Genomic DNA, 576,716 nt, shown 5'->3' with positions numbered 1-576,716 from the left:
CCCAAAAAAATGTGCCAATTAAAACCATTAGCAAGGTCCAAAACAGAAATCACCTTAACTACATCTAAATCCCTATGAAACCCCTTAAAATAGTAAGTTGTTGTGTAGAACTTTACTTCCCTTCTTTCTACTTCTTACTAATCAAACACTATAGTTAGATATTCTACTTCACCAAATTTGAAGTCGGAAAAAATGGAGCTCATGTGAAGAACAAAACAGAGGGTTTAAATCCATTGAAGATTAACAACAAAAAAAAGTAGAAAACAACACATTGCATGATGAAAATCATATACCTCCTCTGAGCCATTACTCAATGTGGTCTCTTGCAGGGAACTCATGTCTTCGACCCCTAATTTGTGCAAGAGTTTCAAGATAGTAGTTGGAGACATGGACTTTACTTGCAAATCATCGGTTACCATGAACTTGGTCATTCCACAAACAAACACTCCTTCACTTCTTTCAGGACTTGTATTGAAGAATGAAGAAGTCATGTCTACCTCCTTGTTCATCATATTCCAGCATTTGCATCTAAACATTCTTGAAAGTAGTATACGATCCGCCACTCTTCTGTCGGGTACAATACCAATCAGCACAAATATAGTACTTGGTGGGCTCTGTATCGTCGATATTCAGTTTGAGTTTCCTGCATTCTTTTTCATAAGGATTCCTTGGATGAAGTAGAATGGACTTGCATTCCCGAGTCCGGAGAAACTGCTCCTGAAGATTCTGCACCCCTTCGTATAGAGTGGTCAAGGAGCCGATAATGGCTGTCTGCAAGTCACCGTCACCTTCAGCCATTACTATTTTGTTCTTCCTCTTGTCCATCAGAACCTTCAGATTGATGGTCTTTGACCCTAGTAAGTCATTGTTGATCGATATTCGATTCAACCAACTCTTTCTATACTTCTTTCTCACCTCAATATGCAATGACTTTGTCTAGTTGCAACTTGTAACCGATTTGTCACTGCTACCACTACCCCCAACTCGGAAGCTCTGATCGGTGAACTGAAGATAATAAATGAGATTGTGACTATGAGACCACCTACTTAATTAAAAATGGCGGGGCTTCATAGAAAGTAGAAACCCTTGTTTTTTTTTTGGGTTTTTTTGTTAAATGCCCTCCGGAAAATGTCTATTTGTTCAAATGCAATCCTACACCTTTACAAATTGCAAACTCCCTCTATTTTTAATATTTTGAAAACATTTATACCAATTCAGTACAGTCTCATAGTTTGGGACGTTAGATGGTAGTTTCAGTAAATCTAATAACCAAAATGCCCTTATGATAAAAATCCAACAACATTGAAGAGTGAAATGATCAAATTGCCCTCATCTTCCCCATAGAGTTTAGGATTTGAAACTGAAATTTTTCCCAAAACGTTTAGGATCCGAAACTGAATTTTATTTCCATTAACACCACAACTGTCCCTGCTTCAAGATCAAGACCCTACAGCAAAGGTCACCGCTGCCACTTGCCTATAACCCATTATCTGCAATCCGAACTAATCCGATATTTTTGTAAAGAAATATTGGAAAAATAGGTGACAAACGAAAGTGGACAGCGAGAGGGAGAGTGAGGCAGAGAAGTCACGGAGAATGGAGAAACAAAGCGAGACGATTGGTCATGTTGCAGACGCCAATAAACCCGTGCGTGTTTACGCCGATGAAATCTACGATCTCTTCCACTTCGATCATCCTCGCTCCCTTGAGCAAGCCAATAAACTGTAAGGATCTAACCAATCTTGGAAATCAAAATCCCAACTAAGATTTCTCTTAATCTAAACTTTCTTATTTATTAGACTCTTTGATTCGTTCAGATTTAGTTTCGGAATTACTGTTTTGCCTTTTAATCAATATTTTTACGTGGGTTTCTCTCTATGTTTCTGTTTTCTTCTTTGGAGGGTTTCCCTGCAGACGTAATGTTTCATCTAATTTAATCACTTATACGTTCGGATTCAGTTTTGGAATTACTGTTTTGCCTTTTGCAGCGTCAATGGAGAAAGACCTTGAATTATTCAGTGAATTCCTTCCCCTGTTCTCAAATTTTCCCAGAAAGGATTTTCAGTTTTAAGTCTTAAATTATTTGGGGAAAGATGAGGGCAATTTGATCACTTTTATTTCTTCATTTTAATGGGTTATTTAACGCAAGAATATTTTGGTCATTAGATTCCTTAAAATTAACGTCTAACAGTTCAAACTAACGAACTGGATTAACTAGTACAATGTTCTGAAAATAAGAAGAGTTTCTTCAAAAAAAGAACAGTTAATTTTTTTCGGTAAATCAAAAAAAGGGAAGAGTTTGCAATTTATAAAATTATAAGGATGCATTTAAACAAATGGACATTTTCCGAAGCGATATTTACGAAAAACCCTTTTTTTGTTTTTGTTTAACACAAGCGGATTTGCCGCTTCGTTCGTTGAAGAATGAAGAGGTCCTATTCTCCTGCATGCCCTATTTTCTTAATAATGGAAGTGGCGCACCCTGATTGAAAACTATCAATCAATCTCCTAGCTGGTCTGTCCTAGTCTTAATGCCTGTACGCTTGCTTGTTTCATGTTTGTCCAGAAAGAAACGTCTTTTCTTATGGATTTTCACCAATGCTGATTCAACTCATATAGTGAAGGGTTAAGAACAGCGCTTACAGCGGTCCGTTCCGGTGAACAATTAATCAACAACTCGAAAATGTTCAGGTTTATGGCATTTAGTTCCACCCATTTCTAGTAGGGGTGTAAAATGTAAATGAATAGTTAAAATCTGTTTTCATATTGGTGTTTGTATCCGTTTAGTATTATTCGAATCCATCTGAAAATTAAACGGATGTAGATATAGATAAGCTATGGTTATCCGAAAAATTATATTTATAAGTAAACGAAAAAAATATCCGATCCGCATCAGTGTCTGTATCCATTTAACATTATCCGAATCCGTTCGATAGCTAATCGGATGTGGATGTGGATATAGCACTATTCAAATCGAATCCGATCCGTTTACAACCCTAATTTGCAGCAGTTAATTTGTGGTGTTTCTTGTTTATTGAGGTAATCCTAACTGGAAAGGGTGATGTGGCAATTAGACAATAGATATAGAAGGTCCTAAGGATGTCCGTATTAGCTATCTGTCAAATTTCATCAATTCGAATTCAACCATATATTATTGGCATGTATTGACATTTTTTGTTTTTATTTTTTTCTTTCAGATGCTCATTTATCCTTAATTATTTTTCAAATCTCATTCATTTCATATACCCTGTTCAGAAGGACCTTATGCTTTATATCACATAATTTGAGCAGGATTCAATCTGCTGCTTTGTGCTTTATCTGGTTGGTGTCTCGAGCCTCGACTGTACATCTGTTTTGATCTTTAAATTCCTTCCTAAATGTCTCTTTTTCGATTCATTCAACAAGGGAATTTCACAAGTTTAGATTTTTTTTTTTTTTTTTTTTCGTTTAGTTTTTTTTTTTTTACTCTTCTTCTTTTCTTCTACCACCTTCCCTCCTTGATCCAGCGACGCAATCTGATGCAGGTCCATTGAGAAAGGATTCCTTTCACTCAACGGATTGCTACAAAAATCACTTTCCTATTTTTGGGGGACAACTAGAGATTGTTAAAGAGATATATTTTCCTATTTTGGAAGAGATTGATCGATTGCTAAAGGGATTACAGTTTCCTATTTTAGAAGAGGAGATTGCTATTATTTTGGAAATCTAATTCTAGAAAGAAGATAGCCGTGGAACAAGAAATTGGAATCCCTTCTCCTATATTTTAGGAATAGAATTACACAAGGCAATGCTTGAACGAATTTCACAAGGAAACACAATTTAAACACTTATGCCACATGGACAACCTTGGACGAATTTGAAGAAAAAAGAGAGAGACGGTTCTTAATTTAGTATTAATATTTCTTAATTATTAAGATTTCTAGTTTTAATTTGGATTTACTTTGATATTTAATTTTCTTTTGATGTAATTTGCAATTAATTTTACCCGTAGGATTCGACAGTCTTAGAGATTAGAATAAGTTAATTCAACTCTTTAAATATGTAAGAACTATGTTCATTCAAAAAAAAAAAATGAAGATCATTGATTAATAAAGATCTACTCTGTTGAGTATTTTAGAACCTTGTAGTGTTCTATCCCGTAACCTTGAAAAGTTACGTTGCATCCTTGAAGAGTTACAAATATCCCGTGTCTTCGAAGAGTCACGTTAAATCCGTTGTGATGTCTTTCTTCTTTTGTTCGTGTGTTTAACTCTCCGACTGTGTCTTCCAACTACGCGCATTACAATCTCCTCTTCCTTGAATACAAAATTTAACCCCGACCCCCATGAGATCATCCTAACGTATTGGATACAAAACTCTCTGTTCCATTCATGGTTTTAGTGCACAATATCTGATTGGATATTGATCACTCGAAAAATCAATACCATACCGATATGGTCTTGGCACATGGATATGTAATAGCCAAATTTCCCCTAATTCCTCTTAAACAATTTTTGAACTGTTTTAACCCTTGTCCGAAATATCGTTGATATGGTATCAAGGATCAACAAGAAGTAAAAACCACCCGACCTGTAACACGTTACATATTACCCAATACAAGCGATACAATACCTAGAACTCAAACCATAGTTCCATAAGATGGATTTACAGGGAATTGAAGAGCAGCAGGATGTTTTTGGGTGGAGCAATAATACTAAACAATTCAAGACATCGTGTTTATGAAACAATTCATCCACTTCCTATGATCAAAAAAACTTGAGGCTGTTTAATTAAGTCCCATGATGTTATGTCTTGTATGAACGTTTACTTTTCTTCTTTCTTGGAACTTCTTTTGAGGCTGTTTAATTAAGTCCCATGATGTTATGTCTTGTATGAATGTTTACTGTTCTTCTTTCTTGGAACTTCTTTAGGCTTTGGCCAGACAAAGACATTTCTTGGTACTTGTTCAGGCTTTGGCCGAACAAAGACATCAGTCAGTACAGATTGGGAGCAGCGTGAAGCCTTCAGTAGCCTAAAAGCCTGCATCACAAAAGTTATGACATTGATGTAAGAAGCATAACTATAATACCCTTATAATACAATTATAATTTCCAAAATGGTTTCTGTCACAAAATTGAGGTGTGTGTCTATGTAGGAGAGAAATGTTTGACAAGACATTTGTAGTCACTCCCCTGCCTCCTGCTCAAGTTAACCATATAAACCTCCAAGTCGTTTAGGGGGACCTCAATGCTTTTAAGAAATGAGAGAGTCCACATAGAAACCAAGGGAGTGACAACCAAATTGTCTGTTATCATGAACCTTGTCGCTCCCTTGAGAAATCCTCCTCCTTCACCTGCTGTTTCACTTGTTGGATTTACAAAGCTTAACTGTGAAAACCGGTCACTTTCACGAAATATGAACTTTTTAGCATGGGTGAGATAGCCAGTGTAATTAGGATTATCTCCATTCTATGAATTTTCATAGCTACAACACCATATACGACCATCGGTTTCATTTACTCCTAGTGGGTTGTAGGAACCATTGCAGAGGCCGGGGTATAGGAGCAGGATCACTTAGACTATCATCTTTGATAACTTTTGAACTTTCCACGCTCTCGTACAGATTGTTCACGGATCCTAGTGATAAATTCTTCCCACCTAAGAGTTGTAAAATGGATCCAAGAGGCAAGGTAAGTAAGCTAAGGAGAAAGTTAACCACGTCTTTCCCAGCTTCAGCATATAATACTCTGTTCATTGATTTACTCATCGTTAACTTCAATGTCATATCTAGTGGAGATCTGAAGAAACTACTTTTATTGTGCGAATTCACTGAATCTCCTTCCATCTCAAATTTTAAACCTTCATCATCAGATGTAAACAATCCTTGCTTTCTAAGAAGCACATCCGTCAGAGGTGTCTTGGATAATAAGGATCCATTGAGCAGATTCAAAATCTAATATAAATGAAGACATTAAAAATAAAAAAAAAGTCAATAGAACAAGCAAAATTTCAATAAATAAAAACTAAAGACTGGATTCTTCTTCATAAACAGTGTATAGCTACTGATTTATAAGAGATCCCAAACAGAGGAAGGGTTCAAATTGAATCTTTAACAAAAAGAGTAGAAACCCATTGCAAGGGAAGGTGAAAATGATACATACCTCCTCTGAGCCAATACTCAGTGTTGTCTCATGGAAGGAACTCATGTCTTTGATCCCAAGTTCGTGTAACAGTTTCAAGATAGTTGTTGGAGACATGGGCTTTACTTGTAAATTATCGGTTACCAAGAACTTGGTCATTCCACAAACAAACACTCCTTCACCTCCTTCAGGACTTGGAAATACATATTCTGTTTTCATGCATATCTCCTTGTTCATCATTTCCGAGCAATTGCATCTGACATTCTGGAAAGTGGTATACAATCCACCATTCCCCCGTCGGCTGCAATTCCAATCATCACAAATATAGTACTTAATAGGCTCTGTATGAACAATGCTCAGTTCTAGTTTCCTGCACTCGATTTCAAGAGGATTCTTCGGACAAAGAAACATGGACTTGCATGCCTCATTCTGCAGAAACTGTTCCTCCAAATTTTCCACCCTTGCGTATATACCGCTCAAGGATCCAATCGTCGTTGGCTGTGGATGTTTGCTGATGAGTCTTAGAATTGTACCCATGGGCATAGTCAAAAAACTGAAAAGAATATCAACAAAGTCGCCGTTACTTTCAGCCATTACTACTTTGTTGTTCTTCTTGTCAATCAGAACCTTCAGGCTGATGGTCTCTGATCAATGGGAAGCCATTGTTTTGATCGATTCAAGCAGGTCTTGCTTCCTTCTTGTCTTCTACACTTCCTCCCCACCTCAATGTTTGTAATGATGAGTTTCTCTGATTGTAACTTGTAACCGATTCGGGACAATTGTCATTGTTACCACCACCCCAAAACTATCTGATTGGTAAAATGGTAATTGTATATGATATACGAAAAGTTAGTGGGGGCTCAGTAAACTCAAGTCACAGAAAAAGTTGAAAACTGGAGGATATAAATGAGATTATGACTGAGAAAGAAGGGAGATCAGGTGGAACATTTTTTGAAACAAAATACCCTTTTTTAACATTTCTGAATAATGGAAATCGCGATTCATGATTGAAAACTATCAATCAATCAATCGCCTAGTCTCTGCGCCTGTAGTCTCTCCTAGCTAGTCTCGTCTACTTAATGGAAATATGCCTGTGCGCTTGCTTGTTTGTCAAGAAAGAAACGTACGTCTTTCTTATAGATTTTTTTTAAGTTCTTTAATTGTGGATTTGTTCGACCATTCCTCCAATGTTGATTCAACTCATATAGTCGTCATGGCAGCAATTGTTCAGAACAACGTCACAGTTGTCCCTTGGGATGAACAAGTAATTAAGAACTCGAAAATGTTCAGGTTCATAACATTTGGTAATCGTGACCTCTTGAAAATCTTGTTTACGCACAATAAGTAAGGATTGATAATTGATTAAAATGCAGATTAGTAGTAAGGTAGCCAGCCAGTGTAAAGGTCATCTTTAATTATTCTGTGAATTTTCGTAAACCAGAAACCGTTTTTTAACATTTGCCACCTCCTTTCATCAAAAAACAAAAAACATTTGCCACCTCCTAGGATATGGCCTATGTTCTTAATAATGAGGTGGCGCTTGATGATAGAATGCTGTCAATCAATCCCCTTGTCTCGTCTCTGCCTCTCTGGTTTCTATTTTTTTTTTTTTTTCTTGGAAAAACTCTGGTCTCTCCTCCTTCACCTAATAAAGAAAGAAACATCTTTTCTTCTGGATTTTTAAGTTCTTAAGTATGGATTTTATTCGGCCATTCAACCAGTGCTGATATCACTCATGTACTCAACTCATATAGTAATGGCGGCAGCTAAGTGTTTACAACGGAAAATTATCACCTCAATTTATCGGTCCGACAATTTTCTTAATTCCTCTAATAGAAGAAAAGTGAACCCCACCTGGGCAGTGTGGTGAATGGTGAATGGTGAATGGTGAATGGTGAATGGCGGCAGCTAAGTGTTTACAACGGAAAATTATCACCTCAATTTACCGGTCCGATAATTTTCTTAATTCCTCTAATAGAAGAAAGTGAACCCCACCTGGGCAGTGTGGTGAATGGTGAATGGTGAATGGTGAATGGGCGAACAAATCCAAAGTTAAGAACATGAAAATCCAGAAGTAAAGAAGCTTTCTTTCTTGACAAGCAACCGTACGCACGCAGAGAGGAGAGACCAGAGAAGAGACTAGGGGATTGATTGATTGATTGATGGTTTTTCAATACTTTTCTGAATATCATCTAACCATTACATTTTTTATCTTTAGTTACGTTACACCAATCAGAGCTTCTGAGTTGGGGTAGTGGTAACAGTGACAAATTCCTGGATCGTTTACAAACAGACCAAGCGATTGCTTCATTTGCTTGAGAATCTATCAACAATGGCTTCCCAAGAGTCACAGAGCATGAGCCTGAAGGTTCTGATCGACAAAGAGAACAATAAAATAGTAATGGCTGAAAGTAACGGTGACTTTGTGGACATTCTTTATAGTTTCTTGAGTATTCCCATGGGAACTATAGTGAGACTTATCAGCAAACAACCACAGGCCACCACTATTGGGTCCATGACCACTCTATACGAAGGGGTGGAGAATCTTGAGGAGCAGCTTCTGCAGACTCATGCATGTAAGTCCATGCTACTTCATCCAAGGAATCCTTCTGAATATGAGTGCAGGAGACTGAGCATTGATGATACAAAGTCAAGTACTATATTTGTGCTGATTGGAATTGCAGCCGACAGGAGAGAGGCGGTTTGTATAATACTTTCAAGAATACCAGATGCAGGTGCGGGAAAATGATGGACAAGTACATATACATGAAAATAGAAGAGGAGGGTTCAAGTCCTGAAGTAGATGGAGAAGTGTTTGTTTGTGGAATGACCAAGTTCTTAGTAACGGATGATTTGCAGGTAGAGCCCATGTCTCCATCTACTATCTTGACACGGTTGCTCAAATTAGGGTTCAAAGACATGAGTTCCCTCCAAGAGACAACACTGACTATTGGCTCAGAGGAGGTATGATTTTCACATTGCAACATATGGATCTTTCCTTCAAAGGGATTTGGAGGGACTTCTTACATTTACTGTAGTTGGGTTCTTGAGTTCTTGTCTATTTGTGGGCTTAATTGCTATCCTACCCTTTGGGCTTTATTTGTCTTACATCCCACTGTGCTCTCTGCTTTGGATCTTACAAATTAAAAGGCTTTAATTGGCACATTTGTTTGAATCTCTCTGTCTGTTTGTTATGGAAGGGCTAGCTGGAGAATTGAAGAATGCAGACTTGTAAAATTCTATTAGGCCTTTATATACATTTTGTACTGTTTAGTCTCTTTTACTGTGTTAGTCAAGAATTCACTCATTTTTTGGGATGAGGATCCTATAAATGATCAGCCATTCACTGTTTCAAGTATTAGGAGTACCTTAGAATCTTTTGAATTTTGTACAGACCATACATCCAGTCTTACCTTATTGATAATTTGCTTCTATCGTCTTTAATATCTGTTATGTGTGTCTCGAATTCTTATTCCCGTTTCGAAGATTGGCCTGCTCCAACATCTTTGGTGGCGATCCGAATGGGATTTTTTATCCTAAGATCTGTGAAGTACGACCTCTGTGGAGGTGTATTTATATGTTTTCGTGTCTTCTTGTGTAAATAAGTGAAACAGGTGAGATTTGAGGATTTTCGAGTTAGGATTTCTGGGAGAGAGTTTTTGCTACCATTTTGGGAGTTCTTGAGAAATCTCTATTTGTTATCTTCTTCCGTTACATAATGAATCATCTTCAGCTTTGCCCGTGGACATAGCACATCATATTGGTGTGTGAACAATGTTAAATCTCTCTGTCATCTTTGTTTGCTCTGTTTTGCTTGTTCGTGTTTGTTTGGTGTTTGTTCTAATATCATCATTTATAGATTTTGAATCTGCTCAAAGGATCGTTATTTTTCAAGACAACACTGACAGATGTATTTCTTAGAAAGCAAGGATTTATATCTAAAGGATTAAAATCTGAGATGGGAGATGAAGTGCAGTCTAAGAGTGGAAGTTTTTTATTAAAATCTCCATTAATTAAGATGACTATGAAATTAACGATGAGTAAGTCAATGAACAAAGCATTATATGCTGAAGCTGGGGTAGACATGGTTAACTATCTCCTCAGCTTCCTTACCTTACCTCTTGGATCCATTATACAACTCTTGGATGGGAATTCATCACTGGGATCCATGGACAACTTGTACGACAGCGCAGAATGTTCTGATGGTATGTGGTTTGCGTGTAAAAGTGGGTTGTTCCAGTACACCTGCTTCTGCCATAATTTCTACAACCGACTAGGAGTAGAAGATACTGGTCTACCTTATTACTTGTGGTGTACAAGTTATGAAAATCTACAGATTAAAGATGATAATCTTTACATTGGCTACCTGACTACTACTAAGCCGCAGTTTAATCTTGGTCGTACAAATGAATATTGCTCACGATTATCTAAGTCTTCAACAAGAGAAATATCAGTTCAAGAAGGATTTCTCAAAGGACTGACGACTTTCGTGGTTACAGACAATTTGGTATTCAGTCCACTAGTCTCTATGTGGAGTCTCTCCTTTCTTAAAAGCTTGAAGGTTCGCGTAGATGATTTGGAGGTTCGTATGGTTGACGTGAGCGAGGAGGAGGTGAGTGGCTCAACAGTTTTGAAAATTTTGATGCATTTTAGGGTAATCAGGTAGAAGTAGTGAATTACATCAGTACTGGATTCTTATTCAGAACCCATATTTTTCTGGTAAGGGGTGAAGGTTGGTAAAGTATATCTCCTGCCAACCTTTCCCTTGTATTCATACAACTTCTGCTGAATTGTGTAACAGAGCCAATTGGATTATAAGGGTATTATAGTTATATTTCTTACATCAATGTTACTTTTGTGTTGCAGGCTTTGAGGCTATTGAAGGCTTCGCTCTTCTCCAATTCGGTACTGACTGATGTCTTCCTTAATTTTGGCCCAAGCAAGAGACCCAGACAAGAAAAGTAAACATTGGTAAGGACATCATGGAATTTAAATCAAATAGCCTGGAGTTCGATGACCTTCATAAGGGTTGTTTGTTTTAATTAACTTGCTCTTAAAACGTAGACTTGTTTGGCTACTATGATGTTTCCCTTACAGAACAGCATACTAGTCTATAGCAATTTGTTACTTAGTATTTATTTTGGTAGTAAGATTTTTTAACTTTGTTGATCTAACACATTGCACATATGTAGAAAGACAGTCAACTGCTTGTTTCTCATTGTGCTCAAAATGGCATACTTAATTACTTGAAGAAAGAAGAAATACAAATGAGTCTATATGTCTATATGTCTATGCATTGAGTTCAGGCTATTCTTAATATCAAATAATAAAGTAAACGCTGACAAGGCCATTTCTCAAAACTATCATATAGTGAATAATATTAATGGCTTCCTGACAGTGAGATCTTGATTGCCTTCTCCAGGTAAAATTTATCAATGATAGTGATAGCTGTTCCATGATAGCTCTGCGGCCCGGAGGCTCCACACACCAGTCCATCATAAGAAGTCAAGACACCAGAAACCTCAACAGGAACCTCTCAGGCTTCTTATGGCCTTGACATTCTCTTTATATTTTGGAACAGCTGAATTTGTATCTCAAACAATTTTCTTTTGTAATGATGGGAATTTTTGGGTTTGTTTATTATTTAAAAAGCTTGCCTTAAAAGCAAGCGAACTTCTAAGGGGGGTGACTACTCATGTATCTGTAAACGATATGTTATCTTTGTTTTAATGTTATATTGTCTTTTATCATAAAAAACCAACTAAGGCCAAAACCAGAACAATTACTTCTTACACTCACAGATTTCCGTTCAGATACATGAACAAAGCAATCACAGGCAGAGCTTGAGCTACTTCTACAATATCGGTCCGAATTGGAAATTAAGAAAACACTACCTTTGTAACCATCTTATCAACTGAATGGTCTATTTAAGCCATTGTCTGTAAATGTTCAATCATTCCTCATTATTTGATAAGCTACTGATTAACAGTACAGTATTTACCACAGAAGTGTCATAACCTCCTAACCATCAGAATGACAGAGCATCAAGCATCCTACCTCAAAGTGTGAATTGATCTTTCGGGAAATATCTCCCTTAAACACCCCTTCAATCTTCTCTGTGGCCTAACCTGGCCACTACATCAAGCAGATGTATCAAGTAACATAGCTTCTGTTTGTATATATGTATATATTCCTCTTATTTCCTATTCTTGTCTTTCACCCTATCAACATATGAGACTCATTTGTCAGGTTTTCCATTCCATACTCCCTCTAAACAAACGAGGTTTTAAGGAATCCATACATCTATAAATCAATGGGAGAAAGAATGTTGCTTGGTCGCCGCCCTAACCCTCTCACATGGGTGTGCAAAAAGATCATCCCACCCTTGCTGTTTTATGCCTATGCATACCATTGGCCCAACGGCTGGTGTATTGACCATGCAACCAAGCAACAGTCTTTCTCTCTAAATCAATTTATCAACCCAGAAAGGGCATTACATGTCCAAGAAAAACCCACAAAAGATGCAAAAAAAAAAAGAGCACAAAACCAAAAAAGCAAAAGAAAAAGTTTGGCATAATTAAGGGCCAAAATATTATGTAAAGTACAGGCAGAAGCAAAAATATCACAAACAAAAAAAAGCAAAATAAAAGGCAAAAGCTAAAAAAGAGACACAATTAAAAAAGAAAAATAAAAGGCAAAAGAATAAAATAAAATGTATATATATGGGTCATTATAGATAGAGAGGTGGGAAAGGAAGTAGGAGCCAATTCTTCTAAAGAGTTGCTTGAATCAATCAACAATGGCTTCGCAAGGATCACAGACCATCAGCTTGAAGGTTCTGATCGACAAGGTGAACAAAAAAGTAGTAATGGCTGAAACTAACAGTGATTTTGTGGACATTCTTTTCAGCTTCTTTACTATGCCCATGGGAACCATAGTGAGAGTGTGAGACTGATCAGCAAACAACCACAGCCAGCCACTATTGGGTCCTTGACCAATCTATACAAATGGGTGGAGAATCTTGAGGAGCAATTTTTTCAGACTGAGGCATGCAAGTCCATGCTACTTCATCCAAGGAATCCTTATGGAAAAGAGTGCAGGAAACTCAAACTGAACATCGACGATACAGAGCCCACCAAGTACTATATTTGTGCTGATTGGAATTGCAGCCGACCGGATGAGTATGAGAGTGATGGTTTGTATAGTACTTTCAAGAATGTCAGATGCAATTGCGGGGAAATGATGGACAAGGAGATATGCATGGCAAAAGAAGATGTGGGTGCAAGAGCTGAACGAGATGGTGGAGTGTTTGTTTGTGGAACGACCAAGTTCATGGTAACCGATGATTTGCAAGTAGAGCCCATTTCTCCAGCTACTATCGTGACATTGTTGCATAAACTTGGACTCGGAGACATGAGTTCCCTCCAAGAAACCATACTGAGTATTGGCTCTGAGGAGGTATGATTTTCACCTTGCAATGCCTTTCTAATTTTTTAAGTTGTTTTAAAAGATTCAATTTAAACCCTCTGTTTTCGTTGGAATGAAGTGGAAAAAGGAATGTACAATATCTAACTATAGTATTTGATTAGTAAAAATTAGTAGGCAGGGAAATAAAGTTCCACACTAGGATCTACGATTCTATGCACAAAATCCTGTTGGGGATAGGATGTCTTGTATTTCGTTAAAGTGTAGCGATTGTTTTCTCTAAATGAGAGGAGGCGTGAAGACGAGTGACTCTAACCTTATTCACCTTTCTTAATGTAGGCAATCTTGTTGAAGCATGTAAATCTTTGTGTTGTGTTGTGTTGTGTAAATGTTTATTTGTTCATTCGATTTTTGCATCTTTATAGGTTTTGGTTCCTACAATTCCGTAAAACAACTGTAGAGTATTTTTCTTACATTATTTTATTTGTGTATTTTACATTAAAACAAATGGATCTTTTAAAATCATCTCTTAATTCTCTACCCTCCCATATGTTTTGGTCTTTTCTTTTTATGAGAAGGCATTTCGTTTACTTCTTGTGTTTGTCTTATGGATCTTTGCCTCTTTGGTTTTCTTCTGGGCTAAACATATAGGATTTTTTTGACTTTTTGCCTTATTTCATCTAGACTGGTAAGTATCTTTATTTGTCTTACAAACCATTGTGCTCTGGGTTTTGGACCTTTGGTAAAGACCTTAACTATATTGGCACATCGATCTTTTTTTAAATCTCTGTCTGTTTGTTATCCAAGGACTAGTTGGAGAATTGAACTCCTTTTGAGGTCTTTATGTGTATTACTGTTTAGTTTCTTTTACATGTCGTACTAAGAATTCACACAGATTTTGGGTTGGTGATCCAACATATAAATTTGTTTCTATTGTCTTTTATGTCTTTCATTTATAGATTTTGAATCTGCTCAAGGGATCGTTATTTTCCAAGACACCTCTGACAGATGTGTTCCTTAGAAAGCAAGGATTTACATATGAAGGTATAAAATTTGAGACAGAAGATGCAGTGCAGTCTAAAAGTTCCACATGTGCTCTCATGAGATCTATGAATACACAAGATGTTACTTTGAAGTTAATGACGAGTACGTCGATGGACAAAGTATTATATGCCGAAGCAGGGGAAGACATGGTTGACTTTCTTCTCAGCTTCCTTACCTTCCCTCTTGGATCCATTTTACAACTCTTAGGTGGGAATTCATCAATGGGATCCATGGACAATCTGTACAGGAGCGTGAAACATTCAAAAGCTATGAGGGATTATGAGCTAAGGGATATGCTGCTGAACCCTGGGCTCAGCCGTGGTTTTGGTTGCAGGAGCAACCCACTAGGAGTAAAAGAATCTGAACAGTCTGCTCCATCCTTGTGGTGTAGAAGTTATGAAAATGGAAAGAATAAAGATGACCCTTACACTGGTTATCTCTCTACTGAGAAGTCTAATCTAAGTATTAGTCCTTCAGGTGATTGTTCTTCAATATTACGCTTTGTATGTGCAGGTCATCAAGGATTTCTCAAGGCGCCTGCGACTTTCAGGGTAATGGACAATTTGGTTCTCAAACCACTAGTCTCTAGATGGAGTCTCTCCATTGTTAAACAATTGAAGGTTCCCTTAAATGACTTGGAGGTCCGTGAGATTAACGTGCGTAGGGAGCAGGTGAGTGGCTCAAAAGTTTTGAATTCTTATGATGAAAAATGCATAGGTTGCTTAGCTTAAATTCAGAACCATATATACATATATATATAGTTTGGTCATATGGGGTTGGTAAGGTATAAGTCCTGCCAAACCTTTCCCCTGCATTCTTTGATCACCTCCACCTCATCCATTGAATTGTTATCTTCAATCAAAATTGTTTAACAGAGCCAATTTTATAAATGCCAATTGGTTAGTACGATTCTTACATCAATATTATAACTTTTGTAATGCAGGGTTTGAGGCTATTGAAGGCTTTTCTCTTCTCTAAATCGTTACTGACCGATGTCTTGCCCGCCATGGTCAACTTTGACTTAATGAATTCCAAGCAAGAAAAGTAAAAGTGGGTAAGGACATCATGAGACTTAAAATAGCCTTAGAGTTCAGTGACCTTTGTAAGGGTGGTTTCATTTTAATTTACTTCCTCATAAAACATAGACTTGTGTTTGTCTTTGATGTTCCTTTAAAGGCTCTGTTTGTTTGTGTGTAAAATTTTCCTATGCGATACCTGTTGGTTGCAATAGCAACCCAAATAGGCAACTTCTTGTTTTATCACTAATAACATTCTATTGAAAGATGGTGTGAAAATGGTGTGATTCAGTCATTTCAATATTACGAAAATATTCATGTGAATTCCGTTTTTGGAGCACCTTTTTTAAAACACTCCCAACCGAATTAAAACTCGATTCTTATATTGTCATATATATAGTACTAGAAATAAGATTTCTAGCAACATTTGCTTAGCAAGACCATGGCGTTTTTTGAGTTACAAAATACAACATGTTACATCTACAGCCCCATAGATGTTGTCCACTTGAGATCACTTTGGTTGGTCAAATTCATCTAGGATGAAATTTGATATGGGAAGAGGCGACCTTGGGTTCTACATGTCCACAAAATTTCAGTATCGTTCAATTTGACCATGTAATGAATATTTATACCAGTTAAAAAATACCTGTTCCACTATGTAAATTAGAAAGAACCATTCCCTTATTTGCCTCAATCAATTCCTAACACACATCTAGATGAGGAAGATGTAGTTTAATGGTTATTGTGAAAAACAACTGTGTATGATTTTGAAATAAAAAGAGGATGAAAAAAAACCAAAGCAAACAAAAAGTTAAAAGGAAAACAAATGGTGCATGATGAGGTTACTTTCTTGACAATTATGATCATCACATTACAATGCCATAAGATATAAGGAAATAATTATGAAGTTTTCTAAGATTTTTTATGCTTTTTTAATTCTTCACCAACATGTCTACCTATCAACGAACCATTGTCTTAACCTCAAACATTTTGTTTGTGAATCTAATATCAATTTTTATTTTCAAATCTACCCATCACAAAATTGATATATAACTCAAGGGGAAGAGTTCTCTATAGTGAATGTGGCTCCTGTTGCCCCTTGCATGAAAGAATCAATAGAGTAGGCATTTTCACCTTTCATGGGAGTAGGAAGGTCATTTCACCCCCTATATATCTAGATACAGGAGTCACACTACCTCACTAAAACCATTTCCCCATCATTCAAACAACCAACAAAGTATCCACCCAATCAAGTGTGACAAAGAAATTAAAAAAAATTCATTGCCCATAAGAAAAAATACATCAAAATTTAAATATTTTTTTATTTGTCTAATAGAATCCACTCTAGTGTATGGGCACTAGATTAGATCTGACTAATATGAGATAGATTAAAAAACTTGATTTAACACATTCCATTACCTCTGAAGTTTTTGACATACAGATCAAATATCTAACACCTTTATATTTTCGCTAATGTCCACTAAAAAGTTCACATTTCACTAGACTCCGTACATCAATTAATCAATCCAGTAGTGTATATTACATGTAAAATTAAAACCACAAAAGACCAAAAGCTAAAGAGCGCAAAAAAAAAGGGAAGGGGGGAGAGGGGATAGAAAGCAATCCACGTAGGGGCAAAATATGAAGCAAAAGAAAAGCCCAAAAAATTTAAAACAAACAAAAGAGAAAAATAAAAAGCAAAAAAAAGCATCTGGATAACATCCTCGTACGAGAACCTTTAAAAGTACGGTGGACGTGTGGATTTCCACTAGCCAGCCTAGACCGAAGGAACTCTCAACTCAACTCTCTCTCTCTTTCATTATCTCTCTCTCGCATTAATGAAGATAGTAAGAGAGAAAGAGAGAGATGGAAAAGACAAGCAAAAAGGTGCCCAGTTAACTTTTTTTTAATGGAATCCACGCGTCAGCAAAGGGGACATACGAGAACCTTTAAGTCAGATTCATTCGTACGAGGATGTGATCCGGACTCGTATGTAAGTATGGATCATTAAAGATGGATCAGGATCGTCTCTAAAGAGCACGGAACGCTCAGGGTGCTGTCAATTGTTGGACTGTGTCGCACACATCCTTAGATATGTATCAAGATATGTGCAATACAGTTCAACCGTTGGATGCCCCCTGACAGCACCCTGGGTGCACGCCTCCTTGAAGACGAGCTAAATTCCATTACAAATAGAGAGGAGGGAAAGGAAACAAGACCAATTGTTGTAAACGGGTAGGTTACAAAAGTGTTAACTTATCTGTAAGGGTGGTTTGATTTAATTAACTTTGCCATAAAACATAGACGTGTTTGTCATCGATGTTCTCCTTACAAAAAAAGCACAATACTCTATTGGCATTTATTTTTTAATCTTATATTTATATTATTGTAGACATCACATTTTGTCATCTTGGTGACCTTTTTGGCAATGATTAATACAATCCGTTGGAACCTCATCTCATAGTTTTCCAAAATGACATTTTTTCTAAGAAAAATTATCAAAATACCCTAAATTGGTTAGGTCAACTCTTCAAATCTATTTAAAAAACTGTCCCAAATAGACAAATTGGTGTTTTATCACTAAAAACATTCTATTGAAAAATGGTGTGAAAACGGTGTGATTCAGCCATTTTCGTATTATCAAAACATTTCTATGGACTCTATTCTTGGAACACCTTTTTAGAGCACATTCCATGTGAATTAGAATCGGGTTCTTACAATCGTATATATAGTACTAGAAAGAGGATTTCTAACAACATTTGGTTAGCGAGGATCAACAGATACAAAGTTATGGCTTCTAGAAGACAAGATCTTAGTGGTTAAGATGGATATAACTACGTACTAACCCTCAAAATAATAGTTTATCGTATTTAGGCTCTCCACTTAACAATATCGCATGACAAGTTTTAGACTATAGAATTAAGTACTATTGTCGCCCTAATCCAATCTAACCATGTAATGGATTATATGCCTCAATGCTTAACACACATTTTGGTGAGAACGATTTGTAGTCTAATGGTCATTGCCAAGGACAACTGTCTATGGTTATGAAATAAAAGGAGGATAAAAATAAGAAAGCAAACAAAAAGTTACAAGGAAAACAATTGGTGCAAGATGAGGCTACTTTTCTAGATAATGATCATCACATGACAATGCCTTAAGAGACAAGGAAAGAATATGAAATTTTCAAAATTTTTTTTCCTTCTAGTACAATAGAAATTCATATGATACGAAAAGAAGTACTAGGATTCACAATTTAAAAGGTTTCACATCACAATGCATCAAAAAAGGGAGTGGGGTGGGGCGGGGAAAAAGCCTCACGAGGGCAAAAGAATCCGATCAGCACCCACATGAGCGTGGGAAGATCTACCATCAATGGGGCATGGGTCCCACACCGAGGGATCCACACTCATGAGTTAGATCTATCCCCACCTGTCCCCATGTGGGTAGAGATCTGAAAAGATGTCACACCATGCAAGAAAAGAAAAAGAAAGTACAAAAGAGAAAAACAAAAAAACAAAAAAAGGTAAAAGAAAGCATTCCACAAAGGGGCCATTATAAGGGTGTATATACATATATGGGTTAATATAGATAGAGAGGAGGGAAAGGAAGTAGGAACCGATTCTTGTAAAGAGTTTATTGAATCAATCAACAATGGCTTCTTCCCAAGGGTTACAACAGACCATCAGCTTAAAGCTTCTGATCGACAAGGAAAACAACAGAGTAGTAATGGCTGAAGCCGACAGTGATTTTGTAGACATTGTTTTCAGCTTCTTGACTATGCCCATGGGAACCATAGTAAGACTCATCAGCAAACAACCACATCCAGCCATTATTGGGTCCTTGACCAGTCTATACGATTGTGTGGAGAGTCTTGAGGAGCAGCTTTTGCACACTAAGGCATGTAAGTCAATGCTACTTCATCCAAGGAATCCTTGTGAGAACGAGTGCAAAAAACTGAAACTGAACATCGATGATACAGAGCCCACCAAGTACTATATTTGTTCTGATTGGAATTGTAGCCGGCGGGAGAGTGGTGGATTGTATACTACTTTCATGAATGTCAGATGCAATTGCGGGAAAATGTTGGACAAGCAGATATGCATGGTAAAAGAAGATGCGGGTGCAAGAGCTGAAGGTGGAGATGGCAGGGGAGTGTTTGTTTGTGGAACGATCAAGTTCATGGTAACCGATGAATTGCAGGTAAAGACCATGTCTCCAGCTACTATTGTGACATTGTTGCACAAACTTGGGTTCAAAGACATGAGTTCCCTTCAAGAAACAACACTGAGTATTGGCTCAGAGGAGGTATGATTTTCACCTTAATTTGCAATGGGTTTATATTCAATTTTGAATTACCTTCTATTTTCGTCCAATCTTAACTTAGACCTTGTTTGTTTGACGGAGAAAAGTGGAAAAGAAAAAGAAAAGGATAGGAAACTTGTACTTGTACAATTTGGTTACAAGCTCAATAAATGCATTTATTCTGTTTGGTGATGTGGCACCCTTCTTTTTCCCACCCCATTCATTTTCAAAGTCCTATCATGACACTATTCATGAAAAAGTTACTTTTGAGGCTATTTCTCTCATCTTCCTATTTCCTTTCTTTCCTTATCAACCCAACCCACAACATATGAGACCCACCACCCTCACAAGTTTTCCATCCATGTTTATCCGTCAAACAAACGAGGCCTTAATGAAATTTTGTGTCTGTTTTAATTTGTTTTATGTCTTATCATTTATAGATTTTGAATCTTCTCAAGGGATCGTTATTTTCCAAGACTCCTCTCACAGATGTGTTTCTTAGAAAGAACGTATCATTTACATCTGATGAAGGTTCAAAATTTGAGATGGGAGAAGAGACATTGCAGACTTCCTCGAACGAAGCAGCAGGAGGTATGAGTATGAAGTTGATGATAAGTAAGTCAATGAACAGAGCAATATTATGTGCTGAAGCAGGGGAAGACATGGTTGAGTTTCTTCTCAGTTTCCTTACCTTTCCTCTTGGAACCATTTTACAACTCTTGGGTGGGAATTCATCACTGGGATCCATTGACAATCTGTACAGGAGCGTGAAACGTTCAAAAACTATGAGATCTGATAGTCTAAGAGATCTGCTGCTGTACCCTGGGATCTGTCGTGGTTTTGGTTGCAGTAGCAACCCACTAGGAGTAAAAGAATCTGAACTACTACACCCTCCACCGTCCTTGTGGTGTAGAAGTTATGAACCTTCTTTCCATTGGTGTAGTAGTAAAACAAGTAGTATTGCAAGTCAACAACAGAATATTGAAAAAAAAGAAAACTCTATTTACAGTGGCTACCTGACTACTGAGAAGTCTACTACTACTCTTAGTCGTTTAAATGATTGTTTATCACTATTACACTTAGTAAATCAGAAGTCTCCAACAACTGAAACCACAGCAGCAGGTGATCATCAAGGAGGATTTCTCAAGGGAAAGGTATCGTTCAGGGTAACAGACAATTTGGTTTTCACTCCACTAGTTTCTATCCGGAGTCTCTCCTTTCTTAAAACAATGAAGGTTTCCTTAGATGACTTGGAGGTCCGTAAGGTTAAAGTGGGCAGTGAACAGGTGGGTGAGTCATGAATGTGGTTCAAAAGTTTTGAAATTAAATTTTGGGGCGCTGTTCTCTGTGCTGCAGTGCAGGCTGCTTCCAGGCACATGGGGGTTGGCGCAATGATCACCCTGCCCCCCTCACCGACTGCCCATGTACCTGGGCATAGCTTGCGTTGCAGCACAGAGAACCCTTAAATTTTATGAGAACTGAATTATTACATCAATTAATATAATAACTTTTTTGTGATGCAGGCTTTGAAGCTATTGAAGACTTGTCTCTTTTCCAAATCGGTACTAACTGATGCCTTGCCAGCCAATATGGTCGACTTTGAATTAAAGAGTCCCAAAGCAAGAAAAGTAAACCTTGATAAGGATATCCCTAGCTAGAGTTTAGTGACCTGCTAATTGTAAGGATCGTTTGATTTGATTAACTCTCTCTCTCTCATAAACATAGACTTTTGTTATCATCAGTGTTAATTTCCCTTTTAGAAAAGCACACTACTGACTACTCTACAACATTTTTATTTCATATTTAATTTGGTTTGTGTAAACACCAGATAATGGATCGACTGCATGTACCAACAGGTGAACGTACATCTGCGAGCCAATCACATTTTAATTTTATTTCTATAAAAACCCTTCCTCCCCTTGTAAATGGCAAAAATAGGATAGGTGGTTGGCTCTCACATGTACGTTCACGTGTTGAAACGTGCAGAGGAACCGAACTCTATTTTATCATCTCCGTGACCTTTTGGCTTTTGCCTTTTGGTGATGAATAGAATCCAAGAACCCCATTCGTCATCTCATGGTTTTTACTCAAAATGATGTTTTTCAAAGAAAATGATCAAAAAGCCCTTGATTAGTTCAACTCTTCAAAGCAATTTTAAAAAGGGTTTTTGACAAATGCCCCCCTGAAAATGTGTTCCTACAACTTTTTTAATTGCAAACTCCTCCTACTTTCTAAACTTTGTAGTACTTTGGTCCCTGTCGTTAATTTGGAACGTTAGATGTTAGTTTCAGGGTATCTAATGATCAAAATGCCCCTCTAATAAAAACCATTAAAATTTAAAAATAAAATGACTAAAATGCCCTCATCTTCTCCAAATGGTTTAGGGTTTGAAACTAAAAATCAAACCCTAACCATTTGGGGAAGATGAACCCTAAAATCAAACCTCCAAAACTGAAAAATAAGGTAGCAGCGAGGAAGCAATTTTCTACACTACTAAGACCTACTATTTTTTTTATGCCCAAAATCTGTAAAATAAGGTAGCAGTGGTAGAATATTTTTCCTACATTATTTTTATTTCTCTACCCAGCTCATCTTCCCTCTTTTCAAACCCTAAACGATTTGGGGAAGATGAGTTTCAATGTTTTTTCAAACTTTAAACAATTTGGCTAAGATGAGGGCATTTTGATCAATTAAAACACAATTTTCATATTTAACGTCTACAATTAACTGACTGGGTGTTTATATTACTTAATTTGGAAAGCAGGGATGTACATGAAATTTTCCCTTCAAATAAATGAAGCCTTGAAATCATGTCTTAATTCTCTACTATCTCATATGTTTTGGTTTTATCTTTTGTGATGAGGAGGAGGCCTTTCTTCTGTATGTATCGCATACAGACTGATAGGAGTCAATTTTAACTTAATTACTGAAAATTTGCTTCTGTTGCATTTTACATCTTCATTTCTAGAGTCTGAACCTACTCAAGGGATTGTTATTTTCCAAGACACCTGTGACTGATATGTTTCGTGGAAAGCGAGGATTTACAACTGAAGGCCTAAAATCTGAGATTGGACATGTAATCCAGTCTAAGACTAGTGGAAGTACATCATTCAAATAAATAAAACCAAAAAGACCATGCCCAGAAGCCCAAAATGGAACAAAAGGAAGAAAATTTCCTAAACGAGTCTAAAGGAGGAAAAAAAAACCCAAAAAGACCAAGCCCAGAGGCCCAAAATGGCCCACCCAAAAGAAAGAAAATTTCCTAAAAGAGTCTAAATGAAGAAAAAAACCCAAAAAGACCAAGCCCAGAGGCCTAAAATGAAATTTTTTTTCTAAAATAGTAAAAATGAGGACAAAAACCCAAAAGATCAATCCCAAAGGCCCAAAATGGCACAAAATCAAGAAAATTTCCTAAAAGAGTCAAGAGGAGGAAACAAAACCCAAAAATGACCAAGCCAGAGGCCCAAAATGAAGAAAACTTCCTAAAATAGCCAAAATGAGGAAAAGACCCAAAAAGATCAAGCCCAGAGGCCCAAAATCAAGAAAATTTCCTAAAATAGTCTAAATGAGGAAAAAACCCAAAAGACCAAGCCCAGAGACCCAAAATGGACCAAAATGAAGAAAATTTCCTAAAATAGTCAAAATGAAGAAAAAACTCAAAAGACCAAGCCCAGAGGCCTAAAATGACCCAAAATTAAGAAAATTTCCTAATATAGTCAAATTGAGGAAAAAATCCAAAAGACCAAACCCAGAGGCCCAGAATAGCACAAAATGAAGAAAATTTCCTAAAAGAGCCAAAAGGAAGAAAAAAAACCCAAAAAGACCAAGGCCAGAGGCTCAAAATGTAGATAATTTCCTAAAATAGTCAAAATGAAGAAAAAATCCAAAAGACCAAGCCTAGAGGCCCAAAATGATGAAAATTTTCGAAAATAGTCAAATTGAGGAAAAAACCCAAATGACCAAGCCCTGAGGCCCAAAATGGCACCAAATGAAAAAAAATTTCTAAAAGAGTCAAAAGGAGAAAAAAACCCAAAATGACCAAGCCCAGAGGCCCAAAATGAAGAAAATTTCCTAAAATAGTCAAAATGAGGAAAAAAACCCAAAAGACCAAATCCCAAATCCCAAAATTAAGAAAATTTACCAAAATAGTCAAAATGTGGAAACAACCAAAAAAACCAAGCCCAGAGGCCCAAAATGACACAAATGAAGAAAATTTCCTAAAAGAGTCAAAAGGAGGAAAAAACTCAAAAACACCAAGGCCAGATGTCCAAAATGAAGAAAATTTCATAAAATAGTCAAAATGAGGAAAAAAACCCAAAAGACCAAGCCCAGAGGCCCAAAATGAAATTTTTTTTCTAAAATAGTCAAAATTAGGAAAAACCCCAAAAGATCAAGCCCAGAGGTCTAAAATGGCCCAAAATGAAAAAAATTTCCTAAACTAGTCAAAATGAGGAAAAAACCAAAAAGACCAAGTCCAGAGGCCCAAAAATTAAGAAAATTTCCTAAAATAGTCCAAATGAAGAAAAAACCCAAAAGACAAAGCCCAGAGGCCCAAAATGGCACAAAATGTAGAAAATTTCCTAAAAGAGTCAAAAGAAGGAAAAAAAACCCAAAAAGACCAAGGCCAGAGGCCCAAAATGAAAAAACTTTCCTAAAATAGCTTAAATGAGGAAAAAATCCAAAAGACCAAGCCCAGAGACCCAAAATGAAGAAAATTTCCTAAAATAGCCAAAATGATAAAAAAAAAAAAAAACCCAAAAGACCAAGCCTAGAGGCCCAAAATTAAGAAAATTTTCTAAAAGAGTCAAAAGAAGGAAAAAAAAACCCAAAACACCAAGGCCAGAGGCCCAAAATGAAGAAAATTTCCTAAAGTAGTAAAAATGAGGAAAAAACCAAAAAGACCAAGCACAGAGGCCCAAAATGAAGAAAATTTCCTAAAATAGTTAAAATGAGGAAAAAAACCAAAAGACCTGGCCCAGAGGCCCAAAATGAAGAAATTTTTCTAAAATAGCCAAAATGAAGAAAAAACCCAAATGACCAAGCCCAGAGGCCCAAAATAGCACAAAATGAAAAAAACTTCATAAAATAGTCAAAATGAGAAAAAAACACAAAAGACCAAGCCCTAAGGCCCAAAATGAAACAAAATGAAGAAAATTTTCTAAAAGAGTCAAAATGAGGAAAAAACCCAAAATACCAAACCTAGAGGCCCAAAATGAAGAAAATTTCCTAAAATAGTCAAAAAGAGGAAAAAACCCAAAAAGACCAAGCCTAGAAACCCAAAATGAAGAAAATTTCCTAAAATAGTTAAAATGAGGAAAAAACACAAAAGGCCAAGCCCAGAGGCCTAAAATGGCCCAAAATGAAAAAAATTTCCTAACATACTCAAAATGAGGAAAAAACCCAAAAGACCAAACCCAGAAGCCCAAAATAAAGAAAATTTCCTAAAATAGTCAAAATGAGGAAAAAACCTAAAAGACCAAACCCCGAGTCCCAAAATGGCCCAAAATTAAGAAAATTTCTCAAAATAATCAAAATGTTGAAAAAACCAAACAAAACAAGCCTAGAGGCCCAAAATGACACAAAATGAAGAAAATTTCCTAAAAGAGTCAAAAGGAGGAAAAAACTCAAAAACACCAAGGCCAGAGGTCCAAAATGAAGAAAATTTCCTAAAATAGTAAAAATGAGGAAAAAAACCCAAAAGACCAAGCCCAGAGGCCCAAAATGAAAATTTTTTTCTAAAATAGTCAAAATTAGGAAAAAAACCCAAAATACCAAGCCCAGAGTTCTAATATGGCCCAAAATGAAAAAAATTTCCTAAAATAGTCAAAATGAGGAAAAAACCCAAAAGACCAAGCCTAGAGGCCCAAAATGGCCAAAAATTAAAAAAATTTCTTAAAATAGTCAAAATGAGGAAAAAAAACCCAAAAGACAAAGCCCAGAGGCCCAAAATGGCACAAAATATAGAAAATTTCCTAAAACAGCCAAAAGAAGGAAAAAAACCCAAAAAGACCAAGGCCAGAGGCCCAAAACGAAGAAAATTTCCTAAAATAGTCAAAATGAGGAAAAAACCCAAAAGCCCAAGCCTAGAGTTCCAAAATTAAGAAAATTTCCTAAAATAGTTAAAATGAGGGGGAAAAAAAACCCAAAAGACCAAACCTAGAGGCCCAAAATGGCACAAAATGAAAATTTTTTTCTAAAAGAGTCAAAAGAAGGAAAAAAACCCAAAAGACCAAGGCCAGAGGCCCAAAATGAAGAAAATTTCCTAAAATAGTCAAAATGAGGAAAAAAAAGCCAAAAGAGTTCCAAAATTAAGAAAATTTCAAAATAGTTAAAATGAGGGAAAACCAAAGAGAGGCCCAAAATGAAGAAAATTTCCTAAAATAGTCAAAATGAGGAAAAAAACCAAAAGACCAGGCCCAGAGGCCCAAAATGAAAAAAATTTCCTAAAATAGTCAAAATGAGGAAAAAACCCAAATGACCAAGCCTAGAGGCCCAAAATGAAAACAATTTCCTAAAATAGTCAAAATGAGGAAAAAATCCAAATGACCAAGCCTAAAGGCCCAAAATGGCACAAAATGAAGAAAATTTCATAAAATAGTCAAAATGAAGAAAAACCTCAAAAGACCAAGCCCTGAGGCCCAAAATGAAACAAAATGAAGAAAATTTTCTAAAAGAGTTAAAAGGAGGAAAAAACCCAAAAATACCAAGCCCAACGCCAAAAATGAAGAAAATTTCCTAAAATAGTAAAAATGAAAAAAAAAAATCCAAAAGACCAAGCCCAGAGGCCAAAAATGAAGAAAATTTCCTAAAACAGTCAAAATGAGAAAAAAAAAAACCCAAAAGTCCAAGCCTAGAGACCCAAAATTAAGAAGATTTCCTAAAATAGTCAAAATGATTAAAAAAGCCAAAAGACCAAGCCCAGAGGTCCAAAATGGACCAAAATGAAGAAAATTTCCTAAAATAGTCAAAATGAGGTAAAACCCCAAAAGACCAAGTCCAGAGGTCCAAAATTAAGAAAATTTCCTAAAATAGTCAAAATAAGAAAAAAACTCAAATGACCAAGACCAGAGGCCCAAAATGGCACAAAATGAAGAAAATTTCTTAAAATGGTCAAAATGAGGAAAAAGCCCAAAAGACTAAGCCCGGAGGCCAAAATGATACAAAATGAAGAAAATTTCGTACAATAGTCAAAATGAGGAAAATTTCCTAAAATAGTCAAAATGAGGAAAAAAAAACCCTAAAAAACAAAACCCAGAGACCCAAAACGGCCCAAAATGAAGAAAATTTTCCAAAATAGTCAAAATGAGGGAAAAAAAAAACCCAAAAGACCAAGTCCTGAGGCAAAAAATGGCACAAAATGAAAAAAATTTCTTAAAATAGTCAAAAAGAGAAAAAAAAAACCTAAAAAGACCAAGGCCAGAGGCCCAAAATGAAGAAAATTTCCTTAAATAGTAAAAATGAGAAAAAAACCCAAAAGGCCAAGCACAGAGGCCCAAAATGAAAAAAAATTTCTTAAATAGTGAAAATGAGGAAAAAACCCAATTGACCAAGCGCAAAGGCCCAAAATTGGCCAAAATGAAGAAAAATTTCCTAAAATAGTAAAAATGAGGAAAAAACCAAAATACCAAGCCTTGAGGCCCAAAATGGCACAAAATGAAGAAAATTTCTTAAAATACTCAAAATGAAGAAAAAACCCAAAAGACCAAGCCCTGAGGCCCAAAATGACACAAAATGAAGAAAATTTCCTAAAATAGTCAAAAGGAAGGGAAAACCCAAAAAGACCAAGCCCAGATGCCGAAAATAAAGAAAATTTTCTACAATAGTCAAAATGAGGGAAAAACCCCAAAAACCAAGCCCAGAGGCCCAAAATGAAGAAAATTTTCTAAAAGGGTCAAAAGGAGGGAAAAAAAAAACCAAAAAAACCAAACCCAAAGGCCCAAAATCAAGAAAATTTCCTAAAATAGTCTAAATGAGGAAAAAACACAAAAGACCAAGCCCAAAGACCCAAAATGGCACAAAATGAAGAAAATTTCTTAAAAGGTTCAACAGAAAAAAATCGAAAAAGACCAAGCCTAGAGACCTAAAATGAAGGAAATTTCCTAAAATAGTCAAAATGAGGTAAAAACCCAAAAGACCAAGCCCAGAGGCCCAAAATGGCCTAAAATGAAGAAAATTTCCTAAAATAGCCAAAATGAGAAAAAACCCAAAAGACCAAGCCCAGAGGCCCAAAATGGCACAAAATTAAGAAAATTTTTTAAAAGAGGAAAAAAGAGGAAAAAAATCCAAAAATACCAAGTCCAAAGGCCCAAATTTCCTAAAATAGTCAAAAAGAAAAAGAAAAAAACCCAAAAGACCAAGCCTAGAAGTCCAAATGGCCCAAAATGAAGAAAATTTCCTAAAACAGTCAAAACAAGGAAAAAAAGCCCAAAGGCCCAAAATTAAGAAAATTTCCTAAAATAGAAAAAATGAGGAAAAAAAACCCAAAAGACCAAGCCTAGAGACCCAAAATTGAACAAAATGAAAAAAAATACCTAAAAGAGTCAAAACAAGGAAAAAAAACCCAAAATTAAGAAGATTTCCTAAAATAGTCAAAATGAGTAAAAAAGCCAAAAGACCAAGCCCAGAAGTCCAAAATGGCCCAAAATGAAGAAAATTTTCTAAAATAGTCAAAATGAGGTAAAAACCCAAAAGACCAAGCCTAGAGGCCCAAAATGAAGAAAAATTCGTAAAATAGCCAAAATGAGAAAAAAACCCAAAGGACCAAGCCCTGAGATCCAAAATAAAGAAAATTTCCTAAAATAGTCAGAATGAGGAAAAAAACCCAAAATACCAAGCCCAGAGGCCCAAAATGAAGGAAATTTCATAAAATAGTCAAAATGAGGAAAAAAACGCAAAAGACCAAGCCTGAGGCCCAAAATGGCACAAAATGAAAATAATTTCCTAAAATAGTTAAAAAGAGAGAAAAAAAAAAAAAAAAAAAAAAAAAAAAAAAACTAAAAAGACTAAGCCCAGAGGCCCAAAATGGACCAAAATGAAGAAAATTCCCAAAATAGTCAAAATGAGAAAAAAAACCCAAATGACACAGCAAAGAGGCCCAAAATGAAAAAAACTTCCCAAAATAGTCAGAAGGAGGAAAAAAACCCAAAAAGACCAAACCCAGAGTCCCAAAATGACGAAAATTTCGTAAAATAGTTAAAATGAGGGGAAAAAACCCAAAAAACCAAGCCCTGTGGCCCAAAATGAAAAAAATTTCCTAAAACAGTCAAAATGAGGAAAAAACCCAAAAGACCGAGCCCAGAGACCCAAAACAGCCCAAAATGAAGAAAATTTCCTAAAATAGTCAAAATGAGGTAAAAACCTTAAAAACAAAGCCCAGAGGCCCAAAATGAATAAAATTTCGTAAAATAGTCAAAATGAGGAAAAAAACACCAGAGACCAAGTATGAGGCCCAAAATGGAACAAATTAAAGAAAATTTCCTAAAATAGTTAAAAAGAGAAAGAAAACCCAAAAAGCCCAGAGGCCCAAAATTGATCAAAATGAAGAAAATTTCCTAAAATAGTCAAAATGAGGTAAAAACCTAAAAGACCAAACCCAGAGGCCCAAAATGAAGAAAATTTCGTAAAATAGTCAAAATGAGAAAAAAAAACCCAAATAACCAAGTCCTGAGGCCCAAAATGAAGGAAATTTTGTAAAATAGTCAAAATGAGGAAAAAAAAACCCAAAAGACCAAGCCCTGAGGCCTAAAATGAAGAAAAATTCGTAAAATAATCAAAATGAGGAAAAAAACGCAAAAGACCAAGTCTGAGGCCCAAAATGGGCCAAAATGAAGAAAATTTCCTAAAATAGTTAAAAAGAGAAGAAAAAAAACCCAAAAAGACCTAACCCAGAGGCCCAAAATGAAAAGAAAATTCCCAAAATAGTCAAAATGAGGAAAAAAACCCAAATGACCAAGCCCAGAGGCCCAAAATGAAGAAAACTTCCTAAAATAGTCAAAAGGAGGAAAAAAACCCAAAAAACTAAGCCCAGAGGCCCAAAATGAAGAAAATTTCGTAAAATAGTCAAAATGGGGAAAAAAACCCAAAAGACCAAGCCCTAAAGCCCAAAATGAGGAAAATTTCTAAAACAGTCAAAATGAGGAAAAAACCCAAAAGACCAAGCCCAGAGACCCAAAACGGCCCAAAATGAAAAAAATTTCCTAAAATAGTCCAAATGAGGAAAAAAAAACGCAAAAAACCAAGTCTGAGGCACAAAATAAAGAAAATTTCCTAAAATAGTTAAAAAGAGAAAGAAAAAAAAACTTAAAAAGACCAAGCCCAGAGGCTCAAAATGGACCAAAATGAGGAAAATTTCCAAAAATAATCAAAATGAGGAAAAAATCCAAATGACCAATCCCAGAGGCCCAAAATGAAGAAAACTTCCTAAAATAGACGAAAGGAGAAAAAACCCAAAAAGACCAGGCCCAGAGGCCCAAAATGAAGAAAATTTCGTAAAATAGTCAAAATGAGGAAAAAACCCAAAAGACCAAGCCCTGAGGTCCAAAATGAAGAAAATTTCTTAAAACAGTCAAAATGAGGAAAAAACCCAAAAGACCAAGCCCAGAGACCCAAAACAGTCCAAAATGAAGAAAACTTCCTAAAATAGTCAAAATGAGGCAAAAACCTTAAAGACCAAGCCCAGAGACCCAAAATAAAGAAAATTTCTTAAAATAGCCAAAATGAGGGGAAAAACCCAAAAGACCAAGCCCAGAGACCCAAAACGGCCCAGAATGGAGAAAATTTTCCCAAAATAGTCAAAATGAGGAAAAAACCCCAAAAGACCAAGCCTAGAGGCCCAAAATTAAGAAAATTTCGTAAATTAGTGAAACTGAGGAAAACAACCCAAAAGACCAAGTCCTGAGGCCCAAAATGGCACAAAATGAAGAAAAATTTCTTAAAATAGTCAAAAAGAGAAAAAAAACCAAGGCCAGAGGCCCAAAATGAACAAAATTTCCTAAAATAGTCAAAATGAGGAAAAACCCCAAAAGGCCAAGCCCAAAGGCCCAAAATGATGAAAATTTCGTAAAATAGTCAAAATGAGGAAAAAAACCAAAAAGACCAAGCCCTGAGGCACAAAATGAAGAAAATTTCCTAAAATAGTCAAAATGAGAAAAAAAAAACCCCAAAAGACCAAGCCCAGAGACCCAAAACGGCCCCAAATAAAGAAAATTTTCAAAAATAGTCAAAATGAGGCAAAAACCTTAATGACCAAGCCCAAAGGCCCAAAATGAAGAAAATTTCGTAAACTAGACAAAATGAGGAGAAAAACGCAAAAGACCAAGTCTGAGGCCCACAATGGACCAAAATGAAGAAAACTTCCTAAAATAGTCAAAATGAAGAAAAAACCCAAAAGACCAAGCCCAGAGACCCAAAATGAAGAAAATTTCCTAAAATATTCAAAATGAGGAACAATCTCAAAAGGCCAATCCCAGAGGCCCAAAATTAAGAAAATTCCCTAAAACAGTCAACATAAGGAAAAAAAAACCCAAAAGACCAAGCTCAAAGGCCCAAAATCAAGAAAATTTCCTAAAATAGTCAAAAGTAGAAAAAAAGACCCAAAAAAAACCAAGGCCATAGGCCGCCCAAAATGGCCCCAAATCAAGAAAATTACCTAAAAGAGTCAAAAGGAGAAAAAAACCCAAAAAGACCAAGCCCAGAGGCCTTAAATTAGAAAGATTTCCTAAAATAGCCAAAATGAGGAAAAAACCCAAAAGACCAAGCACAGAGCCCAAAATGAAGAAAATTTTGTAAAATAGTCAAAATGAGAAAAAAAAACCCAAAAGACTAAGCCCAAAGGCCCAAAACGGCCTAAAATGAAGAAAAATTTTCTAAAATAGTCAAAATGAGGAAAAAACACAAAAGACCAAGCCCAGAGGCCCAAAATTAAGAAAATTTCGTAAGATAGTCAAAATGAGGAAAAAAACAAAAAAGAGCAAGTCCTGAGGCCCAAAATGGCACAAAATGAAGAAAATTTCCTAAAATAGTCAAAAGGAGAAAAAAAAACCCAAAAAGACCAAGGCCACAGGCCTCAAATGAAGAAAATTTCCTAAAATAGTCAAAATGAGGAAAAAACCGAAAAGACCAAGTCCAGAGACCCAAAACGGCCCAAAATGAAGAAAAAATTTCCTAAAATAGTCAAAATGAGGAAAAAACACAAAAGACCAAGCACAGAGACCCAAAATGAAGAAAATTTCCTTAAATAGTCAAAATGAGGAAAAAACCCAAAAGACCAAGCCTAAAGGCCCAGAATGAAGAAAATTTCGTAAATTAGTCAAAATGAGGAAAAAAAAACCTTAAAAACCAAGTCCGGAGGCCCAAAATAGCACAAAAGAAAGAAAATTTTCCTAAAATAGTCAAAAAGAGAAAAAAAAAACCCAAAAAGACTAAGGCCAGAGGCCCAAAATTAAGAAATTTTTTTAAAATAGTCAAAATGAGGAAAAAAAAAACCCAAAAGACCAAACCTAGAGGCCCAAAATGGCACGAAATGAAGTAAATTTCCTAAACGAGTCAAAAGAAAGAAAAAAACCCAAAAAGACCAATAAAGAAAATTCCCTAAAATAGTAAAAATGAGGAAAAAACCCAAAAGACCAAGCCCAGAGGCCCAAAATGAACAAAATTTCCTAAAACATTCAAAATGAGGAAAAAACCCAAAGTCCAAGCCTAGAGGCCCAAAATTAAAAAGATTTCCTAAAATAGTCAAAATGAGAAGAAAAAAAAAACCAAAAGACCAAGCCCTGAGGCCCAAAATGGCACAAAATGAAGAAAATTTCCTAAAATAGTCAAAATGAGATAAAAACCCAAAAGACCAAGCCCAAAGGCCCAAAATGGCTCAAAAAGAAGAAAATTACCTAAAACAGTAAAAATGAGGAAAAAACCCAAATGACCAAGTCCAGAAGCCCTAAATTAAGAAGATTTCCTAATACAGTCAAAATGAGGAAAAAACCTAAAAGACCAAGCCCAGAGTAGGCTTGTCAACCGGTACGGTTTCGGTAAAACGGTACGGTTTCGGTACGGTACCAAAAATAGGTATCCAATACCGATACCGTACCGTACCGTTTAGAAGGTCTACTTTTAATACCGCAACCGTACCATCACGGTACGGTTTTGATATGGTATGAATACGGTATACAAAACGGTATACTCAAGGTACGGTTTCGGAATAATATAAAAATGGTACAAAACGGTACAAAAGTATAGAAAATAGAGAGAGAGATATAAAGAGAGCAGCATCAGCTTTGAGAAAATATATCAGAAAATAGAAGAAACCACATCACAGAGAACGAAATCGAACTGAGATTTTTCACAGATTTTCCAGTGATTCACTTATAAAAAAACACAACTACACTCAAAGGTAACCAAGAACGAGAGAGATTCATTGTGTACCTGATAAATCTCCGCCTCCGTTAGGGTTTTCGGTGAACTAAAGAAGACGACCCTTGTGAGTTGTGGTTGAACTTTGAAGAGGTTATGGTTACTCCATTACTCCATTGTGAGATCAAGTCCAAACTTTGAGAATCGAAAGCCCGAAATGCTCCATTGTTGTGAGACTCAAGGTCTCAAACTCTAAAAGTCGCAAGCGGGAGAGGAGTCGAGGACGAGAGGGCGGAGAGGCCAAGTCGTTAAGAAATTAGGGATTTAGGTTTAGGGTCTTAGGAGTTAGAAGTTGGTTTTACAAAAATACCCCCAAAAAATGGTACGATTTCGATATGAATTCGGTATAACGGTATGGTAACGGTACATACCGACGGTATTGTACCCAATACCGATACCGTACCATACCGTGATCAAAACCGTTTGCCTATACCGTACCGTACCGTTTTTGAAACGGTGCGGTTTGGTACGGTTTTACACGGGCGGTTTCGATTTCGGTACACGGTTTCGGTTCCAAATTGACACCCTTAGCCCAGAGGCCCAAAATGGACCAAAATGAAGAAAATTTCCTAAAATAGTCAAAATGAGGAAAAAACCCAAATGACGAAGCCCAGAAGTCCAAAATGGCCCAAAATGAAGAAAATTTCCAAAAATAATCAAAATGAGGAAAAAATGCAGAAGGCCAAGCCCAGTGGCCCAAAATTAAGAAAATTTCCTAAAATAGTAAAAATGAGTAAAAACCTGAAAGACCAAGCACAGATGCCCAAAATGAAAAAAATTCCCTGAAATAGTCAAAATGAGAAAAAAAAAACCCAAAAGACCAAGCCCTAAGGCCCAAAATGAAACAAAATGAAGAAAATTTTCTAAAAGAGTCAAAAGGAGGAAAAAACCCAAAAAGACCAAGCACAGAGGCCCAAAATGAAGAAAATTTCCTAAAATAGTAAAAATGAGGGGAAAAACCCAAAAAACCAAGCCCAGAGGCCCAAAATGAAGAAAATTTTCTAAAATAGCTAAAATGAGGAAAAAACCCAAAAGTCCAAGCTTAGAGGCCCAAAACTAAGAAGATTCCTAAAATAGTCAAAATGAGAAAAAAAACCAAATGACCAAGCCCAGAGGCCCAAACTGGCACAAAATGAAGAAAATTTCATGAAATAGTCAAAATGAGGAAAAAAATTCAAAAGGCCAAGCCCAGAGCCCTAAAATGACCCAAAATGAAAAAAAATTCATAAGATAGTCAAAATGAGAAAAAAAAAACACAAAAGACCAAGCCCAGAGGCCTATAATGACCCAAAATGAAAAAAATTTCGTAAGATAGTCAAAATGAGAAAAAAAAAAACCAAAAGACCAAGCCCAGAGGCCCAAAATGAAGAAAATTTCCTAAACTAGCAAAAATGAGAAAAAAAACCCAAAAGACCAAGCACAGAGGCCCAAAATGATAAAAATTTCTTAAAACAGTCAAAAGGAGGAAAAAAATCGAAAAGACCAAGACCAGAGGCCTTAAATTAGGAAGATTTCCTAAAATAGTCAGAATGAGGAAAAAACCCAAATGACCAAGCCCAGAAGTCCAAAATGAAGAAGATTTCCTAAAATAGTCAAAATGAGGAAAAAACCCAAAAGGCCAAGCCTAGAGACCCAAAATTAAGAAAATTTTCTAAAATAGTCCAAATGAGGAAAAAAAAACCCCAAAAGACCTAGCCTAAAGGCCCAAAATGGCCCAAAATGAAGAAAATTTACTAAAATAGTAAAAATGTGGAAAAAAAAACCCAAAATACCAAGCACAGAGGCTCAAAATGAAGAAAATTTCTTAAAACAGTTAAAATTAGAAAAAAAACCAAAAGACCAAGCCCAGAGGCCTTAAATTAGGAAGATTTCCTAAAATAGTCAAAATGAGAAAAAACCTAAATGACCAAGCCCAAAGTCCAAAATGGCCCAAAATGAAGAAAATTTCCTAAAATAATTAAAATGAGAAAAAACCCCAAAAGGCCAAGCCTAGAGTTCCAAAATTAAGAAAATTTCCTAAAATAGTTAAAATGAGGAAAAAAAAACCGAAAGACCAAGCCTAGAGGCCCAAAATGGCACAAAATGAAGAAAATTTTCAAAAACAGTCAAAAGAAAGAAAAAAAATCCAAAAGACCAAGGCCAGAGGCCCAAAATGAAGAAAATTTCGTAACATAGTCAAAATGAGGAAAAAGCCCAAAAGACCAAGCCCGGAGGCCCAAAATGACCCAAAATGAAAAAAATTTCCTAAAATAATCAAAATGAGGAAAAAACCCAAATGACCAAGCACATAGACCCAAAATGAAGAAAATTTCATAAAATAGTCAAAATGTGGAAAAATCCAAAAGACCAAGCCCTAAGACCCAAAATGAACAAAATGAAGAAAATTTTCTAAAAGAGTCAAAGGAGAAAACCCAAAAGACTAAGCGAGGCCTAAAATGAAGAAAATTTCTAAAATAGTAAAAATGAGGAAAAACCAAAGTCAAGCCTAGAGGCCCAAAATTAAGAAGATTTCAAAATAGTCAAAAGAAAACCCAAATGACCAACCCTAGACGCCAAATGGCACAAATGAAGAAAATTTCATAAATTAGTCAAAATGAGAAAAAAAAAAACCCAAAAGACCAAGCCCTGATACCCAAAATGAAACAAAATGAAGGAAATTTTCTAAAACATTCAAAAGGAGGGAAAAAACCCCAAAAGACCAAGCCCAGAGGCCCAAAATGAAGAAAATTTCCTAAAATAGTAAGAATGAGGAAAAAAAACCCAAAAGTCCAAGCCTAGAGGCCCAAAATTTAGAAGATTTCCTAAAATAATCAAAATGAGTAAAAAATCCAAAAGATCAAGCCTAGAGGTCCAAAATGGACCAAAATGAAGAAAATTTCCCAAAATAGTCAAAATGAGAAAAAAAAACCCAAATGACAAAGCCCAGAGGCCCAAAATGAAGAAAACTTCCTAAAATAGTCAGAAGGAGGAAAAAACCCAAAAAGACCATGCCCAGAGGCCCAAAATGAAGAGAATTTCGCAAAAAAATCAAAATGAGAAAAAAAACACAAAAGACAAAGCCCTGAGGCCCAAAATGATGAAAACTTCCTAAAACAGTCAAAATGAGGGAAAAACCAAAACGACCAAGCCCAGAGACCTAAAACGACTCAAAATGAAGAAAATTTTCTAAAATTGTCAAAATAAGGTAAAAAACGCAAAACACCAAGTCTGAGGCCCATAATGGCACAAAATGAATAAAATTTCCTAAAATAGTTAAAAAGATAAAAAAAAAACCCAAAAAGACCAAGCCTAGAGGCCCAAAATGGGTCAAAATGAAGATAATTTACCAAAATAGTCAAAATGTGGAAAAAACCCAAATGACCAAGCCCAGAGGAGCAAAAAGAAGAAAACTTCCTACAATAGTCAGAAGGAGGAAAAAACCCAAAAAGACCAAGCCCAGAGGCCCAAAATGAAGAAAAATTTCGTAAATAGTCAGGAAAAAAGCCCAAAAGACCAATCCCTGAGGCCCAAAATGAAGAAAATTTCCTAAAGCAGTCAAAATGAGGAAAAACCCCAAAAGGCCAAGCCCAGAGACCCAAAACGGCCCAAAATGAAGAAAATTTCCTAAAATAATCAAAATGAGGCAAAAACCTTAAAGACCAAGCCCAGAGGCCAAAAATGAAGAAAATTTCGTAAAATAGTCAAAATGAGGAAAAAAACGCAAAAGACCAAATCTGAGTCACAAATTGGCATAAAATTAATAAAATTTCCTAAAATAGTTAAAAAGAGAAAAAAAAAACTCAAAAAGACCAAGCCCAGAGGCCCAAAATGAAGAAAATTTCCTAAATTAGTGAAAATGAGGAAAAAACCCAAAGAACCAAGCCCAGAGGCCCAAAATGAAGAAAATTTTCTAAAATAGTCAAAAAGAGGAAAAATTCCAAAAGACCAAGCCCAGAGATCCAAAATGAAGAAAATTTCATTAAATAGTCAAAATGAGGAAAAAAACCCCAAAGACCAAGCCCTGAGACCCAAAATGAAGAAAATTTTCTAAAATAGTCAAAATGAGTAAAAACTCAAAAAGACCAAGCCCAGAGGCCCAAAATGAAGAAAATTTTGTAAAATAGTCAAAATGAGGAAAAAAACCCAAAAGACCAAGCCCAGAGGTCCAAAATGAAGAAAATTTCCTAAAATAGTCAAAATGAGGAAAAATCCTTAAAGACCAAAGCCAGAGGCCCAAAATGAAGAAAATTTCCTAAAATAGTCAAAATGAGGAAAAAACCAAAAAGGCCAAGCCCAGAGACCCAAAACGGCCCAAAATGAAAAAAAATTTCGTAAAGTAATCAAAATGAGGAAAAAAAAACCCAAAAGACCAAGCCCTGAGGCCCAAAATGAAGAAAATTTTTTAAAATAGTCAAAAGGAGGAAAAACCCAAAAGACCAAGCCCACAGACCCAAAACGGCCCAAAATGAAGAAAATTTCCTAAAATAGTCAAAATGAGAAAAAAACCCAAAAGACCAAGCCTAGAGGCCCAGAATGAAGAAAATTTCGTAAAATAGTCAAAATGCGGAAAAAAACCTTAAAATCCAAGTTCAGATGCCCAAAATGACACAAAATAAAGAAAAAATTCCTAAAATAGTCAAAAAGAGAAAAAAAAAAAAAAAAACCCAAAAAGACTAAGACCAGAGGCCCAATATTAAGAAAATTTCTTAAAATAGTCAAAATGAGGAAAAAAAACCCATCAGACCAAGCCTAAAGGCCCAAAATTGCACAAAATGAAGAAAATTTCCTAAAAGAGTTAAAAGAAGGAAAAAACCCCAAAAGACCAAGGCCAGAGGCCTAAAATGAAGAAAATTTCCTAAAATAGTAAAAATGAGAAAAAAACCCCAAAAGACCAAAGGCCTAAAATGAAGAAAATTTCCAAAAATAGTAAAAATGAGGAAAAAACCCAAAAAACCAAGCCCAGAGGCCTAAAATGAAGAAAATTTCCTAAAACATTCAAAATGAGGAAAAAACCCAAAGTCCAAGCCTAAAGGCCCAAAATTAAGAAGATTTCCTAAAATAGTCAAAATGAGAAAACGAAAAACCAAAAGACCAAGTCCCGAGGCCCAAAATGGCACGAAATGAAGAAAATTTTTGAAAATAATCAAAATGAGGAAAAAACGCACAAGGCCAAGCCTAGAGGCCCAAAATTAAGAAAATTTTCTAAAATAGTAAAAATGAGGAAAAAACCCGAAAGGCCAAGCACAGATGTCCAAAATGACACAAAATGAAGAAAAGAGTCAAAAGGAGGAAAAAACCCAAAAAGACCAAGCCCAGAGCCCAAAATGAAAAAAAAATTTCTAAAATAGTAAAAATGAGGAAAAAAACCCAAAAAACCAAGCCTGGAGGCCCAAAATGAAGAAAATTTCCTAAAATAGTCAAAATGAGGAAAAACCCCAAAAGTCCAAGCCTAGAGGCCCAAAATTAAGAAGATTCCTAAAATAGTCAAAATGAGGAAAAAACCCAATTGACCAAGCCCAGAGACCCAAAATGGCACAAAATGAAGAAAATTTCATTAAATAGTCAAAATGAGGAAAAAATCCAAAAGGCCAAGCCCAGAGGTCTAAAATGGCCCAAAATGAAAAAAATTTCATAAGATAGTCAAAATGAGAAAAAAAACCTAAAAGACAAAGCCCAAAGGCCCAAAATGAAGAAAATTTCCTAAAATAGCAAAAATGAGCAAAAAAAACCCAAAAGACCAAGCATAGAGAACCAAAATGAAGAAAATTTCTTAAAACAGTCAAAATGAGGAAAAAATCCAAAAGACCAAGCCTAGAGGCCTTAAATTAGGAAGATTTCCTAAAACAATCAAAATGAGGAAAAAACCCAAATGACCAAGCCCAGAAGTCCAAAATGGCCCAAAATGAAGAAGATTTCCTAAAATAGTCAAAATAAGGAAAAAACCCAAAAGGCCAAGCCTAGAGACCCAAAATTAAGAATTTTTTTTTAAATAGTCAAAATGAGGAAAAAAAACAGAAAAGACCAAGCCTAGAGGCCCAAAAAGAAGAAAATTTATTAAAATAGCAAAAATGAGAAAAAAAAAACCCAAAAGACCAAGCACAGAAGCCCAAAATGAAGAAAATTTCTTAAGTAAGTCACAATGAGGAAAAAAACCAAAAGACCAAACCCAGAGGCCTTAAATTAGGAAGATTTCCTAAAATAATCAAAATGAGGAAAAAACCCAAATGACCAAGCCCAAAGTCCAAAATGGCCCAAAATGAAGAAAATTTCCTAAAATAGTCAAAATGAGGAAAAAACCCAAAAGGCCAAGCCCAGAGTTCCAAAATTAAGAAAATTTCCTAAAATAGTTAAAATGAGGGGAAAAAAAACCAAAATGACAAAGCCTAGAGGCCCAAAATGGCACAAAACGAAGAAAAATTTTCAAAAAGATTCAAAAGAAAGAAAAAAACCCAAAAGACCAAAGCCAGAGGCCCAAAATGAAGAAAATTTCGTTACATAGTCAAAATGAGGAAAAAGCCAAAAAGACCAAGCCCAGAGACTCAAAATGGCCCAAAATGAAAAAAATTTCCTAAAATAATCAAAATGAGAAAAAAACCCAAATGACCAAGCCCAGAGACCCAAAATGGCACAAAATGAAGAAAATTTCATAAAATAGTCAAAATGAGGAAAAAACCCAAAAGACCAAGCCCTAAGACCCAAAATGAAACAAAATGAAGAAAATTTTCTAAAAGAGTCAAAAGGACGAAAAAACCCAAAAAGACCAAGCCTAGAGGCCTAAACTGAAGAAAATTTCCAAAAATAGTAAAAAGGAAGAAAAAACCAAAAAGTCCAAGCCTAGAGGCCCAAAATTAAGAAGATTTCCTAAAATAGTCAAAATGAGGAAAAAACCCTAATGACCAAGCCTAGAGGCCCAAATTGGCACAAAATGAAGAAAATTTCATAAATTAGTAAAAATGAGGAAAAAACCCAAAAGACCAAGCCCTGAGGCCCAATATGAAACAAAATGAAGGAAATTTTAAAAAACAATCAAAAGGGGGGAAAAAACGCCAAAAGACCAAGCCCAGAGGCCCAAAATGAAGAAAATTTCCTGAAATAGTAAAAATGAGGAAAAAGCCCAAAAGACCTAGCCCAGAGGCCTAAAATGAAAAAAATTTCCTAAAACAGTCAAAATGAGAAAAAAACCCAAAAGTCCAAGCCTAGAGGCCCAAAATTTAAAAGATTTCCTAAAATAGATAAAATGAGTAAAAAAGCCAACAGACCAAGCCCAGAGGTCCAAAATGGACCAAAATGAAAAAAATTTCCTAAAATAGTGAAAATGAGAAAAAAAAACCCATAAGTCCAAGCCTAGAGCCCCAAAATTAAAAAGATTTCCTAAAGTAGTAAAAATGAGTAAAAAAAGCCAAAAGACCAAGCCCAGAGGTCCAAAATTGACAAAAATGAAGCAAATTTCCTAAAATATTCAAAATGAGGTAAAAACCAAAAAGACCAAGCCCAGAGGCCTAAAATGGCACAAAATAAAGAAAATTTCTTAAAAAGGTCAAAATGAGGAAAAAGCCCAAAAGACCAAGCCCTGAGGCCAAAACGAAGAAAATTTCGTAAAATAGTCAAAATGTGGGAAAAACCCAAGAAGACCAAGCCGTGAGGCCCAAAATGAAGAATATTTCCTAAAATAGTCAAAATGAGGAAATAAAACCCAAAAAACCGAGCCCAAAACGGCCCAAAATGAAGAAATTATCCTAAAATAGTAAAAATGAGGAAAAAACCCAAAAAACCAAGCCCAGAAGCCCAAAATGAAAAAAATTTCCTAAAATAGTCAAAAAGAGACAAAAATCCAAAAAGACCAAGGCCAGAGGCCCAAAACGAAGAAAATTTCCTAAATTAGTAAAAATGAGAAAAAAGACCAAGCAAAGAGGCCCAAAATGAAGAAAATTTCCTAAAATAGTCAAAATGAGGAAAAAACCCAAAAGACCAAGCCCAGAGACCCAAAATGAATAAAATTTCCTAAAATAATTAATATGAGAAAAAACCCAAAAGACCAAGCCCAGAGGCCCAAAATAGCACAAAATGAAGAAAATTTTCTAAAAGAGTCAAAAGGGGGAAAAAACCCAAAAAGACCAAGTCCAGAGGTTCAAAATGACCCAAAACGAAGAAAACTTCCTAAAATAGCCAATACGAGAAAAAACCCCCAAAAGACCAAGCCCAGAGGCCCAAAATAGCACAAAATGAAGAAAATTTTCAAAAAGAGTCAAAAAGAGGAAAAAACCAAAAAAGACCAAGTCCAGAGGTTCAAAATGGCCCAAAACGAAGAAAATTTCCTAAAATAGTCAAAAAGAAGAAAAAACCCAAAAGACCAAACCCAGAAGTCCAAAATGGCCCAAAATGAAAAAAAATATCTAAAATAGTCAAAATGAAGAAAAAACCCAAAAGGCTAAGCCCAGAGGCCCAAAATTAAGAAAATTTCTAAAATAATCAAAATGAGGAAAAAAAACCAAAAAGACAACCTAGAGGGCCAAAATTGCACAAAATGAAGAAAATTTCCTAAAAGAGTCAAAAGAAGGAAAAAAACCCAAAAAGCCTAGGCCAGAGGACCAAAATAAATAAAATTTCCTAAAATAGTAAAAATGAAGAAAAAACCCAAAAGACCAAGCACAGAGGCCCAAAATGAAAAAAATTTCCTAAAATAGTCAAAATGAGGAAAAAACCCAAAAGACCAAGCACAAAGGCCAAAAATGGTCCAAAATGAAGAAAAATTCTTAAAATAGTCAAAATGAGGAAAATACCCAAAAGATCAAGCCCAGAGGCCAAAAATGGCCTAAAATGAAGAAAATTTTCTAAAACAGTGAAAACTGAGGAAAAAACCCAAAAGTCCAAGCCTAGAGGCCCAAAATTAAGAAGATTTCCTAAAATTGTCAAAATGAGTGAAAAAGCCAAAAGACCCCCAGAGGTCCAAAATGGCCCAAAATGAAGAAAATTTACTAAAATAGTCAAAATGAGGTAAAAACCCAAAAGACCAAGCCTAGAGGCCCAAAATGAAGAAAATTTCGTAAAATAGTCAAAATGAGGTAAAAACCCAAAACACCAAGCCCAGAAGCCCAAAATGAAGAAAATTTCGTAAAATAGTCAAAATGAGAAAAAAAACCCAATGGACCAAGCCCTGAGGCCCAAAATAAAGAAAATTTCCTAAAATAGTCAAAATAGGGAAAACCCCAAAAGACCAAGCCTAGAGGCCCAAAATGAAGCAAATTTCGTAAAATAGTTAAATTGAGGGGAAAAAAACCCAAAAGACCAACCCCTGAGGCCCAAAATGAAGAAAATTTGGTAAAATAGTCAAAATGAGAAAAAAAACGCAAAAGACCAAGTATGAGCCCCAAAATGCCACAAAATGAAGAAAATTTTCTAAAATAGTTAAAAAGAGAAAAAAACCCAAAAAGATCAAGCACAGAGGCCCAAAATGGACCAAAATGAAGAACATTTCCCAAAATAGTCAAAATGAGAAAAAAACCCAAATGACCAAGCCCAGAGGCCCAAAATGAAGAAAACATCCCGAAATAGTCAGAAGGAGGAAAAAACCCAAAAAGACCAAGCCCAGAGGCCCAGAATGAAAAAATTTTCGTAAAATAGTCAAAATGAGGAAAAAAACACAAAAGACCAAGCCCTGAGGCCCAAAATGAAGAAATTTCCTAAAATTGTTCAAATGAGGAAAAAAATGCAAAAGACCAAGTCTGAGGTCGATAATGGCACAAAATGAAGAAAATTTCCTACAATAGTTAAAAAGAGAAAAAAAACCTAAAAAAACCAAGCCCAGAGGCCCAAAATGGACCAAAATAGTCAAAATGAGAAAAAAACCCAAATGACCAAGCCCAGAGGCCTAAAAAGAAGAAATCTTCCTAAAATAGTCAGAAGGAGGAAAAAACCCAAAAAGACCAAGCCTAGAGGCCCAAAATGAAGAAAATTTCATAAAATAGTCAAAATAAGAAAAAAAACCCAAAAGACCAAACCTTGAGGCCCAAAATGAAGAAAATTTCATAAAATAGTCAAAATAAGAAAAAAAACCCAAAAAACCAAGCCCTGAGGCCCAAAATGAAGAAAATTTCCTAAAACAGTCAAAATGAGGAAAAAACACAAAATGCCAAGCCTAGAGACCCAAAACGGCCCAAAATGAAGAAAATTTTCTTAAATAGACAAAATGAGGCAAAAACCTTAAAGACCAAGCCCAGAGGCCAAAAATGAAGAAAATTTCATAAAATAGTCAAAATGAGGGAAAAAAAGCAAAAGACCAAGTCTGAGGCCCAAAATGAAGAAAATTTCCTAAAATAGTTAAAAAGAGAAAAAAAAAACTCAAAAAAACCAAGCCTAGAGGCCAAAAATGGACCAAAATGAAGAAAATTTCCTAAATTAGTGAAAATGACGAAAAAACCTAAAAGACCAAACCCAAAGGCCCAAAATTAAGAAAATTTCCTAAAATAGTCAAAATGATGAAAAATCCCAAAAGACCAAGCCCAGAAGCCCAAAATGGGCCAAAATGAAGAAAATTTCCTAAAATAGTCAAAACGAGGAAAAAAACCCAACAGACCAACCCTAGAGGCCCAAAATGAAGAAAATTTCCTAAAACAGTCAAAATGAGGAAAAAACCCAAAAGACCAAGCTCGGAAGCCCAAAATCAAGAAAATTTCCTAAAATAGTCAAAAGTAGAAAAAAACGACCCAAAAAAACCAAGGCCATAGGCAGCTCAAAATGGCCCCAAATCAAGAAAATTACCCAAAAAGACCAAGCCCAGAGGCCTTAAATTAAGAAGATTTCCTAATATAGTCAAAATGAGGAAAAAACCCAAAAGAGCAAGTCTGAGGCCCAAAATGAAGAAAATTTCGTAAAATAGTCAAAATGAGAAAAAAAACCCAAAAGATCAAGCCTTGAGGCCCAAAATGAAGAAAATTTCCTAAAATAGTCAAAATGAGGAAAAAAACCCAAAAGACCAAGCCCAAAGGCCCAAAATGAAGAAAATTTCCTAAAATAGTCAAAATGAGGAAAAACCCCAAAAGACCAAGCCCAGAGGCCCAAAATGATGAAAATTTTGTAAAATAGCCAAATGAGAAAAAAAAACCCCAAAGACCAAGCCCTGAGGCACAAAATGAAGAAAATTTCCTAAATGAGTCAAAAGAAGGAAAAAAACCCAAAAAGCCAAGGCCAGAGGCCCAAAATAAATAAAATTTCCTAAAATAGTAAAAATGAAGAAAAAACCTAAAAGACCAAGCACAGAGGCCCAAAATGGCCCAAAATCAAGAAAATTTCCTAAAATAGTCAAAATGAGGAAAAAACCCAAAAGACCAAGCACAAAGGCCAAAAATGGTCCAAACTGAACCAATGTCAGCAGTGGGAGGCAGTTGATGTGTTCAACATACGACGCAAAGCCTGGAGTTCTTCCTGGGAGAAACCAATGTCAGCAGTGGGAGTTGGAGCTACACTTTTAGTATGATTGGCTTTGTTTTTAGACTTAGCACGACCACGTTTGGCCTCAAAATCAGCTGGCTTTCCATATAATTTCCAACGCTGAGCCTTAGTGTGATATGGTTTGTGACAATGCTCACACTTAACAGGCTCTTTGGTAGTAGAAGCAGCAACACTGTCAGAAGAAGCAACAAGAGTGGGGCCAGCAGTCTGTAAGGCTGATCTCTCAACTTTGGGAGTAATCATCATGGCAACCCATCGTGTCTCTTCACTGTGAACATAAGAAAAAGTCTCCTCTAAAGTGGGGAAAGGAACCCGTCCAAGGACTTGCACCCTAATAGGATCATAGTCATCATTAAGGCCACCAGAAATCATAGACACGGAATTGGTCTACATAGGTGTGGTAGGCGATAGAATATCGCAGAGTAGTAGGTGAAATCGAGCATAGTGATCCAATTGTTGCCATAAACATTTGAGGGCAGCATAGTATTTGGTGACAGACATCTCCTTCTGAGTAGTGGTTTGGAGTGTCTTCCTGATTTCATAAACCTGAGCACCACTTCCGAACGACCATAAGTGCCCTTGACATGTCCATATCCGTATAGCGTATGTCAAGGAGAAGATCTCGACTAGAGAGGTCGGTGGTCATAGAGTTCGAACAAAGGACATTACCATTGCATCATTGGCAGCCCATTTAGTACGAGCAACACCTTCTTCGATGAGGTTGTTTGGTGGTGCCAGTGAGGTGGCGATGAGTCCCCACCACCACCACGTTAGGGATAATGATCCGCCCAAATCAAGTAGTTTGTACCATCAAGCTTAATGGCGGCGAGATAGGGAAGAAAATCAGACCTAGTTTGATCTCCTCCGTAAGAAGTCATCTCTAAGTCACCCATGATTCACCCAGACAAAAAATCAGATCTGTAAAAAACCGATTCGAATGGGTTTTTAATTTGCGAGTTTTCAGCGAATGGGCTGAAACCTTGGTCGAGTTCCCTACTAATACCAGGGAAGATAACCTCCAAAAATTAGCTCTTTCGATGAGCCAATAAAAAACCCTAAATTTTGACAAATTTAGGAAGAAGCTTGATTGCAAATCTTATTGCAGAAATTGCGTAAAAGTGCAAGATCAGTATCTCAAACACTTCGTAGTCTTCAACTAAGGGCTGGTGTAGACCAATAGAAGCAGGGAACAATCTCCATAAAAAAGAAATCAAACTTCAGGTGTAAGAAGAGCTCGATCTCCGGGGATGGAATAATCCTGCGCCAGATTTAGGTCACACCACTGCTTCTTCGATCTTCAATGAGGTGACATTGAGGGCAGCAACTAAAATTGCATTAGATCACCTCACAGTTGCTGCCCTGATGTGGAGAAGGAGGCCAAGAGTGGTGGAGAGAAGAAAAAAAGGAAAAAAAAGAGAAAGAAGAGAGAGGAGAGAACCTGAAATCGAGAGAAGCTGTTTCCTAGATCAGATTAGGCTTTGATACCATGTAAACAACATTGGAATGAATGCTTGAGTGATTAGAATCGATCACCCAAGCCCCTTTATTTATAGTAACTTGAAGTAAACTGATCAAAGTACAAATAGGAATAATAACACCTCAGTCCTAGTCCTACTAGGAATGCCAGAATAGGACTCAGCTGAGGATAAAACAATAAAAATAAAATAAAAGAAAAGAATTCAATCTGACTAGTACTACTCCTAACATGACTAGGACTAATCCTAATCAGCTAGGACTAGTAGGACTAATCCCAATCAAACTAGGACTGCTTACCCCAATCGGGTAAGCAGCCTATTTCAACAGGTTTTCTTCTGGGCTAAACATATAGGAATTTTTTGACTTTTTGCCTTATTTCATCTAGACTGGGAAGTATCTTTATTTGTCTTACAAACCATTGTGCTCTGGGTTTTGGACCTTTGGTAAAGACCTTAACTATATTGGCACATCGGTCTTTTTTTAAATCTCTGTCTGTTTGTTATCCAAGGACTAGTTGGAGAATTGAACTCCTTTTGAGGTCTTTATGTGTATTACTGTTTAGTTTCTTTTACATGTCCTACTAAGAATTCACACAGATTTTGGGTTGGTGATCCAATATATAAATTTGTTTCTATTGTCTTTTATGTCTTTCATTTATAGATTTTGAATCTGCTCAAGGGATCATTATTTTCCAAGACACCTCTGACAGATGTGTTCCTTAGAAAGCAAGGATTTACATATGAAGGTATAAAATTTGAGACAGAAGATGCAGTGCAGTCTAAAAGTTCCACATTTGCTCTCATGAGATCTATGAATACACAAGATGTTACTTTGAAGTTAATGATGAGTAAGTCGATGGACAAAGTATTATATGCGGAAGCAGGGGAAGACATGGTTGACTTTCTTCTCAGCTTCCTTACCTTCCCTCTTGGATCCATTTTACAACTCTTAGGTGGGAATTCATCAATGGGATCCATGGACAATCTGTACAGGAGCGTGAAACATTCAAAAGCTATGAGGGATTATGAGCTAAGGGATATGCTGCTGAACCCTGGGCTCAGCCGTGGTTTTGGTTGCAGGAGCAACCCACTAGGAGTAAAAGAATCTGAACAGTCTGCTCCATCCTTGTGGTGTAGAAGTTATGAAAATGGAAAGAATAAAGATGACCCTTACACTGGCTATCTCTCTACTGAGAAGTCTAATCTAAGTATTAGTCCTTCAGGTGATTGTTCTTCAATATTACGCTTTGTATGTGCAGGTCATCAAGGATTTCTCAAGGCGCCTGCGACTTTCAGGGTAATGGACAATTTGGTTCTCAAACCACTAGTCTCTAGATGGAGTCTCTCCATTGTTAAACAATTGAAGGTTCCCTTAAATGACTTGGAGGTCCGTGAGATTAACGTGCGTAGGGAGCAGGTGAGTGGCTCAAAAGTTTTGAATTCTTATGATGAAAAATGCATAGGTTGCTTAGCTTAAATTCAGAACCATATATACATATATATATAGTTTGGTCATATGGGGTTGGTAAGGTATAAGTCCTGCCAAACCTTTCCCCTGCATTCTTTGATCACCTCCACCTCATCCATTGAATTGTTATCTTCAATCAAAATTGTTTAACAGAGCCAATTTTATAAATGCCAATTGGTTAGTACGATTCTTACATCAATATTATAACTTTTGTAATGCAGGGTTTGAGGCTATTGAAGGCTTTTCTCTTCTCTAAATCGTTACTGACCGATGTCTTGCCCGCCATGGTCAACTTTGACTTAATGAATTCCAAGCAAGAAAAGTAAAAGTGGGTAAGGACATCATGAGACTTAAAATAGCCTTAGAGTTCAGTGACCTTTGTAAGGGTGGTTTCATTTTAATTTACTTCCTCATAAAACATAGACTTGTGTTTGTCTTTGATGTTCCTTTAAAGGCTCTGTTTGTTTGTGTGTAAAATTTTCCTATGCGATACCTGTTGGTTGCAATAGCAACCCAAATAGGCAACTTCTTGTTTTATCACTAATAACATTCTATTGAAAGATGGTGTGAAAATGGTGTGATTCAGTCATTTCAATATTACGAAAATATTCATGTGAATTCCGTTTTTGGAGCACCTTTTTTAAAACACTCCCAACCGAATTAAAACTCGATTCTTATATTGTCATATATATAGTACTAGAAATAAGATTTCTAGCAACATTTGCTTAGCAAGACCATGGCGTTTTTTGAGTTACAAAATACAACATGTTACATCTACAGCCCCATAGATGTTGTCCACTTGAGATCACTTTGGTTGGTCAAATTCATCTAGGATGAAATTTGATATGGGAAGAGGCGACCTTGGGTTCTACATGTCCACAAAATTTCAGTGATCGTTCAATTTGACCATGTAATGAATATTTATACCAGTTAAAAAATACCTGTTCCACTATGTAAATTAGAAAGAACCATTCCCTTATTTGCCTCAATCAATTCCTAACACACATCTAGATGAGGAAGATGTAGTTTAATGGTTATTGTGAAAAACAACTGTGTATGATTTTGAAATAAAAAGAGGATGAAAAAAAAACCAAAGCAAACAAAAAGTTAAAAGGAAAACAAATGGTGCATGATGAGGTTACTTTCTTGACAATTATGATCATCACATTACAATGCCATAAGATATAAGGAAATAATTATGAAGTTTTCTAAGATTTTTTATGCTTTTTTAATTCTTCACCAACATGTCTACCTATCAACGAACCATTGTCTTAACCTCAAACATTTTGTTTGTGAATCTAATATCAATTTTTATTTTCAAATCTACCCATCACAAAATTGATATATAACTCAAGGGGAAGAGTTCTCTATAGTGAATGTGGCTCCTGTTGCCCCTTGCATGAAAGAATCAATAGAGTAGGCATTTTCACCTTTCATGGGAGTAGGAAGGTCATTTCACCCCCTCTATATCTAGATACAGGAGTCACACTACCTCACTAAAACCATTTCCCCATCATTCAAACAACCAACAAAGTATCCACCCAATCAAGTGTGACAAAGAAATTAAAAAAAATTCATTGCCCATAAGATAAAATACATCAAAATTTAAACATTTTTTTATTTGTCTAATAGGATCCACTCTAGTGTATGGGCACTAGATTAGATCTGACTAATATGAGATAGATTAAAAAACTTGATTTAACACATTCCATTACCTCTGAAGTTTTTGACATACAGATCAAATATCTAACACCTTTATATTTTCGCTAATGTCCACTAAAAAGTTCACATTTCACTAGACTCCGTACATCAATTAATCAATCCAGTAGTGTATATTACATGTAAAATTAAAACCACAAAAGACCAAAAGCTAAAGAGCGCAAAAAAAAAGGGAAGGGGGGAGAGGGGATAGAAAGCAATCCACGTAGGGGCAAAATATGAAGCAAAAGAAAAGCCCAAAAAATTTAAAACAAACAAAAGAGAAAAATAAAAAGCAAAAAAAAGCATCTGGATAACATCCTCGTACGAGAACCTTTAAAAGTACGGTGGTCGGTGGACGTGTGGATTTCCACTAGCCAGCCTATACCGAAGGAACTCTCAACTCAACTCTCTCTCTCTTTCATTATCTCTCACTCGCATTAATGAAGATAGTAAGAGAGAAAGAGAGAGATGGAAAAGACTAGAAGAGAGACGGTGGGCAAAAGGTGCCCAGTTAACTTTTTTTTAATGGAATCCACGCGTCAGCAAAGGGGACATACGAGAACCTTTAAGTCAGATTCATTCGTACGAGGATGTGATCCGGACTCGTATGTAAGTATGGATCATTACAGATGGATCAGGATCGTCTCTAGGGAGCACGGAACGCTCAGGGTGCTGTCAGTCGTTGGGCTGTGCCGCACACATCCCTAGGTATGTACCAAGATATGTGCAGTACAGCTCAACCGTTGGATGCCCCCTGACAGCACCCTGGGTGCATGCCTCCTTGAAGACGAGCTAAATTCCATTACAAATAGAGAGGAGGGAAAGGAAACAAGACCAATTGTTGTAAACGGGTAGGTTACAAAAGTGTTAACTTATCTGTAAGGGTGGTTTGATTTAATTAACTTTGCCATAAAACATAGACGTGTTTGTCATTGATGTTCTCCTTACAAAAAAAGCACAATACTCTATTGGCATTTTTTTTTTAATCTTATATTTATATTATTGTAGACATCACATTTTGTCATCTTGGCGACCTTTTTGGCAATGATTAATACAATCCGTTGGAACCTCATCTCATAGTTTTCCAAAATGATATTTTTTTTAAGAAAAATTATCAAAATACCCTAAATTGGTTAGGTCAACTCTTCAAATCTATTTAAAAATCTGTCCCAAATAGACAAATTGGTGTTTTATCACTAAAAACATTCTATTGAAAAATGGTGTGAAAACGGTGTGATTCAGCCATTTCCGTATTATCAAAACATTTCTATGGACTCTATTCTTGGAACACCTTTTTAGAGCACATTCCATGTGAATTAGAATCGGGTTCTTACAATCGTATATATAGTACTAGAAAGAGGATTTCTAACAACATTTGGTTAGCGAGGATCAACAGATACAAAGTTATGGCTTCTAGAAGACAAGATCTTAGTGGTTAAGATGGATATAACTACGTACTAACCCTCAAAATAATAGTTTATCGTATTTAGGCTCTCCACTTAACAATATCGCATGACAAGTTTTAGACTATAGAATTAAGTACTATTGTCGCCCTAATCCAATCTAACCATGTAATGGATTATATGCCTCAATTCTTAACACACATTTTGGTGAGAACGATTTGTAGTCTAATGGTCATTGCGAAGGACAACTGTCTATGGTTATGAAATAAAAGGAGCATAAAAATAAGAAAGCAAACAAAAAGTTACAAGGAAAACAATTGGTGCAAGATGAGGCTACTTTTCTAGATAATGATCATCACATGACAATGCCTTAAGAGACAAGGAAAGAATATGAAATTTTCAAAAAAAAATTTCCTTCTAGTACAATAGAAATTCATATGATACGAAAAGAAGTACTAGGATTCACAATTTAAAAGGTTTCAAATGCATCCACAATGCATCATCTGAAAGAGTGAGTGGGGAGTGGGGGGTGGGGGCGGAAAGAAAGCCTTCCACGTAGGGCCAAAATATGGAATCCAGATCAGCTACCCACATAGAGACGGGTGGGGAAAGATCTAACCCATCAATGGGGCATGGGTCCCACACCCCAGAGGCGGATCCCACACTCTCATAGAGAGTTTAGATCTATCCCCCACCTGTCCCCATGTGGGTAGTAGATCTGAACTCCAAAAGATGTCACACACATGCAAAAAAAAAAATTAAAGAAAAAGAAAAGTGAAGCAAAAGAGAAAAACAAAAAAACAAAAAAAGGTAAAAGAAAGCATTCCACAAAGGGGCCATTATAAGGGTGTATATACATATATGGGTCAATATAGATAGAGAGGAGGGAAAGGAAGTAGGAACCGATTCTTGTAAAGAGTTTATTGAATCAATCAACAATGGCTTCTTCCCAAGGGTTACAACAGACCATCAGCTTAAAGCTTCTGATCGACAAGGAAAACAACAGAGTAGTAATGGCTGAAGCCGACAGTGATTTTGTAGACATTGTTTTCAGCTTCTTGACTATGCCCATGGGAACCATAGTAAGACTCATCAGCAAACAACCACATCCAGCCATTATTGGGTCCTTGACCAGTCTATACGATTGTGTGGAGAGTCTTGAGGAGCAGCTTTTGCAGACTAAGGCATGTAAGTCAATGCTACTTCATCCAAGGAATCCTTGTGAGAACGAGTGCAAAAAACTGAAACTGAACATCGATGATACAGAGCCCACCAAGTACTATATTTGTTCTGATTGGAATTGCAGCCGACGGGAGAGCGGTGGATTGTATAGTACTTTCATGAATGTCAGATGCAATTGCGGGAAAATGTTGGACAAGCAGATATGCATGGTAAAAGAAGATGCGGGTGCAAGGGCTGAAGGTGGAGATGGCAGGGGAGTGTTTGTTTGTGGAACGATCAAGTTCATGGTAACCGATGAATTGCAGGTAAAGACCATGTCTCCAGCTACTATTGTGACATTGTTGCACAAACTTGGGTTCAAAGACATGAGTTCCCTTCAAGAAACAACACTGAGTATTGGCTCAGAGGAGGTATGATTTTCACCTTAATTTGCAATGGGTTTATATTCAATTTTGAATAACCTTCTGTTTTCGTCCAATCTTAACTTAGACCTTGTTTGTTTGACGGAGAAAAGTGGAAAAAGAAAAAAAAAGAGTAGGAAACTTGTACAATTCGGTTGCATGAAATGGGATACTTTCAAACAAGTTCATTAAGTGCATTTATTCTTTGTCTGGTGAGGTGGCACTCTTCATTTTCCCACCCCATTCACTTTCAAAGTCCTACCAGTGATACTATTCATGAAAATGTTACTTTTGAATCTATTTCTCTCCTCTTCGTATTTCCTTTCTTTTCCATGGAATCCCACCCCATTACAAAATGCATATTCCATTATTACCTTTTCTTGTCAACCCAACCCACAACGTATGAGACCCACCACCCTCACAAGTTTTCCACCCATGTTTATCCGTCAAACAAATGAGGCCTTAATGAAATTTTGTGTCTGTTTTAATTTGTTTTATGTCTTATCATTTATAGATTTTGAATCTTCTCAAGGGATCGTTATTTTCCAAGACACCTCTCACAGATGTGTTTCTTAGAAAGAAAGTATCATTTACATCTGATGAAGGTTCAAAATTTGAGATGGGAGAAGAGACATTGCAGACTTCCTCGAACGAAGCAGCAGGAGGTATGAGTATGAAGTTAATGATAAGTAAGTCAATGAACAGAGCAATATTATGTGCTGAAGCAGGGGAAGACATGGTTGAGTTTCTTCTCAGTTTCCTTACCTTTCCTCTTGGAACCATTTTACAACTCTTGGGTGGGAATTCATCACTGGGATCCATTGACAATCTGTACAGGAGCGTGAAACGTTCAAAAACTATGAGATCTGATAGTCTAAGAGATCTGCTGCTGTACCCTGGGATCTGTCGTGGTTTTGGTTGCAGTAGCAACCCACTAGGAGTAAAAGAATCTGAACTACTACACCCTCCACCTTCCTTGTGGTGTAGAAGTTATGAACCTTCTTTCCATTGGTGTAGTAGTAAAAAAAGTAGTATTGCAAGTCAACAACAGAATATTGAAAAAAAAGAAAACTCTATTTACAGTGGCTACCTGACTACTGAGAAGTCTACTACTAGTCTTAGTCGTTTAAATGATTGTTTATCACTATTGCACTTAGTAAATCAGAAGTCTCCAACAACTGAAACCACAGCAGCAGGTGATCATCAAGGAGGATTTCTGAAGGGAAAGGTATCGTTCAGGGTAACAGACAATTTGGTTTTCACTCCACTAGTTTCTATCTGGAGTCTCTCCTTTCTTAAAACCATGAAGGTTTCCTTAGATGACTTGGAGGTCCGTAAGGTTAAAGTGGGCAGTGAACAGGTGGGTGAGTCATGAATGTGGTTCAAAAGTTTTGAAATTAAATTTTGGGGCGCTGTTCTCTGTGCTGCAGCGCAGGCTGCTTCCCGGCACATGGGGGTTGGCACAATGATCAACCTGCCCCCCTCACCGACTGCCCATGTGCCTGGGCATAGCTTGCGCTGCAGCACAGAGAACCCTTAAATTTTATGAGAACTGAATTATTACATCAATTAATATAATAACTTTTTTGTGATGCAGGCTTTGAAGCTATTGAAGACTTGTCTCTTTTCCAAATCGGTACTAACTGATGCCTTGCCAGCCAATATGGTCGACTTTGAATTAAAGAGTCCCAAAGCAAGAAAAGTAAACCTTGATAAGGATATCCCTAGCTAGAGTTTAGTGACCTGCTACTTGTAAGGATCGTTTGATTTGATTAACTCTCTCTCTCATAAACATAGACTTTTGTTATCATCAGTGTTAATTTCCCTTTTAGAAAAGCACACTACTGACTACTCTACAACATTTTTATTTCATATTTAATTTGGTTCGTGTAAACACCAGATAATAGATCATCTGCATGTACCAACAGGTGAACGTACATCTGCGAGCCAATCACATTTTAATTTTATTTCTATAAAAACCCTTCCTCCCCTTGTAAATGGCAAAAATAGGATAGGTGGTTGGCTCTCACATGTACATTCACGTGTTGATACGTGCAGAGGAACCGAACTCTATTTTATCATCTCCGTGACCTTTTGGCTTTTGGCTTTTGCCTTTTGGTGATGAATACAATCCAAGAACCCCATTCGTCATCTCATGGTTTTTACAAAATGATGTTTTTCAAAGAAAATGATCAAAAAGCCCTTGATTAGTTCAACTCTTCAAAGCAATTTTAAAAAGGGTTTTTGACAAATGCCCCCCTGAAAATGTGCTCCTACAACTTTTTTAATTGCAAACTCCTCCTACTTTCTAAACTTTGTAGCACTTTGGTCCCTGTCGTTAATTTGGAACGTTAGATGTTAGTTTCAGGGTATCTAATGATCAAAATGCCCTTCTAATAAAAACCATTAAAATTTAAAAATAAAATGACTAAAATGCCCTCATCTTCTCCAAATGGTTAGGGTTTGAAACTTGGGTTTGAAACTAAAAATCAAACCCTAACCATTTGGGGAAGATGAACCCTAAAATCAAACCTCCAAAACTGAAAAATAAGGTAGCAGCGAGGAAGCAATTTTCTACACTACTAAGACCTACTATTTTTGTTATGCCCAAAATCTGTAAAATAAGGTAGCAGTGGTAGAATATTTTTCCTACATTATTTTTATTTCTCTACCGAGCTCATCTTCCCTCTTTTCAAACCCTAAACGATTTGGGGAAGATGAGTTTCAATGTTTTTTCAACTTTAAACAATTTGGCTAAGATGAGGGCATTTTGATCAATTAAAACACAATTTTCATATTTAACGTCTACAGTTAACTGACTGGGTGTTTATATTACTTAATTTGGAAAGCAGGGATGTACATGAAATTTTCCCTTCAAATAAATGAAGCCTTGAAATCATGTCTTAATTCTCTACTATCTCATATGTTTTGGTTTTATCTTTTGTGATGAGGAGGAGGCCTTTCTTCTGTATGTATCGCATACAGACTGATAGGAGTCAATTTTAACTTAATTACTGAAAATTTGCTTCTGTTGCATTTTACATCTTCATTTCTAGAGTCTGAACCTGCTCAAGGGATTGTTATTTTCCAAGACACCTGTGACTGATATGTTTCGTGGAAAGCAAGGATTTACAACTGAAGGCCTAAAATCTGAGAGTGGACATGTAATCCAGTCTAAGACTAGTGGAAGTACATCATTCAAATAAATAAAACCAAAAAGACCATGCCCAGAGGCCCAAAATAAAGAAACTTTTCTAAAATAATCTAAATGAGAAAAAAAACCAAAAGACCAAGTCCAGAGGCCCAAAATGGAACAAAGGGAAGAAATTTTTCTAAAAGAGTCTAAATGAGGAAAAAAAACCAAAAAAGACCAAGCCCAGAGGCCCAAAATGGCCCACCCAAAAGAAAGAAAATTTCCTAAAAGAGTCTATATGAAGAAAAAAAACCCAAAAAGACCAAGCCCAGAGGCCCAAAATGAAATTTTTTTTCTAAAATTGTAAAAATGAGGGAAAAACCCAAAAGACCAATCCCAGAGGCCCAAAATGGCACAAAATCAAGAAAATTTCCTAAAAGAGTCAAGAGGAGGAAACAAAACCCAAAATTGACCAAGCCAGAGGCCCAAAATGAAGAAAACTTCCTAAAATAGTCTAAATGAAGAAAAAATCCAAAAGACCAAGCCCAGAGACCCAAAATGGACCAAAATGAAGGAAATTTCCAAAAATAGTCAAAATGAAGAAAAAACCCAAAAAACCAAGCCCAGAGGCCTAAAATGACCCAAAATTAAGAAAATTTCCTAATATAGTCAAATTGAGGAAAAAATCCAAAAGACCAAACCCAGAGGCCCAAAATAGCACAAAATGAAGAAAATTTCCTAAAATATTCAAAAAGAAGAAAAAAACCCAAAAAGACCAAGGCCAGAGGCTCAAAATGTAGATAATTTCCTAAAATAGTCAAAATGAAGAAAAAACCCAAAAGACCAAGCCTAGAGGCCCAAAATGATGAAATTTTTTGAAAATAGTCAGAATGAGGAAAAAACCCAAATGACCAAGCCCTGAGGCCCAAAATGGCACCAAATGAAAAAAAATTTCTAAAAGAGTCAAAAGGAGAAAAAAAACCCAAAAAGACCCAGCCCAGAGGCCCAAAATGAAGAAAATTTTCTAAAATAGTCAAAATGAGGAAAAAACCCAAAAGACCAAACCCCAAGTCCCAAAATTAAGAAAATTTCCCAAAATAGTCAAAATGTGGAAAAAACCAAAAAAACCAAGCCCAGAAGCCCAAAATGACACAAATGAAGAAAATTTCCTAAAAGAGTCAAAAGGAGGAAAAAACCCAAAAACACCAAGGCTAGACGTCCAAAATGAAGAAAATTCCCTAAAATAGTCAAAATGAGAAAAAAAACCCAAAAGACCAAGACCGCGAGGTCTAAAATGGCCCAAAGTGAAAAAAATTTCTAAAATAGTCAAAACTAGGGAAAAACCCAAAAGACCAAGCCCAGAGGTCTAAAATGGCCCAAAATGAAAAAAAATTTCTAAAATAGTCAAAATGAGGAAAAAACCCAAAAGACCAAACCCAGAGGCCAAAAATTAAGAAAATTTATTAAAATAGTCAAAATGAGAAAAAAAAACCCAAAAGACAAAGCCCAGAGGCCCAAAATGGCACAAAATGTAGAAAATTTCCTAAAACAACCAAAAAAGGGAAAAACCCAAAAAGACCAAGGCCAGAGGCCCAAAACGAAGAAAATTTTCTAAAATAGTCAAAATGAGGAAAAAACCCAAAAGGCCAATCCCAGAGTTCCAAAATTAAGAAAATTTCCTACAATAGTTAAAATGAGGGGGAAAAAAAACCCAAAAGACCAAGCCTAAAGGCCTAAAATGGCACAAAATGAAAAAAAAATTCTAAAAGAGTCAAAAGAAGGAAAAAAACCCAAAAGACCAAGGCCAGAGGCCCAAAATGAAGAAAAATTTCCTAAAGTAGTAAAAATGAGGAAAAAACCAAAAAGACCAAGCACAGAGGCCCAAAATGAAGAAAATTTCCTAAAATAGTCAAAATGAGGAAAAAAAACCAAAAGACCAGGCCTAGAGGCCCAAAATGAAAAAAATTTCCTAAAATAGTCAAAATGAGGAAAAAACTTAAATGACTAAGCCTAAAGGCCCAAAATGACACAAAATGAAAAAAATTTCATAAAATAGTCAAAATGAAGAAAAAACACAAAAAACCAAGCCCTAAGGCCCAAAATGAAACAAAATGAAGAAAATTTTCTAAAAGAGTCATAAGGAGGAAAAAACCCAAAAAGACCAAGCCCAGATGCCCAAAATGAAGAAAATTTCCTAAAACAGTCAAAATGAGGAAAAAACCCAAAAGTCCAAGCCGAGAGGCCCAACATTAAGAAGATTTCCTAAAATAATCAAAATGAGGAAAAAACCCAAATGACCAAGTCCAGTGGCCCAAAATGGCACAAAATGAAGAAAATTTCATAAAATAATCAAAACGAAGAAAAAACTCAAAAGACCAAGCCCTGAGGCCCAAAATGAAACAAAATGAAGAAAATTTTCTAAAAGAGTCAAAAGGAGGAAAAAACCCAAAAAGACCAAGCCCAACGCCCAAAATGAAGAAAATTTCCTAAAATAGTAAAAATGAAGAAAAAAACCCAAAAGACCAAGCCTAGAAGCCAAAAATGAAGAAAATTTCCTAAAACAGTCAAAATGAGATAAAAAACCCAAAAGTCCAAACCTAGAGGCCCAAAATTAAGAAGATTTTCAAAAATAGTCAAAATGATTAAAAAAGCCAAAAGACCATGCCCAGAGGTCCAAAATGGACCAAAATGAAGAAAATTTCCTAAAATAGTCAAAATGAGGTAAAAACCCAAAAGACCAAGTCCAGAGGTCCAAAATTAAGAAAATTTTCTAAAAAAGTCAAAATAAGAAAAAACTCAAATGACCAAGCCAGACACCCAATACGGCCCAAAATGAAGAAAATTTCCTAAAATAATCAAAATGAGGCAAAAACCTTAAAGACCAAGCCTAGAGGCCAAAAATGAAGAAAATTTCGTAAAGTAGTCAAAATGAGGAAAAAAACGCAAAAGACCAATTCTGAGTCCCAAATTGGCATAAAATGAATAAAATTTTCTAAATTAGTTAAAAAGAGAAAAAAAAACTCAAAAAGACCAAGCCCAGAAGGCCAAAACGGACCAAAATGAAGAAAATTTCCTAAATTAGTGAAAATGAGAAAAAAAAACCCAAAAAACCAAGCCCAGAGGCCCAAAATGAAGAAAATTTTCTAAAATAATCAAAATGAGGAAAAATCCCAAAAAACCAAACCCAGAGGCCCAAAATGAAGAAAATTTCTTAAAATAGTCAAAATGAGGAAAAAACCCAAAAGTCCAAGCCTAGAGGCCCAAAATTAAGAAGATTCCTAAAATGGTCAAAATGAGGAAAAAACCCAAATGACCAAGCCCAGAGGCCCAAAATGGCACAAAATGAAAAAATTTCAAAAAATAGTCAAAATGAGGAAAAAATCCAAAGGGCCAAGCCTAGAGGCCTAAAGTGGCCAAAAATGAAAAAAAATTCATAAGATAGTCAAAATGAGAAGAAAAAAAAAAACACAAAAGACCAACCCCAGAGGCCTAAAATGGCCCAAAATGAAAAAAATTTCGTAAGACAGTCAAAATGAGAAAGAAAACATAAAAGACCAAGCCCAAAGGCCAAAAATGAAGAAAATTTCCTAAAATAGCAAAAATGAGGAAAAAAAAAACCCAAAAGACCAAGCATAGAGACAAAAAATGAAGAAAATTTCTTAAAACAGTCAAAATGAAGAAAAAATCCAAAAGACCAAGCCCAGAGGCCTTAAATTAGGAAGATTTTCTAAAATAATCAAAATGAGAAAATAACCCAAATGACCAAGCCCAGAAGTCCAAAACAGCCCAAAATGAAGAAAATTTCTTAAAATAGTCAAAATGAGGAAAAAAAACACCAGAGACCAAGTCTGAGGCTCAAAATGGCACAAATTAAAGAAAATTTCCTAAAATAGTTAAAAAGAGAAAGAAAACCCAAAAAGACCAAGCCCAGAGGCCCAAAATTGATCAAAATGAAGAAAACTTTCTAAAATAGTCAAAATGAGATAAAAACCCAAAAGACCAAGCCCAGAAGCCCAAAATGAAAAAAATGAAGAAAACTTTCTAAAATAGTCAAAATGAGATAAAAACCTAAAAAACCAAGCCCAGAGGCCCAAAATGAATAAAATTTCGTAAAATTGTCAAAATGAGAAAAAAAACCCAAAGGACCAAGCCCTGAGGCCCAAAATGAATAATATTTCCTAAAATAGTCAAAATGAGGAAAAAAAAACCCAAAAGACTAAGCCCAAACGCCCAAAATGAAGGAAATTTTGTAAAATAGTCAAAATGAGGAAAAAAAAATCCCAAAAGACCAAGCCCTGAGGCCTAAACTGAAGAAAATTTTGTAAAATAATCAAAATGAGGAAAAAAAAAGCAAAAGACGAAGTTTGAGGCACAAAACGGCACAAAATGATGAAAATTTCCTAAAATAGTTAAAAAGAGAAAAAAAAAAAAAACCCAAAAGACCAAGCCCAAAACAGCCTAAAATGAAGAAAATTTTCTAAAATAGTCAAAATAAGAAAAAAACCCAAAAGACCAAGCCCAGACAGAGGCCCAAAATTAAGAAAATTTCGTAAGATAGTCAAAATGAGGAAAAAAACCAAAAAGAGCAAGTCCTGAGGACCAAAATTGCACAAAATGAAGAAAATTTCCTAAAATAGTCAAAAGGAGAAAAAAAAGACCAAGGCCACAGGACTCAAATGAAGAAAATTTCTTAAAATAGTCAAAATAAGGAAAAAACCGAAAAGACCAAGCCCAGAGACCCAAAATGAAGAAAATTTCCTAAAATAGTCAAAATGAGGAAAAAACACAAAAGACCAAGCACAGAGGCCCAGAATGAAGGAAATTTCGTAAAATAGTCCAAATGAGAAAAAAAAACCCAAAACACCAAGCCCTGAGGCCCAAAATGAAGAAAATTTTCTAAAATAGTCAAAATGAGGAAAAACCCAAAAGACCAAACCCAGAGACCCAAAATGAATAAAAATTTCCTAAAATAGTCAAAATGAGGAAAAAACCAAAAAGACCAAGCCTACAAGCCCAGAATGAAGAAAATTTCGTAAAATAGTCAAAATGAGGGAAAAAACCTTAAAAACCAAGTCCGGAGGCCCAAAATGGCACAAAAGAAAGAAAAATTTCCTAAAATAGTCAAAAAGAGAAAAAAAAAAACCCAAAAAGACTAAGGCCAGAGGCCCAAAACTAAGAAAATTTCTTAAAATAGTCAAAATGAGGAAAAAACCCGAAAGACCAAGCACAGATGTCCAAAATGACACAAAATGAAGTAAATTCCATGAAATAGTCAAAATGAGAAAAAAAACCCAAAAGACCGAGCCCTAAGGCCCAAAATGAAACAAAATGACGAAAATTTTCTAAAAGAATCAAAAGGAGGAAAAAACCCAAAAAGACCAAGCACAGAGGCCCAAAATGAAATTTTTTTTCTAAAATAGTAGAAATGAGGGAAAAAAACCCAAAAAACCAAGCCCAGAGGCCCATAATGAAGAAAATTTCCTGAAATAGCCAAAATGAGGAAAAAACCCAAAAGTCCAAGCCTAGAGACCCAACACTAAGAAGATTCCTAAAATAGTCAAAATGAGGAAAAAACCCAAATGACCAAACCCAGAGGCCCAAAATGGCACAAAATAAATAAAATTTTCTAAAAAAGTAAAAATGAGGAAAAAACCCAAAAGACCAACCACAAAGGCCCAAAATGAAGAAAATTTCCGAAAATTGTCAAAATGAAGAAAAAAAACCCAGTTGACCAAGTCCAGAGGCTCAAAATGAAGAAAATTTCCTAAAACAGGCAAACTGAGGAAAAACCCCAAAAGTCCAAGCCTAGAGGCCCAAAATTAAGAAGATTTCCTAAAATAGTCAAAATGAGTAAAAAAGCCAAAAAAAACCAAACCCAGTCGTCCAAAATGGCTCAAAATGAAGAAAATTTTCTAAAATAGTCAAAATGAGGTAAAAACCCAAAAGACCAAGCCTAGAGGCCCAAAATGAAGAAAAATTCATAAAATAGTCAAAATGAGAAAAAAAAACCCAAAGGACCAAGCCCTGAGGTCCAAAATAAAGAAAATTTCCTAAAATAATCAAAATGAGGAAAAAAACCCAAAATACCAAGCCCAGAGGCCCAAAATGAAGGAAATTTAATAAAATAGTCAAAATGAGGAAAAAAAAACCCAAAAGACCAGGCCCTGAGGCCCAAAATGAAGAAAATTTCATAAAATAGTCAAAATGAGGAAAAAAACGCAAAAGACCAAGCCTGAGGCCCAAAATGGCACAAAATGAAAACAATTTCCTAAAATAGTTAAAAAGAGAAAGAAAAAAAAAAAAAAAAAACCCAAAAAGACTAAACCCAGAGGCCTAAAATGGACCAAAATGAAGAAAATTTCCAAAAATAGTCAAAATGAGAAAAAACCCAAACGACACACCGAGGCCCAAATGAAAAACTCAAAATAGTCAAGGAGGACCAACAAAAGTATAAAAAACTTCCTAAAATAGTCAAAAGAGGAAAAAACCCAAAAGACCAAGCCCAAAGGCCCAAAATTGATCAAAATGAAGAAAATTTTCTAAAATAGTCAAAATGAGATAAAAATCCAAAAGACCAAGCCCAAAGGCCCAAAATGAATAAAATTTCGTAAAATTGTCAAAATGAGAAAAAAACCCAAAGGACCAACCCCTGAGGCCCAAAATGAAAAAAATTTCCTAAAATAGTCAAAATGAGGAAAAAAAAAACCCAAAAGACTAAGCCCAAAGGCCCAAAATGAAGGAAATTTTATACAATAGTCAAAATGAGGAAAAAAAACCCAAAAGACCAAGCCCTAAGGCCTAAAATTAAGAAAATTTCGTAAAATAATCAAAATGAGGAAAAAAACGTAAAAAACCAAGTCTGAGGCCCAAAATGGCACAAAATGAAGAAAAATTCCTAAAATAGTTAAAAAGAGAAAAAAAAACCCAAAAAGACATAACCCAGAGGCCCAAAATGGACCAAAATTAAAAAAATTTCCCAAAATAGTCAAAATGAGGAAAAAAATCCAAAGGACCAAGCTCAGAGGCCCAAAATGAAGAAAACTTCCTAAAATATTCAGAAAGAGGAAAAAACCCAAAAAGACTAAGCCCAGAGGCCCAAAATGAAGAAAATTTCGTAAAATAGTCAAAATGGGGAAAGAAACCAAAAAGACCAAGCCCTAAAAACCCAAAATGTGGAAACTTTCTAAAACAGTCAAAATGAGGAAAAAACCCAAAAGGCCAAGCCCAGAGACCCAAAACGGCCCAAAATGAAGAAAAATTTCCCAAAATTGTCAAAATGAGGAAAAAAATGCAAAAAATCAAGTCTGAGGCACAAAATGAAGAAAATTTCCTAAAATAGTTAAAAAGAGAAAAAAAACCAAAAAAGACCAAACCCAGAGGCCCAAAATGAAGAAAACTTCCTAAAAAAGACGGAAAGAGAAAAAAACCCAAAAAGACCAGGCCTAGAGGCCCAAAATGAAGAAAATTTCGTAAAATAGTCAAAATGAGGAAAAAAAACCCAAAAGACCAAACCCTGAGGTTTAAAATGAAGAAAATTTCTTAAAACAGTCAAAATGAGGAAAAAACCCAAAAGACCAAGCCCAGAGACCCAAAACAGTCCAAAATGAAGAAAATTTCCTAAAATAGTCAAAATGAGGCAAAAACCTTAAAGACCAAGCCCAGAGACCCAAAATAAAGAAAATTTCTTAAAATAGCCAAAATGAGGGAAAAAATCCAAAAAACCAAGCCCAGAGACCCAAAACGGCCCAAAATGGAGAAAATTTCCCCAAAATAGTCAGAATCAGGAAAAACCCAAAAGACCAAGCCTAGATGCCCAAAATTAAGAAAATTTCGTAAAATAGTCAAAATGAGGAAAACAACCCAAAAGACCAATTCCTGGGGCCCAAAATGACACAAAATGAAGAAAAATTTCCTACAATTGTCAAAAAGAGAAAAAAACCAAGGCCAGAGGCCCAAAATGAACAAAATATCCTAAAATAGTCAAAATGAGGAAAAAACCCAAAAGACAAAGCCCAGAGACCCAAAACGGCCCAAAATTAAGAAAATTTCCTAAAATAGTCAAAAAGAGAAGAAAAAAAAAAACCCAAAAAGACTAAGGCCAAAAATTAAGAAAATTTCTTAAAATAGTCAAAATGATGAAAAAACCCGAAAGGCCAAGCACAGATGCCCAAAATGACACAAAATGAAGTAAATTCCATGAAATAGTCAAAATGAGAAAAAAAAAACCAAAAGACCAACCCTAAGGCCCAAAATGAAACAAAATGACGAAAATTTTCTAAAAGAGTCAAAAGGAGGAAAAAACCCAAAAAGACCAAACACAGAGACCCAAAATGAAAATTTTTTCCTAAAATAGTAGAAATGAGGGAAAAAAACCCAAAAAACCAAGACCAGAGGCCCAAAATGAAGAAAATTTCCTAAAATAGCCAAAATGAGGAAAAAACCCAAAAGTCCAAGCCTAGAGGGCCAAAACTAAGAAGATTCCTAAAATAGTCAAAATGAAGAAAAAACCCAAATGACCAAGCCCAGAGGCCCAAAATGAATAAAATTTCCTAAAATAGTAAAAATGAGGAAAAAACCCAAAAGACAAAGCACAGAAGCCCAAAATGAAGAAAATTTCCTAAAATAGTAAAATGAGGAAAAAACCCAAAAGACAAAGCACAGAAGCCCAAAATGAAGAAAATTTCCTAAAATAATCAAAATGAAGAAAAAACCCAATTGACCAAGCCCAGAGGCCCAAAATGAAGAAAATTTCCTAAAACAACCAAACTGAGGAAAAAACCCAAAAGTCCAAGCCTAGAGGGCCAAATTAAGAAGATTTCCTAAAATAGTCAAAATGAGTAAAAAAGCCAAAAAAAAAACCAAGCCCAGAAGTCCAAAATGGCTCAAAATGAAGAAAAATTTTTAAAATAGTCAAAATGAAGTAAAAACCCAAAAGACCAAGCCTAGAGGCCCAAAATGAAGAAAAATTCGTAAAATAGTCAAAATGAGAAAAAAAAACCCAAAGGACCAAGCCCTGAGGTCTAGAATAAAGAAAATTTCCTAAAATAATCAAAATGAGGAAAAAAAAAACCGAAAATACCAAGCCCAAAGGCCCAAAATGAAGGAAATTTAATAAAATAGTCAAAATGAGGAAAAAAAAACCCAAAAGACCAGGCCCTGAGGCCCAAAATGAAGAACATTTCATAAAATAGTCAAAATGAGAAAAAAAACGCAACGGACCAAGCCTGAGGACCAAAATGGCACAAAATGAAAATAATTTCTTAAAATAGTTTAAAAGAGAAAGAAAAAAAACCCAAAAAGACTAAACCCAGAGGCCTAAAATGGACCAAAATGAAGAAAATTTCCCAAAATAGTCAAAATGAGAAAAAAAACCCAAATGACATAGCCCAGAGGCCCAAAATGAAAAAAACATCCTAAAATAGTCAAAAGGAGGAAAAAACCCAAAAAGACCAAGCCCAAAGTCCCAAAATGAAGAAAATTTCGTTAAATAGTCAAAATCAGAAAAAAAACCCAAAAGACCAAGCCCTAAGGCCCAAAATGAAGAAAAATTCCTAAAACAGTCAAAATGAGGAAAAAACACAAAAGACCAAGCCTAGAGACCCAAAACAGCCCAAAATGAAGAAAATTTTCTACAATAGTCAAAATGCGGTAAAAACCTTAAAGACAAAGCCCAGAGGCCCAAAATAAATAAAATTTTGTAAAATAGTCAAAATGAGGAAAAAAACACAAGAGACCAAGTCTGCGGCCCAAAATGGCACAAATTAAAGAAAACTTCCTAAAATAGTTAAAAAGAGAAAGAAAAAGACAAAGCCCAAAGGCCCAAAATTAATCAAAATGAAAAAAAATTTCTAAAATAGTTAAAATGAGATAAAAACCCAAAAGACCAAGCCCAGAGGCCCAAAATGAAGAAAATTTGGTAAAATTGTCAAAATGAGAAAAAAAAACCCAAAGGACCAAGCCCTGAGGCCCAAAATGAATAAAATTTCCTAAAATAGTCAAAATGAGGGAAAAAAACCCAAAAGACTAAGCCCAAAGGCACAAAATGAAGGAAATTTTGTACAATAGTCAAAATGAGGAAAAAAAACCCAAAAGACCAAGCCCTGAGGCCTAAAATGAAGAAAATTTCGTAAAATAATCAAAATGAGAAAAAAAATGTAAAAAACCAAGTCTGAGGCCCAAAATGGCATAAAATGAAGAAAATTTCCTAAAATAGTTAAAAGGAGAAAAAAAAACCGAATAAGACATAACCCAGAGGCCCAAAATGGACCAAAATGAAAAAAAATTTCTAAAACAGTCAAAATGAGGAAAAAATCCAAATGACTAAGCCCAGAGGCCCAAAATGAAGAAAACTTCCTAAAATAGTCAGAAAGAGGAAAAAACCCAAAAAGACTAAGCCAAGAGGCCCAAAATGAAGAAAATTTCGTAAAATAGTCAAAATGGGGGAAAAAACCAAAAAGACCAAAACCTAAATCCCAAAATGTGGAAAATTTCCAAAACAGTCAAAATGAGGAAAAAACCATAACGACCAAGCCCAGAGACCCAAAACGGCCCAAAATGAAGAAAATTTCCTAAAATAGTCAAAATGAGGAAAAAAACGCAAAAAACCAAGTCTGAGGCACAAAATTAAGAAAATTTCCTAAAATAGTTAAAAAGAGAAAAAAAAAAACCAAAAAGACCAAGCCCAGAGGCCCAAAATGGACCAAAATGAGGAAAATTTCCTAAAATAGTCAAAATGAGGAAAAAATCAAAATGATCAAGCCCAGAGGCCCAAAATGAAGAAAACTTCCTAAAATAGACGGAAGGTGAAAAAACCCAAAAAGACTAGGCCCAGAGGCCCAAAATGAAGAGAATTTCGTAAAATAGTCAAAATGAGGAAAAAAAACCCAAAAGACCAAGCCCTGAGGTCCAAAATGAAGAAAATTTCTTAAAATAGTCAAAATGAGGAAAAAACCCAAAAGACCAAGCCCAGAGACCCAAAACAGTCCAAAATGAAGAAAATTTCCTAAAATAGTCAAAATAAGGCAAAAACCTTAAAGACCAAGCCCAGAGACCCAAAATAAAGAAAATTTCTTAAAATAGCCAAAATGAGGGAAAAAAAACCCAAAAGACCAAGTCCAGAGACCCAAAACGGCTCAAAATGGAGAAAATTTTCCCAACATATTCAAAATGAGGAAAAACCCAAAAGACCAAGCCTAGATGCCCAAAATTAAGAAAATTTCGTAAAATAGTCAAAATGAGGAAAACAACCCAAAAGACCAAGTCCTGAGGCCCAAAATGACACAAAATGAAGAAAATTTTCCTAAAATAGTCAAAAAGCGAAAAAAAATCCAAAAAAACCAAGGCCAGAGACCCAAAATGAACAAAATTTCCTCAAATAGTCAAAATGAGGAAAAACCCAGAGACCCAAAACGGCCCAAAATGAAGAAAATTTTCAAAAATAATCAAAATGAGGCAAAAACCTTAATGACCAAGCCCATAGGCCCAAAATGAAGAAAATTTCGTAAACTAGACAAAATGAGGAGAAAAAACGCAAAAGACCAAGTCTGAGGCCCAAAATGGACCAAAATGAAGAAATCTTCCTAAAATAGTCAAAATGAAGAAAAAACCCAAAAGACCAAGCCCAGAGACCCAAAATGAAGAAAATTTCCTAAAATATTCAAAATGAGGAAAAATCCCAAAAGGCCAATCCCAGAGGCCCAAAATGGTCCAAAATTAAGAAAATTTCCTAAAATAATCAACATAAGGAAAAAAAAAACCCAAAAGACCAAGCTCAAAGGCCTAAAATGGCCCAAAATCAAGAAAATTTCCCAAAATAGTCAAAAGTATAAAAAAAGACGCAAAAAAACCAAGGCCATAGGGCGCCCAAAATGGCCCCAAATCAAGAAAATTACCTAAAAGAGTCAAAAGGAGGAAAAAAAACCCAAAAAGACCAACCCCAGAGGCCTTAAATTAGAAAGATTTCCTAAAATAGCCAAAATGAGGAAAAAATCCAAAAGACCAAGCACAGAGCTCAAAATGAAGAAAATTTCGTAAAATAATCAAAATGAGGAAAAAAACCCAAAAGACCAAGCCCAAAGGCCCAAAACGGCCTAAAATGAAGACAATTTCCTAAAATAGTCAAAATGAGGAAAAAACCAAAAAGACCAAGCCTAGGGGCCCAAAATTAAGAAAATTTCGTAAGATAGTCAAAATGAGGAAAAAAACCAAAAAGAGCAAGTCCTGAGGCCCAAAATGGCACAAAATGAAGAAAATTTCCTAAAATAGTCAAAAAGAGAAAAAAAAAACCCAAAAAGACCAAGGCCACAGGCCTGAAATGAAGAAAATTTCTTAAAATAGTGAAAATGAGGAAAAAATCGAAAAGACCAAGCCCAGAGACCCAAAATGAAGAAAATTTCCTAAAATAGTCAAAATGAGGAAAAAACACAAAAGACCAAGCACAGAGGCCCAGAATGAAGAAAATTTTGTAAAATAGTCCAAATGAGGAAAAAAATCGAAAAGACCAAGCCCTGAGGCCCAAAATGAAGAAAATTTTCTAAAATAGTCAAAATGAGGAAAAGCCCAAAAGACCAAGCCCAGAGACCCAAAACGGCCAAAAATGAAGAAAATTTCCTAAAATAGTCAAAATGAGAAAAAAAAAACCCAAAAGACCAAGCCTACAGGCCCAGAATGAAGAAAATTACGTAAAATAGTTAAAATGAGGAAAAAAACCTTAAAAACCAAGTCTGGAGGCCCAAAATGGCATAAAAGAAAGAAAATTTTCCTAAAATAGTCAAAAAGAAAAAAAAAAACCCCAAAAGACTAAGGCCAGAGGCCCAAAATTAAGAAAATTTCTCAATATAGTCAAAATGAGGAAAAAAAACCCAAAAGACCAAGCCTAGAGGCCCAAAATGACCCGAAATGAAGAAAATTTCCTAAACGAGTCAAAAGAAAGAAAAAAACCCAAAAAGATCAAGGCCAGAGGCCTAAAATGAACAAAATTTCCTAAAATAGTAAAAATGAGGAAAAAACCCAAAAGACTAAGCAAAGAGGCCCAAAATGAAGAAGATTTCCTAAAACATTCAAAATGAGGAAAAAACCCAAAGTCCAAGCCTAAAGGCCCAAAATTAAAAAGATTTCCTAAAATAGTCAAAATGAGAAAAAAAAACCCAAAAGACCAAGCCCTGATGCCCAAAATGGCACAAAATGAGATAAAAACCTAAAAGACCAACCCCAGAGGCCCAAAATGGCACAAAATGAAGAAAATTACCTAAAACAGTAAAAATGAGGAAAAAATCCAAAAGACCAAGTCCAGAGGCCCTAAATTAAGAAGATTTCCTAATACAATCAAAATGAGGAAAAACCGAAAAGACCAAGCCCAGAGGCCCTAAATTAAGAAGATTTCCTAATACATCAAAATGAGGAAAAAACCTAAAAGACCAAGCCCGAGGCCCTAAATTAAGAAGATTTCCTAATACAGTCAAAATGAGGAAAAAACCTAAAAGACCAAGCCCAGAGGGCCAAAATGGACCAAAATGAAAATTTTTTCCTAAAATAATCAAAATGAGGAAAAAACCCAAATGACGAAGCCAATTCCAAAATGGCCCAAAATGAAGAAAATTTCCGAAAATAATCAAAATGAGGAAAAACGCACAAGGCCAAGCCCTGTGGCCAAAAATTAAGAAAATTTTCTAAAATAGTAAAAATGAGGAAAAAACCCGGAAGACCAAGCACAGATGCCCAAAATAACACCAAATGAAGAAAATTCCCTGAAATAGTCAAAATGAGAAAAAAAACCCAAAAGACCAAGCCCTAAGGCACAAAATGAAACAAAATGACAAAAATTTTTTAAAAGAGTCAAAAGGAGGAAAAAACCCAAAAAGACCAAGTACAGAGGCCCAAAATGAAGAAAATTTCCTAAAATAGCCAAAATGAGGAAAAAAACCCAAAAGTCCAAGCCTAGAGGCCCAAAACTAAGAAGATTCCTAAAATAGTCAAAAAGAGAAAAAAAAACCCAAAAAAACCAAGGCCACAGGCCTCAAATGAAGAAAATTTCTAAAAATAGTCAAAATGAGGAAAAAATCGAAAAGACCAAGCCCAGAGACCCAAAATGAAGAAAATTTCCTAAAATAGTCAAAATGAGGAAAAACACAAAAGACCAAGCACAGAGGCCCAGAATGAAGAAAATTTTTTAAAATAGTCCAAATGAGGAAAAAAACCGAAAAGACCAAGCCCTAAGGCCCAAAATGAAGAAAATTTTCTAAAATAGTCAAAATGAGGAAAAGCCCAAAAGACCAAGCCCAGAGACCCAAAACGGCCCAAAATGAAGAAAATTTCCTAAAATAGTCAAAATGAGGAAAAAAAATCCAAAAGACCAAGCCTACAGGCCCAGAATGAAGAAAATTACGTAAAATAGTCCAAATGAGGAAAAAAACCGAAAAGACCAAGCCCTGAGGCCCAAAATGAAGAAAATTTTCTAAAATAGTCAAAATGAGGAAAAGCCCAAAAGACCAAGCCCAGAGACCCAAAATGAAGAAAATTTCCTAAAATAGTCAAAATGAGAAAAAAAACCCAAAAGACCAAGCCTACAGGTCCAGAATGAAGAAAATTACGTAAAATAGTTAAAATGAGGAAAAAAACCTTAAAAACCAAGTCCGGAGGCCCAAAATGGCATAAATGAAAGAAAATTTTCCTAAAATAATCAAAAAGAGAAAAAAAAATCCTAAAAAGACTAAGGCCAGAGGCCCAAAATTAAGAAAATTTCTTAAAATAATCAAAATGAAGAAAAAAAAACCCAAAAGACCAAGCCTAGAGGCCCAAAATGGCCCGAAATGAAGAAAATTTCCTAAACAAGTCAAAAGAAAGAAAAAAACCCAAAAAGACCAAGGCCAGAGGTCTAAAATGAACAAAATTTCCTAAAACCTTCAAAATGAGGAAAAAACCCAAAAGACCAAGCACAGAGGCCCAAAATGGCCCAAAATGAAGAAAATTTCCTAAAATAATCAAAATGAAGAAAAAACCCAATTGAACAAGCCCAGAGGCCCAAAAAGAAGAAAATTTCCTAAAACAGCCAAACTGAGGAAAAAACCCAAAGTCCAAGCCTAGAGGGCCAAAATTAAGAAGATTTCCTAAAATAGTCAAAATAAGTAAAAAAGCCAAAAAAAAACCAAGCCCAGAAGTCCAAAATGGCTCAAAATGAAGAAAATTTTCTAAAATAGTCAAAATGAGTTAAAAACCCAAAAGACCAAGCCTAGAGGCCCAAAATGAAGAAAAATTTGTAAAATAGTCAAAATGAGAAAAAAAACCCAAAGGACCAAGCCCTGAGGTCCAAAATAAAGAAAATTTCCTAAAATAGCCAAAATGAAGAAAAAAAACCCAAAATACCAAGCCCAGAGGCCCAAAATGAAGGAAATTTCATAGAATAGTCAAAATGAGGAAAAAAAAAACCCAAAAGTCCAAGCCCAGAGGCCTAAAATGGCCCAAAATGAAAAAATTTTCGTAAGATCGTCAAAATGAGAAAAAAAGAAACCCAAAAGACCAAGCCCAGAGGCCCAAAATGAAGAAAATTTCCTAAAATAGCAACAATGAGGAAAAAAAAACCCAAAAGACCAAGCACAGAGGCCCAAAATGAAGAAAATTTCTTAAAATAGTCAAAATGAGGAAAAAAATCGAAAAAACCAAGCTCAGAGGCCCAAAATGAAGAAAATTTCTTAAAACAGTCAAAATGAGGAAAAAACCCAAATGACCAAGCCCAGAAGTCCAAAATGGACCAAAATGAAGAAAATTTCATAAATTAGTCAAAATGAGGAAAAAACTTAAAAGGCCAAGCCCTGATACCCAAAATGAAACAAAATGAAGGAAATTTTCTAAAACATTCAAAAGGAGGGAAAAAACCCCAAAAGACCAAGCCCAGAGGCCTAAAATGAAGAAAATTTCCTAAAATAGTAAAAATGAGGAAAAAAACCCAAAAGTCCAAGCCTAGAGGCCCAAAATTTAGAAGATTTCCTAAAATAATCAAAATGAGTAAAAAAGCCAAAAGACCAAGCCCAAAGGTCCAAATTGGATCAAAATGAAGAAAATTTCCTAAAATAGTCAAAATGAGAAAAAAAGCCCATAAGTCCAAGCCTAGAGGCCCAAAATTAAGAAGATTTCCTAAAATAGTCAAAATAAGTAAAAAAAACCAAAAAACCAAGCCCAGAGGTCCAAAATGGATCCAAATGAAGAAAATTTCCTAAAATATTCAAAATGAGGTAAAAACCCAAAAGACTAAGCCCAGAGGGCCAAAATGGCACAAAACAAAGAAAATTTCTTAAAAAGGTCAAAATGAGGAAAAAGCCCAAAAGACCAAGCCCTGAGGCTAAAACGACACAAAATGATGAAAATTTCGTAAAATAGTCAAAATGAGGGAGAAAGCCAAAAAGACCAAGCCGTGCAGCCCAAAATGAAGAAAATTTCCTAAAATAGTCAAAATGAGGGGAAAAAAAACCCAAAAAACCAAGCCCAGAGACCCAAAACGGCCCAAAATGAAGAAATTTTTCTCAAATAGTAAAAACGAGGAAAAAACCCAGAACACCAAGCCCAGAGACCCAAAACGGCCCAAAATGAAGAAATTTTTCTCAAATAGTAAAAACGAGGAAAAAACCCAGAACACCAAGCCCAGAGGCCCAAAATGAAGAAAATTTTCTAACATAGTCAAAAAGAGAAAAAAACCCAAAAAGACCAAGGCCAGAGGCCCAAATTGAAGAAAATTTCCTAAAATAGTAAAAGTGAGAAAAAAAACCCAAAAGACTAAGCTTAGAGGCCCAAAATGAAGAAAATTTACTTAAATAGACAAAATGAGGAAAAACCCCAAAAGACCAAGCCCAGAGACCCAAAATGGCCCAAAATGAAAAATATTTCCTAAAATAGCCAATATGATAAGAAAAAAACCCAAAAAACCAAGCCCAGAGGCCCAAAATGGCACAAAATGAATAAAATTTTCTAAAAGAGTCAAAAGGACGAAAAAACCCAAAAAGACCAAGTCCAGAGGTTCAAAATGGCCCAAAACGAAGAAAATTTCCTAAAATAGTCAAAATGAGGAAAAAACCCAAAAGGCTAAGCCCAGAGACCCAAAATTAAGAAAATTTTCTAAAATAGTCAAAATGAGGAAAAAACCCAAAAGGCTAAGCCCAGAGACCCAAAATTAAAAAAACTTTCTAAAATAGTCAAAATGAGGAAAAAACCCAAAAGGCTAAGCCCAGAGACCCAAAATTAAGAAAACTTTCTAAAATAGTCAAAATGAGGAAAAAAAAAAAGCCAAAAGACCAAGCCTAAGAGGGCCAAAACTGCTCAAAATGAAGAAAATTTCCTAAAAGAGTCGAAAGAAGGAGAAAAACCCAAAAAGACCAAGGCCAGAGGCCCAAAATAAATAAAATTTCCTAAAATAATAATAATGAAGAAAAAACCCAAAAGACCAAGCACAGAGGCCCAAAATGAAGAAAATTTCTTAAAATAGTCAAAATGGGCCAAAAACCCAAAAGACCAAGTACAAAGGCAAAAAATGGTCAAAAATGAAGAAAATTTCTTAAAATAGTCAAAATGAGAAAAAAACCCAAAAGATCAAGCCTAGAGGCAAAAAATGGCCCAAAATGAAGAAAATTTCCTAAAACAGTCAAACCGAGGAAAAAACCCAAAAGTCCAAGCCCAGAGGCCCAAAATTAAGAAGATTTCCAAAAATTGTGAAAATGAGTAAAAAAGCCAAAAGACCAAGCCCAGAGGACCAAAATGGCCAAAATGAAGAAAATTTACTAAAATAGTCAAAATGAGGTAAAAACCTAAACGACCAAGCCAGAGGCCCAAAATTAAGAAAATTTCGTAAAATAATCAAAATGAGAAAAAAACCCAAAGGACCAAGCCCTGAGGCCCCAAATAAAGAAAATTTCTTAAAATAGTCAACATGAGGGAAACCTAAAGACCAAGCCCAGAGGCCCAAAATGAAGTAAATTTCGTAAAAAAGTCAAATTGAGCAAAAAAAACCCCAAAAGACCAACCCCTGAGGCCAAAATGAAGAAAATTTGATAAAATAGTCAAAATGAGGAAAAAAACGCAAAAGACCAAGTCTGAGGCCCAAAAAGCCACAAAATGAAAAAAATTCCTAAAATAGTTAAAAAGAGAAAAATATCTAAAAAGATCAAGCCCAGAGGCCCAGAATGGAACAAAATGAAGAAAAATTTCCAAAATAGTCAAAATGTGAAAAAACCCAAATGACCAAGCCCTAAGGCCCAAAATGAAGAAAACTTCCTAAAATAGTTAGAAGGAGGAAAAAACCCAAAAAGACCAAGCCCAGGGGCCCAAAATGAAGAAAATTTCGTAAAATAGGCAAAATGAGAAAAAAAACCCAAAAGACAAAGCCCTAAGGCTTAAAATGATAAAAACTTCCTAAAACAGTCAAAATGAGGGAAAAACCTAAACGACCAAGCCCAGAGACCTAAAATGGCTCAAAATGCAGAAAATTTTCTAAAATTGTCAAAATAAGGAAAAAAATGCAAAAGACCAAATCTGAGGCCCATAATGGCACAAAATGAAGAAAATTTTCTAAAATAGTGAAAAAGAGAAAGAAAAAAAACCCAAAAAGACCAAGCCCAGAAGCCCAAAAAGAAGAAAACTTCCTAAAATAGTCAGAAGGAGGAAAAAACCCAAAAAGACAGCGCCCAGAGGCCCAAAATGAAGAAAATTTCGTAAAATAGTCAAAATGAGGAAAAAAGCCCAAAGGACTAAGCCCTGAGGCCCAAAATGAAGAAAATTTCCTAAAACAGTTAAAATGAGGAAAAACCCCAAAAGGCCAAGCCAGACACCCAAAACAGCCCAAAATGAAGAAAATTTTCTAAAATAATCAAAATGAGGCAAAAACCTTAAAGACCAAGCCTAGAGGCCAAAAATGAAGAAAATTTCGTAAAGTAGTCAAAATGAGGAAAAAAACGCAAAAGACCAATTCTGAGTCCCAAATTGGCATAAAATGAATAGAATTTCCTAAATTAGTTCAAAAGAGGAAAAAAAAAACTCAAAAAGACCAAGCCCAGAAGCCCAAAACGGACCAAAATGAAGAAAATTTCCTAAATTAGTGAAAATGAGAAAAAAAAACCCAAAAAACCAAGCCCAGAGGCCCAAAATGAAGAAAATTTTCTAAAATAATCAAAATGAGGAAAAATCCCAAAAAACCAAACCCAGAGGCCCAAAATGAAGAAAATTTCTTAAAATAGTCAAAATGAGGAAAAAACCCAAAAGTCCAAGCCTAGAGGCCCAAAATTAAGAAGATTCCTAAAATGGTCAAAATGAGGAAAAAACCCAAATGACTAAGCCCAGAGGCCCAAAATGGCACAAAATGAAAAAATTTCAAGAAATAGTCAAAATGAAGAAAAAATCCAAAAGGCCCAGCTTAGAGGCCTAAACTGGCCAAAAATGAAAAAAATTTCATAAGATAGTCAAAATGAGAAGAAAAAAAAAACACACAAAAGGCCAACCCCAGAGGCTCGTAAGACAGTCAAAATGAGAAAGAAAACATAAAAGACCAAGCCCAAAGGCCAAAAATGAAGAAAATTTCCTAAAATAGCAAAAATGAAAAAAAAAACCCAAAAGACCAAGCATAGAGACCAAAAATGAAGAAAATTTCTTAAAACAGTCAAAATGAAGAAAAAATCCAAAAGACCAAGCCCAGAGGCCTTAAATTAGGAAGATTTTCTAAAATAATCAAAATGAGAAAATAACCCAAATGACCAAGCCCAGAAGTTCAAAATGGCCCAAAATGAAGAAGATTTCCTAAAATAGTCAAAATAAGGAAAAAACCCAAAAGGCCAAGCCTAGAGACCCAAAATTAAGAATTGTTTCTAAAATAGTTAAAATGAGGAAAAAAAACACAAAGGACCAAGCCCAAAGGCCCAAAATGAAGAAAATTTACTAAAATAGCAAAAATAAGGAAAAAACCCAAAAGGCCAAGCTCAGAGTTCCAAAATTAAGAAAATTTCCTAAAATTGTTAAAATGAGGAAAAATAAAACCTTAAAGACCAAGCCTAGAGGCCCAAAATGGAACAAAAAGAAGAAAATTTTCAAAAAGAGTCGAAAGAAAGAAAAAAAAACCCAAAAGACCAAGGCCAGAGGCCCAAAATGAAGAAAATTTCGTTACATAGTCAAAATGAGGAAAAAGCCCAAAAGACCAAGCCCAGAGGCTCAAAATGGCCCAAAATGAAAAAATGTTTCTAAAATAATCAAAATGAGGAAAAAACCCAAATGACAAAGCCCAGAGACCCAAAATGGCACAAAAGGAAGAAAATATTATAAAGTAGTCAAAATGAGGGAAAAAAAACCCAAAAAAACCAAGTCCAGAGGTTCAAAATGGCCTAAAACGAAGAAAATTTCTTAAAATAGCCAATACGAGAAAAATCCCAAAAGACCACGCCCAGAGGCCCAAAATAGCACAAAATGAAGAAAATTTTCTAAAAGAGTCAAAAGGAAGAAAAAACCCAAAAAGACCAAGTCCAGAGGTTCAAAATGGCCCAAAATGAAGAAAATTTCCTAAAATAGTCAAAATGAAGAAAAAACCCAAAAGGCTAAGCCTAGAGGCCGAAAATTAAGAGAATTTCTAAAATAATCAAAATGAGAAAAAAAAACTAAAAAGACAAAACCTAGAGGGCCAATATTGCACAAAATGAAGAAAATTTCCTAAAAGAGTCAAAAGAAGGAAAAAAAAAACCCAAAAAGCCAAGGCTAAAGGCCCAAAATAAATAAAATTTCCTAAAATAGTAAAAATGAAGAAAAAAACCCAAAAGACCAAGCACAGAGGCCCAAAATGAAGAAAATTTCCTAAAATAGTCGAAATGAGGAAAAAACCCAAAAGACCAAGCACAAAGGCCAAAAATCGTCCAAAATGAAGAAAATTTCTTAAAATAGTCAAATTGAGGAAAATACCCAAAAGATGAAGCCCAGAAGCCAAAAATGGCCCAAAATAAAGAAAATTTCCTAAAGCAGTCAACACTGAGGAAAAAACCCAAAAGTCCAAGCCTAGAGGCCCAAAATTAAGAAGATTTCCTAAAATTGTCAAAATGCGTGAAAAAGCCAAAAGACCCCCAGAGGTCCAAAATTGTCCAAAATGAAGAAAATTTACAAAAATATTCAAAATGAGGTAAAAACCCAAAAGACCAAGCCCAGAGGCCCAAAATGAAGAAAATTTCGTAAAATAGTCAAAATGAGAAAAAAACCCAAAGGACCAAGCCCTGAGGCCCAAAATAAAGAAAATTTCCAAAAATACTCAAAATGGGGAAAACCCCAAAAGACAAAGCCCAAAGGCCCAAAATGAAGAAAATTTCGTAAAATAGTCAAAATGAGAAAAAACCCAAAGGACCAAGCCCCGAGGCCCAAAATAAAGAAAATTTCAAAAATACTCAAAATGGGGAAAACCTCAAAAGACCAAGCCCAAAGGCCCAAAATGAAGAAAATTTCAGAAATAGTCAAAATGAGAAAAACCCAAAGGACCAAGCCCGAGGCCCAAAATAAAGAAAATTTCCAAAATACTCAAAATGGGGAAAACCCCAAAGACAAAGCCCAAAGGCCCAAAATGAAGAAAATTTCGTAAAATAGTCAAAATAAGAAAAAAAACGAAAAAGACCAAGTATGAGTCCCAAAATGCCACAAAATGAAGAAAATTTTTTAAAATAGTTAAAAAGAGGAAAAAACCCAAAAAGATCAAGCACAGAGGCCCAAAATGGACCAAAATGAAGAACATTTCCCAAAATAGTTAAAATCAGAAAAAAAAACCCAAATGACCAAGCCCAGAGGCCCAAAATGAAGAAAACATCCTGAAATAGTCAGAAGGAGGAAAAAACCCAAAAAGACCAAGCCCAGAGGCCCAAAATGAAGAAAATTTCGTAAAATAGTCAAAATGGAGAAAAAAAAAAAAAACCCAAAACGGCCCAAAATGAAGAAATTTCCTAAAATTGTTAAAATGAGGAAAAAAACGCAAAAGTGCAAGTCTGAGGTCCATAATGGCACAAAATGAAGAAAATTTCCTACAATAGTTAAAAAGAGAAAAAAAAACCTAAAACCACCAAGCCCAGAAGTCCAAAATGAAGATAATTTTCCAAAATAGTCAAAATGAGGAAAAAACCCAAATGACCAAGCCCAGAGGGCTAAAAAGAAGAAAATTTCATAAAATAGTCAAAATGAGGAAAACAAAATGCAAAAGACCAAGTCTGAGGCCCAAAATGGTATAAAATGAAGAAAATTTCCAAAATTAGTGAAAATGAGGGAAAAACCCAAAAGACCAAGCCCAGAGGCCCAAAATGAAGAAAATTTCCTAAAATAGTCAAAATTGATGAAAAATCCCAAAAGGCCAAGCCAAGAAGCCCAAAATTAAGAAAATTTTCTAAAACAGTCAAAACGAAGAAAAAAACCCAAAAAACCAAGCTCAGAGGCCCAAAATTAAGAAAATTTCCTAAAACAGTCAAAATGAGAAAAAAACCCAAAAGACCAAGCTCGGAAGCCCAAAATCAAGAAAATTTCCTAAAATAGTCAAAAGTATAAAAAAAGACCCAAAAAAACCAAGGTCATAGGCCGCTCAAAATGGCCCCAAATCAAGAAAATTACCCAAAATAGTCAAAAGGAGGAAAAAATCCAAAAAGACCAAGCCCAGAGGCCTTAAATTAGGAAGATTTCCTAAAATAGTCAAAATGAGGAAAAAACCCAAAAGATCAAGCCCAGAGGCCCAAAATGAAGAAAATTTCGTAAAATATTCAAAATGAGGAAAAAAACCAAAAACATCAAGCCCTGAGGCCCAAAATGAAGAAAATTTCCTAAAATAGGAAAAATGAGAAAAAAACCCAAAAGACCAAGCCCAGAGACCCAAAATGGACCAAAATGAAAAAAATTTCCTAAAATAATCAAAATGAGGAAAATCCCCAAAAGACCAAGCCTAGAGGCCCAAAATGTTGAAAATTTCGTAAAATAGCTAAAATGAGGAAAAAAACCCAAAAGACCAAGCCTAGAGGCCCAAAATGAAGAAAATTTCCTAAAATAGTCAAAATGAGGAAAAATCCCAAAAGACAAAGCTCAGAGGCCCAAAACGAAGAAAATTTCCTAAAATAGTCAAAATGATGAAAAAACCCAAAAGACCAAGCCCAGAGACCCAAAACGGACCAAAATGAAGAAAATTTTCTAAAATAGTCAAAATGAGGAAAAACCCCAAAAGACCAAGCCCAGAGGCCCAAAATGATGAAAATTTCGTAAAATAGCCAAAATGAGAAAAAAAACCCAAAAGACCAAGCCCTGAGGCACAAAATGAAGAAAATTTCCTAAAATAGTCAAAATGATGAAAAAAAACCTAAAAGATCAAGCCCTGAGACCCAAAACGGCCAAAAATGAAGAAAATTTCCTAAAATAGTCAAAATAAGGAAAAATCCCAAAAGACCAAGCCTAGAAGCCCAAAATGGCCAAAAATTAAAAAACATTTCTAAAATAGTCAAAAGTAGAAAAAAAGATCCAAAAAAACCAAGGCCATAGGCCGCCCAAAATGGCCCCAATTTAAGAAAATTACCCAAAAGAGTCAAAAAAAGGAAAAAAATCCGAAAAGACCAAGCCCAGAAGCCGTAAAATTAGGAAGATTTCTTATAATAATCAAAATGAGGAAAAAACCCAAAAGACCAAGCCCGGAGACCTAAAACGGCCCAAAATGATGAAAATTTCCTAAAATTGTCAAAATGATGAAAGAAACGGAAATGACCAAGTCTGAGGCCCATAATGGCACAAAATGATGAAAATTTCCTAAAATAGTTAAAAAGAGAAAAACAAACCCAAAAAGACCAAACCCAGAGGCCCAAAATGAAAAAAATTTCCTAAATTAGTAAAAATGAGGAAAAAACCCAATACACCAAGCCTAGCGGCCCAAAATGAAGAAAATTTCCTAAAACAGTCAAAATGAGGAAAAATCCCAAAAGACCAAGCCCAGAGGCCCAAAATTAAGAAAATTTCCAAAAACTGTGAAAATGAGGAAAAAACCAAAAAGACCAGGCTCAGAGGCCCAAAATCAAGAAAATTTCCTAAAATAGTCAAAAGTAGAAAAAAAAGACCCAAAATAACCAAGGCCATAGGCCACCTAAAATGACCCCAAATCAAGAAAATTACCCAAAATAATCAAAAAGAGGAAAAAAACCCAAAAAGACCAAGCACAAAGGCCTTAAATTAGGAAAATTTCCTAAAATAGTCAAAATGAGGATAAAACCCAAAAGGCTAAGCACAGAGGCCCAAAATTAAGAAAATTTCTTGAAATAGTCAAAATGAGGGAAAAAAACCCAAAAGACCAAACCTAGAGGGCCAAAATTGCATTAAATGAAGAAAATTTCCTAAAAGAGTCAAAAGAAGGAAAAAAACCAAAAAAACCAAGGCCAAATGCCCAAAATAAATAAAATTTCCTAAAATAGTACAAATGAAGAAAAAACCCAAAAGACCAAGCACAGAAGCCCAAAATGAAGAAAATCTTCTAAAATAGTCAAAAGGAGGAAAAAACCCAAAAAGATCAAGTCCAGAGCCCAAAATGACCTACAAAGAAGAAAAGTTCCTAAAATAGTAAAAATGAGAAAAAGACCAAAATACCAAGCCCAGAGGCCCAAAATGACACAAAATGAAGAAAATTTCTTAAAATAGTCAAACTGAAGAAAAAAGCCAAAAGACCAAGCCCTGAGGCCCAAATTGACACAAAATGAAGAAAATTTCCTAAAAGAGTCAAAAGGAGAGGAAAACCCAAAAAGACCAAGCCCAGATGCGGAAAAAAAAGAAAATTTTCTTAAATAGTCAAAATGAGGGAAAAACCCAAAAAACCAAGCCCAGAAGCCCAAAATGGCACATAACGAAGAAAATTTTCGAAAAGACTCAAAAGGAGGAAAAAAAAAATCCAAAAAAACCAAACCCAATGGCCTAAAATGGCCATCAAGAAAATTTCCTAAAATAGTCTAAATGAGGAAAAAACCCAAAAGACTAAGCCCAAAGACCCAAAATGGCACAAAATGAAGAAAATTTCTTAAAAGGGTCACAAGAAAAAAAATCGAAAAAGACCAAACCCAGAGGCCTAAAATGGAGAAAAATTTCCTAAAATAGTCAAAATGAGGTAAAAACCCAAAAGACCAAGCCCAGATGCCCAAAATGAAGAAAATTTCCTAAAATATCCAAAATGAGAAAAAACCCAAAAGACCAACCCCAGAGGCCCAAAATTAAGAAATTTTCAAAAACAGTCAAAAAGAAGAAAAAACCCAAAAAGACCAAGTCTAGAGGCCCAAAATGGCCCAAAACCAAGAAAATTTTCTAAAATAGTCAAAATGAAAAAAAAACCCAAAAGACCAACTCTAGAGGCCCAAAATTGAACAAAATGAAAAAAAATTCCTAAAAGAGTCAAAACAAGGGGAAAAAAAATCCAAAAAGACCGTGGCCTGAGGCACAAAATGAATAAAATTTCCTAAAATAGTAAAAATGAAGAAAAAACCCAAAAGACCAAGCACAGAGGCCCAAAATGAAGAAAAATTTCCTAAAATAGTCAAAATGAAGAAAAAACCCAATTGACCAAGCCCAGAGGCCCAAAATGAAGAAAATTTCCTAAAATAACCAAACTAAGGAACAAACCCAAAAATCCAAGCCTAGAGGCCCAAAATTAAGAAGATTTCCTAAAATAGTCAAAATGAGTAAAAAAGCCAAAAGACCAATCCCAGAGGTCCAAAATGGCCCTAAATGAAGAAAATTTTCTAAAATAGTCAAAATGAGGTAAAAGCCCAAAAGACCAAGCCTAGAGGCCCTAAATGAAGAAAAATTCGTAAAATAGTCAAAATGAGAAGAAAACCCAAAGGACCAAGCCCCGAGATCCAAAATAAAGAAATATTCCTAAAATATTCAAAATGAAGAAAAAAAAACCCAAAAGACCAGGCCCTGAGGCCCAAAATGAAGAAAATTTCTTAAAATAGTCAAAATGAGGAAAAATCCCAAAAGACCAACCAAGGCCCAAAATGAAGAAAATTCTAAAATAGTCAAAATGAGAAAACCAAAAGACAAGCCAGGCCAAATAAAGAAAATTTCCTAAAATAGTCAAAATGAGAAAACCCAAAAGACCAAGAGGCCCAAATAAAGAAAAATTTCCTAAAATAATCAAAATGAGGAAAAAACCCAAAAGACCAAGCCCAGAGGCCCAAAATGATGAAAATTTCGTAAAATACCCAAAATGAGGAAAAAAACCCAAAAGACCAATCTCTAAGGTCGAAAATGAAGAAAAATTCCTTAAAACAGTCAAAATGAGGAAAAAACCCAAAAGACCAAGCCCAGAGACCCAAAATAGTCCAAAATTAAGAAATTTTTTTAAAATAGTCAAAATGAGGCAAAAACCTTAAAGTCCAAGCCCAGAGACCCAAAATAAAGAAAATTTCTTAAAATAGCCAAAATGAGGGAAAAAACCCCCAAAAAATCAAGCCCAAAGCCCCAAAAAGGCCCAAAATGGAGAAAATGTCCCAAAATATTCAAAATGAGCAAAAACCCAAAAGACCAATCCTAGAGGCCCAAAATTAAGAAAATTTCGTAAAATAGTCAAAATGAGGAAAACAACCCAAAAGACCAAGTCTTGAGGCCCAAAATGGCACAAAATGAAAAAAAATTCCAAAATTAGTCAAAATGAGGCAAAAACCTTAATGACCAAGCCCAGAGACCCAAAATGAAGAAAATTTCCTAAAATATTCAAAATGAGGAAAAATCCCAAAAGGCCAATCCCAGAGGCCCAAAATTAAGAAAATTTCCTAAAATAATTAACATAAGGAAAAAAAACCCAAAAGATCAAGGTCAAAGACCCAAAATGGCCCAAAACCAAGAAATTTCCTAAAATAGTCAAAAGTAGAAAAAAAGACCCAAAAAAACCAAGGCCATAGGCCGCCCAAAATGACCCCAAATAAAAAAATATTATCTAAAAGGGTTAAAAGGAGGAAAAAACCCAAAAAGACCAAGCCCAGAGGCCTTAAATTAGAAAGATTTCCTAAAATAGCCAAAATGAGGAAAAAATCCAAAAGACAAAGCCCTGTGGCCCAAAATGATGAAAATTTCCTAAAACAGTCAAAATGAGGAAAAAACACAAACGACCAAGCCCAGAGACCTAAAACGGCTCAAAAGGAAGAAAATTTCCTAAAAGTGTCAAAATGAGGAAAAAAACGCAAAAGACCAAGTTTGAGGCCCATAATGGCACAAAATGAATAAAATTTCCTAAAATAATTAAAAAGAGAAAAAAAACCCAAAAAGACCACGCCTAGAGGCCCGAAATGGACCAAAATGAAGATAATTTCTCAAAATAGTCAAAATGTGGAAAAAACCCAAATGACCAAGCCCAAAGGCCCAAAAAGAAGAAAAACTTCCTAAAATAGTCAGAAGGAGGAAAAAACCCAAAAAGACCAAACGCAGAGGCCCAAAATGAAGAAATTTTCATAAAATAGTCAAAATGAGGAAAAAAACCCAAAAGATCAAGCCCTGAGGCCCAAAATGAAGAAAATTTCCTAAAACAGTCAAAATGAGGAAAAACCCCAAAAGGCCAATCCCAGAGACCCAAAACGGCCCGAAATGAAGAAAATTTCTTAAAATAATCAAAACGAGGCAAAAACCTTAAAGACCAAGCCCAGAGGCCTAAAATGAAGAAAATTTCGTAAAGTAGTCAAAATGAGGAAAAAAACGCAAAAGACCAAGTCGGAGTCCCAAATTGGCATAAAATGAATAAAATTTCCTAAAATAGTTAAAAAGAGAAAAAAAAAACTTAAAAAGACAAAGCCCAGAGGCCCAAAATGAAAAAAATTTTCTAAAATAATCAAAAATGAGGAAAAATCCCAAAAGACCAAGCCTAAAGGACCAAAATGAAGAAAATTTTCAAAAATAGTCAAAATGAGGAAAAAACCCAAATGACCAAGCCTAGAGGCCCGAAATGCCACAAAATGAAGAAAATTTCCGAATAGAGTAGAAAGGAGGAAAAAACCAAAAAAGACCAAGTCCAGAGGGCCAAAATGAAGAAAATTTCCTAAAATAATTAAAAAGAGGAAAAAAACCCAAAAGACCAAGCCCAGAGGCCCAAAATGGCACAAAATGAAGAAAATTTTCTAAAATAGTCTAAATGAGAAAAAAACCTAAAAGACCAAGCCTAGAAAGCCAAAATGGCACAAAATGAAGAAAATTCCTAAAAGAGTCAAGAGGAAAAAATCGAGAAAGGCCAATCCTAAAGGCCCAAAATGAAGAAAAAAATTATAAAATAGTCAAAATGTGGAAAAAAGACAAAAGACTAAGCCCAATGGCCCAAAATGAAAATAATTTCTTCAAATAGTCAAAATGAGGAAAAATCCCAAAAGACCAAGCCCAGAGGACCAAAATGAAGAAAATTTTCAAAAATAGTCAAAATGATCGAAAAACCCAAATGACCAAGCCTAGAAGCCAAAAATGGCACAAAATGAAGAAAATTTCCTAAAAGAGTATAAATGAGGAAAAAACCAAAAAATACCAAGCTCAATGGCCCAAAATGAAGAAAATTTCGTAAAATAGTCAAAATGAGGAAAAGACCCAAATGACCAAGCCTAGAGGCCCAAAATGAGGAAAAAAGCCAAAAGACCAAGCCCTGAGGCCCAAAATGACACAAAATGAAGAAAAATTCCTAAAAGAGTCAAAAGAAAGGAAAAACCCAAAAAGACCAAGCCCAGAGGCCTAAAATGAAGAAACTTTCTTAACATAGTCAAAATGAGGAAAAAATCGAAATGACCTTGCCCAGAGGCCCAAAATGGTATAAAATGAAAAAAATTTCTTAAAATAGTCAAAATGAGGAAAAAACCCAAAAGACAAAGCCCTGAGGCCCAAAATGACACAAAATGAAGAAACTTTTCTAAAAGATTGACCCAAAATGAAGAAAGTTTCTTAAAACATTCAAAATGAGGAAAAAACCCAAAAGACCAAGCCTAGAGGCCCAAAATTAAGAAGATTTCCTTAAATAGTAAAAATGAGAAAAAAAAAAACCAAAAGACCAAGCCCTGAGGCCCAAAATGGCACAAATTGAAGAAAATTTTCTAAAATATTCAAAATGAGGTAAAAACCCAAAAGACCAAGCCCAGAGGCCCAAAATGGCACAAAATTAAGAAAATTACCTAAAACAGTCAAACTGAGGAAAAAACCAAAAAGCCCAAGCCCAGAGCCCCAAAATTAAGAAAATTTCCTAAAATAGACAAAATGAGAAAAAAAAAAACCAAAAAACCAAGCCCTGAGGCCCAAAATGGCACAAAATGAAGAAAATTACCTATAACAGTCAAAATGAGGAAAAAACCCAAAAGCCCAAGCCCAGAGGCCCAAAATTAAGAAAATTTCCTAAAATAGTCAAAATGAGAAAAAAACAAAAAAACCAAGCCCCGAGGCCCAAATGGCACAAATGAAGAAAATTACCCAAAATGGGAAAACAAAACCAAAGGCCCAAAATGAATAAAATTTTCTAAAATAGTCAAAATGAGATCAAAAGCCAAAAGACCAAGCCCAGAGGCCCAAAATGGCATAAAAACAAGAAAATTACCTCAAACAGTCAAAATGAGGAAAAAACCAAAAAGACCAAGCCCAGAGGCCCTGAATGGCCAAAAAACAAGAAAATTATCTCAAACAGTCAAAATGAGAAAAAAAACCCAAAAGACGAAGCTCAGAAATCCAAAATTAAGAAGATTTCCTAAAATAGACAAAATGAGGAAAAAACCTAAAAGACCAAGCCCAGAGGTCCAAATTTAAGAAGATTTCCTAAAATAGTCAAAATGAGGAAAAAACCTAAAAGACCAAGCCCAGAGGTCCAAAATGGCCCAAAACGAAAATTTTTTCCTAAAATAGTCATAAGGAGGAAAAAACCAAAATGACCATGCCCAGAAGCCCAAAATGGCACAAAATAAAGAAAAATTCTTAAAATAATCAAAATGAGGAAAAAACCCAAAAGACAAAGCCCTGAGGCCCAAAATGACACAAATTGAAGAAAATTTCCTAAATGAGTCAAAAGGAGGAAAAAACCCAAAAAGACCAAGCCTAGAGTCCCAAAATGAAGAAAATTTCCTAAAATAGTAGAAATGAAGAAAAAACCCAAAAGACCAAGCCCAGAGGCCCAAAATGGCCTAAAATGAAGAAAATTTCCTCAAACAGTCAAAATGAAGAAAAAAACCAAAAGACCAAGCTCAGAGGCCCAAAATTAAAAAGATTTCCTAAAATAGTAAAAATGAAGAAAAAATCGAAAAGACTAAACCCAGAGGCCCAAAATTGCACAAAAAGAAGAAAATTACCTAAAACAGTCAAAATGAGGAAAAAACCCAAAAGACCAAGACCAGAGGTCCAAAATGGCACAAAAAGAAGAAAAGTACCTAAAACAGTCAAAATGAGGAAAAAACCCAAAAGACCAAGCCCATAAGTCCAAAATTAAGAAGATTTCCTAAAATAGCCAAAATGAGGAAAAAACCCAAAAGACCAAGCCCATAAGTCCAAAATTAAGAAGATTTCCTAAAATAGCCAAAATGAGAAAAAAATCCAAAAGATCAAGCCTAGAGGTCCAAAATTAAGAAGATTTCCTAAAATAGTCAAAATGAGGAAAAAAGGGAAAAAGACCAAGCCCAGAAGCCCAAAATGGCACAAAAGGAAGAAAATTTCTAAAAAAAGTCTGAAGGAAGAAAAAACCAAAAAAGACCATGCCTAGAGGCCCAAAATAAAAAAAATTCTAAAATAGTCAAACTAAGGAAAAAACCCAAAAGACCAAGCCCAGAGGCCCAAAATGAAGAAAACTTCCCAAAATGCTCAAAATGAGGAAAAAACCCAAAAATACCAAACCCAGAGGCCCAAAATGGCCCAACAGAGAGAAAATTTACTAAAAGAGTCGGAAGGAGAAAAAAACCCAAAAAGACCAAGCCTAGAGGCGCAAAATTGCCCAAAATCAAGAAAATTTTCTAAAATAGTCTAAATGAGGATAAAGACTAAAAGACCAAGCCCAGAGGCCTAAAATGGTCCAAAATTAAGAAAATTTCTTAAAATAATCGAAATGAGAAAAAAACCCAAAAGACTAAGCCTAGAGGCCACAAATGGCACAAAATGAAGAAAATTTCCTAAAAGAATTCAAAGGAGAAAAAAACCCAAAAAGACTAACCTCAGAGGCCAAAATCCAAAAAATTTCTTAAAATAGTCAAACGAAGAAAAAAACCCAAAAAGACAAAACCCAATGGTTCAAAATGGACCAAAATGAAGAACATTTCCTAAAATAGTCAAAAGGAGGACAAAACCCAAAAGACAAAGCCTAGAGGCCCAAAATGGCACAAAATGAAGAAAAACGAAGAAAATTTCCCAAAATAGTCAAAATGAGGAAAAAATCCGAAAGGCCAAGCTCAAAGGCCCAAAATGGCACAAAATAAAGAAAATTTCCTAAAAGAATCAAAAGAAGGAAAAAAACCCAAAAAAACCAAGTCCAGAGGCCCAAAATGGACCAAAATGGCCCAAATTTCCTAAAATAGTTAAAATGAGGAAAAAACCCAAAAGACCAAGCCCAGAGGCCCAAAATGGCACAAAATGAAGAAAATTTCTTGAAATAGTAAAAATGAGGGGGAAAAACCCAAAAGACCAAGCCCAGAAGCCCAAAATGAAGAAAATTTCCTAAAACAATCAAAATGAGGAAAAAACACAAAAGATCAAGCCCAAAGGCCCAAAATTAAGAAGATTTCCTAAAATAGTCAAAATGAGAAAAAAAAAATCAAAAGACCAAGCCCGGAGCCCCAAAATGGCACAAAACGAAAATTTTTTTCTAAAATAATCAAAATGAGATAAAAACCCAAAAGACCGACCCCAGAATTCCAAAATGGCCCAAAATGAATAAAATTACCTAAAATAGTCAAAATGAGAAAAAAACCCAAAAGACCAAGCCCAGAGTCCCAAAATTATGAAGATTTTCTAAAATAGTCAAAATGAGAAAAAAACCCAAAAGACCAAGCCCAGAGTCCCAAAATTATGAAGATTTTCTAAAATAGTCAAAATGAGGAAAAACCTAAAAGACCAAGCCCAGAGGTTCAAAATGGCCCAAAACGGAAAAAAAATTCCAAAAATAGTCAAAAGGAGGAAAAAAAAACCACAAAAGACCACGCCCAGAGAGGCCCAAAATGTCTCAAAATGAAAAAACTTCCTAAAATGCCCAATATGAGGAAACAACCCAAAAAGACGAACCCCAAAGGCCCAAAGTGGCACAAAAGGAAGAAAATTTCCATAAAAAGTAAAAGGAGGAAAAAACCCAAAAAGACCATGCCTAGAGGCCCAAAATCGCCTAAAATCAAAAAAAATTCTTAAAATAATCTAAATGAGAAAAAAACCCAAAAGACCAAGCTCAGAGGCCCAAAATGGACCAAAATGAAGAGGATTTCCTAAATTAGTCAAAATGAGGAAAAAACCCAAAAGTCCAAGCCCAGAGGCCCAAAATGGTCCAAAATGAAGAAAACTTCCTAAAATGCTCAAAATAAGGAAAAAAACCCCAAAAGACCAACCATAAAGGCCCAAAATAACACAAAAGGAAGAAAATTTTCTAAAAGTGTCTAATGGAGAAAAAAACCCTAAAAGACCAAGCCTAGAGGCCCTAAATCGCCCAAAATCAAGAAAATTTCCTAAAATAGTGTAAATGAAGAAAAAACCTAAAAGACCAAGCCTAGAGGCCTAAAATGGCCCAAAATTAAGAAAACTTCTTAAAATAGTTAAAATGAGGAAAAAACCCTAAAGACCAAGCCCAGAGGCCCAAAATGGCACAACATGAAAAAAAATTCCTAAAATAGTCAAAAGGAGCAAAAAAACCCAAAAAGACCTAGGCCAGAGGGCATAAATTAAGAGATTTCCTAAAATAGTCATAATGAGGAAAAAACCTAAAAGACCAAGCCCGGAGGTCTAAAATGGCCTAAAATGAAGAAAATTTCTTAAAATAGTCAAAATGAGGAAAAAACCCAAAAGGTCAAGCCCAAAGGCCCAAAATTAAAAAAAAATTCTCAAATAGTCAAAATGAGAAAAAAACCCAAATGACCAAGCCCAAAATGGCACAAAATGAAGTAAATTTCTTAAAATAGACAAAATGAGGAAAAAATTCAAAAGACCAAGCCCTTAGGCCCAAAATGACACAAAATGAATAAAATTTCCTAAAAGAGTCAAAAGAAGCGAAAAACCCAAAAAGACCAAGCCTAGAGACCCAAAATGAAGAAAATTTCATAAAATAGTCAAAATGAGGAAAAAACCCAAATGACCAAGCCCAGAAGCCCAAAATGGCACAAAATGAAGAAAATTTCTTAAAATAGTCAAAATGAGGAAAAACCCCAAAAGACCAAGCCCGGAGGCCCAAAATGACACAAAATAGAAGAAAATTTTTAAAAGAGTCAAATTGAGGAAAAACCCAAAGACGCCAGGGAAGAAATTTTACAACAAAATTGAGAAACCGGGGCCAAAATAAAGAAGATTTTCTAAAATAGTCAAAATGAGAAAAAAAAACCAAAAGACCATGCCCCGAGACCCAAAATGACACAAAATGGAGAAAATTTCCTAAAATAGTTAAAATGAGGTAAAAACCTAAAAGACCAAGCCCCGAGACCCAAAATTAAGAAGATTTCGTAAAATAGTCAAAATGAGGAAAAAACCTAAAAGACCAAGCCCAAAGGTTCAAAAAGACCCAAAACGAAAAAAAATTCCTAAAATAGTCAAAAGGAAGAAAAAAAACCAAGCACAGAGGCCCAAAATGAAAAAACTTCCTAAAATGCTCAAAATGAGAAAAAAACCCAAAAAGACCGTGCCCAGAGGCCCAAAATCGCCCAAAATAAAAAAATTCTTAAAATATTATAAATGATGAAAAAACCCAAAAGACCAAGCTCAGAGGCCCAAAATGGACCAAAATGAACAAGATTTCCTAAAATAGTCGAAATGAGGAAAAGACCCAAAAGTCCAAGCCCAAAGGCTCAAAATGAAGAAAACTTCCTAAAATGCTCAAAATGAGGAAAAAACCCAAAAAGACCAAACACAAAGGCCCAAAATGGCACTAAAGGAAGAAAATTACCTAAAAGTCTAAAGGAGGAAAAAACCCAAAAATACCAAGCCCAGAGGCCCAAAATCGCCCAAAATCAAGAAAATTTCCTAAAATAGTTTAAATGAGGAAAAAACTTAAAAGACCAAGCCTAGAGGCCATAATTAAGAAAATTTTTTAAAATAGTCAAAATGAGGAAAAAACCCAAAAGACCCAGAGGCCCAAAATGGCCCAAAATGAAGAAAATTTCCTAAAATAGTCAAAAGAAGGAAAAAACCTAAAAAGACCAAGCCCAGAGGCCCAAAATGGCACAAAAGAAAGAAAATATCCAAAAAGAGTATAAAGGAGAAAAAAACCCAAAAAGACAAAGCCTATAGGCGCTAAATCACCTAAAATCAAGAAAATTTCCTAAAATAATCTAAATGAGAAAAAAAACCTAAAAGACCAAGCCCAGAGGTCTAAAATGCCCTAAAATTAAGAAAATTTTATAAAATAGTTAAAATGAGGAAAAAACCCAAATGACTAAGCCCAGAGGCCCAAAATGGCACAAAATGCAGAAATTGTCATAAAAGAGTCAAAAGGAGGGAAAAAAAAACCCCCAAAAGACCAAGCTTAGAGGCCCAAAATAAAGAAAACTTCCTAAAATAGTCAAAATAACGAAAAAAAACCCAAAAAAACCAAGACCAGAGGTCCAAAATGGCACAAAAGGAAGAAAATTTCCTAAATAAATTCAAAGGAGAACAAAACCCAAAAAGACCAAGCTCAGTGGCCCAAAATCAAGAAAAATTTCTAATATAGTCAAACGGAGGAAAAAACCTAAAAAGACCAAACCCAAAGGCTCAAAATGGACCAAAATGAAGAACATTTCCTAAAATAGTCAAAATGGGGACAAAACCCAAAAGATCAAACCTATACGTCCAAAATAGCACAAAATGAAGAAATTATTTTTAAAAATAGTCAAAAGGAGGAAAAAATCCAAAAGGCCAAACCCAGAGGCAAAAAATGGCACAAAATAAAGAAGATTTCCTAAAAGTGTCAAAAGAAGGAAAAAACCCAAAATGACAAAGTCTAGAGGCCCAAAATGGAACAAAACGAAGAAAATTTCCTAAAATAGTCAAAATGAGGAAAAAACGCAAAAGACCAAGCCGTGAGGCCCAAAATGGCTCAAAATGAAGAAAATTTCCAAATATAGTAAAAATGAGGAAAAATAATCCAAAAGACCATGCCCAGAGGCCCAAAATGAAGAAAATTTTCTAAAACAATCAAAATGAGGAAAAAAACCCAAAAGATCAAGCCCAAAGGCCCAAAATTAAAAAGATTTTCTTAAATAGTCAAAATGAGAAAACAAAACCAAAAGACCAAGCCCTGAGGCCCAAAATGGCACAAAATGAAGAAAATTTCTTAAAATAGTCAAAATGTGAAAAAAAACCCAAAAGGCAAAACCCTTAGGCCCAAAATGACACAAAATGAAGAAAATTTCTTAAAAAAATCAAAAGAAGGAAAAAACCAAAAAAGACCAAGCATAGAGGCCTAAAATGAAGAAAATTTCCTAAAATAGTAAAATGAAGAAAAAACCCAAAAGACCAAGCCCAGAAGCCTAAAATGACCCAAAATGAAGAAAATTTCATAAAACAGTCAAAATGAAGAAAAAACCCAAAGACCCAAAATTAAGAAGATTTCCTAACATAATCAAAATGAGAAAAAAATTCCCCAAAAGACAAAGCCCTGAGACCCAAAATGGCACAAAATGAAGAAAATTTCTTAAAAAAGTCAAAAGAAGGAAAAAACCAAAAAAGACCAAGCATAGAGGCCCAAAATGAAAAAAATTTCCTAAAATAGTAAAATGAAGAAAAAACCCAAAAGACCAGGACCAGAGGCCTAAAATGGCCCAAAATGAAGAAAATTTCATAAAACAGTCAAAATGAAAAAAAAAACCCAAAGACCCAAAATTAAGAAGATTTCCTAAAATAAGCAAAATGAGAAAAAAAATTCCCCAAAAGGCAAAGCCCTGATACCCAAAATGGCACAAAATGATGAAAATTTTCTAAAATAGTCAAAATGAGGTAAAAACCCAAAAGACCAAGCCCAGAGGCCCAAAATGGCACAAAAAGAAGAAAATTACTTAAAAAAGTCAAAATGAGGAAAAAACCCAAAAGATTAAGCATAGAGGACCAAAATGGCATAAAATGAAGAAAATTTCCTAAAATAGTCAAGATGAGGAAAAAACCCAAAAGGCCAAGCACAGAGGCTCAAAATGAAGAAAATTTCCTAAAATAGTAAAAATGAGGAAAAAACCCAAAAGATCAAGCCCAGAGGCCCAAAATGAAGAAAATTTCCTAAAACAGTAAAAATGAGAAAATAAACCCAAAAGACCAAGCCTAGAGGCCCGAAATTGCACAAAATGAAGAAAATTTTCTAAAATAGTAAAAATAAGGAAATAACCCAAAAGATCAAGCCCAGAGGCCCAAAATGAAAAAAATTTCCTAAAATAGTAAAAATGAGAAAATAAACCCAAAAGACCAAGCCTAGAGGCCCGAAATTTCACAAAATGAAGAAAATTTCTTAAAACAGTCAAAATGAGGAAAAAACCAAAAAGTCCAAACCCAGAGGCCCAAAATTAAGAAGATTTCCTAAAGTAGTCAAAATGAGTAAAAAAACCAAAAGACCAAGCCCAAATGTCCAAAATGAAGAAAATTTCTTAAAATTATCAAAATGAGGAAAAAACCCAAAAGACCAAGCCCTAAGGCCCAAAATGACACAAAATGAAGAAAATTTCCTAAAAGAGTCAAAAGGAGGAAAAAACCAAAAAAGACTAAGTATAGAGGCCCAAAATGGACCTAAAAGAAGAAAATTTCATAAAATAGTCAAAATGAAGAAAAAACCCAAAACGACCAAGCCCAAAGGCCCAAAATGTACAAAAATGAAGAACATTTCCTAAAATAGTCAAAATGAGGAATACACCCAAAAGACAAAGCCCAGAGGCCCAAAATAGCACAAAATGAAGAAAAAAATTCCTAAAAGAGTCAACAGGAGGAAAAAAACCCAAAAAGGCCAAGTCTAAAGGCCCAGAATAGCCCAAAATGAAGAAAATTTCCTAAAATAGTCAAAATGAGGAAAAAAACCCAAATGACCAAGCCTAGAGGCCCAAAATAGCACAAAATGAAGAAAATTTCTTAAAATAGTCAAAACGAGAAAAAAACCCAAAAGGTCAAGCCCTCGGTCCCAAAATGAAGAAAATTTCCTAAAAGAGTCAAAAGGAGGGAAAAACCAAAAAAGACCAAGCCCAGTGGCCCAAAATAAATAAAATTTCGTAAAATAGTCAAAATGAGGAAAAAAACCCAAAAGACCAAGCCCTGAGGCCCAAAATGAAGAAAATTTCCTTAAATAGTCAAAAACATATAAAAAAAACCTAAAAAGAACAAGCCCAGAGGCTCAAAATGGACCAAAATGAAGAAAATCTCCCAAAATAGTCAAAATGAGGAAAAAACCAAAAAGACTAAGCCTAGAGGCCCAAAATGGCCCAAAATGAAGAAATTTTAATAAAAGAGTCTAAAGGAGGAAAAAAATCCCAAAAAGACCTTACCCAGAGTCCTAAACTGAAGAAAATTACCTAAAATAGTTAAAATGAGGAAAACACCCAAAAAGCCCAAACCCAAAGGCCCAAAATGGACCAAAATGAAGAACATTTCCTAAAATAGTCAAAATGAGGAAAAAACTTAAAAAGCCAAGCCTAGTGGCCCAAAAAAGCACAAAATGAAGAAAAAATTTTCTAAAAGAGTCAAAAGGAGGAAAAAACCCCAAAAGACCAAGATCGGAGGCCTAAAATGAAGAAAATTTCCTAAATAAATCAAAAAGAGGAAAAAAACCCAAAAGACCAAACCCAGAGTCCCAAAATGAAGAAAATATCATAAAGTAGTCAAAATGAGGAAAAAACCCAAAAGACCAAGCCCGGAGGCCCAAAATGAAGAAAATTTCAAAAAATAGTCAAAATGAGGAAAAAAAGCCCAAAAGACCAAGCCCTGAGGCCCAAAATGGCACAAAATTAAGAAAATTTTTTAAAATAGACAAAAAGAGAAGAAAAAAAAAAAAACCCAAAAAGGCCAAGCCCAGAGGCCCAAAATAGACCAAAATGAAAAAAAATTCCCACAATAGTCAAAATGAGAAAAAAAACCCCAACAACCAAGCCCAGAGGCCCAAAATGAAGAAAACATCCTAAAATAGTCAAAAGAAGGAAAAAACCCAAAAAGACCGAGCCTAAAGGCCCAAAATGAAGAAAATTTCCTAAATGAGTAAAAAATGAGGAAACAACCCAAAAGACTAAGCCCAGAGGCCCAAAATGGCACAAAATGAAGAAAATTTTCTAAAATAGTCTACATAAGGAAAAAACCCAAAAGACCAAGCCCAGAGAACCAAAATGAAGAAAATTCCTAAAAGAGACAACAGAAAAAAACCGAAAAAGACCAATCCCAGAGACCCAAAATGGGCCAAAATCGAAAAAAAAAATCCAAAAGACCAAGCCCAAAGGACCAAAATGAAGAAAATTTCCAAAAATTGTCAAAATGAGGCAAAAAAAGACCCAAAAGACCAAGCCCTGAGGCCTAAAATGACACAAAATGAAGAAACTTTCCTGAAAGAGTCAAAAGGAGGAAAAAACCCAAAACACCAAACCCAGATCCCCAAAATGAAGAAAATGTCTTAAAACAGTCAAAATGAGAAAAAAACCCCAAAGGCCAAGCCCAGAGGCCCAAAATTAAGAAGATTTCCTTAAATAGTCAAAATGAGAAAAAAAAAATCAAAAGACCAAGCCCTGAGGCCCAAAATGACACAAAACGAGGAAAATTTCCTAAAATAGTCGAAATGAGGTAAAAACCCAAAAGACCAAGCCCAGAGGCCCAAAATGGCCCAAAATGAGGAAAATTACCTAAAACAGTCAAAATGAGGTAAAAACCAAAAAGACCAAGCCCAAAGGCCCAAAATGACACAAAATGAGGAAAATTACCTAAAATAGTCAAATTGAGGAAAAAATCCAAAAGACCAAGCCCTGAGGCCCAAAATGACACAAAATGAAGAAAATTACCCAAAACAGTCAAAATGAGGAAAAAAACCCAAAAGACCAAGCCCAGAGCCCCGAATTTAGAAAGATTTCCTAAAATAATCAAAATGAGAAAAAAAAAAACAAAAAGACCAAGCCCTGAGGCCCAAAATGGCACAAAAATGAAGAAAATTTCCCAAAAAAGTTAAAATGAGGTAAAAAAAAAACCTAAAAGACCAAGCCCAAAGGCCCAAAAAGGCACAAAATGAAGAGAACTACCTAAAACAGTCAAAATGAAGAAAAAAAAAAAAACCCAAAAGACCAAGCCCCGAGGCCCAAAATTAGGAAGATTTCCTAAAATAGTCAAAATGAGGAAAAAACCTAAAAGACCAAGCCCAGAGGTCCAAATTGGCCCAAAACGAAGAAATTTTTTCTAAAATAGTCAAAATAAGGAAAAAAAACACAAAAAGACCAAGCCTAGAGGCCCAAAACGGCCCAAAATGAAAAAACTTCCTAAAATGCTCAAAATGAGGAAACAACCCAAAATAGCACAAAAGGAAGAAATTTTTTTAACAGAGTCTAAAGGACGAAAAAACCCAAAGAGACCATGCCCAGAGCCCAAAATCGCCCAAAATAAAAAAAATTTCCTAAAATACTCTAAATGAGGAAAAAACCCAACAAACCAAGCCCAAAGGCCCAAAATGGACCAAAATGAAATGGTTTTCCTAAAATAGTCAAAATGAGGAAAAAACCTAAAAGACCAAGCCCAGAAGTCCAAAATGGCCCAAAACGAAGAAAATTTCCTAAAATAGGCAAAAGGAGGAAAAAACCCAGATGACCAAGCCCAGAGGCCCAAAATGGCACAAAATGAAGAAAATTTCTTAAAATAGTCAAAAGAAGGGAAAAACCCAAAAAGACCAAGCCCAGTGGCCCAAAATGAAGAAAATTTCATAAAATACCAAAATGAGGAAAAACCCAAATGACCAAGCCCGAGGCCCAAAATGACACAAAATGAAGAAAATTTCTTAAAATAGTCAAAATGAGGAAAAAACCCAAAAGACAAAGCCCTGAGGCCCAAAATGACACAAAATTAAGAAAATTTCCTAAAATAGTCAAAAGAAGGGAAAAACCCAAAAAGACCAAGCCCAGTGGCCCAAAATGAAGAAAATTTCATAAAACAGTCAAAATGAGGAAAAAACCCAAATGACCAAGTCCTAAGGCCCAAAATGACACAAAATTAAGAAAATTTCCTAAAATAGTCAAAAGAAGGGAAAAACCCAAAAAAACCAAGCCCAGTGGCCCAAAATGAAGAAAATTTCTTAAAATAGTCAACATGAGGAAAAAACCCAAGAGACAAAGCCCTGAGGCCCAGAATGATACAAATTGAAGAAAATTTCTTAAAAGAGTCAAAAGGAGGAAAAAACCCAAAAAGACCAAAAAACCCAAAAGACCAAGCCCATAGGCCCAAAATGAAGAAAATTTGATAAAACAGTCAAAATGATGAAAAAACCCAAAAAATCAAACCCAGAGGCCCAAAATTAAGAAGATTTCCTAAAATAGTCAAAATGAGAAAAAAACCCAAAAGACCAAGCCCTGAGACCCAAAATGACACAAAATGAAGAAAATTTCCTAAAATAGTCAAAATGAGGTAAAAACCCAAAATACCAAGCCCAAAGGCCCAAAATGGCACAAAAAGAAGAAAACTACCTAAAACAGTCAAAATGAGGAAAAAACCCAAAAGACCAAGCCCAGAGGTTCAAAATTAAGAAGATTTTCTAAAATAGCCAAAATGAGGAAAAAACCTAAAAGACCAAGCCCAGAGGTTCAAAATTAAGAAGATTTTCTAAAATAGCCAAAATGAGGAAAAAACCTAAAAGACAAATCCCAGAGGTCCAAAACTAAGAAGATTTTCTAAAATAGTCAAAATGAGGAAAAAACCTGAAAAACCAAGCCCAGAGGAAAAAAAATGACCCAAAACGAAAAAATTTTCCTAAAATAGTCAAAAAGAAGAAAAAAAAAACCCAAAAAAGACCAAACCCACAGGCCCAAAATGAAGAAAACTTCTAAAATGCTCAAAATGATGAAAATAAACCCAAAAAGACCAAGCCCAGAGGCCCAAAATGACACAAAAATAAGAAAATTTCCTAAAAGAGTCTAAAGGAGGAAAAAACTCAAAAAACACCATGCCTAGAGGCCCAAAATCGCCCAAAATAAAAAAAAGTTCTTAAAATAGTCTAAATGAGGAAAAAACCCAGAAGACCAAGTCCAGAGACCTAAAATAGACCAAAATGAAGAAAATTCTTAAAATAGTCAAAATGAGGAAAAAACCCAAAAGACCAAGCCTAGAGGCCCAAAATGAAGAAAACTTCTTAAAATGCTCAAAATGAAGAAAAAACCCAAAAAGACCAAGCTCAGAGGCCCAAAATGGCACAAAAGAAAGAAAATATCCTAAAAGAGTATAAAGGAGAAAAAAACCCAAAAAGACAACGCCTAGAGGTGCAAAATCACCCAAAATCAAGAAAATTTCCTAAAATAGTCTAAATGAGGAAAAAACCTAAAAGACCAAGCCTATAGGCCTAAAATTGTCCAAAATTAAGAAAATTTCTTAAAATAGTCAAAATGAGGAAAAAACCCAAAAGACTAAGCCCAGAGGCCCAAAATTACACAAAATGAAGAAATTTTCTTAGAAGAGTAAAAAAAAACCCAAAAAGACAAAGCTTAGAGGCCCAAAATGAAGAAAACTACCTAAAATAGTCAAAATGAGAAAAAAAAAAAACCCAAAAAGAACAAGCCCAGAGGCCCAAAATGAAGAAAACTTCCAAAAATAGTCAAAATAACGAAAAAAACCCAAAAAGATCAAGCTCAGAGGTCCAAATTGGCACAAAAGGAAGAAAATTTCCTAAAAGAATCCAAAGGAGAAAAAAACCCAAAAATACCAAGCCTAGAGGTCCAAAATCCAAAAAAATTCCTAAAATAGTCAAACGGAGGAAAAAACCCAAAAAAACCAAACCCAAAGGCTCAAAAAAGACCAAAATGAAGAACATTTTCTTAAATAGTCAAAATGAGGAAAAACCCAAAAGACCAAGCCCAGAGACCCAAAAAAGCACAAAATGAAGAAAAAATTTCTTAAAAGAGTCAAAAGGAGGAAAAAAACCCGAAAGAACCAATTGTAGAGGCAAAAAATGATCCAAAATGAAGAAAATTTTCAAAAATAGTCAAAATGAAGAAAAAATCCAAAAGACCATGCCCAGAGGCCCAAAATGGCACAAAATAAAGAAAATTTTCTAAAAGAATGAAAGGAAAGAAAAAACCCAAAAAGACCAAGTCTAGAGGCCTAAAATGGCACAAAACAAAGAAAATTTCTTAAAATAGTCAAAATGAGGAAAAAACACGAAAGACCAAGCCCAGAGGCCAGAAATGGCACACAATAAAGAAAATTTTCTAAAATAGTCAAAATGAGGAAAAAAACCAAAAGACCAAGCCCAGAGGCTCAAAATGGCCCAAAATTAAGAAAATTTCCTAAAATAATCAAAATGAGAAAAAAAAAACTCAAAAGACCAAGCCCAGAGGCCTAAAATGAAGAAAAATTTTCCAAAATAATTAACATGAGGAAAAAACCGAAAGGACCAAGCACGAGGCCCAAACATGGCACCAAATGAAAAATAATTTCTAAAAGTGTCAAAAGGAGGAAAACCCAAAAGACCAAGCCAGAGGCCCAAAGTAAAGAAAATTTATTTCAATAGTCAAACGAGAAAAACCCAAAAGACCAAGCCCGGCAGGCCCAAAATTACACAAAATGAAGAAAATTTCCTAAAAGAGTCAAAAGGAGGAAAAAATCCAAAAAGAACAAGGCCAGAGGCCCAAAATGAAGAAAATTTCCTAAAATAGTAAAAATGAGGAAAAAACCCAAAAGACCAAACCTAGAGGCCCAAAATGAAGAAAATTTCCTAAAATAGTAAAAATGAGGAAAAAACCCAAAAGACCAAGGCTAGAGGCCCAAAATGAAAAAAATTTCCTAAAAGAGTCAAAAGGAGGAAAAAAAAACCCAAAACGACCAAGCCAAAATGCCCAAAATGAACCAATGAAGAACATTTCCTAAAATAGTCAAAATAAGGAAAACACCCAAAAACCCAAGCCTAGAGGCCCAAAATAGCACAAAATGAAGAAAAAATTTCTTAAAAAAGTCAAAAGGAAGAAAAAACCCAAAAAGACCAAGTCCAGAGGCCCAAAACGAAGAAAATTTCCTAAAATAGTCAAAATGAGGAAAAAACCCAAAATGCCAAGCCCAGAAGCTCAAAATGGCACAAAATAAAGAAAATTTCCTAAAAGAGTTAAAAGAAGGAAAAAACCCAAAAAGACCAAGTTCAGAGGCACAAAATGGCATAAAACGAATAAAATTTCCTAAAATAGTCAAAATGAGAAAAAAACCTAAAAGACCAAAGCCCAAAGGCCCAAAATGGCATAAAATAAAGAAAATTTCCTAAAATAGTCAAAATGAGGAAAAAAACCCAAAAAGACCAAGGTTAGAGGCCCAAAATGAAGAAAATTTCCTAAAATATTCGAAATGAGCAAAAAACCCAAAAGACCAAGCCCAGAGGCCCAAAATAGCACAAAATGAAGAAAATTTTTCCTAAAATAGGCAAAAGGAGGAAAAAACCCAAAAAGACAAAGGCCCAAAATGAAGAAAATTTTCTAAAAGAGTCAAAATGAGGAAAAAAAACCCAAAAGACTAAGCCCAGAGGCCTAAATTGGCCCAAAATGAAAAAAATTTCCTAAAATAGTCAAAATGAGAAAAAAACCCAAAAGACCAAGCCCAAAGGCCCAAAATCAAGAAAATTTCCTAAAATAATCTAAATAAGGAAAAAAAATCCAAAAATCCAAGCCTAGAGGCCCAAAATGAAGAAAATTTCCTAAAATAATCAAAATGAGGAAAAAACCCAAAAGACCAAGCCCAGAGGCCTAAAATGGCCCAAAATGAAGAAAATTTCCTAAAATTGTCAAAATGAGAAAAAAAACCCAAAAGATCAAGCCCAGAAGCCCAAAATCAAGAAACTTTTCTAAAATAGTCTAAATGAGGAAAGAACCCTTTAGCCTAGAGGCCCAAAATGACACAAAATTAAGAAAATTTTCTAAAATAGTCAAAAGGAGGAAAAAACTTAAAAAGACCAAGTCTAGAGGCCCAAAATGGCCCAAAATGAAAATAATTGCCTAAAATAGTCAAAATGAGGAAAAATCCCTAAAGACCAAGCCCAGAGGCTTAAAATGATCCAAAATTAAGAAAATTTCCTAAAATAGTCAAAATGAGGAAAAAAACCCAAATGACCAAGCCCAAAGGGCCAAAATGGCACAAAATGAAGAAAATTTCCTAAAAGAGTCAAAGGAGGAAAAAAACCAAAAAGACCAAGGCCAGAGGCCCAAAATGAAGAAAATTTCCTTAAAGAGTCAAAGGGGGAAAAAACCCAAAAAGACCCAGGCCGAAGGTCCAAAATGAAGAAATTTTCATAAAATAGTCAAAATGCGGAAAAAACCCAAAAAACCAAGCTCAGAGGCCCAAAATGAAATTTTTTTCCTAAAATAGTAAAAATGAGGAAAAAATCCAAAAGACCTAGCCCAGAGGCCCAAAATGGCCCAAAATCAAGAAAACTTTGTAAAATGGTCAAAAGTAGAAAAAAAGACCAAGGCCATAGGCGGCCTAAAATTGCCCGAAATCAAGAAAATTACCTAAAAGAGTCAAAAAGAGAAAAAAACCCAAAATGACCAAACCCAAATGCCCAAAATGGACTAAAATGAAGAAAATTTCCTAAAATAGTCAAAATGAGGAAAAAAAGCCAAAAAGACCACGCCTTGAGGCCCAAAGTTAAGAAAACTTCCTAAAATAGTCAAAATGAAAAAAAAAACCCAAAATGGCCAAACCCAGAAGCCCAAAATGGCACAAAAGGAAGAAAATTTCCTAAAAGAGTCTAAAGTAGGAAAAAACTCAAAAAGACCAAGCCCAGAGACCCAAAATGGCCCAAAATCGAGAAAATTTCCTAAAACAATCAAAATGAGAAAAAAAACCCCAAAACACCAACCCCAGAGGTCCAAAATGGCACAAAATGAAGAAAATTTTCTATAAGTGTCAAAAAGAGGAAAAAACCCAAAAAGACTAATGCCAGAGGCCCAAAATGAAAAAAATTTCCTAAAATAGTCAAAATGAGAAAAAAACCCAAAAGACCAAGAACAGAGGCCCAAAATGAAATTTTTTTTCTAAAATAGTCAAAATGAGGAAAAAAACCCAAAAGACCAAACCCAGAGGCCCAAAATGGCCCAAAACGAAGAAAATGAGGAAAAAACCCAAAAGACCAAGCCTAGAGGTCCAAAATGAAGAAAATTTCTTAAAATAGTGAAAATGAGAAAAAAAAACCCAAAAGACCAAGCCCAAAGGCCCAAAATGACCCAAAATGAAGAAAATTTCCTAAAATAGTCAAAATGAGGAAAAAAAACCCAAAAGACCAAGCCCAGAGGCCCAAAATAGCACAAAATGAAGAAAATTTCCTAAAAGAGTCAAAAGAAGAAAAAAACCCCAAAAAGACCAAGGCCAGAGGCCCAAAATGAAAAAAATTTCCTAAAATAGTAAAAATAAGGAAAAAACCTAAAAGACCAAGCCCAGAGGCCCAAAATGGCCTAAAATGAAAAAAAAATCTTAAAATAGTCAAAATGAGGAAAAAAGCCAAAAGACCAAGCCCAGAGGCCCAAAATGCCCCAAGTGAACACAATGAAGGTAGCCCCTGCTCCAAAGACTCCTTTCCTCAAGATCTCGTAAGAAGGTGGTTTTTTTTTTGATGAGACGCAAGGAGGTTGGTCCCAAAAAACTGTCCTGTATATGGCATGGTAGGTATTCCTCACAGAACCCGCAAGCAAGCAAATCTGCACGATAAAAAATGCCAACCTACGATGGACAAATCATCATTATATTTAATGGTTGGAGCAAAGAAGGAGAATATTACTAATGCCATGAAATGGAAAATTAAAGCATTGGGCAGATACAGATCAAAGAGAGTTCAATTTGAAAATTTATCCACCATTAATAAGTGCAAACATCCTAAATTTCATCAAGCAAATCCAAGTATGCTGCAAGGGAACCTTTTCCCAAAAATAACAGAGTACTACCTCCCCCCTCCCCCAATAAATAAATAGCAATCAATCAATAGAATAATCAGTTGAATCCAATAAATAACAGCAAATCCAAGTATGCTACAAACGGCATTGATGTTAGATTTGGGATTTGATCAAGAAAGGAATACTAACATCCATGGCTACAAAGGTTTATTTTGGCAACATTACATATTATTGCATATCCTACCAACTCCAATTGTAATCTATCTGCAGTCAAATCCACCACTGTGATGATGCTTAAGTTTGGGTTGAATGGAGTTGAAGGGGGAGGGAATAATAACATAGTCAAAACTCAGCCCCATCTGATGTTTAGATACTCTAAAAACAGAGTCTAAGCTTCAGACTTATATGCTGTCAAATAACCCTATTGCAGACATGAAACAACACTAAAAAAAATAGTAGATAGAAAGAACTTGAACAAAAAGAATAAAAGATTAAATAAGCACACAAAATTCTAAAATCACCTAATAAGAGTTAGAGATAGCCGCTGGAATACCTGCTGAACAGTGATGAAAGAAAGAGGAAAAGAAGGGGTTATGATCATAGTCTTCACCATCTATGACCTGTGGGAAAGGCTTCATCACCAGTCCCAAACCAAGGTTTCACCACCTTGGGTTGCTACTTGCTTCACCACAAGGATCAGTGATCGATTCACCACAAGATACATGTTTTGCAAAACATCCAAATCAGTGGGCTAGTGTGCCCTTGTTCTTTATTTATAAGCTACCATCATTACAACCAAATAGGAAACTCTATAATAAAGTGAGAAATTTACTACAAAGCAACAATGAAAATTGAATAACTAAAACAGTAGCCTCATTTAAATAAGATAGTAGATAGACATAGTTGTTTTGTATTTATCTTACCGCATCAATGGCCTTGATCAAGAAACCTCAAGATCCACCTCTTCCGTTGCTCCACACTCCTAACTAAAAACATCTTTGCTTGAGGTTCATTTGTCATGAGGAACTCAAAGATGCGGTCAAGAATATCTTCACTAAAATCATCCACTTCTTGTATTGCATCCAACAATAATTTAGAGGTAAATAAACTATGCCTCTCTTGGACCACAGTCGCCAAACGGTCTATGGAGGCAGTGACAACAGATATTTGATCACCCAATGCTACCTTTGCTCTCTTTCTCTCTCGAGGCACGTCATGTGATGCACCAGCTCTACTCCCCTCTCCAGCTTGCGTTGTGGACATTGGGACTTGGGTGTCTAGCCCTTCATTGCCACTAGGGTCACCAATCTCCATGTGGTCCATTTGATGGATGTATGACCCATAATCTTCAGAAGTCGTTCCCTTATCTTTTGTTCGGCGTGAAAGATCTCTATTCGAATGAGAAAACTCTCCTGTGGCATGATCTTCACCCACAACTTCTTTAAGTTCTTCGAATAGAGGCCAAGACATGTTTCTCAACTTCATAAATTCTCTTCCTTTCTATAACAAATGCAATTGTTATATTAATATCAATGAACCGAAAAATTAAATCAATACTTATGCAATTAATAATTAAAATACATACCTTGGCAGCAAAAGGATACCATATTTGGTTTTCTATCTTCAATTTCTTCTTCGCATGGTCAAAACCAAACCCACTTTGCTCTAGGCAAAGAAGTAGATTTCTGAAGGTTTGCTTAATTGTCCTAAAGCGATTGATCACATTCTCTTTTGTTACTTCTTTATGGTGTTGTGGATGCTTTAAATTCACCTCCTTGGCAGCAAGAATATAAGCTGACTCTTTAAAAGCATTTCCTACTTTTCTCCCTTCCCATACTTGGACTTGGAGGTACCGTATCATTGTTTCATCCATTTGTTCAGTCCAAGTGATGTTCTTTCTGTGTTCACTACTCCCTAAATCATCATCCTATATAACAATTCAAAATAGAATAACTTCAGACGTCAAATACTTCATCAATACTTCATTTGAGCATGTGAGTTTTACCTGACCAATCCCATCAGTAGGTGCAACAACTGTACTCTTACTAGCTGAAGTCTTTGTTCTCATTCCAAAGCTATTAATATAAAACTGGATAACAAAAAAGAATGAGATAACACAAATCATGCAAATAATGTAGTGAATAACAAAAAATGGAAACACAACTTTAGTGATTTGTTACAAAGATATTCATTCCTTAATTCCATTCCAAATCTCAGTCAAGAACAGAATCCAACTTCATAGCTATTACAAGCATAGCACCAAAAAAAAAAAAATGAAGATATTCAAGAACATAATCAAACTTCACAGCTATTACAAGAGCCAAAAATAAAAAATACAACCAATGCTAGCTCCAACGGATATTGTGACGCCTTCGCCGATAGTCAACCCACATTTGCCTCATAATTGCAGTCTTAATTCTAGCTCATTCTCTTACTTCTGCCACTCTACTAAGGTGTTGCACTATGTGAGCATCAGGCTCAGGTCCGACATTCACAGGCTATTGAAAGTGATAAGGACAGACCAAACCAACTTTAAATATCCCAACTACAAGAACCAAAAACCAACCAATGTAAAAAGAAACAAAGGGATACATAAGACACTATAACTGAGGAAAAGAAGCACAAACAAACAATACATGAAGGAAATAGAGAAGGTTCCAATGAAAACCATTTATAAATTTTTTTTTTTTTTCATTGAAACCAAGCCTGATCTCAACTTGGTTCTATAGTTAATAGCTTCTTTGGACAAACATATATTATCTAAACAGTACTTCAGAAGTATTTTAGTCTGTAATAGGAGAACCATGTGGGTGCATGGATGGAAACATATATTATCTAACAGTACTTAGAAGAATTTGAATATTTTCGATGTTCTAAAGCTGACACAAGTATTAGCTAATTCTAATTCATACTCTTGTGTTCTATTATATATGTTCTTAACTATAAAACTTTAAAGAATCAAAGTATTTTCACAGTAATCAGCAATAATTTATTCTCTAATTGAGAATAAATTGAGAAAGTGGATACACTAATTGTTTAACTATAAGGATAAGTACACAGTTAAGACCCTAGACCACATGCCTTTACAATAACTAAACACCCCTCCCAAGTCCAAGCAAGACAAAATTCCAAATGGCAGTCCACATCTAGAGTCTCCTACGGCACCATTTTGGATGATGTCATCTCTTCAAGGAGCCAGTGACTTCTCATCTCTCCAAGCCAGCGGGACAGCATCGACCCCCTGTATTTTGTTTCTTACAAGCTAACTTCTCAGGGAAACAAAGGAAACCATATGCAAATTACCTTCTTCGTGACCTCAGGAACTTCAAGAGTCTTGGGCTGAGAATCTAAAGACAATCTCTGCAGTAAATCCGCAGCTTCTATGGTAGGAAGAGTTGAGGAACAATCTAAGTTTATGCAACCAAAGACATCTACTAAAAACTAAATTGTTCTACCTCCCTATAATGGTTTGACAACTCAACTAAAAGCTAAATGAAACATTTAAAGACCAAGATACTAATACTAATTACAAGTGGGTCATTGAACTCAACCAACAATAACTTGATGCTAGACTGATGTAGATTTAGAAAAGATAGCCACAAGTGAAAAACAAAATTATTTTTTTTCCCAAAGAATGTTAGAAAACATCACAACTCCATAAAACAATTTAAAAGTAAGAGATGTAGCAAGCAGTGGCTTACTCATAGCAAAAATGTAATATATCCAAGCTTGTAACACACTAGATACGGAGCAGATCATATCCAATTCCTTTTCTTGACAAGTCAAAGTGAATTATATATGGTATAAAAAAGCCTCTACTGTAGTGTACAAGGCCCCAAAATCTAGACATCGGTTGTAAGAAAATTGAACAGAAAACGATCTCCCCCCCCCCCCCCCCCTAATAAGCAGAAAAAAATCCAAAGCTTTTGATAAAATATCCATTCCTTGAGATTCAATACAACTTGAAGCCCACTTAAGTACCATTTTTCAGCTCCTTTAGTGACTTAATGTGAGGGTTTACCATGAACTTCAAAAACTCTCATTTTATTACCCTCTTACCAAAGGCTACAAATCATAGCACAACTCCAATAATTTGCTACACCTTCTATTCAGTCTGGTTCAACTCCAACCTCAGCAGAGGCTCTTTATATCTTGAGACAGTAAGTCAGTGACCAACTAATCCCAATATCCAGTCTACTAATGCTGTCATGTTGAGATAGGGTATCAGTATCAGTGTTAAATATCCAGCAGATGGTAACTAATCAGATATTTGAATACAGAGGCAGCATTCGTTTAAGCACTACCTCTGTACCTCAAAAACTGTGTTAATATTTGGGTTGTTGAACCGTTTGAGGTTGAGATTGTCTCAAATGATGGGTACAAGGGGAGCAGTAGCAAATATGGATATGAAGCACATGAAGAAGGAGATCCAGGAAAGATGGAAGGTGCACATACAAGGGTTCGTGAAGGAGAAGAGTTTAAACACAGTGGCCTTGTGCTCAGAATACACATGCAAACAAAGGAAACAACAAGGCGAAAAAAAGATACACAAACTAATACATCATTCAAATAAATAAAACCAAATCTCAGACAGATGAACTTCCATTAAGGTATTATACATAAGCTAAAAAGCTTTCCCACAACTGCAACTCATCTCGATTTTAAGATTCAGGAAGCAAATAAAGCATCTCTGTAAGGATAGAAAGCTCAGACAATTTATAGAGAAGAGAGAGAGAGAGAGGGAGACACAGTCACACACACAGAGAGAAAACTTAAAGAGTAGATAGATTGTCGCTGGTCGAATTGAACGAAGATGGTGAATCTGCTGCTCCAATTACCGACTGCCACAGGGGGTATTCCGGTATTGTGAGGTCGCACTTCGCAGGTTGCTACAATCGTCGAGGAACGGAGATGGAGAAGAAGGGGGCAAGGGTTTGGGGATTTTTCCAATGAACCAGATGCAAGGTCTACCGAAGACTTGAATCGAAGGCCCCGTCCTAGCTTCGGAGCTTGCTCGAGCTTCAACCTTCTCAGTTGCAGAACCAGAGACGTTAGGGCTTCAGCTTCTCAAAGGTTTGCAGTGATTCTCCAATCGATGAAACAACGAACAAACAAGGTTCAAGTCGTTTCTCTGGTTTTGATTTTACTTGCGTTTTTGGTCAGTAAATTAAAATTGCAATCCCACCTCAAAACTGAAATTTATTTCCCATGGGAAACACAATTCCCTGACAACCAAACACCTAAAATTATTATCATTTGGGAAAAAAATTTCACCTTACATCAAAAGTTTCCATTCCCCTTACAACCAAACAAACCCGAAATTGATATGAACATGAAATTAACTATGAGTAAGTCGATGAACAAAGTATTATATGCTGAAGTTAGGGAAGACATGGTTAACTTTCTCCTCAGCTTCCTTACTTTCCCTCTTGGATCCATTTGACAACTCTTGGGCGTGAATTCATCACTGGGATCCATGGACAATCTGTACAAGAGCATGGAATGTTCAAAAGTTAGAAGAGCTGATAAGTCTGCTGCACCCGGGTCTTTACATAGGTTCCTATACTCCACTAGGAGTAAATGAAATAACATGTGATCAGCCTAATTACTTGTGGTGTACAAGTTATGAAAATCCACAGAATAAAGATGACCCTTACACTGGCTACCTGATTACTACCAAGCCGCAGTCTAGTCTTGGTCGTATAAGTGAATATTGTTCACGTTTAAAGAAAAAGTCTCCAACAAGAGAAACAGCATGTCAAGGATTTCTCAAGGGACCGGCAACTTTCATGGTAACAGACAATTTGGTATTCACTCCTCTAAGCTCTATGTGGAGTCTCTCCTTTCTTAAAACCATGAAAGTTCCCCTAGATGACTTGGAGGTTCGGATGGTTAGTGTGGCTCAAAAGTTTTTAAAATTATAGATTAGGTATATATGTCCTTCCAACCGTTCCCCTGCATTCATACCATACACCTTCCACTAAATTGTGTAACAGGCCCTATTTTATAAATGCCAATTGGATTACAAGGCTATTAAACAAGCTTCTTACATCAATGTTACTTTTGTGATGCAGGCTTTGAAGCTATTGAAGGCTTCTCTCTTCTCCAAATCTGTACTGACTAATGTCTTCGTCAACTTTGGCCTAAGACTTCCAAACAAGAAATGTAAACATTATAAGGACCTCTGTAATAACGTAGATTTGTGTTTGGAAATTGATATTGATGTTCCCCTTATATATAGAACTGCACACTAGTCTATAGGATTTTTGTTATTTTGGTAGTAAGATTTTTTTTTTATAAACTTTTTGTTGATCAAACTATTGCACATATGTTGAAAGATAGTCAACCGCGCGTTCCTCGTTGTGCTGAAAATAGCTTACTTAAGTTACTCGAAGAAGAAGTACAAAATGAGTCTAGTCTGAGCATAGAGTTCAGTAGATTCTTAATATCAAATAATAAGGTAAACACTGACCAAGGCCAGTACTCAAAACTATCATAGTGGTTTCGAAACAGTCCCAGATCAGGATTGCCTTCTCCAGGTGAAATTCATCAAAGAGATTGACAGCTACTCCAAACCCCTGAATCTCTTCATCTAGCGCTGAGGTTGCTCTTACAGATCCAACATGTGGTTGATAGTAAGGTAGAAAAAGAATGTAATTTAATGCCCAAAATCTGTAAAGTAAGGTAGCAGTGTATAATAATTTTGTAAGAAACAGATTTTGTGATCAAGGATCTCACCAAGTATAGTTCTTACTCCCAACATAATACCCATTTACTGAGGCAAAGGATAACTTGTTCAATACTTCTCCAAACCCATGATGCGCATGATTTGCTGGTTTAGAATGAAAGCAAATAGACATTGGGGAAGTACCTACTCTTCAACACCTTAACCCACATGGAATCTGGTACCATCAATATCCTCTATCCTCGCCTGATCAACATTGCTAGATTATGATCTGCATTACTTCCAAGTCCTAAACCTTCCATGTGTTCTGGATTACAAATACCTTTCCTGCTTATAAAAAGGGAAAAAACCTTCGTATAGTTTAAGCTATTCCTCCAAAAATTGGATTGTAGAGAGTCTGATTGAGTGGATTGACCCAAGAAGCCAATTTGATGACATCCATTAGCTTGGGTTAATGCCATCACTGATTGGATTAAGACCAATCGACCTGTAGCCGATAGAAATCTTGATTTCCAAGATTCCAATTGGATATTAAACCTGTTGATTGTATGTATAAAATGAGCAATTTTGGATCTCTAACAGAGCAATGGGGAACTCAAGTACTTTGTATGCATGCGCCCATTTGACTCATGTCTACAGAAGATAACAAGCCTGATCTAAGACTTTCCTTTCTTGCTGAAAAAACCTGAAATGTTTTCAGATTTACTTTTTGCCCTTATAATTCTTCAATCAAATTAAGAATTTATTCAAAGCCTCATTAAATACTTTGCAAGTAACATTTTTTTTTAAAAGCTTTAGGTTCCAAAACTATAGATCTTGATTACCCAAAAAAGGAAAAAAACTATAGATCTTTACCAAATTTTTTTTTTTTTTTTTTTTTTTTAAGTGTATAGTACTTTTAAGGATTCGGCTCATATGCGGCCTATGCGTGAGCGGCCATCGTGGTGCCCACAAGCCCAGACCCGCCACATGTTAATCTGTCAATCCAATGGTCCAATATGTTAAATTTAAATTTCACATTGAAAACCGACCCACTTAAACGAAAACCAAATCAATCCATGTAGGCGAGTTGGTTCACTAAATAAACCCAAACCCCAAAATCGATGGTAACCTTAAATCCACAAATCAGTTCTTCACTCTATCGCTCTGCAATTGCAACCATCCGCTTTTAACTCTTGATAGCCATGTTAGTTGTAATGGATGCATGGTTCCAACATATCTACACAGGCACTGAATGCTATTGGTGAAGCCTGATTTGGTCTAGAGAATGCGGTTAAGACCTTCGGAGGGCCGTTTTGAGCCATGTATTATGTTTTGGTTTGGCCCAGGTTTTTTCGCATTTTTGACTAGGGGTATTTATGTACTTTCTGGGGTTAGGGTTTTCCTATATATTGTTCTTATCTCTTTGAGATAGAGTTATAAGGGTTTTGTAACATTTTCAAAGAAAATAGTGAAACCTGTTCTACTGCTCGGCCGTGGACGTAGCTTCCATCTTAAAGGTGAACCACGTAAATCTCTGTGTTGTGCGTTGTGTGCTCTTTCACTATTTTCATTTTTCTTCTACAAATCGGCATTCTGGACATTGTTTTCTTAACACTGGACCCATTAACAACCTCTTCGCCCATCTTGTTACTTTGGAGTTTGGTTAGACCTAACATGTTTCTTTTGTTTAACCAGTTTCTTTATCTGTCGGAGTTCCTTTTGTGAAATCCCCAACAATATCGACTCAGCTCCATTCAGCTCAGACTATCAAGAACTTCACCACTCCAGTAATAATTTGCACAGCATGATACATTAAAGCCACATAAAGGGGCTTATTCTTGCGTTTCATATGCGTTCTCACAATAGATTCTAGGATTTCGAAATTCTCAATCAAGAACTATAACCATAAGTGGTCAACCATCCAAACAAATTCGGAAATTCCATTAAAATATAATGAAAAGAATACTGCATTATATTGGTATCGGATACGGGATACGGTACTGGATACCATCTTTTTATAGTCCACAGACTCCATACTCCGTACATCAATCAATCGATCAACCCACCAAAAGACACAAAAGCAAAACAACCCATAGAAAGAGAAAGTGAAAAGGCAAAAGAAAGCAAGGGAAAGCGTTCCACGAAGAAATTAGGAACCGGTTGTCTGAAAGAGTTGCTTGAATCAATCAACAATGGCTTCCCAAGGATCACAGAGCATCAGCCTGAAGCTTCTGATCGACAAGAAGAACAACAAAGTAGTAATGGCTGAAACTGACAATGACTTTGTGGATATTCTTTTCAGCTTCTTGACTATGCCCGTGGGAACTATAGTGAGACTCATCAGCAAACAACCACAGCAAGCCATTTTTGGGTCCATGACCAGTCTATACAAAGAGGTGGAAAATCTTGAGGAGCAACTTCTACAGACTCACGCATGCAAGTCCATGCTCCTTCATCCAAGGAATCCTTCTGCAAATGAGTGCAGGAGACTGAAAATGAACATTGATGATACAACGGCCAAGTACTATATTTGTGCTGATTATTGGACCAATTGCAGACAGTACATTGGCTACGATTATTATACTACTTTCAAGAATGTCAAATGCAGGAAGTGCGGGAAAATGATGGATAAGGACATATACATGGAAAAAGAAGATGTTGCTGCAACTTCCGGAGAAGATGAACGAGTGTTTGTTTGTGGAATGACCAAGTTCATGGTAACCGATGATTTGCAGGTAGAGCCCATGTCTCCAGCTACTACCTTGACACTATTGCAAAAACTTGGGATCAAAGACATGAGTTCCCTCCAAGAGACAACACTGAGTATTTGCTCAGAGCAGGTATGAATTTCACCTTTTTAATTGCAATGGGTTTCTACTTTTTTAATTGGTTGATGATTGAATTAGTAAGAAGTAAAAAAGAGGGAAGTAAAGTTCTACACTAGGATCTACTATTTTATGCGCAAAATCTGTAAAATAAGGTTACAGCTGTAGAATATTTTTCCTACATTATTTATTTCCGTGGATTTTCCTACATTATTTATCTTATGTTTTGGCATTATTTATCTTATGTTTTGGTTTTGCTTTCCCACCCCCCCCCCCCCCCTTTGTGAAGAGGCATTTCTTTTACTTCTTGTATGTCTAATTATGGATCTTTGCCTCTTTGGTTTTCCTCCCGGCTAATCTTGAGGGGCTTCAAAGAGCTGGTTTTAATTAGAGAGACTATTTACATGTACTCCTAGTGGGGTTCTTGATGTATTTGGGGCTTGACTGCTATCCTGGCCTTTGGACTTGATTTTTCAGTATCTTTATTTGTCTTACATTCCATATTGCTTTCCTCTTTGGATCTTGCAAAAGACCTTAATTGGCACATTTTTTTGAATCTCTATCCATCTGTTATACAAGGATTAGTTGGAGAATTGAAGAATGAAAACTGATAAAACATCTTTGAGGTCTTTATGCTTATTTACTGCTTAGTCTCTCTTCTAATGTATTAGACAAGAATTCACTCAGTTTTTGGGTTGGGGATTATTATGTGTGTCTCGAATTCTCATACCCGTTTCGAAGTATGCCCCGCTCCGTCATTTTTTGTGGCAATCCGATGGATCTACCCGATTTGGAGGAGTATTTCTTTTTTTCATTGTCTTGTTGTGAAAGCAAGAGAAAGAGTGAGATTTGGGGATTTTCGAGTTAGTGTGTCTGGGGAGAGTTCTTGCCATGACTTTGGATGTTCTTGAGAGATCTCCACTGTACTTTTCTTCCATTACATAGTCAATCATCTTCAGCTTCGCCCATGGATGTAGCACATCATATTGGTGTGTGAACCACGTTAAATCTCTTTGTCATCTTTGCTCTGTTTTGTTTTCTTCGTGTCTCTTCTTGGTATTTGCGTTAACAGGGATCTTTTAAATCAGCTATTCACACTTTCAAGTATTATGAGTACATTAGGTATGTCAAAATCTTTTGTATTGCGTATGGATGCCACGTCAATCTAAACTTACTGAAAAATTGCTTCTATTGTCTTTTATGTTTTCATTTATAGATCCTGAATCTGCTAAAGGGATTGTTATTCTCCAAGACACCTTTGACAGATGTGTTTCTTAGAAAGCAAGACTTTACATCTGAAGGTCTAAAATTTGAGATAAGAGATGCAGTGCAGTCTAAGAGTGGGAGATCTCCGCTAGATATGACTATGAAGTTAACGATGAGTAAGTCAATGAACAGGGCATTATATGCTGAAGCCGGGGAAGACATGGTTAACTTTCTCCTGAGCTTCCTTACCTTGCCTCTTGGATCCATTTTACAATTCTTGAGTGGGAATTCATCACTGGGATCTATGGACAATCTGTACAAGAGCGTGGAATGTTCAGAAGTCACGAGGGCCGATAGTCTAAGGAACCAGCTGCTGCATCCTGGGCTCTGCCGTGCTTCTTACAACCCACTAGGAGTAAATGAATTTGAACCTCCTTCGTTGTGGTGTACAAGTTATAAAGATCCCCAGAATAAAGATAACTCTTACACTTGCTACCTCACTACTAAGCCGCAGTCTAATCGTGATCGTATAGGTGAATTTTGTAGACAATTATTAAAGTGTCCAACAAGTGAAACAGCAGGTCAAGGAGGATTTCTCAAGGGGCCAGCAAAGTTCATGATAACAGACAATTTGGTTTTCACTCCACTAGTCTCTATGTGGACTCTCTCCTTTCTTAAAAGCATGAAGGTTCCACTAGATGACTTGGAGGTTCGAATGGTTAGAGTGGACGGGGAGCAGGTGAGTGACTCAAGTTCTGAAAATTATGATGTGTTATAGATAACCATGTAGAACTAGTGAATCACATCAGCATTTGGATTCTTATGGTTTTATAGGTTAGCTTTAATAAAAAATCATATGATCTGGTCAGGGGTGAAGGTTGGTAACATATATGTTCTAACAATCTTTCCCCTGCATTCATACAATTTTCATTAAATTGTGTAACAGAGCCCATTTTAAATGCCAATTGGATTAAAAGGACATTATATTCACGCTTCTTACATCAATGTGTTAACTTTTGTGATGCAGGCTTTGAGGCTATTGAAGGCTTCTCTCTTCTCCAAATCGGTACTGACTGATGTCTTCCTCAACTTTGGCCTAAAGACTCCCAAGCAAGAAAAGTAAACCACCTTGATTATTAAGGACTTCATGGGATTTAAATAGCCTAGAGTTTAGTGATCTCTGTAATAAGGGTCGTTTGATTTAATTTACTTGCTCATAAAATGTGGACTTGTGTTTATCATCGATGTTCCCCTTATAGAATGACATACTAGTCTATACATTTTTTATTTTGTGTTTATTTGTTATTAAGAATTGTTTTACTTTTGTCAAATCTGTTTATTTTGTTAGTAAGATTTTTTTTTTACTTTTGTCGAATCCTACATATTGCATATACGTAGAAAGATAATCAACCACCCTTATCTCATTGTTCTCCAAATGGCATACTTAAATTACTTAATGAAAGAAGAAATAAATTTATTTATTTATCAATGAGAGTTAGAGCTGCTCCAATCCCCTCAATCTCTTCCTGTAGTGCTGAGATTGCTCTTTCAGATCCAACTTGTGCTTGATGCATTTTAGTCACTGTGTTTATCCAAATAACACACCAACCAGCAATTCTAGTTAAAGTATCATAAGCACCACCTGTGAGAGTCAATACATTCTGAATGTGATGCGCAAGGTGTATAGGTTGAATAGATCTTACTGAATGTGTTGAGAAAATGATGAAGATTGCCTTCTCCAGGTGAAATTTATCAAAGAGAGTGATTGCTACTCCAATCCCCTGAATCTCTTCCTCTATTGTGCTGAGGTTGCTCTTACAGATCCAACATGTGCTTGATGCTTTTTCCTCACTGATTTTTTTCCAAACAGCAGACCAACCAGTTAAAGGATCATAGGGAGGGAAAACATCTCTTCTGCTTGGCTTAACCATGATCCCATGTAACTTTCATATGAAACCTGATCAGGTTTCAAATTCTTGGATATCATAGTACCAAAAGGGGAGGGGGAGGGGGAGGGGGAGGGGGGGGGGGGGTTGTATGAGCAAACTGAACTAATTTGATAGGCCAGGATTTTGAAAGAGTTGCCCTCAAACTCGGTCCAATTTATCGGCCTAACTTGGTCGTACACGATAGGTGATGGATCGGAGTTAATTCGGCATGGGTGTCGAAGTAAAATCGGCCAACTCTACGAATTCTTATCTGATATTTCAATATTTAAAACCTGATAGGTGGTTAATAGTCCATGATACAAAGAATGTGCCTCACGAAGAAGTTATTGCTTGAAAAATTAATGAAGGTTTTATACTATAGGATAGACTACTGGCTCAGAGAACCCTTACCCTATTATGTATGTATGTTAAGCATCTAAATTTCTTTACAGTATTTTCCATATTTTGAATTAATCCTACATAGAGAAGTTGACAGTAAACATAGAATTAATTCTATTTAAGAAGAGTTGATCTTTCGGAGATCGAAGAAGTGGTGATCATGGATTTCAAGGAGCTATTGAAAGACGTCTTCAAATTGGGATGACGAAAACGAATCATGGAAATAGAGTTTCAAAGAGAAAGGAAGCGCGCAAGGGATACGCAGAGGGAAGAGGCAAGGGCATTTGGGAATTTTGAAATCGATTTTCAAGAGTTCTCTTCACTCGTCGGGCGGGTAATATCTCAACTCGGTACTCTAAACGGGGGTCTGCCATTTGAAATATGCCAAAAGAATCACAACCGCACGATCCACTCTGGCCACGTGGCACTCTATGGAACCCGCACCAGAAAGCACTATAAGATGCAGGTGATATTTTATCCTCTCGCACGAAAGGAAGAAAAAGCAAAGAAAGCTTTCCACAATTCCATAAGAAGGGCTAAAATATATAGTTTTTCATAGATATAGAGGTCGGGAAAGAAATTAGGAACCGATTCTCTTAGGGAGTTGTTTGAATCAATCAACAATGGCTTCCCAAGGGTCACAGAACATCAGCCTGAAGGTTCTAATCGACAAGGTGAACAACAAAGTCGTGATGGCTGAAACTAAAGGTGATTTTGTGGACATTCTTCTCGGCTTCCTGACTATGCCCATGGGAACCATAGTGAGACTCATCAGTAAACAACCACAGTCAGCCATTATTGGGTCCATGACCAATCTGTACAAAGAGGTAGAGAATCTTGAGGAGGAGCTTCTGCAGACTCGGGCATGCAAGTCCATGCTACTTCATCCAAGGAATCCTACTGAAAATGAGTGCAAGAAACTGAAATTGAATATTGATGATACAGAGCCCACCAAGTACTATATTTGTGCTGATTGAGCCAACGGCAGAGTGGCTGTTTGTATACTACTTTCAAGAATGTAAGATGCAAGTGCGGGAAAATGATGGACAAGGAGATACTCATGAGAAAAGAAGATGTTGCCGCAATACCAGAAGGAGACGGAGGAGTGTTTGCTTGTGGAAAGACGAAGTTCATGGTAACCGATGATTTGCAGGTAGAGCCCATATCCACAGCTACTATCTTGACACTGTTGCAAAAACATGGGGGTCAAAAACATGAGTTCACTCGTGGAGACCACATTGAATATTGGTTCAGAGGAGGTACGGTTTTCACCTTGCGATAGGTTTTCAGTTTTCTACCTTTTAATTGATTAAAGATTCAATTTTGAACCTTTTGTTTTCGTTTTCAATTAAGTGTTATTGGTTAAGGCTAATCTCAGTTCAGAAAGTGCTCTAGCGAACCTTTGGAGGGCCGTTTCGATACCAGAAAGGCCTAAAATCGATATGTATTTCGATATATGTTCAGTCCTGCTCCGAACTATCCCGGGTGGGTTTTTTATGCTTTTTGGGACATTTATGTATTTTTCTGGATTAGGGCTTCCTTATAAAGTGTTTTTATCTTGTTGAGAGGGTAAGGTGAGATCTTAGGGTTTGTAACTTGCTTAAGAAAAGTAGTGAAAACAGTTCTATCACTTGTCGTGGATGTAGCCTACCAAATTGAGGGTGAACCATGTAAATCTGGTGTTGTGTGTGTTTGTTTTCTCTTCTATTTCGTTTTCTTCTACAGAATCCCCATTTCTGGGTGTTGTTTTCTAACATTAAGCCAGCCCCATGTAAAAATGGGGTGAAGTAGAAAAAGAATGTAATTTAATGCCCAAAATCTGTAAAGTAAAGGTCGCAGTGTATAATAATTTTGTAAGAAACAGATTTTGTGATCGTAGTTGAATGAATTTTTCATTGCTAATGAAGGTATTGTATACAAAAGAGAATGAGAAGATTTCTCCGTAAAGAAAGCTAATCATAATCCTAATACAAGAAAACTGATATTTACATCAAGGAAGGAATTTAACAAATAAAGAATAAACACAATGACGGAAAGATATATAAATGGCAGGCCGATATTCTGTACATGTGAAAATTAGGTTTAATAAATTTCCTACATTATTTATTTCCATGCATTTTACATTAAAACAAATGGAACCTTAAAATCATGTCTTAATTCCTTACCCTCTGATTTTTGTAGGATCGAGTTTCTTTTCACACACAGTTAAAAGATTCCATCATTTTGATGCGGTTGGATACGATTCTTTGGCCGGATGGCCCCATTTTCATCATTCATTCTCACTTCACTTTGAGAGAGAGAGAGAGAGAGCTATAATTATGACCCTCGATCCTCACCACAAGTGAAGAGAAGCTTTCTCCTTTCTTTTACTTCTTGCATTTGTCTTATGGATCTTTGCTTCTTGTTAGCTAATTGTTATGTGTGTCTTGAATTCTAGTACCTGTTTCAAAATTTGCCCCATCCCAACATTTTTGGTGGCGATCCAATTTGGAGGAGTATCTATATGTTTTAGTCTTGTTGTGTAAGCAAGTGAAACAAAGATATGGGGATTTTCGAGATAGGGTTTTCTGGGGAGTTGTCACTGCGACGTTTGGTCTGTGAACCACTTTAAATCTCCGTGTCATCTTTGCTCTGTTTTGTTTCATCGTATTTCTTGGTGTTTGCCTTGACACTAATCTTAAGGGGCTCCAACAGGTTTTAGGAAGACTACTTACATGTATTCCTAGTTGGGTTCTTGACTTCTTACCTTATTTGGGGCTTGACTGCTATGCTGCCCTTTGGGCTTTGACTTTCAGTATCTTTATTTTTCTTGCATCCCATTGTGCTTTCTGTTTTGGACCTTGCTTAAGGCCTTAATTGGCACATTTTGTTAATATCTGTCTGTTTGTTATATAAGGACTAGTTGGAGAATTGAAGAATAAAGACTTGTGGGCTCCTTTAACCTCTTATTTACTATTTAGTCTCCTTTACTGTGATAGTTTTTGGGTTGGGGATCCTATAAATCAGCTATTTACTGTTTCAATTATTATCACGAGTACATTACATACCTCAGAATCTTTTGTAGTGTGTATAGAACATAAGTCAATCTTAACTTAAAATTTGTTTCTGTCGTCTTTTATGTCTTCGTATATAGATTTTGAATCTGCTCAAGGGATTGTTATTTTCCAAGACACCTCTGACAGATGTGTTTCTTAGAAAGCAAGGATTTACATCTGATGAAGGTTTAAAATTTGAGATGGGAGATGCGTTTCAGTCTTCCTTGAGGTCTGCAGGAGGTATGCCTTTGAAGGTAATGATGAGTAAGTCAATGAACAAAGTATTATATGCTGAAACCGGGGAAGACATGGTTGACTTTCTCGTCAACTTACTTACTTTCCCTCTTGGATCCATTTTACAACTCTTGGGTGGGAATTCATCATTGGGATCCATGGACAATCTTTACAAAAGCGTGCAATGTTCAGGAATTACAAGGGATGATAGTCTAAGGAACCTGCTGCTGCAGCCCGTGCTCTGCACTGGTTTTGGAGTAAAAGAATCTGAACAGCCTCCTCCTTCCTTGTGGTGTAGAATTTATGCAAGTGGACAAAATTATACTGATTACCTGGCTATTGAGAAGCCTAATATGAGTAAATATGAATCAGGGTATCTTTCACTGTTACAATTTGTATCACTGTTACAATTTGTAAATCCCAAGTCTCCAACACATGAAACAGCATGTCAAGGAGGATTTCTCAAGGGACCGACGACGTTCTTCATAACAGACAATTTGGTTTTCACTCCACTAGCTTCTTTCTGGAATCTCTCCTTTCTTAAAAGCATGGAGTTTCCCATAGATGACTTGGATGTTCGTACAGTTAATGTGAGCAGGGTGGAGGTGAGTAGTTAAAACTTTTGAAATTTATGATGCCATCATAGATAATTAGATAGAACTAGTGAATTAATATTCTTATGGTGAAAATGCATAGGTTGCCTTAAATTCAGAAAAACATGTCTGGTCAGTGGTGAAGGTTGGTAAGGTATATGTCCTGCAAACCATTTCCCTGCATTTGTACACCGCCATTGGATTGTTATATCTTCGATTAAATTGTGTAACAGAGCCCATAGATGTCAAATGGTTTATTAGGGTTAGTCACTCTTCTTACATCAATGTTACTTTTGTGATGCAGGCCTTGAGGCTTTTGAAGGCTTCTCTCTTATCCAAATCGATATTGACTGATTCCTTGGTTAACTTTTGCTTAAGATTCCCAAGCAAGAAAAGTAGCAGACATCACAGGACTAGAAATAGCCTAGAGTTCAGTGAAATTGTAAGGGTCGTTTGATTTAAATAACTCGCTCATAAAACGTAAACTTGTGTTTTGTCATCGGTTTTCCCTTATAAAACTGCTTACTAGTCTCTAGCATTTTTTATTTTCTATTTAATTTGGTAGTAAGAATTTTTGATATTGTGGATCCAACATATTGCACATATGTAGAAATACAAGTTAACCACACATTCCTCATTGTGCTCAAAATTGCATACTGAAATTACTTGAAGGAAGATGTACAGAATGAGTGTGTACGCATAGAGTTCTCAAAACTATCATATTGTGGATATGATTAATGGCTCACAAAACAGTCTGAGATCACGATTTCCTTGTCCAGATGAAATTTGTCAATGAAAGTGATAGGTGCTCCAATCCCCTGAATCTCTTGCTCTAGTGCTGAGATATAGCTCTTTAGATCCAACATGTGCTTAATGCTTTTTCGTCACTGTTTATCCAAACAGCATCCCATTAGTAATGCCATTTAAAGGATCATAAGCTCCATCTGTGAGAATAAATTCTGAATGTGACGTGCAAGGTGTATATCTTGAAGAGAGCTCCTGAATGAGTTCAGAAAATGATGACTCTCAGAACTACAACAAAACTTAGAAGATGCATAGGTAGTAGGTTGCGGGGAAAAATTCTGTTCCCTACACCATTTATTAAAAAGCTCCAAGATGTGAGATGGGTTCCACTTGCTGTTCTTCATCACTACCACATTCCCCCTTTCCTGCCAGATTGTGTATGCTAATAAGGTTTCTTTTTCAATGATTTACTCCTTTTTTTTGGGGGGGGTGGGGGGTCACATTTTTGTCACATGAAGGTGAGTGCAAATGTTTTGGACAATCAGCTTTTTCACTGAACCTCCTTTGCTATGTTCTGTTCCGGTTCCTAATGTAGAGGCTGCCCAGATTCATTTCACAAGTGGAAAAGAGATGAGAACATGTCAAAGTTAGCCATCAAGGATCTCACCAGGTATAGTTCCTACTCCCCAACATAACACCCATCTACTAAGGCAAAGGATAACTTGTTCAATACTTCTCCAAACCCATGATGCACATGATTTGCTGGTTTAGAATGAAAGCAAATAGACATTGGGGAAGTACCTACTCTTCAACACCTTAACCCACACGGAATCTGGTACCATCAATATCCTCTATCCTAGTCTAATCAACATTGCTATATTATGATCTGCATTGCTTCCAAGTCCTAAACCTTCCATGTGTTTTGGATTACAAATACCTTTCCAACATATAAAAAGGGAAATAACCTTTGTATAGTATAAGCTATTCCTCCAGAAATTGGATTGTAGAGAGTCTAATTGAGTGGATTGACCTAGGAATCCAATTTGATGACATCCAGTAGCTTGGGTTAATGCCATCACTGATTGGATTAAGGCCAATCGACCTATAGCCGATAGAAATCTTGATTTACAAGATTCCAACTAGACATTAAACCTGTTGATTATATGTATAAAATGAGCCATTTTGGATCTCTATCAGAGCAATAGGAAACTCAAGTACTTTGTGTGCATGCGCCCATTTGACTCATGTCTATAGAAGATAACAAGCCTGATCTAAGACTTTCCTTTCTTGCTGAAAAAACCTGAAATATTTTCGGATCTACTTTTTGTCCTTATAATTCTTCAATCAAATTAAGAATTTATTCATAGCCTCATTAAATACTTTGCAAGTAATATTTTTTTTTAAAAACTTTTTAAAAGCTTTAGCTTCTTGGATGGCCCATTTTGGAGGCCTTCCAATATGGCCTTAATATCCTCTATCCTAGCCTGATCAACATTGCTAGATTGAATGCTACCCAAAGTAAGTGATATAGAGTACATACAAGGTTCTTTTTCAGCTGGGGCATGTGGCAAAACAAAGTTTTGAATATTCGCTAAGGAAATAAAACTTTCAAAAAATAAATAAGGAGAAATGAGCTGCTGAAAAAAGAAATGGAAAATATCAATACATGCAAATAATATATGAATGAATTTGGATCCGAAATTTGACAAGTAACCAATCCAAACATACCTTATCTATCGAATATCTAATTGCCATATCCCCCTTTTTCCAAGTGCCACAATTAGATAAGAGTATAAGAAAGCCTTCCTATGGGAAGAGGGGACCTTGGGTTCTACCTGCCTACACAAAATTCAGCCCCAAAACCTGAGAATGTAGCAGATATTATGCCTGCTCTACTAATAAACCATTCCCTTATTTCACTTGATTCCTAACAAACAATCTGATGGGAAAGATAGTAAAGGGGATGAAGTAAAATCAAACCAAAAGTTACTAGAATGTCTTTAGATATAAGGGAAGACTTGGCATTTTTTTTAGATGCATGGTTCCAACATATCTACACAGGCACTGGACCCATTGACAACCTCTTCGCCCATCTTGTTATTGTGGAGTCTGGTTAGGTGATGCAGCTCCAAGAAGGAAGAAGAAGAAGAAGAAACCCTGAATTTAGGGTTTAAATAGGGAGCCGTAGGCTAGGATTTCTATTTTTCCATACTTAGTTATTTTTGTGTTTTTTAGATTGAACCGGCTTAAATTGGTTGCATCCAATTGGTTCAATTGGTCTAATTTAAGTAAAATGTTCCTATTGGCTAATAGGTTCTTATATCCTATTGGCTAGTATGAAATCTTCACTTAAGTTAATTGTTCTAAGTTAGATTCTTTTATTTTTAAGTTAGTAGGGGTAGTTAAGTCATTACACTGTTTTAAGTAATTAATTAGACTTAAACCTCTCCCTTCCACGTTTTTGTGAAGGAGAGGTATTTAATTTGTAGTAGGAATTGGCCTATGACCTTATTATAAATATAAGAGATCGTGGGAGGCACCCCTTACTTTATGATTTTATTTCAACTTAGTCCACTCCGTTAGGTGTGTGTAGTTAAGTGGCTATTAATTATTTTATAATGGTGAAATTACCCTTCTAAAAGGGTGAACTTACCATAATACCCTTAAGGATAAAACCCCAAGTTTACCCAAAATGGTTGTTGCAGGTAAGGGTGTTAAACGGTCCGGTTTCGGTTAAACGGTTCGGTTTAGTTCGATTTTGACTACTTGAGGATAGAAACCGTAACCAGACCGTTTAAACGGTCTGATAATCAAAACCTGGACCATTTGGTAAACGATTTCGGCTAAACGATTTTTAAACGGTTTCGGTTAAATGGTTCTATACGGTTTTACACGGTTTCGGTTAGACGGTTCTATACACATTTACTACTCTATTTACTAATACTAGTTATTAGTTAATAGTTATTACTTATTACTAAGTTTTTTTTTTTGAAAAAAGGAAATCATTAATGAAGATAAGTGGCGGCTTAGTAGTTGCTACTTGCTAAGTTTTGAATTTTTGTTTATAAAAAAGAAAGTTTGTTAGGTTTTTAAATGGTTAGACGGTTGGGTTATAATCGGTTTTAATTAGATTACACTGTTTGAAACCGTTGGATTAATCGGTCTAAACCAAACCAAACCGATTAAATAAACGGTGTCATTTCTAAAACCATAACCAGACCATTTAACTAAACGGTCTACCGGTTTCGGTTTAACAGTTCGGTTTGGTTTCGGTAAAAGGTTTTGGTTTCGTTTTGACAGCCTTAGTTGCAGGTAATGGTCGCCGGAGAAGTTGAGGCTACAGTACTGTTTCGCAGTTTGCTCCTTCCAAATTCCGGATCAATTCCAATTGTTTCCGAGTTTTAACCCTTGATCGTCAGTTCTTGACATTGGTCGCTCAGGATCTTGCGATTTGGTAACTTGTGTTATTACAACTTTACAAGTCACAACGTTAGTCGGTTACGAGTCACGACTGACCAGTTGGAACTAATCCTCCATGTGTAAGACCAAAAGCGATAAATAGATATTCCAAACCTATATTGGATCCGCAAACAATTTTGTCTTCCCATCTCGTTCTTCTCTCTCAAGAAACAGAAATGGTGGATTCTTTAGATTCCCAGAAATCCAACACCGAGCGAGAGGAAATGTTGGATCGAATGCTAACTCGCTTGGCTCTTTGTGACGATTCCAAGCTCGAAAACTTGCTTTCCAAGCTTCTTCCTTACTGTATCTCTTCACTTTGTTCTCAGTCTGCAGAGTCAGAAAGAAGGTTAGCATTCATTATGTCAATATGCTTCTATATTGATTTTGGTTATTTTAGTCATATATTCATTGAAAATTTTCTAGCTTTAATTGAACTTCAAATAATACAGTGTCGTCTTAATCTTGGGGGGGGGGGGGGGAATTAAGAACCGATGCCCACTACCAACTTTCATGGAATTGAGACACTTGGAATTGGTTGTATGAATCTGTTCATATATAGAGAGAGAGAGGGTGTAGTACTGGATTCAAGTTATTGTAAGTTGGTGGCACCCTGAAGTGGCAGGAGAGGTTGCACACCGCCTGTGATGCGTTGCCGCAGGTAATGGTCGCCAGAGAAGAAATTACCACACTTGATTGTCGCCGGAGCTAGAGCTAGCACAGGTGATGGTCGCCGAAAATGGTTTGCATCAATTCTCCATTGGTGAAGATGCTCCAATGAGCTCCAACGAGCTCCAACAATAAGAATAGGAAGATGATGGAATAAGAGTTTTAACTTTATTGAATTTTTATTTTTATTTTTTTTTATAATAAGAAAAGTTATATTGCTAAAAATGTATCAACATCACATACAAAAGGTGTAGGGTCAGAGCTTGTCCTAAAAGACGTCCTCGTGTAATATCTTAAGGCCGCAATCCATTGGTTATGCCTATGATATATAGGTACAGTGGTAAAGTTTGAGGTTAATTCTACTAGTTCCAAAAAAAGAGAGATAATTGTCCATGGTACAGCCTGGTTAGACCCTAGCTGGAAAAGTTGACTAAGCGTAAAACTTGTAATCCAAATTTCTTTTAAACTTATCCCCTCCATGAGAGCGTGTTTCCACCCCTGCAAGATTCCCATCAGCTCAGCCTCCATTGGATTAGATGGACACGAAATTCCTGCAGATGCTAAAACACTTTGGCCATCTAACGAAAAGCAAAACCCCCATCCGGTTATTCCCAGTGATGGTTCAGAAAGGCTTGCGCAACAGAGAACAGGGAAGTGGATTTTGTCGTTAGGCAAGTGGTGGGTGAAATCTGGTGTGCATTGAGTGGTTAGGTGTTTATTCATATCAAATGCAGCTAAACTAGGGGGCATAGATTTAAATAATACATCCAACGGTTAACGTTCGATAATACCAAATGTGGGTTAGCCGGAGCTAATCCACGGAAAACTGAGTTTCTTACAAACCATATAAAATAGCAAGTTAAAATGATAACCGAAAAACACTAAGAAGCCGAGTTCAAATCCAAGGCCTTAGAATTGAGGAGGGAAGCACAGAGTTGTGCCAAATTGGGGCTGCTAAGGTGCTCAGTTCTCAGCCCAAGGGGCCCAGATGCCCATACACGCTTAGTCTATTCACAAGATATAAAAAGATGCCATTGGGTTTCATCACGAGCACCACAGAGAAAACATGTAGGCTCGATCAGTGTGAGATAGTAACCTTGACAGGTAAACCTGCAAGTAAGACACGCCAAAAAAACATCTTAAATTTCGCAAGAATTTTTAGTTTCCAGAAAAAACGCCACCATTTGGAAAGAAGTTGGTCTTTTTGAAAACGGGAATTCAGCTAAGCGATAGCTTGTCGAGTGGAGAACGTCCCAGTTTTTGTCAAGGAGCATTTCCACTGATCTTCAGATTCTGTAATGCATAGCTTTGAAATTTCTGAGATAAAGCAAAGAGGAAAAATAATTGGAAAGTAAAGAGATATTCCAAGTAGAATTAATAAAAAGATCACTTACCTTGCAGATGGAGGAGGTCCTGAAATTTTGGGGTAGACAATGTGTAGGTATGGTTGGTACCCACGGGTCCACCCAACAAAAAGTAGAGCATCCATTTCCTATATTTTTCCATACAATCCTTCTAAGAGATGGAAGAAGGGTGGCAATACTGTTCCAAACCCAAGTCCCCTTTTTTCTTATTGTTATGGACTTATGGGGTCAAAGACCAATCTATGAGGAAAGTATCTATATTTGAGAACCTGGGCCCATATGGACTTCTCATCAGTGATTAGCCGCCAGCCCAATTTAAGAATTAGGGCCTTATTGTGAGTAAAAAACCTACGAAGTCCAAGGCCACCCATAGAGGTCGGTCTGCAAATTTTGTCCCAGCCAATAAGATGGGTCCGTTTTCTTGTGGCAATCCCATTTTGCCAGAAGTTAAGGCAGATAGAGTCAAGTTTGGAACAACATTGTTTGGGAAACAGGAAACAGGACATTTGATAGGAAGGGATTGAGGCCAACACTGATTGAGCTAGCACCTTTCGACCAACATAAGTTAGGCAATTGGCCTTCCAGGTAGTCAGTTTATTTTGTACCCTCAGAATAATAGGGGCAATTTCCTTCACTTTAGAGCGAGAATGAAATAAATTTGTTACCAAATATCGGGAAGAAGGGTTCATCTCCTTCATTTGGAGTAAAGCATATATAGCCCTCCTCCTATCAAGGGATGTGTTATGGCTAAAATGGATTTCACTCTTAGAGAAATTAATCTGTTGTCCAGTGAGATCACAGAAGAAATCCAGGGTAGCCTTAATGGACAGTACATCCTCCTCAGTATTTCGACAAAAAATGAAAGTGTCATCCGCAAAAAGCAAGTGGGATATCTCTGGTGCTCCCCGAGCAACCTTGATACCCTTAAACAACCCAGCCTCTCGGCTAGCCTGAAGAGATCTAGAAAGGACTTCCATTGTAAGCAAGAACAGGTACGGGCTCAAAGGGCACCCTTGCCGAAGTCCTCTAGTCAGGGTAAAAAAACCAAAAGGGCTACCATTGATTTTGATGGAAAAAGTAGTGGTTGATATGAGGGACTGAACCATCCTAATCCAATGGTCAGGAAAGCCAAGAAACTTGGCCAGGAGGTCGATCAAGGTACATTCAACTCGATCATAAGCCTTTGCCATGCCTAATTTTATAGCTAGAAAGCCCATCTTACCTTTCCGTTTATTTTTCAGATACCCGAAGATTTCTTGGGCAATCACAATGTTATCACTAATTTGTCCACCAGGGATGAAAGCTCCTTGGAACGGAGAGATAAACCAGGGGAGAAAAGCTTTTAGTCTATTAGCAAGAATTTTTGCCACGATTTTGTATGAGACATTACAGAGGCTAATAGGTCTAAAATCCGATGCCATCTTAGCAGAGTCATGTTTAGGGATCATACAAAGGAGAGTATGGTTGCAACTTGGTGGAAGAACCCCAGAGGAGAAAAAAGAAGTTATCATATCAGTAACATCAAGCTCAATAGTATCCCAAAACGTGTGATAAAAACAGGCTTGGAAGCCATCAATCCCTGGAGATCTAAAGGCCCCAATAGAAAAGACAGCCTTACGAATTTCAAACTCAGTAGGGGGGGAGATAAGAGATTGGTGGTCCTGTGGCTGAATCACCTTATCAAATAAACATTCAATGACATTCGGGTCAAGTGGATGGGAGGTGGAGTAAATTTGATTCAAGTGCTCGATAAATATGTCAACAATCTTGATGGGTTCATTCGTGGGGGTTCCATCAGTATCCAAAAGCTGATAAAAATGTCGTTTCCTAATATTCAGTTTGGCCACCGAATGGTAATACCTAGTATTTCTATCCCCATCACAGATATAATTTTGTTTGGACTTTTGGAACCAAAAAGCTTCCTGAGCATCACAAATCCACTGTAATCGGGTAGATACTTCACGTAGCTTAGTGGGCGAGGTGGGATAAGAGGCTGACTCTTCAAACATACCATACTGTTCAAAGTATCTATTTCTGAGGTTGGATAAGCACCCAAAAACCTCCCTATTCCAATAGATAAGTTTTTTGGTCAAGGCCTGCAGTTAATTGTGAAAGCTAGTATGGGGAAGAGATCGAAGTCCAACTGTTTAAACACCAAGATTTAAAATCCTGGTGGTGAGTCCAAGCAAATTGAAAGTGAAAACATTTTTTATAAGATTTATTCATGGGGGAGGTGTGGATTATTATTAGGTTATGATCAGAGCCTGTTGAAGGTAATTTAGATATTCTAGCTAAAGGAAAGAGAAAGAACCAAGTTGGCTGAGCAAACGCTCTATCTAAACATTCCTTAATTAACAAGGGAGGTCTTTGTTTATTTGTCCAGGTGAAGGGGGAGCCATCAAAAGAAAGGGGTTCAAAAGAACAATCCATGACAAGGCTGGAGAGGGACAGAGACGAGTGGTGAGAAGGAACAGCCTTTCCTCCCAACTTTTCCGAAGAGAAAAGAACTTCGTTAAAGTCTCCAACCAGCAGAACAGGCAGGGTTAAAGAAGTGATGTAAGCTTGCAGTTCAAGCCAAAAGGAGTGGCGGTCAACAGAATATATGGGGGGGGGGGGGGTGCACACAGCAATCCAGGGAATACATGAAGGAGTAGATATGGAACAGGCTATAAAATTCCTATTGATAGTAAGAACGGTGCAAGATAACCCTGAAACAGATAAAAGCCAAATCCCCCCACTTCTGCCCCTAGATCCTTCACTGGGGTAGAAAGCAACAGTTTGAAATCTATCCGTGACACCCTTAATATGGATCCCCGTAGGGTGCACCAACTTAGTCTCACAGAGAAAAATGACTTCAGGGGAGTGTCGCAGTATATGATGGGTAAGGCATTGTCTCGTAAAACGGTTATTTATACCTCGGACATTCCAAGCTAGCAAATTCATTGTAGCAGAAGCAAACCCAAACCAGAAAGGTCCAAAAAACAGAATAACTAGGCAAAGAGGCACACATCAAAATGGAAAACAAGGAAGCACTAAAAGTAAAGACAAAAATAGCAGACACGAAAGAGAAACAGTTATCAGAACAGCATTACAGTGCAGGAGACACGCAAAGCAATTACCATAAAACCAACAAAATGATAAAAAATCAAAGCACCTGCGAGGTCGGAAACCACGTCGGAGGTAATGTTGTTCAAGCAATCACCAAGAAAGGGATAGGCTTATCATAACCAAAGAAAACACACACCAAAAATAAAAACAAATACGATAATCAGAAAAGATGGAGCAACTTACCTGGGGTTCAGCGTAGGAGTCATCTGGGTCACTGACGGAGAAGACAGGAAAAGAAGGATACTGAGTAGGAACGGAGGAAAAATCATCCAATTCAGAAACTGAGATAGCAGAGAGCCAATCACGCAGCGTTGCGAGAAGTAACTGAGGGTCAGAGGACAAATCCAAAAGCTGAGACAGAGAATCCTTGATTTGCTCAAAATCAGAGAGAACACCAGAAGGCCAGTCGGGGAAGGTAATTTTCCTTTTCTTTGAGACTGGGAGGGCACTCAGATTCCCCACAAAGAGAGCACTAGACGAGCAAACTTGCTAAGCAGCCTGCTTTCCTGAACCACCCACACTAGTAATAACAGTGTTGTGGAAGAAATTCAATTCTGAAGCTTGATGGAGGACCGTGGTGGAGGCTGGTGTAGGCAGAGACGTTAGCACAAACATAGGGCTAAAAGACTCCAACACATTCCATTGCATTTCCTCAGCGACAGAAAAGAAATTCGAGTGTGTCTGCGCTTGTGCGGTGTTCAGTTCAGGCAGGAGTTTGGAATCAAAAGTACTAGCCGAGTCCTTACGAGTGACACCGGGATTTGCAGCAGGAACCGAAACCGAGGAATCCTCAACTGAAACCTGATTCACAGGGGCCTTATCCAAAGAAACTCCACCACCACCATAAGACACGTCCATAGCCGATGAAGACTGTGCCTCCCTCGAACGATCATGCGCCTTTGGTATAGTAAACACATAAACTTGGATAGGTGGAACCGCAGCACGGCGATAGAAACCCATGGGTGGCAGACTAGGGTCAGGGGCTCCCTTGAGATACGGACAGTGAAGTATGTCATGGCAGATTCGACCACAACACTCACAAAATAACACCAGTTCATAACTAATCTCAACTGGGTGTCCCACACCCGAATCATCCCTAATCTTAGAAGTAATGCTCACAGACCGCTTCTTTTTAAATGCAATCTTCACCCTGGCCGTCCCTTTCGGAAGACCCAAATCAGAAAAATTAAGTTGCACCTTCATTACTTTCCCCGCACACGAAACAGCTTGCTTGACAGGTGCAACCGAGAAACAACAATCAGGAATACCATGGACTTGAGCCCAGATTTGCACCGATTCTCTTTCAAACCTGTAATAGGGGTCATCAGGGTGGGGTGTTGGAACACCTGGATGAGACACTTGTTGAACCACCAAGGAGCTAAATTCAGAATCATGTCACGTTGTGCTTGCGTTTGGCACTCAGCCGAGAAGCAGGCTTTTTCGAAGCATCGGATAGACAAAACCCCCAACGGTTCCCACAGAAGACCCAAGAAGTTCCCTAACACTTCACGATGGGGCTTAGGAAACCCAATTGTAAAACCATGAAGAGCTCGCTGTTCAATGTCAGGAGCATCAGAAGGACAGGAATTCACAACCGAAACCCAAACATAACCAGGAAGTGGCTCACAATGCCTTCAACTACCACGGTCATAGCTGCGCTCAGAAGCCCGATCCGAAGACCGGTGATATGGGTGGAAGCGAGAGTCCGAGTGCCGCGAAGAAGACATGAGGGAAGCAGGTTTAGGTCGCAGTAACACAAAACTCCAAAGGAGCAGAGCAGGTATCAGAATGCAGCCTCAGGCTACGGCGATCAAAAAAGGTTGAAAGGGCAAAGAGAAAACAAAGAGGTGAACGGGATTGGGACAGGAACAGGAGAAGAGAAATGAAAGGGGGGAGCAGAGAAAGTAAGCGAAATAAACAGCGAGAGGGCGCCAGAGACCTTTCAAACTCCAGCACGCCGTTCCCTAGGTGAACCCTAGAAAAGTTAAAAACCGCATAATGGGGAAGCTAATCGAGCGAGTAAAACGAAAAAACAAGAGTGACCCTAGTTAGTCAGCGGGAAACAAAGAGTAGATTAGAGAACTAATAAACATTGGGAGTAGAAATCGAGGAGAGATGGAGAGGAGAGGGTGTGCTTCCAACTTTTAGTTATGACACTTTAACTTTGGTTGCTAACTGTGTTTAATGTCAAAGGGAAGGTTAATATTTTGTTAAAGTTTGGGGTGTTCGTGACATATTGTATATTTAAAGGGGTATCCATAAAACTTCTACAAAAATAAAAAGACAGAAAACCATAACACAAACAAAAGAGGGAGAGAGAAAGAGAAAAGAAAGCGTTCCACGATCGGACAAAAGTATGACGCAAAAAGGAAAAGCAGAACACAAACAAAAGAGAAAAGGGGAAAAGCTAAGAAAGCGTTCCACAAGCACAGAAGGGGCTAATAATAGAGGTCGGGAAAGAAATTAGGAGCCGATTCTCTTCAAGAGTTTCTTGAATCAATCAACAATGGCTTCCCAAGGGTCACAGACCATCAGCATGCAGGTTCTGATCGACAAGGTGAACAACAAAGTCGTAATGGCTGAAACAAACAGTGATTTTGTGGACATTCTTTTGAGCTTCTTGACTTTGCCCATGGGAACTATAGTGAGACTCATCAGTAAAGAACCACAGTCAGCCATTATTGGGTCCATGACCAGTCTTTGCAAAGAGGTGGAGAATCTTAAGGGGCAGCAGCTTCTGCAGACTGAGGCATGCAAGTCCATGCTTCTGCATCCAAGGAATCCTTCTGAAAATGAGTGCAAGAAACTGAAAATCAATATTGATGATACAGAGCCCACCAAGCACTACATTTGTGCTGATTGGAATTGCAGCAGACGGGAGATTGGCGGTTTGTATACTACTTTCAAGAATGTCAAATGCAAGTGCGGGAAAATGATGGACAAGGAGATATTCGTGAAAAAAGAAGATGTTGCTGCAATACCTGAAGGAGACGGAGGAGTGTTTGTTTGTGGAATAAGTAAGTTCATGGTAACCGATGATTTGCAGGTAGAGCCCATGTCTACAGCTACTATCTTGACACTGTTGCGAAAACATGGGATCAAAGACATGAGTTCACTGGAGGAGACCACATTAAGTATTGGCTCAGAGGAGGTACGATTTTCACCTTGGAATTATTTTTTTTTTTTTTCTTAAAGACCTTTTTTTTGGTTAAAGATTCAATTTTGAACCTTCTGTGTTCGTCTTCAATTAAGCCCCATGTAAAAATGAGGTGAAGTAGAAACAGAATAGGTAATTTAATGCCCAAAATCTGTAAAATAAGGTAGCAGTGCATAATAATTTTGTAAGAAACAGATTTTGTGACCATAGTCTAGTCGAATGAATTTTGCAATTCTAATTAATGAATGTATTGTATACAAAAGAGAATGAGAAGATTTCTCCATAAAGAAAGCTAATGAGAATCCTAATACAAGAAAACAAATATTTACATCAAGGAAAGAATTTAGCAAATAAAGAATAGATACTCTGTACATGTGAAAAATATGTTTAAGCACTCGATCCTCACCGTGAGTGAAGAGAAACTTTCTCCTTTCTTTTACTTCTTGTGTTTGTCTTATGGATCTTTGCTTCTCGGGCCGTTAATTCTCAGAGTTTGAATTGGATGAGAACTGAATTGCTTCCCCTTATCATCTTCTACGATTGAGGGGTTATGAATTTATATTACTCAAGGTATATGCAACGTTACACTTTTACAGTTACATGAGATAGAGTTTGAGTTTATTTAAACTCTCCTATCTTATAGGGATAGCTTTATCCACAACAGCTGGAACAGCTCTTGACTCCTTCAACGGTGAATTCAAAATTTGAAGATTTGAATGTTCCGTTACACGCCCCCTCAAGCGAAATGGTCTCTTGGTCACGGTGAGCTTGCCCCTGAGTACTTTAAACCGTGGTCCTGGTAATTCCTTCGTCAGAACATCGGCTATTTGATCATTGCTTGGCACAAAACGGACACATAGACGATTTGATGCTACTTGTTCTCGGACAAAGTGGTAGTCAATCTCTATGTGTTTGGTACGCGCATGAAATAGAGGGTTGGCAGCAAGGTACGTGGCTCCAATGTTGTCACAGTAGAGTAGTGGTGGTTGAACTATAATGTCAAGATCATGCAACAACTGTCGTAACCACAATAATTCTGCCGCTGCATTAGCCACTCCTTTGTATTCTGACTCTGTAGATGACCGTGCAACTGTATGTTGCTTCTTGGAACTCCAGGAAATTAGATTGGGACCAAGATATATACAATATCCACTTGTTGACTGTCTATCGTATGGACAGCCAGCCCAGTCTGCATCTGTATAGGCAATTAACTGAAACGATTGTGACGGTCGAATTTGGATCCCCAGATCTATAGTGTCCTTTAAGTACCATAGGATTCTCTTTACGGCAGCCCAGTGCTCCACCGTTGGTGTGTGCATGAATTGACACACCCTATTCACAGAGAATGCTATATCTGGTCGAGTTAGAGTCAAATATTGTAGAGCGCCAACAATACTTCTATATAGAGTGACATCATCAAAGGCAGTTCCTGTACTATGATCAAGAGATGTTGTAGAGCTTGGTGTGGGCATCGGTTTTGCTGTATCCATGTTGGTCTTGCGAAGCAAATCCAAGACATACTTGGTTTGAGATAAATGTAAGCCCTGTGATCCACAAATTGCTTCTATGCCAAGGAAGAAATTTAAGTCACCAAGGTCTTTGATGGCAAATTCGGTACCTAGAGTGGTGATGAGATCTTGCACATGTTTGGAGCTTGTGCCAGTGATGATTATGTCGTCTACATAGACAAGCAAATATATGACTTCTGATTTCACCTTGTGCACATAGAGGGCCGAATCTGAGGCTGAAGAACGAAACCCGATTGATAGTAGGAATGTTCCTAGTCTGTTGTTCCAAGCCCTTGGTGCTTGTTTTAGACCGTATAGGGCACGCCTCAAATGACAAACATAAGTAGGGTAATTTGGATCAATCAATCCCTGGGGCTGTGACATATACACACTTTCTTGAAGGGCACCATTGAGGAAGGCATTTTGCACATCTAATTGCCGTAACACCCAACCACGAGACACTGCTATAGATAGAACAGTTCTGATTGTAGTGGGCTTGACTACGGGACTGAACGTATCAAAGTAATCGATCCCTTCACGCTGATGAAATCCTTTGGCTACTAGTTGTGCTTTGTAGCGTGATATTGAACCATTAGAATTGCGCTTGATCCTGTAAAACCGTTTGTTCCCAGCCAAATTCATGGAGGGTTGAGGAGGTACAAGTTGCCACGTCCCATTTTTTAAGAGGGCATTAAACTCTTCACTCATGGCCTCCCTCCACCTCGGATTTTTGCTGGCCATAGTAAATGAGGTGGGCTCCACATCATCAAATGAGGTTTGGGTGAGAAGGGAAATTGGAATTGGGTAACGGGTAGCCATTAGATTGAGTTTTGAAATTGGTTTGGTTACTCCTGCTCTTGACTGTGTAACCATGGAATGTTGGACCGGTTGTGTGATTGGTATGGGTGGAGCATTACTCGGTGGTAGGCTTCCTGGTTGGACCGAACTTGGTGTGGGTTCAGATGGTGGAGATGGTGGACTTAGTGGTGGATCCAATGACGGATTTGGTGGTAGGTTCAATGGTTGATTTGATGGTGCACTTGGTGGTAGACTCAATGGTGAATGTGACGGTGGGTTTGATGATTCAGTTGGTGGTAGGCTCAAGGGTGGGTTACTTGGTAACGGTATGTGGTTTCTGTGAACAATGTTGTCATTGGTGACTACTAATGGTGTGGGACTGGTTGTGGCATTTGGTTTGGGTGTTGATGCCTGTGGAGCAGCATATGGAAAGCACGTCTCATCGAAGGTTACATGACGTGAGATATAGGTGCGTCCCACCGATGGGTCAAAGCACTTGTACCCCTTATGAGCATTGCTGTAACCAATGAATACACATTGGGTGGATCGATACTGTAATTTATGCCTGTTGTATGGCCTCAACCAAGGATAACAGGCACTATCATACGTTCTTAGCATCAAATAGTCAGGTTCTTTTCTAAACAACACCTGATACGGGGACTTATTCTTTAACACTGGTGTGGGCAGCCTGTTTATTAAGTAAACAGCTGTATCAAACGCCGACGCCCAGAATGTCATAGGAACAAATGCCCTTGCCATTAGTGTGAGGCCCATTTCTACTATATGGCGATGCTTCCTTTCTGCTCTTCCATTTTGCTCAGAAGTGTGGGGACAGGAATACTGGTGCACAATGCCATTTTGCTTAAAATATCTATCAAATGATTGGTACTCTCGTGCGCCATCTGATTGAAAGATTTTCAAGTTGCATTTGAAGAAATTCTGAACATAAGCATTAAATTGCATGAAAGTAGATAGAGCTTCAGATCTGTTTACAAGAGGAAATATCCAGGTAAACCTACTGAAGTCATCAACAAAGGAAATGTAATATTTGCATCCTTGCACTGATGGAGAAGGTGCAGGACCCCATATATCTGAGTGCACCAATTCAAATGGAGCAGATGCTATTGATTTATTTGTGCCGAAGGGAAGTTTGTGTGCCTTTCCCATTTGACAAGAGCTGCAGACTGAAGAAGAAGATGCTGATGCATGAAATGGTAATAGTGACCGGTGTATTACTGAGTTCATACACTTGGATGAGGGATGGCCTAGTCGGTCATGCCAAACCGACTTTGAAACGCGTTCGCCAACATGAACGGTGGGCAGCAATGATGATGTGGTGGAGACTGGTGGATGTGGAAGACGGTATAGACCGTCTTTAATCATTCCTTGGAGCAGAGTGATCCCCGTGCATGAATCCTTCACATAACAACATTTAGGGTGAAATTTCAGTATTACATTTTATCTGCAGTAAATCTACTTACTGATAAGAGATTTTTTGTAATCTTAGGCACATGTAATACATCATTTAGAGTAAAATGCTGTAAAGGAGGCTGAATATGAGAAGTTCCAGTATTTTTTATATTCAAACCTGCACCATTTCCAACCCGTACTTGGTCAAAACCTGTGTAAGGGGAGCTGATGTTCAAGTTGCCTAGGTCGGATGTAATGTGATGAGTGGCACCCGAGTCGGGGTACCAAGCTGTATCAAACGACGCAGATGGAGTTGCAAGCAAGGCTTCTGATTGGGGTTGGCCGGTTGGTGGGGAAGGAGTGTGGTAATTTTGATTGAACCAATTGTACCATGTCGCTGCCGTGTGATTTGTCCTGTGACATATTTGACAGCCCGAACCAGCATTGGAATAAGCTGTGTTTGGCTGTTGATAGGTGTTATTGGAACCACGACCCCCATTGTTTTAGTAGTTTCTACGACCACCACGTCGCCCTCCATTTTGGTTGAATGATCCACGACCACGGCTGGAGCCAGAATGATTTTGATAGGAGTTCCTGGAATTTTTGGCAACAACATTTGCTTCCACCGTGGGTAAGTCCAGATGTGTGGAACGCTGGTTCTTTAGGATTTCCTGGCTGAGAAGCATGCCAGTGAAGTCATCCAGCGGTAAGGGCTCCAGTCGAGTGTTGACTGATGTCACAAAGGACTCGTAGTCTGGGCCGAGTCCTCCTAAGATGCTTAAGATAACATCAGGTTCTTGCACAGGATGGGCGGCTGCAGCGAGGTTATCAACCAAGCTCTTGGCACGTTGTAGGTATTCTGCCATTGTTTGTGTACCTTTCTTCATTTGAAGGAGCTGGTACTTCAGCTGCATCACGCGAGCTTGCGACTGTGATGTATAAGTTTTTTCAAGTATGCTCCAGGCAGCATGGGAGGAGGTTGCACCGATGATCTGAGCAAGGGCGCTCTCAGTTAGGGAGGAAATAATCCAACTAAGGATTATTTGATCTTGTTTCCGCCAGGTGAGGTAGGCTGGATTCATGGTGGCTACTTCGGTGGATGAAGAGGTAGGTGATGGAGACTGGGTTTGCGGTGGGCTTGGGTTGGTGCCATCAACAAAACCATAGAGGTCGAAGGCATGAAGAAGGGGGAGAAACTGGGATTTCCAGAGCAAGTAGTTCTTGCTATCGAGCTTCACTGGAAGCAGGGAGACGATATTCGTGGGAGAGATGGTGGTGGGCTGAGTCGTGGTTGATTGAGTAATGGTTTCAGAGTTATCGGAATGGGCCATTATCTCTAGGTGACGTGAGTCAAAGGCGACTGATACCACGTTAATTCTCAGAGTTTGAATTGGATGAGAACTGAATTGCTTCCCCTTATCATCTTCTACGATTGAGGGGTTATGAATTTATATTACTCAAGGTATATGCAACGTTACACTTCTACAGTTACATGAGATAGAGTTTGAGTTTATTTAAACTCTCCTATCTTGTAGGGATAGCTTTATCCACAACAGCTGGAACAGCTCTTGACTCCTTCAACGGTGAATTCAAATTTTGAATGTATTGTACACAAAAGAGAATGAGAAGATTTCTCCATAAAGAAAGCTAATGAGAATCCTAATACAAGAAAACGAATATTTACATCAAGGAAAGAATTTAACAAATAAAGAATAGATACTCTGTACATGTGAAAAATATGTTAAAAGCACTCGATCCTCACCGTGAGTGAAGAGAAACTTTCTCCTTTCTTTTACTTCTTGTATTTGTCTTATGGACCTTTGCTTCTCGGGCTAATCTTAAGGGGCTTCAAAGGGTTTTAGGGAGACACATGTATTCCTAGTTGGGTTCTTTACTTCTTACCTTATTTGGGGCTTCACTGCTTTGCTGCCACTTTGGGCTTTGACTTTTGAGTATTTTTATTTATTTGTCTTGCATCCCATTGTGCTTTCTTTTATGGACCTTACTGAAGACCTTAATTGGTTAATATGTGTCTGTCTGTTATATGAGGACTTGTTGGAGAATTGGAATGAATTCGGACTTGTGTTTGGAGACCTTAATTAAAAATCCCTTGTTTTTATCGGCCGAGAATGCAAAATCGACCTTTGTTTTTATCGTCCGAGAATGCGAAATCGACCTTTGTTTTTAACGTCCAAGAATGCAAAGTCGACCTAGACTGCATACCAAACACAGCCAAAGTAAACTCCATTAACCTCTTATTTACTATTTAGTCTCTTTTCCTGTCATAGTTTTTGGGTTGGGGATCCTATAAAACAGTTATTCACTGTTTCAATCATTATCATTGAGTACACTAGGTACCTCAGAATCTTTTGTAGTGTGTATAGAACATACGTCGATCTTAACTTAAAATTTGTTTCTGTTGTCTTTTGTGTCTTCATTTATAGATTTTGAATCTGCTCAAGGGAGTTTTATTTTCCAAGACACCTCTGACAGATGTGTTTCTTAGAAAGCAAGGGTTTACATCTGATGAAGGTTTAAAATTTGAGATGGGAAATGCGTTGCAGTCTACCTTGAGCTCTGCAGGAGGTATGCCTTTGAAATTAATGATGAGTAAGTCAATGAACAAAGTATTATATGCTGAAACCAGGGAAGACATGGTTGATTTTCTCCTCAGATTCCTTACTTTCCCTCTTGGATTCATTTTACGAGTTTTGGGTGGGAATTCTTCACTGGGATCAATGGACAATCTTTACAAAAGCGTGCAACATTCAGGAGTTACGAGGGATGATAGTCTAAGGAACCTGCTGCTGCAACCCATGCTCTGCAGTGGTTTTGGTTGTAGGAGCAACCCACTTGAAGTAAAAGAATCTGAACAGCCTCCTCCTCCCCTGTGGTGTAAAAGTTATGACATTGGAGAATTTGATATCATTTACAGTGGTTACCTGTCTACTGAGAAGCCTACTGTAGAATCATGGTACTGTCGTTCACTATTACAATTTGTAAATCCCAAGTCTCCAACGCATGAAACAGCATGTCAAGGAGGATTTCTCAGGGGACCAGCGACGTTTTTCATAACAGACAGTTTGGTTTTCACTCCACTAGCTTCTTTTTGGAGTCTCTCCTTTCTTAAAAGAATGAAATTTCCCATAGATGACTTGGAGGTTTGTACGGTTAATGTGGGCACGGTGGAGGTGAGTAGTTAAAACTTTTGAAATTTATGATGCGATCATTGATAATCAAGTAGAACTAGTGAATTACTATTCCTATAGTGAAGATGCATAGGTTGCCTTGAATTAAGAACCATATGGTCTGGTCAGTAGCGAAGGTTGGTAAGGGTATTAGTCATGCTTCTTACATATCAATGCCACTTTTGTGATGCAGGCCTTGAGGCTATTGAAGGCTTCTCTCCTCTCCAAATCGGTATTGACTGATTCCTTGATTAACTTTGGCTTAAAGACTCCCAAGCAAGAAAAGTACATGTAATGATAAGGACATCATGAGACTTGAAATAACCTAGAGTTCAGTGAACTTTGTAAGGGTCTACGTTTGATTTAAATAACTTGCTCATAAAACATAGACTTGTGTTTGTCATTGATGTTCCCCTTATAGAACTGTATACTAGTCTATAGCATTTTTTATTTTGTATTTAATTTGGTTTTAAGAATTTTCAATATTGTTGATTCAACATATTGCACATATGTAGAAACATAGTTAACCATGCGTTCCTCATTGTACTCAAAATTGCATTCTTAAATTACTTGAAAAAGAAGGTATACAAAATGAGTCTATCTGCACATAGTGTTTTCAAAACTACTCATATTGTGGATATGATTAACGGCTTACATTGCAAAACAGTCTGAGATCACAAATTTTCCTTCTCCAGTTGAAATTTGTAAATGAAAGTGATAGGTGCTCCAATCCCCTGAATCTCTTCCTCTATTGCTGAGATATAGCTCTTTCAGATCCAACATGTGCTTAATGCTTTTTCGTCACTGTTTATCCAAACAGCAGACCACCAGTAATGCCATTTAAAGGATCATGAGCTCCACCTGTGAGAATTTAAATTCTGAATGTGATGTGCAAGGCGCATGTATATCTTGAAAAGAGCTCCTGAATGAGTTCAGAAAATGATGAATGTCTGGAAAAAAAAATTCGGTTCCCTACACCAAGATATCAGATGGGTTCCACTTGGTGCTCTTCATCACTACCACATTCCCTCTTTCCTGCCAGATTGTGTATGGCACCAAGGTTCTGTTTTCAATGATTTATTTTTCTTTTTCACATAAAGGTGAGTGACAAATGTTTTGGACAATCAACTCTTTCACTGAACCTCCTCTGCTATGTTCTGTTCTGATTCTTAAAGAAGGCGCTGCCAAGATTCGTTTCATAAGTGGAAATGAGATGAAAACATGTCAATGTTAGGCATCCAAAGGATCTGACCAAATAACTATACTATATCCTGTAACTCAACATAGTTAATACCTATTTCCTAAGGTAAGGGATAACACATTCAATACTTTTCCAAACCCATGATGCATGCTTTGCTGGTTTAGAATCAAGCCAAGCCAATAGACATTGGGGAAGAAGTACCTACTCTTCAACACCTTAATTCACATGGAATCTGGTACCTTCAATGTCCTCTATCCTAGCCTGATTGCTAGATTATGATCTGCATTTCTTCCAAGTCCTAAACCTTTAATGTGTTCTGGATTACAAATACCTATCCAGATTATAAAAAGGGAAATTACCTTTGAATAGTTTTAATGACATCCAGAAGCTTGGGATTGATGCCATCATTGATTGGATATTATGATCAATCTGATAGAAGTCTTTTGGTTTTCTGGTAAAAGCGCTTTATTAACGGGGGGGAACAAAGTTCCAATAGTGTGGGCATACAAAAGCATAGAAATAGGTTGGGGAGGGGTTGAAAGCCAACAAAGAGATTGTAGAGAAGAAGCAGCAAACGAAGCAAGGGAGTCCACGGTGGCATTTGCTTCCCTAAGGGTGTGGGAGAATCTGATATCATCGAAAGAGGACATCAACCCGTAGCAATCATTGATTATGCTCTTGATTCTCCACGGAATGGCTTCAAACTTTCCATTAAGCACGTGCTTGGCCAGCAGGTTATCTGTTTCAAAGATCACCTTCTTATAGTTGAATGACCTGGCTAAAAGCATTGCTTTCTTGATAGAAGTCTTGATTCGTTAGATTCGAATTGGACATTAGACCTGTGGACTATATGTATAAAATGAGCCATTTTTTTTCTCTGACAGAATAATGGGGAACCCAGGTGGTACTTTGTATGGATACCATTCTGACTCATGCCTAGAAAAGATAACAAGCCTAATCTAAGACTTTCCGTTCTTGTTGAATTTTTTTTTTTTCTTTTTTTAGATTTACATTTGTCTTGATTATTCTTCAATCAAATTAAGAATCAATTCAAAGCCAAAGCCTCAACGGGAGATGCTTTGACAAAAATGAAGATATCATTAGTAAATAACAGATGATGAACAGCTAGTTCCGAAGCCTCATTTGATTTTTCTTGTTGATCATCTGCTTCTTTTTATTTTTTTAAAAGCTTTCGCTTCTTGGATGGCCCGTTCTGGGAGGCCCTCCAATTTTGCCTTAATATCTGCCACATACACATTGAATACTACCTAAAGTATGTGACATAGAGCACAAGGTCCTTTTTGAGCTGGGGCATGTGACAAAACAAAGTTTTGAATATCCGTTAAGAAAATAAAACTTAAAAAAAAAAATAGCATCACAATATCCGAGATTCCCCTATTGCAGGGTCTGGAAGGAATAAAAGTATGCAACCTTACCCCCTACTTTGCGTGAAGTTATCTTCAAGTTTCAAACCCACAACCAACAGGTTACAAAACTTTTGAATAATAATGAATGACAAATGAGCAACTGAAAACAAAATTTGAAAAAATATCAATACATGTAAATTATATGATTGAACTTGGTTCTAAAATTTTAGGGTAATATACACATACCATCCTTGAAGTTTGACGAAAAGATAATTTTATCCCTCAATTTTGAAAAATTCTGCATATCCTCTTGAGGTTTGCAAACAGCCAATTCTATTAATTATTGACTAACAATGTTAAAATCAAAGGGTAAAATAACAAAAATATCCCTTAAAGAAAAAAATAACCCCTGCAATTCATATTCCCCAAATCGTATAGGATTTAAAAAAAGAGAAGATGAGTAGCTCTCATATCCATATATCATTGATGAACCAAGTACCTAAATGCACATATTTATTTCTTGTCTAACTGAAATTATTTTGTTTTAAATTTGTAAAAACCTTAATTCAACAACTGGGTTTTGTTTGAATGTGGCTTCTTTTTTTTTGGTGAAATCAAACAAACCCATTCTCTGCAGCGGTGTGCGAGCACAGGATTGTAGTGGTGATGATGTACATGGGCGAGATGGAGCAGGAGTGGGATGGCGCTGAGGCAAACGAGAAAGATGAGTTGCAGGGGAGTAGGGAGTTGTGCGGTGAGAAACCGCAATCCAGAAAACATTGATTTACAGGCTCTGTCATATGGAAACATCACACCGAAACCCTAAATTTTGAAGATTTAATTAACAATTTCTCTTACTGAAACACTTCAATTTAATCCTTCTGTCAATCCACATTTATCAAAACATGCAGATGCAAGTAAAAGACAAAGAAATGAACCAAAGCAAACAGATTCCCAAATAATTTCACATCAAACCTCACAAAATCATCTAACAACATGGTTTTCCTCCCAAAGTTCTTGCATAGACTCCTCATCTATATCTCAAATGACAAGATGGATCAAGCAGAGATCAGAATGGGTTTTTAGCAAACAAAGACCCAACTCATCTTCCCCTTTTTCAAACCCTAAACGATTTGGGGAAGATGAGTTGCAGGGATTTTTTTCGGAACAGGGGAAGAGAAGAACCAAGCCGCTTATGAGATCCGTTTGCTTGCAAAATCCAGTATTTTCAACATGTCTTGTTTTGCCGAAGTTGGTACAATCCCTCGTCTACTGATGCTTCTTTCTTTTGTGAACATTAGATGCAGCAATCAATTGAATGTGTAGCTGGTTTTGTGTCAGTTGAATGGTTTCGTGTTTCAGATTAGCCGAATTTCTAGGTTTCCATTTATTTTCAAAATTTTCCCCTTTATAACCAGCATCTTATTCGGTGCTGCCAATCCTGATTCTAAATCATCCCATAACGGTTTGTTATGGTGTCAGCTTTGATCCCATCGGATCGACATCCATAGTGTTGTATCTGCAACTCATCTTCCCAATCGATTTGGGGAAGATAGTTGTAGGTTTTTTTTTTTTTCTTTTCTTGAAAGGGTAATTTTGTCAATTCATTTTTTATTTTTAATACTGTTAGTCATGAATTAACGGAACGAACTTATTTGTTACTGTTTGCAAACCTCAGGGGGGTAAGCAGAATTTTTTAAAACTGGAAGGTAAAATTATCCTTTCATCAAACCTCAGGGGTGGTATGTGGAAATTACCCAAATTTTATATGTAACCAATCCAGACATATCTTCTCTATCCAACATCTAATTGCCATATCACCATTTTTCAACTGCCACAATTAGACTTAAGTTTAAATTCTTTTTCTAGCGTGTATTACATGCAGGGATTTCGGTTAAGGATTATATTTCAAATTGGATTCAGATCGATCCCACTTGCTCTCTGTGGCACTTGTCCTGAGACCCTCTGGCATATCCTCCTCTCTTGTGACTGGGCTAAGCACATCTGGGTAGCTGGTCCTTTGGGGTTGAGGACTGAACTTATTTTCGCCCCTTCTCTTAAGCATTACTGTATTTCCTTGCTGCTTGGAAGGCAGATTGATAAGGCTTCTCTCCATTTGTTCTTTTCTGTTTTTATGGTTACTTGTTATTTTCTTTGGCAAGCTCGGAACTGTTCTGTATTTAGGTCTGAGAGTCCCAATCCTCGGTTGACTTTGCAGAAGATCAACCGTTGGCTTTGGGATATGAACATTTATCCCCCCACCATTTATAATATGAATTTTATTTCTGATGCTTTGGTTGATACGGACTATTTTTCTGCTCCGTTTTTGGATTTACCTACTTTAGATTTCCTTGTTCTGTTATGCGCAGGGTTTGAATCTAAAGATCTAGGTAAACCTGGATGGGCTTTTGCTTTTATGATACAGGGGAAAATTCGTTTTCTCACTACTGGACTGTGTAAATCTTGTCATTTTTTGGAACCGGAGTTGATTGCCATTCTTAATGGTCTTGATATTGCTACTATGAGAGGTTTGCAGCTGAAAGAAGTTTGGTGCGCTAATAGTTTGCTGCCTGGACTTCTTCCAACTCCATCCCTTTCTCCTTGAGCGTATGAGGTCCTGCCCTATTTTTTGAAGATTCTGGATCGAACGCGTGGAGTTTTGTTTTAAGAATTAACTAACCCCTCTGTTATCTCCTACTTTAAGACTTGTGTTTCGTTGGCATCCCCTACCTCGTTGTGCATGGAATGTACAAATGGCCTTCCTCAGTTTAATGAATTTCTCCTTTTATCAAAAAAACTGCGACAATTAGAGATAGAGTATAAGAAATCCTCCTATGGGAAAAGGGAATCTTGGTTCTACCTGTCTACACAAAATTCACCCCCAAAAAGCTGAGCATGTAGCAGATATTAATGCCTGCTATAGGGAGAGTGTTCTCTGTGTCGGGGGCGCATGCTGTGCCCAGACACATGGGGGTGGGTGCAATGACCACCCTGCCCCCTGAGTGGCAGGCCCATGTGTCTAGGCGCAGCCTCTACTGCGGCACAAAGAACATGAGCCCTTATGCAAATTTGGGAAACCATCCCTTATTTCACTTGATTCCTAACGAGCAATCTGATGGGAAAGATAGTATAATGATAGGACAACCACGCATAGACCAAATGGTATCAAATTAAAGGGGATGAAGAAAAATCAAACAAAAAGTTACTAGAAACAATTGGTGCCTGAACAACTATCTAGACAATGACACTCACATTAGAATGGTTTACCAAAAAATAATAATAATAAGTCACATTACAATGTCTTAAGATATAAGGAAAGAATTAGCAAAATTTTTAGAATACTTCTTTTTTTTCCTTTAGGTAAACTTTAAAAGTCAAAATATCAAGAGGCTCTAGAAAGTCATAATCTAAAACGCTTCGAATGCCTCCATACACCCATCGCCAACTTAAAAGAAAAAGAAAAGCAAAATAGTCAAAAGTGCCACTAATTAAAGATAAAAGAAGCAATCTTACATGCGGTCAAGACCTGATAATATTTCAATTGATCTAAGGGATATGAATCGTTCTCTGGGTGAGGCCATGAGGGTCAAAATAGTTCTACGCTTTTTACAGATAGGGAAAAGGAACCCCACTCGGTCATGTGTTGTAGTGTCTCCCCGTGTTTAAACACAGACGGGTATGAAATGATCGACATACCCTTGCCTTTCCATGGGGACAGAGCGGTCATTTCGTGTCCGACTATGTCTGGGCGCAAGTACACACCATAGCACACAACCGGGTGACATCTTTCTCCCTTACAAATATTACCAAAAGATAAAAGAATTAATCCCTCTGAATCTAATCAAGTATGAAAGGCAAATAAAAGAAACTCCATATTAGTAATCGGTATCGGGATTAGTTTGGCTGATACTGATTCAATATTGATTTGGATCGGTCTAGATCAGATGATCTTAATCCTAAAAAAAGATCGTACACAAGGCTCCCGCGTTTAACCGGGTCTGGAGAGGGTCAAATGTATGCAACCTTACCCCTGTTTCTAGATAGGTTGTTTCCAACATTTGAACCCATGACCAAGCGTTCAGCAAGTGAGCACTTGACCAACACACCAAGAATTGGTATCGATCTTTATTGATACCGATACAATATCAATTCCTTGAACCATGCCATTGAGTGAAAATCACTTCCAAAATAAATAAATAAATAAAAAATCCCATAAAATTGTAGTGTTTACATACTTTTAAACCCTAAAAACTTCCTTAACAATGTCAGCATCTGAAAATGGGGAAAAAAGCATCCTTACTTAGTAACAAGAAAAATTCTTTCCAAAGTAATTTGTGATGCAAATTTAAGTTAAACTGATTAAGACTCTCTTTGGTTGGAATTATATTTGGGAAAATTTCACGGACACCCCTTAAAAGTATCCAATATCTCAGAAACTTATCATACTTGGTCAAAATGTCACAGACACCCCAAACGATAAGTACAGTTAGTACCCAAAGGTGAAATATCCATTTTACCCCTTAGTTATTTAAATAAAAAGATAAAACTGTCCTTTCATCTTCTTCCCTAAATATCCATTTTACCCCTTAGTTATTTAATTAAAAGGACAAAACTGTCATTTCAACTTCTTCCCTCTATGGCTTCGGCGTCGGCTTCGGCTTCGGCTCCGGCGACGCTCCCTCCACGGCCTATGTCATCTCTGTGAAACCTCCCCAATTTCGCGCTTCTTCGTTTGACCAAAGGTCTCTGCTTTTTCTTCTTCTTCTCCTCCCTATCTCTGTCATGACGAGAAGAGTTCTCTGCAGTTCTTCGATCTCTCTGATGATTTTCTCATCTAGTTTTTCTCCCAAGCACATGAGTACCAGCAAGCAAAACATGCTGTACTGGAAATGATCCATCACTCGCACGGGTTCCCCAGATTCAACATGGTGTCTCAATCGTTCAGTTAATATCTCTAAGACCCATTTGCGAGCTTGAGCAAAGGATTTAACCGGAGAAGGGTGGAGGATCTCGGAGGTGAGATTCGACGGATGAGTCACCACAGAGGGCCATCGGGAGCGGAGTTGATGTTGTGTTGGGGCTATTGATGATGCGAATGGGATCCATGGCTGGTGGGCGGTCGGCAAAGTTAGCACCGTGCTTGATGGGCAAGGGAGTGGCTCGTGATGAAGAACGATGGTCGTGAGGCGATTTGGAGGGTGAAGATGGGGCCATACTTAGTGGCGGAGGTTGCTGAGGAATTGCTCAATTTGTGAGGACAACGATCCCTGAAGCCAGAGGAGACTACCGATTAAGGCTACTTTATTAGGCCCTGGTGGAAGAGAGAGATTTGTTTGGTTGGATTTGTTGTGAAAAACTAGATCAACTAATAGTTTGATTGCTGCACAGAGGCAGAACGAGAGGATGAGGACGAGCCAGAACTCCATTAATGATGATTCTGGACTTTGGAGAGTAATCACTCTCAAAATAAGTGGGCCAAGTGGTTGAACTGGTAATTGCGAAATGGATATTGAAGGTGCGGTTGGTAGAGTAATCACCCTCTTCTAAGTTCTACCTCTCTCCTCCTCCTCTTTCTGTTTCTCTCTTTCATCAAGAAAGTAGGAGATAGAGAGTAATTCCAGAAAAAGGGTCTGAGATTTAGGGTTCGGAGCTCATCTTGATCTGCTGCTGAATCTCTAGCTTCGAAGAAGCATCTGATTTGAAAACTAAGAAGAAACCATGAGAGAGATAGAGAGTGATTCGAGGCCCCTAAAACCCAAGAGTAAGGGAAAGAAGAAAGACCCACTAGCCAAAGAATCGAGGGCTGTCCCAGAAACCAATTTCTAGAAATACAGAGTTTAACACTTACACTTTCCTAGAGCAAAACCCAAAACAAGAAAAGGGCCTAAAAGAAGGCAAGATTCAAAATTTAGTTATCAAATCAGAAGCACAACACAAGCAGAGATAAACCCGAAAAAGAATCTGTCAGATGATGTAGTTACTGTTCCTTAAATTCCTGAAATAAAGTGGGATGAAAATCAATTTGGGGTTAAATGGTTGACTCTTAACTGTCCATAGGTGGTTCGATCGAGGCAGACACAAACCGTATAACTGTATAAGAAGAAGAAGAAGAAGAAGAGGAGGAGGAAGGGAAGAAGTGAGGATTCATGGAGACTGTAAAAGCCAAAATCGTGGGAGAAAGAAGAATGGAGGGGGAAGAGTATGGAAAGACAAATGTTTGCTAGCAAGCGAGCAAGTAAAAAACAGTAAACGAAGAGATGCAAAGGCGGAGGAGACTGGAGAGGGTGGTGGCGGGGTTGCAGGGGAGCAAGCGAAAGAGGGCTGGAGGGGGTGGCGATGGTGGTGGCGGCGGCGGAAGAAACAGCAGAAGGAGAAGGAGAAGAAGAAGGGGAGAAAAAAAGGAATAAAAAAAAAGAATTGAATAAAAACATGGGCAAAATTGTCTTTTTATAAAAACTAACTTCTAACATCATTAATTCATCATTAAGGGTATTATAGGGATTTCACTATGGTAAGGGTAATTTCGCCATTTAAAAAGAGTTAACAGGTACTTAACTGAGAGACTAACGGAATGGACTAAATTGAAATAAATTCATACATATAGGGGGTGTCTGTGACATTTTGACCAAGAATAGTAAATTTCTGAGATATTGAATACTTTTAGGGGTGTCCGTGAAATTTTGCCATTATATTTTAATTTCAAGGCACTATTTCAATTTTTCAGATTGTTTCATATATTTTGCACCTAATTTCAAAGAAATTGGAATCAAATTGAAAAGAAATCGTGAAATAGCACATGGCTGGGGTGCTATTTCACGATTTCTATTCAGGTCTCTCTCTCTCATTTTGGCTACAAAATGAACGGAGAAAACTGCTTTGTGATCGGTCTCTTCTTGTTGTGAGATACTACCCCCCGGATTTGGCTCTTGTCCTGCAGTGGCGGGAGCTGGAGCGTTCGGCACCATCTAAGATTGAAACACGTGGTATGTTATTAATCTAACGGTCAAAAGACATGGGCAATAATCCATTCTCATTTCTTCTAAAACCCGACCCGAAATTTTTGAAACCCATTTTCAAATTTTAAACCCTATCGTTTCTGTTTTTACTCGACTCATCCCCCTTTCTAAGTCTCCATCTTCCCTGGGAAACTCAGCTCAAACCCTAAGCGAACGGCAACCAACGACGGTAAGGCTAACCATGTGAAATTAGTTCTTCTCTTTCCTTTTCCCATTATTCAATTCATTCTAAACCCAGTCTCTGCGTTTGGATCCTCTCTAATTCATCCATCTTGGATTTGCTGTCACTTCCAAAAATTTGATAATGTGAGAAATTCAACAAGTTAAATTTCCAAAAAAAAAAAAAAAAATAATTTACACATATCATCCCTGAGGTTTGACGAAATGATGATTTTACCTCCCAGTTTTGGAAAATTCTGCGTACCCCCTGAGGTTTGCAAATGGTAACAAATAAGCTCATTTCGTCAGTTCATGATTAACTATGTTAAAATTTAAATTTGAACTGACAGAATTACCCTTGCAAAGAAAAAAAAAAAAAAAAACCTACAACTCATCTTCCCCAAATCGATTGGGGAAGATGGGTTTCACTCTTATCCCAAGAGCCTTGACCACTGCCTCAAAACCCATTGAGCATAACGTTATCTTCATCGCTGGTCTGCCCTTGTAAAGCATATAAGCTTCCATCCATAAGTTCCTCTTCCAAACGATCATTAATATCAAAAGCACCCAAGTTCGTAAGGACTTTCCCAATTGTCTCTATCACCATCCGCCTATATGGTTTACTCTCATCTTTAAGATCCTCAAAAAATCTTCCTATGATATCAGCAGCACCAACTTTGTTTGCAATCTCCACAGCTGTATCTACCAGTTGCCTATAGTTTCTGGGATCCAGTGCCATCCATCTAACCCAGAAATTAGGAAAGAAGTCAGGCAAAATCATAATACAAATGTAATCAGCGTCTAGTTATGTGTTCATACACTGCTTCGTGAGGGACGCGAGGTGTTGCTCTATCTTCTCCCTCTCTTCCTCATCTATTGATGCCATGTTTCCTTCTCAGAATCGTTCTCACAAAAAAACAGAGGTTACAAAACCCTAGGATAAGGATTTCAAATCGTCAAAAAACCCTAAATCTTCACTTGCTCCCACAGGGACTGCGGAATCAATGGAAGAGTCAGAAAACAGATTAGGATATCAATTACCGAATGGTAATGAAGAAATAACAGATTAGGATATCAATTTTTTCCATTTCCATGAGATGTCGGTGATTCCTTCCCCAGAAATACTTATATGTTTAGATTAATTAATAAGGTGTGGATTATACACACATTTTTCATGGATTATTAGGCTGCGTGACTTACTGCACAGTCATCGGAAGAAACAGATTACAAATGGAGAAGAAAGGAAGTAAACCCTAAAAGAGAAAAAATGATTGTATTGCAGAGAGACAGAGAAAAAGAGTTCGGGAAGATGAGTTGCAGGTTTAGTAGAGAACGCTGGAATTCTTTTTTAGGCTGGCCTCTTCTTCTCTTCAATCTCCCACGGGAAGGTCTTCAGATCTGCATCAAGGATCATGATCAATTGCTACTCTTGAAACAGCTTAATGACAATGGCGATCCTTGATTTGAGATCTGCTGCTTCCTATCTCACCTTCGCACTATTGGTATTCAAGAGCAACTCTTGATAAGGGAACGAAAGTGTTGTGTATTGAGAATCCATCACGCTTTGAGGGATGGAATTTCGTTGATGTCTCTGTTTATTGCTTGTTGTCGGAAAGCCGATCAGCCTGATCAGATGGCTACAATCCCTAATAATCCATCTTCTTCTTTTGCAAATTCGATTTCGAGGAGAAGTGAAGAGATTGGAGTTGGTTTCTGCATAAAACCTGCAACTCATCTTCCCCAATCGATTTGGGGAAGATGAGTTGCAAGGGTTTTTTTTTTCTTTTTTTGCAAGGGTAATTCCGTTCGTTCAAATCTAAATTTTAATGCAGTTAGTAATGAACTGACGAAATGGACTTATTTGTTACTGTTTGCAAACCTCAGGGGGTACGTAGAATTTTCCAAAACTAAGGGGTAAAATCATCCTTTCGTCAAACCTCAGGGGTGGTATGTGTAAATTATCTCAAAAAAAAAAAAAAGATTGGGATGATTGAGGTCGCAGAAACTTCCAATTTGCTTGTATCATCCTAAATAGTTTCAAATATTTGTATCTGCAATTCGGAATGGATCTGATGATAGCAATGGCATGGGTTTGGGAGTGATTTTTTTATAGAAATGATTATGGACTATCTTGAACCTGATTAGCCTCGGCGTCTTCAAATCCCTTGAAGATGAGTAAATCCCCTGTACCAACAACAAAATTCCCCTCTTTAGGGTTTCAGAACGAAAATGAGAGAGAGGAAAAAGGAGAGAGAAGAAGAGGGAAGAGTCACATTACCTGGTTCGTCGTTCGCCGTTCAAAATGGCAGGATGGAGCCAAATTCGCCTAGGGTTTGAGCAAGTTCAAGAGCAGAAAATGGATCCGGACAGAAAGGGGAAGATGAAAGAGGTATGAGGGTTTTGAGGTTTCATTTCAAATTTTGAAAATATCGGGTCGGATTTACTATACTGGTCATGTGAGAGAGAGCCAAATGGGATTAAAATGGAGTTATTAATTAAGACAGTTGGATGTACCTATGGCTAGGTGGAGAGATCTCAGGGAGGTGCTGGACGCTCCAGCTCCTGCCACTGCAAGACAGGAGCCAAATCCGAGAGCGAGAGGAAAAAAAAGGGAATCGTTGTCCCCTCCAATTCGTTGCCCCCTCCAATTCCTCCAATTCCTCACATGGCGGCAGAAATGACCACTCTACCCCCTGCCCGAAAAAATTGCCCAAGGTGGGGTCCACTCCCCTCTATTAGAGGAATTGGAGGAATTGGAAATGCCCGCGAATTGGAGGTGATAATTATTCAAAAAAAGGAAGAAAGAAAGCATAATTGGGTTCTTCGAAGTCGCCGTCCTTTGTTGAAGTAAATTTCTGCCAGTGGTCGACTCCAACTCGAAGTTCCCGTTGTTTCTGGTTTTCCAAATGCAGGCAGACTGCTTCTACAATAAGTTGTCACCCATGTTAGGGCTTCTTCGTTCTTCTCCATTCGGTTTGGGAAGAAGTAGAATAGAATGGAAGAGAGGTTTTGTATATAATGAAGGGTAATATGGTTAGTACAATAAAAAGTCTAACGTTTTTCTAAATAATTTAACGTCATGGATTAACTTATCAATTAATATGAAAAGTAGGAGAGATATGTGTAAATAGTACGTAGAGATGGATGCATCAATAATAAGTCCATACCTCAGGAGGGCATTCATAAATTTCCCAATTTTTTTTCATTCATTCCATTCCAGTATCTGATTTTAGGGTTCATCTTCCAATCGAATAGGGTTTGGACACTTTACTTTTAATTTTGATTGATTTTTATGATAAGGGCATTTTGGTCATTAGATTCTCTAAATTAACCTCTAACATCCCACACTAACGGATTGGATCAAAGTGTTACACTGTTTTAAACATCAGGAGAATTTGTAATTTAAAAAATTATAAGGAGGCATTTGGATAAATGGGTATTTTCAGAGAGGCATTTGTTAAAATCCCAAAAAAAAAGAATAAAAGAGCAAATTAGATGCATCGTGATGCTTGAAACAATAACAAAACACCCCCTAATTTCACCATTTTAGTTTTGAAAATATAAAGACAGTTTCTCTTTTACTTTCATGATTTATTTTACCCTTATGTACTTTCTTTTCCTCCAAACGAGAAATCCTTAAATCGAATTAGGGTTTTGTTACACACCAGTTCCGGCGAATGTTGCAGAATGCCAAATTTTCTCCGGTGGTGTTCCCTTGGCCCAGCCACCCTCCGGCGAAGGTCAGTTTAACTCAATATTTACTTTTTCTGTCCATGCTTTTATCAGTCCTCTCTCTCTCTCTCTCTTCCTATTGTTGATTCAAGTTCACTGATGGAACCAGATCTGGATTGAACTCATTTTTTTGCTTTTTCGATAGTCAAAGGAAATTGACAGAGATTTGGCCGGAGAGGAGAGAGCTCTTGTGGTATTGAAGCAGGGGTTGCTCCTGGACCAACTCAGTGAGCTTTCTCCCGGCTGAGGAGACATGAAAGATGGAAACAACCAGCACGAGTTGTAAGAGCAGAAGGGAAACAGAAGATGAAAAATCCATACTAAGAACGGATTGAGTAATTAGAAATTTAAAGTGAAGAAGGAAGAGGAGAAGCTGAGATTGCTTTCGGTTCGTGACTGTAGAGCTTGGTTGCAGAAGACCAAAACATCTCCGGCGAAGATGCTGCCAGATGATGGATTTCAGCCCTCTGATGTTCTCCTCTCCGATTGATGAATAATTCATCTGTTTTTGGTCCCGATGACCCCAATGCTCTGATTTTTTCGTTTGCAGCTGCAATATCTCTCTCGGCTATGACGATTGGGGACTGAAGAACTCTAGTCAGTTTTTCTCCCTAATCTTACCTTCCTCTTTAACTGTATAATGGATCTATTTTCTGTGGGAGATGAGGATCCCAAAAACACTTTACGAAGACTCTCTGTAGTAATGAAATTGAGATTGAAGAAGAAAACAAATATCAAAGAGAGGCCTCTGAGTAGCTATGAAGGTATTGGAGCACTGTAAATAGACCAAAGCGATTGCAGGATTGAGTTTTGAAAAAGAAAGTACTGTAATTGGAATCTAAAAAAGAATCCTGCAACTAATTTATCCCCCAAAAAAAGAAAAAAATAAAGGCTTTAAGTAGAGGGAAGTGCCTCATGCTCTGTAACTTAACTGTGTTAACTTTGAGAAAGAGAGGAGAATACTTGTGTGTGAAAGGATAAAGGGTGGAAAAGATCATAACAGTATTGAGAGATTCTGAAAATCCAGTCTCTATTTTCTTGCAACCGCAGTGGACCCATCGTCACTGACGGGTGATCTAATCAAATACTCTCCCAGTTAAATAGTACTCCAGTTAATAGTCCACAAGAAAAACCAATTGTTTTTTAGTCCATTCCATGCAGTCCAACATTGGTTATTCTGTTCAGACGTGATCATCAAGTATTTTAACCTTTACTGACTTGGTGTCTCTCTTCGTTCAGTAGTTGAATCTCCTTCTGTGATTCTTTTTTTATTTTGGGGGGTGGTGTTTTTGATTAATTTGATGTGTTTTGGGACTCTTAATTGCAATGTATGCTGGGAGCAATGGGGTTAGCTCAGATACAAGCTGTGACACATCCATATTGCTTGAAAATGCAATTGGGAACTGCTTTCTGGTGATGATCAGAATGAGTGAGAGGACAAGGCCTAGGAGGAATGAAGTAACAACCACAAACCCTAGCACTGAAAGTGTCGGGATCATTGAGAGTGTGGGCAGTTTTCCCTTCGTCTTCTTCTTTAAGGAATGTGCTAACTGAATTGGGATTTTTTTCTACCCAGATATTCTTGCAATGGTTGTAGGATTAGATGGGGTTTATAACCATGGTGTCTCCCAATAGAGGTGAGATCGTGAGGTCAAGAACCAGCCAGGGAATTGGGAAATCCCATGAATAGCATGAATTTGGATGAGCTGGTAGAACAGAATCAGGTTATCCCCAATGCTTCTACAAAAAACTGTTCTTGAAACAGAGAACAGGGGAAGTAAACCAGGGCTAAAGTGAAAAAGCTCACTGATTTTAGCTCACTGAGAACAGATGCACCAATTTACCACCAAAAAAAAGAACAGATGCACCAGGACATAGAGTGGCCTCTGAACTTGCATGTATATCCTGTTTACAAAATGCAGGAACTGATCATGATGGGTTTCATGCCTGTCCTCGAAGATAGCCGGAGAGAAGATGGAGCTGCTCCGTCGCAGTTTGCTGGGGAGGACTCTGGAGCATAGCACAGTTTGGATATTTATAGCAGCAGCACCAGTTTCAATTTCTTCTCTTCAATATCGCTGGCGAGTAGAGATATAGCAGGAGCAAAGTGGAGTTCCCCACTAGCAGACCACCAACGATAGATTTATTTCTTCGCAGATCGTTGGAGAAGAAAGAGATAGGTATAGGAAGATGACGATGGAACGTTGGTTAGGGAGAGATGGGTTAGGGCTATGTTTATGTTCTATAAGGGTAAAATGGTTATGTAAAAAATTGAAGGGTAATATAGTCATTTTTAAAAGTTTAACTATGCCTAACTGTTTAAATTTAACGAAAAGGGATTATTTGTAAGCCTCACAATCATTCCATGGGTGCACGGTGAAACTACGGGGTTATTTTGTTATTGTTTCAAACATCAGGGGTGCATGTAATTTTCTCAAGATTAATGTAAAAGCTTTTCCACAATCGGGCCAAAGGATGACGCAAAAGGAAAAGCAATACACAAATTAACTAAAGAGAAAAAGAAAAAGCAAGAGAAAGAGATCCACGAAGGGGCCAAAAGATATTAGGAACCAGTTCTCTGAAAGAGTTAAGTTGCTTGAATCAATCAACAATGGCTTCTCAAGGGTCACAGCCCATCAGCCTGAAGGTTCTGATCGACAAGAAGAACAACAAAATAGTAATGGCTGAAGCTAACGGTGACTTTGTGGACATTCTTTTCAGCTTCTTGACTATGCCCATGGGAACCATAGTGAGACTCATCAGCAAACAGGCACAGCCGGGCATTATTGGATCCCTGACCAGTCTATACAAAGAGGTGGAGAATCTTGAGGAGCAGCTTCTGCAGACTGACGCATGTAAGTCTATGCTACTTCATCCAATGAATCCTTTTGAAACTCAGTGCAGGAGACTGAAAGTGAACATAGATGATACAAAGTCCAAGTACTATATTTGTGCTAATTTGATCAAATGCCTCCGACACTGGAGCATCGGTTATTATAGTACTTTCAAGAATGCTACGTGCGGTAATTGCCGTAAAAAGATGGACAAGGATATATACATGGAAAAAGAAGATATGGCTGCAAATCCTAGTCAAGGAGATGGAGGAGTGTTTGTTTATGGACTGACCAAGTTCATGGTAACCGACGATTTGCAGGTAGAGCCCATGTCTCCGGCTGCTACCTTGACACTGTTGCACAAACTTGGGATCAAAGACATGAGTTCCCTCCAAGAGACTACACTGAGTATTGGCTCAGAAGAGGTATGATAGATTTTCACCTTCTGTTAATTGCAATGGCTTTCTACATTTTTTAATTTGTTAAAAGATTCAATTTGAACCTTCTGTTTTCATCTTCAGCAAAGCTCCAAACATAAAATGGGATGAAGTAGAAAAAGAAATATAACATATCTAACTACAGCGTTTGATGAAGGAAGTAAAAGTCATACACTAGGACCTACTATTTTGTGCCCAAAATCTGTAAGATAAGGTAGCAGCTGTAGAATATTTTTCCTACTTATATTTATATTCGTGGATTTTACATTGAAACAAATGGAACCTAAAATCACGTCATAATTCTCTACGACCCTCTCATATGTATTGGTTTTTTTTTTTTTTTTTCCCTTTGTGAGGAGGCATTTCTTTTACTTCTTTTCCTCCCGGCTAATCTTAAGAGGCTTCAAAGGGCCGGTTTTAGAGAAACTATTTACATGTACTCCTAGTGGGGTTCTTGACTTATTTGGGGCTTGACTACTATCCTGCCCTTAGGACTTGATTTTTCAGTATCTTTATTTGTCTTACATTCCATATTGCTTTCCAGTTTGGATCTTGCACAAGGCCTTAATTGGCACATTTTTGTGAATCTCTGTGTCTGTTATACAAGGACTAGTTGGACAATTGAAGAATGAAAACTGATAAACTCTTTAAGGTCTTTATGCTTATTTACTGCTTAGTCTCTTCTACCATGTTAGACAAGAATTTACTCAGTTTTTGGGTTGGGGATCTTATAAATCAGCTATTCACTCGTTCAAGAAATATGAATACACTAGGTATGTCAAAATCTTTTGTATTGCGTATGGATGACACATCAATCGTAACTAACTGAACATTTTCTTGTATTGTCTTTTATGTCCTCCTTCATAGATCATGAATCTGCTCAAGGGATTGTTATTCTCCAAGATACCACTGACAGATGTGCTTCTTAGAAAGAAAGAATTTGCATCTGATGGCCTAAAATTTGAGATAGGAGATGCAGTGCAGTCTAAGAGTGAAGGATCTCCACTAGATATGACTATGAAGTTAACAATAAGTAAGTCAATGAACAAAGCATTATATGCTGAAGTTGGGGAAGACATGGGTAACTTCCTCCTCAGCTTCCTTACCTTGCCTCTTGGATCCATTTTACAGCTCTTGGGTGGGAATTCATCACTGGGATCCATGGACAATCTGTACAAGAGCGTGGAATGTTCAAAAGTTACAAGGGCTGATAGTCTAAGGGACCTGCTGCTGCACCCTGGCCTGTATCGTGGTTCCTACAACCCAACAGGAGTAAATGAAATTGATCTGCCTGATTACTTGTGGTGTACAAGTTTTAAAAATACACAGAATAAAGATGATGACCCTTACACTGTCTACCTGACTACTAAGGGGCAGTCCAAACGTGGTCGTACAGGTGAACGTCATACAAAATTATTGAAGTCTTCAACAAGTGAAACAGCAGGTCAAGGAGGATTTCTCAAGGGACCGGCAACTTTCATAGTAACAGACAATTTGGTTTTCACTCCACTAGTCTCTATGTGGACTCTCGCCTTTCTTAAAAGCATGAAGGTTACCCTAGATGACTTGGAGGTTCGGATGGTTAGTATGGACAGGGAGAAGGTGAGTAGCTCAAAAGTTTTGAAAATTATGATGCTTCATAAATAATCAGGTAGAACTAGTGAATCACATCAGCATTTGGATTCTTATGGTTTATAGGTTGCCTCGAATTCAGAATCATATGGTCTGGCCAGGGGTGAAGATTGGTAAGGTATATGTCCTGCCAACCTTTCCCCTGCATTCATACAAGTTCCACTAAATTGTGTAACAGAGCCATTTTATAAATGCCAATTGGATTATAAGGGTATTATAGTTGTGCTTCTTACATCAATGCTACTTTTGTTTTGCAGGCTTTGAGGCTATTGAAGGCTTCTCTCGTCTCCAAAGCGGTACTGACAGATGTCTTCCTCAACTTTGGCCTAAAGACTCCCAAGCAAGAAAGTAAACCTTGATAAGGACATCATGGGAGTTCAGTGACCTCTGAAATAAGGGTTGTTTTATTTAATTGACTTGCTCATAAAATGTAGACTTGTGTTTATCATCGATGTTCCCCTTATGGAACAGCATACTATATCCATTTTTTATTTTGTGTGTTAGTAAGAAGTTTTTACTTTTGTTCGAATCCAACATATTGCACATATGTAGAAAGATAGTACTCAACCGCCCATTTCTCATTGTGCTCAAAATGGTATACTTAAATTACTTGAAGAAATAAGAGATAGATTTATGAATTTATCAATTAGAGTTATAACTGCTCCAATCCCCTCAATCTGTTCCTCTAGTGCTGAGGTAGCTCTTTCGTTCAGCTCCAACATGTGCTTGATGTATTTTAGTCACTGTGTTTATCCAAACAGCTCACCAACCAGCAATGCCAGTTAAAGGATCATAAGCACCATCTGTGAGAGTTAATAAATTCTGAATGTGATGCGCAAGATGTATAGCTTGCACCATTTATTAAAAAGCTCCAAGATGGGAGATGGGTTCCACTTGGTGTTCTCCACCACCTACTGTATTCCCCCTTTCCTGCCAGATTGTGTATTTTTCAATGATTTATTTTTCCACAAAGGGTCTATGAAGTTTACTGCCAAATGTTTGGATAAGCAGCTCTTTCACTGAACCTCCTCTGATACGTTCTGTTCCGGTTCCTAGTGAAAAGGCTTCCCAGATTAGTTTCACAAATGGAAATGATAAGAGAACATGTCAACTTTAAGCATCCAAAGGATCTGATCAGATATCTATATTATACCCTGTCCCTAATTCTCAACATAATTAATACCCATTTCCTAAGGCAAGGGATAATGCGTTCATTAATACTTCTCCAAACCCATGATGCATGCTTTGCTGGTTTAGAATCAAGCAAAAATAGACATTGGGGAAGTACCTACTCTTCAACACCTTAATCCACATGGAATCTGGTAACATCCACATCCTCTATCCTAGCCTAATTAACATTGCTAGATTATGATCTACATTGCTTTGAAGTCCTAAACCCTCCATGTGTTCTGGATTACAAATACCTTTCCAAATTCCAGCTTATAAAAAGAGAAATAACCTTGTAATAGTTTGATCTATTCCCACAAAAAATGGATTGTAGAAAGTGTAATTGTCAGTAAATTGACCCAGGAAGCCATTTTGATGACATCCAAAAGCTTGGGGGTTGATGCCATCACTGATTGGATGAAGACCAATCGACCTGTAGCCGATTGAAATCTTGATTTCCAAGATTCCAACTGGACATTAAACCTGTCGACCATAATTATAAAAGGATAGCTTTAATGAATCTCTGACAGAACAATGGGAAACTCAGGAACTTTTTATGGATGTCCATCTGACTCATGCCCTAGAGAAGATGAGTAGCCTGATCTAAGACTTTCCTTTTCATGAGAACCGTAGGTGTGGATGGACATATATATATATATATATAGGAATGCTTTACCAATACATGGGAGGGTATTTCACTGAATTAGACTATGAAATTTGACATGTGATTAATCCAAGTAATAAAATCTATCCAATGATTGGCATAACCATATTAGCTACCCCGTATCCACATGGCAAAAGAATAGAGGCTGTAGGAAAAATTCCTATCATGGACATGTATGAACCATTTTCCTAGAAAATATTTTAAGGTTAACAAAATAGGGAGGGAAAACATGTCACACCCCCATCCCTGAACCACGGGAAATGCAACCGGAGCATACAACTACGCTCTCCAACCACCAGAATCACTGATGCAGTACCCAAGACTAACTCATTCACAACAACAGATAATAGGTAAAAAGGAAAGGATTAATATTAATAACATCGAGTTAGCGGGCTAGGTGATAGCATATAAAATATTATCTATTCAAGTTTACCCTTCAAGTACAATTCGTTCTAATCGGGACTTATGTATTACCTACTATATAAATAATACATCTATCATGAAAGGAATCAAAAGAATACACCTATAATTCAAAATGAATAATCAAGTGCATCAAAAGATGGCCACCGCCATAAGTCACGTCCCGCCAAGGAACACACATCGCAAAGAACACTCTGGTCCATGCTCCACGATCTCCGGAGCCCACCAATCAACGTAACCAGCCTCAAGAGTCTCGTATTTTGCGCCACTCGCTCGAATGTACCGCATCAACTAAAAATATGTTTCCACGAGGAGTGAGCTCCAATCGAGCCCAATGAGTGGCTAAGCCACACAAGCATACACAATAATAATAATGAATGGGGTTGATGCAAACCATACATGATGGACGGATACCAAGGTGTCCCATACCACCAAGGTAGACCGTACATCACATACAATTTACAATCATGCTACATGAATGAATGATGATGTATAGTTTTATTGTTATCCACCTAACACACAACTAAGTCGGTATAGTACTATAGCAACACCTTAGGTAGCATCCCCGACATCGGTACCATAAACGGATGGTATACCGGCGATGACAAACCCGAGTCGCTACCGAAGCCTCGCTGTACCGGTCTCCACCAAGAGATATACGCAAACCCCCAAGTCAAATCCCATCCTGGCGTTCGGCCCAAAATACGGTTGGCGCCGAACTTCCCGGTGGGTATACCCGAATAACGGTCGGAACCCACGATTGTGAGACACCTAACCCCCGTCGGTAAGGGTCATAGTACTGGGTAAACATTTATCCTAGCCAGCATTCACCTATTGTATGAGTGAGGTACGCATGTGCATAGGCCAGAGGCCGAGTCCATAGATACCGAAATACGGTCGGCGGCTATCCTCTCGCCCCTCTAGCCCATACGCGTATACAAGTACGAGATGTGAATACCGAAGGTAGTCGGTCGGTCACCATCCCGTTTCCACCTAATGCAATGGACAACTCTAATGCAATTTCAAGTACGGTAATCTCAAGCCCAAGACCCACCGGCACTTGGATCCCGCTCAAGCCCTAGATCTACATGCCATGAGTGAGTCCATATTATGGAATCCCTGTGTCCAAGACCAACCGGCACCCGAGTCCCATAACTAAATCCAATACCATTCGCACCATAGTGCAATAAAATAAATAATATCGCAAGACAAGAATGTAAAGTCCTATCAACATCTAAACATTTATATCGTCCTATATCTTACTAATAATTATATATTATAGCACACATGCATGAATGACATTCGTAAGACACGACACACAAACATTCCATAAATTAAGACGTTTGCTTAACTCACTCACCTTGATTCTCACGCAATCGTCGATGCGAGCTCTTCAAATCGGCGTTCGATGCCAGTACACTGTCCCACGTACTAATACGCCCCAGCCGGGTCGGTCAACCTAAAGAGAGTGTACAACGTGGGGAGAGATTAGTGCCTTAGGGCTAGAAGAGTTGGGCCCCATAAGTTATCAAACAAGGCTAAAATAGGGGACCGGCACATACAAGAAGGCTATATCATGTGATTTGTCCATGTGCCTGTCCCATGTGCCTGTCCCTCTCGGACTTTCCCACCGACAGATCTAGGTTCTCGGGATCGCACTTGCATGTGCTGTCCATGTGCCTGTCCCTCTCGGACTTTCCCACCGCAGATCTAGGTTCTCGGGACGCACTTGCATGTGCTCGTCCATGTGCCTGTCCCTCTCGGACCTCCCACCGAGATCTTTCTCGGGGACCGCACTTGCATGTGCTGTCCATGTGCTGTCCCTCTCGAACTTCTCACCGCAAATCTAGTTTCTCGGGGGGCACTTGCATGTGCCTGTCCACGTGCGCTTTGTGTTCATGCCATTCCGAGAATGGTTTTGCAGCCCCAAAGTCTTGGGCTAAAATGGGGTATTCTTAGGGGTTTTTAGGGATCTCTTTGGCCATGAGAACAACCCCAACCAAGGTGCCATAGCACACACCCAACATGGGTTTGTAAACCCCATGATCGATTAGGTTTTCCTCCATTAAAATACATATGGAAAGGAAACTCATGGGTTTGGGTATTGGGGTTTTGAAAGGGCCTTTAATCAATGTTATTTAACAACCCACAAACCACACCTCTATGGTCTTCCATGAGGGTTGGTGAAACCCATAAATGGAGGTGAATCCCCAACTTAGGGTTCATAAATGGAGAAAGGGTGAAAGGGTTTAAGGTAGGGTTAGGTGCTTCATAGTTAAGCATCAATGATTTGCCATTAATGGCTCTTCTAATTGAGTAGATGGAGCACTCAAGGTGTGCTCAACCGATTCAAACCCTAGGTAATAGAATTAGGGAAAGAGAGATGGAGAGAGAGAGACAGAGACTCACCAAGGGTTGATGATGATAGCTTGTGCTCCACCATACTTCTCCCTTCTCCTTCCTTCTTTCTCTTCTTCTTTCTTCTTCTTCTTTCTTCTTCTCCTCTTCCCTCCACGATTTAGGATTGTAATGTGAGGTGAATAGTAGTTTTGGGTCTTTAATAACCCATCTAGGCATTAGGTCTTGTTTGGTTAGTCTCAAGTCCTTAGGTCCATTTGCTTAGGAGCTTGTTTGGTTAGGTATAAGTCCAAGGTCTAGTTTAAGTCATTGGGCCATTGGATCCACTTGGGCCCATGGCCCATGGCCCATGTCCTAAGTTCTAGTTACAAATAGAAAGAGACTAAGCTCATAACCCCAAGCCCATTCTAGTTCTTATGCTTATTAATGGTCATGCATAGACATGAATTATTCGGATAGTGACTTACTCCTACCATCGCTAAGTGGATAAGGGCGATTCAGGTGCGGGCCCCGCAGATCCCTATCATAAGGGAATTCCAAGAATATGCTTTCGTCAATGATTTTCCCCCTGTCTCTGACGGTGGATCTTTCCTCGAGGACTTCCCCTATTTCACGGTCGACAATCTTGTGTGATGGCTTGAGTATTATGACCCACAGTTAACGAGTGTACTCCACTCCTAGTTCTACACAAAAGGTTCAAACCAGACCGGTGGTCAAATTGCATTTCAAACCGGGTTTTGGGCACGGATTTAACATCCTCCCCACCTTATAAGAATTTCGTCCTCGAAATTGAGACGTACCTAGGTATCTCGCATAGGTGAGGATACTTGACCGCACTTCACCTTCTCATTAACAAGATGCCCCTTTAATCAATGAGATTACTCCTAACTTTAACAAAAGTTACTATTCGATTGTGGGGATTGTCCTTATAATCAAAGTTCTCTTCAGTAGCTCTTCATATGTCACCCATGACAAGTCGATGTGGCTTTTAGTCTTGACAATATCAATGTAGGGGTGTACTTTCTCGCATCATTACCTAAAATACATTAACACACTTGCCCTCCTTGTCGAAGTGAATTACTCTCTTAGTTGGCGATACTGCAAGAAAACATTATCGCCCACGACAAACTTACTTTCCTTCCGTCTCAAGTTGGCATAGCTCTTCCATTTAGATTGAGCCACCATGATTCGATCTTTTATCAAATCTACTATTCCGCAAGTGGCTTGTATCAATTCATACCCCAATATTCTTTGCTAATCACTTCATCTAATTTAGTGGAGTTCAGAACTTTCTATTATACTATGCTTTGAACGGTGTCATAGCTATAGTCGTCTGGTAGCTGTTATTTTAAACAAACACTACGAGTGAGATGTGTTCATCCCGACAACCCTTCATATCAATGACACAAGCCCTGAGCACGTCCTCTAGGGTCCGAATAGTCCTCTCTGACTTACCATTAAATTGTGGATGGAGAACCGTACTAAAATTCAGCAGTGTACCCATAGCCTTCTCGAAAACGCCACAGACTTCAATGCAAACTTAGGATCACGATTAGAAATGATATCCACTGGATCTCCATGTAAGTGAGTCACATTATCCGTGTATAGCTTAGTCAACTTGTCCATTGGATAGATCTCCTTTATTAGGATAAATGTGCTAACTTGCTAAGCTTGGCCAACAATGACCCAAACAAAGATCAATACATTTAGCTATACAGGGCAATTTGGTGATAAAATCCATAATGATGTATTTCCACTCGTTCGGGAGTAGGAAGTGATTGCAATAGTCCATATGGTCGTTGCTTCTCCATGCCACCTTAACTCGCTCACCATTGGGTACACATAACCTATCCCCGAATCAAGAATGTTATTTTTGGACAAGGTAAAATCGATTCCTCCCGCATCTCTTCCCGAATGCCATCTATCAATTTCGTAACTCGCGCATCGGTAGGTTGGGCTTCCTTAATCTTCTCCGCCAATGAGGGTTGTATTGTTAGAGCGACAAATAACATAGTAGCATCATCAATTAACACTTCCACCCCATTCTTCTCGGCTTCCTCTATAAGCCGCTCATTGATCATTAAAGCCGGCAAGGAACGGTTTGTGATTTCCTACTAAGTGCATCTACCACCACAACGGCTTTGCTTAAATGGTATTGGATAGTGCCGATAGAGGGTTAAAACTGTGCTCAACTTCCGCTCCGGATCGCTTAGTTATTTAGCTTAAACTAAGTTGTATTGATTTGTCCTCTAATAGTATCCACCTTACATAATGGTATAAATCAATTTCGGTTTAGTTAATATAAAGTCCAAGTGTATATAAGGACCCAAAGAAAATCAAACTCGAGCTTATACTTCTAGAAATAGAGAGATGCAACTATTTCCATATACTTCGTCCAAAGATTCGTACTCCTAAAATTTTGGGTTGAATGACACAAGGCTGTACTACTTTGCTTACCTGGCTTTTCCTATGAGGACTTTCACTTTCGATCCTCCAATACCTAACTCAACTTTAGAATGAATTGGAATATTGATGGAATCCCTATCTTCACTCCCAATAACGGAGGGGACATTCAAGGACCCATTACTCCACTCATATCTATTGTTGAGCAAAGTTTTGTCGAATCCTTCATCCCAATTCCTTTTCGTTCTTGATCGCATTTGGCTACACTAACACCCGATATAATACTTCGTTTATCAACTTAAATTGCTAGATCTATCATTCTCTTCCCACTACATGATATAATCCATACCTCCTAGCATCCGTCCTAAATTATCCTTTCTAGATATCCATCGGTTCGTGGGTGTATAGACATATCGAGATTTAACTACGTGCCTATATATATATATATATATATTTTTCACCGTCCCTTCGAAATCTAGACACAAATCGGGTTTCCTCTGGACATGGTCCCCGAATGTACCAGGCCCATACACCAAGCCAATCCCAAGATTCCCTGGAGATTTACCAACAAGTCCAAAAATGGCTCTCCGAGAGACATGTGGGGCCATAGGCTTACCCAATGGTACTTAGGACCAATACTCAAAATTTCTAGGTGGTTCCCAAAGAAAGCCCGGGCCAGTCACTAAGGCTATGAGAAAAATGAAAGATAATTTTTCCCTAATCATTAGCCTACGTAACAAGTCCTGCGGAGAGTCTCTCACCGATAGCTAGCTTTTTTATGGTTAGGCCAATCCCAATTATCATTATATTTTACATCATTGTTTATGACTTTACCCTCATAAACTTTAGTATATATCTTCTTCCTTTTTTTTTTTGTAACTCCTAGGGTTTAGTATGTAGTTTCTCATCTTTTCTTCATTTCTAAACTAGTTTATATTCTATGGAAGTCCCCTACCTTTATTTGTATTATTAAAGCATTGTTCTATCAGCAAAATTTATATATTCTCCCTTATTCTACTGATTCCTGTTTGTGGATAAGGCTTTTAATATTTAACCCTAATTTAGAGTAAATCGGGTCGTGTGAACACCGAGTTAGTCCATGAGGTAGAGCATCGCGCTCCGATACCAAGTCACACCCCCATCCCCGAACCACGGGAAATGCAACCGAGCATACAACTACGCTCTCCAACCACCGAATCACCGATGCAAGACTCCAAGACTAACTCATTCACAACGACGATAATAGGTAAAAAGGAAAGGATTAATATTAATAACATCGAGTTAGCGTGTGCTAGGTGATAGCATATAAAATATTATCTATTCAAGTTTACCCCTTCAAGTACAATTCGTTCTAATCGAACTTATGTATTACCTACTATATAAATAATACATCTATCATGAAAGGAATCAAAAGAATACACCTATAATTCAAAATGAATAATCAAGTGCATCAAAAGATGGTCACCGGCCATAAGTCACGTCCCGCCAAGGAACACACATCGCAGAACACTGGTCCATGCTCCACGATCTCCGGAGCCCACCAATCAACGTAACCAGCCTCGGAGTCTCGTACTCTACGCCACTCGCTCGAATGTACCGCATCAACTAAAAATATGTTTCCTCGAGGAGTGAGCTCCAATCGAGCCCAATGAGTGGCTAAGCCACACAAGCATACACAATAATAATAATGAATGGGGTTGATCGCAAACCATACATGATGGACGGATACCAAGGTGTCCCATACCACCAAGGTAGACCGTACATCACATACAATTTACAATCATGCTACATGAATGAATGATGATGTATAGTTTTATTGTTATCCACCTAACACACAACTAAGTCGTATAGTACTATAACAACACCTTAGGTAGCATCCCACATCGGTACCATAAACGGATGGTATACCGCGATGACAAACCCGAGTCGCACCGAAGCTCTTTGTCACCGGCTCCACCAAGAGATATACGCAAACCCCAAGTCAAATCCCGTCCCGGCGTCGGCCCAAAATACGGTTGGCGCCCAACTTCCCGGTGGGTATACCCGAATAACGGTCGGAACCCACGGATTTGACCGACACCTAACCCCTCGTCGGAGGGTCATAGTACTGGGTAAACATTTATCCTAGCCAAGATTCACCTATTGTATGAGTGAGGTACGATGTGCATAGGCCGAGGCCGAGTCCATAGATACCGAAATACGGTCGGTAGGCTATCCTCTCGCCCCTCTAGCCCATACGCGTATACAAGTACGAGATGTGAATACCGAAGGTAGTCGGTCGGTCACCATCCCGTTTCCACCTAATGCAATGGACAACTCTAATGCAATTTCAGACGGTAATCTCAAGCCCAAGACCCACCGGCACTTGATCCCGCTCAAGCCCTAGATCTACATGCCATGAGTGAGTCCATATTATGGAATCCCGTGTCCAAGACCAACCGGCACCGAGTCCCATAACTAAATCCAATACCATTCGCACCATAGTGCAATAAAATAAATAATATCGCAAGACAAGAATGTAAAGTCCTATCAACATCTAAACATTTATATCGTCCTATATCTTACTAATAATTATATATTATAGCACACATGCATGAATGACATTCGCAAGACACGACACACAAACATTCCATAAATTAAGACGTTTGCTTAACTCACTCACCTTGATTCTCAGTCAATCGTCAGATGGAGCTCTTCAAATCGGCGTTCGATGCCAAGTCTTGTCCCCACGTACTAATACGCCCGAGCCGTCGGTCAACCTAAAGAGAGTGTACAACGTGGGGAGAGATTAGTGCCTTAGGGCTAGAAGAGTTGGGCCCCATAAGTTATCAAACAAGGCTAAAATAGGGGACCGCACATACAAAGAAGGCTATATCATGTGCCTGTCCCTCTCGGACTTTCCCACCGGAGATCTAGGTTCTCGGGACCTGGCACTTGCATGTGCCTGTCCATGTGCCTGTCCCGCTCGGACCTCCCACCGGCAGATCTTTCTCGGGATCGGCACTTGCATGTGCTGTCCCTCTCGACCTCCCACCGCAGATCTTTCTCGGGGACGGCACTTGCATGTGCTGTCCATGTGCCTGTCCCTCTCGGACCTCCCACCGCAGATCTTTCTCGGGGTGGCGCTTGCATGTGCTGTCCATGTGCCTGTCCCTCTCCGGACTTCTCACCGCGATCTAGTTTCTCGGGGATCGCACTTGCATGTGCTGTCCACGTGCGATCTTCTTTGTTCATGCCATTCCGAGAATGGTTTTGCGACCCAAAGTCTTGGGCTAAAATGGGGTATTCTTAGGGGTTTTTAGGGATCTCTTTGGCCATGAGAACAACCCCAACCAAGGTGCCATAGTACACACCCAACATGGGTTTGTAAACCCCATGATCGATTAGGTTTTCCTCCATTAAAATACATATGGAAAGGAAACTCATGGGTTTGGGTATTGGGATTTTGAAAGGGCCTTTAATCAATGTTATTTAACAACCCACAAACCACACCTCTATGGTCTTCCATGAGGTTGGTGAAACCCATAAATGGAGGTGAATCCCCAACTTAGGGTTCATAAATGGAGAAAGGGTGAAAGGGTTTAAGGTAGGGTTAGGTGCTTCATAGTTAAGCATCAAGGATTTGCCATTAATGGCTCTTCTAATTGAGTAGATGGAGCACTCAAGGTGTGCTCAACCGATTCAAACCCTAGGTAATAGAATTAGGGAAAGAGAGATGGAGAGAGAGAGACAGAGACTCACCAAGGGTTGATGATGATAGCTTGTGCTCCACCATACTTCTCCCTTCTCCTTCCTTCTTTCTCTTCTTCTTTCTTCTTCTTCTTTCTTCTTCTCCTCTTCCCTCCACGATTTAGGATTGTAATGTGAGGTGAATAGTAATTTTGGGTCTTTAATAACCCATCTAGGCATTAGGTCTTGTTTGGTTAGTCTCAAGTCCTTAGGTCCATTTGCTTAGGAGCTTGTTTGGTTAGGTATAAGTCCAAGGTCTAGTTTAAGTCATTGGGCCATTGGATCCACTTGGGCCCATGGCCCATGGCCCATGGCCCATGTCCTAAGTTCTAGTTACAAATAGAAAGAGACTAAGCTCATAACCCCAAGCCCATTCTAGTTCTTATGCTTATTAATGGTCATGCATAGACATGAATTATTCGGATAGTGACTTACTCCCAGTCATTTCTAAGTGGATAAGGGCGATTCAGGTGCGGGCCCCGCGGATCCCTATCATAAGGGAATTCCAAGAATATGCTTTCGTCGATGATTTTCCCCCTGTCTCTGATGGTGGATCTTTCCTCGAGGACTTCCCCTATTTCACGATCGACAATCTTGTGTGATGGCTTGAGTATTATGACCCACAGTTAACGAACGTACTCCACTCCTAGTTCTACACAAAAGATTCAAACCAGACCGATGGTCAAATCGCGTTTCAAACCGGGTTTTGGGCACGGATTTAACAAAACATCTCTTGGCCTGACCATGATCCTATACAAGTTTCACATGAAGCCTGACCAGGTTTTCAGACTCTTGGATATCTTAGGGTAGGGGGCGGGGGGGGGGGGAGACGGGGAAGAGCAAACTGAACTTTTGATACATAACCAAACCTTATCCATCCAACATCTAATTGATATTTCACCCTTTTTCCAAGTGCCACATTAGATAAGAGTATAAGAAAGCCTTCCTATGGGAAAAGGGGACCTTGGGTTCTATCTGTTCTCACAGAAGGAAGAAAAGTCACAGCGTGAGTGGAAAAGTAGGATTGACGTAGTGTTAAAACTGAACGGTTAAGAATAAATAAACTTAAATTTAAACCGTCGATTAAATAACCGGCAACCGGCTCTCTAACCAAGTAAGGTTCCATTCTCTCCCCTCTCTCACAGCGCTGCAAACCAAGTCTCCGACAAGTCTCCGACGGCTCTCCATCCCTCCGAAGGAGATTAGTCATCTTTCCCTCCATTTCTGCGATTCTTCTGATCTGAGTTGGAGATTTCTGCTTTTATCCAGAGAATTGGGGGAGATAACTACTTCGCAAGTGACGCCGGACTGAATCGCCTTGTCTCTGGCCTAAAGATCAGCATCTTCAATAATTAATATCGAATTACAATAAATCAGATCTTCAATATTTTTTATGGCATGAAAGGAAGCTTGTCCTGCACAACAGCATAAGCATGAGTAACTTAACCCCCTATTGAGTTCTGTTCAACATTAATCGATGGTGTGTAACCGTGCCCATCTCACCGAATGTGTCCAAGTCCAGTTTCTCTGTTTCTGTTGATACACCTAATCTTGAGAGTCATCCCAACCTCCTAAAATCTTGGTTTTTTGGGATCAAATGATGGGGCATCAGGGGCCAGCATGGTTCCACCCTTATACTTCCTGAACTTTTCACACTCCTCAAACCTGTAAAGCCTAGCAGTCATCTGGGTACCCCCCAGCACAAGATTCTTTGCATCTTCATCTGGGTTCTCCCCATCGAAGTTGATACTCTGCCAGCCATCATCGATTAAGAGAAATCTTGGCGAGACACCTCCATCCACGAAGCCCTTCAATCCATGCCACACGCCGATGGGTTTGAGTCGCCCTAAGGTGGGGAATCTTAACCCTACAGGTTGAGGAACAAAGATTGGTGAGGGAGGAGATCGAACCAGAATAACTGGGGTTGCTACTACCGTCCAGAACAGAGCATGGAAAGAGGAAACAGAAGAAGCAGAAAAGGAGAGTTTTTTTTTTTTTTCTTTCTTTAATTTGCTTTGATCATGGAGGTTTTAGAGGTTTAAAGAGAAGAGATTCCATTTCAGGTTTCCTAGTTTCTGGGTACTAGATATGAAATTGGAATTACAGAGATATAGAGAGATTGAAGAAAAGATAGGGCTTTTGATTTCAGGGTTTCCTCTTCCACCGAAAGGGGATATTCAAATTAGGGAGGTGTGGTGCGATAACCTTGAAGCTGGCAGGTTTTTTGGAGGATTGGAGGTAGAAGAACCTGCTCTGATTTTGGAGGATTGGAGGTAGAAGATGGAAGCCCTGCTCTCCCTCTCCCTCCTCTTCCAAAGACGACGACGGCGGCGAGACCTGCTGTAGAGAGGAGAAAGAAGAAACCTGCTGTCTCGATTAACAGATTGAAGGCTTTTTTTATTCAACGGTTACGATTAAAAGATCAAAAAATAAACGACTCAGATTAACATGTTGTGTTTAGTGTTGAGTTTAAGAAATATACCCATAGCGCTGCGACTACGCGCTCTTCACAAAATTCAGCCCCAAAACCTGAGTATGTAGTAGACATTAATGCCTGCTATACTATGCAAACTGGGAAAACCATTCCCTTATTTCCCTTGATTCCTCACAAGCAATCTGATGGGAAAGATAGTAAATGGTCATTATTAGGACAACCATATATGATTATCAAATTAAAGGGAATGAAGAAAAATCAAACAAAAAGTTATGAGAAACAATTGGTGCCTGAGCAACTTTTATAGACAACCTGACAATGACAAGTCACATTAGAATGTCTTAAGATTTAAGGAAAGAATTTGCACTCTTTGTTTTTTCCAGATTATTTTCCCCTCTTTAGCTACATTAAAAAGTCATATAATATCAAAAAAGGCATTAAAAATTCATAACTCAAAACACTTCATGCACCAACTTAAAAGAAAGGGGAAAAAAAGACAAAAGCACCATTAATTAAAGATAAAAGAAGCAATCTTACATGGGTCCACCGTTTTTTGGCTTTCCTGCAAGCCAGATTTTCTGCTAATATTTCTATGGTTCTGAGTAGGGATGTAAAACGGATTGGATGTTATCAGATCTGGATATTCTCTGTCTGGATACGGATATCCTTAAATGGATACAGATGCGAAACATATTCGAATTTTTGAGTATCTGTTTACATCTCTGATTGTGTAATCCAGACTTTTTTCCTCCCAATGGATACGATTCACTCTTATCCATATTTTAGTCTCATAATTCTCATAATTTCATCATTCTTTAGAATCTGATGAATCTTCAAAAACCCTCTATATCATTAGTTGGATATCTATACGGATCGAATAATTTTTTTTCTGGATTATTCGAATTAAAATTTGGATACCCCTAAATGGATACAGATGCGAATCGAACTCAAATTTTCGAATACCCGTTTCCATCCCTGGTTCTAATGGATATGAAACATTCTCTATGAAAAGGTGATGGTCAAAATAGTTCTACACTCTTGACAAATGTTGTCCAAAGATAAAAGAATTAATCTCTTAGAATCTAATCAGGTATGAAAATTTCAGAAGGTAGGTAGAAGAAACTCCATATTAGTGGAACAATAATTTGTGTTACAAACTTACAATACTCCACTGAGTGAAAATCACTTCCACAATTTAAAAAAAAAAATCAAAATTTAAAAAAAAAAACCATAAAAGAGGTTACTACTTTGTAGTGTGTAGATACCTTTAAACCCTAAAATTTTCTCAACAATCTCAGCCTGGGATTTTTATCCAGATAGACATTCAATTAAACATACTCCCGAAAAATTGGAAAAAAAAGGTATCCTTCTCCGTAACTAGGGAGATTAGCAAATTAAGGCTCTCTTTGGTTGGATTTTGATTTCAATTTCAAGGACCTATTTCAATTTTGAGTACAATACGTGTACTTCTGTAAAATGCACCCAATATTCTTCATGCCCTCCTGAGGTTTTGACAAGTCTACACACACCCTCTGAAAATTCTATGTACCATCTCTATTTTTCAACCTAAAGCCATTTAAGTTCACACCGTTAATTTTAGACGTTAAATGCTAACATGAAGAAGATAATGTACAATTATATCCTTTCTAGGGCTAAATTATCAAAGTACCCTTAAGTTAAAAAAACAAAAATGACAGAAGTTAAAAAAGCAAAATACCCAAATCATCCTTTCCCTTTCACAATCGAAAATACCCACAGAGAACATAAGCCCTTATGCAAATTTGGGAAACCATCCCTTATTTCACTTGATTCCTAATGAGCAATCTGATGGGAAAGACAGTATAATGATAGGACAACCACGTATGGACCATATGGTATCAAAATTAAAGGGGATGAAGAAAAATCAAACAAAAAGTTACTATTGGTGCCTGAACAACTAGTCTAGACGATGACAGTCGCATTAGAATGGTTTACCAAAAAAAAAAAAAAAAAGTCACATTTCAATGTCTTAAGCTATAAGGAAAGAATTAGCAAAATTTTCAGATGTTTTTTTGGCCTAAAGGTACACTTAAAAAGTCATAATATCAAAAGAGGCACTAGAAATTCATAACCTAAAACGCTTCGAATGCCTCCATCATGCACCAACTTAAAAGAAAGAGAAAAGCAAAAAAGTCAAAAGCGCTATTAACTAAAGATAAAAGAACCAATCTTACATGCGGTCAAGACTCTGCTAATATTTCAATTGATCTAAGGGATATGAATCGCACTCTAAGACAAGGTGAGGGTCAAAATAGTTTTACGTTTTTTACAAATAAGGAAAAGGAGCACCACTCGGTTGTGTGCTGTGACATGTACCTGCGCCTACATATAATCGAATACGAAATGATAATGATTGGCACACCCTTGCCTTTCCATGGGGGCAGGGTGATCATTTTGTGCCCAGATGTGTCTAGGCGCAGATACATACCACTGCATACGATCGACTGGCGTTCTTTCTCCCTTGCGAATATTACCAAAAGATAAAAGAATTAATCCCTTAGGATCTAATCAAGTATGAAATTTTCAAAAGGCAGATAAGAGAAACTCCATATTAGCAATCGATATCCGGATCATTTTGGCTGATATCGATTCAATACTGATCTGGATCGGTCTGGATCGAATGATCTTATTCCTAAATTTCAATAAAATTCAGTTTTATTTATATTTTTACCCTTGGTCAGTACCTTTGGATCGTTATCATATCGATCAAGAATTGGTATTGGCAATACCGATACAAATCAATCGATACGATACCAACTCCTTAAAACCCTGCACTAAGTGAAAATCACTTCTAAAATAAAAATAAATAAATAATCCCAAAAATTGTAGTGTATACATACTATTAAACCCTAAAAACTTGCTTAACAATATCAGCAACCGAAAAATGGGGGGAAAAAGCATCCTTACTTTGTAACAAAAAAATTCTTTCCAAAGTAATTTGTGATGCAAATTTAAGTTCAACCGATCAAAATGGACGAGGGAATTGAAACACTAGAAAATTAAGACTCTCTTTGGTAATTTTATTTTAATTTCAAGGCACTATTTCAATTTTCAGATTGTTTCCAAGAAATTGGAATCAGGTTGAAAAGAAATCGTGAAATAGCACATGGCTGGGGTGCTATTTCTCTCTCTCTCTCTCTCTCTCTCTCTCTCTTATTTTGGCTACAAGCTGAATGGAGATAACTGCTCTGTGAGCCGGTCTTCCCTTGTCGTGAGATACTGCTCCCCCCCAGCCCCACCTCTGAGTTGGGATCAGCTCCCCACATGAGGAGCAATGGGGACAGATGCCAACCCACCACATGGACTATTGGGTTCTGGATAGGGATGTAAATGGATTGGATTCGGATTAGATACGGATAGGATGTGATTGGATCCGAATATTCCCTAACCAAATATGGAAACCTCTAAATGGACTCGGATGCGGATCGGATTTGGATTTTTGACCATTTGTTTACATCTCTACCTTGTGTAACCTGGACCTTCCTCCCCCTAGTAGATACAAATCAGTCTCAATCCATATCTCTTACATCATGATTCTCTTTTCTTCATATTCTAGAACATGTTGAATCTTCAAATACCCTCAAAATCATCATTTACTTATTTTTTATTATAAGTATTTGGATTTTTTTTTGGGACGGATTTTTGTCGGAATATTCGGATTTTTTTTTCGTAGATTCAAATTTCGGTTATCCATTTACAGCCCTAGTTCTAGACCCTATAGCCCCCTTTCCCCATACCACCTCTTCTCCGCAACCCTAGTAATGCTTTAGGTCTAAACTCTCCAAGCTAATCAAGAAACCAAATCAAACATGGATTTAATAGGTCATATTCCCATTGGGGTTGCAACAGGATTGGGTTGGGCCAGGCTTTTTAAAACCCCAGCCCAATTATGAGTCCCCTTAGCTAGGCCCTGGCCCGGTCCAACCCTGACTTAGGGCCTGAAAAATCCAGGCCTTACCTGCCCTCAGGGTCGGGCCAGGCTGACCCTGATTGACCCTAATCATGGAGGGGGGGGGAAGGGAGAGATACATGGATTGGACTCAGTTGGCTAGATGGGGGGAAAATTATCAATTTTACATAAAATAATACTATAATAAAATGTATTATCACTTATTATCTTCGTATATAATATATTATATAACAAAATTTGTGTGTTATTTAAAGTTTATAATATATATATAGTATAACTTTAAACAAGGTCGGATTGGGCCGGGCCGTGCTCAGCTCGAGGCCTCAACCCTGGCCTAACTAGACCTTGGCTCAGGGCCAGAAATTTCCAGCCTTGATCCATCCTCAGGGTCATGTATCTCACCCCAAACCCTATTCGGACTCGGGGCGGGCCAGGGTGACAAGGCCAAACTTGCACCCCTAATTCCCATTGATGGTAGATCTTACCCCTAACTATATATTGTGTCCATGAAGAGTGTGGTGGCAGTATTCCCCAAACAAGTTACAAATCAAACATAGATTTCTAAATAATTTTTTGGAAAAAGATCGTTGCTTGGTCTCGTGGTTCCTACTCCCAGACGCATGAACACGTGAAATTACCACACAGCCTCCTTTGAAATAAAATAACATGTTCCTATTTTTTTTTTCCTTTCCTAAACTATCCATCACAAATTACAAATTCATATATAACTCAAGGGAAAAAGAACTTTGTTCGGGAGTGTGACTTACATCAGCACTCCCACGAGTCTATCTCTCTGGTCCACAAATGAAAAGAAACCTTTGTCCCCTTGTTTTGAGGAGGAGAGAGATAGACATATGAGAGTGCTGGCATAGACCACACTCCTGAACAGAATACTACTTCCCATAACTCAAACAGTCAACAAATCATCCACCCAACCAAGTGCCAAATAATTATCACCTCTAATTTGCAGGCACCTCCGATTCCTCTAATAGGGGGGAGTGGAGGCATTGTTTTCGGGCAGAGGGTACGGTGATCATTTCCACTCCCATATGAGAAATTGGAGGAATTGAAAGGAACAACGATTCCCAAATTCCAGCGTGGGATAAACCTTACAAAATAAATCCGTCACTGACAAAAGAGATAAAACAATAAATTTTTTTTTTTTTTTAAAGAAATCAAGGACAAATGGATGCTGAGAGATCGCTTCTGCTGATTAAATGTCATTGAAGAAGATCTCTTCTGGGTTTGTCCGTACTCCGTATACCAATCAATCATCCTGGGCTCCGAGCAAAGGCATTCATGTCGTGTCCCTTAAAAGTAAAACCCAAGCAAAAGCAAAAGAACGCAAACAAACGAGAAAAAGTAAAAGCTAAAGAAAAGAAAATCGTTCCACGATCGGTCCAAAGGATGACGCAAAAGGAAAAACAATACACAAATTAACAAAAGAGAAGAAGAAAAGAAAAAGCAAGAGAAACAGTTCCACCAATTAGGGGCCAAAATATGTATGGATCATTATAGATATATATAGAGAGGTCGGTAAAGATATTAGGAACCAGTTCTCTGAAAGAGTTAAGTTGCTTGAATCAATCAACAATGGTTTCTGATCAAGGGTCACAGCCCATCAGCCTGAAGGTTCTGATCGATAAGAAGAACAACAAAATAGTAATGGCTGAAGCTACCGGTGATTTTGTGGACATTCTTTTCAACTTCTTGACTATGCCCATGGGAACCATAGTGAAACTCATCAGCAAACAACCACAGCCGGCCATTATTGGATCCCTGACCAGTCTATACAAAGAGGTGGAGAATCTTGAGGAACAGCTTCTGCAGAATCACGCATGCAAGTCAATGCTACTTCATCCGATGAATCCTTATGAAACTCAGTGCAGCAGGAGACTGAAACTGAACATTGATGATACAAAGTCTACGTACTATATTTGTGCTATCAATTGCGTCCGAGCGTATAGCTACGGTTATTACAGTACTTTCAAGAATGCTACATGTAGTATTTGCAAGAAAACGATGGACAAGGATGTATGCATGGAAAAAGAAGATGAGGCTGCAATTCTTAGTCAAGGAGATGGAGGAGTGTTTGTTTGTGAACGGACCAAGTTCATGGTAACCGACGATTTGCAGGTAGAGCCCATGTCTCCAGCTGCTACCTTGACACTGTTGCAAAAACTTGGGATCAGAGACATGAGTTCCCTCCAAGAGACTACACTGAGTATTTGCTCAGATGAGGTATGATTTTCACCTTGCAATGGATTTCTTCTTTTTTAATTGGTTGATGATTCAATTTGAATCTTCTGTTTTCGTCTTCAGCAAAGCTCCAAACTTAAAATGGGATGAAGTAGAAAAAGAAATATAACATATCTAACTACAGTGTTGGATTAGGGAAGAAAAGTCATACACTAGGACCTGTTTGATTAGGGAAGTAAAGTCATACACTAGGACCTACTATTTTGTGCCCAAAAACCTGTAAGATAAGGTAGCTAGCAGCTGTAGAATATTGTTCCTAATATTTATTCCCGTGGATTTTACATTGAAACAAATGGAGCCTTAAAATCATGTCTTAATTCTCTACCCTCTCATTGTTTTGAATTTTTTTTCCTTTGTGAAGAGGCATTTCTTTTACTTCTTGTATGTCAAATTAGGTATCTTTCCCTCTTTGGTTTTCCTCCCGACTCATTTAGAGAGACTATTTACATGTACTCCTTGTGGGGTTCTTGAATTATTTGAGACTTGAATGCTATCCTGCCCTTTGGACTTTATTTGTTTTACATCCCATGCATATTGCTTTCCGCTTTGGATCTTGCAAAAGGCCTAGCTAATTGGCACATTTTTGTGAATCTCGGTCTGCTTACGAGGACTAGTTGGAGAATTGAAGAATGAAAAGTGATAAACTCCTTTAAGGTCTTAATGGTTATTTACTGCTTAGTCTATTCTTCTACTGTGTTAGACAAGAATTCACTCAGTTTTTGGGTTGGGGATCTTATAAATCAGCAGCTATTGATTCTTTCATTCTTTCAAGTAATATGAGTTCACTAGGTATGTCAAAATCTTTTGTATTTTGTATGAATGACAGGTCAATCTTAACTTACTGAAAATTTGCTCGTATTGTCTTTTATGTCTTCCTTTATAGATCCTGAATCTGCTCAAGGGATTGTTATTCTCCAAGACACCTCTGACAGATGTGCTTCTTAGAAAGCAAGAATTTACATCTGATGGACTAAAATTTGAGATAGGAGATGCAGTGCAGTCTAAGAGTGAAAGATCTCCACTAGATATGTCTATGAAGTTAACAATAAGTAAGTCAATGAACAAAGTATTATATGCTGAAGTTGGGGAAGACATGGTTAACTTCCTCCTCAGCTTCCTTACCTTGCCTCTTGGATCCATTTTACATCTCTTGGGTGGGAATTCATCACTGGGATCCATGGGCAATCTGTACAAGAGTGTGGAATGTTCAAAAGTTACAAGGGCTGATAGTCTAAGGGACCTGCTGCTGCACCCCGGCCTGTATCGTGGTTCCTACAACCCAACAGGAGTAAATGAAATTAATCTGCCTGATTACTTGAGGTGTACAAGTTTTGAAAATGCACAGAATAAAGATGATGACCCTTACACAGTCTACGTGACTACTAAGGAGCCGTCTAATCGTGGTCGTACAGGTGAAATTTGTAGAGTCTTATATAAGTCTTCAACAAGTGAAACAGCAGGTCAAGGAGGATTTCTCAAGGGACCGACAACTTTCATGGTAACAGACAATTTGGTTTTCACTCCACTAGTCTCTATGTGGATTCTCTCCTTTCTTAAAACCATGAAGGTTCCCCTAGATGACTTGGAGGTTCGGATGGTTAGCGTGGACAGGGAGAAGGTGAGTGGCTCAAAAGTTTTGAAAATTATGATGCATCATATATAATCAAGTAGAACTAGTGCATCACATCAGCATTTGGATTCTTATGGTTTATAGGTTGCCTTGAATTCAGAACCATATAGTCTGGTCAGGGGTGAAGATTGGTAAGGTATATGTCCTGCCAACCTTTCCCCTGCATTCATTCAAGTTCCACTAAATTGTGTAACAGAGCCCATTTTATAAATGCCAATTTGATTATAAGGGTATTATAGTTATGCTTCTTACATATCAATGTTACTTTTATTATGCAGGCTTTGAGGATATTGAAGGCTTCTCTCTTCTCCCAATCGGTACTGACTGATGTCTTCCTCAACTTTGGCCTAAAGACTCCCAAGCAAGAAAAGTAAACCTTAATATGGACATCATGGAATTTAAATAGGCTAGAGTTCAGTGACCTCTGTAATAAGGGTTGTTTGATTTAACTGACTTGCTCATAAAACGTAGACTTGTGTTTATCGTCGATGTTTCCCTTATAGAACAGCATATATACTAGTCTACAAATTTTTTATTTTGTGTTTATTTTGTTAGTAAGAATTCTTTTTTACTTTTGTGGAAGCCAACATATTGCATCTATGTAGAAAGATAATCAACCACCCTTTTCTCATTGTGCTCAAAATGGCATACTTAAATTACTTAATGAAAGAAGAAATAGATTTGTAAATGAGAGATTGAGCTGCTCCATTCCCCTCAATCTCTTCCTCTAGTAATCAGGTAGCTCTTTTAGATCCAACATGTGCTTAATGCATTTTAGTCACTGTGGTTATCCAAACAGTACACCAACTAGCATTGCTAGTTAGAGAGGATCATAAGCACCATCTGTGAGAGTTGTTAAATTTTGAATGTGATGCGCAAGGTGAATAGCTTGAATAGATCTTACTGAATGAGTTGAGAAAATGATGACTGTCAGAACTACAGAGTCAAAGAAATAGGTAATGAGTTGGTGGAAAAAGTACTGTTCCTCGCACATTTATTAAAGGGTTTTTTACAATTACCAACCCAAAAACTTTGATATCTACCATTACCCCCCTAAAAACTTTCAAACAACTGTTACCCTCCCCTGTTGCATACTAATAATTAACTGTCTGTCCCCCACCGTTACATGCCTGTAATGGAGGGGGTTAGTAGTGACAGTATGTCGTTGTCACGGATTTTTTAGGACCAAAATACCCTTATGTCAAAACGAAATAAAACAAATCTTCAAATGGGACCCTTCTTCTTCACTTCACCTGCACTTCATCCTCTTCACTTCCTCTTCACTTCACCTGCTGCAGCAAATCGGAGGAAGAACTTCGTCGGCGGCTCTACAGCACCCATCCCCGTGAAATGAACTTCACGGCGGCGCTACAGCCCCTTCCCTGGGTTCCAGCTTGTAAAAAACCCTTTGAGATCCGTAGAATTAGTGTTTCGTCGTTTATGTAATTGATGAGTCTGTGTATGGAAGGTTTCATTTGATCTTTTGTTGCTTCTCTGCTTCGAGTAAGTATCTTTGGTGTTGGTTTGAAGTTTAATGGTTCAGTTGATGAACTCGGATACTCTCCGATCGAAATCCGAGATTCCTTGTCGGAGTAAATTGCCGGTGAAGTTGGAAATCGAGGACAGCTTGGATGAAGAACATGGACCTCTCAACAAGCGATCCAAGCTCTCTCCTATTCATCAGCAGGTCTCAGTTTCACTCTGATTATTCCGTTGTTTCTACTACTAGTTTAATTTTATATCATGTGTTTTCAAAAAAATGTTTTTTTAAAAAAAAAATTTGGGTGGAGATATAGTTCCTGTTCCATCTATTTCAGTAGAACAAATTTAAGGCTTTTGTGTCTCCCTGATTTTGGCATCAGTTTTGAAAACGCAACAACCTAACGGTCACTGCCACCTCATGTGTAACAACCTGAATTCTTATCTTTATCTCTTGTAAGCAGTTTGTAATTCTTATCTTTATCTCTTGTAAGTCTTATCTTCAAATACCCACGGTTGTAACCAAACCCTGAAATCATGTAACCACTTCAAATATAAATATACATGGTCACACTCACGTCACAGTGTGAGTTCAAACCAATATCTTTGTTTATCTTTCTTTATGGTATCAGTTTCCAGGTTCTAATACACACCTATCATGGCCGATGCTTCTTCATCCTCTCCCTTCCCTATAACCAACTTAGCCAACCTTGTTGCCGTCAAACTCGACGGGACAAATTACCTCTTATGGAAGGAGCAGCTCGAGTCAATTTTCATCAGTTGCGATCTCATGAATCATGTTGATGGTACAACCTCAGAACCTCCCCAACACCTCTCTCAAACTGCAGAAAACGGGACTGTCACAACAACACCCAACACTGCCTACCATACTTGGCGCAAGACAGACCACTTTGTGCGCGCATGCATCGACGCCACCCTCAATGAATCTCTATCTTCTCATATTTTGGGTTTGCGTACGGCAAAGGAGGTCTGGGATTCTTTATCCCTACTTTTTCAACAACAATCTACTGCTCGAAGGACCTTCTTGCACAGTGAATTACAAACCATTGTCAAGGGAACATCTACTATCACCGATTATCTTCACAAGGTAAAATCACTTGCTGATTCTCTTGCTGCGATTAATGAAAAGGTTAAAGACTCTGATCTTGTCACCTGTACACTGAATGGGCTTGGATCCGATTACACTCCTTTCATCATCACCATAGAAAATATGTCTCCCCCAGTGACTTTTTCTGATTTGAGGGCCAAGCTCTTAACTCATGAGCAACGATTGCGTCGTGGATATGGAAATAATGGATCTGTCCAGCCAGACCCACTTTCACAAACTGCTCTATTGACAATGGAATACCCACGCAAATCAAAGGGAAATGGTGGTGGACAGCACAAACAGATGCAACCCCATAATCCCTCTTCAGCCACACGTGGCTACAATCATCCAAATACACCATTCACTTCATTTAATCAAAGGCCTTTCAATTCCCAACAACAGCCACCCAAACCCACCACTTCACCACCTGGCAATGGATCCATTAAATGTCAAATATGTGCAAAGTATGGTCACGCAGCAAGCAAGTGCTTTTTTCGGTACTCTGCTAGCCGAAATAGTGCAGTTACTCCCCAAGCTCCTCAGGGCACTCCATTTACTGGTGTTCACACCTATCCACACCCGATGGTCTCTACTCCAGAAACCCAATGGATTCCAGATACCGGAGCTACATCTCATATGACGTTCGATATGTCTCTGTTGCAACAAGCTCTGCCTTACAATGGCACGGACCAGGTAGCAGTTGGTAATGGTAAGAGACTAAATATCTCCCACATTGGCAGTACCTCTTTACCTTCCTCCCCTACCCCATTATCACTCAATGATGTTCTAGTTGTGCCTGATATTACTAGACAATTGATTTCGGTTTCAAAACTTACCCGTGAAAATAATTGTTCTGTTGAATTTTTCCCATGGGGATTCTGTATTAAGGATCTGCACTCCGGACTGACACTACTGAAGGGCCCTCTCATGGATGATTTATATACTCTCTCTGCACCGAATGTCCATTCTATGGCTTTTTATGGAGCTAGAATACCTGCTGCTGTCTGGCACCAACGGTTAGGACATCCATCTATTCCAGTACTTCATCAAATAAAGGAGGATGATGATTTATTCACTATTCATGGCAAGGAGCTCAATAATTTATGTGAGCCTTGTCAAATGGGCAAACATCATAAATTACCTTTTTCCAAGTCTAATAGGCAGTCTCAACTACCTTTAGAAATTGTTCATTGTGATCTTTGGGGGCCTACACGCCATGTTTCTATTAGTGGTTACAATTCTTATATTATTTTTATTGATGATTTTAGTCGCTTTTCATGGTTGTATCCACTAAAGTGTAAATCTGATGCATTAACTTGTTTTCAACACTTCAAAACCATGGCCGAGAATGTGTTGTCCAATACAGTGAAGTACTTTCAAAGTGATGGAGGATTGGAACTTGTCAAAGGTGCTTTCAAGGCTTATTTAGACAATTGTGGCATCGTATCACGGGTCTCATGCCCTCATACCCCCGAACAAAATGGGGTCTCTGAAAGAAAACACAGGCATATCACTAACATGGGCTTAACTCTACTTTTTCAAGCACACATGCCTAAAAGGTACTGGCTAGAAGCATTTAACACAACAGTTTATCTTATAAACCGTCTTCCAACACCAGTATTGCAAGGACGGTCACCCCATGAGGTTCTATTCAACTCAAAGCCAGACTACTCAGCCATGCGGGTTTTTGGATGTCAGTGCTATCCTAATCTCTGACCATACCGTCAAGATAAGCTCAGCCCCAAATCAAAAGCCTGTGTGTTTCTCGGCTACAACATCTATTCAAAAGGGTATCGTTGCTTGGATCTACAAACAGGGAAAGTCCATCTCTCTCGTCACGTAACATTTGACGAGTCCATTTTTCCCTTTGCAGCTCCCTCACCACAAGTACCCATTACACGCCCTCCCTCTACAATTACCCTTTCTTTACCTCACCCATCAATTCCAACACACCAAAACTCACCATCCCTATTACCCATTACAATGTCTGTGACCCCACCCACAATTCCATCACCTACACCCCCTCCATCCACTAACCCACCATCTTTATCTACTCCACCACCCAATCAATAACAACAAATGACCCACCGCCAACACCCCCAACCCTACCACCCCCCCATCCAATGGTCACTAGAAGTAAAAGTGGATCAAGAAGATCTAGAGTTCCTCTATCTCTTCTTCATATCCGTCATCCCATCCCCCAAGCCTACACATCCATACGCACCTCCATACCCACTGATCCACGTACCTACAAGGCTGCAGTGAAACATCCACACTGGATTGTTGCTATGCGTGAAGAATATGATGCACTACAGGCTAACCACACGTGGACTTTGGTTGAACCCAAGAAAGACATGAACATCGTCGGATGCAAATGGGTCTATCGTACTAAAACCCATAGTGACGGATCCATACACCGTTACAAAGCCCGGCTTGTCGCCAAGGGATACCACCAACAACCTGGAGTAGATTTTACAGAGACCTTTAGTCCAGTGGTTAAACCCGCAACGATCCGTGCCGTATTAAGCCTGGCCATCACTCAAAACTGGCCTATACGACAATTGGATGTGAAGAATGCATTTCTACATGGGTGCTTGGATGAGGAGGTATACATGCAGCAGCCGCAAGGATTTGTTGACCCTCAAGCTCCACATCATGTGTGTCGCCTTCAAAAGGCACTATACGGCTTGCGACAGGCCCCAAGAGCCTGGTATCACAGGTTCCAAAATTTTTTACACCAGAATGGGTTCACTCAAAGTAAAGTTGATACATCCATGTTTTCTTTTCATACCAACAATGGCCCGCTTATCCTCCTATTGTATGTCGATGACATCATCCTAACAGGAGCCGATTCAACATCTATCACTAATTTTATCAACATCCTCAGCCAGGAATTTTCAATGAGTAACCTTGGAGCATTACATTATTTTTTGGGGCTGGAAGCTATGCGTGACAACAAGGGGCTGTTGTTAACCAAAACAAAATACACTCTGGAGCTCTTGGACACCACTAATATGACCAATTGCAAACCATGTGGAACCCCTGTGGCTGCTGGAACTAAGCTCTCAGCCAATGATGGTGATCTGTTACAAGACCCTCATGAGTACAGACAAATAGTAGGTGCTCTGCAATACTTGACAATGACAAGACCGGACATCTCCTATGCTATCAATCAAGTATGTCAGTTTATGCACGCACCGCGCACAACCCATCTCCACTCGGTGAAGTGAATTTTACGATATTTGAAACACACAATTGGAGCGGGTCTTCCTATCAGGTCAGGTTCTCTTGACTTAATAGCGGCTTACACAGATGCCGATTGGGCTGGATGCCCTGACACTCGACGGTCCACTACAGGGTTCTACACATTCCTAGGCCCCAACCTCCTCTCATGGGGCTCGAAAAAGCAGCCCACCGTCTCTCGTTCTAGCACAGAGGCAGAATACAAGGCTTTAGCTGTTACTGCGTTAAAAATATTATGGCTATCCTACCTCCTTCACGATTAGGGAGTCAGCATCAACAAACCTATGGTGATACACTGTGATAGCATATTTGCTGCTCACATGGCAGCCAATCCGGTATTGCATGCTCGAACCAAACATATAGAAGTTGACTATCATTTTGTTCGAGACTTAGTTTTGAACAATACAGTGCAAGTTCTTTTCGTCCGTTCAAACAACCAAATTTCTGACATATTTACAAAGGGGTTACCATCGCCTTTGTTCAACAGTCATCGGGCCAAACTGCTGTATGTTCCACCCATCAGTTTGAAGGGGGGTGAAAACCCAACAACCTAACGGTCACTGCCACCTCATGTGTAATAACCTGAATTCTTATCTTTATCTCTTGTAAGCAGTTTGTAATTCTTATCTTTATCTCTTGTAAGTCTTATCTTCAAATACCCATGGTTGTAACCAAACCCTGAAATCATGTAACCACTTCAAATATAAATATACATGGTCACACTCACGTCACAGTGTGAGTTGAAACCAATATCTTTGTTTATCTTTCTTTGAGTTTGTAATCGACTATTTATGCTAAGAAGATTAGATCTGCCCAGCATTTTTTAGTTTTCATCTTCTTATAGAAAGCACACAAGGAGACACAGAATTATACTGATATGTTTTTTTGTAACATATTCCCATTATAAAAAAAAGTAGTGAAAAATGTTGAAGGGTATCATCTTTTAATTATAATCGGGCTTTACTGCTAAATCCAAGTATCTGACGTTCAGGCTTTGTCACAATTCAGTCTTTATTGTTGGTCTGGTTTTTTTCCCTTTAATTTTCTGTTTTTTGCGCTCTCAAGATATGCAAGCTGAATATCCAATTGATCTGTTTCTAAATGACAGGGAATGAGGAGAAAAACATTGAGATAAAGCTTAAAACATTTGGTTCCGAAGAGAGGAGAGGGCCTATAATCCTGGTTGGCAACGCTTGCTGTAACCCGGACATGAAAGAAAATATGGTTGGAATTTGCTTCATTGGGCAAGATGTAACAGGGCAAAAGATGGTAATGGACAAATACACCCGTATCCAAGGCGATTACATTGCAATTGTGCGAAATCCTTCTGCACTTTGTTTGCGTGCATGAACATGTTTAGGTGCATGGGTTCATATTTTTATTGTGTTAGACGGTCTGACCAGATTGATAATTATCTTGTGGTTATAATGGCAGGATAACACACCCAGCACCTGGGATCTCAGAAGCTTTGATTCAGGAGATGTTCCATCACAGCCGGGGTTTCTCAAAGGAAGGTCTTGGCCTGTATATCAGCCAGAAACTTGTGAAGATCATGAATGGTACTGTACAGTATCTTAGGGAAGCAGAGAGGTCATCTTTCATCATTCTCATTGAATTCCCATTGGTTCGCCGCCTTATGGAGTCTAAGTGACCTTCAATTTCCAGGAGAATTGGAATGACAAACTGTTTCTGCACCACCATATGGCCTGAACTGATGATGGTGCATCACCATGGGCTTTTAGGAAATTGGGGCCATAGCTCATCACAATGCCAGGGCTGATTGGCCGGGCTGGCGACGACAGAGGGCACCTGGCGGCAGTGTTGTGTGATCTATCTACATTGGTTTTCCTCTTGTTAAGAGATAAATTGCTCAGGACTGAGAGTGAGTTCTGTTAAATACTCCCTTGTGGTTTGGCATCCAAAGCAGGCGAAAATTTATGAAGCAAGAAATTGTCGACTCAATATAGATTTTTGGTTTCTGCAGCAGTGGCGCGTTTGCCGCGTTTCCGATTCCGCCTTCACAGTACAATCCTCTTGATGAGCCAAGCCCATTGGGTCTGAGATTGAGGAAGAGCCCCTCGCTTTTGGATTTAATTCAAATAAGGCTCTGTCAAGGTAACACTGCGTCATCTGTAACCAATGGAAATCTTGAAGCCAATGGGATCAGTGTGAACAGACAAGTTTTGAAAGGATATCAGGGACACAACCTCGTCATCCTTATTAGGAGCAGAGAAGAAGTTATATGCACAGATGGTTGCTGCCGGAGCAAGAGGTATTCGTCGGAGAAGGAAGTCGTCACGGAACAAGGAGGTGTTCACCGGAGAAGGAAGCCGACGATGTTCTTGTTCCTCCGGTTTGCTGCAAGTGACGAAGTGAAGAGAGGAAGTGAAGAGGAAGGGTTTGGACGAAGGGTGTTTTGGTCCTAAAAAATCCATGACAACGGCATACTGTCGCGACTAACCCCCTCCGTTACAGTTATGTAATGGTGGGGGTGGGGGGCAGTTAGTTATTAGTATGCAACAGGGGAGGGTAACAGTTGTTTGAAAGTTTTTAGGGGGGTAATGGTAGATATCAAAGTTTTTGGAATGGTAATTATAAAAAAACTCTTTATTAAAAAACTCCAACATGTGAGATGGGTTCCACTTGGTGTTCTTTTTTTATGAAAGTATAATCACACAAACCACACACCAATCCCAAAAAGTTAACCGACTTTTAAGACTTTGGAATGGCGGATATACACAACACACACCCAATTTGCATGGGACTAAACCTAGGGCTGTAAACGGATCGGATTCGGCTCGGACAGTGCTATACCGCATTCGCATTTGATTAGCTATCGGACGGATTCGGATAGTGCTAAATGGATACGGATCGGATATTTTATCCGTTTACATGTAAATATAGCTTTTCAGATAGCTATAGCCTATCCGTATCCGCATCCGTTTAGCTTTCGGATGGATTCGGATAGTACTAAACGAATACGGACACGGATACGGAAACGGATTTCGGCCATTCATTTACACCCCTAACTAAACCCACGTTCACTTGGTGTTCTTCATCACTACTACATTGCCCCTTTCCTGCCAGATGGTGTATTTTTCAATGATTTATTTGATGAAAATATTTATTTTCAATGATTTATTTATATTTATTTTGTAACAAAGGATATATGAAGTTTACTGCCAGATGTTTTGGATAAGCCAGCTCTTTCACTGAGCCTCCTCTGATATGTTCTGTGCCCGTTCTTAGTGAAAAAACTTCCCAGATTAGTTTCACAAAATGGAAATGATAGGAGAAAATGTCACTAATGCAAAGAATATGTTTCTCAAAGAAGGAATTCAGCTTTGCTTCTTTGATGAGATTCGATTTATACTCAAAATTCCAATTAGCACCGAAGGGGGAAGTGATAAACTATGCTGAGTTCCATATCTTCTAATGGGATTTTTTTCAGTAAAATCAGCTTATCGGCTTGGAGCTTCCCTAATTACTTTTCAATCTCAATCAGCATTGAGAACCATTTTTATCCCTAAGCAATTATGGAAAATCATTTGGAGTTAAAAAATTCAACCTAAATTTCAAGTGTTCATTTGGAAGTTATGCATTAATGATCTAGCTGTCTTTAAGAACATGTAGACAAGGAATGTAGTTAATTCAGATGTGTGCCCCCTTTGTGATGAAGATGTTAAACCTGTGGAACATCCCTTGTTTGATAGCCCCCGCTGGCCCAAGATGTATGGTTTGCATCACCAGTTACCTTAGAGGTTGTATTGTAATCCCCCAAGGTGTACGTTTTTTGCTCATGGGATTGTAAAATGGGCTCTTTCTTATCCTAGATGTGGGTTTTGGGATTCTTCCTCTTGGGAGAACCTAATTTCTCTTGTACAATTTGTTTTGCCCCAATGTGGATGAACCTAGGGATGTAAACGGATCGAATTCGGCTCAGATAGTGCAATATCCACATCCGCATCCGATTAGCTTTCGAACGGATTCAGATAGTGCTAAACGGATATGGACATGGATATGGATTGGATATTTTATCCGTTTACATGTAAATATAGCTTTTCAGATAGCTATAGCCTATCCGTATCCGTATCCGTTTAGCTATCGGACGGATTTGGATAGTGCTAAATGGATACGGAAACAGATTTCGGCTATTCATTTACATCCCTAGATGAACCCATATGTGAGTTTGTACTTTGTACCAAGAAACCAAAAAAACAAAAACTCTGCCTAGCCGAATGACAACAAGGGAACAGTTTGCTAGTCTAATGGTCAATTCCTTGGTAAGGAATGGTTATAAGAAAAAAGGGATGAAGAAAACAAAAGTTACTAGAAAGCAATTGGTGCATAATATTACTTTTTCAATCACATTAGAATGCCTTTAGATAGAAGGAAGGAATTAGCAAGATTTCTCTAAAGATTTTTTCCCTTCTATTACAGTGAAGATTCATATAATACCAAAAGCAACATTAGAAATTCATAATTTTTTTTTTGGTTACAATTAGAAATTCATAATTTTAAATAACTTAAAAAATGCACCAACCGAAAAGAGAGTGGGGAAAATATGTTAAAAAATATAAAAGAATTAAACCCTCAAAATTTAATATCACTAAAGGATGTACCCAATGTACAAGGCTCTTGCTACTGCGTGGTTTAGGGAGGGTCATAATATGTAGTCTTACCCAACCGTTCACAGAGAGGTTGTTTCTAAATAATCTAATATCACTACACAAGCACAAAAACCCAAAGCTCATGTTGTGTAACGGTCAATTTTGATCAATAACCAAGTATGAAATTTTCAGATAGAAAAAACTCCGTAAAAAGAAAAAATAGATCAAATTTCTTTTTTAAAAAAATCCCATTAAAGAGGCAACATGTTTGAAATCTATAGACAGTTTTAAACCCAAAAAATTTCCTCAACAATCTCGACCAGTGATTTTTATTCACATACATATCCAAATGAACATGCTTTTGAAAAAAGGGTGAGGGGGTGGGGGAAGTATACTTCTTGTTACAAACATTTCTCTCGTAAGTAATTTTTTATACAAATTTAGTTCAATTTATCAAAATGAATGAGGAAATCAGATCACTGGCAAATTAAGGCTCTTTTTGGTTGGTTTTCTATTTCAATTTTAGGGAGGTATTTTAAAATTTTCAGGTTGTTTGATATGTTTTGCATCTAATTTTAAAGAAATTGAAATCAAGTTGAATAGAAATACTAAAATAGCTAGATTGCTATTTCACGATTTCTATTCAACTTGATTTCATTATATTTCATACAAAAGCTCTCTCTCTCTCTCTCTCTCTCTTGTTTTGGTTACAAGACTGAATGGAGAAGATAGCTCAGTGAGCCACTGCTCTCCCTGCCAACGTTTCCTCCCCCAATCCCCTTTCTCTGTACCTAAGGATGTTAACGGATATTCGAAAACTCATATTCGATCCATGTCCGTATCCGTTTAGAAGAATCCGAATCCATTCGAAAACTAATCGGATACAAATATGATAATCCCCCTATCCAACCAATTATTGTCCAATTCATTTAACAATCCGACGATAATAAAATGTCTGAAATATATCTTTGTGTCCGTCTATCCGATTAAGTTACCTTATAGGATTTTGTTTTCTTATTTTTATAATTTAATAAGTTAAGATAATGTGATTCTTTTTCTAGATTTTCTATTGGTTTATGTATATTGTTTTATGCACTATGATACATGCCAATACCCCTATTTTTTTCAATTCACATATAGTTAATTTTCTTCATCTTCAAACAATTTCTTATTTTCTTTAGGTTTTTACTCACAATAGGGTTGCTGGTTTCATATATGGCTTAGATTCATTCACAATTAAAGCTTTAAAAACAGAAGATCTAGATGAGAAGCCTTTAGAATGAACAACCTAGATCCATTTTTGACAAGTGGTATTTTCTATTTGAACAACATACTATTCTACAAATATTTTTTTGAGTTTGTCTTTCCTGCATATTCGAGAAACAGCATTTTTGCAAAGCGAGGGTAAATCAACTTACATTATGACCTTCCCCCACACCTTACAGTAGCAAGAGCCTCGTGCTGGGTACACTATTTATCTTTCCTGCATATTACAAATGCATAGAAGGAAATTCTACCACAGTTTATATACTTTGCCAATATGGAAGATTCAAATTTCTGACTAGCAAGATCAAAATCCTTGCTCTTGCATTCATACACTCTATGGATTTTCTCATCTATGAAAAACCTGTAAATTAGTAGAATCTATCTTAAATGGAACATGGGCCTATCAGGCCTTCTGTATGTTTCTTATGAAATTTTCCTTTTATGTTGCTGATTTAAGGACGATTTTCTTTGATCTCTTGAACTGTTCTGATCCATGTCTGCTGATTATATTCAGTTCAGCCTTGGGGGAAGAGTGAGTGTTGTTGAGGGCCATAATGCACTTAAAACAACCAGAAGTTAAATGTTCTTTGAATGGATCCTTGATTTAGTTAATAAACGGCGTATCCAGTGCACGAGGCTCCCGCCACTGCGGGGTCTGGGGAGGGTCATAATGTATGCGACCTTACTCCTGCTTACGTGGAGAGGCTGTTTCCATACTCGAACCTGTGACCACTTGGTTGGAATGGAGCAACCTAATACATTGACTCTTGATTTAATAGTTGATGTATCTTATAATATCATGTTAAACATTTAGATTTCTTTAAAACATTCCATAGAATTTTTTGAGTTGAAAAATTCCTACATGTTACAAGCATATGCACAGATTATATCCCATAAAACATATTCGAATTTCAAAATAGAAATCATTTGATTTTATACACTGAAATAAGGTGCAAAAATCAAATCAAACAATTTTGAAATAGAAACCACCCCATGAAATTGAAAGAGAAATCATACCAAATCAGGTTATATGAGAGGGTGTAGGATAAACTAGCGGTTTAGAGAACCCTTAATCTATTATTATGCATTTATGTTAACCATCTAAATTTCATAACAGGATTTTCATTATTTTGAATTAATCCAACATAGATTTAAGGTTTAATTCTATCTTAAAAGAGTTTTATCTTTGGAAGATCGAAGAAGTAGTGACCTTCGATTTCAAGGAGTCATTGAAGGACCTCTTCAAATTGGGATGACGAAGAAGAATCATGGCTAGCTCTGTTCTTTCATCCATACACCCGACGAGACGACTTTTGGGTTCCCAGATTTATTGTATACAGAACCCAATCATCCGACTGTGAAGGACATGATTTAATTGAAAGAATTAATTAAAACCCAAAATCCAGGACACAATTTAAGAAAATCGAAGCATTTCTAGTAATTCAAGAGTGGAAGTTGAAAGTTCCCTTGCCGGAGTGAGTGTCGCCGTTCTTCCTTGGTGGCTCTGGAAGCTAATATTTATTAGATAATCTTTTAGTTTTCCCAAATATATATATGAGTCATTGTAGAGTCAGAGAGGTGGTAAACGGAGTAGAAAGCAATTATTTGGAGAAGTTGCTTGAATCATTCAACAATGGCTTCCCAAGGTTCAAAGACTATCAGCCTGAAGGTTCTAGTGGACAAAAACACCAACAAAGTAGTAACGGCTGAAGCTGAGAGTGACTTTGTGGGCATTCTTTTCAGCTTCTTGACTATCCCCATGGGAACCATAGTGAGACTCATCAGCAAACAACCACAGCCCGCCACTCTTGGGTCCATGACCAGTCTATACAAAGAGGTGGAGAATCTTCAAGAGCAGCTTCTGCAAAGTCATGCATGCAAGTCAATGCTACTTCATCCAAGGAATCCTTCTGAAACTTAGAGCAGGAGACTGAAACTGAACATTGATGATTCAAAGTCTAAGTACTATATTTGTCCCGATTGGATCAATTGCCACCGACGGTATATCTACAGGTTGTATAGTATTTTCAAGAATGTCAGATGCAAATGCGGGAAAATGATGGACAAGGAGATATGCATGGAAAAAGAAAATGATGAGTCTGCAATTTCTGAAGATGGAGGAGTGTTTGTTTGTGGAATGACCAAGTTCATGGTAACCGATGATTTGCAGGTAGAACCCATGTCTCCAACTACTACCTTGAAACTGTTGCAAAAACTTGGCATCAAAGACATGAGTTCCTTCCAGGAGACAAAACTGAGAATTGGCTCAGATGAGGTTTGATTTTCACCTTTTAATTGCAATGGGTATTTACATTTTAATTGGTTGAAGATTCAATTTGAACATTCTGTTTTTTGTCTTTAGCAAAGCTCTGTTTGTTTGGAAGTTAAATGGGATGAAGTAGAAAGTAAAATATTTACTTTCTCTGCATCATTTAATCCCTGAATATTCCAGATTTTCTTTTATTTTTTTCCCCCTTTGTCAGGGGGTATTTCTTTTACATCTTGTATGTCTTATATGTATCTTAGCCTCTTTTGTTTTCCTCCGGGCTATTCTTCAAAGGGTTTTAGAGAGACTACTTACATGTACTCCTAGTCGGGTTCTTGCCTTCTTGCCTCATTTGGGGCTTGACTGCTGTCATGCCCTTTGGACTTGATTTTTCAGCATCTTTATTTGTCTTCTGTCTGCTCCACAAGGACTAGTTGGAGAACTAAAGAATGAAGACTGATAAACTCCTCTAAGGTCTTTATCCGTATTTACTGCTTAGTCTCTTCTGCTGTGTTAGACAAGAATTCTCTCGGTTTTGGGTGGGGAATCTTATAAATCAGCTATTCACTCGAAAAAGTATTATGAGTACACTAGGTTTGTCAGAATCTAATGTATTGCCAAGTCAATCTTATCTTAACTTAAAAATTTGCTTGTATTGTCTTCTATGTCTTCCTTTATAGATCCTGAATCTGCTTAAGGGATTGTTATTTTCCAAGAGCAATACACATCCTCTTGTATAACCCGAACAATAAATGGTAGAGTTGAGTCGCATCAAACGATGCTCTCCTTAAGGTTTTTAGATGCCCCAATTCTGCAATCTGGGTTGACCATGCATCTATACCCCCAAGATAAAACAACTCTCTAATCACATAGGTTGCAGTTCCAAACGTGATTACAAAGGGCGTCCAAAGGTTATATTCACTAACTCATCGACACTGATCGCTGACAGATGAGTTTTTGAAAAAGCAAGGATTTACATCTGAAGACCTAAAATTTGAGATAGGAGATGCAGTGGAGTCTAAGAGGGACATATCTCCACTAAATATGACTTTGAAGTTAACGATGAGTAAGTCAATGAACAAAGCATTATATGCTGAAGTTGGGGAAGACATGGTTAACTTTCTCCTCAGCTTTCTTACCTTGCCTCTTGTATCAATTCTACGACTCTTGGGTGTGAATTCATTATTGGGATCCATGGACAATCTGTACAAGAGCGTCGAATATAAAAAAGTTACGAGGGCTGATAGTCTAAGGGACCTACTGCTGCACTCCAACCTCCACCATGGTTCCTATAACCCACTAGGAGTAAATGAAATTGATCTGCCTGATTTCTTGTGGGGTACAAGTTTTGAAAATCCACAGAATAACGATAACCCTTACACTGGCTATCTGACTACTAAGCAGCAGCTTAATCGTGGTCGTCCACATGAATACTGCCATCAATTAAGGAAGTCTACAATAAGCGAAACAGCAGGTAAAGGAGGATTTCTCAAGGGACCGGCGACTTTCATGGTGACAGACAATTTGGTTTGCACTCCACTAGTCTCTATGTGGAGTCTCTCCTTTCTTAAAGCCATGAAGGTTCAAATAGATGACTTGGAGTTTCGGAACATTAGAATGGACGAGATGCAGGTGAGTGGCACAACGGTTTTGATAATTATGATGCACCGTAGTTAATCAGTTAGAAGTAGTGAATTACTTCAGTACTGAAATATAAGGGTATTAGAGCATATGCTTCTTACACAAATTGTATTTTTGTGATGCAGGCATTGAGGCTACTGAAGGCTTCTCTCTTCTCCAAATCTGTACTGACTGATGTCTTCATCAACTCTGGCCTAAAGAGTCCCAAACAAGAAAAGTAAACCTTGATGAGGACGCCATGGGATTTTCAACAGCGTAGAGTTCAGTAACCTCTTTGATTTAATTAACTTTCTTATAAAACGTAGACTTGTGTTTGTCATCAATGTTCAGTCTATAGCCTTTTCTTATGAAGTATTTATCTTGGTAGTAAGAATTTGTTATTTTATTAAATCCAACATATTGCACATACATGAAAGATAATCAACCGTGCTTTCCTCGTTTTGTTTAGAATTGCATACTTAAAGACTTGACGAATGAAAAAATACAAAATGAGTCAATCTATCTATGCATAACAATCCGAGAACACAATTATCTCCTGGACTTGAAATTTATCAATGAGAGTAATAGCTGCTCAAATCCCCTGATTCTCTTCCTCTAGCTGAGGTTTCTCTTTCACATCCAACATTTGCTTGATTCTTTTTCATCACTGTGTTAATCCAAACAGCAGACCAACCAGCACTGCCAGTTAAAAGGATCATAAAAACCATCTTTACGAATTAATGAATTCTGAATGTGATGTGCAAGGTTTATAACTTTAAGAGATCTAGGTCAGTCAACAAATAGGTATTGGGTTGGGTTTGGGGTTGGGGGGGGGGGGGAAGAAAGGAAAAGGAAAGCGGAGGAATTCTGTTCCCTACACCATTTATTAAAAAGCTCTGAGATGTGAGATGGGTTCTACTAGGTGATCTTCATCACGGTTACATTCCCCCTTTCTGGCCAGATTGTGTATGCCAACAAGATTTCCTTCTCACTAATTGTTTTTTGGGGGAGCCACAAAGGTTCTATGAATGTGAGTGCCAAATGATTCCAACAATCAGCTCTTTCACTGTACCTACTCTGTTATGTTTTTGATTTGGAAGATTCCAACAGGACATTAAACCTGTTGATTATATGAGAAAAATTATCCATTTTGGATCTCTAACAGAGCAGTGGGAAACTCAGGTAATTTGTATGCATGCACCCATCTGACTCATGCCTACAGAAGATAAAAAGCCCGATCTAAGACTTCCATTTCTTGATGAAAAAACCTCAAATATTTTCAGATTTGCTTTGTGTCTTTATAATTCTTCAATCAAATTAAGAACTTCATTCAAAGCCTCATTAAATACTTAGCGATTATTTTTAACTTTTAAAGGCTTTGGCTTCTTGAATGGCCCATTTTGGAGGCTTCCTATATGGCCTTAATATCTGCCCACATAGCAGATTGAATGCTACCCAAAGTATGTGATATAGAGCACAAGGTCCTTTCTGAGCTGGGGGCATGTGACAACAAAGTTTTGAATATCTGCTAAGAAAATAGAACTTTTGAAAAATAATGAAGGACAAATGAGCAGCTGAAAAAAGAAATGGAAAATATCAATACATGCAAATAATATATGATTGAGTTTGGATCCGAAATTTGACACGTAACCTTATCTTTCCAACATCTAATTGCAATATCACCCTTTACTAAGTGCCACAATTAAATAGAGTATAAGAAAGCCTTCCTATGGGAAAAGTGGACCTCTGTGCACATGAACGACTTGGATACCGATTTGGGTATTCTATGGATTATATTCATGTTAATCCTTTAGGTTTATTTTTTTGGTACTGGATAGTGGATATCCTTATGTCATTTATGGTTGGGTTGGGGTTTCGGCCTTGTCAAAGGTGGATCTCCAATCTGATCCTAGGACTCTCCTCTCTGCTAATGATCATGGCAAAGGTGGAGTTAAGGTTTTCTAGTGTATTGTATCCCGTTTGGATATACCTAGACGTTGATCCTATACTTTTTCCTTTTTTCTTAATATACTTATTGCCGACTTTATAGCAAAAATAAAATAAGGAAAAATGGGACCTTGAATTCTACCTGTCTACACAAAATTCAGCCCCAAAATCCAAGCACGTAGCAGATATTAATGCCTGCTATTCTATGCAAATTAAGAAAACCATTCCCTTATTTCCCTTGATTCCTAACAAGCAATCAAATGGGAAAGTTGGTATAGTGATCATTGTTAGAAAAAACATGTATGGTTATCAAATTAGAGGGGATTAAGAAAAATTATACAAAAAGTTACTAGAATGTCTTAAGATATAAGGAATAACTTAGCAATTTTTTTTAGATTATTTTTCCCCCTTTTTGGTACACTAAAAAACTCATATAATATCAAAAAGAGGCATTAGAAAAAGAAAAAAAAAGGGTTAAAAACACCATTAATTATAGATAGAAGAAGGAAGGATTCAGATCCTCTACGGCGCAGCTGCCCGTCAATGAAGGTAAGACGGTCTTTGCACGTAGTCCTGTGTCGATGGGCATCCGCGCCCTAAACTATCCAAATCTAGAAAGAAAGAATCTTACATACGTGTTCCGAAAAACCTAAGCACGCAAAAGCAAAAAAAATACAAACAGAAGAAAAAGGAAAGGCAAGGGAAAAAGTTCCAGAAGGGGGGCCCGGTCATTATAGATATAATAGAGATGTCGGTAAAGAAATTGCTTTAGGAACCAGTTCTCTTCAAGAGTTGCTTGAATCAATCAATCAACAATGGCTTCCCAAGGCTCACAGACCATCAGCCTGAAGGTTCTGATCGACAAGGAGAACAACAGAGTAGCAATGGCTGAAGCTGAGGGTGACTTTGTGGACATTCTTTTAAGCTTCTTGACTATGCCCATGGGAACCATAGTGAGACTCATCAGCAATCAACCACAGCCAGCCATTATTGGGTCCATGACCAGTCTATACAAAGAGGTGGAGAAGCTTAAGGAGCAGTTTCTGCAAACTCACGAATGCAAGTCCATGCTACTTCATCCAAGAAATCCTTCTCTGTGCAGGAACTGAAGCTGAATATTGATGATACAGAGCCCACTCAGTTGGCGTTGCAGCAGAAATTGTGGTGGTACCAGTTACTATAGCACTTTCAAGAATGACAAATGCAATTGCGGGGGGGAGAATATGCTGGACAAGGAAATATGCATGGAAATAGAAGATGAGGCTGCAAGTACTGAAGGAGATGGAGGAGTTTTTGTTTGTGGAATGACCAAGTTCATGGTAACCGATGATTTGCAGGTACAACCCATGTCTCCAACTACTACCTTGAAACTATTGCATAAACTTGGGATCAAAGACATGAGTTCCCTCCAAGAGACAACACTGAGTATTGGCTCAGAGGAGGTATGATTAATTTTCACCTTGCCCTAAATCTGTAAAATAAGGTAGCAGCTGTAGACTATAAACAAATGGTGCCTTAAAATCATGTCTTAATTCTCTATCCACTCATATTATTTTGGTTCTTTCCTTTGTGAATAGGCATTTCTTTTACTTCTACTTCTTGTATGTCTAATTATGGATCTTTGCCTCTTTGGTTTTCCTCCGGGCTAATTAATCTCAAGGGGCTTCAAAGGGTTTTAGAGCGACTACTTACATGTACTCTTAGTGGGGTTCTCGACTTCTTGCCTTATATTTAGGGCTTGACTGCTATCCTCCTCTTTGTGCTTTCTGCTTTGGATTTTGCAAAAGCCCTTAATTGGCACATTTTTGTGAATCTCTGTCTGTCTGTCTGTTATAGAAGGACTAGTTGGAGAATTGAGGAAGGAAGACTGATAAAACTCCTTTAAGGTCTTTATGCGTATTTACTGCTATAGTCTCTTCTACTGTGTTAGACAAGAATTCACTCAGTTTTTGGGTTGGGAACCTTATAAATCAGTTTCGCTCTTTCAAGTATTATGAGTGCTCTAGGTACCTCAGAATCTTTTGTATTAATTGCCTATACAGACGTAAAGTAAAATCTTAACGTACTGAAAATTTGCTTCTATTGTCTTTTATGTCTTCATTTATAGATCCTGAATCTGCTCAAGGGATTGTTATTTTCCAAGACACCTCTGACAGATTTGCTTTTACGAAAGCAACAATTTACATCTGAAGGCCTAAAATTTGAGACAGGAGATGCAGTGCAGTCTAAGAGTGCAAGATCTCCAATAAATATGACTATGAAGTTAGCTATGAGTAAGTCGATGAACAAAGTATTATATGTTGAAGCTGGGGAAGACATGGTTAACTTTCTCCTCAGCTTCCTTACCTTGCCTCTTGGATCCATTTTACAACTCTTGGGTGTGAATTCATCACTGGGATCCATGGACAATCTGTACAAGAGCGTCGAATGTTCAGAAATTACGAGGGCTGATAGTCTGAGGGACCTACTGCTGCACCCTGGCCTGTGTCGTGGTTCCTACAACCCGCTACAAGTAAATGAAATTGATCTGCAGCCTGATTACTTGTGGTGTACAAGTTATGAAAATCCACAGAATAAAGATGATAACCGTTACACTGGCTACCTGACTACTAAGCAGCAGTCTAATCGTGATCGACCGGATGAATATTGCCGTCTATTACAGAAGTTCCGTCAAACAGCAGATCATCAAGGAGGATTTATCAAGGGGTCAACAAAGTTCATGGTAACAGACAATTTGGTTTTCACTCCACTAGTCTCTATGTGGACTCTCTCCTTTCTTAAAACCTTGAAGGTTCCCCTAGATGACATGGAGTTTCGGATGGTTAGCTTTGATAGGGAGCAGGTGAGTGGCTCAAAAGTTTTGAAAATTATGATGCATATCATCATATATAATCAGGTAGAACTAGTGAATCACATCAGTATTTGGATTCTAATGGTCTATAGGTTACCTTGAATTCAGAACCATATATATGGTCTGGTCAGGGGTGAAGGTTGGTAAGGTATATATCCTCCCAATCCTTTCCCCTGCAGTCATACAAATCCCACTAAATTATGCAACAGCTGAGCCCATTTTATAAATGCCAATTGGATTATAAAGGTATTGTAGTTTTGCTTCTTACATCAATGTTATAACTTTTGTGATGCAGGCTTTGAGGCTATTGAAGGCTTCTCTCTTCTCCAAATCGGTACTGACTGATGTCTTCCTCAACTTTGGCCTAAAGACTCCCAAGCAAGAAAAGTAAATGTTGATATGGATATTGTCATGGGATTTAAATAGCCTAGTATTCAGTGACCTCTGTAATAAGGGTCGTTTGATTTAATTGACTTGCTCATAAAATGTAGACTTGTATTTATCATCCATGTTCCCCTTAGAACAGCATACTTAATCTATACATTTTTTTATTTTGTATTTATTGTGTTTGTAAGAATTTTTTTACTTTTGCTGAATCCAACATATTGGATATATGTAGAAAGATAATCAATTACCTTTTTCTTATTGTACTCAAAATGGCATACTTAAATTACTTAATGAAAGAAGAAATAAATTTATTAATTTATCAATGAGAGATAGAGCTGCTCCAATCCTCTCAATCTCTTCCTCTTGTGGTCAGGTAGGTCTTTTAGATCCAACATGTGCTTGATGCATTTTAGTCACTGTGTTTATCCAAACAGCACACCAACCAGCATTGTTAGTTAGAGAAGATCATAAGCACCATCTGTGAGAGTTAATAAATTTTGAATGTCATGTGCAAGGTGAATAGCTTGAATAGATCTTACTGAATGAGTAGAGAAAATGATGACTGACAGAACTACAGAGTCAAACAAATAGGTAATGAGTTAGTGGAAAAGTTCTGTTCCCTCCACCATTTATTAAAAAACCTCCAAGATGTGAGATGGGTTCCACTTGGTGTTCTCTTTTGATGAAAGTGTAATCACACAAATCACACACCAATTCCAAAAGGTTAACCGACTTTTAAGACCGTGGAATGGTGGTTATACACAACACACACCACACCCGATGTGGGACTAAACCCACATCCACTTGGTGATCTTCATCACTACTACATTGCCCCTTTCCTGCCAGATTGTATATTTTTCAATGATTTATTTATATTTATTTTGTAACAAGGGGTCTATGAAGTTTACTGCCAGATGTTTTGGATAAGCCAGCTCTTTCTCTGAGCCTCCTCTGATATGTTCTGTTCCTGTTCCTAGTGAAAAGGCTTCCCAGATTAGTTTCACAAATGGAAATAATAGGAGAAAATGTCACCAATGCAAAGAATATGTTTCTCAAAGAAGGAATTCAGCTTTGCTTCTTTGATGAGATTCGATTTATACTCAAAATTCCAATTAGCACCCAAGGGGGAAGTGATAAACTATGCTGGGTTCCATATCTTCTAATGAGATTTTTTCTGTAGAATCAGCTTATCGGGTTGGAGCTTCCCAAATTACTTTTCAATCTCATTCAGCATTGAGAGCCACTCTTATCCCTAAGCAAGTATGGAAAATCATTTGGAGTTCAAAATTTCCACCTAAATTTCAAGTGTTCATGTGGAAGTGTTATGCATTAATGCTCTAGCTGTCTTTAAGAACATGTAGACAAGGAATATAGTTAATTCAGATATGTGCCCCCTTTATGATGAAGATGTTAAAACTCTGGAACATGCTTGGTTTGATTGTCCGCTGGCCCAACAGGCATGGTTCGCATCCCCAATTACCTCAGAGGTCGTGTTGTAACCCCCCCCCCCCCAAGGTGTACGTTTTTTGCTCATGCCCAAAAAATTTCCTCAACAATCTCAACCAGAGATTATGCTTTTGAAAAAAGGGAGAGGAGTGGGGGAAGTATACTTATTTGTCACAAAATTTCTCTTGTAAGTAATTTCTGATACAAATTTAGTTCAATTTATCAAAATGAATGAGGGAATCAGATCACTGGAAAACTAGGGCTCTTTTTGGTTGGCTTTCTATTTCAATTTTAGGGAGCTATTTCAAATTTTCAGGTTGTTTGACTTGGTTTGCATCTAATTTTAAAAAAATTGAAATCAAGTTGAATAAAAATACTAAAATAGCTAGATTGCTATTTCACGAATTCTGATCAACTTGATTTCATTATATTTCATACAAAAACACCCTCTCTCTCTCTCTCGTTTTGGTTACAAGACGAATGGAGTAGACAGCTCTGTGAGCCACTGCTCTCCCTGCCAACGCTTCCTCCCCTCTCCTTTCCCTGTACCTCCGCCCCACCCACTCTCTCTACAACCCTAGTGATGCTTCATGTGGAGTTAACTTTCAAGCTAATCCAGAAACCAAATCAAACATGGATTTGTATATACATTTTATTTCCTTTTCAAAGCTACCAACCACAAATTACAAATTCATATGTAACTCAAGAGAAAAAGAATGCCACCTGGTCGTGCAACGCATGCAGCCCCTGCGCCTAGACATAGGGGTGCGCATAATGATTGCCATACCACCCTTGAAAAGATTGAAATGATCAAGGGGTGTGGCGGTCATTCGTACACCCCTATGTCTGGGCACATGGGCAGTGTGCACTACACAACCGAGTGGTATTCTCTTTCTCATTACTCAAAGATCTAACAATTCCACCCAATCATGTGCCACAAAAAAAAAAAAAGGCAAAATAAAGTCTATTGCACACCAAAGACACCAACTTTATAAAAATTAATATTTACTCTACACTAATGTTGACTATCAAATTCACATTTCACACAAGGATTCCATACCAGGGTTCTAGGTACCAGTATACAGCTCAACATATGAGTATGGTTTGATATTAATACAGGAATCAACTATTAATATGGATCAATTGCATTTTTTATTTTTTATTTTTTTTTACTTTTGGGTTTTTGGTAGAAAATTTTTTTATTCATAATCAACATGTAAAACTCATGGAAGGAGAAGAACACATCTCTAGAATCCATGGAATGAAATTAGACCAAACTATCCTACATGTCACTAGACAAAACCCTCCAAACGAAGGAGTCAGCCAAGTTGTTAATCTCCCTTAAAACAAAGTTAAAATTATAAGTAATAAAGTATGAAGATAAAAACTCAATGCCTTTTTTGGATGCATGTTCTCTGTCCAAGAGCACATCTGGTCATACCCTGTCCCTTGTACATAGATTTTATCCTGTTTTTAAATTGAAAATGGCTTGTTGATTTCAAATGAATTCAATACAGCAGATCTGTTTAGTATTGGTATAAATTCCGGCACTGACTGATCGATACGGTACCATATACCACCGTGCTTTTATTGTCCATACACCAATCAATCAAACCAGCAAGGCCATTAAAAAGAGAGAGAGAGAGAGAGAGAGAGGCAAAACCCGAGCAAAAGTCACAAAAGCAAAAAAGCAAAAGATCGAACACAAAAAAAAGAGAAAAAGAACAACGCAAAAGAAAGAAAGCGTTCCACGATCGTACTAAGTATGACGCAAAAGGAAAAGCAGAACAAACAGAAAAAAATAAAAAATAAAAACAAAGAAAGCGTTCCACGAAAAGATTGAAATACATATATATGGGTCATTATAGATATAGAGAGAGGTCGGGAAAGAAATTAGGAACGGATTCTTTTGAAGGTCAGTTGCTTGAATCAATCAACAATGGCTTCCCAAGAGTCACAGATCAGCGAACTGAAGATTCTGATCGACAAGGGGAACAACAAAGTAGTAATGGCTGAAACTAACGGTTACTTTGTGGACATTCTTTTCAGCTTCTTGACTATGCCCATGGGAACAATTGTGAGACTCATCAGCAAACAGCCACAGCCAGCCACTATTGGGTCTTTGACCACTCTATACAAAGAGGTGGAGAAACTTGATGAGCAGCTTCTGCAGACTCAGGCATGCAAGTCCATGCTACTTCATCCAAGGAATCTTTCTGAAAATGAGTGCAGGAAACTGAAACTTAATATTGATGATTATACAGAGCCCAGCAAGTACTACATTTGTACTGATTGGGATTGCAGCCGACGAGAGAGTGGTGGTTTGTATACTACTTTCAAGAATGTCAGATGCAATTGTGGAAAAATGATGGACAAGGAAATTCCAATGGAAAAAGAAGATGTTGCTGCAAGAACTAAAGGAGATGGAGGAGCGTTTGTTTGTGGAACGAACAAGTTTATGGTAACCGATGATTTGCAGGTAAAACTCATTTCTCCAGCTACGATCTTGACACTGTTGCACAAACATGGGATCAAAGACATGAGTTCACTCCAAGAGACCACACTGAGTATTGGCTCAGAGGAGGTATGATATGATTTTCACCTTGCAATGACTTTCTAACTTTTAATTGGTAAGAGATTCAATTTTGATCCTTCTGTTTTTGTCTTCACTTGAGCCTCCCATGTAAAATGCAATTTGGCTCTCCTCCAACTGTGGCCAGAGCTGGAGGATCCAGCACGGCAAATCAGGGGGTTATGGTAGTTAGTGGGTGTGCTTTAAAATATAGGCAAACATCAGGGGGTGACACTTATAATTTCCCATATTTAAAACAAGTTAGCCATGTAGGATAATTACCTATATTATTTATTTGTGTGCATTTTACATTGAAACAAATGGAATATTAAATTCATGTTCTTAAGTCTCTACCCTTCAATATGCTTTGGTCTTTTCCTTTATGAGTCCTCTATGAGGAGGAGGAGGTATTTTTTAGAGTTGCACCAAATTTATCTTCACCCATTGTTGATAGATTTTCTTCACTTTTATTGCAACCGGTTGGATGAGAATCTAGGGTCCCATTTGTTTGTCGAGGAGTATATGGTGAGATAGATTGGGAGATGGAGATGCTATATCTTGTGGGGTTAGGACAATATAGAATTTATAGATAGTTGAATGGGGGAAAAGTAACTATTCATTCTCACTTTAATTTGTTTGGTTGGGAGAGCGGATAGAGAGAGGTCAGTTAGAGCAATTTGGCTCTCCTTCAGCAGTGGCTGGAGCTACAGGATTCAGCCGGGCAAAAACAGAGGTGTTTGGGTCATTTCACAAGTAGGTTCTCGTATAGAACACCTCACAGGCATATAGATGGAATCCACCACAGGTGGGACCCACATTCGAGTATGTCGCATGTTGCAAGCGTGAGAAGGAATATGCATACCACACCAATTAGTGTTAAACAAAAAAGTATCATCCATATGAGACCCACGTATTCCAAAATAGATTTAAAAAAAAAAAAAGAAAAAAAGATACATGCATATTATTAATCCAACGGTCAAATGGAAATAGGCAATCTGTAATCCATTTTCCATCTCTCATACTCTCGTTCTGCCAAAACCCGACCCGAAAATACAAAAACCTCCTCTCGTTTTTTGGTTTCTCTTGGACTCTTCCCCCTTTATTTCCGATTGTCTCCATCTTCTTCCCTAGGTCATGAAAATGAAAAAATTACAGCCCCTTATCGTGTTGTATTACACCTAAAAGATTCCTATTCTCTCCTGGGATTATTTTCTTTTCTGTGCAGTATTAACTAAGACATGAAAATGGAAGCTCTCTGAATTCCTAATGCTGCTGATTTCGATTCTCCCAAGTTTCTACATACTTAGTGGGTTTCTACATACTTGTAAGCCATTATCTCTGAACAAAACTCCATTGCTTTTTCAGTTATAGTGGATTTATACTTCTTTTTCCAGAAGGCATCTCTTGTGTGGAATGCGCTTTCTTTTCGCTGTATGGGGGCGCGCGTAGGGGGCGCGTAGGGAGCATGTAGGGAGCGTATAGTGCTCTTGTTTTATTTGATTGTACTGTCATTGATTTGAATTGACTGACTCAAGAACTTTCCCTTAGGGTGCATTCCTGGTGAGTAAGCCAAGTTCTTCCCTTGATAGAAGGACTCGGTGAACGTCTTTCAATGCTTTATTTCTTAGCTTAGTTCTCCCTACTTTATTAGATCCTTTAGGCTTATGCTTCTCTGCTTTGAAAAAAGCAGTCTTGTTTAAGCGCATGGTCTGCTAGTAGTGAAAAATCTCTCTTTACTTGCTTATCTGAGTTGACTAATGCAGGTAGCGAAGCTCACTTTAGGCTAGGTTCAAACACAACCTGGTTCAAATAAGGAAAATCAAAGAATGGGAAAACGAAAGTGAAAATCAGATGGGTTTCAATCTAGGATGGGTTTTTGTATTTTTCGGGTCGGGTTTTGGCAGAACAAGAGAATGAAAGATGGAAAGTGGATTACAGATTGCCCATTCCCATTTGACCGTTGGATTAGTAATATGCCAGGTGCCTCATCCTAGGTGGTGTTGGACGCTCCAGCTCCCGCCACTGCAGGACAGGAGCCAAGTCCCTTAATTAGTCTCTTTTATTATGATTGTTTTTTGGGTTGATTTCAAGTATTATGAGTATCTTTAACTTATTGATGAAAAATTGTTTCTATTGGCTTTTTGTCTTCATTTATAGATTTTGAATCTGCTCAAGGGAGTGTTATTTTCCAAGACACCTCTGACAGATGTTTTTCTTAAAAAGCAATAAGTATTTACATCAGCAGATGAAGGTTTAAAATTCGAGATGATGGGAGATGCAATACAGTCCCAAGGCAGTGGTATATTTAGTTCTTTGAGATATGGAGGAGATTTGAGTATGAAGTTAATGATGAGTAAGTCAATGAACAAACTATTATATGCTGAAGTCGAGGAAGACATGGTAAACTTTTTCTTCAGCTTCCTTACCTTTCCTCTTGGATCCATTTTACAACTCATGGATGGGAATTCATCACTGGGTTCCATGGACAATCTTTACAAAAGCGTGCAACATTCAGGAGTTACAAAGACTGATAATCTAAAGAACCAGTTGCTGCAACCCATGCGTGGTTTTGGTTGTAAGAGCAACCTACTAGGAGTAAAAGAATCTGAACACCCTCCTTCTTCCTTGTGGTGTAAAAGAAGTTCTTCATTTGGTCTCTCAAATTTGCCTTACCTGACTACTGAGAAGCCTAAAATAAATCCTAGTAGTAAAGATTGGCTTTCACAATTACACTTTGTAAATCCCAAGTCTCCAACAAGTGAAACGGCAGGTACAGGAGGATTTCTCAAGGGGACAGCGAAGTTCATGGTAACAGATAATTTGGTTGTCACTCCACTACCTTCTATCTGGAGTCTCTCCTTTCTTTAAAGCATGAAGGTTCCCTTCGATGACTTGGAAGTCCCAAATGTTAAAGTGGGCAAGGTTCAGGTGAGTGGTTCAAATGTTCTTAAATAATTTATGATGCATCATAGATAGATATTATAAGAGGGTGGACCTTGGTACAATGGTAAAAGTTGCTCCCTTGTGATCAAGTGGTCACAGGTTCGAGTCTGAAAACAACCTCTCTGCGAAAACAAGGGTCCATATTAGTATTTAGTCATGGTTCTTACATCAATGGTACTTTTGTGATGCAGGCTTTAAGGCTATTAAAAGCTTCTCTCTTCTCCAATTCGGTATTGGCTGATGCGTTGGTTAACTTCGGCGAGTCCCAATCAAAAAATGTAAACATTGAAAAGGACATCACGGGACTTAAAATAGTCTAGCGTTCAATGAACTTTGTAAGGTCGTTTGATCTAATTAACTTGTTCATGAGATGTAGATTTGTGTTTTTGTCATTAATGTTCCCCTTATAGCTAGACAGCACACTCGTTTGAGGGGGAAAAATTTGCTGCTACGCCCATAGCAGGACAAGGCTAGCAGCCAAGAAAATTGAATAATTCACTTTCCCTTTGGGTTCATAAATACCCTCCTAGAGTTTAGTATTTTCTAAAATACCCCTTAAGATCTCATTTCCTTGGCTGCCACCCTTGTAGCAGGAACATTCCGTTTGAGGACCATAATGCACTTGAAACAATTAGAAGTTAAATGCTCTTCAAATGGATCCTTGATTTTAGTAATTTAATGTATCCTATACTATCATTTTAACCATATAGATTCTTGGTTTAAAAAAAACCATATAGATTTCTTGGGACAATTTCTTAGATTTACTTAGATAAGAACGAAAATTACAAGATAAGTAAGCTTTAAATTTGTTTTACATCCATTACTTTCCATTTTGAAAAAATTTACTCAACCCCAAAAGGGATTCCAGTCGAAGGAGAGTTGTAGGTCATTCTAGGATGTTGTAGGTGCTTACCGTGGATGGAAGTTCTAGGCAAAGATCCACGTGGCGGTCGTTGATTGGCCCTGTGAATATTGGATGTATCAAGATCGAAGGAGAATTCCACGCAAAGATCGAAGGAGAGTTGCAAGTCGCTCCAGGGAGTTGCAGTTGAATACCGTAGTCGAGTGAAGTGCGTCAAGTTATGTTAGGGAATGAGTCGTCACTTTTCTCGATTTTTGTGCCCTATAGTTATTGCATGGAACAACAAAACAAAATGGCGTTCTCAGAAGCAAAATAAGCCCCATTTCAGTTTTTTTTTCAGATAAAAAAACGAACCAAAATGCTAAACAGATTTTACATGTTTTTCCGTTCTCAGAGAGCGCAAAAATGCAGAAACGCGTTTCATGGAATGTTACCAAACATAGCCTTGAAATACTGAAGAAATCTGATATGAAAAATGATTGAATCTCTTTTCTTAGCTCTGTATGTGTGAAGATTTTGTTTTGGATAATCTGAAATAGCAAATTTGAACGAAGGGAAGGGGTCTCTTGGTCTTATTTACAGGTTATACAGAGTGATAGAAAGCGTGGAAGGAGGGAGATTAGAATGGGACAAAGTGGGACTGGGTTCACTCTTTCTTTTGGAAAATTGAAAAGTACTGAAAGTGGAGAAGACCCACTATTTAATACTTTGGGTTAAAGGTCTTTTTATTTGGAAACACTTGCCTGAGACTGGTGAGGATCCTTACCCTTGATTTTCTCAGAATCTCAGTTAACTGTCCACAGATCTCTCTCCGAAATTTGTCATTCTCGTATTGGGAATTGTTTTTAGTTTTTTCTTTGTTTTTACAGACTTTAGTAGAGTGAATAGTTACTGTGATTACTGGTGGCCACGGCCAAAACCAAACAGAGCCGACATGGCCTCGACTACAAGTACTACGGTGGGGTCTGGTCTCAGACTCTTCCGTTCTCAGCCCGTGCGGTCTTCTTGGTGATTTTTGTTCAATCATCAAATTGTCCAACGGATCTTTATTTCCATTCTTGAAATGTAAACCGTTCATTCTTGCATTCATATGTCCGGTGCTGCAAACAAAGGCGATCGATTAGATTTGTAGGTTAAGTTTTAAGTTGGCAGATTAGGGGGTTTTTTTTTGACATGGAACTATGGAAAGTAACAGTCTAACAGAGGTAACAGAGGTAACATCAACCCAATCAAGGGTAGTATGATTGATAAAAATCTATTTTCAAATTGAACCGTTATCTAACTTTAAAACACTATTGGATTAGGGTTGAGAGTGCAATGAAATTTGTAGAATAAAGGAGGTTTGAATAAATGTCAGAAAAACAAACAAGAGAAGCCAGCATAATTTACTCAAAAAAAAAAAGAAAAAGCAAAAGAAAATCAATGCCCACAAAAGACACCAACTTTATAAATTCATATTAAAGGTGTCAAACGGTCGGTTTGGCTCGGTTTCGATCTCAGAATGATGAAATCAAAACCAAATAGTTAAGAAACTTCGATTTTCAATCGGTTTTGGTTTCGATCCGGTGCGGTTTCGATTTATTTTGGTTTTTCAATATCGGATTAATACCGGTTTAGATCAGTTTTATTTTTGGGTTTGAATCGCAATGAAATCTTAAATTCATAAATTGTAGTGAGGAAAGATTCGATAAAAACACTTCAATTCACCCTCCCCAATTCGATCCCCCCCCCCCCCTTCTATCAACTATATATGTAAAGCTCCCTATTCCCAAAAAAAAATCACAAAATGAAACCTACTATCAAATCATTTATTTGATAACCAACTAATTTTGTATAGTAAACAAGGAGATCAATGGAAGAAGCATGGTTATAAATCAATTTTCATTTTTTCATAACCTCCTATTCATTGATTTGTAACAATTCCCCTTACAATCAGAAATTTGCTTTCTAATATTCAAATCAATGGATAATCAATTCACCTATTCATAAACCTTATACTCATTGTTTTTATCGGTTTCATTCGGTTCTGTTTTTGGTTTGTTAGCAGTCGGTCCGGTGTGATCCGGTTTTCAACCGGTCCCATCATACCCCAATCCAAAACCAATCCAATAAGGATCAGTTCAGTTCAATCCAGGTTTTTTCGGTTGCTCTTAACGGTTCAGGTTAGGTTTTGACACCCTTAATTCATATGTACAATGGTGCATAATGCACAATCGTGCGCACAACTGTTGGATGGGGATGAGGGTTTACCTACACCCTCTATTGTGTGCATGGTCGTGCATGGTACATGATTGTACAAAAAACCTCTCCCCTTTACTCTAAAAAAAATATTGATTATCAAATTTACATTTCACCCAAGTCCATACCAAGTGTTTATTTTTTTGGGTAGAACCACATACCAGGGCTCTAGGTATTGTCGTATTGGTATATGACAGATACATATTGGTTTCATGGGGTACTAATACCAGTATCAAGATGGAAGTATGGGACAATTATAACAGAGAAGGGAACGTATAACGGAGACGAAGGACAAGAACTGGATTACGGTGACGATTAGGTCAATCTGTTCGAAGAAGAATGATGAGGATGAAATGTTGAATAAAAAATTAATTATATTGAAATTTTGAAAAAAAAACAAAAAAAATACCCGAATGGAGTAAAAAACGAGAGAGAGAAGAAGCAGGTGGGTGTTTTCATTTTTTACTATTTTAATGATAAAAATAGTAAAAAATAGAAGAAGGATGGTAGGTTAAATAGATTAGCAAGTTACTAGGTGAAAATGAAGGGTATTAAAAGTATTTAAAAACATAATGGTAGAAGGAGATGTAAAAAATAAAAGCAAGGTAGTTTCAGAAAAGAAGTTTAATGAATGATAGATTTAGTAAATATAGGATAAGTATAGGACAATGATAGTAATTATCCCTACAAAAAAAGAGAAAGAAAAAGAAACACAAAAGAAAGCGTTCCACAATGGGACTTAATAAAGTATCATATGACACAAAAAGGAAAAGCTGGAACACAAACAAAAGAGAAAATAAAAAACGCTCCACGAAGGGGCAAAATATATTAGGATATGGGTGTCTTCATAGATATAGAGGTCGGGAAAGAAATTTTGAACCGATTCTCTTAAAGAGTTGCTTGAAACAATCAACAATGGCTTCCCAAGGGTCACAACAGATCATCAGCCTGAAGGTTCTGATCGACAAGGAGAACAACAAAATAGTAATGGCTGAAGCTGACAGTGATTTTGTTGACATTCTTTTCAGCTTCTTAACTATGCCCATGGGAACCATAGTGAGACTCATCAGCAAACAACCACAGTCAGCCACTATTGGATCCATGACCAGTCTATACAAAGAGGTGGAAAATCTTCAGGAGAAACTTCTGCAGACTCACGCATGCAAGTCCATGCTACTTCATCCAAGAAATCCTTTTGAAATTGATTGCAGGAGACTGAAACTGAACATTGATGATACAAAGTCCAAGTACTATATTTGCGCTGATTGGATCAATTGCAGCAAAAAGTATAGCCATGGCTACACTTATTATAGTACTTTCAAGAACGTCGGTTGCCACGGGTGCGGGAAAATGCTGGAGGAGGACATATGCATGGAAATAGAAGATGAGGCTTCAATTCCTGAAGGAGATGGAGGAGTGTTTGTTCGTGGAATGACCAAGTTCATGGTAACCGATGATTTGCAGGTAGATACCATGTCTCCAGCTTCTATCTTGACACTATTGCATAAACTTGGGATCAAAGACATGAGTTCCCTCCAAGAGACAACACTGAGTATTTGCTCAGAAGAGGTATGATTTTCACTGGCCTAATCTCAATGGGCTTCAAAGGGTTTTAGGGAGAGTAGTTGGGTTCTTGACTTCTTGCCTTATTTGGGTCTGTACTGCTATCCTGCCCTCTGGGCTTGATTGTTCAATATTATTTGTCTTACATCCAGAGATTTAAGTTAAGACAGATTCTGACTGATTCCAGCTGATTCCAAGCCAATCCAGCCCAATTCTGATCCGATCCAGATCGGATTTAACTGAACACAATCCTTATCCGGATTCCAAGTTTAATAATGTTGTTTTCTACTTTGCTTAAATAAATCACCACCGTTAGAGTGTTACCTGAACGGAGATGGAAACACAAAAGGCCTTAATTGGCACATTTTTGTGAATCTTTTTCTGGTAGTATGTGAGATCTTTAAGTGTTTTTTACTATGCAGTTTCTTTTGATTCGCTGAGTATAGTAAGTACCTCAGAATCTTTTGTATATATAAGTATGGACGACAAACATCAATCTTTAACTTACTGAAAATTTGCTTGTATTGTCTTTTTGTCTTCATTTATAGATTCTGAATCTGCTCAAGGGATTGTTATTCTCTAAGACACCTCTGACAGATGTGTTTCTTAGAAAGCAAGAATTTACATCTGAAGGCCTAAATTTTGAGATAGGAAATGCAGTGCAGTCTAAGAGTGAGAAATCTCCTCTAGATATGACTATGAAGTTGACGATAAGTAAGTCAATGAACAAAGCATTATATGCTGAAGCTGAGGAAGACATGGTTAACTTTCTCCTCAGCTTCCTTACCTTACCTCTTGGATCCATTTTACAACTCTTTGGTGTGAATTCATCACTGGGATCCATGGACAATCTGTACAAGAGCTTGGAATGTTCAAAAGTTATGAGGGCTGATAATCTAAGGGACCTGCTGTTGCACCCTGGCCTCTACCGTGGTTCCTACAACCCACTAGGAGTACATGAAATTGATCAGCCTCGTTATTACTGTATAACTTATGAAAATCCACAAAATAAAAACTCTTACACTAGCTACCTGATGAATACTCAGCCGAAGTCTAATATTGATCGTACAAGTACATTAGTATATAAGTCTTCAAGAAGTGAAACAGCGGGTCAAAAAGGATTTCTCAAGGGACCAGCGACGTTCATGGTAACAGACAATTTGGTTTTCACACCACTAGTCTCTATGTGGAGTGTGTCCTTTCTTAAAAGCATGAAGGTTTCCTTAGATGACTTGGAGGTTCGGATGGTTAGCGTAGACAGGGAGCAGGTAAGTGGCTCAAAAGTTCTGAAAATTATGATGCATTATAGATATTCAGGTAGTAGTGAATCACATCAGCATTGGATTCTTATAATTTATAGGTTGCCTTGAATTCAGAATCATATGGTCTGGTCAGGGGTGAAGGTTGCCAAACCTTTCCCTTGCATTACCTTCCACAAAATTGTAAAACAGAGCCCATTTTATAAATGCCAATTGGATTATAAGGGTATTATAGTTATGTTTCTTACATATCAATGTTACTTTTGTGATGCAGGCTTTGAGGCTATTGAAAGCTTCTCTCTTCTCCCAATCGGTACTGACTGATACCTTCATCTACGTTAGCCGAAAGAGACCCAAGCAAGAGAAGTAAATGTTGATAAGGATATTATCATGGGATTTTAAATAGCCTACAGTTCAGTGACCTCTGTAACAAGGGTCGTTTGATTTATTTAACTTGCTCATAAAGCTTAGACTTGTGTTTGTCATCGATGTTCTCCGTATAGAACAGCATACTAGCTATAGCATTTTTTATTTTGTATTTATTTTGGTAGTAAGAATTTGTTTTATTTTGTTTATCCAACATATTGCACATACATAGAAAGATAATCAACCATGAGTTCCTCATTGTGCTTAGAATGGCAAACTTAAATTACTTGAAAGAAAAACAGGTCCCCTCACTGAGGTTATACGTCACAGATAGATTAATGGCTTTCAAGCAGTCCGAGATCAAGATTGCCTCCTGGAGCTGCAATTTATCAATGACAGTGATAGCTGCTCAAATCCCCTGAATCTCTTCCTCCAGTGCTGAGGTTGCTCTTTTCAGATCCAACATGTGCTGGATGCTTTTTCATCACTTTGTTTATCCAAATAACAGCAGACCAACCAGCAATGTAGGATCATAAACTCCATTTTGAGAGTTAATAAATTCTGAATGTGACGCACAAGGTGTATAGCTTGAAGAGATATGGGTTAGTCAAACAAATAGGTAGTGGGTTCGGGGAAAATTTCTGTTCCTTGCACCATTTATAGAAAAGCTCTGTTTTCCTCTCAGATTGTGTACGCCAACAAGGTTTCTTATTCATTTATTTATTTATTTATTTATGGGGTGCTGTTCTTTGTGCCGCAGCGCAGGCTACGCCTAGACACATGAGGGTGGGCGCAATAACCACCCTGCCCCCTGAGTGGCAGGCCCATGTGCCTAGGCGCAGCCTACCCTACAGCATAGAAAACATTCCCCCTGTATTTATTGTCACAAAAGGTCTATGAAGGTGAGTGTCAAATGTTTTCCACAAGCAACTCTTTCACTAACCTCCTCTGCTATGTTTTGTTCCGGTTCTTAATGAAAAGGCTGCCCAGATTCGTTTCACAAGTGGAAATGAGATTAGACCATGTTAATGTTAGTCTACTCCCAGTTTTTTTTTTGGTAAATAGTCCATTCCCAGTTTGGGACTTATAAAACTACCCAATAGTACTTCTCACTCAGCATTTATATCAAATGTGACCAGTATGTCAACAGCTCAAATCAAGCATTTTCACCTATCCTATACTAGGAGAGTTAATGGAATGCGTTAAATCAAGCCATTTCACCTATCCAATGATTGAGGTCCTCTCCTGCGCGGGACGATGTCCAGCATACATCGTCCGACTGGGGAGGCCTCGATCCACACGCCACTGTATCGATATGTGTGTGGTGGTGTGGATTGAAGCCTGCCGTACAATATGCGCTGGACAACATCTGGCGCACAAGTGTGCTGGAGAGGATCTCGATCCTTCCATACTAGGTTGGTCCAATCACTCCAATCTAGCCCCTATACACTCGACCGAATGAGTCTCATTCATTAGGCATGTAACCGAGAGAGAGAGAGAGAGAGACGCGCGAGAGCGATAGAGAAAGAAACATATCGGCCAAAAAATAGCACATCATTGGAGGCATAAGCATAACTTGAAAGCCGCTCGAATTGGATGGGGAGAAGGAGGAACAGGGGAGTGTGGAAGGGCGACCAAAAAATATCATCACCTCCGGAGGCATAAACATAACAAGAAGCCGCTTAAATTGGAAGGGGAGACGGAGAAAGAAGAAGAGGATTTTCGTCGTCCAAGGGGATTTCTCTGTAAAAAAGGAATTGGGGAGACTCAAAATCTCTGTAACGAAGGAATTGAGGATGTAATTATTCATTTGTCTTCGAAGAAAATCTGGTTTTGGGGCTTTAATAGATCAAGCAAATGCATCTCATTCAATTTTGAATTCGCTGTGTTTTTTTTTTTTTGTTTTTTTGTTTTTCATATTTTACTCATTTCAATTGGGGTTAAGAACCAGCAAATCTAAGGAGCAAAACCCTTTTCTCATTTGCTGTAAGGCTAGAAGCTATGGCAGGAAATCAGACAGTGACGAAGAACGCAATAACGAATACCTCGAGGCATTCCAAATATTTTAGGTTTGAATTCATATCTCCCAACACCCTTCCCTTCTCTATTTCCCTTTTAACCACAACAGTAATATAGTTTTGCCTTTGATTTTGTATAACTTGGAAATTGATGATCTGCATTGAACCATGAGTTGGTTCTTCGTCTCTTCTGTGTTCGCAGGGCAAGAGAGAGGGCTGTAAAGTTCTGGTTGTTTTGACTTTTGAGTAAATATGTTAGAGGAAGGATTGAGTGGGTAATTTGGTAAACTGATACCCAATTTCTTTTTCTTTAAAATTAGGTTACAAATACTTCTGTAACCTACCAAGACAACGAGCTTTCCACCCCCCCCCCCCCCCCCCCCAAAAAAAAAAGATATATGGGTCTTCGCCGTGAAAGAAATTAGGAACAGATTCTCTTAAAGAGTTGGTTGAATCAATCAACAATGGCTTCCCAAGGGTCACAAACCATCAGCCTGAAGCTTCTGATCGACAAGAAGAACAACAGAGTAGTAATGGCTGAAGCTGAGAGTGACTTTGTCGACATTCTTTTCAGCTTCTTGAGTATGCCCATGGGAACTATAGTGAGACTAATCAGCAAACAACCACAGCCCGTCACTATTGGATCCTTGACCGGTCTATACAAAGGTGTGGAGAATCTTGAGGAGCAGCTTCTACAGACTCATGCATGCAAGTCCATGCTACTTCATCCAAGGAATCCTTCTGTAAATGAGTGCAGGAACTTGAAGCTGAATATTGATGATTCAGAGCCCACCAAGTACTATATTTGTGCTAATTGGAATTGCAGCCGACGGGCGAGTGGCGGTTTTTATGATACTTTCAAGAATGCCAGATGCAAGTGCGGGGAAAAGATGGACAAGGAGATATACATAAATATAGAAGATGAGGCTTCAAATCCTGAAGTAGATGGACGAGTGTTTGTCTCTAAACTGACCAAGTTCTTGGTAACGGATGATTTGCAGGTAGAGCCCATGTCTACATCTACTATCTTGACACTGTTGCACAAACTAGGGCTCAAAGACATGAGTTCCCTCCAAGAGACTGCACTGATTATTGGCTCAGAGGAGGTATGATTTTTTCACCTTGCATTGGCTTTGTACCTTAAAATGATGTCCTAAATCTCTGCACTCTCATATGTTTTGGTGTTTTTCTTTGTGAGGAGGCTGCATTTCGTTTGCTTGTATTTTTCATATGGATCTTCCCCTTTTTGAGTTTTCTTCCGGAAAGGGATTTAAGGAGGGATTTAGAGAGACTACTTTCATGTAGTCCTAGTTGGGTTCTTGACTTCTTGCCTTATTTGGTTGGGCTTGACAGCTAACCTCCCCTTTGGACTTCAGTTTTCAGTATCTTTATTTTTCTTACATTCCACTGTGCTTTCTGTTTTGGACCTTGCTAAAGGCCTTAATTGGCAGATTTTGTGGATTTTTGTTTGTTTTATGCTAGGACTAGCTGGAGAATTGAAGAATGAAGACTTGTAAATTTCTTTAAGGCCTTTATATGTATTTAGTGTGTTAGTCTAGAATTCACTCCGTTTTTGGGTTTTGGAGGGGGAGGGGGTCGTATAAATGATCGGCCTTTCACTGTTTCAAGTATTATGAGTATGCTAGATACCTCAATCTTTTGTATTGTGACCAGACATTCATTCTTAACTTAGTGCAAATTTGCTTCAACTGTCTTTTATGTCTCCATTTATAGATTCTGAATCTGCTCAAGGGATCGCTATTTTCTAAGACACCGCTGACAGATGTGTTTCTTAGAAAGCAAGGATTTACATCTGAAGGCCGAATATTTGAGATAGGAGATTTAGTGCAATCGGTGAGTGAAAGTGCTCTATTACATAAGACGACTATGAAGTTAATGATGAGTAAGTCAATGAACAAAGTATTATATGCTGAAGCTGGGGAAGACATGGTTGACTTTCTCCTTAGCTTCCTTACCTTACCTCTTGGATCCATTATACTACTATTGGATTTGAATTCATCACTGGGATCCATGGACAACTTGTACAAGAGCGCAGATTGTTCAGACGTTACGTGGGATGATAATTCAAGTGAACTACTACAGAACCCTGGCCTCTGCCAAGGTTCCTACAACCCACTATCAGTAAATGAATTTGGTCTGCCTGATTACTTGTGGTGTACAAGTTATGAAAAACCACAGAATAAAGATGAACCTTACACTGGCTACCTGACTACTAAGCAGCAGTCTAATCGTGGTCGTACAAATGAATATTGTTGTCGATTACAGAAGTCTCCAACAAGTGAAATAGCAGGTCGAGGAGGATTTCTCAAGCGACCGGCAACGTTCATGGTAACAGACAATTTGGTTTTCACTCCACTAGTCTCTATGTGGTGTCTCTCCTTCCTTAAAAGCATGAAGGTTCCCCTAGAAGATTTGGAGGTTCGTATGGTTGACATGAGCGAGGAGGAGGTGAGTGGCTTGAAAGTTTTAAAATTTGTGATGCATTATAGGTAATCGGGTAGAAGTAGTGAATTACATTATGGTGTATAGGTTGCCTTGAATTCAGAACCATATAATCTGGTCATGGGGTGAAGGTTGGTAAGGTATATGTCCTGCCAAACCTTTCCCTTGCATTCATACAACATCCACTAAATTGAGTAACAGAGCCCATTTTATAAATGTCAATTCGATCATAAAGGCATTAATTTAGTCATGCTTCTTACATCAATTTTAATTTTGTTATGCAGGCTTTGAGGCTATTGAAGGCTTCTCTCTTCTCCAAATCGGTACTGACTGATGTCCTCGTCAACTTTGGCCGGAAGAGACCCTCGTCAACTTTAGCCAAAAGAGACCCAAGGAAGAAAACTAAAACTTGACAAGGACATCATGGGATTTAATCAAATAGCCTAGAGTTCAATGACCTTTGTAAGGTAAGTTTGATTTAATTAACTTTATCATAATAGGTAGATTTGTTTGGCTTCAATGTTCCCCTTACAGAACTAGTCTATTTAATTTTGTTGATCTAATATACTGCACATATGTAGGAAGATAGTCAACCAGGAGTTCTTCGTTGTGCTCAAAATCAATCTATCTTAATTTACTTGAGGAAAGAACAAATACAAGATGAGTCTATATGTCTACTCATAAAGTTCAGTCTATTCTTAATATCAAATAATAAAGTAAATGCTGACCAAGTCCAAAACTATATGTCTACTCATAAAGTTCAGTCTATTCTTAATATCAAATAATAAAGTAAATGCTGACCAAGTCCAAAACTATCATATAGTGAATAAGATTAATGGCTTCCAAACAATCTGAGATCATGATTTCCATCTCCAGGGGAAATTTATCAATAAGCCCTTGAATCTCTTCCTCTAGTGCTGAGGTAGCTCTTTCAGATCCAACATATGCTTGATGCTTTTTCGTCACTGTGTTTTCCAAACAGCAGACCAACCAGCAATGCCAATTAAAGAATCATAAGCACCATTTGTGAGAATTAATAAATTATGAATGTGATGGGCAAGGTGTATAGTTTGAAGAGATCTCCTGAATGAGTTCAGCAAATGACTACTGTCAGAACTACAACATTACTTGTAAGTAGGCCTGTAAACGGATTAGATTCGGCTCTTGGCTCGGATATGGATTGGATGTGATCAGATCTAGATATTCCCTTGTCAAACACGGATACCTCTAAATGGATGTATTTGGATGTAGATCGAATTTAGATTTTCAACCATCTGTTTACATCTCTGCCTTGTCTAACTCAGACCTTCCTCCCCCTAGTGGTTACCATTCACTCTTAATCCATATCTCTTAGATCATGATTCTTTTTTCCTCATAGAACCTGTTGAATCTTCAAAAACCCTCAAGATCATTATTTACTTAATTTTTTAGTATTTATGTATTCAGATTTTTTTTTCGGAAGGATTTTAATCGGAGTATTTGATTTTTTATTTTTTTTTTCGAATATCTCTATGCAAATATGGATGTCCTTAAACGAATACGAATGCTGATTGAATTCGGATTTTTTATTTTCCATTTACAATCCTACTTGTGAGATGTATGTGGCTCAGTCAAACAAATAGATAGTTTGGTTGGGGGGTGGAGTGGGGGAGAGGAATTTTGTTCCTATACCATTTATTCAAAAGCTTCAAGATGTAATATGGTCAACATTGCTAGATTGTTGATCCGCATTGCTTGGAAGTCCTGAACCTTTCTTGTGTTCTGGATTACTGATACTTTTCCAGCTTATAAAAAAAATGAATTAACCTTTGTATAGTTTGAGCCATTCCTCCAAAAAATTGGATTCTAGAGAGTCTAATTGTGAGTGGATTGACCCAGGAAGCAAATTTGATGACACCCAGAAGATGGGATTTCTCACCAAAAAACAAAACAGGAATATGTGATTCATGCTAATAACAAGCCAAAGCCTCAATAGGAAATTCCTTTACAAAAATGAAGATATCATTGGTAAACAGATGAATGAAAGAAAAAGTAATAAAAAAAGCAACAGATGAGATGATGGACAGCCGGTGCTGAAGCCTCATTTGATTTTCCTTTTCTATTTATTAGGGCCTAAGAAGCTGGAATTATAGGAAATCTTATATGCCAACTTAAATTCCATTTGCTATTGCATGACAGATCAGGTGAGACCAACCGTGCACAGCGGTGCAGAGAACATCGCCCCATATTAGATAATTCTTAAGACTCAAGGTCATAAGAACTAAAATCAACCCTTTATTTTTTTCAATCTTCCATTGTAATTGGTACTTGTCTCATATATTCTTGAACATATGTAACATTTGCATGTGTTATGGAATTATTTATTATTTTTTGGATTGCTTGGAACCATTTAGAAATCGGAACTGGTCCACCCATTAGTTAATGGTCTTGGGATCTCAGATTTGGAATCAATTAGTTTGTTGGTCCAGTTCTAATCTTGATTCCTTAGTGCTGGAACCATTAAGAGGTATCATTAGAGGTATCATTAACAAATAAAATGTAGAGGTATCATTAACAAATAAAATGTGTAAAACCTCTCGACCATGCCTAGCTACCTTAATTTTCTTAAATGGCTTCAAATCTCTATACACTTACAAGAGTTTAATAAAATCTTCATAACCGTAATCCATAAGATAAAACTAAGAGGATATACATCCCGGTCAAATCCCTCTAGAAACTTCAATATTCTCAAAACAACCCCTTTATAACTTAAAGGAATAAGACCCAGAGGAAACCAACTATACAACAAGATCACACCACTTAACATCAAAATCTATTTTAATTAAACTCTATTATATCATATCATAGGCCTTACACATGTTTTAATTCAATAGCCATAAAGTCTATGTTTCCTTTCTTATGAGCTAAGTAATGAAATACCTCATCGACAATAATGATATTATCAGAAAAAGATGCAAAAAAAAGAAAACAAAAAGACGAAAAAGCACATAAAAAAAAATATCACAGGAAAAGAAGAGATTGTCAATAACCAAAACCAAATTAGACGAACAAGGAAAAACAACAATGGAAGAAAGAAAAAAGAAGAGATCACTAAGAAGAATCTTAAACAACAACAAATCCATGACCATAAACAAACCCTAGAGAAGTAGTGCTCAGAGGACAACTTTACACCAAAGCCAGGAGACGGAAACGATGAAGGTCGGTAAAGAGGATTCAACACACTTAAAGAGAATGGAGAGCAAAAGGAGATAAAGAAGTGAGAAAGAAAGCATTTGCAAACACACTTTTGAGCAAAAAAAGAAGTTAGCCACTTACAGGCATTGTGCTTTGTTTGTAAGGCGGGCAGCACGGAAGCTTTGCCCATCATACAAGGCGGGCGAAAAGTATCGCCTTACACCCTCTCGGGCAGGACGCTCGAGCAGGGGCAAGGTGGTACTTTCCGCTGCCTTGGATGTGGGGCAAAGCTGAGCGCATGGAAGTATAGCCCGCCTTGAAAGTAGAGAAGTCTAAGTTCTCATTTTTTCTTAAGGAAAAAGTTTGAGAGGCCGGCTCAGGCTCACGTGCTTGAACAATCTCGTATGCCTGTAAGCCATCTAGATGGAATCCACTCCTCTGGATTGGCTTGTAAGCATACAAGAACGTTCTTGTACATGAACCTGAGCCATGTCCGATTATTAACTGGACATCACATCACTAGTAGGCTTATGAGATTGAAATTTCATTGTAGGAGGAGCATGGCCCCTGCACATATACTGGGCCAATGAGAGCACGCGTGGAAACATCATGGGGGCAAGATTTCCGCTTTTTATAGAGGTGGGGTTGTCATTTCGTCCCCTATGTTTGGGCATGTGGGATGATCATTCCCCCCACAGAAAACTTTTCTATTTTATTGTATATGCTGATTCGAAAGTTCTATATTTACACGTCAAGCTTCAAGTAGTGATGTACACTCATGTGGCAGGTTGGATATAACTGAAATTTGGTGAACAAACATAACCCAAGGGCCAAGGATCACTGCTCGCTTGTTTTTTTTTTTTTTTTTTTTTTTTTCGGGGGTACGTCAAATGTCAAGTTATAGTTCAAAGAAAAAGGCAAAAATGGTGGCCCAACATGCCAGAAATCGCATGTGTCAGACCACCATTAGATATCTCTTCATATAATTAAGAATTTATAAAAATCAAATTCAAATCTCTCAAGATTCAAGACTGGTGAGATTAATTTAGGCCATAATGGCTGTTGGATTTACATGAATAAGCTGTTGAGGCAATTGAACCATCAACTTGGTCATGTATTCACGTTGTAATCCATTACAAGGAACACAAGAGATAGCACCTTCGCTTCCTTCTTTTCTCTCTACGTTCACTAACAAAAAAAGCTATAGATGAAAAAGAGATCTCACAATACCTCATGCTCACACCCTCTCCCCTTCATGACTTAAGTAACCTTTTTTTCACAGCCTCACATTCTTTAACCTCCTTCCTTTTATTTTCTTTTTGTGAACTAAACTCCTTACCTTAAGTACACGCGAGAAAGATAAAAAATAAAAATAAAAAAATAAAAATAAAAAAAGAAAAAAAGAGTGACATGAGAAGAGTAGACTGTCTCATTCAAGTGCACCATCAGGAAAAAAGTTTTTTCCAATTCCCTAGAAGTGCAGTTCGGGGTGGAGATATCGACACCTGATAGACGCAACATCCAACAATGCCAAGCTCAAGAAGTAAAATAAAAACATAATTGGGGTGGTGCAATTTGGACCGTTAGATATCGCGTCTGCCAAGTGTCAACCTCTCTGTCCCAAACTGGTTCGCACTGCACCATGGGAGAATTGAAGAGAATTTTAATCCGTACATCATCCCCACCCAACCCCAAAAAAATTAATTCAACAATCATTTTCTCCATGCCATGCCATTTTTTTTTTTTTTTTTTTTGGGGGGGGGGGGGGCTTGTGTCATAAACTTCATTGACACGTTGACTAAATTATATAATCATTGCTTTTTTTTATAATTTTGGTAATATCATATAATCATTGAATTTTTTTCAAATCAATACGACTTATACAAATCTTGGTGTTAATGCAATGGTAGGAAATTTACGATATAAAAAAACATGAAATTTCAGAATGAGGTTTGACTAACAAAATACGAACACGATAATATAATTGATGGGAAAATGTTCTCTATATATGGGGGGCCACAGGCCATGTCCAGACACAGTGGGTTAAAATGACCATTCCACACCCCATGAAAGATGGAATTCCATTACCATGATGTCAGTGAGTGCGCTCTCATTGGCAGTTGCATGCACATGGCTTTTGCGTTCCCCACAGAAAACGGTGTCATCCCATAATTGATTGATTGGAATGGACTATCATTTTGACATATAGATTATTCAAAATTTTCTCATATATTCAATATTTTAAGCGATCAAATCAATCCATGTCTGGGTGTTGGAATAGTTTTGCATATTATGTAAGAAAAACTGTCTTCACGTATTTTTCTTAGACAATCACATTCATATTTAATGATATTGTGTTGCAATTCTGACTATTGGATAATTAGAAAATGGTCTATATCACATATTAAACTTCATGCTCAAAATTAATTATATGCCCCCCAATGGATTGGCATGCATCATACCCTTCTCATTTTCTTAGATTTCCAATGCTTTATTAAGTCACATGATTAACTCGACATACCCCGCAATGGCAGGAGTCTTGTGCACTAGGTATGCCATTTTATGATTAATTTTGGTTACTTCAAAACTTGATTCATGTGATAGAAAATCTTGGGATTTACTTGTCCATAAAATTTCGGTCCATCCAATCTGTTACATAGCAAATGTTTGTTTACCCAAAAATACCCTCTAAATAGCCAAATCAGGTAGCTCACTCCCTCTTTTATTTATTTTGTCTTAACCTTGTGTTAGCATTCATATCCTCCTTGTTACTTTATACCAAGTCTTCATAAGTGACACTTGGCAGATTAAGAGGGGCTCAAATTAATTTATGGGAGAATGTTCTCTATGTCGCAACGTAGGCTGCGTTCAGGCACATGGACCTGCCACTCAGGGGGCAGGGTAGTCATTGCACCCACCTCCATGTGCCTGGGCACAACCTGCATTGCAACACTGAGAATAGCGCCCTTTTTTTATTATCAAAAGTAGCCCAACTCACCAACTCAAACATCAGGTTTGAATCTAAATAGAGTTCTTTATACTTCTAAAGTTGAATGTTTTCATAGTTCGAAATATAAGAAGAGAATGCAATTTTCCTCTCACATTAGTATTTTCATTATTTTCTCCCGGTCCTATATGGATGATATTTTTATTCAAAACAACTCTGGGTGTGATTATATCATATAGCAAATTAAAATCCTAAAATTTGAAATTCGACCAAGACACCTCCATTGAATTTTTATCACCTCCATTTAGGTAAAGGTCGCAATTTCGATCCTCCCTTCCATATCCTTTTTGAAATAGTAGCAGAAGTTGTAGTAATATGAGTGGCCCAATGGATCCCCTGTCTGACCCTCAGTGTGGGATAGAATCAAAAGAAAAAGAAAAAACCTCCTTTTGGGCAACACGGAGCCAAATTTTTATCCTCTCACGTTATAATACGGTGTTGTACTGCATGGTGCGACAATTACAGACGCCATATGCACCGTGTGGGGTTTGCTGTGCCACATGACCTTTACAGCACCGCACGATACCATACAGCACCGCACTGTAACAAAAGAGGATAACGGTTCCGCGGAGCCTCATGTAAGATTGAGTCACGGAGGATCCCAAGTCCTAACGCGCTTGCCTTGTGTTAGGTTGAGTGCAGTTACAACTTACAAGGTCTCACCTGTGTGAACTCACATTAGGAGCCCTTCAAATAGCCGTCGATGTCCGATGTTTAAAAAAGAATCTCTTCAAACGTAGGTCCCGCATAGAATCACATAGAATCAAAAAAGAATTGATTAATTGAAGATAAAAATATTAGTCACGCAGGGAGACATGAGTCATATGACAGGACCAGTCCCCAAAACAAAGCAGCGTTCGCTCTCTCTCTCTCTCATATAATCACCACTGACACGCACAGCACAGCAAAACATAACATAACAAAAGAGCACTCGGTGGGTTCGGAGAAAGAAAGGAGAGAGAGAGAGGTGGGAATGGTGAGCCGAAATGGAGGGATAAGCGGGCAATGCTGCCAGCGATAAGGCGTGGCGTATCGATCGGGAGCTGCATATGGGGGGAGGAGCTCTCGTGGATGGAGTTCGTCGTTGGTTCCAACGTTGCTCTTCCATTGCTACTAATAACAACAACAACAACAACAATGATAAGCTCCACAACCATAGCAGCAGCAAACTCAATAATAACGGAGGCCGTGTCTTATTAGCCGAAGACCACTCTCAACCTGAATTATCTTCAACGTCATCATCTGATCATCGTCATCATCATCGACAACAACAACAACAACAGAAGGAGGACGAACCTGGCGAGCTTAAGATCATTGAAGACTTCGATTTCTCTGGATTGAAATTCATCAAAGTCCCCAAGCGGACTACCAGAATTCCAAATATGGATGCTCAAAAGAAGGTTGGTTGGTTGGTTGGTTTTCTCTTACAATTTTCTTTTCAGATCCATTCTTCCTCTCATTAACACTTCACCTCTCTCTCCCTCTGACAATTCTTGAGATTCGCTCGGATTGATTCCTGTCTTTTTCCTCCCTTTCAAGTAGATTACTTTATTGGAAGCGAGAATGGATTCAGTCAAAATCTTTGGACTATGAGCTTGATTTGATTTGTTATGTTTCTTTCTTCTTTGATTACGCGCGGCTTTGATTTTTATCGTTTTTGTTTCTGTTTTTTGTACTCGTAGTTTCGTTGAGAATTTAGTTTGAAGAAAAAAAAAAGATTTAATACTGTTTCTTCATTCATGGATTTTGACTCCATCATTTCAGCTGACGAGGTCCACTTTCATGAGCTCTGTCCTCTTTTTAGATTCCTTCTCTGGATTGTACTTAATCCTCTGTTTTTCCGTCCTTTCTTTTTATTTTTGTTATGGAGAGAATAGGGAGACATAATTTTAATGCCGCTTGTGTTGTTGCGAAATTAAGGATCTGTTCTGGCGGGCAGAGGTTACCTACGCGTACGATTTCTCATACCGCTCTGTGTAAACGGTAATTGTAATTGGGGCTGGTTTATTCCTCTGAGTTTAAATTATCATCAAGGGAACAACAAGGGATCTCTTTGATCATTTACCTTTCGTTAATTATTTGAGGTTTATTCTGTCTCTTATCTGTTTTGGTTCTTCAGCGCGGTTTTCGCATGAAGCTTTTCTATTCTCCATGATTTATTTTCATAATTTGCCTAGTTATTCATCCCATCTGCGTAGCCTTGCAAGTATGTGATTGATTTTCATAATTCTGCTCGTTCGGGTTCTTGATAATGCAGATATCCTGTTTCTTTCCTCCTCCCCTCCTCTTCAATAGTTAATTTGCTTACTTGTAAGTTAATCATTACTAATAATGATTTTGTTTTTACTCAGAGCATGCTTGACACTGAATTCTTCACAGAGTATGGTGAGGCCACTCAATATCAAATACAAGAGGTCATTGGCAAAGGAAGTTATGGTGTTGTTGGTGCTGCAGTTGACACTCACACGGGAGAGAGAGTAGCAATTAAGAAGATCAATGATGTTTTTGAGCATGTTTCTGATGCTACACGTATTCTGAGAGAAATCAAGCTCCTTCGGCTGCTTCGACATCCAGATATCGTAGAAATAAAGCATATAATGCTTCCTCCGTCTAGAAGAGAATTTAAAGATATATATGTTGTTTTTGAATTGATGGAGTCTGATCTTCACCAAGTAATTAAGGCAAATGATGATCTTACACCTGAACATTATCAATTTTTCTTATACCAGCTTCTTCGAGCTCTAAAATATATCCATACAGGTCAACTGTTTCCTTTGATGTTGTGCTATCTCCTTTGGCTTTTACTACCTGATGGTCTTGTTGAATGTTTCCTTTTATCCTGCAGCAAATGTGTTCCATCGAGATTTAAAGCCTAAAAATATCCTTGCTAATGCGGACTGCAAATTGAAGATCTGCGATTTTGGGCTTGCTCGTGTGTCGTTCAATGAAGCCCCATCAGCTATCTTCTGGACTGTATGTAGTTCGGATTATGGACTGACTTCATGAATTTACTTTTAGCTTAACAGACTCTTGAATTTTTATTTTTTTTTAGTCGGACCATTTTTATGTCTCAAATACATGTTATGTAGTTCTAGCATTTTCATGTAGCATTTATAGCTAATAAATGCTGATTATTTATATTGATGTTTTGAAGGATTATGTGGCAACCCGATGGTATCGTGCTCCTGAACTCTGTGGTTCTTTTTTCTCTAAAGTAAGCTGATTGATATTTCTACAGTTTCTGGTCTTTTCTCTTTTTTTTTTTTTTGGTATTTGTCAGTTTCTGATATGTTTTGGTTTAGTAATGAATTAGTAATATCAGCCCTTGTAGTGTGCTGAGGGATCCCTTGGTTGGGAATGGCCACATACCTGCAGTCATTATTATGTTTGAAGTGTTTACACATGAAGATAGCTGTATAGGGGCACAAAGTTGATAAGAAAAATAAATATTATGATTTCAGGTCAAATAAATCTTTGGACGAGAAGGTTGGTTGTAGACTGCCCTCTATGTTTGTCAGCCAAGTGCCTCCCCATATTACTGATAACCTTGGGGCAGCAATAATGTGGTAGTCTTGAAAAATTAAATTATGCAGGTCTAACTAGGTCTCTGTTTATCTTTACCTTTCTTTTCTTCCTAGTAAGAGCATACATCCAGTGTTTCTCTACAAGTAACTGTCTCATTTGTGCCCCTTCCTGAGATGTTTCCAGTACACGTCTACCTTTTTCATTTCCTGGGTTGGAGGCACGTAATTCTTCCTATTACTGCTGTATATTTCCATCTAACAAGGGACTAAAATTACATGAAAATCAACACTACAAATCTCGGTTTTGAGTTCATAGTCAACTCTAATCAGAGAGGAGTTAATGGCATTTTGGGAGAGTGTAGTATGTGGAATGCAGTATGAACCTTTTTAGGCTACCTGTTTCTCTATTTGCTAATGTACGACTTTGGCATAGAGATCATTCTCATGCCATTTTTTGTAATGATTGACTGTGCTACTGTCATGGCTTGATGTGCCCAAAACTCAAATTTAATATTATCTACATTTTTTTTTGGGTAATCAATTAATTTTTCATTTCAAAATTGATTTTGTTTGTATGATTTATTTTGAGTTCTAATAATTATGGATGATTTGGATTGGGTTTCCAGTCATGCAGTTTCTAATACTGTGTGTTTTGCAGTACACTCCTGGAATTGACATTTGGAGCATAGGATGCATATTCGCAGAAATGCTTACGGGGAAACCACTGTTTCCTGGGAAGAATGTGGTGCATCAATTGGATCTCATGACTGATTTACTTGGAACTCCTCCACCTGAATCCATTGCCAGGGTTGGTTCTCTTTTATATTTATTTGTATTTTTCTTTTTGGTTCCAGTAGACATGTGCTGAAAAACATATCAAATTTTCAAGCAGTTAGCTCTGGATATTTAGTTAATTTGTACAATCATTGAAATTAGGTTCTCATAATGTCCTCTTGAATTCTTCTATTTAGCTGCTGTTTCTAGTAAAAAAATCTCTTTATTATTTATTATATATTTATTTTTATTTTATTTTTTGTTCTTGGGCAATGAGTTAATTGGCTTACTATTTTTCCTCGTATCAAAATCTTTGGCTTACAGTATTTGTTTCTTACTTTGTCTGATCTAATTTTTTTTCTTCATTTCTGATCTTTCATTTTATCTGCAGATTCGAAATGAAAAGGCTAGAAGATATTTAAGTAGCATGCGGAAAAAGCCACCAATTCCCTTTTCACAAAAGTTCCCTGGGGCAGATCCATTGGCTCTTCGTTTACTTGAGCGTCTGCTTGCATTTGATCATAAAGATCGCCCCAGTGCTGAAGAGGTAAGATTTAGTAAATTGCACAGTTCATGTGATTAATATTTTTATTGTCTAATCAAATTCCAATTATTTTGTTTCTTGATAGTGCTGTTGCATGTTTCTGCAGGCTTTAGCAGATCCATATTTTCGCGGTTTAGCAAATGTGGATCGTGAGCCATCTACACAACCCATTTCAAAACTTGAATTTGAGTTTGAAAGAAGGAAACTGGCGAAGGATGATGTAAGAGAATTGATCTATCGAGAGGTATGACTATACTTCTTGATTTTTACTTGATTAACAGGACTATAAATTTCCTCTAACATTTACTTATAATGGATTTTCTTTTAAAAGTAAACAGATTTTGGAGTATCATCCCCAGATGCTCCAGGAATACCTTCAAGGTGCAGACCCAACTAGCTTTATGTACCCAAGGTTCGCTGTTCATTTATCCTCTGCTGAACTGAGGTTCCCATTGTTCCATGTCTGCTGACGCCATTTTAGATCATTTCTTTATGCCAGACATTTAAGTTTCTTGGGTAGAAAATACCACTCCAAGTAACAGAAATATGATTCTTTCCTGTTCTTGGTATTGAAATCCCTGCTTTTTCCTGCATCCACATCTGATTTATAGGGACAAAGGCCTCTAAATCCTTATCCCTTATCTGGCTTGTAATTGCTGACCTTTCCAATGCAAAATAGTTGGTTTCTTATTGTAATAGTGAAATATGTTAGTGTGCATTTGAATCCATGTTTGCTATTGTTGGGTGTCAGTGCCACTATGTCCTGTTGATTGATTGAAATCATTTTAGATGGGATGCATGGATCTGTAGAAGCATTGTCTTTGTGTGTAGAAGTGTGTTTATTCATGCTGGTCATAGCCTCATGTTGAATCAGGTAGGGAATGCTTCACGTTTAATGTTGACAAGAATTTATATGGCTGTCCTCTTAGCAAATTAGCTATAAGATTCAGGTCTCATTATTCCATCTACAGAGAAATCAATTAATATTTTTCGTTACATGGAACTGATTGAAGATTATATATATCCTGGGTTATTTTTTTGGGTTATTACAGCAATATTAGATACATCATAGTATGCTGACCCCCACCCCCCAAAAAAAAATAAAAAAATTTGGTATAACAGAAAAACTAGATCGAAGAAAATACATGATCAGCCTGGAATAGCATCCCGCAAAAAGTATAGGCCTGCCTCAAACCTTATGCTTAACTATACTGCTTGAGAATTTGCATGTCCATTGGTACAAAATTTTCATAGAGGTCACCCTGAATTTTGCTCTTAAATTAAATGAACTTGCAAATGAAAGTTCACTGAGCTCTCCAAATGCCTTTATCTTATCATGTCACTCTTCATACACGCGATTATAAATTTAATTTATGAGTTTAAGGCAGTGTGAAAATAGAAATGTAAGAGTAAAACACAAGCATATAAAATGGAAGAAAAATGAGTTCCTTATCATCCTAGAGTGGACAAGGAGAGAAGATACTCACATATAGGAAACAGTATTGGCTTCAGTGATAATCAAACCTTGATGAATATGAAAGAGATGTAATAATAAAGATTAGCAGACAGCCTCAAACAAAAGTTGTCTGAATGTACCTTTGAAAAGAAAGGTTTTTTTAATGTAATAGGGTATAAACAAGCATGCAATCAGGATTTAATCTTTTGAGAAAATTATAGTATGAAACCTCTCATGGGCTTACCCATTTACACCCACTTTAGATAAAAACGAAGAATCTCTGTGGAAGAAACAGTTCAGTGTTCAGTGAGAATTGGTTGACACACATGAAAGAGAACAATAATGCATATCTTAATGATAGCTGGTGCAGAAATATGCTAAACTGTGCATTGGTTCGACCTTACCTAAAAGTGCCATAACTGGGAGTAAGAATTGCTTTCACAGGGTTTCTGAGGAGTTGACTGGAGTCAGTCTTAACTATCTGCATTTCTTCACAAGTAGCTGCTCTCAGACTTGATCCTGTTTCCACGCTGGCAGCCCAAGCTTTTGACCATCACACCAACTGACCACCCCTTCTTTCACACTTTACCTGTGTTTCCAATATGGGTAACAGTTTACCACTTAGGAAGCCATTCCTATATGACCCTAATATCTACAAGGTGGCTGCTCGGATGGGGCCCAAAATTTGTGTGCCGGTGGTGCCCAGGGTCCCCTGTACTCATTTCAAATTTTAACCTAAGTAGAGTTGTCACATGGCAAAATGAAGTTCTGAAAATCCACCAACAAAATGACACTTTTAAAAATGGTTAAAAACAAATGGACAGGTGGAATGGCTAATACATGGGAGATAGATGATTGAATTTGGTCTAAAATTGATTTATGGTTGATTCAGAGTCGAGACCATGCCCTATCTGTCCGACGTTGGAATGACTATGTCATTCTTCCATGTGGCCCATTCAGCTGGATCGCCTTCCTATGTGAACTGTCCAAAGAAACTTTTGCCTACTAATATTCGTCACACTGCTACCAAAACTTTAGATTCTGTCAATGATTATGAATCCAGTTTCCATAGCCTTCAATATAGGGCAATATATATATTGAGATTCCACTTGTCATCACCTCGATGAACCTGAATAACCTAGCTCTGAATTTTTCCTTAAATACTAGATATTGTTCTTAACGAGCCTTTGTTAGTTTGTTTGCTAGTCTTGCTATAGGTGGTTTGGAAGTGAACGATTGCATGTCATTACTTTAGCCAGGATATTGAATGATCTTGTGTACTCTTTACTTGTTAAGGAAATCTGACATGGACATCAGGATTGCTGTTATAGAATGTAGCTTTTGAGGTGGAATTGGAGTAGCTTAATTAATACATTGAGATTTAGAATACAACGTAAGCTCCTTTTCAGTAGATACTTTATGTGCGAATATATCAACTGCACTTTATGTGCGAATATAGCGAATATATCAACTGCCAACCTAATCTGACCTCTCCTTGTTTGACCAGTGGAGTTGATCGATTTAAGCGACAATTTGCCCATCTTGAGGAGCACTATGGTAAAGGTGAAAGAAGCACTCCGCTTCAGAGGCAGCATGCATCCTTGCCTAGGTAGAGTCAGTGAGGAGTTATGTGATCATTACAGTTATACTCCAGTTCTTTTACTTGATCATGTGCTTATCTTCTGCTTTCACTTCTACTCAGAGAGCGGGTCTGCGCCCCCAAGAATGATGCTTCTGACCAAAATAACAATTTTGAAAAACGAACTGCTGCTTCTGTTGCTCGTACACAAAGCCCCCCACGGCAATTTTACGGATCTGAAAATGCAAATAGGGATGCATCTGCTGCACAGAATGGTCCGAGCAGATCTAATTATAGTGCTCGAAGCCTGTTGAAGAGTGCTAGCATCAGTGCCTCCAAGTGTGTTGTTGTAAAAAGCAGAAGAGATTCCGAGGTAAACTGTGTTGCTTTGAGTTTCTCTTGCAATCTGTGTAATTTTGTCTTTCATTCATGAGTTAATATGGACAGCTGGTGGTCGATGTAGCCCAACTTCAAAGCACTACCAAGTTTGAACATTATAACTAGGTTTAGGCACATGAATTGCATGCGGACTATATATTGATTGTCATAAGAAATTCTTATAGATTGCAACATGGCCAATTGCTAAGAAGAGGAAAGCTTGAGTTTTGGTTGCTTGCATGGTGGCCATGTGTGAGGGACTTCTCCATCATGAACGAGTTAAAAGTAATCGAAGTAAACATTTCTGTCATCGAGAAGAGTTTACTGTATTTGCTGGTATTATAAACCAGTAATTAATTGGAGAAAATTATCATAAGCTGATCAATTGCTAAATTTGTTATCTGCAGAACTAGGAGTGTATGGATATGCTTTCATTTGGTGTCCTAATTGTGTTTACTATTCCTACAGAAAGAACCAATTGCCGAGAATGATGAAGCAGTTGATGGATTATCACAAAAGGTAGAAGCTCTCCATGCCTGACTAGGTACTTTTTGTTGGATTAACATTGAGTAGGATGGCTTGCCCACATCTTCCCCGCAGTTTTGTGGACTGATGCCTGCTTCCTCATTTCATATTCAAGAAGTTAACTGCTTTTTGAGTAGATGCTAGCTGTGGGGTGTCGCTAGAGTTTGTATTATCACTGTTATTATTATTGTCATTTCTCACTTAGTTTAAACATAAAGAACCATTGCCATTATTGCAAACTTGAGTTAGTTGTTAATTATATTTGGACTTAGAATCATCGGGGTTCTGTATAGTTTTCCACTATGTATATTGGAAGTGCTTTCACATGAGATGGTAGATTTCTATTTTCTTCCCCATTCTTTTCTGGATGTGAACTCCCAAGACTAGTTTTTCGTCTCATTATATAATTTTTTTAAAGGATAGGCCTCGGGTGCGATGGAAAGGTTGCTTCATATAAAGACTAGTGATAACAGGTTTGAGTTGGGGGGGTTAACGTTGCATACATTATGACCCTTCCTAGACCTTGCAATGGTGGAAGCCTCGTGCACTAAATACGCTTATTATTCTATTCTTCACTTTCCAACATAGCTTAAAAGTACGTAAAAATCGATGAAACTTATTTTTTGTAATATGATCATTTAATTGTGTTTGGGTTTCTACTTCTCTTTTCATGGTTTAAAAGATTGAATCAAATTGGTAGAATTAATAGAAATCAATTCTAATTAATCCTGATTTTTTTGGTAAACAATTAATCTTGACTCCAAGAATATTTTTTATGGAATGGGCCATGAATGCAAAAAGATCTCATTTTTTCATATATATATATATATTTTTTTTCCCTATTTTAGTCACTGAGGCTGTGTTTGGAATTAAGAAAAGAAAAAAAAAAATTCAAAAATTTTTCAGAGTAAAAAGAGGGAAAGACACATAAATCAGTCATTATCTCTTAATTTTTCATCTTATTATATATTTTTTTAAAGGATGGGCCTCGGTGCGGAAAGGTTGCCTTATAAAGACTAGTGATCACAGGTTCGAGTGGGGGAGGGGGGGTTAAAGCTGCATACATTATGACTCCCTAGATCTTGCAATGGTGGAAGCCTTGTGCACTAAATACCCTTATTATTCTATTTTTCACTTTCCAACATAGCTTAAAAGTACGTAAAAATCGATGAAATTGTTTTGGGTTTTTATTTCTCTCTTCATAGTTAAAAAGATTGGGTAGAATTGTTACAAACAATGGAATTCAATTCCGATTAATCCCGACTCCAAGAATCTATATTTTCTTTAATGGCCGTGAATGCAGAAAGATTTAAATTTTTTTCATATCCTCTTCCATTTTAGTCATTAAGGTTATGTTGGGAATTAAGACAAGAAAAAAAAAATCAAAAAATTTGAAAGTTAAAATGAGGGAAAGTAACATAAATCAACTACGGATGTGCTATCTCATATATACATGTATATATATTTGTTTCTCTCATTATGCTCCATTAGGATTAATGGTCACGATTTTAAATGGAATCGAGAAACATCTTTTTTGTGAAAGCAAACATAAAGCTACATACATTATAACTCTCCTTAGACATCGCAGTGACTTAAAAATCAATGAAACTTATCTTTTGTAGTTAGATCAACAAGACTTTTGACCAAAAATCTCATAAAACCCTGGTTGGAGGTATTGGTATCGCCTCTATGGGGGTGATACATACCAGTTTTGCAAATGATTGGTATCGGTATCAACACTGATCCGATATTGTATTGGTCTCTGAGTTGACCGATACCGTGCACTATAAACCATGCCAAAAACCAAAGATAAGAAGAAATCTGTACTTCCTTCACACTCCATCAGTCCATCGTTCTATTCTTAGCCGATTCCAACCAATAACATTCGATTCCAGCCGATTCCAACCAATAACTTTCGATTCCAGCCGATTCCTGTCTGAAACGGAACATGCGGGAGGTAATCTAGGACATTGTTGTTCCCAAAAAAGACCAAAGGTTAAGATGTTGATTATTTAATAGAATTTCATTACCAAATATAGTACAGTAAATTCTAATAAAGTACTTCAACCAAAAAAAAATAAAAATTCTAATAAAGTACTCTACTCATTTGACTGCTCCCTGTGTTATAGAGGCTTAGCTTAGAGCAGTGTTCCTATCCGAACGTCTCTAATTTTGATGTCCGAACAGTGAAGCAGGGGGGAAATGGCTGCAGCAGTTGCAACTCCGACTACCTCCAAGCCGAGTAAGTATCTATCAGTTTGAAGCTCTTCATCTTTACTCGAAATGTAGGGTTTTGAGTTCTTTATTTCGTCTGCTTTAGCTCACTATGGTAGCTGGGTTTGATTTTGTCAAGGGTTTTGCTTGGTGGGTAAAAATGAACAAAGGAACCCATAATGGTATATTCACTGACGCAGTTTTTTTTGTGTGAAGTATATCAGGATTTATCGAGAGAGAACATTATGCAAGTTTTGTTTCTGTGTGTTTAGGTAGTAAAGGAGGGAGTGAATTTCTATCCTTTTTTTTCTTTGGGTTTATTTGGGGGTGTTAATCCCTTTCTCTCGTCTGCATGGTATCTTGTGGAGTTCAGATTACTTTTGCCTTGTTTCTATTTTGATACAGAGAAATCGTCTACTTTTGCTTGCATTATATGTTTAGATTTGAAATAAAAATCAGTAATTTCTTGCTTGCTTGAAGCATTTTGGTTTACCCTGTTGTCATATTTCTTTCTTGTGTTCCCTTTTTTCTCGATCTTACTTTCTTTCCTCTCTCTATCTCGTATCCACCCCCTCTCTTAGTTGTGCGAGTTTCAAAAGCTTTGAGTGCCATAACAAAACTTACTGTACGATGTCTGTACAGTCATTTTGTCCATTTATGACAAAATATAAAGACACAGATCGAGGAAATGTTAGCTGGTCTCTGAATTGGAGGTTCTGATTCTTGAGTCCTTTGCAGTTCGTAAGTGGATTTCTGAGTTTTTTTGTTTAAATTTGAGCAAACTCAAGCTCTGGTTAAAGTTGTCGTGGAGCTGATTTTTCACCATTTCGGCTTGTTAAATTTGGGGAAAAATATGCATCACGATGTATCCAGTTCTGTAGATTTCTGGGTGTTTCGAGTAGTTTGTCTCCCTTGTGACCTTAACAGTTGGACTACAGAATTTTTACAGTCCTTTAATGGGATTGATTGTGAACTCTTTTCTTTTCCTCTGTAAGTAAATCAGAAAATCATTTGTCAACATTGTCGTCTGTAATCCAACTATTAAGTGGCATCGTTACATCATCTACTAAGTACAATCCTGTGAGGTACACAATTGGTGGAGCGATGGCAACCAAGAAGGGAAACAGAGTCAAAAGTATAACTAGACACTAGACAGTAATTAGTGTACCCATATATTACAGACTTACAGTGCCAACTGTAAAGGATACATTTTAACCAGGGGTCTAGGAAGACATAACAGCGCACAAAGAATCCTAGTTTCAGAACTCTGAATTTGGTAAGAACCTAAGGACCACAGATTGGTGTCTAAGTTAGAATCAGAGAGAAAAATTGGGGGTAAATGGGAATTTTCTTTTAAAGTATTAAATAATTTGTTATTTTTAGAGAAAATTGCACTCCCATCCCTTGTACTTTGCTTGAATGGCACACCTCTCCCCTCCCCTCCCCTAAGATTTAAAGATTCTATCATCCGTACCCAGTTTGTGAGAAGAACACTGTTAAGTGATGACCTCAGCCTTAATATGTTCATTTAAACCCTAAACTACCCTTATATAGTGTGATATTTCAAGATTACCCTCCCTAATAATAAGAGAACTAAGTGAAATTTCTTCTCCGGTGATCTGCGATTTTCACCCGGCATCACCTCCTTCCATTCCCATCATAAAAGCCGACATCTTCGATCCTGTTTCACTGTGAGAGCTTTGCATCAAAACCAAGCTCATTTTGAACTGCATCAGCTCCTTCCACCTTTACCCTCAGTACCTTCTCCATCACTCACAGCCAACTTTCCCTTTTATCAGCAACAGTTGTGGCATTATTTCCAACTTCGCAAGCGCTAGAAAAGATGACACATTCTTAGTATATATACAGTTATGCTCGCTCGATGATATGGTTATCAGTCTCACTTATCATCTTTAATTGAACCAAGTAGCAGTTACTGATCTTGAGCCCATGAAACCAACCAGCTTTGGAAAGGAGAAGATTATCCATAAACAACTTGTCTTCCCTTTACACGGCTTATTCCATATAATGAGTTTGGGTCCTCTTCCAAAGGCAGATTCAAATCTGGTAATGCAAAGAAATTATGGCCTTATCACTATCCTCCTTTTGTCTTGTGCAAGAATCAGGAACAGAAGATGGGAATGCCACAGCATCATGTTCATCAGATGCGTCCTGTTTTGGCAAGACCGAAGGAGAGTGATCAACTGAATAAGCCTTTGCCTGGTTGGTTACATCACAATCTCCTTTCTTCAATTTGACATTTGCAGCAGCTTCTTCTTTTGCTGGTTGGAGTTGAAAATCAAGCTGCACAGGGAAATCCTTGTTAGCAATACATTCCAAGATGTTTCATCAGATTTTAATTAATTCTAACTAGTAAAAACAAATAACAAATAACACTTTTCAGATTTGGATTCTTAGACTTCTTGTTGCATTGCCATTCTCCTTTTTGTGAAGGAATCTGTATTTAGTTGATTTATTTTTGGCAGAATAAGCCAAAGAAGGAACATTGGGTAGAATCATAGGGGTGAGAATTGCAGGGGGAGGGAATTAACGGTGAAGATGGAGACATTGTAAGGGAGGGTTTTGACAAGAGATAGAATGGAAATGGAGGTGGACGAGGAGGAGTTGGTAGAGTGAACGTAGACGGTGGAGTCGGAGGGGTTGCGGGTGATGTTGACGGAACCGAGGTCGATATGATGACCTGGTTAGGGTTTCATCCCTTGAAGCCTTAAAGGTATCTAGAGATGAGGGTATTATTGTCTTTTTCATTGCATTTCTAACACCGTCCTCCAATATGGGTACGGTTGATAGAATCTTTAAATCTTAGGGGAGGGAAGTGTAATTTACCCTAATTTTTTTATTTTTTATTTTTCCGTTTTGTTGTTGCATATTTTTGGGGGAAAAAACTCTGTAGGCGGAGTGGGTATGCTTAGCCCAGACATTGATGGGGCAATATGATAATTCTGGCATCAACATTTGATTTGTTTACTTGTTTTGCAAAACTCAAGTTTGTTGATGGAGAGCCCACAGAAGTTCTATTAATGTCTGGGGAAGTATTATGTTTCCATTTTGTATATCACCTTCTCTCAACGTCTTGCACAGTTTATTTTTCGGTTCAAGAGTGTGTGCATTGTCTAGCAGTTCCTTATTGCCATTGTTGATGGTCACGACGTCACGTCTACATACACGAGTACATGTCTTATGGAATTTTTGACAAGGATAGTTAGCCACTGCTTTTTTCAAACTGTTGCCTTGGTGTCACTTAGCTGACTAGGAGTTCCAAGGACATTTGGAGAATTCAAGCTTATTCATTGTGTAATTAAGTAGTTTCCTGGTTTTCCAGGTGTACTTGCATTTAGTTTTAGGCTAGATAACCATCTATTAAAATGGATTGCATAATATGCCTTTTCATTTCTTAGGTCAAAAGTATATGTATTAGATAAATCTGATATATATGCTTTACAGCCTCTCCGTTGCTAACTTGTATTAGGAAAATAGCATAATAAAGTTCAATGAATTTTGGGCATAGTCTTTGATGCAGATCATGGGAGGAATTAGCTTCCTAAAATACAACATAGTGGTGCCCAATATGGATGAGATTTGGTTTTACGATATGGAAGAAATTAGAGATATTCCCTTGAAATCAACACATGGTAGTGCTCAATTGGTGGAGATTAGGAAGCTTATGGTTGCTATATCATTTAGATTCCAAAAAACTAAGAATCTTATCAAATAGTAGGGATATTCTTTCTAATTATATTTTCTAAGTTTGTTGCTGTAAAAAGGAAACCTATCTCACTACATATGTGTTTGGATCCTATTAGTTACTATTTTCTAGTTTCCTTATTGAACAAGGCAAAGAGGGAGGGCCTTGGTGCAACGGTAAGGTTGCTCCATTGTGACCAAGTGGTCACGGGTTTGAGCCTGGAAACAGCCTCTCTACAAAAGCAAGGGTAAAGCTGTGTACATTATGACCCTCCCTAGACCCCGCAGTGGCGGGAGCCTTTGTGCACTGGGTAAGCCATTTTTTTATTTATTTTACAAGGCCGCCCTACTACATGTGTAGGACTGTTCTTGGATGCTTTCTATTTTTTGTTTTTCTTTTCTAGAGGTATTTTTACCCTCTATATATTTTGAGGTCCTTTGAACCTACCCCCAACGATTTAGACAAAAGAAAAGGTGGCTTTTTGCTTGAAATGCATGATGGGCTATGAGATGCAGTTGCAAGGTGAGAGGATTTGCATGGTTGGTGAGATGCTGATTGAGGTGTAGGTGGGATGCGCAAGTCATATCTTTATTGATCCTGTTGTAATTGATCTCCCACTGGTTCTTTCCCTAGTTCAAGTTCGATTTTGCATTAGTCTTCCTCTAGCACCTGGTGTTTTAGGTCACATGCAAAACTTGATGCCATTCAGGGTTTTTTTTGTTATATATGGAATAACTTAATCCATTCAAAGGTGTTGTTTTAAAGGTCATTTGCCTTTGAAATCAATTCCTTTAGAGTCAATCGATGACCTTAAAACCACACACGTGTTATTTTGTACTCTTCTCTCTTTCCTCCAACCAATATATTCTTATTTCCAAATCAATACCTTAGCATGTTAAACCTCTTTAAAGGTTGGATGATATTTTTTTGGAAAAATTTCATGGACACCCCTTGCATTTTGGTCAAATGACATAGATACCCCCAAAACGTTCAATATATCACAGGCACCCCCTTATGTTATGACTTTATTACTACTAAGTCCACTCCATTAGCTCTGTACAGTTAAGTATGGTTAACTCTTTCTTAATGGCGAAAGTATCTTATCAAATGGTGAACTTCCCATAATACCCTTTAGTTTAAAACCCCAAATAAACCACCATTTCATCGTTTTTGATGCTCTGAAGACGGAAGAATGAAGAACCGAATGAACAGGAAATGAAAACCTGCTGGAGGTGGATGAGGAAAGAGTGAGGTTCTCTTCACGGTCAGGTGGATTCCTAATCATATTGTCTTCTTCCTATCCTACTCGCGTAGTTCTAGTTCTTAACTCATATAGACGATACCCTGTTTTAAGAGTTACTTTCCCTATTCTATTGCATATCATAACTCTCTCAAATATGCTTTGATTGAGCAGAAATTTTGTGGGTTAACTTGCGTTTTCATATTTTCTTAGATCATATTCTGAAATTCGAATTTAGTTCGCTAAATTCTCAATCTGTCAACTCTACCATGTTTTCCTTGTAGAAGTTGGACTGCCACTGCCCACTTCAGAATTCTGTAATCTTTTGCAGGCTGTTAGATCTTATCTCTAGGAAAACCCAACCTAGGTTTAAGGAGAATCCGACTAGCCTACATTGAGTTTTCAGTTTCTCCCTTATTTCCTTAAATCTGATATTTTCTGATTCTATTCTAGTTCTTTCCTATTTTGTTTCGTTAGTTCCATAACTACTCTCTGTTGTTCTGGAGATTTGGTGTTGCAAATCAGTCTCTAGTTTCTAGTTGGGACTAGTATTGCATTAAAGGAACTCCATACCTAGAATTCAACTGAAATAGTGCTGTCAACTTTTCCTGGCTCAATCTGAATTCCAGCAGAGGATCTTTCAGCCTAGCGTTGGGTTCTTTTGCAGACATCAATACCATAACTATGTTTGACTTGCCTAGGGCCAATTTCTGTCTTGCGCCATGACCATACTTGATGCCACAAACTGTCAGGTTTTATCTCCATAACCCCTTTCCCATTGAGACTTTGTGGATACATCTCAAATGATCCATTCAGTTGCCAGATGATTCCTGCATTTAATTGAACTTGACTTGATTCTTAACCATTGACTGGGAACTATTTATAGGCCGTTTTGGATGCAATTAGACTTAAGGTTGAACAACTCAGTGTAGCATAGTTTACTAGTGTTTGCATTTGTTGCTGAGAGAGTGAGAATGAGTCTGAAATAGGCACGTCAGTGTTGGTTATTCATTTGGTACAACTTTCTGATTGTTGCTAGTCCTGTAATACTAGCTCACACTAGGATGAGGAAACCATTTGACACTAACGGTATAAGCCCCAAATGGCTCGGGCACAAGATCATAAGGCAAAGTAAGGGTAATCTGATTTACTTTCATTTGGAGAAATGTTAGATTATCTGAAAAAAATCACCCCACTTCCGTGAAGCATCCTTAGTTTTGAGTCACAAGGTTAGGAATAAAAAACAGTCTTATAGCACTTCAGTTTGTTGTACAAACAGATTCAAGGATTCACCCCTTTTGTCACATGTCATGTGTTAAGTAGTGGCCAGTGGGATTTTCTCAGCAAAATTATCAGAGCGGCTCCTGGTTAAGTTTTGCAGACAAGATTTTCTTATAAGAGGTCCAAGTTGAGTATAGAATTAGATAAACTACGTCGCTACTGTAGGTGGATAACTTATAAGGATTTAGCAGCATCAAGGGGTTTTCAACCCAAAATGCATTGCCAAACTACCAAAGAGCTAGTTCCAGTTTGTCTTCAAGCAAAGATAGAAAACAGAATGCAAAGATGGCACAATATGCCTATTTTCTATGCTTCACCTTGATTTACCCTTATCAAATGGAGTTTGTTGGTTGAACCGTGGGTCAGAGAGAGGGAATAAAATAATGGAATGACTTGTATTAATGAGAGAAAGGCCCCTCTATTTATAATAGAGGGGAAGTGTCAAATAATTGAAGCTAGGCGATGTGGGACTAAAACCTACATAGCCGACATAAGCTAATGACACTTAATAACATAAAATTAACCCCAGAAGGACCAGAATAGCCCCACGGTATTCTGGTGTACAATATTCTAACACTCCCCCTCACGCTGGATTATACAAATATGAAAGAAGGAAGATCCAACGTGGACTAAAGAAAAAAACTCTCTCCTTAACAATGCTAACACTCCCCCTCAAGTTGGCGCATACAAGGTACTAATGCCCAACTTGAATAAAACGGGAAAAATAAGTTGTAGCAGAATCCAGCTCCCAAATAGACCTTCAAGAACTTGAAAAAATAGACCTTCAAACTTGGACAAACTTGATCAGCAAAAAAGGCATCTCTCACCATGTCTAATAATGAATCTCTGAATTATAACCTTGAAGATAAGTAACTAGGGTAGCCAGCAAATGAGTTAAGCAGCAGTAAAGATCAAGCAGCGGAAAAAAACAACCCAACTGTAGAACCTCATATAGGCAGGCTATAACCAAACATCTTCAAAACTTTTAACACCAGCCTCCCCCTTACGGCAAACTTAACCCAATAACAAAGTAGATACCCATTGGCAATGGTGAAACCTCTGACCTTCTATGTTTTGCACCAAGTGTCCCTGCATGTTCTGCTCTCTGCAATGGCTGCAGGTATACTGTATATAATCCCCCCCTCACGTGTAGTGCACATGGACATAAGAGAGAGAATTTTAGAGATAGGGCAAAACACAACATTCCAAAATTTTCAATGGCTGCCAAGTGGAACGGAAAAAGAAGAAATGGTAAAGAAGAGAATACCATTAACTTCCAAGGTGGTTATGGGGAATGCCAAAGGTATGTTTTGGGAGGTGGTGAAGGAAAACCAGCAATGGGATAATGAAGTAGAGTAAATGATGCAACATATAAAGTTCCAACCATCTTCCATCGACCAACCAAACACTTTTGATGGAAACCCCTGCAGGGGAGAAACTCCTAACTCCAATATTCAAATCTGAGAGGTATACAGATCTGATTTGAAGTAAGGAAATGCTCCATTCTTCAAGGCTCGATCAATCTTCAAATAAGGAGGAACAATTGTGCGAAAAACTCCAAGGTATAAACTCCCACATGCTAAATAGTACTAACGAAGATATCCGGACAGCAATGGATTGAAGAGCTTCAACATAAACTGGATCAGATCTAAATTAGTAACAATGCTAGGATTCAAGCTCCAGAGTGAGCCGGATATAAATCATAAAAGCTCCACATAACTGAATAGGTTTGTAGGTGCAACCAATAATCGTGGAACACACTGTAGTAATCCCAAATAAGCGGATCTCCAGGGTAGCAGATTTGAGTCTTCCATAACGAAAGAAATTCGATCTCCAATAAGAGGAAACTCAGTCACAATCATAGGGCAGCAGTATTCCACATGAAGGCAGTAGTAACAAATCAACCAGTCATGCTTACAGAAGCCAATCTATAACACCAGCCAGGTAGGTAGTGAAGCTCAAAATAACCAGCAAAATAAGATAAATAACCAGACAAATCCATAGGCAGTTGAAGTAGCCAGCCATAGAGGAATAAGTAAGAGAAATCGGTTGAAATTTGAAGTAACCAAGCCAACAGAATGAGCTGTAATTTTTTACAAAAAAATTGATGTAAGATGCTGAATAATGGGCTGAATACTCCTCTGATGTTTATAAAACTCTCCTAAAAAAATCAGCAATAGTGGACGGCCATAACCCTGAGATCGATTATAGCCAAGGTTTTGTAAAAAACCCTGAAAGTGAATATCGATTGTAGTGAAGGGGCTTCAACAAAAGTGAGGATGACTTGTCAAAGGTGCTGGCTTATTGTAACACATGCTGACCACAACTGCTGAAATGGATCTCCAGTTCGAATGACCAATCTCCTTGGTAATTGAGACTGGATCTTCATGTGGGAGAAATACCAAAAAATCGCCGAAAAGGAGGGCAGCAGCTATCTTGTGCAGTAGACCTTCTTCAAGCCATAAATAGTTGAAGTAGAATGTCCTTCTTGATGGTAGAAACATCAATAAAAAACTCCAATAGCAGCAAACAACCCTAACCCTAAAATCGATATGGGTCAGGGTTTTAAAAAAAAACCCTAAAAAGAAGGATCGATTGGGGTTAGGGGTCTTCAAACACTTGGAAAGATGCAAATACTGAGGTCGAGTGGTCTCTGTAGGTGGAGTAATCATCCCTCAAAAAAAGGCAGCAAGAATTCAAACTTGTAACCCTAATGTCGATTTGAGTTAGGGTTTTAACAGGGAACCATAAAAGGCAGGATGAGAAATTTTTGCTGTAGGGATAGATCCAGCCATCAGATTGTGTTCAAACTGAGGTCGATTAGGGCTTGGATTAGTTGGGAATTATCCCTGAAATATTGGTTGCATCTGACAAGGGAAACCCCAAAATCGATTGGAGTTAGGGTTTTGAAAAACCCTGACAAGGTGAAATCGATTTGGGGATTTAGGCTAGAAAACAAATAATAAAAGATGGAGATAAAGAAAAAGGGAAGTTAGGTTTAGGAATAGGGTAGAATATGGCTGGAAAAAGGCTGCATAGGGTGTTCCTAAATTAGAGGATCAGGTTCATAGAGATTTGATCTCAAAGAAGGGAAACTCCAAATCGCAGATGAGGCTCCAACAGGTTTTTTTTAATAAAAACGATAGAAGAGAAGGGGGGTAGCAACTAAATCATCGACATTATGTTTACCTCATTAGTGCTGCCCCTTTTGTTGGGCTGAAAAGAAGAAGAATAGGAGCAGGAGAAAACCGAGAAAAGTGAGAAGGGAGAAATAGGGTTTTTTCTCTCTCTAACCTAGATTAGACCAGCTTTGATACCATGTTGGTTGAACCGTGGGTCAGAGAGAGGGAATAAAATAGTGGAATGGCTTGTATTAATGAGAGAAAGGCTCCTCTATTTATAATAGAGGGGAAGTTACAAATAATTGAAGCTAGGCGATGTGGGACTAAAACCCACATAGCCGACATAAGCTAATGACACTTAATAACATAAAATTAACCCCAGAAGGACCAGAATACCGCGGGGGTATTCTGGTGTACAATATTCTAACAGAGTTGCTACAGGTAATGGTCACCGAAGATGGAGTTTCCGCAGGTGATGGTTGCCTTCCTCTAAGTAGTTGCAGATCTCCAACGGGTTGAGGAGGGAAGAAGATGTTTTGAGAGGCTTTTATTTATATTAGTAAGGGGGTTACGATGGACATTTCAAATTTTAAGCTAACGATGCTTAACATCAGGGGTAAGGATGATATATTGAAAGTTTTTGGGTTGTCTGTGCCATTCGACCAAAATGGGTGTCCATGAAATTTTCCCTCTTTTTTTTTTTATTACATGATTTTTAACCGATAGTTTGCTTGGTATCATTTGTTGCCTGCTAAACCTTATTTTGAAGTTTGAATGTTTTGGAGCTTCATTAATTGTTGGGCTTGTAAGCTATTGCAGCAATGTGCCTTGGACAATGGCTTTCTTCATCAAATATGTTGTATTTCAAGTTTGGTTTGGAAAATTGAACTATTGATGTGAATACATATTGCATGTATATGTAGAAAATCGAACTATTGATGTGAATACTAGTTTGCCCCAATTTTTTATATAAGATTGCAGAATTCATGATCCTTTGAATGCATTATGCTATTAAAAGTTATAAAGAAATGTCTGCTGTAATTGTTTGGGTGGCACCAACTCATATATCTATTATTTATTTGTCTTGTGTAGGTGTGCCAGAACATGTATCGCATAAAAACCGCTTGCAAGAATATACCCAAAGATCAGCCATACCCCTGCCAATATATCAAACCATCAATGAAGGATCACCACATGCTCCAATGTTTAGATCTACTGTCTTGGTTGATGGTGCTGCATATGTATCAGTGAAGACGTTTTCACAACGCAAAGAAGCAGAGCAGGCTGTGGCCAAACATGCCCTTGAGCGTATATTGGAAAAGATAAAGAATGAAGGATGCCCACTAATTGTTGAGGTGTGCTCAGTATGTGTATTTGTTTTAGCCGAAATTAGATATGAATGCCTGATTTGCAGTAGTAGTCTAGTAAAAGTTCATTCTTTTGGCAATTTGATTGTGTTAGTGATATTTGGACACCATTTTCCTGTGACTCAGTTGAGTTAGTATTAGTTTGGTATTGGCGAGTTGGGTTAGAGTATTTGGGGTAGGGGGGTTGAATGCCAAAAATTTGTCTAGCAATGTTTGCTTGACCTGCTTTTTTATGGTTCATTTAACCCATTCAGGATATTTTTAGGGACAGTACAGGTGTGGGTATTTGCTTTATTATGACATTGCAATGGCATGTCCTTTAATTGGAAAATGAAAAATTATAATTCATGCTTGATTGATACGTCAAATATATTTCGGAAGGTTAGGTAAACTGTGAACCAAATGTCTTGTTTCATGATCCAAATTTTTAAGAAGCAAGAAGAAGATGATCATTTAATAGAGGCAGAGTTCTCAACTCTCAAGGCAAGAGGCATATGTAAGGCACCATAGCCCCCTGGCACTTGAGGAGCAAGGCAAGGTGCATCCTGAAAAAAGTCCTCGATTTGTAAAGAATATATAAGAAATATTGAACTACTACAAGATAATGTATGATAGCATAAATCACAAACATAGTTTTAGATAGTTTTTTTTTTCTTCTTTATGGACATGTAGTTTTAGATAGTTTGTGATAATTAACGTAGTCTAATAGTAACGCCAAATAACTTCACTAAATTACCAGTAATCAGCAACAAGTACATCATATGTTGAAGTTAAAAAGTCTAAGTAGTGAAAACTAAATGTGAACCGGGAAATCCTGTTGGAATTTAAGCTCAAACAGGATCACAGGTGGGTTAGGAACTATAGGACAGAAACAGAGAAAAGTAGATTAGGCTTTCGATTGGTTAATTTAGCAAGTAGATTAGGCTTGGAAAGTTTGATCAAAATCTGATGGCTGGATTGGGAGATCTAGAACAATCCTTCTGCAAGTAGGAAAACTTGAAATAAGAACAGAACTGAAATTTTGACTATGGTATTTAGAGATTCAAAACAGAAACTTATCAGGGAATATTAAACAAATTGAAGTTAGAATAAGTGATCAGCAAGAACTCTTAAAGTTGGGAGCAAGAACAGCTCTGCTGTAGGAAGTTAAGTAGAGTGGATCTGACTCGATTTGGTTGAAAGATAGGATAGATAAAGAGAAATAGAAAGATAAAACAGGTTAGGTTCCACCTAAACCCCGGGCTATGAATCCACCAAAGCCTGCGAAGAGAATCCACTCTTCCACTAAGGAATCCACTTGAGTCTTCACTTGGAATCCACCAAGTGCACCCAGAATCCACCATGTAATACCACTAAATCCACAGAGATTCAGAAACTGAATATTTTTATTTCTTCAAATCGAGGGGAGCTGGGGAGGGCCTATGGCCAGTATGTATATTTATAGCTTTTCCTAGAAACTTGTGATTGGAAGTTGGACCTGAAAGCCTTTTCAAAAAGTGTTGCCTATATATATGAATGGTGAAACCAAGCTCCTCAGTTTTCACTATGTTATGCTGCAAGTTGGTGTATTTGATTCAGATAGATGTTTATGCAGTGGTATTATGTAAAATATCTTGCAATAGTATCATTCAAGGATCACATTTGCATGCCAAGTAGTTGGGATAAGGCTTGTTGAGTTGATTATTGAGGACTTCCCGTTGCTCTTTCTGATCGCCAAAAAACAATTGCAGTTGAATCCGTGTTCGAATCTTTTATACAATGTGGTAAAATTTACTCTTGTTTAAAATTTGTTTTGCGTACTACAATTTCAAATAATTAAACTGGGAGGGGTAGTATCAATATAAGATTTATGGTATTGTCAATGGTTAATTATGCGAGTGATCTTTTTTTACCCTTCTGATGTATGATGCTAATACATTCTTATGCTTTCTTTGTTTGCCTTGTTAGTGATAAAAAAATAGATTTTGTTTTGTTTTACTAGTTCTGTGTTGGACATTGTGCAGATGCCTAAGCTTTGTTTACTTGTTTGCAGGATACAATATTTTGCAAGTCTATTCTTAACGAGTATGCTGTTAAGATGAGCCTTGAGAAGCCCTCATATAAGACTACGCAATCAGAAGGACTGCTTCCATTGTTTTTCTCTTCCTTGTCTTTCAATGGTAAACTTTATACTGGTAGTGCAGGCAAAAATAAGAAAGAGGCTGAACAGCTGGCTGCTCGCACTGTTATTCAGTCAATTCTGGGTACCTTTTCTATTGGTCAGATGCATATAGTACCTTTTGATGAAAGCATATCTCTCTCTCACACACACACACACCCACACCCATACTCACACAAAAGCGTATTCATTTATAATTGTATCTACACCCTATCAACAAGGTGCTAATTTTGTTTGTCTTTTTCAGTTGAATCTAACTCCGGAACGTGCCTTTCTGAGATCATCAAATCTAAAGGAAAACTTTATGCTGCAATGCATAAGATCAAGGATTCTGGTGCGTCTATGAGTCAGCAAAGAGAAGTTGGAGTCCCCCTAGGAACTAATATTTTGCCTGCATATTCAGGAACATGTCAAAGACAACTGGATATTGTCCCAGTTATACTGTCACATGTCCATGAACTCAAAAAACCTAAACAGGAACCTTTTAGTGAAGCTAGTACCAGTTTTACTGGAGCATTTGAACCTGTTCCTCATGTCCATCAGCCACTTCCAAACCAAGTACGAAATGAAGTTCCATTGGCACAGCCTTCTGCTGTTAATGTTAGAGGCAGTTCCCAGGGCACAGTTGTAGTTCAAAATGAGGTTCCATTGGCACAGCCTTCTGCTGTTAATGTTAGAGGCAGTTCCCAGGGCACAGTTGTAGTTCAAAATGAGGTTCCATTGGCACAGCCTTCTGCTGTTAATGTTAGAGGCAGTTCCCAGGGTATAGTTGTTCAAAGTGAAGTTCCATTGACACAGCCTTCTGCTGTTGGAGGTAGTTCCGAGGGCACTGTTGTCACTGCAGTTGGTGTGAAACGTTCTCGCAAAAAGAACAGGAGGAGCGGAAAGAAGAGATTCCGAAATGACGAGTATGTTGTCAATTTCTTGTTTTTTGTTTCTGTAGCATAATGTTCTCTTATTCCACCCCACCCCCCCCCCCCCAAAAAAAATAAATAAATAAAAAGAGAAGATATTGTGCTCTTCTTTGCCACGCTGTGTAATCATGATTATTTTCACACACAAATCTTGTTCTAGCATGTTCTCCCATGACACAGGTTTGTGGTGGGAATTGAGCAAACATGTCCATTAAAGTATTCTCATACCCCTTACCCCAAACATGCACATATATTTGAGTTTTTCCATACATCTAGGCTGAATTTTGTCATAACTTTCCTTTAGCCATTGATGGGATACATAAAATATTCTCTTAACACACACGCACACAGAATATTCTGATTGGCCTGTTCTTAGATCGCTTGATATGCATTAAAAACAATATAAATAGCAAAATCCTGAAGCTCTTGTAAATATGGAATGTCTTCTATGGTCCTATTAGCTGAAATTGAGGAAGAATGCTAAGAGATTGTGGCTAAATTTGCCAATGCCCGTTATGCATAGAACAATTGACATTGGTATGCCTTGTGAATGTTCTAAAGTTATCTGGGATCATCGTGTAGCTCATGTTAAGATTTAGACTGGAACCTGTCTAAATTGGCTACTTGGCTCCTAGGCCTTCTTTTCTACCCATAGTTGCATATACTTAAGGATTAAATTAGGCAGTATGGTGGGCAGATTGGGTGGTTATATACGATTTGGCCAATAATGTTAGTATGTTACGTTATATTTATGGTTTTGTAATCTGGAATGATATATTTGCAGAACATGTAGTAATCCTATAGGCTGTAAGCTTCCTCACTATATAAAGGTTCTGTACAACCATACCCTTTTTTCCCCTTCCGTATCCAATAACAATGCCCCTCTAGTTCAAAGAATAGAAACATGTATTTCTAGCTCTTAATTGATGGACTGATTAACAAAAATAGGGAAGGTGATCAAGGTGTTAGCATTTCAGATGCTTTCTTGGAAAGGACCCATGAAGCTCTTATAATACAGGTCTGGATGTCGTAAGCACTTAATTTGTCATGAAAGAGGTTCTATTTTCTTGTACACTTGCATAAATGTCACCCAGTTGGAAAGAACAATAAGTAAGCAGATATGAGGTAGAAGAATTAGAAAATATTTACTATCCTCTTTTCTTTCTGGTTAAGTTTATCTTGGGGATGTATGATAGATGTATATTGTATTCTACTTTCTCTTTAGTGATCTACTAAAAGGTTTTAATCACATTGAATCCCCAAATCATAGAGTAACTATTTCTTCTGAAAAATGCAGGTCCCAGTTTGCTATGCACGCTATAAATCAGACTGCCTCATGTTCTGTAGCCCAATGAGCAGGGTTGGCAGTTGCTCACTCATTTTCTGTTCCTTACTGTAAGAAAATGCTTGCAAGCTTGATGGCTTCAGACTCAGTTCGTAGTTATGTTGTGGGAAAGTCTGACGGGACCTGGCAGATTTTGCATTGCTTGTTGATGCAATAGAAATACACCTGATGGTTTTGTGTTCAAGGAACTTCATATTCTCTGTTATCGTGGTGGATGAATAGTAATTAGTTTTTCTTTTTTGATGGATCAAGTAGTTTATTACCACCAATGGAATGAAAATCAGCTGATGATTTCCAATTAAGAACTGAAAATCAGTTGATCAAACTTCCCAAAGTGTTATTAGAAGATATGATCTTTTTATTGCCTTATTTTGTTTTGCTAGTTCATCTTTTCAATCTTCTGCTGTTTCACAACAGTTCAGCCTTACCAGTGTGGACATGGCGAGGCAGCCACTTATTTGGTGGCACTTTTCACCCTACCTGGTTGGTTCTTGGGAGATTTTTTCTGTGTAGATGTTTGTGTGCCTGACTGCTTTTGCTTTGCTTGTTGATGCAATTGAAATACACTTGATGGTTCTATGTTCAAAGAACTTCATATTATTTGTTTTCGTGGTGGATGAAATAGAAATTAGGTTTTTTTTTTTTTTTGTTTGCTGTTGCTGTTTGACAACAGTTCAGGCGTTCAGCTTTACTAGTATGGACATGGCGAGGTAGGTACTTCCTTGGGGGCATTTTTCATCCATCTGGTTGGGGGTTCTTTGGAGACCTTGTATCTATGCACAAGGTTACCCTACTTCACCCTATCTATAGGCACTTCCTTGTATCATATTTAACACCCACCCCTTGTCCCCCCAAAGGGTGGTGAAACAGAAGAGTATCTCATGACCTTCTTGGAGTCCTAGGACCCCTGCTACCTAAAAGGCTGGTCTGACTTCTAGTAAAGCATGACATGAATGCAGGGGTTTAAGCTGATAAAATAGATGTCTCAAATTCTGTGGCAGGTGAGTTGGACATAATTCTGGGTGAACCATCAAAAACACTTGGCTGGAAGCAGTGGTACGCCAAAGAAGTTTGGAGGCACCACCTAGCGTAGCTGGTAAAGGCAGTGGCTTCTTGTAGCCACACCTTGAGATCGGATTTCGCCTTCACCTTGGAAGGTTACGGTAGGGGGAAAGCTGTAAGCAACTCTCCCCTAAACACCACCTCGCACTTTTCTTTTACAATATTGATTGGCCGATATCACGATATGTATCAGTGCTGATGATATCAATGCGGAACCGAATCCTAAATCCCTGCTCCACCATCTTGTATGTAATTTCTATTGGGGAAATCGACACAGTGAAAACACTAAAAGTAGTTTTTGTGTTCCAAATAATGTCCTCCGTGATTTAGTTTGTCTTGCTTGCTATTCTGGAAGAGATCCCACATTGACATCCTTTCCTAGCCATACTCTGCAACCATTTTTGTTGATTAGAGATCCATGACAAGAGGAAAACTCCTGGAGCTGAAAAACCAATTCTTTAGCAAGTCTTCTGGAATTTTGAAGCCATTTGTTGGTCTTCTAGGTTAAGTAATGGGTGAGCCTTGACACAACAGTTAAGTTGTGCTATTGTCAGGTTGCGGGTTCAAAACGTGGAAACAACTTCTCCACCAAGCGGGGGTTAAGGCTGCATACATTTTGCCTCAGCCAGACCCTGCAATAGCAGGAGCCTCATGTACTGAGACGCTCTTTTTTTTGGTCTTCTAGGATAGAAGCCATTTGTTGCTGTCTTGCTACCATATTTCATAAATTTCAGTTCACAATATTGCAGATCCCCATGGACACAGACATTGATCTTCCATTAAATTGTATATTAATTCCAATTTCCTAATTGTCCAACATATCTGCCGCAGATTCTTAGTACTGGAAATTAAGCCATAAATGGTGTTTGCTATACTTGGATTAAGCAGCAGGTAGAATACATGACAATGGGAAATGAATGAAATTTATGAAGATTTCTACCCAAAAAAAAAAAAAAGAATGAAATTTATGAAGATGCCAACAAACCCAAAATTTGTGGATAACATGTCCTCAGCTACATATGTACAAACACTTGAAAGTTCAGTGGTGCAATGAGGTTTGGATATGGTCACATACAAACTGAATAACTTAACATCACGGCAACTCCTGTTGTCAAGAAAAAATTCCTATGGCCTCTTTAGTTCTTTATTTATTGATTGGTATCTATGAACTTCAAAAAGTTGATAAATGGTTGATCAATACGTATTGATGCATCGGTCGATGCTTGATCAATGGGTAGCCACTCCCATCAAGTTGTCCATGAGATAGGTGATGGGTTGAAAAGCATAGAAAAAGAGGTCTATCAAACATCCAGGCAACTTCAAGTATTTCTACACATTTAAGAAAATTAAAGATTGTTAGAACAAACACCTACCAAAATACGAACAAAAACAAAAACAGAGCAAGATAACAAGGAGAATTAACGTGGTTAACACACCAGAATGGTGTGCTATGTTCACGGGCAAAGGCGAAGATGTTTCACTATGTAAATCAAAAAAAGTTACAATGGAGGTCTCTGAAGAACACCCAAAATAGCACTGTTTCACTCTCCTAGAAACCCTAAATCAAAAACCCCAAAATCTCACACACTTTACAACAAATTGGATAAGGATACAAATAACTATACGGAATGCAAGGGTGATCTCATTTTACTCATCCAATTTAAGTGTTTTTTTTTCCCCTAGCAGTACATAACAATAGCAATATTGAAAATCATTGCTTTCTGGTCACTTAAGTTCTACAAATAAACCAACAAGAAGTATTCAAAGTTTCCACAAATGACAAAGAATAAAAAAAATTAAAAACAAATAGAAGTTGGAAGTTGGCATCTCTTTTCCCATTATATATAGCTATGATAATCCTACCTTCTACAGAAATCATAAGCATAGGAAGAAGAGATCAAATAGAACAATCTTTGTAAGCTTGTAAAGATTTGATCTATGCAAAAAGAACTCAAGCAAACTCCACCTATAGATAGTCTTGCAGAATGCAATAGCTATCACATGTTACTCACCAATTTCACAGATCTTTTTAGTAGTAGATAACAACAGCAACTTTTATAATCTTCGCTTTCCAGACACTCAAGTTCTACAAACAAACCAACAAGAAGTATTAGAATTCAAAGTCCGCAAAATCATTCAAACACAAAACAAATTGATCTTAATGCCTCCCGTTAGAATTCATTCACAACAATCCTACCTTCTACAGATATCAAGAGCACAGAGAGAAGAACCAAGAGAATAATCTCAGTATACAAGCAAAACTCTGAAACTATATGTAAAATGGACACCCAAGCAACCTACCATAGTTGTCACGGCAGTTAGACGACCCAAGGCGTTGGAGAGGGTAAAAAAGCAAGGCGACACCAAGTAGACGAACAAGGCGTCCAGGCACCCGCCTAGGCGACCAAAGCGCCTGGACGCCAGCGTTGCCTTGACAACTATGCAACCTACACCTACAGATGAACCTGGATAATGCAACTGAGATCACATATAACTCATCAATTTCACAGATTTATTTTTTCAGCAGTACCATGACAGCAAACAATTTTGAAATTATTTACAAAGCCAACAACAGTATTCAAAGTCTCTTACAATAAAAAAGAAACTTAAAACAAATATTATCCTAACCCAATCAGAATCCTTTTATAATAATCCTAACTTGTACAGAAATCAAAAGTATATAAACTTAAAACCTAAGAAATCTCAGTAAGCCAGCAAAAAAAAAATCTTCTCTTTGTGTATCTAATGGACCAAACAATTCAAAATACAAACGGAAGCAATAGCATATCAATCAAACCCAAAGAAGAAATTCTTGAAGCAGGGGACATGGGAGAATGGCATTTCACGGAAACCAGTTCAAATGTAGAAATTCAAAGACCGAGTTTCTTCGCCAAGGGATTGAATTTGCTTGGGGAAGTCGGGTACTTTGTCCCGGCGCATCTATGATCTGGGTTTTCAAAACCATGCGAAAAATTCAAAGTACCCGAACTACACCAAGCAATTTCAAGCCAACAACGATCATATTGAATCATCTAAACAAAAACAAAAACGATTATCTGAAATCTTCCTCCATGGCAAATTCTATACCAGAGAGAACTTATATAGATAGCTTCCTGATTTTCCATTTCTAGCCTAAATTTATTGTCTAACGTGATCCTCACCTCCTCTGTAAAATAATCCGCGAGGACCGAACCAACATTAAATTCTCCTTTGACCTTACCATATACCCAGGGATTTGCAGGGAATCCAACGCCACAAAACTAAAAACCACTCGTCCTCGTACTTGACATATGGTAACGGTTACACTGCCTTAGTCGTCTGTTCATCACACTCTCTCTCTCCTCTTATTTATTTTCCTTTTACAGTACAGCCACAAGTTCGTTTTTTTGTTTCTTCCTTCTCTGCCATGGGTTCTGCTTAAAAACCAGTATTTTCGAATAAGGAAAAATACCCATGGCCAGCCCATGAGTGTGTGGAGATTATTTCTTTTTTGGGGTAAAGATTTGGAGATTCAAGAAGAGAAAGTGTTAATTATATTATATTATTCCTGACAATTTTTCCTCATTTGGAGATTAAATAAGGTAAAATATCCAGGAATAATAACACTACCAATTCTGGATCAAACTATTTCTTTTTTGTTGAAAAAGATTCACATTTGTACTCTGATAAGTATCGTTGTCGGATCCGACCGATACTAATATGTATGGCTGATACACCGATACGATATTGTGTTTTAGATCTGTGCTTCTAAGCATCTTATTGATGAAACTTATTCACACATGTTTGGAGTTACATGGAATGGAAAAAAAATTCTGGAAGTACAGAAGAAGCTTTTTGAGTAATAGTTACGAAAACATATATTCTATTTTACTTGTTTTAGTTGAGAATAGTATTTAATATCTATTATTGTTGAACCCATTTGTCGGTCTCGAATAATTAGTTGTCGTCTCCCAATTACATCTGAGACATGAAATTCAATTAACCGAGAGGTTTAGAAGCGGAAAACTTTACTCCGATCATCAATAGGTTTAACGATAGCATTTATATATAACAAAGCCCAAATAAGTCACCTATTAATGAAACTGGTTTCCGCACACTAATTGATATAGTACGTGTGGGAGATTCCCCTCCCCATGTATATTACATGGGCTGATCCATATCGACTCAATTAATCGTTATTGGATCCGACCAATCTGATCAATACCAATATGTATCGGCCGATACCCCAATACGATAACATGGTAGAGATGGACATAAGAACCTTTAGTGCTAGATCTCTTCCCCTTAGTAGGAATTCCGCTCTCCTCCAGTCGTGGCAAGAGCTAGAGGATCCAGCCCAGCCAAAACAGAAGTGTTTGGGTCATTTATTTCACAGGTGTTCCCCTCCCCCCCCCCCCCCCCCCCGAAATGAACAAACCCCCCTATTTTGGCTGGGTTGGATCCTTCAGCTTCCACCGTGGCTGGAGGAATGCCAGGTTCCTTGAATAGAGCCTGAGCTCTAAAAGGAACGGTCCAAAATCTCGAAAAGGATTTTGTCCAGCACCCTGTTAGGGTTACATGTGTAGCGCCGGACTTGGTGAGACGTGGAAAAACAGCCTCATCTAACCTCAATGTTATAAGTTTGTCACAATATCCTAATCTTCTTACCAAAAAAAAATATTATAATATCCTAATCTCATTTTCTTGTTTTAGGCAAGTCCCATGCGTTTTCTTTCTTTTTTCTTGTTTAATGGGATAAGGAACATTAACCAGTCGCACAGTGTGGCATGTACCTATACCTAGACACAGCCGTGCGCAAATGATCATCGCACCATTGGTCCTTTCTGCCTTTCTAGGGGTGCGCAATGTGCACCGATCATTACACGCACTGCTGTGTTTGACATAGGTACATGACACACCGCATTACCGGTTAGCATTCTTTATCCCTTTTTTTATTTATTATAGAAAGGGAAATCATGCATTAATGGAATCAGAACCATCAAGTTCAAGAACATCCCAAGTAAACATGGGGCTATTGGACTTGGCTCAGGTTCACGTATGAGAATTTTCTCGTACGCCTGCAAGCCATTCAGGTGGAATCCACTCCTCCTTTGAATTCCATTGGATGCTTGCAGACGTTCTCGTACGAGAAACGGCTATAGGAGTTGTAGAGGCTCTCCAACTTTCTGTGATCACTATACGCTGATTGTGAAATTGGGATCTTGAGGGGGGTAAAGGCGCCTTAGAACTCTCTTCTAGTGGAAGGCAGGGGTGGGGATATCTACTAAATATGCTTTCTCCTATAATGAATATATTGACTAATGTTTTATCAAATCCCAACCGGCCTCTCCAAATAAAAGGGATTCTGATAAACCAAATTAGCGAAAAAAAATTTGCTGCTACACTTATAGCAGGAATGTTCTGCTACAAGGCTAGCAGCCAAGGAAATGGAACCCTTTGGGTTCATAAATACCCTCCTAAGTGTTAGTATTTTTTAAAATACCCTTTAAGATCCCATTTGCTTGACTGGCAGCCTTACTAGTACTGTGCAGCAAAATTTCGTCCCAAATTAGCTATCCTCTAATCATGCATGAAGACAACAGAAGATAAGCGTCGCATCAGATTCAATACCCAAAGGCCAAAGATGCGTCATCTCTTCCGTCAGGCAAAGTTTTTATTCCGAGCAGTGGAAATGTGACTCGTGTGCCCAATACTTATTTAGATTCTAATCCATGAAGAGACATACTTTATTGGATTTAAGAGAGACATACTTTGAGGCATGATCCTTGGAGGAAACCAGAAAAAAAAAAAAGAGCAGAGAAGAGGTAGCAGAGAGAAGAAGAGTAATGGATTCGATTCCCAAGCTAATCAAGCTACTCTTTTTCCTCTCCTTTCTCTGCATATCTTTGGCCAATCCAACTCCTCTCTTCCCCAAAGAATCACACCCCTCGAAATCTGGCTACTTACCGATCAATTCTTCAACCAGTTCAGCTATTTACTTCGCCTTCTATGAAGCTCAAAGACCCGTTTTTAATTTATCTCAAACACCCCTCCTCGTTTGGCTCCAAGGCGGCCCCGGCTGCTCTTCCCTTCTCGGAAACTTCTTTGAGCTCGGCCCTTGGCGTTTGAATCCCAAACAAAATGGCAACAACGACCCTGTTCTTGAGTCTAACCCAGGTGCTTGGAATCGCCAATTTGGCCTTCTTTTTATTGATAACCCCATTGGAGCTGGTTTCAGTATTGCTTCCTCTCCTGCAGAGATCCCAAGAGACCAAGAAACCATGGCCAATCACCTTATCGCTGCCCTCACATCGTTTATCTCCTCAGACCCACTTTTCAAATCTCGTCCACTTTACATCACTGGAGAGAGCTATGGAGGAAAATATGTTCCTGCTGTTGGGTACTACATACTGCAACAGAGTTCGGATCTGAACTTAAGGGGAGTTGCAATAGGGAACGGGTTGACTCACCCAGTCACTCAGGTTGCTACTCATGCTGCATCGGCGTATTACTCGGGCTTGATTAATGAGAAACAGAGGACCCAGCTAGAGGAGATTCAAGCACAAGCTGTGAAGCTGACCCAAGAGGGTAAATGGAAGGAAGCAACGGATGCACGTAACAAAATCTTGGATTGGTTGCAGAATTTGACTGGGTTGGCTACCCTTTACGATTTCAGGAGGAAGACCCCTTATGAAACAGAAACTGTCACTGCTTTCCTGAACAAAGAACAAGTGAAGAAAGCTTTAGGCGTAGAAAATTCGTTGGTTTGGGTGGAATGCAGTCATGTCGTTGGGGATGCTTTGCATGAAGATGTGATGAAGAGTGTAAAGTTCATGGTGGAGGAATTGGTGAAGAAGAGTAAGGTATTGCTATACCAAGGGCAGTTTGATTTGAGAGATGGAGTGGTTTCGACTGAAGCATGGGTGAAAGAGATGAATTGGGAGGGACTAGAAAGTTTTCTAATGGCAGAGCGGAAGGTCTGGAAAGTTAAAGAAGAGCTTGCTGGGTACGTGCAAAAATGGGGGAGCTTGAGTCAAGTTGTTGTTTCAGGGGCTGGGCACCTTGTACCTGCTGATCAGGCAGTGAATTCTCAGGCGATGATCGAAGACTGGATTATGGAGAGAGGACTGTTTCAGGATGAGAAAAAGAGCTTCTCATTACCAGATGGTAAGGGTTATTTATGAATTCCTCTCAGGTTCTTCTGAAGTAAAATAATGAATCAAATTATAGGATGGTTTGGTACTTCATAGATAGATCTGTAATCTATGACGTCTAACTAATATCTGATTCTGAATAAGAATACCATCACAGAACTCAGCTCCTTGTACTTCAAATATAGATATGTAATGTAGAAAGTCCAATATTTGATTCTGGAAATTAATTACAGTCTCAGTTGTGTTAGAAAAGGAATTCAAGATTAAAGGCCCAAACAAGAAGGTATACTTCACTTGGTTGCTTCTGACCCTTGGAGTTGAAACTTCAGTAGGTCTAGGATAAAAAAAAACAGATGAAGTAATTCTCACAGTTCAAACTCTTTAAGTTCCACTGGTCATAGGATCAGTTTAGGAAGATAAAGCAGATAAATTCCAGGGGTTTTGGAACTACAACAATCCAAAAACACAGAATTAGCAAAACCAACAATGCATTGGACTTTCATAGTTAGATCTCCAAGCCAATATTACTGAAGTTAATTTCCCACCATCTGTCTTCAGAAAACCAATCAATTTTGTCCAGAGAGATCACTCCTCATATCCCAATCACCTAAAAATGATAACATGAATCCCCTGGACTAAACTTTCTGTTATGATCATGGTTTCCTGCAAACAGAGATGCTCTGCCATTATTGGTTTGTCTTAGTATATTTCACACCCCCCCAAAAAAAAAAGAAAAAAGAAAAGAAACAACCAGCTGCAAGAAGCAAACCCCACAAAAGCTCACATAACGAGTTTATACCATTCACCATTAAAGATTAGTCTCTAAATACTGACAATTTAATGTTTATGAGCATTTCCTAAAAGTATTAACCTAAACACCATTGTTTTGCATGTAAAAGCCTTCAAGACATGAGCCTTTGGTTGTCAGTAACTCCATCAAACTAATGCACTCATGTAAAAGCCTTCAAGACATATATGCCTTTGGTTGTCAGAAATTCCACCACACTAATGCACTGATGTGCGTACATTCAAAAAAGAGGAAATGGTGGGCTCTAAAGTATAAACTGGAAAGGGCCATTACCCAATGCTCCTGTCAAAAATTCCACCACACTATAATGCACTTATGTGCGTGCATTTAAAAAAGAGGAAATGGTGGGCTATAAAGTATAAACTGGAAAACCCAACAACAACTTTCAAGATCTAATAAGAGCCATTACCCAATGCTGGTCCTGCCTATGCAGAGTCTGAGGTGGATTGAGTTTGGAGTCCTAACCTTTCGCAAGAATTGCACAAAATAAAAAGACCCATCACATTCAAGAGAGAAGAGAGGATTTCCTTCCCCCCCCCCCCCAACCCTTGGTAATACTTCAAGGTGGAGATCTAACTAGAGCACTCATATTTGGATCACTGCATATACCAGCATGAGCCATTCTACTCAAAACTCGAGTCCATGGTGAGGCAGCACTTGTGCCAATTCACCTGAGAAGCAACTGGTAAAAATGTATATCAAAAAGACTACTGGACAATGAATGCGATAGGGATACTAAATTTGTAGGATTAAAGTAATTCTGTGATGTTCTATAAGACTTTATCCAATGTTAAGGTTAATTCCTAACCACAACCAAATGATGTGGCCAATCCTACTAAGCTAGTTTGGTGGACAACACTTCAACACACAAATGAATGTATAAGGGGTGCATCATTGACAACAGTTAAGAGCTATGGTCATGTCTTTTTTTTATCAAAATGCAAGCTAGGTAACGAAGTAATGGTTCTGATTACTTGGAGGGTAGCTCCGATTACCACTTGCTAACAAATTTGGATGGAGTGCAACAGACGGAGGTATGAAAATATGAGAAAAACTCCAATGTAGGTGGTAAAGCTATGTTTCAGCGATGTCGCGGTTTGCTCTCGTGGTCGTGGGGTGATAGTCAAATCAGTACATGATCTGATTTTGGCTAGGAAGTTGCATCTTGATATATCCAGACCTCCTGCCTAAAATATTGTTGAGGTTAAGTGGAGACAGTCCCCTCTTGGATGGTGGAAATTAAACATTGATGGATCATCCTTGGGTAACCCCGGGTCCTCAGGAGCAGGCGGAATTTAGAGACTGTTTTAGTTCAGTGATCAGAAGCTTTGCATCTTAGCAAGGAGTGGGAATGAATTTCATGGCAGAGATGGCTGCTTTCTTTATTGGAGTTATACAGGCACGGGATCTACATATTGCAAACCAATGGATTGAGAGCGACTCGGAGGCTGTGGTTAAATCAATTCGATCTCACAAGATACCTTGGTATTTCATGCAGACATGGTGGTCAGTCTCAATCTATTTGGACTCAATACAGTGGCGAATTTCCCATTGTTTCCGTGAAGTGAACGCGGCTGCAGATGCCCTGGCTAATCATGCAGCTAAAGTGAAAATCTCAAATGTTTGGAACAACGCCCCTATCTTCATAACTCAGCCGGTCTCTTGGGACGCACTTGGCCGTCCGTCTTACAGGTTTACATAAATCTTTTTTGGGCCTTAGGTATGTTTTTGTAAAGATTACCAGAGGTTGCTATTTTGCTGATGACAAGACCGAAGGTGAAATGGTTATATTCTGTGTTTTTCTTTTTGGTGTTTCTACAGTCAAACTTATAATTTCCATTCTAAGAGGTTTCACTCCGCCCTAAGGTCTCTATCGGTTCCAAGCCGTCCTTCAAGATCTCAGTCTGGCACATGTAGCCCTTTTCTAGGGTTTTCACTCTAGCATAAGTAATGGTAAGGGGTGCATCATTGACAACAGTTAAGAGCTATGGTCATGTCTTTTTTTTATCAAAATGCAAGCTAGGTAACGAAGTAATGGTTCTGATTACTTGGAGGGTAGCTCCGATTACCACTTTCTAACAAATTTGGATGGAGTGCAACAGACGGAGGTATGAAAATATGAGAAAAACTCCAATGTAGGTGGTAAAGCTATGTTTCAGCGATGTTGCGGTTTGCTCTCGTGGTCGTGGGGTGATAGTCAAATCAGTACATGATCTGATTTTGGCTAGGAAGTTGCATCCTGATATATCCAGACCTCCTGCCTAAAATATTGTTGAGGTTAAGTGGAGACAGTCCCCTCTTGGATGGTGGAAATTAAACATTGATGGATCATCATTGGGTAACCCCGGGTCCTCAGGAGCAGGCGGAATTTTTAGAGACTGTTTTAGTTCAATGATCAGAGGCTTTGCATCTTAGCAAGGAGTGGGAATGAATTTAATGGCAGAGATGGCTGCTTTCTTTATTGGAGTTATACAGGCACGGGATCTACATATTGCAAACCAATGGATTGAGAGCGACTCGGAAGCTGTGGTTAAATCAATTCGATCTCACAAGATACCTTGGTATTTCATGCAGACATGGTGGTCAGTCTCAATCTATTTGGACTCAATACAGTGGCGAATTTCCCATTGTTTCCATGAAGCGAACACGGCTGCAGATGCCCTGGCTAATCATGCAGCTAAAGTGAAAATCTCAAATGTTTGGAACAACGCCCCTATCTTCATAACTCAGCCGGTCTCTTGGGACGCACTTGGCCGTCCGTCTTACAGGTTTACATAAATCTTTTTTGGGCCCTAGGTATGTTTTTGTAAAGATTACCAAAGGTTGCTATTTTGCTGATGACAAGGCCGAAGGTGAAATGGCTATATTCTGTGTTTTTCTTTTTGGTGTTTCTACAGTCAAACTTATAATTTCCATTCTAAGAGGTTTCACTCTGCCCTAAGGTCTCTATCGGTTCCAAGCCGTCCTTCAAGATCTCAGTCTGGCACATGTAGCCCTTTTCTAGGGTTTTCACTGTAGCATAAGTCATCCCTTCTGTGTGAGGGTTGGAAATGAGGATCGTCGACTACTGATATGATACCATTGATATAAAACTCAAGAAAACTTGCCCTAAAAAACGACTTGTAGGGCGAGGACACACAAGATCATATCAACTCTCATCACATCCTTTATAAAATCAATGTGGGATCAATCCCATAAGATTGATATGGGGTCATAAGAGACGAATGCTCCCAAATTTTATGATTCTTGTCTAATTTCAAAATAAGTTTTTGTTGTGAAGTGCTGAAATCAAGTAAATGCTCCTATCATAACAACCCATAATAATTGGAAAAAAGAATCAGTAGAAAACTACATGTAAGAAGAGACAATATTAGCCTAGTATACCTAGCAAAAAAATCCAAGAGTTTGGTTTGATTTTTTTATTTATTTTTCTTCTTTAACGGAACAATGAAGAAGAGTTTGGTGTTGATACTTTACTTGTACATTTCGCATGAGATATAACAGATATAACACCAGAATCATCTTATATTAACATAGCAACTAAAAAATCGTAGTTATTGTTTCAAGCAAACTGATCAAGGTTGTTGTGGTAATGAAGACACTGATTCGTTTGTCAATTAAAATTACAATATGAACTTAATTTTCAGCATTTTGCATTCAAAGTGTGGCCCAATACAAAGGATCCTTTACCCATTCAACGTTCTTAATTTTGGCCTAATCAGCCATCCATTTGGCCCAAATCGGATCCCTCATGTTATTAAGCCCATGTGGTTCAGGACAATTTAGAACTTAGCATATTGGTAGTGCAGAGTGCTTTTCCAGTCTCTCAAATTGTTAGCTCCATGTGTTGTTGATGTAAATCACTTTCTCCCTATTGATGGTTCAAAAACTCGGTTGAAACCAGTGGTTTCAAATCGAGATATCTCGGTCTTTTAAGAAATCGAGACGAAATTTTGTATAACTCAAGTTTCGATTGGTTTTGATTATATTTCGCACATTTCAGTAGTTTCAACTAGTTTCGATCAAAAAATACCAAGTGTCAACCAGTTTCAACAATTTCGACCAATTTTAACAGCACATGACATGTTGAGTTTTGCCCTGAAAATACTAGGTTTCGACCTAATCTAGAAAATTTCGATTTTCTGGCTGGTCGAAACTTGTCTTGGCACCGAGATTTAGAACCTTACTCTAGTCTATGTTTGGTTATAAAGGAGAAAAATTTTATTATCATTATCCCACATGATTGTATCACTAACTTTAAATCATTTTATGTTAATTGGATGTTAAATTTCACAGTATTTTGCATTAAAAAATCCCTTGGGTTTGAAAAGTAAAGTAGAAAATAGGAGAAGGTTCCCACAACGTTAGTTGGGAGAGAAATCTACATACCACGCTAACAATAGTCTTAAAAATGGTATCACGAGAGAGATTTAAAAAACCCTCTTTGTGAGGAAAATTGAATTCCGATACTTTAGAAAAAAAATTCGCATAACAAATACATCTAAAAAATATCATTACTAAATATAACAAGAAGTTTAATCATGTTGAGTTAATGATTACAATTTGCAAATTTTTATTTCCTTTCCCTTGATTTTCCTTGCTACCAAACAGAGATTCAATAAAATTTTCACGACATTAACCTGTTCAGTAGAATTGAAGAATCCCACGCTATTGGGGGAAAACCAAACAAATCCAAGAAGGACGAAATCCCTGGGCCCTCGTCCAGGCTGCCTTTTCGTCCCTGTCTTCCCTTGAAGGCCCAACCCAACCCAACACTCCAAAAGAACCCAAACCATATCCAGTCATTCTTGTCTTGGGTTACGACATTACGTGCAATTCCTCCCGTAAAAAGGCACATGACCCCCTCAATCTCTCCAGTATCCTGTCTCTTTCTCTCTGCGGTCTCTTTTTAACATCCAGGTAGCTGAAGACATTCACAACTCCCACACCCACACAGGCAGACCCGAACGACATGTCCCCAAATCATCTTTTCCAATGCCTCTCCTTCTTCCTCTTCTTCCTCCTTCCAGCAGCTCTGAACGCTGCGCCAATAATAGTGAAACCAGAACCAGCGATGATCCAGCCATTATTCCCAAATCCATCTCACCCAGCCACGATCCCAGCCTTCCCCGAACAATCTGACCTCACTGGCTGCCCTCTCGACCTTCCCAATGAGCTCTTCCATGCTATCACCCTCGCTTGCGGTGCTTCCAAAGCCAATAACGGAAATGCAAGCGCAGAGCTGAAGCAGAGTCGCTGCTGCCCCGTACTGGCCGCGTGGCTCTACTCGGCTTACTCCGCCACTGCCCTTCAAAGGGCAGGCAAGAACAGGATGACCAACCAGCCGTACGACCTGCCTGCGCTGCCTGACGACTCGGAGACTTGCGTAGGTAATCTGAAGAATGCGTTACAGGAGAAGGAAATCCAGCTACTGCAGCCCAATGAGACCTGCGACCTTGTCTATTGCTATTGTGGTATAAGGCTTCAACCCTTCAGCTGTCCTGAAGCATTCTCGGTGTCCGAAGAAGGTAAGCTGGTTGGGGGTGAGAATGTGAAGCGCCTCGAGAAGGATTGCTTGAGCAACAATAAAGGGTTTTCGAGTCTTGCTGGTTGTTCCAAGTGCTTGAACTCACTTTACCAGGTAAGCTTCAAATCGAAGCTCTTAATTTCTCTCAAATCGATTACAAATAATGGAGATGATAGCGTAGAATGCGAATCTGGAGAGTGGATATACGAACCCACAAAGGCTTCCACTTTCCAATTTCCTTTTTTCTCTCCCAACCTCCAATTCCATGTCCAGTTATTTGGGAAAGTTTCATAGTTTCTTCTTTGGATTCCTAATCCTTAATTTACAGTAGCTTATGATTTCTTCTTTTAAGGTGTGGGTTCCATTTTTTCTTATCGGACGGCTAATCTTTTTTTTTAAATGTAATTTATGGCAGCTTAACAGGGAGAATAGTGTGAATTATAGTAAAGAAGACAGGAAGAGCAAAATGCATAACAACGACTGCCACTTGATGGGTCTAACTTGGTTGCTCGCGGAGAATCGAACGGCTTACATTCCAACGGTGGGTGCAGTCCTTCGGGCTCTCATGATGAGCACTGATGGCTCTGATCCTAAATCTTGCAGCTTGACCAGTGACGGGATGCCCTTTGCCGTAGGATCTGATGAGTTGGACAGTAAATCTTCCTCCACCACTACCCTTTTACCTCCCGTGAAAATCACCATCGCCTTGGTGGCACTTTCTTTGGTGTATTTCTCTCCATATCCGTGATGTTTTATTAGTATTGTAATTGTGTAGGGATTAAAACGAAAAAGGTCAAAAAAAATTAGTCCTGTAATTTTCTTTTGTCATTTTTCGATCTGTCTGTCAGCATGTATCATCACTTCTCCTTATGTATCTATAGTTTAGGTGGATAAAATTGTTGTAGCTTTGATTATCGTATGTTTGGGATAGAAATGGGAATTTGTTGATTTTTAATGAATATTTTTGGGAAGAAGAACGTTGCCCGGGCCACGTGGCTTGTGCATCCAGGAGTCAATGAGAGAACATGTTGGAGTATCGATCAAGGGGATTTTTTATGTTGTACGGGACATGGCAGTTATTTCAAGGTGATGTGTCTGGTTGCACTCTGCATGCAACCAAGCAGCATTTTTTTTCCTATATTTTTAATAAGGGAGAGCGATGGGTACGCCACATTATTCACCAAAAACAAAATGATTGAATTTTTCGATGGAGGAACAAACTTGATAGAGACCTTTAGCACAAACAAGTATGAGTGGAGGTTGGGCACGCTACTAGCTTTCCTAAAACTAGCAACTCAACCAATGGGAGGGGTTCGGGGACTACTCCGATGGAGGAGGAGAGCGGCAGACACAGTCCTAGGGCATAGTGCTATCAAGCCCAACCTTTACTAGTACCCTACCCTACGGAAGAGAATTGAGTTTAAAAGAGGACATGCCACAATGCCCTTGATCGATTACGATGCAATTAAGATTGATTAATCAAAATGGATTAAAGATCACTAATCTATCAATTAATTAATTGATCTTGTTTTTGGTTTTTAGGGTTGTTGGAAGATCTAACCCCAAACCTAAGGATGTGGTGTTTGAAGGGGAGTATGGGGTGGGATAGTTTAAGTAAGTGGGTCCTATGTATAGTAGGGTGGAACAATAGGGGATGGAAAGGAAGGGGAAACCATTGTAGCATCCCACCCCCTTTTAGTTTGGTCGTGGGATGGGATTTGAGAATGTTCAAGAGAGAGAGAGATACGACACAGGGATGCAGGAGATGAGAGAAGAGAGAGAGAGGTGATATGAGGGAGAGGAGAGAGAAGGCAGAGAGTTGAGTTGTAGATAGGGGTGAGGAGAAAGAAGGGGAGAGGAGAGGAGAGGAGAGGAGAGAGAAACCGTGAAGGATTGGCAAACAAGGAGGAGGCAAATGAGTGCAAGAATTTGTTCCCCTGTCCGATATGGTTCCCTAGTGCCTCTAATAGAAGGGGTTGGATCCCACCCGGGTAGTGTGTTCGGTCAGGGAATGGAATGGTCATTTCAGCCCCCTATAAGAGGAACCACACAATTGTACCGGTCAATGAATCTCAGAGGATAAAAGTCCATGAGTGCAAAGGCAATAGAAATCTAGGAGGAGACGTAATCTTAGCATTGTGAGGAGGGCTGAGGCGTCAATCTCAACTCATGGTTGCAATTTTGCTTCCTTGAGAATCCTGTGTGCTTAAGCTTGCTCTTGAAGATGAGAATGGGGTTGTCCCTAAACCTTGGTTTGGATTCAATTTAAGCTCCATAATTGACAGTGGACCACCAAGATTGGGGGTCAAGGTCAGGTTGATTCAGATGATGTACCTTTAAGCTAGACATCTCAAAATGGATTTTCCCCCTTTTTACAACACCGGGGTTAGACTATGCTTCACGTGGCTATAGAAGGCTCAGATCGAGGTTGTGATCGTTGAGTATTCATCATCAACATATGTACGGTGCAAACTACGCAAAATCTTTTTTTTGTGTTTCATTACATCTGAGTTCTGGGTTCACTGTATGGTTTATAATTAGAGCTTCGTCCCAAAGATTATTTCTAACAAAAGATCCATGAACTCAAACAAAATATATTGTATGCCATGAATAAATTGAGACTATGATCATAATCATAGTGCTTTTCTCAAAAGAACGCAAATTATTGCAAACCATTTCACCAAGAGAGAAACCTAGGGTCATTTGTTGGTTTAAGACATTCGCAATAGAGCATCTACTATGTGAGACGTTGAATTTTAAGTTCCATGACCTTCCCTCCCCACCCCACTGTCCTTTGGCTTTGCCCTCGCCCTCTATCCCCTTGGAACTCCACTCCCCCCCCCCCCCCCAACTTCCCAGCTCCCCTGTTTATGTCCCTTTGGCTAATCTTTCTTTTTCCCTCTTTGCTACGTGTCGCACATAAGCAAGACGTAAGTTGGTGTTGATCTGGTGGTATGCGGCAGAGTTTTGAAGGTAAATAGGATTGAGTATCTTATCAAGCTATGTAGCAGACACCAATGCCTCCATGTGTCTATCTATCTCCTCATATAATAGGGGCAAAATTATCATTCCATTGGAGAAAAGGTGTTAATTCCTTTTCGACCAAAAAAAAAAAAAAAAAAAGAGATGAGTGGTAGACATAAAGAGGTATTTGCGTATACTACTCAGTCTGGTAGTGTTCTTTCCGTCTTTCTCCCTTCTATTTATTTGTAGATACACTTGCATCGTTACATTTCCCAATTCGTCTCAAGGGGATGTTTTAGTAATTATAGCTCAAGGGTCACGTGACCCTTTTTCTATGGCTACTTGGGAGTTGGGACTAGGGTTGCAATATGGTTGGGTTGAGCCGGGCTTTTTAAAACCCCAACCCAACCCTGAGTCTCCTTAGCTCGGCCCAAGCACGACCCGACCTTAACTCAGGGCCTGGAAAATCCAACCCTGACCCACCCATAGGTTTGGGCCGAGCTGACCCTGATTAGCCTTGAACATGGAGTAGGGGAAGGGAGAGATACATGGATTGGATTGAATTGGGCTGCTCAGGGAGAAAATTATAAATTTTACACAAAATAACACTATAATAAAATATATTATCACTTATATTATCTTCATATATAATATATTATATAACAAAATATGTTTAACATTTAAAGTTTATTTTATATAGGGCAAATTTCACGGACACCCCCTATAACTATTTGAAATGACAAGAACACCCTAAATTTTGTCAAAATGGCAACCTTCCCCCTGACATTAAGCAAGGTTACCCCCAAGATAAAATGACGATTTTACCCTCTTAGAAGAGTTACCATCCAAAGTGACAATGTCGATTTTACCCTTTTAGTAAATTTTCCTAAAAATTACTAAGAAATCTATCATCTTCCACATTTCTCTTCCCACTGGAGCGCGTTGAGGCACCGTAGGAGAGCACAACCACCGTGGGCGGCCATCAGCTGCTCCAGCTCCAGCTGTCGACAATCAACTCTGGCGATTTCTTCTCCGGCGACGATTACTTGCAGCAACTCATCATCACCCATCTGCAGAAAATGAAACAAGAAATTGTAAGTGACCTATTGATCTAGGGTTCCATTAAACTGTCTAATCAAGGTTTTTGTGTTCTGGATTATTGGATGTCCATTTCTATTGCATAATAATCTAATCATTTTGATGTTTAGTGTTAAACATACATAAGTATTCAATATAAGTTCAGTTAAAGAAGAAAAGAAATCGAAATTTCTCTGCATAGTATATACCTTCAGAACTCACGAGCTTGGCTGATTCAGAGGACACGAATGTTGCGAAGCAATTCAAAGCAAGAAGTCTGATAAGAGCTCCACAAAATAACTTCTGAGCTACCAAATCAGCTTCCATTTTGTTGTTGCAGCGGATCTTACTTCGTTTTGGATCCAAAAATCTAGCAGGTGGAAGTAAGGGAAAGTGAGAACAGAGGAAATAAATATCGGAGAAAGAAGAAGAACAGAGAACTCCATGGTGGCATATTATCCCCACTGGTCTCCATCGGAATATCTTCATAGGCATCAAAGTTAATGCCACCGCAGCCAGGCCGTCCCAGATTAGACCTTGGACCATCCCAACGATTTCCACCTAAAGCAGCATCAAACTTGGTCGATCATTACTGATGGAAGAGCCATTGAATACGGTGGCCGGTTACGGAGGTGTGGAGGAACATAAGACGCTCTTGCAGAACGTGAAGTGCTACCAACTTCTTCTTTTTCTCCTTTTGCATGTATTTCCCTAATCCCCCTCTCCTCTCTTTCTTTTCTTTGCCTCACTTCTTAAGCCTCTGCAACTTTGCAACATCAAGCAGGCAAGCATTATTCTCTCTCTTTGTGTCTCACTATTCATCTTAGACTTAGAGCTTGCGTTTCATACAAGGTTAAAAGAGCAGGGTGGGGTGGAGTTGCAGGAAAGGGGTTGCAAGAGGAGAAAGAAGAAGAAGAAGAAGCCCCATGGCCCTCTTCCTTGTTCTTGCTTCTTCCGCCGTCAATCAAAGAGAAAATGAAAAGGGTTTCAGATGTTGGATTTGTGTTTGGTTGAGTGGGAGAGATAAAGAAATAAAAGAGGTTTAAATGGGGTGTTAGAGAAGAAAATGGGACCGGTGATGGCATTTTGGATTTCAGGAAACAGAAAAACAAATAGACAAAATGGAAGAGAAAGTGGGTCAGTGGGTTCAGTGGTGTGGAGAAGAAATAAAAGGGGTAAGAGAAGATGAAGAAGATGCAGCAATAGCAGCAACGACAGTGTCAGCGGGCAGCGGTTAGCGGCAACGACAGTGGCAGCAGTCAGCGGCAACGGCAAAACGATGAAGAGAATGATTTGTATTTGAGGTTTTAACCTTAAGGGTATTATGGGAAGTTCATCATGTGGTAAGGGTAATTTTGTCATTATAAAAGAGTTAACAGTGACTTAATTGTGCAGACCGTTAGAAATGGATTAAGTTGAAATAAAGTCATAAAGTAAGGGGTATCTGTGATATTTTTACAAAATTTAGGGTGTTCTTGTCATTTTGAATAGTTATAGGGGGTGTCCATGAAATTTGCCCTTTTATATATAATACATCAATGGGCTGATGTTCTCTGTGCAGCAGTGTAGCCTGTGCCCAGACACATGGGCCTACCATTTAGGGGGACTAGGTGGTCATTTCACCAACCGCCATGTGTCTAGGCACAGCTTGCACCCCGAGCACAGAGAACATTTGGCCTACATCAATATATAAATTTTGGAAAGCAGCTTTTTGTCTGGGAGTGTAGCTTACGCCAACACTCTTGTGAGTCTATCCCTCTCCTTAAAACAAGGGGGGTAGAGGCATCTTTTCAAATGAGGAGGAGAGAGATAGACTAATGGGAGTGATGGCATAGGCTACACTACCGGATTGAGAACTTTCACCCATATATTTTATAGGTATAACTTAAATCAGGGTTTGGGCCGGGTTGGGCTCAACCCATGGCCTCAACCCTGGCCCAACCCGACCCTAACTTAGGGTCAGAATCTCAGCCCAAGCCCTGTTCGGATTCAGGCGATTCGGGTTGGCCAAACTTGCACCCCTACTTGAGACTTGGGACTTGGGATCTGGGATAATACCCGATGGCCCCACACTCCACTCGCTATCTAGGAACCGCCTTCTGGCTCCTGGTGCCTCCAATACCGGAAGTGCTTCAGCTTCGAGGTTGTGAAGTTGAAACTTCAACTCAGAACGCCTTCTCCTCTCCCACAGGAGCTACGCTTAGTGAGTTACTTCTCTACTGCCTGAATTTGGTCCCTACTTCCGTGCTAGGGTTTCCCAGTTCCAAGTACAGTCTTTTCCTTATTCGCAGGTATTTATTCATTCATTTTCAACTGTTTCTCTTTATTTCCATACTTGAATATCTCTCCTCTACTAATCTCTTTGTTCCTTTGCCAGGAGTTTGACGTTCTATTTAGCTATTTGACCATTTATCTTTAGACTCTGTATGGAACATTAGGTTATGGATGGGTGGCACTGTTATAATCTTTGCTGCGTTTACTATTCTAGAGTTTAAGGCCTTTAGCCTATCAAGTTTCTGCTCTATCTGGACAAGCTACTATCGTTAGTAACTCTCGCAAGGGACAGCATTGCCAAGTTCAGTTTGAAGAGGATATAGTGACACTTGAAGAGAAATTTATAATTATGGGTCTGAGACTTCTATAGTATGGGATGCAAGAGTTAAATCCTTTTCCTGGTCTCTTACTATGAAAAATTAGAAATTCATATTGGTTGAAAGAATTTTAGTGAATTATGATAACTAAGATGAATATGTTTGTCAATTGCTATTCTTTTGTAAGTTCTTGAGAACTTAGGTTGTGGAAATTGCGTGACGTTTCTCTGGACCTTAATTAAAATCTGGGTTATAGATTCTCTATATCTTGTTGCAAACATAACATGGTCCGGGTCTGTTATTTAAATGAAAGGTTCCCCCTTGACCATTTCAGGAACTCTTTCAATCCTGTGTCTATTTTTTTTATTTTTTTGAATTTACTGCATAATGCATTTTTAAAGGAGAAACTTAGCAAGCATACATTGTTAATTGGAGATGGTGAACCACCAGGGGATTTTTTCCCCTCCAAATTACAAAGACATTGAATCAGATATATTTCTACTTTTTGGCCTTTGATTTTTGTTTCCTACTATCTTTTGTATCTGATTTCATGACATTTATTATTAATATTGCCTATAAAGAACAATTCTTCCTGTTATGTTCTAGAGATGTTATAAATGTTGGATAAAACCAGCAGTAGCAGGATGGAAACCGTTTAACATTTTATTTTCTTCTGATTGTCATAATATTTCTTCTTCCTATATACATTACCTATCAAATAATAATTAATTATAAACCTTGCAGGTAATATTAATTTATTATTGAGATTTGTCTCATCCAATTCTGTGTGCCTACTAGACATGCCTACACATGGCACTGGCCACCTCGAACTTGCGACCATGTAGCATGGTATAATAACTTCACTTTTTTTATTTTATATTGAGAGTATTTTTGTCTCATCATTTTCAGCAGTAACCATTATTTTGCTTTTCTTCTGGAGATAATTGTGTTTTTTTGCCGTACAGTTTTTAACATGTTTGAAGGGAAAATATTTGAATTGTTGTCTTATATTTTATCCTACAAATTTGTGTTAGATTTGAGAATATTTACAAGTTTAGCCTTTTTAATGACTCCAAACATGATAAAATCTTGTTAAGAAAACTGAGATTGTTAACTGTTGATGATGTATCTAGGCTGTACTCCAAAAAAATACAGCCACAGGTTTAGGGATTCTCCTACACCAGCAGCACCATAGGTTTATCCCTACACCAGCAGTAAAATTGTAGTCCGATGATGTTAGGTTTTATTTTATTGGACTTTTATTTAATTTCCTATTTATGTTTGAGTTGTAATCCCAATTGGAATCCTAGTCCTAGTTGAGAATCCTAGTTAGATTCTTACTTCTATTTTCTAGTTTCTATTTTTTTTGTGTTCAGCCATTAGGGCTGTATATATAATTGCTCTGAAGAGCTTCCCATGATTTGAAGAAATAAAATTATTGCTGTTTGCAATCTGATTGTCCTGGGAGAGGCTGTGAGGGTGAGATACCCAGGCTGAGATAGCCACCTATCCCTATGCCCATGATCCTTCTACTTGATCTTCTCCATCTCCCATTCTTTCTATGTTCTTGTTGCTGATTTCAAGACTGATATCTCTGCAACCGAAAGGGGTTTTCTTCATCAAGCTTGGTGACTGCATTCATCCCTTCAAGAGGACCACTCGATCCATACTTGTGGAAGATCAGACCACATATCTGGTCGCTATCAGATTTTTCTCCATTGAAGATATTGAGTGACTTGATCCCCAAGTCTCTAATGATGCAACTTCAGATCTCCATAACAGATCATCAGAATCAGCTCATCTTTGGAGGACTGATCCCCTATCTTCAGATCATCCTTCGATCCACAGTAAGTCCCATCTATTGGCTCAATCTGTCATGTTTTCAAATTTTGGTTTTCTGGTTAGAGCCTGCAGCCAGGGGAGTTTGTTACTGCCTGGGTTGTTATTTCTACTTGTGTTAATTATTATAATTGGCCTTACATTAGTTGAACTTCTAATGATGCTTTGTTCAGTGAGGCGCTGGTGGTAGTTGAATTTCGGATCGGGTTTGCTGTCATTTTTAGTACTGTAATAGAAAGATCAAAACAGTACCAGAATACATGATCTTTTCTCTGAGTGTAAGTTTAGATTAAAGGATAATTAATATAGAAGCAAATCAGATGGTGGGATGAGTCTGAAACTCAAGTCAAGTTCAGTATTTGGGAGAGAGAACCGTTGCTGAAAGTTAAAACTTGATCTGATGGTTAGATCAGAATATATTGATTAATCCCAGTTCTAATAGGAAAAGGGTAAAACAGTAATTCCAGAGACCAAAACAGAAATCAGAATTAGGGTTTGAATTCTGTCAATCGATTCTGCATATGGATACCATACAGATCATAAAACAGTAGCTTGATAATGCATAAATCAGTATCTAGTGTGCGGAAGGGCAGAATAGAAAATCTAAAATATTTCCAGATCGACAGGTCAGAATCTTGTCAAACTTGAATTGAGTTCTTATTTTTGATTGAAGAATATTAGGTCAAAATATGGTATGATTCTAAAGGTCAGATTGCTCAAAACAGAAGTCATGCAAAAAATGCCTTGTATATGAATTCCTATTTAGAGTAGGCAAGTACAGGAAATTTCAGAAGCAATACTTGTTAATGGAAAAGAAGGTTAAGGAAGAAGAAAATAGTGAAAGAAAAGCGCCTAGGCGTCACCCCGCAAGGTGGTTTGAAAGGATTGAACACCAACCAGCCTTGATCAAACACAAGGTTCCTTGATCGAACACAAGGGATTTCTTCACGCAAGGAAGAGAAGAGAAGCAATAGCTTTTCATTAATCAAAATTCGTGTACAATTCTGGCCCCCCTTACAAACTTATATAGAAGACTCAGAAACAGACTCCTACGCTAAAAGGAAAGGTCTAACCCAATCCTTAACTAATATGGTAACCTAATTTGACTAGGAAACTAAAATAATGAAGGGAACTAACTCAAAACAGGACTGGACTTGTAGAATCCTAATCTAGCCTAACTAAAACACTTATTATAATAAGTAAAATAAAGAAATAGAATCACTTAAGTAACTAATCCCTTATGCGTAGCCTATACCTATATTATAGGCCCATTAAAGTGGCCCATTACAATGAAAACCCATGGGATCAGGGGCCCAACACATACATAGTTAGTTTACTAGTTGCCTTATATTGTAATTCTCTTTTTCCCTTTTACCTCCCTAGGGAGGAGTATGTAATTTGTTCTATTCTCATTAGTGAAGTAATATAGGTGTGTGAGAGACATTCTCTAACACACACAACTTTCCACCGAATTCTCTTTCTCTCCATTTCTTCATCTTCCTCTTCTCTTCTTCTTTCTTACTTTACATCCATTACCTAAATCTCAACTTGGTATCAGAGCTTTCTCTGATTCTGGTTTGAGAGTCGTTCTACTTGCTCTCCTTCTTCTCTCCCTCTCTTTGGAACCCTAGGTTACAAAGGGGTTCCAAGGAAGGGGCTGCTATGTGAAAAACTTTGAAGGAATCATGCCATATGTCTAGATGAAGACTATGGAAACACCAATAGAGGTATCCAGGTGAAGATTTGACTATTTAAATCCCAAATCAACAAAGGAAAGTTCAGATGGGTTACGCACTTCTCGTGTATAGCTTGTCTCTTCTTCACCCTACGTTTGTTCAAGTCCAATCTTGGTTCATTGGAGTCGCCTTAGGCTCCTCTTTCATGCTTCCAAAAGCCTGGTTGCAAAGGGAGAAAGCTCAAGACCTGCAACTCATGTTTGTCTTCTTTGCTACAGAACCACCAGCATTTTCTTTCTTTCTTTCGATTCTCCCTTATTCCAACATATTTTACAGGGAGCAGGCTTGTTAGAATCGCCCAGAGGCATCCTTTAAGGTCCTTAGGGAATTGGCTAGTGATATGGAATGATTTAGAACATAGTTCTCTCTTTACAGCTTCTGGTTTACCTCTTTGTTTCACCTATACAGCCTTGTGGTGTGTTGCATGGATGCTGTTGGTTGAAGGAGTACTTTATTTGAGTGTTCTTGATTGTTATGGAGTGAAGCTAAGGTGAACATAGTACATTTTCTTGTGGTGGAATCGATTGCTGATTTGTCTCTGTATTTGGGTTAAATGTGGTCTTCAAATTTGAGTTGAATATTTTTCTTTTGAAGTGGGACTGCTTTGTGTTGATAAGGAAAGTGGTTTGAGCTTCTCCGGTTGTGGTGTTGCATTTCTGTGATCTTTGAGTTGTTCACTTTGTTTGGCTGCTGGACTGCCTTCTTTCTTGGGTTGAGAAGTGTACTCCCCATTGGATTTGAGAAGCGTTCACTTTGTTTGGCTGCTGGACTGCCTTCTTTCTTGGGTTGAGAAGTATACTCCCCATTGGATTTGAGTATCATTTCCTTTTCTTTGTTCATTCCTACATTATGTCAACTCTTGGTGGAAGAGGCCAGGGTCCACCCCAAGGAAATGACAGAGATAGATTCCGCTGTGACCACTGTGGGAGGTTTGGACACATGCGAGAGAGATGTTGGACACTTCATGGTTATCCCCCTGGTATACCAGGCAGCGGAAGAGGGGGAGCCGGCATGCACCTTGTTGCACGAGGATACACCTATGCGACCTCCATATGGACTACGAGCAGACATTGGTGTCTTGCCGCTTCCACTTTACAAGCCTCTACATTTGGCCCTTCTACTACCTCTATGTGGGTCATTGACTCGGAGCCACCGACCATATGACCGGCAAATCTCAGTGTTATGACTCTTACTCTACCTATTATGGTCAGGAAAAGGTCAGAGTTGCTGATGGTTCCTATTCTTCCATTTCTGGTAAAGGTAGTGTCCGTGTTCTCCATCTCTCTCTCTTGACTGTGTTCTACATGTTCCTCAGTTTCATACTAATCTCCTATCTGTGAGCCATCTAACCAAATCCTTGAATTGTTCTGTTACTTTCTTTCCGTCTCATTATGTTTTTCAGGATTTGGTGACAAAGAGGGTAATTGGCAGAGGCCGTGAGGAAAAGGGACTCTACCTTCTTGATACAGGTCCATCTTCTCTTACGACTGCTCAATCATATGTATGTGGGCGTAATGACAATAGTAATGTTGACTTTGTGATGTTGTGGCATCAGCGTTTGGGTCACCCTTCTTTTGGTATTATGAGGGCAAAATTACCCCACCTGTTTTCTTCCATTCCTTCTTCTCATGTCTTTAAGTGTGAACCCTGTTTATTTGCCAAACATTGTCGTTCTCCTTATCCTTATCATGGTCATAGATCTGATGTTCCTTTCCATATTGTGCACTCTGATGTTTGGGGACCCTCTCCCACTACTTCTCTGTCTGGCTATCGTTATTTTGTTTCCTTTGTTGATGACTATTCCTGGTCCACTTGGATCTACTTGATGAAACAAAAAAGTGATGTTTATGATGCCTTTAAAAATTTTTATCAGCTCATTTGTACCCAGTTTCGTACTCGCATTCAAATTGTTCGTTCTGATAAAGGAGGGGAGTATATGTATGGGGGGCTTCAACAGTTTTTTACTGATCATGGCATTATCCATCAAGTTGCCTATGTTGACACCCCTCAATAGAATGGGGTGGCAGAAAGAAAAAATCACCATCTGTTGGAAATCACTAGGAGTCTCCTGTTTGGCATGCATGTTCCTAAGACTTTTTGGTCTGCAGCCCTTCTTACTGCTACTTTTTTAATCAATCGCATGCCCTCTAAACTTCTTGGCTCCAAATCCCCTATAGACTTGTTGTCTCCCCAGACTTCTGCTTTCTCTCTTCCTCCTAAGGTGTTTGGGTGTGTCTGCTATGTCCATGTCAATAAATGTGCTCGGACCAAGCATGACCCCAAAGCACTCAAATGTATTTTTCTTGGATACTCCTCTACCAAGGGGTGTAAGTGCTACCATCCCTCTTCCAGAAGGACTTTTCTCTCCAAAGATGTGACCTTCTTTGAATCTATTCCTTTCTTTACTTCTTCTCATCATCCTCTTTAGGGGGAGAATAGTGGAAATGAAGAGGCTGCTTCTATCCCTTTCTATCCACCTTTGCTTACTTCTCCGTTTCTATTTGATATTGGGAAACACAAAGAAGGGGCTGTTGTTGTTGAAAATGGTTCTGGTAATCAGAAAGATTACCACATTACATACAAAAAAGGTGAAGGCTTACATAATACAGGACAGAAGACCTGCCAAGAGCCCTCTTTGGATCCTCATCCTGAGCTCCACCAACCTCATTCAGGTGTTATCCCTTCTCCTCCTTCTGATTTAGACCTTCCGATTGCTGTTAGAAAAGGAAAGAGAGCTTGTACTAACCCTATTTCCCAGTTTGTTTCCTATGATGCTCTCTCTCCCATAAGTCTTGCTTTCACTATTGCTCTTTCTTCTGATTCCATTCCCAGGAATCTCATTGAAGCTATGTCTGACCCAAAGTGGAAGCAAGCCATGTCTGAGGAAATGATGGCTCTTGAGAAGAATGGTACTTGGAAATTAGTAGATCTTCCCAGGGGAAGAGTCCCAGTCGGATGCAGGTGGGTCTATACAATCAAGTATAGGTCTGATGGTGCAGTTGAGAGGTACAAGGCAAGATTGGTAGCCAAAGGTTATAGTCAAGTGTATGGGATTGATTATCAGGAGACATTTGCTCCTGTAGCTAAACACAATTCTATTCGGGTTCTTTTATCATTGGCAGCCAATAGGGATTGGCCCCTATTCCAGTTGGATGTGAAGAATGCGTTCCTCCATGGTGACTTAGAGGAGGAAGTATACATGCAGCCTCCTCCTGGCTTCAAGTTCCCTTCACCTTCACCAAGGCAAGGTGTGTCTCCTCAAGAAGGCTTTATATGGTCTCAAACAGTCTCCAAAAGCATGGTTTGAGAGGTTCAGGCAGGCTATTCTGAAGAATGGATACTCTCAAAGTCAAGCTGACCATACCTTATTTACCTGGAGTGGTAATGGTACCATTACAGCCCTTATAGTCTATGTTGATGACATTATTGTGACTAGTAATGACAGTGTTGAGTTAGCTAGACTAAAGTCCTACTTGGCTCAACAGTTTGAGATTAAAGATTTGGGTCCCTTGAGGTATTTTTTGGGAATTGAAGTGTCACGGTCCAAGAAAGGCATCAACATATGTTAAAGGAAGTTTGTTCTTGACTTGTTGAAAGAGACAGGGATGTTGGGCTGCAAGCCAGCGAGCTCTCCTATTGAGCAAAATCACAAACTAGGAGAAGATTGTGGTTCCCCTCTTGTTGATGCAGGGAAGTACCAAAGATTAGTGGGGAAACTCATCTACCTATCTATGACTCGCCCATTTATTTCTTATGCAGTGGGAGTTGTGAGTCAGTTTATGCATGCCCCCAAGAGTGGGCACTTGGATGCTGTATACCGTATACTTAGATACTTGAAGTCCTCCCTAGGGAATGGACTATTGTATGCCAGGCATGATCACCTGAGGATAGAGAGCTTTACAGATGCTGATTGGGTTGGATCCATCTCAGACAGAAGATCTACTTCTGGTTATTGCACATTTGTTGGTGGTAATTTGGTTACATGGAGAAGCAAGAAACAACCTGTTGTAGCTAGATCTAGTGCAGAGGTAGAATTTAGGGCAATGGCACATGGAGTTTGTGAACTTATATGGCTGAAGCGATTAGTTCAAGAGTTAGGGTTTGCTGCAAATGATCCTATGCGGCTCTATTGTGACAACAAGGCAGCTATAAGCATTGCTCACAATCCGGTACAACACGATAGAACTAAGCACATCGGATCAGCATTTCATCAAGGAGAAAATAGACTCTGGCTGTATTTGCACTCCTTTGTGAAGACAGGTGATCAATTGGCGGACATCTTTACCAAAGGGCTTTCTTCTCTCCAGTTTGGTACCTTATTATGCAAACTGGGAATGCATGATATTTATTCTCCAGCTTGAGGGGGAGTGTTAGAGTTTATATGTTGTAAGGGTATTTTAGGGACTAGTTAGTTTACTAGTTGCCTTATATTGTAATTCTCTTTTTCCCTTTTACCTCCCTAGGGAGGAGTATGTAATTTGTTCTATTCTCATTAGTGAAGTAATATAGGTGTGTGAGAGACATTCTCTAACAGACACAACTTTCCACCGAATTCTCTTTCTCTCCATTTCTTCATCTTCCTCTTCTCTTCTTCTTCTATCTTCTTCTTCTTTCTTACCTTACATCCATTACCTAAATCTCAACTACATAACCTAACCCAAAGCTTATTTCTAATAAAATAAACCTCTTTAGATGATTTAACTGCATCACTGTCCTTTCTTCAGTCAACATCACTTTCCTTGAATATGATTGCTAATTTTTGAACGAATCAAAAGCTTATTATATTCAAGAGAATGTGTCCATGTAATCAAAAGAAAAGGAGGAAAAGGGAGAGTGTGTGTTCAGGTCCATGTTCATGAGCATCAAAATATGATACATAATATTTTAGGTTCTAGCCAAGTCGGAAGCTTATAAATAAACCTCTTTTGGTCTCTCTCCAATGAAGATATTATTGAGTTGACAAGTTTTGCTGGCTTGCGTCAGAAGTCTTTATTAGATCATATATTGTAGGTTACTGGATGTGGTTTCTTGAAATGTAATGCTAGATTTTGTAGTTCCAACGAAAGTTAAAAAAAAAAGGAAGAAAGAAAAGAACCCTGTACACATTGCTACATCCTTTCTATGGATTATGGGTTCTATTAATTGCCACAACTAGTGAGTGGTGATGGTTTGTTATGCAAAATTCTTTCTAATCTTTTTGATGCTAGACTGCCTGAGAACTGTTCTTTTTTGATTAACTCATGCTTATTGGTAAAAAACTGGATATGGTCATATTTTACTATTTTTTCTTGTCAAAATGGATTCAGCTGATGTTCTTGTTGTGATGTCCTGCTGATCATGATTTTTTTTTATTGTTTTTATTTCCATTAATTCAATGTTGCAACTATTAGTTATATATGCTGTTATGTTTTTGTTAATTTGTTTGATTTTGTTTTCTTAGATGTCTTATGTTGTCACATTTTTGAATGTTTCTTTTCCAGTGTTTTAATGGGCCACACTTGAAAAGTGCAATTTCTTTTGAAGCAGAGCAAGGATACAAGAATGCATATGGTAGAAAAATGAGGTAGAATGCTTGATGCGTTTCATAAACTTTTGTCCCCAGAATGATGCACAAGAAGTAAGAACGTGGTTGAACTTTTTAGCTTATACCATTGCCTGCAGTTTCAGCAATTTTCTGTACTCCATGCTTTCAAAATTGCGTTCTCGATCGAGGATCAAGTTTACTAAAAAGCTGTTGGAGAAAGTTAACAGTTATGGCTCTGCAAGGACCTCAGATCGGTCAAAGTTACCTCATAAGGTAGAATGTTGTATTTATCCTTGCATGGATACAATTTCGTGAAACTGCTCTGATTTTTCTTCTACCTATCAGGCTAGCAATTACACAGTTACCTATTTGTTAGACTTCATGATCATACTAACGTTTTATCTGCATGGATAACGTAACAAACAGTTATCCCACTCAATGTTGTGTACTTACACGTGAATATGGAGTAAGCTCAAGAAATTTCAAAAGCATCCCAGTTAAACTGTGGTTGTAGCACATATAAATTATAATGACCATGTAATGAACTGCTTTGATTCAATTCACTTGTGGTTGTTGGACATTCACATTATATTGTCATGAAAAGGATCAATTTTCTCTTTGGTGTGAATGTAAAAACCCTGATCACTAAAGGTTTTTGTGAACGTTGTTAAGGCGTATATTTCCAATGCAAGATCAAGTAAGCATGCATAAAAAATACAGAATCCACAACAAATTAATGAAAAGTGAAAGCACAAACTAAAATGATTGGCACCGAGTCAAAGGGGGATCCAGTGGGGCTTTGGTTTCAAGAGAGAGTTGAGGGATGAGGAGGTTGAGGATGTTGTAATTGTTCTAGATTTTGTATTGATTCTTGTGTGGGACCTGAACCCTAATGAAAGATTTGAAACAAAATCATTTTTTCATGTATCTTCTCCACCAATGGAGAAGGAAAGAGAGCAGATCACAGAGAGACCCTTCGTTCAGCCTCCATTTCCACATAGGTTAATTTAGAAAGCCCCAACTCCACCAAAGTACAAGATTCTAACATGGGAGATTTGTCTTGTGCCTGGTGCATGCGACATGTTTCAGAGGAGAGGACCTAACAGAGCCTGATGCTATCCGAGGTTCGGAAACCCTGGTCGGATTGCTTATGGGCCCACCCAAGTGACAAACAAATCAAATAATAGGATTGATGGCAATTCTGTAATTTCTGTAACAGTCCAGCACCTTATATGTAAAATAACAAGTGAGGGGGTCAAACTTGAATTGAAGTTTAGAAGTGCAGTGCTTTTCTTGAACTCAAATAAAATAGAGAGAGGATATGAATGGACTTAAGAAAGTGAGGGTCTTTTGGTAATTAACAGAAAATCAGGTCTTTACCTTAAGAGAAAACAGAATAGGGTTTCAGGTCGAAACTCTCACGGCCAGTTAGTTATTTTTGATTCCAACCCCCAATTTGGAAGATGAATGGAGGAGACACTAGAGAGATTGAACAGATTTCTCAGTCTGATAGTTTGATGGCAGCGGGGAAGAAATAAAGAACAAATTCATAAGGAATGGAGAAGGAGAATAAGAAGAGAAAGATAGGTCACACCTGAGAAAAGGGAAAAGAGAGATGGACACAAGAATAGGAAAAGAGGAAGAAGGAAGCAATGGATGCGCCAACTCCACAACTGGGAGTTCAATCCAACTCAAACTTTTATTCCATTATTCTCTGTCTAAATCGTTGGATTATGAGCATATAAATAAGAAAAGAAAAAGACTCCTACTTATTCTAAAACAGAATTGGAATCCAAACTGGACTCAATCTTCTACTCTACCAATCCTATCTAAAACTCCCATATAAAAAAATTAAAAATTACAAAATATCACCAACGTATGGCCTGATTTGGGTAAAAATTTGTTCAATGATGAACCAAACCATTGCCTTTTCTTCTTTCTATCTATGATCTGCATCAGGTCCCTTGAACCTCAAATGTGTCAAGTTTGTAGGAAGGATGTGGAATCTATTAGTCATTTCTTTATTCATTGTGAATTTGCGAAGGAGGTGTGGTCCTACACTCCTACTTCTTGGGGCTGTTCGACATTTTCTGTACTTCTCCTTTTGATATCCTTTACCTAGCTTGGTTTTGGAACTCTATATCTTTTAGTACAAGAGGGAAGACACTATGGCGATACACTAATGGGGTTAGCTAGGCTGCAAAAACTAAACACTACTAATCGCAATGAACCAAAAATCTGAATAATAGGCAGCAAAGTAAGTATACTATCACTCTCCTTCCACTCAATGGATGGGGCTGAGATAGAAAGATTATAGTTGAATGGAGGTCTTAACAAGGGTATTCTGTGGCCAAAACATCAAGACAATTGGATGGCTAGATAGGGAGGACTAAGTGTGAACAGACAATGGAAACTAGGGAAAACCAGAAAATAACAAGTAAGAAAAGGGAATAGCATATCCAAAATTCAGCCTACGTTGGTTTTCAGATGTTCTTAAATCACATACTAAACTTCAGACTCATGTACTGTTAAATAACCCTGTCACGGACATGAAACAGCCCTTAAAAATAATAGAAAGATAAAGAGAACTTGAATGGCAACAATAGAGTATTGTTAATTAGACCCACAAAGAAGTTTAGAAGTCACCTAATAGAAGGCCACGATGGAGAGAATTAGTTGCTGGAATCCTGCAGAACAGTAAGGGAAGAAAGAGAAAAGAAAAGGGAATAGAAGAAGAAGAGAAGAAGGGGATATGACCATAGGCTTCACCACCAGTCCCGAACCAAGGATTCACCACCTTGGGTTGCCAATTGTTTCACCACAAGGGCTACTCTCAGTATCACCACTGAAGAGAAGACATTCCATTGATCAAAAGCCAAAATCGTGGGCTATTGTGCCCCATTTCCTCAATTTATAATAATCAATAAACTGATTAAAAGAATAGAAACTCTTTCTTGCTACTTGGCTGCCAGGTAACTCTAGAATAAAGATTAAAGACTAGGATGGAATCCTTCTAGAGGATGTCGAGGATCCATTGCTATTACATACAAAATAGAAAGAACAAAATTAGTAACATCTACTTACTATCTATCTTAATCACGAAGTAACTCAGTACATAGAATTAGAAACTAAGAAAATAGAAACTACTAAAAGATATTCTCAGCTCCCAAATCTTCCCCCATGCAAGCTGGCTTCATGGCCCACCAAGCCATATGCGACCTAATGCTGGTTTGCACAACTTGGTCTAGAGGCTGGCTCAGTTAAGAACCAGAACCAGAACCAGAACCGTGGCTGGTTCAAGTTGGCTTCTTTCTCCTACGGTAGCCCTGTACCACATCTTACACCTTTATGGAGATTCTTTGGAGCATGTGGCAGGAAAGGAATAGTTGAGTTTTTAGGGACGTGAGTAGGATGGGAAGCAAACTATGCGAGATTATCATGCTCTGAGCATCCTATTGGGGAACTAACTGTTAGATATATGGCCAGAATACCGTGGGGGTATTCTGGACCTCTTTTCTTTGTTATTTTATTAGTTTTGTATTATGTGGTTTAGTCCCACATTGCTACCATACAGATGTTTACTGTTTTATTACTCTTATAAATAAAGAGTGCTTGGGATGAATAGATCATCCAAGCTTTCCCTAATTTTAAATCTGTCCACATGGTATCAGAGCAGATTTCGAGTTAGGGACAAAACCCCTCCTTCGAATTTCAGTTTTCTTCTCCCTCTCTCTTTCGATCTTCTTCTCTTCTAGTTCTCTCCTTCTTCTCCCTTGTTCTCCATTCCCATATAGGGCAGCACTGATGAGGTGATCATACGATCCAGTTGCTGCCCCCATTACCTCTTTTATGCACTATAATTCTGCTCGATAAGGACCTGCCAAGCCTGTCTGCGATATTGGATCTTCAGTTTTTTTTGGAGCTTGCTTCTACAACAACTACAAGGCATTAACTCCTTCCTTTGAAGACCACAAACTGCAGCAGGATTTCTTTTTTTATTGCTTCAGTTCTTATCTACAGATTTGAAGACCTCCTTGAGATCGATCCTACTATCACAGGGTTTTTTTGCAAAACCCTGACACCTATCGATCTTGGAGTTGTTGCAGCCCAGTGTTCCTGATTTTTCTGCAGGCTGTTTCTTCCAGTATAGAGGGTTAATTGACCTCAGTTGAAGCCATTTTTCTGCAGAATTTTGGACTCCTTATTATCCTCATCGATTTCAGCAATTCAGGTTTTATCAAAAACCCCGCCATTATCGATATAGGACTCTTCACTCGCTGCTGTCTCGATTTTTGGAGTTAGTTCAGCCTTCACTGAAGACATTATTGGACTTCTTTCGGCGGTATGGGTGACTCTCTCGATTCTTCACTACTTCGGATCAGCCACCTACCGATGGTCACCACAAGATCGACTACCACAGCCTTCACACCAAATCCTATTAAACTTGATGGCTCGAATTACCTTTTATGGTCCAGTGCCTCTTTTGCCATTGCTGGCCGTGGTCTCACCACCATATTAATGGCACTAGTGTTCAACCCATCGCCCGGCCCCGCTCAGGACGTGGCTTGCTAATAATGATGTTCTCATGTCCTACTTAATTGGTTCAATGACTACTGATTTGCAAAGATAACTTTCTTCTTCTAGACACAATCCGCACGATTTGGGGCTGCTTGAAGGAAACCTACGGGCAGCTTGGCAATGATGCCCAGGTATATGAACTTAGGTAGAAGGTCCTCCATACCACTCAAGGTGAACTTTCAGTTTCGAAATACTATGCTACTCTACGCAGTCTGTGGCAGCAATTAGACCACTTCTCTGACTTCCACCCGTCTAAAGTTGCTGATATTGCTTCCTATAAGAAGCATGTGGACAAGATCAGGGTCTATGATTTTTTGGCTGGCTTGAATGTGGAGTATGATCCAATTCGTGTTCAAGTGTTGGGCCATAAGCCTTTTCCCACACTCGAACAATCTTATGCATTGGTTTCATCTGAGGAGAACCGTAGGGCTGCCATGTTGCACCCTCCTATTACTGATAGATCAGCTCTCAAGGCCGCTGCCCCGACCCCTTCTCGCACCTAGTGGCACTGCTTCTCTTGGTGATTCTACTACAGGGATCGTTGTTTGTGAGCACCGTCACAAACCCTATCACACCAAAGAGAAGTCGCCGGAAACTTCATGGGAAACCGGCTGATTTTGAAGCTAAACGGCTGCCAAGACAAAGATAAAGACAAAGACCAAGGCCCATCGGGACCGAGATCACATTACAACCCCTACTATCGACATGGTCTATCCCAGGATGATCTACAGCCCTCCTACGTATGCTCAGGGACTTCACGCTGCTGCCTCTACTACATCGCTCGCCAATTCCTCGCTCCTTCGGTTCACACTTTGCCGTTAGGTATTCCATTTGTAGGTCATTGTGTTTCGTGGCTTCCCATCCTTGGATCATAGATTCTGAGCCACGATCATATGACCGGTTCCTCTAGTCTATTTCACGATATTCTCCCACTTCAGGAAAGATAAGGTCAAAGTGGTGATGGGTCCCTTTCTTCAATATCCGGAAAAGGACTCATCAACGCACTTCCTCTCTTCCTTGTCTTCTTTTACATATTCCTAATTTTACTACTAACCTTCTTTCCATTAGTAGTATTACTCGTGATCTTAATCGCAAAGTCATTTTTTTCCATCTCATTGTGTGTTTCAGGATCTGGACTCTGGGAAGACGATTGGATTGGGTAAAGTGCATGGTGGCTTGTACCTGCTTGATGACGGTCGCTTCTCTCCACCACCATTGCCTTCTCCGCTGCATCAGAACTCCTTGGTCTCTTCTGCACTTTACCAGTGGCACTCTCGGTTAGGTCACCCCCCTTTAGGAATTTTAGCTCATTTATTTCCTAGTTTGGTCACCCTACATACTAAGGATGACTTTTTTTGTGAGGCTTGTGTTCTGGCCAAACAGACACGTTCAACTTATCCTATTTCCAATAAAAGGAGTTCTTCTTGTTTTAATTTGGTACATTCTGATGTTTGGGGCCCTAGTCGCAAGCCCTCTATTTCTGGTCATCGCTGGTTTGTCTCTTTTATTGATTGTCATTCTCGGAACACTTGGGTATATCTTTTGCACACTAAAAATCAGGTTTTCTCATGTTTTCAGCATTTTCATAAGATGATTCAAACTCAGTTCCAAGCTACTCTCAAAATGTTGAGAAGTGATAATGGAACCGAATTTACTGAATCACAATTTCAAAAATATTTGGCTGATCATGGCATTATTCCCCAAACTAGTTGTGTTGATACCCCTGCCCAGAATGGTGTGGCAGAAAGAAAAAACCGCCATTTGTTGGAAATGGCCCGGGCTTTGATGTTTGCGAGGAATGTTCCTTCTCAATATTGGGGGGATGCGGTTCTCACTGCCGCCTATCTCATCAATAGGCTCCCTTCTCGGGTTCTTAATTCCCGTACCCCCTCTGATATTTTACTGGGCCATTCCTCCTTTATTGTCCCTCCCAAAGTATTTGGGTGTGTGTGTTATGCTAGGGATACCAGATCTCCAGGCAAGCTTGAGCCTCGTGGGCTCTGTTGTATTTTCTTGGGTTATTCTCCAACCCAGAAAGGTTATAAGTGTTACCATCCCCCTTCCCGTCGTACCTTGGTGAGTATGGATGTTGTTTTCCATGAGACCCTTTCTTATTATTCTTCACCACCTCTTCAAGGGGAGAGTTCTAGTGAAGATGTGCCCTTTGAGATTCCTCCACTAGAGGTTCCTCGCTGTCTCTAGCCTCCTTTCCGGCACCCACGGCGCTGCCCACCTCCTTTGACGATGCCCAACCTCCTTTGGATGATGTCCAACCTCCTCCATGTTCCTCCCTCACCTAATGGGAATCCTTTACGGGGAGACCTTAGAAAATAGTGTTGTTAATGTTCCTATTCGGGGAGCGACTCATCCGAGAACTATTGGTGAATTTCGAAGAGAATTGACAATTCCAACATACTCACCTACACAAGGGGCGAACCAACGAGGGCATGCATCCACTTTAGCACCAATACCCATCCAATTGCGGCTCCAGGATCCATCCTCCATCTCCTGGTAATCCCTCTTCTTCGACCTACCTATTGCTCACCGCAAAGGTACTAGGACTTGTACTTTACATCCCATATCTCGTGTTGTTTCTTATAGTTCTCTTTCTCCATCTTTTCGTGCTTTTGTATCTTCTCTTTCTTCTGTTTCGATTCCTAAAACTTGGCGGGAAGCATCTACAGATGGAAAGTGGAAGGCAAGAATGTTGGAAGAAATGAGAGCACTACATAAAAATAATACATGGGAGCTTGTGACTCTTCCTCCGGAAAGAAACCAGATTGGATGTAGATGGGTCTTCGTGGTCAAACGAAGAAGCGATGGTTCCGTGGATCGATATAAGGCACGCCCTGGTTGCAAAGGGGTTCACTCAAACTTATGGAGTTGACTATCGAGACCTTTGCACCAGCGCGAAGCTCAACACTGTCCGGGTGCTATTATCTGTCTTGTAAATCTTGGGTGGGATCTTCAACAGTTAGATGTAAAGAATGCCTTTCTCCATGGGGAGCTTGAGGAGGAGGTATATATGGACATTCCACCAGGCTTCTCGATGACAGACCAAGGGCAAGGTCCGTGAGACCAGCGTGCACTTTATGGGCTGAAACATCACCTAGGGCATGGTTTGGCGATTTCACAAGGCTATGATTTCAGCAGGTTATAGGCGAGTAATGCTGATCACACTTTGTTTATCGACGAGTTGGTGACAAGGTAACTCTTCTCATAGTCTTTGTGGATGATATTGTGGTCACTGGTAATGATGGTGATGCTATCAGGGATTTGAAGCTCCTCCTTGGCCGTGAGTTTGAGGTCAAAGATCTTGGTCCTCTGAAATATTTTCTAGGGATAGAAGTTGCTCGCTCTTCAAAGGGCATCTTTCTTTCTCAAAGGAAATATGTCCTTGATCTATTAGTGAAACAGGGCTGCTAGGTCATCATCCTTCGGATACTCTTATGGAAGCTACTACAAAACTTAGGGAGAAAGAAGGTGAGCCTGTTGACAAGGGTGTTTATCAGCGGTTAGTGGGCAAGTTAATCTACCTTTCTCACACACGACCTGACATTGTAGTTGCTGTGAGTTTGGTGAGCCAGTTCATGCATGATCCCTATTCCTCTCATATGGATGCAGTCCGTCGTATTTTGAGGTATTTGAAGTCTGCTCCAGGAAAGGGCATCCTTCTATCTCCCACGGGTCACCTTAAGATTGAAGCTTATACTGATGCCGATTGGGCTGGTTCTTCTGATAGGAAATCTATCTCTGGTTACTGTTCCTTTGTTGGTGGGAACCTTGTCACATGGCGTAGCAAGAAGCGAAATGTTGTGGCAGGTCCACTTTGAGCCGAGTTTCGTGCGATGGCCCAAGGAATTTGTGAACTTCGTGGCTTAGAGGATTATTAGAGGATATCGGTGTTGCTGTCCATCTTCCCATGATGCTTTATTGTGACAATAAAGCAGCCATTAGCATTGCTCATAACCCTGTCCAGCATGATCGTACTAAGCACGTGGAGGTTGACCGACATTTCATCAAGGAGAAGCTTGAGGCCGGCCTCATTTGTGTTCCTTTTGTGAAGTCTACTGATCAACTGGCTGATGTGTTCACTAAGGGACTGAGTAGCAAGCTGTTTCATCCTATCTTAGTCAAGTTGGGCATGCATGATATATATGCTCCAACTTGAGGGGGAGTGTTAGATATATGGCCAGAATACCGTGGGGGTATTCTGGACCTCTTTTCTTTGTTATTTTATTAGTTTTGTATTATGTGGTTTAGTCCCACATTGCTACCATACAGATGTTTACTGTTTTATTACTCTTATAAATAAAGAGTGCTTGGGATGAATAGATCATCCAAGCTTTCCCTAATTTTAAATCTGTCCACACTAACCTAGAGAGTTTCAAGGGTATTCCTTTTGACTACATCTTGAGGGAGTGGGGAAGAGGGGTAAGATCTTGACTTTTCGAGGAAATGATAGTATATGGATAAGTGGCATTATATAGCTCCTTGGTAAAATTAAATTTTGATGCTAGCAACGTAGGCAACCTAAGATTTGCAGGGATTGGTGTTTCATTTATAGATCATTTGGGAAACACTTTGTTATTGGACCTCGAGATGCTAATCCACGAAAAACGATACGAGAAATTCGAAAGAACTTATATACAGAACGAGGGCGACCAATGGAAATACTTCGCTTTCGTACTTGTGCAAAGGAACTATTTCTTGGCTAGAGTCCTGGTCCGTCACGCTAGAAGTCGCGGGTTTGAACTTTTCCTGATGGAATAAGTTGAAGTTGCGGGATCCTGGGGACAACGAGACCGCAACTAACGGCTGTGCAAATTCGAAACTCTTGATGAACGATGGCTTGCAGCTCAACAACAACTCAAGTTATATCAAGCTCGTATGACAAGGGCTTTCGACGTAATTCGAGTGAGATTGTCATGGCGCAAAAGGCCCTGACCCACCACCCGACCTTGATCCGGCTTCTGGCCTCACCCTGGGGGATATTCAATCCTATCATTTCACTTGGCCCTGCGTAATAGACAAAAACACCGAAAGAGGCAATTTTTCTCAGTAATGGACTTCTTTTCCCGGGTGCTCAAAGCATGTCGGGGGCTGAGCTGTTGCTTCTTTGGTCTACGATCAGCTAGCGCTCAGGACTTCTTTGTGGAAGGACTTGCTTGGTTGTCTAAGGCCGTTGCTTATTCCTTCCTGACCCGGCTCACCTAGCCTCTATCAGGCCGATCATTTTGCTGGCATCTTACATTCACGCCCCCGTTTGACTGATGCTGGGGGATGTAGTTGTAGATACGTTAATCTTAGTGGGTCGAACGGATTTTTTTCGGACTTGAACAATTGGTCAAAAACCCCCGGATCCTCTATTGAGAATCATTGATACAGCCGATTCTCGTCGCCATTTGTTCTATTATCTCATTGAATACGAATTGCTCGTAGATCAGCTCGACCATCGGGAGAGAGTGCTCTATGATCAGCTCGACTACCGAACAGAAAGGGCTATAAGACCCTCTTTCCACCAGGCCAATCGGTATGGTTTGATACCTACGATGCCCTCCACAGTCAACGCTTGCTTATTCCTGTCCATCTAAAAGGGGAAAGAGCCCCTACGACGTTTATTTTCTATCGAGCATCTTGATAGGTTTCTTGCTAAAAAATGGCAGAAAGAAACTACAAATATAATATATGGATTGTCATGGAATGGCTATCGCGGAACTCGTTTTTTGGTCCCACTGTTCTAGGAGATTCTATCATGGCAGAAGACAAGGCTTTGATGTAGAGGCTGTCTAATTTTGGCTCTCAGCTGTGGAGGGACCTCGTGGTGGAGGAAGATTCAGCTTTGGTTTTAAATTGGCTTCTAAGGATGTACAGATAGCTTTGGGATTGACACACGTAATTCAGAAGGCAAAGGCCTTGTGTAGGCTGTAGCCAGGGGGACATCTCGTCTTTTTGGAGGCCAAGGTCAGCTAATGCCTTAGCTGATTGTCTAGTGAAAGGAAGGGTAGATAGAGACTCGATGTAATATAAGGTCGTTTCCAATTGTATGATTGGAGGTCTTTTTTGCTTTTGCTTTTGATTTTTGTAAATGACGCATCCAAGAAATGGGCTAACAGTGATACATGTGTCGAACTTGTAAAGCTGTCCATTCACAATTTTGGTTTCAATGCTAATAAAATCTTGCCAATACGTTTGAGGGAAAAAAGAAAAAAAAGATTGGCACTAAATACTGATATGCTCATATAATGTTGTACAGACTGCAGACAAAGATTTAAGAGCTTACTCATGTTCATTTCTTATTTTTTTTTTTTAAAAATATTGAGTGTACTTGCTTATTAAAGAAATATGATGCTTGTCTTTTTTTTTATTGAGTTTTTAAACGAGCTCATTCTGTTGCAAGCATACACTTGCAATATTGCTTTTCTTTTCTAGTATGATTGGTTCAAAACATTTTTCTAATTTTCTTTTCCTTTTAGGTTTCTGTCTTGATGGGGCATAAGCCGCATAACATTGTACACGACTTAATTGAGAATGGAAGAGCTCGAAGAGAATCTAGTCTAGATCCAAAAGATGTAATGGATGAATTTGATGCTTCATTAGCCAGTAAAAGATTTCCATCTATTACTTTCGGTAGTTCTTCAGTTATCGAATTATATGATGGGACTTCTTGTCAAATGGGAAGAGTTGACCTGTTACCAGTTGCAAGCTGCGATGGATTTCTCCCGAGTTCTTTGGAAGACAAATGGAGCAAAGATGATGCAATAAGAGAATCGTGGTCTTCATTAGATCATTCAGTATCAAAGGGGAACTCATCATCATCATCATCACTAGATGACGGAAATTCTTACATGTTGGCATCGCATCCTCAGTCCATGGCTTTGGAGGATGATGGAAATTCAGATTCTAAAGTTGTGATGGAGGAATCTTTAAAGCATATGGGGGTTGAAACACAACAAAATGGAGCATCTGTTGAGCTGATTCTTGATAAGCCCATCAGTTGTCTACCAGGTTTAAGCAAAAAGCTTTGTCATCAGCTTGAAAAGTGTGGTATTTATACGGTGGGATATATTAAAGATTATGTGACAAATGATGTGATGAAATATTTAAATCATCATAAGAAGGCTAATCCTCTCATTTTTTCTTTCTGTTTACTTATAGACACGGAAATTGCTACACCTGTTTCCTCGAACATATGCTGATCTACAAAATCCTCATGGAGAGATCGATGATGGGAATTATTTGATCTTTTTCGGAAAAGTATCATCTTCCAGGTAAGTATGATTCTTGGGTTTTTAATGGATAAGTAGATTATTCCCCCCTCCCTCGTACACACATGCAGAACTTTGATGTGCCTTGTGAGTGGATTTGATTCCTTTAGTGTTTGAAATAGTGCAACCTGGTGTTCTATTACTTGTTGATTTATTTGTTTAGTTTTTTAGTACTGTGTGTGTGTGTCTGAGTTTCTTGAGAATTTTGGATTCTGCCACACACTGGAGCATGTTTAAGTGGTTCAAGTGAATATGTTGTCAGCTTGATCCAAAAATTTGTACGATGTTTAAAATGCATTGCTTTTGGGCCGTTTGCTTGAAGAGCTGTATGGAACAAACACTTGAATTTCTTGCCTGGGAATTTAGTTCAATCTATGAATTGTGGCTGTGTCTGTTTCCGTGGCTCGAAAAGTTTGGCGAAGTAATGATTATCTATGGACGAGAGCAACGAAGTTAATAACTCTTTCTTGTTGGAGTGTGTTAGAATTTCTGTTTTAGTTGATATAACTTCTCGTCTATTATTAAGGTGGAAGCATAGAAGTAAGGTTGAAATCTGTCTTGATGAAAGTATTTGATTGATTTGTTCACATTTTGAGATATTTCAAAGGCAGTCTTGGTAATGCGATCCAGGGTTCAATATCCCTGATTATGGGTTCACTATGGGCCATCAAGTGAGGCGGGCCTTGGTGCAATGGCAAAGGTTGCTCCATTACGGGTTCGAGTCTGGAAACAGCCTCTCTAAAGCAGGGGTAAGGCTGTGTACATTATGACCCTCCCCAGACCCTGCAGTGGCGGGGGCCTTTGCACTGTGTACGCCCTTTTTTTTTATGAGCCATCAAGTGACAAATATATCAAATTGAATGAGTGGTGGTGGTTTCGTATTAAGAACAGTCAAAGACTCTTTTGTAAGAGATGAATAGGGATTGGGATAAATCAATACATAAAATTTAGGGAAAAGGGGTTCATTTATTTTCCTTATTTTGTTTTTGTTTCAACTGCTATGCTTATGTTATTCTCTGGATCCCCCTTCTTTATTATATTTAAAAAAGAAAGATAGACATTGAAGACAGGAATTTTTTCATCATGAGCATCACCCTCCCCCCCTCCCATGTGGCTTCCACTGATGGGATGAGTCACCCACCCTCCCCCCCTTCTTCTCTACCTTCGTCAATACCCACCACAGCTCCTCCCCACCCTTCTTCCCTGGCTCCGACGACCTCCCCTGCCCCTCCCACACCTTCGCTTTGCCCTGGTTCAAAAACCTGGTCATCCCTCTTCCAGCTTCCCTCTACCCCCCTCTCCTCAGCCGACTCATCCCTCCTTTTCATCCCCCCTGTTATCGAAAATGGACTACCAGTTGCACACTGCCCTGACTCTCTCCTCTCCCCTGAAATCCCGAAGTGGAATTCTTGTCTGGTTGGCCACTTTCTCGGACCCAGGCCTCCCTTTAACCTCGTCAAAGCCTCTCTTTCGAAGCAATGGAAGTCTGCAGGATCCTTTGACACTTTTTTTCTGGATTCTGGTGTCTTTGTGTTTCGCTTCCTCTCGGACAAGACCAAGGCCCGTGTCCTCGATGGAGCTCCCTGGATGGTTGGCTCCAAGTCCATCTTCCTTTGACAATGGACCCCCCACCTCCTCCTCCACAAGGTCGACTTCACAACTTCAGCACTGTACCCTTGTGGATCACTCTCCCTGGTCTCCCTCTTCATTAATGGAATCGTGATTGCCTCAGACGCCTTGGCTCAGTCTTAGGCTACCCTCTGCATACTGATGCTAGAACTCTTAAGATGGACAAGCTCTCCTATGCTAGGATTTGCGTAGATGTTTCTGCCGAGTCTGCTCCAACCTCGCACATCACCGTGGTGGAAGATGATGGTTTCAGTTTTGCTCAACCTGTCAAGTACCACTGGCTGCCTCCTCGTTGCAGCCACTACAAGCTCTTTGGTTACCTTACCTCCGACTGTGCTGCCACTGCTCTTTTATCTTTGGCAGCGTTTGAGACTCCACAGATCTCTTCTCTTGCTGATATACCTTCGTCATCTTCAGCACTGTCTCCATCGGAGGCACCTGTGGAAACATCTGCCTCCCCTGCTACTGCAACTGCTCATCCTCGCCCTCTGATAGAAGCTGCGACTGAATCGCAGACCCGTGGAAGATCATCATCCCGTCGCCGCCGCAACAACCAGCAACGCCACCGCCGTGTCAAGCCGTTACCCTCTTTGGTGGAGCCCTCGATATCTGCTCCTGTTAGCGCCGCTGCCCCTGAAGCCCTGCTCCCTGCCGTGCCAGGTTCCCACTTCCCAGTCGCCTGACCATGTCAACTCCGCTGGAAGAAGCCCAGGGCTGCCTGGAAAAGCTGATGTAGACTGTACCCAGCTGCCTGCTGTCCTAGACTAGTCGTTGTTGTCGCCTCACCAACCTCGTTTAGAAGATCTACCTGGGCTTGGTATCTCCATCGCATCTCCAACCTTGCCGGATTTGGATTATTGCAGGCCTGAAAGTGTCCCTGCGAGGGAACTGGACAGAGCCCTTTGCCATTCGCGAGCAAGAATCTCGGCTCTTCAGCCAAGGTTTGACCCCCCTTCTTTGTCGGTTTTTAAACCCCCACCCCTGTTACTCCTAATTTTACTTCTTTACCCCCCCTTTTACCTACCCCCACGTGGTCCCCCACATGTAACCTCCTTTTACTTCACCTGCTGGACCCCACACTGAACACCCCTTACCTCTTTCCGGCCCATCTTCTCGGCCCATCTCCCCCCCTCTGATGCTGATCCACGCACTAGGAAGAAGAAGCCGAAACCATGAAGTGGCTGTTTTACTATTTTCGTTGGAGCCTTTTATTTTCTGTAATTTGTTTTTCTTTAAGTAGGGATAAAACAGTCTTTTAGTGTGCTTAGTATCTCTCCACGATTTTAGAGGGATAGGTTGTTCTTTTATTATTTATTTTATTTGTTGAAACTTGTATTCCTAGTTAGAATACAAGTGATTCAGTTATAATTAGATTTCAGATTAGTGTCACTAGTCCTAGTCTGATTAGGACTGGTTTTAGGACTTGGAACTAGGATTCCAAGTCATATTTGTGTAAGGTTTTTGGCCATCTCTTTTTATTATAAATAGATAAATCGTGGGAGGCTCCCCCACAACTTCTACTTCAAAAAATTCTCTGATTTCAGATCTGAAACTGCTGCATCTGCTCCTCTGCGAATTTATATCCTTGTGGACTCAAGGTGGTTAAGGGTGGGTTCTCCTGCGACTCCTTGCACTGTGAAGGTCAAGAGGCTTCTTCAAGTATTCAAGCTGCTGCTGCTTCTGCACATTCAGACCTGCAACCAGTAAGTGACATCTGATTTATTATCTCCATTGCTGAACCCTAACCTGCTACTATTATTCCTGCAAAACCCTAGTTCTCCCTTAAACCCTAAAAGCTCCTAAACACTGCCCAGCCCTAACCAGCCATCCAAATCACTCCAAACTTCAACCGAACCTTCTCCCCCACATCTGTGACACTCGGCCAGAAGCCCTTGACCTGTCTCCCCCTAGAGTACCCTAGAAACCCTAGATCCCTTTATTCCTTTCATTCCCAAAACCCAAAACCCAAAACCCTAACCCTAATAATTCTGAAATCTTATTTCCTATTCAAACCTAAGTAAAACCTCTACCAATAGACTCTAAAAACCTGCATACCATTACCTAATAAAACCCTAACTCAATCTCCAATTCCTAACCCTAATTTTTGCCCTAATCACCCTAATCTGCCCATTCGGCCAACCTATTACACAACCTGGTCCTAAGTGAGACTTATTTCACCTAGGCTACATCACCCTCCCTCCCCCTCTTCCTCTCAGCCCACTCCCCTGGCCCACCTGTGTAGGCGCAACGGATGAAGATCGATCCACGACCTCTTTCTGGCATGGTGCAGGGATTGTTGTTGATGGTGTAGGGAGTCGCCACCTAGATCAGGGTCTAGGACCCACAAATGGTGCCCGTTCTTCAGAGAAGGGCGTTAATTAACTCCAATGACTCAATGGATGGTCTGCTCCAGATCTCTAGGTAGGTGTCAAGTTATGGGCTAGGAAGGTGTTAGGCACCCAGCAACCGCCCGGCCGACGGCCGGTCTTCCTAGACCAAACTCTATTGTATACTGTTGTGTTATGCGTATTATGCACCTAATTAAACTATTTTATTTTTTTGTGTTTTGATTATCTTTGTTGAAATTTATGGACCTAATTAGGCTAATTAAAATTAATGTTTTAATCCTAATTACTACCCCTAAGTTAGGTGATTATGTAGAGCCAAAATGGCCAAAATTATGAAAATACCCCTAGAGGACCAAAATATGTACAAAGGCAAGAAATCACATTTAAATGCTGAAATGATTAAAACATGATTAATGGCATGCATGTGAATCATTAAAATATATACAATACTACAAAGTGGTAAAATTACCAAAATGCCCCTATTAAGGCAAAAATACAAATATGCATGAAAATGCAAACTTATACTTAAAACATGCTTATGAAAGTTAAAACATGCAAATAAAGTGATAGAAACCTTTCCAGGGCCCTAAATATGATTTGGTCGCAAAATGACCAAAATACCCCTGAGGGTAGAAGTGACTTTTTATGCATGGTTATGATTCATGGTGGGCATGTATGCATATGAAAACATTCTAAAACAACTTAAAACAGAATTTAATGCTTAGAAATGTATTTTTTCTGATTTTCTTGGATTTTCACAACAAATAGAAAAATGACATCTACATCCCTAACATGGTAAGGAACACCTATGAAAATGATCAAACATTCATGTCAGTGATTAATGATCCCATAAAATCAATCCTAATGAAATATGTATCCCATAATTTTTTTGTGAATTTTTATGCATTTATACTATTTTTAATATTTTCTGAAATGCTAAAAAGAAGGGAAAACAAAGAAAAATACAAAATCCCCATCACAGATCCAAATTGGATCAAACCAGAGCCCACACCCACTAATCAAAACATGATATTTAACATGGTCATAATGATTTTGTCCAAATCCCCACCCACAGGTTCAGATTTTACATAATCCGAAATCCTTCACAGGGGCAAAAATGTCACAAAAACCGTGATTTGGAGCTTGAGAAAATTAATGGACATCAAGCACAGTGGGGAACATCTTCCCTAAGATTTTCAGAAATTTACCACTCTTGTGTTATTTTTGAAGATTTTTTAACTGAAAACAGCCTCTTTTAACTAAAGAAAATCAAAAGAAATACATAAAAACTAAATAAAGATATATAAAACCTACCCTTGAAGCGTGGAAGTGTCTGGGCTCAGTCTACATATCCTTGGATGGCCGGAATTATCGCCGGAAGGCACCGAAAGCCACTCCAAGTGTGTTTGCCCCGAATGGCAAGAGTGGTGAACAAGGGGTATTTGAGGAATTTTATATGTCTATGGAAGCATGATATGGAGATGTCTCTGGAATGGATGGACAGAGGGGAGAACGAACTTCACAATGATAATTTTTTCATGAATTTTCTCGGTCCCTAAACCCTCCAAATGGCCTGTTATTTATAGGGGAAAAACTGTTCGATGAAAGGTCTCAAAGACCCCTGGGGCCTTAATGGCCAGGATAAGGAGTGATGGGCTGGCTTGCGTGTGGCCGAGGCTTGCTGCGCGAGCTGGGCTTGCGTGTGCCTAGGCTTCTTTGTGCGGCTGGGCATGGGTGTGCCTAGGCTTCTTTGGCGGTGGGCGTGGGTGATGGGCCTTGTGTGGCTCGGCCTAAATGGTGGGGCTTTGTCCCTTGCCGATCCAGTGGTGGTCAGACTGGGTTGACCCGGTTCGGGTCAACTCAGTTTGCCCCACTTTTTATTTTATTTTTTATTTTTTTATATATTCCTTTTAGAAATTCCATTTTAAAGGTCCACATTCAAATATCAATATCTTTTGATCCGAATGGCCGATTTTGATGCGCCACATATCGCCGCGAAGGTCTCAACATGTACTTTCCATCCGTGTGGCAGATATGGTCAAATTTTGCCTAAAAATGGCACGGATATCGAGGAAAGCACGTAAATGGTGTTTCACACTGATCAAGGTCCAAATGATATCGGAATTACATGAAATTTTATGTGTAAGCACAATATGACCAAATAAAGTTATCCAAATGGTTTCAGGTCACATCGGGTGGCTTGGGTACCAAGAACCATGCCAGGGATAAAATGGGCATTTTCATTAAAGTTATCCGATTTGGTCGAAACTTTTCGTGAAAGCTTAATATGACCAAATAAGGTCATCCAAAGTGTTTTGGGCCAAATCGGGCAGCCCAGATACCGAGAACCAGGCCAGGGGTAAGACAGTCATTTTGACAAAAAGGCGTCAGATTGGAGTGAAATTTCACATGTGGGCCTAAAATGGACAAACAAGGCTATCCTAGAGATTTGGGCTCTACTTGGGACAGTTTGGTTAAAAAAAGTTGGGTAAGGGTAAATTTGTAATTTTCTACCATTTGGTCACAACGCAAGCCAGTTGAGCTTTAATCATCATCGCCGAGTCACACTTCCAAGGTGCCAAAATTCAGCGTCTACAACTTGCGATCCAACACCTAGCCGAAATCCTATTTTGCTTATAACCTACCTATCATCCAACCCCTAGCCCATTTATACCCGAAAACCTACCCCAATCCTAAGCCCAATCCTGAGCCCATTCCCCCCTCCACCCACCCAACCCTTTCCCGATCCACTTCTGAACCCCTCATCCCTTCCATTGGGCTCTCCTTCCTCCACCCCTCCTTGGCCCCATCATTGTCACCATCCCCCCCTCCCCTACCCAGATAACCCTATCCGCTTTGTTTCACCCCTTCCTTCCAGGGGTGGCTTTGCCCCTCCCCACTAGTCGGCCCCTTGTTAGCAGCCTGGCTGTTGCCTATGCTCGTAGGCGACACAAGAGCACCCCTCCTAGGACTTCGCTGCCCCTACCCCCTTAGTTTCCATGTTTTCTGGCTTTATCTGGAATGCCCGTGGCCTAAACTCCATGGCCAAACACCTTGAGCTTAGATCCTTCATCAAATCATCCAACTCCTCCTTCTGTGCTCTCCTTGAGACTCGTGTCCTTCAGGAAAACGCGTCCCGCATCACTGCATCCATTGCTCCCTCCTGGTCCTTCCTTTCCAATTATATCCATTCGTCGTCTGGCCGGATCTGGATTCTATGAGACCCCTCTAAACTCCACATCTCCTTATCCTACTCTTCTTCCCAATTTGTTCATCTCCGCTTATCCTTTCACAATTCTCCTTATCCTTTCTTTATCTCTGTGGTTTATGCTTGCAACCAGGCCATTGACCGTCTGCCCCTTTGGACTGACCTCTCCCTCCTTAAGGCTGGTATGGACTCCCTCCCATGGGGAATCGGAGGCGACTTCAATGTTGTCCGCTCCCAGCTTGAGAAATTAGGTGGCAGACCCTTTGATCTTTCGGCGGTTGATCCTTTTAATGACTGCATTGAGGATCTCGGCCTTGATGACCTTCGTTGGTCTGGTTCCCCTCTCACTTGGCACAACCGTCGTGTAGGCCCTGACCGCATCGCCTGCAAGCTAGATTGTTTTCTCGTCAATGAAGTCTGGCTCTCCTCGTTTCCCCATTCCCATGCCTCCTTTCTTCTCCAAGGTCTCTCTGATCACTGCCCTTGTCTCATTTCCATCCAGCCTTACTCCTCGTTTGGTCCCAAACCTTTCAAATTCTTTGACATGTGGATGTCCCACCCCCTCTATCAGCCCACTATCTTGAAAGCTTGGCGAATCCCGGTCTCAGCCCATTCGCTTCCTCTGGTTGCCCTAGATAGAAAGCTCTGCAACACCAAATCGGCTCTTCGTCGATGGAATCTTTCCACCTTTGGCAATATCCCTTCTAGGCTCTCTTCTTGCCGGTCCGATCTTTCTTTGGTCCAATTCAAGCTCCAGTCTGACCCCCTTAACCCGGGTTTTGCCGCCGACGAGAAGAGACTCTCCGAAGAACTATCTTCCCTCTCTCTCCTCGAGGAAAGCTTCTTGCGCCAGAAATCCCACACCAAGTGGTTGGAGCTTGGAGATTCGAACTCTGCCTATTTCCATCGCTCCCTCAAAGCCAGGCAGAATTCAAACTCCATCACCCATCTAGCCGCTGCCGATGGGACCTCTCTCACCTCTCCCACTGATATTAAAGAGGCTGCCTCCTCCTTCGTCTCCGCTCTCTTCAATCCCTCCTTCCCCCCCTTCCCCTATCCCCTCTGGGCTCATTGATAAATTCATTCCTCCCCCCCTCTCCACCTCCCTCATAGCCATCCTCTCTGATGAGAAAATCTCTCAGGCTATTCTTTCCCATAAGGCCAACAAGGCTCCTGGCCCTGATGGCTTCAGCATGGGTTTCTTTCTCAGCTATTAGGACTCTTTTAAAGGAGAGGTGTTCAAAGCCATCCGCAGTTTCTTCTTCAAGCCGGGTCAACTTCCTCAGATCAATCAGACTTTCATCTGCCTTATCCCCCAAAAAGGATGGGGCTACTTCTTTGTCTGACTTTCGGCCCATTTCCCTCTGTAACCTCATTTATAAGTTCATTGCCAAGATTCTTGCTAATCGGATTAAGGCTATCATTCCTTCCCTCGTTAGTCCCAACCAATCGGCCTTCATCTCCGGCCGGAGCATTGCGGACAATATTATCCTCTGCTCTGAGATCGTCAGAGGATTCGACCGCAAATCGATCTCCACAAAGCCTTTGACTCCATCCGTTGGGATTTCATCTGTGATGTGCTCTCCCTCATGGGCTTCCCCCCTGTCTTCGTTTGTTGGATATACGCCCGCATCTCCTCCCCCTCCTCTGTCCTCGTCAATGGCACCCCCGCCGGTTTCTTCCGCTCCAAGGTTGGCATCTGTCAAGGCTGCCCCCTCTCCCCTTTTCTCTTTTCCCTTGCCCTGGAAGTCCTCTCCAGGAGTTTCAAACCAAAACTGATCTCCATCTTATCTCTCCCCTTCCAAAATGCAAGCACATCAGTCTCTCTCATCTGGCCTTTGCCGACGACCTGATGATCTTTTCTAAGGCCTCCCACTCCTCTATCTCTGTAATCATGGACTCTCTCCATCTCTTTGAATCTCTCTCTGGTCTTCGAGTCAATCTCCTCAAATCCAAAATCTTTCTCTCTGGTATCTTGGACTCTACCAAAGAGACCCTTCGCTACCTTACTGGCTTCTCCATCGGCTCCCTTCCTGTCATTTACCTTGGCCTTCCCCTGATTCCTGCCAGACTCTTGAGCCACCATTGTACTCCTATGCTCGACAACATCCGCAAGCGCCTTCAGCTTTGGAAAGGCAAGCTTCTCTCCTATGCTGGAAGACTTGAATGTATCCGCTCGGTACTCCAAGCCTCCTACATCTACTGGACAGGTATCTTCTGCATCCCTAACTCCACCATCAAGGCCATTGAACGCATCCTTTGTGCCTTCCTTTGGAAAGGGAATGACACCCCCAGATTTCTTCACCCTGTCAGCTGGAAGTCTATCTACCTCCCTAAATCCGAGGGTGGTCTGGGTCTCTGCCGTATTCGTGACTCTAACACGGTGGGCATCCTTAAGCTCCTCTGGAAAATTTCTTCCCACCAGGACTCAATCTGGGTCTCCTGGGTCCAATCTCATCTCCTTAAATCCGACTCCATCTAGACTGTCCCCATCCTTGCTGACTCCTCTTGGATTTGGGGTAAGATTCTCTCTCTTCACCCCCTTGCTCTTCATGGAATCTCCTCTTCCATTGCTGATGGTACCTCTACCTCTCTCTGGCTCAACCCCTGGCACCCCCCTAGGGATCCTCTTTAATCTTCTTGGTCCCAAAGCCATCTACTCCTTCGGTCTCCCAAAGGATGCCCCTGTCTCCTCCCTCATCTCCTCTGGCTCTTGGACCCCCATCCATCTCTTAACCCTGCCATCATCTCCCAGATCTGGGCAACCTTCCCCCCTTTACAGTCTACCCCATCCCATTGCGCGGACAAAGTTATCTGGCTTCCCTCTCCCAATGGTATCTTCACCTCTTCTTCAGCTTGGAACCTTTCCAGAGACCCTAGCCCTTCTATCCCCTGGCATAAATTAGTCTAGTTCACAGGCCACATCTCCCGCCATAGCCTTATTGTTTGGAGAGCCCTCAGACTTTGCCTGCCTACCCAAGCCTTCCTCATCCACCGCACCATCCCCGCCCCCCCCCCTCTTGTAACCTTTGTTGGACTGTCCGAGAAGCCATCCCTCACCTCTTCTTTGACTGCCCCTTTACCTCCACCATTTGGAATAAGGCCATGTCATCTATCTGGCCGCGTAGTAGAAGGGCCCGGAGTTTTGACCGTGAATGGCTTTGGTTGCTCAATACTTTTCCTGGGAACTCCATTTGTGACTGTTAGATATATGGCCAGAATACCGTGGGGGTATTCTGGACCTCTTTTCTTTGTTATTTATTAGTTTTGTATTATGTGATTTAGTCCCACATTGCTACCGTACAGATGTTTACTGTTTTATTACTCTTATAAATAAAGAGTGCTTGGGATGAATAGATCATCCAAGCTTTCCCTAATTTTAAATCTGTCCACATGGTATCAGAGCAGATTTTGAGTTAGGGACAAAACCCCTCCTTCGAATTTCAGTTTTCTTCTCCCTCTCTCTTTCGATCTTCTTCTCTTCTAGTTCTCTCCTTCTTCTCCCTTGTTCTCCATTCCCATATAGGGCAGCCCTGATGAGGTGATCATACGATCCAGTTGCTGCCCCCATTACCTCTTTTATGCACTATAATTCTGCTCGATAAGGACCTGCCAAGCCTGCCTGCAATATTGGATCTTCAGATTTTTGGAGCTTGCTTCTACAACAACTATAAGGCATTAACTCCTTCCTTTGAAGACCACAAACTGCAGCAGGATTCCTTTTTTATTGGTTCAGTTCTTGTCTCACAGATTTGAAGACCTCCTTGAGATCGATCCTACTATCACAGGGTTTTTTTGCAAAACCCTGACACCTATCGATCTTGGAGTTGTTGCTGCCCATTGTTCTTGATTTTTCTGCAGGTTGTTTCTTCCAGTATAGAGGGTTAATTGACCTCAATTGAAGCCACTATTCTGCAGAATTTTGGACTCCTTATTACCCTGACATTATCGATATAGGACTCTTCACTACTGCTGTCTCTGATTTTTGGAGTTAGTTCAGCCTTCACTTGAAGACATTATTGGACTTCTTTACTGGCAGTATGGGTGACTCTCTCGATTCTTCAGCTACTTCAGATCAGCCACCTACCGATGGTCACCACAAGACTGACTACCACAGCTTCACACCAAATCCTATTAAACCTGATGGCTCAAATTACCTTTTATGGTCCAGCTCTGCCTCTTTTGCCATTGCTGGCCGTGGTCTCACCAGCCATATTAATGGCACTAGTGTTCAACCTACTGCCCCAGGCCCTGCTCAGGACAGGTGGCTTGCTAATAATGATGTTCTCATGTCCTACTTAATTGGCTCAATGACTACAGATTTCCAGCATAACTTTTTTCTTCTAGACACAGCTGCACAGATTTGGGCTGCTTGCAAGGAAACCTACGGGTAGCTTGGCAATGATGCTCAGGTATATGAACTTAGGCAGAAGGTCCTCCATACCACTCAAGGTGAACTTTCAGTTTCGAAGTACTATGCTACTCTACGCAGTGTGTGGCAGCAATTAGACTACTTCTCTGACTTCCACCCGTCTACAGTTGCTGATATTGCTTCCTATAAGAAGCATGTGGACAAGATCAGGGTCTATGATTTTTTGGCTGGCTTGAATGTGGAGTATGATCCAATTCGTGTTCAAGTGTTGGGCCATAAGCCTTTTCTCACACTCGAACAATCTTATGCATTGGTTTCATTTGAGGAGAACCGTAGGGCTGCCATGTTGCACCCTCCTATTACTGATAGATCAGCTCTCAAGGCTGCTGCCCCGGCCCCTTCTGCACCTAGTGGGACTGCTTCTCTTGGTGATTCTACTACAGGGACTGTTGTTTGTGAGCACTGTCACAAACCCTATCACACCAAAGAGAAGTGCTGGAAACTTCATGGGAAACCGGCTGATTTTGAAGCTAAATGGGCTGCCAAGACAAAGATAAAGACAAAGACCAAGGCCCATCCGACTGAGACTGTTACTGCAGCCCCTACTACTGACACTGGTCTATCCTAGGATGATCTGCAGGCCCTCCTACGTATGCTCAGGACTTCCGCTGCTGCTGCCTCTACATCAGCTACTGCCAATTCCTCAGCTCCTTCAGGTTCACACTTTGCCCGGTCAGGTATTCCATTTGTAGGTCATTGTGCTTCTATGGCTTCCCATCCTTGGATCATAGATTCTGGAGCTACAGATCATATGACCGGTTCCTCTAGTCTATTTCACAGATATTTTCCCACTTCTGGGAAAGATAAGGTCAAAGTGGCTGATGGGTCCCTTTCTTCAATATCTGATAAAGGACTCATCAACTGCACTTCCTCTCTTCCCTTGCCTTCTGTTTTATATATTCCTAATTTTACTACTAACCTTTTTTCCATTAGTAGTATTACTTGTGATATTAACTGCAAAGTCACTTTTTTTCCATTTCATTATGTGTATCAGGATCTGGACTCTGGGAAGACGATTGGATTGGGTAAAGTGCATGGTGGCCTGTACTTGCTTGATGACGGTCGCTTCTCTCCACCACCATTGCCTTCTCCGCTGCATCAGAACTCCTTGGTCTCTTCTGAACTTTACCAGTGGTACTCTCGGTTAGGTCATCCCTCTGTAGGAATTTTAGCTCATTTGTTTCCTAGTTTGGTCACCCTACATACTAAGGATGACTTTTTGGGTGAGGCTTGTGTTCTGGCCAAACAGACACGTTCAACTTATCCTATTTCAAATAAAAGGAGTTGTTCTTGTTTTAATTTGGTACATTCTGATGTTTGGGGCCCTAGTCGCAAGCCCTCTATTTTTGGTCATCGCTGGTTTGTCTCTTTTATTGATTGTCATTCTCGGAACACTTGGGTATATCTTTTGCACACTAAAAATCAGGTTTTCTTATGTTTTCAGCATTTTCATAAGATGATTCAAACTCAGTTCCAGGCTACTCTCCAAATATTGAGAAGTGATAATGGAACCGAGTTTACTGAATCACAATTTCAAAAATATTTGGCTGATCATGACATTATTCACCAAACTAGTTGTGTTGATACCCTTGCCCAGAATGGTGTGGCGGAAAAAAAAAACCGCCACTTATTGGAAATGGCCCGGGCTTTGATGTTTGCGAGGAATGTTCCTTCTCAATATTGGGGGGGATGCGGTTCTCACTGCCGCCTATCTCATCAATAGGCTCCCTTCTCGGGTTCTTAATTCCCGTACCCCCTCTGATATTTTACTGGGCCATTCCTCCTTTATTGTCCCTCCCAAAGTATTTGGGTGTGTGTGTTATGCTAGGGATACCAGATCTCCAAGCAAGCTTGAGCCTCGTGGGCTCCGTTGTATTTTCTTGGGTTATTCTCCAACCCAGAAAGGTTATAAGTGTTACCATCCCCCTTCCCGTCGTACCTTGGTGAGTATGGATGTTGTTTTCCATGAGACCCTTTCTTATTATTCTTCATTACTTCTTCACGGGGAGAGTTCTAGTGAAGATGTGCCCTTTGAGATTCCTCCACTAGAGGTTCCTCTAGCTGCTGTCCAGCCTCCTTTACCACCATCCACGGCTGCTGCCCAACCTCCTTTGACGGCACCCACGGCTGCTGCCCAACCTCCTTTGACTGCTGCCCAACCTCCTTTGGATGATGTCCAACCTCCTCCGGCTGTTCCTCCCTCACCTAATGGGAATCCTTTACAGGGGGAGACCATCGACAATAGTGTTGTTAATGTTCCTATTCAGGGGGAGCTGACTCCAGTCCAGAGAACTATTGGTGAATTTTAGAGGAGAATTAATAATTCCAACATACTCACCTACACAAGGGGCAGAACCAACAGAGGGTGGTTGCAATCCACTTTAGCACCAACACCCATCCAATTGCCTGCTCCAGATCCAGATCCTCCATCTCTTGGTAATCCCTCTTCTTCCGACCTACCTATTGCTCACCGCAAAGGTACTAGGACTTGTACTTTACATCCCATATCTCGTGTTGTTTCTTATAGTTCTCTTTCTCCATCTTTTCGTGCTTTAGTATCTTCTCTTTCTTCTGTTTCGATTCCTAAAACTTGGCGGGAAGCATCTACAGATGGAAAGTGGAAGGCAGCAATGTTGGAAGAAATGAGAGCACTATATAAAAATAATACATGGGAGCTTGTGACTCTTCCTCCGGGAAAGAAACCAGTTGGATGTAGATGGGTCTTTGTGGTCAAACAGAAGGCTGATGGTTCTGTGGATCGATATAAGACACGTTTGGTTGCAAAGGGGTTCACTCAAACTTATGGAGTTGACTATCAGGAGACCTTTGCACCAGTGGCGAAGCTCAACACTGTCCGGGTGCTATTATCTTGTGCTGTAAATCTTGGGTGGGATCTTCAACAGTTAGATGTAAAGAATGCCTTCCTCCATGGGGAGTTTGAGGAGGAGGTATATATGGACATTCCACCAGGCTTCTCTGATGACAGACCAAGGGCAAGGTCTCGTAGCGAAGCGTGCACTTTAAGGGCTGAAATAGTCACCTAGGGCATGGTTTGGCGATTTCACAAGGCTATGATTTCAGCAGGTTATAGGCAGAGTAATGCTGATCACACTTTGTTTATCAGACGAGTTGGTGACAAGGTAACTCTTCTCATAGTCTATGTAGATGATATTGTGGTCACTGGTAATGATGGTGATGCTATCAGGGATTTGAAGCTCCTCCTTGGCCATGAGTTTGAGGTTAAAGATCTTGGTCCTCTGAAATATTTTCTACGGATAGAAGTTGCTCGCTCTTCAAAGGGCATCTTTCTTTCTCAATGAAAATATGTCCTTGATCTATTGACTGAAACAGGGCTGCTAGGCTGTCATCTTTTAGATACTCCTATGGAAGCTACTACAAAACTTAGGGAGAAAGAGGGTAAGTCTGTTGACAAGGGTTTTTATCAGCGGTTAGTGGGCAAGTTAATCTACCTTTCTCACACACGACTTGACATTGCAATTGCTGTGAGTTTGGTGAGCCAGTTCATGCACGATCCCTATTCCTCTCATATGGATGCAGTCTGTCGTATTTTGAGGTATTTGAAGTCTGCTCCAGGAAAGGGAATCCTTCTATCTCCCACGGGTCACCTTAAGATTGAAGCCTATATTGATGCCGATTGGGCTGGTTCTCCTGACAGGAAATCTATCTCTGGTTACTGTTCTTTTGTGGGTGGGAACCTTGTTACATGGCGTTGCAAGAAGCAGAATGTTGTGGCAAGGTCCAGTGCTGAAGCCAAGTTTCGTGCGATGGCCCAAGGAATTTGTGAACTTCTGTGGCTTAAAGGATTATTGGAGGATATCGGTGTTGCTGTCCATCTTCCCATGATGCTTAATTGTGACAATAAAGCAGCCATTAGCATTGCTCATAACCCTGTCCAGCATGATCGTACTAAACACAGGGAGGTTGACCGACATTTCATCAAGGAGAAGCTTGAAGCCGGCCTCATTTGTGTTCCCTTCGTGAAGTCTACTGATCAACTGGCTGATGTGTTCACTAAGGGACTGAGTAGCAAGTTGTTTCATCCTATCTTAGTCAAGTTGGGCATGCATGATATATATGCTCCAACTTGAGAGGGAGTGTTAGATATATGGCCAGAATACTGGGGGGGAATTCTGGACCTCTTTTCTTTGTTATTTTATTAGTTTTGTATTATGTTGTTGTCTCACATTGCTACCGTACAGATGTTTACTGTTTTATTACTCTTATAAATAAAGAGTGCTTGGGATGAATAGATCATCCAAGCTTTCCCTAATTTTAAATCTGTCCACAGTGACACTATTAGAAAGCTAGTTTTTAGCGCTGCAATTAACTATATCTGAATGGAAAGAAACCTCAGGAGATGGACTTCCAATTCTAGATCCTTTGACGTGATTTGGAAAGCCATCTCCTTCGATGTGTCTTCCAAGTTCAGCTGTATCCGACAGAGGCACTCCATGGACACCCTTAGGAACAGGCACATTTTGACTTTTTGGGGCCTTGATATTGCCCTGTTGCGGCCTTCCTCCTCTATATAGGCTGGTTGGTCGTGCCTTTCCCCTCCCCCCTTCTTTTCTTTCCCCTTTTGTGTATTGGTTCTCTCTTCCCTGCTTGGGGTTCGGTATTATATTCATTTACCAAAAAAAAAATTTTTGGGAAAAGGATGATTCTGGAATTTTAAACAGGTATGGGGTAAAACAGTAGGAACTTTGAAGAAGATGGCCTTTTGTGTAATATAAATAGTAACTGTTCTTAGTTGTAAATAGGAAAAGATATCATCTTCAACCTTGTAACAGGAACAGCAGCCGCCAACCAGTCACAATAGAACCAGGTTATAGAAAATTGATCGAACTCTCTCTTCAATCTTCCAAATTGAATGGAACTTCAATAATGAGTTCCTAACCCTTCGCCTTCTTAGAAACACCCAATAACAGATCCAGTAATGGAGAACCAATAAGATGGATCGACTGAGCTACGCCAGAATTTGTATCGAGATTTCAGCTGAAGAGCCTCCCTCAAACTACATCACCTATGCTGACGACGAAGGATTTTTCTTAAAAAAGGAGGTTAGTTATGAATAGCTTCCACCCAACTGTCAGTTCTGTAAGACATTTGGGCACCCATCCAACAATTGCTCCCCCCGGCACTAATACCACCAATCTCCCTCCCCCTTCTTATCTCTAACCCCGGCACCAAGTGCATTATCCCCTCTCCCTCCTTTCCCTTCTTCCCCCACCCAACTGGTTGGCATTTCCACCCATCTTAACAACACTTCTACCAACAATAAGCACCCCCACGGCCATACCATCTATCCCCCTTTGCCTCCCTCTTTTCTTCATCTGGGTCTCTTTGCTGCTGATGGCCTTTGCTCCCCCAGTTGGGGTAGGGGCAGGAGTCGCCGCCACTGTCGAACTCGCCTCTGTGAGAAGCCAGCTTCAGGCTCTTCACTAGGGCATGCCGCTGTTCCTCTACACCGACCGATGGTCCACTTCCCTACAAGGACCAACGGTAGGAATCTGTACTCTTTTCTGCACCTTGATGGTGAGGGATTGCTAGTCCCTGCCTGCTGTCCCCCCGATTAGTAGCCATCTCCACTCTGCCTCCTCTGGAAGCCCGCTACCTGAGCCAACCCCAACCTTTCTTCCCTCTGTCTCGCCAGACCACGTATCCTCCTTGCCTGGGTGTAGATCCTCTCTCCAGCTTTTGAACTCCTTCCTGATGGTTCCTCCTGCAACCTCGTCTAGATGAAGATCTTCTTTTACCCCCCCTTTTGCGCCTTCCAGATTTTTTATTATCGGTGGGGTTAGCCACTACTTCTAAGTTCTAACCAGCGTCCTTGTCCTTCCTTGTTGGGCTGACTCCTCCCTTAAGCCCATTATCCACCATGTTAACTCACCTCCATGGTCTAATCCAATCTCTGGCCTCGTTTCCCAACCACGCCCATCTCCTTGGTCCGTTCCACCCAAAAACAACCAGCCCTACAATGTAAACCTTACTCCCATCCCTCAGGCCGAGCCCCCATCCTTCTTGCTCAGGCAGTCCTCCCTACTCCCCTTTTCATTCGCTTGCGGGCGTGGATTCCGACCCGAAAATCTCTTTGGGTCCAGCTTCTCCACCCATTGGGGAATTGCTCTCCCCTTCCCCTACGCTGCAACCTCCTCCCACCCTCTTCCCTCCAGCCTCCACTGCTGCTCCCCTACCCCCCTCTTGCTACCTCCCTTCCCCCTTTTTGTGCCTATCTCCGGTGGCATAAGAGCCACCCCTCCTCCTTCCGCCTTCCACAGCCCAGCCGCTCCCCTCTGGAGCTTTTGAAGCACTCCCCCTTCCTTCCCAATGAATCAGGGTCTCATTTGAAACACTAGAGGCCTTAATTACTCCTCTAAACTAACTAAATTGTGGTCTGGTATCAAGTAGTATCGCACATCCTTCTGCTGCGTTATAGAAAGCAGAGTTAAAGAGTCGAATGCTGCCCACATTGCCTCCTCTATTGCTCCTTCTTGGTCCTTCTGTTCCAACTATCACCACTACCCATATGGCCGTCTTTGGCTTCTCTAGGACTCCTCAAACATCCAGTTTTCCTTGCTGTCCTCAACCTCCCAATTCATGCATCTTCAAGTTTCTAATGCTCATGGGCATTCCAACTTTTACTTCACCGCCATCTATGCCTCAAATTGCCCCTTTGAAAGAGCCACCCTGTGGGGAGATCTCCGGTGCATTGCTTTACAGGTTGGGACCCTCCCTTAGGGTCTGGGGGATGACTTCAATGTGGTCCGATTTGGTCATGAGAAGAAGGGTGGTGATCCTTTAGATGCCTCTTCAGTCAAAGCCTTCAATTGGCTGTCTGGATGAGATTGGCATGAATGACTTAAGATGGTCCGGTCTGAAATTTACTTGGCACAATAAGAGATGTGGTGATTCCAGAATTGCTTGTGAGCTGGATAGAGTTCTGGTTAATGAAGCCTGGTTGTTCACTTTCCCTCCTCCCATGTTACATTCGAACCCCCAGGGATCTTTGACCATAGCCCCATCTCTATTCTCATTCATCCCTATGTGGCTATATCTCCTTCGGCGTTAAACCCTTCAAATTTTTTAAATATGGTCCTCCCATTCTGATTTCCCATTGTCCTAAACCGCTTGGGCCAAGCCAGTCTATGCCCCATCCACCCCCTTATTTCCTTTGCCAGGAAACTTTGAAATGTCAAAACAGCCCTTAAAGATTGGAATTCCTTCACCTTTGGAAACATTTCCTCCTCGGTTTCTGACTGTAGGTCCAAGCTTACAGATATCTTGTTGAAATTGCAATCAGACATGCTTAATGCCCCTCTGGCTAAAGAAGAGAAATCTTTTCCTTGGAGCTTATTAATCTTGTTGCTCAAGAGGAGAGCTTCTTAAGGTAAAAGTCCAAGGTCAAATGGTTGGAACTTGGCGACTCCAACACTGCATATTTCCACAGATCCATGAAAGTTAGAACCAATTGCAACTCCATTCCCATGCTTCTGTCTAGGGATGGCTCCTCTACTTCCTCTGTTGTTGGCATTAAGGCAGAGGCTGTTAGCTGCTTTAAGCAGTTGTTCCAACTGTATATTGCTGCTCTATGGATCCCATCCCTGGAAACTTTGAAAGGTCAAAACAGCCCTTAAAGATTGGAATTCCTTCACCTTTGGAAACATTTCCTCCTCGGTTTCTGACTGTAGGTCCAAGCTTACAGATTTCTTGTTGAAATTGCAATCAGATATGCTTAATGCTCCTCTGGCTAAAGAAGAGAAATCTTTTCCTTGGAGCTTATTAATCTAGTTGCTCAAGAGGAGAGCTTCTTAAGGTAAAAGTTCAATGTCAAATGGTTGGAACTTGGCGACTCCAATGCTGCATATTTCCACAGATCCATGAAAGTTAGAACCAATTGCAACTCCATTCCCATGCTTCTGTCTAGAGATGGCTCCTCTATTTCCTCTGTTGTTGGCATTAAGGCAGAGGCTGTTAGCTACTTTAAGCAGTTGTTCCTACCGTATATCGCTGCTCTATGGATCCCATCCCTGGGGGCCTGCTTAACAAATTCATCTCTGGTTCCTTCACCAGCTCTCTTAGGGCCATCCCCTCTGAGGATGAGACCCTTATTGCAGTTCACTCTCTCATACTTTAATTTTCACTGTGATACTGAATCAGAGTTTGCTGATTGGGCTTGCATTTTTAATAGTTTAGATCTCTCGATGTGTTGCTGTGTTTGCGCTATCCTTTTTGGCCAGCAAGTGTTACCTTTGTTATAAGGATTCTTGGAATGAAATGTTGCTCTGTTCTTGTGGAACCATTTCTTGGGTTTGTTTGGCCAAGGTGGCCCCCCTCCCAACCCAACACGTGAAACATACTTTTCCTTACTGACCTGATATTCAGTTTTCCCCAAAAGCTGCCATTCTTTGGCCTTTTACTCTCCTATTCTATCTGCTAGGTCCTTTGGAAAGAAGAAATCGTTCTGGCCAAAAGAATAAATCTATCCTGACTTTGGCTTGATGTTGGTCAGTTTTTGGTTGAATGAGTGTTTGTATCTAAAGCTTTTGAAGGCATCAATGTCCAGGAGCACAAGGACAACTGGTAGTCTTTGCTGTGATCTCATATAAGCAGATATTTTCTGTTTGTATATCTTGTAGAGCACTTTTTTTGTGTTAACTTTTTGATTCTAGGCTGTATATGATTTGATTGATTTCCGTTATAAATCATTGAAGGATATCTTTTTGGGTGCCTAAAAAAGTAAACGAACCTTTTATGGGATTCTCAGATCTAACTCTTTGGGAAGAAATTCCCCCCACCCAAAAAAAAAAAAAAAAAAAAAAAAAAGAAGGGGAAAAAAAAAGAATGAAAGAAGAAGAAGGCAATAGAAATGGAAAGAAAGCCCAAAAGTGCTCTGTTTCCATCCTCTTATTGTTGGGTTGGATTAGTCTGATCGGCTGATTGCAATTGTGACTCTCCATCCTTTATGGAAAATTTATGCAGCCTCAACTAATTCTTGATCTGGGGCGATCTGACTCGGTATTGGCTAACCTTTAAAACCTTGCTCGAAGCAGTATCTAAAAAGGTTCAGCAGCAGTGTCACCTCTGTTCTTTTTCTTTTAATTACCTAAACCTTGTTTTGGATCCTTGGGGAGTATATTGCAATGGTAAGCCTGCAATATAGTTGATCAGGATAGTTGTTGGTTTTACCTTCCTCCTGGTGGAGATTTGAAGAGTTTAAAGGTTTTGGTAAATGAGGTGTGCATCTGGTTCCAGATTGGTATTCAATAGTCATGACTTGCTTGGTATGGTTTGCATGCCAAAATGACTAGTGATTGCTTACTTCATCCTATATATTCGCTTTAGTTTGTATATTCCAGTAATTGTATTCCTAGTAGATCCTCAAAGAGATTATTTATTATTCTAATGAAGCCACATATAGGTTGAATTTTAAGAAGTATTGTTTTTTTTTTTCTGTAGAGGGATCAAAGCTGGCGCAGCATTCTCTTTCCTTGAGGTTGTTGTGGTTTGTGAGATGGCAACTAGTGAAGTAAGTTCTGAACCTAATAGTGATGATCTTATTGGCGAGGGAAAGAAGATCTATCTGCATTTAAAGAAGTTTTACAAAGGTGCCCGTTTTACAAATCGAAATTTTCTTCTTTGTCTTCAGTCCAAGCACCAAGAAGGAGATCTTGTATGTGTTAGTGGTAAGGTGGGTATGCTTTCCTTTCATTTCTGCCTAGGCAGTCTTATAGTGTTGAATTGAGGAAATCATTGGAGGAAAAACCTGTTTTTCTAGTTCTTGATGGTGCTGAGTTTATGCTTGGGAGGAAATCCCTGTAATATAACATCTATTAGATTCATTATAGTTCATGTGATCTGTTTCTTCTTCTAGTTTTCAAAACTATGCAGGATTGGTGACTGTGGTGGTGAATATTCTTACAATCTAACCAAAAATGTTGAGGGGATGCCAAGGTCAGCCATTAAGAGGACTGTTGAACTTGATTGGGTCTCTGAGGAATAATAAGTTCGTTGAAGGAAAGGCTATGAAATAGGGGATGCCACAGGGTGCATTGCAGTTGGGGGGTGTCGGCTAGATAGGTGGCCATAGGGGCCTCCTAGCACTACTTTATTCTTAACTTGGAGAAATGGAAGCTAGAACTGTTGCCAGGCTTAAAGCTCAAAAAGTTTATTCCTAGCATTACTTTTTTTCTTAATTGTGTCTAAACCTGCTTTACTGAAGTACCAATCAGATTGGAACAAACCTGCATGACTTTCCTTCATGATTTGAAATACTCCACCTATCCCAGCGTCACCCATGTTCCACCTACTATTCCAATCAAAATTGAGCTTAATTCCAAGGGAGAGGGAAGTTTCCATACATGCGTACTATCTCCAAAATCAGATGTGCTTGAACCACTGTCCGTTCTCCCTCTAACTACATCGAAGGATTCCTTAAAAATCTCATGGTCACCAAAAGTGCTGCCCAATCCATTTCTTTTTGTTGCTTGATAATTTCATAGATCAAGTGAGACTCTACATCTTTTCAAGAATTAAAGCTTCTTGTAAAATGTATAAAAATGTTTCAGTGTTTTATACTCTCTCTTACCTCTGTTAGAAGACTCAGAAGAAATTACACCCTTCAAAAGCTTTGATGTAGCGGCTGACCATGATGAAGCACACGTTGTGTTGGCATAATCTGTTGTTATAATTCCGACGAAATATGTCTACTGTCAGTTGAATGGGATAAAAGTTCAGTGGTACATATCTGATAGGGGAAGACTACATATTGGAGAGAGTTATGGGACGTTTTTTAGATTTATGTGCTAGTATATATTTGTAATTTTACCCAGTAAATATTGCAATTGAATTTCATAAAGCTCACAATTGTCCATCTGATTGTTAATTTCCCTATTTTTGGGAGCTGCTTAAGGGTTATTTTAAGATTTATTACTTGCATTATATGCGGAAAAAAAATATCATTCACCATCATTTGTTCTCATTAAGTAATTGAGTCCTCTAGTGCTCCAATACACACACATATTTACATGCATTCAAACATACATGTAACACACACAAACACATCCTTTATTAAGAGCTAATAGTTAGCCTGGTCTTGGAAGGTCATCTCCTGTTTTTAATTTAATTTAATTTTTTCTATTTCTGATAAAAAAAATGAAGAAAGGACAAGGGGACAGAACTAGGCCTGTGAATCCTTACTTGAGTTAGAAAGGTCAAAGCTTGCTCCCTATTAAGTTTTGGCCTCTTAGAGTATTTGGTTCACTTGACTTTTAGATTACTATTGCTCTATTGCAACTGGATTTAATCATTTTGTAATGCAAGTTCTTAATTGTAGAAACTTTTTTGAATATTTTTTGTTTGGTAGAAATTTTTTTTGCTTTCACATATTCCCTTCTCTTCCCTGAAGTCAGTGAATTCTCTAAGCATGAAATGCTATTTATATTACAAATAACTCAATGGATATATGATCACAGATCTGTATCAGGATGCTATCTTTGAACTATTCATGTTTCATTTCCTTTTCATACTTGACACTATAATTTCTTATCTTTCTTTGAAATCTAGGTCAGGATAATGCCTAAGAAAGATCATTATGAAATGAGAGAATATAACATTGACGTACTTGAAGATGAGAAGAAACCAGACATCCATGGAGACGTGAGGCCGTATCCTCTGTACCCTTCTAAAGGAGGCATGAATCCGGCCCTTGTGAGGGACATCATTTCAAGGTTTGTACCTTGTAACGATTTTATATTGGAATGCCCAACCTTTTTGTATATCAGAAATTCTCCACGAAACTTTTGATCATTATGAGAGGACAAATCAGTCTCTTTGGTGAAACTTGTGCTGTATCAATATAAGAGAAAGGGGAATGTTAAAGTTTACCGATTCCATATTGTAAGGGGTACATGACCATATGTGCCGTGGGGGTACATATGTGTCATGCATACTTAGTTTTACATCTTGCGTATTCCCTTTTAGAGATTTGTTTCTTTTTTTTTTTTTGGTAAATAAATATATTACCGAACCCCAAGAGGGGGCAGGGGAAAAAGAGGGGAAAATACAAGAAGAGGAAGGGGAAAGGGAGGGGGGGGGCAATCAACTGGACCTACGTAGAGGTGGTAGACTGCAAAAGATGCAAATCAAGACCCCAGGAAACAACAATATGCCTGTTCCTAGGGGTATCCAAAAAGTGCCTATGACGAATGTAGTTGAGCTTGGAGGACACATCGAAGGAGATGGGTTTCCAAATCAAATTGTAAGATTGAGAGTTGGAAGTTCATCTCTTGAGGTTCCTTTCCATCCAAATATGGTGAATAGCAACGCCAAAAACAAGCTTCCTAATAGTGTCACAAATAGAGGTCCCTCGGAAAGTCCTGATCAGCCAGAGCCATTCTCGGTCGAAGGCAAGGATTCTTCTGCTACGAGGCCAGATCGAGGAAAGGGCTTTGTTCCAGATGGGGGAGGTGAATGGGCCAGCAAAGAAGAGGTGAGGGAGGTCTTCATGGCCATTCCAACAAAGGTTGCAAGAGGGGGGGGTATAGGGATATTATGGTGGATGAGGAAAGCTTGGGTGGGCAGGCAAAGTCTGAGGGTTCTCCAAACAGTGAAGCTATGGCGAGGGATATGGCCTTTGAACCAGACTAAATTGTGCCAAGGGATAGTGGGGCTAGGGTCTCTGGTGAAATTCCAGGCTGAATTGGAGGAGAAGTGACCATTGGAGGAAGGGAGCCAAATAACCTTATCCGCTTGAGGGGAGGGGGGAGAATGGAGAGGAGGAAGGGTTGCCCAGATTTGGGAGAGGATAGCAGGGTTGAGAGAGGGAAGGGGGGGTCCAAGAGCCAAATCAAATAAGGGAGGAGAGATGGGTAGCTTTTGGGAGACCTAAGGAGTAAATCGATCTGGGGCCAAAGAAATTAAAGAAGACCCCCAAGGGGTGCCAAGGGTCGAGCCAAAGAGAAGTGGCGGAACCATTAGCAATGGAGGAGGAAATACCACGAAGGGCAAGGGGGCGGAGGGAGAGAATCTTGCGCCAGATCCAAGAGGAATCAGCAGGGGTAGAGACAGTCCAGATGGAGTCTGACTTTAGGAGGTGGGAGTAGACCCAGGTGACCCAGATGGAGTCCTGATGGGAAGAAATTTTCCAAATAAGCTTGAGAATGCCCGCAGTATTAGTTTCACGAATGCGACAAATGCCTAGACCTCCCTCAGATTTGGGGAGACAGATAGACTTCCAGCTGATGGAATGGAGGAATTTAGAGGTGTCAGTCTCTTTCCAGAGGAAAGCACAGAAGATGCGTTCCATAGCCTTTATGGTGGCTTTAGGGATACTGAAGATACCAGTCCAATAGATATAGGAAGCTTGAAGGACCGAACGGATGCATTCAAGTCTTCCAACCTATAGGTAGGATTTTCCCTTTCCAAAGCTGGAGACGCTTATGGATGTTGTCAAGCATGGGAGTGCAGTGATGGCTCGAAAGCCTAGCAGGAATAAGAGGGAGGCCAAGATATTTAACAGGAAGAGAACCAATGGAGAAGCCAGTCAGATGAAGGAGAGTCTCTTTATCAGAGTCAGGGATGCCAGAGAGAAAATTTTTGGATTTGAGGAGGCTGATGCGGAGACCTGAGAGAGATTCAAAGAGACGGAATGAATCCATAATGGCAGAGATAGAGGAGTGGGAGGCCTTAGAGAAAATCATCAGGTCATCTGCAAAGGCCAAGTGGGTGAGGTTGATATGCTTGCATTTGGGAATAGGGGAGATGAGGCGGAGATCAGTTTTGGATTGGAGGCTTCGAGAGAGGACTTCCAGGGCAATGGAGAAAAGAAAGGGGGATAGGGGGCAATCTTGGCGGATGCCGACTTTGGAGTGAAAAAAACCGGCGAGGGAGCCATTGACAAGGACCGAGAAGGAGGGGGAAGAGATGCAAGCATAAATCGAACGAACAAAAGCAGGGGGGAAGCCCATTTGGGAAAGCACATCACAAATGAAGTCCCAACGGAGGGAATCAAAAGCTTTGTGAAGATCAATTTTTAAAAGAGCCGCTGGAGAGTGAGATTTGCGGTCAAAACCTCTCACAATCTCAGAGCAGAGAATGATATTGTCCGCAATGCTACGACCTGAGATAAAGGTCGATTAATTGGGGCTGACAAGGGAGGGAATGACCGCCTAGATCCTATTGGCAAGGATCTTGTCAATGAACTTATAAATAAGATTGCAGAGGGAAATGGGTCTGAAATCAGATAAAGAAGGCTTCCTATTTAGTAGGATTGGGTTTCTATCTTAAGTCTGATTTGGTTTCCTATTCTAAGTTGTATTCCTAAGAGATATATATGATCAAGAGGTGAGAGTTTAACCTCACCGATTTTGCCTTTCTCTCCTCTCTCTTTCTCTCTTGCTCTACTCTTCTCCATAGATTCTGGGTTAGTTCTTCGTTGATTTTGTAACATGGTATCAGAGCAGTAACCAATACCTGTTTCTCTCTGTGATTGCCGTTTTGAGAGTTGTCTTGGGTTTCCAGTTTGAAGAATTAAACCCTAGTTCATAGAAGAAGAAGAACTAGGGTTTCGTATGGGATTGGTATGTTGGAAGACTGACGTATTGTATGAAGAATCATACCTGATCGATTGACTCTGCTACTCTGAAGTTTTTATTCTGATTTTGCTTCTGCTGGTTGCTATTGTGCATGTCTTCTGCGGCTACAACTGATTTATATACTGGTTTCCTCTGTTTCACTAGATATTTCTGGAATTCTTTCTGGTATCGCTACCGCTGGTTTCTCTATTGAGATTACGGCTGCTATCTTTCTGGTTTTCTTCGATGAATATTGTGACTGCTGCTAAAAGGGCTGGAGGTGTTCCATATATTACTACTGCTGGAGTCGATTGGATTCCTGGTACAATGGCTTGATCTGGAGGTGTTTACAAATAGGATTTCCACCTCTGGTACGTTGTTATTTTAATTACTGAATACCAGCATACCTTCAGTTTTCTATTGCTGAAGACAACAATGCCTTGGTTCTCGCGATGAGGGTTGAAGACGGCCTGGTCATCCCCTTGGTTTCCGCCGGATTTCCCTCCAGTTTCGAAAGTGGGTTGGTATTAACCCTCTTCTCTCATGCTGGTTTTCCGCCATTGATCAAGTTTGGGGTAGAAGAGGCACTGCCGGTTATTTGTTCAATTCCCTCCTTCCAGTTCTGCCTTCCTCTTCTCCTTGTAATCACTTTAAGTCTTTTATTTTGAGTTCATTCAAAAACTACCCTTCCCACTAAAACATAAACAGTCTCCTTGCTTGTGTCATTCTTTGTTACTTACATTGTACCGCTTGGAAATTCTGGTTTATTCCAGATTTACCCTATTCTCCTTTAATTTATTTTGCTTTCAAGTATGTCTCTTGGGAATTATTACAAATTCCAGTTGTGTCCTTTGTTCTTTTATCCTACCAAGTGACCTCTAATAATTTATGGTTATTCACAAAACTGCTACTGCCATTATACATTGATCCAATTGGACCCAATTGGATGGGTCCACATCGAACCCAATTGGATATTTTGCTCTGATTTCTTTGGTGGGCCAGATTATATCAATTTGTGGTTCCAATTTTTTAAGATTGGTACTTGCGTGATAATTATTTGCTACTGTGAGGGGAGATTGAAAATTATTTATTGGGATCTTACTTGCATGAAGATTATTTCTACGTTGAATTGGAGATTATTTTATTGAGATCTTGTTGCAGCACTATTCCTTTTTTTTTTGGGGTAAAACAGTACTATTCCTTTGAGATGCTGATTATTGGTGGTCATCATTTGTCCACGTGTAATGCTACACGTGAGGGGGAGATTGAAGATTATTATTCTCTTATCTGCTATCCACGTCTTCTTAGGCATTCCAACAAAGGTTGCAAGAAGGAGGGACTACTATGTGCCTCTGAATGAAGAAAGCCTGCGTTGGGGCAGTAGGATCGGGTCCGCGAATCTGTGAAGCTTTGGGGCGGAATATGGAATTCGAACCAAACCAAATTGCGCCAAGGAACAACCAAGCCACGAGTTCTGAGAAGATCCCAAGCTGACTTTAAGCTGAATAGACTTGAAGGAGAGGTAGTCCAAGAGACAAGGTCTCTCCTTCCAACCAGGCATCCATAGGTACCCAAGAGGGCAGACCATATAGGACCCAGTTGGGTGGAAAAGGAGGTAGTAGGCTTAGGAGGGGCCCAAACACCATCCTGAATAATGTCAGTGACCATGGCTAACGATCGCCCACCGAATGAAGGAGGATGCCAGTGGTCCAGCTAAAGCATAGTGGAAGTACAATCGTCAATCAAAGAGGTGATACTACCATAAGCTAGAGGCCTTAACTCCAAAATCTTTCTCCAGACCCAAGAAGCAGCAAAGATGGGGGGGGGTGTCCAAATAGAATCTTTACGGAGATGTTCAGATTAGACCCAGCCAACCCAAATACTTTTCTTCTTAGTTGCTAGCTTCCAAATCAACTTGAGGATACCAGCCGGGTTGATATCTTTTATGTGCCTTGGCCACAAGCCTCCCTCAGCTTTAGGGAGAGGCCCAACAGGGAAAAATATCCTCTCCAATTCCCTAAAAGTGCAGTGCGGTGCAGTTTGGGGTGGAGAGGTCGATACCTGGCAGGCACACGACATCCAATTGTGCCGAGCTTCACCGCACTGCACCATTGGGGAATTGGAGAGGATTTAAATCCACCCAAGAGATGGGGTGAAGGAATCTAGAGCAATTTGATCCTTTCCAGAGAAATGAGCACATAAGAGCTTCAAGCTTCACAATAACTGCCTAAAGAAGACCAAAGATGCCGGACCAATAGATATAGGAGGACTGAAGAGCCGATCTGATCAACTCAAGACGATCTGCATAAGATAGCAACTTACCCTTCCAAAGTTGGAGTCTCTTAGGCATAAGGTCGTCAAGCATGGGGGTACAGTGGTGGGTGGTCAATCTGGAGGAGATCAATGGCAACCCAGGATATTTAATCGGAAGAAGACCAAGAGAGAAACCAGTCAACTCGTGTACACATGTCTTAACCTCTTCAGAAACCCCAGCTAAGAAAAGGAAGGATTTAAAGAGGTTAAAGCCCAAACATACACTCAAATTGCCTAACAAGACATGTAGGATTGGGGGAAAAGCATAAGCTCATCAACAAAGGCAAGGTGGGAAAGCTTTAAGGGCCTACATTTAGGGAGAAGGATAATGAGCTACTGGTCCATATAGGATTGGGATATTTTTGGATAGGACTTCAAGGGCTAAGGTGAAAATGTAAGGGGATAGGGGGCATCCCTGGTGGATGCTGGTAGAGGAGGCAAAGTACACCACAGGGATGCCATTGACGAGCACTGAGAAGTGGGAGGAGGAAATGCAATAAAGGGCGTACCTAGTGCACGAGGCTCCTGCCACTACGGGGTCTGGAGAGGGTCATAATGTATGCAGCCTTACCCCTGCTTTCGTTGAGAGGCTGTTTCCAGACTTGATCTCGTGACCGCTTGGACACAATGGAGCAACCTTACCATTGCACCAAGGCCTGCCCTCTCAATTGGTGAAGACAGGGGTAAGGACATCTTGTTCATGACATTGACTATAAAGTCCCATCTCAAAGTGTCAAAAGCTTTGTGGATATCAATCTTCATGACTCATGAGGGCAGTCAGGGAGTGGTTCTCTCTATCAAATCCTCTCACAATCTCAACAGAGGAGAATGTTGTCTGAGATATTATGACCAGGGACAAAAGCTGATTGGTTTTCACTAACAAGGGAGTCAACCACCAACTTAAACCTATTAGCCAGGACTTTTGCAATGAAATTGTAAGCAAGTTGCAAAGGGCTATATGGCGAAAATTGGCCGTAGAGGAGGCACCCTCTTTCTTGGGGATGAGACGGAGGAAAGTGTGGTTAATTCCTTTGATTTGAGTAGGGCTAAAAAATAAGCTTTGAAGGGCTTTGATAAGGTCCATTTTGATAATATCCCAGTAGGTAGAATAAACCTCATATTGAACCCATCCGGACTAGGGGCTCTGTTAGCCTTGTGAGAGTGAATGGCAGTTAGGATTTCAGCCTCAAAGGGGATAGCTTGAAGGGTAGCATGGAGGCAAGGCGGGGGGAATGAATATATTGAGAAGGTCTTTCGGAATAGGATCTGGAGAGACAGTGACAGTAGGTCTAAAGATCTGCACAAAGTAATCCACAATATGGCGGACTTGATTTCATCTGCTTTAGTGAGAGGGGGACCATTTGTAGACTCAAGGGAAACAATCGAGTTGATATTGGTTTGGGCCTTCAAGGATTTGTGGAAATAAGTAGAATTTGGACCCCCAAACTCCCACCGTTTAATGCGAGATATCTGCCTAAGAAAGCATTCCTCTTTGGCAATCAAGGACAAGAGATTCAAGGAGACAGATTTCTCTTCTTCATCCAAAGAGACATTATGGACATCCGATTGGAGACTAATCTGAATTACGGACTGCTTGGCCTTACAATCTGAGACAAGAGAAGAGATGTTACCAAGGAGGAGGAGTTCCACCCCTCGACTCCTCGAGTGCACATTTGACATTCCAGTGCTTTGTGGGCAAAAGAGAGGGGGGGGGGTAGTGGTGACTAACAAGTTTAGCCTAACTTTCAGAGACAATGTTCAGGAAGTTAGGGTGGGAGGACCGTATGTCAAAATATTTAAAGGGCTTAGGGCCAAAGGAAATATTAGGCTGAATAAGGACAGTGATGGGGCTATGGACTATGGTCATATATACTTGGGGTATCAAATTTTGCATGAGAGGAAGGAAAAGAGGTTAGCCAGGCCTCATTCACCATAACTCTGTCAAGCTTACAAGCAATCCTAGAAGAACCAATTCTCTTATCATGCCAAGAGAATTTCAATCCGAACCATCTCCTATCATTCATCGTAATATCTTTAAGGCACTTATTGAAAGCATCAACCGAGGAATCCAAAAGACGAGGTAGTCCTTTTCATGCTCAAATTGAATTACATTGAAATCACCTCCCAAGACCCAGGGGAGAGGACTCACTTGAGGAGCAATACAATGGATCTCTCGAAAGGGCAGTTAGAGCTCTAAATGGTATAGAAACAGATACTTTCCAAGGGAATCTGAAATTTTGGAGTGGAGAAATTGGAAAGAAGAGGCGAGGAGCTGGAGATCAAGGATGGTAGGGTCTCAGAGGCACCAAAGATGGCCATTGGGGTGGTGGGGTTAGTTGGAGATGAACGACCAAAAGGGGGCAATGGTATAGACATCATGTTGAGCATTCGACTCTTTAATTCTTGTTTTAATGAGGCAGAGGCAGCAAATCTTGGTATGGAGGGACTTAATGCGGGAGAGGACTTCAGATTGTTTGGAAGAGGAGTTAAGACCTCTAGTATTCCAGAGAATACAATAATTCTGTTGAAATCCTTGAATAATGGCTTAAGTCTGAGTAACTACAGCCGTCCTTTATTTATAATAAGAGAAACAATGTTCTGGAATCGGTACAAGGATAATATTACCCCTATGATCATTTTATCCCTGAACCCATATTACAACACTCCCCCTCAAGTTGGTGCATACATGTCAAACATGCCCAACTTGCTAACATTAGAACAAAATAATTTACTACCAATTCCCTTAGTTAGAATATCAGCCACTTGATCACTAGACTGAACAAACGGAATACAAATGACTCCTTGCTCCAGCTTCTCCTTGATAAAGTGCCGATCAATCTCAACATGTTTGGTGCGGTTATGTTGGACTGGATTATGGGCAATGCTGATTGCAGATTTGCTGTCGCAATAGAGTCTCATGAGAAGATCAACTGACATTCCAAGATCTTGAAGAAGCCCCTTGAGACAGAGAAGTTCATAGATGCCTTGTGCCATGGCTCTAAACTTAGCTTCTGCACTTGACCGAGCTACCACTGCCTGCTTCTTGCTTCTCCAAGTAGTTAAGTTACCTCCAGCATAGGTGCAATATCCAGACGTGGACCTTCTATCATCAGGGCTGCTTGCCCAATCTGCATCAGTATAAGTTTCCACTCGGAGATGACTATGTGAGGAATATAGGACTTCTTTACCAGGAGAGGACTTCAGGTACCTTAGGATCTGGTATGCTACTTCCAAGTGAGAAGAGTGAGGATCATGCATAAATTGGCTGACTACACTTACTGCAAATGCAATATCTGGTTGGGTATAGGATAAATATATCAATCTCCCAACCAATCTCTGATAACATACCTCCCTTACTCTTCAAGTGTGTGTTGGGTTCCAGAGGTGTATTGGCAGGTTTACACCCAAGCATCGCAGTGTCATTCAATAAATTTAGAGTATACTTTCTCTGGGAAAGTGATATACCTTTGGCTGAATAGGCAACCTCTATTCCCAAGAAATACAGCAATCTGCCCAAGTCTTTGACCTCAAACTCAGTACCTAAGTAGGTCTTCAGCTTTTGAATTTCTTGTGTATCACTTCCGATAATCACTATATCATCTACATAGACAATCAAAATAGTGATATGCTGTTCCACTCTTTTAATAAACAGTGTGTGGTCAGCATTGCTCTGCTTATATCCATTGGCAACTATGGCTTTATGGAAGCGACCAAACTAGGCTCGGGGAGACTGCTTTAAGCTGTATAATGCCTTCTTCAACTTACACACCTTTCCCTGGGTGTTTGGTGAGGCGAATCCAGGAGGTATCTCCATATAGACGTCCTCTTCCAACTCTCCATGTAGGAAGGCATTCTTCACATCAAGTTGTTGAAGATCCCAACCTTGATTCATAGCACAAGAAATGATGACTCTCACTGTATTCATCTTTGCCACAGGAAAAGGTCTCTTGATAGTCGATTCCTTGGGTTTGAGTGATCCCTTTGGCAACCAACCTTGTTTTATACCTTTCTACTGAGCCGTCGGACTTGTGCTTCACAACAAAGACCCATTTGCAGCCAACAGGTTTCTTCCCTGGAGGAGGAATCACCAAATCCCAGGTCTGATTTTCTCTAGGGCACGCATTTCTTCATTCATCGCATCTTTCCATTTTGGTTCTGCTACTGCTTCCTGCCAATTGTTAGGAATAGTAACAGAGGATAATGAAGACACAAAGGCATGGAAAGAAGGAGTTAGAGAGTTGTAGGACACAAAATTGGAAATTAGGTGTTGTGTACAACTCCACTTTGGTTTCAGAATAGCAATAGGTAAATCTAGACTAGGATCAGAAGGAAGCTTACCAGGAGAGTGAGTGGGATGACTCGGAGCAGGTGCTGATTGAGTAGGATCAGTGGTGGTGTTCTCTTTGTACAAAGGTCCTTGAGAAGGAAAAGATGTTCCCTGAGAATAGATCTTCAAACTTTTCTTCCCCTGGACTGGTTGCAGTCCCATTTCTTGTTCCTGATTTGTAATCCCATCTTCCAGTTCCACAGAAGAATCCTCTATAGTAGGTATATGAACATCCAAAGGAACAATCATTGGGACCTCTGAATCACTTGGAATCTCCCCCTGCAAAGGTACTGGTGATTTAAACCGTGGTAACAAATAATTTTTTGGTTGGAGGATGATAGCATTTGTATCCCTTCTGAGTAGCCGAGTAGCCTAGAAAAATGCACCGAAGCCCTTTTGGGTCGAACTTGCCGTGAATATGGTGGTTTCGGGCAAACACCACACATCCAAATATTTTGGGGGGCACAACAAAGGTTGAGGAACCCAACAGTATATCCAACGGGCAGCGACCTCCTAAGACTTTTGAAGGAAGCCAATTGATAAGGTAAGTGGCTGTAAAGATTGCATCACCCCAGAAACGAGGAGGAACAGCCATAGCAAACATCAGAGATCGAGCTACCTCGAGTAAATGCCAGTTCTTGCATTTAGCTACTCCATTCTGGGCAGGAGTATCCACACAAGTGGTCTGATGTAGAATCCCATGTTTATCCAAGTATGACCGAAAGGCACCATCCATATTTTCTTTGCCATTGTCAGACCGAAGAATTTTTATTTTGGCATCGAATTGGGTCTGAACCATCTTATGAAACAAGGTAAAACAGGGGAAAACATCACTCTTATTATGTATCAAGTAGACCCAAGTGGTCCGACTATAACAGTCAATGAAGGTAACAAACCACCGGAAGCCAGAAGTAGAAACACACCGGGCAGGGCTCCAAACATCAGAATGTATCAAACCAAAAGGAGATAAATTTCTATTATCAGAAATGGGATAAACTATTCGAGTCTGCTTGGCTAAAATGCAAGCATCACAAGAAAGATTGCCATATGGTCAATAAAGACCATATGGAGATCCTTCTAACATTCTCTAAATCTTTCCATTAATCTCCTAAGCAAATAAATGGCTTCTGTGGTTGATCTTCCTAGCATAAAACCAAATTGGATATCTAAAATTAGTTTCTCGTCTCAGATGGGTTTCAATTACTCTCTCCCATAATTTCATGTATGGCTCATAAGCTTTATTTCTATATAGTTATTACAGCTTTGAATATCACATTTATTTTTATAAATCGAAACCACAATGTATCCATAGTTGTCACGGCATCTAGATGAGCTAAGGTGTTAGAGGGGGTCGGGATGCAAGGTAACACTAACAAGGCAACCAAAGCAACCAAAACGCCCTCCCAGGAGACCAAGGTGACACTAGTTGTCAAGGCGCCATGATATAGATAAGTCACTTAGGGCTTATTTTAGTGGAAATAAGCTTTGGGTTGGGTCATATATGTATTGGGACTTGGATCCCATGGGTTTAATTTGTAATTGGCCAATTTAATGAGCCTAAAATATGAATAGAAAGTAAGAAAACGGAATTTACTTCATTAGTTTAGTTAGAGTCCTATTTTGAGTATGTTTTCTTTATTATTTCACTTTCCTAGTCAATTTAGGTTAACTTATTAGTTAATGATAGGGTTAGGCCTTTCTTTTTTAGTGTCTAAGTCTATTTTTGAGTCTTCTATACAAGTTTGTAAGAGAGGCCAGCATTGTACACGAATTTGATTAATGAAATATTGCCCTGAGCCTTTGTGAAAATCCTGAGATAGGATGGGTGAGATGCTTAGGCTGAGATAGCTAACCCTTCCTTTCCCCCTTCTTCTTCTATTTTTTCTGTTTTGTTTTAAAACCTGCAACCAAGCCATCGGGTGTGTATTCTGGAATTTGCATCAAGGTTTTGAGATCCAAGAGTCATTCAACAACACTAGTTCGATTGTTCCTGCTTCTCTTCATTCAGGAGATTATTTATTCTTGATTGCTGCATCAACAGGTTACAAATTTGTGGGTTTTTATTTGTTACTTCAACCAAGAAAATTGTTCACTCATTTGAGTTCCTATTGTTCTCTTGGTTCCCTCATATGATGTCTTATTTATTGGAGGGTTTTCTATTTGATCCTGCCTGGGATTAGACCTATTCAGGTTCTAGTCTTACATTACGCCAGGATGCCAAGGCTGCCGCTTAAACGACACCTACACAACTACGAATGTATCCCCTCCATTCGTCTAGCATTTTTCTTGTGCTCATAATCTTATTAAACAATTTAGTTAGGCAAGTATTCACCAATTTCTAAGTTCTTCCACACCTTTATTGGAATACCATCTAGACGACTGGACATATTGCTTTACGTATTTCCATCTTCCTTAAAGCTTCCTTTACTTCAGACACACTAATTCTCTATATACATTTAAGATTTGTGGTTTGTTGTTGGTTGTTACAACCATGGTATAAAATCTCGCGAAATATCGGCGATATATCGCCATATTTCGTGAATCTCGATATATCCGAGATACGAAACACTTCCGAAACATAAAAATACAATATCTCGTCGATATATCGTGGATCTCACGATATATCGCGATCTCACGATATATCGCGAGATATTGTAAAAGTGACAAATAGTGTCACATTAAGAGCCTTATAATTCCATATTTCGCAGCTCTTGGTCGATATTTCGACCGAGAGCTGCTGAAATTCAAATTTTCTCTCTTCTTCCTCCCTTCCAAGCCTCATCCAAGCATTGTTGAAGCTCCTTGTCGCCGGGAAGACGTCGGAGGGTCATCTAAGCTCATCATCCAAGCATATTTTCATTATTTAAGGTAAATTCTATTTCTCTAAAACTATTTTTTTTTAAAAAATTTTGTACAAATGTTGTTGGATGTTGATGATATTAATATATGTTAGACACCGGAGGCCGATCTACAAGCCTCACGGTGTCGAAATTTTTTCCCATATGTATTTTTTTTATTTTTTTCTGGTTTTAAAAATTCATTTTCCTACAACTAAAATAGGAAATAATTAGGGGTAATATGACTTAGATGGTAATGAATTAAATATATGTTAGACACCAATGGCCGATCTACGGCTTCACAAATCGGATTTATTTTTCTGCTCTTAAATAATTCTTTTAATTTTCGAAAATTAAGAAAAATATATAAAAAATAAAAAAAACAGAAATAAATAAGGAAAAATATGAGTTTTAAGTTTAAAAAATAATAAAAAAATATGAAAGTTATTTCTATATGTTTTGAGATGCATTACATGTATATTATGTTTACTAATTTTTGGTTTTGTTGTGTTAGGACAATACTTATATTAACATTATATATAAAAAATTGGTTTTAATTATGTGAAAAATATAAGGGTTAGGGGAAAAATATTAAATAACTATACAAGTGTATTAGTAATCTAAAAGTGTCAATTGAAGTGCATCTACATTAAGTTTTTTAATTATTTGTGTTACTTACATTGCAGTAAACAAGTATCATTATGGCGGATCGTAATAGACAACGTGCGAAGGGCAAGCAAAAGGTGGGGGAAAGTAGTCAACAAAAGGGGCGGAGGGAACAAAGAGAACAGAGGGAACAAGAGAGACCAGCCAGCCAAGATAGGGTGACATTGCATGGTTACACTGGTACTCCCATTGATGGGGATAAGAGAAAATCTATATGTAACTATTGTCACATGCAATTTATGGGAGGTGGGTCCAGTAGACTTAAACAACATCTGACTGGAGGATCTAAAGTCTGTTGTAGGTTATCATATGGTCCCTCATCAAGTAGCCAGGAGATTGGTGATAGTTTGAGGGGAAGAAAGAAGAGGAAGGCGACAAGCAAAGGATAAGAGAACAACTTGAGGATACAGTGAGGAGTTCGATGGGAGGAGGAAGACGATACAATGATGATGATGATGATGATGATGATGATGATGACTCCTCTGATGATGATGACATTGCAGTACCTGATGACATACAAACAGCAGAGGAGGCTAGGGATTTTAGGTGGACTGTTTCAAGGAGCAGAGTGAGTTTTCAAGATGAACAGCAGAGACAAAGAGTAGAGGGTAGTGGAGGAGCTGGCGTTCTGGAGGTCCTAGAACTTTGAATCATTTTAAAAGATCACAAAGTGTGAGGGAAACCCCAACACCTCTACCAGATCGCATCACCATCAACATCCGATCCTAAATTGCATAAGAAGAAAGGAAGCAATCAACCCGAATCAAAGGAGCATGGAAGGGGATGAAGGGATTGGTTAAAGAATCAATAGCTAAGTGGATGCTATACCATACCATCCCAAAGAACATCGCACAAGGCCCCCATTATGATACCATGATAGATACCATTACGTAGGCCGGCCCAGATTCAAGGGCCCCACCCCATATGAGGTAATGAATGTTTATCTACCTCAACAAAAGAGTGAGATTGATGAGTACATTAGTGAGATGAGGAATATGTGGGAGACATATGGGGTGACTATAATGGCGATGGATGGACTGGGCCTCAAGAAAGTCCATCATCAATTTCATGGTTTATTGTGATGGGAGGACGGTGTTCCTCAATCGTGGATGCATCCAAAGAGATAAAGGATGCAAAATATATTTACGATTGTTAAAGGAAGTAGTGGAAAAAGATGTGGTATTGAGAATGTTGTCCGTTATGAACGGACAATGGAAGTAACTTCAAGTCGGCGGTGAGAAGATGATGAACAATAGTAAGTACCGGCTCTTCCGGACTCCTTGTGCAGCCCATTGCATTGACTTAATGCTAAAAGATATGGGAAAGTTAAAGTTGGTGAAGATGTGGTTGAAAGTGCAAGACAAGTCACCAACTTTGTATACAACCACTCCTATGCACTCAATCTATTGAGGGAAAAATGTGGGGGTGACTTGGTTAGGCCTGGCATCACAAGATTTGCCACCAACTACATTGCTCTCAAAAGCATTGAGACAAAGAAGGCCGGGTTGAGAAGCATGTTTGCTTCTGAGGAGTGGTTTGAATGGAAGGGTTCCAAGACTGCAAATGGGAGGGAAGCACAAACAACGATGTCATCTGAGGACTTCTGGACCAAACTAAGCAAAGTGGTGAAAGTTTTAGAGCCAGTAGTTAAAGTTCTACACGTTGCTGACTCCGCTCTGAAGGGCCCAACCATGCCAGTCCTATATGCTGCAATAGACTTGATGAAAGATAGTGTCTATAGTGTGGCTCCTCGCAGTAGCAAACACTTCTTAGATATCATAAATGCTCGCTGGGAGAATCAACTTATGCATCCACTGCATAAGGCTGGTGAGTAAATTTGTTTTATGTTTACTAATTCATAGTATTATTATTTACTAATTACCTATGCATTTGACAATACCTCTATTCTATATGTCATATTTCAAAGCATACTACTTGAACCCTAAGTATCAATATAACAATAAGCTTGGGTTGGAAACTCAACTTATTGATCTTGTGAAACAAGTAGTGAAGAAGTTGGAGCGGATGGTGCACTACAAGCAATTTGCAAACAATGAAGTGAGTTCATTTGGAAACTCAACTTATTCATGCTTCAAATAAGTAGTGAAGAAGTACTTACTAATTTTCCACATGGGTGTAGATCAAGGTATTTAGGGATGCATTGGGAAGTTTTGAACCGAGGTCGCGATCTAGGCGAGCACGTGGTGATGCTTGGTAATTCTTTTAAGTTTTAAATTACATATGTATTGAAATTTGAAATTGAAAGTTGAAACAACATTTGACACATGTCTTTTTGTTGTAAACTTGTAATGCAATGAATGGTGGGTTGTTGTATGGGAATCGGCTGAAAACTTAAGAATAATAGCAATTAAAGTCCTTGCCCAAACATGTTCTGCATCCGGTTGTGAGAGGAACTGGAGTACCTTTGAACTCATCCACTCCAAGAGGCGCAATGATTGGGGTCTCAACGTTTATCTCGACATGGTGTATGCGCTCTGAACTTGAGGCTGAAACTCGCAACACATACGCAGGGACATGTGGGACGAGGGGCACCATTGATCTAGCCGACATCTTTCAAGTTGACTCGGCGATGAGGATCCTATTGTGGATTGGGTGAGGATAGAGGTGAGCCAGGTGTTGGATGAGGAGGAGGTAGGCCCGACCCCATGATAGCTTCCGAGATTGGTGTTGATGTGGGCGAGTATATGGTGACGAGGTCGAGATACATGCGAGGAAGCCTCACCCATACCATTCCAGCCACGTGGTGGCAATGTTCGCGATGATGAAGACTGTCTAAGTCCTCAAATGATGATGATGATGATGGTGATGATGGTGATGCTGGTGGGGGTGATGGTGATGTTGGTGGTGGTGATGCTGGTGAAGAATTTGATAGCATGCGAGAGCGTTATGTGGTAGGCCAGGAGGCCCAGGATACGGCACCTGTAGAGCCACTCCGATTCACTGGAGAGACACAATTTGATCATGCCACACAAGATACTGACCACTGAGCACGTGCCCCCGCACCCCCACCTCGAGAGGCCCCCTACATACATACAACAGAAGCGTAGGGGTCAACAAACACAGTTGCAACCTGATCACATGGACATTGATAACCTATCTAGCTCTGTTGGTGGTTTGAGTATGGGTGATAGGGAGGGAGGACCGACTGGACATTGGCGTGCCCCATCTTTTGACGCACATGCCACTCCATTGGCATCGGATTATGGTGCATCACAACCTTACGGTGGATATGGATGTGGATCATCATCATATATGGGCGATTTAGTGGGTAGGGGACTATGACTACGATCCCATCCTAGGGACATCTTGGATCATCTTTTGTAGATAACATCTTTGCATACCCTAGCGAACCTAGCTACCAACCTCACCACCATACATGCGCCAATGCCATCGCCTCTTGCGCCGGCGCCAACATCATATCATAGTGGATCATCTTCTTCACGGACTGGATCGATTGGTAACCCTAGTTTATATCCTAGGATAGGTTGCCTACAGTATGTTGATGATTCCATTTACTCAACACTTGTGGATGACTACACTCGTTTCTTCTCCGATTCTGTACCGTGGTCCACATATGTCCTTCAAACAGAGAGCAATGGACGTCGACTCTTGCGAGGCATGAGTGGGATTGATCCAGGGAGGCACAGTAACTACTATTAGCAGTTTAGCACTTGTAATTTGTAACTTAAGTTGTGATTTCATTAATCCATGTGTATTTAACTATTTATACATTAGGGTCGGCGACCGTATGTCAATCAAGGGTGCAAGCCCAAAACACCAATTTGAATTCACATTTTTACAATTTTATGGTTTAAATGTGTTTATTAAGCTTAAATAAGGCTGTCCATGAAGTTTCAGGCCTAGATATGGCCAAATACCCCCCGAGATGGACCCCCGAAATATTGCAGAAAAAATGCAATATCTCGGGCATATTTCGCGATATCTCGGATATTTCGGATATCTCTGTAGGCCCGAGATACTGATATATCGCGAGATATAGTACTATGGTTACAACCTTCTAAAACACTATTATGTACATTGTTTTCATTTAGAAAGTTGTAGAAATAGATTTTCCATCTCTCTTTAATCTTCTTGTCGTTGGGGTTTGTGATCAGCTCAGATGGAGTTGAGGTAGACAAGGAAAAGGTACGGACCATAGTGGAGTGGCCTACACCGAAGTCTCTTATGGAGGTACTGGCCTTTGGACCAGCTTTTGGCCCAGGTTCTGTAAAAGAACCTTGTGAGCCAATTTCTCCTTGCATCACAATTGTTCTTCAGTAATGGAATCGTTATCTCCAACTTACAAGTCTTAACCTAAGCTCCATCCCCCTATGGGTCTCCTTGCCTGGATTACCGCTCCACTTCTGGTGTGAGGATGGACTTAGTATTGTTGGGTGAGTTCTTGGGAAGCCTCTTTATTCTGATGGGAGGACAAAGCAGTAGGATAGGCTCGCCTTCACCAGAATTTGCGTAGAGATCTCTGTTGATTCTCCCTTGCCATCTTATATCACTGTTGTTGATGACGATGGATTCTCTTTCAAGAAAGTCATTTGTTTCGATAGGGTCCCTTTGCATTGCACCGGTTTCAAGGTCTTTGGCCATCCATAGGGAAAATGCTCCATTCGCCCTGCAACTACAACCAAACATCCTCAACACCATGACAAAGTGCTTCCCCTTCCCCCTTGGGTGTTGGCGACTAAGGAAAATCTCCTTTGGCAAGCTACCTTGTCTGCATCTCCAAATTGCTCTAGTAACCAGGAATTTGGGCTCCAGACATCTATCACCTCTCTCTACCCACTCAAACCCTCCCATCATCACCTCCTCTAACACCACCAACCCTTCCCACTCTTGCAATTGTCATCGTTGTCGGTTGCACGAATCCAACAGTCGACGTACCTCTGTTTCTACCTCTCCCTAAGGTCATTAGCCTATGAGCCATCTCCTACCGCTAATCCGTCAGCCTCTTGGGGCCATCGGTCACAACTGATTCTTGGCCTTGGGTTCTCTGAACGACAGTTTTGCCTCTGAGGAGTTTGTTGCCCCTACCACCGCCACACCTCCCCTTGTTCTACTGCCCTTTGCCAGGTCCAATGTCTGCAATCCTTCCTCTATGTCGCAGCAACCATTTGAAACTTCTCCCACCACTGTCGAGTCGCATTTATCAACTGTCACCTTGGCCCCCCAATAGTTTTGTGATATCTTCTCTAATCACCCACCGAACTTTTTCAACCTCACCCCTCCCTCCCCTTTTACCTCTCATAAATCCTCTGTTACGAGGCCCACTCCAGGAGATATTCCTACTCAAACTCAACAATATACTGGGCCTTCAATAGTTCCTTCCCCCCATGGGGCCATCTCCAGACCATATGGCAAGTGTTCGTGTGAAAATGTGTGTCGAGTAAATATATGGACGTGATTAAAGATATGTATAATGATGTATTGACTAGTGTACTAACTCTGTGTGACGGGGGAATTGTAGTGAGTTTTCAATTACAATTTGATCAAGGATCAGTTCTAAGCCCGTATTTGTTTGCAGTAATCATGGATGAGCTGACTAGAGGCATTCAAGATCAGATCCCTTGGTGTAAACTTTTTGCTAATGGTATTGTCGTAGTGGATGAAACAAAATTAGGGATAAGCGCAAAGTTGGAGTCATGGAGATAAACCCTAGAACCAAAAGGTTTTAAAATAAGTGAAACAAAAAATAGAGTATGTGGTGTGCAACTGTAATTACAATAGGACTGAAAGCGGGGTGGTGAAAATTGATGATAGGGAGATAACGTAAAGTGAAAATTTAAGGTGCTTAGGTTCAAGTGTAAAAAAAGAAGGAGAAATAGAAGATGGTGTTGCACAAAGAATTAGAATTGGGAGGATGAAGTGGAGGGGTGCGTCTGGAGTGTTGTATTATCGACTTATTCCTTTAGAACTCAAAAGGAAAAATGTAGTAGACAGTTATAGTGTTGGGGTGGATGAGTAGTAAAGCTTGAAAAGATAAAATAAGGGATGAACAAATTAGAGCTGGTTTAGGAGTAGCTCCAATTCATGATAAGTTGTGATAAATTCATTTGAGGTGGCATGGACATGTCCAATGAAGGCCTTTGAATGCTCCAGTACGGAGGGGTGATTTGATTTAAATTGAAGGAGCTAAAAGAGCCAGGTGTAGGCCTAAAATACTCTAGAAGCGGTGAGTACATGCATAGCTTAGGACTAGTAACAAATATGGCTTTGAATATAGCTGATTGGAGAAAAAAGATCCATGTAGCCAACACCCCATTTAGTTGGGATAAGGCTGATAGGAATTGAGTACTCTTGACTTGCTTCCAATTCTAGAGAATTACAAGAAGATTATTCTGATGTCCTGTTTGAAATTTGAATTCAGTGGAGAATTCATTTTGTATTTGATTGGATTGGCAGTTTTACCTCCTCTGAATTTTGCACTTGGTTATTAATAATTTCAGTTTTTTATTTTTACACGTTCTTCTTGTGTCCTCCCTGCTTCATTGGTTTTGCTGCTTGACCTGTGAAGATCTAAGAAGCCCTTTTTGGGTGTATACTATTTCATAATGATGCTAATGAGGACAAGTTAACTACACTGCATACCTCTAGTTAGAGCTGTCTTTCAGAACTGAAATTAGTTGTATTGGTTCTTAAATTTTATATGATAGCTTTGCTTTCTGTTGATGTTGACATAAGTTGCCTAACAAATTGGTCATTCTTTTTCTCTTACATCCAGAGCCTTACAGTCCCTCTCCACCGATATTGATCCTCTCCCAAAAGATATTTGTGAGGAATTTGGTTTATTAACTCTTCATCACGTGAGTTGATTTCCTTTTAGCTTCCGTAAGAGTATGTGCAGCAGTGTTGCTTGATTTCCTTTAAGTTTGATGTTATCATGTTAACTCTTACATAGGAAAGCTCACTTTGTTGTTGAGCTATTATGATAGAATTTCTTTATTTACTCTTCCAATGTCGATTCTACTTGATGACTTTTATTTAAAGATCCATAATGGAATCAATCAAATGAAAACTATTTTGCATTAAATAAGATAAACCTGTCTTTCAAGTGACACTAATCGAGGAAAATCGAGTAACTCTTGAAGTGCCTTGTCAAATTAATTAGAGAAAATTACTTGGACACCCCCTGTACTATGGCCATTTTGCTTAGTCTCCCCAACGTTTGAAACAATTACTTGAACACCCCCTGCAGTATACCATTTCTTTCAAGTAGGTCAAGTCCGTTAGTTTAGTGATGATGTCATCGGTTAAATTTTTTGTAATGCCTAAACTACCCTTAAAGGGCAGTGAAGTGACCCTTTTACCCTCTTCCTCCTTCTCCCTACAACCCACCGATTTCATATTCAAACCCTAACAGATTTGAGAAAAAAATTCTTTTTTCTTAAACAAATTTCAAATCAAAATAACCCAAAACCCTTAATCGATTTCAGATTCAAACCCTAATAAATCTCTTTCGTGGCCGATTTAGGTACGAAAAAAAAAAATAAAAAAAAATCTGAGATGCCGCTGCCCTGTTGCCCAGAAAACAATCAGCAAACTTTGGACATCTTCTTCTTCCTTGATTTTTGATTGTTAAAAAAATGTTTAAACAACACATTGACTGCCGGTTCTTGAAGCAGCAGCCATGGCTGCCTTTTTTTTTTTTTTTTCTTGTGCATACATATATTTTCTGTTTTCTGTTGGATATTCGAAGACCCAGATCTCAGCCATCATACAGCCAATAGGACTGAGATTTGGAGGGCTGTTCCTGCCCCATTCAAGAAGCACTCGACCTGCCTTTGAAGGCCTGTTGAACACAGATCTATCAGATCTGGAATTTTCTCCTGGGATTCATATCGGCTCACTGGTTTTAGGATTGTCTCTGCTGCAATCTCAAGGTGCAACTTCTCTGCAGGTATTCTTTTGATCAGGCCCATATTCGAAGAATTTATTCTTTCTCTAGAGAGCTCCACTCGATCCAGGTTAAAGGTCTATTTGGCTGGCTGGTTTAAGCCCTAGTTTAAACCTTCTAATTCTGATTCTCTTCCTATTTTGGTGGACTGTTAATCGATCTCTCTGCTGGTTCTTTGGATCTGCTATTTTGCATAATCTTTTGGGGTTTGGCGAAGAGAGTGAGAGAAAGATTCTGCCGTCGTCGTGACGAAAACAATGGTTGGGGTTTTTCTTTAATGGCCGGCGGTAGGATATTCTGGGTTGTTTGCAATAAGAAGAAGAAGGGTAATTTGGTAATTTATCCACTGTTTTCTTTTGAATAGGTGACAAGGGTAGAAGAAGGGTAATTTGGTAATTTATCCACTGTTTCCTTTTGAATAGGTGATAAGGGTAAAATGGACATTTCCAATTAAACACTAACAGCAGACTAACACTGTCAAGTTTCGAGGGGTGTCAAGTAATTGTTTCAAACGTCGGTAATCGTAAGCAAAATGGCCATAGTACAGGGGGTGTCCAAGTAATTTTCCCAATTATTTACTGATATGTTTGTCTGATTCAATTTTTCTACATAGCTTGCCAACTTGGGGTTCAACTTGGTGACTCAGCCAAGTCGGCACAGTTCCCAAGCACCAAGAGTTGAGTCGACACATTGACTCCTGGTGCATATGACTTGAGTTGAGTCAACTCAGTGATTTGCCCCCAGTCTACTCAGTTAAATTCCGAGTTGAACTAATATTTTCAAAACATGCATCCATGATTTTGCTTCGATGTTGTTCATCACTGTTCATATGTTGCTCTTGGGGTGCTAATCTTTTACTTATTGTTGATATAGGCATACAGGGGAATCCATCATCCAAAGGATTTGAAAGAAGCCGATTTAGCTCGCAGGCGGCTAATATTTGATGACTTCTTTTACCTTCAGGTAATCTTAAATTATGCAATTTATTGAATAGATAAATTTTTTGTTCTGCATTCTAGATTAGCCATCCCGTCTTCTTACTTACCCTCCCACTCCCCCTCCCCCAAACACACACACATTGACAATCCTAGTGGTTTGTCCATCCAATTGGTCCAGGTTTTTAGAACACTGCTTTGGGGTCTCTTCTTATTGTATTCTTCATTCATCATTTTCTAAGAGTCAATGATAAGATATTTTATTAGAGCTTTTTCCCAACTAGACTACTTTATTCCTCTCTAGAACACTAGTCATAAACCATAGGACAGTTCAACAAGTCAGCTGTTAAACCGTTTGGCCTGAAGATTCGTTCGCAAGGGCCACTCAGGGTATTGATGCAACAACCAAAATGCAAGGATCGAGGTTTCAGTTTCTAGGCCGGTTTTGACCCTGGCTGAAACCGAGATATCCCAGATTTTGACTGAAACCTGGTTGAAACCTAGGTTTCAAGGCCTGGAAAATGGTTTTTTGACCAGTTTTTTGTGCTGCCTATTTTTACCATTTTACACCTATTCATGAATTAGTTTCACAAAAAAACCATCCAAAATGGTACTTGTGGTTTGGACCCAAGTTTGCTAGTGTACGTTGACTGCTGCTGTATACTATCTGTTGAATAATGTATACCAGAATACCATGGGGGTATTCTGGTCTTTTTGGTATTTTATTTATGCTTTATTTATGTACTTTTGAACAAGGGTAGAATTGTAATTAGGGTTGTGACACTGTTCACCTGAACAGTATCGTGAATAGTGTTTTCCTTTGTAATCTCTTTCATTATTATTATAAATAGAGAGCTTGACTGATCTCATTGATCATTCAAGCCATTCAGTCCAATTGTGTTTTGTTAACACTATCCCTATTAAAAACACTGGCTACATATAATTCCGCTACTGGAAATGTAAATATGCAATTTAAATAATCCAAACATACATTAGGTTAGGGAAATACAAGTATACAACACTCACCACTCAATACATGGAGTTTCATGGCGGGTCTAATCCATGAGCTGCGTACCACAGAGGATGTCGTCGACGCTCCTCTGAATGCAGCACAATGTATACCATGACCTATTTGTCCCCAGCACTATGTCTATGTACTAATTTTTCAAAGAGATTAGATTTGGGGGGCAAAAACCATCTCCAATCATGCAAATCCAAGCTGTAGTAGGGTTGAATGAGTAGAAAAATGTCAAAAAATAGGAAGAAATCAAGTGATTTGGCTGGCAAAATCCCCCTTGGCAGTATCGAAACTTGCCAAACTCCCAGCTCTCGGTTGAAACCAAGTGCCAAAACTTGCGAAACTTGCAAAACCTGTCGTAACAGGATTGAAACCGGATATGAATCAGTTTCGACCATTTGTTGTCTTGGACAAGATTGAAACCGAGTTGTCTCAGTCGAAACTTGCAGTTTCAACTGAGATCTAGAACCTTGCTAAAATGTGAATAATTGGCAATCCTAGTAGTCTATCCATCCAATTGGTCCAGGGTTTTAGAACTGCTTTGGAGGCTCTTCCTATTGTATTCTTCATTCATCATTTTCTAAGAGTCATTGACAAGAGATTTTATTAGAGCTTTTCATAACTAGACTACTTTATTCCTCTTTAGTAATACCATTCAAATGCTCAGACTAAAGAATGTATTAGAGTGGTTTTGATCATGCAACTAAATCTTGGTTTCGCAGGTTTCCTAAACGAGTTGGTCAGGTACTTGAAAAAATGCATGGTTTTGATTGGTTTCGACCGAGATGTTGGTAATTTCGCAAGTTTTGACACTGTTGCCCATCGAAACTTTGGGAAACATGGTTTGAAACCAGTACAGATACTTGTGTATGCTAGAAACCAAACCAGAATCTAGGACGGACAGTTATTTATGCCTAATATTTTTATTTCATTTACTTAAGACATAATTCATAAATAAGCAATTGCCCCCCTATTTGAATCGAATAGAAATAGTAAAAAAATCAAATTCCTAAAGGATAAAAAGTTAAACCCCCAGTTCAAGAACAAAAACTGGATTTTCGGCGGTAGGTGAAATTTTCAACTTTCTAATGTTGGGATTTTTCTCAAATCTATAAATTCCATAAATCTTAATATGGTAAAACATTGCTAACAACCAAAAGTGCGGTAAAATATTCATTTGTTTTGATGTCTAAAAAATTATTTTCATTCAGAGCCATTTTGACAACATTCGCGCACACCAAATTAACTTTGATCGGAACATAACTCCTTCAATATAAATCAGATTTAAGCAATCTTGGATTTGTTGGAAAGCTTTGTTTGGAAGATTAAATTTGACCGGAACATAACTCCTTCGATATAAATCACTTTTGGTTTTTATCAATGTTTTACCATATTAAGATTTATGGAATTTATAGATTTGAGAAAATCCCAGCATTAGAAAGTTCAATATTTCACCTACTGCCGAAAATCCAGTTTTTGTTCTTGAACTTGGGGGTTGACTTTTTGTCCTTTTGGAATTTTATTTTTTAACTATTTTTATTGGATTCAAATAGGGGGTGTATTTGCTTATTTATGAATAATATCTTAAGTAAATGTTTCATGAAACATTTACTTAAATGATATTTGGCATAAATAAGTGTGTGTACACTAGTAAACTTGGGTTAAAAACCACAAGTACCATTTTGAGTGTTTTTTTTTTGGGGTGAAAATAGTTCATGCATTGTGTTTAAAATGTAAAAAATAGGCTATATACAAAAAATCAGACCTAAAAAACCATTTTTGGGCTTCAAAACCATTGTCTCGAGTTGGCTGGGAAAAAGTACCAGGTTTCGAGCTGGTTTCGGTAGGTTTCGACCATATCTCGGTTTCAGCCTGGTCGAAACCAGGTCGAAACCCGAGATCTTGAACCTTGGTTTCGATCATGTTATTCTGTTGAATTTTTAGCTTCAACATATGCATTGGTGTGTTCAACCCTTGTGTGGCAGGAAAATTACATTTTTGGTATCTTTTATGAAGGGAGGTGTTGTGCATGATGCTTGACAATAGATTACCCTTTTCATTTATTTTTTTTAATAGGGAGAAAAATATTAGCAAACTATATTTATGTTTTAATATGATATGTTAGCTACATGAGAACATAAAGTCACAAGTATTTTGTAATGGAAATGAGGCATAGGGAATGTACTGATTATAATAGAGAGCTTTTGGTGGTATTTCTATTTGTGCATAAACTTGTAGTGGTGTTATTCAGGAGGTGTAATTGTGATTTTACGTTTCGGGATTCATGCACTGTTATGTATTGTGACTTTTCATGTTAATTCTTATTTCAGTTGGGAAGACTCTTTCAAATGCTTGATACACTTGGTACACGGATAGAGAAAGATGGGTTGCTGGATAAGTACCAGATAAATAAACTGAATGTTCTTCTTGTGGAAGAATGGTCCAGTCTCACGACGACATTTTTAAAAGCACTTCCATACTCCCTTACTCCTAGTCAGTTAAATGCAGTTTCAGAAATTATTTGGGATCTCAAACAGCCAGTCCCAATGTACCGGCTTCTGCAGGTTTTACATTTTTCGCAACATTTTATTTGATTTTTTTTTTTTCATGTTTTCATTATTTCTATTTTTTTTAATTAATCACCCCCCCCCCCAAAAAAAGAAAAAGGAATTAACTAATCAACTAAGCTTCAAATAGTCACTGAGGCATGAATATGTTGAATACTCAATAACTCACCACCATACCTCAATGATTTCATTAATCATGATATACCAGTGAGCCACCACCTAGACAAACCTAAGTTGTTTAACTATTATGCATATACATTGACCATATAGGCTAGATTTAAATTAGCTAAAATGTAAACTAACCATTCAAACAAGCTCCAGGTTCTCTGGGATAGTACAATGAAAATCATGAATGGATCAATCCCCACTCATGATTTTCATATGTTGGACCTTTATCGTCAGACCGAGCATAGACCATTTAAATGACTTAAAGAGCCTTTACCATCAGGATAAGCGTCTTTATTGCAAAGAGTTGAGAAGAGAGAATAGGAGAGAATATATTGGCTTGTCCATGAGACAGAGGCAACCACTTTATTTATAACCTTGAGAATATTACAAATATGGTATGATTGCACAATCACACAATTAACACATTAAACATGTGCATAATGAACTTGGACACTTTAATGTATTCGGGTCCGGTTCACGGGTCTATGGGTGATGCTCCCCCTCAAGTTGGTGCATAGATATCCCACATGCCCAACTTGGAGATAATCAGATGGAAGGATTTGACCGTTAAGCCTTTAGTAAAAACATCAGCCAGTTGGTTCTCAGTTCTAACAAATGGAATGCAAATCAGACCTTCAATCTTCTCCTTGATGAAGTGTTGATCAATTTCAACATGTTTTGTCCTATCATGCTGAACATGGTTATGAGCGATACTGATTGCAGGTTTATTATCACAGTAGAGTCTCATAGGTCCTTCCGGTGCAACTCTCAAATCTTGGAGAAGTTTCTTCAACCAGATAAGTTCACAAATCCCTTGTGCCATAACCCCTATATTCTACCTCATTACTGGACCTGAAAACCACAGATTGCTTCTCCAAGTTATCAAATTCCCTCCAAGGAATGTGCAATAGCCTAAAGTGGATCTTCGGTCATCAATGGAGCCAGCCCAGTCAACATCAGTAAAGGTTTCTAACTTCAGATTCCCATTATTTGAGAACAGGATACCCTTTCCAGGAGTTGACTTTGAATATCAAGGAATTTTGTAAACTGCCTCAAGATGTACAGTCTTCGAATCATGAAGAAAATGACTGACGACTCCTACGGCATAGGCAATTTCTATCCTGGTGTGAGACAAATATATAAGTCTGTCGACGAGACGTTGATATCTCTCTTTTCTACCGAGTTACCATCAATGCTGCTGAGTTGGTGGTTAACTTCAATGGGAGAATCTGCAGGCTTATAACCGAGCATCCCAGTCTCTTCAAGAAGGTCTCGAACATACTTCCTTTGGGAAATGAAGATTCCTCTATTGGATCTAGCTACTTCAATTTCCAAAAAATATTTGAGGTGCCTTAGGTCCTTAGTTTCGAACTCGGTTGCTAGTCGAGTCTTTAGAAGGGAGATTTCTTCCTGATCATCTCCAGTGATTACTATATCATCTACATAAACAATAAGTGTAGTGACTTTGTCAGTTATGTGCTTGACACATAGGGTATGGTCCACATCACTATCTTTGAAGCCAAACTTCAGCATAGCTTTCTGAAATCGACCAAACCAGGCACAGGGTGACAGTTTCAACCCATAAAGTGATTTCCGGAGTCTACACACTTTCCCGGTTGTAGCCAAGGTACTAAAACTCGGAACTCGACCCTGGGAAAAACCTAGATCTCGCGAGATCTCGGTCGAGTTGGTGCATTTTTTTTTTTTGAACTCGAAACCTCAACTCAATGGGTTTTAGACCTAGTTTGGGTCTAAAACTTGGTATTCAGCTTATTTTAGGCCATTTAAACACAATGGCATTATCAGATTTTGCAAAAACAAAGTCCAAATAGGACTTATACATCGGACCCTAAGTTGGTAGGCAACGATGTACTAAATTACCCTACTCTACACATAAATGACGTAATTTAGTAATAGAAAGCAAGCAAAACATTCAATTAATAGTAAAACAACTTAATAAGCATTATAAATGTTTAAGTGATACATCAAACTGTTTAACAATCTTACAATTATCATCACATAAAATTCCCTTGAATCAAACATTCAGTCCCCACTAGTACCACATAGTCTTCCCGTGACATAGTGTTGTTGTACTATTTACCTTTGAAAAATCCTTCAAATTTTACTGAATCTTGAAGATGTGTAGCTGAATCAACTCTCTGGCAAGTTACAACTTACAACTTCAAATCCAGAGCCAAAATGAGTCACAGCCAAGTCTTGAAGTTCAAATGGAGAAGAAAACAGGTTCTGTGCAAAACTCGATCGAGTTCTGTCGAGTTAGGTACACTTTAAAGAGTTAGATGGGTCAAGATCTGGGTCGACCTGAGATCTCAACCTAGATAATACACTTTTAAATATCGTATACCATCTCGTCTCGCCTTCTTGAAAAACCGAGATCTCGCAAGTTCTTGAACTATGGTTGTAGCTGATGATTTTCAAAGCCGGGAGGAAGAAAAAAGAAAAAGGGATAGGTCTTTTGTCATTGCCTTTAAGGCTAAAAAACTTGCTAAAAAAGAGAAGAGATTGATTTGCCAAGGCCCATTTTGATAAATCTTGAGGAATGTGTGCCTACAGGCAGAATATTCACATTATGTATAATATCCTAGCCCTCAATAGTTACAGATAGGTCTATATAACATAGAAAGGAGGAATGTCCATGACGTGTACGTGTGGGATGAACCACCACCCTTTGCAGAACTTTTTGTTTTTTTAATTGTCAACAACTATAGATGCAGCTCATATGCTTTCTTTTGTTGTTTGGCTACAATAACATCACTTGATTGAAGAAGCCATTAATGCTAGATCTGTAGGCTTCTCATCACATGAATTGAAATGCAACAACCAATTGTTCTTTTGACGATTAACCACTCCGGTAGAGACTACACAGAGTCAATTTTGAGAAAGTGAACAGTCAGTAACACAACTGTATTTGAGCTGTTTGCCTTTGAGGGTCTTCTCTAGTTTATACATGCTCGACAAGATCACTTCTCTCCCGGCTTGTTGTGGCCTCCCTGCATTAGGTTCGCTTATCCAACTGCTGAAGGTCCCATCCCACGTTTGTAGCACAAGATAACAAGGCTCGAACAGAGTTCATTTTTGCTACTGGGGCAAAAGTTTCCTAGTAATCAATGCCATAGATCTAAGTGAATCCTTTGGCAACTAGTCTGGCCTTATAACGAGCAATTGTTCCATCTGCATTTTGTTTTATTGTGAATACCCACTTGCATCCAACTGCCTTTTTTCTATAGGACAAGGCACGAGTTCCCAAGTGTCAGTTTTCTTCAAGGCTTGCATTTCCTCTATCATGGCATTCTTCCATTTTGGGTATGTGATGGCTTCCTTCCAACCCTGTTGAACAGACATAGAAGACAAAGAAGAAACAAAGGCACGATAGGAGGGGGATAATGACACAAAAGGTACAAAGTTGGAAATAGGGTGTTTGGTGCAAGCCCTTACTCCTTTTATAAGAGCAATTGGGCGATCATCAGGATTAGGAGGAGATTCATTACCAGTTGCTTGGATTGGTAGAGCCTGCTCGGGAGGCATAGATGAACATGGTATGTTTGGGATAGTCTTTCTCTTATGTCTAGAGTAGGTGATGAAATCTTTTTGTTTAGCATTAATCTCATCAACGTGCTCCCCCTGAAGAAGAGCAGTATCAATGACAAAGGAAGCCAAAGGATTCTCTTCTTCTAGAGTCTCCCCTTGAAGAGAAGACTGGTAATAAGGTTCCTCCTCAAGTAAAGTCACATCCATTGTAACAAACAATTTTTTGGAGGGAGGATAATAACACTTATAACCTTTCTGAGAAGCAGAATACCCAAGGAAGATGCACTTAAAGGCTCTTGGGTCAAGTTTTGACCGAGAAGGGGAAGTGGTTTGGGTAAAGCAGAGACACCCAAAAATACGAGGAGGAAGATGAGAAGCAATGGTAGGATTAGGAAGCTGGCTGATTGGTGTTTGGAATTCAAGGGCAGCAGAAAGAACCCTATTAATAAGAAAGGCAGTAGTAACCACATCATCACCCCCAAAAACACTTAGGAACCTGAGTGGTAAACATCAGAGAGCGAGTGACCTCCAAAAGACGGCAGTTCTTTCGTTCGGGGATACCATTTTGCTTAAGTATGCGGACACAGGAGGTTTGGGAGAGAATTCCATGGGTGTCATGATACTGAAGAAAAGAACCATCAATGTATTCCGTCCCATTGTCATTGCGGAGAACTTTAACCTGGGCATTGAACTGAGTTTGGATCATCCTGTGAAAAGACATTCCCTTTGTTTTTGATTCGCTTCTATTTGCTTGATGTAATTGGTCTGTATGTTGATCGATCAATCTCAGCTTCCATTAATTTTTAACTACTCTTTCTATATGTGTGTATATAGCAAGGGAGTGTGTTGCATATGATGCCAGAGTGCAGTTTTGCACCAATAGGGAGCATTTGTTGAGGAGAGAGGGTAATGCAAAAGTCGACCTTGAACCAGGGAAACCAGCTGGAGATCGATTGCAGCAGGATCAATAAAATAAAAGAAAAAGCTCAATAACTGAAACTGAAAATTTTTATTGCTATTTTCTGTTTACATATGAAAGAAGAACATCAAAGAATAGGAAGAAGAAGAAAGGGATATAGAAGGGGGGATAGGATCAACTATCTTAGCCAGGCGATCTCAGCCCATCATCCTCTCACCCATGGTATCTCACCGTTGCTGGATCTCACAGCCTCATCAGTAACTCTTTTTCTTCAATCTCTGTCCCTTTTCTGCTCAGCCACATAAGCAACCCAATCCTAATCTAAGTAAGAAACTAATACTAATTAATAAAACCTATAAAATAGAAACTAGACTTTAACTAGGGTTCCTAACAGAACTAGGATTCTCAGTTAGAATTACAACTCAAATAGGAAACTAAATTAGTGTCTAATAATAAAAATAACACCTAAATCAACTCCTCTAAGCCAGCAGTCCATATCAGATTATTTTTAAATATAGGGAAAATGTTTCCATCATGATTGTACTAGGAATCCTTTCCATATTGCCTACCACTTATTCAGCCACGTAGAGTTTTAATTTGGCAGGCTGGCTGTTGGAATAGATTTGGGGCCCCCCCCCTCTGAGAGACCACCAGTTGAATTTGGTGAGCTATCTCAATCCTATCGCCACCATGTATGGGCTTTCCTCCTTGGCTTTTCGATGGTTCTTGTTGAATTCATGTTGATTTCACTTCCTAGGCTTTCAAACTTTTTTGTTTTAAACCTTAGTAATGACACATGGGGATGTGAGATTGTTCTGAAATTCTAACCAAGTATAGATGATGATGTGGAGAACATGTCTAAATTTTGGGCCCTAACCAAACTATGACGTGGCAGTTTTTGAAGGTATGCAGGAATCGGTTCCATGCGTGGTGTGCTAGAACTCTGTCCCCTCTAATATTTATTAGTACAAGTCATTCATCAGTCCATCTGGTTGAAACCGAGTGAAACTTAATATGATGTTCTCATCATAACCAATGGGTTGGGCCTTCCTTGAGGATGGTACTTGGTTTACTTTTGGAACTTAGTTCCGTCTAGGAAAGGGAAAATTCCTCACGAAAGGCGTGCTAATGAGCAACAGTCTTAGAACCCTTTGAAGACTAACTAAGAATTTTCTTGTATGGTGATGGGAGGCCATGAATTGAATTCCAAGTACTAATGGTGTAAGTTGTGAACAGATGGCAGCCTGCTTCTGAAAAGTATGGTAAACTGGCTTGATTCCTCTCTTGTTCTTTCGTCTTTCCTAGCTTGCCTTGCACCTTTTGTTTTTGTTCTGAATCTTCTGATCCATAAATTGCTACCGTTTGGAATGTCTGAAGGGTTTCATTTCACAAAGAAAAGGAGTAAGGATCTCCCTTTGGTTTTATTTTTGTGCATAGGGGGTGGGTCTCTAAAAGTTTTTGTTACAATGTTTAACCTCCATCTGCTGCATACAGAAACTAAACTAGGTTGCATTCACCTGCCGAGGTTTTCCAAGATCTGAAAAATCATCTACGTGGTCGAAGGCTCCAAGCTGCGCAAGTTTTTTTTGTTCACCATGGTTCTTCAGGGTGATCTCCCTACAAAAATGCCTTCTTCATATCCTTTGTCTCTCCCTCTCTCATGTCTGTTGAAGTTGAACCCTTATGAACACTATTGAACCATGAAAGGTCAAGTGATGTCTGTAGACTCTACAAGTATTTTTCAAAAAGGTACATCCATTAGAAAAAGATTCTGAAAACAAAGATTGGTCAGCAACTTTAAGGAGGGATGAGTTAATAGTAGTGCAAAAAGTTATTTCTTGCATTATGGATTTGGGATAAGATTTTCATGGATAGTGGGTTACTAGTGACAGGTTAGTTGACTAGGGTACAAACCTCCCTAGATTACCAGCTTAGCAAGCTGGCATCTTCAATATACATAAATTTTTATTAGATAGTCTTTTATTGGAAATGTAATGTATGAGTTACTCATATGAGCCACTGATATTTTTTTGACAATGGGAAATAAATTTCTTATCAGGGTGATGTTGGATGTGGCAAGACGGTGGTTGCTTTCTTGGCTTGTATGGAGGTCATTGGCTCAGGTTATCAGGTCGGTTAAAGACGGCCCTTTTTCCAAATTATTTTTGGCCTCTCCTCCCTCTCTTCTATCCTAGTTTGATGATTGTTTTTATAAACCCCTACAGGACTATTAACTGAGCAAACTGGCATCTTCAGTCTGCTAGGTTTTGTTTAAAAGCATTTCTTTCTAGAATTGGTGACTGCCTCTCAAGACATATTCTTTCCATAGATCAGATTCACCTATCTTATGTTTATAATTCTTTGTAGGCAGCTTTCATGGTTCCAACAGAACTACTTGCTGTCCAGCACTATGAGCACCTTATGTCTTTGCTAGAGAACATTGAGGACCAGCGTAAACCATCTGTTGCTTTACTAACAGGTTCAACCCCATCGAAGCAATCACGACTAATTCGTAAGGCAAGGATTATTCTCTAAACTTCCATTCAGTTGCTTGTGAATCATGTAAGATTTCTACTGTTGACTTTGTTAGTTGACAGGGTCTTCTGGATGGAGATATTTCATTGGTCATTGGAACTCACAGCCTAACATCTGAAAATGTGGAATTTTCGGCTTTACGAATTGCAGTAGTGGATGAGCAACATCGCTTTGGTGTGATCCAGAGGGGAAAGTTTAACAGTAAGGTGGTTCTTTTTTTGGCTAACATTGCTTGACATTGGAGTAGGATATGATAACATTTCGTGAGCTTGTTTCTGAACTGCAAGTGTGATGACTAGTTTTATGATATGTTCCCTTTTAAATATTGATCGGTCTTCTTAAAGACATTATTTTGTTGAAGGGTGGGTGGCATAAAACAATTTTTAGGTATTGATATTAGTTTATCTGGTTAAAATATTTTTGTTGTGGGTTGGTAGATTAGTGGTATGTTCAGTCAAATTTCACTTTGTGTTGCAGTGTCAGACTTCTAACTATGTTTAGAGGAATTATTGTGGGGATTTACTAATTTTGGGTATTTTGTAGTTTAGCAGTTTTAGTAAGCCATCTGGCTACTGGCATAGGGAAATTTTCTCTATGTTGCTTTGGTTTCTATTTGCCATTTAAAGCACAGTTCAAAAACTTGTCTCATTTCTATGTCTCGACCAGGTCGAGACAACCAAAACCTTGAAATTTCACCGAAACATTGTATTTTTTCTATGAGTTTTGCTTGGCCATTTTGGGGTGTAAATGGCTGGAATGACCAAAATACCGAAACGAAATTATTGAAATAACCAAAATTTTGACGAAACGGTGTATTTTTTGGACCGAAATGAGTGAGATTCCGAAACAAAATGACTGAACGATCAAAACATTGTCTGGTTTGGGTTTTGGCGTTTTGAGCCAAGTAAGAGCCAAGTAACCAGGACCTTTCAAACTGATGGTCAATTGAGCAGGTTTGAGGATTTAGGTCAAATTTAGGGTTAGGGCTAGGGCTTTAGGTTGAGCTCTCTAATGGTAGAGAGGAGCACTCGGCCAAGGTTTGGTGAGTTTTTGATGGTTGGATATGGCTTGACAGTAAGTTAGGGTTTTAGGGTTTAATGGGAGATGAGGGGGATTAGGGTTTTGATGTAGGAATGGACCTAGTGTCACACCCCATCCCTCAATTCAGGGAAATGTGACGGGAATACCCCTGTATTCCACACCGAACTACAGGATCGACGCTTTGCTGTGTCATGTACACTGCCCGGGTTCTTATTCAAAATATAAGAACAGAAATCAGAGTTATGGCGGAAGAATATAAATATAATGATCACAATTAATTAGGAGTTCTATGTGATATCTTATAAGTAAATTAAACAGTTTAACTCAAATATCTCAATTCACAAGTATAACGCCAGTACTAATCACCATATAAGAGTAAGAGAAGAAAGTCAAGTATTATGTCATTATTACATTCATCCTCAAATTCACGAGCACTCCAAGCCTCAAAGTCCTTGCCCAAAGGGTAGCGCCGAATCACCCTCAACTGTGTCCACTGCCCCTGTATCTACATCTAAAAACAAAGGTTCCCGAGGAATGAGCTTACAAAGCCCAACGAGCGATCAAACCATTCACAATATACAACAATAGATACACCGTCAATGCATGCTAAAGTATGCACATCACATATGATGCATGAATGCTTTTGTTCAATTTTCCACATAGCAACAAGATTCTAAGTCAGGTTAAGTACTACAATAACACAAACAGCATCGTCGGCAAACGGTACCATAAACTGATGGCAATAAATGGTGCCATAAACGGATGACAATAACGGTGCCATAGAAACGGATGGTATTCCGACCATGTCAACCCCATGTTACAAAGGAAACCCGCGAGACCGAACTCACTCACCGAGTTGTCCGCGAGCCCCCAATACAAACCCCGTCCTGGCGTCACCGAAATACGGCGATGACTTCGTGGTGGGCTACCCCGGAATATGGTCGGGACCCATGGGTTTGCCCGACACCTACACCCTTGTCGGAAGGATCGTAGTACTGGGTACATCACTTCCTAGCCAGCAAACAACTATTGGATGCAATATTTAAATTTACAATCCCACACTGTGCGAGTGTAGCTGGAGATTGAGTCTAGAGTGCCTAATCCGGAGGTCACTAACCTCTCGTCTCTCCACCTTACACCCAAAGTCAAGTCAAGTACTACAATAACACAGGTAGCATCATCAGTAAACGGTACCATAATGACAAATAACGGTGCCATAAACGGATGGTATTCCGACCATGTCAACTCCATGTTACCAAGGAAACCCGTGAGACCGGACTCACTCACCGAGTTGTCCGCGAGCCCCCAATACAAACCCCGTCCTGGCGTCACCGAAATACGGCGATGACTTCACTGTGGGCTACCCCGAAATACGGTTGAGACCCGTGGGTTTGCCCGACACCTACACCCCTGTCGGAAGGGTCGTAGTACTGGGTACATCACTTCCTAGCCAGTAAACAACTATTGAATACAATATTTATATTTACAATCCCACACTGTGCGAGTGTAGCCTGGAGATCGAGTCCATAGTGCCTAATCCGGAGGTCACCATTCTCTTGTCTCTCCAGCTTACACCCACACCAAATAACAATACGGCGGGTGTGATACCGAAGTAACGGTCGGCCGGTCACCACTCGAATCAAATCCATCAATCAATCAATAAGAAGAGTTATAAACATAAAGTATTCTACAATGTCCATATTTTATTCTCATAAATATCAATATGCATAGTTGATCATGTTCCTTCCTTATAATAGCCAATTTCATTAATTTAAATAAATTAAAGGCGAAGCAAAGATGCATATCATACACACATTCAACAAACATGCACATCTAGTTGATGCCTAAAGAAAAACACGCCGTAAAATAGTTCAAGTGTTCGATCCACTCACAATCGTTGAAGCGTAGGTAATCTTATCTTCCGTGTAGTGTATAGTCCTCCCGTACGCGTTTGCTAGCCTAGCATGTCATCATATAAGTGTATAGTAGGTGAGAGAGCGTCAGTGTCCAAGGTCCGGAGTCAAAACTCCAATTCAGTACCAATTTGGCCTAGGCGGGTCATGCACTTGGCGGACTATGCAGGTAGTGTGACCTTTAAATAAAACAGGCGGGCTGTGCTCAATTTTACCCTGGCAGACGATGACAGCCCGAAAGTGCAAGAAATGGCTTGGATTGATTCCAAACCGTGGTTAATGGCCATGGGATCGGTTGGGACCTATGGGTTAATGTATTAGGCCTCCAAATGAGCCATTAAACATGTACATTGGATCCGAATTAGGTCCCAAGGCATGGATTGTGTGTTCAGTGCTCAAAACCTCAAAATGAAGGTCTATAAAAGGGGCTTTCATGGCATCTCAGCCAAAGACAAGGGAATGGGGTGTTCAAGGGTTCTAAATGGTGCTCTAGGCATCCGATTAGGTGAATAAACTAATTAGAAACAGAAGCCCTATGGTTTGGTAGGAGATTGGATGGACTCCAACATCGAGAATCCTCAAATTGGAGGTTCTTTAAGAGGGTTTCATGGCAATTAAGCCATGGGGCTGAGGATGGGTGATTCTAGGTCCATATTTGATGCCTTTAACATCAAATAGAAGGGATAAAGCATTTAGAGCAAGAAGCCCCAAGATCTGAACTAATATTGATCATTAACTCATCTAAACCTAACAGAAAGCAATAGAAATAGAGAGGGAAATGGTTACTTACAATGGGGAATCAATGGAACAGCAGAGGGGAGGTGTTCTTGAGCTTGGAGTGGCTCAATCTTCTTCTCCTCCACGAGCTCCAAGGTTGGTATGGGTTCCAATGGTGCTGGAAAGAAGGTAGAGCTCACAAATGGTGCAAAGATGGATTTGGGACAGCAAGGGAGTGATCTTCTTCCTTCTTCTTTCTTCTTTCTCTTTCTTCTTCCTCCTTCTCTCTTTCCTTTTTGCTTTCCACGTTCTCTCTCTTCTCTCAGGTGTTGGAGATGGGAGAAATGAGAGGGGGCTGTGGTTTCCACCTATTTTGATAAGGATTCAAAGGTGTGTTTGGTTGGGGGTTGATTTGGGGCTTGAAATAGGTTTTAAAACACAATAGAATCCAAATAGGTCTTAGGTTAGTGTTCTTAGGGTTTAGTTAGGCCATATGGGCCACAAATAGTCTAAAATAACCAAGGGGTAAGCCCTGGGTCAAGGCAAGATGAAACTAGATCGAAATAACATCATTTTTGTACTTGGCGGATGATGCAGTGGCGGACTGTGTGCATCGTCCGCCGGTTTCCCAGGCATGAGCCGCCGGGTCAAAATACAGCAGACCTCTGCCCACTGTTTTGGCCATAACTCGGTCGATACATAACGAAATGATGCGATTCGAAATGCGTTGTAAACTAGACTTAAAGGGCTACATTCTTCATGAAGAAACCATTGGTCAAATCAGAAGGGAAGGATCTTGAAATTGGGTTCAAAGATGGTTGTAGTGCGTTGACAGCAGACTAGAATTTGAATCGACTCCGACGATCTTGTCTACTTCGAGGATGTTAGGGTAACGGTTTAAAAGGGGTTCTAATTGGGGTTGTTATACATGCAGGGAGGACATGAAAGAGTATCAATAATACACATAGAAGCCAAGGCAATGATCAGGAACCAAATCATGTAAAATGAGCAAACAACAAGGTACAAGGTCTAAGTCTAAAGCTTGCCTAGTCAAGGTCTTCCTTCGAGACTTTGAAGGGCTGTATAAGCTACGCAACAACACATACACATGTATTATTAGTACAAGTTGGGTCACGGGTGTAACACCTAGGGTTAGGATCGAGTGTAGGGGGTGATGTGAGGGTGTTGTAGTTAAAGTATTGATGGATTTGGGTAGTTGAATTGATCTGGACAGAATGTAGATGGCTAGGGGTTTGATGGATCGATTGAGTTTATGGATGGATTGATGATGGGGATAGATGGGGCTTAGGTTAGAGGATTAGAAGAAGAAGGGGATGGCTAACAATAACAGTAACTTAATTGGAATTGCAGGTCTTCAATGGCAGCAACTTTGAAGACTAGAAAAAAGTCCTCCCGATCTACAAGATGCAAGAAGTTGATTGGAGATCCACCAATCCCTTCACCTTGATAGGATCCACAAGACAGCACTCACGATGGAGCTAGGCTGCAGCAGCAAGGCGGCAGCAGCAAAGGCAGCAAGCATAAGGCAAAGTTTATTTTTGAAATCTGAATTGTGGGGGAGCCTCCCACGATTTACTTTATTTATAATATGGAGGCCAATGGCCTAACACCTAGTCAGCTTAGGAATTTGAATCCTAAAACTGAATCCTATTACAAAGACAAGTCACTCCCTCACATAAATCGTGGAGGGGTGGGACAACTTAATTAAAAGCTAAACAATTTAAAAGATTCCCTAACAACCAATAGAAATATATCACTTAAATTGGACCATGATCTGAACCGGTTCAATTTAAGTTTACAAATAGACTGAAAAATAAAATATGGAAATTTAAAAATTAAATTAAGGCTCCTAATACTTGGCCCTAATCTTAGGGCTGCTTCTTCTTCTTGCAGATGCTTGGACCTGCATCAGCTCTCCCCGGCTTAAAAACATTCATCTCGGATGAATGGGTGAAGGCCATGTATCGTTCATACAACTCGGGGTCAAGCTTCTTGAAATCATCTGCATGTATCCAACTACTGTCCTGGCATGGGCGACCTTTCCATTTGACGAGGAAGGGATGGTAACTGGTGCCATATCGAGTGGTCTTGTGCATGTCATCTAGAACCTCCTCGATCACATCTTCAGTAGGTGGCTTGAGTTGAGGTAGCCTCAACATTTGTTCAGAATCACTATTGTCTGAGTGATGTCCCACATAAGTAAAGATCAGCCACATTAAACACATTGCTTATGCCCATATCGGCAGACAACTGTAGAACATAAGCGTTGGGTCCAATACGTTAAAGCACTTTGTATGGACCCATCTTCTTCGGATGGAGCTTGCTATTGACACCTGGCTGGTGTCTCTCTGGATTAACCTTGACCATGACCATGTCTCCAGGCTTGAACTCAACATACCTGCAATGCTTATCAGCTATAGCCTTGTAATGATCAGTACTGAGTGCTATTCTTCGTTGAACATCTGCATGCACCTCAGTTATGTGGCGTAGGAACTCATCGACTTTTATGCTGACCCTAGCTTGAGGGGGTAGGGGAAAAAGATCAATGGGACATCTTGGCTGAATCCCAAGTAAAATCTTGAAAGGGGTATGTCCAGTAATCCTGTTCATAGAGCTATTGTATGGAATGTGATTTACTAAATCCCAATCTAGCACAATTAACATGTGCGTAATAAACCTAGACACTATAATGTACCTAGTTACAATACACACATTAACAAAAGAACCAAACCAAGAACCGAACCGGTTAGGGAACCGGTCTACAATTCAGCACTCCCCCTCAAGTTAGTGCATAGATATCTCGCATGCCCAACTTGGAAACAATAGGATGGAAGGATTTGACCGTTCAACCTTTAGTGAAAACATCGACCAATTGGTTTTCAGTAGTAACAAACGGAGTGGAAATCAGACTGTCTTCAATCTTCTCCTTGATGAAGTGTCGGACAATCTCAACATGTTTGTTCTATCATGCTGAGCTATATTGATTACAACTTTATTATCACAATAGAGTGTCATAGGCCCTTCTGGTGCTATTCTCAGATACTGGAGAAGTTTCTTCAACCAAATGGGTTCGCAAACCCCTTGTGCTATCACCCTGTATTCTGCCTCAACTTGGGATCTGGAAACCACATATTGTTTCTTGCTCCTCCATGTTACCAAATTCCCTCCAAGAAATATACAGTAGCCTGAAGTGGATCTTCGGTCATCGATAGAGCCAGCCTTGTCTGCATCAGTAAAAGATTCCAACTTTAGACTTCCATTGTTTGAGCAAATGATTCCTTTCCTTGGAGCTGACTTTAAATACCGAAGAATTTTGTACACTACTTCAAGGTGACCAGTCTTCGGATCATGAAGAAACCGGCTAAGAAGTCCCACAACATAGGCATGTTTGGTCTTGTGTGGGAGAGATAATAAGCCTTCCTACGAGGCGCTGGTATCTCTCTTTGTATACAAAATCATCACCCGGGCTCCTCAATTGGTGATTAACTTCAATGGGAGAATCAACAGGTTTACATCCAAGCATCCTTGTTTCTTCAAAAAGGTTAAGACATACTTTCTTTGAGATATGAAGATCCCTTTGTTTAATCGGGCTACTTCAATCCCCAAGAAGTATATGAGATGTTCCAGATCCTTAGTTTCAAATTCAGCTGGCAATCGGGTCTTTAGGGATGAAATTTCTTCCTCATCATCACCAGTGATCACTATATCATCCTCATACACAATAAGAGCTACGACTTTTCCATCCTTGTGTTTGACAAACAAGGTGTGATTAGCATTACTCTGCTTGTACCCAAACTTGACCATTGCTTTTTGAAACCTGCCAAACCAAGCACGAGGAGACAGTTTCAAGCCATAGAGTGACTTTCTAAGTCGACAGACCTTGCCAACTGTAGTAGATGAGTCAAAGCCAGGAGGGATGTCATGTAAACTTCCTCTTCAAGGTCACCATTGAGGAAGACGTTTTGTACTTCTAGTTGTTGGAGATTCCATCTTAGGTTTGCAGCATAAGACATCAGGGCTCGAACAGAGTTCATTTTTGTAACTGGGGCAAAGGTCTCCTGGTAATCAATGCCATAGATTTGCGTGAATCCTTTGGCAACTTATCTTGCCTTGTACTGGGCCATAATTCCATCTGCATTTTGTTTAACAGTGAACACCCACTTGCACCCGACTGGTTTCTTTCCCTTAGGACAGGAAACAAGCTCCCAAGTATCATTTTTCTTCAGGGCCTACATTTCCTTTACCATGGTAGTCTTCCATTTTGGGTCTGTCATAGCTTCTTTCCAGCCCTGTGGGATAGACATGGAGGATAACGAAGAAACAAAAGCCTGATAGGTGGGAGACAAAGATTCATAGGAAACAAAATTAGAAATGGGGTGTTGATTAGAAAAGGATAGCAATAGGGCGAACATCAATAGATGGAGAAGGAGAAAGGTTACCTGATGTTTTTTTAAGAGCCCGCTCAGGAGGCAGGATGACATATTAAGGTGGGAGTAGGAGCAGCTTTCTCGGCGACGAAAACGAACATAGCTAATAAGTTCTTTTCCACCACTTACCTGAGCACTCCCCTTAAAGAGGAATGGTATCAACGACAAGAGGAGGCATCTCTTCCTCGAGATTATTCTCCCCCCTAAAGAGATGGCGGATAGAATGGTTCATCTTCATGAAAGGTAACATCCATGGTAACAAGCAACTTCATGGAAGGAGGGTGATAGCAGCGGTACCCCTTTTGCGATGCAAAATAGACAAGGAAAATGCCCTTGAAAGCCCAAGGATCTAACTTGGAATGAGTAGGAGAGTAGTTGAGCAAAGCAGACACAACCAAAGACTTTGGGAGGAAGATGGGATGCAAGAGCAGATTCAGGAAGCTGACTGGAGTTTTGAAGTCCCGAGAAGCGGAGGGGGCCCTGTTAATGAGAAAGGCAGCAGTCAAAACTGCATCCCCCAAATAAGATTTTGGAACATTGGTAGTAAACATAAGAGACCGAGCAACCTCAAGCAGATGTCGGTTCTTTCTTTCTGAGATACTGTTTTATTCTGGTGTCCGAACATAGGAAGTTTGTGAAAGAATCCCATGATCATTAAGATACTTAAGAAAGGGACCATCTATATCCTCTGTCTCATTATCACTATGCAAGGTGCGAACCAGGGTGTTAAACTGGGTCTGAACCATATTATGGACAGATTGAAAACAAGAAAAGGCTTTGGATTTTGTTCGCAAGAGATATAACTAGGTTAAACGATTGTAGTTATCAATAAAGGTAATAAACCAACGATATCCACCCCGAGCAACAATGCGAGAAGGACCCCACAAGTCAGAGTGTATAAGAGAAAAAGGAATACTACTTCTATTGTCACTAGGTGGATAAGAAATACGAGTGTGTTTAGCCAGTTCACATACATCACAAAGAAAACTTCCCTGTGGACAATGTTATATTAAAGAAGGAAACAAACAGTGCAAAATAGGAAAAGAATGGTGCCCCAAATGGCGGTGCCACTTATGTAAGTGCTGAAGATGACTGTCAGCTCGAAGAGTGTGTGCAGAGACCAGAGGAGGTGCTGCCGGAAGAACGGGATCTAAGTAGTAAAGGCCATCTCTCACCTTACCATATCCAATCGTTGCCCCCGTCACCAGATCCTGAAAGACACAATGAGTGCAGAAAAAAAGTGAACATTGCAGTTTAAGTCAACCGTAAGACGGTAAATCAAAAGTAAATTAGCACACACGTTAGGAACGTGGAGAACAGATTGAAGGGATATGGCAGAAGAACATGGAACAATTCCTTTACTAGAAATGGCAGAGAGGGATCCATCAGCAACTTGGACCTTGTCCTTACCTGAACAGGGGGTATATGTACTAAACATGTCCAAAGAGCTGGTAATGTTGTCTGAGGCTCTGGAATCCAGTAGCCAAGAGGGACTTGGCTGAGAGGAAGCAAGAAATATGCCTGACTGTACAAGGTGTGAAGCTGAGGTGGAAGATGCCGTAGAAGGAGCAGCAGTACCCATCTGAGCCATCATACGTTGTAGAGCAACTAACTATTCTGATGAGAAGGGTGATGAAGTAGGGACCATTGATGAAGAACTATCACTAGCATCAGCCACATGAGCCTGAGAGCATGTGGTTCCTTGTTTACCACCATGTCCCCCTCCCTTGGGATGTCCATGAATTTTCCAACAGGTTTCCTTGGTGTGACGTGGGCGGCCACAGTAGTCACACTTAACCGGTTCTCTACCAGAACCAGCTGGTTTGAGCACATCAGGCTGAGTAGGAGAGGCAAGAGCAGAACAGGAAGGAGTGTTAGTCGGCGTCATAAGGGACCGACGACGTTCCTCATGCTGAACTAGATTGTATACCTCAAATAGTGTAGGAAACTTGTCCCGGCTAAGAACCTGGACACAGATCTGATCATACTCTGAGTTCAGTCCAGTAAGGAAGTCATACACGTGTTCCATCTCACACTCAGTCTGGAATGCGCGGGCATCTGTGGGGTCAATCATGGAAACTAAATGGTAGAAGTCTAGCTGCTGCCACAGGTTATTAATGGGAGAGTAATAGGCAAGGAGTGACAATTCCTTCTGTGTAGTTTCCCAAACCTGTTGACACAGCTCATAGATCTGTGCATAGCTGTACTGGACAGCATCCCATAATTCCTTTGCCGATTTCAAGAGAACAAAACTGGGACTTATGGTAGGTTCCATGAAATTTATTAAAAATGACATGACAAGGGCATCACGAGCCATCCATATATTAGCAGCCTCAGTGTCCGATGGTTTTGGCAGTATCACCGGTCAAGTATCCCAATAGGTCATTTCACCGAATAGTGAGAATACAAGCTTGGGAGTTGGGACCAAGTGAGGTAATTGGAACCATTAAACTTAGTTGGTCCAATTGGGAGAGTAAGGTTGTGGCCATGGGTGCCCAGACGACTCACCGCACCACCTTCTACTCCTCCCGTAGAGGTTGCTGAACTTTCCATAATAAAAGGAGATAGAAAATCTCACTGGATGAGAAGGTAATGATCCAAGGAGCAATATAGAGGACCAATATTCACAAACCAGCAAATAAAGGAGTCAGCAACCAGAAAATACCACTGGGCAGCAGCGATCACAACAGCCAGTAGCAACGAAATATAGGACAGGAGTCCTGAGAGGGCCGGCAGAAGCCTAGGAGTGACTAGGAGAGGCTGGCGAGAGCAGGTGAGGCCTGGTAGAGGCCGGGGAGAGGTAGGCAAGGCTTGGCGGAGGGAGGTGAAGGCCTGGAGGACCTGGCGGTGGTGTGTGAAGGACAGGGGCAGAAGGCCCTCTGCGATGATGATAAGGGGACCTGGAGCAAGGTTCGAAAACTCGGGTCTTGGAGCCATCTCGGCCCAGCAAAAAACCGAGTTGGGCCGAGATCTCGGCAAGTTTGTGCGTTTTTTTTTTTTCCAACTCGGAAGCCCATCTCAGTGGGTTTTAGACCTCTTTTGGGTCTGAAAATCGGTATACAGCCTATTTTAGGCCATTTAAACATAATGGCATTATTAGATTTTGCAAAAACAAAGTCCAAATAGGACTTTTACATCGGACCCTTAGTTGGTAGGCGACGACGTATTAAAATAGCATACTATATACATTAATGACATAATTAATAATTTATGTATATAGGATTCAAACAAAACATTCAATTAATAGGAAAACAACTTAATAAGCATTACAAATGTTAAAGTGAATAAGTGATACATCAAATTGCTCAAGCTTAACAAATAACAATGTTACAAATTACAACTATCATCACATAAAATTAGATTGAATGACATATTCATTCCCCATTTGTCCCACATAGTCTTGCCATAACATATTGTTGCTCCACTGTTGCATATAGTCCTCCACAGCATTCATATAAGAGTTCTCATCCACATATGCCAAGACCCCTATCCTAGGGTATAGCTGTTCCACAGTGGCGTTAGACCGTTGCCATGAAGGATGAGATCCACTGCTTATGCTACTGTCATATTGAGGAATGTATGGGACTGGGAATGTGGACCCAATGCTGGACTCAATGCCAGACTCACTGCTTTGATAGTCATACGCATGTGTTGACTGGCCAAACTGACCATAGGAATTATATTCAGAACCAGTGCTCTGCTGGCCATAAGCATAGTCATAATGAAGTTGAGATGATTGCCACGGCTGATGCTGACTACCAGTATCCATACTCTTGCTTCCAAAACTTGCTAGCATGGTGTTCATACTTGTGTCATCATATTGAGGTTGGTTGTGTTTGCGACCAGTCCTTCTCTTGTACGTTTTTTTGTGGCCACCATGGTCTTGATCTTGTGTGGCATGTGTAAACTGAGACTCACCTGTGAAACGCACAGGGTCCTCCTTTGTTCCCACTTCATACTGGTATTACTCGCGCATCCCCTCATGACGATCATCATAATAACCACCACTCTGCATGCCACCACCACCACCACCACCAGCATCACCACCAGGAAGGTCATCACCACCAGCAGGGTCATCACCATCACTATCACCACGATCATCATCATCCTCATCAGGAGTAGTTCCTGTTGCAGCCTTAAAAGGTCTCTGTGACTGAGAATGTGCACGCCCCTCTTGCGACATATAGTCGTCAAAATTTGTACCGGTTACGGACGCAATGGTGGAGTCGGGCCTACCTTCCGGCTCATCCATCTCTGGTGCACCACGATCCCTCACCCACTGGAATAGGGGATCCTCATCATCATCAGAGTCCTCCTGGAATATGTTGGCTAGCTCGATGGGATCTTTATCATTGTTCTCAAATTCTTCACGTATGTGCCTCATCCTTAGTCTCATATTATAATGCACTTACACTAGCTGCTCCAGCCGTTGACTACCCAATCTGTTCCGCCTCTTTGAGTGTATCAATGCGAATGTACTCCAGTTGCGCTTACGCACCCAGAGGATGAACAAGTTTGTGAGAGCACTTTGATTGCTACCTTCCTCAGGTTGGGTGAACTTGTACCATAAAGCACCTACCAGTCAACTGCATTATAAACATAGAATCTTAAGAATATGTGCATTGTAAAGGGATAAAATTATAATTCATAAATGTAAAGTCATGCCACATTGCCACCTACCAGGGTCTGACTTTTGTCTACCCTCCACTGCAGCTATTCGACTAAAACTTGCTGAGGCCTCTCTGAAGAATTTGATCTATTTTCATTTTAAATTTCAAACAGTGTTAGAGGCATTAGTATTTGCTATTTAGTAATTACATTCCTTTACTGACTACCAATGTACCAAAGTCCCATAGTCTCACCTCATCATTGCAGTCAGATTGTGTCTTGGGATTGACCTCCAACTTCCCAATAACAGCTTCAACTGCCAGTAACAAATCCGTGTCCAGCCCAAGATTATGCAAGTACTGGTATTTTGGATTCAAATAGTATGCTAGTAAAGGGGAAACCACAATTATAAGTTGTTAGTGACTTAATACTTTCGAGTTTTGAATATGTAAATATAAAAACTCATATAAAGTGTAAAGTATGTTGAAGTGTTGAACTCACCAGCTTTATACAAGGGATGACTCAAGTGCTTCTCCCATCGCTCATCAATGATGTTAATGTATGAGCGAGCACTTCGAGGTATTGCAGTTCGGACCATTTCCTTCATCTTCTGCAGGGCAGCATATATGTGGGGCAAGGTAGGCTTCTTCTCCGTGTCAACCATCCTTAGTACTGCCACCACTGGCTCTAATATGGCAACAACTTTATACAAGTCCTTCCAAAATCCATTACTTGCAATGGTCTCTTGTGTTGCCTTCCCTTCTTCTGTCCTAGAACCTGGCCAACTAAACCATTGCTCACTTGCAAACATTGACCTCAGACCTACCACCTTCGACTGAATGCTCTTCAATGCAATGTAATTGGTGGCAAATCGAGTGACACCAGGCCTCACTAAATCCCCCTTGCATTTTTCCCTCATCATGGCTAAAGTATAACCATGGTTATACACAAAGGTGGTCACTTGCCTTGCCCTATTGACCACACCAGCCACCAAAGCTTTTTTCCCCATGTCCTTCAGCATTAAATCAATAGAATGGGCTGCACATGGAGTCCAAAAGAGGCGGATCCTCTTACTCTTCTTGTTCATCAATTTCTCTCCAGCCTTCTTAAAATTTGAACCGTTATCCGTCACAATTTGGATAACGTTCTTTGCTCCTATATCTTCCTCCACCACTTGCTTCAGTAGCTTATACAAGTATGATGCATCCTTGACATGCTTTGATGCATCAACAAACTTCAAGAAGACAGTCTTCCCATTACAACTCACCATGAAATTTATAATGGACTGTCTAGTAGGTCCAGTCCAACCATCAGCCATAAGAGTAACCCCATATGTGTCCCACCTTGGCTTCAGACCCTCTATGTACTCTTTCGGCAAATATACATTATACAACTCATATAGTGTATGCCCCTTCCATCCTTGGCTAGCCCTCCCTGTAGCGTCAAGGAATGCATTATAATATGTTCCTTGTGCTACATTAGCTGGAATGCCATTGTATAGCATAAACTTGCTGAAGGTTTTCCGTGCTTCCTCTTGTTTACCACCAAACACTTGCGGGATGGTTGGCTGGAAGGCATCTTGTTGCCTAAAGGTAGATGGATCCTGCTCAAAAATGGTATCTGGGGAATGTGCTCGGGGTCGGACTTGGGGCCGTGGGATATCTCTTGTGTCAGTGCTTCTCCTCCTCTCATCTTGTTGCACTGGTGCAGCTGAGCCAGATCCACCAGCTCCTCTTGCTTGCTCATATGCTCTTATATTCTCAAAATGAAAACTTTGCCTACTCTCTACCAAAGTCTGCTGATAAATCCTATATTCGGCCTCTGATTCGAACTCACCAGGTGTAGGCCTATATTCAGTATCATCTCCTACTCCTCCAAGGATGTCTACACCAGGCCTCTCTAGAACTGCCTCATCGAAAGCTATTTGTTGTCTTTCCCTGTCAGCTTTCTTTGTTCGTACTCCTCTCAAGTTTTGTGCCATTGCCAGTTTTACTTGGCTCGGAACATTTCGGCATTTGGCAACATCCTTGCCCAGACCAAACAAATGTTCCTTTAATCTAGTTGCTCTTCCAGAATTTAGAATCTTTCCACAGTAGTTACACTTTGACTTCTTTTTGTCCTCAGACATCGGAACTCCATGTTGCCATGCTATATCCCCCATTGTGTAAGAAATATCTTATTTTTTACACTGTTACATAAAAAAACATGTATGAGTAACTATTACAGACTTAAAGTAAGGTATTAAACACTTAAAGTATTGTATTCATAACTATTAAACATAATATGAAGCTACTAGAACAATCAAATACCTATCTCTTATTTATTCCCTAACCCTAGTATTTATTTATTAATTAAAAATAATATTTACAATTTTTATTATAAATAATTATACCTTCAAATATAAAATATTACAACATAATTATGTATTTGACATCATTTGAAGTTGGACATTATGTACAAATGTTGTGCATAATTTTCCAACAAAAACAAGTATTTTTTCTTAGTTTTATATATATTTTAACTATTTTAATAATATTATTATTAAATCTGAAAAATAAAATAATTTTTTTAATGGGTGAAAAAAAAAATGACTCCATGAGGCTGTAGAACGTGCAAACTTGTCTAACATACATCAAGATCACATCCAAACAATAAGTATTTATCCTATTTTTTTTAATTTTTTTTTTAAAAAAAATCATTTTTTTTCCAGAAATTAAAATTAAAAATTTAATAACCCAAAAAAAATTCGGCCTCCATCAAGTGATAGATCGGCCAAACTTGTATAACATAACTCAAAATCACACCCATCTACCAAGATTTCATCAATTTTTTTTCAAAAAAAATAGGTTTAGGGAAAATGGGTTACCTTTCAAAAAACCTTCAAAATCTTGATCAATCTTGCAAAACTAAGCTTCAATCTTTAGTTTGGCACCAAAATCAGCTTCCAAAGCTTCAAATCCAACCAAAAAATGAAGAAGGGAAGATAAGAATTGAGACTTTGAGCGAAGAAGAGAGTTAGAGAGAAGAGAGAGCAAAATAGAGAGGAGTAAGAATGATTCTGTCGAGCTGGGGCTGTTTACAATCTGTAGATGGCTTAAATGAAGTTAAAATGGGTCAAGCTCATACCCGAAACAAGCAATTCGACCCAAGATCTCGGCGAGATTTTGCATTTTCTCTTCCTGGTTTCATCATAAAATCGAGCCAGAATTTCGCGAGATCTCGGCGAGAAAGTGCACTTCTGAGTTTCATAAGCCATCTCGACTCGGTAAATGAAAAAACCGAGAATCTCGGCGAGATCTCGCGAGATTTCGGACTATGACCTGGAGTCCCTGCGTGATGGCGAAAAGAGGTTGGGAGGCCTTGTGCAACACTGGAGAAGGGCTTGGAAGCCCTGTGTTGCAGCAACAAGGGGCCTGGAGCCCTGCGCTATGGAGAAGAAGGGGCTGAGAAGCCCTGCGAGATGTGGCGGCAGTGCTGGGATCCCTGGCAGGGGTCCAGCGGTGATTGAAGGTGGGCCTGAGCAGTAGCAAAGGAAGAGGGCTGGAGACCCTGGTGGTGAGTGGCAGTGGGTGTTGACGCCATTGTTGGTCAGTAGGTCAGCGAGTCAGTGGAGGCAACACACTTAGTTGAACATGCTCAGCCTTGGTAGGCTGAACCCTCAGATGCGTGGGTCCCGAGTTCTTCTTAGTGAAAGAAAAAAAATACCTAAAAAGTATTGGTCTCTGATACCAAGTTGAGAAGAATAGATTGGCTTGTCTGGATGACTGAGGCCACCACTTTATTTATAACTTGAGAATATTACAAATATGCAATGATTTACACAATCACAATCTAACGCAATTACATGTGTGTAATGAACCTAGACACTATATGTACCTGGTTACGTTACACACATTAATAAAAGAACCAAACCAAGAACCGAACTGGTTAGGGAACCGGTCTACACTTTAACATATTTCAACACAACACACATCCCAGCGCGTGCAGGCCCACACACACATGGCTCCACATGTTGCATCAAAGGGGGCACAACAACACATAACACAACCCCTCGCAGTTACCAGGGATCAAACACCTGACCTCCTGGCTCTGGTACCATGTTACAACCACTTATCCCAAAAGTTGGAGCTGTTCAGTAAGGGCCCCAACAATGTATTATCAACAAATAACATGACTCACCTATTGAGAGATATTAAAATTTTCCAGTTCTGGTTTCTTAAGCCCTACGATTCTGGTCATTGCTGGAATCTCTATTTCACCCGTATGTGACTTAGGATTCCACATTAATACTAATTGACAACATTCTACTCCTAAACCCTGATCCTAGATTTAACACTTCCTAGTACTACTAGAGCTTTCCTCTTTTCATATACTGCAGCAACATTCCCTTGCTTTAGCCTAGATGTTTACCTGAAGCTTGCTTCACGGTTTGGAGGCTCTAATTGTTGTGAAACCCTAGTTCTAGAATATTTGCATATTCTATTTTGCAGGACTGCAACTGACAGGTTTCTTTTTTCTTTTTAATATAAATTTATAGATCATAATTATTTGAATATTCATCATGCTCCAGTATCGGTAATTTTTTTGGTTTTATTTTTATTTTTATTGTTCTATTAAGTTTTTCTTGAGTCTTAACAATTCCTCACTACTACCATGGTAAAAAAAATACCGGTTTCACCATAATGTAAAATAGTATAGAGAGGTATCCAAAGAAAAGAAGCAGGATATTAGCAAAGTGGATGGATACTCGTGTATTTATATATCCTTGACTTTTGGAAATGATACTTATGGCCCCTTTCTTCAGTGCTTGTATTTTGTGGACATTGCATTTTAGATTGACAACATTCTCTCCGCAGTGCATAACAAAATGTCAAATTTTTCTCCCCTCAGGAAATTAGAAACCTTTCACTTTTAGCATTAATACTGATAAATTCCTTGAGCATTAATGGCAGTTGTTTCACATATAGAGATACAGGGACTGGTGTGTGTGTGTGTGTGTGTTCGCGTTTGCATGTATGCATTTGTATGCTCATGCACATCTGTGTCATAGCCTGTAGCTTTGGGTTTAATTTTTGTGCACCAGTAAAATCCTAAGAGAATTGAGGCTCTCCAATGCTGCAGTTGTATTATGCGTCTGCAAACTCCAGACTGAACCTTGCAAAGTCTGATGGGTCATCCGAAAATGAAGTCTATATGGCTCCTCATGTTCTAGCTATGACAGCTACTCCGATCCCAAGGACACTTGCTTTGGCTTTATATGGGGACATGACTCTAACCCAAGTATGTAACGTTTCTTCCTCTTACTTTAAATTACTGATATTGTAAACAGTGTGCTAATCCTGTTCTTAACTATTAATTGTTCCTAGGCCTTGATCATCTGACTTAATTCCTGAATAGGTTCCATAACCCTAAAATGTTGTAGATACACCCTAGTTGTCATGCTTCTAATGTTCATATGTTTTGATGTGTTTTCTAATGGATACGGGAATACAATGTAATACTGAATTTGCAATCAAGTCGTAAAAAAATAGTGGAAGCATGACCCACATATCACACCATATTGTCGCAAACTGCTTATAATGGTTATTGTGTGCTGTATCTAATTTACCTAGATAATTCTGTAAGCTAAGCATTAATTCAACAAAGCAAAAATATTATGTTTGGTTATCACTAGGGATGTATTCTGATTTTTTTTGGGGGGTTTAATTATCATTTCGTGAATCATGAGCTTCTAATAACTCACTGTGAAGGAAAACATGATGCAATGTTCTGACAAGGTTCCTTTTTGTATATTTTTTTCTGGGGAGGATATGAAACGATTTCATTAGTATAGGTAAAATCTCATGTGTGGTTGTTATATTTATCCTTTTACAAAGATAAAAGCATATCAGGGGATATTGTACATTTAACAATGACCACCAATCGACACCTAAGGAAGATCTAGACTTGTAAACTTCTAGAAGCACATGCCCAATCGAGCTGGTAAGACAGGTTTTCCCATACCCTAGTGATCATGACATCATGGAAGTTAATAACTCGCCCAATAGCCAGACTAGCTTTCTTAAAAAATAGTTATAAGAATGTGGAGAGCAAGGGGGACTGAGAAGTTGAAGCAGTGGCCTTACCTTTGATGGCATCCCTGTAAGAATGGTTCTGGGAAGTGGATGAAGCCCGTTTCAGACTTTTGCGCAGTCGGTGATTTCTCAGATTGCATTCCATTTGTTGTTTGTCTTGGTGAGAGTAAAAGAGCAGTGGGTTTCAGGTGAGGAACTTGCAGAATGCAGAGAGCAAAAAAGTGGGGGAGAGGAGTTGGTAGGTGAGAGTGGTTTGTCAACATGACTATTCAGGTTTTCCCGTCTTGCTTTTCGTCAAAAGATTGAAGACAACCTCCCCACGTTATAAATTAAAACTCTATTGCCCAAAGTTACATAAAAGCCCCTCTGGTTCTGAGTTTATTTTATTCGTTCCCCATTCTTATTGTTAGTTTCCAGAAACACTCCCCAATTAAATATTTGCTTCCAGCTGAGTCCATAACTCTGTTTATCTTCACTTATTGGTTCTGAACTTCAAATTAATTACAGAATTGCCATTATCTTCTTATATTTGGATTCTTGTAATTTGAGTGGGTCATAGCAACCAAAGATTAAGGTTTTGGAACCCAGGGTTGCGTTATATACCCACTCAGCTTTATAATTCAGCTATCAAAAGTAAATCTATCATAACTAATACCTGAACCCATATCATATAATAATAAAGCTGCTAGCAATCTCATATAAAACCTGATTTCTTTCGAGCTTATTGAAAAATCAAAGCCTGAGAAACTCAATGGGGATTCTTCTACATCACCCTTATATTTTCCTCTAATGTGTTGCAATTCCAATAGGGTATAAAAAAAATTTTCTAAATGTGAGCACAGCATGCGGTTGAACTCTTTGTTTACTTTTTATTTTCGATCACTTCCACTGTTATACTTTGCCCTGGATCTGTTAGCTGAACCTGTATTGATTCATCATCAATACCTAGGTCTTGTACAACGAATTTCTGTTGACATCAGTTAATTTTATTGTCAAATTTTCATCACTCACATGAACTTGTAAGTTGTAACCACTTGAATCCTGAGGTCTCGAGGGCAGTTATGTGCTTTTTTTTGTGCTAAAACAAACATTTTGTGGATTGTATTTTTAAGAAGTCTCAAATCTTCTAGTGATGATTCAATCTGCTATATACCATGATGAACTTCTTGTAGTTAATTGTTCCTTTGACACTGAATTTCAGTTACAACTTATTTACTACAAGGCTTCTTTAATGATAGATAACAGATTTACCTCCTGGAAGAATACCAATAGAGACATACATCTTTGAAGGCAATGATAAGGGATTTGAAGATGTTTATCAGGTGATTGTGCTTGTTTCCACCTTTTCTACATTCAGCTCTCAGTGTATAAATAGTGATCTGGCATTTCAAACAGCGGGTTTCTTCCCACTTACTATTAAAATTATTCACTTGTATTTCTGTTATTTCTTTTTCTGAATTATGGGATAGGCCATAAAATTTCATTTAAAAGGGATATCAGTCAAAATGGGTGTTTCAATCTCTTACTGGCCATTCTTTTGTGGAGTGGAGAAACATTTAGCCATACAAATACCTTAGACTCATATGCGAACCTCATTTATGACACTGTACCTGTGGGGAATTACAGCCTATTACTTGGCCTCCAAAGTCTAATTACTCCTTTCTTTCCAAAGGTTCCAACTAATGACAAAAAGAACTATTTGGCATGATAATTCCTTCGGCCTAAATGCATGGGACAGGCAGTATTTCCTGCTTATACAGAAACAGAAAAACATCTGCTTCTCCATGTGTCCATTTCAGTACAAACAAAACAATTTCTGTCATCTTTTCTTAATGCATGTTTTTTTACTTGGCCACACTGAGGTAGCCCTTTCTTTAACAGTCCACCGTTTTCAGCCATGCGGATGGTTCCCTTTGGTCAAACCTACCATTGGATGGAAGCCATACTTAGTATTAAGTCAAGTTTTGGTCCCCATTTCCATTTTATGGTCCACCATTATAGGCTTATATCACTTTTGCCGTTTTATGTGTATGTGTGAATCAAAGTCGAGTATTCAACTAATTTCAAAACTTTATATCTCCATTGGGAAGATTATACTTGGGATGAAACTTAACATACTGACAGACAATGGACTGGACAAAAATTGAGCCCCAGTGGAACTGCCATGTGGCAGATATTTGTGCTACTAAGGAAAGGTTTGCCATATATTTGTGCATGTGTCTATGTAGATGAATAATGTCTCATTTTTTCTTGTTTGTTGCCGGGGGGGGGGGGGGGGGGTTGGGTTTAGATTATAGCCAACCCCATTTAGTTGGGATAAGGCTTGGTTGAATTGAATTGAGCTTTTTTGGTTTAGATTATAGTTAAATTGTGTGTAAATGGTATGAGATTTTGCACATTTATGTGGAATTATTGTATATTAGCAAGTGTCCCTCTCTTCGGGTCTTTTTGGTATCATTTTTCATTTCGTTTTTGGCCTATTTAAAAAAATCATTACTGAAACCCATTTTTGATAAAAAAATAAAAACAGTTTGGTAACTACTAAACATAATTGGTTATAGAATTTTTTTTTTTTTAAATAAATAAAAATTTATTGAAGATTAAAAAGGAGGCAAACAAGCCTAAAGATAGACAGAAGGCAAAGAAAGCTAAAGCTAAACAAAGGGACTCAGTCCTAAAACATAATGATGCAGATTTATCACCAAATTGGGCTTCTTTTATTAGGAATAAGTCTAGGGTTGGGATATATATATGTTGGGCCTTTGAACCCAAGGGTTTTCTATGTAATAGGCCACTTTAATGAGCCTAAACTAGGGGTATATAGGTTGCATACGGGATTAGCCCAATACTTAGTTTATTAAGTGATCATGTGATGTAAGTTGGGCTGGATTAGGACTCTATAAGTCCTGTCATGTTTTGAGTCTATTTCCTTTAGTATTCTAGTTTCCTAGTCAGTTTAAGTTACCTAGTAAGTTGAGGAATGGGTTAGGCCTTTCCTTTTAGTGTAGGAGTCTAATTTTGAGTCTTTTATATAAGGTTCTAAGGTGGTCAAATATTGAATACGAATTTGATTAATAAAAAATATTGTTTTGCTGCTGTCTTTGCTGCTGCTGCTTCTCTCTTCAGAGATTGTCTTGTGTGTCATATCAAGACCCCCCCTTGTGAGTAATATCAAGGTTGAAGGACTGGAATCCCCAGTAACTCCTTGCATCTTGTAGATCGGGAGGTCCTCTCTTAGCTTTTCTTAAATCTTATACTGTTGGAGATCAGTGTTAATTCAAGTAAGTAGTTTTATAATTCTGCAATTTCATTCTTCTTCTTAATCCTCCACTTAACCCTAATCGATTCCCATAACCCTAGCCTCACTCTAAAATTTGTCCAGCCTTATCTCTCCACTCGATCTCAGTTGCAGCCCAATCTGTCCATCTAAACCCTAAATCTAATTCTGCCCTAAATTTCAGAATTTCGTAACTCATCCAAACCCGAACTTCTTTATACCAAAATAACCCCCTAGACCTGCATATTACAGCCATATAAGACCCATTCCCAAATTCCCATCCTAAACCCTAGAATTAACCTAAATCCTAGTGTTGTCCATTCGAACCAGCAACCCCTTTTGCTATTGATCCTGTTGTCTGGCTCCTAGTTGGTCTCCTACCTATCTAGGACTACATTACATAATGGCGAGGGCAACAAGCCACTCGCTCACCCAAGAGAAATAATAAAAAGGCTACGGGGGATCTGTGAGGCGCATCGAGGGGGTCCTTATTCTATTTGATCGTCGGGGGATCTCAGCATATAAACCAGGCCGATCAAAAGCCACACGGGCCAAAAGAGCCTCCTCTGGCGAAAAGGGAGATGGAATTTTTTGCAACCCCACTCCTAACTCCTTTTCAACCTGATGTTTTCCTACCGCCGCGACCACTGCCTTAACACCAAGATTTGCATTCCTTTGACCTTGAGTTCTGGCAATAACTGGAGTTGTCATATGGGAACCCACACGACCACCTCGAAGAGCATTGCTACGTCTATCACGATTTTACCGACCCAACACCTGAGTCCACCCGCCTTGCACCTCCTCTTGATCAGATTGTTCATAACCCGACCCACAAGGATCCGATCTTTGAACTGATTCCACCTTATAAGGCATATTTAAAACGGAAGATTTCTCTCTAACGTTCAAATTTGAAAGCCAAGGAACATTTACGTGAGGGTTAATAGAAGTAGTAACCACCACGCCTTTCTCCACTAAATTATCGCTAATCGCCCAAACCGGCATTCACTCAAACTCCTTCCAAAAAACCTCCATTCGATTGGAGCTGATTAACCAAATCCCCTTCAGCGGGATTCCGCCACATGCAGATTCCGGACCCTTGAAAAATCCGGCGAGTTCTCCATTCCTTCGCCATTGGTAGAATGAGAAGAAAGTGGCCTAGCCAAAGACCCCTCACCCCCATCGGCTAATCTAGCATCTCCACTATCCTCACGGTGTTCTTCAACATCTTGAACAGCCACAATTTCCCCATCAGAGAGGATGTGCTCTCCCTCTTCTGGGGCTTCTTGCGTTAGATTGGTTGTCCCCTCCCTATCCTTACCAATTGCAGAAACAATTCCCCCTGAGCCACTTTCAACTGGGAACAAAGTTCCTTCAGTACCATCAGCGCAAGGTGCCACCTTACCCCCTGCATTTGAGCTCTTCTGAGGCCCCTCGGCCCTTGAGACAACAACGCTCCTAACGGCAAGTCTCCATCGACCTCCCCTCCCCACTCTACGAGTCCCTTCTTCTAAAAAACCTTGCCTCGGTGCTAACGAGAACCATCAGCACCTCGCGATGATCCCTCACCACACCATCCCTATAACGATTAACATCACCATCAATGGCTACATCTGCCCCAGCAGCCCCAACATCTTGGATCGCCTCCTTCTCCTTTGGTTCTGGAAGGGCACCCCCATCGTCTTTGGTTTTAGTTGATTATAGAGTGAAAAACAGGTTTGGTGCGAATGATTTTTATAACAATTTTTGAAGAAAGGGCCAAAGCCCCCATATGTAGTTTAAGTGGTGGGTGAATAAGGCATCTCTTCACTCGTCTTCCTCCCCAATCTGAAACCCTCTTTATCCTTAGTCGTTTCTTTACCTGATTTCTTCTCCATCTTCTTCTTTTTCTTTTTCTTTTTCTTTTCTTCTTGTATCGAAACCTAGCTGAGCCTTACTCTCCCTCTACAACCACTCAAGGTACTAAAACTCAGAACTCGGTACCAACTCGGTCCCTTGAAAAACCAAGTTGAGTCGAGATCTCGCCGAGTTGGTGCATTTTTTTTTTCCAACTCGAAGCCTCAACTCGGTGGGTTTTAGACCTAGTTTGGGTCTGAAACTTGGTATTCAGCCTATTTTAGGCCATTTAAACACTGACACTATCAGATTTTGCAAAAACAAAGTCCAAATATGAGTTATGTACCGGTCAAACTTAATTTGGTGTGCACGAATGCTGTCAAAATCGCTCTGAATGAAAATATTTTCTTAGACATCAAAACAAATGAATATTTTACCACGCTTTTGATTTTTAACAATGTTTTACCATATTAAGATTTATGGAATTTTTAGATTTGAGAAAAACCCCAGCATTAGAAAGTTGAAAATTGCACCTATCGCCGAAAATCCAATTTTTGTTCTTGAACTGGGGAGTTGACTTTTTTTCCTTTTGGAATTTGATTGTTTAACTATTTTTATTGGATTCAAATAGGGGGTATTTGCTTATTTATGAATAATATCTTAAGTAAATGAAATACAAAACATTTACTTAAATGATATTAGGCATAAATAAGTGTCTGTCTTAGTTCCTGGCCTAAATAAGTGTCTGTATACCAAGGTTTGCATAGATAGGTGTCTGTATACCAAGATTTTCCACCAAGATCTCGAGATTTGGCACTCATATAAAGGAGTTTGGGTCGAGATCTCGGTCGAGTTGTTGCACTTTTGCAACTCGTATGCCAACTCGTCTTGGTTTCTCACGGCGAGTTCTCGAACTATGCAACCACTGTCATTGAACACTCTCCCTCCCATCTTCTTCCTCTCCATTTTTCTTTTCAACCCAAAAAACCTTTCCATTTTTTGGGTTGAAAAATTGAACCCTCTTACTGCTTCTGTTCTGGGTTGGGGTAGGGGCGGCTGGGGTGATTCAGATGTTTGGTATATTCTCTGGGTTGCCTTTGGTTCTTCATATCAGTCCCAATTCTGAACCAACAAAAAAAAAGCCCTATCTCAGTTTCTTGTACAAGCATCAGTTTTTTCATCTCTTAAACAGATTGAAGGCTTTGGTCTTAAAAAAATGCTTTTGTTTATGTTCTGGTGGCTTCGGAACTGAGATATCAGGAGAATACGTACATGAATAAAAGAAACGATGTAAGTGGAATGGGAGGTTCAAAATTTTGATTGATGGTGACTAACCCAGAAAGAGGTGGAGGGATTTGTATGTAGATTCTTCTCTGTTTGGTGAATCTGCAACAATTTTTTTGGGCGCATGCACTTGCACCACTCTTTGATCATCAAGATCTCAGAAGTTGCAGCATTTTGTGAATAATGTAGTTCCAGATAGGATTAATTCCTACTAGAAACTGGTGAACCAGGATCTCTAACAGTGCTAGCTGATTAGAGTAGGATTGGGTAATTTAGGGTAAAACTAGGGTTAGGGTGAGATTTTGATGGTAAGGCTTATATGGTTTTAATAGGCAGGTCTAGGGGGTTATTAATGTGTAAGAATATCAGGGTTTTAATAGGTTTGAAAATTCTGCAAAATTAGGGCAGAATTGATCTATCGATCTCTGGGTTTTGGGTTTTAATGGTGTGTGGTGATGGGGGGTTAGAGAAGGAATGAAGGCCTAAATCTTGGATCGAGTGTAGGGGGGAATGAGTAAGGGACTCGATGGGAGTTTGGAGGGGATCAGGTGGCTGGAACTTGGTTGCTTGAAAACCAAGCTATGGTTTCAATGGAGAGTTGCAGGTTTAAAGGAGGGGCTGGGGATGCTGGTTCTATGGTCTGATGGGGATCGATGGGAATGGGCAGGTTTAGGTTGGAGGATGAGAAGTAGAAGGGTGTAAGCAGAAATTTAAATTGACTTACTGGTTTGAAGCATCTCCAAAGGCAGCAGCTTGAGCAATTGAGAGAAACCTCATGATCTTCACGATGCAAGGAGTCGCGGGAGTCCACCCACCCTATCCACCTTGAGATCCACAAGGATGCAAGCACTCAGAGCAATCGGCAGCAATGGCAGCAAAGCTAAGAAGCAGAATTTTGAATATTGAACTGTGGGGGAGCCTCCCACGATAATGCTATTTATTAACCAAGGCTAAAGCCAAAATCCTATTCAGATTAGGATTCAAATCAAATCCCAAATCTGATTCTAATTACAAAACAGATCAACCCTCCTAATAGAAATCGTGGAGGGGAAGTAAAGCTAAATAATCTACTAAATTAACTTAGCTTAAAAGATTCCTGATGAACCAATCAAAATAAAACAAAATCCAGCCAATCAGAATCAGTTCTTAAAGGCTGTAAAAAAAAACTAAGTATGGGAAAAGGCTCCAACGAAAAAACAAAATCAGCAGCCAAATTCAAGGCTTCTTCTTCTTCCTAGTGCTTGGACCTGCATCAATGAATCTAATAAAAGCCTCATAATCTCATATCAGATTAGTCAACCTTCAAATTTGAACTGGATAAGCCTAGTCAGTGCCACCTGAGGAGCAGTTTGTGCTTGAAGAGGAAGAGGGACGGGTGGGGTGGAATAGAGGATGGTGGTGGTGGGCAGAGTAGCAGGGAAGGGATGGGTGAGGAGACTGGGGTGGTTTGGGTTGCAGCTGGGGGTGGGGGGGGGGGGGGTTTCTCGAAGAAGAAGAAGAGGGACTGGTGGAGGAGGAGGAAGAAGAAGAAGAAGAGTAGGTCGGGACTTGCCTTTCTAATTAAAGGAGGAAATGATTCCTCTACCCTCGACTTTGGGACTTTATAAGCACATGCTCATTAAAGTTCCGAAAAAATGACTAAAAACGATATTTGGCCAAAATCCATAATAAGGTCTCAACTCTATTATGGTTTTTCTATTATTTTGATGTTTTTTAAATAGAAATAGGGTCCATAAATGATACCAAACACTTGTAAAAACATTTTTGTGTCAGAAAAAACAAAATGAAAAATTATACCAAAATGACCCTTCATGTAAGTTGATCTACGTCAGTCTGTCTGAAGTTTCTGGAACCACTACTAAATATCTATTGGAGCACAGGTTTGTGAAGGATCTGCACGAAGGTCATTGGATCTGTGGATTTTCTATGACATTGCACCCCTCTTGTATGGCTATGGTTATTAAGTCAACCATGATCAGCACAAACAGATAAGGGTTTAAGGCTGAACCTTGATGTATGTAGCCCAATACAACAACCAAGGTTCGAGATCTCGCCGAGATCTCGCCGAGTTTCTCGGTTTTGGGCAAAACCGAGTCGAGTTCCTAGTTGGTACTCAAAAGTGCACTTTCTCGACCGAGCCGAGATCTCGGTGATATCTCGAAGGTGAAAATCAAGTTTTTTTTAGTACAAAAAAAACAATATCTCGCCTAGATCTCGGCGATATCTCGGTTGGGCCCAAAGGTGCTATTTACTTGTATTCAGCCCAATTTTCACCCAAAAACCCATTTCCAACATAAGAGAGAGCAGGAACAGAAGTTCTTAGGCTCTAAATCAAGGGGAAAAACACCTCTCCTTCAAATTTCTTCTTCTTTCTTTCGATTGTTGGATGGAATGCACTGTTTGGAGTTAGATTGAAGTGCCAAAGTGAAGATTCAAGTGCCAATTTGGAGCATCATCACCTATTTGCAAGATTTCAAAGGTGTTTTCTATTTCTTCCCCAAATCTATTTTTTCCAAAAAAAATTTTTGTAATCCTTGTTAGATTCATGTGGTTTTAATATATGTTGAACATCTTTGCTCGATCTATCACTTCATGGAGTCGGATATTTTTTTCAGTTAATAAATTCCTTATTATAATTTCTGGAAAAATAAATGATTTATTTGAAAAAAGAAAATGAAAAAAATAGGATGAATAGTAATTGTTTGAAAAAAGAGGACAACAACAGTATGAACACCATGCTTACAAGTTTCGGAAGCATGAGTATAGATACTACTAGTGAGCATCAGTCATGGCAATCATCTCAGCATCATCATGGCTATGACTATGGCCAGCAGAGCACCGGTTCTGATTATAGTGCCTATGGTCAGTATGGGCAGTCAGCAGCTGAGTATGACAGTCAAAGCTCTAGGTCAGGTGTTGGGTATACATTCCTAGTCCCAAACCAGTCATACATGCCTCAAACTCAATATGACAGTAGCAGTGGATCTTACACCTCATACCAACAGCCTCCCATGTACCCTAAGATAGGGAGATTGGTATATGTTGATCAGAAGACTTATATGGAAGCTGTGTCACACTATTTGCAACACTATAGCAATTCCATGACATGGGAATTCTATGTGGATCGATATAGGGATGAATTTCTTGTTCAATCTCATTTTATGTAACAAATTAAGTGAACATTGATGTAATGTACATTTTATTTGAATATTTTGATTGATGTGTGCTAATTAGAATGTTTTGATTGCTAATTTGCTATGTTTTACTAAATTATATATAGATTATGTTGTTTTAGTACGACTCGTCGCCTACCAACCTATGGTCCAAAGTGAAACTCATATTTGGACTTGTTTTTTGGCAAATCTGGGCATGCCATTGTGTTTAAATGGCCTGAAATAGGCTGGATACCAAGTTTCAGACCCAAAATATGTGTACAACCCACCGAGTTGGGGGTCCGAGTCCAAAAAAAAAAAAATGCATCAACTCGCCGAGATCTCGGCTCGGCTCGACTCGATTTCTGGCCTGGCCGAGATGCCACCGAGACCCGAGTTCTCGAACCTTGACAACAACAAACTCAGCCTTATCCCAATTTAATGGGGTCGGCTACATGGATCAAAGCAAAACAAAGTAGGGAAAAACTGAGGTCTAAACAAAAAAAGGGAATGAAGAGATGGGAAAAGAGGGATGGGAAGTGAGAAGAGAGATGAAAAATGGAAAATGACAAATGAGAGATGAACAATGAAAGGAAAAATGAAAGAGGAAAGTAAAAGGAAAGAGGCACAGCCCAGCAAGTCAGGAGACAACAACAACAACAACAACGACAACCATAACCTTATCCCAACTAAATGGGGTCGGCTACATGGATCCAAGGGGCCAATATAGTAAGAGAAACAAGATATGTAGAGGGAAGTAAAAAAGTAAAAGGGGTAGTAAAATAATAATAATAATAAAATAAAATTAGTAAAGGAAAAAGTCTAAGCAGTAGTCAAAGTAGCATCCCAAGAACATCCCCCTACGAGGGGTTGGCTACATAGGTCCTTGTCCTCCAAACAACTCTATCCAGGGTCATACTAGGATCAAGCCCTACCATATGCATATCCTTTCTTATCACTTCTCCAATAGTCATTTTAGGCCTGCCCCTACCTTTTTTAGCTCCTTCAAACTGAATCTGGTCACTCTTCCTTACTGGTGCATCCATGGGTCTCCGTTGGACATGACCAAACTTCCTCAAGCGGCTCTCACAAAGCTTGTCCTGGATTGGTGTAACTCCTAATTTGGTTTTAATACAAACATTCCTTACTCTATCTCTCTTGGTCTTGCCGCACATCCTCATCTCCACTACATTCTTCTTATCTATATTACTCTTCTTAACTGCCCAACATTCTGCCCCATTTGTCATTGCTGGTCTTATTACTGTCCTGTAAAATTTCCCCTTAAGCTTAATAGGCATGCGTTTGTCACATAATACTCTTGATGCACCTCTCCACTTCATCCATCCTACTTTAATTCTTTGGGAGACATCATCCTCTATATCACCTTCTTTGTTAAAGGTTGACCTAAGGTATCTAAAACATTCACTTTGTGGTAGCTCTCGCTCCTCAAGTTTCACCACTTTATCACCTCTCCTGGTTTGACTAAAGTTACACATCATATATTCTGTCTTTGTTCTACTTAACTTAAAACCTCTTGATTCCAAGCATGATCACCATAACTCCAGCTTCGCATTAATCCCTTCCACTATCTCATCTATCAAAACAATATCATCAGTGAATAGCATACACCAAGGGACCTCATCTTGAATGTGCCTGGTTAAATCATCCATGATGAGTGCAAACAAATAGGAGCTTAGAGCTGATCCTTGGTGTAACCCAATTGTAATTGGGAATTCACTACTTTGTTCCTCTGCAGTTTTGACACTTGTCACCATGCCCTCATACATATCCTTAATTATATCCGCATAGTTACTTGAGCTCCTTCTCTTCGCTAGGACATGCCAAATGAGCTCTCTAGGAACTCTATCATATGCCTTTTCTAGGTTGATAAAGACCATATAGAGATTCTTTTTGTAAGCTCTAAAAATTTCCATAAGCCTCCTTAGAAGGTAAATAGCAACTGTCGTGGATCTCCCGGGCATAAAACCAAATTGGTTCTCCGATATATCAGTTTCTCTTCTTAGGTGGGCTTCAATGATTTTCTCCCATAATTTCATGGTATGACTCATAAGTTTATTGCCTCTATAGTTATTGCAGTTCTGGATATCAGCTTTATTCTTATAAATCGGAACTACAGTGCTTCTCCTCCAATCATCTGGCATTTTCAATTGGGATCTCATCCGATCCCGGTGTTTTGCCTACCTTCATCTAATCTCAACTAAATGGGGTCTACTACATGGATCCGTGCCCTCCAATAAGCTCTGTCCGAGGTCACACTTGGAACAAGACCTAGACTATGCATGTGCTTCCTCACAACTTCTCCTATGCTCATTTTAGGCCTGCCCCTAGCTCTTTTAGTATTTTGGATTCACTACCTTGGTCCCCCATAGTTAGTATGCTAGTCACCACACCATCATACTTATCTTTAATTTTGTCCACGTATTTACATAGCACTCTTCTGTTCTCTTCTCCAGTATATGCTAGATTAGCTCTCTAGGGACTCAATTGTAGGATTTTTCTAGGTCAATAAGGACCATATGGAGATCCTTCCTGCTCTCTCTAAACCTTTCCATGAGTTTCCTGAGTAAGTAAATAGCTTCGATCGTGGCTCTTCCTAAAGCCAAATTGGCTCTTGTTAAGAACCGTGGGTTTGGAATAATTTCTCTTTACATTAGGGTTTTATGTATTTTATTATTTTCCCTAGTTGACTAGTTTGCCCTTAGGCTATAATTCTCATTATAAATAAAGTGGACCTCTATCGTTAATGACAAGTCAAGTTATTCTCCTAACTTTGGTTATGAACTTGGTATCAGAGCCCAAAACCCTAGGAAATCTTCCTCATTTTTTGAATCGTCCTTCTCCACCACCACCTCCGCCTCTCGCTGGAGGCCGTAGCCTTGTCGTCTAGCATGGTGGATGATTCCCGTACCATGCACCATTAATTTCTCCGTTCTCTTATGCCTTGATCACCGTGCTTCCACCGCCCTGGTCGCCAATCGCTGCCTTTAGCCTCGACCCATGTCGCTACTCCACTTCGTTGGCCCTCTTGTCAGTGCCGCCGCGCCTCTCCCACGACCCCTCTCTTTCTCTCTCTCTGTCGTGTTGTTGTCGTTACCCCGTCACCGCGTCGCTGTCCGCCACGACCTAATCGTCGCGCCTACATCCATTGGTCTTCCCTTTGCCAGTGCTGCCGCTGCAACCCGTAGGTCGTCGTGCCTTCTCTTCGCCGGCCCTCTCTCCCTACTGATGTTGCGCGACGATTAGGTCGTGGCGGACAGCGGCGCGGTGACCGCCGCAACCCGCCATGTCACCGTACCTACCTCTATCAGCCCTTTCTTTGCCTGGTTCTTGGCATTACCGCCCAGCTGCTCTCCTCCACTGCTTTGAGTGATTATTCTACTTGATTGTTCCCATGGGTGACGATAACACAAGTGTCACCTCCATGGGTACTACCCCATTGCCTCCTCTTGGACGTTCTAGTACCTCCACGTGGCATTCGAATACACTCCAACCTGGCCCCATAAAGTTGAATGACTAGAATTATCTTACATGGTCTTGTGCTTGTCTTCTTACCCTTCGCGGACATAATTATGTTGGACTTGTTATTGGAGATAATCCAAAGCCTACAGATTGACTGCAGCTGCTGCGTGGTCTTCAAATGATGCTTTGGTAATGTCCTAGATTAATTCCATGGATCCTTCTGTTAGTCCCAGCTTTGCTCTTTTCAACTCCTCCAAAGATCTATGGGATGCAGTCTGTCAAACTTATTCACAGGCAGGCAACTATGCACAGAACTGTGAGATTCGTCAATAGATTCGCAATACTTCTCATAAGGAGCTGTCTCTCACTGCCTACTACACTACCCTGACTACACTTTGGCAGCAATTGGACTGCTATCATCCCATTTCCTTGGTTCACCCTGAAGATGCTGGTACTTTCCAGAAAGAAAGGGAGATGGAACGTGTGTATGATTTTCTGACTGGTCTCAATCCAGAATATGACCTGGTTCGTGTAAATTTTAGGGTGTGAAACATTCCCTACTCTTCTCCAAGCTTATAACCTGGTTCAGTCTGAGGAACATGGCCACACTGTTATGATGCCCTCCACTGTATCGATCAGATCTGCCCTACTTACCACACCACTTGTATCTCTTCCCACGAATTCCATGGAGACTGTTGGATGAGACCTTATGAAGTGTGATTATTGTGGTCGGCCCTGTCATACACGGGAAACTTGTTGGAAGCTCCATAGGCATCCTACCACGACACCTTTTTTTGAGGATCAAATGGCTGCTCTCCAAAAACAGGTGACACAAATGACCACTAGCTCTTCCTCTTCTCTTGTTTCTAACCTTGCCCAGTCAGGTAACTTCCATGTTTCCTCTACTAGTCCTTTCTGGTTAATTTACTCTGGTGCTACTGACCATATGACTAGTGACTCAACGACCTTCCGTACCTATTCTCCTTGTTCAGGGCAGGATAAGGAATGTGTTGCCGATAGGTCTATGTCATCCATCTCAGGTAAAGGTTCTATTTCTTGTGGTTCCCACCTTCCTCTTTCCTCAGTTTTACATGCTCCCAAGTTATGTGCAAATCTTTTATCTTTTTATCGTTTAACCAATGAATTAAATTGTTCTATTCACTTTTTTTCTACCCATTGCTTGTTTCAGGATCTGGTGACGGGCGTAACGATTGGGTATGGTCAAATCCATGATGGTCTCTACTACTTGGAGTCTCCACCATTTGTCCCAGTGCCCTCTTCTGCTCACACCCTTCGTTCTAATAGTGCTTTGACAAAGCTAGTTCACTGACATCGCCGCATGGGACACCCTTCCTTTCATATTTTACGTTCTATGTTTCTAGATTTAGTTAGGATTTGTGGTTTGGAACAATTAAATTGAGACGTGTGTGAATTTACTAAACACAAGGAATTCTTACCCTATTAGTGATAGTAATAGCATAGTTGTCAAGGTGCTAGGCGATCCAAGGCGTTTGAGGTCCTCCCTAAGCACTTAGGCGCTTAGACGACCTAAATCGCGTTCCAATATTATTTTTGTAATACATTAGTTATATGTATGGAACAATCAAAACACACATTTGGTTTATATGTTCCTGGAATCGGTCATTTTAAGGTATACCTAGTCTCACATTTGGTTTATATTGTTCTTAGAAAATATGATGTTATTAATAAGTAATTAACCTGCTCTCGATATAGAGAAATGTTCTTGTTCTCTAAGAAATTTGATTGATCAAATGATTTTATTTTTACACGAGACTTTTTGTATTAGGTAGAGCATATAACCAGCTTTCCAACAAATCCAAGATTGCTTAAATCTGATTTATATTGAAGGAGTTATGTTCCGGTCAAACCTTATTTGGTGTGCGCGAATGCTCTCAAAATCGCTCTGAATGAAAATATTTTTTTAGATATCAAAACAAATGAATATTTTACCGCACTTTTGGTTTTTAGCAATGTTTTACCATATTAAGATTTATGGAATTTTTAGATTTGATAAAAACCCCAGCATTAGAAAGTTGAAAATTTCACCTACCGCCAAAATCCAGCTTTTGTTTTTGAACTCGGGGGTTGATTTTTTATCCTTTTGGAATTTTATTTTTTAACTATTTTATTGTATTCAAATAGGGGGATATTTGCTTATTTATGAATAATATCTTAAGTAAATGAAAGACAAATTTACTTAAATGATATTTGGCATAAATAAATGTCAGAACCTGGTTCAATATCAATTAAACCAATGTAAGGCGCCCTACAATAAGGCTGCAGCCGCCTAGGCACCTAGAAATCTGCCTGGACGCCTAGGCAACGCCTTGACAACTATAAGTAACAATCATGTTCCCTTTTCAATTATTCATTCTTATATATTGGGTCCCTCTAGGACCATTTATCGTCATGGTTGTTGTTGGTTCATTACGTTTATTGATAACTACACACATCTCACATGGGTATCTTCTCCACCACAAATCAGATGCTTTTTCGTGTTTTAAATCTTTTCATACCATGCTTCATACTCAATTTAATGCTATTGTTAGAGTGCTTCGTAGTGATAATGGTACGGAATATGTGGACCATGTTTTTCAAGACTCTCTCCTCCCATGATGCACTCTCCCAAACTTCCTGTGTAAGAACCCCTGAACAAAACGACATCCTTGAATTGAAGAACAGTCAACTCCTGGATGTGACCTGTGCTTTAATGTTCACTACTGGTGTTCCCAAAACATATTGGAGAGATGCTGCTCTTATTGCTACCTATCTCATCAATAAGATTTCCTCCACTGTCCTTAACCTTAAGATACCCCTCTCCTTTCTTCCAGACCCTACCATTGTCTCCTCCCTTCCTCCCAAAATTTTTGGGTATGTTTGTTTTGCACACAATTCATCTCCTTCTAGGTCCAAATTGGATCCTCGGGCCCTCAGTGCATTTTCCTTGGTTATTCGGCCACTCTGAAGGGTTACAAATGTTATCAGCCTCCTTCCCACCGCCTCTATGTTACCATGGATGTCACTTTTCATGAATCTAACCCATATTTCACAACACCTCTTCAGGGGGAGGGTCTTGAGGAAGAGGTGATAAGTCCTGCTGTCCCTATAATTGTTGATAATAATTTTCCAGTAGTTAATAGGGAAATTTCTGGTCAGGGGGAGCCTACTATTGATAGAAATGACAACACAAACACGAATGTTTCTGCTCCTTTAGACTTCAGAACCTACACTAGGAATAAATCCAAGAAGCAAGGTGCCTTAAATAACCCACCATTACCCACTGTGGCTTCTCCACCAGATTCGCCGTCATAGTTAGGTAATGATCCTGCATTCCTGCTACCTCTGATAATATACCTAATCCTGCTAACTCTTTACTTGACGACCCCCTTATTGCTATCAGAAAAGGTGTTTTTTCATGCACGCAACATCCCATTTCTCATTTTGTCTCTTATGAATCTTTATCTCCCTCCTATCACGCTTTTGTTTCCTCTTTGTCTTCTGTGTCTATTCCACAAGATTGGAAAGATGCCATTAAAGATCCAAAGTGGAAAGCTGTCATGGAAGAGGAAATGCAGGCATTGGACAAAAATGGTACCTGGGAACTCGTTCCTCGCCCTGCAGGGAAGAAATTAGTTGGTTGTAAATGGGTATTTACAATCAAGCAGAAAATAGATGGCACAGTTGAAAGATATAAGGCTTGTCCGGTTGCAAAGGGCTTCACCCAAACCTATGGGATCGACTATCAAGAAACCTTTGTTTCTGTAGCAAAGATGAATTCGGTAAGAGCATTGCTTTCTTGTACTGCTAACTTAGGCTGCGATCTCTAACAATTGGATGTCAAAAATGCATTCCTGAATGGGGATCTTGAAGAAGTCGATATGGATCCACCACCTGGCTTCTCTTTTCCTTTTGCTGTTGGCCGTGTTTACAGGTTGAAGAAATCCCTGTATGGTCTCAAACAATCGCCCAAGGCTTGGTTTGGTCGGTTCCTAAAGGCTATGCAGAAATTTGGGTATAGACAGAGTCAGGCTGATCACACTTTGTTTGTGAAAAGAAGTGGTTCCCAGACCACAGCCCTCATCGTGTATGTAGACAATATTGTCATTACTGGGAATAGTAATGCTGAGATCTCCCATCTGAAATCCCTACTTGCAAGGGAGTTTGAAACTAAGAATGTACTGCCTTGGGATTGAAGTTGCAAGGTCGGGCAAGGGAATTTTTATCTCCCAGTGAAAATATGTCTTAGACCTTCTGCAAGAAACTGGCATGTTAGGTTGTAAACCCACAGATTCTCCTGTTAAGATCAATCATCAATTATGTAGTGGTATGGGTGAACCAGTTGATAGGGAGCAGTACCAGCGACTTGTGGGAAGACTGATCTACCTGTCTCATATCAGACCTGATATTGCATATGTTGTGGGCATTGTCAATAGATTCCTCCATGATCCCCGGACGTCTTATCTTGATGCAGTGCAACGTATACTGAGGTACTTAAAATCTGCCCTTGGGAAGGGAATTCTCTTCTCCAATAATGGCAACTTGAAATTGGAAATATTCAAAGATGCTGATTGGGCTGGATACATCGATGATGGACAATCCACTTCTGGTTATTGTTCTTTCCTTGGAGGAAACCCTGTCACGTGGCATAGCAAGAAGCAGTCAATCGTCTCTCGCTCCAGTGCAGAAGCTGAATTTCGTGTCATGGCACAAGGGATTTACGAACTCATGTGGCTCAAGGGATTACTGAGTGATTTGGGATTTGTCAATGAAGACCCTATGTGTCTTTATTGTGACAACAAGGCCTCCATCAACATCTCTCACAACCCTGTCCAGCATGACCGGATGAAACATGTTGAGATTGACAGAAACTTCATTAAAGAGAAGCTTGAGCAAGGAATCATTTGCATCCCTTTTGTCAGTTTTGTTAATCAATTAGCTGATGTCTTTACTGAGGGCTTGAATTGTAAGGTATTCCACCCATTGGTCTCGAAGTTGGGCATGTTTGATATGTTTGCACCAACTTGAGGGGGGAGTGTTGAGAACCGTGGGATTGGAATAATTTCTCTTTACATTAGGGTTTTATGTATTTATTCCCTAGTTGATTAGTTTGCCCTTAGGCTGTAATTCTCATTGTAAATAAAGTGAACCTCTGTCATTAGTGACAAGCCAAGTTATTCTCCTAACTCTAATTCTGAACTGTTCTCTGATATGGTAGTTTCCTTTCTCAGGTGGGCTTCAATAACCTTCTCCCAAACCTTCATCGTATGACTCATAAGTTTAATGCCTCAATAGTTATTGCAATCCTGAATATCCCCTTTATATTTGTAAATCGAGACCAGGCACCTACCATTGAGTCACCTGTCATTTTAAATTTTAAAACAGTTGTCCATGACTTCTTTGTCAGCCACCTACCTGATGATTCTGAAGAATACAGGCATCAATAGCTTGGAAACCCAGCCATTAATCTCAGAATCTGGCCTGGTCCTGGCTAGCGACTGATTTACAATCTAAACATGTAGTTAGCTACTTTTGACTAGTTGAACTTTAAATCATTAACACTAGAATGGGTATGAGATTTTTTTTTTTTTCCTTTTGCGGTGGGGGGAAGCTTTCTCAGATTCCTCATTGCTGCCATGTTTCAGTCATGTGCAGTTCTGGAACTTGTAGTAAACAGTTATTATGGATTCTTATTTTATTTTATTTTATCTGATGTTGAAAATCTTCCATGCAACAGATGATGTGGGATGAGTTACAGACAGGAGGGAAAATTTATCTTGTATATCCTGTGATAGAAGAATCAGAGCAGCTGCCCCAGCTTCGTGCTGCTTCTGCAGATCTTGAGACAATATCTTCTAAATTTAAGGGATACCAGTGTGGGCTGTTGCATGGAAGAATGAGGAGTGATGACAAAGATGAAGCATTACGAATGTTTAGGTCAGGGGAAACAAAGATACTGCTTTCAACTCTAGTGATTGAGATTGGTGTTGATGTTCCTGATGCATCCATGATGGTAGTCATGAATGCTGAGAGATTTGGAATGGCTCAACTGCACCAACTAAGAGGACGAGTTGGCCGTGGACAGAGGAAGTCGAAGTGTATTTTTCTTGCATCTACCTCCAGTAGTCTGAGCCGATTGAAGGTCCTTGAGACGTCATCTGATGGTTTTCACCTGGCCAATGTAGACCTTTCTCTTCGTGGACCAGGTGACTTGCTTGGTAAGAAACAGTCAGGACATCTTCCAGAGTTTCCCATTGCCAGATTGGAGATTGATGGAAATATTATACAAGAGGCACATTTGGCTGCATTGGTAAATATTGCTCCTTTAACTCTTTTCTATTTATTTAAATTCCATTTTAGATGATTGTTTTCCTTCTATTACTATCTTACATCTGGATATATGTCTCCTTCATAGTTGCTAATGCTGACTCGAATCCTAGAATCCTCATGAGGATTATTGAATCAAATCGGGGTTTGAATCAGAATCTTAGAATATATAATTATTCCCCAAACCAATAGGAAAAATTCAAAGATCATGTAATGAATTGGAAACTCATACATATGTTGCAACATTCTCATTGGGTTGTGAGGAAGAAAAGCTCCAAAATCTGCAATTCTCTCTCTTAGGAAGTCAAAGAAGTAATGAGGGTTTCTAAAACTGTTAGACAAATGTTTGAAGAGTTAAAAAGGGAGGGGGGGACAAAAATGGATCTTTTGCATGGTCATATTTGACACATTTCAACTGAATCAACTCAATTAGGGAATCAGCTTCCGATCTATATGAATCATTAGAATCATCCAAACCGGACCTATTCAGGGTCTGATTCACAGAATCGGTATAGATTCAAAGGATTCTCATAGAAAGTGATTCAATAGAGGTCTGAATTGTTTGGTGACTTTGGTCAATGATTCACTCTGAATGGGTAGGATTTAACAGCAGAGGTCTTCATTGCTTTCTTGAGTTACTTTAATCTCATTCTGGTGGTTGAAATATTTTCTATTTGTTTGAAAATTTAAGGTAAAACTTTTGAATCTTTAGTCACTATGTGCTGTCATTGATATAATTTATCATTTGGATTTTTAATTTCTCCAAAGTAATTTGCGCATTTTGGTTGAATTCTTCCTCTTTGGCGTTATTTATCTCTATAAATGTTACGTTAGTTACAAATATGAAAAGGAAACTTTCTTAGCTAAGACTATAAACAAATAGGAAACTAAAAACTGCTAACAAACTACAACTAAAAGTAGGAGACTTAAGGATGTCAACCAAACTAATAACCCAAGACAGAAAACCCCACGGTATGGAGGTCTATGGAGGTCCATAGACCTCCAATCAAGATGCATTCTCTAACACTCCCTCTCAAGCTGGATTATATATATCTCCCATACCAAGCTTGGAACAACTACGGAGAAATGCAAGCCGCCAAAACAATGCCTTTGTGAACATATCATCAAGTTGATTGCTAGAGTTAACGAACAGAGTTGAAATAAGCTTCTGCATGATCACATTTCGCACAAAATGGCAATCAACCTCAATATGCTTGGTTCGTTCATGTAAAACCGGATTCCTATCAATATAGGTTGCAACCTGATTATCACAATACATCGCCAGTGTTTAAGGAACTGAAAATCCCAACTCTTGTAGTAAAGACTTCAACCACATCAACTCAATGTAGTATGAAGCATAGCTCTATACCTAGCTTCTGCACTAGACCTAGCCACTGTAGTCTGCTTCTTACTCCGCCAAGACACAAGATTACCACCAACAAAAGTACAATATCCAATGGTTGACCTATGATCATTGGCAGCACCAACCCCTATTAGCATCATAGTACCCTACAATCTCAATGTGGTCATGGCGATGATAGATAAGACCTTTTCCAGGAGCACTCTTAAGATACCTCAGAATACGACAAACAGCATCCCAATGAGAACGTTTAGAACTTTCCATAAATTGATTGATGACTCCAATGACAAAAGAAATATCCAGAAAAGTGACAGTCAAATAGATCAACTCCCTACAAGTCTTTTGTATTGATGCTTATCCTCAAAGTCTTCACCATCACACACACCAAGTTTCAGGTTCGGATCCATAGGGTTGTCAATAGGTTTACAACCTAGCATACCTGTTTCAGAGAGAAGATCGAAAACATACTTTCTCTGAGATAGACTGAAACCTTTTTACAACGAATAACCTCAATTTCCCAGAAAATGCTGATGAAGATAGGCCTTAACCTCTTCAATGCCTAAAAGAGGATCACGAACTTGTTCCCCCGATGGTGAACAAGCATAGAGTGTTCAGAGACATACCTTGGACGCATTCTCCTCCTGAGCAACGTACCCTGGAGGTTGCTCTATATAAACCTCTTCTTCAAGATCACCATAAAGAAAAACATTTTTAATATCAAGCTGAAATAGAGGCCAATCAAGGTTTACAACCAAAGAGAGAAAAAGCCGTACAGAATTAAGGCATGCCACCGGAGAGGAAGTCTTAAAATAATTAACACCATAAGTCTGATTATAGCCTTTTGCAACCAACCAAGCTTTGGGGTTCAACGGAGCCATCTGGAAGATATTTAACTGTGTACACTCGGTGACACCTCACAAGCTCCTTCCTTGAGGGTAGGTCAATAAGAGTCCAAGTCCAACGACCCAACAAAGCATCCATCTCTGTGTCTATAGCCACTTTCCACCCATGATGAGATAAAGCCTCTTGATAAGTCTTAGGAATGGAGTTAGTAGATATATACAAGGCAAGAATATGTAAAGAAGAGGGAAAGTGAGATATAGAAACATAATTCTCAATAGGGTAAGTAGTTGGAGCTTTGTGAGAACGGGTACCTTTGCAAAGAGCGACGAGTAAGTCAGGAGATGGAGGATCCCCAATCCTGGTGTTTGATGAAGTAAAAGGTGGTTGCGAAGGAGCAGATTGAGTCATAGAGGACTTGGGACAGCGCTTGTATACCTGCAACTATTTAGCTGGAGTACTATCAGAAGGAGAGTCAGTAAAGGGAACAAGTATTGGAAGTGGTGGAGGTATTAGGATATTATCATCAGATTAGAAAAATAAGGTGTAGATTCAAAGAAAGTCACATCCGCACTGACAGAATATTGACATGTAATGAGATTATGACATCTATAACCCTTCTGAGTGCAAGCATAGCCAAAAGACACACACACTTGGTTTCACGCGCCATGCAGTGCTAATTTATCAATACCAGGGCGAAGGTTGTGAACAAAGCAAACACAATCAAACACCTGTGGGGGCAAGCCAAATAGATTAACATCAAGAAAAACAATAGAGAACGGAGAATGATTACCAAGAACAACTAATGGCATACGATTTATCAAATAACAAGCAATATGAATCACATCACTCCACAAATATTTTGGAACTTTCATGTGGAACATCAAGGAATGGGCAACTTCTAGCAATTGTCTGTTTTTCCATTCAATTACACCATTCTATTGAGGAGTATAAGAACAACTAATTTGATGTATCATGCTATGTGCATAACAAAACTTAGATATTTCACCTTGATTATATTCTAAAGCATTATCCGAACAGAAGATTTTAATAGACACACCAAACTGAGTCTTAATTTCATAATGAAATTATTGAAACACAGATAAAAATTCAGTACGAGAATAATCGTCCACAAAAGTCACAAAATAAACAAAACCTAATGGACTCTTGACACAACATGGACCCTGGATATCAGAATGAACCAAAGAAAATGAAGGACTACTAGGGGCTTCACGAGGAAGGAATGAAGGACGGTGATGCTTTCCAAGCTCACATGCTTCACACTCAAGATGAGTAATTTCCTTGCTACTGGGGACAATTTGTTGGGAGCTTGGAAAGGGAAATATGTCCCAACCAGTAGTGCCAATGAAGTGGAGATGCATTAGAAGAGGTAGCAGAAGCAGCCGTAGTAGTTGAGGCCATCCTTTTCACACCCTCCACCAATCGTCTTCCTTGTCTGGAGATCCTGAAAAACACAACAGGTAAGATAAAAGGTGACTGAGCAATTCAAGGATTTTGTTGATTGACTAATAGACATAAGGTTTAAAGGCAAGTCAAGAACATAAAGAACAAAAGTTAACTGAGGAAAAGAAGGTAAAGTTACAGACCTAGAAGGTGTCACAGTAGAGGAGCCATCGGCAAGTATGACTCTAGAGGAATGTGCAATCTTCTGAGGTGAAGCGAGGACATGAGACTTACCAGTCATATGAGTAGAGGCATGGAATCATTTATCCAGGGAATGGATGTGTGGTAGAGTTGCCTTTCTTTCGTATCCTTAGGTTAAGAATACAAATCCTATTTCCTTGAAAGGTTTATTTCCTCAACCCTACTTTCTTTGTTTTGACTATTGAAATTATTCTTTCTTTCCGATTCTATTAGTGATTATTGATAGCGAATCGAGCTTGATGCCTAGCCAGAATTATTATGTTGGATTGATCAGCGGAGTTGTATCTTTTGACGGACGGAGTGCCTATTTCACATAGAGACGTGACTTGTGCCGGTCGAGGCTCAAAACTGAGCGTTGTAGTCCACGTTGACTCAGCATATCAATGTCCTTTAGTTTAGGATTTCAGTTTCGATTGACTTAGTAGACGACTCTCTGATAATCGATAGGTGAGGGATTGACTTAGAGAAGGGTTGGATCTAGGAAGGAATTCTTAAAACCGGCAAGTTTTGACAACCCTCAAACAAGAGCCAAAACTAAGGCTTTTATTAAGCTAATTTGCCCATACAATACAAAAGTAAGATCTATGAATAGCACATCATTATGATCGAAGAACAACCTTTAGCTTTCACTGGGAAGAGGTAGCTTGCCAGCCGGTACAAGTACAGACAGAAAGGGAATAGCTCTACTTCCCAACTGAAATACCTGCTGATCTATGCACTTCCAGAATAGCGGGAACTCAGATCACTCTTTACCCAACTACTCATTTCAACATCAAAAGGATCATCTTTCCGGTAAGTTCATCTATCTGAGCCTGCAAGGCCTCGACCGTCCCCCGTGTGTCCTCAGCAAGCAGATCTACCTGTGTGAGCGAATGTGGCAATGGCAGAGGATGCACTAGTAGGAGGCTGAAGGTTCTGGAGGACCTTAAGGATTTGACTATAATCATCACGAGATCCAGAACTGGATGGTAGAACTGTAGATGAGGATGCCATATTGGTGTCACCAGAAGAGACCTTTCAAGAATTGCCATCAGAAGCAGCAGTATTAGCCGATTGCGGAGCTCAGTCTGGTTTGCCATGTTTTGCCCAGTACGATTCAATAGTATGATTCAGCTTGCCACAAAAAGAACACTGTCTGACGGGTCTGTCACCCTGTTGTCCATCTGTACTGCCACCGCCACAGCCTCGTCCTCCCCATGAACCACTACCTTTCCCATAGGAATTAGACCCAAAGCCACGCCAGCAAAAAATGCAGAACTGTCTTTAAGGGAGGTATCATGGCGTGGAGCTGTGGCAATACGTTGAAGATGTGAAAAGGACTCATTGAGAGTAGGTACTTTCTCCCCAGCCAGTAACTGACCTTTAACAGATTGATAATCTGGATTCAATCCAGCCATAAACTTGGCAAGATAGAACTCTTCACGCTGAAGTTGTAACTGTTCCAGAGTTGTAGTAATTGGCTGATGAATATTGAGCTCCTCCTGTTTGCCTGTAAAAATGTTGGAGTATTCATTCTAGGATTTATCCCCCTGCTTGAAGGAAAAAAGTTTCTCATACACCTTTTAAGATTCTTCTCTTGGGAGAATGTGCACTTCAGGTCATCCCCACTCCTTGAGCAGTGGAATGAAACATGACATTAGCTGCAATGGTCTGATCCACGCTGTTCCATAACCATGTAAGGTGGGTACCATTCTCACACATCCACTAATCGTAGGTTTATATATCAGTAGGCTCCTTGGAATCAGCAGATGGGGGATCAGATAGGAGATACTTCAGTTTGCCCTTGCATTAATATAGACCTTGACTGCCTGAGCCCATAACAGATAATTTCCAACTCCATTGAGTTTAATCGTAGTAATCTGGACATTGACATTGTCCGTGGTAGTCTTAAGCTCAGCCATCATACACAATGAGAAATCAGCAACCTTAGAAAATAAGAAATATGTAACTTCAAATACCAAGCCCTAGTGATTGACACTAATTGAAGGTCGAGAGACCTGTTATAATAGAGGAACAAAACCCACAGATATAGGAAAAAATACCAGATGAAACTTAATTAATTTCAGAATCAATAATTCTGAAATCTTCTCAAAAAAATGGTGTGAAAAACCAGCCTTTGAATGTCAGATTGATAAGGCCTAAAAGACCTTCAAACAAGGATCAAATGACCCTTTATATAAGGTAAACAAAACCCCAAAAGTTACTGGGATCTGCTGAACCAATAGAGTTTAATCAGCCAAACTATGTGACTGACGACCTACCCAAAAACAGGGTACCACCAGGAGGAAAAAGGCAAATATATAGGATCAACAAAGCTGATCTTCTTCGATTATGGATCAAGTCACCCTCTTGTATGAGATAATAAGACCTGATATTTTGAGAATAATCTGGTGCTGTGATCAAAAGCAATTAAGACTCTTGTATCTCTTCAAAAAAACTTGAAATCTAGGACTGTTGCAAGTCTGAATATGAATATACTGCATTCAATCGATGGCTCCCTCCATGCCAGCCAATAAAATAACAGTATACACCTTAGTTTATCATTGAATCACCATCAACTAGGGCCTATAAAAGAAATCAAGCAGCACAGGTTTCTCTAACCTTCAACCGAGAAACCTTTGTGTATTTCCCAAGGTTTTCAGATGTGCTCTGATACCATGTAATTTGATAGCACTTCAGAGAACCAGAAACAAAGGCGAGATTGAGAAGACGGTGAGAAGAAGAAGACAGGATCGTGAGAGAGAAAATAAAAAACTAGACGATGGATATCTATTCCATCGACCGGGCCACTATATTATGTATAATCTGAGACACAGTTAAAACTCCGCCAGTATTTGCTGCCGGTCTAATGTAAGGCTGGATCATAAAGGACCTAGCCCAGGCAGGATCTTCTTAGGTCCTTTCAATGTCAACGAATTAGGTTTTACCTGGCAGGCAGTCATCTCTCAAATCTTTTATTGACCCCACAAGGTTTGTTAAGTATAGTAGTTACCATTGAAGCCAGTAATCTAACCGGAAGTGCTCAAGTGTCTGGGAGTGATGAGATGGGGGGAACCACCTCCTGTTTTTCTTCAGAGGCTGTCTGAAGGTCTTCTCATTCTTTGCCTTAATGACTCAATGAAATAGATCAAGTATGATCAGTTCTGTTTGATTATAAAAGAAATGGCATACTTTGGAATAACCAATCATACAAATATGAGATATTCCTGATACACTTAAATGAAAGACTGGGTAAGTTATTTTCGTAAAAACTCTTAAGCTACCCTTAGGTGATCCTTTTTCTTTAGTTCAATGGAAACAGCAGTGGAGAATCAGATTCAGAGAGTGTCACCCAGATGACCCCCCTCACGAAGGGGGAGTTGATAATTTGACTTTAAATGTAACTGCTAAACTTTTGGGGATCAAGACTTGGTGACCACAAATCAAGTTTATGAGCCTCACCTGATCTCTGAGGTTCTTGGTGAGGCAGACGAAGTGAGTTACAAAAATCGTGATACATACTTTCTTTGACCACACTTTTTATCATACATGTAAATTTCATAAATTTTGAGTTAGACCTCCTTTTAGGAACTTCATGCAGTTCATGATGGTATTCTCATTTCAGTTGGAACAACAGTTCTTATCTGGTGGATGTAACTTGACTTCGAAATTGAATTTGCGAATGCAGAAAATTTTGGGTACTTCTCATGATCTCAAACACTTTCCGAAACTCAAAGCCGAGCTTAGCATGAGAGAGCCCCTTTGCCTTCTGGGTGACTGATCATTCTTGTAAAGCATTTTGGGCACTCAAAATCCATGATCAAGATGCAGGATATTCATGAACTGCTTGATATTACAATTGAGAGGCATCTCGGGCATTTTTTTTTTTTTTTTTGTGCAACACCCTAGCTCAACCATATACTGTCTAAAAATGGGAGTCACTATGCTACTGTTGGCAGGGACATGTAAGAATTCCTAGTTTGTGATATATTAATTATTTGTGTAATCCAGAAGTCATTATTTAAAATCTTAGCTATGCAACTTTGCTTCAGTGATTCATGGCATTCTTCCTTCGTTCGTCCAAAGTATGGATGTGGAAAGAAGGTCCCAGGTTTGACTGTATAGGTAAGGTGTCGGGGTTTCCCAGTATGAGTGGCTCAAAGAAGGGGGCGATAACCTCATGCAAATTCCACTTTCAAAAGCTCCCAGTTTTTTATTTTTTGAATGAAGTGGCCACCATGAGTCTCAAATGAGCATCTTCACACTGGCATCCTGAACTTCTACATGGCACCAAGCAACGGCACTTCAAGTATCACCTTGAATCTTAGCTTGAAATGCTGCTTGCAAGTTGAAATTTTATATTCTGGTACCATATACCTGTTCACTCCTTTGTGTTTCCTTGATTCGATGTTTCTGTAGGGACATTTGAAGACTTTGGAGGCTGAATATACATGTAGTTGAGGTATCAATGCGTTGGACAGCCATTTGGATTTTCCACCCACAGAAACTTTTTTCGAGGAGAAGAAAGAAAACTAAGGCACTAAGCCCCTGAATGGTTAAAAAAGATGGCAGAAAAGATCAATGCCCGTACAGAGATGGCCAACACTGAAAATGCAAATGACTTGTAACCCTATAGTCAGCAGATTCAGCTTAGAACTTAAGTTCTGGCCTCATCCATCTATTTGCTATTGTTTATTTATCTAATATCTACATATAATGGATTGGATGAATGGGGTTATTGGCACCCCCAAATCTCTTAGCTGGTCGTCAGGGTAGAAAACCTTTTTGCCTTGAGTTTAGTCAAGGCTTAAAACTTTCTTATACTAAACTACCAAACCACCAAACCTTGGGCCCATTTGTTGGGATTCTCTTTCATGGGAAAGGCTGAAACACAGCCGGTGCTAGTGCCCTCTATGTTTATCTCTCTCTTCCTCCTTTTGAAGTGACCTTTTACCCTTCATGTACGATGTTCCGTCATGTGCCCCTATTGCCACTACCTGCTAGTTTACTGCAGATGGGCGGTGTGCCTATCCTTCTCCCCTAATTTATATTACTAGGAAAAAACTGTTTTTTTTTAAGATTTTTCCTTCAATGAATTTAATCAAGTGTTTAAGAATATCTAAAGAATCTTTTAAAAATAATGGACAATGTTCTTTTTTTTTATTTTTCAAAAATTAGAATTCAAAAACAAAACTATTTACTGGAGCACAACTTCTCCAAATTCTTAGGTATTCACCAACAAATTTATACAAACCCCAAATACTGATGGAATGCTGAGAAAATAAAACTGTTTTAACTCCATGAGATTGTAATTATACCATCATCATCCTCTATGATTCTCTCTAAAAAAATTTACAACAAAACAAACAAAAATTGTATTTTTATTTTATTTTTTAAAAAAAGAAAAAGAAAAATGAACTCTATTAGAAAGTGTGCCCTTGCGCCCAGACACATGGGGGTGAATGATTGCCCCACCCCCATGAAATATGCAAATGACACAACACTTGATGCCCTCGCACCTTGAACTGAAAACACTTTCCCATAAAATAAAAAAGGGAAAAGGCTAGGAATGTCAGTGGTATGTTGTAAACTAGCACCTTATGTGTTTATGTCTCTCCTCCTCCCTTTGAGGGGTAAGGGAGTCATTTCAAAGGAGGAGAAGAGATAGATAGATGAATAGGGTGCTAACTTCAGGTATACCGCTAGTATACCCATCCCTCTCATTTTTATAGAAAACCAAAAGCACACCAAGTATATCGGATTCGGGTCCTCTCTTTCAAGGGCATCGCCCAATGAGGCATCAAACGATTGGATTATGATGCACACATCCCAATGATTAACTGAACACATGCCAAGATGCATACGGCACAACCCATTAGGCACTCATTGAGCGAGTTTTGGTTTTTTGGTAAGACTCATTGGACGATGCCCTCGAAGGAGAGGAGACCAATCCACATTTGTTTCTGTTTTAGGTTACAGTTAAAAGGGAAAGGTCATGAAAAGTCATGATGACGTCATCGAACTGTAAAATGAATTTACGGAAAGAACCCCCATAGTCATGACCCAGTGTGCGTCATAAGTACATTGAATATAGAGTTTTTTTTTTTGTTCTGTTGAGAAGTACATTGAATATAAAGGAGTATCATATTGGAACCCCACCTAACCACGTGGATATTTGTGTCTTATTTCGTGAACTCAACTTTCCAGCACAGTGGACCCACGAGACCACGTGGAATTTTTTGTCCTCTTTTGGAAACCCACTGTCGCATAGCGGGAAATTTCGGCGGTCCCAAGGCAGGCGATCTTCTCCTAAGTCCTATTACATTACCCCTCTCGATCAGATTTTCTGTAAAACCAAAGGTATAGCTGGACAATACACGTGGCACATGGACAATACAAGGAGATGACTTTTACTTGGCCAGAGCGTCCACGTGTAGCTCTCTGGCGCCTCTGTCTTCTGTTAGAGTGTGAATGCCAAATACCTTCAAATTTCTCACCTTCTTCTGTTTTTTTTTTTTTTCAAACTTGTCTATAAAAGACTCCCTCACCCGCTGTCCCCATAAACACTCAAACTCTTCCTTTCAATCTCTGTGGCTCGTGAAGGGTGTTTGTTTTTTATTTATTATATCAAACCATGGCTGCTTCTGTGGAACCGCTTGTAGTTGGGCGAGTGATAGGAGATGTTATAGACATGTTTGTTCCCTCAGTAAGCATGTCCGTCTACTATGGCCCAAAGCATATTGCTAATGGCTGTGAAATCAAGCCTTCCACCACCATCAATCCTCCCAAAGTCCTCATCTCAGGCCCCTTTCACGAACTCTTCACTCTGGTTTGCTTTCTCATCTCACATTTCTTCTTTTTCTTCTTCTTCTGGTTAATGTCTCCTTTACTGGGATGATAATGTGGCGGTAACTTGTATGTAATGCTTAATTGATGCAGGTAATGACTGACCCAGATGCACCAAGCCCCAGTGAACCCAACATGCGTGAACTAGTCCATTGGTAATAACCTCTTCCTCTCTAGTATTGCATGGCGCTCTCTCTCTTTCTTTTATGGAGAATGTTCTCAGTGCCGCAACGCAGGTTGTACCCAGGCACATAGGTAGCCTGTGCGAAAGGCAAGGTGATCATTACGCCCACCCCATGTGCCTGGGCGCAAAGGCACAGAGAACAGCGCCCCTATTTTCGTTCCACCTTTTTAGATTTTATAATTCCATAATTTTGTTAATTTTTTTTGTTAGGAAAATTAATTCAGTTATTCTCTCTCTGATGGTTTCAGGATAGTGGTTAATATTCCTGGTGGAACAAACCCTACCCGTGGTATCTCTCTCTCTCTCTCTCTCTCTCTCTCTCTCTCTCTCTCTCTCCAAACTTGGGAGTTAGATCCCTTCTCCCCTGCCACAAAAACCAGTTTTGTTATCGGGATTATTTCTGCAACTTACACTCTTTCTGGGTTTCTATTCAGAGAAACTCCAAGTGTCCTACATAGATTGGACATGATTGAACCTTGGTTCTGGAGAAAACCGGTCCAACAGAATACGCCGACCTACATTGCAATCTTATAAGGGTAGTAACGTCATACTAATATGTGTAACGTCACTATCTTATAGTTTGACCAATGAATAGCGTTGGGAGTCTGAGACTGCAATACTCACAAACAGAAATGACGGGAATACCCCTATGGTTTCTACCGATATATGGAGAAAAATAACTGCACCTGACGCATGGGAGGTATTCTGGCTCAGTTGTACGACAGGTGGAAGAGATTTTCATGCAGAATTGTTTAACGACTCTCTATAAAGGTCTAGTTAGAACACACTTGTCATCACAGTATGGTAATGACACATGGCGCATTCATATGCTTCCATGTGTATCACTTTGTTTTGCCACCAGGAGCTAGCCCTATTCCCTGCATTTGGAATCTGGCTCTCCTCCAGTCGTGGCGGGTGCTGCAGATCCAGCCCAGTCCATGCCAAAAAGGGGGTCGCCTTGGAAATGACCCAAACACCTCTTTTTTGGCCGGATTTATCTTTCAACTCCCGTCACTGTTGGAGGAGGGCTGAATTGGAGAATGGATCATCTGCACATATCAACAGGTGAACGTACATGTGAGAGCCAATCACTTGTCCTATTTTTGTCATTTACAAGGGGAGGATGGTTTTTATGAAAACAAAATTAAAATGTGATTGGTTCTCACATCTACGTTCACCTGTTGGTACGTGCAGAGGAACCGAACTCGTTGAATTGCTACATATGCATCACAAAACTCACATTGTAGCTCAGGCCCTCACATTGAAGCTCAGGCCTTGAGTTACGTTTAGATATCAAGACAAAAAAAGAAAACACATAATAAGACAAAAATAATGATGACATAATGATTGTTCCATGGGTATATCTCTTCTCAAATTCAAATTTTTTTAAATTTTTCTTTTTCTTTTTTGTCTTTCTATGGAGTATTTAATTACTTCATGTATTGTCCATTGGCAGGGAAAGAGATACTTTCTTACGCGAACCCTCGTCCACATTTAGGCATACACCGCTTCATCTTTGTGTTGTACAAGCAGAAGTATGAGGTGAATGATGTGGAGGAGCCGGAGCCGCGCAGCAACTTTAGTACCAGAGCTTTTGCCAATAATCTCGAGCTCGGAGTTCCCGTGGCTACCGTCTACTTCAATGCCCAGAAGGAGCCGGCAAGCAGGAGACGCTGAATATAATATGTACTCTTTTGGGTCTGAAATGTCTAGTAGCTAAGATATATGTAGTTGCAGGTCGAGAGGCTTTGGGAGGTTTTTCTATAGATTTATAGTTGCTGTTGTTGTTTGGGTGTTTCTGTTTCTTTAAGTGGGCTTGTGCTTGTGATAGGTTTTATCACCTGCGGTTCCCCTATGGGGCAACTTGGACAAAAATAATAAATGGGTTGATTTCAGGTTTAGATTTTGTAGAATTTACAGAAAGGCCAGGCCTAAATAATTTGTCTATAAAAATTTATGCAAACTCCTCATCGATTAAGTTTCAGCCGCTTCAAAGAAGAAACTGTAGAAGTGAAAATGTAAACACGATGAAGAAAACAAACGAAACATGAAGAGATTAAAATTTCCAAATTACCCCCATGTAAACCCTCAAGTCTTCTGGGGTTTCAACGTCCCTTTAAAGCAGTCCATCACTAATTTTTATCCTCTTCTGTTCGCTGCCCGAACAGGACCGTCCTGTCCCTTCATATGGGGTGTGAAATGACGACTTAATCTCCCTCGGGCAGTGTGTTCGGGCAGGGGGTTAGGTCGTCATTTTGTACCCCCATGTGAGGGGACAGGACGATCCTGTTCAGGCAGCAAACAGGAGACGATAACGGTTCGTCCATCGCCCAAATTATAAAATACAAGACATCAACCTTGAACAGAAACTACCTCAAAGATTTGTTCAAAATCATTTAAGTGTTGTAACTTTCATTATAAATGGATTCGACGCTTTAAATTCATTATAATAAAATGGCATTTTTATAATCGGAAAGGTTCTCTGAGCCTCCAGGGCTGGATACACTAGTACCTCTGGGTGTATCTTTTTTCTTTTCAAATGAAATGATATCACTGTCCTCCAATGTGTGATACCATTCTGCCGCATCCTATTGATGCCATGCGTTCCCCTATGTCGCTTGGAGGCAGATTTCCACCTTTCATTGAAGGCGGGGCAGTCATTTTGCAAGGCTTGTGTCTGATGACAGGAACAACGCACTCAAACAGAATGCCTTTTCCCTATATACTAACAGTGTCGTCCATTGGACTGATATAGACTGACTAGTGGATTGTAGTACACCTCAACGAGTGCTAAATTTGGGATTTTATATCAGCCATATTGCCTACTGTGTATTTAAGACCATCACTAGGCGTGCAATCGGGTTGGGCTGGGCTATATTTTTTGAAATCCAACCCATCCCTTCTCCTTAACTCAGCCCAAGTCCAGCCTAGTCAGACCTGGTTGATCATGGCAGTCCCTATGTATGATAAAATTTGTATAATAACATATTATATTTATATATGTATTATATATGAAAAAAATCTTGTTGTAACTAAAGTTGGTGGAAAAGAAGTTGTATGCTTACTATATTGCCTTTTTAATACACCTTGTCTCTCAATGAGGGTAAAAAATCTTGACATTTCACATGTATAGTCGAAAATATTTTAAGACATTGAGAATGATATAATGTAAGCCATTTTAAAGAATTTTGAGATTAACAATATATTTATAAGGTAAAAGAATGATGCCTGATCCCGACCCATATGAAATAAAAAATCTCATCCATGTTGATGCTCCAACGAGTATTTCATTGGCCCTTGCGCTAATGCAAAGGCTGTACGTCCAATCAGCGATTTCTTACCCATATTTATATATACAAGGACTAAGCCCTATCCGGCCCAGCCCAACTCCTAGCTTGGAATGCCTTTTCGGGGTTAAGGCCAACTTAAATAGGCTTGAGCTCGGAATAAAGTTGGATCCCCTAGCTGTCAGCCTGTATTTGAAACTTTCCAGCTGAAAAATTAATAGATATTGGCATTGACAACTTGTACGTTGAGTTTTCATCCCAAAAAAAAAAAAAAACTTATGTGTTGAGGTGCTAAGTACAAACACTATTGAACAAAGTATGTGATGCTGCAAACAACCGCTAGTTCGGTTGAGTGGTGGCATTGCTAGTTGGAGCATGCCCCCTGGAGGTCATGAGTTCGACTCTCCAAGTTTGCATCTGTGCCATAAAGGCACCTTTCCCCCTCCCCCTTCCTCCTCCCCTCCCCACCCCAGTGGTAGATTATAGTTGGCCTATGGGCCCTTGTATAGGATTGACCAAAATATATATATATATATATATATGTGATGCTTATTACTTGCCATGTGTCCTAGACAAAACTGACATTTGGAACTCAGTGTGGGTCAACATGAGAAAATGACCCTAACCAAGTACCTTTAATTCTTTTCTTTCTCCACCAGACCCAGATTTTCAGAAGGCTCCGAATACATTGAACGGGCAATGACCACCACTGTACAAGTAGTGGTCCAGTAGTATTTATGTGCCCATATTTTGTTGTGGGGAGCATGAGTGGGAGACTACCAACTCCCAAAGGTCAAAAAACCTTAGCGTATATAGAAGAGATGGGGAACAAACCGAACAATAATAATTCAAAGTGAAAGAAGAATGCTGCCCGGTCGTATGACCCTTGTTCTTGTATCAGAGCAAGGGCCAATGAAGGGATGCACAAGGGCATCCATTTGGAAGAGAATTTTTTATTTACAAGGGACGGGGCAATAATTTTAGGAGAATTGTTACCGAGTGCAAAGGCACACGACAATCATCATCAAAATGTTAGAGAACATAGAAAAGCATCACCACACTATTAATGTGGAATCGTTTTTCCCTTGGAGAACTGAAGTCATGTTCATTGGCCCTAGTCACAAATACATTACCATTTAGAGGACTTCTCGGCCTTCTCTAATTTTCTTCCTTGTTCAAACCAATGAATTCTAAATAATGAATCTTAGTTAGGCTCGCAAGAATCTAATCCAGATCCAAACAGTAGACACTATGCACACTTGCACAGGATCTGAATCCTCTCCAACTACTAGGGCGTCCAACGGCTGGGAGGACTTGGGCATGCATCCCAACACCTGTCAATCCCTGGGGATGCATGTGCATGTCCAAGTCCTCTCCATCGGGACTTGGCTCTTGTCCAGCACTCTGCCCAAGTTGCACATGCAACACTGGACAGAGTGAGGCATGAAAAGACCGCCTCACCCCTGCCCAAACGCCTTGCCTGAACAGGGGTGAGGCGGTCTTTTCGTGCCTCACTCAGTCCGCCGTTGCACATGCAGCCCGAGCAGAGTGCTGGACAGGATCTTTTTGGTCTCCATCGTTGGATGGGTGGTTGGAGAGGTTCTTTTCCCCGGTGCACACATATATCATATGAAGTTTGTATTTACCAAAAAATACCCTTTAGATGCTCTTTTTCTCAATAACTTGCCCCTCGGATAGAGAGTAGAGAGGTAGAGAGGCAGTGTCAAGGTTCTAAGAATCAAATTGGTTCAGTCAACAATCGATTTCTCGACTGACCCAAATGAGAATCGGCGGAGCCTGATCCCAATTCTCTCTGATCCAGCTCGGCCAGTTCTTTACAAAATACCTTAAATGCTTAGAATGCTCCTATTTCAAGGCTGACCCAGGCCGGTCGTAAGGCTGATCTCAATTCTCCCTGACTCAGCTCAGACCGATCCTGGATGTAAAGATGCCAAGAATATGCCGATTCCAAGGTCGATCCATGAGGACCAGGACCGCTCCGGATCCCATTCCATGTTTTTAAACTCTGGCGTAGAGTAAATGTACATCTCATCTCGCCATTGGGACCACTTGAAACACCCCCGCATGGTTGCCACGTCTTTCTAGTATGTGGATAAGTATCATCATGAGTAACGTCACCACAACCAATAAGCAGTCCATCAAAGCACGACAAAACTTTTAAAACGACCCTCTAACTCCGGACGGCCGGACATGGGCCCACATGTTCACCACTGTGATTACAGGGAACAGAATGTGATCGAATCAAAACCTCCGTCTCCCAGATTGGGACGAGACAAGTGGGACCCACCATGCTCCCCACATTGTCATCAACTATGCATCCCCACATCTACTGTTTTCCTTACCGAATCATGAAAGTGGACCTACTAAACCCACATTCTTTCTGATAGTCCGCTCCGACCCATTCGGGTCCTCGGAAGTTGTGTCCCCCCGAGTATATGACTCAACACCCCAAATGAGCTATCATCCGTTCCACACTTTCAATTTTCTAATCACAAACATTCATCAATTTATTAACCCAAAAAAAAAAAAATCAATTTAAATAGGGATTTTAAAAGTTGACCCACCTGACAGGTTCGATCGGTCCGACCTCAAAACCGGATTGATTGGTTAGTAAACAATGAGGTGTTAGGCCTAGACCAATTATTATTCTGGAGTTCATGGTGTTTGATTGTAGCTTGATGGGTGACTGATTGGAATCGATCAACACAATAACTGATGAGGACCAAATATTTATGACTCGTTTATAATCTTATCTTGTTTTAAAATTCTGTATTTTTTTGGGGGGGTGTTAAACTAGCTTATTTTTAACTTGATCAACTGGTTTATGACTTGTATATAATACGTTTATAGTCTAATTAATTCATTTAAAAAATAAATTTAAACCTTATTAATACATTTAAAAATTAATTATAGCTTGACTAACTAAACCCTAATTATGAATCGATAACTGACCAACTAAATATGAAGAGAGACATCTTATTGTAATTAAGGTTGGTTAAAACTAGATTGTACCCTACTTCTTCCCTCCAATTGTCTTATACTCAAAAGTTTTTTAATATAGACAAAGTTTCCCTCCACCATAAAAGACGGTTCAACCACCATCCTATAATTGATGAGAATTGATTATACCCGACCGAGACTGACCAATAGAGACACCCAAAAGGCCAAAATTTAAGAAACCCCACCATTAAAAAGATTATAGTCCGGGTCAACCTTTGCAATGAACCCGTAAATGGATGAGGGATAAGGTGTGTTTGGAAAAAAACCAACACTAGAAAAAGGCTACAGTGTTGTGTTATGCAAATCTGCTTATCTGCAAGCGTGACTGCGTGAGACGACAAAATAAAGATGTCCCTAAAAAACAACTAAAAAATTAATGATTCCTATGAATGATGAAAGGGTAAAGTGACATTTAAAATAAATAAAATATAATTTAAGCCGTACAGGGTAGAAATGTAGAGAAAAAGAATATTAGTAAATGTCAGGTTCATCCTTCCATACATCTTATTAAATTGCAGCTTCCGTTCTGTGAAGCGTTCATTATTATTTGATGTGATTGTAACAGTAAAGTTGGTTATAATTCCCACAGATTACAGCAGCTAGGGAGCAGTTACTAAGTTGTGGTCCGTGGTTATCCGCCCCTTAAAATGTCTAAAACGATCCTTCTCTATCCAGGTTAGATCATAAGAATAGCCAACCAGGGAGAGGGACGGGTAATAGTAGGGTATTTTGAAAGCTAAAAAATAATAATAATAAAAAAAATTTGGGGGCCACCCGCCTGAGGCTCACTAGGGCCAAGAGGCTCCCGGTTTGTGTGTAGCACGGGGGTCATGTACAAGCCCAGGGGGGATTTAATCGGCCTAAAGTCGGATACCCCTCCTGTCTCCAAAAAAAAAAAATAATAATAATAATAAAATAAAATTTTGGGAAAGTTTTATACAAAGTCGTGTAAACCGTATATGTGAGAGGGTGGGAGTTTCAAATCATTAATTAATGGGTGGAGGTTTATGATTTTTCCAACTCTTTGTGAGAGACTCTCTCACATACAACCTGTGTATGAAAATTTTTCCCATAAATTTTTAAAAAATGAAAGATATAAATTAGGGGTTGTCAATCGATTAATTTGGTCCGATTTTGATTAAGTCGAATCGATTCTGATCCGATTTGATCTTTTATCGAGTTGATTTAATGGACTCTTATAGGTCCATTATCAAGTTGTTATTAGTTTGGAGTTGGAAATCATCACCCCTAATATAAACTAATCATTATTATCAGCATTTCTTTGTTTTATGGAAAAAATAATGTTGTTTGGTCGTGTGACTTTTGTATTCAGACACAGGAGTGTAAGAAATTACCACCCCATCCTGGAATAACCTTGTGTGTGTTCTCATTGGCCTGCGTATTAGTGCAGAAGCTACATGGCCAGGCAAGGATCTCTTACCCTTATTTTATTATGTGTAGTGTGTTTCTTACCCTTCTGTTATTATGTGTAGTGTGTTTTTTTTTTTTTTTTTTTTGAGTTTCAAGGGGTCTCTATTGATTAGTTTATAAATTTTACAAAAAACATTGGTCATAGAATTGATCAATGAAATGAAATCTTTGACCTGAGACTAACAAAGTAGTATTACCACTCCAAATCAATTAGTCTAAAGTCTAAACTGGGTCTGCTCACTCTCTCTCTTCCTTTTCCCCTAAAATTTTAATAGTTATTGTATTTTTTAAGTTTTCGTGTACTTTTGTTAAAGGAGCAAAACATATCAAAAGATGAAAATGATTTTCGTAGTAAAAAATTATTGAGTAATATTTTACAGTATTCTACATAAAGAAAAAAACATAAAGTCATGTTCATAGTTGATATATATCCAAATCTTTTTCACGACTTTAATTGTAAAATATAAAATAAAAATAATAAAGGTTTTAATAATAACACTTCTATAGGTGTATTTAAGAAATGTAATATTCTTTTGATTACCCTTTGGCTTATTCTCAAAAGTTCTTTAAGGTAAGGGTAAAAAAGAAAATTTAAAATTTTGTTTATTATTATGTCTTTATCAATAGATAGTATTATCTTGTGTTTATTGAAAGAAGGAGTGTGTTATATATGAAGAGAGAAAAAAAAAATAATCTTCTAAATTATTGGACACCTGAAGGAGTGTAAATATGATAAACCCAAATGAATTATGTAAGAATTTCAAGATGTAAACGACAACTAGTCAAGATAATCATATTTTTGGCTTCTTATGAACCATTTCAAAGATGAAATTTCAATGAGAATTCCCTTAACCTATGTTTATTACCTAAAAGTGGCTAGGTGTTATATTAATTAGAGATTAATTGGGACCACCACTAATTAGTTCATAACTAGAAAGTTACTCTACCAAAAATTGGCACAACCATACGATCTTTAACAAATTGATTATTAGTATATCTTTTTGGATTTGGCATTTTTCCCCCACCTTCAAAGGAAATGACAATAAGATCAACATTGTAACTATATATAATGCTAGAAAGGTCTAAAGAATATCTAGGCTTCAATTTCATGATAAGCAAGAAAATTATATTTTTTGAATAATTGGCTTCATGGAGGGCTCCCCAGTTGGAATGATTTTTTTTTTCCTTTGCTAAGAAACTTAAAAAGTTTTAGATAAATTATATATGGACAAAGTTTTCCTCCAGTCATAGTGGACGGTTCACCTACCATCGATCATAGGGTTCACAAACCGTTCCTAGAGTTTTAATATGTTTCAAAATACCCTCCCGAGTCTCATTCCCACCCTCTCCCGGCTCTTAGTGAATGGGATCCCATTCACCGTAGGTGAAGAGAAACTCGTTCCAATTATATATAGGAAAGAGCTGCAATAATGTGGATAAACATTGCATTTAAAGACTTGTGATAGAGAAATTTTGCAAGTGCATGCTGAGTCCTAACCAAAAAATGGGGAAATATTTCTATAATATGAATTTTTTTTTAACCCCACTATAAGGCTGCTTATTACAAGGATCGAGATAGAATTTTTTTAATATACAAAGAAAATTGACTGATGGCTCAAGATTAAAGGATTGAAGAAATAAAAGAATATTGGAAGATATACCGATAACATTGTTCCAAATAAATAAAAAAAAAGATCGAGTTTTCCTCCATCCACGGTGAATGGGATCTCATTCATCGCAAGGTAGGAGAGGAAGGAAAGTGTACTGGGAGGATATTTTGGAACAAACAAAAACTTTAAGAGGGGTTTGTGAACCCTAGGATGGTGGGTGAACCGTCCTTTACAGGTGGAGGGAAACTTAGTCCAAAAAAAAAAATGTTGCCTCTTGTAACATACAAGAATGCTTCTCACATGTATGGAGAAGGATTCTTCTTTCAAGAAAATGAAAATGATTGATGGGATTGAAATTTAAGGATTGGTGAAATAAGTCAATATTGGACTATGTTTATGCATCTTCCAAAGATTTTGGTTGTTTGCATACTAACTTGTAGATCATTTAATGTGCTAAAAGTTGTGGAAAGTTTGCCCTCTAGATTGGATTATTGGCACTATGAACTGAATCATTCTTGTTGGTTATAACTTATTGATGGTCAATAGCTTGTTTATGTTTTTATTTTGAAAACAAAATGCGCCTAATCCTTTGGGTCTAGGCGTGGTTGCCACGCCTAGCCCATGACCGGGTAGTATTCTTTCTCTCTAATATTACGTGTTGATAAGATACTTGTGTGCCACAATGGCAAATCATGTGATTTAACCCCCAAGCCTGGGGTTGAATATAGTGGAACAACAAAAGCGTAAGGTAATGCTATCAATTTCATTAGAAATTCCACCATTTTTTGTTTTGCATGTTACACTAGATTCAATTCAAGATTTCTGTGTATTTCAGTAGGAGGAAAAAAAAAAAAAAAAAAAAAATTTGACCTAGTCAAAGGACTGGGTTATGTTACATTCTTCCATCCAAGGGCTAGGCAAGGACCAAGGACTAAAGAGGTCTTGTAATTGAAGGAGTCAACTTCCCACCTTGAAAATGATATTTCTTGAATCATTAGTAGCAATTGTCAAAATAGACCAGCATTACTGCATAGTTTTCTGGTTAATTACCATGGTTTTAGGTAGCAGTATTGGTATCTTATGGTATTTTATTCGATGTATATATATTGATGTTGTCCGTACTCAACAATGATATAATATTGATACTGTAGCGGTCATATTAGAATAGGGGAAAGTAATAACAAAATAGGATCAGTTACATGGATCGTAGAACAAGGGAGAGTAAAATAGTCAAAAAAACCAAAATATTGACATTTTGAGAGGCAAAACAATCTGATCCTATTTGATAAGATGGATCCATATCGATATGGGTATTAGTATTGGCCGAGACCGATAGAGGCACTGATACTGATACCTAAGTCCTTGATCATGAACTTTACATTTTTTTATTTTTGGGGTAAATACCTTGAGCTTTACCTTCCAAAGTGACAAAATGCACAAGAACTGAACCCTCTGATTGGATCATCTGCGCGTGCTAAGATCAGTGGTGGACGAGGCAGAGAGATTTGATTACTCAAAAAGATAACCTAAAAATTAATCATTAATTACCTAATAGAATAGAATTATAAAAGGTCAAAAGTGTTAGTGGAGAGATTTTAATTACTTCAAATGTTCCCATTTAAGAATTAATATCATATTAATGAGATCATTGCAGTTAGAAATGGTTTTATTACTGGTGGATAGGATCGTATTTAAAGCAGTAATTTCAAGAAGATTTGGCTAAGATATACTACCACTTATAACCACGAAAAGGGAGGTTATAAGAAACAAAACCTACACATCATGTTCTATGTGGATGCGCCAATCTGATGGTAGAGAGCACGCGAACAACTTTGGTTTTTCGGTGGCAAGATTTTAAAAAACAGAATCAAATCAAGTGAACCGGCTGAGCCCGATCCCAATTCCGATTCAAGCCACTTCGAATTGGTTTTCTTGTACAGATTTTCTAAGGTTCAACTTGTCCGATTCTGTGTTGTTTCTGATTGATTTTGATCCGAATTAGATCAAAATCGGCTGAACCCTATTCAGAGGCCTATTATAGCTTTTTAAAGAAAAAAAAATCCTTCGTAGTGCCTTAATCTTGCGGTGTCTTTGCAGTTCGGGCCTGAAAGCTCAGTAAGTGGAAGATGCAGCATCCAACGATGTCGAACTATATAAAAAAAAAACTAGGTTAATCGAGCTTGTACTGTTGGATGAAACATCTTCCACATGTCGAGCTCTTATGCTCGAACTACAAGACACTCCGCAAGATAAAGGAATTGCCGAGGATTTTAATCCCTTTTAAAACCCTGCTGGCTCATATTGAAATGTATAAGCAATAACTATCGATGCAATATCAGTATTACCCTTACCCCTACTTATCTTAGAGACTCTTTATTATTCAGACCTATGACTACTAGATCGCAATGAAGCAACCTTACCGTTGTGCCAATGTCCATCATCGTTGTTGATGTCGATACCTAATCTAAGGTTGGCCACTTGGGTGAGGGAGGAGGATCCATTGAGCGTGATGTTACTGAGGTACATTGGATGAGATTTCTTAGACCGAATCTTTTGGCAAGATTTTTGAGATTATGATCACATGGTCTTTTCTCATTTGTTTGTTCATATCTTATGGACTCCCAATCATTTCGCTAGCCGACCTGCAAGCCGACAAGCCGACTCAATATCGTCTAAATGGGAAACCTGCCGGTTATTCCCCTACAGTAATCCAATCTGTTTCGACACGTGTCCATCATCTGACGGTCAAACAGTTTTAATTATTTTTGACAAGACGACCCAAGTCAAAGAAAACCCTAGGGAAATCCAATCGGTTTCCCACTTTCCCACTCTTCTCCCTCCCTCCTTCGTGTATTTATATCTTCACCCTATTCGTAGCTTTCCCCCATTTCAACTCTCTGTCCTGGTGACTCTGGTGACTGCTCTGGTCTAGTATTCTTCAGCTCTTCTCTGCAATTCCATGGCGGTTCTACCTTCAACCCCTTCTTGTTTGGAGTTAACTATATCAGTTCCTGGTTTCACTTCATCCCCATCTATTCCATCTTCTGGTAAGCCAGAGATCCGAAATAAAAAATTTCATTATTATTTTTATGAGAAAATAGAATCTTGACATTATTCTGTCATTATATGATTGCCCTCGCATCTTCCAAATAAATTTCTTATTCTTATTCTTTTAGAGGTTTGAAGGAGGTTAATGTTTTTACTTTTTTTTTTGCAACCCTTCGTTTTTAACTTTTTCCTTAAATATTCTATTTTGGTTCTTTATTCTCTTTCCGGAGTTTTCATGTCTGGGATCTCTGGATTTTTACTTGGGTTTCTCGCATTTTCGTCTTCTCCTCCTCCCCCTGATTCTCCCTTTTCCCTTTTGTTTATTTGAAAGTACGGTTTTGTCTTCTTTATGCATTTTGCTCCCCTTCTCTTTTTCTTTCTTCGTTTCTGTTTCATATCCTCTTTATCTATTTGCAGAGCTTTTTGGTTTCTGTAAACACACGTGAGTCAGCAAGTTATCTTAGTTTATGTTTCCTCACCTTATAATCTTGTGTTTTGGGTTTTTAGGAGATGGGTTTAATTTTTGATCATTGAAAACTTTAACAGAAGGTGGTTGCGTGATGAGGGATTTGGACATAAATCAAGTGCCTTCAGGAGCAGAGGAAGAATGGATGATTATGGGAAGCGCAGAGGATGAAGAAGAGTGCGTCGGTGGTCCTCCCCGTAAAAAGCTTCGCCTCACAAAGGAACAATCTCGTCTTCTTGAAGAAAGCTTCAGAGAAAACCATACCCTGAATCCTGTTAGTCATGAATTTTGATCACCTCTTTTTCTTCTCGTTTCATTTAAAAGTTCCTAACTTTTATGTGTGTCTTTATATGGGCAGAAGCAAAAAGAAGCTCTGGCTTTACAGTTGAAGCTGAAACCACGGCAAGTTGAAGTCTGGTTTCAAAACCGCAGAGCCAGGTATGAATTTTGATTTTTTTGTTTTTTCTTCTCAGAACTCTGAATCTCCAGAGTCAAGTCTCTGGACTGTGAAACTGGTCTTGGTCTATCCAGTCTCCTTTTTCCGACCAAAAAAATGAAAATGGGAAATCCGAATCAGTGTTGATCAGATGCTTGGAATTCTTCCATTGCAATAGCTTGAGAATCAGATTCAATTTCTACTTGAGAATATTAGTTTATAAGGGTATTTTAGTCATTTATGTGATGATGATGATGATGTAATGGAAAAATTACAAAAACAGGACAAAGTTGAAGCAAACAGAGATGGAATGCGAGTACCTGAAGAGGTGGTTCGGATCGCTGACGGAGGAGAATCGGAGACTACAAAGAGAGGTGGAGGAGCTGAGAGCCATGAGGGTGGGGCCACCGACGGTGATGTCTCCACATAGTAGCGAGCCCATGCCGGCATCGACGCTGACGATGTGCCCGAGGTGCGAAAGAGTGACGAGCACGAGTAGTACCCTATCACTCGACAAGGGCCCCACAATCTCGACGGCCATGGTTCCCTTGTCCTTCCATCATCCCAATACAAAGACCCCACCAGTCCTCCACCACTCCAGACATCCTTCCGCCGCTTGTTAAAGCCTAACACTGGGCCCCATTCTACACATCAAAATATTCATCGTTCGCATGAACCGGATCAACCAAAATAGAGAGAGAAGTTTCTTTGCAAGTCAAGTGGGTAACTTGGGATGACTTTTAGGTTTGACTTTCTGTTGACTCAAAGGGTATCGAACGGTTAGGATCATCTGATTTTCGTTTTTGGGTTTGTATAGTGTCTCTAATCAACTAGGGGAAAAAAGGTTATTTGATGTAAAGAACCATAGACTTTGTTTATTGTTATCAATTTACATAGATTAGTACTTATTTTGAGGTATGACTTTCTCCTAAGTTTTTTGTTTTTTAATATAAATGAAGGATGGGTAATTAATGACTTATGAGAGACAGAGAGAGAGTAAAAGGACTGCAAAAGTCTGGTTTGGTGGCTATGATTAGTGGAGTTCAAGGATCCCATGCTCCCATAAACATCATCATAGTCACCATCAAAATGCTTGGTTCCACTTTGGAGTCATGCTCATATCCGCGTGCTTAGCAATGCTTAACTGTTTACGGAGGTGTACTACTCTCAAGATTGTTACATAAGTGGGCTTTTTTGGGTTCATTTCTATGCCATTCTGGTTGTTTACATGGAACATTCATCGCGGTTTAAAGACAAAATATGTGTGAACAACTGTGCATTTGGTAGGTTGGATGCGTAAAAGTCCATTGCTATCAAGAGGTCTCGGGTTCAAACCACTTGATTTGCACCTTTTCTTCCTCTTAGAATAAAAGAGAATAGGACTATTCCACAAAAAAAAACAACAAAAAAAAAACCCAAGATATGTTATATGTTTAATGCAAAAGGTTCCTAACCTGGTCTCTGAAAAAAAAGGAAATGGATCAAGAAGCGATGTAGACCGCTGAATCGAAGGCCCACAACAAACTCAATCCTGCATACAAGTTGATCCCTTCCTTACCCAAAACAAAAAACATACAAGTTGATCCCTTAGATCGATTGCCCATTAAAAAAGGGTAAAGTTCACGAACGAAGAAAGTGTAGGGTTTAAAATCCATTCTTTTGTGCTGTTGTCATGCGTATCGCATTGGAAGGGTTTTTCGTTTCGCCAACCATTCCATGTAACTTGGAAAGGATTTGAAATATCTCGGGATCCATCATGGCCGATATCGATCTTCGATTTGACCAATTTTGATCAATCCAATATAAGATTACAAATCAGGGTTCGATCTAGTGTATGAGCGTTAGATTGGACATCTAGTATGTAATACATTAAAGAGCTTGATTTAACGCATTACATCAAGTTCTGGAGCTTTTGGCGTATCGATCAAGTACGTAACAAAATATCATTATAAAGAGACAAAAGTATCATATAATGTTGATTGTACGCTAATGTAAACCTAGCATATCAATCAAGAAGTTATATATCAATATGGTATCCACTGATACTTATCAATATCGATGGAACCTAATATCAATACCTGACCAATTTGGGATATGGTATCGGTGAAAATATGATGCTTTTAGGTAAAGAACGTTATTTTTTGCCCTGAAGTTAGCCTAATACAGCTGATCCATATAGTTATCAATATCGGTATCAACAGCGATTCATACCTGTGTCGACCACACATATGCTAAAACCCTGATCTCGATTAAATGATGTCAGAAACTTGAAAATACATGGAGAAGCTTAAGGAATGGATAACACAAAATTGTGCCACATGTCCCTAAAACAGTCCCACAGGTCCCTCTAAATCTCTAATAGTTATTGAACAGTTGAGATCGATATTTCAGAGTTGGTCTCAATTAGACATAAAATAATGATAAAAAAATCCAAAGAGAAAAACTGAAGTTTTGATTACCTCCAAATTGTCAGAAAAGTGTGCGGGTGTGGATAGTGGTAAATTACGTATGTAGTTACGACTAAGCAGGACTGTTACATATGAGAGTGATGGTCTACCAAGTATCCACCAATGCACACCCCACCAGACGTGAACGGTAAGGTATATAAATCGATCTTGTCCGTTTGATGAAATGCTATCTTGCATCGGATTTCCACCAGACACATAAGGCATGTGTGTATTATAACGTAGAGAAAGTTATTTTGGTTTTTATTTTTTACTTCTTTTGTTGGGAGGTGGGAATTGGCCTTCCATGGCCACAATCAAAGGTGATTGGGTGAAGAATCTATTTGGATTTTGGAACACATATATCATGATGCAGCAGCCCCCCCAATAGGTCATCCATGATTCATATTTGAATGTCGTTATCTTCTAAAGTCCAAACCCACCTTGGAGCTTTGGAATTTGGATTGGTGTGGTTTCCCCCATGCCAGACCATAACAAGTTTAGGTCTCAATTCACATGTTTCCAATTCTTTCTCCTCTCCTTTGGACTTGGTGGTTGGAGAAAACCCTATTTGCTCTCATTTGTTAGCATTGAATTTTATGTCTAATTATGAAATTACGATAATACCCTCCCATTAAAGTTCATGTGATTCTCAATTTTCTAAATCTCTAAATATTAAGAGCAAGAGATCTATTCTTGGTGATGTTTCCTACGCCCTCTCAAAGGGCACTGTGAGATGACGCCTCTGTCCTCTGGGTAAATACCTAAGAGTGCTCATCCACTGTATAGGAAACAACACCAAGTAGAGATCTTTTTCTCTAATATTAAATTGAAAAAAAGTTAGGTATGCCAACGATATACTGTATGCTAACATCCTATGTGTCAATCTCTCTCTTCCCCCTTTTGAAGCGTAAAGGAGAAAGAGAAAGATAGACACATAAGGTGCTAGCATACTCATTCCTCTACCTATTAAATTTTCCTCCACCCAAAAGAGGACTCTCGTGGTATGAATTCATGATTGGAATCTTGTGTCATTGTTATCTCTCATCTTTATTTATAAATTTAAAAATACCTCCTCCCTCTTATGCAATCAGATGGTATTAATTATTAATGACCATAATCTTCTGGATGAAGGGAATTAAACTTCGTTAAGGGTGTCAAAATCAAATTGAAACGGTTTCCTAAAATCGAATCAAATCATTTAAGTCAAAATCATGAAACCGTTTAATAAATGATTCGATTTTTGTTTTAAAATTGAGATCGTTTAGTTAAACAGCTTAATCTGGCAGTCAACAAACCGATTAATATATACTTGTTAACTTAAGTCATTCATGGTTAGAATAAACAATAAACAATTATAACCTTACAATTATTAATTAAAAACGTATAAATAAATATAATCTTACAATTATTAAAGGAAAACATATAACAATAAATAATTTAATTCAATGTTAAATTTATATTCATTTCAATAAGAAAAATTAGAAAGGAAAAAAAACCGTTTGAATTAAAAAATTATTAAAAATAATAAAACCGTTTAGACCGTTTAAACCAAAACCATTTAATTAACGATTCAGGTTTCATTTTTGAAACGGTTTAGTTTTTATTTCAACTCATAAAGTATGCTGGACCGAACTGGACCATTTAGCACCTTTAAACTTTGTCCTATCTTTTGATGGAATCGAAATCCTCTATTTCCGCCTGCCCGGTACTGCCGTGTGCACTCGACACACAAGCAAGGCAAAAAATACCGCCTTACCCCTGCCCTGAGCGGGGCTAAAGTGGTATTTTCTGCCTTGCTTGTGTGTGGGGTGCACGGTAGTATCGGGCAGACAGAAGTAGAGGTTCAGGACTCATCTTTTATGTGCCTTAGAGTTGGAAAATTTGGTTTTCTTTTTCTGGATCAGAAAACTATTAGGTATACTAGCATAACTGAAATAAGTTTTTGAATTCAATTGAAAAACAAGAATTGGGTTGAATTGGGATCCAGAATTGTAGCCAAAACATGCACGTAACTAGTTAAAACCATATTGTGTAATATATGTGATTCAATTCTCTATATTAAGTTAGGGAGAGAGATGGGTATGCTAACGGTATACTATATGCTAGTACCTTATGTGTGTATCTCTTTTTTCCTCCATTTGAAATGACTCATTTACCCTTAAGGAGGGGGGGAGAGAAGAGAGGGATAGACACATAGGGTGCTAGTATATGATATACCGCTAGCATACCCAACATTTTCCCATTAAGTTATTAACCCTAGAGTCGTGGATGTAGACTGTCCCACTATGAATCCAAACCTAAGAAATACCAATTCATAAAAAATAAGTCCCTTGGAGGAAATCTCCCATGCCTGAAACATATAAAAGAAAGGGCAAATGCTCCTACAATGCCAACCTAGAGGAAATCTTTCATGCCACACCAATGGTTTTACGAAGAATGGTATCACTCACATGGATCCATATGAATAGGATAAGAAAGAGACAAAAAAAAAAAAAAAATTCATGTGAGAAGGTGACAGCACTGGTATCGCAGGGAGCTTTTTTTCTCTGTTCTCAAAATTCAAACACACCCCTTTGATATCTAACAAGTTAAGATGTTCTCAAAATTCAAACACACCCCTTTGATATCTAACAAGTTAAGATGTTATTATGTTTGCCCCTCGGTTTTAGAAAGTATAATTTATCCTAAATTAATCAAAATATCTATCCCTTTTGCATTTGGCAAAACATGACTTTATGATAATTAAGTGCAATTAATCAACCATGATGATAGTTAAATAATTATATATTGTGTAATTATTTATCAGTTACACTTATAATTCTCGAAGCATCACCACTTGGTTAAAAAAAAAAATAGATAAAATAATTGTAGGTGTTGATAAACATCACCACTTGCGTCAAAGAAAATAGACATAGTAGTTGTAGGTTGTTACGAAGGGTAGATTTGTCCACTCAATCCATATTGATTTAGTGTAATTTTGGTAATTTAAAATGTTATTGAGCCAATATAGCTTATGCAACAAGAAGTATTAACATAAAAGAATTTTCATATTGACACCTCTTAAGATGTTAAATAATTTATGATCTTACATTTTAATTTTCTAGTATAATACATTTTTTCTCTGACTAGAGTAAATACTATTATTTCACATCGGTACTCAAAAAATATGTATAACAATGTCATCTTTTGATAATGACAAGTCAGTTCAAATTTTTTTTGAAAACCATTTTATACCCTTGACTTAAAAATAATTTAGACAACAGACAATTAAAAAAAAGTGTCAAATTCTAAATACACTTATAAGTATATCATTTAGAGAGTACCTAACATAAAAGGCTAAATCTTGGTTAGTTTGAAACATTAGGATGAATTTAACATTTGGAAGGAAAAATATTCCAATCAGGATTACTTGTAAATATGGAGAAATCTTGTTTTGATCTTCTTTTGTATTTCTCTTGTTTTTTCCAAAAATTTCTTTAAATTAGAGATAAAAAATGATTTTCAATAATAATTTGAAAGTAACTTACCATTACATCATGATTTTGGCGAGCATATGTACCTTTTCAATTTCTTTTTATGACTTGTCAGAGACGCCTCTCATGATGATCATTTGTCAGGGGAATAGATTTCAAAATTCAAACACACTTCTTTGAGTTCTGACAGCTTAAATGTTACCATGTTTGTCCCTAGAGTCTTAGACATATATAATTTATCCTATTTGTTACATGAACATTTTTACCATTTGGCAAAAAAAATTTCTGTGATAATAAAGTACTACCAATCATGAAGGTAGTTAAATTATTATAGGAAGAAAGCTCTCGCATACACTGTGCACCCTCACATGTATTATATTAATGAATTTTTAAGAGAGAAAAACAATGGTTTAAAAAACAAAGAATGCGAGAAGGTGTTTGCTCTGAGAACCCTCTCCCATAATTATATATTACAACCATTTATACATTTTTCTTATGGTTCACTAAGCAACACCACTTGGTTCAAAAGAAAATAGGCATAACAATTGTAGGTGTTACCTAGGGTAGATTCATATCGAACTCAAGATAGTTTTGAAAATTTTTAAAAGTTATTGGGTCAATAAAGCACATGCAATTAGAAGTATCAAAATACATGGATTATACATCTTTTGATTAACTTTTATTTTATTCACAAAAGTGTTATCATGCACGGCCTAAAAGTAATTTCTGAAATGAAAACATTGTCCAGAAGTGTTATCATGCAGAGCCTAAAATGCCAATACAAAAGGATTATAAATGAATTTTTTTTTTTATTTAAAAATAATAGTGATATGGAAGATGGCCTCCCTAAGTGGGCATGTAATGAACGTTTTTGTCTTTTTTTTCTTCAAATTATTGGTTTTAAATACTTGAATTTTCAATGAATTTCAATGATTCTCTTTTGGGGGATATGAATTTCCGAAAAGCAGTTTTTTTTTTTTTAAAACTAATTTTTCTAGAAAGATACTCTGCCATTTATAGTGAGATCTGTTTTTTTTTTTTTTTGATAAGTAATGAGATCTGTTTTAGGAACTGAATATTGACAAACTAAAAGAGAAAGTTTTCCTAAACCCGCAGTGTAAGGTTCAGCCACCATTAAGTTTGCAAGAATTAAGAATATCCCTAGGTGATTTTGCAGCGGTTGGGCTTCACGGAATTGGGCCAAGTTGGGCTTCATACAATTGGGCCAAGGCCATTAGATGGGCATGAACGCATCTTAAGCCCAACCCCAGTTATATTGGACAGATCCAGAGTTCCACACAGTCCACAAAGATAAAAAAATATAAAACAACCAATTCATTAATTCAATTTTGGAAGAAAGAACACTACCTGGTTGTATGCGGTGTGTGGCCGCAGTGCCCAGATACAGGACCGTGTGAAATGACCATCATGCCCCCATTGAAAGGTGGAAATTCCTGAGGATGCGCCGGTCATTTTGTATGGCTCTGTGTTTGGGTGCAGGGGCTGCACGCTGCACATGATCAGATAGCATTCTCTCTCCCTCAATTTTATTAATAATAATTGGGTAATGAAGTTGATCTACAAAAATGAAGATAATAAACCAGTGTGATTGGCTGAAAGGAGGTTACAAGTTAGTGAGGATACCGTCTGTGATCCATGGATTTTCGATCGGAAAATTGTATCCAACCTCCATGGCTAATCTGTGCTCTTTTGACTTTTCTTAGCGAGCTGAACATCAATATCATCGGATCGGAAAACATCTAAGTAGCTAAAGGAAGGAAAATCAACCAAGACTCCGTTTGTAGCGGCAAACAAGAACTCTCACTAATATCATGGATCTCATAAGTATCATACTTACCCAAAAAAAAAAAATCTCATAAGTATCATAACAAATTCCGTCAATAGAATCACTTTTTCTGAGAACATACTGGACATTAAGTCGTATAAGAAAAAGGGAAAATTGTGAAGGTCGGAGACTCATGCCTGAGACCAGCCCATTTAGGTACTGGGCCCAAACCATTTATTAGTTGGCACAGGTGCGGAGACCGAGCTCAATACCAATACAACACCGATAGGGGCTAGCCGATGCGGTCAAAAAGTGAATTTTTTTTTGGTACCGAAACGTGACCTTTTGATCTGGAATCGGACTAATATATTGAATGATTCAACCAATACATACCGGTATCGGTATTTGTATCTATCTGATACCATGTTTTATAGCCTTGCACATTACAGGGTTCTGTTAAATTTACTTGTCAAATTTGATGGCTAATTTCAGACATATAACCTATTGTGCATTTGTGCCAGGAAATTTACGAACAATTAAATTAAACTACCACACGGCTGATGAGGCACCCAATTGTGGGATAAGTGTTGGTCCTTTGTGAGCCCTGCCTGACCCCTTCGTGGGTCACCCCTAGTGGACTAAATTCTAGCACTCAAAAATAAATAAATAAATAAATGTGCCAGTGAAGAATCTCATTTTCTAGACGTGTCTGTCTAGTGAAATGTGTCCTCAAGAGATCTAGGTAGGAAGTTAAAGACTTTATTTAGGTCAATGCCATATTAATTTTTACTAGCCATGATTGAATTGGGCCAAGGGTAGCCCAATTCAGCTGGATCCCAGTTAGACCCCGGATTTTTGTGGCCCATTGTTGCTCCTCACGCTCCCTATGTTGCTTTCCTAGTGAACCCTCGCCCACATTCGTTTGCCAGTTTTTTTTTTTTTTTTTCTTTTTGGGTCTTGATAATCTATCCGTACAAGTGTCATTTGTCCTTTTACTTCCATAAATGCACCTCCATGTATGGTGTATGGATGGGCATTTACGGAAACAAAAGGACTAATGGAATTACCTAACCGTACTTGAAACATACATGTACTGGTAGGTGTTTTTCTGTGTGTTTAGGTATTTAGCTTCTTTTTTATTTTTCATCTTTCATGAATCACAGCAACAACAAAAAATACGGAAAATTGTGATGGCATTGTGGCCCAATAGTCATATGTTATATGATGGCCCAAAGTACTAATGTTGGCCTATCTATGATTTCAACGGTCCTGTGACCCACCAATATATTAGCGCAAGCTGAATACGGACCCCGTACTATGTGGGCTGGATGAGAAGAGCTTAAATTACCACTAAAATTTTTTATGGACCCATGTATGATCAGTCCAGATTCATACAAAGGACATGGGCCTCCATCTAGGGTAGTTGTTAATTGGGCCCTATGAAGTGGATCCAAACCCTACTAATCAGTTTCTGGTGATTACGTACTATTTGACACTGGGTAGATCGTACTCTTTTCCTTCCATTATTTCCCTTTTTTAGCTTTTCTATTTCCCAGGGTGGGACTGAGAGTGGTTGAGGGGAGTACATTCTCCCTAATTCTCCTAATAGGGGGAAAAAGAAAGATGCCATACGATATTGTTCCTAAAATGGGCAACAGTATTAAAAAATAATAATAAAAAATTTTCTTGCACCAAAAGAAAATATAATTTTTATTAAAAATTAAAGATTCACTTCTAAAGATCAAGTTTTCCTTCACTTACGGTGAAAAGAATCTTTTAATCGACGGGTTTTGGTTTTACAAAAAACACATTTTCAGTGAAAAATACATTCCTGTCCATTCATCTTTCTCTCAAGACCTTATATAAAATTAAAATCAAGATTTTTCCTACTCACCCGTTTCAATATAAAAAGGGCAAGAGATCTCTACTTGGTCGTATGGTCTCTACACAAGCGTATGGGCCAATGGGTGGACACTCCTGGGTATCTATCTTGGAGATAGGGACGTCATTTCACGTTGCTGTGTGAGAGAGCATTGGAAACACCACCAAGTAGAGATCTTTATCCCAATAAAAATTAAAGCGACTGATTTTTATACATTGGTCATAATCGTCTGTTAAGTCCTGAGCTAACTATGCTAAGGATCATGATGTTTTAGGAAAAGTGACAAAGTGCAAGGGGCCCTAGTGGATTGGAGTTTTCACTTGCCCTCAAGCAGATAGCTTTGGGACAAGAGGAAAAGCCAAGGAAGCCCTAGATAGCTTTGGGACCAGAGGAAAAGCCATGGAAGCCAAGATGGAATAGGAATAGGACATGTGACTGGCACTTATTTCCAGGGGTCTACAGCTATGATATGCGAGGGACATTCTGCCGTTCCATAAAAAACCCACAATGCACCTTTGATCTATGTCCAAGGCCATGCTCTTCAGCTGTGGGGCACCCTTAGAAAGAGGTCACTTGCCTTTAATTAGGGTGGGGTCTGCACTTATAGGTGTATAGGTTCAATGAAAATTAGTTCACATCTTGTATTGAACACCTCCTCAACATTGTCTTACAAAGAGTTCTTCAATTCCACATCTCTTTTCCTTTTCTAGCTCTTTTGGAAAGTCCATGTGAGTGAATCTTGAACTACACATGAAAGACATACACTAAGCTACTTGACTATGCCATTCCCATTCATCAATTATCAGGAATTATTGATCAATAATGTGTGTGGCGACCAATCTAATTCATAGATGTGACTCTACTCAAATTGAATGATTGAACAAATGTCTAAGCATGCCAAGGATCCCACCAAAATCTCTTCTTTAAGTTCCATTGATACTAATGGGTCCTTATTGTACAATAGCCATTATAAGTTCTTCATGGACGAATTCTTGCCTTATCTGTTTGTTTTATTGAAGGGCTTTTCGTGATCTCTTAACCCACTAAAGAAAACCAACTCAACTCAACTCAACTCAATTCAATTCTTATCTGTTGAAAATAAGCTTAGCTGTTCTTTGAAAGTTGCTCCTTATTTGGGGAAAAGAGAGAGAGAGAGAGAGGGGGGGGGGGGGACCGAGAAAAGAAGACTCAAGTTACACAATCTGAAAAGAATTTCTTTCACATGATGGGCTTTGGTTTTGGATACAATGGAATAGAATTTAGAAAACAAGAAGAAGCACGAAACCATATATGTGTATAGTTTCGATAGAAGATTATTAGTGACTAAAATTAAACATGAATGGATTCTTTTTCTTCCTCACACCCCTTAGATCGATAGGCCATATCCCTTGTGGGACTTTGTGCTTAATTGTTAGTTAACTGCGTAAACACACAAAACAATAAGCTAGTATGATCTCAACTTTTACTTTTAATTGGATAAAGCTCTGGTCAAACAAACTAAACCAATCTTTCCCAATTGTCCTCAATATACTCTCTTTTTATAAACAAACTCGAACTCTCTCAATATAGAAAAAAGGTGAACCTAAAACGAAGCAAAAAAGAATGAAGAGTGCAAATAAATAATCACATAATTATATAAGGATTTATGTGGTTTGTCAAGATTATCTATGGCAATGGTGAGCTAAGATATGCTCAATATCAAAAGAGAACAGTGTTACAATTGTTCACCCTCACACCTCTCAGATTGATTATTGAGAAAGAATCCTCGCTATAAATTTATAGCAAAACCCTATACAAAAATTTTACCAAAATACCTGCATAATCTTACAAAAATTTTCTTTGGTAAGTAATCCTCACCTAAGTTACTTGAACAAAAGATCAAGAGAGTGAGTACAACTCAACCACAAACACACTAATCTGGATAGATTCGCAAATTTTCATTCAACAAATTCTATTCTCCATTACAAATAAGATAAGTAGGCCTTTTATAGGTAACGCAAAAGAAATTCTAAAAGCTCCTACGATATCTCAACCGTTGATTTTCAAGGGTTGAGATTACATGCGTAATTCCCAAAAAAATGAAAATTCTAGAAAACCAATAACTAGAAGTAGATTCCAATACATAGGGGTTGTTTCAATGTGCCTTGATGCAAGCTCCAAGGTTGAAGTGGATGTCCCAATAGAAAAGACCTCATAAGATGTTTATTGCTTTGTAATATTTAAGGAAGGCTCTTGGGAGAAGTAGTTAAAGGAACTTGGACCAAGATAATCTTTGGGAGAAGGACTGTCTATCACATAATTTTTCACTATGAGAATTGAAACAATCACCAAAGAGACCATGTTTTGAGATTAGACCTGGTCGTTGGATCTTAAGTGCATGACTTGATTTATCCTTGGACCTCATTTTGAGGTTGGGCCTTGTGGGCATGATGGGCTTAGGCCTGCATCATTTGGGACTTAAACCTACTAACACAGTAATTTTATATGTAATCTTGAGAGGATAGATATTAGTAAATTAAGCAGCAAATTTAGAGGGACAAAACGATTTGTACCAATCAAATTGACATCTTTTAAAATAATTGATCATCTAGATCTCTTGTTGCAAATAACTAATACGATGACATTATTTGACTATGCTTTGGACCATGTTCACCAAGTACTGATGGACACCAGAAACACACTCCTAGCGCTTAACATAGCCAAAACATGAGATGAGGTGTAGCTATGGAAATCAATTGTCCTCCTTCGAAAGGGTCATGAGAAAGAGATAAAGTTGATTTTATAAAAGGTGAGAAGGATGGTAGGGTAGATTGGATTAAGGATGGTTAGATTTGATTAGAACATATTAGAAAAGATGAGTCAACAAGAGGGCTTGGTATTTGTCGGGTTGTAGGATAAGGAATTGTGTAGGGAGGCCATAGGGGGCTAGATTTGCTTTTGGGGGAGTGTTGTGAAAGTTATTGGTTGGAAGGGGTATTGTGGTTGAGCCCATTGGCCCCTTGTGATTGTAGTGCGGTGGTGGGGCACCCTTTGGGCCTAGAAGCACACATCTTTTGACTCACATATATCTAACTCCATTGCACCAATAACCACAATAGATATAATTTAGCTAGTAGAACAAAAGATATTAAAGTGAAACCAATATCTTCTTACTTTCTTTATTTTATTTTATTTTATTTTTTGTACTGCAATGTATTCTCACTTTTGGATCATTGGCTTTTGGTGATTAATTTTCCCCCTTTAATAATACTAAAATTCTTGTCATCCCACAATGGGAGAAGAGATGGATGAGATTTCCAGTCCAACCCTCTAACTCTATGAGGCAAACCAATTGTGTTCCATGTGTTATTTTCTTTTTAGATTAGTCAAAATAAGGGGAAGTTTGTCCCAAAATCTACATTGACTTAATGTTTATGGCACTTATTTCATGCACTTTTCCCTTCCCCCTTATTCAAATGGCATTTGAGGTGCCATGGCCAAAAAAGGTAAACATGTTATCTACAATGCAACATTATATATGTTTGCTCCTTTTCTTTATCATTTTTCATTGATGTTATTATGTTGATGAGGGATGCAATGGGTCAGGGAAGGCCAATGCCCTGGCTCTATTGGTTAGGGGTTTGGCATATAACCCTTGAAACTAGATAGTTAAAAGGTAGTTTATATAATATTCCATTTGAGCCTTGCCCTACAGAGGCTAATTGTGTCCCAAAATTGAATCAATAAAAGCAAACCAGGTGAGTACATACGGTGGCTGGAGCTCTAGTTTTCACGATGAGATGGGTTAACCACTGTGGCTATAAATGTCCAAACCAGCAAGAGAAAGCTCATGAAGACCACCTATAATAAATCGGAAAATTATCTGCTCCATTTCCCCAAGTGCGCGCCTCTAATTAGGATTATTAATTTTATTAGTACATAGCATCTCTCTCTCTCTCTCTCTCTCTCTTCCTCTTTTGGTTTGAGAATTAGGATTTTGAAACCTAGTGAGAGAAATAGTTCTTCCAATATTGTAGTAATCTCGTTCTAACATTGATCGAGGAATACCCATTGAATCTTTGTTAGGGTTGATGCTGCTAAACACATTATCAAATGTTGATTCCTTGCCATGTGGCCAACTTGGGTTGATCCATAACAAAGTGATAAATTTATAAAAAGGAGAAGCTTTTCTGAGCAAGCAGGGTACACTTCATCTTCGCACATTGTTTTCTTGTTTTTTAATAATTGTTTCTCTCTGCTTAAAACAATTAATAGTATAATAAATGTGAGGAGGTGCAGACCTTACTTAGGCTCAGAGGGCCTTTTCCCTTTATAAAAATACCATAAGTTTCAATAATTGTAAGGATAGTTTTTTCTTAAACAGATAATTTTACCCTTCAATAATTATTGGTTTAATTTTGTACATTCATACTTGAAATATGAATCTAGCTAGAGGTTAATTTTGATAAGAAGAAATTGATTTGTCCTTTGAAATTCCTAAGGATTGATATATCAGTTGCCACCATTATCGAAGACATTTAGGCTATGTTTGGTATGCATTCTTGGAATGCATTCTAAGCCGATTTTGCATTCTTGGATGATAAAAACAACTATTTTTATCATCCGAGAATGCATTCCAAGAATGTATACCAAACACTGTCTTAGCTTCTTCAAACTTGCTTTGAATACTGTTCCTTTGTACATATCTGAGAATGTTATTGCCCATGACCATTTTTAAAAGGGTTCTCTTTCCCTCATTGGGGTCATTGGGAGTCCTTCTTAAGATGAATCTTCTATATCTTGTATGTTTTTTTCCATGATAAAAGAAAAAAAGGAGCTCTGCTCATCTACTGTGCACTACGTGCAGTAAGACCCACAAATTTCTTTCATTTTGGTCCAACCAAAAAACAGAAAGTTGGGGTTATGTAACATATTTACCTTTACTTTGTCATCACATCACTCTATCTCCAAATTTGTATGTGTGATATGCATATGTTGGCAAAAACCAAGTCCTCTTTTTGAATTTTGTCCATTTATACTTTTCTTATAAAGTGCACGTGGGTCACTCTTATTGGAAGGCTTAGTCCTACTAGGATAGTCATTAAGAACTGAAAAAAGAAGCTTAATCTAAGAATTCAGTAGGAAAATTATTTCTAGACGGCTTAATCTTTATACATTTATGGGAAAAGATTCTTCAATCTCCTGCAGGACTCCACATATATATATATAGAAAGAATTTTGTTTTTCGGTAAATTATCTAGATTTACGAGTAATTATAAACCAAATAGGTTGGATCTTGTCTTACACTTTGCTTGTAAATCTACTTATTTTGTAGATTTAGGAAATTATGTCCTGTTGTTTTAATTAATTTTTTTTTATAAGAAATAGAACATCTCAACACTGGAGCGCAGATTCTAACATATACGTGTCCTTTCTTATAATGAAATGTGGGGTCTACACTCTGTCTTGTTCTAACCCCATATGAGCCTCATATGGATGATACCATTTTCTACACTACCAGATGACGGATATTCCTCATAATGAAATCGGGAATCCTCGCTTTTTTTTTTTTTTTTTTTTTTTGTTGGGACTCTCTATCTTGCATAACCTTCTTTCTCACCTCTTCTTAGTTTATTTAGCTAGGGAATTACTTCCCAATAAGTAGCTGGCTAGCTTGGAGATCTCTTTCCCAATAGTTATAGATAAGACTTAAAGAGGGATTCATTTTAGTGAAACTTGATCATCAGTACAACTTTCCTTTTTTCTTGGGTGGGTATGCTTTCAGTTTCACCTTGCAGAGGGTCCCAAATTTTGTTTGATATTTGATAGCATGACATTGATAATCAATCATTTAGTGGTCATGATTGATATTTTTAGGTATAAAGGTGCATGAGACTTGAGATTGAATCCAATTATTAGTGTTAATAAAAAGTCATTTCATTATGTAGCTAGCTTACTAAATTTGATTGAACCTAATCATCATCCATGTGTTAAATGTAATATCTTTCTTAGTATAAATTAAATATAGATACAAGTTTAATTAATGTCAGTTTTCACCATTCTTGGATTATATAAAGAAAGGATTAACTCTAACTAAAAATATTCATCAGATGAGAAAGATGTGTGCTCAAATTAGGCAAGAGAGAGAGAGAGAGAGAGAATTTTCCTTTTTGGGAGGGGTGGGATTGGATACTACATTATTCAGTGTTTGGTTATTGGGACTTGGGAGTCTAAGGTATCCATCTTCTCTATTGAAGTCATCTCATTTGATAGTTAATTAGGTGGTCAGCTGTGATCGAGAGCATCTTAACTGATAGGATGATAGTGAAGTTTACTTAGAAGTTTATCATATATGGTTGATCTGCTTGGTTACTAATTCTTCTCTAATCAACCATATATGAGGAAATGGATTAAAGGTGGTGATAATGATAGTAGTTAAGTATTATAAGCCATCTTTACTAGCTAATAAATTGTTCCATTAGCTATTCGATCTAAGAGTCAATTAAAGGAAAATTTTGTGTTGGGCACTTTCTTGACTAGTCATCGCTTTCCAGCTCCTACTTCTTGTGAGAAAAAGGGGAGAAGAACACTCAAAAATTTTTTCACATTGGAAACAAACGTAACCAAAGAGGATAAAAGGAAGGGATAACCTGAGAATCTACAATTAAATTGGGCTCCTCAAGGTCTATATATTGACTATGATACTTAGTGAATTAGATGCTTTTCTTGTCGCATTGAAACTGTCTGAAACGTAATACATGATTTGTCGAGTAATCCCAGACATATTTAATTGATAGCTCCCTAAATGAAGTGGGGAGAAATTTTCTTTGATTGTCTCCTAGCTTTTAATTATGTGGTTGTTCTTTTATTTGAGAGAATAGAGTGACGATGATACCATTCCAACCATTAGATTTATTAGATTTATTAGAGTCCCTTTAGATTAATAGATGTAAAAAAAATTAATTTATAGCTTAATTAAGCTATGGACCAGCCGGATTGGATTTTAATCCAACATGCATGTCTAGAGGGAATATCCGATCATCACAAGGTGCCTTGGCCGCAAGTTTTAATCTAAATTTCTTGGAGGGTTCTTGAAAAATGATATCCACATGGAAAATAATCCTCTCCAATTCCTAAAAGTGTGCAGTGCTAGGTGGAGATGTCGACACCTGGCAGCTCAAACATCCAACGGTTCGAACTGTAAGGTGTCGACATTTCCACCTAGCATTGCCGCACTGCACACTTTTAGGAATTGAAGAGGATTGATAACCCAAATTAATACTTGTATCGAAGTCCAAAAGCTATATATATATATATATATTGGGCTATTATATTTATATAATACTTAGAAGTCTTATAGGTGAAAAATCAATTTTTCGTTTATTTCTTTTCTTCAAGTTTCTATTTTTTTTATCAGTTTTTTGAAAATTTATTTTGCCACTTAACCGGTACAAGGCTCAGTGAGGGGGGGGGGGGGAGTTTTGAGTAAATTGTGAGACCCTGGTGAGCACATACAAGTAGCGGAGGGTTGAGCCATACAACCCAACCCGACTTGATGGAGCATTATCGAGTTTTATTGTCTTAGTGTATAAGCAAGAAAAAGAAGTGAATTTTAGGGTATTCACGTTAAGGTTTTGAGAAGAGAGTTCTAGCTGTGTTTTTTGGGTGTTCTTGAGAGATCTCCATTGTACGTACCTTTCTCTGATTACATAGTGAATCTTCCATCTTCAGCTTCACCCGTGGATATAACGCATCACATTAATCATTCGTGTGTGAACCACGTTAAATCTTTGTGTCATCTTTGCTTTGTTTTGTTCCTTGGTGTTTCTTAATGTTTATTAAACAAAGTGTATATGCGGATATCATTTTTCAAGTAATCATCTGACCAAGAATGACTAAGTGAGTACCCACACAACTGGTGCACTTAAATAGATTAATAAAATAAAAAGTGTTGAGAAAGCATTAGGATAGAATTATATCAACATTAACATTCAATAATATTCTTCATTAAATTTATTTTTTTTTGTTTTTTTGAGGGACTATGAACCACAATCAATAAAAAGGTATATTTAGTGTGGTCCAAGAAATCCTCCACCATTAACATGATATCAACTAAAAGGGAAAGAAAAAATTCATGTTAATTCATTCCCATATCCTCAGCACTTAACACTATAAGAAGGTTTCTACTCAGACCTCTCTTTTATCAAACTTTTCATATGGAATCCTCTTTTTGTTATGTTTCTATATGAAAAAGAATAATGAAATTTGAGTAGCCAATTTGAAGTATGAACCGAAAGTTAAGACTTTTATATATATACTGTATATGCCTACCTCCCTTTCTCCCTTCACATGCATGTACATACCGTTATTACAGTTAATAGTGGAAGTATATGTATTGTCAAAAGCTTGCCATGAAAAAATACCTAATTTTAGCATAAGAATAAGGAGTTTTAATTCTAGCTTTGTTCCAATTTGGCAACTGATTCAAAGCTAGGTTGAGAGGTATGGATGGCAATGGGGTCTAGTTAATAAAAGTGGATACCCACCCTACCCCTAATATATTGATTCGGTTATGATGTAACCTTTATAGGATAAGGGTCGGGTATGGTATCTGAAAAAACTAGATTACCCACTCCACATATATTATAAACTGTCGGAGCCCCATGAATGCTTACTAGGGGTGTTCAATGGTGCACTTTTTGGTGCGGTTTCGGTTTAAACGGTTTGGTTTGATTTAAATTAGTATTTGATTTGATTTTGGATTTCGATTTGATTTTGACACTCTTAATGTTTACTAGGATGCTAAAATACGTCGCCTACACATTATAAAATATTGAGAAGAACAAAGATGAGGAAGAAGAAAATATTATAAATCACTTAAATCCTTAATATGAAAATGGCTATGAAAAAACTTCTCTTTAAAGCAACATGTAATACCATTCATGTCCTTCTTATAACGATTATATCATCCACATATACTAAACAATTCTAATACCATTTATAGAAAAAGACGTAAACAAGGAACAATAAATTGTAAGAAATCTTTTCAAACTTGCATACGTAGGACAGTGGAAATTTTTCTAAACTAATTGTACGAAGCCTATTTGAGACTATAAATGGAATTTTTTTTTTTTTTTTTGGTAAACACTATAAATGGATTATTGAAGCATATAAACTAGGTTGTGTCATTTTCATGAAAAATTCTTATGATGACACATCAAATATATCCTTGTACAACTATTACAATCATCAACTTTAATATGAGAAAATAGTGTGCACCATAATCATAGAAGCAATGGAAATTCTCTTCAAATATCAAAATGAAATAAAGCAAATGGAGCCAAAATATGTTAAGTGACAATAAAAATAAAGGCAATTTTGGTTTTTTTGCAAAAGGACAAATGTTACAATGCTCATGAAAATTGAAATACCAGAAATAAACTTAGCAAAATGGAAATGCCTAGAATAAAATGGGTGTCTTAATCTCCAATGCCATAAATCAAATTCAACAACAATATTATCAACAATACAGTATAAATAGATCCAGATCAGAAAACATATATAGCCCGTCATGTAGTCATGTTCCCATCATTCTCTTGAAATATGTAGAAATTGATTATTAATGTTCTTGAATGCGATTACAGAATGTTAGCTTGAACTAGGTTGTGTTTGGTGTACATTCTAGGTTGATTTTACATTCTTGAACGATGAAAACAACTACATATGATCGGGCATGTTTTTGCAATATTTTTCGTGGGTCGGGTATGATATTGATGATTCCCTAAACCCATACCCCATTGCCATTACCTGGTGAAGATCTGGATTGTTAGATTGGAATCTATCTAATAGCCTCACTTGTCTGTACCTATACAGGTCCGTTGTAGTCTTCTAGATCGCTACCATCCCAAAAAAGAGGGTAAGAGAAAAAGTGAAACAAAATAATACGTGGTGGAGACTGGAGAGATTGGAGAGAGAACGAGACAGGGAGAGAGTATCCATGTCATTCAAGATGAACCCCTCTTGTTAACTCCTATGGTTAATTTGACCATTGTAGGCGGTTACTTTCTAACCCCAACTGTATTTTCCATTTTCCCTCTCCTTCCAAGTCATCACTCTATCAGTCTTCAGTTAAGCAAAGTACTACTAAATCCATCACTTCCACTGCAAAATCACATTTCCCAGTTCCCACACCACCTCACCTTCTCCCGCAACTCCCTCTATATATGCTCTCACCCAAAGTTAACATCGCTCGTAGAACCAAACTCTTCTCTCTCTCTCACGGACGTCCTCTTCGAATCGAAATCAAGCAATTCTTTCAGCTCTCAGCAGTTGCGGAGCAGTAGCAGAGGCACAGAACAAGACATACCAAATCCAGTGTTAGTTAACAAACGGTTTATTTTTTTCCCCATTTTACCCTTCCCTTCTTCTTCAATTTTCTCTGGGATGCCATCAAAACCTCACCACTAGCTAGATTTTAGATCTGAAGGGCCTAGAAGCCAGTACTCTTCATTTTCCTTACTAGAATTTATCTATCAAAGAGAAGAGAAGATGATTACTTGGAAGGATCTCTACACTGTCTTGACGGCCGTGGTTCCCCTGTATGTGGCCATGATCTTAGCTTATGGTTCAGTTCGGTGGTGGAAAATCTTTACGCCGGACCAGTGCTCCGGCATCAACCGTTTCGTGGCCATATTCGCTGTCCCTTTGCTATCCTTCCACTTCATCTCAACCAACGACCCTTATTCCATGAACTTCCGCTTCATCGCCGCCGATACACTGCAAAAGATAATTTTGCTGGTGGTCCTGGGGATCTGGACCAATTTCACCAGGAACGGTAGCCTCGAATGGATGATCACCATTTTCTCACTCTCCACACTCCCAAACACTTTGGTCATGGGAATTCCTCTCCTCATCGCCATGTACGGCGATTACTCCGGTAATTTAATGGTTCAGGTGGTGGTGTTGCAGTGTATCATCTGGTACACTCTCCTCCTCTTCCTCTTCGAATACCGTGGAGCCAAGATGCTTATCATGGAGCAGTTCCCTGATACAGCCGCATCAATCGTGTCTTTCAAGGTGGATTCCGACATCATGTCGTTGGATGGCCGTGATTTCCTGGAGACGGAGGCCGAGATCGGCGACGATGGGAAACTCCACGTCTCTGTGAGGAAATCGAATGCGTCAAGGCGGTCACTGGCATTGACGCCGAGGCCGTCGAATCTCACCGGAGCTGAGATTTACAGCTTGAGCTCGTCCCGGAATCCCACACCTAGGGGTTCCAATTTCAACAACGCCGATTTCTATTCCATGATGGGATGCCAAGGCTTCCCTGCAAGACATTCCAATTTCGGTTCAACGGATTTGTATTCTGTACAGTCGTCCAGGGGACCAACGCCGAGACCATCAAATTTCGAGGAGAATTGCGCACCTGGTGCGCAGGCTTTGGGCTCTCCTCGCTTCGGTTTCTATCCTGCCGCGCCAACCGCAAATTCTTATCCTACGCCAAATCCAGATATCTCTGCTCCGGCACCTGCAACTAATAATAAGAACCCTAACTCTACTAAGCAGCAGCAGCAGCAGATGCAGGTGCAGGTGCAGAGTAAAGCGAACACTCATGATGCGAAGGAGCTTCACATGTTCGTGTGGAGTTCCAGTGCTTCACCAGTGTCTGAAGGAGGTGGGCTCCACGTGTTCGGCGGGACTGACTTCGGTTCAGCGGAACAATCCGGACGGTCAGATCAGGGCGCGAAGGAGATCCGGATGTTAGTTACTGATCATCCTCAAAACAGGGGAGACAAAGGTAATAATAACAAATTAAATTGCTTCAGATATTGAATTTAATATATTCATTTCAGATCATTATTCTTATTTATTTATAATTTCTAAGAAGCGACACCGGAAAATGAGGACTTTGGGGGAGAAGACTTCAGCTTTCCAGGAGGAGAAGACAGAGAGAAAGAAGGGATAGCTGATCTGACGAAGCTGGGATCCAGTTCCACGAAGGAGTTGCACCCGAAAGCCACCGAAATTTCAGATTCCGGTGCCGGAAAACAGATGCCTCCGGCGAGTGTCATGACGCGTCTGATCTTAATCATGGTGTGGCGGAAGCTTATTCGTAACCCCAACACGTATTCTAGCCTAATCGGCCTCGTTTGGTCTCTCATTGCCTACAGGTGAGTAAAAACAAAATCGAAAAATTAAAATGGAAAAAAAGAGAGAGAGAGAGAGATGACAGAGAATATTCTGTGTATTTCTATTCATTATTCTTTGTTTTATTTACAGGTGGCATGTGTCGATGCCAAAAATAATAGGGAAGTCCATCTCCATTCTCTCCGATGCAGGTCTCGGAATGGCTATGTTCAGCTTAGGTGAGAGAGAAACTTCTCTTTCTTTTTTCTTTTTGGAAATAAAAGAACCGGGTTTTAAGAACCGGACCGGAGCCAATGACTGGGTATCTAACTTAAGCCCGGTTGTATTGGTAATTTGAGGACAGCGGTGTTTGCGGAAGATTGAGCAGACAATTTTTTTTCATTTTTTAAAAAATGAAAATTTTTCTTGAAAGAAAATTGGAAGGTCCTTCCGACAAGTGGGACCTGCCGGTGAGAACCCACCTCTCAATTGTGATGGTGGGCCATCCCTTGTCATCCCTCCAAGTCTCTAACTATATGATTACGAAATTATTAGAGTTCTTAAGAAACTTTATTGTGTAAGATTGTTTGAGAACTTAAAAATGGGTATTTCTGTAATTTGTGAATTAATTATGACAAGGACTGGACTGGAGAGACAGCAATCAGCTATAAATGGAGGCTATAGACAAACCGACACGTGGGACCGATGCTCACGTTGGTTCATGGTTACTGTGGTCCAGGAAAAAAAATGAGCTTGGGCTTTTAATGGGCTTTTATGTCAATTGTGTTGACAGGATTGTTTATGGCTCTCCAACCGAAGATTATCGCATGTGGAAACTCTGTTGCAGCTTTCGCTATGGCTGTTAGGTTCTTCACAGGCCCCGCTGTCATGGCTGCAGCATCCATTGCAGTTGGCTTACGTGGCACACTCCTCCACGTGGCTATTGTTCAGGTAACTTTTCCGATCATCATAAAATATTTGGAAGGAAATCTTAGGCGAAATATTATTGTCACTAGGGTTTGACACTAATTCTATCGTGGGGACCGATGATGTGTTGATTTCAATATTCGGATAGAGGACATATACTAAACACTTTAGATTAGCCACATGTTAAATTATAGAGTCTTATCTCCAAGGAGCATGGCCGGTCCTTGTGTGTAGAGATATTAAAAGGGCAGTCATTACTTCCATTCATGAGGTGTGATGGTCATTTTGCCCCTTCTATGTGTGTTTGGGCACACGGTATTCACCCTAAGAAATTTTTTTTTCATTCAATCAAATACTCTTCAATTACATTGGCAGAAAAGTGAACTACTCAACTGGGTTTTTAACTCGGAATCGGGTTCTCGATCAGTTCTAACTATGAATCGGCCCTTGAATAAGTATATATTCTAAGCGTCTAGGGTGTTTTTGTACATAATTAGGATCGACGAATCGACCAATTTGATGTGATTTTTAAAACCTTACCACTTAGATCTGTCTTGTAACTTCTAGAAATGACACAAAAACTTGTATTGACATCAATAACTTGCTCTAAATCTTTGTTATCCATGGTAGTGATATTAAGAAGGTTTGATTATTTTGAAAATTTCAGGCAGCACTACCTCAAGGGATAGTCCCTTTTGTGTTCGCCAAAGAGTACAATGTCCATCCAGCTATCCTCAGCACTGCGTAAGTAAAAAATGAGTTCATAGAGCTTCACTTTGATTTACAACTTTAATTTATCACTTAATATTGTATTCATTCTTAAATTATAGGGTCATATTTGGGATGCTTATAGCTTTGCCGATCACCTTAGTTTACTACATTGTTCTGGGACTATGAAGTATTATAATTTGAGAGAAGTGTTCCAAGAAGAGAATCACAGAACAAAGGAAGAGTACCTCAAGAGATTAATGGAGATTCAAACTACACACTCTGGCTGAGTCAAAGAGATAAGGGTTCCTCTCTTTCTATTTGAACCAAAAGCTTTGACCATAACCCAAAGAAGAATCTTGGTTGAAGAGTGGAAGAAAGAAGAAAAAAAAAATGCAGAGCAGAAGAATGCTTGGAAGGGAAGAAAGAAAGTGAGTAAATAGGGAAGGTCGTGATCGACCCTTAATTGTACGTACATGTAAATGCTCTGACTTGAAATTCACCTTCATCGCCGAGAAAAAAAAAGCATCGGAAAACATGGAATTTTTGAACAAAAGAAGTTCGTTACAACCATATACAGATATGTATTCTTTAAAATGGTAAAGTTTGACTTTTGCGGTTTAGGACCTTTAGTGGTTCCTGTTTTTTCTTCTTCCTCTATGCAATTAATTAATCTATGCCTCCTTCGGAGGGCTCTTTCTTTATCTTAAAGTCACCTTATTAACATATAAAAAGAAAGTATTGAATGTGGCCATAGAGAGATGTATTGTTTATAGCCGTTCGTTCTCACACTTCTCCCAGACTAATTATAGAGAAAGAATCATCGATATAAATTTCTAGCATAACCTTATACAAGAATTTTACCGAAAGACCCATATAGCTATCCTCATAATGTATACATGTTGAGTTATTAAACACAAAAAGCTTAAACAATTAGGTGAAGAGACCTAATTGGTACATGAAACCATTCAAGGTCTTATTCTCTCACCCCCTTCTCTTACCATCACCACATGTTGGGGTGGACCACGTTTGGTAGCTACTCTCCAAATTTGCATAACTTGATGAGAACGTAGTAGCTCAATTGATACATCAGTAATTTAACACCCTTTAGAGGAAACAGATTCTTACTACATTGGAATGGGGATTTCTTTCCACGTTCTCTCAAGTCATTTCATAATACTGACATTATCTTTCTTTAGACAAAATGTGGGTCCTCTACTAAAAGAATTCATCTCTCATCCTCTCATTGGTGTGATTTCCTACTCCGACGCCGTGGGAAATCTCAACCCCATCATTTAAGTTTGAAGACATATTTGACACTTATAGTTGGGAGTTGGGACCTTGGGGGTTCTTTATTTTTTTCTTTTGTGGTAAAATGGTTGTCGAATCATGGTTGATATGCATATTTAGAGTGAGTGTGACTTTAGTAGGCGCTGGTACATTTGATTCGGATGAGTTTTCATAACTTTTTTTTTTTTTTTTTTGGTGACTTTTTAGTGAGTGGACCATTATAAGTTTGAACACTTAGGTGAGAGTAATCGATGAACATGCATGACTACGACATGACGTGACTCTCCACATGCAGAAAGGCTGAGCATCACGAGAGCTTTCAATTTCAACCTTTCAAACATTTTATGCCTCATCATGATCAGTGATCAGAGTCAAGGAAAGAGATTCTAACCAAAGGGGAAGAGTAATGCATTTGCGGCTGTAATGGACTCTCGTTATCCTCTTAGAAGTCCTAAGACAATCACAACTCACAGCACCACATTAATAAAATGTCTCTAAAGGGTACTTAAAATAGAGAGTTAAAATATTTGAAATGAAAGTGCTTATATAGGACCCAAACCTAACTATGTTGCAAAATGGGCAATCAGTTATCCAGACGTATTACGTCGTCATGTTTGGAAATCTCTCATGTCATACTAATGACAACGTCTACGAATTAAGACAGTGAGAGAAAATAATGAAGAACTCATGTGAGAGAGCAATGCTATATTGATGGAATGGAAAATGTTTCCTTATATTTATATTGATTTATGAGAAAAAGATTGCCATGACACCAAGTGTGCAGATTGTTGTGCGCATACCCTCTCACATCCCCCTATTGGATCTGTTGTATTGTTGTGTGTTTAAAATTTCAAAATATATCCCCAAAAGTTGGAACCACAATTTAATTCCACATTGCTTATGAAGGAATGTGAGGGTTTGATTATATATATTTATGGAAATATAAAAATAGGGTTTCTTGAATAGAGGTATCTCTCCTCTCTTGTGTTTGGGGTTGGTCCAAGGTTTCTTTTCACACTCACGCGCGTGTTAAGCTTTGCCAGCTGTCTTTCCTATGCAAGGCTTCTTCTGTCTGGTTTGTTCACCATTTAGAACCTTTTGAGTCTTTGGATGGCCTAGTCAGTGAATGTAACACTTCTAGTTTGCCTCATAGTTTGTGTTGTTTCATCTTAGAGACTAATATATAAGAAACCTTGTTGCACCAATAGGGGACTTCTCCAATCTTAAGAGAATGACCTTTTTGACATGCACTCTTCTATAGTTGATGAACATTGTTACTGTTAACTGAACTTGGGCCAGACCTAGTTCAGGTTTGGCACCCACCTATGGGGCAGGCAATTGGACCAGGGTAGGTCGGCCACTTAAGGAGATGGCCTTCCCCCTTTGGGTCTTTTCCTTTTCTATGTTTCTTATTTAGAGTGGGACACTATGAGGAGGTGGGAACTGATTATATATAAATATAATCAAATCACCCCAAAACGTAATTGCATTATTGCACCATTGAGATCTCTCTCACTCTCAATCTTGTTCACCAAGTTGTTACTGTGTATTCTGTGGGATTCCATCTCTTCCCGTAGATTTGTGGTGTGGAGTTCTTCTTCGTGAAAAAACCTGACAAGATATTTGAAGATCGTGAAAAAGATCGTTCGAGTTCGTGAAGCTTGTAACCAAATCCATACAAGATCCTCTTCCGCTATGTTCCCATCTCCGTTCAGATAACACCTTAACGGATGATGATTTATTTACAGTTACAATAAAGAGATAGATTCTTATATTCTTTATTTATTATCTTTGTTTTCAAGTCTTCACTATTCATGAATGGACACGTAATAGTAACACAACATTCTCATAGATCCCAAAGATAGGGGGATTAGCAATTTTATTCAAATAAAATGTGCTTTTCCAAGGTCGGCTTCGGATTTTCTTCTACAAATTGAGGCGATTGTTGGGTTAGAGGGGAACACACGCACAATAAACGACCTTTGAACCAAAGGGTTTTTCTTTGTTTGCTTGCTTGCTTATTTTAATACTGCGATTGGTCGCTTTGGTTTTAATTTATGAGGCTTCTCCTCCTCTTCCTCCTCGATCAACTATAATATGAGAGAGAAAGATTATAGATCCAAGAGGGAGATATGGGTCTGTGTCACACCAAGTGATGGTGAGATTGGATAAATGTGCCTAATTTCAACTGTGCGTGGTTGGAATAATTAAAGAGATGAGAGAGAGAATGGGTGATGAAGGGGGGGTAAGTTGAGGGATTCGATGGAATTAGCTAGTAGAGCATATGTAGTCAGTCTCAGTCACTCCATGGGTAAGAGTCATCGGCCGGAGAGATGAGTTCTCACGTGGGCTGCTCTGGAAAGAAAGCCAACAAAATACCCTTTTTCAAAGTGCGGTTTGATGAACAGATCCACTGTTCTATATATAAATGCAACTTTTAAAAGGATGCGGTAATACTTGAAATCAACGAGAGATTCCGCCATGAATTTGATGAGTCCAAGCTTCCTCAAACGACAACAATGTAGGAGACGAAGTTTTTACGTAGATTGTCGTTTAGGGTTTGTTTGGTCGCTTTCCTCTATTTTTAGATAATTAAATATAAAACTAATACACTACATTTTTTTTTTCTTTTAATATTTCTATTGGTAGATAAATTTATTGATCAGAAAAGTTTTTTTACAAGTTTACAGTAGGGGAGCAACAGGGTCGGGTTGGGTCAGGCTTTATAAAACCTTAGTCCAATCCTGAGTCTACTTAGTTGGGCCCAGGCCTGACCCGACTCTTACTTAGGGCTTGAAAAATCCAACCTTGACCCACCCTCAAGGCCAGGCTCGGCTGACCCTGATTGGCCCTGATCATGGGGAGGGGGAAGGGAGATGCATGGGCTGGACTGGACCGAGGAGAAAATTATCAATTTTACTTACAATAACACTATAATAAAATATTTATATCACTTATTATCTTCATATATAATATATTATATGACAAAATGCAAGTGACATTTAAAGTAGTATATATATTTTATAGTATAACTGAAAACAGGGTCTAGTCTGGTCGGCCAGACTCAATCTAAGACTTCAACCCTGACCCGGCCCCATTCTGATTTAGGGTTAGAAATTTCCTGCCCTGACCCACCCTCAGGGCCAAGCTATCTCAGCCCAGGCCCTGTTCAGGCTCAAGACAGGTTCGGGCCAACAGGGCCAAATTTGCACCCCTAGTTTACAATGCTCATCTAGAAAATTTGTTGGATAAAAGGATGGTCTCAATTGAAACTCTTTGGTGGAAACTATTACAAGAGATCGCAGCAACAGAAGGTTTTTTTTTTTTTGACCTTGCTGAAAATGGCCTAATTTGCTTTCTTGGTCACAAAACTCATTCTATGGCGGCCAGTTTGGCAAAAAACAAAAAAAAAGGGCGGGGGGGGGGGGGGAATGGTAAGATGGTGAGATCCATGTGTAATGGAGTAGGAAAAAGAAGTAAAGGAAATGATAGAAATTTTTTATTTTTGTGAACCCCACAGTAATAAAATAACCAATTCCCTCTCTTACCCATAAAATCCTGCCTAAAATGGTGTTCCTACCCTTTATTTCATTACTTATGGCTTCCTTGTTCATAGACAAAGTGGATTCGGAATTGTCGTTCATTCCAAGGCATAACTTGTATCCATACACTTAATATTCGCCTGGAGTTCGCTCCCAGAAATATATCCATCCCTGCCCCTCCACGTCCATTCCACTTTTTTCCAACAAACAATGGGCCTTTGCAATACTAAGTTTTTCTTCAGCCACGGTGAATGAGAATCCATTCATTGCTGCGTTCTCTATGGGCTGAGAGGATACATATCGCTATGTATTTTGGGAAATGCTAAAACCCTATAGGGGTTTTGTGAACCCTATTACCCTAAGATGGTGGTCGAACCTTTGCTACGATGAAGGAAAACTGTCCTTTTTTTAATATAATTTCATTATATTCATATCCAGGAAAAAAAACACTACATAAAGAAGTTATTATTTCCCAAAATGTTGGGTATCCCAATAGTGTCTTTTACTTTCTTTTTTTTATTATTATAATAATCCTACCTAAGACTGCAAAACAATCAGCTGAGTCTAGGAATTGAGGGTGCACAATAACCTGTACTCAAATCCAGGTTAAAAACCAGCCCAATTATGTTGTTCTATGGGCTATGTTTGGGTTTGTAACTGAGGCTTGATACACAAATGATCAAAGGTTAGGTTCACTAGGCCCAGCCACAGCCCCTCCAATGCTCTTTCAAGTGACTCACAAATATCTGATTTTTTACAAATCACATACAATCAGTTCATTATGGATGTGGAAGTAGGTGTTGCAATATATTTAATATATAGCCAGGCATAGAAAGGAGTTTTAATGAACCAACTTAGCACAGTGCTGACTAATTAATGATTGGTCCACGTCGGGCCCAACATTTCCCAATCATGGCCTAATTCTGAGCGGTCTTTAATAGGTTTTGGGCCCATTGAGGTGAACTGGGCTGTTGGGTGGGCCAAGGCCTGGCCTAAATTTAGAAGGAGAGAAAGAGGTTTTGTGGGTGAAGTTTTTGAGATCTGCCATGTGGCAAATTCGTTTAATGGAAGAGTTGTTCACATCAGCATACATTAACCTAGTAAGTAAGAGTCATTACCCAAAACTAATTGTGCACATGCATGGCTCAAATGGATAAGCTTATCAGAATGGGACATCAAAATGAAATGTGGCATTATTTTTTTTTACCTCTTGGTTAAAATTGGTACCAAATACTACTTACTAATTGCTTAGATTTAGTAATTCTTCAAGTTAGTATTCCATAGTTAGAAAACTTAATGGTCTGAACTCAAACTATTACTAAATATACTAAGGGGGAGGGATCTACAAACCATTCGAGTATATTAGCATCTCCTCAAGCTATCATATGAGAGAGAGGATCTGACAATTTACATAAAGAGCGCCCACATGATCAAGGATCCAAATCCTCTACTGCAGAGCTGTCCCATCCTGTCGTGCTACGTAGACACCGCAAGGTGAGAAATGACCGCCTTACCCCCATTTGGGCAAAGCGCTCAAGCAGGGATAAGGTGGTCATTTCCCACCTTGCTGTGTCTGTGTAGCGCGGTAGTAGAGGATCCAAATCCCATGATCAAGGAGGAGAGAGAGAGAGAGTGTCAAAGAGGATTAAGAAGGTAAATTTGTGAAAAGGCAGTTCATAAATGGGCTTGACCTTAGAATTAGTGAAGAGTTTTGTTGGGAGTTTGGATCCATTTCATTAATTCACGTTTGCTAAATCCTAAATGGAGCAAGTCTAAGCGAAGATGGGTAAGCCGAATCGTTATCACCTCCAATTCCTGCCTGCTCCAATTCCCTCCAATCCCTCACATAGGAGTGAAAATGACCACCTTACCCACCGCCCGAACACACTGCCCAAGGTGGGGTAGGATGGTCATTTCTGCTCCTATATGAGGGATTAGAGGCAATTGGAGGGGGCAGCGAATTGGAAGGGATAAAAATTCTGGGTAAGCCATAGGACAGGCTATTAGGATTGGCAATTAAGAACCCGAATGTAATTAGGATCCCTTTTTTTAGGGATCTTTATCCTCTCAATTATACTGCCCGTACTTGACATCAAGTACAGGCAGTGTAATTGAGAGGATAAAAGTTCTTTTTTCACCACCCATGGTGAAGAAAGAATCTCTTTACAAATTATTCCAGACCATGAATAATAGAAAGTAGAACTAATGATGAATTCTAAGTTCAATCATGACATCACATCACCATTGGTGAAGAGATTTTCTCTTCATCCTTTTTCTCACCTTGGTTGAAAGAGCCAAGGTTCAAGAAAACAAGTCTTTTGGTCTCAATCAATGAGTAGCATCTCAACCTATACTTAGGGTCCTTGAAAGAGGAAATTGTTTTTTATGCAACCCAGGTTGTAAAAATGTTTCTGCTGTCCCCAATTGCAAGCACTTACTTAGAATAATCTCCTTCCTTCTTTGGGTTCACAAATACCCCCTTTAGATTTTTGTATTTTTCAAAATACCTTTTGGGATTCCAAGTCATGCCTGTGATTGGGGCAACAGGAATATTCGAATATTCCTACAACACGGGCAACAGAAAAATTTAATCCTCATTCCCATTTAGCTAAAAATGCGAGTCTTTAAAGATATAAACTAATCGAAACACTTTTGAAATTTTTTTCTTCTCTTTTGTTGATCACGGAGACTCTCTCATAGCTGAGGTAAGAGCAATTTCATAGGAAATAAATTTGCTTTATCTAGTAAAACTATATTCAGTACAAATGGTGCACTTGTGTCTTTTTTTAAATTATTTAACTAGGTATGGATTTTTTATATTTATATAATATATTAAGTTGATATTGAATGATTTTTTCTTATTTTTATAAATAACTTTCAGGGAGTGTCTCTTTCATCCTTTCTTCAGTGGAGGACTTCATTCTTCTCTCTCTTTTTCTGCAATTGTTTTTGTGTGAACTGGGGAGATAAATGGAAGCATCACAATGACAACTGGGTCCTTGTTCATGAGGCTGCCCATGCTCGGCCATGTGGTCTATGGGTTTTAGAAGGGACCAAAAGCCCAACATTTCCGTATTATTGAAAGTTACAAGGAGGATAGAGAAGGCATAAAGTTTTAGGATAGCATCCAAACAATTAATGGGCAGTGCTTTGTTTCTTTTGGATTAAAGATTTGAAGATTTGAAGTTTGGTAGGACTGGTTGGACTTTGTAGTAATTCATCTTTAGTTTTCTTTCCTGGAAAAAGGCATGGATTGGGACCAGAAGCTGATGCTAACTATTCTTTATGTCCTCTCATCAGGGTTCATGCGATCTTCATGCATGGTCTAGAGTTAGAAATTAAAGAGGAATGTGTGGATGAGAAAGTTGTAGATACTCACCAGATGAGAGTAATCGAAAAAAATCAGAGTTTGCCTTGTAATCTTCAATAATAGATGGTGGTTCGCTACGAGTGCCTGTATCCATCTAAGAGAATCAAAGATTTCCTACTAAACATAAAAAACTTACACTACTCTATCTCTACCTCACAAAGTGATCTCCTTTTATTCATGATTAGATATTTTCTAAGAGAGAGAATATATAGGGAATTGATAAACCTAAATATTCAAATAATTACAAATCTATCCTATACATGTAATAAATTCAAAACTTGACTAACTTATAAATACAAGCCCAATAATAATTATATGAACCCACAGAATACAAAACACACATTACTTCAACAAACGGAAATAAGACTTACAGGTTCATTTAATTTTTGATCCTTTAGTAAAACTTCATCTCCTGCTTTCTACATAGATGGGACCAGATACACACGCACATGCATGCACACACGCTCGCAGAGAGAGAGAGAGAGAGAGAGAGAGAGAGAGAGAGAGAGAGAGATTCTTTTATATGGTGATGGAAAGATCAGGTGGGACTTAAAATGAAATGGGAAGAGGGCCTGAGGATAGATAAGGCCAGACAAGTGCATATTGTGATGTCCTCGTGCACTTGGATGCATTCTCAAAAGCCAGCCTGCCTGGGGACCATTCTCATATGCTCCTAATGCATTTAATTATCCACGAATTCATGGCTGAGGTACAACCATGCATGTCCTAACAAATTCGATCCTTTGATTTATATTGTGGGCCTTAGGTTTTGTTTCAATTTCTAGCTTCTCTGTTTTGTTCTGCTTTTATTCTTCTTCTTTAAAAGAAATTATTATTTTTTAATATAGACAATTACTTCATATAGCTGCAAGTATTAATTTCTTGAGATTCAAATTTGGGTAATGACGTGAAGGGTGTGGAGAACTTGGGACCTAGAGGCATAAAGCCGTAGCTCAGATGACAATGAAATACGCACAAACAAACAAACCAAAATCAATACAAGGAGGAGGAGAAAATAAACACTAGAGAGAGAGAGAGAGAAAAGGATGAAGAGGAAAGGATAGAAAGAGAGTAGTGGTACTTGTACGGTAAACTACCGACACAAGACGGGGGAGGGGGTCCCAACAATGGCAGAAGGTTCCTTTACAAACCGAGCCATGACAAAAGCACATTTGGCATCAAGATTTGGGATACATCTTGTCAAACTCTTGTTCTCTGATTGCTCCTCAACTCCCTGTATTTGTATTGTTTATTTATCAACCGGATTTATCTTGGGAAGCTATGCCACCGGACAGTTGAGAAACCCATCACAATGAGAGAGAGCACGAGGTCCCGCCACTGTAAGGTTTGGGGAGGGTCATAATGTACGTACGCAGGCTTACCTTTGCTTTCACAAAGAGATTGTTTTCAGATTCGAACACGTTATCACTTGAGGCTGATTTTGAGTTATGACCATTGTACCAAGGCCCGTCCTCTAGAGAGAGATTTAATTTCAATCATTTAACCTAGCTTGTTTAGTTTCCAACTTATTGTGTTGGGCCTGATTTTGAGTTATGGGCCGGTTTCAACCATTATTAGTTCAAATAGTTTTATGGGTGTATTGTGTTGTTTGGACAATAGACTTATTGTGTTGGGCCTGATTTTTATTTATGGGCCGATTTTAGGCCTAATACGTATAGACACATTCTGTGTCTTTTCTTCTAGAAATTATCCCTTCATATTTTTTGGACAATAAACTTATTGGGTTGGGCCTGATTTTGACTTATGGGCCGATTTTAGGCCTAATACGTATAGACACATTCTCTGTCTTTTCTTCTAGAAATTATCCCTTCATATTTTTTTGGACAATAAACTTATTGGGTTGGGCCTGATTTTGATTTATGGGTCGATTTTAGGCCCAATAAGTATAGACACTTTTGCAATGTCCTAACATTAGTAGTAGTGGTTAGACTTAGTAGACCAGAGCTTCAGAATGAGAGGTTTTTAGAGGATAAACCATATATGCCAAGAGTCTTTCTCAATGACAGCATATATGTCATGTCACCTCATCGGCCTCAACTATATTAAGATTATAGCAATCCGCAAACGCGAGACATTCATAACCCTCCAACAATAGATAAATGATGTGTTTCCCACATGGAATGCCACGAATTGGTTTGTTGTCTTTTATTGATTATACGTTTCCATGGTCTATGTGCCAAGTTGGCAAAAAAAATGCCATTTTTAAAAATCAGTCATGCAGAGTCATGTCTATGAATGATCCCTTTCCTGCAGCATTTTAGGTTTGAGGTAATTATCATGTATTTTAACCGCCGCCGGGGGGGAGGGGGAAGAATGCTAACCGGTTGCATGGTTCCTGTAGATAGCATGTTTTTGAGGTATCGGATTGGATTGGTATCGGCTGAGACCAATCCTGATACCAATTCAATCCAATTGTACGAATAAAGGTAAAAATGTAAAAAAATATTTTTTTACATTTATAAAAGAATAGAAACAAAAGTGTCATATTTGCCCGAGTTTGGGCGATCCCGATCTGTATTGGCTCCGCACTGGTGCAAGCACTACACGACTAAATAACAATATCTTGCACTTTATTTAGAGAAAATGGTTTTTACCCAAGAGCGCGGCCTACGCCTCTCTTCCTCCCAGTGAAATGACATCTCTGCTCCTTTTGGGTGAGAGTGAAAGACTGAGGAGAGATTTCACCTAAAAAAAAAGAGGAAAAGAACGGAAGACTGAGGAGAGAGAGCCTTTAATTTAATTTTACATCCAGCGTAATCCTTGGATCGCGCGTTTAAGAGGGGATACGCGGCCAGTTTCCTATTTCTCAGGAAGTCTTTAGTTATGAGACCAAGTCATACACGCCCATTTCCTTTGTAGGTAAGAAATGCTCCCTCTAGGAGGTAGGGAGGCCCTTTTAATGTTGAGACGCTGGACTCCTTCAAATTATATGGACCCCTCACTTTCCTATTTCTAAGGGAGTCTGAGATTCGAGACTCATCATTTCCTTTTCCTTTTCCTTTGTAACTAGGAAATGCTCCCTCGGTTCCCAGGACCAGATAACTCATCTAAGGCGCTTCTCATGTTGTCCAACAAGGAATAATTTGAAGCTTCTTACTCAAGGTGCGCGCACTTCTGTCTCTCTCTTTAGATTTCATTTGGGTTTCCCTTTTTCCTTTCATTCTGTTGAGCAGGATTGAAGTTTTGTAATGATCAATAAGCTACCGGTGTTAGGCTTATGAACGTCAAATCGATTGATTGTTTTGCTGTTCCTTTTCCTCTTATTCATTTGCTTTAGCTGGCTTCTAATCTCTGAGCTTTAGCTTCATAATAAGGTAAGGGAGAATGTTTTCTGTGTCGCAAAACAGGCTGCGCCCAGGGACATGGGCAATCTACGCAGGGGGCAGGATGGTCATTGCATCTACCCCCATGTGCCTGGGTGTAACCTGCGCTGCGGCACAAAGAACAATGCCCCATAAGATAAATATAACTAAGTTTTTCTAGTGGTGATAGATTCTTTCACAAAATGGGTAGAAGCAGCATCATATGCCAACATCACACATACACACGGGTAGAAATTCATAAAGCATAACATCATCTACCGATACAGTCTCCCCAACGAAATAATCATAGATAATGCGAGACATTTGAAGAACAAACAAATGAGGGAGATGTGTGAACAGTTCAAAATCAGTCACTGCATCTCCTCTCCGTATTGCCCAAAAATGAATGGGTAGGTGGACAGGCCCACCTAGTCTATGAAGTCATCCGAGGTCCCTCATGGATAGCCCTTCTAATGGTGGAAGTACACCTGGCACATGTGACCCCCCTTTTGGGTGGTTTTACAAGAATGTATCATTAACATAATGGGCTTGGTGGCTTGGTACCATGTTAATAATATGGCCACCAAAAATGGGAGCCACGTATACTGCCACTAAAAAAGAAGGGCAATACGAGAAGGGTTTTTTGAGAATAATCTCATGTTTGGTAGAGATAATAAATGAAGTCATCCAATGTCTCAAAACTTTCTAATGTAGGATTATTCTCAACATGTTCTATATATTCATATATGTATGGTCACCCAAAATAAGGGCTACATGTGCGACATGTACCGCCATCCAAAAATAATAGGTGATAGAAAGTTTGGGGAATAGTCCCACTTGGTATATGAAGACATCCAAGGTCTTAGAGTTTTTAATGTGGGATTATTTCTAACATGTCCTACATCGATCACGTCTTCCATAATTATTGGATGTGACAGAATAGACTTTAAGCTAGTCTTTTTAAAAGGGTTAATTGACAAACACATATAATAGTATTCTAATAGTCATATTGTATAATTTGTCATAATTGAAGAATGATGAAGTATGATTAGTACCTCAAGAATATAGTTAGTGTATATAATTAATTGAATATTGATCATCCATTAGAGTCAGTTAACTTAGGTGAATTGCTCAACTGGTGATTGATTTATAGATAAAATTAGCTTCAGCTTGAGTGTGGTTATTTGCAATGTTGTGTCATTAGGATTTTGCCCCTTCACATTTGATGAACATCAAGTTTTCCTTAATAGTTGTTCTAAAATGGCTATTGTACGTATGTTAATATTTGACAGTTCTATTCATGGATTAATTATGTTGTTAATGAGTAATCATAAAAAATATAGCAAGAAAAGAACTAGCTTGCTCCATTATGCTAATTCGATATGAAGTTCTTTACCTTTACTTGCTTGCTCCAATATTTTAATTCTTATATATTAAGTGGTTTATTTCATTTTATATTACTAAGTTTCTACTATCTCTATTATGTTCTTAATGAACATGGACTAAATCATACATAACTATAGTTCCTTCCATTCTTGATTTTTCGATGAAATTTATCTAATTCTCTTGCTCTTTAATATTTTCAAATAGTTTATGTTTTGTCTATTCATTAACAGGTTCAACTACATAGAAGGGTGATATTGAGATTCCAATATTGGTCTAAGTATTTCTGGAACATATAAGGTGGAAATTGTAGGTATTTAAATGCTAGAATTTCCTCAACATTTTTGCAATTGGGCCTCCATCATTTTAAAGTGGGGTAAAGCTGATGGGATTTGCATTTGAACTACCTGGACTAAGCCACCAAGCTACAAACAGAAGAAAATAAAATTCGCAAACATGGACGCTTTTGAAGAATCAAAGAATGATATGACTATCTGGGTATTCTTTTCACAATCTTCTGCAACCATTTTCCTGGATGGGTTTTCTACTTCTTCACACCTAATTTTACTCATAGTCTTATCTATTTTCTGGGCTTGCAAGAGACGCACGATGTCTACCTTTGAAGATTCAAAACCATTGTTGAAGAATACATACTTTTTATACTATTGGTCGGCCCTTATATCTTGCTTGGGTCTGGCTTTTTGTAATTTTCTCCTATGCGTGTTAAGCTACCTCTCTGGGTATAGACATGGCTGGTCTAATCTAAAGCTTTTTGCCCAATTGGATTTTACAGCCAGAACACTCACTTGGTTAGTGATCTCTGCTTACTTGCACATCCAGTTTTCTCATTCAAGTGAGCACAGGTTTCCCATTCTACTAAGGATTTGGTGGGCCTTCTACTTCCTAATGTCTTGTTCCTATTTTACAATACATCTTGGTTTGCATTGAAAATATTCTTCATTACCATCCCTACTATGGGTCTCTGATGCTCTATCAATTATTGTTGGTTTGTTCTTTTGCTATGTTGGATTATTTGGGAAGGGGCGAGAAAATGAAGATTACCATATTTTGGAGCCTCTTTTGAAAATTATTTCTAATCCAAGCAATGGTGACAATAGACAAAGATCAAATTTCAGTGGAGAGACTGTAACTCCTTATGCAAATGCAAATCTTAGTAGTATTTTTACTTTCTCTTGGATGAATCCTTTGCTTGCACTCGGGTGTACAAAAACACTGGACCTTGATGATGTTCCTCAACTTGCCAATTATGATAGTGCTAAGGTGGTCTTTGCTTGTTTCAAAAATAAACTTGAATCTGATGGTAATGATAAGGGTAATGTTGATCATATAAGCATACTTAAGCTGGTGAAGGCATTGATTCTCTCAACATGGAAAGAAATTCTATGGACGGCTCTATTCTCCATTGTACACACATTGGCTTCTTATATTGGACCATATCTTATTGACGCCTTTGTTCAGTATCTTAATAGCCCTCACCAACTAAAATATAAAGGTTATATACTAGTGTTTATTTTCTTTCTTTCAAAACTCATAAGGAGCCTTTCAGAGAGGCACTTGTTCTTTCAATTGCGAAAGATGGGAAATAGGGTCCGTGCTGCCTTGTTAGCAATAATCTATAAGAAGGGTCTCAGGCTTTCAAGCCAATCAAAGCGGGACCACTCTAGTGGAGAGAACATTAATTTGATAAGTGTAGATGTTGAAAGGATTGGCTTCTTCAGTTGGTACTTACATGATATATGGAGGGTGCCTCTTCAGATTGTTCTAGCACTATTGATCTTATACAAGAGCCTTAGGCTCGCTTCACTTGTAGCTTTTGTTGCCACAATAATTTTGATGTTAGCAAATGTTCCACTAGGAAAACTCCAGGGAACTTTTCAAGGGGAATTGATGGATTCAAAGGATCAACGGATGAAGGTGACATCTGAAGCTCTGAGGAATATGAGAATTCTCAAGCTCCATGGTTGGGAGATGAAGTTCTTAGACAAGATAATTGAGCTCAGGAAGTTGGAAACAAGATGGCTAAAAAAGGTACTTTATACATCAGCTCTAATTGGCTCTGTTTACATGTCTGCCCCCATGTTTGTATCCATGGTTACTTTTGGCTTTTGTGTGCTTATGGGAATTCCACTAGAATCGGGGAAGATTCTATCTGCACTTGCAACATTTGAGATATTACGAGGGCCTATTTATAATCTACCAGACACAATTTCTTATGTAGTTCAGACTAAAGTTTCCCTAAACAGGATCACCTCATTCCTCTGTCTCGATAATCTTCATCCAAATATAGTACAAAAGCTTCCAAGAGATTGTGTCAACGTTGCAATTGAGATAGTCAATGGGAGTTTCTCTTGGGACCTTCAATCCCCTAATCTTACACTAAAAGATATTAATTTTCGAGTGTACCGGGGTATGAGAGTGGTTGTTTGTGGTTCTATTGGGTCAGGCAAGTCAAGCCTAATTTCATGTATATTGGGGGAAGTGCCAAAGGTATCTGGAACTATTAGGTTAAATGGAACAAAGGCCTATGTTCCACAATCTCCTTGGATACAGAGTGGCAAGATAGTAGACAACATATTGTTTGGTAAAGAAATGAACAAAGAAAGGTACGAAATGATCATTGAAGCATGTTCATTGAAGAAGGACCTAGAATTATTAGCCTTTGGAGACCAGACTATCATAGGGGACAGAGGGGTCAACCTCAGTGGTGGGCAAAAACAAAGAATCCAGATTGCACGTGCTTTGTACCATGATGCTGATATATATCTGCTTGATGATCCTTTTAGTGCTGTTGATGCTCACACAGGAACTCATCTTTTTAAGGTAGCTGCTCTTTGACCTTCACTTCTAAATCTTTGCTTGATGAACACATAATACTTAGTGATGCATGTTATTACATAAAATCTATTGTTTGATGTTTCTTATCTTTTTTAAAATTAAAATACAAAGTATATGTAAAACTCTTGGCTTTTTTATGTATGTTTCTTATATTTTTTAAAATTAAAATAAAAAGCATATGTAAAACTCTTTGACTCTGTTATATAACCAAGAAAATTCTTTTTGGGTAACTAATTATGAATATCTAAATTTTTTGTGACAGGAGTGCTTGTTGAGAATTTTAGGTTCAAAAACAGTAATTTATGTTACCCACCAAGTAGAGTTTTTATCTTTTGCTGATCTTATCCTGGTGAGAATATGTCATCTTTCTTTCCCGATTTTAAATCCTTCAACCTGGTATGAGAGTGACCATTTTCCTTCTCTTGTTTAATAGGTAATGAAAGATGGAAAGATTACTCAAGCAGGAAAATACGAAGATATTCTTAGTTCAGGCACCGATTTTATGGATTTAGTAGGTCCACATAGAAAAGCTTTAGCTGAATTTAATTCTATTGAATGTGGGGTTACTTTGAATAATTTAGTTAATGGGGAGAAAGATGATGATAATGTGCTACATTGCGAGAATTCTATTCAAGATGATAAGGAAAGAGAACCTATAAACCACAAAATAGAAGAACCAGTTGGGCCAAAAGGATAGCTTGTCCAAGAAGAAAAGAGAGATAAAGGTGGAGTTAGGCTTTCATTATACTGGAAGTATGTTACTGCTGCATATAAAGGGGCTTTTGTACCATTTATATTGTTGGCAGAAATTCTTTTTCAGCTTCTCCGAATAATCAGCAGTTACTGGATGGTGTTGGCCACTCCCATTTCAAAAGATATGAGACCCCATTTTAGAGGATCCACTATCATCTTTGTTTATGTTGCTTTGACCCTTGGAAGATCTCTATGTGAACTTATAAGGATCATGCTCATTGTAACTACTGGATATAAGACAGCCACTCTACTCTTCAATAAAATGCATTTGTGTATTTTTCGTGCTCCTTTGTCATTTTTTGATTCTACTCCAAGTGGAAGGATTCTAAATCGGGTTAGTAAATATCCTTAATACTCTTTAGATCCAAATGATCTTATTTGATCACCGTAAAAATAATATAATTCTAAAGAAATTCTATTTTCCTATGCAGGCATCAATAGATCAAAGTGTAATTGATACCTCTATTCCACGCCAAATTGAAGAACTTCTTATCTCAATCATGGAACTCTTAGGAACTACTGCAGTAATGTCACAGATTTCATGGCAGATGTTAATGGTTTTTATTCCAATGTCTGTGACATGCATCTGGTACCAAGTAATTTTATAACCACTTCCATTTTTCATGATTAAATCAAGTTCAACCATATCATTCCCATGGTTAATAGGCCACAATACAAGTTGATTCACACAATCAAGGAATCTTGAATTTGCATTATTCACACCAAAATTGATTTAGTGGTGGAAGCATATATGCTTAGGTGTGAAGGTGGTAACTTAAATCTTATTATTTTTCTTGAATTTATAAAGAGTAATCACAATAAATCCATTTTCCTAATCGCACATTAAATTAATGCAAAATGGTTTCTTTTTCTTATCAAAATTGTTTAAGAAGAAATGACCAAACAAGTCCAAAGTTATGAAACTGCAAAGTGCGCACCTAATGCAACATTGTTTCGCTTTTGATATACATAAAATATTTTAAATATCTGTGGATAAAAATTAAATATGTCCGCTTAACTATCTTTGTAGCTCTATCAATGGAATCTTATATTAAAAATAAGATTATAACTAACAAAAGTTAATAAATAATTTCTCATGATTACAGTGGTTAAACAATAAATTAGTTTATAACTATGAAAATAAACTACTAGATAATTTTAAAACGATAAATTGATAAACGGTTTTTCATTAGTTAAGGTCAATCCAATAAGTATTTCTCAATAACTAAATATTAAGGAGGAAAGGAAAATTTTCATTGCAAAACCTTGTCTTAGTACAACAATTTCAAGCCATGTAGAGGCAGCTTTAGTCAAACCAACTATTGGATAGTTGTTCCTTCTTTGGTTTATTCATGTGTCAAGATTTAGACTCAATCTCCATATATGGTCCACCATCTGTGGATTACTATCCCTATATTTTCAATAGTCGAATTAAAGATGATTTCAAAAGTTGTGAAAGTTGATTTCCTGACCAATTAGAACTCAAAATTGATAGACTAATTGGAGGTGATTTGGACAATCCATAACGACAAAATTTGTGCTCCAATAGAACTACCATGTGGCAGATATTTGGATAGTCAAGAGATGCCTATTTAGGTGGACCACTTAGGAATCTATGCCGTATTATTAAGTAATTGACAATTTTCAATGGAAAATCTTCTCCTTCCTTTTTTTGTTTTAATATTTCTTTTCCTTCCACTTCTTTTCTTTTCTTAATATTTACTTCAAATCCCTAACCCTTTCCCAGTAAAGCGCGTGGGCTATGGTAGGCATTGGACTTTGCCTATGTGAAGTACTTAGGCTGCACTATGCACATTTTTGCTCTAACATGTACCAATGAATAAGGAAATATTGTCCAATTCATCATTAGCCAATTTAGATTAATTTGATATAGACAAAAGCAGTCATTACTTGAATTAAAAATTTGATAACATAATTACAAATTTTGGTTTAAAAAAAAAAAGAGAAAATGGATACCACAAAAAGTTCAAATACAGCTACGTTCATGTTCGATAAACATTTCATCTAAGAATTTTGGGGCAAAATTTTTGAGGTATAGTAGACATGCAAATAAATCATATAACTCAATCAATATCTAATAAAAATAGAAAATAGTAAACATTCAAACTAGAACAAAAATAGAATGCCATGATGTTAGTGTCATTATCAGCCATTTAAATATAAGTAGCTCACAATAAGAAATCCCTCATAAATAAAAATCCATGTCATTTTCTCACTAATTGTATATTGATTCTATATTTTTTTTCCTTACATTGTATCTAATTTCTTTTTTATTTTTTTATTTTTTATGGACCTTGTCTTGTAGAAATACTATACATCTGCAGCACGAGAACTATCACGTCTGACCGGAGTATGCCAAGCTCCAATTATACAACATTTTGCAGAATCTAGTTTAGGTTCAACCACAATCAGGTGTTTCAACCAAGAAGAGAGGTTTATGGACACAAACCTCAAGCTAGTGGATGGGTATTTCCGGCCCAAATTTCATCTCTCTGGTGCAATGGAGTGGTTATGTTTCCGCATGGATATGTTAGCATCCATTACATATGTTGTCTCTTTGGTTTTCTTGATCTCGATGTTGAAGGGAGTACTCAGTCCTGGTAAAAAGTTGAGGCTTGAGATAATATAAAATCATCTTTTAAGGAAACCATATTGATCACTCCAATGAAGCATGCTATTGAATCTATTTTATTTTCTTTTTTCTCTTGAAGGTGTGTTGGGCTTAGCAGTCACATATGGGCTTGGTTTCAGTATGCATGGGGTCGTATGGGATCTTAGCAGTCTTGAGAATAAAATCATATCTGTTGAGAGAATACTACAACACACATGTATCCCTAGTGAACCCCCTTTGTTGATAGAAGAAAATAGGCCAGATCATGAATGGCCATCACAAGGAAAAATTGATATTGTTGATCTGCAGGCAATTCCCAATCTAGTTTCCTCAAGTCGTTATTTCTTTACTTATTTTTTCGTCTTATGAAATAGACCCTCTGAAGCCTAATGTTGGTGGACAATTTTTCCTCCTCCTATAAAATTGTGCTAAACTTCATAATTTGATAATTAATGTGTATGTAGGTCCGGTATGCCCCACACCTTCCTCTTATCTTGCGAGGTCTCACATGCACTTTCCTTGGTGGGATGAAGATTGGCATAGTTGGGCGAACAGGAAGTGGTAAATCAACGCTTGTACAGGCTCTTTTTCGCATGCTGGAACCTGTAGCTGGTCAAATTTGGATAGATGGTATCAACATTGCCAAGATTGGCCTTCATGACTTGCGGTCAAGATTAAGTGTCATCCCACAAGACCCAACAATGTTTAAAGGAACTCTACGAAGCAATCTTGACCCACTTGAAGAGTACACTGATGAAGAGATTTGGGAGGTGAGTTTTTTTTTCTTTTTACATTTGATGAATTTTTTTAAATCAGTGACAAATATAAGATGGACATTTTTTTTACTTAGTGATGATTTACACACAAAACAAACACATCGCAATTGATTGGGAAGGACATATCTATCTATGAACTCCTTGCTCAGGTCGTCTACTTTTTATTTTTTATTCATTCTTAAATTTTCCACTAAGATGTTGAAATTATTTCATTGGATGTATAGGATCATCTTTGAGCTAATCTTGGCCAAAGAGATTCTTTTAGTTGGGACCTAGGAAGTGCACTATTTTTGCTATCATGTTTTCCACTTGGCACCCCTTGTTTGTTCATTTCATCTTTCTCTTAGCTCATCTTTAATGATTCTATTTTGTTTTGAATAACCAAGCAATGTGGTAAGCTAATATGGACTTTTTGGTGTCGTAGGCTTTAGATAGATGTCAGCTTGGTGATAAAGTTAGAAAGAATGAAGGAAAGCTTTATTGTGCAGGTTGGTTTCTTCTCCTATTCACTCTATTCCAAGGTTTCTCAGTATCAATTTATCCATGCACAAGTGCACAATGGTTCCAAAATTCTTATTATATGATATGTAACTTCTTGAGCACAGCCCAACCTCCTAGCCCACAATTCTGACACAAAATAAAGGGAGAAAGGTTAATGGAAATAAGAACCTGAATAGCTAACACATTGTCATATGGTGGATGTCGTAGTGACTGAGAATGGAGAAAATTGGAGCATGGGTCAAAGGCAGCTAGCTTGTTTAGGGCGGGTACTGCTCAAGAGGAGCAAAGTGTTAATACTTGATGAAGCTACTGCATCAGTGGATACTGCAACTGACTATCTAATTCAGCAAACGCTTAGGCAACACTTCTCAGGGTGTACTATTATCACAATCGCACATAGAATAACATCTATTCTTGATACCGATATGGTCCTCCTCCTTGACAATGGTTAGTAGCTAGCAATAAGAAACATCACAACCAAATGGGTTCGGTTGAAGTTTGGTAATATGTCTTCTCTTCCTATTTTGGTGATTTCCTAATTAGATTAACATATTTTCTTTTCTTAAACAGGACTTATAATGGAATATAATTCCCCAACCAAATTGTTAAAGATCAAGTCCTCATCATTTGCAAGGCTTGTTAAGCAGTATACTGAAAGAGGTAATTCCTAGTTTTTGAAAGACTAAATAATTGAGTTTCAAATGTTCAAATGTAAGCATGTTACATTAGACTCGGGTGCATTTCTATTTTAAGTGACTTATTAGTAGAAGATGGTGAAATAAATATCGAGTTTGCATGTAATCATTTGAGTTGGCATTGGCATTCAGTTAAAAAATTTGGGAGTACAAAGGAAAAACAGAGTGAGAGAAAAGAAATATTTTTCTTCATGCATGTCCATAAACCTTTGGATTAGTTTTAGCAATCCAGCAGTATCTTTATACCTCCACAAATATTTACCATGTGGAGCATTCAATAGAGCTGAAATTTTATGGATAAGTAGAGCCAAAGTCCTTCCATGCTCACATGTCAAGTTTTAGCAAAAAAAGGATTTAGCCAAATGAAAAAATAAAACTTTGAAAATCTTGCGAAGAATGTAAGTTTTTAAGAAGAAATGGGCAGCTGAATATACAAGTGAATATGCAAGACATTGAAATTATATGCTTGAATTTTATTCTAAAAATTAACATGTGGCCAACCCAACCTAGACCATTTTTCATATATCCATATGATGGGAAATGGTACTTCAACCTTTTATGTGCAAAACTTGGTGCTGGTCTAGAAATACCCTTTAAAGTTTGTCGGTCAGAATTTTTTTGGCCATAAAACTTCTAAATTAGAAAAATTGCTTGGTGCTACATTAGACATATCTTAGTTTATTCACAATCAAAGTTTCCTTGAATAATTATTGTTTTATCTTTTCAATGCCTAAATTTCTCTTACCAATTCTTACTATCATTAAATTTCTCCTCTCAAAGCTTTCTTTCCATGGTCATGTATTCTGGTCCAAAAATCCCAAACTTAGTTCCTACAGTTGCAATTTGAATTGCTCCTAATGCTAATTAACCATATGGGGATTTTTTTTTTTGGATAAATCTAACCATATGGGAAGTTATTCTACCTAAAAAATGTATGGCTGAGGCTCTTCAGTTATCTCCTTAATTTGAATATCACTTTAAGACATCAACTTATTGATTGATGTGTTGTTTTAGAAAATATTTAACATCACATTTTTGGTGTTAAGAATGTCAAAGGAAATAATTGATCGGTAATTTTTTTAAAAGGGGAATGCACTTTATAGTGGGTTTAATTGTAAAAAATGAATTTGATAATTTTGTTGTTATCTATATCTTCCTTACCAACTTTTTTGTAAAATAAGTACCCTTTCTTGGGTATATAGGGCTTCCAATATATTTGGAGTAAAATGTGAATTTTATTGTGTGTAGAGTTAGACATAGAATTGAGATTCCTTGCAAAAAGAAAAGTACATTACCCGACCTTCCCCTACCTGGCTACCCATATAATGAGACTTACCTATCACAAAAATTTATAAAAAATGTCATAGGAAAAAACCAGGGCAAGTATAATGGGTTTACACCCAATTACTCTTAATGAAAAGAATATTTTTTAGGGCCCTATTTTTATGGTTCTCTTGTTCAATTTTACCTAATATCTACCACGTGGGGTACCCTTTATTTAAATTGATTATTTGGATAGGAAGACCCCACTTCGGATTAACCATGTGTAAATATAAAATTTCAGGCTTCATCTTTATTGTATGGCCCACCATTATAGGGTTTAAAGTTTCAACCCTTGTATTTTCCCAAGTCTGATTGGACTAAACTTTTCCAAGGGATGCATGATCAAGAATGGAAATCCATCGGAATTCTTTGTAGGTGGATTTAGGGGTAGCTTTGGTTCAATTGTAGAGGGTTATTGTCATGGTAGAGGTGGGAAAAGCAGGAATTTCTCTCCACAATTTCTGGTCATTTATAGCATTAATAACTGATATCTTGATGAAGCTTTTATTTGACTTTGTTAGTTAAGCTTTACATGAATATCTAGCCAAATAAGAAAAGTGGATTTCAGAGAATTACCCAGAATTGAGGGGTAAGTTTGGTTTTTAAAAATTTGAGGGCTGAAGTGCAATTGGAAATTTTCCTTTATTTAATGTTAGTCATAAAAGAGAAGTCTTTCACTTTTTCGTAAGGAAATTTGAAAAAATACAGAATACACAACTTTTCTCCCTTTTTTTTATGTGTTGGTATTATAAAATTTTCCCTCTATATAAATTCAAACCCTCTCACCACGCAACAAAACCCAATCCCACAAAGCCCATAGTTCCATTTCATTTTCTTCTCTGTTTTCAGTTCCACCATGACACATCCCATTATGTTGTTTGGCCTTCTGATTGTAGCATACTTTTGTGTAAGAAAAATGATGCTTTTCATTATCCATTGATTAATTCAGTGTGGTTATTGCATTTCCTTGTTTTATCTTTCTTATTTGGTGTTATTTTTTTTTTCCCAAGAATTTCCAGGGTCTTCAAGTTGAAAATGCCTTCTCAAAGTACTGGGAAGAGCATATTGGTCTTCCACACCCTCCACATTGGTTAGCTGCAAAGGCTTCTCCATTAAGCCTCCATCAAGCAGCAATATTTATGAAACTTATCAAAGAAAATGAATTGGCTACCCACCTGGGTTCATTTTGTAAGCAGGCTAATGTTGCTTGTTCTACAAATGCACTGATGAAGAAGACAACAATTAACATAACCTTACCACCACTAGCCCAGTGGAATGGCGTCAAAGAGAAATATGATGACCTTCCAAATGAAACACCCCTATCAGTTGCCAACCAAGGGGGGCTGCCTTATTTCCGAGAGTCAATGGTGAAAGAAGGAGGTATCATGCTTATACCTGATCTAAGGGATCCAATATCATACAAATCGTTCTTGCCACAATCTTTGGTATCAAATATCCCATTTTCCTTCGCTCGAATTAAGGAATTGAAGAAGATTTTTGGTGTGGTGGATGACTCAGACATGGATGAATATATTCAAAATACCCTCAAGATATGTGAGAAAAGTCCCATTCGAGGCGAGCAATGCACTTGTGCAACTTCTGCTGAAGATCTCATCGACTTTGTTGTCGAGACATTAGGGCATCATGTACGCATATGGAGTACTGAGAGCGTCGAAGGATCTTATGAGAATGTCACAATTGGATCTGTGAAACTCATCCATGGAAATCTCTCTGAACCACCAGTTTTATGTCATAGTATGCCATTCCTATTTCAAGTCTATTATTGCCATGTATTCCATAAAGTTAAAGTATACGCAGTTGATATACTTACTCGGAAGAAACTGAATCATGTGATCATGGCATGCCACGTTGACACATCAACTTGGAATCCAAACAATATTGCTTTTAAGCAGTTGGGTTTTGGCCCAGGAATAATCGAAGTTTGTCATTGGATAAACGAGAATGGAATGGTTTGGACAAAGATTCTAACTTGAGAGGCGTTTAAGGATTTGATTTTTCTTCCAAATCCCTTGTTTTTGTGACTAGTTAACACTTGTGCTATTTGAATGATAAATAATGAACTATTTTGGCTTGCTTGTTATATCTTTCAAGTTTCAATATAATTTTGTTCTTCAATTGTATAACTAATTAACTCAACAAAATGCTAGAATTTTTTAGTGACATGGTATAATTAGTTTTCATATTTAATATGTTTTTTGTGTTGGCCATACAATTGTTATTGGTTCACATCTAACCAAACAGAGCCCTATAATGAAACTATATTTTGATTAAGAAAGAACATTTAGACTCATTAAAGGATGATGTTCAAAGGATGTAGAGTTATGAGCACTATGGTAATACAAGGGCACTCTAAGACTAGGAAAATGATGACTTGTTGCATGTCGATCATACACATACTTAGTAAGTTTGGGAAAAAGCAATAGTTGGGTAGGGGAAATTTTTTGGGTATGTGAGTAGCCTGTGATGCCATCTTAATCATGGGCCAAACAGGATTTGGTGCAAGGCAAGGGTAGGTATCTTTGCCACTCGATTTATTTGGGAAGGTTTGGGTATAAAAATTAGGTTAGGGGTAAAATGGTTATTTTTTCTGTTCAGACGCCACAGGAGTAAGTTGGGCCTCGATCATCATTGCCAGAAGATCCTCCGAAAGTGTCAAAATGCTATGTCTAAAGCAAATTATAATGTTTTGAAAATTAAACAGAGCCCTATAATGAAACTATATTTTGATAAAGAAAGAACATTTAGAGTCATTAAAAGATGATGTTCAAAGGATATAGAGTTATGAGCAATATGGTAATAGAAGGGCACTCTAAGACTAGGGAAATGGTGACTTGTTGCATGTCCTACATATACTTAGTAAGTTTGGGAAAAAGCAAAACTTGGGTAGGAGAAATTTTTTGGGTATGTGAGTAGGCTGTGATGCCATCTTAATCATGGGCCAAACAGGATTTGGTGCAAGGCAAGGCTAGGCATTTTTGCCACTCGATTTATTTGGGAAGGTTAGGGTATAGAAATTAGGTTAAGGGTAAAATGGTTATTTTTGCTGTTCGACAGCCACGGGAGTAAGTTGGGCCCCGATCATCATCGCCAGAAGGTCCTCCGAAAGTGTCAAAATGCTATGTCTAAAGCAAATTATTTATAATGTTTTGAAAATTAAATAGAGCCCTATAATGAAACTATATTTTGATAAAAAAAAGAACATTTAGAGTCATTAAAGGATGATGTTCAAAGGATATAGAGTTATGAGCAATATGGTAATACAAGGGCACTCTAAGACTAGGGAAATGGTGACTTGTTGCATGTCCTACATATACTTAGTAAGTTTGGGAAAAAGCAAAAGTTGGGTAGGAGAAATTTTTTGGGTATGTGAGTAGGCTGTGATGTCATCTTAATCATGGGCCAAACAGGATTTGGTGCAAGGCCAGGCTAGGCATTTTTGCCACTTGATTTATTTGGGAAGGTTAGGGTATAGAAATTAGGTTAGGGGTAAAATGGTTATTTTTGCTATTCGACAGCCATGGGAGTAAGTTGGGCCCCGATCATCATCGCCAGAAGGTCCTCCGAAAGTGTCAAAATGCTATGTCTAAAGCAAATTATTTATAATGTTTTGAAAATTAATATTATTTATTTTCACATACATTATAACTCCACCTTTTTTTTTTGGTGAAAAAATATTATAACTCCATGTAAGAAAAGCAGAATGGCTGAAAGATTTCGAAGGATGCATCATCATGTGGAGATCAAGCCCAATAAAATTAACTTCTAACTGAGCTACCTTATCATAACAACAATTTTCTCCATCTCCCAAATATATGTCATGTGGTAAACCAATTGAAGGCCCAAATTTGTGGGTAGACAGGTCCCCTACTTGAATGTCAAATTTGGGGTCTATTGGATTTGATTATATGGTAGAATACCGCTTTATCATTACAGATCTCACAAAATTTCTCTTTAATGTCAAAACAACTTGGCAAATCTCTCAACGGATACAAGAATTTAAAACACACATAACAAGGTATCGATCCATTTCAGAAAAAAACAGCTAACATGCACAAATTCGTTGTCTCTAGTGATTTTTTTTGGTTAAGTGGATTTTGATAAGAAATGTTTGGAATCTAATCTCCTCACAGCTCATATACTGCAACTTGGAGTAATTTTGGTTTCAAAGTTGAGGGCTGAAGGGAAATTGGAAGTTTGCTTTAATGATGGTCATAAAAGAGAAGTCTTTCACTTTCTGTAAGAGAAGTTGGAAAATTACGGAATACGTTTAGCCATTTAGAGGACTAGCTAGAAACCCCTGGATCTTTATATCCTCCAATTCTCGCCGATTCAATTCTCAGTTCCTCTAACAACGAGGGCTAGAATGACCACCCTACCCTTGTTCGAACACTTTGCTCGAGTGGGATCCATCACCTCCCTTTAGAGGAACTAGGGAATTGGACCGGGCAGGGAACTGGAGGAGATAATTTTCCAGAAACCCCCTCGCCCTTGCCTTTTTTATTTGTTGGTACTATACAATTTTCCTAGAAAATTATCACCTCCAGATTCCTACCCGACCCAATTCCCCGATGCTTGTAATAAGGGACAAAGTCTTCGGGGTAGTGTGGTCATTGCCCCCTCCCCCATTATTTATGGCACTTTGGAGGAACTAGGCCGGACGAGGGGAACTGGAAGGGATAAAGATCCCAATTTTCCCTCTATATAAATTAAAACCCCCTCTCCATGCAACAAACCCATTATTATATTCCTACAAAGCCATAGTCCCAACTCATTATGTTCTCTGTTTCAGTTCCACCATGACACATCCGATTATGTTGTTTGCCCTTCTAATAATGGCATTCTTTAGTGTAAGAAAAATGATGTTTATTGTTATCAGTCTATTCTTTTCAATGTTGTTACTGTATTTCCTGTTTTATCTTTCTTATGTGGTTGCTATTTTTCTCCAAGAAAATGCAGGGTCTTGAAGCTGAAAATGCCTTCACACAATATTGGGAAAAATATATTGGTCTTCCACACCCTCCACATTGGTTAGCTGCAAAGGCTTCTCCATTAAACCTCCATCAAGTGGCAGTGTTTATGAAACTTATGAAGGAAAATGAATTGGCTTCCCACCTACATTCATTTTGTAAGCAGGCTAATGTTGCTTGTTCTACAAATGCATTGGTAAACAAGACAACAAATGGCAAAACCCTACCACCAATTGCCCAGTGGAATGGTGTCAAAGAGACATACGATGATCTTCCCAATGAAACACCCCTATCAGTTGCCAACCAAGGGGGGCTGCCTTATTTCCGAGAGTCAATGGTGAAAAAAGGAGGTATCAGGCCTATCCCAGATCTAAGGGACCCAATATCATACAAATCGTTCTTGCCGCGATCTTTGGTATCAAAAATCCCATTTTCCTTTGCTCGAATCAAGGAATTGAAGAAGATTTTTGGTGTGGTGGATGACTCAGACATGGATGAGTATATTCAAAAAACCCTCATGATATGTGAGAAAAGCCCCATTCGAGGCGAACAATACACTTGTGCAACTTCCGCGGAGGACCTCATCGACTTTGTTGTTGAGAAATTAGGGCATCATATACGCATATGGAGTACTAAGAGCATCGAAGGATCTTATGAGAATGTCACAATTGGATCTGTGAAACTCATCCATGGAAATCTCTCTGAACCACCAGTTTTATGTCATAGTATGCCATTCCTATTTCAAGTCTATTATTGCCATGTATTCCATAAAGTTAAAGTATATGCAGTTGATATACTTACTCGGAAGAAACTGAATCATGTGATCATGGCATGCCACTATGACACATCAACTTGGAATCCAAACAATATTGCTTTTAAGCAGTTGGGTTTTGGCCCAGGAATAATCGAAGTTTGTCATTGGATAAACGAGAATGGAATGGTTTGGACAAAGACTCTAACTTGAGAGGCGTTTAAAAATTTGATTTTTCTTCCAAATCCCTTGTTTGTGTTACATGTTAACGCTTATGCTATTTGAATGATAAATAATGACCTATTTTGGCTTGCTTCTTGTATCTTTCAGGTTTCAATATAAATATTTACTTCATTTTTTTATCAAAATATCAATGAGAATTTTGTAGTGACATGGTTAGTTTACATATCTAAAATGATTGTGTTGGCCATACAATTCTTATTGGTTGTTTTTTTTTTTTTGGTAGAATTCTTATTGGTTCACATCTAACCAAACAGAGCCCTATAATGAAATTATATTTTGATTAAGAAAGAACATTTAGAGTCACTAAAGGATGATGTTCAAAGGCTTTTAGTCTTGACACACAAAAAGAATTCAGAGGGCTACAATGAATGTAGAGTTTTGAGCAATATGGTAATGCAAGGGTACTCAAGACTAGGGAAATGGTGACTTGTTGCATGTGCTTGGTAAGTTTGGGAAAAAGCAAAAGTTGGGTGGGGGAAATATTTTGGGTATATGAGTAGGCTGTGATGCCATCTTAATCATAGGCCAAACAGGATTTGGTGCAAGGCAAGGCTAGGCATTTTAACCACTCGATTTATTTGGGAAGGTTTGGGTTTAAAAATTAGCTTAGGGGTAAAATGGTCATTTTTGCTACTCGATAGGCGTGGTAGTAAGTTGGGCCCCAATCACCATCGCCAGAAGGTCTTCCGAAAGAGTGTCTAAAGCAAATTATTTGTAAAGTTTTGAAAATTAATATTATTTATTTTCACAAATATTTTTTAAAACTGTTTTTACTGGTCCAATCGGAATTAGAAAATCGAATTTACTATAGACTGGGGTGTGGACATAACCTTTTGGGGTCCTGCTCTAACTCTATTGTTCTTCTCTTATCACAACGCACCAAATAGGAAAATTATAATTGCTTTTAGCCTTGGCATTGCCTCCGGAAAAATGGTTTGAGTTTAATATAAAAAGGTCTCTACTTGGTACTTAAAAGACTTAACTATGGAAAAGCCAATCATACTCCAAAGTTAGCCCCAAGGTCCACTAATTTATGGATCATACCTTAATTCCAAAGCCCATGGGCCTGATGCAGCCCAAGCAAGTTAAGGTGTTGTGGCACCAAATGCAGAACTGGGTAGGATAGAATAAGACTTCAATCCAATGATTTCACTTCTCACCCCCTAATATGCAACCTAATGGGATGATTATCTTTACTCAACATGGGCTTTGAGGTGTATTGAACCCATATATTCATTTTTGGTCCAGGTCCAGTAAAAATAAGAAAGAGGTGCTTGTGCCAGTTCTCAAATTCCTATTGTGTGCACCAAATCAGAAGTACCTACAGTAAGTTTTTTTTTTTTTTTTTGTGGGTGCAGTTGTCAAGGGTATTGGCCATCAGGGCCCCACAAGGAGGCAAGAGAAGACCCACAAGGGATCAATATGGTACCCACATGAGCTCTACTTTTTGGAAAGCAAGTAAATGTGGACTTGATGTCACTAAGGAGACTTGAACCACCGATCAAGCTCCTGACACAGTTCTCCCAAGAGAGTAGCGAACCACCAGGGCAAGCCCTCTGGATCGACCTATAGAAAGTCATTCAATCTGAGTTGGGCATTTTGGAATATTATGATATCTGCTACAACACACATTATGGAATAAATTAAATCTCCTGAGACAATCCAAATAAGCTACAACTTGGAGATGTGGATGATCTGATATATAAGGTTTAGTTAGAACTTACATGGATTGGATCAAGAACAGAATGATGATCAAGTAAAATGGCAAAGGAATCTAGACAATCTGTCTACAAGATTTTATTAATTTGTTATTTTTGTGAACATTAATTAAAGAACTTGGCATTTAACTAAGTATAAAACGATTCCAAAAGCATAATCTTATTCTCATGATGATGTTTAGGTCATTTCTCTATTACCTTGTGTTCCTCCAACTTACCTTTGAAATGAAATATATTCTTAGAAAAGCCTACCATGAAGCATACCATTCCCATCATCTTCAATCCATTTGTACACATGAGACTGTTCTCTTATTTGCTTTAAAGAGGTAATGTACAACTGTTCGATCTCTACTTCTTTGAGATCTTCTTGTCCATGTTTATTGGAATAGACCGCGAAACAGGTGTTCGTAGGAGAGATTATCATTAATTTAAAACATTATTTTAATGTAAATTAAGGATCAAAACTAGTCCATTGGGTTGTTAAGTATTAGTTAATTTGGGGTTTGATTTAATTAGGAGTACTTAAATGTTTTCTGATTAGAAGATAAAGGCAAGGTAGGGATTAAAATAAAATGGGGATGACAGATTAGGTTTTGTTTGAATATTTTCCAAGTTCATGGAATGGAACAACACAATCTCCTTCACTAGGGAATCCCACTCCTTTTAATGCATTGCTTAGTTTAAATTTCCTTACCCTACTTTTCTATTGGAAGAGACCAAACATGTGGGTGACGATCTTTTTCGGGTATAGGGAATGATAAACTTCAATGTTGCTGTGGAAGTCACATTTTATATTATGGATATCTCTAAATGAATCTACATGACTAGTATCCCTTTGTTTAGAGATATTATAAGAATTCCTTGAGGTATGAGCCAGATTAAGTGAGATGAGATTCAGCCAAATTAAGTTCATCAGTACTATTCCATGATTCTTAGGGGCAACGACCCTTTTTTGCTTGATTGAGGAGACTTAAGAACATAAGCCAGGTTATAGATGTCTCAACAAAAAAAAAAAAACAAAAAACAAAAAGGAGGAGGGGCGGGGGGGGAAGAATGTACCAGTTTAGAACTGGTTTGAAAAAATGTTCTTGTCTCATCATCAATAAAATAGTCATTATTGCCCGGTATGATACCACTTCTGTTTCTAGGCAATGTTTCTATTTCAGAAATAATTTTTTGTATTTCTATTTTTAGGCCTAATTTTTGGAAGAAAAAAAAGTGTTTGGTAACATATAGTAATTTATATTTCTGGGCAAAAGAAGAAATAGAAACGCGTCTGTTATGTGTAGTAATTTATGTTTCTGGAACTTTTATAAATTTTAAAAAATGTCATTGAATACCCAAAAATTTGGTGGAGGTGGAGATGGCGGTAGTGGTGGTGACAGTGAAGGTCGTGGTGGAAGTATTATCACCAATCTATCCATCTCAAATTAAATTCACGAATTCACGTAATTGAGTCTTATGATGAGTAATGACCCTTTAATTAAGAGATTGCACTGAAATTAAGCTACATGGTTCTAAATAATACAAGCTTCTTCCTATTCGTACTACGAATCCTGATACTTCAAGAAACAGGCATCTTGCCTCTTCACGGGATCTTCTCCTTCTCCTCCCCCTCCCCCTTTTGTTGTATCATCCTTTGTTAACTGTTTTGGGGATCCCTATTAGTTAGTTCATTTGGCTTTCCCTCTATAACCTGCTTTATTTCCTTACATATTTTTATGGCAAGATATCATTGCTTGTTCGTGTAACCCCTGTAACTAGCACAGGGCCAATGATAGCGTGCACCATGGTATCAACATGTATGGATTTTTCTATTCCACAGGAGGTAGGATGGTAAATTTGCACGCTCTTGTATCTGGGCACAGGAACCATGCGACCAAACAGCATTTTTTTTCCCATATTTTTATTAACCCAAAAAAAAATGTTATTAGAGATCTTATCTGAGGAAAAAAGGGGGGTACCAATGAAGAAAAGAAATTTAAAACTGGTTTTAATCAAATGATATAATCAAGTCTTCATTAATGTGTTACAGATGGGGCTTATCTATTGGATATAAAAGAATATGGCACCATTCCATTTTAAAATAAGAGTGGCATCATTAGAACAGCTAATTAATTTATGTTAACTGTTGAAATTCTACACCATTATTTCATTGTGTTTGGTTTAATCTTGTTGCAAATGATGAGGCAAAAAGGGTTGGAAAACACCTCTAAATTCAGAAATGGTTGAGGGGACCTCATCAAATACAAGTATATATATATATATATATATATATATATATATATATATATATATATATATAGTAAAGGGTTAATCATCAAGACTTGATACACTTATCTACAGTGAAGCATGACATAAGATGGCCCAAGTATATGAATCATTCCCACGTGCTTTAAGGCTTTGGAAGTTAGAAGGAAAGGAGGGAGAAGGGTCTTCAGACTCAGAGTCTTCACTTCTGAATGGGTCCAGGTTCCTTCTGTGAGGAATCTAAGACGTGGGTATCCGAAAGATCCGGCGATTCTTATGCTTTCTTGTTTTTAATCTCCTCTTCTTCTTCTTCAAATCTATTAACTTCTCTGCCAGCTAACAATCCCCAAAAGCCACAGAAATTAAAACCCAAAAAATTTATATCTCTATCTATCTCCTGTTCCCATAATCCAAGCATTGGATTTTAACTCTTTAATTGATGACCACCACCACCACCACCACCCTATCTATTTAAGGGCTAGAATTTCATAGTAAAGCTCTCTCTATAAGAAGTTTGTTCCTTGTCATCTACTCTTTGAGCCTTAACTACCCTTTAACCAGTTCTATCTGTTTTACTCTTTCCAATGGAAATTGAGAAGGAGCACACAGCGCAGGACTCACACATGGCACTTCTTCAAGCTTGTTCCTTCTATGGAAACCTATATGGAGCTGCTGGAGCTGCTGGAGCTCCTGATCCTTCATCTCAAGGTTTGTTTGGATTTGAAGAAGGAGAGAGCTCAGATAATACAAGTGGTAGTGATTCTATCAGCAGGAATTTTGCCTTCAGTCGTCTTCCTTCTCTTTCTGGTCCAAGCAACTCAAAAAACACAGCCTTTGTGTTTGAAAGCACAACAAATACTACTCTACCAGAAGAAGCTCAGTCTGTTATCAACTTCAAGACTACTGGTTATGGTAATTGGGGGAGACCAAGTGAGTCGTCTTTGCTTAGCTTTGAACAAGGGGATGAGTACTCAATTTGGGCAGACGCCATTGACAAGAATAACATCGAATCTCGCCTTTCCGAGGACTCTAATTGTTTTGAAATGGCAAGTGTTTATAGCTTGTTGAACACCACCGCTAATAGTATTCAGCTTGGGGAGGAGCGAGTCGGGTGGTTATACTCCGGCTCTGTTGATGCAGATGAAAGTGTTCAGCAGTCTGGAGGGCCTGATAAATTCTCCCACAAGCGTCCTTCCATGGTATGATTCTATCTCTTTCTTTCTTATTAAATGTGAAGATTTATAGGTACTTGGGCACCCTCTCCTTAACGGCTAGCTTTTAAGAAAAAGTTGGTTATACTACGATAGAAGTAATTATAACAAAAATGTTGTTGCAGGGTGAAGAAATGCAAGCTTTCAAGAGGCAGTGCACTGGTGTACCTAAGAAGCCCAAACAAAAGTCAGCCCCAGCCAAGGACCCTCAGAGTATTGCAGCCAAGGTGATCTGCTAGCATACTTGACTCATCAATTTGAAGCCTCATTGCATTGTCATATTTGGGGATTTTGAAAAAAAAACTAATGCTAAAATCTCAATTGTGTTTCAGAATAGAAGAGAAAGAATCAGTGAGAGATTGAAGGTATTGCAGGATCTAGTACCCAATGGAGCAAAGGTTTGATTAATTCCTAGTTCTTTTACCAATTTCAATTTTCTTTTCTCTTTCTTTCTTTCTTGATTATAATAATTGTTTTTGTTAATGTAGGTTGATTTAGTTACCATGCTAGAGAAGGCCATCAGCTATGTTAAGTTTCTTCAGTTACAAGTGAAGGTGATTACTCAATTAATTATTTTTCAAAAGATCTTAAACCTTTTAACAAGTTTATAAGGATAGCCAAAATAATAAGAATTATATCTTTGGTTCAGGTGTTGGCAACTGATGAATTCTGGCCAGCTCAAGGTGGAAAAGCTCCTGAGATTTCTCAAGTAAAAGAAGCCATTGATGGAATTCTCTCATCTCATAGAGACAATAATTCAAGCTCAAGCTCAAAGTAAGATACCCATCTAAGAAGATGAAGAAGCCAAAGACAAGAACTTGAAAAACAAGAGGGATAATATGAAAGAAAAAAAAGTGAGAGAAGAAGAAGATTCTAGAAGCTAAAATCACCGATTTCTTTATTTTTCTCAGGTGTTTTCTTCTTTGTACGAAGTTCTATAATTGTGTAATGGGTTTTCTTCAAACTTCTTTGACATGTAAGGACAAACTGAGGCTTCAACCTCGTCCTAAGTTTAGGTTTAATGAGGATCTATGAATGATCTCCTTTTTGTTGTATTAGAGAGAAAGAGATTAAGACAAAAAAAAAAAGGACGATTTATCACATCCAATTTAACTCCATATTTTTAGATTCTCTCTGACATTCCCTTTTTTGGTCCCTATTCTAGTTGGTTTTGATTAGTAATATATAAATTAAATTCCATGGTAACCATGGAATTATTTTATCAACAACAGAAAAACAGGCAATTGTAACTCAAGGATTAACTTCTTTTATTAACAATAAACCACTCTTTAAGGAAGCTGATGACGTCATTAGAAAGTGGTCCAGGAATATGTTTTCCTACTCTTCTTATTAAATTTTACATTAATTTTGTGTTTTAAGCAATTGTAAAGAAGGAGATTAAACACAGGGACCATAGGTGTTTATTTAGTTATTGTATGCCTCCACGAATTTCTAGGCGTAGGGGGTGGCCAATTTTATTTTTTCTTTTCTTTTTTTTCTTTTTGCCGGGGGTGGTGCCATTGATGGAATCATCTAAATCCCTTCGAGAGTTGTGTTACATTTATAATTAGAGTTAAGGGTGTCAATTAGGACGGTTTTGATGTAATTAGGATGATTTTTAATCGGTTCTGATCCCAAAAAGCTAATTTCAGAATTATTCTACTTATTAAACGGTTCCAAAACTAGGACCCAGCTCTGTTTAATAATTGAATGGTTCAATTCTGGTTCCTTAGAACAGTTCAAATACTCAAATAAGTCCAAACATTCAAATAAGCTCAGCTGAACTCAATCTTACCCCGACTAAATAGGTTTGGCTGTTCGGATTTTTTTCCTTTATCAACTCTATTCAAAGTCATGCTTGCCATTCGTCTTAAACTATGTGTGTCTTTCCTGATCACTTCTCTAAGAGTCATTTTAGGCCTGCACTTGGTTCTTTTAGCTCCTTCAATCTGAATCAAATCATCCCAAGTATACAAATAATAGAATATATATATTCCTAAAAATACAAATATTAAACATCAATCCTTATTTTTTTTCTTCGTAATTATGATATGGACAAGAGATCGCTAAATGGTCATGTAGTCCCTCCATCAACGTGGGGCCAATGAGATTGTGCGCAACAACTTCAACATAGGTGGGATATTTGATTTTATGGAGGGCAAAGCAGTAATTTCACCCACTCTTGTGTCAAAACGAAGGGACCAAGCAACCATGCATGTAGTGTTCCTTTTTTCTTACGATATAATCTTTGTATATTATAACTATCAAGTATTAATTAGGATAAACTTAATAGTTATCCAAGAATACTCTTGTTCCGTCCCATTTATGTATCAGTCCCAAAATTAACTCTCAGAACCAACCCATTAATTATCAGTTCTGAACAATTCCTGGTACCGATCCCAAAATGACACCCTTAGTTAGAGGATAGCAAACCCTAGAAAACAGAAAACCTGGAAGTTCTGATACCAATTTGTAATAAAACCTAACACGATGTAGAGAAGAATGGAAATCGCAAACACAATCACACAATGCGCACAAGAATTTATGTGGTTCGGTAAAGTTGCCTACGTCCACGATGAGATAAGATCTGTTTCACTATCAATAGAGAATAGGGTTACAGTCGTTCGTTCCTCACATCTCTCTCAGATTTTTCAATGCAGAGAAAGAACTCTCGCTATAGATTTATAGCGAAAACCCCATACAGAAAATTTACCGAAATACCCATATGGTCCTTAAAAAAGATAATATGAGTGATCCTTCAACAATACGAAACTTGGAGGCTCCACACAGCAATCCATCATCAGAAATCAGGACAAAAAACCCTCAACAGATAATATGAGTGATTCAAGGAGAATACAAGGAAGAAGATCTCTATCTTCCATTTTCTTTTTTCTAGAACAACCTCAACTGGGAACTTAAATAGGATAAACTAAAGAACATATATAAACAATCTTTTCTAGAACAATAAAACAGCTAAGAGTTGTAAATATCATCCTAATTTGACTAAAATCATAATCCAATTCAAATACTCAACTAAAGTCTTTTACTAAGAACAGAATCTAAAAATGAGAGAAATACTAAAATAATGATTTACGAGAAAAATTCAAAATTAACAGTTGATGTAGGTTCAAAACATGTTTGTGAATTCAAACCCGAATTTGGAGTGACCCGATGGTTGCTAGTTTGACCCGATCCAGTTACAGATTTTTATTGTTTTTTTTTTTGGCTGGATAACAAAAAGTTCCGTACTGTTGTTGAAGGATCACGAGAGATCGAATAATTGAAACATTGGAAAAGTCTACTGATCAGCCAAAGAAAGCACTTAGAACCTTCCTTCCATTCTTCATCTCTCTCCTTCCTTCGTGTGTGTGTTGTGTTGTGTGTTAATGGTGCCTGCGGGGAAGGAACTGAATTAGAAGAGACCAATGGTTTGTTCACTGGGCTCGTGTGAGACTTTTAATTAAGGGTCACATGGTGAACCACATGCCCAATCCCTTATACAACGGACCACATTCCCAAAAACAAGTAACCTAACTTCAACAAAATTTAAAGCCTTTAAAAAACAAAAACTAAAACGAACCCCACCACCACCACCAAATGGTATATGTAAATAAATATTTATTGGTTTTTTACTTGAATCATGTTTGTAATGGACTTGCCAACCTCAAATCCAAGGGTGTAGCTAGATCCAAGGAGCTGTTATTCCTGACTTTCTAAGGGTGATCGATGCCAGTACAGCTCTTTGAGATATCCAGCTTTGAATCCAAATTCAATAGTTGTACAGGTGATGATATTATAATGAAATTATTTATTTGAATTAGTTTCATTGGATTGACTCCTTGATTTCAGTTTATCTTTCACGCATTTGGGAATTCCATGTAGAGAGAGGCAAAAGCAATAATGAGATGACTTATGTGTCCCAAGAACTACCAATCACTTTAATTCTATTGTCTCCCCCACTGGGATAAGCCACATTAGTTTATGGGCAATGATTGGAACCTTGGTCTTCTCTCATCTAATTTTTAATAACCAAGATGTATGAGAGATGTACTAGTTTGGGCTCTTACAACATTGAACTGCAACTACTAATTAAAACCATTTTATTCTTCTTCTCTTTATCTTTTCCTTTTTGTTTTTTCTAACCTTAGGTTTGGAGACATTGGGGTCTCACAGATATGGAGTCAACTTAAAGTTGATCAAACAATATTAATTTGCATGCCTAAATTTGTCCTAATAACCAATTTAGCATTTACATAATAAGGAGAGGGCGGTGTATAATGGAATAACATATACTAGTATCTTATTGATCGTTGGATCTCCTTCTCTGCATCTTAGCCATTAAATGCACCTGTCCGTTGTTACAAATCCTTTCTCTTAACTACAACTACACCCTCTCTCAGCCCCCCCCCCCAAATCGGTGGTCTATGCTGGCAAACTCTCTCCTTTCCTCCCACAAGCTTGGTCAGGTTCCCCACAGAGGTTGTCCTTGGTGGCACATCAATCAGAACTACTCTTCTCGAAGATGATAGCCAAATACCCCAACACATCTCCCTCCCCCCCCCCCCCACAACCCCTCCTACGGCAATCAATAAGATATTAGTGTGTCCTTGGTGGCACATCAATCACAATCACTTTGTCGGGTCAAATATGGATATCCCTAAATGGATACATATGCGAATCGAATTCGGATTTTCGATTGTCCATTTACATTCCTGACTTATGTAACCCGGACCTTCCTCCCTTGACTGATACAATTCACTCTCAATCCATGTCTCTCAGTTTTCTTAGTTTAATGATTTTCATTTCCTCATTCTTTAGAACCTGTCGAATCTTTAAAAACCCTCAAAATCATTGGTTACTTAATTTTTATTAATAGTTGGATATCTATTTGTATCGGATAAATTTTTTTCTAGATTCTTCAGAGTTAAATCCAAATACCACTAATTAGTGGATACGAATACCCCTAAATGGATACGAATGCGAATCGAATTCAAATTTTTGAATATTCGTTTACATCCCTAAGGCACATGCATGTGATGAATTGTAGGTGACGCAGCAACAACTGAGCGCAACAGACGGCTGAGATTCAAAAGGCCCATCTAACAGTCAATAATTGCTAATAATGTGTAAGATTCTATTACACCCCGATAGCATGTATATCATTTTCCCTTGTATTATTTACTAACCCTTGTGCTAAACCTGACTAGTGTATAAAGATTGGTTTATTAGTGGATAAAGGAATCTCATTAATATTAGCTTAATTGCCAGTGCTACTGTTGGGTTGCTTCATCATAACACTAATGGACTAATGGAAAAAATAGGTGTTCGATCATCAGTTTGGGTCCAAGATTAAGAGCAAAGCTCATGTGGTTAGTTATTAACTTAGTATAATTAATTTCTCTAGTGATTAGATGGAACACTTGGACCACTGTTAATCATTATTTAAGACTGAAGACCTACTACAACCAATTAGACTGTAATTGGAATATAAAGAATGATTTAACAAGGAATTAAGTCTCTGGGAAAGCCTGGATTTGCACATGATCAGTACTGAGGGAGTACTAATCGTTCTCCACGAAGCTAGTTTAGTAGTAGTTTAGGCCCATCTGATTTTTTTATTTTTTTTTAAAGAATGATTATTGAGGAAGGAAGTCATGTGAGTTTCAGGGAATGGCAGCGTGGATTATTTGTACTTAATAAATGGTTCAGTTAATTAAGGTTGCTAAGGTTTTGAGAAGTTGAGATTGCACGTGCAACACACACGTAAACAGATATAAACCTATGTGGATTGGTTCAGCTAACTAGATGCGATCACGGGGTGGGCCCTCCCACATTCCATAACTATAGCTAACAGTGGATTGGTTCAGATAACTAGATGCTCATCACGGGGTGGGCCCTTCCACATTTCATTTTTTTTTGTTTTTCTTTTGGTAAGCACTCCCACATTTCATAAAGACGTGGGAACCAGACTGTTCGGAAGAAACTTCCACTTAATAACGTTCGACTCCCGAACTACGTAAGGAGCATATAACCTCTTAACAACCAATTCAGATCCTCTATGCTCCGCTGCCCGTAGAGGCCTGAGAGGGGAGGGGTAAGGCAATCAATTCACACACCCATGTTTCTATGCCGCTCAGACCACTGCGGATAGCATGTCGTAGAAGATCTGAATCTCATATCAGCTACTCTCATTTTTTTGGGTAATGAACTACTCTCATTTTAAACCAAAGAAAAAGGATATACCTAAACTTTCTCTCTCTCTCTCTCAACAAGGTATGCCTTTTGACCTGAGCTTAGGCCCTAACTCGCCCTATGTGGACGAACCTTGAGGAGGAACCCTTAAGCTTTCAGGGCAATGGATTCTCACCAAAACAGGTCAAAACTTGTCAACAAAACAAAGTTACAGGTCAAAACTTGTCAACAAAAAAAAGTTTCATAATAATTAACCGAAAAGTGTTAAAGTTTTCATTATGTCACAATCAAAAGGTGTTATTGTCATGCACATATTTCGAGTTCAAATGTAAAATCAATATTTACCTTCATAGGAAAAAATTGTGTAATTACTAAAAGGGCAAAAAAGTAAAATTATAAATTATTTAATGCCTCAAGGGATGTCAATTCTCTCACATTTTTTCTGAGACTAATTCTTTCTCCAAAAATATTTTTGGGATATTCTTCCCGAATTCTTTCTGAGAACAATATTTCATCGATATGTAATCCTAGTCCATATGTGACAAAAACTAAATTGATTTTTAACACAAATTTCATATAGAGCTATTAGACTTCATGTAGTAAACCTCTTCCATAGAAATTGTCTGATGGAATGTAACCATTAATTACGAAGTTTGTTTACACTTTACGGTGCAATTTTGGTAGAAAGTACAGTATTTTTGGCCCTCCAAAGAGACCGAATTGCTGGTTATTGGTTTTGTATTTGAGTTTATTTTTAAAGTCAACAATCTATATGAAAGAATATTTATCAAAAAAAAAGAATCTATAAATTGAATTTCTTGGATTGCAAGGCTTGATAGACCTTGTACCATAGAATTGTATATGCTTTGCATGAGCTTGTACTGTACAAATAGGACCACATCGTACACTCTTAACTTGTTATACACAAAATAAAAATTAAAGCTCAAATAAGAAATTTTTTTTTTTAAATCTATTGTTCTTTTAAAATACTAATTATTATTGTCCTTAGTAAAGATTATTATTTATCAAGTTGTTAATGTGAACTATAAAAGCATTTCGTATTAATGATAATAATAATAGTCTTTTTTTTTGGTAAAGAATGATAATAATAATAGTCTATTTATGAATAATTGGAAGGTATAATGTATATGTATTAAAAATTAATCAGGGCATCCCAAGGGTCCCGAACTATCCTAAATTTATAAAATTAAAAAAAAAATACTATATAAGGAATTATTGAAGATGTCAACTTGCTAAGTTTGAATTATCACTGTTTTTTCATACAATTGGACCCAAACTCTTCCTAACCAATAAATTATTAATTCAACAACCCGTTTATTTTCATAATATAGATCAATTATGTCGATAATAATGTAGTAAATTAAATAGTTATTTCAAGAATTAATTATTCAGCATATATATAGTATTAAAATACAATGAAAATTCCAACACAATTTCTCTCACCCTATGGCACAAAATGCATCTTAAGCAAGGCATAATAATTTATTTGTAGTAGTTTAGCAAAAAATAATAATTAACTGTAGTATATTGTATGGATCTAAACCCAGTAATAACATGGCTAGGGTAAAAAAAAAATTCATTACTTTTGAGTTATTATTATTATTATTATTATAATTTCTTAAGTCTTGAAAATTAATTCTCCTATGATAAATTTGAGTTGATAGCGCTCCTTGATTTTGTGTGTGTGGGTAAAAGGGAGAACATTGGATTTCTACATTTCTATGTTGGTGTGTTTTGTGAAAATCATCCTGTACGTACAATCACTATAATCTGTCATGTGGCTGTTCAGTGGGGCCTAAATTTTGTATTTAAATAGGTCTTAAGGCCCCTGCTCACACATTAACGCTATGTTTGGTATACATTCTAGGGTCATTTTGCATTCTTGAACGATAAAACAATTATGTTAATCATTCGAGAATGCAAAATCGACCTACATTGCATACCAAATGAAGCCTAAGTTTCAACCCTGGAGAATTGTTTATATGGTAAATAAAACTTTATAATTCTAAAAAGTGCAAAACAAAAAAACACCTATCTTTCGAGAAATGATTGAAAACAAAATATAATTCAAAACATGGAGAAAAAATGCCAATGCATGCCATGATAGATTTTAGTTCTAAACTTTGACATATGAAAAATCTAGACAATCTCCTATCTATCTAAAGGTCAAAGTTGTCATATCACCCTTGCATGTGGTATAATTAGGTAATTAAGCCACATAGAACGGCCTTCCTATGTTCGTCGTGTAAGAAAGGAACCTTTCACTTTGTAAGTGACATCTCTTACTGGACATGATCATACGGTTAGTCAACCCTCTTTCTTTTTAATTTCTTAAATATGCATGTATCAATGTGAAAAAAAAAAAAAAAAAAACATACCCAATATCTCTCTTCCCCTTTGAAATGACATACTTGCCCCTCCGTTGTGGGAGGAGGGAGGTAGACACAACTATACAGAACTATTTCGTCTTTGTAATTTTACCTACTTCCTCTATTCATTTTAAATTAAAATTTGACCAATGAGATTCTTGACCGATTTTCTATCACATGGACTAATTCATGTACTGCCATGAAGCAAATAGTAAAATGTTACACTTTACTAAACAAGTGACAGGGAAGAAAAACCATTGTAAAATATCGATGTGTGCACCCAATGCAGGTAAGTAAGCAAATGCTAAATAAACTGCCACATATTCAGATAACAGTTATGACTCCCTCAGGTCTTCTGTTTCACAGCCTGAAATCAGCGAGAAATGAAAGGCCGACATAAACGTTTGGAAATAGTGCAATGTGTTTGTCTAAAACTCTAAAACTATTATAACTAGCGGTGGTGGTGGTGGTGGTGGTGGTGGACTATGGGAGTTGACGCCGGAAAGGCATGGGTCATGCAATGCGGCTGTGGAAAGCGGAAGGTGTGGCGCTGCGGGGCTTCTTATTCCACAATACACACACGATGCATGACCTCATGCACTTTTACGTGTCTCCATGTTCGTGGTCAGCACTCACCACCACCATTACATTTAATTTAATACAAAACAGACCCCTTTGGAGGACCACGTGATACACGAATACATGCAATACAAGATAACATACTATGCAGTATTAAATAACAAAATTTATTTTATATAATAACCAAATTATTTTATAAATAACAAATTTTATTTTATAATATAAATTATAAAATAATACTTCAAGTGTTTTCCTACAACTACTAGACCAGAAACCCATTCCCTTGTTTTGTACTGCCGGTGCCCCCTCTCTTTTATAGGTTTTTCAATACCTAAATTCCATGTGACATGCTAAGATGGGCCTCATGAGCTAACCATGGGTTTGAAAAACCCAACCCAGTCCAAAGCGAATATCATGGTCATTTGATGCGTGGACTATGAACCCTATGGATCATTGATTTGTGGGTCTGAAAAATATGAAAATATAACTTTGGGAAGGTGTTTCCTGCCCTGTAGCATAGGTTACACAGGCAGATGAGAGCCGATGAGGGTTCCTTATTGATTCAATCAATAGGGGGCAGAAAAGTCATTTCAGAAGATAGAGGCTACGCCTCCGGGCAAGAAACATTGTCCCTAAAACTTTTAAGCCCGCATTTCTCACATGGGTTTTTATATTATTTTCTCTCTCCTTTTCTAATCATGTACGTGAACCCCATGTGGATGGTACCTTTCTTTACACCGCCATTAATTTGGGGTGGCCACACCAGCATTGTTGGTGGAGAACCCTTTCCCATCAATAAAACACTTGTATTATAGGATTACATAGGATATGAGGATATCACCGAAAGTACATATTACATATCGCGGAACAAAAGGAATATCACCTTCATCCATTAATAAATTAAAGTATAATCATGTAACACCCCTCTCCCCCCTCCCAAAAAAAAAATAGAAATCACAACCTCAACTCCACAAACATGTCAAGAGACGAGATATGTAAATTTTCTTCATATATGTAACTATTTCTGCCTTAAAAACTCCATGACGTACATGTGCGACTCAATCCCTCAATTTTTCTAATTTCTATCACAACCTTCAGCCAAAGGGTACTACTATAAGTGTAATGCCTGACGTGGGAGGCTAACAACTCACAAGTAGATGATAAGGTGTGATTGAGGATGCACGTGCACTCACCAAATCTCTTGTTTATGAGTTTATCTTTTTTTCTTCTTCCCGATTCCAATTTCTTTCTAGGATTTCGTTCGATTCTGGCCAATTTCAATCTTATTCAAATCCTAGGTTTTTTCTGGGCCTATAACAAAAGCCCAGTTGGATAACTTATCCAAAAAGGTTAAGTGGAAACCCAGGCTCATGATGGAGGAGTGGGCTTATAAACCCAATGGTCAGTTCATTTGTTTTGATCTAAGATATTGACATTTTCTTCAGAAAATAAGATCTTAAAGGTATAAAGATAATCTTTTAAGAACATAAAAATAATATTTATTCTACTAGTTTAATGGAAAATTGCATCACTTCTATGTGCTAATGTGATTTTAGGGAAAATAGCTTGTATAAATAATATTCATTTACTCATACAATTGAGATTTATTTCAGGGTTTAGAAGCTTATTTCATGGTTAGATTTAATATTCCAAAAGATTCAACTCAGTAAGATACCATTTTTTGGGCTTATAATTGAAGGTGAGGATATATACATAGGGGAACCAGAAATAAGGCCTGCCAAACCTGAGCATGCCTTAAATCTGACCAGAAAAAGTTAGGACCTGGGCCAGGCTTTTCAGCTCACAGGTTGGGATAGGGTTTAGATTTTTAGGGCAGAGCTCAAGCTAAACTGGGCCTGAGATGAGGCCTCTTTCTGAGCCCCCGGCCCAACCTTGTATAGTACATAATATATTTATGGGGAAAAAATCTCTACTTGGTGATGTTTCCTACGCCGTCTCACAAGGCACCGCAAGATGACGCCTCTATCTCCGGGTAGATACCCAAGCGTACTCACCCATTGGCCTAGACGATTGTGTACAAACCATGCAACCAAGTAGAGAACTCTTGCCCTATATTTATAGGAAGTAGTTTTCTGTCCGGAAGTGTGGCCTACACCAGCACTGCCATGTGTCTATCTCTCTCCTCCCCAAAACAAGGAGTTAAGGTGTCTTTTCAAATGGGGAGGAGAGAGATAGACTCATGGGAGTGTTGGCATAAGCCACACTCCTGGACAGAGAACTTTCTCCCTATATTTATCAATGGAAAAAGATCTTTACTAGGTGGTGTTTCCTACGCCCTCTCACAAGGCATTTTGAAATGACACCTCTGCCCCCTGGGTAGATACCTAGGCATGCTCCCCCCATTGGCCCAGATGCTTGTGGAGAGACCATGCGATCAAGTAGAGATCTTTTGCCCTTTATTAATATACACGCATATGTAATGTATGCTAAGATGAGAATCATTGATCATCACGTTTATTTATGGGTCAGCATTCTCAATAGGGGAGTGTGGCCTCTATGCATGTGCAGGGGCCAATGAGAGCTGTACATTGGCATCATGGGGGCAGGATTTTCGCATTTTATGGGTGGAGCGGTTATTTCATTCACCTCCCCTTTTTTATGTCTGAATGTGGGCAGTACACTCCCCCACAAAGAACTTTTTTACAATATTTATTAACATATAATCTGATACACATCACAAAATTAGTTTTGATGGTGTAGACAAGAACAAGAAATGGCAAAAACCAAGATCAGTTAGGGCCAAGCTGACCCAACCTTACCGGGCACCAGGCTTTCAGGGCCAGACTGGACTGTATTGAGCCTGAGCTGAGATATCCTAGCACGACCTCAAGTCGGGCCAAACAGGGACTGAGTCAAAGGGACCTAGGGTTGGGCTACGGATTTTAAAAAAAAAAAAAAAAAAAAGAAAAAGCTTCCCTGATTGCACCCTTAACCAGAGGCATTATTAATTTTTTTCAATGATTTACAATGATAAGTTTAATGGCATTTTATTGGATCCATACTTTTTTTTTTTTTGATAAGATTTATTGGATCCATACACAGTGGAAGAATGAGCACCAAAAGGGTACAGTCTTTTTCTCTTTTTGTGGGGTTTGGGAGTAGCCGAGTAGGTCCACATAAAGCTATGATTCTAAGCTTACACTACACTCCAAGTATCCCAAGGCTTCAGTCTTGTATGGGAATTTATAATTGAGAAAAACTGGGAGGCCACAAATTCCTTTTTGGGAACGGTTTGCAATGTACTTACATCTCGTTTATGAAAAAAAAAATAAAAAATAAAAAAGGTTTATTCATGTTTCCATATAATATTTTTTGTATTTAGGATTCTTATGGGCTTGTGAGAGTTAGGGCCATGGACAGGTCTTAGCCCATGTCTAAGTCCATGGGCTTGCAAGTTAGGCCCATGGGCCTTTGTTGGGCCGTGACACAAGGCTTCAGTCTTGTATGGGAATTTATAATTGAGAAAAACTGGGAGGCCACAAATTCCTTTTTGGGAACGGTTTGCAATGTACTTACATCTCGTTTATGAAAAAAAAAAAATAAAAAGGTTTATTCATGTTTCCATATAATATTTTTGTATTTTTTATCATATTTGAAAGAGTGATGTAGCAATTCATTTGCATGTATAGGGATGATGTAAATTCGCCACATGTTAAAATTTCATTTTGAATTTAAATATATTCTCCTATGTATCCATGCGCTCCTACTGTAGTCACACACACCTATTTAGTAGTCTCTTTTCAATTTTTATTTTGTCACTTGGTAAACTCAGATTGATCAGAAATTTGACAACTAATCACGAAGCTTTGGCATCCATCAATCTATAAATTTGCATACCCAACTAAATTATTAGAAGGGCATGTTGGTGTTTAACTCAATCCCAACCCTCACTCTTGTCAAAATGTACAACAGCTCGATCCATCAAGAAAATCCTTGAAGCAAGAGAACACTTCTTTTTTCAAGTAAATAAATCTAAATACAACAAGAAAAGCCATCAATAAATAAAATGTTACATAATAAGGGTAACCACATCTAAAGCCAACAAGTGCAGTCAGGGTTTCAGTAATCAATATCGGGATTGGTATCAGTCTCGGTCGATATTAATACGATATTAATCCGGATCAGACCGTTTTACCCCTAAATTTCAATAAAAATTGATTTTATTTATATTTTTATTCTTGATCAGTACCTTGGATCGGTTTCATAACAATCAAGAATTGGTATCGATCTCTACCAATATCGATACAAATTGGTCGAATCAACTGATCGGATACCAATTCCTCAAACTATGGATGCAATAGTAGATCCTGGTCTTTTATTTACAGTTATTACATTGACGGTCCTATTGGGAATTGAAAGTGGGTATTTTCAACCCTCAAACTGGTGCAAAGATAGATGCCCCCACCTAAGACTAAGGATGCAATCAAATATTCAAAAATCCAAATTCGATTCACATCCATATTCATTTACGGTATCCGTTTATGGATATCTACAAGAAAAAAATTTTATTGGATCCAAATATATATCCAATTAATAATTAAAAAAAATTAATAACTAATGATCTTGATGAGGGTTTTTGAAGATTCAATAAATTTTAAGGTATGAGAAAATGAAAATCATGAAACTACGACAATTGAGAGACATGTTGAGAATGAAATTAGTGAATTGTATCTGCTGCGGGAGGGAGGACACAAGTCAGGAATGTAAAATTCATCCATATCTTTTTATGGATATCTGTATTTGATCGTGACCTATCTAGATCAGGCTTTCTCATCTCTAACTTGGAGTACATCTGTTTGTTGTTATCTGGAGTTTTCGGACCGTTAGAGAAATGCGAGTTCAATCAAACTCTCAACTACCTCTCCACGTGTGTATTAGTTGAGCGATTAGACTATTCTGAGGTCAGCCACGTGAGTTGTGCATTCTCCCAAGATAAACGAGGGCAGCACTGCAACTCAGAATAGTGTTTTTTATTTCTTTTTCTTTTCCGTTTCCGTTTTCATTCTCCATTCGGATAAGTTTGAATGGCTAATAAATAAAAGAAAGAAAAAGAGAGGATGTTTATAGAAGAATAGTCGTTCTCCAGGGAGTATAGGAGTAGAGGAGCTGTGCGTGAGGCAGACTTTCCGTGAGTTGTGTTGGCCGGAGGTGGATTCCTGTGAGTAGTGGTGGCCAACGAACCTTTTAAAGGATCGGAGAGAACCAAATTTATTACTCTACTTTTTTTTAAGACTAACAAATAAAAATTATAGGGTTAATTTCAAATGCCCCCTTAAAAATGGCTAAACGTACGGTTGATCCCCTGAATTTTCACTAATGCAATGTGCCCCCTTGCTTTTCAAACTAAGTATCAATATAGTCCATCCCGTTAGACAGAGATGTTATAACCTAACGGATCCCAATTTTTTAACATCGATAGACCATTTTACCCCTTGATTGTACAAATGACCAAAATGACCTTGCCTTAAAAAAAACAAAAAAAAAAAACCAACAACCAGCTTCCCCAAATCGTTTACTGTTTGAGGAAGATGAGTTCTTGAGCAATTGACCTTAGAATCTTCAATTGGATATGAAAACTAGTTGAAAATTTTACCAACATCAATCTGATCGAGAAAAAAAATTTGAAAGAAAAGCCAATGCTGGAAAATTACCTTATTAGAGAAGAAAATCCTATTTCCTGGATTGAACCCAGGAGTTGCAGACGAAATGAACAAGACCACAAGCAAACCCTTCGATGGTGATGGTCTCCAAGAAGAACTTGTTCTGGTGCTTGTTGCTCACTGTTATGGCACCCGGATCCCCAAACAGAGTCCACCGTGATGGTGCTTGTTGCTCACTGCCATGGCGACTGGTCGGTTCCGCGGAGGACTTTCAAAGGTATTAGCTCCAGCCTCAAAGCTACTACGGGCTCGAACTCAAGCCTCCGAAGATGAAGCCCAGCATGTCAAAGCCAAGGCACAAGACACCTCTTTGCTCAAGACCTTCTCCATCTACCGATGGAATCCTGACAACCCTTCCAAACCCCAACTCCAAGATTTCCAGATTGATCTCAAGGACTGCAGTCCCATCGTCCTCGACGCTCTCATCAAAACCCCAATCGATTCACATTTCACTCACCCTTTCACGATTCTTGTTCCCTTCTCGAGCAAGAGAACCCTAAAGGCCCAAACCCCATCTCTTTCCCTTGCTGCAAATCTTCCCAAATAGATGCAGTTGATTAAATCTCCATTGGTTTGATCAGAATAATACAGAGTCGCCTTTTTTTGTTGAATATGAAATTAGTGTAAAGAGGACTCCAAAATCTATCCATTTTTTATCCGATTTCGCTTTATTTTGCGTTTGACGCGAGTGGGTCCTACCTCCCGGATCGAGATGATCTTTATCTCGACGTTCTTTACTTGCGACTCTCAGCAATTCAATTTCGAACTCATCACTGATTTTTTATTTACAGGTTTGTATCTGTTTGTCCTTTAAATTTTGGATTAAATTTTTTTTTTTTGGTAACTTGTTGTCGGCAGATCGTCGGATAAGCTTATGCAATTCAGTTGTAGCTAGGTTAGGGCTTTGATTGAAAGTTCTTTTCTTTTCTTTGTTTGCTGCAATTCAGATGTAGTTGTTCCATTTCAAATTCAAAAATTCATCTTCCCCAAACCCTAAACGATTTGGGGAAGATGAATTGCAGGGATTTTTTTATTTTTTGTTTTTTTTTCAAACAAGGGTATTTTTGTCATTCTATTCTATCAAGGGGCAAAATGGTTCTTAAATTTTCAAAAACTAGGTTCTGTTATCACTTAACGTCTTAGACTAACGGGAGGGACTATATTGATACTTAATTTGGAAAGTAGGGGGGCATATTGCATTAGTGAAAGTTTAGGGGGCAACTGTACGTTTGGCCATTTTTAGGGGGGCATTTGGAATTAACCCAAAATTATAAGGTTCTGTCTAGTTAGTTGTAGACCAAATTTATGGTTTATGAATATTATATCGTCCAATAAAAAAATAGACTAAGTGAGTTTCACATGATTTGGACACAAACTTTGAGTCAATAAAAATCCAATTCGAATTGATCAGGTCATTTCTTAAACCTAGGTGAGTCTTCATGATTCTTGATCAGATTTCATGTGTATTTTTAACTTGACTCAGGTGATTCGTCCAAGTCAAAATTTGATTTTCCAACTATAATGCAAAGGTGAATTTGGCATTAGAAACCTAGTAAATAAAGAGGCATTAAAAAATGGGAAAAGTTTGTTACCAAACAAAAAATACGGGAAAAGGTTTATGAGCAAGCAGCATAGAAAAGTGTTACATTAATTAGGTGTAGTGGAATGGTTTCATACATAGGAGAGTAGTGAGATTATTTCATGTAAGCAGAGATAAAGTGAGAGCGTATAGCCCAATATGGTTATAGTATATAGTATCAGTAGTCATATTGTTATCGATTAATACCAATACCGATACGGATTCAGCCCTATTGGATCGAATTGGACCATTTTATTCTTAAGAAGTACTGATACCACTGCTTTTTTAACCATTTTAATTACTCTCTAATGATATCGATACCATCGATCTATGTTGATATCATATCAATATCAATATACACCGATATCTGCCATTATACAATCGATCAACCGATACACCCAATAAGATATTGTAGCTATAACATGAGCCATGGTGGCTTAGAGATTTTTTTTTTCCCTTAAAATGTTATGGGAAAAGGAATGCTAATCGGTTGCTTGGTGCGGTGTGTACCTACGCCCAGGCAAAACCCAGCATAAAAAGATCGATGCACTCCCCTGAAAAGGTGGAAAGGACTAGGGGTGTACCGATCTTTTCGCAGTGGGCTATGTCTGGATGCAGATACACGCCAAGGCACAACACTAATTAACATTCTTTCTCCCAATGCTATACAACATTTAACTGAATATGATCAGAATTTATGAGGGTAGAATTTTCGAATGGAAGCGACCCACAAGGTTACATAGGAAGGAAGCAACATACTAACATTAGGTCCAAATTCCTTCTTCCTATCAGTCAGCTATTGAGACAAGAAAGTACATACGAAAAACCTTTTCTCTACTAGGAGCCTAGGACCCATAGGTTTCCTCTATTCTTGATCATTTGGGCCATGGTCACATCTGCTCCACACAATAATAGAGAATTTTTGGAAGAGAGTGTATGGACCACAACCAATAATGATTCCAATCAAAATCAATCTATCAGGATTGTTTCATAAAAGGTCAAAGGTGTCCATTTGGGGAGAAGAGAGATAGACTCATGCGAGTCATGGGAGTGCTTCCGTAGGCCACACTCCTAGACAGAGTTCTTTGTCCCATAATTGTAATTTTATTTAGAATTTGATCATTTCTTTTAATTTCTTTTTGTTTTGTTCCAAAAAAATCCTTAAAGTTATAGTATAAATTAAAAGAGTTTTAAAAATAATTTAAGAGTGAACTTATCATCATGTTATTATAAAAAACTGTCATTGTTTTGTACATTTTTTAAATACACATGTGAAATAATCGTATTTATTTTCATTGGAATAAAAATGTATTATATTAAAAGAGTCGAAAAGCACCAACAGCTGCCTAGTGCAGTTGGTGAATTGTGGTGCATTGCATGCCCATGCTAAAAAAGAGTCGAAAAAGTAAAATTATAAATTATTTGACATGTTAAGGGGTGTCAATAAAAACACGTATCTCAATTATATTTATTCATTTTAATATTATATAAATTTTGCTAATTTAATTTGTCGATTGCCATAAATAAGTAAGTCCTATAGGATCGGTGGATTCCTGGTCAAATCCCTTTGCATTTATTACAATTTTTTGCTGGGAGAGGGATGAAATGGCCATCAACATCAACAGATGAGTTGATGGATCAACTCTAAAACCCCTACTCAGATTATTTTTTTTTTCAATTACAGTTTTTCAGTTTCAACAGTCCCCATTTTTTATATAATTTCAAGTAAAAATAACTTATATTGAATTTTTTTCTAAAGTATAATTGAATGAATAGAAGAAACCAAATTACTATGAAAATCGATCAGGATTCGCTAATAATGAAGACATCTTCCAAAAAGTTTTGAACCTAATTAACAAAAATCAAAATAGTATTGAGGAAGGATAGAAGGGGATCATTCCATTTCCCAGGCAGATCCATTTCCCCAAGTTCCTCAAATAGAGGGGCAGAAATGACCACCAAACCCCTGCCCAACCACACTGCCTGGGTGGAGTCCACCCTCCCCCTTCCCTATTAGAAGCACTTGGGGAAATGGAGCAGATAATTTTCTAAATAGAAGAAAACCAAGAAGATTAAAGGAAAAAAAGAAACTACACAAACAAAACATTATACATTTTTTATCCTGTCAAGTCTCAAGTGCAGTGCATTGCCCAGTGCACCTACGTGGCGCATCAGACGATGCACCACACAAAAAAAATGATGGATTTTTATCCTCTCAAGTGTTGTGCACCGCCTGATGCGCCACGCCCAGTGCACCGAACTTGAAACGATAATGATCCATTATACACATTGTTCCATCCGTCAACAACTGAATACCTACAACTGCCTCCATTTGTCTTGTATTTTTTTTCTTGTAAATTGTTGATGACAATTGGATATACTTTGTTATTTATATTTCTAGACAAAAGTTATTCAGGACACACTATCCTAATAAGATTACGAGGGTGGCTCATCAATTTTTAATCACATGAAAATTTTGACCATTGGATAGATAGGTATAGATCAAATTAGCCACATGTAAAGTTTAAATACCTAATTTAATAAAATATTTTCCCGTGTTTCATGCATCATTGTACTTTTCAAATCGATGTGAATACATATGTACCCTCTTGTAGTCCCTAATTTTCAAAGTTTTGTTCTTCAACTTGACAAACTCTATTTGGGTTGATACTAAACATTCACGCTAGGGACTTTGAGGTTGTCCACAAATTTAAGCCCCATTTTGATTTGCAAAGTGGGAGCAACTTTGATGATCCTGACAAACTTATTAGGATGGCTTATTCTAGATAACTTAGCCCTTATTTCTATTAATAGGATAGAAAATGGGTTTTCTTGTTGGTAATTGACACCCCTCAAGGTGGCAAATAATTTGTGACCTTACCTTTTTATCAATTTGGTATACCAAACAATTCTTTTATGAATATAATTATATCATGTAACATGTATACTTGAAAAATATGGCAGACAATGACATCTCTTGATAATGATATAATGATATGCCACTTCCTATTTAAATTTAGGGCTATAAATGGATTGGATTCGGCTCGGATAGTGCTATATCCGCATCCGCATCCGATTAGCTATCGGATGGATTCGGATAGTGCTAAACGGATACGGATTGGATATTTTATCCATTTACATGTAAATATAATTATATAACTTTTTGGATAGCTATAGTCTATCCGTATCCACATCCATTTAGCTTTCGGACGGAATCGGATAGTGCTAAACGAATACGGACACGGATACGGAAACGGATTTCGGCTATTCATTTACACCCCTATATTTAATTTGAAAACCTTTTTGTACTCATCTTTTAAAAACAATTTGAAAATAGATGAGTGCAATTAAAAAAACGTGTCAAATTCTAAAGATAAACCCCATCATTAAATTCTTTTCATTAAAATCGAAGTTAGAATAACACGTCACTTTTTATAAAGTGACAATAAAAACAAATGAATACTGAATGAGAAGCTATGTATGACCAACCATTATTTTACATAAAATCTCATTTTCTTATAGGGCAAAGATTCTCCATGTAGCCAATTTGGGTGAATTGAAATGTCAAGAAGAAAGAGAGAGAGATTCCCCACTGCCTATGTGGAAATTATTTTTTCTTTTTTAAATATACATATTACATAGAAGGAAGGTCACATTACATCTATTTTTTCCTATTTTATATTTCCATCGTCACCAATATCTTCTAATTTGTTTTATGCCAAATTATCTTAGGTTAGATATCCTATGTCTAGAATTAGCCAAAATGCATGGCCCCTTCCACTGAAGTTGCTCAAATTTGCATTATTCAATTCTTTTACAATTTTTTTTTAATATACATACTTTATTATATGAGTTGGGGTTTTTTGGTTTGTACGATAGAGTTTGTCAAGTGATAAAATAGTTAAAATAAAAGACAAGTAAAAGAAGATTACAATTTCTTAATTCACTATTTTGGTGACAATGAATTGTTCCTTTTTATAACTAAAAAATCAAAGGTTAAAATAATTACACACATATCTGCATTGTTAAAGTAAGCTTTCCATTGCTTTCTAAAGATCTTGAATACATTGAGCACCAGATTCCTGAAAAGTGGAAGCAGTCAAGCACAATGCATGGCTAATTGCCGTTTGGCCATTAATGGTGGAAAATCCTTTTTCCATTTTCAGACTCAGACCCTCCCCCCACCACCTGCTTCCTGTCTAAATCTTTAATTTCCTCTCTGGCTTAAGGATGCAAAAGTTGATAATATTTGATCATACTCTAGTTACCAAGAAAACCATTTATCACAATAAGCGAAGAGATATTTCTACTTTCATATCAATTCCTTGAATGTAGGAAAGATTTTCTCAACCAGAAAATATCGAATTTAGCTCGTCTCAATGGAGATATACGCCCAGGGTGCTACCAGGGGGTATTCAATGGTTGAGTTGTGCTGCATACATTTTGGTACACACCTAAGAATGTGTGTGACAAAGCCCGCCCAGGGTGCTACCAGGGGGTATTCAATGGTTGAGTTGTGCTGCATACATTTTGGTACACACCTAAGAATGTGTGTGACAAAGCCCAACAGCTGGCAGCACCCTGGGTGTTCCGCACTCTCTCGAGACGATCCTAATTCAAAAATATCATGGTAGATTTTTTTATGTTTTTTTTTTAGAGAACAAAATTCACGTAGAAGACAAGAAAGGAAATCGTATCGTAGGCGAAAAGGATATTCTGGTATATTTATGTAATATCGTATAAAGATAAGGGTATTACAGTAAATTGGCTTCGCTTGTAAGATAAGAACTAAGAGATGGCTCTGTAGCTTCTTCTACCGAACCAAACCAACTCTCTCCACTCTTCAGTAGAAACCGTTGAAAAGGCCTTTTGCGACTGTTGCTTAACGCCACGTTCTCTCTCTGTCTCTCTGTCTCTCTCTCTCTCTCTCTCTCTCTCTCTCTCCGTCTCTCTCTATACTCGCTCAGATTTTTTCTCTCTCTCTCTGGACTCATCTCTCTGTCTCTCGCGTAGTTGTGAAGAAAAAGAAGAAGAAGAGAGGCGATGGAGTCAGGAAATGAGTTTCCCGGCAATGATTCCGGTGTAAATTCCATAAAAATTCCTCCAATCGTACAACAAACTATAGAGTTCATCCAATCGGACGACCCAAATTCAAAGATTCAAGCTGCGAGAGAAATCAGACGATTCACGAAGACGTCTCTGAAGTTTCGTCGTCACTTTTCTGGCGCAATTGAGCCACTCGTTGCCATGCTTAGATCTGACTCGCCGGACTGTTACGAAGCTGCTCTTCTCGCGATCCTTAATCTTGCCGTCAGGGATGAAACGTGAGTTCCCAGTTCCGCTCACTTCGCCAATTCGTTTTCTTTTTGTTTTTGGTGTTTTTTTTTTTTTTTTTGGTTGCTGCATTTATAAATAATTTGATTCGTTTTGGGTTGTCTCTAATGATAAAAATCGATGCTTTATTGGTTTTGGGTGTTGAGGTTCGAAGGTGTATTGTTTTTTACTTCTGTTGTTACTCATCTTTTTTCTCATTTTCTCCCTCTTTTGCTTTTCTCTGTTACTTTCTCCTTTCCGCCGGATTTTTCTGCTCGAACTGAATTTTACTTGCAAGGTAGAAGGTATTCTGCTCTTCCTCTTTTTTCTTAACTAATCCGCGGCTTATCCTGTTCCATTGTACCATCGGAATTGAAGAATATTATTATTGAATGTTTATCTAGTCATTTCTGTTTATCCGAAATGTTTCATTACAAGAGGAATAGGCAATGGTTTGGGCCTTGGGGACTCAGAGAAAGGTAGGCAAGAGGAACAGTTGGTTATGTAAATTGAATCAGATGTTACACTCTGATCTGTTCATCTTATTCAGATTTCTGGGTAATCCCCCCCCCTTCCCATCCTCTCTTTTCCACTCCCATAATCCAGGAAAAAGAACAATTGTTCTTGCCCTGTTTCTCGTAGAATAGCTAGGCAACTAATTTTTTTAAAAGCCGTAGCCGGGTTACTTCATGCCTTCATGGTAACTGCTCGCGCTTTTGAGCGAATTCATGATCCTTGCCAATTAATATGCCGCAGGATGTATGTTTACAGTGGGTGCTTCTGGTTAGCTTTGCTGATCTAGCCAACTATGCTCATAGCTTGTGAAGGCCCTTTTGAAACACAACTGGAGGGGTACAGTGGCAAAATCTGAATCCTAGTCCCTGATCTGTGAAAAATCATTATGTCCAAAACTTAGATAAGACAGTTTCTTTATAATTCTCAGTTAGTACATCGGATTAATTTTGTGCTAGATTTTTCCCCGCCACTGCGGGGTCTGGGGAGGGTCATAATGTACACAGCCTTACCCCTGCTTTCGCAGAAAGGCTGTTTCCCGACCTCGAACCCGTGACCACTTGATGATAATGGAGCAACCTTACAATTGCACCAAGGCAGGGGATCCATCTATTGTATATTCATGAATTAGTTATATTTTATACTCATGTAGATATCAAGACCCATCTATGTGTTATGGACCGCTAGAGGTGATGATCATCAGCAAAGGAAGTGATTCTGCAGTACAGAGTACATTTCCCCACTTAACAAGAAAAACACTGATCCAACTGCCTTTTGTGTCAAGCCATTTAATATCATCAACTCAAACTGGATTTACAGTCTTGCAAGCTCTGTACTAGCCTTTGCTATATATTGAATTGGACTGTCATAACTCATGACAATAGACCACCTTCCTTTCAATAGGTTCTGTTTCCCTCATCCTGTAAATCAGTTCCCATATCCAGTTATTTTACTTACTCATATGCCCGATCCCCTTAGTCTATTTTCTCTGTCTGTCTTGCTTAGATATAGATTGGGATGATTAAGATATATCTAATAAAGAGAACTACCACATGGTTTATTGAGAGAAATGTCGTGTTTTGGTGCTCTCTTAATCTTTTCGGCGTTAAACAAAGATGCGTGCAAAAGTGTTTCTATGTTTGAGTGCCTTGGGAAGGAATGAAACACAAGTTTAGCAAAATGCTTATGACTTGGAATGGATTTTTCATTTAAAGTAATTTCAAGGAGCAGTCATCGAAATATCTTGAGCAATTACAGTTTCCCTTAGATGTAACTATCCTTTTGTTGTGTTAATTGTGATAACCATTTGAATTTTTAAGTATTAGAAACACATGTTTAGGTATGATGGTGCCATTACTAATTAATCAGAATCCACATTGGCAATTTGCTAAAATTCCGCTTCTTTTATTGTTGTTGGCTGATTACTATTGCACTAGCATGATTTAAATCCTCAATTCCTGTATAGATTCTTAAGACATTTGAAATGGAAAATCCAGATTAACATGGTGAAACACATGTTCTACCTGAATTGGTTTACCTGTTTGAAACTTTAGACTAGATATCTGCATAACAGACACATCTTCCATCAGGACAGTCAAAGGCCAATGGACTTGAATGAATAGGGATAAAACCAAATTTCATATTTCCAGAATGATGTTAATTATTCAATGTTTAGATTTCTTGTGCTTAAAAAAATTTGCTCAAAACTGGTATAGAGTCAACAGCTTGCCATGCAAAAAACCGCTGTGAAGAACTTTTTGTTTTTAAAGTGCATAATTCAACTTCATGGTTGGAATATATCATGTTTCTTCTTTCTTTCTTCCACTAATTTACACATTATATCTTGATATTCATGTCCACATGGTTTTAATTTATAGTATGAATTGCTACTATTTAGAGCTTCCATTCCCCTTTTCACTGTGCTAGCTGATTCTTGTTGTAGTGAGAAACTAGACTTGATATTTAGTTGTATATACACCTGTTTTCCTTAAGTTTGTCCTCAGTAAGGTGTGACTCTCTCTTTCATCTTACAGGAATAAGGTTGCAATTGTGAATGCTGGGGCCCTTCAACCTCTCATCTGTTTTCTAAAATCAAATGATTCCAATTTGCGGGAGTATGCCACTGCAGCTCTACTAACCCTCTCTGCTTCTGCCATCAACAAGCCAAAAATCAGTGCCTCTGGTGCCATCCCTCTCCTTGTTGAAATCCTCAGAGATGCAAGTCCACAAGCGAAGGTAGATGGATTGATGGCATTATACAATCTCTCTACCCTCCCAGAGAACCTCAGCATCATTCTTGCAGCAAAAGCCATCTCTCTGCTTGTTAACTTGCTTAAGAGTTGCAGGAAATCTTCAAAAACAGCAGAGAAATGTAGTGCGCTTTTAGAATCCTTGTTAAGTTTTGATGAGGGGAGAACTGCATTGACATCTGAAGAAGGTGGAGTGCTTGCAGTGGTTGAAGTACTAGAGAGTGGTTCACTACAAAGCCGAGAGCATGCAGTTGGTGCACTTCTGACAATGTGCGAGAGTGATCGACATAGGTATAGAGAACCAATTCTTAGGGAAGGTGTCATTCCTGGTCTTCTTGAGCTCACAGTCCAGGGGACACCAAAGTCTCAGTCAAAAGCACAGACCCTGTTGGGGTTATTGAGAGATTCTCCCTACCGGAGGACTGAATTTCATGCCGACACGCTAGAGAACATTGTCTACAATATTGTCTCTCAGATTGATGGTGAAGATAGAGGTGGAAAAGCACAGAAGATGCTAGCCGAGATGGTGCAAGTTAGCATGGAACAAAGCTTGAGACATTTACAGAAGAGGGCATTGGTGTGTACCCCAAAAGATCGATCTCTCTCAAACTGCACTGCCAAAGTTTCTTCAAAATGATTGCTTTGGTTGTCGGCATTATGCTTTCTCAGAGTGTGGGTCATCAAATTATCCATAGTGAAGAAATAAGATCGTGAAAAAGAAAGCCAGTCCAGGCTATGAGGTCGGGTGACTGGTAATTGTCAATACTTAGAAGTGTAAGCATGGTTGTTTTATTGGTTTGTAGTATAAGAAATGTATTCTTAAACTGTTTCCTGAGCAGTTAAAGGGTCTTTCTTTCCTTTTCTGGTTCTACAGTTGCCACACTACATAAACATGGCAAATCTTCATCAACAAAACATGGACTAATTGGACTTTGTCACTTCACATAAGGGCCACTGAGATGAGATTGAAATCCTTTTGAGACAGAAGAACGACTAAAGGAGATGATGTTAGCTAAACTAACTGATTAAATGCATAACCTAACAAAAACAAGACAGAAATTGAATGAGGTAAGAAGTCTCTACATTGGAAGTTAAGCTAACGTTGTCTAAACCTTTCCAAGTTTCCATAAAGCTTTTTTTTTTTTTTTGTGGTTGATGGTTTTTTCAATTAGCATGGAGAATCTTCAGGGAACAAAAGGAATCTATATAGATTTTTGTTTTTGGTAGAAGGAATCTATATAGATTACGTCAACAAATAAAGTATCACTGAAATAAAAAGAGAGTAGTTACAGAAGCATCAATGGAAGCTCTGTAGCTACGGAAAGGTCAACAATTCTTTATATCCAATGGAACTGATTTTTCGAAAGTTCACCTTTTTACCTAAAAATCTAGGGTTCATGGCTGTTTCACCAACCGATATTGATATGTATCGGCTGATTCGATATCAATAACTAAAACCACGCCTACCAGAGACGCAATTCGGTTCGGACTAACCCCAATTCCCAGGCTTTTCACCACAGTTAGCTCTGTTTGGTTTGGGTTCTGAATTTAACCCTGGAAGAGCAATCTTACATGAATGGGGAGTTAATTGATATTATGTACAGGGAATTAAAGATTCAATTTTTCAGAATCAGTGGGGGATCAATTTGGATCAACTGAAGAGTTGGCTGAATGGACAGCATATTTGCTATGGGACATATCAAGTGGAATAAAAAAGTGTTAGGTACGTGATCGATACGTAAAAAGCTCCAAAGCTGATGGAATGTATTAGATCAAACCCTTTATTTAGGCTGATCCAATCTAGCGCCCATACAAGACCCCATTAGACAAATAACAAAAAGATGCAAAGATGTAGAACCTAATCATTCCTATAAATGGAAAAATGTATAAATCCTGTTGTTAGGTCATTGTTCTATTCTGACTCCAAAGGGCCCCATGGTGTATTGGGTCTTCTAGTATATTAGAGATTCTCATCTCAAGGTCTGTCTTTAGGGGATTTGATATTTTGATTTTAGAGTTAGAACAAATGTATTTTTGTGTAGATATCCTTGGCAGCCCTTTTGTCAACTGTAAATGACTTCTCAATGTGTATAGATGACCTTCACCCTGATCTTAGTCTAAAGCTTTTGGTTGAGGAGGACCCCAAGGGAACATTGCTCTCTATGCCAAAATTTTCTTTCTATATACAATAAGGGTGATCTTTTTTGTCGTGTAAGGAAGCAAAAATGGTAATATAGAAATTTATATAAAATACCATATATATATTTTTAGGTGAAACTATATGCTATCACATCATGTAAATCCCCTTATTTTTAGGTGAAACTATCTATCCTACGTATTATATTCTTGCCATATATATATATATATTTTTAGGATTAATTTGTTGCCATATTTTAAGGGGAAAAGAATCAAATTGTCAAAATATGTCAGCCCATACCATTGATAGACCATATATATATATATATATTATATATATTGGGGTTAATTTATTGCCATATTTTAAGGGGAAAAGAATCAAATTGTCAAAATATGTCAGCCCATACCATTGATAGACCATATATATATATATATATATGGGGTTAATTTATTGCCATATTTTAAGGGGAAAAGAATCAAATTGTCAAAATATGTCAGCCCACACCATTGATAGACCCAGTTTGAAATTATGCAAGCATAAAAGGCATTCTTTATGGGTGCCTGTATAACTTGACTGTTGGCCCCTTCTTTTTAAGGTCTTTTAATTGCATTTTGTTTTATTCCTAATGTTGTTTAAGTTAAAAGTATAAAAGGGTTTCAAAAAATAATTTAAAAATGATGCATTATTATGTCAATTATCAAAAACTGTCAATCGTTTTACATATTTTTTTTTTCAAGTACTGATGTGGGAAAAAAAAACATTTTATTTTCATTGGAAAAAATAAAAAAGGGTTTTGCTTCCTTTCTCCAAATATAAATTATGGGAAAAAGAACGTTGTTTGGTCAGGTGGTTCCTAAATTACCGCCCACTCCCTCTTGAATTCAAAAACCCCTTCCATGTTGATGCCCCTATACGTGCTCTCATTGGTACTCATGCTGGTGCAAGGGTTGCATGACCAAGCAGCGATCTCGTGCCCATTAATTATATATTTGGGAAAAAGAAACTCATAACATTAGATTTCTTTCAGAGTCTCTCACATTCCTCCCATGGACCCCATACCCTCTTTCTACATTAAGTGTCCCTCTATTGGACTTTTTTGTCACCCTCGATGCTTATTGTTGAGAAATTATAATCTAGTGTCGTAGGGGAACTTTTTTGTTTTTGGTAAATCCTAAGAAACCTCTTCTATATACATACCTAGGGCTAGGGGAAAAGAATGTTGCATTGTCGCGTGGACCCTACGCCTAGACATAGGAGCGCACGAAATTACTATCTCGCCCTGTGAAATAAAAAAATCAAATCCATGTTGATGTCTGTTGCGTCAAGAAATCGCCTGGTGGTCCCTTCGAGTGTCGTAACCTGCAAAAGGACCTGGGTGACAAAGGAGAACTGGTGTGATTCGGGCCTAAGACTCTCCGATGCCTAAGTTAGATCTCACTGAGCAAACAGATGAATAGTTAGAATTCAAGATGGGTTAATGGGGTAGAGTACCTTAGAATTTATAGTGGAATGTGACGGTATGGAAAGTCCCAGTTGGTAATGAGTAGTCCTCATAATAGATAGACGTTCCTAGTTGGTAGGATTCATCTCCTGGTTGGTTGCTCTCCCATGGGAGGTAGAGTCCCAGTAGGGAGGATGTTCTCGGTAGATAGACATGCATGCACCATCGTATATTGGATAAGGTCCTTGGTGCATGAGTCCGTCTGGAATTGTACCTTTGGAAGGTGGTACCCTCAACTGATAAGGTGATGCATATCTTGTCGTTGATTGTAGTAGCCCGCGTGTAGTACCTGGACTTGGTCGTTGATGGTAGTAGCCTGTAGTACCTGGACTTGGTCGTTGATGGTAGTAACCCGTAGCACTTGGACTTGGTCATTGGTGGTAGTAGCCCGTAGCATTTGAACTTGGTCATTGGTGGTAGTAGCCCGTAGTACCTGGATTTGGTCCTTGGACTTCCTTGTTGGTCCTTTCCCATTTGGGCTAATCAAGTGAGATGTAAAGTGGTTGGCCTTGGGATGGTCTTCCTACTTGGGCCAAGACACATGGCGGCTCACGATTGGCCGGTGTGATTTTGGGTTTATTACATATAAACATACATACATATGGAGATGAAAGAGAAAACTGCCCACACTGTCCTCTTATGCCTTCTCATATGAAATTGTAAAATGACCAACCCACCCCTCCCCTTGGATACCTATGCGTGCTCCCAGGTTAGCCCATAGTACCTGGACTTGGTCCTTGGACTTCCTTGTTGGTCCTTTCCCATTCGGGCTAATCAAGTGAGATACAAGGTGGCTGGCCTTGGGATGGTCTTCCTACTTGGGCCGAGACACATGGCGGCTCACAATTGGCCGATGTGATTTTGGGTTTATTACATATAAACATACATACATATGAAGATGAAAGAGAAAACTGCCCACACTGTCCTCTTATGCCTTCTCATATGAAATTGTAAAATGACCAACCCACCCCTCCCCTTGGATACCTATGCGTGCTCCCAGGTTTTCATGCAGGCAGTGTTCTCTTTTTGCATTTGGATCCTCTACTGCCAAGCTGCCCAACAGGGCCATGCTGCGCAAATGCAACAAGGCAGGAAATGACCACCTTACTTCAGTCCGAGCACCTTGCTTAAATGGGAGTAAGGCAGTTATTTCCCACCTTGCTGTGTCTGCTGCCTTACTTTCTCGCCTTGCTGTGTCTGCGCAATAGAGGATCAGGATCCTCTTTTTTCCTAAATTTTAGCCGGTAGATTCAAGAATTTACTACCTATATGACATGTGGTGGAACCGTAGAAGGCTTAAATTTTTTGGATAAGTATAGTGCAAATTCCCAAACTATGAAATTATGATCACTAAATTCCGTGGAAGAACTTAGGTGCCCTTCTAGACTTTCTCACCTGTGACTCCAAAAAGAGAAAGAACAAAAATTCCGGTAAGAGTCACGAAATTGAAGTCCAGTCTTAAATGACGCCCAATTCATGGAAACTCCATTTATGATTCTTTCATGGCTAGCACTACTCTTACCCGTCTTTGTTTCCAAAAAATAAACCTCCTCTGAAGTTTGACCGCCCACTGTTAAATTCGTTAAACTTCTAGTTTCCATTCTTCTCCTCCTTCTCTCTTTGTCTCTCTCTCTCTCTCTCTCTCTCTCTCTGGATTGAGCCCTCGCTGATGTTCGAGGAAAAGAGTTGCTAGTTCCTGCATATATTCCTATCACAAATTTCTCCCCTATTACTCACCGTCTCGTGACCAATTGATTAACTGTACGCATTTACACCTCTCTAAAAAAATAAAAGGAAACTTCCCTTTTTCCTTTTTTGTTTTTTAAACGAAGAGACGGATTAGTTTACCAGATCATCAGATTACGCCACATTACACGTTAACTTCCATAACCATTAAAACCTTCCCCTTAAATTCATCCACCACCTTATATAAATATCTAACCTTCCTCGTTCTTGCCGTTTTAATTTGTATTTCCAAACCCTTCAAGTTTGAACACAAAAACAGAGTATACTCGTACAGAAAACTGAGAAAAGGAACAATATAGTTGAGAATGGCTGATTACATCGAAGAAGGTGATATAGAAGGAGGCACTCAGTCTGTGACAACCAACAAAGATAGCGATAACAGGGTTTGTTCATCTTCTGCCGTTGTTGTTCTGACCCAGAAGGTACTTCTACGTGCTCTGTCTCTTACCTTAATTACTTGAATGAAGAAAGAAACGATTTTTTTGAATTTTTTCTGTGAATCGTGAATTGGGTGATCTTTCAGTTTATTGCAGAGGTGATCGGAACTTACTTTGTGATCTTCGCCGGATGTGGATCGGTGGTGGTTAATAAGATATATGGATCGGTTACGTTTCCAGGGATCTGTGTTACCTGGGGTTTGATAGTGATGGTCATGGTTTACTCCGTTGGTCATATCTCCGGTGCCCATTTCAATCCGGCAGTCACTGTCACCTTTGCTATCTTCCGCCATTTCCCTTGGGCTCAGGTCTGTTAAGATTTTCCCATTTTCACTCGTTTTCTCTGTTAGTTGTTTTTGTTCTAAGTTCTAAATCACCAGTCTGGTCTGGTTTAGCCGGAAAGATTATTATTCCGGTAATCCAATCTATAGTTGCATTGATTTTGGCACCATTTCATGTATTGGAGGGTGATCATTTTGTCCTCCCACCAGTCATAGTATTTTCTTTTGAACCAAATATAACATAACCCATGCCGACAAGTTTCTAACTCAAGAAAACAAAAGTCTATATGTGGGGTCGGTTTTAATTAATTAGATGAAAATTTCTGTTGGGGTGACCGGTTTGTACTTTGGATTGGTTCCGAAATGAAAATTTTCAACTTATTTAGGGAAGAAAAAATCGCTTGAACCACAATAGAGGTGGGAGTTTAATGATGAAATCCATCGTTCAAGTGTTCAATTTGGGAGTTTAATGATGAAAGTTATTGTTCAAGAGTCCAATCGTAGGGTCATTCGGAGTTTTTTTTTTTCTCATATTTTAATGCATTATTTCAATAAAATATGAAATTAACTAAATATAATATAAAAATATATTGGCTTTTCGCCTACAAAGTCTATTTAGTAGGTCTCTAATGAGTTAGAGTTGAATTTTTCATCATTCTTATAGTCAAATCTACCATAAAAACAAATCATAAAGATTAGTAGGTTTCCAACCCATAATTGATTGTTTACCACAAAATAAAAAAACCCATAATTGATTTGGAGTTGAATTTTTCATCATCCTTAAATTCAAATCTACCACAAAAACAAATCATGAACACAACTTTACCATAGTTCTTAGTAAATATTTCTAAATTTTGATTTAATGGTATAATCCAATTGAGGAGGAAGTATGGCATATGCCAGCACTCCCACGAGTCTGTTTAGCTATCTTCTTTCGATATGAAAAGATACTTTTGCGACTCTCCCACCTTGTTTTGAAGAACAGAGAGATAGACACATGGGAGTAGGTTACACTCTCGTATAAAAAAACTACTTTGTTTTTCAATTGATCCTTCATTGATAAACCCTTGAAATTGGCCACAAAATGCGTATGTCTGCTATTTTTAATAGAATTTTATTTCAATAAATTAAAAATGTAAAAACAACAAATCTAACTTAAAAGAAAATTCAAATCCTTGACTAGTATGTGCTTTAGCTGAAAGAACCAAAATAATTGAGGCACAAAACTAAAAAATTTCACTCAACAATTCCTCCGTTTTGTCCTCTTAAACACAACAAAATTTATAATCAAGTTTATTAGCACTAATTCAATACTTACGCAAGTTTGAAAGGTTAATCTCACCTTCTTTTGCATATTTTTATTCTTGCATAAAAGATATTTGCACAATTATTGAACTGATATAATATGTCTAATGCTCCTTTACCGACCTACCTAGGAAGCCTTCCTCCATGATCCAACCCACTTATTTTTACCACTTGAGAAAATGATTTGGCAATTTCAATGATTGGATATGGGATATTGGGTATTTGGATACGTTACTTGTAAAAAATCATATATACTTTGGTATGTAGTGATAGTTTCCTTCTTTTATAGTTATCCATTTGTCTTAAAATATTTTTTGAAATTTAATATTTTGAATTATTTCTACAACATTTTTTCTTTATCTGTCATGTGGTCAACTTGAATTTGTTTAAAGGGTTTTTGTTATCGGCATTCCTTAAGGTGTCAATTAATTTCTTATCCTTTTAGTATTTTCTGTAGGTTTTTTTCTAATAAGGATAAATATTATCTTTTTATATAAATATACTTGAAATATGTACATGACAATAACACCTTTTGATGATAAGATAAAGATATATCACTTTCAAATTATTTTTTGAAATTTTTTTTATAAACTTTTTAGTATAAGATAAGGGATAACTAAAAGTAGGTGTTAAGTTCTAAATATACCTACAGAGGTGTCATCCACATACTCCCTTGTCTAAAACTAGTCATGCGTGTGAGGACCCTGTTGAGACATACCTACCCAAAAAATTTGTTTTCTTGTTTCGCCATGCGTAGACATTAAGGCCTTGCAAAAGGTCTTACCAAGAATAATTATAATTTTTTTTGGTAAAACGAAGTAATTCTAGTTCAATTCATCTTTCAGAAAACCTGGTGACTTGGTCTTGTCAAATCTGGTCAAGGCGAATCATGTTTTTTAATTTTTTAATACCATAAATATGTATAGATTAATAAAACATAGAAAATATAGAAAAATATTGGAAAACCAGAAAAAATAATTTAAGGACCCACATATCAATGCATTTTTTAATTTAAACCATTGAAAAAGAGAAGGGAATAGAGGATTTGAGTGTTTCTTAATGTTTTAGAATATAGATTTACTATTTTACTCAACTTAGTTTCTAAGTGAACCGACTTTATGGTGTTTTAAAAAACTCATCGTGTTTATCATAACTCGGGTAAAAATATCAAGTCTTATTTGACTCAGACGGTTTATAACCTAGTCTCGCCAATTTTTTGCCTTGATCTAGTCTATACGATTCTTGACCAAGTTTTCCAAAATTTTTGACTCGACTCGGGTGACTCGTCCCAATCAACCCAATCGTCCAACTATGCTTTAACTGTTAAATTGTCATTTGTGGAAGGACTGAGCTTCTCTCCGCTCATAGAGAACAGTTCACCCATCACCCTAGGGTTCACAACCCCTCCTAGCTCCTAGCCCCCACAATCCTCTCCCATTCACTACGGGTAGAGGAAAGTTTGTCGTTTGTGAAATTAATATTTTTGCTTTGATATTTTGTAGACTTGATAGTATGATATTCAAGCTATTGTACATTCAGGTGCCTCTATACATGGTTGCTCAAATATTAGGATCAATCTTCGCCAGTGGCACCTTGTCCTTAGCGTTTGATATCCAACAGAAGCATTTCTTTGGTACAATTCCCACTGGTTCTAATCTTCAATCTCTAGCCATGGAGATTATCATCTCCTTCCTGTTGATGTTTGTCATTTCCGGCGTTGCTACGGATAACAGAGCGGTTAGCAACTCTACCTTTTTTTTCCTTGGTGATATCAACTTAATATTAGATTCTAGGTCTAGAATGCATTCTGAAGCTAGAAAATGGAGAAGAATTGATTTTCAGATCGCATTCTAAACCTAGAATCTATTCCGAGAATACATACCAAAAACAACCTTCAACTATGACTGGAATTAAAATTGTGTGGACTTTGATTTCGAAACATGATTTTTCAGATTGGAGAACTTGCTGGAATTGCAGTCGGAATGACAATACTGTTAAATGTATTGGTTGCTGGGTAAGTCCTCATTCTTATGCTCTCTTTTTAGTCAATCTTTAGTTCTTAAGGTTGTGTTTGGTACATATTCTCAAATAGATTAGAGAAGAATTGGATTTCATAATACGTTCTAGACCCAGAATCTATTTTATGAATGAATACCAAAAACATTCTTAGATTTTCATATTTTCTGAACCTAATGAAGAAGAAGAAAAAAATTAAATGGCATATATGCTAATTTGCAGGCCAGTGTCCGGAGCTTCCATGAACCCTGCAAGGAGTCTCGGTCCTGCTATTATTATGCGCAACTACAAAGGGATTTGGGTTTACTTACTAGGCCCCCCCATCGGCACCATTCTTGGAGCTCTAGCCTATAACATGATCAGGTTTACAGACAAACCATTACGGGAGCTTACCAAGAGTGGATCATTCCTCAAGAGCTTCTCCAAAAAATAATTTAGCTTTACCTCTCTTTCTTATAGGCCATTGCTCATTCAGTACACATTTGAACATAACTGTCTTGGAAGTCATAAAGTTTTATCTGTCATGTATTAACCTTTTAAGTCTCAATTCATTTAAGATCAATCATGATTGTTCATCTTATTCTTTTGTTTTACAAATGTGGGATAATTAATATCGGCACTTGACCGTACGCGTAGCATGCACGCATGTACAAGTTATTCTAACCCCTTCAAGGGCGTGCAAGTGAAAATATTATTTCGTGTCGAATCTATCCGGAAAAAAATGTGTTGCTACACTTGTAGAAGGAATGTTCCTGCTAGTCTGCTTCTGTTTCGGTTCATAAAAGCCCTCCTCTAAGTTTTAGTATTTTCTAAAATACCTTTTAAGATCTCATTTCCTTTGCTATGGGCACATTCCTTCTACAAGTGTAGCAGTTAAATTTAATCCAATCTATCTTGAAGTTCTTCAAATGAGTAAAATATGTGCAGTAGGCTTACCCATTTATGGATATGTGCCAACCCAGAAGCAAAAATTCCCATTAATTTCTTGTGGGAAGAGAGCTTCAAATTTTATGTAAGCCTGGCCAAACCATGTGGCTAGAACAATAGAGTTGAGTTGAGTTGATCTGAGTTGAGTAAACTTGGTCGATAGAGGGTTAGGGATTCATTAACCTCGTAACTTTATCAATTCAAGGTTAATATATTTTGCAGTAAAATGAAGATCAATCAGGGTTAGGGTAGTATTTTTTCATCAACGGTAATTTGACGTTATGGTTAGACTCTTGAAACAGTGAGTCTCATCCTTACTTCTCATCCCTTATTAATAAAAGTTCAAAATATCTTTTTTTTTTGCTATAATCGAAGGGTCAGATCACGTGTCTAACGAGATTCCAATCTTTTAATAATTAAAGCAAATCAGGAAAGGGCAAAAATGGAATTTAGCATGTAGAGCATTGATATCATTTCTTTACCCCACCTCTTCCCTTGATCCTTCGACCATGACAACATACAATAGTTATAGGCTGCGTTTGGTATACATTATTGGAATGCATTTTGGGTTGATTTTGCATTCTCAAATGATAAAAATAATTGTTTTTATAGTTCAATAATGCGACATTGAACCAGAATGCATACCAAACACAGCCAATCGATTCAAATGGAGATACATGAAACGAAAAATATCTTGTGATCTATTCTAACCCTAGCATTCCTTTCTGGAGTTCTGGAGTTCTGGAGTTCCCTCGCTATTTTGCAATTATTAAAATCAAAGCAACGAACAAAAACTAGTAAAAAAGGGAAAATATCTTAAAAGCACCACAAAAAATAATCCTACTCAGGAAACCCATAATTTAATATACATGGAATATATGACTCATGCTCCTTTGGTTCTTTAAATTCAAAAGGTGGTGTGGCTCCCGACAACGGTGAAAGACTGAAAGGGCAGGGGAAGAATCTTAAAAGCCCCTTAAAAAATAATCCTATCTAGTAAACCCGTGGTTTAATAAAATAGCTATATTTATGAAACAATTAAGGCTTCTTAACCAAATACTCCCTTGTTAGGTTGTTATAGCAATTTTTAAGACAATATATGAAATGATAAAAACACCAGCAATGATACATCTACATAGATAACTTTTTTATGAGTCCTTTATCAATATATATGGTATCATAACCCAAATTGTAGGAGTAAGAGCTGGACTTTTGATGGATATTTGCACACTTAATGGTGTGGATTTTCATGGTGCTCTATCATGTTAAAGACTCCAACAACTAAATGCTTTAAGAAGAGGGCATGGGACATGAGATAGATTGTTATGTTTTAGGGATACAAATTATATACAATTTGACATTTTTTGTTTTTATAAAATATATAAATCTTTAATTGATTGAAAGGAAAAAAGAAGAGTAATTAACTAAAAGGAAAATCACTGAAAAAATAATCGAGATAATGTACGCTTTAGGCGCTCAGAGCTTTTTCCCTATATATGTATAGGGCAAATGTTCTCTGTGGGGGGAGCGGTGCCCCTGCCGCTCGCACGCACGTGGAAGCATCATGGGAATGAGATTTCTATTTTTCGTTGAGGATAGGGCGGTTATTTCACCCCCACTGTGTCTGGCTGTGGGAAAAAACGATCACTACTTGGTGGTGTTTTCTACGTCCTCTCACAGGGCACTGTGAGATGACACCTCTGCCCCCTACGGAGATACCCAGACATGCTCCCCCATTGGCCCAGATGCTTGTATAGAGACCATGCGACTAAGTAAAGATCTCTTGCCCATATATATATATATATATATATATATATATATATATATATATGGGAAAGAATTTTATGTTCTAGATTGTGGCCTCTGCACCAATGAAGGGTCAATGGGAACACGTATTAAAGCATCAACAGGTGCAGAATTTCTGACTTTCAAGGGACAGGGTGATTATTTTGCCCCATTCTATGTCCCGGACAAAATCTTTTTTCATATACATATATATGACAGAGAGATGACGATGTATTCATGTCATAGTCGATTGAGCCAACACCAACTTTATCAATGTAAAATGATTCTTTCTCTCTTGCTCCTTTGTCAAGTGGACCCATTGTGATCATGTCATAGTCGATTGGGCCAACACCAACTTTGTCAATGTAGAATGATTCTTTCTCTCTAGCTCCTTTGTCAAGTGGACCCATTGTCATAGTAGATTGGGCCGGCCAACACCAACTTTGTCAATGTACAATGGTTCTTCTCTCTAGCTCCTTTGTCAAGTGGACCCATTGACAATTTTCTGTTTTTTTTTGTATGAACAACCATTGACATATTTGGTGAGGAATAAAAGGGCACCAACCACTAGTCGGTAAAAATCATGTTCTTGGGCTATTCATATTGATTTGAAATTTGAATATAGTCGTGACTCCTGAGAGAGGGGGAACGCAAGATGAAGAGTGAAAATCCCCCCAGGGTATAGGACGATGAGAATCCTTGACTCCAAGACGAATGACATGGTGTAAGCATAAAATTTGATTGAGATGAGACTGTCAATTAAGGAGTTCCTTTATGAGAGAGAAAGAGAGAGATGGAATTTTTCATGAACTAAAATATATAATTGTATCTATTAGAAGGTTATGTTTTTTTCTTAATAGACACTTAAATGATCAATGAGTGTGTCTATTAGAATATATGTTTGAATGGTCAACAAATATGTCTTGTGATAAAAGATTTGATATTTGGGTATATCTTGGAGACAACCCTTGGTGATGTCTCTTTCTTTCATATATATATAGAGATGAGGTTTTAGCCCAAAATTCTGACAATTTTGAAGACAATCACAATCTCTTTGCTTTGGCTATTCGCTCTCTATTGTTTATATCCAAATGAGCACAACTCTTCGTGCCCTTAGTGGCCTAGTAAGTGAAGTACATCCCTACTCAGTAGCCTCATGTTTGGGGAGTTATTTTATCTTGCAGGCTGATTTGCAAGAATGCACTTTGCACCCTAGGGGCATCTACAGTCTTAAGGAGAGTGACTATGTGGAATGACTTACCCCAACCGATTCCTTAAGTTCTACATGATTTTTTTCAAATTCATGACGTTTTATATGGTACTTGAGATTACTATCATCAACTTCATCAGTTTGTCTACAATTAAGATAATTAATCTATCTCTCTTATTACATGTGATATCATGTATGATTTGACGGTTTATTCCAACAGAAATAGAGAGAGAGAGAGAGAGAGACAGAGAGCGAGCGCTGTGGCTCATGCCACCGAATACAAATTAATTAGTGTGCAAAACAAAAATCAAGTGGGGAGAGAAATAAGTCTTTTTTAAGGGTAAAACAATAGATTAAGCACTAAGATAAAAGAACAAAACCAACTCGATCCATATATATTATCTTCCTATGTTTATCTATTCTAGTTTTGTTTCGAAAGCATATGGGGTATGGAAACTTGAACTCTTTCCTACTCCTTGCCACTGAAACTCCTTGCACTGATATAACCAATCAATTAGATCCTGAGTCTTGACAATCCGTCCAAACATCAACTATTGTATCTTTCAATGACTTTGCTCTTTGCATTCCTTAAAGTAATCCCCTTCCCTTTGTCCCTGAGAACATCCTACAATTCTAAAATCCATAGAAGTCAAAACAAATTTATTGTCAAGTATATAAATGGGCCCTTTCTAGTCTGCTAAACTGCTTTTGGGAACCCCATTTTTCTAGGGATCTCATGGACATTGTAACTTCTTTTTTGATTCGGCCTAATGAATAGTTTTTTACACCAAAAAAAAAAAAAAAGAAGTCCTTATCAGAGGTCCCATCACATATAATAATTGGATGATGTGATTAAACCAGCTCCAAGTAGCCCATATGAGATAATATGGCCCAAGAAAAAATGAGTTCTTTAGGAGGTGAAAAATAACTTTAAAAATTTAAAATATGTAACCCAATGATTGATAGTATTTACAATTACAAAGGAGTTTGGACAACAACTTAAAGATTCTTTGATTCTGAGCTATCCAAATAAAATAAATAATTATAGAGAAAAATGAAAGAAAGAATGTTTTTCCCGTAATTAAAAATAGAAGGATTAGTAAGAAAAGAAAGGACCAAATCATAGAGTGAGGAAGCTTGGAGGTGTTCACTGCGTAATCCCAGTAAGTAGTGAATTGTTCCAAAGAGAGAACCCTAGAGTTAGTGTAGGGACAACCAAAATTCCTGATGAACCATATTGCTTAAAGGAACTTAATTTAACATTATATAGCACCAACTCTGGCCAGCAAGGGATCCAAGGATCGTGCCAAATGTTAATAGAATGGTTATCTCCAATTTTCCAATAGACCAGCCTTCTCAAAGATGGAATGATGTGTTTTATATTATTCCAAATCCAAGAACCGTTCTTAAAAGTGAAGTTCGAAGCTAATAGATTTGAACGAGATAGATAAATAAGTTAGTTTCATGAATTTGCTTTATTTGTGAATACTGGTTCTTGTTGTCACCAAAGTGGTGAAACTCAGAAGTTGTAACCTTCTTTTGATTGTTCCTTTTTTTATTCACAAAAATTATCTAAGTTAGGGGTAAAAAAGTTTTCAAAATAATTCGAAAGTGAGTTATCTTTACGCCATTACCAACAATTGTCATTGTCTTGAACATTTTTTGAGCATACATGTGAAATAAAATTTTACCATCATTAGAAGAAGAAGCGTTACACGAAATAGAATGAACGCCTTGCACTAAGGTGAGTAAAAGTAAGTTGCAACTTGTTTTTCACCAACTTTGGTTACAATAAAATTTTCCATAGGAAGGAATTGTTTGAATTGCACATCTATAGGTGTATTTAGAACATATAATCTTCTTTTGATTGCCCCTTGGCTTGTTGTTCTTTAAAGTAGGAGTAAAAGAGAGAGAGTTTTCAAAATTATTTGAAAGTGACCTACCATTGTATCATTTCAAAAGGTGTAATTCTCTCGCATATTTTTCGGGTACACTTGTGAAATGATTGATCATACCCTCATTAAAAAAAGTCCATTAAACTAAAAGGAGTGAAAAAATAATATTACAAATCAGTTGACACCTTAAGGTTGTCAATAAAAAAAATTGTCAAGGTCTCTGTGTTTACTAGAGTTGCTTAAAAGAGAGGATATTGTATTGGCCTTTCGAAATTATGAGAAATCTCATGCTCTTCGAGGAGACAAAATGAGATGTCTACAATAATATAATGTTGTCAGTCATTGTATAATGTACAATATTTTCATGCATTGAAGTTCACATGTTGACCAATAAATATGACACAAAGCTATATTAAAAGTTGAATGAAATGTAAAAATAGAAAAATAATAACCAAAATTTTAGGATTACATTTTGGGAAATGAAAATATCATTTGAAATAAAATGTTTAAAAAAAAACTTCAATCAAAATTTTCAAAAGTTTGAAATATTTTGTTTCAATCCTTCATGAAAATTATATTTGAAACCTCAACTACAATTCTCAGGCAAGATGTACCCATTTTTCTGTATTTCATTTTGAGATAAAGTTTTTCTCTTGTTTGTGGATGGAGAGAGAACCATGATTTGACATTATGGAGGTCTTTTGGGCAGGTGAGTTTCACCATTAGTTTTCAATTCTTATTGTACAAAGTCGAAAACACTCTTCCACACTTTACGCCTTTACGCCATAGTTCGGATGTTGTGGTATAGGATGCTCTATTTCATTATGGGTGACGGAAAACTCAAGGGAAGTTGGGTTTTTGATGATCATTTTGAGTGCAAGAAGACAAACAGGGGAGAGTAGGACCCACCTGATCCAATAGCTACCCCTGTTATGTTTCATCCATGGCATGTGAGTGCTGAAATATATGACCTCTCATATATTTTCTCGCTTCTTTTATTAGTAACACTGTAGGCTCTATCATACACTTCAACATCTATCGAAAGGGACATTTTCCTCTCCTTAACGTGAATGATGTGTGAAGCTAGCTTATAGATCCCTCTCCTTTTTTATTTTCTCTTATATAGAATTTTTTTCCCGCCACTATACCTACCTAGTGAAGTATAACACTTCACCATTTGCCACATGCAATACATGAATTAGTCAATGTGATAGTGAATCAGACAAACATCTCATTAGTACAATTTCAACTTGTATTCAGCACTATTTGATGGAAATTTGATAATTTTATTAAGGTCAGAGATTGGGCATGCCGCTAGTTTTCTTGGAGCTAGCGACTCAATCACTGAGGGTTGGGATGGAAGGGGTTGGGGGGCTTTTCCATGGAGTGAGGAGAGAGGCAAACATAGTGTTGGGCACAATGTTGTGCCCAAATGACAAAAAGTGAAGTGTTATACTTGAATAGGCATAGTAAAGTCTAGAAGGACCCATATTTTTTTATTGGAAAAAGGACTGTCCTGAGTGTAGCTTCTGCGCCCATCTCTATTGATGCTTTCTTGCGTGCTCTCATTAACCCCGCATTGGTATGAGACTCTTCCCCTTTTTTATTTGAATAATTTTGATCGAAAAAGAACGGGGACAATGCAGAGTAGACGAAGGCTTTTTCTGTCAATGGTCCTACGCTTTGGGTGGCTAGCTATCTAATCCATATGTGGTATATCTGTCCAAGAAAAAAAAATACAGGGTTTTTTCACGTACCTCCCTTGAGGTATCAGATAATTTCAAAAATATCTCTCAGTTTTTCAAAATTCTACGTGCCCCTCTATGGTTTTTAAAGGTTAACACATGCTTCCATTCCGTTAGTGTAGGATTAATAACATTAAAATCAATGAGTAAAGTTACCAAATTGCCCTTGCAAGAAAAAAAAAGGGTTTTTGTCAAATGCCCCCTAAAAATACCCATTTATCCAAATGCCCCCTACAACTTTTTTAATTATAAACTCCCCCTATTTTCAAAACTTTGTAGCATTTTGATCCAATCCGTTAGAATGGGATGTTGGACGTTAATTTTAGGGAATCTAATGACCAAAATGCCCTTATAATAAAAACACATCAAAATTAAAGATTAAAATGACCAAATTACCCTCATCTTTCCCAAATCGTTTAGGGTTTGAAACTAAATTTCTTTTCCCCAAAACGGTTAGGGTTTGAACCCATTTGGAAAGCAAGGGATCAGAAGAAGAAAATGGTGGATTCTGAGACCACACCACTGCTTGTAAGTTATTGTTGATTTGAAGATCAAACCAGACCTTGCGGCTGGTTATTTTCTCTGTTCCTGCTGCTAGTCCGAGTGTACTGATCTCTGCAAACTTAAGGCCTTTGCTGCTGATAGTTTGGGATTGAAATATCCCCCTAAGGAGTCACACTCGACCAGCATTTGAAGGAGATCTGACCTCAGATCTGGGAGATATTAAAATTTCCAATCATTACCTGCACTGACTTGTCCCCAAGTTTTCCTCTGCTGCAACTTTGAAGAGCTATATCTTAGCAATCACCGATTGGAATTGGGTGATATTTGGAGCCTAGGACCTTCACACAGAAACCAACACTCCACCTGAAGTAGGTAGTCTTTGGATCACTGCAAGGGCTGATGCCAGATTTCTCCTTTGGTGATCTAAATTAGGGAAGTTTTGCAACTGCAGTTCCAGCCATCAATTGAACCTGATTTTTGAAGAGCTGGTTCACCATATCATTCTTTCCATTTGATGGTAACTTCCTCCCTAATCCATTGACTGATACTGTGGTATTTAGTTCCAAGTTTAAATATGAAAATAGACTCTGTTCTGAGCATGTGATAGTTGAATGGGAAATGTCAAGTGAAATATGTTTCATAAACGAAAGTGCTTTCTCCATTTACAGTGAAATTTATTCATTTTTCACGGTTTATCTTTATGCATTTGGGAGGAGAGCAAGAACCTACAAAGCTTACAAATTTTGTTAGATGACATCTGTTGGTTACTTGGTTGCCTCCATGGATTTAAAAGTTCCCAATTTTGAGCGCCCAGTATCGTATCCAATTTCATGTGTTGGTATTACAAATCCCAATTCTCTTGTGATGTTTGCATTTATCAAACTTTGAAACTGTTTCTTCATTTTCGTTGAGCGCCCAGTATCGTATCCAATTTCTTCTTTTGATCCCTTGCTTTCCAGATGGGTTCAAACCCTATCTGATAAAAAGATTTCAGTCTCAAACCCATTTGGGGAAGATGAGGGCAATTTGGTTCATTTGTTCTTTAATTTTGATGGGTTTTTATCAAAGGGTCATTTTGGTCATTAGATTTTCTAAAACTAACGCCTAACGTCCCATTTTAGCGGATTGGACCAAAATACTATAATGTTTTGAAAATAAGAGAGAATTTACAATTAGAAAAGTTGTAGAGAGGCATTTACACAAATGGGTATTTTCAAGGGGGCATTTGACAAAAACCCAAAAAAAAAACCAGTAACTCATCTTCCCCAAATAGTTTATTTTTTCCTTACGGTGAAAAGAATCCAACTTATCCTAGGATTTGAAAAAAAAAACAAAAACCCTACTCATCTTCCTCAAATCGTTTAGGGTTTGAAAAGGGGAAGATGGCAGGGACATGAACCAACTCAATAATTGATTGATGAGCTTATTGAACTCAGAAGATTTCGTTTCAATAGGGACGAAATTCTGGTTTGTTCTCGACGAAATCTTCCATAAACATAAGCTATAACATCCAAATCAACTAACTCAAATGCCAAATCACTTTAAATCCTCTAAGAATGGATGGCGATAAACCTAATTAGATCGAAACAGTAACCACACATTTTTCCAGCATCGTTTGAATCCACAAATATGTCAGATTTGTCACGGACGAGCACTTGTATAAGACATCGATGGTTTCAAAGAGGACATGATACAATTCTTAGAGATTGTCCAAAACAAGAAGTACTTTGGTGGAGATCCAGCGGGAAAAAGGAAAAAATTGTGTACTTGTATCGCTTTTTTCTTCTTAATCCTATATTTAAACATCCTTATTTACGATTTCACTCCATTAATCATTCCTTCTTATTAAATTGCTTCTTCCTATTCACATTTCTGAAAGTTGAAACTCAAGGAGACTCCATTGTATATTTGTATTTATCGAAGGAGAAAGCAATAGGAAGATTTGCTCACTGAAGAACCGCTTTATTCTTTTCTACAACATCTCTTCGGTATTTTGATTCAGTTTTTGGGGGTGGGGGTGGGGCTGGGTTGCAGGAAGGATACCTGCAACTCATCTTCCCCTTCCTCAAACCCTAAATGATTTGGGGAAGATGGTTGGGTTTTTTTAAAAAAAAAAATAAATATATAAGGGCAATTTGATCACTTTACTAATTGATTTTAATGCTGTTAGTCCTACACTAAGGAATGGGGGCATAGATTAATTTTTAAGAATCTCAAGGAGGTGCGTAAAATTTTTTAAAATTAAGAGATATTTTTGTAATTACATGATACCTAGGAGAAGTACGTGAAAAAAACCCAAAAAAAGAAAAAGAAAATGAAGGCTGGGGAATGGGGACCTTTCTGTAAATTTGTTCGAATAAGGACAGACGACGATGGCGTGATGGGTTTTCCAGCCTTGTAGTGAGTTAGTACTACTGGCTACTGAGGATACTCCAACCCATTCATTCAAAGTAATCAAAGCTGACAAGCATCAATCTCTGCCCAGTAAAGCCTCTGCCATTTTCTTCTCTCTAGCAACTTTGTCGTCGACGGAAAGTCGGCCTTGTGTCAGATTTTCCGTCGTCGGATCAGAAATATTGTTGCTTCACGTGTACCGACAATCGTCGTCAAGCTTCTCCAGTTTTTCTCGATGATCCGTTTTTCCTGAAGCTGTCCGTCATAAAACTCCATTTAAACCCTAAGTCTTGGAATCTGGGATTGTTCTTCGATTCACTCATTGTAAGTTTGCAACTTACTGAACTGTTGGACGTGAATTCACTATAAGTCAGATATTCTGGTGGTAGAAATGGGAGACAATTTGGAGAGTTTGGGTTCTGAGACGGCATCAGGAATGGAATCGTGCATGAAGGAGGAACTATGTATGGAGATCGATCCGCCTTTCAGAGAGAACGTAGCGACAGCGGAGGATTGGAGGAAGGCTCTGAATAAGGTCGTTCCGGCTGTGGTCGTGCTCAGAACGACGGGTTGTCGAGCATTTGACACGGAAGCTGCCGGTGCGAGCTATGCTACGGGGTTTGTTGTGGACAAGCGCCGGGGAGTTATCCTCACAAATCGTCATGTTGTAAAGCCAGGTACTTTCTTTTATACAAGAATTATATCATCATGTACATTTTATGATGTGATAAGCGGGATTTTGTTTAATTTTGTCAAACATTGCCCCAATGCTTGGCAGGGCCCGTGGTTGCAGAAGCTATGTTTGTAAATCGTGAAGAAATTCCGGTGCATCCCATATATAGAGATCCGGTAAGTGTGTTATCTCTATGTTCTGTTTTTCGTTTTTACCACCCCGTCCTTGATTTTGTTGCTACTGATGGAATTGTGTGCAAATGGTGAATCAACTAATCAGCGTTCTATTTTGCTATAATATCTCATGAACATGTTCTTGAGAATTTAGAAGCCATGTCAGGGAAATCATATGTACTTTTGTTGTACTCAAAAGATATTATTGGTTATGCTTCCGTGAAAGAATAAGAATAATCCCAGCCTTGTGATTACATGGGGACTTTGTTTTCTGGTATTCCAGAGGGCGGGCCTTAGAGCAACAGTAAGGTTGCTCCATTGTGATTATGTGGTCACGGGTTCTAGTATGGAAACAGCCTCTCTGCAAAAGCAGGGGTAAGGCTGCCTACATTATCATCCTCCCCAGACCCTGCAGTGGCGGGAGCTGCATGCACTGGGTACGCCCTTTGTTTTATGGAATTCCCAATGGTTTGAAAGGAAACTTCCCATCCCATTAAATCACTCCTTCTCAATCCCCCCATGTGAAGGTGGGCCTCAATCCCAGATCACTGCTAGAACTAGCAAGCAAGGATCGAGATCTTGGTTTCGGTAATGTAAGGCTAATTTACAAGTAAACTAACCCCAGAATTACCCACTAAACAATGAAATTCAAGTATCAAACAACTCCCAAACCCAGGCCTAGTTTAGGCAGAGAACCAGAAAATAAAAGGCAAGGACTGAAATTAGATATGTATCAAATTAGAAGGTAAGCAGTACTAACCAAACCAGCCAGCAGTTTGGTGTCGAACTGAGATTGAAGGAGGGTCCTGGTAGCAGTGAGAAATCCTCCAAATCTCAGCCAATTCTGACCAGTGGTTGCAGAAATATGATCTTCCAAGTCGCAGCAGCAATAGGCTTCCAATAACCCTAGTCGATAGCACAGAATAGGTGGCTTCTGGTGCTGAACAACAGAGCACAGTCAGGGGTAATAGAACACTTGAATGTGGCCCTTAGGGGGATTGATTGAACCTCAGGGTTCTAGCATAATAGGGCCTCAGGTTGCTGAAATTACTAGGATCAACCTGCTGCCCAGAAAATTAGAAAGTGACCTAACTGCAGGTCTGCAGAGTCTTCACAACTAGCAGGGAACCTCCAGCAGCAGCTAGGTTGTTGAAGGTCTTCAAACAGATTCCAGAACTCAACAAAGGGGTCCACAGTTACAGTGTTGCAGGCAGGAATCAAAATAGAAAGAGAGAGAAGGGGGATCAAGTGAAGAAGATAAGAAGGATAGATAGGTAGGGGGATAGGGTCGGCTCTCTCAGCCTTTCATCCTCTCATCAGGACACTCAACTCAAAGCAAGTTTTCATTCATCAATAAATCGTTGGGAGGCCTCTAAGGGCATTACATTATATAGACTCAAGGGTTGAGCCCAAAATAGAAACAATAAAAATAGAAAGTCTCTTATAAGAGCTGAGACTTGAGTTACAAGTAATTTAACAAAATAAAATAGAAACTCTAACTGAGCTAAGTTACAAAATAGAAACTTCCTATAAATCTAGCTGCCATACATTAAAATAGAAACTCCTAAAACCAAAAATAGTAACAAACTGAAATTAGAAGCTACCTAAATGAAACGAAATATGCTTTCTAAAACTGAAAATAGAAACTAAACTATGGCAGCATTAGGATAGAATCTTCCTCCACTTGATGGCCACAAGATCTTCTGAAAAGCATCCCCACACAAGGCAAAATATGGACTGTGACACTGTTCACGTGAACGTACCATGCAAGGTTTAAAGTATCGGTCGGGTATTTTAAGAGACGTATCGTATCGGAGATACGTATCTAACGATGCAGAAACGCATGAAAATGGTTAAATTACACATGGAATGCTTTCCAACAAATCCAAGATTGTTTAAACCTGATTTATATTGAAGGAGTTATGTACTGGTCAAACTTAATTTGGTCTGCGTGAATGCTGTCAAAATCGCTCTGAATGAATATATTTTTTTGGGCATCAAAACAAATGAATATTTTACCGCACTTTTGGTTTTTAGCAATTTTTTACCATATTAAGATTTATGGAATTTTTAGATTTGAGAAAAACCCCAACATTAGAAAGTTGAAAATTGCACCTACCAAAGTCAACCCCCCAGTTTTTGTTCTTGAACTGGGGGGTTGACTTTTTATCCTTTTGGAATTTTATTTTTTAACTATTTTTCTTGGATTCAAATAGGGGGGGTACTTGCTTATTTATGAATAATATCTTAAGTAAATGAAATACAAATTTATTTACTTAAATGATATTAGGCATAAATAAGTATCTGTCCTGGTTTCCCACTAAGTGAAACTCCTATTTGGACTTTGATTTTTCAAAATCTGATAGTGCCATTATGTTTAAATGACCCAAAATAGGCTGTGTACCAACTTTCATGACCAAATTAGGTCTAAAACCCATTGAAACCAGCCATCGAGTTGAAAAAAAAAACCCCAACTAGTGGAGATCTCGACCCAACTTGCTTTTTGGCCAGGTCGAAACCTGTACTTGAGACGAGTTCTTGAACCATGCCCAGACCCCGCAATGGTGGGAGCCTTGTGCACTCGGTACGCCCTTTTAATTACTAGTTAGTATTAGTAGTTAGGACCATTAGCTATTAGTTTAAAAGTTATCTTGTTTTACTAATATATTAGATAATGTTAATACTATTTGTTGGACTCAGTTTGTAGGAGATAACATTAGTTTTGAGTTAGCTTTGGATTCTTTCCAAAGAATCTACATATGGAAGAGTTTCCTTTTCAGTTTAAGTCTTTTATTACTTCATTATTAAGTTGTTTTAGGACTCTTTTCTTAACCTGCGCGAGGGAAGAGATTTTCTATTCTTTTTGATCTTTATTTCAAGAGTTGAAGTCAACTTAGAACTCACCCTACGAGAATTGATTTGTGGTTGTTGCCTCTCTGCTTTTCCCGCCTCCCTCAAGTGTCCTCCCTTCTCTCTCCTCCTTGCGATCTCTGCATCAATTTTTTGATAGATAAGTTATTAAAAATAAAAAAAAGAAAAAAGAACTGGACCAAGAGTCTTTTCCTGTTAGGAAGCAGGTATCCTGGTTGATGGTTGACTCTTTAAGGCAGCCGAGTTTCTGGAAAAGCTTGCCCATGCGATGCATGCACCAATACCAGTCAAAGAGTAGTCAATGAAGATGGTTTTAGCACTCTATGTTAGGCTGTGCTTGTTGAGGCATTATGCATGCTGAAGCAACTCGAGTCCACCAATTTATACTTTGGATTACATGAGTATCACATAGTTCATAATATTTTCCTCTCAAGGTTCTAAATCTCGGGTTTGAGGCCGGTTTCGACCAGTTCCAAAACCGAGATAGGCCAGGTTTCGACCATATCTCGGTCGAAACCTGGTAATTTCTCTAGGCCATTTTGAAACCTTGTTTTGAGGCTCAGAAGTTGTTTTTTTGTCCTGAATCCTGATTTTGTTGCGCTGCCTATTTTTGACAATTTGAACCCAATCCATGTATTAGTTTCACCATAAAAAACATTCAAAATGGTACTTGTGGTTTTGACCCAAGTTTGATAGTGTATATTGTTCTTGGAAATGGTATTGAACCAGAATAATCCATTATTTATGCCAAATACCATTTAAGTAAATGTAACTTAAATGTTTTGCATTTACTTAAGATATTATTCATAAATAAACAAATACCCCCATTTGAATTGAATAAAATTAGTTAGAAAATCAAATTCCAAAAGGATAAAAAGTCAACCCCCTAGTTCAAGAACAAAAACTGGATTTTTGGCGGTAGGTGAAATTTCAATTTTCTATTGAAAGCTTTCAAACAAATCCAAGATTGCTTAAATCCGATTTATATTGAAGGAATTATGTTCCGGTCAAACTTTATTTGGTGTGCGAGAATGCTGTCAAATCGCTTTGAATGAAATTATTTTTTTAGGTATCAAAACAAATGATTATTTTCCATATTAAGATTTATGGAATTTTTAGATTTGAGAAAAACCTCAGTATTATAGAGTTGAAAATTTCACCACCTGTCAAAAAAATCTAGTTTTTGTTCTTGAACTAAGGGGTTGACTTTTTTCCTTTTGGAATTTTATTTTTTAACTATTTTTATTAGATTCAAATGGGGGTATTTGCTTATTATGAATAATATCTTAAGCAAATGTTTTGACAAATATAAAATATTTGCTTAAATGATATTTTGCATAAATAAGGTGGTTCAACCAGGTTCAGGTCGAAACTCCCAGTCCCAGGTTTTAAGGGTGGTTCAGGTTGAAACTTGCAAAACTACCGAAATATGGCTGAAACATGTCGAAACCAGGTACAAATTGGTATCACATATCAGTTTCATCTCGGTTTCTTGCAAAACCGTGATATCTTAAGTTTCGACTGAGATTTAGAACCATGTTTCCTTTTTTGTGACAATCAATAGCCTAAGACAAAGAGACTATAGATTTGAGGGAAAGCTCCTGAAAGCAGAGAAAGAAGGGAAGGAATAAAAAAACCCCAAAACTAGAAAACCACCGTAAACTTCCACAGACAGAGCCCAGCAAAATACCACTCACCTCCTTCCCAATTGCAAAACCAGAAACACCTACTAGCCATCTTAAAGCTCTTCTTCTATGCCTAGTTGCTTGATTCAGTGTCTTCTGTGTTGACTGAAGTCTTATTCATAGGGACAGTAGCTTGAGGGATTATTGAATTGATCTGCACTCTTTATCAGATATTACTGTGTTGTTTTGGGTTTCCTCTGTAGCTTGAACTCTGGAAAATTTAGAGCATATTTGAAACATAATGACCCAGTGCTTGATCGTGTCAAGATTCTCTTATTGCCTCTCTTATGTTTCTTTGAACCCAACCAAACGATGCCTTGTTATTGCAATCCAAGCATTACCCGACCAACGATGGTTGCGTCATGTAGGCATGAACAGAATGCTTTCTATACTGTGTATGTCTTACTTGGGTCTGTATTAGGGTCTAGCTCATTCTCTCATGTTGAAGAGGATGCTCAGGTTTGGTTTGCAATTACTTTAATGTGGCCCATTTAGCATTGTTTCTGGGGTACTTGATAATTTTAGTATAGTGGTTGGATCAGCAAGGGTTGCTGTCTCTGTGGGTCCTACGGGAACCACCTAGGGGTCAACCATTGTCCAATAGTCCATTTTGAGGGGCAGGTTCAGTTGTTGCGAGTCTTGCGACTAATGGCTTTAGTGTGGTTATGCAGTTATTGGTTTTGGTTTTTCCTTTTTTTTTTTTTTAAAAAAAAAAATATTGATTTTATTAGAAGAAGGAAAATCCAAAGCAAGGAGCATAGCTCCTCAATTTCCTTTCTTGGTTGCTGTTGCTGTGGGTTCATGCATTTTAATTGATTTTGGTTAATCAAGGTGCATCTGTGCCATGTTTGGCTTGTATGTGTATTTAATCATACTTCACTTTAAGATCATATATATTTTTTCTATGAAATAGTGAAAATTTGATTGGGGATTTAGCCAGTAGAAATCAGAACATCTATGTATTTTGTAGTTAGTGTATTATGCTATGTAGACATGGGCTTGATTGAATTATTAGTTTTTACAGATGAGTTTATGCATGTGAATAACAATGTGATGTACTTTCTCCCAGGTCCATGATTTTGGCTTCTTTCGTTATGATCCTGATGCAATACAATTTCTGAGCTACGAGGAGATTCCTCTTGCTCCTGAGGCTGCTTGTGTTGGACTAGAAATCAGGGTTGTGGGTAATGATAGCGGCGAGAAGGTATATAAATTTTCATTTTCATTGATTGATATTTATCTGCTATTTTCAGTCTATAGTATCACTTTTGCTGATATGGTTCACTCAGATGCAATGCATCAGTCTGGCAAACTATCTTTATGGTGGGTGTGTTTTGATTTTATCTTTTGGAATTATGATTTTCAGGAAATTGGGAGGTCTAATTAATGACTTGAAGTGATTGATACTTGTTAATGTAGTTCTAGATTGAAATAATCAAACTAGAAGACAAAACCAGATTCTGTTCTTCAAAGGGTGACTCGATTAGGGTTCTAATGGAAAAGGCTAAATTAGGGTTAGGGTTTAGTGGGGTTTAGGGTTTGAGGTTAGGGTTAAGGTTAGATGATATATGGGAATATTCCAGTGATGGTTTTGTTGAAAAAAAAGAAAAAAAAACCAGAGACTGCTATACAGAATTGGCAGCAAGGTTTGTAAGATTGGGAATTACTAGGGTTAGGTTATGGAAAACCACCAGGTTTGGATCGAGCCTCCTATTGGGTGTGGGGAATACTCAATCAAGCTTGGGGAGGGTTTTGATGGCTGATTTAGGTTATGCTGGTTGTGGGTGGTCTAGAAGAGAAGAAGAGAATAGTTAGGGTTTTGATTCAGGTTCACAGTTACTTGTGTATTGAAGAACAGACTTGAAGACAGCTTTGTTGATGTAGAGATTGCTTGAAACCAGAACTTGAATGTAGACAGCAATGTAGAAGATGTAGAATCAATTCGAACCACCCGGGCTTCCCACTACGAAATGTCAATCGGATCAAACACTGATTCCGTCAGCCTTGATCAAACATAAGACAATTCTCCTTAGAGAAGACAAGTTGCAGCAGCAGCTTTGAAGAGTAATTTTTCAAATTGTGAGGTAAAGAGGAGCCCCAAGATTTATTTATTTGTAAGGGCCAAAAGGCCTATTTCCTATTCAGCCTAAGAGTAGAAACCCCTGACTGAATTACATCAACAGCTCCTCTCTCAAGACCGTGGAGAGGAGTGGGCTAATTTAAGTTATCACATGACAACTTAAGTTGTCACATGACCCTAAAACAAATTAAAAAGAAATCTACTAATTTCACTTAAATTGAACCACTGGTTCAAAGCAGTTTTGGACTGGTTCAATTTAAAACACCAAACATGAAAATAAAACTAAGTATGGAACTAAAACAGCCAATCCCGTATGCAACCCTATTACCCATACTTTAGGTTCATAAAAGTGACTTATTACATTGAAAATCCATGGGATCAAAGGCCCAACATGTATATAACCCATCCCTAGACTTATTCCTAATAAAACAAGCTTATTTCAGTGATGAATCTGCATCACTTGTTCATATACATAGTTGTTTTGCATTCCTAAAAGCTCAAGCTTTGGGGATAAACAGTTGTAACAATACTGATTGGTGGTTAAGGGTTTGAAATATGAGGTAATGCTTGGCTTTAGAGATTAGAGTCCTTGACCTTCTATGGGTGGATCTTCCAATTCTTACCACCCAAGGGAGCTGGATTGGGGAATTGAAGAAGTTAACCCCTTTAATGCAACCAAAAGTGGTCCAATGGAAATTAGCGACTGGCAATGGCTGTTTAGCTTCAAGGACCAAGAAACACACTTAACCAATTCACATTTGTTATTTAATTTCAGAAGTTCAAACATTATCTTTGTGACTCCATATCGGTCACAAATAAATATGACATTAATATTTCACATTGAATAATGAGGTCATTATGATTTGCAAAAGGAGGAGGTAAAGTTGCTTATGTTAATTGTTGTTTAATCAATGACTCTCAAAATTTTTTTTGGGGTGTGGGGTATTGGAGTATCTTAAATGCCCTTAATAGAAAGAAACCTGTCCAAAAGTATTATATTTAACTTGTACATCTGTAAACTCATTGTAGAAAATTCTATATTTTGACTGCCGCGTAGAGCGTTTTGGTTGTTCAAGCATAAGATGATCAAACCACCCATAAGAGTATATCAAAAATGATTTTTGTTAAAAAAAAAAATTGTAGTAAGGCAAAATATTAATGTGCTTTTAACACTTGAATTAGGAATTTTAGGGGTAACCTGTCTTTTCATATAATCTTAAGACTAAAAAGCCATATAAGAGGGTTAAAAGAGCATTTATCTTCTATGAGTCGGTGGATATAAAGATTTGCATTGGGTTTTTAGATTTTTTTTAATGGGTTTGAATTATTTCCTTCTCTTTGGATAAGCAATTAAATGATTGGATGAAATAAATAAAGTTACATCTATATATCATAGAGGATGAGGGACACTTTAAAAAAAAGATTATATATATTCTGCAAAATTCTGTTATTTACCTACAAGACGGAAGTCCAATCATCTCTTAAACTTTGTCAGTCGTTATATGCCAAGTTTTTGGAGGACATTGATTCCACAAAGGGTAATCCTATAGCTGCAGCAAACCTTGGAAGTGCCAAAATTTGTCCTCTATTCACCATTTCTGCCATTTTTTTTTCTCTTTGGTTGTTAGCCTCTAAATGGCAGGCTTTTCTAATTATCTCTTCTCTAATTCCTTCCTTTTTTGGTGATCAGGAAGAAAAGTTTAAATGAAAGTGCATGCTTCTTTACTGAATAGCATTATGAATTTGCAGGTTTCAATTTTGGCTGGCACTCTTGCTCGATTAGATAGAGATGCTCCTCAGTATAAGAAGTAAGTGGCATCTTCGCTACTTTTTTTTTGGGGTGGAGTTGGGGGTGGGGAGTGTACAGTATCTTCACTACACTTTTTATTGACTCCAGCTCTTGTTTGGAAAAGTACGTCACAGTATATTCCTATGACATCTCTTAGGTCCTGTGTTAAGGGTAGATTTAGAGTGGGTCTTGACTCTGTGGTATCCATAAATGCCTTGTGCTTCATATCCAGGGGATCAGGTCCCACCATTGGTCAGATCCACCTCAAATATTGCTCAATCCAGGAACCAGTCAGGTCATATGATTGCTTAAGAGTTGTGACAAATGAGAGCAGATGTTCCAAAAAGGTGGTTCAGGCTGCTACTGTCTCACAGGAGCCACATGTTTTCTTCTGTAAATGTCATCTGGTGTCTCATCCAAACTGCGGTTTGTAATTGATTTTCTTACTATGGTCTATAAACTGAGGCCACTTTCTTCATATTTTGTATGTGGCTATCATAATGGAATCTGATCCTTTTCTAGAGTGTTCTTAAATCATTTCCCCATTCTCTTATGAATACAGTAAATTTGGATGAAGAGTGTTTTGGAGGTCTAGTTGTACCGTCTTCTTTTTCAAGATTCTCTCTTGGTGATTCATTCTATAAAATTTAGATTTTTTTTTTTATGGATGAATAAAAATTTAATTACGAAGAAAAAAGAGGGAATATACAAGCCCAAGGGAAACAAGCCGAAGCTAGGGGCTAGCTAGGGCGCAAAATAGATGTAGGGAGGCCCCAGGAGACAACAATGAGCCTGTTCCTTGGGGAATCCTTTACATCACAAAAGGGGAGGGATCTAGCTTTAGATGAAACATAAAAAAAGATGGCCTTCCAAATCGTGTCAAAAGAGCGGGAGTTGGATGTCCATCTTCTAAGGTTGCGTTCCATCCAAAGATGGGAGATAGTGGCACAAAAGGCTAACTTGCCAACTGAGTCACATGTCGATTTCCCTCCTAAGGTCATGTCAATCCAAATCCATTCCCTGCTGAGAGGAAGAGGGGTGCGCCGACCAGGCCAACAATGGCGAAGAACACGGGACCAGATAGAGGATGCAAATGGGCAGGAGAAGAATAGGTGATCGACTTGCTTGCTTTCGGCAGACTTCTTGATGTAAGCATGGCTATAAAGATAACTATTAAGTTGAGAATTTGTATGTGTAATTCAAAGAGTTACTTTTATCAGTGAACTTTGTTAAAGTTTGGCAAAATATTTTGGTGTCACTAAGGGGGTCACAATTGCTGAAATGTTGGGAAATTTGGGTAATTAATATTTTTGTTTTGCTAGAGGTCAAGATTACAACCCTTGCCAAAATTTCAAGCTGTGGTTGAGATATCGGTGTATTTGATCCAAAGAGTTTTTTTTACGAACTTTCTAACTACTATTTACTTTCTTAATGTTTGTTACAGCATCAAGCCTAAGAAACCAGTACACAAACAACCAAGGAAGAGAAGAAGAAGAAGAAAAAATAAGAGAACGAAGGAAGAGAGGTGAGAAATCGAGAGAGAGAGAATTCAGAACTCACGGTTAGAGAGAATACCTAGCCGAGACTCACAACCAACTTTATATAACTATTAGAGTGTGCAAGAAAGGACATAAACCAAGCTAAGCAGTACAAAACTACCCATAATGATGTGTACACGCCAAGGAGATGAGATAAAATAGGGGAAGAAGGAATTAAAATAGATAATTAAGAATTAAAAGAGAGATAAAATAGGATAACTTAGGCTTTACAAACGAAGCCTTGACATCTTGACGTAATTGGGTGGGATCCGACCTCTTTTTTCCATAGAGAAATTGTAGGAACCAACAATCAAACGTCTATCTCTGTCCCTTGGATACTATGCCTATTTTATAGGCTTACAGGTGGTTATCACACATCCTATAACTTCTCCCCACCTACTTACAATATAACTCCTCAATTACTATAACTATATTAATAACCACAAAATAAATAACTACTTAATAACTAATCTTAATAATTATCCACCTCCTATATGCATGTAACACATAACTACTTACAGAATACCAAATATACCCCTAGAGTGACAGTAACACTTACATCCCTCTCAGGCTGGTGCATAGATATCTCCCATGCCAGTTTTGAACAACCACTAAGAAATGTAGGCCTAAACAATGCTTTATTGAACATATTGCCAAGTTGATTGTTGGAGTTAACAAATGGAGTAGAAACCAACTTCTACATGACCACATTCCTTAAATTGGTAGTTGACCTTAATATGTTTAGTCTGCTTATGCAAAACTGAGTTACTAGCAATATAAATAGCAGCTTGATTATCATAATTCATTTCCATAGGTTTGGTGAGTGAAAAATCCAATTCCTGAATGAGAGATTTCAGCCACATTAGTTCTGTTGCAATATGTGCCATAGCCCTGTATACTCAGCCTCTTGCCCTCTACACTCGATTGTGCCACTGTAGTTTGCTTCTTACTCTTCCAGGTAACAAAATTACCACCAACAAATGTGCAATATTCAGTAGTAGACCTGCGATCACCATCAACACCAGCCTAGTTAGCATCAGAGTAGCCCATAATATCAGTATGACCATGACATTGATAAATAAGGCCTTTTCTAGTGCACGTTTAAGATATCTCAAAATACGACTTGCAACATCCTAATGGGTTTGCTTGGGATTTTTCATAAACTAACACCAACTGCAAATGAAATATCTGGTCTAGTAATAGTCAAATAAATAAGTTTTCCAACCAACTGCCTGTATTGATATTTTATCGACAAAGTCTTTGTCATCACACGTCCTAAGTTTAAGATGAGGATCCATAGGATTATTTATAGGCTTAGAGCTTAACATGACAGTTTCAGATAAAAGATCAAGCTCATACTTTCTTTGAGACAAACTGACACCCTTGTTACCACAAACAATTTTGTTTCCTAAAAAGTATTTGAGCATTTCCTAAATTCTTCATCTGAAAATGTTGGATCTAAATATGCCTTGTCATCTTCGATTCCAGAAGAGTCATATAATATCATTAACTTACACAACAAGAATATCGACCCAGGAGTTTGCTCCATATACATCTCCTCCTCCTGAAAGATCACCAGAGAAAAAAAGCATTTTTTATGTCAAGCTGAAATAGAGGTTAGTCAAGATTAACTGTCAAGGATATAAGAACACAAACCATAGTTGTCACGGCGTCACGGCGATCCAAGTCGGTGGAGGGGTGTCACGTCGATATATCGACATGTCGCCCGCCATGGCGAGCATGTCGACCATGTTTTATTTTTTATTTTCTATATTTTTAATGTGTTAATAGATGTATACTCAAGCCATGTTTTATTTTTTCTCTATTGTTTCTCAAGTTTTAAGAAGAAAATTCAGAAATCGAAGAGGGAAAGAAGAAATCGAAAGAAATCGAAGAGGGAAAGAAGACAGGAAGAAGAAATCGAAGAAGAAATCGAAGAGGGAAAGAAGAAATCGAAAGAAATTGAAGAGGGAAAGAAGAAATCGAAGAGGGAAGAAGAAATCGAAGACAGGAAGAAGAAATCGAAGAGGGAAAGAGAGACAGGAAGAAGAAATCAAAGAGGGTCGCCATGCAACCCTCTCCAGCGCCAGGACGCCATGGCGTTGCCATGACAACTATGACACAAACAGAGTTAAGACGAGCCACTGGGAAAAAGGTCTCAAAGTAATCTACTCCATATGTCTATATGTAATCTTTGACAACTAAGACAGCTTTCAACCACTCAACAGATCCACCAGGAAGGTATTTAACAATTTACAACCAACGACACCTCACAAGCTCTTTCCCTGGGGTAAGTCAGTTAGAGACCAAGTCTGACGATTCAAGAAGGAATCCATTTCTATATCCAGAACATTCTTTCAAATAAAAAGCAGTTAGAAAGACATCACTCCAGTAAAACTTCGGAACATGCATATGAAACATTAGAGAGCGAGCAACTTCTAGCAAATGCTGATTTTCCTCTCAGCAATACCATTTTGTTGGGGAGTGTAGGTACAGTTTGGTGTTTCATGCCATGAATGAACAAAATTCAGATATTGCATCGCCACCCCTCAGTTCTCTGTGCTTGTAAATGGCAGTCCAGTAGGCTACTAGGCTTCTTCTCTTCCTCGGTGGGCATTAGGCAAGGCTGCCCCTTATTTCCCCTTATATTTACCATTGCCATGGAAGTGCTTTCAAGGGAGATTCAATGTAAGACTGTTCAACTCTTCATTTCTCCAATGCCCAAGTGTAAGAAGCTCAAGATCATGCACCTAGCATTTGTAGATGATCTCATGATATTCTCCAAAGCAAACATCCTATCTATTGAGACTATAATGGCTTGCTTGAATCAGTTTGAGATTTACTCTAGTCTCAAAATAAGCCCCCAAAAATCTCAACTCTTTTTGGTTGGCATCTCTGATGATGAAAAGGCTCTCCTTCAAGCAAGGACTTCATTCCCATTGGGCTATCACCCAGTTAAGTATTTGGGTCTGCCTCTTATTCCAGCTAGGCTGACGGCCCATCATTGCACTCTAATTTTGGATCTCATTTGCAAGAAACTGCAGTTATGGAAGGGCAAACTCCTCTCATATGCAGGCCACCTTGAGCTAATAAGATCGGTTCTCCAATCTTCTTATATTTATTGGTCTGGTACCTTTGGTCTCTCTCATTCAATCATAAAGGACATTGAAAACCTCATGTGCTCATTCCTTTGGAAAGGTAAAGAAACAACTCGATTTCTCCATCCGATGAGTTGGGCATCAGTTTGCCTCCCCAAATCGGAAGGAGGCCCTGGTTTGCGAAGAATTAAAGAGGTAAATTCAGCTGGTATTCTCAAATTGATATGAAAAATTACTGCCAAGAGGAAAAGTATATGGGTCGATTGGATATATGCAGGGCAGCTTAGAAACGATTCCACATGGTCGGTTCCCACAACCACTGATGCCTCTTGGGTTTGGAGAAAAATCCTATATCTCAGGCCTTTAGCCATGGAGGTTATTTTATGCAAGATAGATGATGGGGCTTCCACTAAAGTTTGGATAGACCACTGGCATCCATTGGGAATCCTTTTTCCTATTATTGGTTATAGAGAGATACATAGATTGGGTCTCCGCAAGCACTCTCTAGTTTCGGACATCATTGACCAGAATGGTTGGATCCCCCTTCCCTCCCCTCTCCTATCAAATATTTGGAATGCTCTCCTCTCCATCTCTGGAAGGCCGACAGGAGCAGGAGATATAGTCATCTGGACTCCATCTTCTTTAGGATTATTTAGTGCTTAGTCTGCTTGGGATCTCATCAGATCAAGGGGGACAACTCCTTGGAGAAAGATTGTTTGGTTTAAAGGTCACACCCCTCGTCACAGCTATTGTGTGTCGAGCTCTCTCCAACTGTCTTCCTACACAATCTTTCCTTCTACACCGGCACATTACAGTTCATCCTAGCTGCTGTCTTTGCCAAAACTCCTCGAAAAAGGTCAATCACCTCTTCTTTGAATGCCCATTCTCATCTTCAGTTTGGGCAGGAGTTTTAGACCGTTGCTGGCCTAGAAGACGAAGAATTCTCCCCTTCAACAGAGAGTGAATATGGGTGGATATGTCTTTTGCAGGAAATATTATCTGTGATTTAATTGGGAAACTTGCTTTTGGTGTTTATTTAGATATTTGTTACTACCTACTTTTTACTTTTGAGTAGCGATATTTTGATTATACTAACGATTGAGTTTATTGGGATACTTCTTGGTTACATAGATGTAGATATTCAAATTACCATAATAATATTTAAGATGCTCTTTTTTGTAAATAGATTTAAATTTAAATTATTTCTTTTTTGTGCTTGCTTATAACCTTATAACTGGCTAAGTATAGAAGTTTCTAGGTATATAGTCTGAGACCCATTCTGACTTTCTTTCACAAACACACACAATCATTCTCGTAGTCTAAAAATTTCCATTGTATAATGACTTTTATTCAATGTTGCTCCATTTTGTGCAGGGATGGTTACAATGACTTCAACACATTCTATATGCAAGTACGTAAATAATATTTGTCTTAAATTAACCACAACTAATGACTAATAAATTCAGATCCAGTGGTTATTTATTGAATGAATCTTGTATTATTTTCAGCATTTTGATGGAAATTCCATCTATTTGTGTTCTGCTACTCTGGTGTATTTTACTGCTTTATATTCGTGCTGCTGAGTGGTGCTCAAAATTTGGTTGCAGTATGCAGGTGATTGTGTAAAAGAATGTTGTAATATGGGTTCAAGGGTAGAATTGTCCTAGGGGTAATTTTGTCCTTGTACCAATTCCAGAATGTTCCTCTTTACATTATAAATAAAGATGGCTGTAGTCACTTTGACTCAAGCCAGTATTCACGGAATTCAACAAAGAACTTTGCTTTCAGTCTCATCTGTGGACCTCTATTGAACTCAACTCCTACTAAGATTAGGAAAATCCTGTTTTGATTCTCATGCAATTAGATACTCAAAGCAAGTAATGAAATCCATATGTTTACCAAGGAAAAAAATGTAATTTAATGAAATCTATTACTAAAACAAACCGTCAACTCTATTTGGAAACAGAAGGAAAATCCCAAATTAACCCCTCTGGCCAGAATTATTGTAAATCTGTTACTGAACTGCATATTAAATTACATAATATTTAGAATAAATTCTACATAAGCAACCAAATCAGATACTGTTGGTGTGTGCGTGTGAGATACAATATGCGCACGAGCACAGAGACTCATGCACACACACACACACACGTGAGCGCACATCCTATACATACGGGCCTGCCTTATTTGCATGATTTTTCTAATGAATCTCACTAGTCACAAATGTCAACACACTCAATCAATAACATCCTGATTTAGCTTTACCTCATAAAACGTGAATACAGAACAAAAAAAGTAATATCTTATCTAATAGTAAGGCTAAGGGCAAGTGCACTTGAGTTAATTACAAAAAGATGATTAATGACTTAGCATGGTTCTAAAGCTCGTCTCGACTCGGCGAGATCTCGGCTCTTATCTCAGTTTTTTGAGAAACCAAGACGAGATGGCATACGGTACATAAAAGTGCAATATCTCGGCGAGATCTCGGGTTGACCCATGGAAATGACCCTTCTACTATGTAGTTACTTACCTAACTCGACAGAACTCGACATATCTCGGCGAGATCTCGGATCTTGGGTTGACCCATGGAAATGACACATCTGCTATGTATTTATTTACCTAACTCGATAGAACTCTTATATGCTTGCTGTGGAGCACTATATGCAACATTACAACAACACTATGTCATGGGAAGACTATGTGACACTAGCGGGGACTGAATACTTTATTCAAAGTCATTTTATGTGATGATAGTTGTAACACTGTTAAACAGTTTGATGTATCACTTTAACATTTCTAATTCTTATTTAAGTTGTTTAGCTATTAATTGAATGTTTTGCTTGCTTTCTATTACTAAAATATGTGTAGAGTAGGGTATTTTAGTACGGCATTGCCTACCAACCTATGGTCTGAATTGAAACTCAGATTTGGACTTTGTTTTTGCAAAATCTGATAGTGCCATTGTGTTTAAATGGCCTAAAATAGGCTGAATACCAAGTTTCAGACCCAAGCTAGGTTTAAAACCCACCGAGTTGAGGCTTCGAGTCGAAAAAAAAAAAATGCACAAACTCGGCGAGATCTCGGCTCGACTTGGTTTTTCCAAGGGCCGAGTTGGTACCGAGACCTGAGTTTTAGTACATTGTGACTTAGTACACACCCTCCGCATGCACACGCGCACACACACACTTAACGAACACTTACACGCACACGCGTGCGTTCACACACACACACACACACACACACCAATCCAATGGGATCTGAGAAGTGGACCCCAGAAGCAGAAAGAGTTGAAAAATAAAAATAATTCTGCACCTTTTGTTTGGGTTTTTTGTTTTCTTGTAAAATAGTATAAAGAAAGGGAGATGGTTCTCTGAGAAAGCAAGGGTACACTACTGCCTCACATTGTTTTTTAATTCATTGTTTCTCTCTCTTTAAAAATATTAATACAATAATACATGTGAGGAGGCGTAATGTATGCCTAAGGCTCAGAGAGCCTTTTCTCATAATGAAATCTGTACTTTCTTCTTTTCCTTTTTAACATTTGAGCATCCATTAACACCAATTTGAATGTTAATTGTTTTAAGCTCTAGTTTTCTCATCTATGTGAAATGAAGTTAAAAGAAAAAAATTCCATTGATAATTGTACTAAATCTGGTGAAATTTGTTAGTAATACATGTCATGGAAAGACTTTTTGACCAATTAATTACTCATAAAATATGTCAAATTGCTAGACGGTTACTTTATTGTATTGAGTAGACTTATGTTTCTTTGTTTTATATTTCTCCTCTACCAGGCTGCATCTGGGACTAAAGGAGGTTCAAGTGGTTCCCCTGTCATTGATTGGCAAGGAAGAGCTGTGGCCTTGAATGCTGGCAGCAAGTCCTCAAGCGCATCTGCATTTTTCCTTCCTTTAGAACGAGTGAGTTTCTACTTGTGGCTGGATTTAAACTCTGTGATGTGTTTGTTTGTCGCTTATTTAATGTCAGTTTCCTCTTGTTGTTTGATGCGTGTGATATTGCTCTTGTCCATGCCATCAAAATCTTCGTTATTGTCATGACTATGTTCTTTCTATGCATCTCTTTTTCTTGTTTTTTAAAATTTTACTTCATGAACTGCAGCTAGTCTTTTTTCTGTTCTATAGGAGTTTTGTGGTAAGGCAGCTTGGTTGGCTCATTCCCTTTTTAATAGGGTGACAATATTCTATTGCAAAAATTGAGCTCAATGCGTCTCTTTTGATATTTATAATAGGATATAGGTGATAGAAAGTGTTGTCTTGGAGCATCTCATGGTTATCCTTGTGACAATATCAGATCTATTTATCCAACAAGATGAAAGAAGGAGAAGAAGAACCAAGAAGAGAAGAGAAACCGTGGGAGAGAAAAGAGGACAAAAGGGCTGTTGATAGGACAGTTTTCTATACCTATCAACAGCTGCACCACATCAATACATATTAAATAATAAAAAATAGTAGGGAAAATTACATTGCCACCCCCTGAGGTTTGTATTAAATACAGAACGACCCCCTGTATTTAATACAAACCTCAGGGGGTGGCAGTGTAATTCTCCCAAAATAGTATTACAACCCTGCCCCTTGCTTAACATTTTATTATAAACTAATAATCACCAAAATGAAAAGAAAAAGTAAACCACCCATGCAGTAGAACATAAAAAAACTTAACACTAACACCCAATGCCCAGCTTGGAATAACTGTCAAGAAACGCAAGATGCAATAGAGTTTTTGTGGACATATAACCCACTTGGTTGCCAGAACGAACAAACTCATTACAACATCTCTCACAAAATGGCAGTCAACCTCAATATGTTTAGTTTGCTTATGAAAGACCGGGTTACTAGCAATATATATAGCGGTCTGGATATCACAGAAAATATTCATAGGCTTATTGACAAGAATACCAAGCTCTTGAAGCATAGCCTGGTACTCAGCCTCTGCGCTAGACCGAGGCACTGCAGTCTGCTTTTTACTCCTCCATGTAACCAAGTTACCACCTACAAAAGTAGTAGGTTAGTACCCAGTAGTAGATCTACGATCACCATTACCACCTGCCCAGTTAGCATCAGAATAACCAACTACACCAGTGTGACCATGACGATGATAAAGAAGTCCTTTCCCTGGAGCACTTTTGAGATACTTTAGGAATTGGGATATGACACATTGCCTCTCAGTGGACCTGCTTAGGATTCTCCATGAATTGGCTAATAACCCCGTCAACGAATGAGATATCAGGCCTGGTGATGGTAAGATATATAAGTTTACCAACTAATCTCATGTACTGATGTTTGTCAGAAAAGTTTCTGTCAGCATTCACTCCAAGTTTCACATGAGGATCCATGAGGCTATGGGTATCAAGTGGTTTACGACCTAACTACCGGTCTTAGATTGAAGGTCAAGAACATATTTTCTTTGAGACAAGCTAACCCCCTTCTTGCTTTGAACAACTTTAACACCAAGAAAATATCTGAGAACACTGAAATCTTTCATCTGAATTCTGAAAGTGTTGATGTAAGTAGGACTTGACCTCGTCAATGCCAGACAAGTTATTCCCAGAGACAATATCATCAAGGTGGTTGCTCCATATATACTTCAAGCTTTTTAAATATCAAGTTGATATGGAGGTCAGTCTAGATTAACAACTAAAGATATAAGCACCCGAATGTAATTTAACCGAGCAATAGGAGAAAAGGTCTCAAAGTATAATCCACACCATAAGTTTGGGTATGTAACCCTTTGCCATTGACAGGGCTTTAAGCCTCTCAAACAAGCCATCAGGGTTATTCTTGATAGTATATACCGAACGACACCGCATAAGCTCCTTTCCTGGAGGCGGATCAACCAAAGTCCATGTCTGACGGAATTCTGAAAAGTTATTGTCATCATCCACTCCAAGTTTCACATGAGGATCCATGGGCGTATCAACTGGTTACAACCTAACATACCAATCTCAGATTGAAGGTCAAGAACATATTTCCTTTGAACAGTTTAGAGACTTAGTGATCTGACTTACAGACAAATGATTTAAAGGTAACTTTGGTACATAAAAAACAGAGGATAAAAAAAGCGAAGAAATGGGAGAAACAGTACCATAACTAGATGTGGAAGGACCTATTGTTGAGAACAACTTGAGATGGGTGACTAGTTTTATTGAAGGAAGAAAATACATCAGACTTACCGGTCATATGATTAGAAGCACCATAATCAATGATCCAACTGGAGGAAGACCAAGAAGCAAAAAGTGTAGCATTATTTGTATGAGCAAGGGTGGCAGTGGATGAGTGGGTGGATCCAGCTTCCCTCAATTTGATTGTTTACAAAGTTTGCGTGGATGTGGTGAATAATGTCCTCATGTTGGCATTCTGGAAATTACTTCACAGGGGTTGTTGGGACAAAGGATAAACTACAATTTGTTGTCTTTTTGACTTGTTATCATCTGTTAGCACATAGTATTTCTCTGGTAGACTTCTGGTGTCCTGTTATTGGTTTCCATATTGAGTAATGTGAAGATGTGAGCTCTTTAACCGTAGCTTGATGTTTTACATATGATAGGTGGTGAGGGCACTTAAATTTCTGCAGAAGGGATGGGATTCATTTGGGAATAAGTGGGAGGCGGTTAATATTCCTCGTGGTACGCTTCAGGTTTGTTGATTCTTATTCTATTGATTTTTCACATTATTAATCTCTGGATTGTCTACGTAGTTGCTTTCTTTCTACTGTTTTCTCAGAAACACACTCCACTTTTGCAGTAGAAGAGTCTCTGGCCATGAATGAGATTAGTTTCATGAGAGCTTTTAAGATATCTCTGGTTACTTCTATGTCAAATCTGGGACATTCTTGTGCTAATTTGTTCTTTACATTGTTGAGCTTGATTGCTAAAGTAAATTTAGTTCATGAAGTTGATCTGGATTGAACATGTTGGAGTTAGAAGGGTCTGTATTTTGAATATTTGAAAGCTATTCTATGATTGTGTCTGCATTGGGTTTGCAGGTTTTTCCTTATATTCCTTCCTTTTTATGGTGTTCTCTGGTTTTGTTAGGCATTCTTTATGTTTCCTTGAACTTTTGTAATTCTCTGAAGCTGCAAAGCAGAATTGGACCTTTCTTTTCTAGAGTCCAGTTTTGTATTGGCTTGTGTACATTGTTTTCTTTTTTTCAGCCTTTATTCAGAAATATGAATGGTTTTCTTCTTTCAGTCTGTGAAGCGTACTATATTTCTGATAGTATGTAGTGATGCGGGAAGCCATCACCGTATGACATTCTAATATACTGTCCATGGTGGAATGCAGCGAGACATTCCTCATGAAAAATAAAAAAGAATTATATGTGAAAGAAGTTGATGGAAAAGAACAATAAAGCTGAAGATCGGTAATCCAGTAATTAAGCCACAGTTTCTTCACTTTATTGTGATTTATATTTCTTATTTTTTAATGAATTTTTGACAAATTTTTTTTTTTTAATGAAAACTATAATCTACCAACATCTATGTGTAGATTATTCATACTAACATATACTTATATGACATGTTAATGTAAGCTCCTCAAATAATTTTGTGAAAATCAAACCTCCCACACATGTCAATGCCCATAGCTTGCTCTAGAATTTTGATTGTAGGAATCCTCAAGGAATCCTTAAGAGTATGTTGGATTATCGTATAATGAATATATTATCACATTTTGATTAATTTTTGAGGAATTTTGTTGTTTTGCATGACATTATTTTGTCCACATTGTAGGTGACGTTTCTTCATAAAGGATTTGATGAGACACGTCGTCTTGGTCTCCAGAGTGAAACAGAACAGGTTCCAATTTTCTTTTAAGACCCTTTGGTTCTTTATTTCCTTAATGTTTACTTTTTTTTACTTGTCTATTTTCTTTGTGAATTTTATTTTTTCAAGGCAGCTAACTTCCATTTCTCATACTGCATACACACTCATAAATACAAAATTGCTTTAATGTACTTGTCCTATTGCTTGAGCAGATGGTTAGGCATGCATCTCCTATTGCTGAGACTGGAATGCTTGTTGTTGATTCTGTGGTGAGTAGATTGTCGTTTTGATAATTTAACAAATTGTTGAAGGATGAGAGGTGATTAACATTCTTTCTGTTCTTTGAGAAAATAATGAATCGATTCAGGATGTATTGTTGGAGGTGATGGTCCTTGGCCAAGCTGGTGCTGGAGTCTTGTTTTCTGGAAGAACCTAAGGCTTGAGCACCACGCTTTTTGTTGGACTTGCTGCTGACAATGTTTGTTGCAGCTGTGAAGAAAGAAGGGGAAGTCATTAAGGCAGAAGCCCTATGTTGAATTGGGATAAAAGCATTGGGGGCACCCTCTACTATAGTATATTAGTCAGTGACACATCCCCCCCTCCCCCCCCCCCCCCCTCTTTTAAGTTTTTTTCCATTTCTGTCCTAGTCTCCTAGATGCCCTCACATTACCTGAGACGTTTGCTTTTTTTCTTTTTTATGTCACAGTACCTGAGGTCCTTGTGCAATTACCAATGCCAATAAGATGCCTAGACAGGCACCTGGCCACCTTTGTGCCTCACCAACAATGAATAACATATACATGTTAATTAATGTACTGTATAAATTGTTTTTTTCACTTGTCTAATTCCCCATCATAACATATCTATTGCAGGTGCCAGGCGGTCCAGCTCATAAGCATTTGGAGCCAGGTGATGTGCTTGTCCGGGTGAATGGGGAAGTAAGTTCTTTGTGTAGATGCGCAACATATATCTCAATGTCGATGTATTTTCCTATTTTCATGGTCCATAGCTTGACTTAGTTGTATGATATTATTGAATTTCTTTTAAATCAGTTTTCTGGGATGGTTATACATCTCTTGCCTTTTTTTGTTTGTGTTGTAATTGATTCACATTGATGGGTCTTCCTTATCGTTTGTGCTTTTCGCCTACACAATATTGGTTTTATATTTCGCTTTTAGAACTTTCTTTATCAAAGATTGTTTTTTTTTTTGGTGAAGTATCAAAGATTGTTACAAACTATTGCTTGACAATGTGATTGTGATTGTTTATGCTAGGTGCTTGTTGTGACTTCTCCAGATTTTTTGACCTGTATAAGTATCAATTCTGGCATTTTGTTGTTCTAAGTGCCCAATTTAAATTTGAATCACTCAGAATGAAAATTTTTTGGATTTCAATTCCATTAGTTTCAGGCTGTTTTTAACTAAATATGTACACAAAAAGCTCATAATATCCTCTAAAAGGAAATACTGTAAATCATGTCAAATAGGAATAAAATTATTTTAGTAGTTAGAACACTTCTAAAGTATCTTCTGAAGGGAATTTAGCAAAAGAAAAATTGAAGAGATTTGATTTATTCTCTTGTTTTATCATTTACATAAGGAACATGTTTACGAGAGACTAAGGATCCATTGATACACATCTGCAGTGTGGTATCCGTTGTTTCTATCATTCTATTGTAATGTGTGATATGTCATTCTTTTCACTGTAGTAGTGTCTCACCCACTTCTTTTGTTTTCGTATTGTATTTGTTTTCTACCTTCCTCAATAAATTTTATTCGTTCATCTCCATAAAAATAAAAGAACATTGAAGCCAAATCAGTTGGTCTCAGAGGTTGACTCTGTCAATAGTTTGCGTGTCTTGTCTTAAGGTCTAAATTTTTGTGGTTTGTGTATGTGATTAGTTCTGGGTATGTGAAATTTTACTGCAGGTCCTTACTCAGTTTCTGAAACTAGAGACTTTACTTGACGATAGTGTTGACAAGAGGATAAATTTGCAGATTGAAAGAGGTGGCACTTCCTTAACTGTAGAGTTAGTGGTAATATCTATATTTTTTTATTCAACTTGTTTGATTAATTGATAATTTCAAGTTGCTTATTTTGCTTTTATGTTTGATTACTACTGCTGATATTACATGTTTATCAATGATGCCTCAGGTTCAAGATTTACACTCTATTACTCCTAACTATTTCTTAGAAGTAAGTGGTGCCGTGATCCACCCTCTTTCCTACCAACAGGTTGGTAATGCTTTTTAATTTTTAATTTTGAAATAATGAATAAGGCAGTGTTTGGATTTTGTTTTGAGAACAGGAAAGTACTTGCGTACACGAAAATAATATTCGTCTAGGTCATTTCTTACCCTTTCGGGAACAAATGAATAAAAAATCTCTGCATTTAGTGTCACATCTGGTAAAAGGGGGGGGGTTAAAGTGGTCTTTGTTCATAGAAGCTAAATACGAATGAACAGGGATGGGAGCGATAGGTCACATCTCTCCAAAGAGTTGGAACTTAAGAGGTAAAGCTTCCCCTCCCTCCAAATTTCCTGTCCTAATTTCCCATAAGATGCCCAAATTAGGTGATGGTTCTGCAACTGAGAGAGGTAAGCCCCCTTCGTTCTCCACTTCCGTCTCACTTTCCCTGTCTAATGTCTTCCATTTCCTGTACCAATTTGCAATGTAATACCTAAATGAGCAAGAGGTATTGAAACCGAGAGATAAGTGCCCTCGCCTCCCCTCACTGCATTACTCTTCTTCACTGTCTTGCTGATGCAGATTCATCACTGAAATGGGCTTGGTTCTTTTTTTTTTGGGTGAATATAGAATTCATTACCAAGAAGAAAGTGGACTACGAAAGCCCCCGAAAAAGGGGAAAGAAAAACAAATACACAAACAGCCCGAAGTCCGAACCTCAAACAGGGGAGGTAGGGGCTGGAGAGAGAAGATGGGAAGGCCCTTGGACACAACAATATGCCTGTTCCTTAGGGTATAGAACAAAAAAATGAGCAACATAGAGCTTTGCTTTAATATCAAAAGAAATGGCATCCCAAATCTACAGAAGAGGCCGAGAGTTGGAGGTCCAGTGCTTGATATTATGTTCCTTTCAAATGAGATTGATGACAGCGCAAAAGGCAAGTTTTCTCAGTGTCACAGATTGAAGAGCCAGCAAAAGTCATACCTACCCAAATCCACTCTCTTGCAAAAGGAAGAATTCTCTGCCTACGGGGCCAGCAATTGTGAGGATGCCTTGCCAAATGGAAAGGGAGAGGGGGCAATCAAAGAAGAGGTGGTCCATGTCTTGAACAACTTTCCAACAAAGGCCGCACTGAGGAGAGACCTGAATCTACCGATGGCGAAGAAAGAACTGCGTTGTAAGACAATTAGAGATGACTCTCCAGGCTGTAAAGCAGTGTCTAGGGATGTGATGCTTGAACCGAAGAAGCTTCCTCCAAGGAGACAGAGGACCTCTGACCTGAATGAGATCCCAAGCAGCTTTGGAGCTGAATAGGCCAGAGTTTATGGGGGCCCACAAGACACAATCACCCCTCCCGGAGGGTCTTCTAGGAATGGAAGGCAGGGCATCCCACACAGAAGTAAGAACTGGATGAAGAGCGGGCGGAGGGTCCCAATCATTATCAGTAATGATATCAGCTACCAAAGATGTCCTGTTCAAACTGCAGTTATAAATAGCTCTAGAAGAGACAGTGTGAAGAAGAATTCCCATAGGGTGCTAATGGTCCAACCAGAGAGATGTAGAGTTGCCATTACCGATCTGATGGTGGATGGCACTGAAAGCAATTGGTCTAAGAGCGAGGATCTTACGCCAGACCCAAGAAGCATCAGAAGTAACAGATACAGGCCTAAAACATGTTGGGCCCGTATACGTGTTTTATTAGGAATAGTCTAGGGTTGGTTTATATACATGTTGGGCCTTTGGTCCATTGGGTTTTAATGTAATAGGCTACTTTTATGGACCTAAAACATGGGTAGTAAGACTGTATGCAGGATTTCCTTTATTGGGACTTAGGTTCTTGTACTTAGTTTATTATTTTAAAGTTGTTTTGGGGTAGTTCAATTGAACTGGTTCTATGTGGTTCAATTTGAGTTGCAAGTAATTGTTATTAAGTGCTTTAGTTGGGCTGGATTAGGATTCTATGAGTCAAGTCATGTATTGAGTCTATTTCCTTTATTATTTCACTTTCCTAGTCAATTTAGGTTACCTTATTAGTTAAGGATTGGGTTAAACCTTTACTTTTTAGTGTAAAAGCCTATTTTGAGTCTTCTATATAAGTTTGTAAGGGAGGCCAGCATTGTACACGAATTTGATAAATAAAGTTGCTGCTTTTGCTGCTCTTCTTCTCCATTGAAGATCTCGTGTTTGATCAAGAAACCCCTTGTGTATGATCAAAGTAGATTAGTGTTTGATCCAATTGAACACCTTCCAATGAGAAGCTCGGGTGAATTGTTCTAGTGCTCTTGTTCTTGTGCTGCTATTCTTATACTGGATTTATTGGATTCTTCTTCTATATTTTAATTGCCATTAATAATTAAGTGTTCTAGTTTTCTGCAACTAGAATTTGTTCATCTAGAAGATCATATTCTTGTGCTGCTATTCTTATACTGGATTTGTGTGTTTGCAAGGGGCTACAGCGTTGTGCCGAAAAAAAAAAAAACATAGCTTTGTGCTTTGCTCTGTGAGAGAGTATGGTGAGATGCCATTGGTGAGAGACCAAAATACGGTGAGAGGCCGTGGGTGAGAGACCCGAGTCTCAGAGAGACTACCCTATCTTCTTCTTCCTTCTTGTTATTTATTTTATTGTTCTGAAATTTCCTGCAAATCTGAGAATTGGTCGAAGTATTTACAGTTACTGGACCGGAAGTTTGTGATCCTCTTGTGGACTGGTTATCACTTGTGACTGGTCTACATTAGGTTCACTGCGATTCTGATCTTTTAATTAGTTTTCTAGTCATTATTTAATCAGGTTAGGTTCACTGCAATTCTGATCTTCTAATTGGTTTTCTAGTCATTATTTAATCAGCTTAATTAACCTCATCAAATACCCTCTTTGAAATTAAAATTTCTTTATTTTATAACATTAGTTTTTTTCACAATTATAAGTGAAAGGAATCAAACTTCCTCTTCTACAGAAGACCCTCTTTGAAATTATAGCGGAAGAAGGGAACTCTAATATTTAAAAACCTAAACTCTCCTTTTCATATTCAACACTTTAAGTCACCTAGACGCCACCTAGGCATCCGGCCACCAGCTAGACTTGCCTTGCCTTCATGACAACCATATTTTCCCTCTCTTATCTCTCCCATTACCTCTCCCATTACCTCTCCCAATTTTTTTGTGGAATGCCTGAATTGGGACATGGATGATTGAAATGGAACTGAAGTGCCATCTTTGGATTTGCTCTGAGTACTGTTGTATTTGAATTTTTTTCTTGTGGTATGAAATATGATTGACCAAACTAAGACTATCTGGACAGATTAAAGATTATGTAGAGGTGCTACAGTAAATTAGAATCTCTTTCTCAGGATCAGATATTTTAATCCCTATTGTGATTGATGCTAATTCCTAATGTAATATGAAAAATACTGTTTTTCTTTGTATTCTAAAAAAATTGTCAGTTGGATATATTATTGTTTCAAAAACAAAAGCAAATGACAAAAATAGTATGTCTGTTTTCTCTGCATAAACAAAAACAAGTAAAAATATATCCTAGAGCTGCCTGGAAGAGACATGTCTCCAACCTCTAAACACAACTTTTCTTTCCCTTCAGTTGAAAATGGGTGTCTCAAATGAAAGCACTGGTACATGGTACATTATGCATGTTTTGCATGTAGCATGCTGTGAGGTACTTAGATGTTTGGTTTGTCAGTGGTCTTTGTTTTTGTCACTGGAATCCAAATTATGTTTAGTATCACGGTATCATTTTGTCTCATTTATGACCAATTCATTACAGATTTGTAGCCCCTCTTACCTATTAATCGCAACAAACAAATTTTTGTTGTTGTGGTCATAAACACTTTTAGAACAAACCTTTCTTACTTGTATGGATTACCTAATGCTTTTCTTTCCATTATTGGCACAGGCTAGAAATTTCCGTTTCAACTGTGGTCTTGTTTATGTTGCAGAACCTGGGTGAGTATAAAGTATATTCTAGTTTATTTTGAAAACCTTCTGATGTTACATGGAATTTCTCTTCTAGATCCTTTATGGACACATAGCTTCCATTTATTGTCAATTGGTTTAAGTTCCAGGTTGTAGATTTTATCGCATGTCATACAATTTAAGCATGAATTGTTTTACTAGTAGTCAGAAGAACATTATTATTAATTTCTCTCTTGAGGTGACAGTTCGACCTGTAACAATTTGAAGTCATTTTCTAGGACTTGATCAAAGAAGGGTTAATTATATTAAAACCATTCATATTTACTAGGAAAATATTTGGGGGACCCAGGGTCCGGCATCTGGAGGATCTACACATTGGATTGGGCTTCATGGAATCGAAAGTTCCGGTAAGGATGGGAATGAAATAGGGGGATACCATGTGGTGCAACTGCATTGGGGAGGGTTCTCTAGATAGCTGACTCCAAGGTCCTTCACTGTATACAGCAGGGTATTTTAATAGTGTTAGATCATGTGTATGGATGAAAACTGGGAGAACCCATACAAGAAATAAAGAGAGTTTCTCTGATTCTGGATTTTGGTGGCCTTTCTATGTCTGACAACATTACTGTGTTGATACACTAACCTTGCTCTCATGTGCAGATCACATTATTTGATATTCCCAGATTAACATTGAGAGGGGGGTGGGGTGAATCAGGGTCACAAAAATCTTCCACTTTTATTCCCAACACACCATGCAACACACCCTTGGTATTCCCAACTCTGACGACACAATATCTGTCAACTATTACGACACGACACACAACACAACCTTATTGATAAACGCACTGACGATGCTATCTCACTTCTGACACACACACACACATAGATGCACAAACACAAATCCTGATAGTGCACACCCATCCTGTCATCACCATACACTTCAAAATGTCCACAATAATAATCAAACCCTACAGAGACAAGATATACGTGGTTCGACAATGTGCCTACATCCACAGAGTAATGTCCTAACTAGGCTCAGTGTATACACAGTTCGGTAGTGATTTTTAGCCACTACAATGACTCAGGAACACCCTATCTTGCTTCAAATCTTTCCTACACAAGAGCAAGGGTTACAAACCCAAATGTTGTGTTCTAGCCGCAATGACTCAGGAGCATCCTCTCCTGCTTCAACCCTTGGAGACACAAAGGCAAGGACTACAATCCCAAACTCTGGAGAAACCCCAATTTGCTCGGTTTACAATGTAAGAACATAAAATCAAATCCCCCCAATTACATCAATGGTCTAGGTCTTTCAACATTAAACAAACCTAGAACAATAAAATAGGGACTGAAGACTGTGGATTACCTCAACCTATGTAATCTTGTTGATGATTGCTCCTCCGATGTGTAGAAATCAACAAAGGTGCGCTACGTGCATCAACACAATCATCTCACGCACCAAAACCCTTCACCACCATGAATTAGGGTTTTTCAGATCTGGAATATCTCTCCCTGGATAATCGCTCAATACACTGCCTCTTCGATGCGCGAAGAATAACCCGAATGTGTACACAGCATTAAAGTAGGAATCACGGTGATCAGTGCATATTTTAAAGCAGAAAAATGGGTTTTCTGCTTACTGGAATCATCCTCTGAATGCTTCAGATTGTTTTCCTCATTTTTCTGAGAATTGTGCAGACCAATTTGGACTTAAAATGAATCCAGAAAGCCAGTTTGAGTGAAACCCTGCAAACCAAGGGCAATTTGGTAATTTCAGGGGTGATTTCGCGACAAAACAAACAGCATAGATCGATGGTGTGACATGGGGCTTGGCGGGTAATAGCCATTTGATCAACTGTCTAAGTGGCAGGTGAAATGATGACCGCACGATCATCTTAAGTCCGTCAGAGAAAAAAATGGGTGGAATGTCATCCAATAAAACAGAATCTGTCAAGGTGTTGAGGTAGCTTTGCCTGAACTGGTGCCTTGCTGGTGTTGCCTTAATTTTTGCCCCCCTTGACTGCCTTGGTTTGCCTAGGTGCCATGACAACAATGATTTGTGTACCGAACTTCGTATGCCTGCCTTACACAGAATCAAGGACCATAAGGACTACGTACACCTTCAATTTCATCCCTTCCAATCTTGAATAAAAAAGGCGGGATAAACACGGATCGTGGCTGCATATGGTATGCTGGCAAAGCACTGAAGTACTGTGAAGATCGGCTCGAATCTTTTTTTTCTTTTTGAGGGAGAGAAGAAAGAACAGACTCAAAGAAGGTGACATACCTGGAGACAAGCCTCTTTCGGGAAGAAGGGTGGTAGCATTTGTAGCTTTTTGTAGCAGGAGACTAGCCAAAAAAATATACATTTGAGGGCCTTCAGATCAAGTTTAGTAAGCGTAGATTTGTTAATATGAACATAACACACACACCCAAACACTTTGGGAGGGAGAGAAAAAGCAGAGGCAGCGGGAGACAAGATTTTTATAGCGGATTTAAAGCCAAGGATAGTTAAGGGCATACGATTAATCAAGAAGGTGGCAACAAGAAGAGTATCAGACCAGAAAGTATTAGGGACATGCATGCCAAACAACAAGCTTTTTGTGGTTTCTTATGGATGATGATTTTTTCGCTCAGCCACAACCATTTGGTTGGGGCATATCAACATATGTAAGCTGATGAATAATGCCATTATTAGTAAAAAATGTTTGGAGCTCCCATACATGTATTTGCCCCCTATTAGATCGGACATTCTTGAGCTTAGTGTCAAATTGGATGCACACCATATGGTAGAAGTTCTCAAAACATCATTGACATCACTCTTGTGTTTCAACAGAAGTACCCAAGTAGTACGTGAACAATCATCAACAAAAGTCACAAAATAGCGATAACCAAACAAAGAAGTAGTGGGAGAAGGTCCCCAAACATTAGTGTGCACAATATGAAAAGGAGTAATAGATCGATGACCAGAATAAGGATATGAGATCGACAATGTTTAGCAAAGAAACATGGTTCGCATTGAAATACATGGGAACTAGAAATAGAAGACAAGTGCAATTGTTTTTTCATAACAAAAAATGAGGGCTGTCCCAAACGGCGATGCCATAGCATCACAGTATCAACAGTATCCCACAAACAAATGATTGTGCTTTTTTCAAAAAAGATGGTTTGGGATCAAGGAGGTAGAGCCCGTTCTCCTCACGTCCACTACCAATAATCCTTTTCGTCACCAAATCCTGAAACCGACAATGAGAATTGAGAACAGACGAAGGCAATACAAAAATAGAAGGACTTGGTTAAATGACTCACTAACAGAAGATTAGCACCAAAATTTGGGACATGATAAACAAAACTAAGGGATATGGAGGAAGTAACATGAATACTACTCTTGCCAGGCATAGAAGAAAGGAACTGTCAGCAATTTTAACTTTCTCTACCAGAGCAAATAGAATAGGAGTCATGATATTGAGACATACCGGTCATATGATCGGTAGGCAGGAATCAATGACCTAAGAGGAGGAAGTTGCAGAAGTAGAGGGATGAAGGGAAGATGCCAAAGTACTTGACCGAGTGAGGGAAGACGTAGCTGTGGGAGAAGAGCTGCCCAACTGTGTCATAACTCGTCGTCCTCCACCATGCCAACTGTGTTGTGATATAAAGGCTAGGCCAGATCTTTCAAAGGATGGTGTTGGTTCCATACCCACCCATCTAGTTTCTTCACTTTGCAAATAACCACACACTTCATCCAAAGATGGAAGGGGGGCTTTACATAAAATTTGCACTTGGATTGGTTCATATTCTGGGTTTAGCCCACCAAGGAGGATAAAGCCATGTTCTGTCTCAAAGTTTTCATAAACCTTGGCCTCATCTTCAAGGTTGGACTGATGGAGTAGATCTTTGTAGTGGTCATACTCTTCCCAAAGACCAATAACAATATTATAGTATTCAGAGATAGACATATCCTCCTGCTTCATTGTGATAATCTGCTGGAGGAGTTGATTAACCTTGGCAGAATCACCAACACGGTCAAATGTCTTAGGTACGCTGTCCCAAATATCTTTTGTGGTATCCTTTCACATAAATCTCCTACCAATTTCAGGTTTCATGGAGAAGATCAACCAAATCATAACCATTGAGTTTTCCGTTTCTCATTTCTGGTTATGTTGAATCACTAGAGAGTGGAGCCCGGATGGCACCTGTGATGTAACCCAACTTCCCACAGCTCCATAGGGATAACTTAGCAGAGTGAGCCCAGTCTAGGTAGTTTGTATTATCCAACTTGACAATGGATATCTGGGCAATAGTGTTTCTCCATAATGACAGGGCTTAGAGTAACACACTTGTTCCACCAGTTGAGGCTTCCATTGGTCCACTAACTTCTGACATGATGTGAAGACACACACAGGGAGCTGGTTGGATATCCACACTAGATGGGGAGTTCACACTCTACCCATAAGTTCCTTCCCAACACATAAACAGTGATTCCAGCCAACAAAAGATATCACAGAACTTGAAAAGACTCCAATTGAGTATTTCAAAGTGGGAATTTTTGCAAGCTTTAATTACCATAACTCAGCAACAAACACCACCTATTAACTCAAATATAGCACTCAGCAAGAATACACTCAACAGTCTAAAAAACTGGCGGTAAAACTGTGCAGCAAGGTTTGGAGTTGCAGAGAGTTATAGTTAGGTATTACCAGCTGAGCCTATATAGGCTTGAAAGAAGACCCCAGGTGACTCCAAGGGACCAGGTTTGAATTTCAAAAGATTTCAAATGAAAGAGAAAGAAGAAACTATTTCCAGCCCTGGCGGTAGGGTTATCCAAGCTGAGTTCTCCATCGATTGTGTGCTAACAGCTCCCGCCTTCACCAGCAGCAACTTCTGTTGAGAGCTTTGAGTCATTGCTGTGATTTACATATGAAATTTCTGGCTCTTGAAGCCTCTATTGTTGTTGGGTTCCAATGCTAGAAAGCCCAATTTGCAAGGTCATTGGTCAACTCTCAAACCTAGTTGCTCTGATACCAAATTCTCACTCTGCTACAACAACAATAGAAGTCAAGAAGATATGAGAGAAAGAGGGAGAAAGAGGAAAAGAAGATGTGGAGAGGGAGAAAAAGAGGTTGTGCCGAAAAAGATTTAGAGGGCATAAATCGATACCTCTGCCCTATATTCACTCACATTAGGTAAAATAAAAGTAAGATTACAAAAATTCCCTTTACTAACATGTAATGCACATATGTGATTATCCCTTTCTATTTCCCATTCTACCCTCAGAATATATACTCTTAACGGGGTTTTCTATGGAGGGCAACTCCTTTTGTAGTTATATGCGCTATGAAGAAAGAGTGGGAAGAGGAAAATCTTTGGTGTCGAGAAGAAGAGTGTCCATCTGTGGGATCTGTGTGATTATTGATTGTGCAGGTATTCGAAAGGAATTTCAGTGTGTTAGTGTTTCCTTCATGGTCCATTAAGATAGGCATATCTTTACAGCCCTAAATTCTGCCTCGTTGCAACCTTATTGCATTCCAAATTGTCCCTAAACATCTGTCTATCAAGATGTGGCAGTCTTCTTGATTGTTATCTTTTCCTTGATTTGCTCTTATGTTGTCTATATATTGATGTAATGAGTAGATCTGTGTTTTTGTAGTACACTGTGACACATTGATACCATGTCTTAAAGATCTATGAGTTTAGCCACTTAGTTTACCTAAAGAATTTGTAATGGATGGTTTAGCTGAACTGAATGCAGATATATGCTCTATAGAGCAGGAGTTCCTCGGCATGCCATAATAAAGAAGTTTGCAGGAGAAGAGATATCAGCACTTGATGAGCTGATCCTGGTTTTATCCAAGTTGTCTAGGGGTGCTCGAGTGCCTTTGGAATATATAAGCTACACGGACCGACATCGGAGCAAGGTATATGATGATTGACATAGGAACAAAGATTAAATAGTGATAATTATTAATATTTTTTTCCTAGCAAAACATAATTGATTGTGAGAGACACAGACAAACTTGCTTCATCACCATATGCATTTATGTCTTAATTATTCTTTGTTATAAAATGATGTTACTAATAATTTTTTGAGAATGGCCACACACTTAGAGAGGCTTAAAAACTCTCTTTCAGTTGGCATCTTTTTTCCTCTTTCTCATTGTTTCCTTGTTGAATTATCGAGCCATGTAAAGGGATGGTTCAGCTAATGTCGCTTGGACATTTCTCATCTCTTTTAACGATTTATATTACTCATAAAAAATGATAGGGTTGGTAGCATAGTTGTCATGGCGTCTAGGTGACCCAAGATGTTGTAGAGGGCCTGGACGCAAGGCAGTCAAAGCGTCTTCCTAGGCGACCAAAGCAAACAAGGCACCTGGACGCAAAGGCCTAGGTGCTGGACAACTATGTCAGGTAGTTGATATTAATGACTGTTACTTGAAACAAACATGATATAGTTGAATGGTGAAACAGGAGTCGTGTAGCTGACACCATTTAGTTGGGATAAGGCTTAGTTGAATTTTGGTTTGAGCATCAAAGTGAAAGGATTTTTTTTTTTTTTGGTGGGGGGGGGGGGGGAGAGGGGAGACTTTAACAGTGTTCTATTTTTATGTTAATTTCATATTCTTCAGTTTCTCTCTCTCCACACTTTCCCCTGGGCATCACCATGTATATTCATTTGATGTCAACATCTTACTCAAATCTTAAATCTGATTTGTTCTATGCAGTCTGTTCTGGTTACAGTTGATCGGCATGAATGGTATGCTGCTCCCCAAATATACACTCGTGATGATAGTTCTGGATTATGGACAGCAAGACCTGCATTGGCACCAGGGTCCCTATTCCTTTCTTCAAGCATCAACTGTGACATATTGACCAGTGGTACAGTTGCATCAACTATTGCAGAAGCTGGTGTGGTAGAACAAATACCTCAAAAACACAGCAAGGAGTGTGCAGATGGCTTTAATGGTGTGGAGACTAGCTGTGAACATGTTAATGAGGTGCCACATTCTGGGGAAGACTCAAATGTTGAAACCAAGAAACGGAGAGTGGAAGAAAATTCATCTGAAAATGGTGCTACTACTTCAGACTGTTTGATGCAAGAGGCTAATGAAGAAAAGTTGGAGGACCCTAGAACCTTGGAAAATATTGGCTTGAGACCGTATCAAGTAGCAGTAGCCTCTAATGCATCTGTAGCTGAGCGAGTGATAGAGCCTACTCTTGTAATGTTTGAGGTGGGAATGTCATCTTTTAAACTATGTGGAGTATTTACCTTTTTCTTAGTCTGCAATGTAGCTTGGATTGTCTATTTATATCTGTTAAAATCACTTCTTTTGATAAACTTGTTAAATCACATAGAGATATGGGAAACTCTCTAGTCTGGTACCTAGACTGTTCTATGGGTCTAGAGCATACTTGCAACTTGTTTCTTGGGGATAGGATTCGAATCTACCCTTGGGAGTTGAGAGATCCCATTTAAGAGATTAAGGGCCATTACCCAATGCTGGTCCCACCTATGCAGGGTGAGTTAGGACTTCATTAATGTTTCGTCGAAATGACTGAAACATTTAGGTCATTTCGGCATTTCAACAGAAAGTTTGGTCGAAACTTGGTTAGATATGTGATGCACACACTGTTTCGTTTTGAGCCAGCTCGAAACTGAAATAATTCGTTGAAATTTCGGTATTTTGGCCGAAAATTCGAACTCATGCCCAAACATGTGTCAAGGGATTGTCCTGGACCACCTAAAAAACTTAAAAGAACCGTATTGTAAATTATATCACTGCCATGTTAAAGTTTCACTTTTCCTCTTCCTTTAACATCATTCGTAACAGTTACAAATTACTAACCTCTCATTGGTACATTGCAAAAGATCGATAAGCTTTCTATTTTATTGGTTAGCATCGTCCATTTGCACTCATTTAAGTTATGTTAAACAATGCAGGTGCATGTGCCATCATCGTGTATGGTTGATGGTGTGCACTCCCAGCATTTCTTCGGGACTGGTGTTATTGTTTATCATTCTCAGCACATGGGATTGGCCGCAGTTGACAGGAACACTGTAGCCATATCTGTTTCTGATGTGATGTTGTCATTTGCTGCATTTCCTGTGGAAATTCCTGGGGAGGTAAATTAATGAGGCTGTTTATTAATTATCAACTTAGTTGGGATAAGGCTTCGTTGAGTTTAGTTGCACTGTGTTGTTTGGTTAATGTTGTCCAATATTTAGCTCACTCATAATTTGGCATTGCAGGTGATTTTTCTTCATCCCATTCACAATTATGCTCTTGTTGCATATGATCCTTCTGCTCTTGGCGCTGCTGGTGCTTCAGCTGTACGTGCTGCAGAACTTCTTCCTGGTGAGTTTGAACTCTTAGATACTGAAAGACCAATTTATGGCACATTCCATTTTTCTCTAGTACTAGAATGTGCGTATCTCTTTAATATAGCATGAGCTTGTCTGTCAAACTCGATGTTAGTCGGACTCCGGTAAAGAGTCCAAATATGCAGTGTAGAAAATTAGTATCTTATTAGTTTTACAAGATTTGCTCTTACCTTAACTTGGTGGGCGGGGAAGTGTTTTTGACTTGTAACTTGATGCCTCGTACTTCAGCATATTTTTTGGCTTGTAAGTTGATGATTTATCAGTAGTCTTTCTACTGCTATAATTATTCCCCTACTTCTGGGTGGTGTGCATTTTTTTTTAGGAATTCATGCTGGTATTTCTTTCTACTTTTTTGACTTTGAAGAAAGAATGACTATTGCAATTGGACATAAAAGGGGCAGGTACTCCTATTAGCACACATAATTTAATAGTAATTTTTAAAGTGAGCACATATACTTAACTGGCTGCACATTAGGTCACTCTGGGTGGGGGCTGCACATTGGGCCAGTCTGGGTCAGTCCAGTATAAGCCCATTCTAAGTAGCTGGGCTTGGGGTTGGCTAGCTTGAGTTCAGCCCAATGGCCTGGGCTCCTGGCCCAGCTCCCAGGTCAAACTTCACAGGCTGATGGAATAAGTGAAGTTTTTGTTTGATTAGTAGGGAGAAAATGATGTTTGGTGAATATTATAACAAAATATCTTTATGATAAATATAATATAACAAAATATTGTATTCACTTACCTATAAAATGTGTGCTGTATTTCATATAATTATATTATAAAGCATGCGTTTTTTGGATGAATTGTAGAGCATATGTTACAGTACAATAAAGTATAGCCTGTGGCATGACTTCACTTGGGGCCTTGAAAATTAATTTGGGAAAAACATCAAAGCCTCTCAATGATACGGGAGTTTGTACCAGAAGGCAAAATTTAGGCTGGTATCGACTGGTCTTGGCTGGTCCGCCTAATGTGGTTAAGATCTTTAAATTCCTTCAGGATAATGGACCATTCAAAGGAATCCTCTTAACTGTAACTAGGTTACTTGTTTTTTGATACAGAAGGGCCTTAAAGATTTGCATATCTTCTTAGGCCCAAAAAGTTCCTGGCTTGACAGGTGAACTGCTTGTTCAGTTGGGAACCAAGGACAGACAGGGTTGTGGAAGGTTGGGCTGGACATTTGGAAATTCAGTGCCTCTGCCAAACTAGTGTTTCATTTCGGATGTATTTTATATTGTGGGTGCCATTGTTATGAATTTTGTGGCATTGTACATATTTCTTATGATTCAACAAAATTTTCTTTGAGAATTCTGGAACGTTTTACTTCTACCACAGTAAAAGTTCCACTAAACACCCCCCTTCGTCTTTGTGTGCTCATCTATTACTCTTGTATTTGTACAGGGTGAATTCACAACTTATGGACGTGACATTGGAAGCATACATTCACAAATTAGTGTAGTCTGTTTTCATTTGCCACTGCACGCGTGCATCTTTTATATATATATATGTATAGCAATCCCCAATTCTGTAAATTTTAATGTTGAAATTGTATTCTGATCTTAGTTCTAAATTTCATTTTGGTGGCTGTTTCTATTTAGTTCCAAAACTTCAGCACTTCAATAGTTTTGATGAATTATTTCGAACATTTTTTTGATAAATACTCACTGCCCCAGCTAGGTAAGGTTATTCTAACAGCCCACATAATTCTATCTTGTGATAAAATAATGTGGTGATTCCAACAGTTGGATAGATATGGCAATGTGTAGAGTCTAGATTGTGATTATGCTGAGTATGGTTTGGGTTCTCTCATACTGATCCCATCATGTATTAGGAATTTCTAATGCCGTTTTTTTTTTTAAAATTTTTATTGATATTAGGATTAGAGAATTGTAAAAAAGGAAAGAGATCTAAAAGATCATTTTCCTAAGATTCCCCTTTGGCCCATTTATGGCATTCCTCTTCCAATAAATATTCTATTTCGATTTGTTTTGTTCAGTCAATTACAATACAATAATAATAATAATATTTATATACTTATTGGTATGATAGAACCTGCCCTGCGTCGAGGAGATTCAGTCTATCTTGTGGGTTTAAGTAGAAGCCTGCAAGCTACATCAAGGAAATCCATTGTTACCAATCCTTGTGCAGCGCTCAATATTGGCTCAGCTGATTGCCCACGTTACAAAGCAACCAATATGGAAGTGATTGAACTTGACACTGGTAAATCAAAATCAACAAAGTTTAAGTATGTCCCAGTTGTGTAAATCAAGCTTCTTGTGCATGTAGTGTATCTTGTTTCTTCTCTTACTGTTGTGTTACTGTCTCCAGATTTTGGCAGTACATTTTCTGGTGTACTCACTGATGAACGTGGAAGGATTCAAGCTATTTGGGGGAGCTTTTCCACTCAGGTTTGTCCCTGTCTGTTTTTTATTCTGAACTACTACATTATGGGGCAGCAAGTTCTGATGCTAACATGCCTTGTGCAGCTGAAGTATGGTAGTAGTACATCTGAAGATCATCAATTTGTTAGAGGTCTTCCAATCTATGCAATCAGCCAGGTCCTTGACAAGATCATTAATGGCACCAAGGGACCAGTGCTGTTGATAAATGGTGTTAAAAGGCCAATGCCTCTTGTTAGGATATTAGAGGCTGAATTGTACCCAACTTTGCTATCCAAGGCCAGGAGTTTTGGACTGAGTGATGAGTGGGTCCAAGTACAATTTCTTCCTCCTGATAAATTTTTTTTCTTCTTTTAACATCCTGCTCTATTCTCACATGTGTTTTCTTTAATAATATCTGCTCTTATAATTGCTTTTTCCATGCAATATTTCTTTAAGTGAGAACTTTTCATCAACATGAAACCATTCCTTTAACACTCTCTGTCTGCATGCTTACTTTATATATATGGATGAACAAATTTATTAGAAAAAGCTGGTAACTTCAAGGCCACAAAAAAGACCAGACAATGCACTTACCGTCCTCTCCTCCCCCCCCCCCTGCCCGTGAGACCCCAGGCGGTGGGCAAGGTATGAAGAGAAAAAGAAAGGAAGGAGTACTCACCATCAATCCACCATGCAACTGTCCAGGGAAACCTGACTTTAAAGATGCAAAACTTGATTGGACTATGGTTGATTTCCAGTGACCTGGGAAACCTGGGTGTACTTTCCAGAACTGGTTAGTCAATCATATGTACATGATATAACTTCAAAGGTACAGGAAAGAAAACCACAGAGGATTGAGTTTTGGATGGTTGGATGTCAACTGTCAGCAGTCAGCAGTCAGCAGTCAGCACACTTGAGAATGATGCTCAGTCCTTGTCCCCAAGCTTTTGGTTTCTGCAACTCCATTTATAATGTAATTATGCCAGAGTATGGTCAGAAACATGAAACTAAAACATTACATTAGAAAACTACTTTGTTTCTCTCCTCCCTTGAGAACTGTAAGAAGTTAGGTAGGAAGAAATGTAGAACCTACGGGAATAAGGCTTGACAGAGTATGTCTTTGATGGAATTTGGGGGCTTGAGAACTGTTTTTGAGATTGATGGATTTTTATGGAGTTAACAAGCTCTTGATTGGTCATTATGCTTGTATGGGTGATGTAGATCAAAACATGAAGAAGAAGAGGCCTAAACACTGTTCACGATACTGTTCTTGAGAACAGTGTCACAGCCCTATATTTGACTTGGTGGGAATATTCCTAGAAGATCCTGTGGGGCCCAAGACCAGATTGCATGGAGGCTTTATGCGTGGAGATTTAGGAGTAGTTTAGTTTCTATTTCTATAGTTATTTGTTTCTAATTTAGAAACCTTGCAAATTTAGAGTTTGTATTTCTTAGTTACTTTCAATTTTGTCAATTCCTTGTAATCCAAGTCTCAGCCTTTAGATGAGACTTGCTATTTTATTGTTTCTACTTTGGAGCTCAATCCTTGGGCTTTTATATATTGTATCCTGCCCATATAGGCACCCCACGATTTAATGAAGTTGAGAATTGCTTTGTGCAAAATTTTATTATCCTATTGTGAGGATGAAGGGCTGAGAGAGCTGAGTCCCCCTATCCCCCTTATCTTCTTATTCTATCTTCTCTTATTTCTATCGATCCTCTGCTGCTTCCACTACTGTAAGAGTACCCTGCTGCTGTTGCAACCTTTGAGAAGGCCTGAATAGTGATTAGACTCTTAATCTCCATCAAGCATTGCTGTTGTTTACACAACCTGTTGAGAGACTGCTGCACCTGCAACCCAGTTTTCTTCACCAGATTCTATTGCCACTTCAAGGCTCTTGAACACAGCAACTGGTGAGTCTACTGAGGTCATACTTGAAGCACCTTGAGAGCATAACCTGACCAACACTCGATCCTACTCGTCTTCCCCTACTGCTGGCCAGATTGATTCCTCCATCAACCTTCTATTTTGGGAGGCTAGTTTCTATTTTCAAACTGTCTTGAGAACTCCGCAATCAACCATCAGAATTGACTCAAACTTGGAGCAGATATTCACCCAACTAAGGGCAGCCTTCGATCAGCCTTGGAGGATATTCCTAATCCTGGTTTGCCTAGTATTTGCTACCTTCTATTTTGGTGTTTACCTTCTAATTCTGATTTGCTTCAGTTATTGATGATCTGCTGCAACTATTAATGATCCTTCTGTAGAGTGGTTCTTACTTGAACCTCTTCTAAATTAATGGGGATCTTTTGCCAAGGTTGAAGAACTATGCTGGTTGGCTAGGATATATGGGTTTGAGTTGATTTAATTAAAACAATTATGGTGTATGGAATGCTAGGGTGGTAGATGCTGGTTGTTTGGTAGGGATGTGACAAGCAAATTAATTGAACTAACAGAAATTTGAGGAATCTTACCTATAACAGAAAATTGCTGTTTTTCTCCATCAGCAAAGAGTATCAAGATTCTGCTGATGACAGGAGAAAAAAAAGGAATAATAAAAAACTCTATTCTTTGTTAACATTTTTGGGAGCTAAGTGCACAACTAATTAAATCATTTAGGTAAGCCTTGTATACATGTTTCCTAAGATACCCTTGTAGATATGCTTTCTAAGTCTTGTAGCTTTGGGCTATTCCTATCTGTTAACAAAACAGAATTTGATGAATGCTTGAATGATCAATTCGACCAAGCAAGCCCTTTTATTTATAAAAAAAGAATTACAAAAATAGGACAGAATTGTCCCTTCTCTAGCCGACTCTACTAAGAGAGTCAGCAGTACATAAAAAATAAATCCCAAAAGACCAGAATACCCCCACAGTATTCTAGATTACATTATTCAACACTCCCCCCTCAAGTTGGAGCATAAATGTCAAACATGCCCAACTTGACTAAAGCAGTATGAAACAACTTTCCAGACAACCCCTTGGTGAAAATATCAGCAAGCTGATCAATAGATTCACAAAGGGAACACAAATCAGTCCTTCCAACTTTTCCTTGATAAAATGCCTATCCACCTCAACATGCTTGGTTTGATCATGTTGCACTAGATTATGTGCAATGTTGATTGTAAAATTGTTGTCATAGTACAACATCATAGGAAGACGAACATGAACACCAAGGTCTTGTAATAAACTCTTCAGCCAAAGTAACTCACAAATGCCTTGTGCCATGGCACGAAACTCTGCTTTAGTACTAGAACGAGCTACTACATTCTGTTTCTTACTACGCCAAGTGACAAGATTGCCACCTACAAAAGTACAGTACCCAGAGATAGACTTGCAGTCAGGAGAACCAGCCCAATCAGCATCAGTATATGCTTCTATTCGTAGGTGATCATGAGGAGACAATAGAATGCCTTTCCTTAGGGCTAACTTCAAGTAGTGAAGGATAGGAAGAATAGCCTCCATATGGGAAGAGTAGGGATCATGCATGAATTGACTCACAGTACTCACTGCTATAACATTATCTGGACGTGCATGTGAGAGATAAATCAACTTCCCTACCAACCTTGGTACTGGCCTTTATCAATAGGTTCACCCTCCTTTTCTTTAAGACGAACATTTGCATCCATTGGAGTATCTGAAGGGTGGCATCCTAACAAACTAGTTTCTGTCAACAAATCTAGGATATACTTCCTTTGAGAGAGAAAGATGCCCTTAGAAGATCTAGCAACTTCAATCCTAAGGAAGTACGTTAACTTTCCTAGATCCTTAATCTCAAACTCCTGTCGACTTCTTCAGACAGTTGATTTCATCACCATCATTGCTGGTTACCACAATATCATCTACGTAGACTATAAGAACAATGATTTTTTCACCAACTCTTTTAATAAAAAGAGTGTGATAAGCATTACTCTATTTGTAGCCTACATAAACCATAGCCTTGTGAAACCTGCCAAACCATGCTCGAGGTGACTGCTTCAGCCCATAAAGTGCATGCTTCAATCTACACACTTTGCCTTAGGTTTTGTCACAAGAGAACCCAGGTGGAATATCTATATTCACCTCCTCATCAAGTTCCCCATTGAGAAAAACATTCTTCACATCTAATTGTTCTTTGCAACAGGGGCAACGGTCTCCTGGTAATCAAATCTCATACGTCTGAGTGAACCCTTTTGCCACAAGTCGTGCCTTATATCTATTCACAACCGCTAGCTCGGTTGGCTGGAGGCATTGCAAGTTGGTGCATGCCCCCCAGGAGGTCAAGGGTTCGACTCTCCTGGATTGCATATTGTGTCAAAAAATAGGCACCTTTCTCCCCCTCCCCCCCTCCCCCCTTAGTTGTAGATTGTGGGCTTGTCTTAGCCTTCCCCTTAGATTGTAGTTGGCCTTTGGGCCCTTTAGTAGGACAGACCCCAAAAAAAAAAAAAAAACCTTCTGTTTTACTACAAACTCCCACTTACATCCAACAGGTCTTTTCCCTGGTGGAAGAACAATAAGATCCCAGGGTTCATTTTTCTTTAAGGCTTCCATTTCTTCCATCATTACTGCTTTCCAATTTCCATCTGATAGAGCTTCTTGCCAATTTTGAGGAATACGAACAAAAGAAAGAGACGACACAGATGCCCAAAATGATGGAGAAAAGGAGTCATAGGAAACAACATGGGAGATAGGGTGTTGAGCACAAGCCCTAACACCTTTGCGAACAGCAATAGGTAGCTCAAGAGAAGAAGTCTTACCAGGTGGAGAAGTAGGTTCTGGATTTGGGTTTGGCTACTGGATGGGTACTGGTGCTGTAGTGGATTGAAGCTGCTTATGTCTGGTACGACTCTTTTTATAGATCTTCAAATTTGAATCATCAATCCTCCTCTGAAAATCACTAATGGTTTTCTGGACTGAAGTGAGCTCCCCCTGAATAGGAATTTCATTGTTATTATTATCTTTAGTCTCTCCCTGTATAGGAACATCTCCCCCTGAAGTAGAGGAAGGAACAAAAGCAGGAGGAGCGGGAACAAATTTATTATGCACATACTGAAATTGGGGGGGGGGGTTCTATGGTCTATCACATCTTCACTAAAACTCTTCCACTGAAGAGGTGGGGACGAATAATTTTAGAGGCTCTCATGAAAAATAAAATCCATACTTACCATAGTACGTCACGTAGGAGGATAATAACACTTGTACCCCTTTTGGGTGGCAGAGTATCCTAGAAAAATGCAGCGGAGGCCATGGGTTCAAGTTTACCAAGGGATCTAGTATCCCTAGCATAATAGACACAGCCAAACACTTTAGGTGGAGCGACAAAAGAAGAGGAGCCATATAACAGTTCAGCTAGGGACTTAGGGTCAAGGACCCGAGTAGGCAACCTATTAATCATATAGGCTGTAGTGAGGATAGCATCCCCCCAATAAGAAGAGGGAACATTTCGAGCAAACATAAGGGCTCTAGCCACCTCCAAGAGATGGCGATTTTTCTCTCAACCACACCATTTTGGGCTGGAATATCAACACAATTGGTTTGATGTATAATCCCATGGGCAGCAAGGTATTTTTGAAACTGACCTTCCATATAGTTGTCACCACATCAAGTCGTGGAAGGTCAGCGATATATCGACATGCCGCCAGCGTGCATGGCGAGCATGTCGACATGTTTAATTTTTATTTCTTATTTAATGTCATTTAGTATGCTATAATATATGTTCTATAACATCAAAATCAACATGAAAGGACTACACTACTACTAGTATACTATGCCACTATGGTTTAATTCATGAAAGTGTAACTAATATCCATTAGTGTATATGAAAGTATGAAAATTGAAAATATAGATTAACGTCATATCGACGATATGCCAACATATCGTAGGCCATGCGCCAGGCGCATGGAAGCCATATCGAACGATATATACATCCACCATGGCGAGCTCGAACCTCTCCGCCAGACGCCATGGCGACGCTTGATGACTCCTCAAAATTTTGAGAGTGGCATTAAACTGGTCTAAATCATCTTATGAAAGTGCTGAAAACATGAAAAAACCTCATTTTTTGTGTGCATCAGGTAGACCCAAGTGGTTCTTGAGTAACAATCTATTAAGGAGACAAACCACTGATAACCAGAAATAGAAACTTTGCAACTAGGATCCTACATATCAGTATGAACCAAATGAAAAAGGGTAGAAGATCTTTTATTAGAAATAGGATACGTTGAATGTGTCTGTTTGGCCAAGACACAAGCCTCACAAAAAAATTCTTCCTTATCACTGGTTTTAACCAATGCTGGAAATGAATGGGATAAAGTCCCTAAGGGGGGGTGTCCTAATCTAAAATGCCATTGATGCAATTCAGAGGAGGAGGAGGAGGAGGAGGAAGGTTGACACGATTGAGAAGGTAATGTTGTTAGAGGAAGGCGACCATCATCAAGCAGGTACAATCCACCATGCACTTTACCACATCCAATCGTTTGCCCTTGTTTCTAGTTTCTGAAAAACACAATGAGTGGGAAAAAAATTACTTTGCAATTTAGATCTTTAGTAAGACTACTAATAGACAGAAGATTAGTAGTAAAATTGGGAATATGTAATACGGAAGACAGTGTAATGAATGAGGAGCAACTAATGGAACCCTTTCCTGAAGCGGATGAGAGGGAACCATTAGCCACCTTGATTTTATCCTTGCCAGAAGTGGGAGGATATTTATGAAACAGGCTGGAGGAACCTGTAATATGGTCAGTGGCACTAGAGTCTATAATCCATGGAGTGGAGACAGCCAATGCACAATGACTAGAAAATGAAATACCTGAACGGGCAGAGTGGGAACCTGATGGAGTGGAAGAACCAGTAGGAAGAGATGTAGTAGAAGCAGCAGAAGCCTGTAACATATGCCTGAAAGCTTCTAATTCTTCTTGGGAGAGACCATGTTCAGAAGTGGGGGCTGTAGCTACACTTTTAGTGTGATTAGCCTTGTTTTTAGTTTTACCACGACTATGTTTGGCTTCAAAATCAGTAGGTTTCTCATGTAGTTTCCAGCAAGTAGCCTTAATGTGATATGGTTTGTTGCACTATTCACACTTAACAGGTTCCTTGGGGGAAGTAGTAGTTGTAGGAGAGCCATCAGTAATAGGAGCAGGGCTGGAACCAGCCTGTGGAGCAGACCTATCGACCTTGTAGATATGTTTTCTAAGCCTTGTAGCTTTGGGCTATTCCTATCTCAACTTGAACTTGGACTTTATGACCCAATTACCAAATCTAAACCTGGGAAGAAAGGACAACATAGGTTTTCTTTGAACACATCCTCGGATGGTGTTCACTTTCCCAGGATATATTCCTGTGAAAAAAGGTAAAGAGGGTAGTTGGGTGAAGACTGCACCAAATTTTAGGATTCCTTCTCACTGCGGCATGGAGGAATCGCATCCTAATAAGATTCCAATCTTGTTATTCCTCGCTAATGAGACAAACTATGAAATTTAATACCCTCTCCGCCCCCAACAACAACAACAACAAAAGAAAAAAAAAAAAAAAAAAAAAAAAAAAAGAAGAGAAATTCCCGAGACAAAGCTGACTATGAGGTGGTGTTGGATTTAGCTTGCTAAGATGATATTATGAAAGGGTTTCTGGACTAAAGTTAATTTTCCCAGTTCGGCCACCCATGCGTATATGTTCCTCCAAAATGTGTGCCAAAATTAACCACGGTATCCCAAATGACAGGTATGCTGTCATAAAATTTGTGAGGTGGTGTTGGAAATGGCAGAAGCTTTTCACAACTCCCTTGTCCTTCACTTGCTATGGAGAGTGTTTGAGGATATCCTTTTGCCTATCCATCATCAGAAGTTGAGGTAATACATTTGTTAAGAGCATAATAAATTATTGGGTCAGAAAATTCTTTTAAATACTGTTGAGGTGTTGTCTGGAGAATATGGGTTTTAAGAGGATGTAAAGGCAACACTCTTTTGTTATAGAAATTGTGTTCCAGTTAGTTATATGAGTTTGCATTAGAGGAGGTTCATCTTCATTTGGTTCAACAAAAGGCCAACTACTGCCACCTGCCCAGCGCATTTGTTAATGACTCTGCTTGTCGAAGCAGGAGGCCAATTGCATGTCTCGTGTTTGAGACTTCCCACCCCCTCCCCACTAGTTGGCCTATGGGCCCTCGATAGGACTGGACCAAAAAAAAAAGGCCAACTTGCAAGTGTCCGTACCAAATTTATAATCCATCAGCTCCTCTTGTAGATGTGGTGCGGTTTTACCTCTGCGTGGGATTCTTGTCCTCCTTGAACTGGACCATTATTTTATTCGAAATTGATGTTTCCTTTATAGTAGTTTAGTCATTTTCTGCACTTCCATTTATTATTTTGGTTGGGTTTGTTAGTGGTGAGTTTGAATTGAGTCAGTAGCTTAAAATTTGAAAGGTGCGGAGAAAGTATTTCTCCGCCAAACTGTTTCCATTCTCCTTTACACCTTTTATTCTCTTCTTTCCACTTTTGCGACAGATTTTGTCTGCTCCAATCAAGTACTTCTCTATATCTGTACATGTATCGATGTGTCATACTGAAACAAGAATATGACATTTTTTTAATCAACCCAACAAACTGGTGTAGAATTCTTCTATATATGGTGATTGAAAGCAGAGTTAAAATTTGTTGGAACAATTATAATATAGATCGTTGCTCTCTTGTGTTTTCAGCATAGTGCAATGTGCTAGCATGTAAAGCAATGTGTACTGTTCAGATAATTGTAATCTTTTATATGATAGTGTTAGAGTGTATGTACTAGGGGTAGTTTAGTACATGTCTATGTCATATGTCACTAGAGTTGTATTTTTAACTTTTATTTCTGTCTCTCTTTTACCTCCCTGGGGAGGTCCTTGTAATTCCTTAAGAATGGTTTAATGAAGTAAATGGATGTTTGGAGAAGCAACTCTAACATTCCACGATTCTCTCCAACTATCTTCTTCTTCTCCTTCATGCTGTAAACCCTTCCTTCATTACTAGGATCAATCATCTATAAATCTTAACTTGGTATCAGAGCTTCAAGGTCCTCTGGTTTGAGAGTCGGCTAGGGTCAGCCTTGTTTCTTTTACCTCTCTTTGGAACCCTTCTTCCCTTTAGGGTTCCATTAAGGGCTGTACAATGTGAAGCAATACATCCCTTTAGAGTTCCATTCTTTGATTCAATATCGAATGGAGGGACTGCAGATACTAATGAAGAAGAGTTGAAACTCCAGCAGCTGCACCATTGTTACCGCCAGCTTCTGCAATTTTTTTTGTTTCTCCCTCATCTCTCAACCTTTTGGGATGAGGTTTGGCGCATTTGGATCGTCTAGGGGTGTCCTTTCAACCCCTTCAACAGTCGGTTGAAGAGAGAAGCAGCTCGAGGAGTGCTGCTCCAAAGATTGCTGCCCAGTTTTTTCCGCCAGTTGTTTTCTCTTCTCTGTTCGATTCTGCCTGTTGGCAGCTTGGTTTGCTTTGGGGCTGGGACCTTTTGAGTTGCCTTGAGGTCCTCTTTAAGGCTCCAAAGATCTCGATTGGTACATGAAGCAGGTTTGAGAGCTTTATTCTCATCCACGATACTGCCAGCAGGGTATTTTCTCTTCCTTTTTTTTCTGTTGAAGACCTTCAGACTGTGCTATCTTGTGTGGTTCTTAACTACTGTGAGTGGCAGATTTCATTAGTGTTATGGCCTTGGATGATATGTGCTGCTGTTGTTTGGTTTGTGGAAGCATTTAGTTTGTGTTTTTTCATCAAGTGTATGCTCTTGGCTTGCCTGTTGCTTGCTGTTCTCCTTGTTGTGGTTGGGTTGAGGTGTCTCCCCATTTATACAAGGCTTTATTTTGCATTCCCCTGAGTTGTTTGGCAGTATGTCTACGGTGTCTAGGGCTGATTCTAAGGTCAGTGGACCAATTCCGGCCAGTGGTGTCTCAACTATGGCTCCCTTTGACAATCCCAACACCCAAATATCTGTCGTGAAATTGGACAATACCAACTACTTGGATTGGTCCCGTTCTGTGAAGTTGTCTCTACGTAGTAGGGGGAAGTGGGGACACATTACTGGGTCTATCAAGGCTCTTGCTACAACTGATGCAGGCTATGTCAAGTGGGAGACTGAGAACTCCACTGTCATGACTTGGTTGATATTCTCCATGAAACCTGAGATAGGTAGGAGGTTTATGAGTAAGGAGACTGCGAAAGATATCTGGGATAGTGCCTCCAAGATTTATGATAGAGTTGGTGTTGCAACTAAAATGTATCAAATTCTTAAAAAAATCATCCATATGAAACAGGGTGATAGGAGCATATCTAATTACTACAACACTGTTATCAGCTTGTGGGAGGAGTATGATCACTATAACAATATCCACCTGTCCAATTCTGAGGATGAGGCAATGGTCTACAGGAACTGTGAAAAGGAAAGAGTCCTTATTTTGCTGGGTGGTCTTAACCCATAATATGAGCCTCTTTGCTTGCAAATCCTAGGGAGATCTCCCTTTCCATCTCTGGATGACGTGTGCAGCTACTTGCAGAGTGAGGAAACCAGGAGAACAACTATGGGTATTACACCATCAACAGAGAGATCTGCTCTTGTTTCTAGTTCCCACAGAGATTGGAAAAGTGGGGGAAGAGGCCAAGGGCCAACTTGTGGAGATCACCGTGAGAGGTTCAAATGTGATCACTGTGGCAAGCTGGGACACACCAAGGACAGGTGTTGGAATCTTCATGGGCAGCCCCCTGGTATGCGTGGTGGTTCCTCTAGTGCCCGTAGAGGCAAGCGAGGGGGAGCTAGGGCTCACTCTGTGACATCTGAGTCTGAGACATCTGGACCCCAGCCTGCTCCTGATTCCCTTTCACAGGATGACATTGCTGCCCTCCACCGGCTGATGTCTCACCTTGAAGGGTCAACTACTGGTGCTACCTCTGGAGGGTCAACTACTTCTGCCTCAGCTCTGCAGGTCTCGTTTGCTCCTTCTACTGCACCCACCTGGATTATTGACTCTGGAGCCTCTGCTTACATGACTGGTATGTCACAAAATTATGATTCCTACTCCATTTGCTCTGACCTGGACAAGGTAAGGGTTGTTGATGGTTCCCTTTCTTTTGTCTCTGGTAAGGGTAATGTGCGAGTTACTCCCTCTATTTTCCTTGAGTCTGTCCTTCATATTCCTGATTTTGCTACTAACCTATTATCAGTGAGTCACCTAACCAAATCCTTAAATTGTTGTGCCACTTTCTTTCCTTCTTATTGTGTTTTTCAGGATTTGGAGACAAAGAGGGTTATTGGCTATGGGACTGAAAAAGGAGGACTCTACCTTCTTGAACCACAGTTACTTGCTCAATTTACTGCTTCAGCTTATGTTTGTGGTCGGAGTGACCATAGTACTTTGGAGTCTGTAATGCTTTGGCATTAACGTTTGGGTCATCTCTATTTTTTTTTATGAGGAGACAGTTACCCACTTGTTTACTTCTTTTCCTTCCTCTTATGTTTTTCAGTGTGAATCTTGTGTTTTTGCTAAACATTGTCGCACATCTTATCTTTATCGTGGTAATAGATCTACTGCACATTTTTCTCTTGTTTATACTGATGTTTGGGGGCCTTCTCCTGCTACTTCTTTATCTGGATTTTTTTATTTTGTTTCATTTGTGGATGACTATTCTAGGTCTACTTAGACTGTTTTGTTGAAACAAAAGAGTAATGTTTGTGCTTTTAAGGATTTCTTGTCAACTTATCCATACTCAGTTTGGTACTCGAATCCAAAATGTTAGGTCTGATAAGGGGGGTGAGTACATGTATGGGGGGATCCAACAGTTCTTTACTGATAATGGCATCATCCATTAATTGGCTTGTGTTGACACCCCCCCCCCAGCAAAATGGGGTAGTTGAGCAAAAAAACCGCCATTTGCTGGAAATCACCGAGGGTCTTCTCTTTGGCATGCATGTGTGTAAGACCTTCTGGTCTGATGCACTTCTTACCGCTGCCTTTCTTATTAACCGGATGCCAACTCCAGTTCTTGGCTCCAAATCCCCTTGGCTTTTCTTTCTCCTCAATCCTCAGTTTTCTCCTTGCCTCCAAAAGTCTTTGGTTATGTTTGTTATGTTCATGTCAACAAATCAGCCCGCACCAAGCTTGATCCGAAAGCTCTCAAGTGTATCTTCTTGGGCTACTCTGATTTAACCAAAGGGTATAAGTGCTACCATCCTCCTTCCCGAAGGCGACTTCTCTCTAAAGATGTCACCTTCTGTGAATCTATTCCTTACTTTTCTTCCCCTCACCATCCTGTTCAGGGGGAGAGTACTAGTGAACAGGATGCTGATGTCATTCCTTTTCTATTTCCCTTGCCTACCTCCACTTCCCCATTCCTATTTGATATTGGAAAGTACAAAGAAGTGGATGTTGTTGATGATGCTGATGCTGATGGTATTGTTGATATTGATGCTAGTAGTGGTGGTGATGCTAGCAAAAAAAAAGAATACAAGGGCATAAGATTCAAGGAAGATGGTGTATTCACAAGAGGTGAATGCTTGTTGAAGGGAAAAGGAAAGCAACTGTGGTATAAGCAACCCTACCAAAACCCCTCTTTGGATCTACATCCTCAGTCTTATCCTCCTCAGTCAGGTAATTCTTCTCCTTCTGAATTAGATCTTCCCATTGCTATGAGAAAGGGGAAGAGAGCCTGTACTAACCCCATAGCCTAGTTTGTTTCCTATGACTCTATTTCTCCTATAGGTATTGCCTTTTCCACTGCCCTTGAGTCTTCTTCCATTCCCAAAAATGTCACAGAGGCCTTATCCGATCCAAAATGGATGCAAACAATGTCTGAGGAAACGGTGGCTCTGGAGAAGAACAATACTTGGACACTATTTGATCTTCCTCGGGGGAGAACTTCAGTTGAATGCAGATGGGTTTATACAATCAAGTATAGATCCGATGGTACAGTGGAAAGATACAAAGCTAGGTTGGTTACAAAAGGATATAGTCAGGTGTACGGCATTGACTACCAGGAGACTTTTGCCCCTATAACCAAGCATAACTCAATCAAGGTTCTTCTTTCAGTGGCTGCCAATGTACCAATTAGATGTGAAGAATGCATTTCTTCATGGAGATTTAGCAGAAGAAGTGTACATGCAGCCTCCACCTGGTTTTCAGTGTCCCTTAGCTGAAGGGAAAGTATGTCTCTTGAAGAAAGCTCTCTATGGCCTCAAGCAGTCTCCTAAGGCCTGGTTTGAGAGATTTAGACAAGTCATCCTGAAGAATGGGTATTATCAGAGTCAAGCTGACCACACCTTGTTTATCAAGAGAGGTAATGCTACAGTTACAACTCTCATTGTCTATGTTGATGACATTGTGATAACTGGGAATGATGTTGCAGAGATAAACAACTTGAAGTCTTATCTGGCTTGACAGTTTGAGATCAAAGATCTTGGACTCTTGAAATACTCCTTGGGTATTGAAGTATCTAGATCAAGGAAAGGAATCAACATTTGCCAAAGGAAATTTGTCTTGGATCTTTTGAAAGAGACAAGCATGATAGGGTGCAAATTAGCAACTTCTTTTATTGATTTGAATCATAAGCTTGGTGATGAATGTGGTTCTTCTCTTATAGATGCAAGCAAGTACCAAAGATTAGTTTGGAAATTAATCTATCTCTCCTTGACTCGACCAGACATCTCTTATGCAGTTGGAGTGGTGAGTCAGTTCATGCATGCTCCCAGGAGTGGACATCTGGATGCGGTGTATCGCATCATTAGATGCTTGAAATCGTGTCCAGGAAAAGGCCTTCTATTTGTCGGGATGACCATTTGCAGATTGAAGGCTACACAGATGCTGATTGGGCTGGTTCAGTCTCTGATAGGAGATCTACTTCTGGGTACTGTACCTTTGTGGGTGGTAATCTAGTTACCTGGAGGAGCAAGAAACAACCAGTTGTAGCTAGATCTAGCGCTGAGGATGAGTTTAGGGCCATGGCTCATGGAGTATGTGAGCTTATATGGCTAAAAAGACTTCTTCAAGACTTGAGTTTTGAAACTGAAGGGCCAATGAGACTTTATTACGACAACAAAACTGCTATAAGCATTGCCCATAATCCGGTTCAGCATGATCGAACCAAACATATTGAGGTTGATCGACACTTCATCAAAGAGAAGCTGGATTCTGGGTGCATTTGTACTCGCTTTGTGAAGACAGGTGATCAAGTAGCAGATATCTTCACCAAGGGTCTCATTCTTGGTCTATTTAGTACCTTATTGTCCAAGCTGGGAATGTATGACATTTATTCTCTAGCTTGAGGGGGAGTGTTAGAGTGTATGTACTAGAGGTACTTTAGTAAATGTCTATGTCATATGTCACTAGAGTTGTATTTTTAACTTTTATTTCTGTTTCTCTTTTACCTCCCTAGGGAGGTCCTTGTAATTCCTTAAGAATGGTTTAATGAAGTAAATGGATGTTAGGAGAAGCAACTCCTAACATTCCACGATTCTCTCCAACCATCTTCTTCTTCCTCTCTTCTTCTCTCTTCTTCTTCTTCTCCTTCGTGCTGTAAACCCTTCCTTCATTACTAGGATCAATCATCTATAAATCTTAACTGATAGTTCACATTTTATCAGAGTAAGCCCCTCTCCCCCCCCCCAAAAAAAAAAAATTTTCTTCAACTGCAAACATATGATGGTTAGATTAATAATGGGTGCAATTTGTTGTCACCAAAGTGGTGAACTAAGAGGTTGTAACCTTCTTTTAATTGCCCCTTGTCTTATTCTCAATAGTTATTTAATGCACGGGTAAGAAAGGATTTTCAAAAAGTTGAAAGTTATTTAATACAGTATTTATGTGGAATGACAGGATTTACCCTCATTGGGGGAAACAAATTTATTATCTTAAAAGGGCAAAAAATCAAGGTTACAACTTCCTAGTTCACAACTTTGGTTACAATAAGATTTTCCTATTAATAATATTTTTAGAGCTTGACAATTTATTAATGCCTTTGCTTCCTGGAACAACTTTTTGGACATTGTATTGATGTAATGCTCGTTTTTATATGTTTTCTGTTATTGTTGTAAAAAAATTTCTTAACTAATCATTATTGAGTTTATCTGTCGCAGGATCTAGTCAGGAAAGATCCAATAAGGCGACAAGTTTTACGTGTGAAAGGTTGCTTGGCTGGATCAAAAGCTGAGCAAGTACTAGAACAAGGTGACATGCTTCTGGCAATCAACAAAGAGCCTATAACATGCTTCCGTGACATAGAATATGCTTGTGAAGAGTTAGACAAATATGGTGACAATGGAGGGATACTTAATATGACTATTTTTCGGCAGGTATGGCAAAGTAGTTTCTCCTCTCTTCTCCCCCCTCCCCCCCCCCTCCCCCCTCCCCCCAACCCCACCCAAGAAAAAGATCTCTTTTAATCCTCTTGATACATAATGGAGCTTTTGTAGTTCATTTGGTGTGCTCCTTATGCATGGACAAGTGAGGCAAGAATATTTCATGGATTCATCCTTCATTTTCTTTATTTTGCACACTCTGGCAGGGAAAAGAAATTGAACTTGTGGTCGGAACAGATATCAGGGATGGCAATGGTACCACACGGATGGTGAATTGGTGTGGATGTATCATTCAAGATCCTCACTCAGCAGTGCGTGCCCTTGGGTTTCTTCCTGAAGAGGGGCATGGTGTGTATGTGGCAAGGTGAAATTATTTCGTTACTCAGATATCATGTTCTAATAAGTTACCAAAGACTTAACAGCTAAAAACTAGAATGGAAGTTATGATGGATTGGAATCTTGTTTGTTGGAGGATGCACAACCAGGAATGTCAGCAAGCCAGTTAGTGTCAGTAGCATAGCTTGAACTTTCAACTAGGTTAATTATCTACATGAGCCAGACTCGATTATGTTTGTATCTAGTCTCTAGGTTTTGTGGGTTTTGGTTGAGCGGAGTCCTTACCATGCAATAGTCTCATCAGCAGCCTGATCTATGATCAAGCTTCATAAATTTGAGTCATTTGACATAAGCAGGGTAATGCTCAGTTCAATGACAAATGTAAGCAAATTTCCTCTCATAGAAATGAGAAGAATCATCTTGAACTCTGTTAAGTTGTCTACTTTTACAATAGGGGTATGGTTATCAAATCCCCGACGGTACTTTATTGCTATTGGGTTTAATTGGTTGATCACGATAGGGAGGCGTGTCCCTGTCGTGGTTTATGTGTAGTCTTAGTGATAGGAGGTGTTTTACTTATACATTGTTTCCTTGTAATTAGATGTGTACTCTTAGTAGGTTTCCTCCTAAGAGTCTGCTTTCTGGTTTGTAAATAAAGGAGGAATACCCTGATAGGAAGAACAAAATCCTATCATGGCATATTGGTCTCTCTTCTCTTCTGTTGCTCTCTCTCTCTGTGCCTTACTTATTTTACAAAAAATAAGTTTGGATAGTAACTGAGAGTTGAGAATAAATTTTTTTATATTTTCTAAGCATGAATTTATTGTCTATGGACTTCATAGATAGACAAATTGGTGACAGTTTATCTTATCTACAGATGGTGTCATGGGAGTCCAGTCCAGAGATATGGTCTATATGCTCTACAGTGGATAGTTGACGTCAATGGGAAACCCACTCCTGATTTGGAAGCCTTTGTTGACGTGGTAAAGGTATGTATACCCTTGATTGTTGGTTCTTTTTTTGTGATTGACTATTCTAACCAATTGGTTTCTTTCACTTTTGCTAAATATTGTGTTTTATGATCTATAACGTAGAATTTTATTTTTAACTTTAGGGAATCCAGTTCCCCCATAACAGGACTGTTGACTTAGTTACCTTCTAGGATATTGGCAGCATTTGGTGATGATCTGTAATGATGTTAATTGCGTACTTGATTAATCAGTATTTCGGGGGTTGGAGAGGGGGAGAATTTGCAACAGAACAAGGTGTAAAGTATCCCTTTCTGTACATTGCATTTATCTTTTAATCCTCTCTATGCCATCTGTACATACGAATGACATACTTGTCATTGATGAATTAATGACCTTATCAGAAATGTGATTAAAGAGAAGCTTGTGAGAGATTAATTGTGATATGCATGATGCATCTGAAAGTTAGAAAATGACAACAGACAGTTCCACCTTTATATGCTGTTGAAAATAATAGTTGATGTTCTGTTCCTGCCTACAAAGTTTAGATGGAAAAGGAGAATACAAAGAAAGGAAAAGAATATTTGGATGTTTAAACCAATCTGAAGAGAATTTGCTGGGCTGCATTCTCCTGTTATTTCATCACTTGAGGCCCCAAGTACTATGTACCTCGGTGCCTCGCAAACCATCTTTCTTATGAAGTCAAGCCCACCCATTAGCAATAAGGCTTTAGCCGTCAAAAAGGTCAGTAGACAGTGTCTTCCAGTAGATACTGATAGAGAAGACTTTGGCTTCTTAAGGGTAAATGGATAGCCATTCCATGTAGGTCTCTACATTTCCATTCCATGAAGCAAATTGCATTTGCCAATCCTATTTGAGAGTCACAAGGGAAGGATTCAGATCACCGGAAGGTTGCACAGTTTTCTTTATGTGTGACGTTGTCTCTCAAGTATCATGTGGTGCTTGAGGAAAACAAGGGGAACACTGCTCGGGCGTCCTTTTCGATTACCTACCCATTGGCCGGTGAGAGTGAAATTGGAGGAGATGTTAGAGGTGGTGGTGCCATCCTGCTTTTGCTATACTTCCCTACGTGGTGCACCCTTTTTGCGCCATGTGAGAGGTTTTTATGGTCAAGTTGAATGTTGGGGTGGAGGGGGAATTAGCCATGTGTCTAAGTTCGGGTCTCATGTAATGACTTTTATTGGCAGTTAGAAGCATGGTGGCACGCGGCTGTTGTCAACTTGCTTAGTACCAAGCAACTGATTAATCGCCTGATTCCCTTTTGTTAGAAATTGTTTTGGAAAAATGCAGATTTGGCTTTACTTTGTTTATTGAAAGGTATTGCTTTGTCAAGTGAATCGAATGAAGAGTGGGAAGATGGATGGGAGCTCTCAATGAAATGGAGATGGTTTAGTGGTGCTGAAGGATGGGACACTTGGAGTCCTACATCAATACAATTTGTAGCACTAAGTAACATAACACTACATACTTCTGGCAAGCGACTCGGATGGAGAGTGAAAGATGAAAGGGGGATCTCGATGAGATGGAGAGAGTTTACTGGTACTATAAGGATAGGGACACTTGTCAGTGACTCGACTCCCTGGTAGGAGTTGAGTCAACATGTCGATTCATTATACATAGTCAACTCAGCGAGTCAAAGGAGACTGGTCCGAGTTGGAGCCATTCTAATTAAACAACAAATTTGGAAAATTGTCGGAACTTGAACCTTTGCTGCCTTGAAAAATAAGAGGTCTGTATGCTACTCCACCAACTTAGTTATTCAATGTGATATGAAGTCTTATATTTCAGTAAAAACAAACTCTGTATCTCGAAAGAAAAACAAGGAAAGAGACTTGAACCCTGGCCTCATTTCGAGCTAGAAAGTATAACATATCTCCATTGCGCTAATTAAAATACAGTATTAGATTTTTATTAACTTTATTAATAAAAATCCCTAATGTAACGACTCTCCAGGTCTACTTTTTGACTCCCAAGTACATTCGACTCCCTGAGGGCCCCGAATTGAGTAACAAGCTTGGTTTGTAGCGCTAAGCAACATAAAAGTCAAGAACACTACTTGTAGACCCATGTACCTTTTGTTCAGTAACCAAAGAAAATATTTGTAACGAATCTCAGGTTTAGAGCTACTGCATCCTAGAGGTTTGAATTTAGGGTAGCCATACTATATGGAACTCACACAATGAAATGGCTTCATTTTAAGGGCTAGAGTTTGATCTGAAATGTGCAGTTTTTGATCTCTTCATTGTTGGGTTTGGTGGCTTTTATCTAGACCGGTTGAAGGTTCGGTTCAATGGTCTAGATGGGCTAATGGAGAAGGTAGAGAATTTGTTGGTGTTGGGCCATGATGGGTCCAAGTCTATGTGTGCAAGTGCCATATGAGTGGGCACTTGGGGATGTGTGTGTGTAGTGGATTTTCTCTACCATGAGAAGAAGAAAGAGAATATGTGGATGCTTGCAAGGATGGGTCTTCCAAGTAAGTGCAAGAGGTGGAGTCTTCCAAGTGTTGGAGGTTTCCAATGAGGTGGAGTCTTCCAAGGAGGTGAAGACTTCAAGTGGAGGAGTTGGGTCTTCAACTATGTTGGAACTTCCAAGAAAGTGGAAGTGGTTTTGGTGGTTGAAGTATTATGCTTGGTGGAGTCTTCCAAGAGTCTCTTTGGAAGAAGTATGAGTGAGCTTTCTCTAAGCAGAGAGAAAGTCAAATCTTGTTGAACAAGCATTAAGGAGAGAGAAAATGAGTCTTGCTCAACAAGGTAGAAGAGGAGAGAGAGTTAGTGGGTTTTCTCTAAGGAGAGAGAAAACCATTAAGTTGTGATGAGCCTTATAAAAGAGAGATGTCTCTTCCAAAGTGAGGCTAGTGTTGATCCAAGTGAAGAGCCAAAATGTGAGGATCCAAGTGAGAGTCCAAGAGGTACAATGTTGGTGCAACATGTGTACAAGGACTACGCAAGGAGCCAAGGTAAAAGTGGGTTGAGTGAATGGGAGATGAGAGTAGGGTGTACATGGGTGCCTGGGTTTGGGTGTCAAATCACGAGGGTTGTATTATTGTCTCTTCTCTTGATTCATAGTGAAATTGGATCATACTTCGTGGATGTAGGCGGTTTTGCTGAACCACGTAAGTCTCTTGTCTCTTGTGTGATTGTTTTATTTTTCTTTTCTTTTATTTGTTCTAGTTGATCTTGCGCATACCGGTTTCGTGCATTGCTCACATCGCAAAGAGAAAGTTGTTTTCACAATCCCAACCTTCATCACTGAGATCTCTCACTTGAAGAGGATTATGTTGAAGCACATGGCAATATTTGGCTCACAATTAGCGGCCATGTGCAAAATAAGTTCCATAATGTAGGTGCTGTTGGAAAATATTGCATTATTGCCTGCTAGAAGTAGTTTGCATATTTATTGTTCTTAGCAAATGTTATAGTGAGATTTTCATATTAGAGGTGGTTCAAACAGTGGACGAACTTCAATTCTATCATTGTGAAAAAGTAGTTTGCTAGTGTGAAAAGGAAAGAGTTTGAATTTAGAGGTTAGTCCGGAGTGCTGTGTGATCGATGTATTCCTTTAAAGGTCAGAGGAAAGTTCTATAGGACTGTTGTACAACTGGCTATGATGTACGGGGCAGAATGCTGGGCAGTTAAGAAGTGTCATATTGATAAACTATGTGTAACAGAGATGAGGATGTTAACATGGATGTGTGGAAAAACAAGGAAGGATAAAGTACGGAATGATCATATTAGAGCGGACTAGGGAGTCACCCCAATTAGTGACAAGCTCCGAGAGAGTCGTCTTAGGTGGTATGGTCATCTTCAACGGAGGCCTAGAGACGCCCCAGTAAGGAGTGATATAATTCCGATTGAAGGAGCTAAAAGAGCTAGGGACATGCATATAATGACCATAGGAGAAGTGGTGAGGAAGGACATGCATAGTATAGGGCTTGTACCAATTATGACCTCAGATAGAGCCTATTGGAGGGCAAGGATCCATGTAGCAGACCCCATTTAGCTGAGATTCTCCTGATGTGTTGGTTGTGCCTCTTTCCTCTTACTATCTTTAATCTTTCATATTGCATATTTCATTCTTCTATGTATTTCTTTTTTTTTTTTCTTTTTTTTTTTCATTTCTCATTTTCCATTTTTCATTGCTCTTCTCTTCCCCCATCCCTCTTTTCCCATTTTTCCTTCCCTTTTTTGGTTAGAACTAAGTTTTCCTGACTTTGTTTTGTTTTGATCCATGTAGCTGATCCCATTAAGTTTTTTTTTTTTTTTTTTGATGAAAGCCAACCCCATTAAGTTGGGATAAGGCTGAGTTTGTTGTTGTTGTTGTTGGTTCATTGGGGTAATTCATGGGAAGTGCAATATTGCATTTTAACCAATGGCAATGCTTGTTAATGATAGTATCTCCACTGTCTGGACTAAAATGGTCTCTTGGTTATACCATTTTCAAAACAAACCCTATGATTTTGTTGCTTTCCTTGGCTGTTGGTTATATGCCTAGTTGCTAATGGATGACATTCTTTACAATTCTCACATGATCAATTTGTGCTGTTTATTTTATCCTGGGTTTTTGCTGGATTTCTTTTTCATACCTTCAGATTTCCTCGTTTTAAATCTTCCATTTAAATTGACAGGGATTGGAACATGGGGAATTTGTCCGTGTAAAAACAGTCCACTTGAATGGGAAGCCTCGAGTACTAACTTTAAAGCAGGATCTGCATTACTGGCCTACATGGGAGCTAAGGTTTGACCCAGATACTGCTATGTGGCGTCGCCAAACAATCAAAGCGTTGGACTGCTCTCTAGCATGAATGAATCCATTATGAAGTTGCCCAAAGTTTTTTCATTGGAAAGAGGCACAATTTTCACCCTATAATGGTGACCTGGAGATGGCCCTTGCCAATTTATTTGACAAGAGGAACCAAGAGGAACCACCAGTTGTGCTGTCCTTTGAATCTATGCAAGGACTGAGTTGTAAAATCAACAGCCATACTTAGAACTATACATTACATAATGTGTTAAAGATCGACTGCTAGTTGCATGTTGTAAATGATATCCATTGTATGAGGGATTACGAAAAAAATTTCATTGTACCGATGACTATTAACCAAGGATGAATTAAAAATAAAATGTTGTTTCTCTGGACAAACATATATCGAGGAATAGAGAATTTTTAGTAATTATTATGAGTTTGTTTCTTTTGGTTGGTCCTCTAGTAATGGCATTTTCGTTGGAACACACCCCCACAGTACATGAGGTAATCGTTTGCATTACTGGTATGGCTGTGGTTTTTTTTTTTTTTTGGATGGAACAATAGTATGATGGCTGTGTTTGATATAGCTTTTCTTTGGAAAATGCTTCTCACACTTTTTAGTTTGTTAATTGTTAATGAATTATTCTTTTAGTATTTTGATATATATTTTTTTTTTGATGAAAGTGTAATCACACAAACCACACATTAATCCCAAAAGATTAACCCACTTTTAGGACCGTAGAATGGCGGATATATACAACACACACCACACTCACATGCCCGCTGTGGGACTAAACTCACACACCCCTTTTTCTTTTTCTTTTTTTTTTTTTTTATGAAAGTGTAATCACAAAAAAGCAGTGTAATAAAAGCAGTACTTTTGGGGTTAATATGGTGTATTAAAATTTAATGTAGCTGTTATCGCTCAGGTATTATTTGGAAAAACAGGCCAAGACCAAAAACTATACAACACATAGGAACCTATTTTTTGTTTGAAAAAAATTATATATAACAGTTTCTCTTTATCCATGGTGAAGAGAGAATATCTTCATCCATGGGATTTAACCCACTGATTGGACTTTAAAAAAAAGGTATTTCGGATCTTTCAATAATAAAGGGTAGAAGTTAATGATAATATTCACTCTTCCCATCATCCCAATAATCACCTCAGATGAAGAGATTCTCTTGAAAAAAATTAAAGGAAGAAGAGATATGGTTGAAATTTTTTTAAGTTGCCCCAAAGCGCAGCCAAGTATGTTAAGGTTCTTGATGTGGCGTCTTTTTTTTTATATATATAAATCAAGAGTAAATAAAAGTTTTTAAAATAATTTAAAAATGACTAATCATTATGTCAAAACTGTTATTGTTTGGTACAGTCTTCCAATACACATGTGAAATGATAAAATTCTATAATCTTTGAAAGAATAATTATATTCATTATGTCATAAACTACTATTTTACAACTTCTAATCCATCAAATTTGGTTATAACAATATTTTCGCTGTACACATTTATCTAGTGTTTTCTATTAAAGAAAAAAAAACCATTTTTTTTTTTTTAGGGATGATGTTCTATGCCCAGGAGTGCATGAGGCCGTAGGCTGCATCCAGACACATGGGGTGGGACAGCCACGTCATTTCGGTCATTCAGGGGGGTGGGTTGGTCATTTTGCCCACCCCATCTGTCTGGGTGCATCCTGTGCCCCCAGTGCAGATACCAGTTTCCCTTTTTTGTTTTTATTCAAAGGCATTGAAGAAAGTTCTGGCTCAACTTTTCAGGTTATTCCTAGGTAGATGCATGATTTGAACTTGTTTGCTTCTAATTTGCACAATAGTTTTTTGAACTGCATTATCTAAATGGTACCTCTGAACTAACATAGTTGTGCCATGTGAAAGGATGATGTGGTAAATTTAAACATCAGATATTTAGGAAATGGTGATATTACCCATGTGTCGAATTTCAGATTGAATGTACTTTAGTCATTCCATTTATTGACATGCACCCTTCTATATTCTTGGACTTTCAGTGGTTTATCATTCCACTAAACCAACTCCATTTTAGTTGAAACTAACATAGAGTGACATATTTTGGGTCTTCTTGTTCACAATTATTTTGCCATATGCACTACCTGCTATGTGGTATGTAGTTGTCCATTCCAGAGAAACTGGTTGTGTTCTTTTTTTTTTCCCAAAAAAAAAAAAAAAATCTTTTCGTACCTATTATGTTGCACATCATATATATCATTTTGTGAACCCTAGGCCAACCAATATATTAGAAGAATTTAATGCAAATAATCATATAGGTCATGTATTTGTAGAGTGTCATTTTACCTTAGAGTTAAGAATTTCTCAGCTTTCCAGGTAGTTTTATTATTGGCAATTAGAATGGCTAAGGTTTCTGCCCATTCATTAATGGCCTTATCATAGTCTTTGAAAGGTATATGGGTCAAGTCGAGATAAGTGCCTCCAGTTGCTAACCCATATTTGTACAAGTCATCCTTGCGGATGTTAATGTTTACTGATTCTATTTTAGTTGTTAAAACAATGTGATGCCTTCGACTATGATAGCTTTGAACATGTTTGGTGGGAGTCGAATCGATTTGCAGATTACTTTGGTTCTCATCCATCCAGAGATGAGAAGCTACTTGTCATATCATTTGATTTCTTGCATGATTTGTCAATTCTTGTATAAAATGATGCTGACTATGAGAAGGGACACTGAAACCTTCTCTCATAAAATGATCGCTTTGCCCCTATGTATGAAAACATCTGGGCATTCTTCATTGGTGTGTTTTCTATGTCGCTTGCTCAGAGAACCTTCTCCAATAATAGACTATATAGGGTGTTATTCATTATGGAAAATCAAAATCATCATCTTCACATCATGATGGCATGGTGGATACCTAACCCCAAAGGTGGACGAACTTGGATCTTGTGCAGCTGTGGCGGGAGCTGCACTGTGTAGCACCAAAACCCACCCTGAATACAAGGGGGAGGTGGTGTGGGGCCCAGGTGGGACCCCCTGTGAAATGACTACCTTACCCCATTTTTCTTATCGTTTAGTGGTGCTGCACAGGTGCAGCTCCCGCCACGACGGGATAAGATCCTTTTCCAAGGTAGGCCCACCCCGAGGTACAAAACCAAAGTCCTGAGAGCTAGGTAGTCAATTACAAAATTTTCAATTTAGTATGGTACTCATATAATTATAATTTTAGATGAAGCTAGGAGAGCCACTCAGCTCTTGGGCATGTGAATTGTAGCTTAGCTTTAGCATCATAGAATGACTAGTTCCTTGTCTTCTCTGCTGCCTGATAAAGTCATGGCTGGCGGTGTTTGAGATAAAATTGGTGATATATTAGAATTATTGATACTGATCCACATGTCCAAAGTTAGAAAAAGTTACAGTGAACGGCCACTCTTACCTCCTTGCTTCATTTAAGGCGCTATTGAGTTTACTTTAGTATGCATTTTCAGAATAGATTTTTTTGGGTATAAACTTCAAAGCAAGAAAATAAGTAGAATCAGATTTTAAAATGTGTTCTGAATCTAAAATCTATTCTAAGAATATTACACACCAAACACAGTAATAAAAAAAAAAAAAAAAAAAAAAAAAAAAAACCCTCTTTAAAATTCAAATATATAGTGGAGGTTAAATGAATAATTGACTACACAACCAACAAGATTAGGAGTATATTTAAAAGCAGATCAGTGCTGGAAGTCAACTATTTGACTCAATATAAAGAAGAGTTCAAAGTGGTTCCTATGGTGATCGAGAAATTAATTATCATTTGTAAACTACTAAGAAGCTGAGTTTGGTTAATTAGTTGAGTCTTATATAATAATCCCCTCCCTCTCTTAAACACACACACACAAATACACAAAATAGGTGGCGAGTCACATCTGAACACATGAAATCACATGACTTTGCTAACCGGCCAGTTACATGGCTGGCAATGGTAATTAGACAGTCAAGATGACCGGAAGGACCAGATCCAACATAGATACATGTCCACATCCCTACCACTCATCCCCTCCAATTCCTTGATCCTTAGGCTCGACACTTGGTAGATACAACATCCAATGGTACTAAATTTGAGAAAAACAACAAAAAAAAAAATTGACTCAATAGACTTTGAACCATTAGATGTCATGCCCATCGGCCGGTATCAACCTCTTAACCTCGAACTGCAAGCACTTGGGGATCAAGGAATTGGAAAAGATTTTAATCCCTTACCTGACCTGAGACACCAATGGATTCCCAATGGGGGTGGAAAGAACCAATTGAATTAACACATTTACTAAATAAGGGAGCCCGTGTTTTGCATTCATGAGTAGTGTACGGTTTCGTTCTTCTTTCTGTAACTGTTAAATGGTACACCATTAATATTTCCTTGGTCACTCTTAGATGGTCTCTCTTTCTCTCTCTAGATTCCTACCCCATATTCCCAAGAATATGAGAAGCAAAGAAAGAAGGGAGAGGGTTAGGTTTATGGAAGAGCACGAGATTCACAAAATCTCACATGAAAAATTAGTAGTTGCACTACTGGACAGCATACTCGGAGACTTTCTTTACTTAATTTGAAGCTTAAACCCTTAAAGATGAAATAATAATGAGTGTTGAGAATTTTGAGACATAGAGATGTAATTAATACTGAATCAGGTTCCTCTCCTCTGCGGGTATCTAACCCCACCCCATCCCACATCCGTTGGGGTTGGGTACTTGGGTCTACATAATTAATATTGGGTATGTATTTGTAATTGGATTGGGTTTTGGTTCAATTATATTATCGAGTATGATTACCACCGGTTGTTGAGCGTAGCGTGGACCTGCGCCTTGACACTGTCTGCGCACGAAATGATCATCACACACCTTGGAAAGGCGGAAAGGACCAGGGGTGTATGCCGATCATTTCGCACGCAGTTGTGTCTGGATGTAGGTACACATCGCTGCACGATCGATTAGCTTTCTTTCTCCCATAATTATAACTGATTGAGATTAAGGTTTTTTGATTCCCTATATATTCTCTGTATGGAAAAAACCCTAAATACAAATAAAAGATATATCACTTTGGTAGGTAGAAAGTGATCTAGAGAGTTTTCTCTAAGGTGGATGTAGGCATTCATACTAACCATGATAAATCCCCCGTGTTGTGTAATTATTTGTTTGATTTCTTTCTAGTGGTTGTGCATCTGTCCCCAGCAAAAATTGTTATTATTCACAATAGGATTTGCTATCATCCATGAAACGACTTCACAGGAAGCAATGGTAGAAAATTTCTAGGCTCAATTTTGGCAGTATTAAAACAAACAAGGATAAAGAATTTTGAATAACCCTTCTGCCCTTTAAAGTCCTTGAAAAAAGATGTCACAGGTCTTATCCAAACACATCACATGGATTGTGGGTGTGTTTTGAAGGCTATTCATTAGATTCTATAAAATTTGTGTATATATATTTTAGGACTAAGTTTCCCTCCATTCATAGGGACGGTTCACCTATCATCTTAAGGTTCACAAACCTTTCTTTGGGTTTTTGTATGTTCCAAAATACCCTCCTGATACTCTTTCCCATCCTCTCCCGCCTTGCAGTGATCCCATTCACCATGGGTGGAGAGAAACTCAATCCTATATTTTACTTTCATCAGGAGAGACATGAACTCCATAACTCATAGTATTGCCTACTTAGGGAGGTCCCTGTCCAGGACTTTCGGACCTATAACCTTCTTTCTTGCCTTTTGGACCTAATTCCTTCACTTGAATTAACTAATGAGTTTCACTTCAATAAGAACCTTGAGAGAAATTAATTACTTCAGCTTGTAAGGTCTGAAAGCAACAAGGCATGTGATGATGTAAAAGCATTGACTCAGAATTAAGAAATGGGATTAATGACATTAATTAAAGAAAGAAAATTACAACTTCTGAAAAGGGCTTCACAACTGAAAGATAGAGATGGCAATGAGGCAGGTTAAACGATAATCATAGCCCACAGAAGCTGGTGGTCTGGCTTTAGCTATCGTCTCAATATTGGTTTATTGTTTGATATGATTGATGCCTGATAGTGATATTCTTCTAACCTTCTTAACAGAAGTAAAAAACAGTGTGTTGGCTTAATTTGCTTGGACTCCAAGATACTATGTAATTAGTAGTAAAATGGGTAGGTAGAAAACTTGTCTTTTACAACCCTACCACTTATCTCTCTCCGTGTCTTCATTTATTGTAAGTTTGAACTTGAACTCATATGTATAGTCCTTAATTGAACGTTTTTTTGGAACCACACCTGCCTAAACCCTCCTTTTACAATGAAACAAGGTGGTAAGAGGCCAAATTAGATATTCCAATTACTTAGTTTGAATGCTCGGGTTCAAGTCTTGAGGGTGACCACTTTGTGCAAAAATGGTAAAAGTTAAGACTGACTCCAAACTCTAGGTTTAATTTGGGATCAAGATCGTCTCCAGGGAGCAGGGAATGTCTAGGGCGCTGCCAGCCGTTGGTTGTGCCACATACATCCCTAGGTGTGCATTGAGATATATGCGGTACACCTCAACCGCTAGATGCCCCCCTGACAGCACCCTGGGCGTAGAGACAAGCTAAATTCTTTAATTTGTACTCATAGTATGATTTTTTTTTGCTTTTTTTTTTTGTTTTGGGGGGGGGGGGGGAAGGTGTGTTAGAAAACTACTTTGAGTGCAATAATAAACAAAAATAAATCAACCCAATTTGAGGTTCATAGTTAATTTTAGTTTTAAAGAGATGATTACCTACAAATTGCCGAATCAACTAATCCTCATTATTGAAAGAAAAACCAATAAATAAAAATAAATTTTATTGGCCCCAATTTATGGGTCAATAAGATATTGGTTCTTTTAAAAACAATGAATAAGAGTGAGTTTAATGAGCACA

The 576,716-nt window shown here is 38.5% G+C and overlaps 19 protein-coding genes, 4 long non-coding RNA genes and 2 pseudogenes across 39 annotated transcripts; 23 read left to right on the top strand and 2 right to left on the bottom strand.

Annotated features, from left to right (window-relative positions):
* Positions 1 to 8,802: 8,802 nt before the first annotated feature.
* On the top strand, positions 8,803 to 15,014 carry LOC122645958. Its single transcript, XM_043839386.1, has 4 exons — positions 8,803 to 9,082; positions 9,978 to 10,297; positions 10,781 to 10,786; positions 14,835 to 15,014. Exons 1-3 carry the CDS (start codon positions 8,864 to 8,866, stop codon positions 10,782 to 10,784), a joined length of 543 nt encoding a protein of 180 aa, XP_043695321.1. The 5' UTR covers positions 8,803 to 8,863; the 3' UTR covers positions 10,785 to 10,786; positions 14,835 to 15,014.
* LOC122645356 lies at positions 12,918 to 15,635 on the top strand. Its single transcript, XM_043838667.1, has 4 exons — positions 12,918 to 12,968; positions 13,028 to 13,576; positions 14,503 to 15,258; positions 15,531 to 15,635. The coding sequence occupies exons 1-4, from the start codon at positions 12,918 to 12,920 to the stop codon at positions 15,633 to 15,635; spliced, it is 1,461 nt and encodes a 486-aa protein (XP_043694602.1).
* A 3,622-nt stretch (positions 15,636 to 19,257) lies between these two features.
* LOC122645355 lies at positions 19,258 to 55,578 on the top strand. The gene is made up of 3 exons (XM_043838666.1): positions 19,258 to 19,911; positions 46,879 to 46,992; positions 55,543 to 55,578. The coding sequence occupies exons 1-3, from the start codon at positions 19,258 to 19,260 to the stop codon at positions 55,576 to 55,578; spliced, it is 804 nt and encodes a 267-aa protein (XP_043694601.1).
* A 47,002-nt stretch (positions 55,579 to 102,580) lies between these two features.
* LOC122645956 lies at positions 102,581 to 103,766 on the bottom strand. The gene is made up of 3 exons (XM_043839382.1): positions 103,665 to 103,766; positions 103,245 to 103,586; positions 102,581 to 103,159 (listed from the first exon to the last, which is right to left on the bottom strand). The coding sequence occupies exons 1-3, from the start codon at positions 103,725 to 103,727 to the stop codon at positions 102,587 to 102,589; spliced, it is 978 nt and encodes a 325-aa protein (XP_043695317.1). The 5' UTR covers positions 103,728 to 103,766; the 3' UTR covers positions 102,581 to 102,586.
* Positions 103,767 to 110,475: 6,709 nt separating this feature from the next.
* On the top strand, positions 110,476 to 119,007 carry LOC122645954. 2 transcript variants are annotated; one of them, XM_043839380.1, is made up of 5 exons: positions 110,476 to 111,166; positions 112,368 to 113,096; positions 113,385 to 113,522; positions 116,040 to 116,045; positions 118,975 to 119,007. In XM_043839380.1, exons 1-3 carry the CDS (start codon positions 110,519 to 110,521, stop codon positions 113,478 to 113,480), a joined length of 1,473 nt encoding a protein of 490 aa, XP_043695315.1. In that variant the 5' UTR covers positions 110,476 to 110,518; the 3' UTR covers positions 113,481 to 113,522; positions 116,040 to 116,045; positions 118,975 to 119,007. The 2 variants fall into 2 exon arrangements, with proteins under 2 accessions (XP_043695315.1, XP_043695314.1); XM_043839379.1 differs by lacking the exons at positions 116,040 to 116,045; positions 118,975 to 119,007 and having other exon boundaries at positions 113,385 to 113,655.
* Positions 115,357 to 216,206, top strand: LOC122645953. 4 transcript variants are annotated; one of them, XM_043839377.1, is made up of 7 exons: positions 147,124 to 147,128; positions 154,001 to 154,685; positions 176,596 to 176,991; positions 192,611 to 192,895; positions 210,961 to 211,011; positions 214,488 to 214,492; positions 216,134 to 216,206. In XM_043839377.1, exons 2-7 carry the CDS (start codon positions 154,038 to 154,040, stop codon positions 216,138 to 216,140), a joined length of 1,392 nt encoding a protein of 463 aa, XP_043695312.1. In that variant the 5' UTR covers positions 147,124 to 147,128; positions 154,001 to 154,037; the 3' UTR covers positions 216,141 to 216,206. The 4 variants fall into 4 exon arrangements, with proteins under 4 accessions (XP_043695313.1, XP_043695310.1, XP_043695311.1 ...); XM_043839378.1 differs by lacking the exons at positions 147,124 to 147,128; positions 176,596 to 176,991; positions 192,611 to 192,895; ... (1 more) ...; positions 214,488 to 214,492; positions 216,134 to 216,206 and adding exons at positions 115,357 to 115,646; positions 130,739 to 130,858; positions 142,198 to 142,201; positions 155,565 to 156,299; positions 156,587 to 156,804 and having other exon boundaries at positions 154,531 to 154,685; XM_043839376.1 differs by lacking the exons at positions 147,124 to 147,128; positions 176,596 to 176,991; positions 192,611 to 192,895; ... (1 more) ...; positions 214,488 to 214,492; positions 216,134 to 216,206 and adding exons at positions 130,451 to 130,858; positions 142,198 to 142,201; positions 155,565 to 156,299; positions 156,587 to 156,804 and having other exon boundaries at positions 154,531 to 154,685.
* On the top strand, positions 137,696 to 138,444 carry LOC122645959. The gene is made up of 2 exons (XR_006330541.1): positions 137,696 to 137,954; positions 138,145 to 138,444. It is a non-coding gene; the product is annotated as an uncharacterized LOC122645959 (long non-coding RNA).
* Positions 216,207 to 222,950: 6,744 nt separating the features above from the next.
* Positions 222,951 to 231,166, top strand: LOC122646067 (mitogen-activated protein kinase 9-like). Its single transcript, XM_043839539.1, has 11 exons — positions 222,951 to 223,430; positions 224,382 to 224,790; positions 224,876 to 225,003; positions 225,185 to 225,244; positions 226,213 to 226,362; positions 226,720 to 226,875; positions 226,979 to 227,116; positions 227,211 to 227,284; positions 229,836 to 229,937; positions 230,031 to 230,280; positions 230,754 to 231,166. The coding sequence occupies exons 1-11, from the start codon at positions 223,080 to 223,082 to the stop codon at positions 230,823 to 230,825; spliced, it is 1,890 nt and encodes a 629-aa protein (XP_043695474.1). The 5' UTR covers positions 222,951 to 223,079; the 3' UTR covers positions 230,826 to 231,166.
* Positions 231,167 to 232,977: 1,811 nt separating this feature from the next.
* LOC122646250 (double-stranded RNA-binding protein 4-like) lies at positions 232,978 to 248,404 on the top strand. The gene is made up of 5 exons (XM_043839759.1): positions 232,978 to 233,052; positions 243,466 to 243,728; positions 245,773 to 245,983; positions 246,146 to 246,806; positions 248,110 to 248,404. Exons 1-5 carry the CDS (start codon positions 233,013 to 233,015, stop codon positions 248,165 to 248,167), a joined length of 1,233 nt encoding a protein of 410 aa, XP_043695694.1. The 5' UTR covers positions 232,978 to 233,012; the 3' UTR covers positions 248,168 to 248,404.
* Positions 248,405 to 254,956: 6,552 nt separating this feature from the next.
* LOC122644648 (serine carboxypeptidase-like 50) lies at positions 254,957 to 256,447 on the top strand. Its single transcript, XM_043838037.1, has 2 exons — positions 254,957 to 254,996; positions 255,031 to 256,447. Exons 1-2 carry the CDS (start codon positions 254,978 to 254,980, stop codon positions 256,380 to 256,382), a joined length of 1,371 nt encoding a protein of 456 aa, XP_043693972.1. The 5' UTR covers positions 254,957 to 254,977; the 3' UTR covers positions 256,383 to 256,447.
* Positions 256,448 to 258,226: 1,779 nt separating this feature from the next.
* LOC122644647 (ATP-dependent DNA helicase homolog RECG, chloroplastic) lies at positions 258,227 to 392,108 on the top strand. Of its 3 annotated transcripts, XM_043838034.1 has the most exons (19): positions 258,227 to 258,238; positions 269,002 to 269,019; positions 270,064 to 270,168; positions 278,375 to 278,457; positions 278,556 to 278,691; positions 289,473 to 290,054; positions 290,155 to 290,267; positions 311,359 to 311,590; positions 313,465 to 313,628; positions 333,370 to 333,451; positions 335,416 to 335,505; positions 338,826 to 339,059; positions 345,758 to 345,829; positions 346,066 to 346,215; positions 346,296 to 346,439; positions 364,082 to 364,240; positions 366,273 to 366,356; positions 383,816 to 384,388; positions 391,938 to 392,108. In XM_043838034.1, the coding sequence occupies exons 3-19, from the start codon at positions 270,130 to 270,132 to the stop codon at positions 392,028 to 392,030; spliced, it is 3,030 nt and encodes a 1,009-aa protein (XP_043693969.1). In that variant the 5' UTR covers positions 258,227 to 258,238; positions 269,002 to 269,019; positions 270,064 to 270,129; the 3' UTR covers positions 392,031 to 392,108. The 3 variants fall into 3 exon arrangements, with proteins under 3 accessions (XP_043693969.1, XP_043693971.1, XP_043693970.1); XM_043838035.1 differs by lacking the exons at positions 258,227 to 258,238; positions 269,002 to 269,019 and adding an exon at positions 268,843 to 268,995; XM_043838036.1 differs by lacking the exons at positions 258,227 to 258,238; positions 338,826 to 339,059 and having other exon boundaries at positions 268,842 to 269,019.
* Positions 262,132 to 263,435, top strand: LOC122645354 (uncharacterized GPI-anchored protein At4g28100-like). The gene is made up of 2 exons (XM_043838665.1): positions 262,132 to 262,801; positions 263,103 to 263,435. Exons 1-2 carry the CDS (start codon positions 262,133 to 262,135, stop codon positions 263,433 to 263,435), a joined length of 1,002 nt encoding a protein of 333 aa, XP_043694600.1. The 5' UTR covers position 262,132.
* Positions 376,427 to 383,402, top strand: LOC122644650. Its single transcript, XR_006330430.1, has 2 exons — positions 376,427 to 376,604; positions 383,310 to 383,402. It is a non-coding gene; the product is annotated as an uncharacterized LOC122644650 (long non-coding RNA).
* A 2,768-nt stretch (positions 392,109 to 394,876) lies between the features above and the next one.
* On the top strand, positions 394,877 to 396,982 carry LOC122644649 (protein MOTHER of FT and TFL1-like). Its single transcript, XM_043838038.1, has 4 exons — positions 394,877 to 395,078; positions 395,189 to 395,250; positions 395,528 to 395,568; positions 396,736 to 396,982. The coding sequence occupies exons 1-4, from the start codon at positions 394,884 to 394,886 to the stop codon at positions 396,954 to 396,956; spliced, it is 519 nt and encodes a 172-aa protein (XP_043693973.1). The 5' UTR covers positions 394,877 to 394,883; the 3' UTR covers positions 396,957 to 396,982.
* A 10,526-nt stretch (positions 396,983 to 407,508) lies between these two features.
* LOC122646336 (homeobox-leucine zipper protein HOX3-like) lies at positions 407,509 to 409,251 on the top strand. 2 transcript variants are annotated; one of them, XM_043839875.1, is made up of 4 exons: positions 407,509 to 407,675; positions 408,226 to 408,416; positions 408,501 to 408,580; positions 408,862 to 409,251. In XM_043839875.1, exons 1-4 carry the CDS (start codon positions 407,588 to 407,590, stop codon positions 409,199 to 409,201), a joined length of 699 nt encoding a protein of 232 aa, XP_043695810.1. In that variant the 5' UTR covers positions 407,509 to 407,587; the 3' UTR covers positions 409,202 to 409,251. The 2 variants fall into 2 exon arrangements, with proteins under 2 accessions (XP_043695810.1, XP_043695808.1); XM_043839873.1 differs by having other exon boundaries at positions 407,511 to 407,675; positions 408,223 to 408,416; positions 408,862 to 409,250.
* A 1,710-nt stretch (positions 409,252 to 410,961) lies between these two features.
* On the top strand, positions 410,962 to 432,283 carry LOC122646247 (auxin efflux carrier component 4-like). 7 transcript variants are annotated; one of them, XM_043839752.1, is made up of 7 exons: positions 410,962 to 410,974; positions 428,475 to 429,945; positions 430,033 to 430,318; positions 430,428 to 430,513; positions 431,068 to 431,225; positions 431,869 to 431,945; positions 432,032 to 432,119. In XM_043839752.1, the coding sequence occupies exons 2-7, from the start codon at positions 428,694 to 428,696 to the stop codon at positions 432,096 to 432,098; spliced, it is 1,926 nt and encodes a 641-aa protein (XP_043695687.1). In that variant the 5' UTR covers positions 410,962 to 410,974; positions 428,475 to 428,693; the 3' UTR covers positions 432,099 to 432,119. The 7 variants fall into 7 exon arrangements, with proteins under 7 accessions (XP_043695687.1, XP_043695691.1, XP_043695692.1 ...); XM_043839753.1 differs by lacking the exon at positions 410,962 to 410,974 and having other exon boundaries at positions 428,308 to 429,945; positions 430,036 to 430,318; XM_043839754.1 differs by lacking the exon at positions 410,962 to 410,974 and having other exon boundaries at positions 428,309 to 429,945; positions 430,039 to 430,318.
* LOC122646249 lies at positions 422,079 to 428,541 on the bottom strand. The gene is made up of 3 exons (XR_006330577.1): positions 428,430 to 428,541; positions 428,340 to 428,344; positions 422,079 to 422,113 (listed from the first exon to the last, which is right to left on the bottom strand). It is a non-coding gene; the product is annotated as an uncharacterized LOC122646249 (long non-coding RNA).
* A 12,990-nt stretch (positions 432,284 to 445,273) lies between the features above and the next one.
* On the top strand, positions 445,274 to 451,945 carry LOC122645353 (annotated as a pseudogene).
* A 311-nt stretch (positions 451,946 to 452,256) lies between these two features.
* On the top strand, positions 452,257 to 452,690 carry LOC122645665. Its single transcript, XR_006330498.1, has 2 exons — positions 452,257 to 452,322; positions 452,543 to 452,690. It is a non-coding gene; the product is annotated as an uncharacterized LOC122645665 (long non-coding RNA).
* A 2,463-nt stretch (positions 452,691 to 455,153) lies between these two features.
* LOC122645352 (polygalacturonase non-catalytic subunit AroGP2-like) lies at positions 455,154 to 456,347 on the top strand. Its single transcript, XM_043838663.1, has 2 exons — positions 455,154 to 455,260; positions 455,373 to 456,347. Exons 1-2 carry the CDS (start codon positions 455,210 to 455,212, stop codon positions 456,345 to 456,347), a joined length of 1,026 nt encoding a protein of 341 aa, XP_043694598.1. The 5' UTR covers positions 455,154 to 455,209.
* Positions 456,348 to 459,191: 2,844 nt separating this feature from the next.
* On the top strand, positions 459,192 to 460,412 carry LOC122646481 (polygalacturonase non-catalytic subunit AroGP2-like). 2 transcript variants are annotated; one of them, XM_043840046.1, is made up of 2 exons: positions 459,192 to 459,221; positions 459,331 to 460,412. In XM_043840046.1, the coding sequence occupies exons 1-2, from the start codon at positions 459,207 to 459,209 to the stop codon at positions 460,303 to 460,305; spliced, it is 990 nt and encodes a 329-aa protein (XP_043695981.1). In that variant the 5' UTR covers positions 459,192 to 459,206; the 3' UTR covers positions 460,306 to 460,412. The 2 variants fall into 2 exon arrangements, with proteins under 2 accessions (XP_043695981.1, XP_043695980.1); XM_043840045.1 differs by having other exon boundaries at positions 459,322 to 460,412.
* Positions 460,413 to 464,887: 4,475 nt separating this feature from the next.
* LOC122645351 lies at positions 464,888 to 466,313 on the top strand (annotated as a pseudogene).
* Positions 466,314 to 486,918: 20,605 nt separating this feature from the next.
* Positions 486,919 to 490,878, top strand: LOC122646907 (U-box domain-containing protein 4-like). Its single transcript, XM_043840542.1, has 2 exons — positions 486,919 to 487,259; positions 489,795 to 490,878. Exons 1-2 carry the CDS (start codon positions 486,979 to 486,981, stop codon positions 490,645 to 490,647), a joined length of 1,134 nt encoding a protein of 377 aa, XP_043696477.1. The 5' UTR covers positions 486,919 to 486,978; the 3' UTR covers positions 490,648 to 490,878.
* Positions 490,879 to 495,699: 4,821 nt separating this feature from the next.
* Positions 495,700 to 499,874, top strand: LOC122645350 (probable aquaporin NIP-type). Its single transcript, XM_043838662.1, has 5 exons — positions 495,700 to 495,816; positions 495,918 to 496,139; positions 498,957 to 499,154; positions 499,370 to 499,431; positions 499,656 to 499,874. Exons 1-5 carry the CDS (start codon positions 495,700 to 495,702, stop codon positions 499,864 to 499,866), a joined length of 810 nt encoding a protein of 269 aa, XP_043694597.1. The 3' UTR covers positions 499,867 to 499,874.
* A 10,107-nt stretch (positions 499,875 to 509,981) lies between these two features.
* Positions 509,982 to 569,985, top strand: LOC122645753 (protease Do-like 7). Of its 3 annotated transcripts, XM_043839104.1 has the most exons (25): positions 509,982 to 510,570; positions 510,672 to 510,742; positions 516,365 to 516,499; positions 519,125 to 519,183; positions 520,609 to 520,689; positions 525,175 to 525,211; positions 527,595 to 527,720; positions 530,365 to 530,454; positions 531,547 to 531,612; positions 531,792 to 531,848; positions 532,452 to 532,517; positions 533,508 to 533,615; positions 533,734 to 533,814; positions 537,672 to 537,721; positions 543,444 to 543,609; positions 544,417 to 544,923; positions 545,634 to 545,816; positions 545,943 to 546,048; positions 548,121 to 548,291; positions 548,400 to 548,479; positions 548,558 to 548,785; positions 563,531 to 563,746; positions 563,959 to 564,116; positions 564,966 to 565,077; positions 569,702 to 569,985. In XM_043839104.1, exons 1-25 carry the CDS (start codon positions 510,285 to 510,287, stop codon positions 569,876 to 569,878), a joined length of 3,417 nt encoding a protein of 1,138 aa, XP_043695039.1. In that variant the 5' UTR covers positions 509,982 to 510,284; the 3' UTR covers positions 569,879 to 569,985. The 3 variants fall into 3 exon arrangements, with proteins under 3 accessions (XP_043695039.1, XP_043695041.1, XP_043695040.1); XM_043839106.1 differs by lacking the exon at positions 520,609 to 520,689; XM_043839105.1 differs by lacking the exon at positions 520,609 to 520,689 and having other exon boundaries at positions 548,400 to 548,785.
* The last annotated feature ends 6,731 nt before the right edge of the window (positions 569,986 to 576,716 follow it).

This window comes from Telopea speciosissima, chromosome 11 (genome assembly GCF_018873765.1).
Source record: "Telopea speciosissima isolate NSW1024214 ecotype Mountain lineage chromosome 11, Tspe_v1, whole genome shotgun sequence".
In the NCBI taxonomy this organism is placed as follows: Eukaryota; Viridiplantae; Streptophyta; class Magnoliopsida; order Proteales; family Proteaceae; genus Telopea; species Telopea speciosissima.
Note: the sequence above shows the minus strand (reverse complement) of the source record. Positions and strands in the feature narration are given on the sequence as shown.

What these genes read in the sequence shown, in the direction of transcription:
- LOC122645958 (XM_043839386.1), top strand. Translation starts at nt 8,864, where the DNA reads ATGATGGACAAGTACATATACATGAAAATAGAAGAGGAGGGTTCAAGT. An exon ending in TGACTATTGGCTCAGAGGAG is followed by an intron (nt 9,083 to 9,977) that starts GTATGATTTTCA and finishes CATCATTTATAG; the next exon opens with ATTTTGAATCTGCTCAAAGG.
- LOC122645356 (XM_043838667.1), top strand. Translation starts at nt 12,918, where the DNA reads ATGGCTTCGCAAGGATCACAGACCATCAGCTTGAAGGTTCTGATCGAC. An exon ending in TGAAGGTTCTGATCGACAAG is followed by an intron (nt 12,969 to 13,027) that starts GTGAACAAAAAA and finishes CATTCTTTTCAG; the next exon opens with CTTCTTTACTATGCCCATGG. An exon ending in TTAACGTGCGTAGGGAGCAG is followed by an intron (nt 15,259 to 15,530) that starts GTGAGTGGCTCA and finishes TTTGTAATGCAG; the next exon opens with GGTTTGAGGCTATTGAAGGC.
- LOC122645355 (XM_043838666.1), top strand. Translation starts at nt 19,258, where the DNA reads ATGGCTTCTTCCCAAGGGTTACAACAGACCATCAGCTTAAAGCTTCTG. An exon ending in TGAGTATTGGCTCAGAGGAG is followed by an intron (nt 19,912 to 46,878) that starts GTATGATTTTCA and finishes TTTCATTTATAG; the next exon opens with ATTTTGAATCTGCTCAAGGG. An exon ending in TTGAGACAGAAGATGCAGTG is followed by an intron (nt 46,993 to 55,542) that starts CAGTCTAAAAGT and finishes GGACATGTAATC; the next exon opens with CAGTCTAAGACTAGTGGAAG.
- LOC122645956 (XM_043839382.1), bottom strand. Translation starts at nt 103,727, where the DNA reads ATGAGAACAAAGACTTCAGCTAGTAAGAGTACAGTTGTTGCACCTACT. An exon ending in CTACTGATGGGATTGGTCAG is followed by an intron (nt 103,587 to 103,664) that starts GTAAAACTCACA and finishes ATTGTTATATAG; the next exon opens with GATGATGATTTAGGGAGTAG. An exon ending in GGTATCCTTTTGCTGCCAAG is followed by an intron (nt 103,160 to 103,244) that starts GTATGTATTTTA and finishes CATTTGTTATAG; the next exon opens with AAAGGAAGAGAATTTATGAA.
- LOC122645954 (XM_043839380.1), top strand. Translation starts at nt 110,519, where the DNA reads ATGGCTTCCCAAGGATCACAGAGCATCAGCCTGAAGCTTCTGATCGAC. An exon ending in TGAGTATTTGCTCAGAGCAG is followed by an intron (nt 111,167 to 112,367) that starts GTATGAATTTCA and finishes TTTCATTTATAG; the next exon opens with ATCCTGAATCTGCTAAAGGG. An exon ending in TTAGAGTGGACGGGGAGCAG is followed by an intron (nt 113,097 to 113,384) that starts GTGAGTGACTCA and finishes TTTGTGATGCAG; the next exon opens with GCTTTGAGGCTATTGAAGGC.
- LOC122645953 (XM_043839375.1), top strand. Translation starts at nt 154,038, where the DNA reads ATGGCTTCTCAAGGGTCACAGCCCATCAGCCTGAAGGTTCTGATCGAC. An exon ending in TGAGTATTGGCTCAGAAGAG is followed by an intron (nt 154,686 to 155,564) that starts GTATGATAGATT and finishes CCTCCTTCATAG; the next exon opens with ATCATGAATCTGCTCAAGGG. An exon ending in TTAGTATGGACAGGGAGAAG is followed by an intron (nt 156,300 to 156,586) that starts GTGAGTAGCTCA and finishes TTTGTTTTGCAG; the next exon opens with GCTTTGAGGCTATTGAAGGC.
- LOC122646067 (XM_043839539.1), top strand. Translation starts at nt 223,080, where the DNA reads ATGGGGGGAGGAGCTCTCGTGGATGGAGTTCGTCGTTGGTTCCAACGT. An exon ending in ATATGGATGCTCAAAAGAAG is followed by an intron (nt 223,431 to 224,381) that starts GTTGGTTGGTTG and finishes GTTTTTACTCAG; the next exon opens with AGCATGCTTGACACTGAATT. An exon ending in GAGAATTGATCTATCGAGAG is followed by an intron (nt 227,117 to 227,210) that starts GTATGACTATAC and finishes AAAAGTAAACAG; the next exon opens with ATTTTGGAGTATCATCCCCA.
- LOC122646250 (XM_043839759.1), top strand. Translation starts at nt 233,013, where the DNA reads ATGGCTGCAGCAGTTGCAACTCCGACTACCTCCAAGCCGA. An exon ending in GATGCCCACTAATTGTTGAG is followed by an intron (nt 243,729 to 245,772) that starts GTGTGCTCAGTA and finishes ACTTGTTTGCAG; the next exon opens with GATACAATATTTTGCAAGTC. An exon ending in TGTTATTCAGTCAATTCTGG is followed by an intron (nt 245,984 to 246,145) that starts GTACCTTTTCTA and finishes TGTCTTTTTCAG; the next exon opens with TTGAATCTAACTCCGGAACG.
- LOC122645354 (XM_043838665.1), top strand. Translation starts at nt 262,133, where the DNA reads ATGTCCCCAAATCATCTTTTCCAATGCCTCTCCTTCTTCCTCTTCTTC. An exon ending in GCTTGAACTCACTTTACCAG is followed by an intron (nt 262,802 to 263,102) that starts GTAAGCTTCAAA and finishes AATTTATGGCAG; the next exon opens with CTTAACAGGGAGAATAGTGT.
- LOC122644647 (XM_043838034.1), top strand. Translation starts at nt 270,130, where the DNA reads ATGGCACTGGCCACCTCGAACTTGCGACCATGTAGCATG. An exon ending in GGTCAAAGTTACCTCATAAG is followed by an intron (nt 278,692 to 289,472) that starts GTAGAATGTTGT and finishes TTTTCCTTTTAG; the next exon opens with GTTTCTGTCTTGATGGGGCA. An exon ending in GATTTGAAGATGTTTATCAG is followed by an intron (nt 366,357 to 383,815) that starts GTGATTGTGCTT and finishes TCCATGCAACAG; the next exon opens with ATGATGTGGGATGAGTTACA.
- LOC122644649 (XM_043838038.1), top strand. Translation starts at nt 394,884, where the DNA reads ATGGCTGCTTCTGTGGAACCGCTTGTAGTTGGGCGAGTGATAGGAGAT. An exon ending in TTCACGAACTCTTCACTCTG is followed by an intron (nt 395,079 to 395,188) that starts GTTTGCTTTCTC and finishes TAATTGATGCAG; the next exon opens with GTAATGACTGACCCAGATGC. An exon ending in ATGCGTGAACTAGTCCATTG is followed by an intron (nt 395,251 to 395,527) that starts GTAATAACCTCT and finishes TGATGGTTTCAG; the next exon opens with GATAGTGGTTAATATTCCTG.
- LOC122646336 (XM_043839873.1), top strand. Translation starts at nt 407,588, where the DNA reads ATGGCGGTTCTACCTTCAACCCCTTCTTGTTTGGAGTTAACTATATCA. An exon ending in CCCATCTATTCCATCTTCTG is followed by an intron (nt 407,676 to 408,222) that starts GTAAGCCAGAGA and finishes AAACTTTAACAG; the next exon opens with AAGGTGGTTGCGTGATGAGG. An exon ending in AAAACCATACCCTGAATCCT is followed by an intron (nt 408,417 to 408,500) that starts GTTAGTCATGAA and finishes TTATATGGGCAG; the next exon opens with AAGCAAAAAGAAGCTCTGGC.
- LOC122646247 (XM_043839752.1), top strand. Translation starts at nt 428,694, where the DNA reads ATGATTACTTGGAAGGATCTCTACACTGTCTTGACGGCCGTGGTTCCC. An exon ending in TCAAAACAGGGGAGACAAAG is followed by an intron (nt 429,946 to 430,032) that starts GTAATAATAACA and finishes ATAATTTCTAAG; the next exon opens with AAGCGACACCGGAAAATGAG. An exon ending in CCAGCTATCCTCAGCACTGC is followed by an intron (nt 431,946 to 432,031) that starts GTAAGTAAAAAA and finishes CTTAAATTATAG; the next exon opens with GGTCATATTTGGGATGCTTA.
- LOC122645352 (XM_043838663.1), top strand. Translation starts at nt 455,210, where the DNA reads ATGACACATCCCATTATGTTGTTTGGCCTTCTGATTGTAGCATACTTT. An exon ending in TGATTGTAGCATACTTTTGT is followed by an intron (nt 455,261 to 455,372) that starts GTAAGAAAAATG and finishes AAGAATTTCCAG; the next exon opens with GGTCTTCAAGTTGAAAATGC.
- LOC122646907 (XM_043840542.1), top strand. Translation starts at nt 486,979, where the DNA reads ATGGAGTCAGGAAATGAGTTTCCCGGCAATGATTCCGGTGTAAATTCC. An exon ending in CTTGCCGTCAGGGATGAAAC is followed by an intron (nt 487,260 to 489,794) that starts GTGAGTTCCCAG and finishes TTCATCTTACAG; the next exon opens with GAATAAGGTTGCAATTGTGA.
- LOC122645350 (XM_043838662.1), top strand. Translation starts at nt 495,700, where the DNA reads ATGGCTGATTACATCGAAGAAGGTGATATAGAAGGAGGCACTCAGTCT. An exon ending in TTGCTACGGATAACAGAGCG is followed by an intron (nt 499,155 to 499,369) that starts GTTAGCAACTCT and finishes ATGATTTTTCAG; the next exon opens with ATTGGAGAACTTGCTGGAAT. An exon ending in TTAAATGTATTGGTTGCTGG is followed by an intron (nt 499,432 to 499,655) that starts GTAAGTCCTCAT and finishes GCTAATTTGCAG; the next exon opens with GCCAGTGTCCGGAGCTTCCA.
- LOC122645753 (XM_043839104.1), top strand. Translation starts at nt 510,285, where the DNA reads ATGGGAGACAATTTGGAGAGTTTGGGTTCTGAGACGGCATCAGGAATG. An exon ending in TTGTCCGGGTGAATGGGGAA is followed by an intron (nt 532,518 to 533,507) that starts GTAAGTTCTTTG and finishes ATTTTACTGCAG; the next exon opens with GTCCTTACTCAGTTTCTGAA. An exon ending in CCTTTGTTGACGTGGTAAAG is followed by an intron (nt 565,078 to 569,701) that starts GTATGTATACCC and finishes TTAAATTGACAG; the next exon opens with GGATTGGAACATGGGGAATT.